Raw genomic sequence first — 573,777 nt, 5'->3', positions numbered from 1 at the left:
AGCTAAGTGTTCAAAAATAAATGAATTACTGAGGAATGGCAAATGATGCCTCCCTCCTTGCTGTGTAAGTTTAGCTTTATTTGCTTTTTAGTTGTTGTTGCTGAATCTGGTGATGATATAATGAGATAGTGTGTTTTACACATGTGAGAAAGTTGTGTACAGGAGAGATCTGCACTGGTATTATTTAATTTGAGGAGCTGAACCTGGATTATTTGGTCATGACTCTGCTTTAAAGGAATTTGAAACCAGGTGATCAGAGTTATTATGCTGACCTGTTTGGTACCTTTTTTATATATTGAAATGCAAAATGCGGCATATCACATCACATAACCTTTAATACTGTTGATATTTTGAGCACATTAGCATTTATTCATTCATTATCTATGCTGCTTATCCATCAAGGGTCATGGTGGGGCCAGAGCCTATCCCAGCTGACATTGGGTGAGAGGCGGGGTACACTCTGGACAGATGGGCCAGTCCAGCACACTGGCATTATACCACACTATTTACATTATGTGTATGTCATAGGGGCTCTTGTGTGTTGTTGCTGGTATGGGCCTTTGGATATTATCTTGTCCTGGGCATGAGCAAGACCCAAAATACAAACAATAAGATTTATCTCTCTTGATTCAGAGGGATCACATGACATGGAGTTTCCTCTGATGCCTGGTAACCACAGATTCAGTACAGTAACACTCATGTTGAGGCTTGTAAACTGATATCACTGTGAAAACAAAAGTGATACGAGGCCGGCGTTGTTTCAGAACTTTGTGCTCCAGAATCTTTATGTTTTCCAAATAATATTAATATAAGTATTTGAACCTGTTGGATTAATTTGTCACCAAATGTGGAGAACACCTCTTGAACACACTGGGACGGCTGCACTGTACCTTGGACTGATTCTGTCACATCTGGTTGGAGAAGGTGAGCTTTACAACAGACACCACCTCAGTATGTTGTAATTTAACATGTAGAGACATAAATGCGATTATTGTCAAAATTACACTCATAATTAGTCAGAAAGGAATGATTTCCAGACAGATGTGATCTTTCACAACAAACCATTAGCTCCATTTCATCATTTTAGAAAAACACCGAGCAACATCGTCCAGCACACAGGGGTTCTCCAGGAAATAGTTCTTCAAAAACATATCACTTTACAGGGTTTAATGCCTAATGCATCTTTGTATTCGAAAGAACTTGGATTGATTTTTTTTTTACTTAGCTTATTGCAGGTTTTAATATTGATTCTCTGCTCTCAAGGCAGCCACTATTTTCTGTACGTGTCAGCACAGCCTGAAAATCAACTTGCAGAAGCCTGAATCATGCTTAAGAGAATAAATTACAATCAAAGTGAAGATTCTGACACCTTTTGCTTTTCATCAGTCATAATAAAATCACGTGGTCACGCAGCTGTGAGCAGTGATGGTTTAAATAAATCTCTTTGATGTGGTTAATTCAGACACATTGAGAGACACATCTGCTCCTAAACACTGAAATACAGAGCTGTGATATTTGAAAATCTGATGTAGACGACCAAATAAAAAAAACTCAGACGTCATGAGAAGGATTTAGAAAGTTTCTTGTTTTGAAAAGTTGCTGTTTTGGCAGCCAGACTGTCCTTCATCACCAGGGAGAATTACGTGCAACTGCATTGCCATTTCAATGATAACCAAACATAAAATTATAAATAACTCAATAAACAAAGGTGGCAAAGTGTTCACCTGATGTTCCTCTCTGAAGCAAATCCTGAGTCTCTACAAGTTTGTGGTCACAGCAGGTCACCGAAATGAATGGAAAACAACAGCAACCAGTCTAAAAATCTTTGGTCAGCAGTACCACCAACTTTGATTTTACATCAGAGGATCAAATTACATATGTAATGTAATGAATCCACAGAGAGTTATCAGATGACTCTGTACAGAGTATTTGTGTTCATCAGCTCATTGTCTTGGTTTTGTGACAGGCAGCTGTTATCATTGAAAAGCTCTGACCACTGTCCACCACCTGCTCAGCAGCACACAGACACAGTTATGGACCAGCCAGTGAACACAGTGGAGCATTTAGCAGCTGAAGAAACACATATTTTTCTCAGGAGTGTAGAGCTGAGGAGACTGGACTTACATTGTCTATTCTACAACTTGAGGTGGATGAAGTTCGCCTTATCGACTTTTTAAGGTGGTAATAAATCAACCAGTAGGATTTAGAATAGGATTTATTTCATAGCAGACATTTGCATTTTTACACATCCAGCAGTTGTGGAGCAACATTATCATACATTTGGGGTCATGTCTGATGAATATAAATACAATATTGATTCCCCTTTTTAATTCAATTTTTGGTCTCCTGAGAGAAATATCTGGCTCTGTAGCTGCTAAATGCTAAAGGCTCTATAAACCAGGTGTGTCTGTCCTGTCCTGCTGTTTACTGCTGAGCAGGGAGTGTATGGCAGCTTTTTTAAAGAACTAAGACCAAAGCAAAACCGTAAATAGGCCAAAATTAGGAGCGAAAAGAGGCTAAAAAAGACCTGCAGAGCTCTGAGGTTGTCGTTGCGAATAACTCCTAACGCCACATAGTCTCTTGATTCATATTTAATACAAAAATATAGGTTTAGTGCTGCTCTAACTATCTGTCACCTATTCTCTCTCCAGGCAGCGTTGTGAAAGTGCTCTGTCAGCCTGGTGAGCGGGTCACTTTGCCGTGTTCGTACCACTATGAGGACGACACTCACATCTCCCAGCTGTCTGTGCAGTGGAGGAGCCCACACAACGAGCTGCTGTGTCACTACATCAAACACAAGGCTTTCCAGAACTGCACTGCAGGATACACCATCATCTACAGCCCCGGCAGCATCACACTGACCATCCAGCAGGTCAAGATGGAGGATTTTGGGGCTCATGTTTGTTCTGTTGGCAAGCGACATGAGTTTTCTGACTATAACATTGAGCTGGCCAGGATGCCAGGTGAGTCTGACAGGTGTGGGCAGGGACACTCACGTCGAGTAAAGAGCATGTGACGCTGTGAGCTAACAGGATGTATTTGTTTTTTTAGAGTCTGTTACTTCAGCACCAAAGAGCAGAGGGCAACAGTCAGGTACGTTGTTGGGGACTATTTTCAGTTGTGGATTAATCCATGTTTGGTGCTGTAGTGAGTAAATGGGGCAGAAGAATGGTATCCATGGGACTGAGTCCCAGTAAACTACAGTGTGTGTGTGTGTTCATGGTGATGAAGGAACATGTCACCCAGGGCAACAGTGACATGTTTTTAACAGTTTTTGGAACACAATGGAGCTCTATGATTCAGAGCAATAGGATACATCTTGTGATTCATGTTTAGTAGGAAATATTCATAGTTGGTCTTGGTCTCTTCATGAGATTTGTTGACCTTAAGAAAAATATAGAATGTTGTCAGACTTATCCTCTAACAATCAGTGATTTCCCAGCCATGTTGTTTCCAGGTTGTTCGTTCTTTCTTCTCTCTGGAATTTCTTAGTGAAAAAAATGCTTTAATGTACATAAACTGAATATAACACAAAGACAGACATTACCCTGTGCTTTTGTCTTTCAGGTCACACCTGGATGCTCAGTCTTCTCCCCACTTTGGCATTTTTTGTTTGCATGTAGGAGATGAACAGTAGAGAGAAATACAGTATTTATCAGTGAATGTTTGACGCAGCTACAGAAACAGAAACACTTCAGTTAAGCTTGAAAAAAAAAATGTAAATCCACACAGAAGCTACACCTGAAGCACAGAGCTCTAAATAAAACCTGCTATGGACTGGGATGTTGTGTTGGTTATATGACTCTGTTGCATGGTGTGTGTGTGTGTGTGTTTGCAGTGTGCTCATGATTTTTCCAGGGGGTGATACACTGTACAGATGCTGCCTCTCACATGCCTGCACATGAGAAGTACATTATTGTTTGTGCTGTGTTGCTGTTTAGAAAGATCAGGGGAATTCAGAGCAACTCTTCCTATTGGACAGTCTGTGTGTATGTAAGCATGTTTAGGGGTGTGTGTGTGTGTGTGTGTGTGTTGTGTAATTCCTGTACACAAGCCAACATCAAGAGCTGGGCCAGAGTGGCCTCAGTGAACTTTTATTCAACTCAAAGCCTGGAAAATTAATCATTTCTTAATTAAACGAGAGCACTGAAGCCTTTATATGTCTGCACAGTTTATATAAGTCCATTAAATTACATCTTTTCTTCCAGGTTTTTTATATAAAATACAAACTTTTCATCACAGTTTGAACTAGAACATATTTACACCAAAGTCTGTGTATCTGTTGACCATGTTTGTATATTACACTTCTTATTTAGTAATTTTCTGACTCATCTGGGTCCATGCACTAACTGCTCTCGCTGTGCTGACACCAGTGACAGTTCTAGGAATAGCTGAAGGAATGATTCCTAGAAAGACTGCAGGAGGCTTAAAGCAACATAACCAAGCTTCTTGTGGTCTGATATGCACAGCAGACGTCTAGTGACACGTGACACACACACACACACACACACACCCCCTTGGAGCACTTATCTGTCCAGTACATTGTACGATCATGTGTCACTTTGACCATGTAATTGCAAATAAAAACAGTATAACTAATAATTCAAATTACAGGGGTATTCAGATCCTCTCTGTCTCTAATTTTGTTTGAGTTTTACTTTAATTTTGGCACCTCAAAAGGAGATAAATTAACATTTTCTATACAAATGTATGTTATATAAGTTTCACAGCAAGGCCCTATAAATTTAGTATGAATAATATTCGTCAAATTAAATTATCTTCTTTTCAGTACATTTTATGTAGATTGTGTACTGTGTTCTGTCTTAAGATCTAGTATGCACCTAAAAACTGAACCTTAACCCCTAAATTCCACTTTAAGTTGCCAAAATTTCATATACACTTCATGTATTTTACTATTTTGACAACATTACACATATGTGCAGTATTTGCTTTTTTGTGGCTGCACTCCTCGGTCAAATGAGACTAAGATTTAAATATGTTTGCTTTGCATCTCTTGATATTATATCTTGATATCTTGCATATTTTCTAGATTATATGTGTTTATGATCTCTTTAAGAGCAGACTCTATGGGTTGTACTACAGACATTTTCCACTTGATGGCAATATTATCACAACCTACTGTAGCAAACAGCTGCTGTGAACCTGAGGCAGTGAGACTGAGGGTGATGCTGTCAGAGACCTTTTTCACAACAGCCATTTTACTTGTCACAGCAGGAAAAGCAAAGATTTTATTAACAACATCAACAATGGTCTCAGTAAGTCGTGACAGTGAGTCAGCATGAACAATACCAGGATCCTTAAACTGAAGCACCTAACGTCAACAAATCCAATGAATTCAACCACCATCATTTTGAACATTCATGCCTGTGCCTTTGCTGATGGTGACAGGTCAAAATGACTGCTGTGAAAAAGGTCTGTGAAATAAAGACCAAATGTAACAACAGTGATTATCGGGTACAACAGATATTAACAAATTACATAAGGACACTCGCGTCTGTGCATTAACTGTGGAGCTTGAGCCAGGAGGCAATTAGCCTAGCTTAGCATAAAGACTGAAAGCAGGGAAACTGAGTTAAACAACATGGTGACAAAGTCATTGCACAAACAGCAGCGTATATTTGTGGTGTTTGCATCGGTTCAACACTCTACTAGTGTTAGAAATGTGAGAATGTAAGCACTGACCAGGGCACAGTTAACACATACACACCCAATCAAAACAAATGGTGCACTGTGACAAAATTATGGCTGCTGTCACAGCAGAGCCATAAAGCCCAGTCATTCCAGTTTCATGGAGCTCTGGATCAAGTCTGTTTGTTCCATTTTATCTGCGTCTGCAAAACCCACATTGTTTGCATGGCCCAGAATGCATAGTAAATGGTCTTTTGTCAACAGCAGGATGTGAGGTTTCCTGAGGACAACCTGGAAGCCTGCCAGGGCTGTGAATGCGACCTCATGTTATATATGCAATGTGTCTGTGTGACCAGCCTATTTAAATCATGTACAGTCGCTCAGACCCAGTTGGCTGCATGTTTCAGGTCAAATAAGGAAAGTCAAACATTGTCTGCCACAGAGTCACATTTGATTAGCAAAAAAAGTTTCTGAAATTAAAGCATCTATTTTTTGCTAAGTCTGTAATTTGTAGATGTACCAACAGCTGAAGCCCAATGTGAAGTTTGTCAGGCTGCTGAAGTTAGTATGGATGGTGTGAAGTTTCAAATATGTCCCCTGTCAAAGGCACAGTCTGTTCAAAGTACACTTACCCAAGTACTGTAGCGAAGTGCTACACGTGTTTCATTAACTTCACCTGCTAAGTTTGGTGCCGTGGTTAGCACTGCTGCCTCATAGCAAGAACAAGAAGGTTCCAGATTCAAATTCCAGTTCATCCAGGGTTTTTCTGTGTGGAGTTTTCATGTTTACATATTATAGTACTCCTGCTTCTTTTCTCTCCAAATATGATTTCATTGGGATTGTTATCATGCTGAAAAATAAAATCATTCATCATTCTCATTCAACTCATTCATTTCCCTCCAACTCTTCTTCTCACATATTGTCAACTACTGGACCCAAATATTTATTTCAAGCTTGGATTTAGTCATGCCATAAGTCTCTTTTCCACTGATAGAAAACCAATCCACAAATTAGATAAACTGTGTAATTGGGAGGACACAAAAGGAAAAAAAAAATATCTCAACACACAACCGAAGATTAAACTCTAAAGTGAAAGTAGTCAGTGATAAATAAAAAAAAAAAACTGAGTGATACTAATGGGCAACATTGATTCATTCAGCTTCATTGGTTCAATTATTTTTTGAATTCTAGTCTTCGTTTCATTTTCTTCTCTCTGAATCATTCAGCCTTTGTCACAATATTTGTGATTATTTACGTCCTTCCCTGCACAGCAGCCAAAGAGCTTCAGTCTTGTACACAATACAGACACTTAAACAGAGAATCCATTAGAAGCTGGTTTTCTCTTCACATGTTCAAGGCTGAGTTCCAGGACATAATACTGTATTAAGAGGGGGCCACTGTGTTTGTTTTAAAACGCTGAACAGGATCATTATCAGCATATTTTACAAGATGTAGAGGATTCAGTGTCTCTTGTTGATCATGAGATCATGAGAGAAGCGGCTCTGTCATAACATGTTAAGACAGCAACTGATTTGTAGCTCAGAAGATAGAAATGAAATTTAGTATTGATCACAAAACAAACATACTATACATATATATAAAAACTGGTAGCTGCAAAAGCCCTAGTCCAATAAAGAAAATCCTGGCTGTAATTGTGTTATTATTATTGTCTTATTATTATTGTCTTATTTTCTATATCTGTTTGTGCAGTAACAGTATTTCAACCTGTTTTTATTTCTAATGAACTTGTCTAAAGAACTAAGTCTTGAAACAGGAACATCTACAACAGAATTATAAAAATAAAACCTGTTTTTAGTAAAGGACTGGGGTATTCCTCACTTATTTTGAGAAAATAAGGGGTTAGGACTCAGATATAGATTATAATGACCAGACTTTTCCAGACCTTAATTCTACGATGACTTTAGCTGCTCTCTCAAGTGTCAGACAGTCCAGCTTGGACGGTTTTGATTTCAGTAATCTTCCACAGTCACATGCAGAGCCATACTATAAACTGTAGCTGAGGACACCAAGGTCATGTCCTCAGTATTGTTTCTGGGAATTTGGGATTGGGGTTAACAACCAGAGAAGTTTACTCTCTGCAGTTAGACACAAATTATACTTGGTGGGCTTCATTAGTGATAAAAGGTTATAATTAGTACTTTTACTGTCAGAGTAGAATATTAGAAGTTGGGTGGTTGAGATAAGCAGTTGGTGGTGCTAATTTTTTAGTTGATACAGTGTTTTGAGGGCACTTTATTGCATTTTGTTTTTATCAATATACCAACAAGATTTTCTTTAAATGTTAATGTTTGTACTCTGGTTTTTGTACACACAAATTGAAATACTCATCAAAACAGTGTGGATGGAGATTCAGCAGTAGCTGGTTTAGTTTAACTGTGGCCTTGATTGTTTCCTAACCTTAACGGGAAAGTTTGACATTTTGGGAAATACACTTATTCGCTTTTGTGACAAGAGTTAGGTGAGAAGACTGATGCCGCGCTCTTTTCTGTACACTAAATGCTGACAAACGAAGCAGCTTGCCTTGCTCAGTACAAAGGTGACAAAATGCACCTATAGCACATAATATAAAATATCACAAATCTTATCCTCTAACAGCAATGAAACTATATCTTGACTGCACAAAAACAAATACACTTACAGTGGCATGTAAGTAATACATGTGCCTGAATTAATGAAGCATTGTTTGCTTCAAGGTCAAGTCACAGCCAAGCAACACGTGCAGCAGCAACAACAACAACACTGTGTTGTTATCAAACCTTCTGTCACATTATGTTTTCATTTTTCACTATCATATGTATATCGCTGACATGTCTGCAGGGAGTTACTTGAGAAAAAAATCAGGAAAACATAAGGCTCAATCAGCAAAGAGCTTTACTGTCCCTCTTGTTCATTTGTTACTATGGTGAAATGAGGCAGAGAGCAGCAGCAGGGAGGAAAGAGCGCTCAAGGACGCCTCATATTTAGTCTGAGCTGGCTGACGATCCAGCCAAACAAACTGGTGCAAAGGTTCTGGGGAGGAAAAATCAACACACTGGTAGAATAATGTAAATGCACCACTGTGAGTTGACACTGCTTTAAAAATATTTTGGATTAATTGTAGAGCTGAAACAATGGAGAGCTGAGGCCAGAACTTCCAGGTTCTATTCCAGAAGTAGGAAAATCCCACTGACATTTGTATCTACACTGATAACTAAAGATCCAGCCTTGGAACGGAGCCTTTCTCAACAGTATGTTGTGTGGCTTGCTTCATGTGCTTAGATAAGGACAGCAATTTGGAAAATACAATTTCCCATAAGCCCTTGATATTTGCAGGCCAAACATCAAGGCTCTGTAAATGAAGCTGAGTGTCTATGGTTAGTTTGGTACTGAACACGGTAGAAGTTCAATTAATGATTTTAGAAGAGAGAATTGGTGAGTTTTATGGATGTGGATGAAACTGCCTCTATTGCTGTCTCTAAATAATTGTGACTTTATTTGGGATGGGACGATATAGCTACGATTTTATCGCCCATTGCGATAAAAAAAGCCACTCACAATAAGTAGATCGTAGTGAATTCCACATCGTGAATGGCGATAATCATTAATATACTCACGAGTGACTTACAGAAAAGCAGCTTGCCCACATACAGTCCTGTATTGATTTATACTGAACTGCCACAAGGGGGAGCTGCATCTCTCCAGTCTTTCCAAAATGTTAAACCTGTCAACATGGCTGAAGGCTCGGTTTGCCCATTGTATCCCCCGCTAAACAAAGTTAAAGCGGGTGTGTGGAAATACTGTGGATTCCAAAACAAAGGACTCAAGGTAAAATTAACTAATGTTACTGTCAGTTACTTAACGTGGCAAGTGTTGGTTCTGTTATGCTACTGTTGACGTTAATCCAAATGCTTGTTACGTTGTAATGCTGTTTTGGTCACCGGTGATTAAGCTAACGTTAGCTAGGTAACGTTAGCATAACATAGCTAACATTAGCCAGGTAACGTTAGCTTAACAATTAGCTCCGGTGTGTGAGACCGGAGCACAGCTGCGATCTCTGGCAAACTGACTGCAGTTTACTACAGTTTTTCCCTCCATCGTTAACCGTAACATTAATTTGACCACAGCCCATAAACAAACAGTTCAAATTAATTATAATTGATTTACTTTGACAGAAAATCCATCTTCTCATTTGACATAGCCCATTGTATTTATTTTCCCTTACTTTTGAGGAAGGACCTTATGATTTATAATTACCTAGTGATTGTTTGATTGGTTTTCATTAAAAAGGATGTGTCCTATCTGTGATCAGGGTTGCCAACTTTGAGTACCTGGCTGGAGTGAGATTTGTGATTCTGTAAAAAAAGTTTGTTTCTTACCTAAATGTAAAGTGATTTCAGTGTGTTTTGGAGCCATTTTAAGAGTTTAAAGCAAATTTTCATGATTTTAGTGATAATATTGTTCATTGCAATTATTTTGGCTAGAATAATCCTGACATGAAATTTTCATATCGTCCCATGCCTGGTCCAGGTGTTGAGATGTTTGTCTTCAGTTCTCTGCTGCCAGCAGCAGCTATAGTGTCCCCCTGTAGTCTGGATAATCCAAATAACTTGCTATCAACAGGTTTTACAGGGACTATTTCTTTGGAGGAAAATAGTTCCTGTGAAAACTTCACCTCTATTGTTCTGTGGTGGAAGCAGAAGCACATTTTCGGTTTAGGTTTTGACAATGTGTTCTTTCTCTGAAGTAGCCAGATTGGCTGTAGTAGCTAGTACAAGTAAATATATTATGTAATAGCAGGATTTGCAGTTGTTATAGTGGCACAAGTAGTAATTTCATCAACAGCATTATGAATTGTTAGTCATGGATTTTCAGATGTTGATTTGACTGAATCATTGGTTTGTTTTTGTCACTTTACATCGCTTTGAAAAAGGTCTGTTGTGTTAAACTCTGCAGTTCTTTGTCAGAAACACACACTGCTTACACAAAAGCCCGTAAAAAACAGCAGCTGAGTGGTGAGGAAGCATTAATCACAGCATGATCCAGAATTTTCCTGGAACTGTTGTAAAGCTTTGATTTATGGCTACGCGTGAAGTCAAGAGTGTCCAGAATTGATGAATGTGGCGTCAGAAGCTGCACGCCGCCCAAACTGACACATATCCTAAATGATTTGAACTTTGCTTTCCAGTTGGCAAGAATTAGTTTTTAATGTTTGCGAGTTAAGAAGTGGAACAAATCTCTGGAAAGCTGGAGAAATGTAATCATAGTGGGTTGTACAGTCATAAATATGAAGAATTGACAGAAACAGAGTGTCCAAGCTACACTGATCAGCCACAACATTTAAGCCACTGGCAGATGTAGTGAATAACATTGATCATTTCATTACAATACAATGTTCTGCTGGGGAAACGTGGGTCAGGACATTCACGTTACATGTTCATGCTTCTTTGACGTGAGGGAGGCCTCTGCCACTGGGAAATGTCTTATTGGTTATTGTTGCCCTGGATGTCTATGCATTTGACAAAATGGGTATAATCATTATTGCTTGGCTGTGTTTTCTTGCTTTGTGTTGCTTGCATGTCTACATGTGCCAAATAGTGGATATTGTTGCAATATTATTGTAGTAATGTTTTGCTGCCTCTTTTTGCTCTGTGTGCTCTATTCATGGCATCATATTGTCTTGTTAAACATAAGCTCACAATAAATGAGATGAAATGACATTATGGGTATTTATGTGTTTGCTTTGGTGATCAGCATTGTGAGATTAGGATGGTAGGATGTTTGTTACTGAAATAACCTCTATAAATTTGCACATTTCTTTGACTGAAATGAAAAACCTGCATTAAGACATTTTATTTCGCCACTTGTTCATGTTGCAAACAAAACAGCATGACAAATCAACAGCTCAGAAAGTTGTTATAGTGAACATGTTGGCAAACAGTTGCCTGCTAGCAAATGCAAATGTAGCCTCAGCACCTGCTGAAGACGGCATCAGCAAGATGAATATGTCATCACTGCTGATCAGTTGGAGGAAAATACCCCTTCAAGACAGAAAGCAGCACACATGAACACAATGGCAGACTAAATAATAAAGTGCACCAAATGATACTTCAGTCTGATTATCAGACTAAAAGTCATTACCACTTCAGGTTTTTGGGAGCAGTTCTGATTGCAGTCTGCATAAAACCACTATATTCAGCCCTGAATCAGTTGCACTCGATAATTATAGAATCAGGCTGATTATTTTCCAGATTGGTTGCTGTTTAATGTGCAGTTTGAGTTGGGTTCACAATGCCTGATTAATCACCTGAATGATCAACTGGCTCGTGGCCGATCAGAGGGATTTCTGGCATGTGAGAAATTTTGGTCCAGTCTCTGCAGTTTGAGCAGACCCTGTGCACTCATTAGGCTGCAGCAGAAACCATTAAGGACACAAAGTCCTGAGGCTGACTGTAAACAGACTATATGTTTATGTTCACTGTGTCCTTGAGCCCTGACAGTCTGTCTCCTGCTCATTCAAATGCACCTGGAATACATTTTCCTTTTATGTGACCTAAAGATGAGACATAAATCAGACTCAAGGTTAGGGAAACGCCATTTAGCTGCTTCTCCTGAATATGTTCTGAAGTAAACTGGAAAACAGGCCTGGATCATTGACATGAATGCTTGTCATGTCATAGTTTTTAAAATACAATGCAGTTTCTCATAGATTTAATGTCTTTGCTGTTTTGGTACCCTGACGATGATAGGTGAACCGTTAGGATGTCACAATATGTGTGAGGTCAAATACCTGAGAAATAATGAAGTGCTTACAATGTAACACTGGAAATTTACATAAACAGTATCATTCAATATCATTCATGAAAAAATGTTACAATAGAGACAATAGAAAAATTATGTTACCCTTATTTATCTCAAATAATGTGAATATAAACAGTAAAAAATAATCTATAAGTTGAAAAATTCATTTGATTTAATTTACTTTTTACAGTCAAGAAACTCCAGAAAATCCAGTTGGTGGATTGGCACCTATTCAGTGTATTTTCCCCTAGCACTGTATTGTGATGATATTTGGTTCACTCATGTTCCCCTGAGGATGAACAGTAGTAAAGTATCTCTCCATAGAGCTGTCGATTCTTGGGCTTGTTTTATTGTCACTTGTTATTCATACAAAAATATACACATTTTTGTATTGCTGTATTAAATCAGTAACAAACTAGTTCCCCATCATTGATTCAGTCATACGCACAGTAAATTTGAAGAAGAAAATGGTAAATATTGTTGGAATATTTACAGCTTTAAATTTCATGGTTACAGAGTCCAACCTGCTGTAAAATAAGTCAGCACCTTTCAGCCAGCTCCCAAATTATGCAACCAGACATTATTAACATCATGTGGACATTCACTGCTCTTGGCATCATGAGGGAGGGAGAGAGGGAGGGAGAGGGAACAGGAGAGTGGGGGAAAGAGAGAAGGAGGGAAATACAGAGAGGGATAAGAGTTATATAACTGTGTTGAAATATATCTGGAGTCACATGTTCGGAGTAAAGGCCAGCAGTGAAACACACACACACACACACGTTAAAGACTGCAGTCTGTGTTTTTGAGCCATGTGAAGAAGACAGTGGACATCAGGGCAGAAAGCTCCATGTGTGACCAACATGACATAATGCTACCGCTGCACCACTATCACTACTACTGGAACTGGAACTAATTACTCCTTCTGCAGCCACTGCTACTGCTACTACGGGACTAGTGTTATTGTTTCTACTGCTAGCATTCCAACTAATATCACAAGAGTAGTACTTTTATTACTACCACAGGAGTAGTACTATTATTTAAGTATTACAGTATTTAAGTTTCTGTAAATTATTTACTACTTAGGAAATGCTAATGCTACTGGACTAGATCTACTATCAGACACAGTACAAGGGAGGCCTAGAGGGTCTTACTGTTCTTACTACTATTTCTACTAATACTACTACAGAACTATTACTACAACTATTTCTACAAGTGTTAGTACTAGAGTAGTACAGCTACTACTACCACATATCAGTCATATCATATCAGAAATAATAAATAGGTTAGGAAATCAACAGAGCAACATGTTCTCACTCCCAAATTGTCATATATGGATGCTTGGTCAGGACCCCTTGCCATCACTTTTTTAACACACTTTATCAATAATTTGTCCATATGTGATGACTTCAGTGTGTGATATGCCCCTGATGTAGTAGTAAATCCCTCTCAGCCATTGTTACCTCATCATGCACACTCAGGTAAAAGCTATGGCTTTGAGCAATGGCTTTGAGAGGCACACACACACGCACACACTAACATATAATAGGTTTGTGTGTTTGCACCTCAGGGTTAAGTTGCCACACATAGTGTGCATCATTAGACCTGACAAAGCATCAATCACCAGCTTTTCATCTCCCAGACGCTGCAGGAGGGCTGCAACTGAGATCCCTTTTAATTGCAGATGAATGGGATTATGTGGTTTGAGCATTTCACTCTCTCAAAACACACACACACACACTCAAAGACTGACTCATACTGAGATTAGGGTTGGGCCAATATGTCAGTTTGCTGATTTATCAGGTCTTTCATTAAATATCAGTTACCAGCTGATCTTGACCTTTCCCCCACTGCCTCGTCTGTTTGTATGGTCTGTAAAATGTGTCAAAAAGTTCTATTTGTAACAGTTTATTAATGAAATTGGCATCAGCTCAGTTTGTAATGATATAACACAGAAAAATACAGCAAATCCCCACGTTTGGGAAGCTGGAGCCTGGTTCCCATATCTGCTTCTGTTAATTCGGTGGTTTATTAATCTGCACAAACATTTTTTTCTCAAAAGTAAATTTTATTTGTGTGAAACTTTTCTGCTGCAAGATGTTCTGCTGTTGGTAGACAAGGTGTAATAAGGAGAATTTAATTCCACACTGAGAAGAGCAGTCAGATATTAGTTCCACAGTTGGTTTAGTTACCACAGAAGATAAAGGCAGCTTCACCATGTTTATTTTTAACTTTAGGCACAACTAGTAAACCTGAACCGGTTGACCTGAGACGTCTGAAGGGTTTGTACTGGGTCAGGAGATCTGAGGCCAGTGAAGTGAGATTATACTGAGATTTATTTGGTTCTAGTTACAACCAAGCTGAAGATCTCTGATTGCTTTGTTAGACCTGTAAAAAGTCCATTACAGAAGTCCAGCCTACTATAGTTAAAAGCATGCACCAGTTTCTCTAGATCTTGCTTTGATATAAAGTCTCTGATCCTTGTAATATTTCATATATCGTAATTGACTTAATGTGATTACTGAAATGTAGGTGTTAGTCTAATATAACACTAATGTTTTGTAGCTTGGCTTTTACTATTGTTAAGGTGAGCTCTGACTTGAAGTCTCTGTTACTTGGCCCTGAAAACAATATCTTTGGTTTTGTCCTTTGGAGAAAGTTGCGGGGCACACTGTTACTAACTTGTTTAGTGTTTGTCCCAGTGTGTCTATTGAGCTTTACTTATTTCAGACAGAAAACAGATGCTACTTCTCTTAACTAACTTCACAGATCTGTGTGAAGTTTGTTAGATTTTGAAGTGTGTGGGTAGAAGTGAAGGAGTTTTACTTTTATCTTAAGTCCCATCTTTTAGCACTTTGATAAATACAAGTCCAGGTCATAACCTGGGGAAAGTCCTGACAGTTTCAGTAAAAGCCTGCTGACATGAACTTGATCACTAGAGTTAATGGATCTCTGTGTTAATGTATCTGCTCTCTGGTGGCCTCCTGCCTCCCATTTCCTATCTACACTCATTTTACTCCCTGGCACACTGAGCCTATCAGTGTATTAGTCAACAGAGCCTGCTCCTTTTTGCCTGGTAATGACTTGCACCTCCACTAAGCTTAAGACCACTGAAGCCACAATTGTTCAAGTGTGTCATATCCTGTTCATGATAACATTATACTGGATAAGAGGGGAAGAAAGGAAATCTGGAACCCTTTGCACATATTTTCTAACAATGGAACTTTACATTCAGCTATTCACTGAAGTACAATAAACAATAGGTTCTTTTATTTATTTATTTTTAGTTTTTGCAGAAATGGCTAGACTATAGGTGCCCTGTGCACTTACAGCAAATATTCACTTGTGAGTGCATTTAACCTGTATGATCCACAAACAGACATCTTGGTTGTTCTTCTGGGAGGATTTTGACCAAAGTCAAAGGCTGTTGTCCACATGTTAGTCATAGTATTTGTGCTGGTGGTGGATATGTAGGTGCAGCTGAGTCACCTGATGAATCAGGGCAAATACGTGGCCATATGGATTTAATTTGCTGCTGGTGTTGAGGGTGATGATGCTGCGATACACTGAATAACCGTTCAAGTGGCACAGCTATATTTCCCACAAAAAAGTATGTGAATTGATCACGTGTGGAGCAGTATTTCATAAACACTGATCAGCCACAACATTACAACCACGTGCCTAATATTTTGTAGATCCCCCTTGTTCTGCCTAAACAGCTCTGACCCGTCGGTGCATAGACCCGGGACCTCTGGGGGTGTCCTGTGATGTCTGACACTGGAACATTGGCAGTAGATCCTTTGGGCCCTGTAGGTTGTAGGGTGGGACCTTCATGGATCTGGCTTGTTGTGGTGCATCCCACAGATACTGGATCAGTTTGAGATCAGGGAAGTTTGGAGGCCAGGTTAACACCTTGGGCTCTTTGTTGTGTTCCTCGAGACAGTGGTGTGCAGTTGTGGTGTGGGGGAACATTGTCCTACTGGGGAAGGCCCCTGCCATTGGGGAGTGCTGTTGCAATGGAGGGGGGTATGCTTGGTCTAAAACAATGTTTAGGTGGGTGGTGCATGTCACGAAACATCCAGATTGATTGCCAGGACCCAAGGTTTCCCAGCAGAACATTGTGTTGTAATGAGATGATCAAAGTTATTCACTGATGTGCTTTACTGCTATATGTAGATTCTTGTTGGTATTTGCCCAAGGATACTTTTTCTACTTTTTAGATATTTTATTTTCAATTATTTTTAATAATCAACAAAACAGTTAAGAAAAAGATCATTAAACTTGACAATTAATAAGTCTACTTCCTTATATATTCTCTTATATTATTATAAGAGCATGTGTGCTCAGTCAGATTCAGAATGCTTCGCTTTGTCTGACAATCAGTTAAAAGCACAAACATTTTGTGTTTATCCTCATAGGAAACTGAAATTAACAAAGTACTGTTTATATTTGAGAAGGTGGTGCCGGCTGTATTTTTGGCATGTTTGCTTTAAAAGATGACTTTAAATCGATTAATCAGTTGTGGGGCGTCAAGGTGATACAGTGGTCAGGACTGTCTCCTCACAGCAGGTCCGGGTTCGAGCCCCAGTGCTTTTCTGTGTGGAGTTTGCATGTTCTCCCTGTTCCTGTGTGGGTTCTCCAGCTTCTCCCACAGTCCAAAGACATGCAGGTTAGTTGGCTGACTCTAAATTGCTCGTTGGTGTGAATGGTTGTTTGTTTGTATAGCCTACTGTATGTCAGTGTACCCCACCTCTTGGCTCCAGCCCCTCTGGGACCCTTTAAGGATAAGCGGTATTGACCCAGTAGGTCTCTGGGTGTCTGGGGAAACTGTTACGTCCAGCAGGGGTCCCTCAGGAGGTTAGTCCGGCCCTGGTGGAACATAATTGTATAAAATGAAAATACTCAAGTTAAGTTGCCTACAAGCACCTCGAGTATATGTACTTAGTTACTTTCCATAGCTATCCACTTCTACTAACTTCTTCAACTGAAAGAAAAATCCATGCAGTTCTTAATTAGGCCCGTCACGTGCTGCAGTGCAATTCTCATCCAATAGGAGAGATTAATTGAAGGCGGTGACGCGATGCATTGTTTCGTCATGGCGTAATCACGTGTTTGTTCCCACTCTTTTATTTATTTTTCCACATCGCTGTGAGACCGTTCCCTGCCTGAGTGAGTGTGTGCGTGTTGGTCAGATAGGGGCGGTGAGGAGCGCGGACCGGCGGAGAGAGAAGACGTTTGTGCCCCGCCCCTCTCGGACACGTTGCCCAGGGAGAGGCTGCACGGGCCGGATGGGACTAATGCCCGCCCGCCTGCCCGCCCGCTCCCTGCGTCTGCTGGTTTCATGGTTTCGCTCCATCATCAGTCAGCTCGGTCCGTCAGCGCGTCCGCACACACATACACACACACGGCTGCTGCATGTCCCCGACTCACCGAGCCGGACGGGGGAAACACACGGTTCACTTCTGGTAAGTGACTCCTCTCCTGCTCCTTCTCACGCGCACACTGCCGCCTCTCCCGCGTGTATTCTTCTTAACTCACCTGGATAATGTTCTTCTTGTTAATATTATTAAAATGAGAGAGGACCGTGCGGCGGAGGTGAGAAGCTTCTGCGCAAAAAGAAGCCTAAAAAGCCACGGATTTTAGAGGTGATGTTTACGGCTCTGCACCGTGAGCAGACAGGTCAGGTTTATTTCTGTGGGAAAAAAATGCTGGTAAAATTGTAGCAGTGAAGTTCCCGCAGCATTTCATCTTTTAATGCATTTTTCAAACGTGCATTTCCTGGATATACATTTTGTCCATGTGGAGGTTTTCGCTTTCGTCGCGAAAATGTATGAATCTGCATTTTAGACCTCGTTACTTGTATGAGCTGTGAGTCTGCATGTGAACTGTCAGGCGAAGGGAAACAGGTCCATGTGTTTGGATGTTTTTTCTTACATAATGGTGGACGACCTGCCCATTTGGAACAGGCAGAGGAGGGTTATTTAATCCACTGGCCTGTATATTCAGTCATCTCAGTGCGCTGTGCTGTAATGTCTCTGAGTGCGGGACTCAGGCTCATGTTCTGGATAAAACTGGAAATTTAAAGAAATGACAGGAAGGTAGACCAAGGCTGAAAAGATCCACAAAGTTTCATGTTAATAGTATTTTTGTGACGTTGTATTTATTCATTTAACTGTTAAATTACATTTGATGGTCTAGATTAGAGCTGGCTAAGTGATCAAGTTGATTTTAAAAGCAAAAAATGCCAATAACTCACTGTATTTGCTGGTTTTTATGAGTCTTCTGTGACAGTAAACTGAATTTTTCACAGTTAATTGGACAAAATGAGACATGTGTACATTAACTTGGACTTGTGAAATTGTGATTTGCATTTTTATTGCTGTAGACCAAATGATAAATCTATTAAACAAGAAATTAATGTGGTAGATCATCTGCAAAGGAGTCGATAATGACCTGATGGTTCTAGTTTTTGATAATGATTGTTCAGGCAATAAATTACTGTTAGATGCCTGTCAGAGAGCCCCGTAGGTGAATTCTTTAAACCGAGTAAAAAGCCAGAAATCGTTGGGGGAGAGAGAGAGATCAAACCAGCAAATGTGGTATTTTCACTTGATAAATGACTGACATGCTTCACTGATTATCAAAGTAGTTGGAGACAAATATTAAGACTAATGTGTTAGAACAAATTCTTTGTCACATTTAAAGATATAGAGTCTGAAGAAGATCAGAATCAGCCTCTCCCCATGATCTGTGTGTAAATGTAGGATGTAAATTCTTATTAAAAGACATGACTGGCAGCTACAGCCCTGTCTTAGACCACATAGATGATAATCTTTGAAATAAAGAGAGTTGGGTTGAAATATCTGATTCTCTCTCAACAATGGAACCATAAATTTAGGCTAGTCTTTTTTTCCCCTAACATTTACATAATTCATCTGCCATTTCCCAAAGCTCATGCCTGAAATCCATTTTATTTAGATCCATGAGTTTAATTGTATGAAGTGTTTATTGTGGCCTTGATTTAATCGTTGTCTTGAGTGTGGCAGCAGCTTCTTCCCGTGTGTTGTTTTACCTCTCAAACTCAGCTGCCAGTGGGTCGGTCATTTACAAACTCATTCTGTACATCTAGTGGACATCCCAAAATTTCCAGAGAGACTAATTAATATGACAGGCTGAAATATGGGGGAAACGATTAAACCACTGCAATGATTTTTGGGTTTGAGTAGCTTTGTGTAAATATCATGTGTCTTCAGTGAAGAGCTGGAACAAGCTGATTTGTATACACCGATCAGCCACAACATTTAAACCACTGACAGGTGAATAGTCATTTCATTACAGTACAATGTTCTGCTGGGAAACCTAGCACCCCACAGATGCTGATTGGGATCTGGGGAGTTTGGAGGCCAGGTCAACACCTTGGGCTCTTTGTCATGTTCCTTGAGACATTTCTGAGCAGTTTTTGTGGTGTGGTGGGAGCACTGTCCTGCTGGGGGACGACCCTGCCATTGGGGAGTGTTGTTGCCATGGGGAGGGGTGTGCTTGGTCTACAACAATGTCTAGGTGGGCAGTACGTGTCAAAAGTAACATCCAGATTAATGTCAGGATCCAAGGATTCCCAGCAGAACATACTCTCAGGATGTGTTCAAAAAATACACTTCCACTGGAACTTGGAATAAAGTTCAGCACATTGCACAACATGGTTAAGTTTGACCGAATATTTGACTTTCTTTATCACAACATTTTGACTTGCTGTTGATAACACAGTGTGTTTGTCTGGCAGGTCCATGATGCTCTCTGCTGGCTGAGAGTCTAGCTCCATCATGTCGACCTCAGACTCGGATTACTCCATTGACTGGCTCGCCAGCGACGAGGACGACTACGACAGCCCAAAGAGATTAAGTCCTCAGCACGCAGAGGAGCAGCCAGTACCACCTCTGTCGTCGTCGTTATCATCATCATCAAGCACATCATTTAGGGAATCTCCTTCAAGCTGCTTCCACTCTGGAGCGTCCCAGAGGAGGAGGAGTGACTGCTGTGACTGTAAAGATGGAGGCGTCGAGTCTCCAGCCACCCTGCAGACCCCGGCAGTCAGTCCAGTTCAGGGATTTACCTCCATTTGTACGCAGCAGACAGTTTCTGTGGAGTCACGGCATCACTCAGCCAGGAAGAGAGCACACGGTGCCGGTTTGGATGAACTCTGTGGAAAGCCTCATCCAGACACTGAAAATGAACTGTTCTTGCACAAGGTGAGAGGTTTTTCTCTTGCATAGTTTTACTGTATTCATGGTGAACACATGGTGACACAGAGGGATGTCCGATCAGGGCTAATGTCTGTCACATACAGTAAACTACAGTGCAGTGAATACTGGATTAAAATTATTTGTCAGGGCTTTCTGGTGCTTTCTCTACCTGATATCATCAGTGTCGCTGAACATAGAAACTTTGGACTCTGCTGGATGATTTAACAACCCTGTGGGTATATATTATGGCCACTAGTTTGAATTATTTCAACTTAGATTCTGAGAAATGATGTTTGATCTGTCAGTTGGGCATGGTGTATGGATGTAAAGACTACAATACCCATGAGCCTCAGGAACCATTGCTACTGAGAAGAAGCCAGTCAGAGGCAGAGCACTCAGGAAATGACCCAGAATTTAGAAGTGAATTGAAGAGACAGTACTTATAGTTTACACTTACCATTAGCATTGGGTGATTGCATCTTTCTTGCTGAAATGCACCTTGGGAGTTGTAGTTAACCCTGCAAATCAGAGAAACCAGATATTCTGTAACAGCTTTGTATCAGTTTGTCAGTCAGTTGGACTGATGGTTGAACTGGAGAGTTTCATACTGATCCAGTTTGTAGAAGTGCTCCAAATGTGAGTCACATAACATCATCTGTAGCTTATTGGATTTATTTTCCTTTTCTTTTGAAGGGGAACCTCGTGATTTATAATTACCTAAAGATTGTTTGATTGTTTTCACTATGTCTTATCTGTGATAGTTTGTTTCTCATCAGTTAAGTATCCAGTAACTGCAGCTGTCAGGTAAACTTAAGTACAGTACTTGAATAAATATACTAAGTTACTCACAACTACTGCTGGCTGCAGGGATTTGCTCCCATTTGAGGTCCATCACTGATGCTGTGTAGTCAGGTCTCGCTCACAGTCCTGAAGTGTTGGACAGGACAAACTGGGAAACTCAGAGTTAAGACAGAACTTATTGTTAGAAAGAAAGACTTATAATAGAGGGGCCAGGGGAAGTTTTTGTTCAATACTTACAGCAGGAGCACATTTCACAGTGGTAGCTTTCTTCAGCACAGTACCTGAGTGTTGCACTGTAAGAAACCTTGGAAGTTAGAACATAAATCCAGATGGAGCACGTTTAACGCGGACTTTACACTCGAACATGAGATCTTAACTTACATTCAGCTGGTTCAACAGGATCCTGGTTTTGTGCACAGGGTTGTTATATTGAAACAGGAAAATAGATTTTACTAAAGTGTTGCCATAAAGTATGAAGCTCACTATTGTCTAAAATATCATTGTATGATGTAACATAAAGATTTCACCCAACTGAAGCTGAGGTCGACTGAAACATTAAAAACAGGCTGCACATCTATTTTTTCATTGCAGATAGTTTCTTCACCCACAGTTGTAAAAGGATGATTCATACCTTGAATGAAGGGACACAACTTAAACTTTTTATTTATCTTTATCACTCTTCACCTACACCACTGAAGGCCACAGGCTCCTGCCCACCTGGTGGCTGTCAAGCACAATGTGGGAAATCAATAAAAGAAATGTAAGAGATCAGTACCCATCGAGTGTTGAGGGAGAGTGGGTGCACCCTAAAAGAAAACTGCAACTCTAGGTGACAAAGTAGCGGCAGGGAGGCACTGATGTCAGCCTGGTGATATCAAACAGTGTAAGAGGATCCGATGGTGCCACTTTTCCGGGTAACCTGGTGCTATCAGGTCTCAGGTGACGAAGGCGGCTGTGTGACAGCTTGGTGAGCCACATGTGAAGTCACTGATTGCTATCAGTTTCTCTATTAGCTCCTATCAGATGTTGACGGCGGCCTTTTTCTGAAGAGCCTGCGGACATTTGCCTTCATTATTAACACAAGGTTAATGGCATCTAAGGGGAGCGATTGTTAATGAGTAAAAAGTCACAAAGCTGTGAATCAATAAGTTGTAACAGAGTGAGATATTTAAGAATTTCAGATAAGCTGTAACTTACGTAGAAATGGTCACTGTTGGCTCAAGACTTCATTAGAGGGTTTAGCTCTTTCTCTCTCTTACACACACACACACACACATACCTCATTAAATTAACTGAGGTCTGGATGATTACGTGACTTATGCAATCCCGTATTCAGTTTTAGGAAAGCAATAAGCAGCACTCTGCAGAAGATGGCTACACATAAGTGGCTATTAGAAAGCACTTTACGTGGTGCAGCACTGATACCGTGAATGCTAACTCAATTATCTGTTCCACACAGTGCACGGAGCTGCAGTGCTACATCCAGCCTCTGTCATCTATCCTGCGGGGCCTGAGATCAGGCAGGTACTCTGAACGTAAGTGTCTAATCCTGGCTTTCACTGTCCCCTCCTGCTCTGCTCCACAGCTCACAGGCGGGTTTGTTAAATGAACACATTCTGTGCAGATCACACTGCTGTAATAAACACATCATGTTGGGATAGCTGACTCAGAGTGGGGTGATTATAAAGGCGCCTTGCTGTTCTCCTGAATCAGACTGGGCTCAGACAGCATGGGTTAACACAGAATATTTTTAGCAGTGTGCTGAAGTCAGTTGGTCGGTCAGTCAGATTTTTGTCCAAAGAGAAATATTTCAATAAATATTGGATGAAATGCCGTGAAATTTGATCCATATATTTATTGGTCCAGAGAGAATCAATCCAGATAATTTGGCAATCCTCAGCAGTGGAGTGGCCTCCCAAAACCAGAAGTTAGGACCACTGATGTAGCGCCACCAACATTTCCTCCAACATTTCAGTCTGTTTGTTTGTTCAGCCTCAGCTCTACTTTGAGATAAATGTTTAAGGAACCGTTTGATAGGCTGGGAAGTCTGTCTGTTCACTGTCTTCCCAAGAGACAGTCCCATGTCTGAGGATTAAGTATTGAGCCAGAGTCAGGATGTGGTTAGCTTAGCATAAAGACTGGAAGCAGAGGGAAACAACTAGCCCGGCTCATTGAACAGCATGCAGCTTCTCATAACGCCACAAATTGTCACTTTAGTATCTCTAACAAATGAGATTTGTGTGAATTAATGAGCTTTAGAGGCTAGCTTTTTCCACTCTTTATGCTAAGCTAAGCTAACTACCTCCACTGGTGTGCCCCAGTGGTGTCTGCACATGTCCAACATTATAGAATATCTAATTACAACAGAGGATTCATTAGAAAACAGTTTGATGATGATGCTAATTGTATATTCCTTTTGTTCACTAGTGAATCAAAAGATCTTCTCTTCTTGATGAATACGTGAAATATTGAATATATTGAGACTGAATGTCCAGAGTAAAACAGCAGGGCACAGTGCACACTGAAAATCACAGTGTTGGAACAAATAAAAAGGATCAAAGCTATCATGAGTCATTGAACATCCTTTTAAACGAAGACTGCTTCAGAGCTGAAAGACTGGATCAAAGGCACGATGTTGTGCAAGTAATTTAGGTGAGATATGGACTTAAGCTGTTTGCACACAAATACTCCTGTGTCTCATGTAAGGGCAGCAAAGTAGCTCCACAACTTTTCACTCTTTTCTTTGGAGGGCATGAGATATTTTGTCAAATAAACAACGACACAAAATAAAACCGTGATCATTGTAAACATGTTTTCTAACATTAAATCAAGCTATGGTTGTATCATCTCATAAAAAAGAAGAAAGATTTAACAGAGTTACCAGCTGTGTTTGGATTCCATGTTTTTATGTTTGTGAGCTCTTAATTCAACCTCAACAAGATTTTTAGCTTTATTTTAAGCCAACATTTGCTACTTTTGATGCTGTACATGAGAGCCAGTTGAACATTTTGAAGGTTTAGACTGTTGGTCAGGTGAAAGAAGATGTTTGAATGATTTTAACAGGCATTTTTCACTATTTTAGATAAAACGATTAAGAAAATCATTGTCAGATTAATTGATAATGAAAATAATTGTTGCAGCTGTACTAATTAGCAGTAAACAAAGTAGAGCAGAGGCTGATGGGACTTCCATTAGCTCAGTGGTTAGATTCAGTGGTCTGCCTCCTTTCCTCATGCTCATTAAAGATTTCTCTCTCTTTTCTCCTGCAGGTCTCAGCAGTTTCCAAGAGAGCGTCGCAATGGACCGTATCCAGAGAATACTGGGGGTCCTTCAGAATCCACTAATGGGGTAAATACTTCAGAATATATTTCGACATCTGCTGGTCGTCTTTGTTTCCTCTGCTTTCTGTTTTATTTTTTGTCCAAAGCAGCCTGATCAGATAGAAATGATGATCGCAGCCACATGTCAGATAAACAGGAGTTAAAACCATTAGAGGCTGAGTGAATACAGTCAGGAATGTTTGTCAGATAAAATAGTTGTGGATGCACGTATGGTCACACTTTATAGTATGTATGAATGTATCTTAACATAGTAAATACATTTATACAGTAATTACTTTACAAGAACTTTTCCTAAATGAAACACTGTATAATACTGACACAACTGGGATTTCTAAACCTCACTTTGATGATTTTTAAACTGTTGTAGTTTTTCCTTTTTACTTAAAGCAAAACCAAACTTCTTCAGTGCATCATTTTTTGCTTTTTTTTTTTTTTTTACAATTAACTTAAAATTTTATCATAAAGCCTAACAGCACACCTCAGAGTTTCTCTAAACTCAGTTCACAATTATCAGCACTATAATAGAGTGAAGGGAGTGTAATCTTCAATAATGTCAATCTGATGAGAAACAATAGGAAACAAGAGGAAGAAACTGATCAAACATTTGATTCCAACTTTCAGAACTTGACAGTTGTTGATGCTCAGTTTTAATTAATAATTAAGTACTGGGCCTGTATACACAAAGCATTTTATCTAACCACTAAGAGTGCTCCTTTATTCGCACTAAAAGTTTCTAACTACACAAAGCTGTTAGACCAACCTTTACTGAGCCTAATTATGACAAATGAAATAATAATGGATCAGGAACATTTTCTGTATATTGGTGTGATAGAAACAGGACAATCAAATTTCACAATAAACACATTCATTTGATTCCCAGCGGAGATGAAATCTAACTGATTGTGTTGTTTCAGTGGGTTGGAGATGTTAGTGCATCACAGTTATTATAATTGAGGCAGTGTCTTTTAAGTAATTCAGCATCATTTAAGGTTTCTAAAACAGTGTGACATGAAAGCAGCTACTTTTATGATTCTTTGTGAGTTTGGAGTCCTCTCCACTACTTTTAACCTCACAGACTCAGGTGCTACTTTTAGTGCTAAGTGACTACTCATAGTCAAAAAAAAATAACTAGAAGTCCTAAAGTTGGGACTGGAGTTTCATGTGAATTGGCAAGTCAGGAGTTACTTTTAGTCTTAAGATGCTTTGTGAACATTGGCACAGATGTTTGATCATGCTAGTCCACAGTCACTGACATAAAATGACTCTATCTTTACGACTTGGAGAAAACAAAACCTTAATCTCTCATAAGATTTAACTGTAACAAGTGTGTTTTTTGTTTTCATTCCAACATTAATAATTTGAATTACAAACTTTCAGACATTAAACCAAATATATTTGGTGTTGTTGAGAAGACAGATTTCACTCAGACTAACTTATTCTTCCCTGCATCGTATATTCTTCCTGGACTTTCTTCGACCCTCCAGTAACGTCACAGACATGAAATACGGCTGATAAACTTCAAACAGGCTGAATACACAAATGTTAGGAGGCTGTTTCCAGCCGCTCTTGATCATCAGTAAAGCTTGTCTCAGTCTTTGATGCCTAATGGGTGGAGTCCTATATGAGGCGACGTGACGTTTGTTTGACAATCGCAGGAAAACATTTGAAGGTCATTTTACACACTTGTCTGTGATTTACAGCTCGTACGACTCTATCAGGACTGAACAGACTGAGCTCTCTGCAACCACCTGCTTCTCTGTGTAGATTAAAACAAATGAGGGGAATTATTTGTAAAGAATATCGAAGCTCTGAACTTTAGCAGTTCCTAAACTCTTTAATTCTCTGCTTGTCTCTTTACATTTTGAATAAAAGAGTCTGATGGAAACTGGATTTTTGAGGCTGAGAGGGATATTGATATTTAAGTATAATAATAATAATAGTTTTAATTTTATTTAAACACATAAGATGAACAAACATTTTGTGACCAAGACTTTGGTATATCTTAGCTGAATATTAGACTTAATTATTGCATATTACAGTTACAAGAAATATAAGACATCAGTTATTTAAATTTAAATGATTTAAAATCTAAATAAAAAAAGTTCAACGTCTTAAACTTATCTATGTAGCTCAAAGACAGGCGATGATGGATGATAGAATAAATATTGCTTTCACAGTTTTTTGACAGAGCAGCGTCCAGTAGAAAAGGTCCAGTAATGGTGTAACTCTATCACTCACTAGTCAGTCTGGCTCTGCACACCAGGCCAGTTGCTGCATGAATGTCAGTTTCTGTTGTTGGAAATGAGTTTTCAGATGCTGTTGAATGATCCAGCAGTAGGTCAACTGTTCCCTTTGTTGGCCGAGAGGCTGACCTGCTTTCTTTGACCAAAACAGAGCTCATACTGTAATGTAAAGTTTTCACAGTTTCTCTTAGTTTGACACATAAATTTGACATGTGGGCTGTGAAATGAAAGTCTATGTTTAACACAGTGCGTCGGAGCCCGACCACACATGGAGCACCGCCGTGTAGGTGGCATTAAATCTGTCCCAGTAATGTCTGATTTAACACACATAACGTCCTGCGGTGTGGGGAAAATATTTAAGTCATCCGCCACCGGAACAAATTGGATGTTTTTTTAGGCTCCAGTGTTTCACATTTGGTAGAATAAATGGCTGGGGTATGTCAACACAGGCAGCAAAACATGGCAGCAAATGCAGTGATGTTGGCAGAGAGGAGGCCGTAAAAATCAAAGTTAGTTGAGACACTAACAACAGTAAAGCCTACATAGTTAGTCAGGACTGAGACGTATCTGCTGCTGATTTCTGAGTTCATGAAAAGAGATGATTTAAATGAGTTGAACATGAAGGCCTCCAGGCTGTTTTTCTCTTTCTGTCAGTGATGAAATACATCTCAGTTCCCCACTTGTCTGTCCACAGTGATGTTCAGTGTGTAATAAAACCTCCCTCTGTTAAACATGTTTTTATTGTAGAGCTGAATCACCTCCTCTCTGCACTTGTGAGGCTGTAATGGATTCTCTTATTATTATTGTGAGGTGATTCACTGACGGTAAAAGAATCTAAACGTCTAAATACTGTTCTGAAGTAAGATGATCTTTAGAAAGAGTCTTTTACTTTTGTAAAGTTTTGAGTACTTCTACACTGTAGTATTGCTACTTTTACTTAAGATGAGACACTACAGGCAAGAGATTTGAGATTTTGGGCTATTTTGCTTCCACAACAGGTTTTCTTTCAGACTAGTGGAAAGAAAACATCCAAATTAAACATTTTATTTAGTTTATTTCACTAGTCAAGTCATTTTTATTTATACAGCGCCAATTCACAATTCACAATTCACTACATTTTGTCTATTTACATCTGTAAATTTCAAGGCTGGTACCTCAAAATGTGTTTTTTCCCAGAAATCTCCACTTCAGCAGCACTTCCATACTTTACCAAACTTTCCAGTTTTATTCCTCGCTATATTCTGAGAGGTTTTTTAGAGTTGTTTTTAGAGTTGTTTGTTCATCAGTCATATCCTGATTTATTTTAACATTTTATCGCCAAAAAATAGTGTAAATGCTTTTTAATAAAATGCTTGTTGACAGTATTTTCTGGTTTAAGGAGTGATAAAACGAGATCTCTAAAATCCCCTCTGTAGAAACCTCTGGCTCTGTCAACGAAATGAAACAAGAATTTTGAATCTTTATTCAGATTTTTGCATTTTAATTGTCACAAAAACTGTAATACATAGAAGAGCTGTCTGAAGTTTCATGGTTATATCGGTTAAAGTTTTACCGTCTTCACCTTAGTGTCTTGTCCTCAGTAAAGGATCTGAGTTCTTCTTCCTCCAACCGTTGGAATGTATGACGCGGTGTAGATGTTTATTTTTGTCACTGAGGTGTTTAGTGTGACGTCGAACAGCGTGGTGTGTGTGCGTGTGTGCGCGTGTGAGACTCTGTCCTGGCTGAAGTCGTTCTTTTTTTTTTAACTCCATCTCATGGCTGTGAGCAGAGGGGTGGAGCTGCTCCGGGGCTTATTGCTCTATTTATAGCCTGTGAATGGAACGAGGGCCTTCCCCCGCTGCCACGTGTGGGCTGCAGCCTGCCTGCATGTGCGCGCGCGCACGCGTGCGAAGGAGCGCCGCAGCACCAGCAGCTCGCCGCGGTCACATTTCTCATGTGGAACTGAACATGCTCCACTTGTATTTCCTCCATACACGTAATCATGTGACGCTCGTATGTGGATGTGCGCTCAGATAGCATCACACGCGAAGACAGAGGAATGCGCGCGCGCGCGCGCGCACACACACACAGATCAGCCTCACACTCACCCCATCGCAGCCTTTTCATTTATTCAGTCTTTGCACTATTTCGTGTTGTCCGCCAATCAGATAAAGGCAGAGCGCTGAATGTGTTGGCAGAGGCTTTATGAGGCTTATGTAATGGCCATTGGCGAGACATCCCTAAGCCATCTGAGCTGCAGGGCGGCTCGACTCTGACTCTGTAATCTGCAGCTGAAAAACTCCTCTGCTGTAAAACTGTCACAGTCTGAGGAAACAAATGACTTCACCTCATCCTGTCAGCAGCACTGTACTCACATACTGTACTTAAATACAGTAGTTTTGACGTACTGTTGTACTTTATAGTTCACTACATTTCAAATGTATCTATTGTTTTTTTTACAGGTGTAGTTTTTATCTAAAATATATAAAGCACACTGCTCCAAATCTGCTTCTTATATTTTATAATAACAACATGTGAACACTGTGACAGTGTGAGAAGTGTCTGGTCTGCAGATAATTTCACTTGTTTTAGGAAAAGGTTTTTAAGACTGGTGGTGCTGCCACTTTTACTTCACTAAAGAGTCTGAATACTTAGAATAATACTGTTTTTGTCTCTCTCTCTTGTAGTGGACGTTTCCTCAACATTATCCTGAAAATAGAAGAAATGCTTCAAACTTGGTTTCCTCATATCAAACCAGATCTGCCCCAGACAGACAGCAGCACTCCAGCTAAGAAGCAGAAGGTAAATACGTTTATATAAGGATTAATCTATCAAATCAGTCATTTACAGCAACAATCGAGATCATCTTTAATCAATCATTTGAGCAGCATCTACACAGAAATTCAGTCCAGCTTCTTAAATGTGAATATTTCTCTTAAATGAATCAATAATGAAAACAGTCATAAGATGCAGCTGTAAAAAATAACAGAGAGAAATATCCTGCACGCTCAGAAGTAAATGTGCTGTTTATGGAGATAGAGGGTCTGAATTCTTGGTATTGTGGCTGTGATGGTAGGAAGAGAACCGTGAATCAGATTATGTAACAGAATCCTGGAAGAGGACCCTGAAGATATTAATGTATTTTTACTGGAGATGATTTTCACAAGACTCAGACTCTGATGGATAAATCCACAACTGGAAACTATGAAGCTGAATTTAATGGAGCATGTAGTAGAAGGATTTTGCAGAACAGAAACATCTACAAACTGAGCGCATTGTTCTCGTCACAGAACTACTTCAGAGAAATGGCTTTCTTCTCCTTTTAAGAGCAACATGTTTTGCTGTTTTCAGTTTCACAGCTTTAGCTAAAAATCATTAAAAACCAATCTGTTGTTTCTTTCTTGCGAATAATTTGCATGTCAACAACAGAACGCAAACATTATGTGGTGAAAAGCGATGTAATTTTTTCCAGCGCTTTCACATCACAAATAATCAACCAGTCGCAGACTGCCAGAGGCTTCTCTGGGTCAATCCTCTGCCTCCTCAGATGAAGCGATAGCATCACCAGCAGGACCTAAAACTGTCAAACACTGACATCTTGAAACGTCCTGAAGCTGCCGTGGTGGAGCTTCAGCTCTCGTATATTCAGTGTTTCTCATTGCTTATTAGGCATAGTGAGTAAAGGCCTTAAGTATGTGGTGTGGATTTGGGACACGCTTGTAGTTTATGAGTGACGCCTAACAGCCACTACAACAGCACAACACAGACAGACAGAGAATCATGGGAGATGTGGTTTGTTTAATTTATGCAGCTGCAGTAGTTTGAGAACAAAGCAACTGTAGTGTTGAGAAAAGATGGTGACACTGAGACTGATATGATCTTCCTTCCTTCCTTCCTTCCTCCGGCAGCATCATAGCCGTGCCTCCCCTCCTCCACCCTGTCCAGCGTCTCTCTGCTCCTCAGACGTGGAGCCGGCGGCCTCTCATTTCTCCTCTCACCTCAAATGGCTTCACATCGACTCCTTGAAAACTCCCGAATCAACGTTCGGCCAGCCCACCGCCTCCGCCGCCTCCCCTGCACCCTCTCGCTGCAGCCAGGAAGTGACCCAAGACAACGCCGTCTCCTCCAGCACTGACTCGCACACCCTGCGCCGCCTCAGTGCTAACCCCCGCCCGAGACAGGAGCCGCTGCCCTTCAAGATCAGCTCACCGTGTCTGGAGAGACTCCTGCAGGCGAAGGACAGCATCATCACTCCCAGGACTGTGGGAAACGGAGGTTGGTTGTCGTAGCTTCCCCACAGAGGACAGTTAATGGGCTGTGGGGAAATCAGTGGCTGATCGGAGGACAGATCTGTGTGAGACAGGATGTCCTCATTCATTCCACAGAGCCTGAAAATACTAAAAGGCCTTAAAACAAAGCATGTTTCAAAATCTTTTTTTTTTTTTTTTTTTAAATCTACAGCTGAGATGAGAGTGACACCAAAATACCAGATGGCTTTTTGGTTTAAGTGAGTGCTGACTGTGGTCGCCTGTGAGAGGAAATGTGGAGCTCTAGGCTGAGTTTTAGTGCAAAACTTGTAGTTTGACTTGGACGGATGTCATCCGCAAATGTCCAAAAGGTCCAAAGGTTAAAACAATGTTGGCAGAGGGAGATTCATACTGAGATAGATTCCCTCAACACAAGATTGAACAAATAAGGCAGCAACTCTGAGCTCGTCTGAAAACACAGACATGATCATATTTATGGAGCAAAAATATGAATGAATGCACATTACATTTGACAAAATGGAGACTTCTTGGTTGTCATTCCTGAATACTTTGACTGTTACCTTGTTTGCTTCTCTTTAGATTCTCTGATGATTCCTCTACCTCATGCTGATACCATGTCACAGTCTGACCGAGTCAGAGACGACTTGTGAAGCGTTGTTGTTAAAAAAAAAAAACATCTCAAACTTTAAATTATTTTTTACAGGCCCAAAATATATCACAACATGTATCCAAAGTCTTTTTTATTATAATTTTCTTCAAATTATTAACTTAAACAACAGCATGTGATATAACAGCCACTGAAAGTTGACTACGATAGTACTGAATTTGTCGCCCAGCCTCTACTCAGTCTTTACATCCTGGAGAGGTTTTAAATGGTTTTATCAGCCCTGGTAGTTTGTTGAATGATGAGATCCCTAAAATACCCAGGAACTGGGTAAGTTGGCAGATTTTGTTTTTTGTCTTTTCCACCCTGCATGTTTCTGAGTTTCAGGCTGGTGAACGTTAAGGACTTCCAAATTTGGTCGTGAGCGATGACAGTGTCTGTAAAAGTTTCAGTTTCAACACTGATGTGAAACAGAACGATCACAGGGACCCCAGAGGAAATGCAGAAACCAGAATCGCCACAGTTTAAAGACAGGTTTGGCTTTTTTTTCAAGTTTATCTTAAAACTAGACTTCTAAAACCAAGACACAAAAGTCCACAGTCACGTGTTGCAAGCTCGTCTGCACAGGAAGAGTTAAAGCCGCGTTTTTCAGTCATCTTGTGCATCTGACCAAACAGATTTGCTCCTATGCCGAGAAATGTTTGTTACTGCTCTCAGTACTGAGTCAATAGCTCTGTGTTTAAATACTGTGGTAGACTACCGACACCTTTCTGAGTGTGACGTACAAATCGTGACATGGGGTGGTCATATGATTTCTGGTGTGCTGAAACAGCTTGCTGCGATAACTTCAAACATGCACAACTAAAGTGACGGTGTGAATGACTGACCACTGCCAGAACATGGGTGACCTACACTCACCACTGTACCTGAATGCACCTTGTGTAGATGCAGACTGAGGAATGAAGCAGCTGCCGGCATCGTGCTTTCACTGCTCAGCCTGTTGGAGACGCTGTTAGGTCTAATTAGAATTTTTTAAAAGTGACACCAACTAACAGTGAGCAGTAAATCAACGTACGTGACACAAGTAAAACTGCAAACCTGTCCTTTAACCAACAGCTTCTTGCCAACACGATCAGACAGCGTGAACGTACTGCTTTGACATGTACATAGTTTGTTTTTTTTTCCACTATTTACCCCCCCCTAAAATAATATGGCCTTTGTGCTATTTTGTACTTCTGAAATAAATGTGATATCTGCTTTCTGAAAGGAAATGTTTGTTTGTCTCACTTTAATTTAAACACCAAACCACAGCAGCGGAACAACAAATCAGTTATGCAGCATTTATTGTTGTTGTTGTTGTTTTTTCTGAATGCTTTGGGAAACTCGGCATAGGCAATGAAAACAATAAATATGGATATTATGCAAAACATTTTCCTAATGAAGCATTTTACACAATGTACAATGATCTTTTTTCTTCCTCCACCACTCGCCTGAATATTCTATACACATTTCCAAACAAACATTACCTCCATGCAGAAACCCAGAAAATGGGATGTGGAGTAGTGGGGGGAGGGGGAGAAAAGAAAAGAGAGAGAGAGAAAAAAAAAAACTAATACTAAATGCACTTCTTGTGTGGATTTTTGTGTCATTAAAAACTGCTAATAAACCACAAGGAGAAATGAAAATCTGTGCTGCTTAAAGTACATAAAATGTAAAAAGTGGCCCATTTTGCTCCGGAGTTTCTTACAACTGATGCAGTGATGACGATACATCTGTGTTTGTGTGTGTGTGAGGTGTTTGAATAAGACAGTCCGTGCCCGGTCATTCCTGGGACTCTATAATTTTATTCATGTGTGCATGTGTGGAACTAACTGCATCAGTAGTCCGTGTCCGAGCCCTCAGCGTTGTCCACGTTACGGGAGAGCATGTAGTTGTCCATGTCAATAGACCGGCAGTTGTTGATGGCGTAGCGCAGTCTCTCGGCCATGACAGCCTGGCTCGAGTACGGAGGCAGACGCAGCTGGAAAAAACAGGTCTGAGAGGTGGGGAGGCTGTCGTACGGCTGTGGACGACACACACAGAGAAAACAACACTTTCAACACTGAGTACGTCACATTAAAGCAACATTATGCAACTACTCTACCTTCAAATCTCAGCTTCAGAATCACTGTGATTGTTCACTGACTCGTAACAGGGAGAATGGAGCCTCACTGCTCCCTGAACACCTGTTCTTGCTCTGTGTAACTTTAGTGAGCAGGTACGATCTCCCTCTAACTGAGTGACAGTCAGGGGCTAAACTGCTGGAATCAAGAGTAATTCTGAACTGTAGGTCAGTTAAAAAGACTTAGGGAAGCAAGTTGAACAAGACTTTTCAGTGACACACATAACAAAAAAATAAGTATGAGAACCGTAATTCCCGGACTATTGAGCGCACCTGAATATAAGCCGCACACACTAAATTTAAAAAGAAAAATATAATATACAGGCCGCACTTGTCTATAAGCCGCAGGTGTCTAAATGTTTTTGCGGCATGAAGCTCGTTAGCCCATAAAAATCTATAAGTTAGCTGCATCATTGTTTAAGCCGCAAGGTTCAAAGCGTGTGAAAAATGTAGCGGCTTATAGTCCGGAAATTACGGTATAACATTTTGCAAAATGCTTCCACTCACTTTCTTTCCTAGAATTAGAAAAGAGGATTGATTATCACTTCCATGTTTATGTTAAGTACAGCACTAGAGTAAAAAGACTTAGCACCACAAGTTTTCAACTTGGCGAATTGTTTACTAAGACTACAAACATAAATGGTGCTGCTTTTCTTCCTTTGTATCTGCACAAAACCCCCAGCCTGGGCCTTCTATAGAGACAAACACCATTTGATAGTTTATCACCTAAAAAGAGCTGCGAATGTTTGGTAAATAAACTGGAATAACCTTCAAATGTTTGAACAGAATTCCTAAATTGTGATGAAGCTTCATCTCCAACATGATTCTGCACAAAGACCATGATTCACTCACCCTGTCCACCTTCATGATCTGAAACCTCTGAGAGATGTCGGCCGTGTTGGCGGGCAGCCTCGAGCGTCCGGAGACGAAGCGCATGAAGAGGACTCGCTCCTCGTTGGAGAACTCCTCCAGGGTCTGCCAGAACCACTGCACCAGGGAGTGCTGCTCATCCACCTCTCTGTACCGCACCACCTTCTTCAGCACGTCGCAGCAGATCTCGGGCATGCCGCACACCATCTGCTCCAGCTGCTTGGCCGTCAGCAGGGACAGCAGGGGCACCGGCACGATCCACGACATGCCTTCGCGAACCGCCGCCACCTGAGAGGGGGACAGACAGGTGAGGTTTTATGTTTGTAGTGACAGTTGAAGCCAGATGCATTTCTTTGTCACTTTCAAGTCGTGTCCATGATTTTCTTTCAAATGAAATATGCAGAAGCTCAGAGCCTGAAGGAAACTAGAATCACAACCTTGAGGCTGTAGGTCTCTGCCAAACAGCCCAGTTTCAATTAATTAGTGTGTGAACTCTTTGAGTTATGGACAACGTTTAGATTTTTGTGGTCAAAGTGACGTTTGACCACCAAAATCTAATCAGTCCATCCATAAAAATCTATTAAAAAATTGACAATTGTCCAAACACTTAAGATGCAGATCTTTCAAAAAGTAACCATAAAACACTCAGACCTGTAGTTATACTCTAACACTCCAGGGTCTGTGCAGGATTCACATCAAATTAAAGTCTTACCTGTCGATCAATTTCATGCAGCCTGTACTCAATAGCTCTTTCCACATACTCCTTCCTGTTGGAGAAAGTGAGAGGGATGCTGTTTCCTCCCGGGATGATGGGCACCATTTTACCATCTGCACTCTGCCGACAAAGGAATCAAGGGGAATCATCTGAAAAACAACCACAAAGATCATCAGATATTCCGATGTCCAGCGAATGTAACTGTGCATTGTGGGATAATTTATAATAATTGTCTCAATTTTCATTTATATAAAAGGTGATGCAAGCAATCTGTTGTGTATATACATTTATTCAGTGACCTGGCGAGCAACGACAGATTATAAAATCATGGTTAGACATTTGACAGCTCGTCTGGCAGAATTCAAATCAATGCCAATGCAGAAGCAGAAAAGGCGAACAAGGAGGTTCTTTCTCTCTCCCACACTCCCTCCTTTCATGCCAAAGCAGCAGATGCAGCCTCTTCCTCTCCTCCCTCAGCCTGGCTGATGGAGCCAGTCGTGGCAGTGTTGTGGCTCCAAAGCCCCCCACCCCTCTGTCTCCCCTACAAGGCTGGGAGCGGGGCCAAGTCTCCGTCGGGCAGGATATGCTGCATCAACAGCGGCCCTGGCATTCCTGCAGGCCGGGGCTTTACAGTGCAGGGGTTGTGTGAGGTTGTTTGGACAGAAGAGGGGCTCCGGGATATTGTAGCTTTCTGCTGGTCCAGCCAGCCTATCTGTGGCTTTTGGGTGGGGTTCAGAGTAGGGGGGTGGGGGGCGTGTGGTCTGTGTCAGAGTGGCTGTATCAGTGATGGCCGGAATCACAAACATGCTGAGAGTTTTATCAGCCCTAGGAGGGGAACAGAGTGTACCAGAGAGGCAGAGGGGCCTCCGATGAGCTCTGAGTGCTTGTGTTTAAAAAGCTTACCCACAGCCCCTCCAGCAGGGCTTAGATCAAGCCTTCACAATGCTTCAAACTGGTTACAGCCACATTACTGTCACAGTCAGCCAGTTTGGTTCATTAATGTTCAACTGTGTCGCTGTAAACAGGTTTAACCTCCCATAAATCACAGTGCTCACTGTTGGTGTGGTGGCTGTGGTGTGTGACATCATTAGATGTTTGTTTTGGCTAGTGACAACTAAGTCTGGCTATGGGAATAAAAACAGGCTCATGGCTGTTTTAAGTTTGAAGCAGTGTGCTTGTGATTCTGATGAATCAAATGTTCACATGACTGAGGTAAATGTAACATAAACCTGCTGCCCTGTCCTGTCAAAACACTTATCAGTCGTCGCACTTACTAAGATACTGACTTTGAGGATTCTTTGTTGTGTTGTTGGAGCCTGTGTGTAAGCCTAAATGCAGTGTAATGCAGCTTTTGTGTGACTGGTGTTTTGCTGCTAAGCCTTCTGCAGGTGGAATTACGCATGTTAAAAAAAGGTTTCCAATCTGATGAAGCCAAAGAAAAATTTACATTCACCGTTGTAAATCCCGTCACAGTGCGCAGCTGTGATGGTTTCAGAGTTTTCTGTAAATTTCTTTAACAACACACTTGTTTATAGGCACTCCACAGATACTTTAAACCAACATATCTGCCTTGTTATTCTGTAACTAAATCTTCTCAGGGCAGGATGACAGTAAAGTATAGCTGAGGTTTATTAGGGCTGTAACAATTCACCAAATCCACCAAAATGTTTCAGCACTGCGGACTTGAACTAGCTCCTAAAGCTTGGTTTATACTTCTGTGTAGGATTGATGCAGAGCCTACGCCGTGTTGTGAGCATTCATACTTGCGTGCTGCTCTCTCTGTGTTGTTCTGTAATGACACCACCTAAACACTGGGTGGCTGTGGGGTTTCTGTGCTACAGTTACTTTTACTGAAATTACTGCAATGCAGAAAAGAGAGAAGACGGAAGAGGAGACGGTGTCTTCGACCACTGAACTGATTGAGGCAGAGGGACGGTGACTTCTCTGTGTTTGTCTGTCCTCTGAGAGACATGTACGAGCAGACCAACGCGTGGCATGTAGTTACATTTCTAGGGAGCTGCACATCAGGCTACGGCATACGATACAGCGTAGAGTATGAGGCTCTGCTGAACCTACAGCATTGATTCAACACAGAAGCATAAATTGGCCATAACTTTTAGCACAGTTGTGATCACATTACAAAGTTGGAAAACAATAAAATGTATACAAAATATGCCGCTTGCCCTCACATTGAACAGAATAATTATTTTGTGATTTATCTGTGTTGTACTGTTAATTGTGAAATAAAAAATAAGGTTACATGAGGAACGTGATGAGACTTCAACTGGCTGCACCTGCAGGTCCCAGTTTCAGGAGTGTGACACCACTAATCATGGTATATACTGATATCACAGTATGAATTTACAAATAGTGTGATGTGGATTATTTCTACATCACACAAAAAAGAAAAAGAAAATTCTCAAAAATAAATTTCAAATTTACCCAGTTTGAATAAATTATGTACATCACCACCAAAATCTAAAATGTGTTTCCTACCTCATGGAAATTATCCTCAGTGATGCCGCTGTCTTCAATGTGAAGAATGCTTTTGAGCGTCTGCACATAGAGGAGGTCCACTTCCTCCAGATCCTCCAGCAGCAGGGGAATGCAGCACAGCTGTTTCCACACCAGAGGAGCCAGGTGCAGATCCAGGGGCTTCTTGGTGCGGATGGCAACGCCCATCAGGATTCCCAGAAACTTAAACTGGAGCATGTGCTCATCCAGGCAGGCGGACGGGTTGAGGAGGAACCTAGGTGGACGAAAGGCCACAGAAATGAACATTTTGTAGAGTTGAATGATGTAGTGTAAAAACATGCTTAAAGCAGCATTTTCATTTTCAGGATATAAATGAAAGCTGTGAAAGATGAAAATGCAAGAATGTTGTAAATGTTGTAGGTGCTTCAAACCAGGATTTACGAAAATTAAATGCGTTTGAAATTAAATCAAACAAAAAAAGTCAAATAAATAAGAAAAAAAGAAGCGCATCTGAGTTTCTTTCAACAGTATTGGAGTTGCCACACTCAGTACTGATCAATATCATCTTTAAAAAGGAATTTCATATTGATTCAGTATTGTTTTTATGGATGATATCTGTCAGATTGTGATTCCTGTTATCCTGTTTTTCTGTGGAAATACTGTACTGCATCTCCACATAATGAAAGAATAAAAGTATCATGGTTTTATTTCAATATCACATTATTTTAACATCTGAAATGTTTACCACTTGCACTTCATTGGTGGAAAAATATTAAACTAATGTTTATTTCAACAGTGAAAACAAATGTCTCTGCTTCCGCCTCTATTAGAGAAACAACCTAAACTCTGGTCTTCATGTTTTTTAATACTTGTCCTCACCTGTCTCTGTTGTAGCCAACTTCTGCTGTGGCGTTGGGGGAAGGGATGAGCAGGTCTACCACCCCTGTCTCCAACTCCTATGAGCACATAAACAAATATTACTGTATCATAAGACGTCCAGTAAACATCTGGTTCATTCTGACAAACGGATCTGTCCGTACCTGACACATCTCTGTGATGGTGTCATCAAAGACGCCACCTGCGTCATCGGCCCCCTCCCCCACCAGTTTGACCTTCCAAGCCCTCGAAGGCAGTCGAAGGTCCGAGGCGTTCAGCTTCACGACCTGACGAGCGATCTGCACAAAGATCGGTTTACACTTTCGTCCCCTGCGGAAGAAAAAGATCATTCTTAAATTTTAACACAGTGAGATGACATGTCAGAAACTCCTGGACCTGGACAGATGAAGACCTGTTTGCTGCTGTACTGTGAAAGTGAGAGAGAGGATACAAACATAAATAGAAAGACAAAGTCACGTGGAGCACTGACCGAGTGGAGATTCGTTTGACGGTGATCTGGGGGCCATAATTCTTTCCCTGCACCATGGTCTTGCCTATGGAGCGCACCATGGGCAGAGTGTACACTCTGGGAGCCAATAGGGGCCTCAACTGACCCTGGACAATCCCCCAGGTACCAGCGTTGTAGTGGGAGGTACAGCTCTGCAAAGTAAAAGTTATATTTACCATCATTACACAACAACAGTACAACACACTGTCCCTGTAAGTGCCAATTAGGCCAATTAGGAGTGAGAGATGTATCCTCCCTCGATAATCAGACCTGTGGTGTAGCTTTTACTGCCTCCCATATTTTGAAATATAACCACTCATTTAATCTTAAAAAGGTAGTTTTTGTCCCTGAAAATTCCAGCTTTGCAACAGCTCATCTTCATCTACATTTTTGGTGGTACTGGTTTTATCTGCAATTTGTGTCCTGGATTTTTGCCTACCTGGTTGTTGGGACTGAGGTTGAGCAGCCTCCACGAGGAGTACATAAGGTCAGAGAAGTGGTAGAGGAGGCGTAGGCGAGCCCTCACTGCCTCGATGCTCACCTCCTTCAACCCGCTGTACTGAGGAGGCACTGCCACAGGCAGACCCAGCTGGAGAGGAACTGATGAGCCTGAGGAGGAAATAAAGCAAGACATAAAGACCACGAGAGAGGGGGTGAGGGGGGGTTGAGAGAGGAAGACAGAGAGGAGAGACATCACAAGAGGCAAGAAAGAAGAAAGAAGGAGTGAGAGACAGAACTGATAAAACTCACATGATTTTACACCTAACAAAGATTTTTAAATATAGTGTAAATAAAAGCAGAATATTTTGGATAGGTGTAGTATATAAACAAAATCATGTATAAAAACTGTAGGATATACAGAATAAAAAAATTATTATGAAATTTAATGAACAATTATTTCTCTCATAGGATCTCAAAATCCCCCAAAGGCCCATTGGAAACTTACTGAGGAACTACAAGGAACTCTGATAATAATACTTCCAAAAGATCCCTAGAAACTCCTTTAGAACCTCCTTAATGGCCACTTCAACCTCCTAACAGTCCCCTAAACATCATAAAAGACCTTTTGAACCTCATCACTAACCCCTACAACCTCTTAAAAGACCTCCCTAACCTCCTGAAGTGCCTCTAGAACCTTCATCGGGAAACCTTTAACTTTCTCAACAACCCCTAGAACAACTTAAAGGACCTAAAACCTTCCCAACAAATCATTCCTAAATGAACCACTGGAATCTCATAAAGGACCCTTGTCTGTATCTCATTTACTATAATCAAAAGCAGCAAATCTTCACACTAAAGAAGCAGAAATGTCCAGAATACTTGAAAAATAACTGAAACCATCAACCTGTCTCAGTTCTCAGTTGGAGTTCTATAATGACCATCAAGAACCACATCCATGTATTGTTATATTTTATGGAAGGTATTTTCACACATTCTCTGTGTTATTACTACATTTGGTGCAGACTCTATCTGTGGAGAGCCTCAGGCAGCTTTCCAAACACAACACATGAAATTCCTCAGTGTAGTTGTTCACCCGACAAACGACAAAGCCTCATCTGACGACAATGTGCTGTGCCCTGCTTTGGTATCTACTACACGCTGCAGGAAATTTGACCTCCAGGATAGAGTGTCCGCCCATTAGACAGCAGCGGTACTACAGGAGACATTAGGCAGCATGTTGGGCCAGGTGAGTCTTTTGTGTGTGTGTGACTCACCTGGTGCTCGAGGCGGCACAGAGGGAGCTGTCCATGCTGCGCTGTGGCAGCGTCCAGCAGAGATCTGGTGGATGTTCTTGCCCTGCAGCGACGTCACCAGTGTGGGCTCTCTTACATGGTTGGTGTGACCCAGACCCAGCTAAGATACAGGTCACACAAAGTAACCAAGAATTAACCATTTATATATTTATTATTTATGTTTATATACGTATTTATATCCTTTGTCCCCATGCTGTGTTACCCGATGGTCATGGTCATGTGACAATATGTGTAAATTATTGTACAGAACAATTTCCACTGGGGACAATTAACTAATAACATTTTCATTGTGTCCTGAATCAGCCAAACACAATCTTATTCTCTTTCATCAGATATTAAGTAATCAGTTAACTTTTTATCTTTTATAGCTTTAGTAAGGACTGGAACAATTATCTTAGTTATTGATGACTAAATATGTCAGAATATAGTGAAAATCTTAGTCTGTCTCAGCTTCCAAAAGATTCCTTGTTTTGTCCAAACTATGAAGAATTAAGATATTTAAGAAGAGAAGATATATTTTTTGCCTACATATTTACAATTAATTGATAATGAAAAATGTAAATATGTAATTACATTTTTGAGAATAATTAATTCACTGAGTGTTTCAGTGTGTAATGTAAGATTTTAAATGTAAGATGTAAGATTTTAAAACTAGAATATCATGGTTTGCTTTCAGATTGTGATTCAGTTCCTTTTGTTCCTATGAATACATCATTCCTCAACTCAACTAATAAAAGCTCCTACATTTCAGAGGAAGGATACAAATAGTGTTTCCTCACTCTGATGTTATTATTATTATTGACACTTGGCTTTTGCTGCCCCCTGTTCTGCAGCATTACTGAACAAAGAGCGTCAGCCTCTCAGCAGGGATTCACTGAGTGTGTCAGCAGGTTACCTGTCCCTCCGAGTTGCTGCCCCAGGTGTAAACGTCTCCTGTGGAGGAGAGCACCAGGCTGTGCTCGGCTCCAACTGCAATATCCTGGATGTGGATCCCTGACAGAGCTGGCACCTGCTGAGGCCGGTTGTGGTTCCTGGCTCGGCCCTCTGGCAAGCCAATTAGCCGGTCTGTAACAGAGAAAGAAAAAAAATGTTTGAATGACAACCTCCAGTTTCATAGAATTTGTTCATATGAAAATGAAAAACTTAAATGTCACAGAATACATTATTTATCATTATCAGGGCTACAACTGACAATTACTCTCATTATTGATCATTTTGTCTATGACACATCATAAAACGATGTTATCAAATATCTTGTTTCTGTTCAAAACTTCAAAAAAAAACAAAAAAACAATCCATTTACTGTATAAATAAAATAAACAGAGCGTACCTTGGCCAAAGGTGAAAACTTTGCCATCTTTGGTTAAAGCCACAGAGAACTGTGTTCCACACGCCACTTTTTTGATGCCGATCCCACAGAGCACATCCACTTTCTAGAGAATTATTTCAGAATAAACCTACGTTACATTCACTGAAAAACCAGATCCTGTAGAATAAGTTTCATGGATGAACATCATTGACTTGAGGTTTTACTGTGCAGGTGAAGCAGCAGGTATCACAGTGTGTACCTGAGGGGAGGACTTGGCTGTAGAATTTCCAAGTCCCAGTTTTCCGTAGTCTCCATCACCAAAAGCCCAAACCATCATTCCATCAGCAGAGACGACCAAAGTGTGGTTCAGACCACAAGCCACCTGAGGATGGAGCAGATGTCAGCATACATCAGCTCTATGTGGTTATTAAACATCTCTGTTTTCTAAACCTTTAAAATATTCAAGTTGTTAAAAACATGAACAAGAAAGATGAGTGTGTCTTTGTACAGTCCTGTCTTTTTTCTATATATTCACGTATCTTCAGTGTCTATTTTCACAGCCAACACAGGTCTGGCCAAGAAGTACTTAATTATATTAATTAATTTCAATTGTTAAATTAATGTATTATTCTTTTTTAATGTATTTTTCTGGCCCACCTGTCCGACTTGGTAACCCTCCAGAGCGGTGACTTTCTCTGGCAGCTTCTTGTTTGAGGTGTTTCCCAGCCCCAGTCTGCCATAATCACCATTACCAAAGGTGAAAAGCTTCCCATCAGCTGTTACCACTGCTGAATGTTTGAATCCACAGGACATCTGGTAAAGAAAAAGTAAACATACAGTATGATAACACCTAAGCAAACATGTATCAAAATCTATTTTACATCTAGGTCCCTTTGAACGGTGATCTTCACTTTTATCAGAATGACGGAATAAAATCATTTCTGAAATACTCTGTATTAGAGACAGACTGACCTGCACCACCTCCTCTCCTTGTAGAGCTTCAATCTGTCTGGGTCGGCGCTGGCGGTCACTGTTCCCGTGGCCCAGCTTACCGTAGTCCCCGTCTCCCCAGCTGAACACCTCGCCGCTCTCCGTCAGAGCCATAGAGTGACCGTCACTGCCGCACGAAGTCACCAGCTGAGTCACCACAAAACCTGTGGAGCAGAGGGACAATAAGACACGACCGTCAGGATAGTTAGAGTTTCTCAAGAGCTCACCAAATTAAATAGAAGACTCATTTAGTACCACATAGAATACAATTTTATTTGTTTAGTTGTCACACTGGTCAAAGAAGAGACAGAAAACCAGATGTAGCACATCAGCTTATCCCATTTTTATCAGTACTCTCCAGCTGTATATAAGAACAACTACAATTCTTGGGAATATAAATAATAAATCCACGTGACCTAGACCAAGACTATTTTCTGACATATTGAAGAAATAAATTATGGGGATCTACCCAATTAAAAAATAACAAATTAATTCAAGTTTTTTCATCCATTTCAGTGATACACATCATCTAATACTATGTACTGTAAGACCAAATGTGTCACCTTGAAGAGCTGAGATCACAGTAAGCACGTGCAGGTCGTCGGAGTTGCCTTGTCCCAGTCGGCCGTAACTGCCCTCTCCACAGGCCAACACTGTCCCGTTAGGCTGGATCACAAAGGTGCAGTTCTGACCACACACCACCTGCAGGAGGAGGAGAGATGGTGGCAAATAAATAAGTGAGCAAATAAAGAGGAATACAACTGGATTTTAGTTGGTAAACAGCCCGCTGTAGTGTCGGTGTAACTAGAGAAAATTCTATCTCAATAATTCAAAATTGGGGTATTTACAAGTGGCAAATTAAAAAACAAGGTCAAAATCAGAGTAGCAGAGTCATAGATATCCTTACATTGACTCTAGCTTGGTTCAAGCTGCAAAAACACAGAATCCTTTATTTTGCATGATGCAACTCAACAACATCTTTTGTCTTAGCATCTTTTTATTTAACCAGAAACATCGACAACAACAGCAACATCGAGGCAGTGGTATTCCAGAAACTCCCATGTTCTGCTTGGTAAAAGGATCCCACTCTTTAATAAAAAGGTTTGTCTCTGTGGGAATCCTGTTCATCATGCTGTTTCTTTTGTGAATCCAATGAACAAAAAGACGACAGTCTGCATACCTGTTGTGCCTGAGAGAAAGATGGAGCAGTGGTCGGCACCAGGATGTTTCTGCCAGCCTCTGCTAACTGGCCATGTCGCCCTGCACCCCACAGATACACATCGCACTTCCCTCCAAGGTGCCAGTCCTGTAAACACCCAACACATGAACACACACGGCAAATAAATGAGTAACAGTAGCAGCTATCACTTCCACAGATAAGCTATTTATTACAGGTAACCTAGATATCAATCTAATTACCTCTGGTCTTGATGTGGCCCAGGACATGATCTGTTCATCCAAACCAGACGCCCATTTACTGTTGTCCTGGAAAAACAGGGTGCAGAGGTGTTATTACGTACTACATGCAGTAGGTGTTTACAACATTGTAAATTACAGTTCCAACAGTTGCAGGTGCAGCTGCACAAACACCAGCAGCCTCCCTCACCATGAGCAGAGCCATTTCATCTTTGGGCACAGGCTCCAGATCAGGAACAGAGAAGGACTCAGGGAAGGTGGCACCTCGAGCAAGGGCCTCCGCCGCCTTGACAGTTGTAGAGAAGCAGTCCAACCACGCCCACTCGCTGGTGCTCCAGATGGCGGTGCCAGACTCTGGTGGGCAGTGTCGGAGGTGAGGCGGCACAGGGGGGCGACACAGGAGCTGGTCCAGGTGGAGACCCACTGCCAGGGAGGCAAGGCACTGCATGTAGGGACTGTGGACGAGTTGTTCCCCACACACAACGTGGGGCTAGAGGTTGAGAAGAAAAGACAACTATCAACATGGAATTTGAAAGAAAAATCACTCTTAGACGTTCTAACACTGATGAATACTAATGATCTGTGGTGAATTCTTGGAGTTGTATTTGATTATGTGAAGTAATGAACCAGTTTGTTAAACCATCTTTTAGGGCTGAACGCACTACATTCTCTTGTCTTCTTTGCAGTAACTTTACATCAGCCATACTGCTGCCTGTGGGGATTTTTCAAATACTGACACACTGAGGGGGAATGACAGGAGACTGACAGGCACACAGAGAGCCAGTAGAGACAGACACAGCTGATTAAACTTTGTCCTGGTAGAAAATACAAAATATAAATACAAACCTAATTTAAAGTTGGCTAGTTCATTCTACCATTTTCTCTCATTTTCTCTTCTTTCACTCTCTCCTTCTCAGCTCAACTGCGTATTTTGCGACTTTACAATAGCGCAGCAGTGGCAATAACAGAGAATATCTTTTAGACAAATGGTGCTCCTTCCCTCCAATAGAGTTCAGAGACTTGGAGAGTCAATGTCAGGGAGAACTGAAGCTGTTCTGGCGGCTCGTGGTGGTCCTACACCTTACTGAGACACTTTATGTTGGTTTTTCCTTTACTTTGTTACCCGTCTGCACATTACTGTGGAAAGCATATTAAAACGTTCTCGTACCTTCTCGTAGGCGTACTGCTCCTGCAGCATGACAGGCAATCTCTCCAAGAAGGCTCTCATGCAGGGTGCCATGTTGAGGCCGACTACACCCTGTTTCTTCAGAGCCGTGCGGCAAGTGGCCAGCACATGGTTGGATGCCATGAATTCTTTGGAGCAGTTGACAACCAGCACATCCTGGAAACAAAGCCATACGAACACACACACATAAATGAATCAGACCAGAGAATAAATAAAATTATTTAAGTGAATCATGGAAAAATATGAATCAGGGGAGAAGTTTTACCTTTGACCTGTTGGAACAGACAGCGACACCCACATCTGGGATCCAGACAATGTTCTGGATCGCCCCTGAACCAGCTACGACCGTCTGGAGCACTGACCCATCCTGTTGAACGTGGACACATAATGACTCCAGTGCAAAGGTATTCAGTGTCACTGTAAACTGTGGTGTGATGTATAATTGCTGGTAGGATGAGTATGTGATGAATCATTTGTTCTTTTCACCTCTTCATATTTCACATCATGTGTTTCACACAGTACATCTGTGCATCTATGTAACTTGCACCTGCGGTATTTACATGTATCCTGTGTGGGTGTTTTCAGCTCCTTCTGTTTGTGTGTATTTCGTACCCGCAGGGACCAGATGTTCATGAGGCCTCCCACTCCTCCAGATGCCAGGGCCAGACCATCAGGGCTGAAGGCCAGTGTTCTGACTGGGGTGATGTGGCCCTTCAGCTGGAACACACACGTTGCTCCATCTTCTGACCACCGGACAGACTGCAAAACAACCACGGTGACAGTGTGTCAGTGGAAGAAAGCACCATCTTTATCAAAATACATTTTGTGATTCAATAAAAAAAATGTACTTCTGGCATGCCTCCTATGATGCCACACAGATATAGAAAGAATAAGCAGATAAATTTGTGCAGCAGACAGGTGGACGGACAACCTGATAACAAAATGCCTCTAGCCATGGGTATTATCAGCGCGGAGGCATAACAAGCTAAATATATCTTACTTTGTCAGTTCAGTTTCATTCACTATTATTTATGAAATGAATAAAAAGTACCATGAATTTAGGCTTTGCTTCATTCTCCCACCACCCCTCTGAGTCAGATGAACAAGATTCTGGGAAGTTGGAGATGTCCTGGGGAACAGTCCAGACAGAGACCAGGCCATTCTGACAGCATCTGAAAAACACAGCGACACATGAAAGTCGACCAAACCACAAGAAAAATCCTCTATGGTTATTCAATTACAAACAAGAGAGAATGTTTCATAAAAATGTCAAAAAGACACACACATCCCAATATCAAGTAGGATGGGTGCTAGATCAAAAAATATCTAGCAATAACTGGAAAATACATCCACACACCAAACAGCTCCTGTTAAAGGATTATATTTGTACAGACTTACAGACTGAGGAGGAGCCTTGTGTTCTTAACGTAACAATAGCTAAAAGCCTTTAGCAGGAGCTATTTGGTGTGTGGAAAAGATGATAAAACAGTTATTACCATGAACACATGCCAATTACCCTCAACTGTACCAAAAATATGGATGAACTCCACATGACTTAAATTTGAGAAAACATGTGGTGAGGAGTGCCCCATAAAGCATCAGATTAAAAAAAGAAATGGCCTCAAATTACAGAACAACTTACATGGCTAACATGCTGAGGGGCTTAGGTCCACGACCAGGCATGCTGCACCAGGCCACACCGTTGACCATGGAAGGGTGTCTAAGACTCTGCAGGCAGCACCAGCCAGAACCAGAGCCTGAGTCAGAGTGAGAGTCATGGCTCGCCCACAGCTTCACCGTCTCCTCTTTGGCACAGGTGAGCAAGATCTGACCAGTAGGACTCCACTTCATACTGGTGATCGACTCCTGGGAAAACAACAACAGATTACAGGATGAAAGGAAAGGAATTTTGGCTATAAATCTACGTATAATCCATCTTCTTTATAAAGGACAGTAAACACTGAGAGATACAGATCACAAGTGATTCTTTTTGTAGCTCTAGTTTACCTTGTGTGCATCGATAACCACGATGGCTCCCTTCTCTAAGGGCTCTTTGGATCCAATCAGCAGCTTGCCATCTGCATAGCCTACAGCAAAAGGCTTGTCTTCACTGTACCAGGCAATGTGCATCACTGCCACTGAGAGAGGATAAAACTTCAGTTAAGTACTCATGTGGAATAACTATCTAAGACTTGTAAACCACTGTCAACCTGGCAGGAGTTCTGCCATTCACAAAAACACACATCAACACAGAGAATAATCCCTCGAAAGAAACATACCATCTTTCCTGTAGCAGTGCTCCAACTCGGTGCGGTGCATAGTGGCAGTGTCCAGCACCTCAATGAGGCCCAGGGATCCGTCCATCCGTCCCACCAGCAGCATGTCCTTGGGTTCCCCGCACCATAAGGACTCCGCTTCCTCTTCAGGCCAGGCCAGGGCTGACACCCAGTGAGGCTGTACGTCCAAAAGGCCCTTACCACCTTAGAGGAGCAGAAAGGAGCTCTCAGTTTATTACACTGTATGTTCTGAATATATGTTTTCACTGTATCCATTGTGAGCAGTTTATGAGAGGCAAAATCTTGGATTTTGGCTTGAACTAATTACACAACAATGCCCACAGAAAAAGTGCATACAGTGGATACATTTACTTGTGTAATAAAGACACTGTCACATTTCAGTGGCACAAAAAAAAACATGCTCATGAAAGCTAATACGAACATGATTATAGACTTTCATCCTTGAGGCGAGAGAAAGTGGCCAAGGACAGATGGCACATGCTGCAGGGTGTGTGGTGGGAGGCAGGAAACGATGATTGGACCTCATCCAGTCCACAGGAATATTTATTTTTAATGAGAGCTATAAAATCTTAATGCCCTCTCATTCATATTCTGTGGACCTCACACACCAGTAATACAAGCTGAGCCATATAATATATTCTAAAACATTTTTTCAAAACAACTCAAATGCTGCTCATCATTTACACACTGTATGAGAAGTTCATGACCTGAGGTAGAAGGAGCCAATTTTAGAAAACCCAGCACTACAGGGAAGAGATCCAGACAATGTCAGTCTGGTGCAAGGACAATTATGTAATAGTGAAAATGAAAAAACAAAGGAAATGGTCAATGACTTCTGGAAAGAGAGGACTGAGCATCAACAGTGAAGAGGTGGAGAAATTTCTGGGGGTCCACATCTCAGAGGATCTCACCTGGAGCCTGAATATCTCACAACTCATAACAAAGGCCCAACAAAGACTCTTTCTCCTGAGGACGCAGCACACTGCCCAAAAGGCTGCTGATGAACTTTTACTGCTGCATCACTGAGACCACCTTAACATACGGCTGTACAGTGTGGTATTCCAGCTGCACTGCTACAGAGTAATTAAAACAGTACAGTGGATCATCGGATCACATCTTCCCAAGTTAGAGGACATCCACTTGACCTGCCTCCAGAGACATATCAGGAGCATCCTAAGAGACTCCACCCATTCTGGACATTCAGCGTTGTTCACCCTTCCCTCAGGCAGACTGAGGACTGTTCGAGCACGCACAAAAAGACTGAAAAACAGTTTCTTCCCTCGGGCAGTGGACAGTCTCTTGAAGCTTCAGGCCAATAAGGGGAGCTGAATACTGACTGAAATGATTGCTATTGTGACAGCTTTTTATAATATGTTTTTTAGTGTGTTTCAAGACAACTATTTTCAATTAATGTTAAAGTTTCATTGTATTATTTCCCAGTGCAATGATAATCTATCTATCTATCTATCTATCTATCTATCTATCTATCTTGTGGACCTCTTTGGGTGGAAGGCCCTTAAGACAGAGGTAGTGGATGACTGCACGAAGGCCGATGTTATCCATTTTGTCAGACAGTGCTGACTTGCAATTTTCAATTACCCGGAACAGAAATACCACAAAAATGATTAAATTCAAACCAGTTTAATTTCCTTCCTTCTACCTTAGGCCACAAACTTATCTATCATCCTTTGTATAATAAAATAAAAACAGAATGAAAACTCCTGAGAAGCTTGAAAAACAAAGTAATTACCATTAACTTGCCAGATGTTGACCATTTTCTCCATGGCAGAGGCCAGATACTTTCCAGTGACACTCCAGGCCAGAGGAGACAAGCAAGGATCACTGGGAGATCCCAAACCTGACATACCCTCCTCTGAAGAACCATCACTGATGAGAAAAAACACAGAGTAAACACAGATGAGACAAAGATGGATGCTCCTTTTAACGCTGTTTTTATCTCAACCAAAACTATCAGGCTCTGTAGCCGCTAGACTCTCCACTTTCTTCTTCACTAACTGTGTCCATCTGCTGTTTGGTGCTGGGCAGGTAGTGGACTGTACAGCAGGTTTATCAGAGCTGATCATTTACTGACGGTCCCTTAACCGTTACCTCATGAGCAACTTCTTTCACATACATTTGAACCATTGTTTTTACAAAAATATTGATTCTTGGTATCTTTTACAGTCATAAGGCATGTATCAGACAGAAAAATGAGATGCACTATAGCCGCAGAAAAATATCATCAAAATAATGCCTCCACTGCAAGCTTGTCATTAACTGATAAAGTTGTTGACACTGGTTTTTCAGTAAAAGAGGTTTCTGTGATGTTTCAGAAAGCCTTACTCTTTATTGAAGATGCAGGTCTGCTGGAGGGTGTACTGGCTCTTGGTTACATTCCAAACCCTGACTGTCCCATCATTGCCACTGGTGGCCAACAGGCCTTTCTTACTGCACCAACCACATGTGATGACCTGAGTTGAACAGAGACAGACTTCATTTAATATCAAATAAAAGGGCAGGCACCACACAAACTGTCACTATTATTGGTTAGATTTTTTAGGTTTCATGAAAATTTAGGGTTCTAAAGAAGACAAACAAAAACTGCTAACCCTGCTCTGGTGAGCCTCTAGCTTGATGAAGGAGCACTTTCGCAGGTCCCCCGCCATGTCGGCAAAGGTCTGCGGGCGACTCTGGTTGTTGTCGCGGTCATGGGCGGCCAGTGTGCGCACCAGCTGCTGTGCAGCCCACTGACGGTGCTGTGAGGAAAGCCTTGAGGACAGGCAGCACGCTGCCAGCGCGTTGGCTAGTTCCAGAGGGCCTACAGCGGAGGGATTATGGGAAGGATGGGCATACAAATGCGCAATTAGACCTGCTCGACATGGAACACAAGGTGACAAGGTAGCCCAGTGAGTGAAAGAAGAAATACAAATGAAAAAGACAAACATGAAAACACATGAAGCACAGAATAACCAAAAGGTGACCCAAGTGAAAAGAGGGAAGCAGTGCAAGGCTGACACAAGCATGAGCCACGTCTGCATGTGATGCTTAATGCTCAACAGACATTAATGATGAATTCTGCCATTACTACATGAATTACACGCTAATTATTATGAGATGATTAACATCTGAGCCAGGAAATGATACATTATAAAACACTGTTTGACATTAAATCTGTTGATATAAGACAGAACCACTTTCCCTTTAATTCAATCATGCAGTTTGCTGCTGTGATGGTAAATTACAAGCACAAAGTTTGAAAATAAATCACTGACACATTATTGAATGATTTAAGTTTGTAATGTTAGCTATTTTTTAAAGTTATATTTATATATACACAAGGGTGACAAAAAATAACAGCTCTCACAAGCAGTATCCAGTATCTACTTAATTATCACAAAAAATACCAAGGTGAAATATTATGATTCTGAGATATAATGAATCAATGAGAAAAGGAAATACTCAGACACAGTGACTAACAGATTGGACAACACGGAACACCAGTTCATTTGTATGTCCTGCGCCTCAGTGTCTACAAACCTCTTTTCTCCATATCAGTCTTGTCATAAGCAGGTCTGAGTCTGGCCCCTTTATCTGCCAACAGGGCTACCAGAGCCTGTGTGACCACAAAGTTGGGAGAGGTGATGAGCTTGTTCTCCTCAGCCACACCACGCAGAAAGCTGGGCAGGAACTTCCTCTGGATGGGGTCGTCCACGGTGGTCAGGTTCATGCCTGTAGCTGCCGAAATCAGATTCTGGATAAGGAAGAAAATGAGACACAGGTTTAACATTTGAGAGCAAATTATTAGCAGGTAACTGGGAGCAGATCAGAAAACAGAGAGGCTGCTTACTGATACATGATTAAAATGTAACTATAAAACAGGGAAAATAATAAAGTAAATACAGTAAAAATGAAATTGTAGTATTTACAAAATTTACAGCACTTAAAGGACAGTTAAAAATGTGGGAAATTATTTGCTTTCTTTCCAAGACTGAGATGGAAAGACTGAAGCCAGCAGATGTAGTTACAGCAAGTAACTTCCACCTATAACCACAAATATTTATTTCTGCATTCCTTTTTGCATGTGGATTAAACAAACAAGAGACAACATGTCAACAGGTTTTGGTAGGAGTATTTTTGGACTTCAGACTGAGCCAGGCTAGCAGTTTCCCCCTGCTTCCAGTCTTTATGCTAAGCTAAGCTAACTGCGTTGTGATTCCTGCGTGACATTGCTCATCTCATTCCTCACAATCAAAGTGAACAGGCGTATTTCCTGTATTAGGTTTAGTTTGAACACTTTGTTAACTTTGTTACTGGCCTCTATGTTGCTCCTTTGATCATACCGTATATAAAAGTATTGCAGTGTTGAAGTGAATTTATTTAATGTGATCTACATTAATGTTTTCACCAAACTGGAAAAGAAGCAGGAACATCTACACAATATGTAATAATAATATGCAGCTTGATAACTGATCACTGCTGACAGATAAGGCAGCTCACCTGTGATTAAATGTCAATAAACTGAACCAAAGCCTCAAATCAATAAATCAAATTAGAGGTCATCTAAGAATTGAGCTCAATAAAACTGTAATATGGAATAAGATAAATGCAGGTCCTGGGCTGATGAGTCAGTGTACCTGAGTGCAGAGTTGCACCAGCAGCTTGGCAGCGTTGGGACTGTTGGAGGCCAGGCAGCCCACTGCTGTGCTGAGGTAAGCCAGACAGGAGATGGGTTTGCTCGCCTTGGCGGCCCCGCGGGGCCTTTCAGCATGACCGGAGCCTGCTGTAGGACTAGTGGAAAGACCAGCTCGGCCCGCTGCTGCCAGGCACATCAGTCTGACCAGAGTCCTGATGTCCGTCAAACCGAGAGACTCCAGACCTGCTGCGAGGCTGCAGCTTGAGCCACTGTGTGGGAAGGAAGGAAGGAGTGAGGAGGGAGGGAAATCATGTATAACATACCAGACAGAACGCTGCTGTCAAGTTAAATCTTATATAAATATGCACACATAAGATTTTGTGATTTTATTTGTTTGTGGTTTCAACATTATTGTGTCAGTTTTAGTTAACTGTATGAAGAGTTGTCTTCTTTCATCTTTCAAAACCATGAATAGTTTGAACTTGTTTGATTCCACCACCAGGGGGTGGGGGTGCCAAAGACATGCATTTTCAGATCCTACAAATAGCTCAATATCTAACGTGTTGTTAGGACCAATGCTTCCCCTCATGGAATCTGTTACTGATAAAATAAATGGTCTTCTTTTATCCTACATGACATTAAGTCTGTTGATTTATGTAAAGCTTTAACCCACAAAAATCTGATTTCTAGAATTGTTTCAGCTGTTTGTATCACACACACACACAGAGGGAGTGTGTGAGAAAGGCTACCTGACAGACAGCAGGGACAGGGCTCTCATCACCATGGTCCTGGCCAGCAGCACCTGGGCTGCAGCCGTCACCCTCCTCAGTGCCATCACTCGGTCATGTGGGTTCTGCAGAGCTGCTGCCTGCTCCCCGAGGGTCACCCTGCCTGACGAACTCTTATCCACTGAGGTCTGACAGCCTAAACACAAACACACACACTCAGTCTATTGCTATTACATGTGCTAAAGGAACCAATGGATTGACTTCAGCAACACACAAACTCCATGATACTGAGGCATTAAAAATCTTGATGAACCTCCTCCTCCTCACCTATCTGCAGAAGAGTCTCCTCCATACTGTTGGTAGCCGTCACCATGGCTACGGACGCTCCAAGTGGGTCGCTGTCAGGGAACTGGACAGCCTCAGGGACGATCCTGCGCTCACTCAAACCCAACGGGCCAGCCAAAAGCTCAAACTCTTCTTCCCCTGTCAGCTTCTCATCTTCGTCGACATCTAGCATGTCCCAGTCCTCTGCAGCACACACAGTTTGAAAAAACAGGAGGTGTATTTACTTGTTTTCACTTCCTGGGTTCCCCAACATGAACATTGGATGTGTCACTGCCAGAAACATTAACATCACATTGAATTTCAAATCATCATCAAGTGTTACCTTCATAGACACTGTCCTGTTTTCCCAGGAGGTCAGGGGCCTGTCCCTTATATCTGAAAACAATCCACAGAAAATAACACGAGAATTTATCAATTTTACTTCCTTTAATTAGATAGTACTAAAGCTAATACAAAATAGCACAGAAATAATACAGAATGCCTGATAACACCAACATGACACACAGAGTTCAGCGGTACGTATCAAAGTAATCGCCAGATGAATGTCTGGACCCAAGGTTTCCCAGCAAAACATTGTATTGTAACAAGATGATCAATGTTATTCACTTCGCCTCACCTGTGATTTTAATGTTGTGGTTGATCAGTGTATCAGCCGATATAGCACTTTTCACTGACTCTCTTTGCAAGTATCTTAGCTGTAAGAGCCAAGCCATTAACAAACTACACTCACCAAACAAACTTCTATCTTTCTCACATGTGCGTACCTCTCCACAACTGGGACTTTGGCCTTGCTTTTGATGGCCAAATACTTCTCTCTGCAGCTGCCGCACAGTAGGTAGTAAGGATTTCCACTGCCACACTCCCCTCCGAACCAGCCGTCTACGTAGGAGCCGTTACTGCGGTAGCCCTGCCGGTTGGCGCTGCGGCCGCAGCCCGGGTGGCTCTTCTTCATGTGCTGATTGAAGTTGGCCACATTGGCCTCACACAGCTCGCACACTACCACTTCGTCTCGATCATCTGTCTCACACACATGCTGCGAGGTGTGGTATAATTACAGAGAAAACACACACAGACACACACATTCATGAAGACAAAACATATTTACACAACACATACACACACAAGACAAAGTTGTTAGGCTTCAAAACAGCAGTGAAGCATTCATGCAATATGTTAGAAATGTGAATCAATGATAGCTTTGCATTAATGAATTCCAAGCAACAGCCAAATATCAATATTGAAAGTGATCATCTTATCCAAAATGTTGTGTGTTTAGTCTTTCACTTCATGCCAGTTGTGAGTAAATGGGCTTTCAGGAAAGATGAGGCTGAACAAGTGAGAGCGTCTCATGAACCTGATTAATAAAGCTGTGTTTCAGTGTGCACATGAGTTTACTGTGATGAAGAAGTAATGCATGGCAGATAAAGAGCAGAATGATGATGGCAGCCCTCTGACCATAGCATAAAGTCACACACACCCATGTTGGCCAGTCCAGTACCTCCGGGATCCACATTCCCAGAATGTCGGTGTCACTGGCAAGGTCCTGTCCGAACATGGCCTCCATGGTCTCTTCATCCAGGTCCATCTCCAGCTCTTCATCCAGGTTGAAGTCATAAAGGGCAGCTGGGTCTTGTTGCTGTTGGAGGGATGAGACCTCCCGACGTGACTGACTGTGGTGGGCCTGCACTGAGCGGTACAGTCCAGCTTAGAGGGAAAGGAAAGTTTAATGTGTGAGGTGATAAAACTGCACTTTTTTTGGCCCAAGCGTAAACGAAGGTGAGAGATGTCTGTGGAATATTCTCACCAGCGCGGGCTAATAGTGTTCGTGCAGCCAGGTCAAAGCGGTGTTTCCTACCGACAGCAGAGCGTCCTCTGAGAGCAACGCCGCTGGAGGCTGATGCGCTGTCCTGCTCCAGACCCTCAGGACTATCAAGTAAACAAACACATTTGTATTTATATGCAAATTATACTAACATTAAGTATAAGTACCTGAAAGGTGGAGGAAGAATCATTCACTAACAAACCTTTTCACACCACTGTCTTTTGTTCATCTTATTACACTTACACAAGTTAGTTGGCCCAGGCTGACTTAACTATCTTAAAATTTACATCTATCCTGAGACCAGGTTCTTTAGATTCTGGTTTCCTCTGGTCTCTTTCCAGGATTTGGATTAGATTTTTATGATTGCAAGATAATGCATACTAGCTTCCAAATGCCAACCGTACCTGCAGAGCCACTAACAGAGGATCTTGCTTTACTCAACATATGTAGGAACACTGTAAGGTGCAATCAAAAAGCTTCACGACTACTCCTGTTGCAAATGACCAGAGCATGCCGTGGTAATGCATACGTAGCAGAGGAAAGCATTAAGTTTCATGAATAGTATTCAGACCAACATCTGGGCCTGTGTTGCATGCATTTTTGTGACAACTTTCACTTGCAATTTCACCCTGGAGCAGAAGCAATACCATGTCAAAGTCTGTGAGGATCTCCGTCAGCAGGCTACAGATTACCCAACCTTCATGTCAAGTATCACCACCAGTGATGAGAGCTGGGTCTAAGGCCTTGAACCAGACATGAAAACAGTAGTCTGCGAGACCCACGCCATGCTGGTCTTTTTCTTTGACATTCGCAGGGTTGCACACTGTGAATTTGTCCCCCAGAGTTAGACTGTTGAGGCCAAGTTCTACTGCACCATTGTCTGGTGTACCACTGCGCAAGGGGAATACTTTAAAGGTGATGGTGACCAAATCTTAATCAGATACAGTTTTTGTTATAGACACAGTCTCTGAGCTTTTTGATTGCATCCCATATTAGTCTAAATTTACTGTTATTAACCTAAGGTTAACCTAAGGTTAATAACAGTAAATTTGCTACTCAGGTTTTCAAATCATGATTTTGGAATTACGGGTAAACTACGTGAGACTTCTGACCTCTCACTGAAGCCCTCCTCCATCTCTGAGGCATCTGCACTGGCAATGTCTCCAGGAGAGCACAGATACGAGCTCCGATCTAGAGATTTGCCTCCAGCAGAAGCTGTTGCACCCGGACAGGAGGAGTCTGACCCATCTCCAGTGACACCGCTGCCTCTGGTGTTAGGCTCGTCATGGTCGTCCTCTGTACCTGGATGTTCAATCATCCACATGGCCAGCACTGTGATGTTCTGAGCGTCTGCCTCTCCTCGCGCACCTGGGAACAGTAGGAATGCAAACTGAACTCTTCCCTATAGCACAAACCACTCAAGTGCTGTAGGTACTGCTCTGACTTTATTCTAGCTTTGAGCTGTCTATTTAACGTATGTTGGTCTGTTTAAATACACATATACATTAAATGAAATTCAACTGCAACAATCTATGCAAGGGAGGACTGACCAGTGGCCTCCAGAGCTTTGGTGATCTGGCGCAGGGAGAATCCCATTTCCAGCAGGGGCACGGCAATGGCAGGAGGAGGTGGAGATGTCGACAGACGGCTGCTGGGGTCTGACAGAGCTACAAGAAACATCAACCACCATGAATTAATATATAGGTTTAAATTCAGTTCAATTTTTGCAATGTTTACAAGCTTTAAACTATATAGTTTCTCTTCGTATTCTGAATATTATAGAAGCTTTTCAACAGCACAGCAGTATATAGATATTTACATGTGAGGTAGTCTGGCATACTTACAGGTACCTGTTCTGTTTTGCGGTCTGGTGGGCTGGGAGTCAGGGGAGGTGAGACTCTGCCTGCGGCCAACTTCATCTGAGGGTGAGGTTGGCAGAGACGACACCGGAGGAGTCTGGGCTCGACGGGTTGGAACCAGAGTGGTGGTTGGGTAGCTGGAGAACATTTGCCTGTCGTAAAATAGAGAAGAATTAAAATAATGATCTCAATTTAATCATACATGAAGAACAAGGCACATCAGTAACACGGGCTGACAGACAATATATGCAGCCATCTGTTCTGACCTGAGGAGGCTGAGAGGCATGACCCCCGGAGACTCCGAGGCAGGGACAGTCTCTGTGTCTGTGACAGGTGTGGTTGCGGTGGTGGTGTCCTCCAGCGAGGAGCTCATGAAGGAAGTGGTGCTGGAGGCAGAGGGGCTGGTGGTGACCGGGGTTTGTGCCAACTGCTCACCCTCTGTACCTTCTCCCTCACCCTCTGGTTCACTTCTCACCCCTGAGGCACATAAAAAGACAGATGAAGCTCAAAACATATCTACAATATATTCATAAAGTGAGGATCCAAGTAGTACTGAAAATCAGTGTAGTTCTGACTTTCTCTACATATTCTCACCAGGCTTGACCTTTCCCCCACTGGGCTCCTCCAACAGCCCATTCACAACTAGCTTATAGATCATGGCCTGCGCCCTCTCCAGGTCTGCAAGGCCCAAGGCCCGCTTGATAGGGGACCGCATCACTGCCCGCTTCACCATGTGGCGCATGAGAAACTGCAGAGCTGCCCGCATCTCCACCTCCTCCTGGCACACTGGTGAGGTGGCAGCTGCGCTTCCGCTGGTGCTGGCATTTAGATCAGCATTATGCCCGCTGGGCGCTGCTTCTGGTAACACCTTGATGTCAGAAGAGAAAATAGGTTAGCATGAATCTGACCGTATTTGACCTGGATCTGTTTAAGAAAGAGATTTCACTCACAGCTGCTGTGTTTGCTCCGTATTCAACTGGTTTAATTATTCCATTAATATGGAAATATGGTATGAAAGTGAAAAACAATCACACTTAAAGCAAATACACTTAATTGCTCTCTTCCAAAGAGTTAGATGAGAAGTCCAAAAGCACTTTCATGTATTTTTTGTTTTGTTTTGTTTTGTTTTGTTGTACTTTATTTGAAGAAAGCAAGGAAATGCAGGGAAAGAGAGCAGGAGATAGTGAGGAGTCAAACCGGGGACTCGTTGCTCAGGGTATTTGTGCCCTAACCATTCAGGGGTCGCCCAAAAAACTAATTTTTATGTATATTTGCTGCAGCCAGCGGCCAAAAACAGCTAACCTGGCTCCAACTAAAGCCACCAGCACCTCCAAAGCTCACAAATTAAGAGGATAAATCTTGTTTGACGGAGCTGGGGCTGCTATTTCCTCAGGTTTCAGGTCTGTATGCTATGCTAAGCTCACTGGCTGCTGGCAGAGAGTGGTGTCAATCTTCTCATCTAACTTTTGGCAAGAAAGCAAACTGGCACAATTTTCAAAATTATGCCCTAATATAACATAATAATAATGTAATAAAATTGTCAAGTTATTGTATCTTACAAGTTACAGTACCTTTGGAATCAGCAGCAGCTCGGCATATTTGCTGCAGCTCAGCAGGGCGCTGAGGGTCTTCATGGCTCCCAGGTAGAGGTAGGACAGCTGCACAGCATGGATCTCCGACTGGGTGGCAATAGAGGGAGAGGAAGGCTCATGACTGCGGGAGCCATGCTCATGGCCTTTCTTCCTGTTCCCCTCAGCAGGAGTGTGAGGAGCTGCAGTGAAAAGGGTCTCATTTCCACCTACCCCACCACCGGCCACAGAGGAGATCTCACTCTCTGACTTTGAGTTGGGTGCTACGTGTGCTTTCACCTCATCCAGGCTGTGGGACACACGCAGGTCAGAGGTCGTGGTATTTGGAGTTGCTCCAGATGAAGCTCCAGCACCATCTCTTTGTTCATTGCGGTTGTGCCCGTCGCTGTCTGCTTTGTCTTCATTAGTGGTCGGCTCGTGCCCGGTCGATGCTGCGTTGCGATGCTTTTTGTCGTGGCGTCGTGCGCTGAGCTTAGCAGCGGTTTCCTCATGGATGCTGGTAAGGTAGGTGAGGTCCAACAGCAGTGAGGCAGTGAGGCCACGGAAACGTGCCACGTCAAAGGGCAGCGGCTCGCAGGGTTCCAGGTTGTATAGTGGAGTGTCACTAGGCGACCAGAAAGTTGGGAAGCTTTAATAGAAGGGAGTGGAGAGTGAAAAGAGACAAGGGAAGGAAACACAAAGTGAGGGAAAGGGCAGGAGAGAAAGAGCACAGCATGCAAGACAAATAAAAAGGAGGAATGTGTGGGAATGGCACAAAACTACGCTCAATGAATTATTGGACCGTGCAACAGAGTGATGATGCAAAAGGGCAAGACAGTAACATAAACAGTAAATCAGAGCAAGGGAAAATAGAGGGTGAAGAGGTGATTAAAAAAGCAAGAGGCAAATGCAGAGGGCTTCAAAAGAACATGAGTACAGGCAGTAAGGAAACATCCAGAAATCACATTCAGCTCCATCTGTGTTTCTAAACACATTTTATCAGAGATGTGGTCATACTGCTGATGACCACAGCACATTTCAGAGAAGTATCCAGAACGTCATGGCAGCACTGCTATTGGACCAACAATCATGTGACCTTTCCCTGAAGGAATTCAGAGGACTTTCCCCCCATTAAAGTAGTTAATTCAGTTACAAGAAGGTTTCAGAAGCCTAAACTTCAACAGATTTTTACCCAACAGCAGTGACAGCCAAAATCTTAATGTGGCTGGTGTTGTAAAAATAGAAATAAAGTAGCTGACAGGTATACCTACAAAATATACCAGTAAATAACAAATATAGCAACATATACACAAAGAAAAATGTCCAAAGAAAAGTGACAAAAAGGTGCCACAGCAAAACTTTTTCACCCAGTACCTGATGGTGATCTCAGCTTCATCCCACTGCACCTTAGCTGAGGTACTGCCTTCTTTCACCACTCCCAGCAGGGTAGCGTGTCGCCCAGTTTGCTTGTGCACACACCGCCCACCGACACGGAGGCCTGCATCCGCACCCCCGATCACCGCCAGGACCGGCCACACCTCTGTGCAAAGCGTCCTCAGGTGGTGCTCCGACAGCTCCCCCAGCCCGTGCTGGCGTCCGTGGCGTCCCCTCTCCTCCTCCGTCCTCGTGGGCGTTTCTTGGCTTTCTCTCTGAGCATCATGCTCTTCGCGGCTCTGCACCGAGCGACTCTTTTTCAGTCTCTGACCCACACCACTACCAGACGTGCTGGCGGACTCTCTGAAGCAAGGCTTGATCTTGTGAAGCCGTTCAATCATTGTTTTGTTGATACGATGGGACCAGTGGTCTGTGCGATGCAAGATGCGGATTAGCTGTGTGGTGGCCTCGGCCAGAACAGTGGCCATGGGGCTGCACACTGGGTCACCGGGCAAGAGGTCTCGAGGTGTTCCCCTCATCTGCATGTCACAGATCTTCACCTGCAGCCATTCAGAGATAAGCTAAATTTACATTCATATTATGTACATGATATCTTGTTTACAGTAAATAAACAAAGAGACAACAATAAACCCAATAAAAAGGAAGTAAACATTACAACCTCTTACAGAATTTATCTGTAAAGGGAAAATCCAGGTTTACTCACAGATGCCTAAACCAATTAACAGACACACATTTCACTTAATTTTGCTCTTGTATCTTCTGGCTTTTTTGAGAATAAAATTTGTTGACAATGCTCATTCATCATCAAGTCTGAAGGTAAGAAATCTCAATCCAAGTAACTGATGAGTCTCTCTTATGTACTAATGTATATTCTGGTAATTCTCAGCTCATGCAAGAGGATGTATGCTTCTCAAACATCTGGACACCTTCTCACCTTCTCTCCTGGGTTACTGCTGTAGAACATCACACATGGATAAAGTTCTGTGGCGTCCACATCCTCAAATGCCAACTTTGGCTCCTGTGGAACCACAAGTCAGTAGTTAGAGATGGACACAGAGGATTGAGTGTGTATGAATAACAAAGGCAATGTAACTATAGAAGTTATATTAAAGTTACATATATGTTTTTGATATTTTAAATATATATATTCAAATAGAGTGTACTGTACATATATATATGAACATTATAAACTGCTGTGTATCACATGAATGTCACTCCAGTCTTATCATGTGAAGACTAAAGTAGTTATGTTTGCTACAGTATCTGATACTAAGCAAATTGGACTCATGTTTCCCCTCTGCCTCTCACCTCTCCATTCTTGCCAAAGGAGATGGTTCTGGCTTCCATGTCCAGGACACAGGTGATGAAGTCTCCCTGAGTGAAGCTGCTAAGTGTCAGTGTTTGTTCTCCGTTGTGATAGAGGTTTCCGCTGTATGCCCGGTACAGCCACATGTCCGACGTGGTGCGGTGGTTGAAGTCATGCACGGGCCATCGTGAGACCCCGACACATGTACCCTCGTTGCCTCGGTTCTCCTTGACAATGTAAAACTACGTGGAAAATAAAATGGGAAATTAATTTTAAAAAAGAATGCTGTGGAGGGTAAACGCCATAAAACTGTGGGTTATAACTGCAATGATAACACTTTCTAAACGGAAAATATTTTCATTTTTGTTCCAATTATAAAGATTTAACAATACAGTATTTTACCTTCCACTGGTAACATCCAGAGGAGATACCAGTGGAGGCCAGGCCATAGCCTTTTCCCCCACTGCCATGCGTCAGTCCTTGACCATTTTCCACCACACAACACTGAGCCTTCTCCGGGTCAAAGGACACTTCCTGAATAGGAAGGTTCTCATCCTCTTCCTCTGCTTCTCCCTGTGGATTAAAGAAACCGTCAGTCATTTAAACAAACGATGATATTCTAGACACAGCAGAGGTTAGGGGAGGGGAGTGCCGTTGGATGCACACCTGTAGTTTGAGTTCTTGGACTTTTTCTTTGATCTGGATTGAGTGCTTCGCTTGAGCAATGGGAGCTTCCCACATGCAGTCAGACAGCAGGGAGAAGAGACGCTCCACCACCTTGGAGAAAATAAATTATATTAACTCACCGGAGGACAGTCTGTTATATTAAGGGATCAGGCCATTGATACTCTACATTTTTGTTATAGTCAACAAAACCCATGAAAAACAACTCAGTCATTTAATACTTTTCTACCTCCCTACCTTGCAGCCCCAAGCGCACTGGTTCCTACGGAACATGTAAATCTTTAAGAAAAGGTCACAGTTTTTTAGTTTGATTTTTGGCTGAACTGCAACAGCGTGGCAGCCCTGTAAACAGAAATGTCCATGAAAGAGACTGACTGAGTGATAGAGTTACACCATTAGTCGGCTGGCTGTTGGACGTTTCCCACTGGCTGTCGCTCTGTCAAAATGATTTCATTTTTGTTTGCAGGCCTCACTCTGGTGTCAGGTGTTTGCAGAGTTCTGCCTGCCTGCCGAGAACTGCATGCCCGTCGTGTGTGTACGCACAGTTACAGTGGAAACTACCAGCGTTATAGCGAATTAACACTGGCTGACAGCACTGTCAGGAGCCCAGCAGTAGTGACACTCTGCACACTCATACACAGTCTAGCCATATACTAGATTTTTACCTAGTCATGTTGAAAAAGGTACAGGCACTGTAGTTCTAACAAAATGCTACTGAAACAGAAGAAAAGGTTTTGATGCATCAATGCCTATGTACAGCAACAGGACAGTGTATGTTCATCATAATGAACATGTGAGGCTCATTGATGGAGCTCTATGGCACAGAGGAATAAGATAAATCAGGCTTTGGATACACAGTTAATACTTGTTTGCTTTTGGTCTTCTCATGGGATTAGTTGACAATAACAAAAACATACAAATATATATCCTTTAAGGACTTGTATAGAGCAAACTAAGTGGGATACCTGTGTCATTTGGTCATCCTCCATACTGGCCTCACAGGCAGGCAGGACAGCCTCTAGGACATGAAGAGCCAGCAGCCGAGTTCTCAAGTTTCCCACCAAAGGGACCCCTAAAATTAACACAAGTTAATGTCTCAGATATGTTTTCCTTAAATAAAGAACTACACATTTATCAGATGCTGGTTGTACCTGAGCAGCATTTCTGTGCAGCAATGTTGAGCAGCACCTCAGTCCATTTTGGGGAGGCCATCTTGGACTGGATGGCTTTGGATGATACCACTCTCCTTAGGAAGACAAGGAAGTCTCCAAGGTGTAGCTCTGCAGTGTGCTGCTTCCGTATCAAAGCTGAAAAACAATATACACCCATACAGTTAATAATAATAATAATAATAATACATTTTATTTATAAGCGCCTTTCTGAACACTCAAGGACACTGTACAATATACAATAATCAATAAATAATCAATAAGACAAATGGATTAAAAGGGTGACAAAAGCCAATTCCTTTATCACCTCTGAAGTCTTTCCTCTCAGAGTCTGCACTGTCCTCGTGTTTGTTGTCTTCTTGGTCTTTTCCAGATGACAGGAGACTGACTCCTGCCTGAGACAACAGGTTTTTCAGCTGACTGCAGAGCAGGTCCAGCAGCGACTGGACCACCTTTGGGCTCAACTTGTCTGCATATGTCCTGCAAACCCAGGGAAAGACACAGCTGTTGATGTAATTTTTCTCTGTACTGGTTCAGATCTACAAAGCACTGTCGTCCTGGTGACTCCATTACTTTTTGGTCTCTTACCCGGTGCTGATGGCCAGTATCTGTAGCAGGCGTGTGGAGGCTACTTTGAGGGCAGTGCTGAGCTGGGATACTCCAGGTTTCTGCAGTAGTTGGAGGGGTTGCCCCAGCATTGTTTCTGTGCCACAGAGCTGAGACAGCACATTAAGCAGCCCACTGGAGATGGCCAGGGAGACGTCCACCGGCTGGTAGCGAACGCTCAGGGCAAACACAGTCACCAGCAGGAGGCGCTGCTGGGCTTCTAAGATGGAGAAAGAAACATGGAAGAGACAAGCATCAGGTAGGCTGCTGTAGGCTGAGAATCAGGATTTGAGTGGTGTGTTTTCAGGACAATAAAGCAAGCTCAATTTATCTGTTCTGAAAGTTACATCTCTTCTCATACAAGAGACACAAAATGTGAATCAGCTAATGTTGTGACTTTTGCAACACATGTATACAATCTATATTTTGAACATTATGAATAATCTTGGCCTCATACATTGTTAAAGCTCCAAAACTGAGAATATATAGTAGTAGTTTGTTTTACCTATGTGGTGCTTGTTTGCCTGTAGCGCTCTCTCTAGTGTGACAGAAAGCTGCTGGTAGATCTTATGGACAGCTGTCTGGATTTCCATTTGGAGGCTCCTCTTTGCTGCCTTTACACCATCCTGCAAAAAATACTAATATGTTAGTATTCTCAAGCACTATAAACTATCTGCAAATGTATTAAATACCAAAACCCACAAATGGAAGTATCCACTCATCAGGAGCCTCATATTGTACCTGGTAATGATGCAGCTGCACACTCTCCCTCTTCAGCCCCCCGGTGCCACGGTGCCGAGGCCAAAACAACCAGCCAGGAACTGCAGCCTGACAGAGGTGAGCAGGGAGGACGACTGGAAGGCACTGCTGGATCGATCTGCACTCCCAGGCTGGCTGCCTTTCTCCTCCATGCCAGAGATCAACACCACAATCTGATGGAGTGCCTCCAACCTCAGCTGAAGATAACACACAGCAGCAATTAAGAGGGTCACACTTCTAACTCTTTGATTATCTTTTCTCTTGATTTCTTGCTGCAAGATTTTCAATATAATATAATATAATATAATTGATTATGTTATTCTTTTGAGTCATGTTGCTCTGAGATGATTTTATGGGATGAAAAGTCATAGAATACGATCAAATAATATTAAAACATGAAAATCAAATGAAAACAACGAAACAAAGATGGTGCAAAATTATCAAATCACTGGTGTCTGTGATTACTCATTCTAAGTCCAGAGTACCAGGGCAGATAAAACTCCAGACAGTCCCTCACCTCAGCTCTGCTCTGCTGCTGCTCCATAGCCAGGATAGTCGCCTGTGGGCTGGTGGACATACTTTCTTCTGGCTCCTTGAAGGCTGGGGCCAGGCCTACATCCCCGCTGATGAAACTGACCATGTTGTCAATGAGAGCGTGGATGCCCAGCGAGCGGCTCAGATCCAGGTCTGACTCTTCGTAGGAATGTGCCGAGCTGTAGCTCCGCTGACGGCTCAGTTTGGCCCTGAACCAGGACTCGGCCAGGGAGTCTGGTGAGCTGTGAAGTAAGCCTGGGGGTGGAGAGGGAGAGGAGCCTTTCAGATGCATAAATGCATAAGATAACTCTTTTGATGGATGGACCATGTGGCTTTTAAGCACTTAAGAACTATGCGGTGCAATGCATTATTACTCAATAAAGGTTCATCAAATGCTGATCCTTCATGCGGGCACAAGCCTTCACCAGCCATTATGAATTCATCTATAATGGGCGCACTGAGTTTCCAATACCCACTGAGGAAAAATGCTGCAGTTGCGAAGTGGAATGGTAATAAGGGCTAGGCTTTCCATATAACAACTGAAAACACTGAGGAGCGTCAGTACAGATGACTTCTTTACATGTGCAACTGGTAATTTCCATGAAATCCCTCCAGCGTGACGAATCACATTCTTCACAAGGAATGAGCCATCGTTTGTGCAAAGTAACAAACATTCCAAGCAGAAGAATGAGCTGTTATTTGTACAATAGGCGAGTCTGTATGTCCTTCATTTCTTTTTGCTGTTTATGTAATAGCACACCACACAGAAAGTCGAATATGAAGTGTCTGAGCTCAACACAAGGCCCTCATCATGAGAGATGAATGGAGGGGCATCACAGTCATGGAGGTATGAGCTAACAAGAGGAAGAAACATGCCATCGTTTACTTGCTTGGAGCTCCTCTTGTGTTTGGGGCTCAACTGCCCCAAAAGAAGCAAATAAACTATCCACACAGGAATCAAAAGACAGAGAGACAAGAGTAACATATGAAAGATGACAAAGACAAACCTGCATCATCCTGACTCGCAACATAAGATGGATTCATTGGACGTGATCTTTACCTCTTTTTTTGTGAGAGAACGCTAGGTCCAGGTCAACATTTCTCCTTCCACTCTGAAAGAAAAAGAAGCCTGATTAGGCACTCAAACCATAACCGTCATCTCTTATGTAAAACAAAGAGAATATCAGTGTCGTGAGTCTAAGTACAGTATGTGCATGTGCTTTACCAGATTGTAACCCTCTTCATCTGACTCAGGCTGGGAGAGATCAGACTCGCTCCTGGACTTCATCAGTCTGTAACTTGGGCTGCTTTGCACTGAGCGGCTCTCTGCACTCAGACTCTCACTCCTACAAACACAAACATATCACAGACACTGATTAATCATCTTTATCAATGACAATACAACAGCTTGAAAAGGTAACTCAACTTAAACAAGAAAACATTAAAGTGATTCAATCCCCAAATATGTCCTGCATAAACCCAGAGCACACTAAACCAGGGGTACTTGTACCACAGTGGGTATGTCTACAATGATTGTGGAGCAGCTCAAATAAGTTTAAGAAATACAAACTACAAGACGACTTTATGTTTTTTTAAAATGCTCATAATGAGTCAGTTATAACACCTAAACACTATGTTTTTAAGAAAACTAGTTACATGTAGAGAAGTCCAAACAGTTTGCTAAAAATAACAGATGAACAATTAAATAACTAGCAGCTAAAAATAATGGATAAATTACTAAAATATATAGCTAAAAGGTAATAAACAGTTATTTTACTTAAAGTAATATGTAGCTGTGTACAACTGAAATAATTAGCAAATAATTAGTAGTAAATGGATAAAGGTTTAAAATTGTAGGTTGGGAGGTACTGACCTAAAGATGCTTACAAAGTACAATATCAAGCTCTAAATACAGTATGTCTGATACTATAAAAGGGTAAAGGTAATAATTGTTTCATGATGTCAGTTGCTTCTGACAGATTCTATTGAGGTCCCTCAAGGCAGAGAACAGTAACCAGGTGCTATCAGGTTAACGGTGCTCCAGATGAAATGTGGAGCATGAATATAGGTCAACGTTCAGATGAAACTTGTTGAAACAAGTGAGAATTGGGTTAAGGATTTCTAGGTGACCTACAGAACTGTGGCAAAATTCTGATTTTAAAAGAGTGAATCTCTTGGCTGGCTATGGGTGGATATGGATCAGTAATTTGTATAACTTTTATAGTGAAGCCTCAGCTACGCCACAGGAATGTGGACTGAACATGCACATTTCTTGACAGTGGGTAGAAAAACCTCCTTACAGATTTCAGTGAGTATTGTCCAATTTTGGCCAAGATACCAGATACCTATCAAACTTTCCTACTGGCATACACCTTGTTGGCCAATTAATCTTTTTTCCATTAAGATAAACTCTTTAAGTTGGTCTTAAAAAAAGGCTGAAAGACAGTTTTTGATTGCTGTAATGATTCCTCCTGTCCAAAACTGGCTGCAAAGAGATTTCTCCTTAATGTGATTATAGATACAAAACCAAATCCATAGTCCTTATTCTAAATGAATATGGGCAGCAAGAGCCAATATGAGGCCTCAGCAGTCTGAGTTAGCCAAATGAAATGCAAATCTTCTTTTCAATTCTTCCATTGCAGCTCAGCATGAAAACACATTTTTTTGCTCAAAAAACAAACAAACTAACAAACAAACATTAGCCTTGGCTGAACTTCAGAATGAATTAATACACAGACTTGATGACTTAGTCCCCAGTCTCTCATTCTGATTTGCTTTAGGAGCAGGTCCATTAATGGCCAATGTGGACAAGATGACCCACAATCGGTTTCAGTGTTCATACAGTGCAGGCATGTGAGTGTTATTTTAAGATGTGAAAAGGGGAACCTATTCTTTAATACTTTACTAATACTCAGGAAAAAGTCAAACCATCTCACCCAACAGCAGACAGATATTTTTGCAGCAGAAAATCACCACTAACAAGGGCATCAATTGTGCTATGACCCCCTCCCCTCTGACTGTATCTAGGTGGCCTTTGTTCTGACCTGGTCATGAAGCTCAGGCACTCCTGTGTTCCTGTAGCTGACTGGATCTGACCCTCCTCCTGGTTCTGTTTAGGTCAGCTCACCCAACACAGGGCTCACCCCCAGCACCAGCAGAGCACAGCGGTGGATAACTGAGTTACAGGCTGCTGTGTACAGGTCCTGGCCCTCTGTGAGACCAGTACTGCCCCTCCTCCCCTCCTGAGACAGAATGGCGTCTTCCTCTCCACCACCTCCACCTCCTCCTCCTCCACTCCTGGAAACAGAGCTGGAGCCCAGGCCTGTGCTGCTGCTGGCCCGTTCTCTGTCCCGACTGCGAGCTACCTCCCGTGCTGAGAGGAAACATTGAAAGATTTCTGTGTTGTGCGATATGCACAGACACGCGCACACACAAAACACACAAGATGCCGGGTTAGAGGACAAGCAGCAGCCACATAATTCACGCAAGGTTTACTAGAGTGCAAAGTTTGAAACCAAAGCTCATGCAAATGCAACACAACAAAAAGTCTCTGACACGGTCTCATTTATCTACGCATATCCGAGGCGAACTGAAAATTTTATTTTACAACTGGACATTTCCCCAATGTGTCGGTGTGAGGCCTTCTCACTACTTCAAGTCAGAAGCCAAATTTAGCAACATTACACATGCTAATCGTGACATGCTATGAAATAACAACATATTAGGGACATGTTTCATTTCCATGAAACTGACTAAATGCTTCACACTTCTTTGGTGACAGTGGCTCTCGACAGCTACATAAATTTCACTACAAACAGTAAAAGAAATGTAAATGTAAATAATAATAATAATAATAATAATAAATCACTTACCTGGCTGTACGGCTTTGTCATTTTGAAAATATGTATATCATATATAAATAAATATAGTAATATTAATATGAACTGAATAAACTTGCCTTTCAGCAGAACTAAACCAATATGAAACAACCTCCGACCAGATACAGTGCCAACCAAGCATCATTTACCATTTCCACTAGTTTAATAGTTATAGTCATAAAGCAGAGATGTGAATGAATGGGAGCAGGCAGAATAACAAAAAATGAACTGAAAAATACATGTATTAAATTATACATCTAATGCTCCTGATGATTTGCACACTGAAAGCATAAAAACAAACAACTATGGACAGATGTACGTACTTCCAGCTGTCATTACTTCATGTTCCCTGTCCTCCTCTTCATCATCTTGCTCCTGATGGCCCTCTTCTCTCTCACGGTCGGCCCTCTCTTCCAGCTCTGCCTCCTCATCAATGGTACGTGTGAATGAGTGCTCCTGAGGGTCCATGTCAAGAGAGTCCTGATTGTCTGAAATCTGACAAAGTGAAACCAAAATGGCATCTGTAAGTGAATGTGAAAATCTTTCTTGTTTTGCAGAGAAAGCATCTAATTAGAGCTGGTAAATACATAATAAATGTGAATGAAAATGTGCATGTGTGTATGTAACTTCTGTTTACTCACTCTCCTCTCACGTGATGATGATCGGGTCTGGATGAAATCCATATTCTTGCAGGCCAGCAGACGGTTTCGTACCTTGTAAACACTGCGATAGACCTCTGCAAGGGACTTCGATGGTTGGTACCTGATGTGGAAGTAAAAATATACTTAATGTGACATTTAATTTAGGCCAGTTCTATCAATTAGCATGGAACATTTAACTCAACATATCACATATATCATGTTACAGTACCTGCCCTCTCCACAGGCTTGGCCAATCAGCCCTGTGTGCTTTAATAAGGCTGCCAACACAAACCTGGACACAGTGTCTAACAGGGACTCATTACTGAGAGAAGCATTGTCCCAGTCTGCAACAGAAGATACAGCACAGTCAGTACACTGTCAGGCTAATTACTCCAGCACAGAGACAATGAAATACACTGTATGCCCTGTCCAGTGGCAGACCTTTGCTGATGGCATAGTCCTGCATGTTGATCCACAGGCTGTTGGCAGGTTCTTTAGAGGAACCCAGGGCCAAATCCACCAAGACACTTAAGTCAGGACGCAGTGTGCAGTCAAAGGGCTTCTGCTCTTCATTACCAGACAGAGCTGCCTCCAACAAAGAGCTGATGCAGGTGTCTGAGGGAACAAACATGCATCATCTCAACAAGTCACAGAGGAAACAACAAATGAATGATGGAATAAAAGGGCATAAGGAAAAACACATCCATCTCCATAAGTCAACTGAACATGAGCCTTGTGAGTCAGTCCTGGCACAATATATCCTGCTGGAATTTAGGTCCTCCCTACCGAGCTGTGGGATGTCCATCTCCAGGCCGTTGCTGAAGAGAGGTGTTTTGAGCCAATAAGCAGTATCCTGTTCCTCCAGTGAGGTAGGAGCTCCCTGCAGCATCCCACCGAGGCATCGGCCGACCAGCAAGGCAACCGTCCTCTCCAGGTCCACAAGCCACACCCAGGACAGGGCTGGCTGAGGCAGTGACATTCCTGAGGCTGGCTCAGCAAAGTCAGACGTACCTGGAAGGTTAGAAAAGGGGACAGCATAAATATAACAATATCCAAAAGAGATACCTTTTGAGGGATGATGAAAATGAAATTTAGTGGACTCGTTTAACAGCCTCTAAGCAGCTGGTAGAACTCACACTGTCTGCATCGCTCTGACCTCCATTTTCATTAAGTATCTAATTCCACAGTTAGTTTTATGGTTTGGTCATTTCAAGTCCAGATTTGATTATTAAGTTTACAGCCTGTTGCTCTGTTGCTCCTGCAGTGCTCTGCATGTGAATTCACAAGGAAATTACAGATGCGATCATCTACCACTTAGCCAAAGATATGGCCTGCTCCATATCCAGCACCATTATATTTTCTGTTCTGCTTCCTCATTCATTGGATAAACGAGTGCAAAAAAATCTTGAAAAAAATCAGGAGAGAGAATTGTGATCTCAATTCTAAGCAAAAGTTTATTCCAGAATCGTGCAGCCCTACTGCCTACACACCCACACAAGTTCACCGTGATGCATTAGCCTGAAAACAATGTGAGAGCAGGCGCCACAGCACGATAACCACCACCCGAAATAACAACTTTTCCTGACGAAAGATGCAAAAAAGCCTGACAATCCCAACCCCAGATATCCACGTTCGGAGACTACATTGGGTGCGTTGGTGAACAATTAAATAGGCATCCACAGTCAGGACAGCTGCAGAGCCAAGTGATCTTCACAGGGAAGAAAGCAAGAACACCACTAAGGGGCTAACAGCTACCGACTACAGGCCTTGGAGCCTTGGTCAGAGAGGGATGCAGCCGCGCCCCACTGCAGAAGGAGTGCATGCTGTGGTGAAGCCAGTGCTTGCAGGACTGGGAAGTCCTATATTCAGAGAGTCTTTCTGACCTCTGATCATGTCCATGGGGGAAATGTTTCCCGACTTCAAAAGCAAAAACAACAAACAGCTACAGTGTGTATTGTGTTTTTTTAAGTTTTTAACTGTGATTTTGATGCATGTAAAAGTTAACTTTATGTAGCTCCTTGTTTCAAGCTCACCATGAAGAGGCCACTGCAGCTCCTGGTCCTCCAGAGGGGAGGCAGCAGGCAGCAGTCTGTTGAGCCGGTCCAGAGGAGGAAGCAGGTCTAACAGGTGGCTCAGAAGAGGCCTTGCTACCGACACTGGGAGCAGCAGCAAAGAGTTGATTATCTGGCAAAGCATGCTGCCTGCTGCTGAGACGTAGATCACATCTGGGGATGATGGAGACAAGATTAGCATGTTAAGTTTCAAAGTAAATTCTAACATATTAATGACTATGACTAAGATAGAACAATTAAGTTATCCCAGAATTCTAAGACATTTCAAGTTAATCAAGTGTTTTAAGATAATAAAGCAGAAGTAACTAAGTATGCTAAGTATGTTTTGCCTTGAGGAAAAGTGATCAATTGCTCATCTTCACCTTGTAGTTTTTCTTGTATGCTGCCATTCCAGGAACTCTCTTTTATCAACGTGGCCGAGCGGGAGAAGATATCTGTGGCGTGCGGCAGCAGAAGCTGCAGATGCTTGTGGAGTAAAGCAACACTGCTGGAGCTCTGCAGAAAAACATACAAGCACCTACAAGTTATCTTGTTTCATACACAAAACCATGTGAGTTCTGAAATTAGATGTGACCAAAACATTATGTTGTAACAAGAAGGCACTGATCACATGATCCCACTGGCACATGACCAAGAAGTTTAAATAAATGCATGAAGACTTCTTGATTATGTAACTGCCACTTTCTTCATCATAAAGGTCAGTATGGAAAGGAGAGTAAATGTGATCAGGCAGCACATGTACAAACACAGGCAGAGCTTCCATACCTCAGTGACAGAGTTAATGTGACAGTATGCTAACAGTTGCTTCTGCAGGGAGCAGAGGAGTTGGTGAAGGTGAGCTGGCTGGCTGCTGTCAGAGGAAGACGTGCCCTGCTGCAATTTATCACTGTTCTTCTCCAGCTCCCCAAATGCCTGATCCTGTGCAACACAAACACACCAACCAGTTATGAACAAGTACAGGTTCACAGATATCGCAGATTTAAGAGGTGTCTTCAGGGTTTATTTATTTATCTAGATGTGCATATGAAACAGGTCTAACTGTTGAAAGCCAAAGGGAATTGAGTCCAGAAAAGGTGTGTTTTCATAGCAGACAATTTTCAGCAATTTACCTGACCTTAGGTTTTTAATCTTTCAATGGCTCATTTTCATTAAATGCTGCAGGAGTGTGGGGTTTTGAGGATTCCCCTGATAATAATGCTATCCAGAGTCAAGCCCTGAAATGTTTTCTTGGGATGCATACATTTACTGATAAGCAAGCTACTGAGGGCAATATGGGGTGGGAGCCATGTCTTATAAAGCAGAGGTGAACCGATGAGGCTGTGTTCAGTTGCCAAAGGAAAGACTTGAGCAAAAAGATTTTTAACTGCGGTTGTGCACATAGTTATCCTTGGTCATGAGAGGTCATGACAGTATTTTTCATTGTTAATCTTAATTTTATCATTAGGAATAATTTCCAGTGTAACATAAATTCTGTTAAACAAAAATTTTATAAAGAAGACTTGAAACATGAAATTTACAAAAAGCCAAAGGTTAGAAACTATATTCAAATTAAAAATGACTAAACTTACAGATTAGATTAGAATTTGAATTAGATTGGAATTAGAAACTTTACTTTGTTCCACACTCAGCTTTTATAAACTGGATTCTTGGTATCGTTCAGCTTAAACCACCAAAATTTTATTTCATTTAAGCAATGGATTATGGATAGATGGATTCTTAATCTAGATGTGATTTTGCTTTTTGCCGTTTTCCCCGAAAAAGGCAATGAATTTACAAGAAATGACTCAAATGTGGAAAGCCCTGCAGTGTAATCAGCAGTCATTGCTAAGGCCTGCATAATCACAGACTTGAAAACAGCGTGTGTGTGTGTGTGTGTGTGCTTGTGTTACAATCAATAAATGCCAATGGCTTTAGAGAGTGAGGCACAGAAGCAAGCCACTGCTGTGCCAGGAAAAAGGCAGCAGGTGATCATAACAAAGGATAATACGTGACTCATGCTCTGCCTCCAGCACTCGAATATTGAGAGAGGCAAGAGAGATGGTTGAGTGTAACAATGGTGCCCTATATGTCGACTTTGCTGATGACTTCACTCCGGACTAATGTCTACTTTTGTATACTGTAATGATGCCACAAGTAATGTTTTATTAGTGAATAGCTAAACTCAATAACAGCAATCTGCATGCTCTCCGAGAAGAACTACCATCTAGCACCTACTTACAGTATAAAAGCCCAGGTTCCTGAGCAGCGTCTTCATGAGGATCTCAGCCAGGTGGGTGTCAGGATGGCCCGCTGTAGTGCTGTAAGTGCCGTCCGGGGAAGCTGTAAAGCCCGGGCCAGAAGACAGTACCTCAGGGCCATCAGCAGGAGAGCTGTAACCCAAGAGCGAGGCCACATGGGTGTGGTCTTGGAGACTGGTCAGGATAATGTCGAGCTGCATCCTCTGGGGCACAGAGGCACACACGCATTTCAGAGAACATGAAAACATCAACAGAACCAAACAACATAACTTGATGGAAAACATGTTTGTTCCCGTGAGTTCATACTGAGGACAGGACGACACCAGGTCAGTCACCAGATGCTTATTTCATTTAGAGTTCGGTTATCAGAAAAACAAGGCCAATGTACAGGAAGAAAGTCACATGTTGCTAGTATAACTAAGACTTGTATAGCTGCCACATGTCACTGTCCCAGTGTCAGTGCTGGTAACGTGACTGCATCACGTGTCGCACAAAACTATCACTACAATCAAATGTCTTTGTCTGTAATGACTAATGATGTTGATGCAATGACAAAATCCAGACCGCTTTATATCCATATTTCAAAAAGCAGGAGGCCAGCTCCATCTATGTGATAAGTTGCAGAAGGTACCTGTCCTTTAGAGAGACTCTCCCATCTGTCAGGGCCCTGAGGCAGCAGGGAGTGAAGAAGCTCCATCCTCTCTCTCAGTGGAGGCAGCAGCATGGTCGCCCCCACAGACAGAGTCTCAATCACCGCCTAACGGGACAAACACACACCCACATTTTGTCACTGTTTTATGTGATGTACAAATATTAAGTTGAACTTGCTCTGCATCTTCGCCAGTTCTTCGCCAGGCATCCTGCAGTATATTCACCGTGATGAACACGAGAGAGAAGCCTTTTGAGAAGATTTTTCTTTTTATTTAGAGCTAAATGAGTAGTTAATAAATAGATTAGTTGATTGATTTACTTATCTACTTTTAATCATTTTACAAGAGCAAAAAAATTTAATTTTCTGTTTCCAATTTCTCAAATGTAAGGTAAGATTTTATATTACTGTCTCTTGGTTGAACAAAACACATTTGAGGTTGTCACTACTGTCTGGGACTTTTTATTCTAAACAAGTAACCAATTAATTTAGAAAATAATCAGTTGATAAATCATGAAAATAAGTTTGTTAGTTGCAGCAAAATAAATTTTAAGGGAGCCTTTTAAAGTGAATCTCAGGTTAAACAAGGTTTAAGAGAGAAACTAACTTTTAACACAGTATCACTGTTTCTCCGACACTTTTTACTGTGCTTTGGTTTGTACATTATTCTTCCCCTAAAAATTTCCCCGCATGACCAAATGTGCATCTACAGTTCTTTCACCTCCTGAATCTCATCAGGCACAGAAGAGTCCATCAGTCTGAAGAGCAGGTTCCTCAGGGGTCTGGCCTGTCGACCTAAGATACTGGTGGCCACGCCCCCAGCAAGAGCCAGAGCCAGATGATTGGACAAAAGCCGAAGGCACAGCTTCAGGAAGTTATGATGCTCCCTGCAAATACATTAAACAAATTATTTGGAATTTGCTGGAACAATTTTCTATTTAGGTTTATACCTGTACATGTGTATAACTAGACAAACTAAAACTGAAGAGGGTGCATTTGTGTGGGAAACTGTAAAGCAAACAAGGGCAAGAGATTTGCAAGTGCCAGAAATAGACCAGGGGAAAAAAAACAACTATTGTGAATCTGACTTCTCTAATTTCCTTCTGCCTTTGTCAGACTGTGTGTACTTACCTGGATGAGGGGAAGGGAAGAGGAGGAATTTCACTGTTGATGCCATCACAGTAACGCTCAAGGAAGGAGCGCAAGTGGGAAAAGGTGCTTTCTTCGAGGTCGACACAGTATGGTCTGTGCCAAGCCACCACTTGCCTGGAAAGCCACAGTGAGTAAATGTTAAGAACTGCCCTTGTGCTTCAAAGGTGCTTGAGTAGTAAAGACAAGTTATGAAGACATAAACACTGCTTCCACCAAATTTCTGGGTGCACACAATGTTGTTGCATTTCTTAAGAAAGCACTTGATATTCTACACTGAAAAAACAACTACACCCAAATTTACTGAGCTTTCTCAAAGTGAATGTACCTCCACAGCAGCACTGAGATGGAGATGATACAACACTTTGTCAACTAAACTGAGCGTTTGGATTTAAAAGAGGAACTCCAGCTCTTTCGAGTTGTACTTTCATGATGGGGTAACTCACAAAAGAGAAATTAGAGGAAGAACAGTCGAGGGTTATACCTGATTCTTATTTTTCATACAGCCATAAAATTAGCGTCTTGGTCATGACTCAGTTATGTATTCCTACCAAACTGTGGAGTATCTCTCCGGCCGGACGTTATAGAACTGTGCCTTAGTGGCGTAGTGAGAACTCCTCGTGAAAGGTAAACTGAACTTGTAACATGTAAAATCAGTGGAGTGCCCTAAAACCACTTCAGCTCTTAGAACTGTTCTCTCTAGCTCGTGTGTAACTGTGCTTAACTTTTTGTTGTTGAGAGGTTGTTAATGGTCTGCCTGGGCTACAACTGAGCTCTTTGTCCTGTTCCTCGAGACATTTCTGAGCAGTTTCTGTGGCATGGTGGGAGCACTGTCCCACTGGGGGAGGCCCCCGCCACTGGAGAGTGCTGTTGCCATGGTGGGGGTGCTTGGTCTACAACAATGTTTAGGTGGGTACATGTCAAAGTAACATCCAGATGATCAGTGTAATTCACTACGTCTGTCAGTGGTTTTAATGTTGTGGCTGATAGCTGTAAATCTAAAATGTGATTTTAGTCTTTTGTACAAATACAATGCTGTGTGCGTGTGTTGCAAGTCGGCACGCTGCTGCACATTTGAAATGCAGTTACTGACCTTTGACTTGTATTACACAACCACTTTTAAGCACAGAAGTCCACATGGATGTGATGACATCAGCACTCAGCCTCACCCTCCCTCCCACCCATGTTAATATTTCCTGCAAAATCCGGGTTATTGTCAATTTTACCTGCCCTAAAGTCTGTGTTATTTACTCTGCTGGTGACTGACCTGTCTCTGGGCAGGGCAGTCCAGGCCAGGCTGTGAGACGTGCCGGCTGAGATCTGCTGAATAGCAACTCCATCCAGGCCGACGACCTTCTTGGGCTTGGTGATCGGCCCTGTAGAGTTCCCCTGGCCACACTGGCCCATGGAATTGTTGCCCCATGCATACACTTCATTGTCTGGATGGTGTTTGTGTAAAAGACAAGTAATATGACTTTGGATATGGCTGTGATGATTATTCATACTGTGCATGAAAACAATAAACAGTAACAGATGTACTGTATTTATTAAGTGCATTGAGGAGGTCCTGAAGCTTCAGAGGTTAACTTTTAGCTTAAACAAATTTGGTCTATGTATTTGCTATTACATCACGCTACTTGCGACAGTCCTGTCACATGTTTAACAAACACAAAATCTTGCTGTGTTGGCAAAATAGAACTCAAACTGACTCACAGAGGCAGTTGACTTAAACATGTCCTGTAACACTGACTGCTGATCCCTGACAGAATGCAAATGTGTTTCTCTCAGAAGCTGTTTATAGTCTAACTATCTACAGAGAAACATTTCAAAGCAAAGAGAGACAGGGAGTACGAGAGCAAGAAAATGAAAAAGATGGCGACAAATACCATGTGACAGGGCCAAGCAGTGACTGTCTCCTATGGAGATATCCACCACACGTGTGGTAGCCAGCTCCTCGATTAGTTTGGGTCTGAGTGCTGTGGCCTCAGAGGAACCGCACCCCAGGCAGGCGCCACAGCCCCAAGCATACACCTAAAAACAAGTGGTATGAATCAACATTAGGGGTCGAGCTCCTCTGTTCACACTACAAAGCATTTTATTTTGATTCTTACTCCACACAAAAACTATTTTGATGAGAAAACAACCAAACCGACCAAATCTTTGAGACAAAGCCATGAAAGAAGAGCTATGTTACGTAACAAGTCAATGGTTGATGTCCAACCAGCTGTTGGTTGGAATGCATTTAAAGAGCTGCATGAAATTCCTTCTTTAAAAACAAACGGTCAGGAAAAGGAAAAACAATGCTCTTATTCTGTCTTGGTTGACAAAGCAGGAATGACGTCCTACCTGTCCAGTAGATGTTAAGGCAAGAGACGACTGGCTTCCTGCGCACACTTTTCTGATGAACATCCCTTGCAGGGTCTCCACTACTTTCGGCTTGTAGACTCGATTAGTATCACCATGACCTAGTTTTCCTGCAGGACAACACATGGCTGCCTTTAGACTGATTGATTAAGAATATATCGGAATATAATCACATTTTAGTGACATCCAACTGTTTGGAAAGATACTGTAAATTCAGAGCATATACAAAAGATGCACAAACTGTAGAAATGTCATTCTTTAGAAATGTCTCATACTCAAGTTGTACACTTCAAACAAAAATAATTCAATTTATAATATCAATTGTTATATGAAACATATCATGGTGATATCATGGAGTCTACACACCATTGTCTCCTCCTCCAAAGGACCACACAGTCCGCCCATCCTTTGACAGTGCAATAGTATGAGAGCTACCACATGACACCTCTCCCACGTTGCTGATGTCCTTTACTAGGGTAGGAATGTTTCGGCTGTTGCTGTCACCATGACCTGTGTTCCCAGGGAATAAGAAAAGTCAGCTTGTTTACACATGGAAATTATAGAAGATAAATGTCTGGATCGCAGTCAGCATCTGATGCTAATGGTGTGTGTGTGTCAAAACACCCAAACATGATACTGTCCTAATTCCCAGCACAGATGAGCATCACCTCTTCAAAGAAGCAGTAACATTATCACACCAGAATCTAATCAGATCATCCTTGAGTACAAATGCAGGATTGTACGTAATTTGAAGAAATTCCCTCAAGGATTTACTGAGCTATCACGTTCACAAGAATGGGACAGATAGAAAGACAATCCCCCAAGCACTGAGGCATAACCGTCAAAACTGACCAGATTTCTTTTTATGGAAAGACAGGGAGCAAAACAGAAAATATCCCACCTTCACCTCGACCTGTCATAATTTGTATAGAACTAGAATTACTGGCTTGCAGAAATATAATGTCTCCAGCCACAGCACAAGCATACAAGGAACTATATCAAGTACAGGTGTAGTATATTAAGACATTTTTCTTAGGAGAAATTAGTTCAGAAACTCACCTAATCTTCCAAAATCTCCTTCACCCCATGTGTACAGCTCCCCATCCTCGCTGACTGCAGCACTATGTCTGTAGCCAGCAGACACACATACCACCACCTAACACCAAACAAAAGCCACAAACATTATCATACTTTGTCTTGAATATTTTAAAAATAAGAGGCTCAGGAGGAAACAGCAAAAAGAGACTCTGAAGAAAGAAAAAGAAAAATGTGCAGAATAGCAAGCTGGAATATGTACCATGTGAAAAATACCATGTGTTGTACTCATACACTGAATGAAACCGTACCTTCCCCTGCAGTGGCCCTTGGATAAGTTTAGGGTATTTCTGTGTTGAGCTGTTCCCGTGACCCAGTTTGCCATAATCACCATCACCCCAGCTGAACACCTCACCCTCCGTAGTGAAGGCCAGCGTGTGGCCATCCGAGCCCTTGGACGACGACACCTTCTTGATGGCACGGTGGGGTTCAAAGGTCAGCTTCTTGAGTGTTGACTGGTTGTTAGAGTCCCCGAGGCCCAAGCGGCCATAGCTCCCCTTCCCGCAGGCCCGAACAGAGCCATCAGAAGATATCACAAAAGTGCAGTACTGGCCTGCCTCAATCTGCAGAGAGATTGAGGGAGAGGCTGTTTGTAGTGACAGACTGCAGACTGACTCAGCATTCTTACACACTGTCATCCTACTGCTACTGAGTGAGTGAGTGAGTGAGTGAGTGAGTGAGTGAGTGAGTCAAAAGCCCATGTACATGAATCAAAGAAATGAAATAACAGGGGGAGGGCAAACAAAGATAAAACTAAATTAAAGCTGCGAGCAGCGTTGAACGGGCCCTCGCACCCGGCGCCCGTCGGGGGAGCGGCGACCGCGGGACTCCGGCAACCGCGGGGTCAACGCAGGTCGCAGGGCACACGCTGGCGTAACAGTTCACACTTCCGAGATGTAAAAATTTAAAATAAAAGCTTTTACGCTAATTATTTTCTGTGATAATATTTTTCAGAGCTCATCATCTGTGACAGCTCTTGGCTCTCCTGACTGTAACCTCTCTGTGGCAGCTTCTCACAGACTCAATCAACTCCTCTTCCCCTCCCCCCTCAAACACAAACACAAACACACACACACACACACACACACACACACAAACACAGAGAGAGATACCCCCTCCCAAAAGGAGATAAAACTCAGTTTTAACTTGAGTTTAAAAGCTTTGAGCTTTGAGCAAAAGCATTTTTTTTAAGTTCTGTTATTGGGTGCATATATAAATCATTTATGCTTAAACAAGGCTTATAATGAAGTTATTTGAACAGTGAATATCTCAGCTGCCTAAAGTCAGGGCGAAGCCACTAACCAGCTGTAGGGATGGGTATCATTCGGATTTTATCTTTATCCATACAGACCCCTATCAGTCCAGCTCAGACTGTTACTGGTTTAAGAGAGTGAAGTTTATAGCAATTTGCAAAATTTGGAGATTAGTGACAAACTAACCAGTTAGACTACATACAGACAAGCTTTCATTTTAGCTGTTAGTAACAGTTTGCCATGAGCTTAACCAGCGTGCTGTGCTTCCTGTTAAACATGTCATGAGACTGTGGACAACGCTGAAAATATTACTTTACTAACTACTGGCTGAACAGGCGCTTTGACAAAGAAAAGGTAAAGGCCAGCAGCTTTTACTTTTCAATGCACTTGTCGTCAACTTGAGTGGCTTATATTCAGCTGGTTCACCTCGACGCCGGTGGATGTAGACATGCACTTTTCCTGTTGCCGTACACTGAGTAACACGAAAAAATCAGCTGACCCCTTGTGAAATTTCCTAACTGATCAAAACCAAACTGTAAAGACAGCATCAATCCACGCTCAGCTTTGGTCAAGGGGAGACATATGGTAAGATTACATGAATTCAAAATAACCTAGAATTCCTTCAAATTAATTTGAAGCCAGTTTAATTTTTTGAGCCAGCTTTGACATCTGCAGATATGAGTTTCTGAAGAGGGGCCTGCTGAGGTTAGATGTGCTGAATAATATCCATTTTCATATCAGAAAAAACACTGCATTAAACATTGTCTTAGCTCACTGAGCTGAGGTCAACAGGTAATATAACCAACCTGTGAGGTGGCTCACCCCCGTAAGATAAACACATAAATGATCCCTGATAGAACCGATAATTAAAGGCACATCAGTGACAGGGAATGCTATTAAAACTAAACTATAAACTGGTGACATTAACTGCAAAAGAAGATTTTTATTGATACATTTCAGGTAGAATTTAGTTTTCAATAAGGGAAACAGTGTAAGAAACCTGAATTTGTTGCAACAAATTTAAAATAAAAGCTTTTATGCTAATTATTTTCTGTGATAATATTTTTCAGAGCTCATCATCTGTGACAGCTCTTGGCTCTCTTGACTGTAACCTCCCTGTGGCAGCTTCTCACAGACTCAATCAACTCCTCTTCCCCTCCCCCCTCAGACACACACACACACACACACACACACACACACACACACACACAGAGACCCCCTTCCAAAAACCCATCAAAGAGTAATACAATGGCTCCATCTATAGGATAAAGTCGAGAGTCGCAACAGGAAGTTACCCCAAAATCTGAGGTTTCAAACAGGAAGTTGGGTTTCCGAACTTTGACGGGCCAGAACCGGCACACGCTTCGACCAAAACTCACAATTTTCGGAGGACTTCTTCCAAAAATTGTCAAGGAGGGGCTGACAACATTTGAAGTGAATCTGGTCACCCGTCTAGAAACTGGACATCACACTATAAAATATGTCATTTCCTGCTATAAATAGGTGGTGCTACAACAATTGTATGAATATTGACATATGGATGTGTGCAGATAGGTACCATTAACAATCCTGTAAAGTTTGATGCAGTTTGGACAAAGTATGGCCGAAATATAGCAAATATAAAGCAACTTCCTGTTTTGTGGCGAGTGATCGAACTTTGAGGGGCCATAACTTCCACGCCCTTCAATGAAAAGTCAGAAACTTTTGCAATTTAACTTCGTCTATGTCTTAAGAACAAATTATCAAATTTTGAAGTCAATCGGATAATGCGTCTAGGACTAGTTCGCGTTCAAGCGACCCCTGGAAATGGCCAAAAGCACACAATTTTTTCACCTTCCGGTCAAAATAAAAATACTTTCTGTTGGGTTTAGAATATGGCTCCAAGAGACTTTTTGGTGCGTCATGGGATGTTACATATGTGTGCAGATTTTCAGATTTTTAGGCGCAACGGGCTTGAGGGGCTGTTCCGTTAAAAATGTAGGTGGCGCTACCGAGGCCATTTTGCCACACCCATGCTCAAGACCCCTAAATTCTTAAATTTTTCGCCGTGCCTGACGCGTCTGCAAATTTTCAGGAGTTTTGACGCATGTTAAGGCCTTCAAAAAGGCAATCAAAGAGGCGGAAAAAGAAGAAAAAAAATAATAATAATAATAATAATAATAAACCGAACGAAAACAAGAGGGTCCTTGCAACTCGTTGCATGGCCCCGTTGGGCCCACGCAACTCGTTGCTCGGGCCCTAAAAATAAAAAAAGAGAAGACACTGTAGGAGGGAAATAAGGATCAGGATGTTGCCTGCTCCTCCGTCTTGAGCACAAGTCTCTGTCTCTGCCTATCTGTAACAAATACAGCACATCAAACTGCTTTGATCCACAGATGTTGTTTCCCAGTGGGAGAATCAGTGAAATTTGAATTTGAATGCATCATGCCACCATGTCTATGTAACACTCTTCTTTTATGCTGATCAGTATAATTCATTCCTTGTGTGAAAAATATATTTTTCCCCTTAAAAGTCAACAACCTATTTACCAAAACCTGGAAAAATACTTAACGTCTTTTGATATATTCAGGATTAAAGGAGATATTTGTAAGTTTTGCCATCGCTACATAGCCAATGTTAGCATCAACAGTTTTATTTACAGCATCAAACTTCACTCCTTTTGTTGCCAAGAGCTGTCGCCAGCAGTGACCTTTTGCTTCTACTCATATCATTTCTTTTCTTCTATTGAAGTTAGCATGCTAACCAGCTAGCTCCGCCCCATGCCATCTCGTAATACCACTTTGAGATGGTGAGTTGCTGTAGTGTCTAGTCTGCCCTCAGTCCAACATGAGAGGATAAAGAAGTAGTGCTGCCCAGAGAACATATCTCAACCTCTTGTCTTGTAGACACAACAATGGCTGAAGTTCTCAGTAAGTAAACAGCTGTTAATGCTAACGTTAGCTGTGTAGCAGTACCAACAAAAATTTTATCTTGTTTTTCAGCATGTGCATCAGATGTGTGGACTGTTTCCTCTTACTGTTTGTGCATCTGCAAAGCTGGCGGCCAACTTGGGCTGTAAGATCTTCTCCTGCGTACCCTCCACTAGCTGATGGCTGCTGTTACTGCCCCACACGTACACCTCACAGGTCTCGGACACTACGGGTGCCTCACCAGTCTGTATGCTGTCTGGACTGACACAGGTGCGAGAGTAGTCTGATGCCATTCGACATACCTGGGGGGGGGACATGATTACAGGAATGTGGTGTTATTTTCAAAATAAACCCTCTAAGTGACAGATAACAGAAGGAACTGGTAGGAGAGTTTTGCGCGAGGATCTAAAATGGTCAGTTTAATTAAACATATGTAAAACACTGCCTCAATATCTTACTTCTTCAAAAAGACAGAGTGATGCCTCATACAGCGAGCACAGGCCGTCAGAGGTCCGTGTGGGTTCTCGCCATTGGCTGCGATCTGCTGAGGAGCCCTGAGACAATCACAAACACAAATCAATGTTCAGACCATGCACACCTTCTAACGAATTAAAGTGTAAGGCTACACTCGACACTATGGAGCCATTATGACTGGCCCTAACAAAGTAACATTAAATTATACACTCACTATTAAATCTGAATGGATCCAAAAGCAGCCCACATCACAATACCTTTTAGAGAACCAAAACTCTCACATACTTATATAACATCTATGAATGTGACTGAAGATTTCTTATGTCATCTAGTGTTTATTTCCAGCCTGTATTTTGCTGGTGAGTATTCACTCCAATGCAAAGTCCAGGTTATGCTTTACTGATCATCTCCAAGTAAAAACATTCCTTTGCATGACATTCCTACAGTTCTATCAAAGCTCTACTTAAAGATGAGAAACCATTGTTTGAATGAATGATGTCTAATTTAATTTTCAACTGAAGGACCGTTGCATTTTGAAGCCTATTTTACAGTTCAGAGAGAAGCTGTCTAAACGACTGCGTCTTTGACGTAAGCAGAAGACACAAAAATTGCTGCAATCTAGTTTGAATTATTAAACCAATAAAAATCTTCCCATCTATGTCCTTAATGTTTACTTACCAAAGAGCGTCTCATCTGCATGAGGATGTTCATGAAACAATCATAGCCGATGAGGCCCTCTTGGTTCTGTAGCACCTTATTCTGCTCCATAGTACTGACCACAGCTGATGCAGCCAAAGCCATCTCAATCCACTCCAGCAAGTAGCGCAGGGAACCCCTCTGGGAGGCTAGCCCTAGCAGCAGCTCAGAGGCAAGGCGTCGCCCCAGTATATCCGCCCCCGAGTTTGGCATGGTCACTCCCTTCAGAAAAGTGGTGACTTGGGCCAGGCAGTCCAGGCCCATTGGTGGGATCTTGCTCTCGTTGGCCAGAGAGAGGGGTGGCAGGGAGCTAACTACATCAATGGCTGTGTGAATGACATCATTACACAAGTTTATATTGCCCCCAGGACCTCCACCAGGACTGGGCGGAGGAGGCATCATCCAGCTCTGGCGCAGCAGAGCAAAAAGAAGGCTGAGGCCTGTGCGAACACCCATCTCAATGAGAGCATCAGTGCTGGAGCGTGGTCGCTCACTGACAGAGTGCAGATCAGCTGATCCCGAGTTGTTCTCTGGAGAGTGCTGCTGCTGCTTGACCTTTCCCTTGTCATGGTACTTGTTGGAAAGTGCGTAGAAGATGCGCTGGAGCACCAGCACACGTTTGCGCAGTGCAGCAGCAAATGGTGAGTCAGAGCAGACCATCTTGGCCAAGGCCAACTGGCTGCTGAGCAGAGCATCCAGGTAGTGCTCCTGCTCATCGCTGGAGAGGGACTCCCGCTCAAAGTCTGGAAGCTGGGGGCCCTTCAGACACAGCACCTGCTGGGGCAGCAGCACAGCCTCTTTGTTGGCCAGCAGTTTTGAGTAGAGCACTGAGACTCCCTCCCGTGTGGCTATTGACTCGCTGTCCTCGGTGATCCATGAGCTGTTTAGGTGCTCTAGCCATTTGAGTTTCACCGGGGGGATCATTAAAGCCATGGCATGTCACTCTGGAGCCATCAGTCCTGAAAACATTGAGTGGACATCAGATAAATGTTAATATCAAGGTTGTGAATAGAAATTTCCTCATCAAACACATGAGCTGGATAAAATGTATTTTAAAATCCAGTCTTTCCTAAAAGGGCCACCAGTTTTCAAAATTCTTCTGACAGCCCGCCTCAACCAATTCAAGCCCACGTTTTAAATGGATTATCATATGACATAAGATGAAGAAACATTTTCCTTAAGATGGACATATGTGCAATGAAAGCAGATCAAGTAATCAACATAAATACAAACAATTCTATATTTTAAAATAAGACAGTCCAGACTACCTATACCAACTCTTCCTCTGCAGAGTTTGACCTATAGAACAGGACTGTCTGCTGACTGAAAATGTGTGGTTTTATTAAGTTAATTTCTTTAAGCGAAGGGCATGATTACAATGCTGTTGTGGGAGGTTAAAATATGGTCATAAGCTCATAATCCTTGACTACAGGAATAAACTGCTACAAGGAATAAAAGTGCAGTAAATTTCCCTTCATTATGTTGAGGGACAATTCAGTCTATTTAAAACATTTGAGAAAGAGAAAATACAACAAATATGTGAGACATTTCACTTTATTACAACTGTTGTTTGTGAAGCACAGCCATATTTTTGAGGACAAACTGCAGTCCACCATATTGTAAACACTATGACCCGTGCACAGCAGATCACAGAATTCCAAACTTTACTTTCAAGAATCAATAAATGGAAACAAAAAGCATGCTTCTTAACAAAAGCAAAATCTGACACTGCTATAAGTGTGTGTGTGTGTGTGTGTGTGTGTGTGTTTGTAAATAAGAGTATGAGCAGACTGAGGTGTTGCAACCAAATATTTTATCTGAAACATGTCTGTGGGAGAAACATTTGAAGATGACGTTTTGAGGATTCACCAGCAATAATCATTCACCAGCATTATCTTTTATTCACCATTAATCTAGAAGAGGTTTCAGAGCCAGAGGACAGTGCAGCTGATGAGCAAGGTTGCGGCCTTTCTTGCTGTTTGCGATTACATTGTACTGGCAGGTGTTTTTTTCTGTCCCCATCATATATATATATATGTAAACTAGAGTGGAACTTTCACAACAAAACAAGCCAATACACCATGGACAAAATACTTGAGAGATTACCAAAGACTCCGATAAACACATCTTTAAGATATCTCAACAACAATGAACTGTTTGACTTGTGGCCATTAACTGAAACAAACCACAGAGTAATCTACATGTGGACTAACAAGATGATGGATCTGTCAACAAACAGATTATGGGAGGCACTGGCAGCCTTGGTGCTATCAGCCTGACAATAAAATGTTAGGGTAAACAACACCCTGACATTTAATATCAGGCTCAGGACATTGCACAATTTTAGCAAATCTTATGCCAGGTGTGGACACAAAAACAGCAATATTCCTCGCTCTAACATACAAAATCTTACAACACTGTCCAACATCCTCATAGAAGAATGAAACGGTCATATTACATTGTGCAACTTAATCAGCATTGTAGATTTGTTTTGAAGGAGAGCATATTTGTAAAAACGGTAGGAGATTCTGACAGATGAAGAAGCAGAGGAGTAAAATAAGGATACCTGATCTGCCCAAAATGGTCCTGTCATGGGAACATATACAAAACCTATATGTGAACTGCAAAACCCTGAAAACTTAATATGCAAATGCTGCAGACTTCAACCAGAAATACACCTTTTTACCCATGCATTTACATCAAAGTCGAGTTTTGTAATCCATAATGTTTGGAGCTGTGGTTCAATGGCTGCAAGTCAACACACTCATTAATGTCCATGAAGGACTTCTGAATATTCAGCCAGAATGTAAACGCAAACACGTTTAGCATTGACATTTTGAGCTTACTCCCCTCCTTGGTGCCTGTTTTGCTACGGTTTATGGTGAAGGTGAGTGTCTGTCTTCAGACACTCCTGGTCTGATAAAGCTGCAGGCAGCATTTCAGCGTGATTAGAGGCGGGTAGCACCTAGCACGGCCCATGCTAAAAAACCGGTGTAATTTAGGTTCTAGCTGAGGTTGTTCGCACACAGCCGACCACCAGCAGATAAAATTAGACAGCCAGTACTGTGACACAGCTGGCTAGGAGAGCAGAGTGGGCTGCTGACATTCTTGTTGTTTCAGATTAGACACGTTAATCACCAGCGGCTAACAGTTTCACAAATCACTGACAGCCTTCAGGAAACTAGGAAACAACGACACAAGACGTGACATTATATACGACTGACGCTAAGGGGTAGCCTGACTATCTCCTGTGGCAAACCGAAACGTTAAATGTTGAATTGTCGTCCGTTTGTTTTTAAAATAAACCGAAATGATGCCTGACAACTGACGCCTCTGTTTACATTAGCTAACGGTAGCTAACTTTCCTCACGTCACTCAGCTAGCAAAGCATAAAATACCTCAACTCAGACCCAACACCCTGATGTGCAGGTATGACAGGGGGGTAATAAACAAGCTACGTGCTCATACCGGTTTGCACACCAGTCCAAAAATCCCAACTCCATATAAAGTGAGCTATTTTGGCCAGTATTAGCCTGGCTTATCTGGTGTATCATAGCAGGTTAGCTTGCTAGCTCCACTTTCCTGTAGCTAGCTGGAATAAAAAACTCGCTCACCGATAAAAGGCCTCCTCCTCTGTGCGTTGTGCTTACACAAGAATCCAACTGCGCTTCATTGCATAAACACGAACAGTTCGGTCAATATCCGTGCGCTTTGATAACGTTACTGTGAAAGGAGACAGACCCGTGCATGGACTTCCATGCCTCCGCCCGCCTCTCCGGTTCCTTCCACTGCAATGAGTCTGGGTAGCAGTCTGTTCAGCCCCAGCCCCTCACCGAGCCCCAGCCCCGGGCTGTGACGTCGGGACCTGTCTCCCTCCCTGTCTGCCTGATCACTGCCCTGTCTGTCTGCATGCTCTCTCTAAACCTCTAGGTGCGCTGAACGCTGATACCACACAGTCACTGACCCTGCAAATACAAAAGGCCCCAAAACAAACTGCCCAGTGGGCAGTTTTTAGGCACTTAAAACTAATGCACTCTAATACAACAGTCCTGCAATAAACCCTCCTTCATGAGAGGTATACTGTTTATTTTTTCTTGATTCACTTCTATGGTCATTTTGGAAAGCTAGAGATTGTGGTTCTGTTAAATTGTCATATATATCATATACATGCATGTCACGCAGCTGCATTGGGGCCTTCTTTGTTAATTCATTTTATTTCGCCATTATTGCATCAAAAGAGGTTGAGCATCAAATGGGGTGATTACACTAGTGATACAGTATTTACAGTACTCTGTGAGCCAAGTAGTCTGCTACACAGTGTCCTTGATGTTATTCATTCACCAAATATAGTAACATAACAGTTTTACATAAACAAGTGCATAGTTTAATGATTCATACCTCTGTGTTACATCTATGTTACATTTCTCAAGTTTAAATAAGAATTTAAAGGAACATCTGAGGTTCAAAATGTGTAAATGCTCAGTTCTGGCTTTTGTTGTACTGTGATGGGCTGCTTTGACCATCTTGCATTGAGGCTTGTAGCTGACTTGCTGCTGGCTAAATAACACAAACAGCTCTCTGTATATGACAACAAAGTTCAACAGTATACTGCATCCTCCTAAATGATCATACAGGTGGATCAACACCTCTCAGTAATAATTTCAATAAAAACTGAACATTATAACCTTCATGAAGAAGGATTTATTGCAGGACTATATCTGTTAAAAGAAGGTATACCTAATAAACTGGAAACTGTGTGTACTGGTCACTGCCATCTCACTGTTCAGTGTCATTTATAATATGCAGTATTTCTTGATATTTTCACTACATCATTAATAATTGTTAATCATTAATAATTAAATAAATTATTATCATAACACACTATAATGTAGTTCTACACAACTATAAGGACATTTGTAAGTGTTTTGTCAACATAACTCCTCCCATGAAGACATGGGAGACAAGTTTTATTATATTGTCATTCATTATTTGTTTAGGCGCACAGCCTCCACTTATGTGTGTCCACAGGAGGAGCTAAGAGCTGCTGACAAATATATTCATAAATTGCCCACAACTGCATTGTAATCTATTATTAATCATTTATTAAAAATGCTAAATAGGGGAGTTACAGAGCTGTGCTGCATGTTAACAGAAATTCAGTCAATGGTGATATGATGTCATGTCAAGTGGTGTAGAAAGTGGGTTTTATCTTGTCAGTGCAGACGCAGAGGAGCCCGGCCTGAGCTGAACACCTTATCACAGACACTATTTACTGTTTTATTTGTTGTTGGGTGTGAGGGTATGATGGGGCTGAGGACAAGGTTCTCATAACAGCTTCATACTGTGAATTGTCCTGTCACCACATCACACCAGATCTAAAGGAGTGTGAGACCAATAATTCTCTCAGCTGAGGTCTAAATTCTTGACACTGTGTCACTTGACCAAAGCATCAACTTCAGCACTGTCTGCTCCTTCACCACCATTTGCAGTCCGTTGCTCTGTAGAGGTCATCTGCAAGTTGACCGTATTTTTACTGATCTTGAAACTGATACATCAGGAATTAGAAAAACAAGCAGTCTTGGAAAGCTCCAGAGTAAGAGGTTCCTCTTGACTTTAACCTATCAAACACTAATATTTCACTTTCAATATGAGTCTCTGAGTGACAGTGACTTAAATTTCTTAAAGTCACTCTCTTCTTTTGAGACTTCAAAAACACCTGCAGCTTAGCTGTTTTCTGCACCTGCTATTAAGCACTGGTGCCCCTAAAGTTGCATAACTGTAATTCTAATTACTGAATAATTATAATGACAGCAGGTGTAATTGTTGACAACTGGGTGCAGAAAAATACCAGGAAAAACCTTCACAGAAACACAGCCTCTCATACACTGAGCAACCACAACATGATATAAAGCCCAAAGTTTTGGCCTGGGGTCCCTGTAGATCCCAATCTGATCAAGCCTGCGTGATATTGTGTAGATCTCACTCATGCCGCAAAAACAGCTCTGACCTGTCGGGGCATGGACACAGGACCTCTAGAGGTGTCCTATCAGATGGGGATCTGGGGCGTTCGGAGGCCAGGTCAACACCATGGGCTCTTTGTCATGTTCCTCAAGACATTTCTGAGCAGTTATTGTGGTGTGGTGGGAGCACTGTCCTGCTGGTGGAGGCCCCTGTTGCCATGGGAGGGGTGTGTGTGTGTGTGCTGGTGACTGCGTGGTCTACAACAATGTCTAAATGGATGGTACGTGTCAAAGTAACATTCAGATGAATGTCAGGACCCAGGGTTTCCCAGCAGAACGTTGTATTGTAACAAGATCAATGTTATTTACTTCATCTGTCAGTGGTTTTATGCTACCAGGAAATCAAGTCAAATCAAGTCTGATCAAACCACACAAGCACAGTCCAGATGAGACAGAGTAGCTCAGTTTTTAGCTGGGTTTTCTGTTAAATTTGTTCTGTATTAAGTCACGAGTATTTACTTTTATAGAGCAATGCAGTGGTTAGGGTGTTTTAAGACACACTGTAAAAACAAAACAAACAAAAAAAATTTAAAAGTGCATCACACATTACATTTATCCATAGTTGACCTAACATTGTACTTTTGTCTGCTGTTTCAGAGATCTTCTTCTGGTTTGGATATTTGCTCAGATGCCATTATATTTTAAATTCTAACACTTATTATTCACAAAGACCAGATTATTTTGTCAGCATTAAAACCATTCAACTGCACCATGTCATTCATAGAGAGCTATTTCCTCAGAGTGGTGTGAGAAGGTTAACAGCCAGTACACGTACAGTTTAGTAAAATGCCTTTCAGTGTGCCACTTTGAAGCAGCCCTTAAGCTGTAACTGGGCTTGATGTTTTATCTCCTGTGGGTTAAGTATGTTGGACTCTGTCACTCATGCTGTCTTTTTTTTTTTGTTAACTGGCTCACATTTGGAGAATACATCAGCTTTTATGGGCTCATCACATGTACTGTGAGCTGATTCATTCTCCTAAAAGCAAAAACTGCAGGTGGTGGTTAAATATAGTGAGTCTGAAATGACATTTAAACACCTCAAAACTGGATCCAAGCACAAACATATTTTGTTATACTGTCAGAAAAGCGCTTCTCTGACCCAGTCTACTACTTATAATTACAATCCCGCAAATACACATCTGCTCTCAGAATAGTAGTGAGTTTCTACATATGGTGTGGGAGCCAGCTCTGCGGGTGTTGATTTCAGGAGGTGCTGCTTTCCCCTCCTGATCTGAGGCTTTGGTCATGTCCCAGCTGGTCATAGTCTCCGATCTGTTCCAGCAGTTCCCTGCTGTCACGACTAACGCCCCGTAGCTGACACACTTGTTAGCTCCATGATTCAGCAGCTGGCCCAGGGTATCTGCAAGGTTGCTTGTTTTTGCAAGGCCTTTAAATGGTATTACAAATCAATTTTGAGAGCATTTTCACCACCAAAACACTGTGAAAATAAAAACAGTCAAGTAGCTGATTCTGCATGACTGGCAAAAAAAAGTACTGATTCAAGGAACCAAAACAGACCACTGTAAGACTCCTTAAATTCTGCATCTTAAATTTAAGGACTTCATATTGGCTATACACATCAGACACACACAGAACAACCACTGACATGTTGATCATCTTGTTACAATACAATGTTCTGCTGGGAAACCCTGACATTCATCTGGATGTTATTTAACACATGCAACCCACCTATGCCCCCCTTTCTACCATCAAATCAGCTCTGACCCGTCAGTGTATGGACACAGGACCTCTGGGCGTCCTGTGGTGTCTGGCTGTGACATTAGTAGAGGATCATTTGGGCAGGTTATTTTTAACATGGAAATATACAATTTGATATACAAAAAGTAAGACAATACTTACTTCTTATTATATGTGTAAGTTTTTTTATCTGACACAGACCTTCCTATTGCAACTTTACTTAATGGTTTTTAAATAGGTTAAAATATAACACAGCCTTTATCTTTGTTGTCCAGTCTCAGTAAAGTCCAGGTTGATCCCAGACAGCAGCTCCCCTCCACAGGAGCGGTTCAGCAGCTCCTTCAAGGCCTCATTTACATCATTATTGAAGACGGTGGAGAAGTTGGAGTACCCTCCTCCACCCCCATCCATGGGAAATGAGCCCATCACCTCCTGCACCCATTTCAGCTCATTGCTAAGCTCCAGGCGCAGTGCATCGAAGTGGTTCTGTCTCTCCTGGTAACGGCTGCTGATGGCGCCGAGGCTGGAGCTGAAAGCCTGCATGTCGTCCTGCAGGCTCCTCTTCAAGGCCTCGACCTTACGGAACTCGTAGCGGATCTGTGAGAGCTCATGGCGGACGCCCTCACTCTCCTCCTTGTACCAGGCCTCCTTTTCATTGTATATAGACACCATGGCATCAATATCTTCTTGCAGAGAGTCATGGGCAGCTGCCAGACTAATGAATGAGCTCTCCATCTGGTCAATGTCTTCCACCACCTGTGCAAAGCGCTCAAAGTTTACATAGGTGTTGTTGGGTGGCATGCTGGAGTGGGACTTGATAGTGTACTCCCTTAGGCGCTTGGTCTTCAACTGGCGCCGCTCCCGTTTCTTTGGCTCCTGGGCTTTGTTTTCCTCCTTGTGTTCATTGGACTAAAAGGTGTAAAGAAAGGACTGTTAGTGACTGTCAACCACAGAGGAAAGAGCTGACACTGATGGAGAGAGCTCATGCACTTCTGCATCAGGTAGGCTTCGGTTTAAGGAGCACTGCAAACCACCAATAGCTTTTCCATATTATGTGTTACATACAGGCTTGTACACAATAAGGCAGGAAGGAAAATACCAATAGCTGCTTGATACAGTGCAAACAGTCTGCCTTACTGACTGTCTGGGTTTAAGTTAAAATGGTATACAAATAAAAGTGAAGAGAAATGTGCAGGGAGAGATCAAAAGCCTTGTCTTTCAGGTCAGTGTTTTTCTCCAACTGTTCTTCATGCCTGTGGAGCCATTCCTAGCATTAGCTAAGTTAGCTAGCCACCTTTTTTTATCTGTTGACAAAGAATTGCATTAACACTGACGAGTGTTGATGAATTGAGAAACAGAGTTTTTGCATAACTTAACTGGGTTAGGGGTGTTTTTTGTCTGTTTGTTTTTCAAACAATAATTGAAAAAAGAACATATAGCTTTACAAAAAATAATTTAAGTTCATTATTAATCAACCAGAATTACTGTCCTGTGGTTTTATGCCTCTACCACCAGTAAAGTTGCAGGAAATACAGTAACAACCTCCCCTTCTGTTACTGAGCTATAGTGTTGAACCTTCGACCTCTTGGACATAAAATGTTATTACTTCCTCATTTTACACTATCAGACATCTAGACATCTATTTCTAATTCAAGTTCAAACACCACTGCCAGCAGACAAACTCAAGTGTGCTCAGTACTGTGTGATTGTAATGCTAATTAAACACTATTAATCTAAAATTAAGTTCTCATTTTACCTTGATCCACGGGTGATTAAGAGCATCTTGAATTGTTAATCTTTTCCTATAGGAGAAAAACAGTGTGGTTATGTGATTCTGGAGAGCATTAAAAAAATGAAAGCAGAGAGTTTAACTTTCTTATACTGACACACGTTTGCCCTGAGGAAAATGTCATTCACTACATTACACATGAGTTCCTACTTCTTATCTTTCTCCAGCAACTGGCTGATGAATTTCTTGGCCAGCTCACTGGTGTGACAGAAGAACTCTTCATCAAACTCATAATTTATGGCTGAAATGTTCCCCAGTGTGTCCTGTTTGGTCTCCCCAAGGAAAGGTGAGGCACCACTCAGCCTGGAACAAAATGTTAAAAAAGGAGCAGTTTATCATCCTGTTTGGAGGGGGACTGCAGTATTAATGTAGAGTTTACTGTCAGTGACATTGTTCTGTTTGCATTGCACTTGCAGGATGTAGGTGATGACCCCAATACTCCACATGTCTGCTTCTAATCCGAGTGGCTCATAATTGACGATCTCCGGTGCTTCAAATAAAAACAGTCAAAAAGCATCTTTGTTAAACCAGGTAAAAAAAAATAAAAAATAAGCAAACCATACTTCTTATGTGCCTACTTCTAAACATTGTCTATCACAGTTCTTGGATGTTCTTTTTACACAGTGAGGACACTGGATCTGTGATATCTGATGAGCTTTGGGATGAGATGAGGGAGGTGATCAAAGACTGTCCCATTAATGCCAGATTTCAGCTCAGGTGGTTTAAGATCATGGACTGGACTCACTTCTCAAAGACCATCGGGTGTGTGTGTGTGTGTGTGTGTGTGTGTGTGTGTGTGTGTGTTGGGGTGGGGGTTTATTTCATTTACTGGTACAAATTAAAGAAAAAACCTAAAAACTTAGAGGAGAAACCTGTTGTTACATGATGTTTCCTTCACAGTCACCAGATCTCAACCCATCTGAACAATTATGGGAGATTTTGGACCAAACTGACCAAACAATGCTCTCCACCATCATCAAAACACCAAATGAGGGAATATCCTTTGGAACACTGGTGTTTTCTTTTTCTTTATGCCCAACTGTACATACTTGTAAACATTTCATTAACATTTCAAATAGCTTTTAAAGTAGCTCATCTTACCCACAAACTCAGGTGTCCCAAAGATGTTTTTGAACTCAACCCCAGCTTCAATCTTGTGAGCCAGACCAAAGTCAATGAGTTTGATTCTCGGCAACGGCACATTCTTGTCCAGTAGCATTATGTTTTCAGGCTGCAGATAAGAGACGAAAATTTACTGAGAAAATACAAATGACATTAACTATTATACTGTTTCCCTCGTGACACTCATTTTACATAGCAAAAAGAAAACATACACACAAAGAAAGCACTCATGAAACTGTCTGTGTTCAACTTACGCAAACAACTACAGCAGTGGCAAATATACGCGCAGAACACAACTATTCATTTTAAATTTACTGTGTGTGCAACACACTTTATATTTTTCTAGATTAAAGACAGCTTATTGCTTCACCTAGTGGACCAAATCTCACTTGTGTAATTTTTTTTGTGTATTAGATTATTTTCTGTAAGATTTAGCTCCCAGCTCCTCCTGCTGCATCTGTCTGAGCGAGAGAGGAGGAACACAACTGTCAAAAGTGACACAGTGAGCGGATCTTATTTAAAATAATAACCTGACAAACTTACTGAATAAGAGCAAACCGTTGACTGTATTAATGACTGTAATATATTATTTTCTTTACAGATTAATCTGCAGATTATTTTGTGACTCATGTATGAATAATTTTATGTATAAATATCAGAGAATAGTGAAAAAAAATGCCCATTACCAAAGGTGACATATTAAAATTACTGGTTATATATTTGACCAACAGTCTAAAGACATTCAGCTCAGTATGGCATGAAACAGAGAAATGCAGCAAAGTAGCCAAAAATCCAAATATCCCCACAGTTTTGCTTTTCTAGAGTTAATGCTTCTAATGGTAAGTATTGTGTTTTGTTGTTTTCCGTTCAGGCATAACTTCATTGGAACAAAGGAATGAAACATGAACAGAACACATGCTGCACCATGTTCTTCCTGTTTCAGTAAAGCATAAAAAACAAAACTGTCACATGCTTGACAGCTGCTTGTTACTTACTAATATGAAGATATGGATCAAGTCTTGAAACCATTATTTGCAGGTTTTGTTTGCTGTTGTTTTCCTTTTGGTTACATTTAAACAGTTGATAGAAATAGAAAATGTGATGTCAGTTTGTTCTATTTCCTTTATAGTTTAAATCAAAGTAAAAAATGTTCTGTTAATACAACTTCTCTAGTATTTCTAGGGAAAGCTTTACAAACAACGCTGAGTCATTCTAAGTAATAAACTCCAGACATGAAACAACCTTTTGTCGCTTTGTTAAATTGACTGAGCTCATGACATCGCCATGCATTTCACCGTGACCTCTGATTTACAGAATATGTCTCAGAAACGTGAAAATGTTCAGACAGGCCGTGGCGTATTGAGTCAGGACAAACCTTCAGATCAAAGTGGGCAATTTTTCTAGCATGGAGGTAGTTGACCCCCTCGAGGATTTGCTTGATGAACTGAGTGGCTTCTTCCTCGCTCAGAGACTCCTTCTGCGCCAGGAAATCAAACAGCTCACCTCCAGAGACCCTGCAACACGGAACAAGACATTTGTCATCCACGCGCCCACTGCAGCTACATCAGCGGTTACACTGTCACACAGGATAATGTGCTGTGATGTGGAAATCGTGATTTTACATAGTGGGAAAACATGGATATAAATAATACTAAAATCATGAATGCATGAAAAGTGTTTTTGCAGAACATTATGATGTCACAGTGAAGTTGATCTTTGACCTTTTGGATATAAAAAGTCATCACTTTATCATTTTATCCAATTAGACGTTGATTCACATAAACATTTTGCAATTATTAACATCTGAATTCTAGAGTTACAGCCAAAAATGACAGTGACCTTTGAACTTTGACCCTTGATCACCAAAATCTAACCCATTCATCCTTGTTTCCATGTAAACATTTGTGTCAAAAATAAAATTCCTCACAGGCAATCCTGAGATATCGCATTCACTGAGAATGGGATGGACAGAAGGACAGACAACCCAAAAACATAATGCCTCTGCGAGAGCAGTGGCCGGGGGCAACAACAACACAGTAAAATAAATACAGATAGCAGTAAATGCATATAATTTAGCCCACATGTGGTGGGCATGGAACTAAAGCTGATCTCTGGTCACTCACAGCTCCAGGATGAGCACCACGTCGGTGCGGTTCTCAAAGACATCGTGCAGCGTGACAATGTTGGGGTGCTGGATCTGCTGCAGGATGTTCACCTCCCGCTCTATTTCCTCCCGCCGCACTCCTCGAGAGCTGGCCATGCTCTGCCGCTTCTTGATGAACTTGGCAGCAAATTCCAGACCCGAGCTTTTCTCTCTGCATTGCTTTACGATGGCAAACTGCCCACTGAAACACAGAGAGGGGAAGGAAAATCCTCGACTTAAGTCTTAACAGGGTGACTCAGAGTAATGAGTCACCCTGTTAATTTATCAGCTGTTTGATAAACTGGCTTAGTGCAGCTATACTCTATATATTGTATCAGCTTGTATCTCAGCCAATTAGTAACAAGAAAAGAAAACTACATGTTTTAGGTCAATTAGAATTGACCTAAAACATGTATTTGAATACATAGTTTGTCCAACCTTTATTTTTCTACTGTAAAAGATACTGCTCAGTTCATAACTCGGTCAAAACTCTTTAAAAAGAAAGTTAGTAGTGTACTAATTTTATCAGACTTTTAAGCTCTCAAATATAGATATGGGTATTGGCAACAAAATGCTAGTATTAATATCTGTTTCTTTTATCCAGTCTGTACTATTTGTATTTGTGTGCTGTTTGTTTGAAGGGTCATAGGTGCCTTCAATAAACTACTATTAATATATTAGCAGCACTTTTTTTACACATTTGAGAAGCTTAAAAAAAGCTTGATTTCTTTAACTTAAATAAACAGATTAATTAATTAATTTTCTTTTGACATATTAATCAACTAATAGCTACAGCTCTAATTGTTATACATTGCCAGCCAAGCCTCAACAACAGGATGTGTTTGAGATCAAGTGGTGAATTTTTATGCTAAGTGTAAAATAAAAGTGTGCTTTTCTTCCTTTGAGTAGATCCTCTCCTGAGCCCAGAGACAAACTGAGTTTAGACATGTTCAAACTCAACAATAAAAGGTATCCAGTACACAGACTGGCCTGATGGGGGCGCTTCACACAGTTTTCAAACAAAAAGAGTCAGCTGTGACACTACTGATCCATTTTGATTTCAATGGAAACTGAGAGTCTCGACTGACTCAGGCAAATGAGATGAAAACACAATCACCCCGTAGAGTTATTTATTATTTGTTTAGTTGTACTGTTTTCTGCATATTGTTCACCTCACAGTAATACATACATGCTGTGTGTGTGTGTGTGTGTGTGTGTGTGTGTGTGTGTGTGCGGGGGGGGGGGGGGGGGTTGTTATTAAAGTTTCCCCACCACCTCTGTCTATTTATAGTGTTGCACAAATTCTGCAGCACTATGATAAGCTTGGCATTTACAGACACTCACACTTAAACAACTGAAGCAAACACTTCACTGGGTTTGATGTGTTTAAAACTCATTTGTTACATGACTGTATATGTACAGCTGCATCTAGTTTTCCTCCTGATTTACTTGAATAGTTTGTAAGCTAACACTCTACTTCCTCATCTGCAGCCTGCCTGAGAGCAGATTTAGTCTCTGCTAAAGATAGACGGTTCCTTTAAAAAGCAGCTTGACAGACGTAACAGTTGTCTCCACCTGACAACACACAGCAACAAAACTGAGTCTAAAATACAACCAGTTAATTTTTCTTTTTTTTCCCCCTGTTAATCAATGCAATAAATGCTTTAGAGAGACATTATGTTTTGCATGCGTTCCAGTAATCATGACCCACAGGAGAAAGTCGCTGTTTAAAGCCATCGAGGAGAATAAGACAGACATTTCACAAGTGCAGGGAGAGTTTACAGCATGCAGTTAATGACTGAGGGTAATTTCCATATTGTCATAGCACAGCAATAAGTGCCTGGTGCAGTGACCTACATGCTAGTTAGAGCTACTGAGCTCTGAAACCTCTCTTTTCAAACCTAAGTGGATACTTTTAAATTTAAAAAAAAAATTAAAGCTGTTTTTACAAATAAGTATTTCCTGTCGCCCTCTTCTCTCCTACCTCTTTCGGTGTCCTTATGTTCTTATGTGTGATTTGGCTGCTGCAGCAGTACAATAATGTACTAATCTATTTAATGTATCTATGTGTAGTGTCTGTATCAGATTGAAGGTACTCATGTAGTGTCCTCATTCACTCATTTGGATTCATTTACAGTAAACATTAAACCATCATTATCCATTAAATCAAATATTAAACTGATGCAAATACTGTGAGCTTTAATACACTTATTTCACCACTGAGGAGTAAACGTGTGCATCCACGCATGTCTGTACCTTCCCAACTCTTCACCGATTTCATAGAAATCCTCCACTCTCTGTTGTTTGAATAAATCCATGGCTGCAGTCCTCACTGATGTGATGATTAGGATAACACGTCAGTTTTCATCTCTCTTAACCTGTAACAGATTTAATCAGTGTAAAAAACTTCTCTCAGCTTTTTAAAAGAATAGACAGTACGACGTTATTATAAATGTCACCGAGCATAAATAAAACCACGTAATATTAGTTAATTAGTCTTACCCTCTTTGAAATAGTTGTTATAACTTTTTTCCCGTGACACCTCGTCCTCCTCCTGTCCTGCTGTGCTTCTGTGTTGTGTACAGGCCACGACAGATCGGTAGTGCCAACACGCTGCTCTGTAGCACGGGTAGAACGCGATTCAGAACTCCATTCAGAAAACGGCTAATTTATGGTGGCATTGCTGATAGCCAAGTGAAATTTTTTTGACAATTTAAGCTAATGCTATAATTTTTCATGAACGCCTACTGTTGAATGACAACAATGTGCTGTGCAGAGCAAAAAAAGGTCCACAATTATTTCTCATTTGTTCAGCCGCACATGATATAAAGTGTAAAATCTTGCTCTAAAAGATGGTTTTTAGGTGTATTTATTTAATGCGGAATTGACAACTGAAACACGACTAGATCATTCAGGTTGAAAAACGTGCTTCATATAGTAAGTTTACGTTGCAGTATTTTAATGACTTTGGTCTGCGTTCTCAGTTGAAAGTTCAAGACACTCGTTGCTGTGCGCGCGCATGTCTATTGCTCGACCATCTGTTCAGCTCGCGCCTGGTTGAATTATGACACCTGTTGTCTGTCGCGGTCAAGCGGACTGCCAATTCTGCGAACAAATGATTTGTTGATTTGACATCATTTACTATTTAAATAATAATACTGATACATGTAAACATTTATTATTTTTAATTTATTTCAATAAATCACATTTCCCTCCATCACATTTTTGTCTTTTTTGTTTGTTTTATGCTCCCACCACAATACCATACATGTAGCTGGTTTACCTTGTTGGGATTGTTTGTTCCCATGTGGGTGGATGGTGTGGTCACATTTTTGTCCCTACATTCACATAATCAAGTACATGAGGAGCTGTTACTGTGTATGAAACGGAGACAAAAGCAAATTAAATGAATGTGACCAAGATATTAAAGTTCAATCTGGGACAAGGAACACAGATAGTAAAATGAAGCTAGCAGCCCAACGAGTGGTAGAAGAGTCAGTGGTAGATAAACTGAAACAATACCACTATTCAGATGAGAGAGACGCCCAACAGAAATAGTCAAATGAGGCACCTTGTCTTCCTTTTGAGAGTTGAACACTATCCGTGCAGAGAGTATGTACCACAGTGCTGCCACTATTCTGACATTTTGTCCTAACAAAAGCGTGGAGCGATGGAGAATAAGTTGGGTGTAGACCTGCAGATGGAGACACCAGAAGGAGGCCTGAAGGAGCTGGTTCTGAGGTGGTTCACTGAGACGCAGGCAGCGCTCATGCTCAACAATGGAAACTTCCCAGACTGGTTTCAAGGCTTCGCTGCAAGAAAGTAAGCAACACAGAAAAGAGAGGAGTCCTACAACAGGATTTGTGGTGCAGTTTAGGATTCTCTGATGCTTTGGCACATGACAGTTTCATTGGTTTTGGCCTTGCAGGTTTTAGCAGTTTTTTACTGCACTACTGTACAATTATCTGACAACTTTAGTTTCCTGTTACTTTGTAATACATAATTGTCTTATTATACTATGTATTTGTGTAGATTATACTACCATGCACGAGAACATGACCAGCTGCAACAGTAAAATGTTGAATATAACACTCACAGGGGACATTTTAAGTGTAACATATAACATATGACATAACAGTTAATCAAAATAGAAAAAAATACAAATTATTAAAAGAATTGACATCAGAATGTAAACAATCCTGGCTACAGCCTTGACTGCTAACATTTCAAATTACAGCTTATAAACTATAAAATTGAATGACTTGATTCCTATTATAAAAGCTATATTTGCACGTTAAAAAAAATCAATGTATTTGACAGAATCAATGACTCTGGATGTAACAGGGATGGATATAGTGACGGCAGATGTTTGTTTTCTCCGCATGATGTGTGTGAGACTGAATAAAGGAGGTTTCATGACACAGCAGTGTTATTTTTAAATCTAATTTGCCTGTAAGTCTGTTTAATTGGTTCTGTTTCTCGCTCTGCCTCAGGGATGCAGAAGATCTATTAAGAGATAAAGCTCTAGGCAGTTTTCTCATTCGCCTCAGTGATAAAGCCATTGGCTACATCTTGTCCTACAAGTAAGTCAAACCAAATCTGTGGTTAAACTGTTTCTTTGCTGCCTTTTCTGATTCATCACACTCCTTTTTGTCCAAAGGGGCCACGACAGGTGCCGCCATTTTGTCATCACCCAGGATCAAGATGGGCAGTTTGCCATATCAGGAGACTGTCAGACTTATCACAGTCTCACAGAGCTGATAGAGCACTACAAGGTCAGCCCCATCCAGCCCTTTGGAGAGTGCCTGACCTCCAGCTGTTACGAGGTGAGGAGGGACTTGTGAAACACAGACAAGTAAAAGATCTCATTTGGGTGGTTTTGCATCTTTTTTGTACTCGTCATATCATTTGTAATCATTTGTGTGTCCATATGGTTCTTTGTTAGACCTCCAAATCATGTGGCTTACAACAAATGTATTTTTATTCATGGATGTAATGACTGTAGTCATGCTAGCTGCAGGACAGTGGCTCAGTCCACCATGTTGATCTGTGCAGTCTAAAGTATATCAACAACTATTCACTGGACATTCATGGTTTCCAGATGATGAACCCTACTGAGTCTGCTGATTCGCTGATTTGTCCTCTAGCATCGCTAGAAAGTCAAAGTTATTACACAGTAAAATATCTCCACATCTACAAGACAGTGTGGCACAACATTTTGTAACTATATTCATGGTGCCCAGAGGATGCATCCTGATGACTTTGGTTGATCCTCTGACTTTTCATCAAGTCAAAATCTGAATGCATCCAACATTTTGGTATATGACCAAATACCTGCTAAACTAATGACCCATCACCCTTTTTTTAGTATCAGTATTAATTAGTAAACATTAGCATGCAGACACACAGACCAAAGATGCTGAATATGGTCAAAAACATATGTGCTAAACATCAGCATGTTAACATTGTCACTGTGTGCATGTAGCACGCTGACATTTGCATTTACTGCTTGCGTGCCTGAGTGCATCCTCACTGGGTAGCTAACATGACAGTAGTTGATACAAAGACTAAAGATTATACTTTAAAGGGATTTTTTTAATCACTCGTCATTCTTTTGCATGTACAAGTTTGGCTGGCTGGTACATGGCAACCACCACTAGTTTATTTTTACTGGCGCCTGCGTTTACATGCCTCATTTACATGTCTCACTTGTTTTCCTTGTTGAAGCCAGATGGTTTTGTAAAGTGCCATAAAGAGACAATAATAATACGGCTTGCTATTTTCAGGAAGACACAGGTGAACTATACGATGTGGTGAACTACAACCCCAAACATAAGCCTGGAGTGAGTGTCCAAGCTCTACGGAGCCTGTGGGACCAGAAAAATGATCATCACAATGACCCTCGCAATAATCAAAGGACTCAGCAGCAAAATGGCCCCGGGACAGTGCAGCCACCTGCAGTGCCACCTAAATCCAAAAGCAGAAAGTTGACGGGAACAGTGTCTGTAGACGCAATGTCCCTCTCACAGGTATGACAGAAACTAGAACAGGCTGATTATGATTTTCAGCATGACATGTGGACTTTGTTGGAAAAGTGGGCTGCACATGAAGACACTTCTTTACCTGTTCATCAAAATATTCAATATATTTTCCTACCAAACTGCTCTAAAACAGTTATACAACAAAGTTTAGGTGGATGGTATGTGTCAAAGTAACATCCAGATGAACATCAGAACTCAAAAGTTTCCCTGCAGAACATTGTGTTGTAATGAGATTACCAGTGTTATTCACTTCACCTGTCAGTGGTTTTAATGTTGTGGCTGATCAGTGTTATACTATAATTAGATCACAGCACTGGCTATGCTTATAAATGTAGATTTTACAAAATGTCCCTCCACATACATGAAAAGCTTCCTTTGTGCATCAGCATCACACAGATTAATCAGTAACAGTAAAGACATTAACAGGAACAAAGTAATTCTGTCCCTTATACAGAGAAAACCACAAACATAATGAAATGAATAGATTAATGTGAGGTATAAATATTAATACTTGTTTCAATGTTCAGTGGTTGGTTTGCATCATGAATAGTTTAATTTGCATTAACAACATTAAACAGTGAATCCCGTCAGTTCATCTTTTACTAAAACAAGTCACCCTGGTTTAATTAGAGTCTGAATGAACTCCTGTTTTAAGATTTAAGTGAAAAACATAAATAACATCGACACCTGTGATTAACTAATCTACTACTTAACTAACTCTTAAACTAAAACAGCAGAGCAGTCACATATAAACCAGCAGCACAAACCAGCTGAATGATTTAGCTGCAGGTGTAATCAAAAAGTTAATAAAAATATAATTTGAGTGTCTCTTGTTCTTAAACAACTTGTGTCACTTTCAGTCACGGAGAAAGGGATCTTTTACAACAAGAGCTCACCTACATAAACCACAATATATGTGAATACACTAAAACCGTCAGATCACATATAGGGTCTGTCTGCAGTTCATTCTGCTGTTAGATCAATGTACTGATTTGCCAACATCTTGGCTTTAATTAAGCATTGAATATTGGATTGTTACGTCATCTACTGCCGTGACCCTGCCTTCAAAACCCCTGATTTCATCAGTGTGGGATTAAGTTGACTCCCATGATAGTTCCACAGGCTTATCTAACCTATCTACAATGAGCTTCTTGAGAAAACACTGAAGGTTTTGACATGGAAAAACAAATATTTTTGAAGTTAACGAATGCCTGTGTCAGTGCCTCTAATTCTACTAAATCCTCACACAATCAGAGACAACAGAAAATGTCAGTGTTACATTACTGAATATACACTAATTATATATTTGATATATAAACCTGTACAGTAGAATGAAGCCTTTAGTGTCTCCCGAGCAGCCACTTATGGACCTTGTAGAGAGATAGTTTTGTCATCCATATTCTCATTGATTTGTTATCACGTTTTCCAGGGTGTACCTCCAGTTCCAAAAAGAGGCATTCCTCTGGGCTTCTCCCTGAGTGGATCTTTGCCTGACACAACATCACATCCAAGTGAAACCCAGAGTGACTCAAACAGATCAGAGAGACTGAGAGGAAATGCGGCCTCAGTGCTAATGACAGACAGAGACTCATTTAAAACCACTGACACAAGCTATCCTGGGGATCTTTGTCCACCAGGTACCACATACTCTGAGCTAACACAGGTGGAGAACAGAAGCAAATCTCTACCACAACTTGACCACAACAACGTGGTGGAGGACGAGTATTCTAACCAGCTCAGTAGTCCCTCAGCATCTTACGCACCTGCTCCACTGAAAAGGGTCACCTGCCACACCTACTCCCTCCATGAACCTGGGGCTCAGAGGCCAAACGCCTCTAGGTCAGAACAGCAGAGCGATGATATGGAATTACTGAGGTCCAACCCTTTGTACCATACCTCTGAGGGGCCAGGGGGGAGTTCAACTCAGCAGGGAGATGGGATGTATGCTGAGGTCCCCCAGAGGTCAACACCTGCTGGTCAACCTGATGACACCTACGAGCAGATCCCTGGAGATGCTGCCATTGCTGCTGCTGTCCAAGGCAACACTTATGAGTCACTGGATGATATGAAGACTAAGAAGTCCAAGTCCACCTGGGGTAAAAATGTAAGTCAGAAACAATTAACCAGAGTTGTTGATGTTGAGAGCAGAAAAATGTAATGTAATGGCTTTTCTTATTTTCTGTTTGCAGAACATGAAATGGAAAAAATTCCTTCCTGATTACAAGAAGAAATAAAAGCAACAGAAAGGACTCTGCATGTGGATAATTTTGTGGTCAAATGCAGAATCGAGTGTTTGATATTTTAGTTAACTGAGACAAAAATGAAAGTATGAGTATTACGTATGTATCAAATGTCTATGATAGTATTTTATTAAGTATGAAAGTATAGAATTCAGATGTCCTAAGTCTGTAAATATCCCACTCTATATATATTTAGCAGTAGTTAGTATATTCCAATCATTTTCCTCTCACAGCAAGCAAGATTAACATTACATATTTCTATTATTATTACTATTATTATTATTATTATTATTAGTAGTAGTAGTAGTAGCAGTAGTGTTGGTGGTGGTTTTAGTTTTTGTAGCAGTGGTGGCATTAAAGGTGATACAGGATTGTGTATTTGTGTATTTTGTCATTAAAATCTTTCAAATATCTTGAAATTCAGACAAATTAACTAAATTACTAATTAACTAAAAAACAAAAGTAAATCATCAGATACTTGTGTCACTGTTCATCATAAGTTCATATTTAGACATTTTGATTTGGTTTTGAAGTGAATAACATGGAACATCTTGTTACAACACAATGTTCTGCTGGGAAACTTTGGACTCAGTCATCTGGATGTTACGTCTGTTCAGGTCCAAACTCAGTTCAGACTTGCACTTCACAGTTAATCTGACCTGTTGGATCTAGTCACTAAGTATTTACATTTTCTGCCTTCTTTGCATTCCCAGCTTCAGATTTCTTCATATTTCCTCTGTCCTAAACCTTTCTCCTGCCGAGTCTTCCTCATGACTCACATTCTGCCTGAAGCCTCTTTCCTCTTGATGATGTGCTTTTTGTCTGAAATGCCTTCCAGCTCTTTTTGAACTGACTCCTTCATGATGAGATCTTTCTTTATTTGAAGCACCATCCTCATTATCTACGAAGTCTGTCACCTCTCTCTTAAGGGGGCTGCTCTCCGTGGAGGATTTCTCTCTTCTTCTGAAAGGTCTTCCTCATTTTCTTCAGTCCTGTCTTGTCTTTCTTAAAGCACTCTCATCCTGTTATGGTTGCCTCCTCTTCACCACGAGAATGTTACTTTTCTCAACTGATCCCTGATTAGATGCTCTAACGTGCCAGAACCTTCTGAATTGCTGGGTTTAAAAATATTTATATTAAATAAATAATACAAGGGATTGTGTGAGTCTCTTTGTGGTCATTTCGTATCAGTTAATGGTCATTTTGTGTCTCTTCATAGTTATTTGAATGATTTTTCTTGTAAACAGTTAACAGTCACTTCAAACAATGTCTCTGACACCTTGGGTTCTGTGGGCCTATTCAGTAATCCTTCCATACCAATATGTAAAGAGAATTTCGACTGACACTTCAACCACCCTTAAGAATAAGCAGTATAGATAATAGATGGACGGACTTATTTTAACATTAAAGGGTGCTGTGCAGTTCCTGCTTTTGGCCAGTAGATGTCAGAGACGTCTCTGTGTGCCACTTTGACGCTGCCAGGGAAGAAGAAGAAGAAATTACGGAAGTACGGCTCCCAAATAGATTCCCGTTGGAAGAGTAAAATACAACAGAGCGCCTTCCTTCCATTAAAACTAATCAGATCGGACTATCAATTTCTCAATAAGACGATGGGCACTAGAGACGACGAGTATGACTATTTGTTCAAAGGTAAAAGCCAAGCCTTTTCTCATCTTTGGAGATCTGATGGTGTGTTAGCTGAGAGGCTAACCAGGCCAGCTGACTGGCTGCCAGGCTAACCGTCAACCTTTGTGCTCTGATCACTTTTCACCGAGATGTCTGGGACATGTCAGCAACTTAAATTAACTTACACGACGCAGGACGGCCCTTTACTAGCTATGCGTGTAGAAACCTCCGTGGATTCATCACATTACGTTCATTATCGTTAACCGACAGGACGTCTTGAGCGTTAGCTGTTAGTTGTTAGCCGCTATCGGTGGGCGCGGACCAGCTTCACGTCGGACACACCTAACGTTAACCGTTATCACATTATCTTCACGGGTTCCAACCAGACGAACCAACAGAGTTATTCACAACAATAAAACACGCCAGTAAAACGTTTAATCTGGAGTTTACAGCGGTTCATGCCGCAAACTAGCTAGGCTAAGTGTTAGCTGGTTTTATAAATAAAAAGTACACTAGCATATTAATAACAATAACAATAAGGTCAGCGAAAATGTCTCGAATAAAGTGAACAGTCAGTTTTAATATTAATACGTTCAGATCAATGGGGTTGCGGAATAACTGAGTTATCACGACGGTATTGAGGTGATTAACTAGCAAGTAGAATATCTGCCTATATGTTATATCATAAATTCTCTATAGCTGCATTTGTTTTATTCGTTGTAATGTTATGTTTATATGTCACGTTGTTTATTGTATGTGTGATGATACCTAGCAGTGGTTGTGTATTGACTGGATGTCCTTTGCAAACAACACAATAACACACTAAATATCTAAAAATGAATTTGTGCAAATAAACAGGTCAATCTGTGTCCAAAGCCTTGCAGGATTAGTCGATCAATCGATAAGTCGATGGACAGAAAAAATTGTACTAAAGAGACTGTAGACAATACTCACTTGATTTGTTGTGGTCAGACTGCTGACTCCACAGAACAAGGACTGTTCATTTTTGTTCTCCATCATTTATGTTTGAAAAAACTACAGAGAATGAAAATTTCAAACAAGTATGAAGGAGCACTTAGTACAAGAAATAGAAACATCACATATACTGTATTTAGAAGTTCCAGTAATTAAGGCTACAGCTAATGATTACTTTCATTATTGATTAATCTGCCAATTATTTTTTGATTTTTTAATCTCTTAGTCTATGGAAGAGGTTTTGTTTTGTTAGGCAGAAGTCTCCTATTTTCACAATCAATCGTTAAGTCTATAAAATAAAAAATAGTGAAAAATAACAATTGCAGTTTCATAAAGTTCAAAATGACATCCTCTCATCACTTCTGTTCTCTGATCAATAATCGAAAGATGTTCAATTTAATATCAGATAAGATAAAGAAAAGCAGTGAGCCCTCACAGCTGAGAATTTGGAACTGAAAACAGATTGATTATCTATACGGTTACAGATTATTAATTAAATGTTGCACCTTATTAACAAAAAATACACATGGCAATATGTAAACACATGTAAATATACTGTACAGTTAATGAGCAGCATAGCGATCAGAACATGCAAATATGGCATAATAAATATATACAGTACACAAGTTATAATAAGCTTTTGGTGTAAAATGTATTTGTGTTTGTGTTTCAGTGGTCCTTATCGGTGACTCAGGTGTGGGAAAGAGTAACCTGCTGTCCCGTTTCACCCGCAACGAGTTCAACCTGGAGAGTAAGAGCACCATTGGAGTTGAGTTTGCCACGCGCAGCATCCAGGTGGACGGCAAGACGGTGAAGGCCCAGATCTGGGACACAGCCGGACAGGAGCGCTACCGTGCCATCACATCAGCGTAAGTATAGAGGAGCAGGTCGGTAGGGCTCAGGACGTGCTGTAGAAACACGTCGGACAGGTTGGTTTTAGTGCATATAAACTTTACCATTCAGGAGTTATATGAGAGCTGTGGCTAGCAAACCAAAACAATGAGATAAAAGCTTTGCTGAGTGTAATGAAGGGCTGCAACTAGCAGTTCTTTTTATTATCAATTACTCTATTTGTTTTGTCTGACTAACACTGCAGAGCCCTAAGATGTTCAGTTTATTATCACATAAGAGAGTTTCCCAAACTTTGTTACCTCTTAAAATAAAGCACATCGATTTTGATCCTTCTTTGCAGCTGTCTAAAGTTCTATAAGCTACAGATTTAGACCTCTGAACTTCTCGTATTATCTCATTTAAACATATTTTTGAGCCCCAAAGAGCTGAAACTCCACATTTATCCTGTGACTCACAGGTGGGGTCCTGGACAAAAATGAGCAGCAAATCTTCACCAGTGAGAAATGATTCATTGATTATCAAACAGTTGGCAGTTATTTCTCTGTTGATCAGGGCTGTTGGCATCATTATGAAGCCACTCTTTGACTTGAGCCACTTCAAAAATATGATTCAATGCAGGTTGTGCATCAGGAAGTCTTTGCCTGTTCCTGTCCATAATCACTATCAGCAATCGCCTTTTAGTGACAGGAAGAAGAGAGAATGTCAGTGTGTTGGAACCGATGTTTTTTTTTTTGTCACAGTCCAGCGCAGATGTGTAAATGATCTCTACAGTGTACAGATAATGACTGTCCACTCAGCTCGCTGTGGCCCCAGCAGGCCTGTTTTCCTATGCAAAACATAAAGTTAGTGGTGGCGTCAACACACACACACACAGAGAGAGAGAGAGAGAGAGAGAGAGAGAGAGAGAGAGAGAGATGCAGAACTATTATACTACTATGTCAGCCGGAGCTGGCACATAAATTCAGCTGGACTGCTACAACACACTGACCGCTTCTACCACATCACCTGTAATACGCCTTTTACTCAGCTCTGATGATAACAGTGCAACGATGAGCCGAGTCCTCTCTGTGCATGTGGCTCTGCTGCAGGTACTACCGCGGGGCGGTGGGGGCTCTCCTGGTCTACGACATCGCCAAACATCTAACTTACGAAAACGTGGAGCGCTGGCTGAAGGAACTGAGAGATCACGCCGACAGCAACATCGTCATCATGCTTGTGGGCAACAAGAGCGACCTGCGTCACCTTCGGGCTGTCCCCACCGACGAGGCCCGGGCTTTTGCCGGTAAAACTATTCTCTTCTACTGTAACAGAAAACACAAAATATGCCACAAGAACAGAATTAAACAGAAATGTGATTAGAAAAGAACAAATAACAGTTCAGTAACCAAAACCTACTCAACATGAGACAAACGTTTAGTGATTCTCTGGGTGATGATTTCTAATTCTTTTTGTAATGATTCTGATAAATGTATCCAACTAAGTTTTTCAGTTGAAACTATGTATAACAGTCTCACAGTCTCTCAGTCAGATATCTGTTTAAACTGGTCAGACTGGTCTGCTATTTGTGGAATGCTGCGTATTTGATCGATGGTTAACATGCCCTGTTGCTCCACTTTGGCCTGCAGAGAAGAACGGTTTATCTTTTCTGGAGACATCGGCTCTGGACTCCACCAACGTAGAGACGGCCTTCCAGACCATCCTTACAGGTCTGTACTGTGCATGTCCTTAGAGCGAGAAACAACCACTGGCCACACAGACCTTGACCTACTGAGATAATCCTGTTTTATGTTTTGTTTTTTTGTGCTCCTGCTGATGTCTGTACGGATAATTAAGTTAGTAAACTTGATGCCTTCAGTTGGTTAACATTACAAAGATAGTGATAAAGAATCATGTGACATCTAAAAAGTAAAAATGGCTGACTTTGTTTCCACTGAAAACAGGAATATTTAAAAGCAGTTTTGAAAAGGCTCAGCTTGTACATGTTAAATCAGAAATAATTATAATTTTTTTTGTGCTGGGAGAAAAATCTAAGTGTGTACGTCCTTTGGCAAGACATAGAGCCCTAATTAGCTCCTGATGGTCGGAGCAGCACCATCTTGTATTGCATTCTCTAAACAGGCTGTAACTCTGAATGGCTCTGTCTGTGTCATTTTCACCCGTTTGTCTCTCTCCCGACAGAGATCTACCGTATCGTCTCTCAGAAGCAGATGTCGGAGCGTCAGGAGAGCGACATGTCCCCCAGTAACAACGTGGTCAACATCCAGGTGCAGCCCACTGAGAACAAACCAAAGATGCAGTGCTGTCAGAACATCTAGCCCGGCCGCGGATCTGCTGCTACACCCAACCCCTCTCCCCCTTTTTTCTCCCCCTCTCTCTCCCCACAGTCCACGGCTCCCCTCCCCTCCCTCCCTCCCTGCCTCCCCCTCTGCCCAGCTCACAACTCCTCAGCCCCCTCCCCCTCAGAAAACAGACTGCCTCGGTGTAGTGCGTGGCGTAGGAGGGACGAGCCACAGCTTCGAGGCTGTGACCCGAACTCTGCACCAACCTGTACCTGCCACCCACCCCACACCCAACCCCCTCCCCACCCTTCCCCCTTCTTCCTCCTGCTCTAAATATATCCCAATATAAGAAGAAGTCACCGCGTGGGGTGGCCCCCCAAGCAGAGCCCCTCTGTCTTTAGGTTTCTGCAGGGCAGCAGGCATTTCATATCACTTTAGATTTCATTACTGTAGATGCGCTGACATGTCACAAAAATGTCTTAATATATGAATGTGATTTGTTTTCTTCTCTTCATACTTTGTGCTCCCTTTTGATTTCTCCACTTTTTTATGATCTTTCTCTGTCTTGTATCATATATCTACTACTAGGTATATATGAATTTAAAGCACATCAAAGTTGCTCTGAAGTGTATTCCTATATACAAGCTTCTCCTGTCATTTTAGGCTCCCCCACCCTCTCCTCTTTAGTGCAATGTACTGTTTTGGAAACAACGTGGATGTATCGAGCACAGTGTAGACGCGCGTGCTCCGGTAGTGTCATGCCATTTGATCTGATTGCTGTGAATATGACGCTAGTGAAATGTAGAATCTTTTCCGCATTTGCCGAGCTTCAGTTTGCGCCGAGTAGAAAAAAAAAAGGATAGTGTGTGTGGGTGTGAGCTAGCACGTGGCGCCGCTGCCTTGTAAACGTAGCCGTGTTTACAGCGGGTGGCGGGTTTCGGACCAGCTTTGCATGTCTTTAAAAGATGGCGCTCTGCTGTGCTGCATGTTTTTAAATCTGGTGAAAGACTCGATCAGGACTCTGTGGAACACTATCATTGCTTTGAGGGAGAGAAAGTTTAGGCTGTCACCATGAAAGCTGAACACAACTCGTGTACATGTTGTCCTACTTTAAGTCTGGCATCATACGGAGATTGTTGCGCTTAATGCCGAGAGGGACTGAGGACACGTTAGTCAGCTCCAACATTAGGAAAAAAGTATGCATTCTTTTTTGACATGTTTGACTACAACTATGCAGAAACTAGCACATGGCTGTTTGGATTTTTTTCTTAGTGCACTTGTATAGCAAATGAAGGAATTAAAAAAACAGCAGAAGTATTCTCGTATGACATTCCTATGATACTCAGTAATAATATAATCAAAAATCTCCTGTAGTCTCTGCAAATGATGCTTTATGCATGTAACCACAGAAGTGTAGTTAGGACGCACTGAGAAAGTAGGAAATGGCAAATGTCACTCACTAGGTTGGATTTCATGAGCGTGAAATTGTCAGAATCTTGCACTGAACCTTAATAGTTAATCTAGTAAAACATGCTTTCTTGTCTAGGATTAGATTTTTACTGCACATGGAGAATCTGGACCTCTTTTGTCAGATTGGATGCACCGTTTTTAAGATGGTGCCACTGGTCAAAAACCAAAATATTAATGTTTTAGCAGCACGGGATATTGGCCGAGTCTCAAAAGCCTTTTCCTTGAATGCTCAGTGCTCAAACTGACAGGAAGGGTTTGCTGAAGGAAAAACTTGAGAGATTCAGCCACATTCCTGCAAACTTCTGGTCACAGTGCCTCCTTAACCACGCATACCTGTCCGAAAAACGCCTCTCATTCACCTGCCAGTAACTCACCGTCATATCCGCCTCTTTCTTATCCAATAACCTGGCTTTGTCTGTCCCTCAAGGAAACAGACAGCTGTGTTGTCCCTGTCACATAAAGCCTATGTACACCGAGCTGCCTCTGACTTCAACACAATGCATGGCTTTCTGTACGACTGCAACTCCAGTGTCGTATCGCCTTATGTAGCTAACATTGTCATTACTGTCCATGAAATATGCTGAGGGTTCTAGGCTTGGCTAGTTAGGAATGACATGCTAAACAAGCTAACTGTTGTGTCCAGTCCAATATGTTAACGGACACCTGCCTCGCTAACAACCTACTAGCTAAAACTCCCAAGAGTGTGTTCTGTTGAATTTCCAGGTTATAGCTGTGTCAGTGTGTGATGGTGTTAGCAGACATATACAATGCCTGAACTTGGTGTGTGTGTATGTGCGTGTAGAGGCAGAGGGTAGATCGGTAGCTCTGGAGTGTGTGTGAGCCTGGCTGGCAGTGCCAATGGCGTTTCTTTGAACAGACGGCGCCGCCAGCCGAGCCTCTCCAGACTCACTAGCTGGCATCTGTGGACAAAGTGATTCCTTTCTTCTGAAAATATGATTTCTGATCCTGTCTCATGTACCTCCATTGTTCTGTTTTTTTTTTTAAGAAGTGTGTTTTGATTTATCTTTTTTTTTTTTTTTTTTTTTTTTTTTACTATATTGAACTCTATAACTGACTGTAATTCCAGTGTAAACATGTAAGGGTGAAATGATGTCATTTCAATGAATTTGGAGGGTTAAATGTGAGGGGGGGTCAAAATGAATGGTTTTATGTTTTGTACAGATTGATAAATTGTACAATTGTGTCTATATCTTAAGTTATCAGTTCATCTTAATAAAGCGCACCAGTCATAAACCTTTATATGGGCTTGTATTTTACTGTGATATTGTTACATCTAATTCATATTTTATGGGTCCTGTTGTTTGCTAAGAAGTTTCCACAAAGGAACCCATAACTATAAATATGCATATAGAGACTGTTCAATTATTGGACATTTTAATTAGTTATTTAATTCAAATTAACTGCTTATGTTACTATGAGAGACTATTACTTGACTTTGACTTTGATTTATTTCATCTGTCAGTGGGTTTAATGTGGTTGATTGGTGTATATCTCCGCTTCATCAGACAACCACAGTTGTTTGAAAGCTCTTATTTTTAGTAAGTTATTATCATTAATTATAATAAGCAACATCTGCTGTGTAACAAGGGGGTGGAATGGTGGAGCAGTGGTTAGCACTGTTGCCTCACTGCAAGAAGGTTCGGGGTTTGAGCCCGGGGCTTCTCTGTGTGGAGTTTGCATATTCTCCCTATGCCTGTGTGGGTTCTCTCCGGGTACTCCGGCTTCCTCCCATCGTCCAAATACATGCAGGTTAATTGGTGACTCTAAATTGCCCGCAGGTGTGAGTGTGAATGGTTGTTTGTCTATATGTGTTGGCCCTGCGATGGACTGGTGATCTGTACAGGATGTAGCCCCCCTCCGACCCTTAACGGATAAGCGGTATAGATAATGGATGGATGGATGCTGTGTAACAAGACAGCACACCACTCCTCTGGGCTATGACAACTTTATTAGTTTAGGGCTAAAAACAAACAAACAACCCCCCCCAACAAGCAGCACGTGATACATCTACTGCAGCTGAAACTACTGTTTGGATCAGAGATGAAGAAAAAACATACAAGCAAGATAAATATAGAGCAAATGGAACAAAAGTATGGAATCAAATAGGTGGGAAAACAAGTTGTTTGCATCTGATTGTCAACATGTCCTGTTATTGCTACTTGTCAAGATATCAGAATTTTTAACCAAACTGACCTGTGTGTGTCACTGCAAAATTAAGCAGGATTTTGTACATCATGACTCTATTTCATATTTAATGTAAGAAATAGTTGCCATAACAAGATTAGGAACACATTTCATTGTCTGGGAACAAAACTCTAATCGAGGAATTCAAATCTTTCACAGTCATCGGCCTTTTTACAGGAAGTGCTTCCACATCAGTGCCTTTTCCAAAAAAACTTGTTTCAAATCGGAGCTGTTTCCATGTTGAGACAGTCAGATGACAATAATCAATTTGCACAAAAGGACATTATAAGGGTATTCCTGGCTAACTATTATATCTTGAATAATCTTTGGCATGCATGTGTATTAAGCTTGACACAATAAAAGAAAATCACAATAATTACTAGTGCACAGCAAGTGTACATCCAATATACCACTCTGTCTACAGTACATAAAAAAAGATAAACTTTTCCGAGAGAAAATATGGATCCCTGGTGGGATCTTTAAATACGTAAACAGGAAATAAGAAACGATGTGTAAAAATACCAGAAATATTCAGGTTGTGTAAATCTGACTGCAGTTACTGCGCATTTCTTTATGTCCTTTTTCTCAGTCCTTTTTTGGGAGAATATTGGAGGAGTAAAAGCCTTTTCCTTCAAAGTTGTCTGTACAAGTTTGTCTGCAGTGTGAGCTATGATTCCTGTATGATACTCCTTCACTGTAAATGCTGGGCAGATCCACTCAGTCCAGGTGTGACACCAGCCTCTGTCTAGTCCTTGGCACACACACATTTACTGTCCAGTACAACTCCAGTTGTACGAAATAGATAAATTTACATGAATAACTCTTTGTTTTTCTTTTGCTTAACGTCCTTGACTTTCCACTGATTTTATCAAAAATGACGAGGAGATCAGCATACCGGAAAAAGGGCACACTTATGTGCATATGTACGTGTATATTCCCTCTGTTGACGCATTCGCTGACGAGGGAGAATTTACAATACAACACAAATATGTAGTATTGACTGGCACAAGAACAGCTCAAACAGTCTGGATATAATACAGTGATAAAATATCAAATAGCAGTGCAATGGTCTGGGCACTGCAAGGAGAGTCCCACCTCCTTCCACACACACCATACACACACACACATACACACACACACACCCCATACACACAAAGAGAAAAAAGAAATAATTATTAGTCCCAACAAAACATGTCCTTTCTCCTCTGAATGTCCATTTGCACTTACCAATTAAAAAACAACAGATCTTTTCCTGTTATGTCCCAGTTCACAGTTTCCTGGTTCTGGATGAACTGGGAGCACTGGTCCAGCGTCCAGTCTGGGTGTTGGGGGTGGGGTCTAGAGGAGGGAGCTGGTGGGGCTGCCAGGCAGCGGGGGGCTGTGGCTGTGCATTGTGAGGCTGTGGCTGTGAGAGGGGCTGGGGCGAACAGGCAGCAGGTCGTAGTGGCTCGGGATGTGGCTGTTCCTGGGCAGGTCGTACGGGTCCTGAGGGTAACTGGGAACCACCACGCCGCCAGCTCCCTGGACGATGCTGATGGTTGGCTCTGCGAGAGGGACAGAGACAGAAACAGAGAGAGGAGGAAGTCAAGTAGTAATTTGTAATTTAATTTGTCTTTTTATCTGGTTCTAACTTATCAGATGTGAGAATTTGTTGCTTTTTATTTTTTTATTAATTAATGTTAAAATGTGTATTTTGGGGTTTTAGACACTTGACTGTGGTCAGACAAAACAAACAACCTGAAGAAGCAGAGATGATTTTTAACTATTTTCTGCTGAGAGTAAATTTGTGACTAATTAAAAAATATACTGAAATACTGGAGATGAATCAAATCTGAAAATAATCAGTTGTGGAGGTAAATTCAATTTCATCTTAACATGTCCGTTAGTCCGTTTTCATCCCCAGAAAAAACATCTGACAGTGGAGGTGAGAAACCACAACATACGAACAGTAACCATTTAAAGGAATAGTCATTTTGTGAAATATGTACCTTGCTGACTTAGATGAGAAGTTGATTAATAAATCCTGGTTGTACAGCCTCATACAGTGATGAGAGTTGTCTCAATCTTCTCCTGTAACTCATATTGAGCATGTCTCTCAAAATCTGTAACTGCTCCTTTAAAACTCAAACCTCCTCTCCTCAAAACATACCCATGTCATAGACGTTCTTGGCGGGTGCTGTGGTGGTGGTCGTGGTGGTGATGATGGCGGCGGAGCAGCAGTGCGCCATGTGTTCGTGGCGAGCTGGCGATTTCATCTCCACGTAGCTGCTCTCCGAGTGTTTACACAGACCAGGAGGGTCGTTGATGGTGGCGTATGGGTTTTCACTGTTGAGGGAGCAAGTGCTGGACAAAGAGCCTTTCATGTAGTCTACAAAAAAGAATGAACACAGAGAAGATGTGGATCGTTTAACACCGTGTGCTGAGATATCACCCTCTGTGACTCATAGGAGTATAAACTGTTGATAAGAAATTACAGCGTTCTTGTCAGTGGTTGAACTCAGCTTCAGGTATTTAAAAAGGATGCTAACGGTCACTGAAGGTTTGCTGGTGATGCAGAATTTCCACAGCTACTGTAAAATGCTCTGCAGCGCACCGCTGCTGTTACTGATAAAACCTCAGAATTCCAATGTACACAATTTAGTATTGATTAAAAGATGATATACTACCCAGTTAGACAATTCAGACCTTGAATGTATGGCAAGAAACTCTGAAAATGCTTTTAAAACTACAGATACTACAGCTAAAACAAAGCTTTTCCACTTCCTGGTGAAAGATCTTTCAATGTTTCCTGCAAAGAATGAATGAAACAAGCTCCCTTGTTATTACAGTAGTTACCATGGTGACCAGCTGTTTTTCTGATTGTTGCGACTTTGAATCATATCTCTATACATTATGTCTTTAGAGGATGAGGCTGTATTTTTCAACAAATTCCCTTAGAAGACAGAAACCAACAATGGGCTCTATCTAACACTTGGCAGAAAGTGGTGGAAAGCGCAACATTGTCATTTTCCCGTCCAGAGCCCACATTGTTTGAATAGCAAATGCACTTGCATCCATCTGAGCACCCACGGGTGTGCTGGTCTTCAAATGAGCTGTGGTCAGTTGCATTGATATCTTAAGGCAGTGGAAAGCAGCTTTTCAACAAAAACCTGGTCTGAGGTCAGTGGTGCATTGTTTTACTGTTATTTTAATATCAAGATAGTAATATGTGCCTACATAAAGAAGTGTGAGCTGGCACTCTGATTGGTTGACACCCAAAACACACCCTGCAACCTTGTTTTCTGTCATTAAACTAGCAAAGGTAGATTTGGACTACGCCCTGAACGTACCTGTTCCAGTTACAGCCCAATGAGTTAGTCTGTCTCAGTACTTTCTGACTGCCCTACCCAGTCTATCCATCCATTCATTATAGTTTCATTTTCAAAAAGGCTCAGTGATTTCAGAAGTGGACACTTTTGGGGACTATTTCCAGCGGCGGATTGATCCACATCTGGTGCTCTAGTGAGTATTGTATCAGCAGAGGAGTAAGATATGTTCAACAACAGCTACTCTGACATTACATGTTAGGATCAGTTCATTGTTGGGTCTTTTCATGAGATTTGCTGAAAATAAGAAAAATACAGAATATCACCAGACTTTAAGAAACATGTTAGAGTGAGCATCTCGTCACAGGACAGCAAAGGTTACGCTGCAACATCAATATTCAAAAACAGGTCAGGTTAAAAACACACAGGCAATCTATGAAACTGCAGTTGAAGGAAATACAAATCAAGTGACTGGAAAACAGACTCGGCATTCAGTCATTGTGCAGGAGAGTTTTTCCCAGGACAGAGTTTTAGGAGAGGTGATGGGTCAAAAACAGGAAGATGACCTCAGCAGAGGGAAAACACACAGAGGAGAGGAGTCATCCTGCAGAGACACAAACACACATGTGAGCATGGGCTTGTTCAAATTAACAAGATCAAATCAATTTGAAATCAGATTTTTTCAAGACAAGGTAACTGAGCAGGTACAGACTTGGACGCGTGAGGACTGAGGTTTTTCATGCTACATGACAATATCTCATCCACATGTGCTGTTTCCTTCTTAGAAAACAATCTCTTCAAGGCCACAGGAGGATGAGATCGGTTTCATTTTTATCATTTTGTATTGATGACTGTCTGTATCAGCACAACAGTAACATTTGTTAACTCCTTTATCCCTCTGTCCTCCTTTAAGGCGGTTAAAATCATCTTATTATGATTATATCTTATTATATTCTCTGTGCATCATTATATTCAAATTTCCCCCAAATTCAGTCTGAGATATTTGGTATCTTTGGAAACTTTCAGCAAGAATTTTAGAGTGACCTTCCTGTCTGAAAAGCCTCAGTATGTATTGCTCAGTTTTCCTCTTTGAATGCTCTTGTTACAGGTTGGCTCTTGTGCAGGTTTCTGATACTGAGTGTGAAGCACTAGAAATTATTTTAGTTTATAATAGTTGAAGATATGATGAAAAAATGAAGAAAAAATATTAAAGAATATCAAAATAATACACCTCAAATAGATTTATTAATATTCTTAGGGATCAATCTTTCACACATTATACATCTGTTGAGCTAATAATCCACAGGCTACAGCCCCTGCACACTGAGCTCTATAGGCTCTCAGACCTACAGTGCTGTCACAGTTAATCAGATTCTGTCTGTCACAGAGCTCCTGTTGCAGTGTGGACTGTCAGAGCTCAACTTGTTTCATGATACACATCTCATGGGACTTGCAGCAGGGAAATGCAACCTGAAGCCGAGGTTCAAAATGCAAGCGAGAGAGGAGCAGTCGTTGGCTGAGGGAACTGTTTTGAGGATTGACTGGGGAGTCAGAGGTGATGAAGTCACACAGGTTCAGTCCAACCTCACACTGTACCTCTGTAGCGTGGCTCCAGGTGGTAGCTGTAACGCCGATCGATGCAGTAAACACCTGCACACAGAAAAGAATGAAAAGGTCCATCACTGTAAATTAGCAGTGACATTAATGGAGAATTATACAGTATTTTTGAGAAACTGTCACAAGTAGCTGATTTTAGGTCCAGATATCTTCATGCTTTCCCTGTTGAATTACTATTCATGCTCCACATTTCCTCAATTTTAAAGGCTTTGAAGGATTTATGGGGTCTTATGTGAACATAAACATTTCCCCAAAGTAAGAGCATGTGGTTATTTCACAAAAGACAATTCCTGTGTTTTTGGCTGTGTTGGAAAAAGGTGATATCACACACCTCTGTGCACTAACCAGGATTTAGCTGAATTTTAATAAAAATGTGATGGACAGTTGAGATATTGTAACACCTGGCTACAAACCAAAGCTATGATTTGTTCAGTGACTCAAAAAGTGACCTTGTGTTTTGTGTTTCTCTGCTAATTTTTCCTTCCATTTGTCTGTCTGTATTTGCATCCAAAAAAATAACAGAAAATGTGCACTGGTTTTTGTGAATCAACTGTGAGAAATAACAAACTTTTTAAACTGGCAAATGTCTTTAATATCTGCTGTGAACAACCATTATGTCCATGTCAACTGAAAATGATATCAGGAGCAGTCAGTTGCTATTGACAAAACAGAGATTAGCTAAGTGAAACAAAATGGTAGATCAGATCTTCGATCTGATTATTGGACTTCAAATATCAGAAATCAATCAAAACTGATCAAACCACATCAGCACTGCTCCAATGAAGCAGCTCAGCTGAATTTTTGAGCATTAAACTTTTAACATCTTTTTAACAGTTTTAAACCGTCTTGCTTATTTAGAGAATTCATTTTCAGTGGTTTTAAATATATTTCAAAGCTTTTTATTTACAGACGTGGATTAATTTCACTGCTACTCTAAGTCTTCTTTAAATACATAAGAACTTTTCATAACCTCCCTGGAGAAACACTCATTAAATACAGTAAAATAACAATATAATGATCTAATCCAGTTTATTGCGGCGGTTTAGCCTGTTAAGACATATTCCAGATCTATGGGAGATGTTTTTTCTGGATCTTAATTCATAGCAGCAGTAAAGGAAATGTGAAATGTGATATTTTTGACTGCTCAGTGGAGACTGATGTGGCAGGAATCAGGGTTTGGATTTTAAAACTGCAGAATACAGTGTGTCCTGTTGGTCCTTCTCTTTGATCTGAGCTACATCTGTAAGCAGGATGCACAGCAAAAAGAAACAAAGCAGGAGCTGGAGAAACTCAGACTGACCCAGCTCACTGAGGTTACAGTAGGCCCCCCACTCTGGAGCACTGTTCCTATGTCGCTTCTTTGTCTTCATCTGGAAGATACACAGAGACTGTTCACACATCAGAAAACACACACTGAAAACATTTTTAAAGAAATGATGATGACATGGTGGCAGGATATAAAGCTGTCATTCAAACCAATGTAATGCGAAAGGAAGTCTTATTGATTTAAAGGTGAATTTGTAGAGAGTTTGAAGTTTGAACCAAAACTAGCTTCATGGCTGGACTCCACTAGTGCTAAATGAGAAAATCTTTAAGGAGCATCTCAGATATTAAACTACCCACCTTGGTGGAGCCCCTCTTGTCTGGCTTGGCGTAGTGTGCGGCGTAGGTGCAGGGCCCCAGAGTGCGGTAGCTTGGGTTGGAGAAGCAGTGGCCTACAGAGCTGTTACTGGGAGAGGAATCTGCAGAGGAAAGCAGGCCTGTGCACTGCAGCCCTGCTGTCACCACACAACATCAGCACATGTTCTCATGTCCTACACTCTCTACATATTACCATGACATACATACTGTATATGCGCGCACACACACACTGAAACAGGGTGTTTAATCGATGAAGGTGACACCGTCGTCTACAGCTGCAAATTAAAATAAGGGAATTCCAGCTGGAACCAAGAGGTGGGACTTCAGTTACATTCATGCCGCCTTGATTTGATAGCAAACAGTATGGAACAGTTAATGAAAGATATAATTGATCATCAGTAGCAGCCATGGTTCAGGTTGTCCAAACTGGTCTGGATGTGTAAATGAAGAAAAGCACCAAGGAGGAAAAGGGAAACGCCCACAGGTGTGGACATCTTACCTGAGAGGGAGTAGTCGGTGGAGTTGATGTGCAGGGCGGGTGTGTAGGTGACGTTCGGCACGTGATGGCCCTTCTCTCTCTGCCGATAACGGAACCAGACCACCAGTCCGAGCATGGCCATGATGAGCAGGAGGAGGAAGATGATGCCCAGGACGGCACCGGCCGACTGTCGTTCTGACGCCAGCGCCGGGCTGATTTTGGTGTAGGGGTTCAGCTCCTCCATCATCAGAGCCGCTGACAGAAACAGGGACAGCAAACGGAATGTATTTACACCTGCAGCTATCGCCTACATCAATCATTAGTTTAGTTTCATTAGTTTCAAAATAAAAGTATGAGAAGTGAACACAAGATATACATATGAAGTTTATATGAACTCATAAAGCAAAGAGTTCCTTATTTAGACATCCAGCAGTTACAGAACAATGGTATTTGTGGTTTTGTCCTGATGAATTTAAGTCCAGTGTTCACTCTCTCTACTGAGGTAAATATCTGGCTCTTGAGTTGCTAAATGCTCCACTATGTTGACCAGCTTGTCTCTAAGACCCCATTTATAAAAAAAACTCATATTAGTACAAAGTATAAATGAATAATAAATGTGTTGTGATCAGAGTGTGATTAGATCTGTCTGACCACTTCTGAGTGTAGTCTGACTCTCATTCTGTTCAGATCCTAGGTGCAATCTCTACAATGTGCCAGCATCCGTACCTACACAATGTCATCATTCCTACTCTGACCTTTTTAATACCACTGGACACTCCTTACATCAGAAGTTAGATAAACTGATGAAAATATAAAGGAGGATAGCTCTAACAGTTACAGTGACTGGTAGAAATGGAGGATTCATGTCCCTGGAGCCATCAGAACACCAGAAGCTTATTGGTGTTTTGCGGTGGCAGCGCTGTACAAGCTAAACTGGACAGTTCCTACAGAAACAGGTAAATTTACAAAGACATTTTTTAAACCAACAGCGGATTTGCTGCCACCTCAAATTATTTAGGCATAGGTTTTACTCTGGAGGACAGAGATCTAATCTCAGTAAAGACAAGAACAAATGAAAATACCAGGTGTAAACACAAAGGCAAGATTGGATTGTTTGGATCTGGATAATGTCTACAAACAGACTGCATTTTAATACCAGGTGTTAACAGGGTCTTACTGTGTCTGCTGTTTGCTGGTGAGCAGGTAGTGAACTGTGGGTTTTTACAAACGTTTCTCTTACACTAATTTGCTAAAATAAAGACTGAAAGAAAAAGTTTAATAGACAATAGAAGTTCACACTAACTGCAGAATAAAGAACAAATACTTCAGTCCATCAAACCATCAAAGAAGTCTTTGTGCTTTCATTTTACAGAAAAACTTTTACTATCTTATGCAGATTTTTGTGTCTGAATCTTCTTTTTAATCTCTAAAAAATGTATGTATGTATGTGTTTCCCTGTCATCTTATTTTTTATGATTCATCTGAACCCACATCTAAAGAAACCAAATGAGAGAAGCAGCTTCAGACGCTCTCATCCAGCTACTTCTCCCTCCGTATCAGAGCCATTAGCTCTCACCCTGGTCACAGCGGATGCCTTTGAAGCCGATGCTGCAGTAGCAGGTTCCCGTCACGTAGTCACAGGTAGCGTTATTCATGCACTCACACAGCTGTTGGCAGCCATAGCCAAACGTCCCTGCAGGACACTCTAGACACAGGAGCAGAAGGTTAATACATCTTAAAATCTAAATCTTAAAATACAGAGTTAGTGTGTTAAAAAGTCATGACAATGATAAATAATTAGACTTCTGATGTATAATTTCTATTTCTTATGTCTTATGTACAGTATATGTATTATACAAAATCAATACCATGCAGTTTTGTTTTGAAAAAAACTAATTTTGCACTGCTTCCTCCAAAGAAAAGAGACTTTACCCACAACACAAACTCCAGTTCTCAAGTGCAGGTCTAAACATACTCACTGAGTTCACAGCTCTGTCCAATGAAGCCGGTTCTGCACGAACACTGTCCGGTGATGTGGTCGCAGTCTGCCCCGTTCTGACAGCGACACACTTCAGCACACTGAGAGCCGTAGAAACCTGTCGGACAACCTGGAGAGGAACACACAGGAACATCTGTACAGTGTCTACATCTTGTTTTCAGTGTCTAAAAGAGGACGAGTTGCACTTTTCATTTCTCCAGACTCAGTATCTGAGAGATGATCCACTGGTCTGGAAATGAGTTTGGAAGCAGCTTTTCTGGGATTGGCTAATCTGTTCCGTCACATTGGGAACAACATGGATCATCTCTGGAGATTGAACCAAACCTAGTTTGCAACTCAGCCAGATTTAAACCACTGCTGAGAGTAACCCACACAGTCTCTGGAGTAAGAATTTGTCTCTTCTTTTTCTTGTTTCAGCAACATTTCTAAGAAGTGACTCCAGCAAGTCAAGAAGCATTATGTTCACACATGTTGTAAACAAACCAACATGTACTTCACTCAATATGTAGAAAAGAAAATATGCTTTAAAATCAAAAATTAAAACGGTTTTTAGGATGAGTATCTGGGTCAGTTTTGACAATTTATACTGAGCAAATATTTACAGTACCAGTCAGAAGTTTAGTTTGGACATACCTACTCATTTAATGTTTTTTCTTTATTTTTATTATTTTCTACATTGCAGATTAATATTGAAGACATCAAAACTATGAAGGAACACATGGAATTATGTAGTAAACAAAAAAGTGCTGAACAAACCAGAAAATGTTTTATATTTTAGATTTTTCAAAGTAGCCACCTTTTGCTTTGATGACAGCTCTGCACAGTTCTGACATTCTCTCAATTGACCATGAAGGTCTGATTCTCAGTCTCCTCTGAACAGATGATGTTGAGATGTGTCTGCTATTTGAACTCTTTTGTGGTTTCTGAGGCTGGTAACTCTAATGAACTTCTCCTCTGCAGCAGAGGTAACGCTTGGTCTTCCTTTCCTGGGGCGGTCCTCATGAGAGCCAGCTTCATCAAAGCATTTGATGATTTTCGTGGCTGCACTTGAGGATACATTCAAAGTTCTTGAAATCTTCCAGATTGACTGACCTTCATGGACTGTTTCTCTTCACATAGTTGAGTGGTTCTTGCCATAATATGGATTAGAACGGTAGCTGAATAGGGCTATTCACTGTATAGAACTGTGTACCAGCCCTACACCTGCACAACAAATAGCTGATAGCTGTGGTCAGGGGATTGACAGATTTATACCAAACCTCTAGAAGTCATTGAAGTAAGTACACATCATTTGGGCAGATGGTGTGTAGCCCTAGCTACTAACAGCACCTCTTATCTCTGTCTCTCTCCTCACTCTGTCGGTGTTGGTGTATAAAGAGCTACAGGTCTGTGTGTCTGTTTGACCGAAGGTGAGGCTGAGCTTAGGCTGCATTAAGTCAACACCCAGTAGCACAGCACCTTCCTGCAGGGATGTGTGGAGGAGTGTGCATGTTAACTTGTACTTAAGATAGTAACTGCTGTGAAACAATCAGAAAATAATGTTTCATTTCTTTGATTCACTGCTTTGTTCTCACTTTAAGACTTTAAGGCTACATCCACACTAACATATTTTAGTTTTAAAACACATCACCGTTGCTACATTTACACCTGGTGTCCACATTACTAGTTTTTGGTTCATCGATGTATCCTCCCCTGATACTGACCTGCTTCTATCATGTGACCCATTCAGGGAAAAAAACAAACTCACACCACAAACAACACCAAATTACAAGTGTTGCTAACCTCTGTGTCTTTGCTCGCAGTTGTTGTGTAGCTAGATTCTGCATTCTGCACGCTACAACTGTTTATATGCGCAGGAAGAAAGCTATTACTCGAGCAATCTTCAGCAATTCTTTGGATGATTAGGGCTGGTGTGAAAGCGGTCAGCTGAACTCTGGTGTTGACCCGGACCACCTGACAACGAGAGCCTCTCAGTCCACCTCAACATGGACAAAGCAAAACACCACAAATTCACCAACAACAATACTTTTGCACAGCACATATAGTACAAGCTTTTAGCTTAAGATTCAATCCCTCGGCTAATTGTGTTAAGAAAATCTACAGATCTGTATAAGCAGTGTGTAACCTATACTTATACAAGATTGCTTGGTTACCATGGTAACATGTAAGTGATTGTCTCTGATAAATCAGAAATGAAAAGAGGTCTGTTTCCTGTGTCCTACCACATCTATTTCAGCAGTTCAATGATAAAAAATGAAACAAGTGAAATGAAGCGATCTCACAGAAACTATCTCTGTAATATCAGAGTACAAAATGCCTCTTTTTCTTTTTGTCACCATTTATTACATCCAAGGTTCTGCTGCAGTCTCGTCTAATAACCCTCATAATGCTCTGTTATTTTCTTGGTGAGCTCTGTGCGACACCAAAGAGCGTAAGTAAACAGATCAGATTCAGTAATGAGGATGTGACGAGACAGAGTCCACATGGTGTTGACGATGCAGGATAACAGTAACCAGAACTCCTTCTCAGTTTGGTTGTAAAAAGTCAGTGTGAACGTGGACCAAAACTAAAAGGAAATACTGGTTCATTTGTTTCCTTAGTTTGGAACAAAGTGAAACTGATTTCAGGTGTGAAGACAAATTTAAAGCTTTAAGGTTTTATGTGTCCTGGTCTTTAATAGATAGCCTTTAAAATATGACTTACATACATATATAATAACAATCTTTTGCCTCCTGAAATGAGGATTCATAAAGGGGAAACACAAGGAAGTTGCGGTAGTCAAATTGTACCAGATCACAAATGAAGGATGCACAGTCGGAAAGGAAAGGAGGAATGACACTTTTCAGGGATGTAGTTTCAGTATGTGCCACCAGATGGAAGCGTAAGTATAAAGTATTGAAAACAGGACCTTGGTAGCTCCACTGCAAAAAGTGAGACCGTATCAGTGATGTGTTGTTACAGCAGCCAGAGAGTGTATCATTGTTTCCCTTATTGGATCTGTGTGTGTGTGTCTGTGTCTGTGTGTCTGTGTTACACCTACGCTGAGTACAGTAGAGTCCCGTCCATCCGGGGCTGCAGTTACACTCTCCGTCTGTGGCGCTGCACTGGGCTCCATTGTGACAGTTACATGTATGGATGCAGTCTGGGCCCCATGAGCCCTGAGGACACGCTGCCAATAACACACAGACACACAAACAAACAAACAGTTAGAGATAGATGAACAGAGAAAGATGAACAAACACACAATCTCCTCTCAAACACACCAACAAACATCAGCAGCCTGAGGACCGGACGTGACAGAGATCTGGACAGTCTGTGCCTTCATTAGCCTCACAAGTGACTGAGTGATTGCGGTTGCTCTGTTCAATGTAACATGGATAATTAATGTCACAGCCAATTGAGTAATTGCCTTAAGATTTTTTTCTCCTCCCCCATTGTCTCTGACTGGTTTGTGATTAGCTCAAGCACAGCGGAGTGAATAACAAAACGCAGAGGAAATGAATTTCACTTGGTTCGTCTTCGGAAAGTGAAGAATTGAGGTCGATAAGCGCCGAGGTGAGAGAGACAGAACAGAGAGAGTGAAAGAGGAACAGAGATTGTTTGTCGCATCTTACGTTTGGAGCAGTCCTCGCCGATCCATCCGGGGTAGCACTGACAGGAGCCGTCGATGGGATTACACGTGCCGTTGTTAGTGCACAAACATGACTCTGCGCAGGCCTTACCGTACTTTCCACTGGGACACACTGAGATGAAAAAGTCAGTGAGTTACTTAGCATGACTTCATTATAACAGTACAAAAATATCAACAGCTTTAAGTAATTAAATGAAAATATTTTGAGATCATTTACCCACATTTTTATTAGTATTTTTGGCTCTTTCTTATGCCCTTATTACAGATGAGAGTGGAGAAATGGAACGAAATGAGGGGAAAGAGAAGATGATTGACATGCAACAAACTAAGACTAGAAACGCTGTGTTTTGTGATTAGCACTTTACACCCAAATCATATGGGCACCATGTTTGCTCAAATGTTTCATGAATCTCATTAATTCAAGGACAGAAAATAATTTGTTCTTATTCCTGTGACATCCCAAATATATCTGGACCATCCCATATGAGATAAAAAGACACTGCTGTACTATACCAAACAGAAAAAGTACATATCATTCACACACAAATGAATTAAAGAAGAAGCATCATCATCAGCAAATCAGCTTATCAAACATAATGAAATGCTGATGGAAAGTGAAGCATCAGAAGTCAGCAGTGGATGAAAAAGTTAAATCAGTGTATCACCATCTCTTTCATGTTGCAAAATGTCATTATGGAGGATATTTAATATCAAAAACCAAATAAACAAGAGTTCATGAGTCAAAGTCAGGATTGTAAATGAAAATTCACCTGTTGCTGGAATCTTTGTTGTATTTTGCTCTCTGTGTACATTGTCCGTCTCTTAGAGTGTGTATATTACCTGTATATTGTGTCCAGGCTTTAAATAACACGTACAGCATCAGTCAAATATTTGGACACACCTTCTCAGTGTGACTCTGAAGAATCTAAAATGTAAAACATTCTGGTTTGTATAACACTTTTGTATTTACTACATAATTCCACACATGTTCTGTCATAGTTTTGATGTTTTCAATATCAATATACTATATAGAAAATAAAAAAACCATTGAATGAGAAGCTGTGTCCAAACCTTTGCATGTACTATAAATTGTGTATTATGTACCGTCTATATTGTCTATGTTGTATGTAGCATATGTGAGGTGTAGGGCCTCAGCCCTCAGATCTGTGTTCTGTGCTACTCTAACAACCATTTACAAATACATTTGGAATAAAATACTGGAAGTAGAGCAGATAAAAAGACAACTGCACAAATGTGAAAAATATGATTCAGGGAGAATTAAAGTCTGTTTCCAGACAACAGGAAGCATTACTCATCTGAATAAGGCATAAGGATTATTTATCTATCAGTGTAACATTCTCGTGTTATCTTAAGTTTGTACTTATCTTTAATTTTAGGGAAATTATTTATGATTTATTGCATTTTCTTTTGCTTTGAAACATACTTACTCTTATCAAACAGTCTGAAATAATCAGCTCTGCTGACTGTCTCTAATTTGACAAGCTCACGTCCAGAAAACAAGACAAGAAAGAAGTTTTATATCCAGAGCAGCTAAATGGAGCTGGAAGAAGCAGCTTTCTACAAATTTAGTTTGTTTTCCAGTTAATCAGTTTAGGGAGATGCACATCTTGTTGCTTAAGGATGTAATATTTCTTCTTTTTTTGCATTCAGATTTCACCGAATGTAGTTAACACTGATAAAATATTGAGACACAGATACTGTAGCGTCTGTCGAGCCTTATTATATATTAATGTGCTCCAGGGTTTTTTGATTATTGCCAATTAACATGAGATGACATACTGCTTCTTATACTGGTGTGTAATATTTCAATGCAGTGTTCAGTTTTATCTGAAATTTGTGAGTTTATTACGTTAAAAAAAGTTCTTAAGTACTTAATATATTGAATCTCCACGTTGTTATTCCCCAATCAGGGAAAAAAACTGAACCATCACATTATATTTTAAAGAGGAAAAGTTAGAAATATAATTAGCTGGCATTTAACTTGACCTTACCTCATGATACCAAACTTTAAAATGCTTAATGAGTATTTCCATTGTATAACTGCATAACAGGAGATACAGTGTGGGTTTGTAGTCATCTTCATAAAACATTATAGCCATATTACATTTTTATGAATCTGTGCTATTTCCTCCTAATGTTAATGTTTAGGCAGAAGTTAGATAAGATAAATACATTATATATACATGAGCTGTGTGGATATTCATTATTTTTACATTACTCTCCTACACTGATTTGCATTTTACTACATTTTCCACCTGTTACATTAAATTTATTGCCTTTATTAATAAGTTCTGCCTCTCTCTGCTTATAATAGCCATTAGCCTGCATGTTGTTTCCCCTTAAAGAATAAAACCCAAAAGGGGGTTCTTTACTGTGAATATAACTGCAAAAAAAAAGGGTTATGAATGCTTTAATGAAGTCCCTCCACTTATGTAAGAGTTACCAATGTATGACTAGTGTCTGTAAAGTTGGGATCAAAGCAAGAGATTGCACGTTCAGGACATATGAGTGAAACGAGGAGAATTTAGCAAAAATAATTAGCAGGACAGGGACTGTTCTGTTGCTCCCTGATGATTTTCTCTTGACTTAACACACAACTCTTTTCCCAGACTAAATGTGACTGTGCGGTGAGGTCACTCAGTCCTTTGGTCGAGAGTGAAATATATCAACAATGACTGGATGGACTGTCCTGAAATCTGTTTCAGGCACTCGTGTTCCTCAGAGGATGAATCATTATAACGTTGGCACAGTAAGCATGGTAACAGCACTCCCCAATGGCAGTGGGTTCTCCCTGTTTTGGTGGCACCTACAAAATATTAGGAGGGTCCCACAAATGCTGGATCACATTGGGATCTGAGGAGTTTGGAGGCCAGGTCAAAACTTTGGGCTGTTTGTTCCTGTTCCTCGAGACATTTCTGAGCAGTTTTTGTGGTGTGGTGGGAGCACTGTCCTGCTGGGGGAGGCCCCTGCCATTGGGGAGTGTTGTAACAAGGTAATCAATGTTATTCACTTCACTCGTCAGTGATTTTAATGTTGTGGCTGATCAGTTTACATCCATGGTTGAGCCAATTTTTTCTTAATAAGCCTACATTTTCAGGCCACAGTGAAACTATGTAGCTGAATTTTATTTTCAGGAACAATCTGAACTGTAATGAAAATACTGTCTATAATTAATATGATTAAATATTTATGAAGAAGAGGAATATGTGGAATAAGCCAAAGCTTGGACATTACATTCAACTTAAAGAAGCCCTCTGCTGTGTAGTCAGTTAAGGGCCGGCAGATATAAAATCATTCCTGTGAGAGCAGCGTTTATGTGCTTTTTGTGGTTTTGGTTTTGTTGAATTTCATATCGTATTTCACTGCTACATGTACAGCAGCCTAAGGAGTTCAAAATTCAAATAAATAATCCTGATTTATTTTGGTTGTTTGAAGGTAAAATGTTTTTACTTTTTTAACCCCTCTTGAGATGTGAATAAAAGTCACCGTGGATGATGTCCTTCACAACTTCTACATCTTGGACAATTTCCAATTGGAGAAGAAAAATTGTTTTCTCCATTTAAGTGGTGAAAACCAATTTTGTCTCCATTAACAATTAACTGTTAACTCTTGCACAGTGAGTTGTTTTCTTCTGCAACAGAGCCCCTAAGAGGTTGTCAGTCAACAGTATCATTAGCCTGTACAAAAGGGTATACAACATGGAGGGAACAGAGCTTGAGCAGGACTGGCTCTTAAGGTGGTTAAAAGCCCCTGTGCTGGACATCTGATTTATCAAGGCTCACCCAGTTATCTATGGGCCTGCTCAAAGATGCAGCGGCTAGCAGAATGGCTAATGTAGGACAGGGCATAACTAAGACCATCTTCATGTTTAATGATGATGAATATTTCACAGCACACTCCTCCACTGTCTTCATTTAAAATTCGACTTGGCAATGGACCTTGGGCCAGCTGCCTTCATAAGAGAATTAACACCTGTTTAACCTGCAGAAGAGCTAACCCAAACTGAAATACTGATGTACAGGAGGAAGCGACAAAAAAGATTATTCAGATAGAGTGAAGAGGTGGGAGAAGCTGTAAAAAGGAGCACACAGTGAGCTCAAGGTTTACATTTTTTTCATTACTGTCATTTCTAATGAAATGTAGAAATTCAAGAGCTTTGCTTTGTGTACAGGGCTTCACTTCTAACCTGACATTTATGGGGACGTCAGGGTTTAACAGTAATAGGTTGTGTCAATGAAAATGTCAAGGTCGCATAATACTATACTGTAAAGACTGTGGCTTTGATCTGCTCTAGATGAAAAAGGCCTTGAGATGACTTCTGTTATTATTTGTTGCTATATAAATAAAATAAAATTTGGTTAAATTGTACACCAGCTGTGTTTGTTCCAGCTCTTACATAACCTGGGTGGTAGTTTGATAACAGAGCTCCTGAGTGGCTGGGATTAAGTGTAAATGTGTGGAGATGATTACAAAATAACAAAAAGGATGTGAATAATATAGTTCTGCGCAAACTTTGTGGGAGTTCTGGAGTTTGAGTGACTGATCAAGTAAAAAACAAAATTACATTGATTTCTGTGTGGGGCACAGTAAATTACATGAATACAGAATAAGTACAGACAGGATAGGTGATATATAGGCTCTGATCTCATCACAAGTAAACAGAGACTGAGGAGATTAATGATAATAACTTGCACCTCAGAGAACTGAAGGCTCTTATATATACTTTGTGATAACAGCAATCTTGCTCATTCTTTGCATGTCACACTGTGTGAGACAGGTCTAAAAATATCTCGGTCACAATCTGTATCAGACTGTACTGCATCAGTTTTGAGGCACGTCAGATTGTGAGATGTACGCCTGGTGAATCATTGCACTTCGATGTATAGAACACAACAATTGAGAGTGGAGACACATTATCAACTCACTTTATCTATTATCGGCATCAAGGCCAGTTTATTATTATCAGAACTAGTTTGTGTGAGTAGAGCCTGATCTGAAAAACTGCATTCAAAGGTGGAGTGGAGAGCCAGCCATCTCAGGGTGAGAGGGAGATGTGATACTATTGAAATATGGGGATAATGGTGGTCATTTTCAGACGGTCTCTCTGGAAGACATTCTTTGACTGTAACTCTGGCACATTTTTTTTAAATCAGTCATTTCATGTCATATTCGGATTGGTTGGTTTGTAAATACTGGATTGAAGGCATTAAACCGGCTTTGTGTGATTCGGCGTAAACGAGCAAAGGTGGCATGTTCATGGGTCTTCTTCATGCTGATATAATGCAGTCTCTGTGTAAAATGAGATACTGTGAGACTTTGGTCATATGTCTGAAAACTAAACGTATCACAGTGGATGCAGACTTAGTCTTGGAAAGCACACATTACAAACTGAGGGATGGGACCCTGAAAGACTTGGGTGTTTACTGGGCAGGAAGGATCTAATGAAGGAAGTCATTGGTTGTATTGTAGACAGTGTGGAAACCAGGGTTTTAGGAGCATTGAACCAAATAAGAGACTAAAAGTCAGTCTATCTTTGTTAGTGCTGCTTCATTTTGACCATTTTTTATTTTTTTATTTGCCTGATGTAGATGGTATTTGTACCATTTCACACCTTCATTTGTGCATACTTTGTTACTTTGAGTTTGCATTTATTGAAGAATGCAAAAGTTGCTATTTCTCATTGTGATGTGACAATACATGAAAACCAACAAAAACTATTTTGTCCTTGAAGCAGACCCATACACAAGGGGTGAAGAAACTTGACCTTATTTTAACAAAGGACTGTAGAAAGCTGCCACTGACCTTGATTGCAGAGGGAGCCGAAGAAGCCAGAGAGACATTCACAGTGGCCGGTGACATGGTGGCACGCACCGTCACTGTGGATACACTGAGGACACGACTGGCTGCAACGATGGCCGTAGAAACCAGGCGAACAGGCTGCAGAGAACACGAACACACACACACACACACACACACACACACACACACACACACACACACACACGCTTGTTAGAAGGTTGCGGGTGAGCAGTGTTTGTGTGTGTGTGTGTGTGTGTGTGTGTGTGTGTGTGAGACAGAGAGAGAAGTCCATTTCAGAGTCCAAGGGAAACTTCTGATTAGTTTGGTGATTAGTTCTTTGATCATTTTAATAATGGATTTCATGGTCCACTTATTCCCAATTTAAGCTACGTTTTTAAACAGACATATATGAAAGCTTAATATAGGCTGTTTCCACCATATTTACATATTTGTGTGTGTGTGTGTGTGTGTGTGAATGTGTCTTCCTGTCTGTGATCTCCTCCCTCAGGTCAACCCTGTATTAGGTTTGCTTTGTCCTCCTTCCAGCACAGATCCTTCCTGAGACCTTTAATTTGCCTTAATTGATGTTACTCTAAGTGGTGATACAAGCCTGTGCAGGCCGGATTTTCCAAATTAAGATAATTGCCTAAACTGTGAGCCTAAAGCCCTTAAATTTATCATTCAAATGAAGGGAGAAGCAAAGGAAGGAGTGTATCAACAACGGTGTAACACTCCTTGTATTCACACCGTGTCATACATCAGCAAGTAGCCTCAGGCTTTATTTCAAGCAGGTTGTACAAGAGATCATTTACATTTCTTTCCTTCAATTAGATTTTAAAATAAATCCTTCTTACTACTCAATGGACAAAAGACACTACTCACTGGGCTCTTCAGTGGTGCTTATGTCTGATTTTCAGGCATGAAAAAATCACAGTGGCTCTTCTGAAAGTGTCAATTTCTCCGAAGCTTTACACCTCAATTATTTCCTGAATAAAGTGGAAATGAGAAATAAGCCATGCAACTGCTGGATGCTTTCACTTTATAATACCTTGGGTGTTTGTTTACAGTTTTTAAGGGGCAGTCAAATCAGACTGTGAGTAAATGAACACTCTCCATAGATTGGTGATCGGTCCAGTATCTGGTGGTGTAGCCTTGCAAGACTAACAGAGGTGACCAGCCAGAGGTAGGCTTTTAAGTCAATTAGTTTTAAGTCAGTTATATTGATCATGAGACATTTACCCAATCACACCTCCTATAGTTCACTGTACCCTATTCATTTGTCCATTCATTGAACCTTTATTTATTATGCCTGGTGCAGGCAGGACAACAAAAACAAAATTTCACATAAACCAGACATTCAGACAAACACACAAACATATAAAGTCAAGATAAGAGATAATTGTAAAAGCACTGAGCCAGTAATAGATATAATAAAAACCAACAAAACTGAATCAAGCCAAATCAACCTTAAAGGGGCTCTTTGTGAGTTTCCTCCACTGAGATTTCAGCCATTGTTGTTTACAATACAAAAGGTTAGAATACACCCTAGCACTACTTTTTCAGGGCAGTATGGATGCTACAGTGAGTCACTATCAGAAAGTGGTGAGTCAGGCCAGGGCTAGCTGGTTAGCATGCTAACTTCAATGGTAGAAAAGAAGTGACAGAACTAGTAAACAGCCGTTAATGCTAACACGGGCTAGTAAGAACAAAAACGCACATCCATCTCCTTTAAACTTGACAAATAAGAGTTGAGAATAAAACAGTAAAGGGATACAAGCTGGGGTTAGAACCAGCAATACATATATTAAAACAAAAAATGGGAAACAATCTAACCTCAGGATTTTAACTCAGATAACTCAGATCCTCCTGCAGTGTATTCTAATCTGTAGTCAGTGTGTTCTGAATCCTGAAGCCATAGACTGTTCTGAACCTCAGAGCCCTGATGATGTGAGTTCATTTAATATAAAAAAAACTGATGGAAACTGATGGGTACCATTAAAGGTTTTCAGTTTTATACTACATTTAAATAACTACGCAAGATAATATATCTATCCTGAAGGTTTACTCATTTCACCTTGTTCCCAAAGCTTGAGTGTAGAATTTTGTTTTCTTTCAACAGCATGTGTGTTCCCAAGGTCAAGAATGGACACTCAAGACATTTATAGTGTTTTAGCCAGCTGCTACCATTTTGAGACATGAGGATGTTTTTCAGAGGCGTTCTTTTTTTGTCTTTTGTTGGCTATAACTTTTGGGTGTACAGGTGTTGGTAAGGTGCCAAAAAAAACAAACAAACAAACAAACAAACAAAAAAAAAACACACACTAGTTAAGGTTGGAAAAAATAAACACTGCAAGCCAGTAAACATGTATGTGAATAATACAGGTTTCACAAAGGAGCTTTGCAAATGTTTTATGATGAAGGAAATGAATTAAACACACATTTTAAACCTCGAGGACACACATGCTGTGATTTGGTGAGAGACAGTGAACGTCAATCATGAGCTTTAGCACACAAAGATCTGCACATTTTATTCAATTACATACAAGCTTTCGCTCATAATCCAGAGTCTAGATTCCCTGTTGGTTTGTGACCAAAATCATGAAAGAAGTTAAACTGTACATGTATATTCTAGTGTGTGGAGGCTTATATTTCTAAAAAAAATCTCTAACAGACTATAGAAATCCCTTTTTTTAAAGGATAACTCCAGTAGTTTTTTAACCATGTTGTCAGGTTTAAATTACTTAAATGAGCAAGAACAGTGCGCCAGGCAGCTGCTGTAATGTAATCCAATGGGAATTTGTCCACATCATCTAACGTGCTTGTTTTTACCACTGACAGGCTCAGATTGTTATTACAAGTGTCTGACAGCATTATGGACATGGATTCCTACAGAGACAGACCTTTTTATTAAAGAGTACAATTGCTTTTAACAACAAACATCGCTATATATCACTACCAGCCTCCATTGACAAAAACAGTAATTTTACCAAGCAGAGTATGGGGAGCTGCTGGAATACCACTGCCTCAATCTGTTAGTTTCTTTTTGTTACTATGTGGTATTTTTATTTATGTAAAGGACCTGAATACCTCCTCCACCACTAAAAGTCACACAATAACACAAACAAACTAACCGACTGAGCCAGCAGTAAATTATCAACTCTTGTGTTCTGCACTTTAGAATTACTGTTTTTGTCAGTGGAGTCTGGTAGTGATATATAATGATGTTTCTGGATGAACAAAAATGATTGCACCATTCTAGCCCAATACTGCTTTGATTGCAAAGATCTTTGTCCTTATCAATCATAATTTTAGTGTTAGAATTTTTCTCAACATGCATACAAGCATGCAATCCTTGCTTCCTTCAACTGATCTGAAAGCAGGAAAATCATCATTTTGAAGATGGATACATCAATAACATTTAGAGGATTAAAATGTTACCACTATTCTCATAAATGATCCACAAATAAGTTTTAATATTTCTGAGAGCAACACTTAATCCCTTTTTTTCATTTGTTTTACTGGAAATGTTTGGATTTAAGTTCCTCCTCCAGCACTGCACTGCAGCTGGAATAGCAGAAGCACAGTGTGTGTGTGTGTGTGTGTATGTTTTTATAAAATATTCCTTTACTTCGCCTGCAGTTGGTGCCGCGGTAGCCTGGAGTGCACACACAGGTGCCGTCCTCTGGGGAGCAGGATCCTCCATTCTCACAGGTGCAGCTGTAGGAGCAGTTGGGTCCCCAGCGTCCCTCCTCACACACACTGTCGCAATGGACACCTGCACAAAACACACAAAACACACACACACACACACACACAAACACACATTTTAGACTATGATGAAGCGAGAGGCTTTGTTCTTAGCTACCCTGTCTTTTAAGTGAAGTCAAACCGACTTTTCACACTGCTCGCAAAGTTTCAAATGTGTTCTTAGATTTGAAAAAGGAAGAAGAGATGAAAAAAAAAGAAAAAAGAAAGGGGTGGATGAGAGGACATTAGCAAAAGGCATTTTAAACACCTACCCAGAGCTGGAGTTAGTGGGAGAGGGCAGAGTGTGGAGGAAACATATATATATATATATATATATATATATATAATATATATATATATAGAGAGAGAGAGAGAGAGAGAGAAGAGGAATGTGACAGATAAGACAGACAGAGATAACAAGCAGCTTCTTCATTCTGCAACTCCTCTGTGCTCGTCTCCCTGTTAAAAGATGAGTCTGGTAACATCCTGTATTTTTCCTCTTGTCAACAAATCTCACAAAAAACCTAAACCAATAATAAATGTCTCCAACTAACAAGTACTGTGTTTGTATCAAGGTCTGATCAGTCATAACATTAAAACCACTGTCAGGTGGAGTGAATAACACTGTTTCTCATTACAACACAATGTTCTGCTGGGAAACCCTGGGTCATTCATTCATCTGGATGTTACTTTGACATGTACCACCCACTTAAACATTGTTACAGAACAAACGCGCACACACACACACACACACACACACACACACACACACACACACACACACACACACACACACACACACACTCTCATGCCAACAGCACTACCTGATGGCACGGGCTGATCAGTGTATCTTATTCCTTTGAGCCACTGAACTCTGAAACTTAGAAACTATTAAAGACACATCAATGAGCTGCACTATGACATGTTCCTTCATCACCATGAACACACACTGCAGTTTATTCAGACTCAAACACACACACTGTCCTGTTGCCACAAATACCCACTACAGCACCTAATGTGGATTAATCCGCTGCTGAAAATAGTCTCCAATAAATGCACTGCTTCCCCCTGTTTGATTGATAAAAGCTACTGTATCCAACTGTTTTAGGAAATTACTGAGATTTAAAAAAAAAAATAAACTATACATTTGAGAGCTGTTTTAAAGATTTATGTCTTCACAGGAAACTAATGGGCTCTGGGCTAAGTGCCACAGACAGAGTGGGGAAGTCAGAAAGTGTTGAGAGCCAGACTAATACATTGAATTGGTTCTTTTTAATGGGACTCTTTGACAATAAGAAAAATATAGAAAAAGTCAAGCCTCATTCTTTAAAAACACAGATCTAAATGTCTTTAAGCAAGAAATGAAGACATTGGCAGGATGGAAAAAGAGGGTCGTAACTAATGCTCGTTTATTATTGTCTATTGATGAATTTTCAGACTAATTGAGTAATTGTTAATTTAAATGTAAGGAAGCAACAACAACAACATCATCAATATTTAATGAAAATAATGGATGAGGGTGTCAAATCAGATTCAATTCTGTTCAGTTTCTAATGTGATTCTGTTCTCATTTGTTCTGATTCTGATGTTTGTTGATGATGAAAATACGAAAAGAAAAGATGTGTCTCGGGTGGTGATGTTATTTTGGTTATCAGTTATTACTCATTAAACAGTAAATAGATTCTTATTCACTTCATTATTCAGTAAATGAACCATCTACACATTTTTGAATAATAAATTGGGTTGGTCTTTTCAAAAATGTTATTTCAGACAATCCTAAGTGGAATAAATCTGAGCATTTCCCCAAAGTATTTTCACGGATTACATGCGCTAGACAGAACCTTAATTTTTGAGGTTGAAACAATTATCAGTAAAACAGGAACATAAACAAATATTTTCACAAGGATACTTTAAATTCAATAGTGGATATTTTACAGTAGAGAAATAAACTTGTCAGTGCTCTCTGGAGGCCAAACTTACACAGACTACTCTATCTGGAACACATTCTCACTCTGAACTCTTCACCCTTGGTCAGGACCCCTTTAGTGTCATTTTCCAACATGCAGGGTACAACTGAGCATTATTTAACTTTTGTATGGTTTGTTTAGATTCTCACAGCTCTGGGTTAAGGTTGGGGAAAGAGTTTAGATGCCTGTACCACAGACGGGACCCTGGATGCAAACCTGGTCTCTTGCGTGACAGTTTTTTTTTTGTTTTTTTTTTTTACTCCCCTGCTATCCATCCCAGCTGGCTCAAGTTGACTCAGCAGCCATTAATACATGCAGCGCTTCATCCATTCAAAAAATACGCTGCTTGACTCATACGTCAACTTTCGACGCAGCAGGGAACACTGGGAGTCTATCAGACTACTCCTCATGTTGAAAGGTGATGCCAAGGGTTCCTGACCAAATGTCCATAGTATATGTATCTCTACACCTGTATGAATAACTGTTAGTTTGTATGAACAGACATTTTAGGGCAAAAACCGGAATTCTCCAAATCTGCCTATGACTTTTTGCCTTTTAATCATTTGCTGAAGTGTCTCGTTCTTTCATCAGTCTTGCATGTGTGTGTGTGTGTGTCCTGAGAGACAGGAGTCTGTCTACACAAAAGCTGGCTTGCAGAATGGATCAGAGCCCTCAGTGCTCACAGAGGACAGTCTGGAGACTGCAGTGCCCGAGAGACTCACATTATATTAATTCTTAGTTACACTCAGCCACACACACACACACACACACACACACACACACACACACACACACACACACACACACACACAGCAACAAGCTCACCACCTAATCTAAATATAGAAACAGACAGACAGCGGGACATACAGACAGAGTAAGAATAGTGTATATGCAAATACAGTATATCTCCCTGCTTCCATCGCTGCAGTCTGGCATATCTGCAGCTCATTAGAAACTTCCTTTGACACAAAATATGAGAGAATATGAGAGTGGGGCGCAGGCGGCCATTATAACTCAATTAATAAACTACCTCTGAGCCATAAAACGGGTGAAAATCAGAAGCCCCATTCGTTAGGCTGTGAAGTTAAAACAAAGGGAGAGAAAGTAGAGGTGGAGGATGAGAAAGTGGGGACAGGATGTGGAGCGGAAGAATTGCACCTCACTACGCACATAACATTACACACACTAACATTTTGGGAAAGCACGGTGTGAAGCTAACACCCAGCAAAGAAAATTCAAAAATCATATTTGACACAAATAATACAATGCTTCTGACCTAGTTCTGCTTACATGATACTCACAAAGGTGCAGTCTAAAACAAACAAAGGAAGTGCAGCGAGTATATTCATCCACTGTTTTCACTTCTGTACCCCTGTTCTTAGACACGTGCTGTGCCCTAATTCAATACTCCAAACTTGTTCCCTCTGGGTTTTGAGTATGCAGTGTGCCATTGTGTACATATGTATGTAGTGTACATTGTTGTAGACCAAGTACACCCCCTCCATGGCAACAGCACTCCCCAATGGCAGGAGCCTCCTCCAGCAGGACAATGCTCTCACAACAGAGAGCCCAAGGTACTGGCCTCCAAACTCCCTGCATCCCAATCTGATCAGGGATGATCCAGAACAAGCCAGATCCATGGAAGTCCCACCCTGCAACCCACAGGTCCCAAAGGATTCACTGCTAATGTCCCAGTGCCAGACACCATAGGACACCCCCAGAAATTGATGCTTGATCGGCTGGGAACCGACTTTTTGGTAGAAATGTTCCGAATGGTTCAAATGTAGGTGCACAAACTGAAATGGGGCCCGTTCCATGTTGATGGAAAGAGGAGACTACGAGAGACTTGATAGCCAGTCTTTTCAGAAAAAACTCATTAGTCTTGCTTGAAAAAAACATGGCTGCCTCATTCATTTCAGTGAGACAACTGTGGTCATAGCGGCAGAGGTGCAAATTCATTTTAGCTGTTTTTCTGTATAGGTACACACACTTTGTGCAAACTGTTTAATGTAGTCTTATTGGGATTTTTCATCAACTGGGAACATAACAGCTCACAGGAGAAAGTCTTTAACAGAAAATGAGCTTCTGCACTAAAGAGGTTTAAGCTGATACATGCAGTGTTTTTATTTCTTAATGAAAACACTCCTATCATCTCAAAGGTCTAATTGTTATTCATGGTCATCACCTCAACTGTAATTACATAGACCTCCCAGTTTCAGACAAACACAAACAGTTCATGTTTCTTTATGTTTCTCTTCAGACCAAACTCATTTACTTCTAACCTTTGGTCTAAACTTTGATCTAAATATCCATCGATATATTGAATTTTTCCCAATGTCAATTCATTACCACCTCTGGCAGTGAATTAAAACCCCCATCAGCTCTCATATTGATCACTGCTCATCACAGCTGATAGTGACAATTAGCAGGTAAAATAAGCAGAGTTACAACTTGAACATGACAATTAATAGAGAAGCAAAGGTCCAAAGAGGAATAATGTCAAGGATGTTCAGGATGTTGATTAAAAAATAGTCTCTCCTAACAAACATTTGAGTTTGAGAGAGAGCAAGTCCAGGTTTGAAAAGTACTTTATCCATGGGGAACATTTGTGAAGCTGAATTATTGAACAGAGCTGGGCTGTCAAACTCATCCAAGCTTGAATCTCCATCAGTTTTAGAATTATAGGTTTGAGTTTGTCGTGTGTCCTATTGATTTGTTGGCTCCATTCATGTCATGGTGTCGCCTTTGCCGCCTCCATCTTCCCTCTGTTCAGCCTCACACACTTTCCCATTCTCCTTCACAGAATATCTGTTCAGGTATTTCCATATCTGCTTCACCTGCCCTCTCAGCCCCTTAATTCAGTGGCTGGATGTGGCTTGTGACTCAAAAAAAATAATCAATATAAACTGAGGATACACTTCTGTGTAGGATTGATGCAGAGCCCACACCATAAGCTACGCAAGTGGCCTAAGCTGTTGTGAGCATTAATAGTTGTGCTGGTATATCTGTGTCACTCTAAAATTACACTCAAAACACCAGGTGGTGGTGGGGTTTCTGTGCCACTGTGTCGAGTTTCATCATGTACTTCACTTTGGAGTTTAAGCTAATAAATGTTGAACAGTTTTTTTTACTGAGATTACTGGTGTGCGTGACTACTGACGGGAGGGTGAGTTTTCTGTGTTTCTCTGGCCAATGAGTGACAAGTACGAGCCGGCCAGGTGGACCAATCACAGTTGTTGCGGTCTGCCTACGCTGTAGGATTATGCAGAAAGTTTGACGTTAATATAACTTCTGCAGTACTTCTGTTTTGGGTAATTGAAAATTGCAAGTCTACTACCTCTTCCCCAAAATGAAGAAGGAGCTCAGTGGACGCCATTTTGACATTGATGGGTAGACTGCTGGGTAATTAAAAGTTCAATTACCCGAAACAGAAATACCACAAAAGTGATTAACTCCAAACTTTCTGCATAATCACTTAAAGAGTTGAACTGAACGTGCATGTAACGAGAGCTGTTTAACTCATCTCCATCTACCCAGTGACACAGTATCGACTATCAACAGATAGAAGCTTCAGCCATGCTTGTGCACTGCTGATGTCTCACATTTGTGTTAATGTGGTTTAGACTGTCAGACTGAATGACTGTATAAACCATGGAACTGGTAAAGCAGCTCCACTTCCAGCCAAAGTCTGTGTTCTTGGAATTTACCCAGGAGACCATGTTCTTACTTTGCAGCAATAATTGGTTATCGACTTTGCAGGAGAAGGAGGAGGAGGACACTGCTCTGGACAAATGTGGACCTTGTATAGGAATGTGGACAAAGGAGCATGCAGGCTACAAGTTTGTCTGGAAAGACTGACTTGACTATTGTTAAAGTAAAAGACAAGTAAATATTTATTGGATAGGATTTTTGGATTTTTGACATCTGAATTTCATAAAATGTCTCTATATACGTGATTGGGCATAACTCACCTGTCCAACCTGCGAGACAGCGACAGAAGCCGGTCACTGGATCACAGCCATCAGAGTTGACACAGTCACATCTCTCTCTGCAGTCCAGCCCATATGATCCCTCCTAGCAACAGCAAAAGCACAACAGATAAAAATATATAAATGCATTTTTAACAGAAGTGAGTGGATGCCTGAGGGAGTGACTGAGCAGCAGGGAATAAAGACCAATAATGACCACCACGACCACTCACAGGACATGGTATGTCGCAGTATTCATCCCTCCAGCCTGGGGAGCAGGTGCAGGTTCCATTGATGGGGTCGCATGCCGCCCCGTTGGCACACTGACACGTCTGATTGCAGCTCAGTCCCCAGGTACCACTGGAGCACGGGATGGAGCAGTCCACACCCTGCCAGCCTGGAGACACACAGAGACAGAGACTGTTAGTCCACAGAGAGTTCACTTTATTTGAGTCTGGAATGAAATGTGTAATATCAGTTAGTCATCAGTTTTTATAGAATATGATAATATTCATAATTTTCAACATCACTCACACACTCTGAAAGTGAGGGCTCCTGAAATATTGGCGATAATAATTCATTGTGTAGAGACAATGCAATCTAGTTTAAATTTGATCTGGGGAGTCAGTCTGATAATACTCTGGATGTTTACAACAGATAGTTTGCTATATATCACTACCAGAGTCCATTGACAAAAACAGTAATTTTACCTTACAGAACATGCAGGAACTGCTGGAATATCACTGCCTTGATCTGTTACAGTCTTTGTGTTGTTGTGAAGTACTTTTACTTCTGATCTGAATACCTCTTCCACCACTGAAAGTCACACAATAACACACACAAACTAACAGATCGATGCAGCAGGTAAAATTACTGTTTTTGTCAATGGAGTCCAGTAGTAATATAAAGTAATGTTTCTGGTTAAATAAAAGGATCTTGCTCTTTAATAAAAAGCTCAATCTCTGTAGGGATCCTATCCATAATGTCCTCAGACACATATCTTGTCAGTGACAAAAACAAGCCCTTTAGTGGACAGTTGGATGTGGACAGTTGCCCAATGGATTACACTGCAGCAGCTGCTTGTGGTGGCTGGGTATCATTTACACCCAAGAACATGGGAAAATAAGGCCCAGGTCAAGAAAATCAGAGTTATCCTTATTGGGCACCGACCATGAGCTGCAGTGTCCTTGGTTTGCATCAGGCCAGGGACATTTGTTAAATGTCAGTTCCCATATCTCTTTGCTTTCAAATAAATGCTTAAAATGATGATGGAGGTGTTTCTCTGCGATGGCCCATGTTTCAAAACTTGTCCTATACTGAACATTATTTATCTAATTTCAGTGATTACTGTCTTTTATCATGAAGAAGAGGATGTGCTGAAAACTTGATCCTTAGAAATTTAAACAAAAATGTTCTGACTTTCCTTCCGTCCTTCGTTGTAATTTCAGCAGATGCAGTAATTTCTCTAAAGGTTGTCAAATATCCTGTTTGATCTACAGACCCCTTACATCTCTTTCATTAAGTCAGGAATAAATGTAGGTGGCGTTAAGTCCTAACAGTGCATTGAACTGTACAGATGATCAGAGGTTTGCCCACAAACATCTAGCATAAAGAACATGTTGTAGTAACATGACTAACACATACTTGATGACCCATTTTAATTGGTCTGAACTTTTCGCCTCTGAGTTTCCTCTCTTGGTGGCTTTAAATGAAGAAAAAGAAATAAGAGTTTAGAGGGTGAAGACAGGCACCCACTTGGTCTAGCCAAAGCTCTCAGGCCCCTGATTTTGCACTCGGCCTCAGATGTCTCTCCACTTTAATTACCCATGTTCCCCACGAGGTTCAGTGGCGCATAAATATTTAAAGATGCTGATATTGAAAGACATTAAGAGAGTGAAGTGGAGAACAAAATAGTAAAAAGGAAAAAGTTCTGGAGATCATTAAAGGCAGGTGGTTTTACATTTTCTGAGGGTCAGGAGATGAAAGAAGTGGTTTGGTGTCTGGCTGGGAAGAAAACAATAATGCATAATGCAATCAATAACAAAATCATAATAATAAGAAGAAGCAGCTGCAATTAGGGTATACTATGCATTTTATCTCTGCCAATTAAGCTACAACCTATCAGTTCACTGACCAATTGTTTGAGCTTTAAGGAGAGTAAGAATGATGGTAAATGCACAAGAGGACAAAATAAGAGAAGTGAAGAGGAAGCTATGGAGCTAGGAAAAATCAGGCTTCTGAAAGAAAAAAGAAAACACTATATAACACATCATAAGCATTTGGTCACTGTTAGGTACAGTACAATGGAGTTTTAGGGTCTAATGTTTTTCAGCTACAAGCTGGAACAAACCCTGTGAAGAGGCAGACGCACAACTGCAGAAGACAGACCATAAAACAAGAGTTTTAAGTGAGGTTGTGTTTTGAATTACAGCTGTTGTACGGGGTCCAATTAGGATCAAAAAGATTCTGAGTGAAATGATGTTCATAATTAACTCTGTAGCTGTACATTTTTTGAATCAAACCACTGGCTGTCTTTGGGAATGGGAAATCCCTAGATCTGATCAGACCTCCCAGAATCCACTGATTAGTCAGTCATAAATGAATGAACTGTGACGTTGTAAAGGAGGATCGCAGACGTGAACAGGACCTTCTCTGCAGATGCAGGAGCCGTCGATGTGTGAGCAGGAGATCTCGTTGCGGCAGGAGCATGAGGAGGTACAATTGGTCCCATACAGACCCGCAGGACAGCTGATGGAGCAGTCATCACCCTGGACACAACAGACACACAGAGAGCAACTCAAACTATCAGGTGTAATACTTTTTTTTCTTTTACTTGTTACTTTTTAAAATGAAATAAATCATGAATTGATTTGATGTTTAACTACATGCTGTCCATTGCTCTGACTTAAGAGTCAGGCTAAATGTTTTCTTTTGTTTTTCCTTTAAAAATGTGAACATGTTTACTTTCATGTCATACTGACATACCGTCACACTGTCTCCTGCCTGAAATGGTAAAGAAGTATTAAAAATTATATTCCAGCAGCAACTTGTGCACGCATAATCCTGCATGGACTAAGTGAGGTTGACTTATTGACTTATTAAGCCAAAAAAAAAAAAAAAACATCTCCAACATCTTGAACTCTTTATCGGGTTACTCTGACCACTTCTGAGCAGCGTTTGTGAAGACTGTGTACGTCATCTGAAAATCAACAAGAACATGTAGTAAAGAAAACTACATCTGGAGTTGGTGTCTCCATAGTTACCAGAGAGCGCTGACAAGTTGATTTTTCATCTTAAAAATGTGAAGAGACCCATAGCAAGTTTATTTATGCTATGTGTTTCATCAGACAATAAATGATCTGATTTTTTTTCACAAATATCAACATCAGTATTGACCTTAAAAGTCTAGTATTGGTTAGGTTACATTGGACATGTTACAATACAAATCCAAATACAAAACAGAGGGGGGGACTCAGAATTGATGAACATAGTGGTACTGTGGTAAAAACACTGGGACTGTATCTGCAAACAATCCCACGAAACATTTGGTCATATTTTATACATGTAAAAGCTACAGTTGTACAACTCCACACCAGGTGCTCCTGATCTGTGGTGAGTGGACAGTGCTGCTCACTGTAGCCTCAACAAAGCTGCCTCCATCTGTTTGTTTTTGTGTGTGTTTCTTTTAAGGATGGAGGTCTGGTAGTACAGTTTTTGTTTGTTGGTTAAGTTTAGGGGCTCTATGGCTCGTTGTATGGCTGGCCTGGACCCCCTCCATTCTTTTGCTCTTTTTAGCCAGGCCTCCAGGCTCCCATAGTTTTCATTAAATTTTTAATATTGTTTATAAATAAAATAATTTTTTCGTCTCTGGTCCTCTTTACATGCTGCTGGTCACAAGGTTGAGCCACATGTTATGTTGTGGCCGTTAACACCCATCACTCTGCTACATAAATATATTTAAATGTAAGGGTGACAGATGTGCATGTGTTTTGTTTAGTTGTAATGAGCTGAACTCTCTCAGCCTTTGTTATAACACTCCAAAGAATCGTTTCACGAGGACGGACTGTCTGTGCTTCTTTTATTCTTTATAAGACGGCTGTCTCAGTTGCATCACTGCTACTAGACGAACACCTGACTGTTTACACAGCGCAGTGTTTGGAGTTTTAGGAATAACTTGACTGACAGCGAGTTTTCATCATCATTTCCCCCTCCTGCAGCTCAACACCAGGGAATCAGGTCCATCTTTAAATTCATTATAAGTCTGTGACTGCATTAAATTTAATGGCAGAGATGCAACAAACAAGCACATGTATTATGGAGGAGAGAGAAGATCATGACTGGTGCCGTCCCTGCAGAGAAACACGATGTCTGTGCTCATCCAATCAATAGAGGACATGGTCAGACAGACAGCTTGGCATTAGCAGAATGTCTAACCTTACTCTGCGCTGTTAGCGTGCTGTGAAAGCAAGCTCCACACAACCTAAACCTCCAGCATGCTGTTGCATTGATCAGGACCTTCAACATATAAACTGTGCTAATTAAAGCTGCCTGCATCCAACCTGCTGCCTTTAAATTGCTATTAATCTAATATTCACAAAGCCAGCCAAATGTGCAGAGACAGGAGAAGAGCGAGGCCTTATTAAAAAGTTGGTAAATTAAGGACTTTTTTAAAAAGAAAAACTTTGTTAATAAATAACATGTGTAGGACCAATAAGGAAAACCAAAATTTCCCAGGGGAAGTAGGAGCTCTAACACACTGACCTGAGGAATAACAAATACATTTGGCGCTATATCTTGTTTTTATTTTTCTTATCACAAAGCGAGCAAATAAATGCACCAGTTTAATTGTCTAAAAACTCTTCAAACAGGATTAGATCAAATGTAATTTCAATCAAAACATGAAATGTGACTTCAGGCTTATAACCAGCCTCACATCCTCTGTACAGTAAAGCCAAAAAACAAAACAAAAACAAAAACAAAAAACCACTGCAATTCAGCTTCCAGGTGTGAATGAATGTGGAGCAGGGGGTTCCTCAAAAAGAGAGGATTGCTCTCAGCAAAACTGCACAACTATTACGACTACAAAAAAGCAAGGATGTTATTCTTGCCAGATATCGACCTCCAAAGGACAGGACTGGGCTAAGATCACAGATCACATGACACGGCTTAGCACAAAAATACTTTCTCTCAAACACAATCGTTACAAAAACAGTGATAGAAATTCTCTGAACATCACACACTCTCTGATATTATGACTTTCATAACCCATCACAGATCGGCAGTAAATGTCTGCTTTCATTTTTATCATAACCTCAGTCTTTCTCTAACCTTGGGCATGTGCAGACGGGGTTATATTTTACACAAGATTTTCACCTGAGAGTTAAAGTTTGGTGGTTTTAGTTCCTCTTGTGATCGAAAACAGCAGTTCTGTTTGTTTTATACACCTCTGACTGACTCTAGGGAAAAAGCCAGCACTTCTCTCTCCTGTGTTTAGTTTGAATCATTGCTTTTTATCACATATTTTTTCAATTTAATTCACTTTTTAGATAAGATAGGACTTTATTAATCCCAGTGAGAAATTCTTGTGCCAGAGATTGCTCCAGAATACAATATAACAGAATAAAAATGATCATCAGAGAGTATTAAACATAAGTGAAAATAAAAGATAAAGTATATAGGGAGCAAATGCAAGAGCCAGTCTAGTGTCTCGCATAAGAACAATAGATAAACTAAAATGGAAATAGAAATGTAGTATTGACAATGACATTGGAAGTAACAGTGACAGTGATATGAACTTAATATATAAAGTAATACTGCACATGATAATGGTAAAATAGTTTGGTAATTTAATTAATCTAATCTAATCACTTAATCTAACATTAAACAATGAATTAATGTAGAAACAAACTGAGCAGTCACAAACACACCTTCAGACAATGTCCTGAGGAGTCTTATACTTTCTGTATCTGTAGTGTTAGAGCTTGTGGAGAAGAGTTTATTTTTGTGATTTAGAGACTGTAAATAAAACTTGTTTCCAAGAAAACCTTCTGTAAATCTTTCCTGTTCGGTGAAACCACGTCCTCATGGTTTGACAGATCAGTGGTGTTGCTCTGAAGATTTCAGATCTTGGCTCAGAGTTGCACATGTTTACAGATATCGATCGAACTGTCCAAATTGGTGACAATACCACATATAAATTCTGTTTAAAGCTGGTTTCTTGTCCACACAGTGACACACAGAGTACCGAACTGTGAGTTACCAGCACAGCATAAATTCCTTCTAAATCAATAACACCCTGTTGAGAGCAACATCTATCTGAATTTGGCTGCTGTAAACCAAATGGACATTCATCTACAGTGCTCATCCTGCTTTCATCTGCTGAAAATCCCTGATGTTCCTCGGTCCAATTATCAAAGTCCCTGTCATCTCTCGGCTCCTAGGTGTCTCATCTCAGTCACTGGCAGATCACTCAACACACCAGGAGGGCCGGGCCACCGTGCCTCGCCAGTCAAAAACCACACATGCTCACACACACAGGGATAAACGTAACTTTAATATTAACACTAAAATCTATTACTAAGATTCTACTTTGACTTTCAAGTCTGTCGTCTTGTTTCAAATCTATCGTTTAGCTTTAATCCGTACTTTAATCCTAACTCCAAATCCGCCTTTTAACCTTAACAACTAGCACTCTATAGCACTTATATCTAGCATCTTGGTATTATTATACTCTCCCTTCCTATCATATACTCCATCTTTGGCCCAATCCCAATGTCCCCCCTACGGTGTAAGCCCTGAACCCTCACAGAATTATGTGTTTGGGATTTTTCATTTTAAGTTTTTTGCTTGCTTCTCGACTGGCACTTCATATAGTATATGCTCGCTTTCCTCTAATTTCATGTGTTTTTATGAATCACCAGTGAGCAATGTGTTAATGTTAACTTATTTTTTTTTGTGACGTTAGGGGCAGTTGCTCTTGCCATGCTTTTTTTAACTTTTTTTTTTTTTTTTTTTTTTTACAGCGCTTCCAGGCTTCCCCTCTGGAGACCCCATGTTTAATGCCACAAAGTTAAGGCAGTGCGCCTAATATGCTTGGGTAAGAGGCAGCAGTTTGAGGGGCCAAATCAGGTGAATAGGGCTGGTGTTGGCCGAGTTAGACTCTGAATGACTGCACAAAAGCCGATGTGGTCCATTTTCTCAGACAATACTGACTTTCAATTTTCAATCACCCAAAACAGAAATACCACAAATGTTATTAACTTCAAACATTCTGCATAATCACTAAAAGAGTTGAAGTGCATGTGCATGTAAGGTGAGGTGTTCAATGCATCTCCTTCTACCTTAGGACACAAACCTGTCAGTCACCCCTCATATTAGTATATATGGGAATGGGACACAGTGTGATAAGGGACGTGTGACACACAAGCTCCAGATAGTGAACACTGCTGTGATAAACATCAGCAGGACTGCACAGAGAATATAACACCAGGTTTACTCGGAACTGACATGCACCACTTTATCCTTGTCTTGAAGTCAAACTTGGAACAAATTTAAATGAAATCTGTCGGGTAGTATTTTAAATATGCTGCTTATTAACAGACAAAACGTAAACGTGACTTTGCTGGGTGTTACAAACACGTAGGACTTGATGACTTGATGTTCATGGTCTCGATCCAAACCCCAGAGTGTCTATCAAAGAACAGCACAACATTAATCTGTGAAACACCCTGACGCAGAGGCCTCGGTGTCCTTCTTAACACACACACTTTCACCCACCACAATCTATTACTGCTTACATACACAACAATGTCCTGACAGTGACATGCTCTCTCTCTGCTTCAAGCTGACCTATATCAGGGGTTTGCACCTGCAGTAGCCTCTCTCCATTAAAAGCCGTGTAACTCTGCGACTAAAGCTGCAGAGTCAACAACACCTGATAAATTAACTTCAGCATGTTAGAGAACATGTTCTGCACCTGCTACAGCTGCTGCAGAACCTCCACACATTATCATCACATGTTGGCTGGAAAGAACCTCCACTGAATCAGGTACCACTTCTTCATTATGCAGAACAAAGATACTAAAGCTTCTGGGTGAACGATCCCAGTTGTATTGAGATGTAACTGATTTCACTGTTCATTAGGGCTGTAATACACATTTACTAGTGTACAACATATTTGTCTTTGTTTGAATATTGTTGTTATGTTGCTCCTGTATTTGAGTGTTTTCAACAATGAAGTTTATTGGGGAAAAAAAAAAAAACCTAGTAACTGGTGGCTATGTTGGTGAACGTGTGCCATGCTCTAAATGAACTTTATTTGCAGCACTCAGAGCAATAAAAAAAATTCTAAATAAAAAACAGCTTCAAAATGTTTCCTGTGATATTTTCACTTCTATAAGTATATTTATGGAAAAGCCTAAGAGGTTTTCATGATTGGAATGTTTACTTTAACAGAGAGGTTAAAGTGTTGAAAAGCAACTGCAACAACTGCAGCTCGCCAAGATATTAACTTTAAGTAGTGAAGTGATGAGAAATTAGGAAGCTAATGTGTTTCTACACTTACTATATATCCTGGTGCACACATACAAGCTCCAGTGGTGCCGTCGCAGTCGGCTCCGTTAGCGCAGGCACACAGCTCTCTGCAGCCCTCGCCATAGTACCCTGCCGGACAGGTCTCGTTGCAGTAAAGCCCCGCCCATCCCGCCACACAGGTGCACTCTCCCGACAAAGGGTGACAGCTGAGAGATCAGAAGTCAGTCAATCAGTTTTGTGCATATTCTAATTTGCATGTAGAACAAAAAAAAAAAAAAAAAAAAGCAAACGCTGTGCTGAAAGGACATGCTACAGGCACTTTCAGTACTAATTAAAATGTAACAGTCTAGTGATGTACATTTCTCAAATGGAAGGTTTTGTGATTGAAGTGGTGCCAAAACCTAATAGAGACAGAGTTGTTCACAAAATGGCTGACATTGAAGTGAAAAGACATTAATTATTTCAGCGTTTACACTTGAACAGATGATTCACACACAACCTTCTTCTATTCATACCATGCTGTATAGTACAAAAGCACAGACATGTTTTTGACCAGTAGTTCAGTACCTGAGTGTGTTCGCAGCTTTGCAGGGGCAGTATTTATCGCAGATGAGTCCGTACAGGCCGGTGGGACAGAAGCGGTCCTGGCAGCTGGGGCCCTTAAAGCCCTCGTTGCACAGGCAAGCTCCGTTGATGTGGTAGCACTTGGCCCCGTTCTGGCAGTCACACTTGTGGGCACACTGTGGCCCATAAGTGCCGACTGGGCATTCATCCTGGCATCTGTGTTGGTATAGAAACAGTAATGGAGGAGCTGTGAGAGGATGTACAAAGCATGTTGTTTGTTTTTCTGGTCAGCAGCTGAATGAGCAAGGTTATCTCTTCACAGCTTTATATGACACTGGCTTTCATTCACCCATTCAAACGACAGTCCAAACAATTTTTGAGTAAAGTTGCATGTTTGTAAAGGTCACATTACACAAAAGGGACAACAGCGGGTGAGAAGAGATCATGAGATCTGAGTCAGACAAACTATACTGTATCTGGTCAAATCAGGCAGAGTAGGGTCAGTCGGTTGAGAGGGCTTCTCACAAATCGCTAACATCCTCTGTGATTATGCTGCATCTGCCTCCTTTTAATTCTTTCATCAGAGCAAAATGGACCTGTGAAATACTCCTATAATCTTATGTCCACATGGTGAAGCGTCCTTGAGTAAGTGTCTTACCTTGTATGGTGGCTTGCTGCCATTGGTGTGTGAGTGCATGTGTGAATGGCTGATTTAGAGGAGACTTGTAAAGGCCACTAAAAAACCACTATTGAAATACAGTTAAAAATATATTGATAGAATGAGGCACAAAGGGTGAAAACCTTATATTTCTACATATAGATAAACAAATCAACTAGTGTATTTAAATGTTAATATCAGGTTTTTGGAGTAGGAGTTTGTGGTCTGTCAGTAAAAAGAAAAAATATGATGATAAACAATGTAATGATGACGTCAGTAATACAGAAGGTAAATTCTAATGACTCCTCAGTTTTCCACTAGCGACGGTCAGATCATTAAAGCAAATATTCTGCAAAATCTGGACACCAAAATGTCAGAGACAAATTCAAACTTTGTTCAAAAATGGAGAAGACAAATGGTGGAATATATGTCATGGAAAAAAACAACAACAGTGAGCCTGACTTGCATTGTGTTGGATCTTAGGTAGGTGTAAATACAATCTGTACAATGTGCCGGCATCTGTACCTACGCAACATCATCACTCCCGCTCTGACAGTGAATAGCACTGAATGCTCCTCGCATTAGAAGTTAGCTAAACTGATGAAGGATCTAAGTGACTGGTAGAAAGAGATTCATGTCCCTGGAGCCAAAAGGAAACCAGAGGGTTATCTGTGTTTTTGGGTGACAGTGCCTATACAAGCTAAACTGGACTGTTCCTACAGAAACAGGTAAATTTACAAAGACATTTTTGACAGCTACAGCTGATTTGCTGCCATCAAATTAAACAAGCGCAGGTTTTGCTCCTGAGAATAGAGATCTGATTTCAAAGAGGATAACAGGAATGCCTTAAAAAGCCAGGTGTAAATGCAAAGGCAAGACTGGATCATGTATTATCTGTATACAGATCACATTTTAATACCAGGTGTAAAGGGGGTGTCAATGATCAATGATGCTTCTACGACTATATAACAATAAAAAAAAAAAAAACTCAAAAAACCACACTGAGAGAGAGCACTCCATTTTCCTCACATATGACATGTTCCACTGTCACGTACACTCACACCATTATAAAGGTCAACAGGCTGCACATTATGCAGAGACCCTGAGTGGTGCTCAAGGTTAAAGCTTACAAAGTGGTCATATGGATTATAATGAGCACAACTGAACAGACGGTGCTGAATTGAATAGAAGTTGAGTTAAAGCCTAAGTTAGAGCCGATGTCTCTGCATCATTCTTAACACGTCCGCAAGATGAAACCATTAAGAAATAGACAAATCACTCAATTAAAATGGCTCAGTGAGGACTTCTGTTTAGTGTCACGTTTAAATCATGTCGACTTCCTCAGGACTCTTATCTCAGCTAATTCCATTAGAACGTGGACGGGGTGGAAGAGAACTCAATCTAGGAATTATTCCATGTAGGCTAATTCACCTGTCTGGGGCCTAAATGAATGGAGGTAATTTGGCTCAATTGAGAATAACGACAGAGAGGGAGAGACAGAAAGATGGACGGAGCAGAGGGAAGAGAGAGTACAATCTAGACAGGAAAAAGAGAGGGAGAGGAAGCTGAGCAAAGAGTGGTGGGGCTGGAGAAAAGTCTTTTTCAGCTAATAGAAGGTTTCTGAGATGATGGAGGTAATAAAGTAGAAAACAATATCAAATGGCTCTTGGTCAAAAATCTAACACTTTTGGTGTGAGGGGACGGACAATAAAAAGGGAAAAGTGTATAATGGCAGTTCATGAGCATTAGTATGAGGCAGAGAGTGGGAGGGAGGAACATTAACACTTAACACTTAACATAAAGTCTTTGTATTCTGTACACACACAGTTCACATGTCACTTTTTCTTATTTTGAGATCACACGCAGTGAGGTGAGTTTCAAGCTGAGCCAAATTAGTCTCTGATGTACTTAACAGTACTCTATGCAGTTTCAAAACCTCTCTTTCTAATGCCTGTTCAAAAATTAGAAAAAGGGCTTTTGTGTATTTTGCATGTGCTACATGGAATACGTTGCATCTTAATGAATTAATCTCTTCAAATGCTTTTAATAATGAAAGAATCAGAGGCTTTGAGATGTCACTGGCTTTTGTTTTTAACTCACCTGGTTATGTAGCTCAAATCTTGAAATGTGGCATCCCTGTGCTTGATTTTTATTTCTTTTTAATTTTGTCTCTCGTTTTTTCTGGCTTCAACTTTGTATCTTTATTTGTGCTTTTGCCTGTTTTGGCCAGAGATTCTTAACTTCCTGGTTAAATAAAGGCTGCCATGTCTTCATGTCAAATGGGATTAGAAATTAGTTAGGATTATTACATTTTTATCAGTATTACTTTTGGGGCATTTTTTTAGATAGATGTGATAGATAGTGACACTGGATACTGGTGTCAGGTGAGTCCTACATGCTGAGGGCTGTATGTCTGACTTTTTTGTTTACTACATAAGTCCACGTGTGTTCCTTCATAGTTTTGATGTCTTCATAATTAATCATAATAAATAAAGTGTCTGACAACGTTATGGACAGGACTCAGAGATTCAGAGATTGGCCCTTAAGAACAGGATAGTCATTACATTTTACCTACGAGAAGTAAGGTTTGATTAATAAACACTTATTTAATCTCAGTGTTTCCTTAAGTGTTAACAAATGATTTTTTTTACTGTGTTTTGAAAAATTAAGTTGAGTGAGTAGAACTATACTCTGTAAGATGAAATGTATTATGTAAAAAGATAAAATGATTAGATCTGTAGTTCCTCATTGTTTCTATTAGCTTCTGCACCGTATTTACAGTTTATTACATATTCTACTGTATGCTGATGTTTATTTCCCCCCCTACTGAATTTTGTTCTAATATCTGCAGCCACAACAAGATAAATTTCCCTGAGGAGTCCAATAGAGTTTAATAAAATCTTATATGATCAACTGTGAGATCCCACTTTCATACTGTACCTCTCTCCAATGTAGCCAGCTGTGCACTGACACTGGCCGCTGATGTGGTCGCACAGGCCTCCATTACGGCACGTGCACTCCTGGGAGCAATTAATGCCGAATGACCCGAATGGACATGGCTGTGCGCACACTGGGCCCTGAGGAGGAGGATTACATCAAACATGTGAACAAAGTATTTAAGAATGTACTGTGTGTAAGACAGAGCCCATGTTAGTCAGTCTAGTTTATCAAACTGAGTTATTTGTCACAGTAGATGACAGCAGTGACGTCAATTGTACCTGCTGAAAAACTTTTCAGGCTGATGACGTTAATCTTAACATAACCTTCAATTTCAAGCAAAAAAATAAAAAATAAAAAAAATCATGATTTATCAGGTATTTTTTAAGGTTTTGTGAGTTAATTTACAATAAGAGAGCCCCATTATCAGCCAGTCATTGTGCATTTGCTTCTACAGTGAGACCTGCAATCATATTTTTACCTTTGCTTGTATGTCTGTTTGATAGTTTTGTTGTTGTTAATTGTGAGTCTGAGCAGGTGCAGGTGATGACTAAACAGCTCTGAACCCTTTAAAAGTTTCATAAGTGCTGGTTTCAAAATATAATTGGGTGTCCCCTGATGAAATTAAATGCCATTAAGGAGGCTTTTCCAGCTTGGCAAACTTTTTTTTTAACATTGAAAAACTATAATATCAAATATTCATCCTTAGTTCTCAGTTCTCCGTGTTCTCAGCTTTGGGATTAAAAACAAGAACAGATTAGTTGGTTTTGTTGTGAGTGTGGTGCGGGTCGTACCACCCAGCCAGGGGGGCACGAGCACTCTCCAGTGACATGATGGCACGTCCCTCCGTTCTGACAGGGGCAGCGCTGTTCACACAGGGAGCCATGTTTACCAGGAGGACAAGGCTCCTCACAGCTGGATGGGAAAGACAGAAGAAGCAGAAAAAGCAGCTATTTATGTTGAGGTGTGATGTAATAATGTAAAAGCCCATCAGCACATTTATGTGGAATCTAGAGGGAGCTCAGACGTCAGAGGGGAAGACATTAAGAAAGCTAAAACAGCCACTCACAAGGCCCCAGTGTATCCAGGTGCGCAGAGGCACTCGCCAGTCTGATGATGACAGGTGGCACCATTGAGGCACTGGCACTCCAGCAGGCAGTCTTTGCCGTAGAAGTTGGGGTCACAGGGCTCCTCACAGCGCCAGCCCTGGTAGCCGTCGGTGCAGACGCAGGCTCCAGTTATCGGGTTACATTTGGCACCATTCCGGCACTGACAGCGGTTTGTGCAGTGGGGACCCCAGAAGTCACTCTCACAGCCTGGACAGAGAGGAAAAGATATGAGTGTATGTGTGTGTAAGCGAGTCAACGTGTGATTTAAAACTGTGTAATCTTCAATATCTGCATGAGTCATGAGGTCTGAGGGCTGTGGAGGATTCATGGATGCCTGAAAATTAAGTAATCTGTGTGCGAGAGTGTAATGTTCAACAGAGAAGAGAGGAGAGAAGTGAGGTGAGGTGAGGTGAGGTGAGGTGAGATAAGAGGAGGAGAAGAGAGTGCGAAGAGTACAGGACCCATATTTATCTGACATCTAAGAATGAAACTTCATAAAGCTCTGAAAGCCAACTGAGGAGTAACAAAGTTCTTTGCTGAAAATGAGAAATAAGACACACTTATCAAGTAACTAAGTCCTACTTACAGTGTGTAAGAGCAGCTCTCAAGTGATCACATAGCAGAGACACGGATTTAAATCTTTAAAAGAAATCCTTACATTGTATTCTTTTAATCAAATAGGTTTATAACATATAAAGAAGAGTGTTATATATGGATTAAATAATAGAAAAGAGGCTGAAATGGAAAAAAAAATCTAAACTGTAGCAGGAAAGAAATACTGTGACTGCTCATCAAAGAGAAAAACCTATAAAGAGAATTTATCACCACATTAACAAGTGCAGACAATGAAGATGCTTAAAACAGAGACTGCAAACACAATTAGTGCCAGCTTTACACTTTAAATTGCAGCCCTGATAAATGTGTAACAGTCAAACAAATGCTCAAATTAAATGCAAACAATAAGATAAAACCAGCCTAGTCTGACTTGTACAATTGCTCCAGAACATGGTTCAAATGATGTGTGTGTGTGTTCACCTCTGTTACCTGTTATAAGACATGCAATCCAAAACAAAAGTACTGGTCTCAGTCTTCATGAATACTGACAGACATAATTTTATAGCACTTTAACCTGCACTGAGGCACCTTGAACACTTCCCTGAGGTGGTGATTCTGCATATCATCAGCTCTAAATGTCAGTGACAGGCTGAGCTGCAGTTAAAGCAGTTCATCCTGACACCAGCAAACTCCACACAGCACGTTGATGTTTACCCACCCAGCTGGTCTGTGATCTCTTCATACTGAGAGAAATACCTAAATGCAGGCGAGCCAACTCAACTTTACTTATAAAGTGATTTAAAACTATAAACCCATATAGACTGAAGATACACATTAAAGTACAGGAAGAGTTTCAGTCAATCTGATGCTTTTGAGAAGAGTCTTGGTGCAGCTGTGGAAAATTCCTGTCGCTGATTCTGTGTTGCTGTTGTAAAAATTTTTTATTAAAACACTAATTACTTCATGGGAAAATTTAGGATTTCAATAAAATAAAGCCCTCGTGTCCGGTTTCCAGGTAGTACTGCTACAACTCTAATACACTCTACTTAACTTTCAACTTGACTTGGAGGCAGAATACTTCATATTTTGCCCTTAGATTTGAATTTGCCAGTAAATGTCAATGTCTGGCGCTGTAGTCAAGAGGAAAGAATCTGCTGAATGTAAAGTGAGGATAAATGTAGAACAACCCAAACTGTAATTTCAACTGATTAGTCAGGTTTATTTGCAAAACGCTGTTGCTTATATAGTTTCATTCTGGCTAAAAATGAGCTCCCCAGAGTTGTGTCATGATGAGCTCTCATCCTACAGATGTTCCCCTGAAATGATGCTGGTTACAACAGTCCGTAGACTACATTTCATTTCATCCCTACGGACAATGACAATTAGCCTTACTCTCCAACCTAAGTCTGAAAAAGGCACAACATTGTCCTTGTTATGTGAACAATAAATGAACAAGTTATTTAAACAATTATGATGTTTCATGGCGATACGAGGAAATGAGGATTCATGCAGCCAGGCTGTTCCACGCAGCTACAACTGTGTTTACTTTCAGTCAGACCCAGAATCACATGTTTGAAATGATTAATGTAAACATCCTAGTGTCCTCACATCTCTACAACAGAGGTGGCAAATGCAAAGTCATCACCACTAATTCTCCCACAATAGCCACATTTATGGGAAATACACCAGGTTGAAATGTGCTGGACATCATTTAAAATCGGGATAAATCCGACTGTAACTGAGACTCAGACATACATTAACACTCAGATACTGCTTCTCATTCATCCTGACGACACATGATAAAAGCCCAGAGCACAACACCACAAACATCAGGCTGCAGTGGTGACATGCAGCGTGATGGATTCAGGAACTGGTGCAGCTTCCTCCACACAGTCGTCCCATCAGACTGAAACAGCAGAAAGTCCAGTATTTAGCATTTTAATTCTCTGGGCCACTGCATCCAGTGTTCTGCTGAATAAAGTGCAACTAACATGGGACAATGAATTATGGGTTGCTATTTGTCCTGTATTCTAATGGCCTCTTACGTACAAAAAGGAAATCTGTGTTTTACCAGGCGCACCAGTTATTTTTAGTTTATTGTGACGGGTGGGGAGGTGGTTCTTTAACTTGTCTGCTTCCCTTTAAATACACACTGATAAAAGAGGAGCAGATTTTCAGGATATGTATTCAGAAAATAAATCACAGGTCTGTAAGTGGATGAATTGCTGGTATAAATCAGAACCAGAAGAAATTAGATGAGAACAGGTGGAAAAGATGGAACATTTTATTGTATATTACATCATCACAGATAGCATAAATCAAAGCACTATTATCTTTTTGATATATGCTCACAGGGTGAACTGCACTCCCCAGAAAGGAACTTAGGTACCCAGAGACTGAGTGCCAAGAGCTCTGAATGAATGGCCTTAAGTTAAAAGGGAAAAACCCTGGAAAATGGCGGCAAGATGAGCTGCAGGAAGATGGACAAAAGTTGTCCAGACTTGGGGAACTTTTCTCCCCAAACGTGGGAGGTAGTCTCACAGATATTATAGTGTTAAATGTTTCATCAGTACTGTGGTGGACAGAGCAATGAGCAGACAAAGCATAAATCAGACTCGCGCTCCCTCCCTCTCAATCTTTCTCTAATTTAGTCTCTTCCTTTCTCTCCTGTCCTCTCTCTCTCTCTCTGTTTCTTTGCTCCTCCTGTCTCTCGCTCAAAGAGGGGAGTTCTCTTTATTTCTCTTAACTAGTGAGCCAGCATAGTCAAATCCTTTATCCTCTCACAGCCTCAATTATTCAGCAGCAAAGAGTCCAAATCAAGTGACTAATGACTTTGATCAAGAGTAGCTCCCTGGCACTAAGCAGAACTTTCTGCACTAAATTAAGAGCTGTATAATATACTTTGGCGAGGGCTAACTCTTTAAGGAATATTTCTAGGTTTGTCTATGGTGTAGTAACTCTTTGTTAATAAAATCTGAGCTTGCACAAGACGTTTGCCTCTTTTCTCTCATGTCTAAACATACCTAGATAACACTCCCAACCTGTGGCAGTCTTTTGAAGCCATGCAGTTTTAGACCTTTTCTCATGCAGAGGTTTTGTTTTTCAAAGCATGTTGGTTTTCAGATACTGGTTCAGAAGAAGACTCATACCACTCTCACATCTGTTAGTTAATATGTGCCTCAAACTGTCACTTTTACATTTCTGTTTGTGTATGAATTAAACAAACAAGTTATTAATTAGTTACATTTACAGGTGTTGGTGGATAATTTGCTTTTCTAATTTGGACAGGGCCAGGCTAGCTGTTTCCCCCTGCATCTATTTTATATTGTGAGCTAAGGCTAACTGGCTGCTGGTGGTAGTTTCATATTGAATGAGAGTTAGAAAAGAAGGGCTATTTGGTGCAAGCTGATGAGAAGAAATCGGGATATTTGGGCTTAATATCATACAGTATAATAATACGAGCCAGAATAAGATCTCTGACTTAGCTGGCCAGGATAAGTTAAACTACAAGCAAACCAAAGAGCCTGAGAGAAATACCTGTCACTCAGTGAATGTTTGGTAGTGGAGACTGCAAGGCAATGTCATTACTGGTTGTGTGTATATGTACTGTATACAAGAGCAGTAAATATATTAGCATGTGTGATGTATATCATGGGATGGCATAAAATAACAGGCCACTTTCAAGGACATTTCACATGTCATGTCTATGTAGTTTAATGCCATTTATCACTGTTTAGTGCTGAATATGTTGCAGTGATCTGAAACAACAGGTTTACATTTAAATCAAAAGAAAAGGGGGCTTCATCTTAGAGCTGCCATTTTGCACCAAAAGAGGCAGAAAACAGATGTAAATGAAATAGGGACACCAAAGTCATTTCTTCCTGGTAGAGTCTAACATCATGTTTTTCTTAATGTAAGCGGGAGGCTGCAGCTTTTCTACAGTAAAGAAAAAATGAAATGCATCTGGAGGCTTTTGTAAATTTTCAATGTAAACCCTTTACAAAGCTGGTTAAATGTGTTTTGTTTTGAAACCTTGAGCCTGCTCAGCAGATTCAATAGGCAGTTTATCACAGTAACATTTCCCTTTGAAAACTACAGTGAAAAGACATTTAATGCCTCTGTTACTAGATGATTTGTACTGCAGGTATGAAAACCTCAGGCTTGGCTGATTTTCAAATGGCTATTTACTCATTTTAGTGATGAAGAATAGTTTTTGTTTTTACTGTTTTTATAGCAAGAACTCAATAAATTACAACCTATCATAAACAGAGGTACGAGCAGACAGAGAAGCAATTAGAAGCTTCCAAATGTCCAAAAGTCCATTACTGCCTTTACCCTTCACAATTACACGGTGAACACACTGAAATATTGATGTTTAAAACTTACTTTTTAATGCTGCAGCTAATTGGAGGATTCATATACAACCCACCCACACAGAAAGACAAGAATTTCTGTCATTATGAGATTCATTTATTACAGACATATTCTATGGCATAGAAAACCTGACTTTCAATTAGCTCTTACTGACCAGTGTTTAACATTAGATGCTATTCAGGAAACCTGTACAGAAACAACACAGAGGGTGACACATGATAACTCACAAGTCAGAAGATGATTCTTTTTTTCTTTTTCTTTTTTTTTTTCCCTCACAGAATGACTACAGAGAGGGAAGCAATCAAGTTGTATAATTGACTCCTAGCAGGAGAAACTCCAGACAAAACACAGACTTTAAAGCTCAGAGAAAGCTAAAGGACTCCAAATGAGTCAAAACACAAAACACTAATTTCTTCATGACTCATATATACTTTAGTCTTTCTGCATTATTTATTCGTTTTTTGTATTTCTCTCTGGTAAAAAAAAAAAGTGCTATAATGGAGATTTTCTGTCTGTAACTGCCAGACGTCAGAAACATAGTGACTGGAAACAGGAAAGAAACAATTTCTCTCTCTGAAGTTCAAATATACACAAATACCTCAATTTATGTTCTAGAGGGAGATATGGTCTACAACAGAAGATCATTTGTCTACCCAACACTCCTGGGCAGAAGACAGACACAGACTGGTATCCATCTTTACATACGATACAAAGAGTACCTGCATATGCATGTAATTAACATCCTCTCATCCTACAGTTTTGTGCTTACTCTCCTCTCTCCTCCTGTCATTTCCTGCAGGTATTTCCTCCTCCAGAGCTGTAAAGTCTGGATCTGTGACTGCAAACCACCAACTACTACAATAATTATCACTAGTTTTCTTCTTCCTCTTCTTCCTTTCTCTTTCTCCCTGTCTCTGTCTCCCTCTCTCTCTGTCCCTCAACACAACTGATCGATGGCAGATGGCCACCCACCCTGAGTCTGGTTCTGGTTCAGTGACCTTTGACCTTTGACTACAAAAATCTACTCACTTCATCTGTGAGTCCAAGTGAACATTTGGGCCAAATTTGAAAAGATTCCCTCAAGGCATTACTGACATATCGAGTTCACGAGAATGGGACAGATCTGAAAACATGATGCCTTATATCATATCTAGATACAATGTGGATATGAGACACAGTTTAATGCCAGATGTGAATGAAGTCTAAACTAAACTACTACTTTTCCCAATTTTTGAATGTTGCTATTTTATTTGCGTCAAACAATTTTTGTATCTCTCTCAAACTCTCTGTTCAAGCTTCAAAGCAGGCAGCAAAGCTCTGTGTGAACTGAAACTAAAATCAAGTAAATAATCATCTTATATGGATAACTAATACAGCTTAGTAGTGCTTAGTAGTGATAAATCAACTTGGTTTATGACAAACTTTAGAATGGTAAACGGTAAATAGACTGTACTTATATAACGCTTTTCTAGTCTTTTCGACCTCAAAGTGCTTCACACTACAGATCACATTCACACAAACATTCATACAGCACTTGTTCTATACAAACAGTGCTTTCTAGCACAGACACACACATTGCACACCGATGACACACATCGGAGGCAATTTGGGGTTCAGTATCTTGCCCAACGATACTTCGGCATGTGGACTGGAGGAGCCGGGGATCAAAGCACCGACCTCCTGATTGGTGGCCGACTGCTCTACCTCCTGAGCCACAGCCGCAGAATGTAATCTAGTAACTCCCTGCAGTTAAAGTGAGTTGAGCCAAACATTTGGACATGTTGTGAGAGTGACTTTGACATTTTGGCATATTTTTTGCAAAAATACATTTAAATGTCAAATTACCTTATGGCCTGCAGATATGATGGGAGGCAGGGGAAGGAAGGAGAAAGTCAGCCCAGCCTAATTAAGTTTGATTGTTATGTGTAATGTTTTATAAACACTTTAACAGTAGCACGTGTCCTTACAAAAACAAACCTATAGAGGCTACTGTGTGTCAGGAAAGTTTTAGTCGGACTTACATAATTTTGAATGCAAGGCAAGTAATTATTCCTTTTATAATGCTTCCCTGTAATATCTGTCTGAAGTCTTTGTTGCTGATCAGAAACCAACTTAAATTCTTGTTTAACTTTTTCCATTAGAATCAAGATGGTGAAATTGGGGTTCCCTAATGAAACTCACCATAAAGCTCCATATTCAGCTGATGATTCTCTAAAAGTTCATCACCACCAGAGACACCTGCACATTGTCACATTGTTATCATACCATCATTTCATATATTGTTATATATAAAAATATTGATGATAGCTGCTTCAAAGAAATCCCATTATTGCTACTTGCTGCTGCTGCTGTTGTATATTTCTATTAGGTGCAACTGCTTTATTTACTTCAACTTATTCAAGTGGAACTGCTGCTGTAATACTGCCACAAGTCAAACTGGCAGGTCTCTTTACACCAGCATAATAAGGTTATAATACACTGAGTGCTAAGCAAATTATAAGAGCCATATCTTGTTTTAAAAAAAAAGAGGAAAAAAGTACTTTTTCAGCAATATTAGTATTTGAAGTACATGATATGATTAGGCAAGAATATGAAAATTTCATACAGGTCCTATTTTATCGTTGTGTTGAAAAGTATTATATTGTATAACCCTGTGAAGTGCTTTAGGTAATGTCTGCACACACTGTGCATGGCTGATTGATGTTGTCATTAAATCGTCTATTGCACCTACTTAAAATGCTGTTCTCTCTTGTCTCTCCAGCCATTCGCAGAAAAGGAAAGAAAAAACCTTAAGGGTTTCACTGTACTGCTTTTTCATGACACAAGCAAAAGTTATGCAAATGCAATAATCATTCATTAGTCATTATCAGGTGGAAGTCAGCTGGTTGAGTTGTTTTGCTTTCACAAAAGTGCTCTGCGGCCTGTACAAAAATATTTCAATATGCATTACAGGCTGTGTTCATTTGATTGTGCAGAGATTTGTTTTTCCTCAAGTTTTATTTATTCAAGAAAATTCTACTGAGTGTGGTCTTTAGTAGAACCACACATACGTAGACCTACTTCACATTCACAGCTCCAAACATCCTGTACATGCATCCTACTACAGTCACAGGAGGAAGTCACTAAATGAGGATGATTTCCTAAACTATGACTAACAGGCAAACTTTTCTTAGCACTGATAAATAAATTAATCTACTGTTTCTAACCAGTGTGAGAAAATGTGATATTTTAGAAAACTATACGTCAAACTCCCTAAGTTCATGCAGAGGTATTTGTTGTGTCAAAACCAAAAGTAGAGGCAGCTATTTGTGAATTGTAGAATAAACAACACCAGAATTTCTACAGTCACTGGAAAATAATATGGACTGGAAAGAAACCAGAGGAGCTTCGTAATAACAGTCCCTTGGGAGACAAGCATCATATTTAGTTTGAATATAAGAATGGAAATGTAATGAAATATAGAGCAAGCCTTATTGCAATCAGATCAGCAAAAGTTTGTTGTAAACTAGTTTCCTTTTTGAAGAATGTCCTTCCTTTGTTTAGGTAACATTTGTTGTACTTTAACCATTGCTTTTTGTTAAAAAATAGAAATCCTCTCCAGCATTAAATTAACACTGAAAATATCTCTGCTCTAACCTGTCACTGACATCTGCCTGATGAGTGTTTTTCATTAATCAAACCTGCTTGTGTCCACCAGTCAATACTATTACAAGGTGGACCACAAGGTTAGGAGTGATTAACTGTATGAAATTAAAAAAAACAGCTCTGCATTCAGAAGTGTCCATTCACAAGGGCAGAAAAAACATCCACAATTGAATTAGCTACTTTTGTTTTGGCTCTTGATATAGTGCTTTATTTTTCAGCTGACTGAATCAGAGAGCGGTGGACAAGTGAAAACACACAGAGGAGAACATTGATTGTTGACGACCAAAGGCCCACTAGAGGGCATTTCACACAAAAAGTTTGAGTAATTATTTATTTATTTGCTTATTTGTTTATTTGGAGGAATCAAAGTAAATCTAAACCACAAAGACACGGTGTTCTACCCCCATAAAGAGAGCACAGATATCACTTTGATTTTAAATTAATGACCCAGACGAAGACAGACACTGAATAAAGACGAAAACTACTCATCTTACAAACTAAGATTTAGGTGACAAGGTCTGTGACAAGATGTTTTAATCACATCAGCTCTAATATGATGAGAAAATGAACTGCTTCCCCCATAAAAAGATAAATGCTGGCAGTGAGAGGGTGATCGACGAGCAGCCCGATCGGACGGGAACGAGGGGGGAATATCCTGCCAATAAGTGAGGCAGAGCGATAACTGCTGAATGGTCGAAAACACTGCAGCTCTGCAACTGCCACTGGACCATCTGTTGATCTATGGAGCAGCAGCCGCACTCATTTGTCTCACTGATCTCGTTCTGGGTTTCTGAGGGCCGGCATCTGAACTTCAGTGTGATTTTATTTGAGTTTATTAGTGAACACCTGGACAAAAATATGAGCGCACGCAAGGGGCAGGGGGAGTATGGACACAAAAGTCTAGTTTAAAGGCAAATATACACTGATCAGCCACATTAAAACCACCTAATTTTCAAACTTATGAAAATGGCAACCAAAGAATGATGAGTAATTTATATGTCATGTAAAACAGTGGACAAGACTGCAAAACTTTTTTCCAAAGGATCAGTGTAACATTACCAGGGATTAATTAGAAGAAATACAAGCATAAGTATGGTATTATTAATGTTTAATCACCTAAAACAAACCAAGAAATGTTTTTGTTTGGTTAAAATGAGCCATCTACATAGGGATCTACATGGACCTCTTTCCAGGAAGTCCACCATGTTGCATTGCCAGTTGCAGCCAAGCACCAACTGAACCAGTGGCTCTATATATGCAATTTTATGTTAATGCCGCAGCTTGTATACAGAAGACAAAGAGTAACAACTAAATACAATATCTAAATATGGATATTTAAACAAACCTCTTCACCATTTTGTCACCTGACAGGCACTGTAGACTCTCCAACACACTTGGAAAGGGAAGGGTAAGGAGACAGGTATTCATTTGGTTGAAATTCTTACCACCAGATGCCTTTAACACCTTTACGTGAGCAAAGCAGCCGGTGGATATTTTGACAAACAACAGTCGAGGTCACGTGTTGCAATCTTCATTTGGGCTGTGTTTGATTTGAGACAACAGGATCCTGTTGAAATTCACACACAACACCAGTGAGTATATTATGTACACAGTGTGCTACATCTAAATGTACTGAACTGAACTGATTTGAGATAGCAGTAATGTCAACAACTGCCACTGACGGAGGATGAACCTCAAAACCTGGCAACCCAAAAGTTATTCCTACTAATGATTAATCGTTAATAAAACCATTAGGCATCTAATGTTTAAGTTATTCATCAGTTAAAAGAAAAACAACACAAATCTACATCCAGACACATCCACCATAACACACTCACAGGATGTGATACACAACATGAAGTTATACACTACACTGTGGCCAGGTTTCTGTAGTTTCAGCCCCATTTTCACTGAATTGAGAGCCACTAAATGGTTTGTTGCAGGGATGAATAAATGATCAGAAAGTTGTTCTGTATCTGTCGTCCAGCTCAAGATTTCACCCTGTTGAGATGCTGTGGATCAATGCTACTGACAGCCAATGAACGCCCTCTCAGCTGCACTGCTGGGCAACAGCCAGGGAACTATCAAGTCAGTACGCACACGCAGACACACACACATACACACACACACATACACACACACCAGACACACACACCACACACACACACACACACACACACACACACACAGCATTGGCCCATTATGATCTATTATTAAATACTGCTCTCTTACAAATTGCTATCATTGCCTCCATAAACGCAAATACAATAACCACCTATGCAGCAGAATACAGAAAGCAAACGTCAGACCTTAACAACCAAGGTAAGAAATTTTAAAACACTATATTGGTCAACTCATTATTGTCTCTGCAGAGTTAAGAAATGGATTTTTTTATATGAAAAAAAATATTACTTTACACACAGCAAATCACACCCAGACTGTTCTTTTACTGAGAAGTCCCACAGGCTCATTGAGAAAGGTCAACAACGGGGACACGCTGTGCCTCTGGGAAGTATACAGTCATGAAACAGAAGTACAGTACATTTATATTTCAAACAGCACCACCCTGCTATTGCACAGAAAATGCACCACTTTATTCATGACCACACTGCTTGCATGAGTAAAACTATTTTCATCAGCACACTGTCAGACAGCCACTGTGCACTCCCTTGACAAATGAGTAAACAATACTTTATAAAAGAAGCAGCAGGGTGTGGGTGTTTTTCTGTAGTAAGCCACTTTCACCTCCAAAACAAACAGATGAAAGTCGCCGATAACAGGAACTCAGACTGTACGAGTATGTTGCTAACTATGTGTGAACCGCAGCTGAGTTTTCATACACCCTGTCAGTAGACAACTATGTCAAGCTGAGCTGAGTTATTAAGAGATGACTGACCCATATACAAACATGTACGCCTGTGTTTAATTCAGAGCCATTGATTTCCTTTTTTCAATTAATAATTGTAATTAGTGGCAGCATATTTCAGGCTGTATGGGACATGGGTCGATGAGGGGGGGTGGGGCTGTGATGGAGGACAGACCAGATGGATGACACAGTTTACTGCTCACAGGCCTGGAATAAAGTGACAGTTTACTGTGACACTGACTGACTCAATGACTGTGTGATGCGTTTGAATTAGTTTGTGCATCTAGGTGATTGAGTTTTCTTTTAATGAGGCCATTGTCATGTCCAGATAATAAGCCAGGAAAGTCAACACTGCGTTAATCAATGCTAGGAACAGTCATCTTTAGACCGTGGGCAAAACATATCAGGCCAAGAGTTTTCACTGATTTCTTTGCTCTGCACTTTTTGCATAGTTTTTTTTTTTAAGACTAAATAATTGCTGTCATTAGTGGCCGTCAACAATTTTGCTGTGGAATGATGCATGAGATGTGGCAACGTTTTGCTTAATTTTTTTGTGGTGTGTGTGTGTGTGTGTGTGTGTGTGTGTTCAGGCATAGTCCAGTTTGCTTTCTTGTGTGGTAATTGCATTTTAATGATCTCCTTTTATGCAAACTTGGAGCATAAATTTGAGTTCAGGTCTAATGGCTTTTGGCAGGTGGCTGTCCTCCCACCGACCCACTGACAAATATAGAGAGGTGAGGGGTGCACATCAGACAGCTGATGGTTCCATTTGGCTGAGGTCAGAGGACAGATCTTTATCCTAGCACATCACTCCATGAGAGACATTGAAGAGTAGTCCCGTTTTTTACTTTGAACCTGCATCAACTGCATTCAGTTTTAGTAGCAGCACAACAAGCTGTAAACACAAAACTGACATATTATTTCACCTTTAAGGCCAGATAAGGTGAAAGGTGAAGACACAGAGCATCATTAATCTGAAGATATTTTTTAAAGCAACATGATGAATGAAAGTACAGTATGCCTTCTCTTTTAGTTCTGTTTTTGGGCTCCACCAGCTCCTGAGGTAAATATGTGTCTCTTTAGCAGCTAAATGATCCGCTATGTTCACCAGCTGCTCTCTAACTGTGTCTGTGTCTCAATTCATGCACTTTCATCCTCACACTTGATATTCTTTGAGAGCATGACATTCACACTGACAAGTATGGAAACATGCAGTGCACGTTAAGTATCAAGGTGGTGCTCTACATTTTTTTCCCCCAGTCTACATTTGCTTTGTCCTCTTGCTGTGTGTCCCGTGTAAGACAGTTCCTCAATAAAGGACCAGTGAACTCTAAATATTTAGGGGATCTTTTAAGAATCAACAGACCAACCTTCCCACTCACTTGGAGGTCATGCTGGCTCCTTCCTCTGCACCACAAGCCACTTTGAGAAAGGTCAAGATGGCTTGAAGTGCAAAATGACTGAGGGAGAAGTGGGTGAGGAAATAAAGAGACTGGGGAGGCTGCGATTGTGCTCCTCTTCTCTGAGCAAATGTAAAGTGGAAAAAGACGACCAATGAATAATTCCTGGCCATTTTCAAAGTCAAAGTGAAGGCAGTCGTGTGGGGAGAAAAAGGATCTATTGTGCCGGCCACTTCAGCTGAAAGGCAGCAGTGGACGATAAACAAGTTAGTTTGGAAATTAATCAGAGTGCATAGAGAGGGGGAGAGAGAGAATTGTTGAGACTGTGGAGGAGGGGAGGGAGGGCAGGCAGGAAAGCAGAGCAGAGTGGGTAAGTCGTTATATTCCTTAATGGGTTGTCTGTCATGAGGTTTGGCCGGCGTGGGCTCACGTGGCATTAGACGGAAAATGGGTAATCAAAAGGTTTCCGAGGTGAGGTGCCAGTCCATTTCCCCTCTCACTCTCAGCCACACAAGATTGATGGCATACAGAAGTAGAAAGAGAGGGACTCTGGGGATTTGATGGGAAAACAGCAGACTGAAATTTGTTTGCTGATGGAGTCTATTTTCTCCACATCTGTTAACAGAGCAGCTAAAGCACAAAACTATACATTTTTGAAAAAACCCACAGATTAGTTGCTTCAGTATCAAACTCCCCTGTAACTAATCCAGAATACAGTGTATTTATATCAGGAGCTACAGCTCATGTCTAGTTTCTAAGTTTCTTTCAAACATGTTAATCTTTTACAGTCTAAAATTAAACAGGTATTTCTGGCTAATTTTGCCATTTTCTCCATCACCTCAATGACAACGCTACTGTTGTGATCAAACAAGGAACATTACAATATCAGTCAGTGATTTTTGTTTTCACAAACTCCAATGCCAAGACTGTGCAAAGCTGTAAAGTATCAAAGCAAAAGGTGCCAACTTTCAGGAATATAAAATACAAAACATATTCTGGTTTGTTAAACACTTTTTTGTTTACTACATAATTCCTTATGTGTTCCTTCATAGTTTTGATGGCATCAATATTAATCTACGATGTAGAAAATAGCAAAAATAAAGAAAAACCATTAAATTAGAAGGTGTGTCCAAATTTTTGACAGGTACTGCATGTTTCATGTGTTTTCTGGCACCATACAGGACTAGAGAAAGAAGACAACAATATTTGCATGACTACTCCTTTAATAATTAAGTGCATGATTTCTTGCCCACTTCCTTATTAACCTGCCAAGTGTAACTAATTTGCCTTGAGTGGATTACAATGGAAAGTCCTATATAAAGAAACTCTTGCACAAGTGGCTTGTATTGAACACAAGCTTTTGTTTTCCTTTAAAGCCACTTGTGCATTTTTCAGGTTTAACAGGTCTAATGAATCCATTTATCCCATCATTGTCACTGACACACAGGTGCTGTGCTGTCTCCAGCAGCAGAGCCTGTTTAGAGCAGTTTATTTTAGTTCCCTTGCTTTGTTTCTCAGCTGTGACAAGCCTTGCTTGCAAACAAATCAAGTTGTTGGGACAAAGCAAAGATCATTAAGTCGGTCTTTTCACAGTAAAATACATTTTGTCAATAAAATGGTGGTGAATGGACCATGAGAAAGAAACTTTAACTGTTAATTATGAGGAATTTCAGGAAATCAATGTGTATAACTATGGATTCCTTCACTTATTTTAATTGTGTCAATGCTTTTGGAGAAAAATCTTCCTCAGGACACTCAAAGCATAAATAAACCAAACTAGTCACTCCTCTGTATATTGTGGCCAAGCTGTCTCAATCACATAGATTCACCTGAATGTGTCTGTGTGTGAGAAGGGACTGCAGTAGAAACACAAATGTTCAATCTTAAAGTTATAATCTTTAAGATTTTCATTAACAAACCCAGTTTTTGATGCTGTTTGTCTGTCACACTGTAGGGTTGTGCGACATGACCAAAATCTATCTATATATCATGATACAGTACATTTTCTTTCCACACATATATTATTTCCACATGGAAAGAACATATAGGGATGTGTTGTCTGCTCGTTCACATATCTGTTGTTGCAGTGCAGTACGCTACTTTGTGGATTCTCTCCTCTACTTTGGCCTGACACTGGTAATATAAACGTGGCAACCCAACTTGTGTGAAGTGTTTTTGGCTTGGCAGTCTGTACCTGGAGTGGAGTTTTTTCAGCAATGCACAAAACCCCTGTTTCTTAGCTGTGTAAATTAGGACCATGTCTTTGCAGATATAAGCTGCAATGGTTGCTGTTGTCTCTCGCGAGTCTTTGTTATATGGCGTACCACAGGCAAAAGCCTGTTCTAACGTTTGACTCTGGAGTTTATTTGTAGACTCTCTCTGTACTTTTTGACATGGAGAAGCTGGTCAGGGCATTCTGAATCATGGTGCAGCTGTTTCTCCTAAAAAATTACATTTATATAAAAGGCAAGTGCGACAGCAAAGCTTCACAGTCCTGCCTGTGGTTTAGGCAGCAAAAGCTTTTTGGTTAAGGTTTGGGAAAGATAAGTTTTTCCTCGCCACTGTTGCCTAGTGCTGCTCATGGTGGGAATTGTTGGGTCTCGCTCTGTAATTATAATAATCTAAAGAGTACGGTCCTGCTCTATATGAAAAATGTCCTGAGATAACCTGTTGTGATTCTGCGCTATATAAATAAAATTTAATTGAACTGAACTAAATACAGACTGGTGACAAATTAAGTTGATGCAAGATGCAAATGGTCAGGTCATTATCAAAAAACACTACATACATGATGTGCAGTTTGTAAAAAACAGAAATATGTCACACTACATTGTGCAAATGGAGAATTAGCATTATATCTGCTGCAGTGAAGGACTCCAAAGTCGGTCAGACCAGGTGGTTAAAACATCACATTGAGGTAAAATGCTCTACTGTTACAAGTCTCACTGACATTTATGTAGTGAGACTTTAAGTACTTTCATAAAATGATACTGGAGTCTTAACTGTGGCATCACTGTAACAGCAATGAAATATGCAGCGTGCTTCTGAGACGATCTCATAAGAGCTGTTGTGTTCAAACATTGGACATGTGTTTGACATATGGAACCAATCTCCTCTAAAATTCTGCTGGAATGTGTTGGTTTGATATCCTAATACATTTCTCACAGGCAGCAAGTGTACCTAACTTTTGCTAGATGTCTGTCTGAATATTATTATTTAACTCACACACACACACACACACACACACACACACACACACACACACACACACACACACACACAAAAACCTCTGACATTTGAGCGTTTGCTTTTCAGCAGACAGACTGTAGCTTTGATTGTGTTGCTTGCTGTAATTTAACAAACTGCAGGAAATGCTGAAGGATCATTTTTCTTACACTCACAACAAGCAAGAAAAACCCATGCTTCATAGCTTCAAGCTGAATCACAGCTCCCCATTGTAGGAGAGAGACATCGCAGCACCAAACACTCGAGTGCAGAGAGCCAATCACCCCTCAGGGGTTGTGGTGAAAATTTGATTAAAAAGTTTGTTGGTAAATTAATTTTGACCAAACACAAGGGGCATGCTGATGCGGCTGTAGCCGTTAATTGGACTTGGCAGTGGGGTAAGTCCACTCGTCAGCGTTGTGTGTGTGTGTGTGTGTGTGTGTGTGTGTGTGTGTGTGTGTGTGTGTGTGTGTGTGTGTGTGAAGCTGAGTTCGTGTCAAGCAGGACAATCAGGGTCCCTTTAGACTGTGTATTATCATTGAGGACCAAAATGAAGTACCAGGATAAACATCCAGAGGAGGTGCAGCCTTGGCAAACACACACACTCTCTAATGCCTTTCTGAGTGGAACAAGGACAGCAGTGTGTGATAGCACTGCACAATATATGCAAACACATAACATAACAAGCTTATACATATAACAACAGGTACTTTTATCCCACACAGACACACACTCCTCTCCTGTGCATTCTCTTTGATCTTTATCACTGAGACTCTCCATATGTTCACCCTCTCACTCTTTTTGTAATTATACACTTTTACAATCCTCTCTATCCTCAGCCTCTCCACAGAAACTCACCACATCATCCTGCAAAGCTGCACTTAATGACTCGCTGAACTCAGTCTTTTGGGTAATGAAAGATACACTTTGTCATATCCTCTCCTGAATGGGGTTCAGAGCAGGACAAAGCCTGGTGGACAGACTGGCTAATGGCTACTAACCCCGCAGTATCAGCTCCCTCCAACATGGGCAACAGGTATTAGCTGCCTAATGAACTTGATGCTAATGAAGAGCAGTGGGAGTTCAGAGTCATCTATTGCCAGGCAGAGCTCAGGTGAGTCAGACTCTCGTACATGATGCTGTAGTGACTCACAGTTCAGATGAGCAGGGATCAAAACAAAGACCGAATGAAGCAGAGAAATCTATAATTACAAATGATGTAGTAAATTAATTCGATTTCTCTTTTGTTTTAGAACATAAAAAACATGTTCCTTAAAATACAACCAACACTCCAGTCAGCCTCTTACCATCACTGCAAAAGTGAAATAATAATTACAGCATGTTAAGCTAATTAGTGTAGCATGTTCTACACAAAAGACAATAATACTTCATAGTCCTTTGCAGCTAATCTCTTTTCAAGCATGGCTGAATTTTTCATGTCCTCCAAGACCGAGGGGTGAAAAGGTTTTGTATGAGAACTCATTAACCTCCCAGTCTGGAGCTGGGTTGAGGATTGGTGAATGAATATAGGTAATACATAATAATGTTGATAAATATAACTTTACATTGCACAACGGTGATGGAATAATTAAAGAGATGTTCTAAAAGATTGTGAATCTGAATAGAGCACAAGACGGCTGCTGATGTGTCTCATCCCTCATATTCTGGTTTGTGTAGATGCAACCTTTTATACCTGTTTTCCAAGGCTACATAACATGTCAACTTGACACACAATTAATATTTAGAATCCAGTTTTATTTATATAGATAGTTAGACAGATAATGTTTTAAAATACATATCTATCGTTTCTCCATGTTTGAATTGTATTGCAAGTAACTACACAATGCCTAGTGTAGGCAATCCATTGCATAAGTCCCTTGAGCTGATAACAGTAATATACAAAACAAAGCAAAAATTCCTGTATATTCACAGGTCTCTGGTAGGGGTCTCAAATCAGGTAAAGTTGGGTGGGTACCAGCTGAGGTCGACTGGTAATATCCGCTATCGCCCTCGACTCACTCACTGACATGACACTAGACAAATACAACAACAAATAAATCAAAATTGCTGTAAATACAGCAGAAATAAAAGCCAAAATGCTAATATCCCATCTATAACTCAGAGGCTTTGACTGGAGGACTGGGTCTTGAATGTAATGTAAAACAAAGAGCGGAAGAATTAAAGTATCTTTTAATGTGACTGCCTGCCCCCTCGGGAAATGACTCCCTCATCAAAAAATGCACTGTGTAATCAATTTTGTTTTAAACATTTGTTTTACATAATTTTTTGGCATTTGGCTTTATATGACAGTGGAGATGTTGGGAGAGAGATAGTGGAGTTGGAACATGGAAGATGGGGAACATCGTCTCCACATGGTTTGTTCCTTAGGCCACAGGTACAACTCAAAAATATTTTTATTAGCTACGTATTTCTGAACATTATCAATACAATATTAATTCATTAACTTAAGCTTCTTCTAGGTGACACGTTAATGTTAATCAATGTCTCCTAGAAATGATATGCTTCTGTACAGCAAATAAATTTTGCAGGGAACAGAATTGCTGGCTGGATTATGTTCAGAAGTAACTCTTTTTTATTTTTGAATGAATCTTGTCGTATTTTCAGTATAATGACAATAAAGAGCATTCAATTCAATTCATGAATGAATGAGTTCACACTTTCATTTTGTGATTAACAAGGAGGAGATTGAGGTAGATGGGGGACAAAGCAAGAGAGAGACTGGGGAACACATCCAGAGTAATGTAATAACTGATTATTATTCTGTAAACTTATGTCTGACATGAGTGACAAAAGTGCAGAAAGTGCAATAAGAAATCAAATAACAACAGAGCTGAATATGAGGTAAACAATACTTGCTTAAAAATATACAGAAAAGAGCATAATTTATTAAACATCAGATTGCTTCTGCCTGCTGTCTGCTTTTCTACCTCTGTTTCAAAGTAGATAGCTCAAAAGGACACAAGGAAAAATATATTTTGGACCCGAAACTTCGCAAACTGTGGGTAAGGATAAAGAGCTGGGAAGAAATATATTCAAAACAAGTCTGAAATTGGTGCATTAGCACAGGCCAAATGCTCAGTTTGCTATGAAAAATGACACACTCCATTGGCTTGGATTGTAATGGTCTGTATAGGATCAGCGGCGTGACAGTCAGCTGTGTTTTTCACACGTGACCTTGTAGAAGTTGTGAGGTGACACAAGCATTTGTTTGGTCATGAAAGCAGCGACTATAAAGAGACCAGGAATCTGCTCCCATCTCATAATTAATTCCACTAATGTTTGCTCACAGCAGTGTTCAGTCCAAAGTTTCATGCAGCTTTTCAGTTTAAGTAAATGTATCAAAACATCCTGCAGACTTTAACACACCAGGGGGGGTCTACTTCTGTAGTCCTTGAACTTGGCAACCTTCCAGATAAAGGCACTAAATAACAGGTGAGTGAGCCCCGGTGTCTAATTGTAATAGAAGTAATCCTCATGAAAGGCCACACTGCACACTCTTCCCAGGGGTTTTAGTCTCTTATTGAGTCTATAGCAGCCTATCAGCTCATACCAGGAGCTTAGTTCCTCCTTTCCTACGGTGAATTGCCTTCAGGCGCCCTCGACTTTATTCCCTCTTGTCTCCCAAAGGAGGGATGACCTTCCCATCCCATTCAGGACTGCATAGTCACTGCCTATGTACCAGCGGGGATTGAAAACTCATCTCTTCAAGAAACATGTCACGTCCGTCTCTGCCCTACCTTACTCTCACTCCCACCAAATCACACCTCAGTTTCCTCGTCTTACTCCCGACGTCTTACAAAGAACTTAACCTCTTACACCTGCTGCTGTACTTCCTCTTATGAGTTATTTACTTGGTAATATCTCACAAACGAAGTGTTTTCCTCAAGCAATCTATATAGCAAAAGACAAGAAGTAGCCAGGGAGCACGTTCTCCTGTGCAAATGTTTCTGATTGATGTTGATGATTAAGCTTTCCATTGGGGTCTTCAAAAGAAATAAAGAAAATAACTGAAAAACAAAGAACTCGCATCTTCATTTGGACAAACATCTAAACACATGTAAAACTGAACAAAATACACTCAATAATTATACAAGAAAACACAAAGTAAGATCATAATAATATGTCAAATAAACAGCGTCGATCAATACAGGTTATAAATAAACTTGAATTTGACAACTAATCTTAATTCAGGGTCAATTTACCAGCTTTTTCTGAGCTTTCGACCAAATATCTCAGCTTTCGTTGCTGAATGTATTTGCCTAGTTATCAGGTAGTTTTCACATATATAATTATGTCATGATGACAACTGAATCATGTCAAGTGAAGTGGACATCGAGCTACGGTTATTATTTAATCATAATTTCAGTTTAAATGTTAGATAAAGGGGTGGTAAGTTACTGGTATAACTCGAGGCTATTTGTAAGACTGGTGGATATCGAAAGGCAGGGACATCGACTGCATATAAACATGGACAACATTTTTTGTGGGTGGAGCTTAGCTGGAGGCAAAAAGACACATTAGCTAACACTAACACTGTTGGCTTGTTTTTCAGCAACTGCTGAAGAAAATGCAAGTTTACCAACCCGCACACGCTAACGCAATGGATCAACAATCTGACAGTATTACAGGCCAGACATAGTCATGTACAAGACTGTACAAGAATAAAAAATGCTCTGACTGAATAGGAGAGTAACTATTTTAGGATGAATACAGTGTTCCTGCCCCCAACGTGACCTCCCATCCCTGAGTGAAACTTTCTTCTTCTTTTTTTTTTTTTTTTTTTTTTTTTTTTTTTTAATTGAGAACACTAAATATTTCATTTCTTATTTACCTAATTTGTGTGCACTCATTTCATTTCAGCTAACCTTTTCCCTCGTTTTGCTTCCAACTAACACTGTGATGTAACTGTGACCTCGACATTATAGACCTAAAAGGGTCTATAATGTTGGCTTGAGCCGCAGAGATCCTGCTCTGTTATTGGGTGAGAGAAGGATTTAAAGGCAGCTTGAGGTCAAGGTTAGAGGCTAGTTTCAGAGGGCCCAGTAGATTCCTGATGAGACAGCCTGACACCCACTGCATGGTCTAGTAAGAGGTCAAAACATCTTTTAGCATGAATACTAGGCTTCCACAGGCTGCTCAGTGTTGATGTCTGTCTTACCTCCATAACCTGTTTGTGTAACTCAGCTACAAGATGATTTACACTTACTGAGTACATAGATTTTAAATGATCTATAGCACCACTTTCAAAAAGGCTCTGTAATTCTGTAGAGCAGCCGCTTACTGTAGATTTAATCAAACGTTACTCAAACAGGAGGAAATAGTGCATTTGTTGGGGACTATTTTCAGTGGTGGATTAACCAATTAACCAAAATTAATTTGGGAAGCAGGATGTTGTGTTAAAATAATTACAGTGTGTGTGTTCATGGTGATGAAGAAACATGTCACCCAGTGTAACAGTGTGGCTCACTGATGTCCTTTTGACAGATTTTGCAAACAATGGAGCACTATAGCTCAGAGGATTTGTACAATACTAATATTAATAAGAGACATTCATTGTTGGTTTTGGTCTTTTCGTGGGATTTGTTGACACTGAGAAAATCACTAGCTTCTCCTTTAATATCAGCGAATAAATCCTGTTGGGGCTTGTTACATAAGTTAATCATCTTGTGAATGATCATCTCAGTTTAATCAACCTAGCCAGTCGCTGCACTGTTCAATCTACTAGTGTCACTGCAGTCATTGTCATCTCACAGCTTTGTCGCTAGGTAATAATTTTACACCTCAGCTGCATGTTAAAGGAGCCAAGTTACAGTTCAGCACACACAGAGTTCAGAAACATGAGAATTTGAAGTTGTAGAATTAAACTTTTGTTTAATTGTTGCTTTCTTCTTCATTAGCACTAAAAAACAAGAGAAACAGAGTTTGATGTGTGACTGCAAGGCTCCTGATGTCAATCGATATGGATTTAGAGGAATGTCCTGCCTTATAATCAAGAGTTGGCCTGGCAGCCAGTGCCTGTCAAAAAGCATTGATGAATATTTTAGTAGTGTATGTGTTTAATCTATTGTCTGAACGCTGTGAATTTGACCCTTGGAGTCCTACATGCAAAGAATACAACGGCTATAATCTGTGTTTGTGATGTTGGTAGTGCAGCAGTTGAACTTATTTACTCTACACTCAGCATGAAAAAATGACAACACTGTCCACTATGGAAACATATCATGATGAATAAAATTGGCGAGTAAAAAGTCCTTGTATGGACCTGCTGAGTGTCAGGGAAAAAACATGCGAGCAAACAGAAATCACAAGCAGAAGCAGCTGAGGCAGAGTTGCACTGCGATGGATCTGTATGGATTTTGTACAGTCGAAAAGAAGAGTGGCACCAGGAGATAAGCAGAGAGGCACACAAGAGACAAACAGAGGAGCAAGAAGAGAGAACAACAGCTGAGGGAAAGCACAGGCTGCATTATGTTGTTGCACACCTTGACAAGCTTTCCTTAACATGGATGCCAGCAAGAAAAATCGCATGAAACTTGGCTCTTATGGGGAGAAAGCAGCAAAGAGAGGCAAATACATCACTGTAGAAAACTCTATGAGAGTGTGTCTGCCCACCTCCTGCTCTGCTTGTTTGTGAGCTTACTTGCCTCTATGTGTGTGTGTGTGTATTTATGTGTGTCTCCTTCATCTGCATGGGTCCAGCTCTGATAAATGGCTTGTCTGGGCACAGTAGTGAGCGAGCAAGCGAGCGCCCACGCTGGCCACTGACAGTCACGGTGTCATCTCAGCAATCCACACTGGACCAACTCGACCTTGACATATTATAATATTTATAGCAGCTAAGTAAAAACTGAGTAAAACACAGAAGGTAAAATGAGAGGCTCACTGGGTGCCACACACACCAGGATTAACACATTCTCTCAGGTTTAGGTTTTCTACCACGTTTGCTATTTTAAATGAGCTATTTATAGGTTTTCTCTGTCTAGCTGTTTAGCATGCTAACTTTAATAGAAGGAAAGACGTGACTGAACTAGAAGCAAAACATTGGCGTTGCTTTCCTCCTCTGGAGACAGCTCTCAGCGAGTAAAGGAATGAAGTTTGATGCAAAACTGGCAACTTTTCCTCTAGATTGGTAAGTAAACAGTTGCTAATGGTAACATTGGCTATGTAGCAATAGCAAACACAAACAGCTCCTTTAAAGATGATGCCCAGTTCCTCTCTCTGTGCTTTACTGTCCATTATATGAGAGACCAACAATAAAAGTATTTTTCTGCCATCTCAAAGGCTGCTGGTAGCGCACAGTGAGAAGCATGTTAATGTGTTGTTAGGGCATTGTCCGTTTCCACAGCAACAAATGGAGACCTGTGCCCAATTCATCACTTATGGCCGAGCTAAATATGGGCAGAGGATCGGGGTTTTATAAAGAAGCTTGAGCACCGCCACATAAAGCCACAGCAGAGCTCTGTTGTAAGTCGACACATTTTCAGGTGTGGTTTATTTAGGTACAGCCTGAGTTGAAAAGGCACTGCCTTCAGTTCACAGGAATCAAACAAGATAAAAGGCACAAATACGTCACATGAAAAAATTCTGCTCCCATCATACTGTTGTGAACATACATGTACTGTATTTATACACCTACAACAATCAGCCACAACATTAAAACCACCTGGCTAATAAATACTAACATTATTAACACAACTTCATCACCTTCACCACCTGAAATTCATAAAAGTCTGAAGACACAGAAGTAATCACTGCTGATCATAATGATTCACTGCTTAAATTGCTTGGGTAGCAACTTGCCTCTCTGCTTAATTCTTGAATTTTAATCATATTGCTTCTTTGCAATGTTCTTTCAATTTATCTGATCCTTCTTCCTCTTGATAATCTTTCTCATCATAACCACCATCATTACATGATAATTTTCATCATCAGTTGTCCTTATCTACCACTTCTCCTTCTTCCTGTTCCTACGCCTCGTCTCTCGTCTTTGTCGTCACTTCCTTGTCTTTCTCTCATTGCTTCACCCCACTTCTGCCAAAGCCATTTATACTGCCTGGCAGAGCAACAAAGTTCTTCAACTGGACTGGAATTTGGAGAGGGAAGGCGGGCAGATGAGTCTCATACACTGTTTCACCAGCTAATCTGGTTAGCTGTGGTAGAAGACAATGTGAAGGCCAGTCCTGTAGCCTTCTTCTTTGCTTTTATTCAGCGTCCTCACTCAGAGAGCGTCCTCACTTTAAGTTTGCCTCACTTGTTACTAACAGCTACTGTTGTATATACACAGAAGTCAGTACAGTGGGTTTCATGAGGTGAGAAAAAACACTGATCATCTTCTTACAATACAATGTTCTGCTGGGAAACCTTGGGTCCTAACTTCCATCTGGATGTTACTTTGACACATAAAACTCATCTAAACATTGTTGCACACCGAGCACCACTCATGGCAATAGCACTCCCCAATGGCAGGGGCCTCCACCAGCAGGACAGTGCTCCCACCACACCACAAAAACTGCTCAGAAATGTCTTGAGGAACACAACAAAGGGCCCAAGGTGTTGACCTGGCCTCCAGACTGCCCAGATCCTAATTTGATCCAGTATCTGTGGGATGATCCGGAACAAGCAAACCCAAGGAGACCCCCACCCCACCACCCACTGGTCCCAGCTCAGTGCTGTTTTGGCAGCACAAGAAGGACCCACACAATGTAAGGCAGGTGGTTTTAATGTTGTGGTGTATGTGTAGTTTGTTTGACTGCTTGGCCTTGAGGAATTTTAAGAATTTATCTTGTTTTGCAGTCAGGTTTGAATAACCTGTCACTAATAAATACAGCTTGACTTTTTCTGCACCTACTTCTCTCTGTGAACAATTGCTGAATCAGTTTGTAACATTCAAACCAGAAGAGGCCCCACTTTACTCATTAGACTTAAGAGGAGAAGGTATCATCCACCAATCAGAAGCCACTTATGTGACCATGCTGCCCGTAAGACATCAAGCTTTTAAATTCACTCAATACATGCCACTGCAACTTAACTACGGTTATTTGCAAAACATCATGAAAAACACTGCTCTCACCCTGAGCTGTAGTATATCAGAAAACAAAACGACGTGGGACTTTAAATCTGCTACAGACCACAGGATTCATTTCCTCCAACCAATCAGGTAAGAGCGTGCATGGAATAAAACACAGTCCGTGTAAGAATCGGCTCAATATCCCCACGGGAGGGATGATTCAGTCTCACTGTGTGGCATTTTTATAGCAAATTACATTTTTCCACAGGTAATGAGCACATGACAAATTCCATTGTAGGGATGTGAGGACTGAGTCTTCACACTGTGATGTATTAATCTAACATGGGACACTGGAAAAAAAAGATGTTTTTTTACATTTATTTTCTGGACGTCAGATTCACCTGTCAAACAGCTGCAGGGCGAGGAGGTGTGAGGCTGATGCAAACAGAGTTTTTGCTTTATTGCAAAAATAAATAAGAGGCAAATAAAAGGGGGATGATGAATAGAAGGAGGGAAGAACAAAGACAGGCAGACAACTGCAGCATAGGAAGTTAAAGGCAGTCAAACTTGCAGAGTCAATACTTCAGCCTTCTCTTCCCCTTAGTCTAAGTGGCGGTAGATTTACCTAACCCCTTTCTTAGTTTGGCCTCAGTCCCATGGCCCCTGGGCAGCAATAAAAACAGGTAAACAGTGAGGAGACTGGAGCACACCAATAACAAAGGGGGGCTAAAGGGGCTGTGTGACTCATTAAGTGTCAATAGCCCCTCAGATCGACCCCCCCACCCCACCCACCTCCTGACTGCACACACATACACCTACGGTTTGTACTAAACTGGACTCCAACAGCACCAGCAAGGGAAAGGTGAAGAGCTGAGGAGTGGAACCAAGCGGTGAAAATGAGATTGATATTGAGATGCAATAGCCTCATTTCAGGTTTAAAGGGGCAATCAGTACTGTTTTTGTTTATCTATGCCACAAAACTGACCTAAATATCTTGGGGGATGGGGCTTTGATCAAGCTGCTGATCAGTAACCATAACAGCCTCAAACAAAAAGTCATGTGCTCCCCTCTCTCAGGCAGATGTAGAGGTGTGTTTATATCCATCTGCTTGAGACTGCCCTCCCCTAAAAAATAACCCTATAGGTCGTCTGAGCAAGTGACCCTAGATATTATGATGGGAGGAAAAGGAGGAAGTCAGGTGATGTGGTATACAGAGCGACAAAGTCTGCATTAGGAGGAGTTTGAACTGGCTGGACTGGTCAGCAAAACATAGGACTTGTTTCCCATTTCAAACTAATCTCATGAATCTGACTGAGAGAATACCAGAAGTCTACAAAGCTGCCATCAAAGTAAAAAGTGGCTACTTTGAAGAATCTAAATCTATATAATCTATATAAAATATATTCTGGTTTGTTTAACACTTTTTTGTCTACTACAGAATTCTGTATGTGTTCCCTCATAGTTCTGATGTCTTCAATATTAATCTACAATGTAGAAAGTAATGAAAACAAAGAAAAAACACTGAATGAGAAGGTGTGTCCAAACTTTTGACTGGTACTGTATGTGCACGCATGTTGTGTCTGTATCAATATTATAACATATTTCATGTAACATATTTGCTACTGTTTTATTGCTCTGTAGAACACTATAAATTGCTTTTGAATGAGCTTGTGCTCTACAAACTAGAAATAAACGAACAAGCACATTATAATGTCCCACTCGCTCAGTAAATGTTGTCATTATGTATCTGCATGGATTAGCAGATTGGCCTCCACTTTGAAAATGTGTTTTCTTTATCACCACTCAAGGTTAACATCAGATGACCTTTGAAATGCCATTCTCTGATCATTATACTGTGCCCCCGTCACCAACCACTGAATGTTGCTCCAGCTCCAGGTTTGAGTGTAATTGTTGACAAACTGAGGTGCTCTTACACACCAGTTACTTTTGACTAACTACAGGTGTGAAAATTGCGATGATGATGCAACAAGATTAGCTGAAATCTACAATGACAAAGCATCAGCAAACACACTTTACGATCTTGGATGCCAAAAACACTGAAACATCTTGGTCTGATCTGTTGTGAACATAATCAGCCTTAATGTGTGTCCCTGCCTTAAGCCTGAAGTCGTCAGGGTATAACGATCAAAAAAGTGATCTTACTAATTAGAAATCAGCATGTCCAATATTATCGGCTGATATTTGCCAGCATCAGCTTTTATGTCTGCTGATAAGTAACAAGGAATGACAGTGCAGAACTGCCAAACATGCGTTTGAGGAAGTTTAGAGCTTTAATAGCATTTATACAGCTTTTCTCTAGTCATATTGACCCCTCAAGGCACTTTACACCACAGGTCTCATTGACCCATTCACATTCTAGCGGGATGGAAACACGTTTTGGAGGGGGGAACAGACTTTGACACAACACCAGATTTTTAATGAATGCAGCCGAAGCTCAGCCCCACCCTCAGAAACACAGACCTACAGCTCTTATATATATATATATATATATATATATCCCTACATTTTTAGAGGCTGCAGCTCAGAAACATCCCAATCACAAGGAAGGAAATACAGGCAGAGTTTAGTTTTAGCTTATAGTGGGTCATAAGTGATGATTGAGAGGGATTATTTTTGTATGTGTATATACACTGTTTTACAGGGAAATCCTGTTATACTTTAAAAAAATAAGTTGCCATCACAAAAAATTTAATTGTAGAGAATGTTTCAAAAACCATGTTATGGCATAGCTAACACAGTAAAAACGTTGTGGCCGTTTCTCACTTTAGTGTATACTAATGAAGTGGAAGTGAAAAGGCTTTTTTTTTCTTGACTTAGAATACGCAGATTGTATAAGATGAACAGTGAGTGGGACACAGAGCTGTTTGATTTGCTCTCATAAACCATAGTAATATCATAGTAACAAACAGTAGTATAGTTTGTTGTATAATTTGATCAACTTTTTCTGGGGTTTCCCTTTCACTACGTGCTGGAGATTGTGGCGACCTCCATGACTGAGGGTGTACTCAGTGTGTACTCACCACTGGAGCAGTCCAGTCCTCCCCAGCCAGGCTCACACTGGCAGGTGTCAGGAGAGACACAGCGTCCATGGGCACATTCCTCGGTACACAACGCTGAAGGAAAAACAAGAGGACATCAAGATTAATATCAAATCATCATTAAGTACATTTGGTCCACAAGCTGCAGTCTGCCCACTGCTGCTGTACAGTATGAAAGCTTTTGAGTATTGAGGTGTTTTCTCATAAAGAGCTGCTCAGACTGCACTGTATGATGCAATGACATAATAATTGGAAGTGAAAAAGTCAGGTTTATATTATTAAAAGTCATTCTGATGTGATGTGCCACTGGGTTTAAAGTTTTATGTGTTGCTCTTTGAAGTCAGTGGGAGTGACGTTTTCAGATTCACTTTCAGACATTAAATGAGATATACAGAGAGAAATTTGTGTCAGTGTGTGTGCACGCCTTTAATATGTTTTTATTGCCCCTCTCTGTCTAAGTTTTCAAGCCTCTTTTCTGACAATTTCCCCTTCTTCTCTCTTTACTTTTTCTCCTTCTTCCCTCACACCTTCTCGTGGCCACCTCTGGCTTCCGAGCTAATCGCCGCACGATAATGACAGTGGGACACGGCAGCCCTGTGAAAAGGCTGCATCATTTATTATGCTGTGATAGAGTCATTTGTTTCAAACCTTCAGATAGTGTTTGACAACTCTCAACTGTAAGGTCGTGTCATAATGAAATATTGCACCACTTGGAAAAGCTTAAGGTGAAAATGAAGATGTCGGGGCTGCCTTATCTGTTTGCTGTACGAAGCAGATAATACGCCTTACATACTATCAGGAGGCTGCTTGTAACGTCTAGCTGCATCTGAATTAAGTTAAGGTTGGTGAATGCATAAATATTAACTGCAAGTCACAATTTGTACTCCTGATAGATGAATCTGTGCCTAATTTATGCATTTGTCAAAAGACAAACAATTGAAACAAATGAAACAGCACTGACTCTCTGAGGAGGCCAGGGCTAAAAATGACAAAGGAGTACTTCCTACTTGCAGCAGGTTAAAGCCTTTTCACTCCGAGTCCATTATATTTGTTTGCCTTTTTAAAAGTCAGTCATCTGAAAGACCTTTTGTACTGATTCAAATCCATTTTATTTTCCTTCATTTCTAGTAAAAAAAATCTGTTCTCTGAAAATGTTAGGATCTTTTATTCATGTTTAGTTCTATACAAAATACAGATTAAACATTCTTCTGTTTTTTGGTTTAGATTTCTACCCATATAAACATGTAGAAGAAACGTTGGTACCTTTTTCAGCACTGGGTAGTGTCTGCAGGCACTGCTTTTCACCTAACCACCCCTGCCAGTAAGTTAGGTCAGACTGCATGTAGCCTGAGAGGTGATACCCTGGGCAAAACCCGGTCCATAAAACACTCGTTGGAAGCAGGGGGAAGCAGCCAGACAACTCTGTCTAAACATTAAAAAATCTGCCAAGGGGCCCCCAGTGGTTTCAGGCTTAAGGCACCAACCACAAGCTACATTCATCCATTTCTCCTTCCCCTCATTTCCTGGCATCTCTCTACTGTTGGCTATCATAACAATGCCAAAAATATAACTATAAAAAATATTTAGGCACTTTAGAAGCTTAACCGTTACGTCACATAATCAGAGAAGCATCTGATCGGTCCAAGATTCATTCTGCAGCAGGACAATGAGTCCAAACACTCAGTCCAAATCATAAAGAATGATGTTAAGAGACAAGAAGAACAAGAAGTCCCGCAGCAGATGGTCTGACCCCACAGAGCCCATCATAGAGTCAGTCTGGGATTACATAAAGAGAAAGGGGACACCGCCAACTCTCTTCCACCAGATGAGCTCTGGTTCTTGAATTGGTTCAATTCAGAATTCTTAAGATCTTGGTTCCATCCAGCAGTGTGATGGTGTAATGGCAAGTTGGCAGATCGCATTGATTACTTGAAGATTTTATTCTTTTATTAAAGATTTGTTTCAAGCAATATTAATGATAAGAAGACGTTAAACTCGTCTTCTCCATCTTCTCTTTCCAACCTGTAGATTATGACACACCCACGGATGTCATCACAGTTTAGGTCAAGGAAAAACTGCATTTTTTTAATCCAGCTGGGAAATGACTTTTTAGGTTTCCAAACCAATTCAATTTTGTCAAAATGAGCACAAGGCAGAACAGAAACTGTTCAATGTTGGTGGAAAAGAGGGTATGTGACCGCCGAAATCCACAAAAGAACTGTGGCAGGTTCTCCAACATATTTGGAATGATGAGAAACTGTGTGCAGGTGTAGCGAGGAGAGCTGATGCTGATTTAAAGGCAAATAATTACTAGGTTTTTGCTCTTTACTGCACTTTGTGTGAAGTTATCCACTAAATAAAAACTACGTATAGCATTATTTTTGAAAGAATCCTTACTTTATCTTTAGTGTCTAAAGCTTTTGTACAGCACAGTGCTGTACATCTTAAACTTTTATCTAATTTAGGGAGGTATTCCTGAGAGACGGACTCTTTTTTCCCCAAGCTGTATCACCTTTGTTTAACCAGCACACAAAAATGCCTGTTAAAATAATTATTTCTTCATTTCCAGGTTGTTACTTGCTGTAACTATTTTCTCTGCAGGACACAGCAACTTTGAGTAATAAATTATTTGTGATTGTGAGGTTGCTGCAATGTCACAACAATCAGTGAGTGTAAATGGGGTCAGAGTGGCAACGTGTCCGGGGTGTCCGATGCATGCTGGAAAGGCATGCATTGTTCTTATTTCTATTAGCAAGAAAGGACACTGACACCTCTTCCTACATTATAATTAGGACACATTTAGACCCACAGCTCAAAAGTAGTAATTCAAAAAATAAGAACTATAAAAATTGTCCCACTAAAAACCCCATGTTGCTTAATGGACTGAAAAAATCTTTATCATCATCTGTGCCACTTGTTAAAAATGAGAGGATGAACTTTATCTAACATCCCCTCTAACTCATTTTGTGGGGATCACTTGTTTATCTTGGGTATGAATACTGCATCACACATCAGGTAAGGACTGTGCCGGGAGAAGACGAGCTGACAGCTTGGAGACTTTAGCTCCTCTATCACAGAGATACGATGTGCTGCTGCTCCATCTCTCTGTTTGTGCAACTGATTCCTCTCCAACAGAAACAGGAGGTTTGATATGCATAAATATGTGCAAAGGAACAAACGAACAACACATAAATGAAAAATAACACCTCTTTAGTTGAGCATGTTGGGACCTGCATGCACACATGCAGTGCAAGCATGTGTGCAGCAGATACTAGTTGGCTAGTACTAGCTGTGTTTTAAGGCTATGAGGTGTTATTTAAAATCAGCACAGTGCACAGAAAGTGAAGTGCTGAGTTTTGAAAGTTGCAAAGAAGTATAACAGCAGAGAGGGAAAAGTGTGTACAGTAGACACAGGAGTTAGGTTGGCCTCAGTAAAACTAGGTTTTATGGGTTTTATGGTACTTTAGCCACAGAGGGGTCATGCTCTCTAAATTTATGGCGGCAGTGTGTTAACATTTTACAGCTTTTCTCGTGCATTAGGACAGGAATCTTTGCAGCCACATGTACTTGGCACCGCACACTGAGTAAAGATTTATTCTAGTGGAGGGGAGACTGAGGTAGAGCTTCTGCCTGTGATACAGAAAGCTTCACATTTTCTCAGAAAAAGACAAAAAAAAGAGGAGAATTGGTGTTTTTCCATCACTGCCAAATGTGTTCAAGTGTGACAAAGGTGATGAGTTATCACTTTACATTTGTTTTCAGACAGGCAGTAACATGTTAACTGAAAGCCATATAGAATGAGTACCATAAGATATGGCCAAGGACTGTCAATTTAAAAACAGTTCAGTATTAGAAATATCAGCGATTAACAAATTTTGTTCAGCGAGTTCTTAAACAACAAAGAGGGTTGATCGTTAGTGTCAGTGTCTTCTGAATTTATTCATTTGACGGTCTCTTTTCAGATCTGTCACCTCTATGGTTAAGGTTTGCTCAGGTTGTAGTAATGAACTGTAGTAGGGAACTGTCATTATGAAGATTAGGAAAACTGGAGTGTTTTGGTGCATCCAGTGGTTAATATGAATACTATATACAAGTTATACAACTCTCCATATACAAAAAAGTTCAGAAACTGTTCCTGTTGCGAATAACCAACAACAAGCAATCAACATCTGGACATGTGTTACATATGTTTCCAGGGAACGGTCCAGGTGTAGCAAGAGCACTGGGAGTGGTGTATCACTGCACAAGGTGACTATACTTTGAAGTGGATAGTGACCAAATTTAAATCAGGTATGGCTTTTGATTGTTATAGGAGTCTCTGAACCTTTGGATCACACCTCGTACTGGACCTTAGGAATCCCAGTTCAGTACCCTCCCATGTATCTAACGGTTTTATATCTCCTGAAGCAGTGGTTCCTAATGTTTTTACAGTATGACTCCTTAAAATGAAGCAATGTCAATGTAATAACACATCAAAGAGGGTTGAAGGTCAAAACTACTCAATATTTAATAAGAAAAAACTTTTTTTTTTAAAAATAATGTACCTCTGTGTATCTATCTATTTATTAATCTTCTGAAACCTTGAAGGGACTTCGAACCATCCAAGTGGACTGTCATTTGTCATTGTGTATTTGCAATATAAACAAAAAAGCAAAGAAATGAGGAGGGATGGGGCCAGTCCTGCTTTCTAAACATCATAAAGATGTGAAAACTGTCAGAGTAAATAGTTTCTGTCAGTGCACTTCATGGGTAATGTGGGAAAGGTGGAGCAGCTGGGCTTTCCCTTTTTGTTTGTACTCCTGTAAAAAAAAATAAAGGTATTTTACCTCAGGTTTTGCTGCATTTATCAATAACTGGTGTAAGACCTTTAACACAGGTGATATAATCGGTGAAAGTATTCTCAATTAGTTTTTCCAACATTTCTACAATAGCAGCCACAAGCTTATTGTTTTGCTTCTTTACGCTGGGGATTCGAGGTACGTTTGCAATGAGGAAATTTTCTTTTACAAACCATAGCAACCACTTATGGAGATTTCTGCGTTCATTAGTTATGGACTGTTGTGCATGAACTTCTTCATCAACTTCTGGTTGGGATCTTTTGTGCTGTCCAGCACATTTTCAGGGAGAGGGAGAGAGGGTGAGAGAGATGAAATGCTTTGAGAATCCAGGCCCAGATTTTAATAAGAGAGCCAAAGACACATGCTCTTGTAATCCTGAAGGAGAGTTGATAAATCATTAAACTGGTGCCTAATCCTTTCATCCTGTGGATTGGAGCAGGAACAGCTACAAGGAGGATTACATCAGCGACGAGTACAACAAGATTAATAGATATCAAATTAAATAATCACTACCTAATTCCAGCTATTGTCTCGGCGTGCTGAAGCAGTCTTCAGTGCCCTTGAATCTCTTGATCTGCTGCTGCAGGAAGAATGAGAGCGGAGGTATGAGCAGCGCCAGAGAGCTGCAGTGGGGCCAACTTTAAGTGCACACCTGACATCTTTCTCCGCTGTCTGAGCTTGTGTAAAACTGTCGACAGGGCCGATCACGATACCCCGGGGCGACAAGGACTGAAAATGAAACTGTTCTTGCTCTGAACAGAAAAAGAAGTTTTAATATTTCTAAACCTTGTGCCCTGGACATAACATTATGTTCCACACTTTAAAAAAAAAAAAAAAAAAAATTCTGAGTAATAAATCCCATATATAAAATATATATATGTATTGGGGATTTAATGCTCTCTGAATGGCTATGAAAAGAATCAAAATTTGTGCAGTAAAATTTACTTTTTGTCATAAACTAAGACTGGATAGTATGAATAATTATCATAATAGATGACAAATTATTATTTCTTTCACATTAAGAGGCTGATTTTTTTCTCCTGAGTTAAAGCTGAAGGAACCAAATGGTTAATCGTAGTCAGAACATGACAAATATTGAAAAACAAGTGCACAATGGTTATGTTTGATTTGAGACAACACCACCCTGTAGAAATCCACACACTACGTCAGTGAGTACACTGTGTACTCAATGTACTACATGTAAATGTACTGACTCAGATACCCGGTTTGAGACACAGTCCACATGATTTCCAACCACTTCTGGTGTAAATCTAAATACAGATATTTAGCATAGCATTACTGACTCATTAAAAACATCAAGGAACAGAGAAACACCATTTACTGGAATCACAGGATTACAGAAGGAATGATTTTGTTTTGGGATGTGATTAAACATCACATCAAAACTATAATTTCTAACAAATTTGCTGCGCAGGTGTAATGAGTGGCACAGGAAGGTGGGCAATAGGGGGGAAATGGGGTAAAGGTTGAGGCCGATTGATGGGTGACGAGGTCACAGACGGACAGAGAGGTAACGCATACGGCATTCAGGATGGAATGAGATGAGATGGAATGAAAATGACAAAGGAGACAACTGAGGGAGAAATCACACTGACATGAGATAAAATGGCCTCTGGCAGAGGTGAGGAATAACAAAAGGATTCTCTCAGCAGCAAGACAGGGAACATCAACTAAAGATGTGTTCAATTTAGAGTGGCTGCCGAAAGTTTTTAAGTCTAGATGCAAACACAGTAAACACGTTCCACATCCTGCACATAACTGCATGTTTATCTAACAGACACGGATAAACAGGGAATGAAAAACAGTGTCCTACAAATCAGCCAGGAAACAGAGAAAGAGGAAAGCCCTACAATCAAATTAGCAGCCCTCCCCCACCTCTCCCCTCCCCTCCCTTCCCTTCCCTTCCTCCCCTCTCTCTCTGTGCCTCCGCAGAGGGAAACCTTTCAATTAGCTCAAGCCGTTGCATATCACTCAACAAAAGACCTGTCCGAGGCCGTTAACGTTAGCGAACCAGTCTTCCCGTAGTTAGCTTCTGGCATTCAAACTACTCAGCCGATGGGAGTGGGAGGCTCTGTGTGTGTGTGTGTGTGTGTGTGTGTGGTGTGTGTGTGTGTGTGTGTGTGTGTGTGTGTGTGTGTGGGGCATCACACAATGAAGTGCGGGATATTTGTCTACATCGCCCAGGAGAATCTAATAAAGTTGTTTACAAGCAGATGCTGAATAAAGACACACAATATGCTCCTCTTTGCCCTCCCCAGCCCTCCAGGCAAACCTATTCACCTCCTCTCTACAATAAGAAAAGGCAACACTACCCTATAGAATTTACCATCTAGGGTGGATAATTGATTTCTTTTGCTAGATCAAGGAGGGTGAGAGCATGACATAAAGACAGAGCAGGGAGATGCAAAACTGTCAGTTAGAGAAAAGTCAGAGAAGAAGAGCATTAGCAGAAAAAAAATAGAAGAAAGGAAGAGAAAACTAAAGAGAAACAGTTGATGGTTTTGTGTTTCTGTCAGTAAACTGAGGGGAGGGCAAGGTTAAAATCAGTCTCAGTTTTCTGACAGGTTTAGATGATGAGTTTGGCTTTTTTTCAGTATTTTACTGGAATGTGTCTGCTCGTATGGTAACAATGGACAAAGAAGGCATATAGAGGAACTATTACTACAATAAAGAACACTTAAAACATATTCAGTCTGTTAAAAAAAAAAGTTTGATCACTTCTTGTCATATGAAATCCAGCTGATAGTCCTTTAATTTGTGCAGAAATGTTCAGACTATCTAGAGTACTAATCTCTAGAGTCTAAATTAAGGCCATCCAATCTTGTGAGTCCTTTCACCAGGAAACCCTAAGCATGAAAGTTTCTAGTGAGTCACTGACTCAGTGATTTTGGGAAGGAGAACAACTTGGCGAGCAATGTACGGTTCATCCCTTAAACATTTAAATGTTAATTATTGTTAAACATTTTATTCTGTTAATTTGTATGAATAAGAAAGATGAACATCTGAGCCACTGAAGAGCCGCTGTCTGCAGGCTGCATAGCAAACTTAAAGTTAAAACTGTGTGATCATGAAACAACTGCTGACGAGGAGCAGGGCCTAAGCATGACCAAGTCAGTAATTTAAGTTGGTCTGTTCATAACTCTGTCAGCTGTGTCAGATGAACAGATATATAAGAGATGCAGGAGCATGTCTCTAACAATTAAGAACAGAAAGCTGAAGGTTCAGTTTATAGTTAAATAAAGAATTCTATGTATTTGTCGCATCAGCTTTGAGTGAACATCTGTTGTCTCATCTGGTCGGTCTGATTGCCTATATTTTTGTTTTTCTTTTGACTGGGGAAAATCACTAAGAGATTCAAACTAAAATAACTGCACAGAGAAAATGTTTTATCTCACTGACCAAACTTTTCAGCCAAAGATCCATCCCACACAGCAGGAAATAAAGCTGAATTTCACATTCTCCTCCTCTGTTGATAAGGTGAGTGAGGAAAAATATAAGACATTTTCTTTTACAGAATTATATTTAGGTTTCTTGTACTTAACATCAAAGGCAACATAGGAAGAATAAGCCACAGCCTGATTTGCCATGTGACGCCCTCAGTGACACAAGATACAAGACACAAGACACTGTTGTACAAACAACTATCTTCAGAGTGGCGATATCGGATGTCTACCCCATATTTGTGCTTACCGCTCGTTTGAGGTCTTATTTGAGACCTTATTCTACTTTTTTTCCTCCCTCTGACGTTGATTTCAAAGCGCTCTGTGGTCAGAAATGGATCCACTTTGTAACAGAGCTAGATTGATCTAACTTTTGACAGCTCTAACGGCAGATATAGATAACCGCCCGGCACCAAAGTGAAAAGATAACGATTGAGATTGAATCACTGTTCCATAAGATACACTGCAATTTTAACAAGCCTGGATACTCTGTGTGTATCAAGTGGGAAAAAAGTTTGAAAATAACAATGCAGATGACAGGAAAATGATTTTGTGGCAGAGACATTGTGCAGAGCATGCTTTCCCTTGTGGTGGGAATATTTCATATCTATCTCTGTTCTGGAGAAACTTATGTTTGATAACAGCGATGTTGGATTTGTTTTTATTGCCACTGGATCAAACCCAATGTGCAATTGTAAGAATAGTATAAGAGCACATATACTTCACTTACATAAGAAAGAGTATTATAAGCATTTTTCTGATGAAAAAAGTGTCATTTTTGTTCAGTCAGAAAGTGAACAAAGTAATTTATTTGGTCTTTATCTCATTGTTATATCAAACTGATATCTAGGACCTTGGTTGTTTAATTATATAATAGCTTACTTAGACAATCTATCAGATCAAAATAAAGTATTTAAAAAGGAAACTGTTTTTTTGCTGGGAGTAGGTGGTGGTGACAGTTGCTTGCCAAGAGCTTCAGCCATCGTCTACGCTACAAGACAATAGAATACGCTCTCTGAGCAGCGCTACTTCTTCAGGGCTGACTGAACTCTGTAGAGATTCACTATCAGAAAGTGACAAGACAGGCCAGAGCTAGCCGGTTAGAAAGGAAGTGATAGAGCTAGAAGCAAAACACTGGCGATGCTTTCCACTGCTTGGCGGATAAAGGAATGAAATGTGATGCTGAACTTGCAAAGTTTCTTCTAGACTGGTCAGTAAACAGCTGTTAATGCACATTTTGGCTACATAGCAATAGCAAAAACTAACAAATGGCTCCTTTAACTACAGCAGACTACGACCACGTAAAACAAAGTTGTTAAGATGCATGTTATCTGGTGTTAACTGAAGGTATATTATTACTTCTTTAAACAGCCGTCTATAAGATGATGGATGGGTGAAGAATCAAAACAATATTGCTTCAAAACACAATGATTTTTCAGACTTGTCTCTAATGACTCCCTCCTCTCTGTTGTTTCAGCCTGTCTGGCCTCTAAAACACAACATGAAACAATCTGAAAGAGGAAAATAATCCTGGTTGAACTATTTACCACTCACAGACTTATTAAACCTGAGATAATGTGTAAACACCACTTTACTTTAAGGGAAAAGCCAAAAACATTTGGAAACCGCTGCTTTAAATCAGTCACTGGGAATAATCAGCTCTGACTGGCCAGCAGGTGTCAACTATGGACATCAGTGACACAGGTGTTTGTTTGCTGTTTTAAGTTAATTCACAAATATTTAACCGTAGGCAGCGACAGAAAAGGACTCTAAAGCTTCAGTGAGCAACTGTTGGACTTAAGAGTTTGTGATCATGTACACTCACAGAGAATTTTGTCCAAATTTTCAGCTGTGACTTCCCTACGGGTGCCCCTCAAACCCTCAGGCAAAACTAGGTTTGCTGCAACCATTTCTCTCATCTCCTCTCTGTTCCTCCTCTTTGCTGATTTGGTCCAGATTCTTGCAAATATCACAGTAAAAACGCTCAGTAGATCTCTTATTATTGTGAGTTATTTTAGCACCCATCAACTCGATGGGATTCAGCTCTGTCCTATTTCCTTGTGTCTACGCACAGAAACAGCAAAAAAGCATCAGTTTAATAATCATTTCAGTCATTTACAGGTTTAAATTGATGCACATCGACATATATAGGGTGTGAGGGCCCGTTCAACACTGTTTGCAGCTTTAATATATAATTATTTCTATTCTATGATGCACAATCATGGCAAAAATCATTAAGATTATTTGATCATTCATTAATTGTAGGGACAAAATATTTTTAATAAACACTGCACTTTTGATTCAGGTCCTTATACATAGATCATTTCCTGCAAACAAAATGTAAATAAAATCTGACCACTTTTTTTTTTTTTTACCCAAAATTAAACCAACAGAGCTGCTTTCCCTCAGTGTATACTGGATACAGAACTCTGGCCAAGTGAAATGCGACTGCAATGATTATTTCAGTCCATTTTTAGGAGCTGGATGAAAATGGTGACATACTATAAAAAGTCACTGTTATTGATGAATTGATGCTGGACGAGGACAGGGATTTAGTGGGGTAACATTAGTGATGTTATTCTTCATGCATTCATCCTGCTGCAGTTTGTGATTTTTCAGGTGGTTGAACAGGGTAGATGTGTTACTCTCGTACTCTGAACTGAGCTGTGGTTGGCTGTTAGTTTAGGGGGCGTAGAGTTTTCTATGAGCGGAGCATTTAATACATCACTATCGCAGATGATGGTGTTTGTTTAAGTGTTTGATTAATTGTGCAGCCCTATCTGAGGTTTCATGTAATTGATTCTATGAAGGCAAAGAAACATTACAGTTGAAGAGCCTTCACCTCGTCAGGTATTATATCTTACAAGTAGCACAACTTAACTCTATTACGTTATTATCGGTATAAATGTCCGTTTAGGGATGGCATGGTGGTGCAGTAGCACTGTTCCCTCACAGCAAGAACGTTTAGGGTTCAAACCCTTGTTCACCCAGGGCTTTTCTCTGTGGAGTTTGTGGAGAGTCTCTGGGTACTCTGGCTTTCTCCCACAGTCCAAGGACATGCAGGTTAATTGACTCTAAATTGCCCATAGGTGTGGATGTGAATGGTTGTTTGGCGACCTGTCCAGGGTGTACCCTGATTTTAGCCCAGTGTCAGCTGGGATTGGCTCCAGCCCCCCCATAACCCTTATGAAAAAAGCAGTATAGGTAGTGGATGGATTATCTATCCAAATTGAAAAGGTCTCAATGCAACTTACGAACACACAGGTCTCCACTTTCATAGAAACCTGGGCAGCATTGAGAGCGCCGCCTGTACATGGTCCTTACACCTCTCCTGTAGGCTGTCTTATAGCTGATCCTGTACATGAGAGAGAGAGAGAGAGAGAGAGAGAGAGAGAGAGAGAGAGAGAGAGAGAGAGAGAGAGAGAGAGAGAGAGAGTGAGGGAAAGAAAGGGGATTCATTCTTACATGTCAGGGGAATGGCTGCTGTGATCTTGTCTTCAATATTGCAGCTGTTGGGTATTAGGGATGCTGACATAGTGCAGATCACATTCCTCCACCTGAAAACTTCTACGTCATAATAGAGATAAAGTAAGAGTTTCAATTTCACCTGTTCAACATAAGATAGGTTTTACCATTTGTTAAATTACATTACAAAAAAAAAATCAATTCACATGCTGCTCATAACATGGCCCTATAAGAGCATACAACTCTAACAATGTGTTCACATCACTCCATTTCTGAAAGATGAGCAACACTTAAACATTTAAGGGGGTTTTCTCCCACTCATTCAAGGACGCTGATGTTTTCTGACATTTCAGTTTAAGATCAATGACTCAGCTCTTGGCTGAAGGAGCTAAACTGGTGGCTATAAAGCTTAATGTGGTCATTAAAGCCGATACGGCAACAGTCGCTCATCAGAATGACCACATCAGGCAGTGCTGAACTGCCAGTGTTCGGTGGTAGACACTGGTGGCTGATTGCCTCTGATCCTAAGCAACAGAATGTGCAGGGTTTCATACGCTGTACATGAGATCTGACCTGACTGAGATAACCAGGAAGGAGATGGTAAAACATGATTACATCAATTGTTTTACATGAAAGTATAGTCCACATTTGTGTTAATGTAGTTATCTACAATAGAATTATCCACAATAATTATGTGTATAGAAGATTTCAATCGCTAAAACAAATCAGACAGAAGAAACTAAGTTAAAACCAAGGATAAAAGCATCAGAGTCAGGAATTAAAAGCAGCTTTATATAAACTGGTGCTCAGTCTCTTCAGACAGGGTATTTCAAAGTCTGGGGGCTCTAACAGCAAATGGACAATATCAAACATCACATTTGTTTTTTAGCTGAGACTTGTTTTTCTTGAGGATCTCAGGCAGAGTGTTTGGGCATAAGAGGAAAGCAGTTCTGGGACATTCTGAAAGACATAGGTCGTTAATGTAGAGCGGTGTGGACATGGGTGTAATATGGTTACATAGCTGCACCATTTTGTCAAGTTGCAGGGAATTAAGGGATTTCTGGGAGAGATGTGTGCACAGGGAGCTGCAGAAGTCAAGACACGATGAATGGGTGACCAACCTTCTCCACATCAGTGGGTGACACAAATGATTTGGTTCTGGTGATATTCTTTAGCAGATAAAAACATGATTGAACAGCCTTTTTTATGCACGACCCTGTGCTCATACCTGTGTCTGGTGCATTTGAACCAGTTAAGGATGTCGGTGCAGCGGGTGTAGTAGACCTGGTCAAATGGATGGGCGTAAGACTCTTGCACAGTCACTGCATAACTACAGGGACAGAAAAAAACCACCACTTAAATCAGAATACGTACATGAACAATTCAATTTCTAATTCTGGTCAAATTCACAAACCAGCCTTCAGCACTATAACATAAATTCAAAGATTTTCCCAGTTACTCTGAAGGCAAAATTATAAAGTGAAGTAGGAAAGTATTTCTAAAAGATAAAACATCAAAAAGTAAATTTTAAAGTCAATAACGTTTACTTCTAAAAACAAAATCAACAGGATGTGAAGTATTGATCTCTGGATGTAGAGCTAGGACACAGTGTGTCCTTGTAGAACTATTTTTTTTTTAAATATGAAAAATGTTTAGAGGGGATCGATTCTCTCAGAGAACTGTGTGAGCTTTATTTTATTTTCCTATGAACACAAAAATCCTGAGTTAACCTAATTTTTGATTTCTACACTTCTCTGTTGTTTCAGCTTTGATTTTATTTCCCTTTGACAATAACAACCTGACACTGAGAGTTTGCTCTCTGTGTGTTTAAATAAAGGTTACTGAACTGAGCCTAACCTTTAGTGAGAAGTGAAACTGCGACAGTCATCAGAGGTAAGATCCATTTCCACAATTCCCACTGATTACACTGAGAGATTATTGATCACAGCACCTGCACTCTGGATAGCTCTCATCAGAAATGACACTGTGCTTTTACACAGCATAGCACTGAGTGGCGAGACCACTCAAGCAGTCACATTACCATTGCTCTGAATTTACAGCTTCAGTTATGTCCCCAGGAGTAAACCTTTTCCCTTTTGCTTTTGATTATTGGCAAACCCTCAGTCGTGATTTGTGGTGGGCCAGTCCATTAGTTCACCACAGAGTTTTCAGCTGTGTTATTTCACTTTGAAATATTGGAGAGGAGACTGAACTGGGGGAAACTGACCTCTCCCAGTGGCTGCACACATTGGGGTCATCCGGGTTGAGGGGCGACGCCAGAGAGATCAAGCCGAACAGGTTGAGCCACAGCAGGGCTTGGGGGGAGACCCCAACAGCCCCCATTGTCCTCCTCTCTATGTCCTTGGGGGAAACAGAGAGAGACATTTAAAGAAAGACTTACAGAGAATCGTAAAGAGGACAGAATATAACACAAGCTCAAGGAAAAGAAAAACATGGAGGGAAGACTTTCAGTATGACTGTCAATAAACAAATAACTGCTCTTCAAACCAGTCCACTTTTATAAATAACTGCATTTGACCCCATTGTTGTAGAAAGTACATTCAGTCAAGTACTGTACCTCAAGTACAGTGGTGAGGTACTTGTGCTTCACTAGTATTAGTAGTATTTGCAGTTTTTCCACTTTTTAGATCTACTCCACTGCAATGGTACAAACATGATAAGTGTACAGAATACAATGCAATGTTAACAAGTAAACCAGTGGCTCCCAAGATTTTGGGTTTGTAAGCTCTAACAGAGCAAAGTCTACTTCTCATCATGTTTGAGGCATCTATGAGAGTTTTCCCCTCTAAACTTTTCAAGCGACCACTCACATTTATCTTGTGACCTTTTGGAGGGACCCGAGCCCTCAGGTGGGAGCCTCTGCACTAAACTAACTCTATTTAAACCACCTCCACCTCAAGCAGCCACAACAGGAAAAGGCTGCGGAACCACTGATGCACCAGTATTAACAGTCTAATAATATCATATATAAGTGGTAATTTATCAGTCAAAAGTGCCAATCCTCTGCAGAATGAGTAAAGTTAATAATTTAAGTAAATTTTACTCCACATAAGGCACCTTGAAGTAAAAAGTATGTAAAGAAAGTTAAGGATCTGAGCTCTTCTTCCCCCACTGCTAACACGCTGCAGCCTAGCCTTTCCTCTGTGCTGGCGTACAGCTTCTAGCAGTCATGCCAGGGAAACATGCTTAAATCAAGTGCAGGGCAGGCTGCATATGAAGCAGGAGATATGATGTTGAATCACTGTCAACTGATAATCAAACAGCAGCCGGTGGTGGAGATTCTGTGGTAAACTTTAATTAAATTTGTACAGCAACATCTGCACCGAGTATGGGCTTGAAGTCCCAAGGTTAGAATGGAGGACACCTCCTAAAGTGTTTGAGAATGACCGAGCTAAGATCCTGTGGGCCCTCCAGATCCAGACTGATAAACTGGTGATGGTTAACCAACTGGACATTGTGTTGGTCAACAAACAACAGAAGAAAGCTGATGATAGAAGTAGCAACCCCAAGCGACAGCAACATCAGGAAGAAGGAACACAAGAAGCTCGAAAAATACCACAAGCTGAAAGAGGAGCTAGAAAAGATGTGGAGAGTAAAGGCAACGTTGGTGCCAGTGGTATTTGGCTTCAGCAGAAGATTCCAGGTGCAACATCTCTGTCCAGAGACACAGTCCTAGGAACAGCTAAGATACAGCAGAGCCCTTAAACTCCCAAGACCCACGCTTGAATGCTCTGCATTACCTCCTAAATGGGCACTAAAACCTTAATCCGTTGACCTTCTAAACAACCCCTACACAGCCTAAAGGACCTCTAGATCCTTTCTATTGACCACTGAAACATCCTAAACAATACTGAGAACCTCACCAGTAATAACTGGAATCTCATAAGGGACCCTTAGAAACCTCTGTAGATTCTGTAAGTAATGTACTGACATGGTAAATGAAAGGAAAGTAAAACCCAAGATACAAGCCAGGTTTCTCTTTTCATTTTTCACCTGTCTACACATACGCAATGCTGTGGCAGGAGCAAGATTCAAAATGAACAAATTATCTATAATTACATCTCATTTCAATACACAACCACAATCCAATTAATTCTGATATCCCATTAATCTGATGAACACGAGGCTGAATCATGTTGGTCTCACAATAAAGTTGTTCCTTATTCTATAAATAAATATTTCTGGAGTTTTACTAAAGTTTACTAAAGACACAAGCATAAAAGATAATGTCCACCTGTTTCCTTGCATTTTCTTTCTTCATAAAAACAGTTAGCATGGAAAGAAACACAATTTACAAACATGTTCAATATATGGTTGGTTAGGGAGTGAGTGTAAACTGGTGCTGAAGGGAAAGAATGTAATTACTGTAATTGAAGAGAGGGGCACAGAGCAAACCACTAATAAAAATTCATCAGTGAAACTAATGAAATAAAACTGATACAAGCAGCAGTTTTAAAAACAACATCAGCAGGCTATGTCTCTGTCAGTGGGAAATGTCATAATACAAAAAGCAACAGAGAAAGCAATGCAACTAGGGCATAAATATGGAGATTTCTTTAAATGTGAACAATATAACAAACTTCTGCTTCGGGTGGTGCACTGTTATTTTCTGTGGAGGGCAGGGGAGGGTGGCTGAATGCACGTCAGGAGGAAACGGTGCTGGCAAGTTGAAATCTCTCTTACACTTTATGCAAAAATAAAATAGCATGGCTCACATGTACTGCTGAGAATGCCAATCAGGAAAAAACAGCTCTGCAAGCGACAACTCAATGTGGGGTTGCGTGCCTGACACAACCAATCTTGTTTTCACAAAAAAATAACTCGCTGCTTTACATAAACATTAGCCGCAACAATAAAAGGCAGCAGCAGGGGAACATCAGTCTAAACTGAAGTTGTCAATTTTTTTCTCAAATGGGCAAAACTGCTGAATCTCTGCAGCAAAAATAGTTAAGGTAGCATCAATTTTTAGCTTCATAGATGCTGTTATTGTTACATGTATCACTACTTTCAGGGCTATGAGGCAAGGGGAGAATTTAAGGCAATGCACATTTCTGACAAAATTATTACCATAGACCTTTTTTTCCCCCCGTCAGTCTCAATTCGAAACAGCCTGATAAGACGAATGTCTCCACTGAGGCGCCTACATCTTCAAAATGTTTGCACAATGAATGTTTCCTGGGAGTGTTGTTGACGGCAGCTGTGGGCCTGACGGTGACATAAGACTCGACAGCGGACCTATTCCTCATGCCATCGGGCCATTTCAGCGGCACACACACTGACAGCCCCGGGAAATCATGGTGATGATGAATAAACCCCTGAGTGACAGAGGTGGTGCGAGCCAAATTCTCCAACCCACACCGCCCCATAAAGGAATGACATTATGATGTTCATTTGTGGACAACTGGTGGCGCGTTCTCATTAAGTGTAATATGAGTGGAGCCATGAGGAGACACTGAGGAGTCAGACAAGCTGGATGTTTTTTGTTTTTCTTACAGGTGTCTGCTGTGTGGAGACAGGCTGCAGACAGGTGAGGCAGAGAATCAGCCTCCGCAAGATGAATCAACAGCGATGATGAGTTAAGTTTGACATAAACAACTGCAAAAGCATGGTAATGGTAATAATTATATAGTAAAGAGAGATGGACAGATGTATGTATGGTGGGTCAAGTTTTGTCAAGCTTAAAAGTGAATTGTCAGTGTAATATTGTTCATTTATGGTGACATTTTTATCAATTCATTTATTTCATTTCTCCCATGTAATGTCCAGAGTTCAAGTAGAAAAAATGCAAATATTTACATTCCCCCCTTCCTCAGAGTCATCCTGAAATAATGAGGTAGAACATTTCCATTTCTTATCACAGAATTGGCCTGTTTCTGACAAGACCTTTTTGGTAAAAACTACATGTGTCAACATGGCTGCAGAGCCACCATTTCTGTCTTACGTTAAATCTAATGATAATTATTATACAATAGATTCAGCTAATTGGAAAGCAGATATAAACAGTGTCACTTTTTACTGGACCACTACACCACAACAAAACTCAAACAAATTGAGGCTACTTAAATTACTACAATAATGGTACCACCTTGGACTAATGTGTGAGAAGTTCCAAGTTATGATAACAGGTGGTTTTTCCCACATAACGAAAATGTATACCCCAAGACACAAAATGCAGCTTACCTGGAGCAAAAACTAGCTCACCCGATGAATCGTAATCTGTCGTGAAACTGAACTGTGTCACAAGAAAAAGCTGCCAGTGAGTGATGAAGGTGGGACTGGACCTCAGGACACCTGTATTAAAGACAGAGAGGAAGAGCAACAAACAGCCATAAGTTTGAGTTCAAAATGACACCAGAGTGTCTGCAATAATTCTCAGCAAGCTGCATAAAGAAAGATGGAAAAAAGAAACATACATCCTTGTTTTGTTTTTTTAAACTGCTACTGAGTAAAATGGTGCTATATTTCATCCCACACATACTTAAGTTTTCTCCAAAAGTTGCACTTTAACGTCTTAATCATCACCTTCTAGTTAGATGCACCTGAGGACACCAAAACTGCAGCGAACTCACTTCCTCAAATTAATTCAATTTCAGCACATACAGGTAGAAGCTCCCATCTGATATTCCTTAGGATTAAACCAAGAGATAATTCAGAGCCATCAAACATTCAGTCAGCAGTGGTTTTTACCTGAGCTCTGCCATATTTTATCACTGTAGTTCATGAAAAGTAAAAAAAAAGACAAGCAGAACAGCATCAGAACCAAAGAACTACAGAGCTTTGAACTCTATGAAGTGTGTGTACACTGTGTGGATGTGCAGCTGAATGTACATTTCTGTTTGTGTGCATGTGTAGGTTTTGTGTTCAGCGGGTGCTGTTTCTCATAAGCAGCAACTCACAGCGACAGCAAATCAATAAAAACACTGTTATTGTTAGTCAAACAATATTTTCCCCGGCCCTGATGAATGTCTCAACATCATGGTTTTGTAGTGCAGAGCTGTCAGACAGTGAGCTTACGCAGAGCTGCCAAGATGTGGCACAGACACCGGTATTATGAGTTTATAGGGGAAAAGGATATGATGCATTATACAGCACTGGTGAAAAAAGACAGACTCTGCAGCTAAAATAACTCTATTAAAATGAACAGTCAGAAAACAATCAGCTCAGTGGTTGCAGACTGTACATAACTCACTGCATTTTGTGTCTCACAAACGATTTGTAGTTTATTGTCTTTCCCATAAATCAAAGCATCACAACCCTTTGTCCTCTTACGTTTGTCTTTGCAGTGTAATCCTGAAATTTCTACTACTCAGATTTTCTCAGAAAATCTTTTTTTTGTAAGGAAAAATGGAAAGAAAAAGATCTACACACTACCAACCAGAATCAAGCCTGCTCTTTACGTGACCACTGATGGTAATGGACAATCACTATGCAGAATATGTTTCCAACCAAATTTCAAAAACACTGGCAAAAGAAAATGCAAATCATTGTGCTTTTCCATTAAGTGATAACTCTGGTATTTTTGAACCTAGGCCTTATTTTCCCATGTTTCTGAGTGTAAATGATTGATGGGGACAAAAATCTATGGACAGTGTCTGACAACATTATGGATAGGATTCCTACAGAGAAAATTATTTTTTCCCCAACCAGAAACACTGCTGTATATTGCCACCAGACTCCATTTGCAAAAACAATACTTTTACCTTGCAGAACACAGGAGCTGCTGGAATACAGCTGCTTCGATGTGTTTGTTTGTTTGTGTAATTGTGTGACTTTCAGTGGTGGAAGAAGTATTGAGATCCTTTACATCAGTAGAAAATACCCCACAACAACACAAACAGATCGAGGCTGCTGTATTCTGCTTGATGAAATTACTGTTTCTGTCGATGGAGACTGGTAGTGATATATAATGCTGTGAGACAGACGATAACGGTTTGTTTGAATATTATTTTAACTCATGCAGGATGAGAGGACAGATGTCATTTTTTTCCATCAGCAGGGGACATTTTATAAATCTATGGTTTGTGTTGCACTATGAGACTAGAGATGTAACTGCTGTGTCATTCACAAACAATAACCAGTGGCCTAGTTAACTTATGGTTGAATTAATGCACATTAAAACTAGCTAAAGAGGAGAGATCTCCCTACCAAGACAGACATGCTTAAGACATCACATGTACAGAAAACTAATCTAAATATGGAAAATCAGAATAGCACCACTGTGTTGTCTGTTAGATATAATACTAGGTCTTAGTAGAGGATTTAAGGCCACATTCACTAGGATTTACAAGTGGGATTTAAGTCTTGTATCTGTATTGTTATCTGCAGAAGATTTCTGAAAAATTATGGAAAACATCTGATGAAAACTTTGAGAGGAAAAACTTTAGCTTTCATCATGACAGATTTTTATTTTGTTTTACAACCTCTCAGTGTTTGTGTGGTGTATTTTCACAAACTGTTTTTCTATCAAGGTCTTCTATCAGTGTGGTTATGCAGATGACCAGATATAGAAACAGCCTAATAACGATGATCAACTTGATATCCTACTGTGAAAAACTGACATTTCTTTTTTTTCACCTTTTTATTTGGATAGGACAGTGGAGATGAGACAGGAAACAGGGAGAGAGAGCAGGGGAATGACACGCAGTAAAGGTCCAACCGAACCGGGAGACGATCCGGGGACCAGCTGCTTAGGGCACATGAGCCCATGTGGTACACACCCCAACCATTTGGCTACAGGGGCGCCCCCTGAAAAACTGCCATTTCTGAAATTGTTTTACACCACTTCTTAGTTGTCTGCCTCCCAATTTCAGTGTGCGCCACTGAAATTTACATTCAAGCAGCTGAATTGGCCCCAAGTGAACCCAAAAGATGTCACTGAATTATTGCAAAAACTGCCTTTGAAAGGAAAGACACCTTTGAGATCAACATGAAATGTTTTTTCAACGGCACTGAAAACTTGAATAAAAATGTGTCCAACTTTTTATTGATTCTTTGTTAGTATAAAAGTCTGCTCTGACCTTTTATTATTTTGTACAGATCAGTGGCAACATGCCCCAATGTAAATGCTGAGGAAATCAGGGAACCAGGTGCAGATGTCAAGCACAGGATTAACAAAAACAAACACATCTTTCCCTGTAAGAAGCTACTGCATGACAATCGAAATATCCATCCTGCTTCCTGTAATGAAGGCTTGGCAAAGGTCATCATCCCCCACAGTTTAATTAATGATGTTGATTCCCAGGTTTTCCTACAAATGAGCCAACAAGAAGAAGTTGATTCACATCCACAACCAACAGCTCTCTCCACAGGCTCTCTGGGCTTTTAAGCTGCCGAAGACCAGTAAAGCCATCTGCAACCATGCAGACCTTTAATATGTGACTCAAAGCTTCATTGACCACTACGCTCCCCTGAGGCCAATACTCAGCTCTAACGTGATGGAGAGTTACAGCTTGCTGACAGTAGAAAGAAACTAGTCAATCTCCTCAATGGTCTCCAAGGGCTCTTTGGTAATGTAAACTCAAAAATGGTGGGAAAGCAGCATACACTACTTACTACATATACAACCAAATACTTGTTAAACGCTCCTTAATTGTAAATAGGGAGGGGTGTAATTGGGCCAGTCAACATGCTATAGCAACATAACAGAATTAATTAAAGAGTCTAAAGAGATATTACACTACCTGTTGGGGGTCATCCTCATATCTTCAAACACATTTAATAAATTATGAACACAGTCACAATGACCTTTAGTAGAGGGAGATAACTCACTTGTAGATAATAGTCATTTTAGTAATAGAGCAATTTCACTAACACTGTTAGGTTCTCACTTCAGCTGTACATGCACTGTCTCACCACCACTCAAGTACAGGGCTTTAGATAAAAAAAATCCTAACAGCAGGTATGAGCCTCTGTGCATAAGCAGCCATTATTATAAAAGGTAGAGTTAGTGGACGATAACCTCGGTGACCCATCTGAGGCTGCCTCTCTCTCTCTCTCTCTCTGTGCTTGTGTCTTTAAGAGCTATACGCTCAATTGGCAATTCACCAATCTGTGAAATCACCCTAATCCGCCCATTCACCCTTTATCTCGCCTTGATCAATGGTCACCTATAGGCGAAGGGGAGCTGAGGGTGGAGGGATGGTATTGATTGTCATGGAGCCCAGTCAATAAATTGATAACTTTAGTCCCTTCTATCTTTAAGGCATGCTGCTTTTGTTGATTAAGCGGTTCCTTCATTTCACTGCAGATGCTTTTCAAATATTAGCTCTTATTTAACTTGCAAAACAGGCTCAACAACAGCCCAGAAATCTCTCTATAGGTCACAAAAACTACAAAGTGAGAACTTTAAGAATAATAATGCTCCTGATGAATCTATAATGAGCTAAGTGACTTAAAGGATAAGTTAGGTCATCTTGTAATTTTTTTTTAATGTCAACAAATCCCATGAAAAGACCATCACAGGGCCTTCAGACTCCACAAATACCACTGAATGACAGAACATGAAATAGTTTTTGTACCAGGTAACGTCAATGAGCGTCAACAAATGACTGCAACATATGATCACAAGGTGAGTTCATCTTCAGTTGTAATATAATGAAATGGTTCTTATAACCAGAAAACTGCATGCTCAGTAGAATGTAGCACAGCATGAATAGACACCATTGTTCAAAGGCTCCTGTGGATGTTTGATCTCAGAGAAATCAACTTGAGTTTTCTGAGTATTTGAGCATCAGTACCTAGAATCACCATGTCACAGTTGTCTGCTTCCCCCAACCAGTCAAGATGGTCACTTCATTATCTTAACCTATTAGAGATTTGTGTGAATTGTGTCATGATTAACGTATTAATTCTTGAGTTATGGCCAGGAGATACTGCGTTCCTGAGACATACACTGATGTATGTTCAAGTGTTCATAGTTTTTAGCCTCATTTTTGTACAGTGGGAGGAAGTGGAGACAGGCTGTCCATGTTTATATTCAATCACTGCCTGTGTTTTTGGACAATGGCTCTGTGGCACAGAGGAATAAGACACATCAGGCTCTGGATACAATACTTTGCAGGATCAATTCTTTGCTGTTCCTTTTTAGGGGTTTGTTAAAAATAGGAAAAAGACCAAATATTGGTGGCATCATCCTTTAAAGGAAACTAGCACTTAAGCCATAAGAGGTCATAATTCTGTATGACAAGTATAGAGGTCTTCATAAAGTAAACATGGCAAGTAGGATATTGTTGTTATTGTGTTATTTGTTGATTTTTTTGGCATCTTGCACAGTGAGTGCATCAATAAAAGAGTCTAGTTTCTACCTTGACACTGGAGCTGCCACATGATGAAATGACACTGTCCCACATCACAGTGATCATGAATCACAGCATTGCATCATTGTACAGTACCATCTACAATAACCAGGTCAGCCACCAGTGGAAACACAATTGTCTTGACATTTCTAATTTGGAAAACCTTCACTCCTTAAAAGCAACTTTTTGCAAGTTTGCAACTTTTGTGGGGAATCAGAAAACTGCTGTCTCTAACTTCGGACCTTCTTAAGGCTTTAACACAAGAGACAGAGATTTAGTGTGGAAGAAAAAAAATCTATATTTCAAGATGCAACATTAAAGTCTTTCTAGAGGCAGAATGCAGTCCACCCTACCTCCCATAACCCCCTCATACTCTGTAATGTCTTTGGCTCCTGGGGCCATTTGACTTGAACTTAATGTATAATTAGCCCCAGGAAAACCCAAGCTTTTCCTGTTTTTTTGCAGCTCCCTCTTGGTATCAAGGACAATGAAGTAATAGCTTTTTTAGGAGGAGCACAGTGTGCATGAGGGAGCTGAGAAAGCATTTCTGCCTTGCAGGACAGACAGGGCCTGATGAGGACAGTGGGCGAGTGAAAAGCATCCATCATCCACGTAAACATGTTACACTACAAAACAGCACAATCTCTTAAATTACAGCAAAATCTAATCTCAAAGTAGACCCCTATTGCTTTGTTAGTGAGATAAGTTGTCCCCTGAGATTCAAGAAATTCTGCAAGTGCAGCTATTTAAATGTACACTGTAGGCTGAGAGAAAATGTCCTAAACAGGAGGCAGCAGCTGAAAGGGTTTAGAAACTCTGACTTGCCTGAGCAGCGACATTGTCATTTCTCACACTCTTCTTCACATAAACTGTTGTCAACAATACAAACTAATAGCTATCCAAAACCCAGATTTCACCATGTGAATCACCAATCATGTCATGCTCTGTCTGAAAAATAGGAGCACTTCAGGGTAAACAGGCCAAGCTCAGGTTTTGTGCTACTCCACTCTGTGATTCTTAATAAGGAGGGGATGGAGTGCCTGATGGTGTCGTGTAATGTTCATAAACCTACATGCCCTCAACTGCATTCACAATTCAACAGTTCTCAGAAGGTCCCATTCAACAAAAATTGCTGCCTGACAAAAATGAATTCACCTCACTGCGCTCCTCAAACAAGCGTTACACTAAATGTAACTATCTTTTCTCACACTGTCCTTCTGGTTTTTTGTGATGACTGAAGTGGGAGAAGGATGAACACCATCATTGTTTAATCCAATAACATTTAAAGACATGGCAAGTGGATGAACATGTAGATGTTTTGACTCAAAAATCTGACACAGGCTCAAACCAGCTCAATAAAACTAAAAATGTTTTGTTTTTGTGTAAGAGGTGGGTAAGTGGAAACCAAGGCTTTCCTCAAGTGAGAAAAAAATGAGTCATTAAAGTCACAGTATTTCTTCACAGATTAGTAAATTAAACTACTGCAATCTCCAGTAATAATGTTACCATGTAGATGGATGCAGATGTAGATGGACCAATATGCCATAGATACATACTTACAGCCTATTCAGTAGTAAAGAAAGAGAGAGGGAAAAAAAAAAAAAAAAACTGACAAGATTTAAGAGCTGATCTGTCTGGCTCCACACAGCTGTACTTTAAATGTCAGCCTGGAAATATGTTTACAACAAGAATTACAGCTGTGCGCACAGAAACGTGTATTTTACTGTCACAGTGACCTTTGACCTTTAACCACTTAATTCTAATTAGTTCATCCTTGCGTCCAAGTCCAGTCCATTTGTGCCAAATTTGAAGGAATTCCCTCAAGGCATTACAGAGATATCATGGTCACAAGACAACATAATGCCATGATGTACAGGGTTAGTCCAGAGCCTGGACTAACCCTGTGCATCACTGCAGTAAGGTGAGAGGTTAAATCACTGGACATCACAAAAAACAGGATTATCAGGGGATGTTAATGGTGTGAAAGGATAGCTTCTCAATGTTTTGTTTTCGTCAAAGGTTTTTTTTGGTCCCACACCCACATTGTCTGTGGAGAAACTCTGCCTCACTTCAAGTTTTACACATTTTATTCTCATACAAAACCTTAACACTTCACCACTTATGGATTTTGACTAGCAGATATAAATTTAAAATATATATGTTCTTCTGCCTTGGCAGATTTAATTTCTGAAATTAAGACCAGTTAACCCACCATAGGCTTCTGTCAGTAATGTTATGGGGAACAAAGGCCCAACAATGTTTACACAAACCCTGACAAGCGCTGCATGTCAGTGATGGTTTCCGTGGGAAGCCTAACACTGGTGTCATGGTGACGGCTGTTTCGTCCTCCTCTCCAGTTCAAGCTTTACCTCCTGCCTGTGTGTCTGTAACTGTTCTGAACATCCTTTAACTTGATTACCAGCCTTATACCACTGAACTACCTAATGTAATCCAATTCAACAACTCTGCCATGAATTCTACTTTTATGAAGCTTATAAACTCTGTTTTTGCTGATACTGTGAGGAATGTGATAATGCTACTTTTTGTTTATTACTGAGGTTGTAGTGGGAGGTGGTGGTGACGACAATAATAAACAAAAAGTAGAAAACTCCAGCTTGTGTCCATCACAGTTAATTCTTCAGTAAACACTTTGGATTTTTACAGGTAATTTTTTAAAGTTCTTAAACTTAAGTCAACGCTATATCAAATTAACAAATTGGACTTTGACGTCCTGTGCTCACACAATGTCTGGTAATTAAAACCACTACCTTTGGAACCACATACTGCTCAATAACCTACAATTAAAGTGACACACCTTTGTTTCCTTTGCATCACTTATTTTAGACTGGTGTTTGGGGTCATGAGGTTCACTACACAATAAGGAATTAACGATGCAAAGTGCTGCCGGTGAGAGGGAGAACTCTTTGCATGTTGCTCTATGCAGAAGATTTAAAGGCATGTGAAAAGCTTTAATTCTCTCAGGTTGAAGCAATTAGTTGAATTGTTAAAGAATTACAGAAAAGAGCATCTTACAGTCATCTATCCAAAGTTTTATTAAGTAGTATATAAATCGTAGAACACATCTTTATTATTTTAACATTATTCTTATCTACTGAGTTTCTGTACAGGACACACATAAGCATACTTAACCTAAAATCTGAATTCCTGCCAACAGAAAGCTCTGCTAATTCCAGCTTATATCACAAATCTATCCACTATGATTAGAAAAATAATCCCTTTAAAAATTGACCTGCTTTTGCAGATGACATATTGAGCGTGCTCAGTATGATACATTACTAAAAATCTCCAATCTTTCCAAGTATCTTGCAGTGTTAATTAATATACAAACTGGTACACATCCTGCAAATGAAAGAAGGATCAATGTACAATACTGCATAATGAGTACAAGCTGTATAATGACTGCTAGTTACTTTCCCTTTGAACGTATGCCTGAATGAGGTTGCGGTCTGCAGAGCATAAATAGTTGATGTGGCCTGAGTCTCACACATACACACTAAGGGGTTTCTGAAACATGGGTGCCCCAGTTTCTGCTTTTCTATTATGGAGCCTCTCTCAGGACCAAAAGACACTGACGTGGACTGAATGAGGCATCAGTGGCCTGATCCACAATGAGGAATCTGGACAGTAACTGACAACGGTGACTGACATGGTTGGCGGGGGCTTATGTACGCTGCCTTTGTCGATCACGAAATGCTGTCACAACACGCAAAACTTAATCAAAGTGATGAAATCTCAGGACGCAAGGCAGCCAACTATTCACACCACGGCAGGTTCTGCTACTATATTTAAATCCAAAACACACACCCCAGACTTGAAAGGCATTTACGTTTTAAAGTACAGTCCCAGAGAAGGAGGTGAAGGCGATGAGCTTTTTTATCAAGGTCTGCGAGAACAAACAACTGATGCAAACTCTCGACATCCCAGCAGGAACTTTTTTCTCCAGAGAGCGCTGCGATGACAGCTGCGTAATTCATGAGTGAAGCCTGTCAGGAGACCAAGCGGCTGTGAGGTATTTCTGAAGCCCAGGCACAGCTCACACAACTCACACACTGTAATTTGTCAGGCAGACTGGTCCTCTCCACCCACCTTTACATTGATTAGAAGCCTAAGTATGGTGCTGATTAAGCACAAGGCTTTAAAGGTTCAATCAAGAATGTATCTGCCTATATAGATTTTATGTAGACTTGTATAGTATGTGGTGGAACTATTTGACTTTGACTGAAAATACTACTTTTGAAACTTTCTGTATGTATAATGACCTAGAGTAAAGGTCAGATTTAGCACAAATGCAACATAATTATTGAGGCCCTGGATGCACAATTAATCAAATTAACATCACTAACTTGCCAGTATGCATCTCTTACATGACACCACTTGTAGCAGTATTTGCATTGACAGGAATATATGTTGCATCAACCCAAGTTCTCCTCAGGCTGAGTCAACATACAGTATAACTTTATAGCTTTATATCATGTTAACAAGCAGGGAACAGGTAGAGGAGGAAGAAATAAATGAATGTATGTGAGAGTAAAATCTGGCTTAGAATCAAAGAAACTCAGTCATGGTGAAGAGGAACAAATACGTAAGGATAAAAATGACATCCTATCTCAGTCATATGTAAATGTGACCCCACAGCTTTGTATAACCACCTGAAACATCACCTTTTAAATAAAGCCATCAACATCAGTAAAACCACACAGGAAGTCCCTATGACCCAGCTGCAGTTCATAACAGGAGCCTGATACAGTTCATCTTAACACTACTTAACAACCTCCCTTGGCCTTCCTCAAACAATTATCCTGCTATTACGTATTTAGTTGCTATGTGGTCTGTTCTTACACAACAACATTAAATGTTGAGCAACACCAGCAGAAATGCAACTGGAGGAAGGTCAGTTGGAATATGGAGGAAGCCTCTCTTTTGTTCATCCAGACTGAAATATAATATAATATATAATAACTACTGCCCCCCCCCAAAAAAAAAAATGTACAGACACTCATGATCACCCACGACAATGTGTGATGACAAAAAGTAAAAATTAATGCCTGCAAAAACTAATGACATTTCCATGATCCTTGGCTGTGCTTTCTGTTAAGCAGGCTAAATTAAGATGGTGAACATGATAAAAAAAAAATTATACCAGCTGAACATGAGCAAGTTAGCACTGTCATATCTAGGTGATGTGTTCACCTTTTCATATACATATAGTTGAGCCCTGAACAGTTTCAGTAATGAACCCATTGCAAAAATGTCTCACGGTGGCCATGACAACCATTTCACTTTCTGCCACAACCTAATCATGCATTTTACATCATATCTCCTGAACCAAAGTGATGCCTACCCCTACTGTGACTGAATTAACCACTGACTTTTCATCTGAGCAGTTTATAATGTTGTATATGGTATCATTGTATCACTGTGTTATCATGTTGGGTAAAATGGCTGCCATGGTCACCCACAAGGGGTTCCCCCTATGGCTCCATTTCTGAAAATGTAATGTTTATAGTGTCTGCATGAATAAAGGGAATGCAATTGATGTAGTATATTTTGTCTATTAAAAACTTGTTTTCTGTGAATTGTGTGAGAAAAATCAAAATCAAAATCATGAGTCTCATTTTATCAAGAATTGTGCAGCCCTAATGAAGACTTAAAATCTGACCTTAAAAAAATACCAGATTTTTTCTGTGTGCATGAACACAGTAGATAACTGCACTCTGGCAAATGTCAGATGAAATAAATCATTTGCAAGCTCAAAAATTTGACTAAACTTCAGCACTGCATTGTCCAGCACTGTCAGTGTCTGCCTCAAACATCTTGTGATACATTTGACCGTGGAAAAACTAATCTTTTTTGCAATGGCCTGGTGCAATTACACACTGGTTTTTACAATGAGTAACAACAAGGATACTTCCCTTTCAGGTTTCAAAATGCCAAGCCCTTTTCAGAAGAAAGTGTTAAGGCCTTGGGCTGCCGTGTCTGAGCAGCAGCAGGGCTGAGCGATATTGGGAAAAAAAAAATCTAACTGTGATTTTTCTGACAGATATTGCAATTGTGATTTACCTTGCGATATAATTTTGAAAGTCAAACTTCAGTTCAGGATTCACTATATACATGTAAAACATGTGATGGAGCATCACTATTTAAGATATCATTGAAACATTAACTGCTCTGTGCACAAATCCAAAGATGAGAATGAAAATATACAAATCCAATATTGTATTTATTCTAACAATAACTGATAGAACAATTCTCGCAAAACAAACAATAGCACTACGTAACCTGCCGTAACTTTACATTGGTCATACTACCTGTGGTACCTGTGGTGATTTTTCAATTGCTGATACACTGAGGGGTGATGACAGGAGACTGACAGGCACAGCTGATCTACAAGATTTGTCCCAGTGGGCCGCTGCTACAAAAGCGGAAACACTGCAGACTGGTTGGCATCTTTGATCACAGCTCAGTTCTCTCTCTTGCTGGCCTGTTGACACTGTCAAATCAGTTTTAACTTGTCATAACACCGGTAGTTTCAGCTTTAGCTGTATCCGGACGGGTCTGGACGGGCATGCAGGTAGAACGTGACATCGGAGCGGAGAGAATCAGACTGCATCTCATCGCTCTGTCCTCTGTTTTCATCAAGCATCTAACTCCATAGTTAGTTTTGTTGTCTGGTCATTTCAAGACAAGATCTGGTTGTAAAGTTTACAGCCTGTCGCTCTGTTACTCCTGCAGTGCTCTCTGTGTGAACTGTGAGGCAGGTCCACTGACACTAAAAGTAATCGCAGTCTTTACCATTTGCAAATCGCATTAGTTCAAATCGCGACTGCCCAGTCCATATTCAGTGCTTAGATAGATCGAAATCTGGAAAATAATGAGCTACAATCCGTTTTCTGACAGTTTTCCAGACCATAATAAAGCAATCACAGAAATAACCTGGGATTAGTTGGCATCTATGGTACATTTTCTTCCCCAGCTGTACATTTACAGTATGGATGAAGATTCTTCTGTTACTGGTGCAAGTTTTCTTGTTTTACAGATGTAAACTTAGCGAGTATACACTGATCAGCCGAAATATTAAAACCACTGACAGGTGTGAATAGTAAATAACATTGGTCATCGCATTACAATACAATGTTCTGCTGGGAAACCTTGGGTCCTGACATTCATCTGGATGTTACTTTGACATGTACCACCCACCTTAAGACTCTTGCAGACCAAGCCCCCCCGGGCAACAGAACTCCTTAAGGGCAGGGTCCTCCCCCAGCAGGACAGTGCCCCCACCACACCACAAAAACTGCTCAGAAATGGCTCAAGGAACATGACAAAGAGCCCAAGTTGCTGACCTGGCCTCCAAACTCCTCAGTTCCCAATTTGATACAGCATCTGTGGGATGATCCCGAACAAGCCAGATGCATGGAAGCCCCACCCCACAAACCACAAGACCCAAAGGATCCACTGCCAATGTCCAGACAGCACAGGACACCTGCAGAGGTCGGTTTTTATCCTCTACAGATACAGGTTTCACTGTGCTGTCATTTTAATTTACATCAATTATTTCTCCTATTATGGTTTTGTCCCGAACCCACACACACACACACACACACACACACACACACACACACACACACACACACAGCAGGGTGTACATAAGAAGCACAGTGGTCAGAGTGCAGATTTAAAGTGCTGAGGAGAAAGCAATGACACTATCAAGAAAAATGTTTCCTCACATACCTCTGGGATTATGTTTTCATCCCCACACAATGCAAAGTTTTCAAGGGCATTTTTGGCCTAATTTGTGCTTCATCATTAATGGAGAGCAAAATCTTTAAAATAAATAAGTCATTTTAAAATTCATCACAACACAGTGGGCATTTTACTAACTTTGTAGATGTGAAAAAGATTTCAATTTGAATTTTGATGAACTTTGTTTTTATTTCAAAACTGGTTGAAATGTTTCAGTTTCTAATAAACAATCTGAACAGAGTTAAGTTTCCACTAGAATCTTCACAACAAATGTTTTATAAAAGGATGTCTTCAGATGGTGTAAAGCAGAGCAGTATTTACAGATTTTTTGGCAAGCAGAACAAGCTGTAAACACATATTAACGTCTTAAGTTGATACAACTGTGTTAGCAAACAGCTGCTACATCTAGCAAAGAAACACCAGCTTTGAATTAGAGTTGCAATTAGACTTGGCCTCTACCTACACCTGCAAAAAATATCTGGTTTTTCAGCTGATAAATGCTCCTCTATGTTCATCAGTGGTGCTGAGCAGGTAGTGTACAGGAAGCTTGTTTTTAGTTTTGTGGAAAACTGGAAAGCTTCCTGCTGCAACTAGAGAAGAGGTGAATGGGAACAGGGAGAGGTGGGCCATTAAACCAAAACAATGAGCTGAAAGAGGCTAAGGCTACATCCACACTAATAAATTTCAGTCTTAAAATGCAATGCATACATTTTCAGGAATGTTAGTATGGATGGAGATTTTCTAATTCAGAGCTAAAACACTCATCTGGATGGACTGATGTAGCCTAAAACTGCAGGGTTGGGTGACAATTTTCAGCAACCCCTTTCACATTACATGTAATCATTTAATTAATTTTAAATCTAAAAAATATTGATTAGTGCAGCTTTAAGTCATGGAAGCACTGTGCCTACATGAAAACATGTAACTTTCAAACTACTGAAGTTAGAACTCCTGGCAGCTCTGTCTACCCTAAGGTTCAGTTTCATCCTCTGAAGGCGGTCTGCTCCCCTGTGCCTATTGACAGACAGTAAGAGGAGTTAAGCCAAGAGGCTGCGGGTTAGTGGTAGTACTCCCCTGGGTGAGCTGGCCCACGTAAGAAGACATATCAGCACTATTTGTAAAAAGTCACACACAGCCCCGCAGAGGACGGTCCACTTGTCATTGAGATAAACTGGCTAATAATTGATCGTCACAGAAATGAAGGGAGGGCACTGGGGTCTAAGAAAAAAAAAAAACAACCTTAAGTTACTTTGTGTGCGCGCGCGTGTGTATGTCCTATGATGAGAAGGCAAGTGTTAGGTCTAGCTCTGCTCAGATTGTGGGATTTTTTAAATAGGCAATGCACATGCTGCATAATAATAACCATATCTCAAAATTTACTCTCAGGGAGGCTGTGGGCTTTTCAATTCTATCTCAATTTCAAACTTGCTGAATGCATCTGCTGCCAAAGCACATGGTATACAGATGGTCAGGAGGACCTAAAAAACAATGAGACACTGGATTTTTGATAATATTGATTAAAAAACATCCATTTGTCCATTGTTTTAACAAGAACTTTGACCTCTGTTCCTTTGAAGTGAGAATTATGAGATACATAATGAGCCTTTTTATCCTTTTTAACTTCACAGCCTGAGGCTTTGCCAAACTATAGAATCAACCAACAAGATCTGAAAAAGAATTCAAAAGGTACACGTATTAAGGTCAAAACCATTGAATTTCCAGCACAATATCTGAACAGAGAATGAACAATGAATCTTTTATTCTCTCCAGGCTGCAAAGGACATCAACTAAAAGTGAGATGTACCAAACCAAATTCTTTCACACATTTGCAGTCTGACTTATGAATGTCATTTCCAAACAATGAAAAGTGAATCTATAAAAGCTACAGGACACTGAAACAGCTTTAACATCTTTATTTCCTGGTTTTGGAGTTATGAATTGGATCATTAGAGTTGAGAACATGGTAAACTGCCAGCCTCTGTGTTGTGTTTGACAATGATCCTTGGTGATCATACTGACATCTGTATGTTTTACTGCATTTTTCACCATGAAAATTCGAAGCAACTTTTTCTGAATATGAAAGATTCATCTTGCAGTGTTTATCTTTGAATTTTCAGACAGTGTGGAAGAAGGGGGATTTTTATATTCAGCCTTTTCAAATTCAAATCAAACCAGACTTGTAAATAAGACTTAGTGCAGGACAGGACGACTTGATTGTTGGACTTACAACAGCCTAATAACAGGTAAGGTTTTAGTAAGGCCGTCATCTTGACAAATATAGGATGGACTGTGATCAGTCACCAGAGACTGACATTATTGATCATCTTTGACTTTTTTAATTGGTAAACTATCTTGACATCTAGTAGATAAACTGGCACAAAATTAGGCCCAGGCATTCATGGTTCCCAGTTGATGAACCCTAATGACATGTCAAAATACAGATTTGTCCAATACTTTGGTTTAAGACAAAATACCTGTAAAAACTAATGATATTCCAATGAGCCTCAGCTGTACTTTAGTGCTAATTAGCAAATTTTAGCATGCTAATGCACAAAGATGATGAACATGGAAAATATTATACCCACTGTTGGGGCTAGGTGATGTGGCCTAAAATTTATATCACGGTATAAAAGTACAGACAGTAACAGTATATAGCATGGTATTTTAGCTTCTGCAAGGCCTAAAGCGGTCAGCACACTATAGTAAAAATCCATAATGTAGGACAAATTCATACCTGTGTACTTCCTATACCATTAATACAACCCATCCCAACCTGCTACATGTTAGCACTGTCATTATAGCATGTTAGCATGCTAAGAAGATAAGTGCAGCCTCATAGACTCTTGTTTCAAATGAACTATGTATAGGCAGTGACATAGTATTTGTTACACATATTGTTAAAGTTGTAGCTTTTGGGCAAAGACTTAAAGCTTGGTCCGCTACACTAAAATGTCCTTGACATTACCTACCTCAAATAAAACAGAGACACAAAATGAAATGCAGACTGTAGCATAAAGCAAACCTCACTTCTCAGATAGATGAATACACCTGTCTGTGCTAAACAAACTTTTCCTCACAGTAGTTCATGTTGCCAGCGCAACAAAAAGAGTTATATGACACCTTGAGGTCATGGGAAAAGTCACTACAGAGTTTTTCAGTTATGTCTGTGATTCAGATCATGTTTTCTTTTCTTGTACATTAGACACATCGTCTGTAGATCCTGGATGACACAGAAGTTGCCATGATCAATCAAACTCAACATTTACAGATGTGTTAAAATTTACTCCTCAAAAGCCAAATAAGCAAATTGCACAAATTACTTCTTAACATCAGGGAAAAAAGATAATCCTTAACTAAATCCGAGCAAACCCTTTAATGCTAACAGGGCTTTATCACCCGTCTCCTTCTTAAATGCATGCACATCTACATATCCAAATCCACCAGCATTTAAAACCTCTGAGAATTGTCAGTCATAATTAGTATGTTGTTGCAGCCCTGCTGCTAACATTAAAGCAAAAGAAAGCAAATTTATCTCCAAAGTTCTTTTAGATATTCGCTTTAGAATTCACATCAGAGCACATGAAGGTGTTTCCAATGCGCAGCAGCACACAGCAATCAGCACTTTCCTTCATTAGCAGACTGAAGGTCATCTGTAGTATCTTAGCTCTTACGGAAATGCTTCAGCAGATTCCCATCTGAAATAAGGCTCAGAAACGGCAGTCTTGAGGTTAAGGGAAGAAATCAATGATAGTAACAATTCTGTTGAGAAATCATTCATAAAAACTAAATGAATGTTTAAATTAGTAACAAAGGAGCTGCTTATGTTTTCTGGCTGCAACGCATGTAGAAGTCTTCATTTGTAGGACACGAACTATTCTGATTGATCCCACCCAAGGCTGGATTATTAGATGGGTCGAGCAGGAAACTGCCCCAGGGCCTAGACACTCAGGGCCCCCCCGAGAGTCCCGGGTTGTCTATGACAATTGGATCAATTGCAAATTAGTTTGGGAATATGCACCAATGAAACACAACTAAAAACCGAAACGATGGGCAGTTCTACGGTGGCTCCTGCGTTTTTATACAATGTTGAGACCCTGTCTTCTTTGGCATAAACAATTACAGTTTGTTAGGCCTTAGAAACTTAAATTACCAGCATTCAAAGTAAAAACCGAAATTGTGCCAGTTCTGATATCTACCTAAACCTGGGATTCATCGCAAAGAGAGAGAGTTCTCCTCCAGCCGTTAGTTTGTGTTATTGTGTGGTACTACTCTCTGTAGGAATCCTATCATTAATCTGAGTCAGTCATAACAACAATCTGAGGCTGTCAGAAGCAAAACAAGCACTTTAGTGAACACACATTGATGTGTGTTCACTAAAGTGCTTGTTTTGGGAAATTGTTCATTGGATTACATTGCAGCAGCAGCTCAGGTATACCATTTTTGTTCTGTACTGCACCGATTTTGAAGATTTTTGCCCTTGTCAATCACTTACACCCAAAGACATGGGAAAATAAGGACTAGGTTAAAAAACACTGGAGTTATCTTTTAGGGTTAAAAAGACACGTTTTTTTTTCTAAAAGGTTATATTGCCAGATCATGTTCAATGAAGATTTTTATACCCACTGCCAAGTTGTTAAATGTCACACTTTCTACATTATCTGTGAAAGGTAACTTGGTTGGGGTTAGAAAAATATCAGGACGTTTACACTCTGACTACATTAAGAGCACTACTTCACAGTTACAATTTACCCAGCGTTCTTAAAACCTACAGAAGCATAACACAATACCAATGTATCTCATTCTGTCTGTTTAGCAGCTATCACAGTGTGGTCAGTAACTAACCCCACAGAGCCTCTCTACAAACTGTTGACTGACAGAAAAGGAGGAGGATCGCTTTACAATGAGAAAGCATTGCTGTGCTCTGCTGGACTTAGTATAATCCACTATAATGCTTCCAGCTCTGACGGTGTTCTATGAGGGAAGCTGTCAAAGCTGGTTAGCGTGAAGTCGACAACTTCATCTGAAGACCAAATTCAGAAAGAAGAAAAAAAAAAAAACCTAGCTGAACACTGGGATGGAGAGGCTATTCAGCCAGCAAGCGCCTTTCTAATCTGACTCTCTACATGAATGGGATACAGTCAAAATAAATGCAACAGCAGAATTAAATTCCTCCCTTAGTCTATACCAGTGGCTGTGCAGTGTCATATGGTGGTCTCTGCTATAATTTGGTTCCACTTGTCTCCCAGAGCAGGCAAGGTCATTACTTATTACGAGGAACATAATGATTCGGATTGTTCGTCTCCAGGCTCTCGTGTTTAATGAAAACAGAGGGAAATGCCACAAAAGAAATCTCACACAAAATCCCAGCAGCCATCATTTTGGTCCTTTTTTGGTTACTGTAGTGTTCAGATATGCAATTTGATTTATAGTCCAGGGACCCTGACACGTCCTACAGTTAGAGGGCTAGCTGAACCAACTAAGATAAAAGTTTTTACTTTTTACCGGTTTGAAACTGCAGCAGGACCCAAATTTTGAATTTTAATGTCTGTGTCTTTAATGAAAAAGAGGAAGATATTACACATGGCTGTGTCAATGTAGAACCTTGCTCAGCCGCTGACAGAGTTATAACTGCAACATGCTACTGTACAATCTGTACCTTATTACAATCAACATCATGCCAACAGTTTCTGCTTCGGACACAGACAGAGTAAAACCAATTATTGTTACAGTTTGGTTGATCGATTAGTCCACAGGTGTCAAACTCAAGGCGAGAGCTATCAAAGAATAAAATAAAATCCTATGCCGCTTCACAGAAGGACAGTGAATGCACCTCGGTTTTGTTACCTTTGCAATGAAAGCATCTAGTTACAGGATGTCAGTGTCTCACTATCAGCCATTTCCTACGCGTTAGCGCGTTGTATAGCCAGTGTGCCTTCTTTGGAACGAGGGAGTGGCAGCACCCAAGGTATATAATCTACATCAGCACTTTGACACCAAACACGGAGCTAAGTATGCTCAGCAGAATATATTTGCAAAAGGCACAGCAAAAAAATGATGCAGCAGTGAAAGCCAGCTTTATTGTGGCTGAAGAAATCACCTGAGCTTCAAAGTGTTTTTTAGAAGATGCATTTTGAAAGCAGTGTATGCTGGAGGTATGTGAGCAGTTGTGCTTGGGTGGTGTCCAAAACAGCTTGGGTGCAGCGCCTAAGCCTCACAATGGAAGGAAAAACCCTGTTTTATAGACAGAACGATTATTTGATTAATTGAGAATAAAGAAAATAATCATTGATTTCAGGCTTAATGGGACACAAAGTAAATTTGGCCCATCCATTATCCACTTCACTGTCTCCCTATTTGCTCACGTCTGAAAACACCATTAAAGATTTTGATAAGCTGTAGCAACATTATGCCGATTCTGAATTTATTCCTGAGAGACAAGCATAATCTGTGTAGCCACAAAAATATGCTCTCTGGAAAATGTAAATAAAAGTAGTTTTTCCTTTGAACACTCAACTGGAGCTGAAACAATCAGTCAATTAATCATTAAGTTGGTATGCTGATCATTAACTGACAACTATTTTGATAACTGATTAATAGCCTGAGTCATTCTCCAAGCTAAAATGCTAAATATTTCGTTGTTTCATCTTAATTGCGATTGTGTTTAGGATTTTAAATTTAAATGCTTCATTTTAGACTTTGGGAAAGATTCCAAAGCCTAAGATTTTGTCAACAAATCAATTGATTAACTAATTTAGAGAGAAGATTGGTAACGATAAAAAAATGAATAATGAATATAATCATTTATAGGCCTACAATCAACCAATGATGTTGTGTAGTTGTCCAAAGAAGTGCAGAAGGCGTCCATGTTGGTGTCTGACTGAAGTGAAAACTGTCCAGGGCTGCAGTTGATGATTACGAATTCACCTGACAATTAGTTTCTTGATTATTTTCTCAATTAATCTTGAGATACCTTGTTTTGTCCAAAAAATAAAGATATTCACTGTAATCACAGAAGACCAAGGAAAAGAGCAAACATAGATTAATCTTCTGTCAGTAGACTTATCAATTAATTGACTGATTGTTTCAGGTCTGCTCCTTTTTATTCAACCGTCAGTGTCCGTGACCGAGGCAAGAACTGTGTGTGGATATCTAGATAATGTAGTTCTCAGCCCAAACAACAAAAAATGATCCTAAATGAGGACTCAAGAAAGCTTCAACTTACTGACCCACCCCCCATCCCAAAACACACATTTGTCCCACCCGAGTGTAAGTCAACCCACCAGGTCACAACAACCCCAGACAATCTCTTCATGCAGCGCTCCGACATCAGTGCTGTAACTACCGCTCTGTCTCTCTGTGCAGCGGCCACATGCTGAAGCCCCTGTCTGTTTTAAGTATAATGTGTTACTCATCCATTTGCCCTGAGGAAAGCATTCGTGATGTTTTGTAATGGTCAGCTCCATCACCCTCCCTCCTGTCCACTCCAGAGTACCCACCAGGCAGAACCACTTAAAGTCTTTCATGTTGCTTTTCTTCCTCTTCGTTCTTTTTTCTCCTCCACTCTGCCTTTGTTGGAGGATGAATAAGATTCTGAGAGCCAATGGGTTGCTGGCCTTAATGGTCTCTTCCCTTTTACCTCCACCTTATGAGCTATTTGAATTTCATGACTGATGTTTTGCCATTGCCTCATCCTGAGAATGAGGGAACAGGGCTCAAACTTCTTGACAAAGTCTCTCCATAATTCATAAACCCCAAGCACACACGCACACATCTTCTCAGCTGGTTATGCTCCACCATAAATAACACACTTGATTTTCATCTCCATTTCTGATGTGATAAACAAAACACGCAGTCCAGCAGTTGAGAGAGAAAAGCAGAATCCAAGAAACAGCTTTTAGAATGAGAAACACCCCAAAGATTAAACCACATTATGACGTTCACCTCTTTGCTATTAGTTTTTTCCCTCCCCTCTTATGTGAGATAAAGTTTAGATTAGGTTCAGCTGAAACTTGATATGCTAAAACAGCCTGCCAGCACTGGAACGCCAATATAACACGTCCTTGAGAAAACAACAGCCACCGTTCTCCCCATTTATCAACACTGATTACATGTATTGATCTGGAGCGAACATGGAGGATTCCCAGTTGAAAGAGTTCAGCAGACTGGAAACAGACTGCTGCCACTGAGGATCATGGTCTGTCCAGATTGAGATGGACAGACCAATTCAGGCATTCACACAGCATAATCAATTCACCATCAGCTGTTAGATGAGGTCAGTGTTTGCAGTATTATGTCAGATCATTGCTGGATTATCTTGTAAATAAGCAAAAATATTTTGGTCTGTTACACCTGGAATTATTCTGACAAACAAAAAATTCCAATATACAATGTAGATTTTACCTTCGAGATATGATAAAATACAACAAGAAACCACTCTCTTATTGTGATGGATGGCATCAATCTAAAGCACATTACTGCTTAGTTTTGAATCTTCATGAGGCATCTGCCTACAAAATAGAACATTTTTTTGTGTTCAGAATTGTTTATCTTTTGCAAATATTGCCTGACGTGCTCCAGACAGGCCTCCCCCTCCACCTCAAAATGAGCATGAATATGAATAGCATTTTGGAATGAAATACGAATGGAAATGGAAAGTCCAGTTTAATGTGTTGGTGGACTGATAAACAGTACTTCCAACCCTCTGCACATACATCATTGAATTTCAGGGACAAAAACGCTTCCCATGTGCCCGACAAAAGCCCAGAGGGACAGTGTGCTGCTTGCTCCAATATTCCTCCTGTATTCTGTACCAAATCAGGTGTTTAATGGCTTTGTGGTTGCGAGGAGCAGTGGACTGTTTGGTTTGTATTCATGGGGTGGTAGCTTGCCTGGAGGAACTATTTTCTGCTGGCGACACACTTCAATACTCTGCCCTCAACAGCCTGTTATTCTTTAAACAGTGATTGGAATTATGTTTACCATTAAAAAGCTAACTCACAAGTGCTGGAGTGTGGAGGGAACAATTATTAAGATGTGGCCCACAGAGCAGTCCAAGTGTTGTTTTCATATGGTCTTGGGAATAAATTCTCAATTAATAACTCCTGTTACTGCAGCCACAGGTAATTAACTAAAATACTGAAGGGTGTCCAAACCATAATTACATTATATTTGATATTTTCTCAAAAAAAGTTCCTGACCATTTTACATTTTTCTCTTAATTTTCTCCAACAGCCTCTTGTCACATCATAAGGGAATCACTTCTATTTCATTCTTTTATGGCTCATAACAGCACTGACATTAAAGGAGAACTCTGGTATTTTTGAACCTGGGTCTTATTTTCCCATGTTTCTGGCTGTAAATGATTGACAGGGACAAAAATCTTTGGAATCAGTGCAGTATTAACCAAGAACAGTGAACCATGAACAGCTGTTGCAATGTAATCCAGTGCTCAATTGTCCACGTCAAAGTGGGTCCTCCAAAGTGCTTGTTTTAGGAAGAGAAGTCCAGTAATTTTTAATCTAGGCCTTGTTTTCCCATGTTTTTGGGTGTAAATGATTGAGAGGGATAAAAATCTTTTAGTCGAGCAATCTGACGAGATGTAACCTAACTGGACAATTGTCCATGTCAAAGTACATCCAGTCAAGAGCTTGTTTTTGCCTCTGACAAGCTCAAACAGTTATTTTAAATGTCTGACAACATTATGAATATGATTCCTACAGAGACTGACCTTTTTATTAAAGAGTAAGGGACCTTTTTGTTTAACCATAAACATTGCTCTATATCACTACCAGACTCCATTGACAAAAACAGGAATTTTACCCAGCAGAACCCAGGAGCTGCTGGAATACCACTGCCTCAATCAGTTAGTTTGTTTGTGTTATTGTGTTGTACTTTTACTTATGTAAAAGATCTGAATACTTCTTCCACCACTGAAAGTCACACAAAAGCACAAACAAACTAAAAGATCAAGGTAGCGGTATTCCAGCATCTCCTGTACGCAGTGGTTGCATGTTTGTTTGTTTGTTTTTTTTAAATACGCACTTCTGCCTTTTGAGCATTGCTTATCAAAATCTTAAGTATTTCCACTGAAACAAAACTACATCAACATGGAACATTTACATATCAAATTACTCTCTTCCTCCAGTCAAGCATTGCTGCAACTCTCTTCAAGTACAAGAGGCCATGTGTTCAAGTGATCCTAAGACTCTGAGGTCTATTCCTTAGAGAGGCTGCAGCCATCTGCCATCACTCATTTATTTTGTTTCCTTAAATAATGCAGTTTTTATGTTTTGTGTTTCTCACAACCTTTTGTCTCATCTTTCCACAGCCTGTCCTGCACAGTGCACACACTCCTGGCAACTTAAGAGCCTGAAATGATTCTTCAACTGAACTACTGACCCAACACTACCATCACATCAGCCACCCACACAGCATCATCTTAAAAAGTAAAACACATTTAATTAAACTAAGAGCTCAGGAGTCGTCAAAAGCTGCATTACTATTATTGCAAGGGCACATTTGTGACAAATGTCTCTGTGACATATTGCACACCACATTCTCTGACCACAGCAGCTCAGTAAATGGAGCTACTTGAGGAAAGAACAAAACAGAAATTGAATAGCACTTCTCTCAAGCACTTGCCAGCTCTCTCCCTCTCTGCATTGGTTTACTTTATTCTGCTTACTGGTGCTGAGTTTCACATGTTCAGGTCACTGAAAGCAAATATTCTTCATATCCTGTTTGTTTGAACTACTGAATATAATCTTCAAAGGGACATGGCTTCCATCCTCTGCACACTTCTTAAATGTATGGGAAATCAGCAACACAAAGTCTTGTAGACCAGCTGTAGTGCTTCCATGTGCCTTGCTGAATATTGCCATCTAGTGCTGATAACGTGTTACTCCCTCTGTAAGATCTGCCTGCTGTGATGCCTCAGGGGAATCAATAGAAATACTACAGCACCAATGATCATCCTGACCCACCTAATTAACGTCAAAACCTTTTGATCACAGTGGAGTCCAGACTTCTGGCCGCAAAACTGACTCAATACGTGCCGTCAGATTTCAACCATCAGCAGCTCACTGAGCACAGTAGTTTTTAGTTTAGGAAGCAGTTCAATTTTTCTGTCCTACCAGCTGCTTGATTACAGTTAATTGCATTCACCCATCGGCCAAGGTCGACTACATCCCTATTAGATGGCTGGAATTACAAAAAAACAAAACACACACACACACAGAGAGAGAGAGAGAGAGAGAGAGAGAGAGAGAGCGAGAGAGAGAGAGCAAGCTCTGGGACCTGCGAACTGCACAATAAAGTGAGGAGACTGGGAACAAGCCAACTTACAGCAAATAAGAACAAACCCCCACAGTGACTGCATGTCAAGTAAGCAAACAGATTCCTAAATATTAGTTATGAGACAAACTTTTTAGGCAAACCAGTCTCATACTATATACTATAAGATCATGAAATGTTACGGGTGTAATTCCTTCTTAATAAATGCCATTGATTCTTATTTCTCTTGAGTTGAACTAATTTCAAATTTTGCCCATTTGGCTCAAATTTGAAGCAGCTGGATTTTCTTTTTCAAAGTAAATACACACTACAAAGATTATTTGTGATGTTATTAGAATCGCATAATCAACTTTAGCAGGATAAGCCACAGCAGTGCATCAAATATCACAGTTGAGAATAAAGAAGATTCATGTGTGTAAATACAGATTTCAAAAATAGCCTGTGGTGTGAAACCACACACTTTCTTTGTGTCAGGTCGTTATCATTTTTGTGTAAAATGTGTAAAATAACTAATTAAAACATGAGAGGGTCACCAGTAACAGCTTTAAAGCAGCTTACCTGCAGGAGGTATGCGTCCTAAATAAAGTTAATTCGCGTGAACTGTATGCCAATAAATGTTCTAGTAGAGGAGCGGCCTGAGAGATGACATTATTCTAAAATGTATATATACATTTCTGAAAGCTGTCGATCCAGAAACATGAGTAAAGTCCTCTCAGCATTCGTGCCGGTATAGTTGCCAACTTGAGCTCAGTGCGTTCTCTCTGCTGCTGCTCTGCTGCAGCTGCTCTGCACAGCGCAGCACAGCCAAAGAGCATCAGAGGCAGCGGGAGGAGTCACCCCGCAGCACCGCCGCTTTCGGGTTGTGGGAAAAGCTACAACTCCCGAGGCTGCCCATATCTTAGCATAACATTTTGACCCCCATTTCATGTTAACAAAAATGAAAACATAAAATTCATACTTGACATTTGAATATTAAGTTGTTTGAGTATGAGGGAGGGGAAACGTTTATCTTTAGTTCATGCTAGCAATAATAGTACTTACCTGTCCGACGGAGCAAAATGGCCGCCTTGCTCTTTCCGGCCACCTGTGGGGAAAAGTTACAACGGAGGCTGAAAATTTGGAGCTTCGCTTCACATTAAAAAAACATTAACAATAAAACTGCAAGTATAAAACGTACATTAATTTCGAATATATCATATATTGTTTTACTAATGTGGGGCAGAAAAGTAACCACAGATTTACTCAAACAAAAATAGTTCTTACACGTCCAATGGAATGAAATGACCGTCCGTCTCTTTTCCCCACTTGTTTAAGTTAATTAACCCATAATATTCACTGGTCTACCTTGAGGCCATCGATTTGTCCACCAAGACCTGAATACAGTCAGTCTGGCTTGATAAATGCTTACCCTTCTTTATTAATAGTTATGTAGTTTTGGGGTGGCATACGGTCAGCTTGTGTTGGCAGTTCGCGGTTTTAAACGAGTTCTAGTTGTTGTAGTTGATATGACTAGAGAACCCCTTTTAAATGCAGTCCACTTACCATGTAAAAGTTGGAAACTGTTTTGGACCGAAAATACATTGATCCTGAAGCAATTTTTCTTTTGGCAATTCTGATGCAGGGAACGCACAGGGAGTAGTAAAAGCCACGCTAGTCGATGGACAGGTGAATAATTAGGGGCCATCTTGAATCCGTCATTTTAACGGAAATCACCTGCATTATATCTTCTTCTTTTTAAAAACTTAACCACTCAACATATGTGGCTTTATCTCAGCTGTCCTAATTATGACAAAAGTTCACACAAATGTCTAATGTACAGGATAAAAAAGATGAAGTGATAATATATCCCAAAGGTCAAAGGTCAATGTCACAGCAACAACACAATGTTCTGCAAAACTTTTCTGGCCATAACTCAGGATGCCTTAACTCAGGAACAGAAGGCATGATTATGACCATACCTTACATTTGGTCAGATACTGAAGTGGTGACTACATAGTGTGTGATGATTATACAGATCTTCTGTGGTGCCAGGTGGAAGTGTAAATCAGAATCAGAATCAGAATTTATTTCTTTATTAATCCCTTGCGAGAAATTGGACCATTTCACAAGTACAGGTAAATAAAGAGGAATAACATAATAAATACAGATAAATAAATATAAATGAAATAACATAACAATAAGATAAAGAAAAAATAAAATAATGATATAACCCAGTCTTCAAAATTTAAAGAAATAAAGTATCTCTCTCTCTATAAGTATAAACAAAATTGTGCTGATAAAATTATATACAGAATAGACATGATTTGAGTTTATTGCACATGTGTGATTAAAAAAAAACTGTCATGGATCAATCATTTAACAGATTGAATCTTAGAGGGAGGAGTTGAACAGGTTGATGAGTGCACGTTTTTAGAATTTGTAGCTTCTTTGCACCAACATCCGTAGATTAAAATTTAAATTTAAAAAATACTTTCAATAAATAAATATTTCCTCCAATCGTGGACATAATAATAATTACATAACCTCTAAAAACTGCGGCAAACCCCTTGGCAAAGCATCGAAAACCACTGCACATTTTTCCGTTAAATCAAATTTATAAAGAAATTCACTATACTGTTTGTTAAGTGACCTCCTGCGTTCACAACCTCTGTAACTTGTTCATAATTTATTTATGTCCGACAGCACTTGAACGCAGCAAGCGATGAACACGCTTGTGCGTGATGACGCCAGAGTGTTCGCCCTTCCGTGAAGTTCTTCGCCGTGAATGTTTACTATGGTATTTTTTCCCGCGTTATGATAAAACATCTGGCTAAGAGGAGCAGCCGTGTGCAAGCGGTTCATCCCTGAGTCTTGAAGATGATTAAGACCGAGAGGATTTTACATCTGAAGAGCTGCCGGGGCCGGAAAGTCCGAGTGGTCCGGGAACATTATCTGAGAGAGCGGGTCCCCTGCTACAGCTCTGTGTGTCAGGCGGACTGTGTGAACGGTACAGTCTGCTCCAAACAAACATGCACACAAGACAAACTTTTGTTCAGGTTTACAATGAATACCCAACCACAAACACACACACACAGTAGCTAATATCACGGCTAACAGCGTTACATCAGGCCACCGAGCAGGTGCTGAACAAACAACAACTTACTCCATCTATTCCTGCAACCACTGAATGTTTTATTATTTTGCAGACATGCTGCTTAATCATCTTATTGAGGACCAGTTTAAATCTGCATTGTTCAATGGGATGAGGGATCTCAGTTAAACATAGTTTTATATTATTTTCTAATGTATTTTATTTCACTCAGGTTTGTTGTGGATTGTTTTTGAGTGCAGGTGTCATTTTTCCATTAGTGACTGAGATTTTATCAGAGCTACAGCTTATTTAATATTCAGAAACCACAGGTTTTATTTATGTATGACTGAAGTGCTGCGGTTATTGTTATCAGGCTGTCAGACTGCCAAGAATGTGAAAAGCAAGTTGACTATTATTAGACATTACAAGATCATATTTACTGCAATTTACACTGTAAATTAATTAGCTGTAATTAGGAGATTCAGAGTGAAATGTTGACTAACATCATGGGCGTCAGATTAGAATCCTCAGTAATAAAACCATGAAACAAAAATCGTCTGAACAAAACCACACATGGGCTGTTGATTCTGAAAGAAAACAAATACAAGATTAAACATAACATTAAAAATCATATGTCTCACAAGTCCATTTTAAAGTGATAAATGATACTAAAAAGTAAGAGAAACTGCTCCTACCACAACTGCTGCCTCATGTGAAGGTGAAAGAAAATAAATGAGAAGGGGTGGTTTAAATAACAAGTGATCAGGTGAACTTAATCATGGGTGACAAGGATGAAAACAAGAGCCAATCAGTGACGAGGAAACGAGATGGAAGAAAATGAGGATCTTTTACCACAACCTACATTTTCCAGTTGTTATTAAACTGTACATGGTGTAATGTCTCCGTGTTTCTGAAACATAGAACAAATAGATAATAAAGATGTTTAGTAAAAAGTCCTACATTTAACATAGATTCTTGACTTGTCCAGCAGCTGAACTCACTCGTGACATTTCTGCTACAGTGGAAATTAAACTGTGCTTGGAGAGTTCATCCCAACACTGCTGCAGAAGTTCCCACAAATGTGTTGTACTCATAGTTTGCTTTATTTCCAACTTCTGTCCAGTTCATCCCAAACCAGCTCAGCAACCCAATGATGAACTGTAGGTCAGGATTTGCTGCAGTCTTTCCTCATATCAGCCTGTAATATTTATGTAAAGACCAGTTACACTCTTAGTCTTAGCAGGGTATATTCTCACTGCCACTTCCTCGTCCATGTCATAGTCCAGAACACTGCTGATTAACTGTGGTTTACAATATATCAGCTCTTAGTATGTTTACATAAACCATTTGCATACAGGTACTATAGTAGTTGTAGTTGTATCAGTAGAGAGAGAGAGAGAGGGAAAAATCTCTCACGTCTCTGCTCATTTCAAACCCAGATGGTAAGGTGTTGCCAGGAGATCTGACCCACTACGTGGTACCCGATGTCGGAGTGGTGGTCGACTACCTGGAGATCCTGGAGGACAGAGAGCTGCAGGGCGTCGTGTTCACCCAGACCGCCTGCCAGGCTGTGCAGCACAGCAAAGGACGCAGGTACACTCACACCAAACAAGCTGAACACTCACACAATGTATTGATTAATCTTGGTTTGTTTAAGTGTGGGAAGTTCTCAGGAAGTCCTTTTTATTGTTGCCCTTGGTCAGTCATGCAGGATTATTTTTCTACCAGTAAAATTTCAGGACAGCTCCCGTGGTCAAGGCAGTCTGAATTAAACCTCTAACGACAACCTACCTGCACAAGAGCGGGCAGAGGTCAACCTCATTATATCAAAGCTCTGCTGACGAAGCTAAATGAGATCTAGCCCGTGACTTGAAATACGGCTCCCACACAAACACACAGGAGTGCTTTTGACAAACCTGATGAACACCGTAAATAAGGAGTCCCACATGACCTCTGGTTCAGATTTTTGCTTACGCTACCTTTTTAAAATGTTGCATCATTAATATGATGAGGCTTCACTTTTAATAATGTTAGCTAGATGTAGCTGGTGGAGCATATGCTGATGCCATACTGTGTCAGTAATTGCAGTTTTCCATTCACCTCAACAACACAGGAACGGGCACTGTGTGTGTGTGTATGTGTGTGTGTGTGAGATGACCTTTGAGTTTTTTTGCAGCTTTGCTTTTCTATCAACGCTGTATTTTAACCATAACTACACCAGTCTCATAACATATGAAAAAAACAAAACATCTACCCTGGTGCTGCTCTCTACCCTGAGAGAAAGACTGATGATATAACTTGCAGTTCACTTTTCAAATAAGAAACAAACAAACAACAAATTAAATTATTAGTTTGACATTTTGGGAAATACTCTTTCTCACTAAATGAGAGAATCGACACCATTACTAGCCAGTTAGCTTAGCTTAGCAGAAAGGCTGGAAATTGGGGTGGGGTGGGGGTTAGCTTAGCTCTGTCCAGTGCTGATAAAATCCACCTACCAACATGCAAGCTCTATCTATTTATCCTGTATTATGTTATCTATTGTGTTCAATCTGTACACAAGCTGATGTGTTAGTTTATGAATTTTATTTTCCCTTTGTTTTTGTGCAGGCAATACAACCGTCTGCGAAACCTGCTGAAAGACCCTCGCCATGACTGTGTGCTGTTTGCCAATGAATTTCAAGAGTATTCCTACTGTCCGCGAGAGAAGGGGGAGAGCCAAGAGAAGTGGCAGACCAGGTCGGAACCTATTACTACTGCTACCGCCCTCCATGTAAAATGCCAAGTAAAGATATGAAGGAGAAACCATAAGGACTTAGGAAAAGAGAACCGCAACTGCACTTCACAAGGCTTTTTTTTAAACCAACTTTATTTATAGCAAATACTCCATGCTGTAGGCTACATGTAAGGTTTCCTGTCTAACACAGAATCGCACCTTCTAAAGAGCGGATGTTCTCAATTAATACACAAGGAACGTTTAACCGACAGTTACTCATGGGAAGTAACAGAAATGTTGAAATAACATACTAACGTGACGGGCTGCTGGAGCCAATCCCAGCTAATATTGGGCAAGAGGCAGAGCACACTCTGAACAGATCACCAGTCTATCACCGGGCCAACACATATAGAGACAAACGACCATTCACACTCACATTCGCACTTATGGGGAATTTAGAGTCAACAATTAACCTGCATGTCTTTGGACTGTGGGAGGAAGCCAGAGTAGGCACAGGAAGAACATGCAAACTCCACACAGAAAAGCCCTGGGTGAACCAGGATTCAAACCCAGAACCTTGTTGCTGTGAGGGGACAGCACTAACCACTGCACCATTGTGCCACCCTAGTATTTTGTTTTGATGATGATGATAACTAGGAATTCAGTATGTTTGTTCTTCATAATGACTCCTAGCTGGATCTAAGAGAAATCTATATTTATGGATTTGGAGCTCAGCCAATAATGAAGGATTTCCATAAGTTATGGATCGTGTCATAAAACAGGTGCTCTGCTGTTTCCACATCTTAGTGACTCTGCCATAGTGAAACTACAACGGTACATTGCTTTAAATGCTGCCGCTGCGTGGAACTGTGGGATGGCATTATCTCCTTTCGTTTCATAAAGGATGGTCCAGTGTATCTTAAGCTAAAGGAGATAAGAAAGGAAACACCAGAGCTCCTTTCCTTAGTATTTAGAGAAGTGAACCAGCTCTTATCATGGCTACCACTTACAGTCATGTGAAAAAAGGGGACCCTGAATTCTATGGTTTTACATATCAGGGCATAATAAAAAAATCATCTGGTCCCTAGCAGGTCTTAGAATTATCTCATATGAACAACAACACATGGCATATTACACCATGTCATTATTTATTTAACAAAAACTGGGCCAAAATGCAGATGAGGGTAAGTAGCAGCCTGTTGCTGTTAATCAAATGTCCTTGATTATCTGATCATCAGCACAAGTGACCACCTCTGTAAAAGCAGAAGTTTTGGCAGTTTGCTGGTCTGGAGCATTCAGGTGTGTGTTAACACAATGCCAAGGAGGAAAGACGTCAGCAGTGATCTTAGAGAAGCAATTGTTGCTGCCCATCAATCTGGGAAGGGTTATTTCCAAACAATTTGAAGTCCATCATTCTACAGTGAAAAAGATTATTAAAGACAGTTGCCAATCTTTCCAGGAGCGGAAATTCACCCCAAGGTCAGAGCGTGCAAAGAGCTACATCTCAGACTCTACAGGCCCCAGTTAGCATGTGCGATGTTAAAGTTCATGACAGTACAATTATAAAAACACTGAACAGGTATGGCTTGTTTGGAAGGGTTGCCAGGAGAAAGCCTGAACAGAACATGGCAGCACAGCTTAGGTTTACGAAGATGCATCTGAACAAACCTCAAGACTTCTGAAACAATGTGCTTTAGACAGACACAACCAAAGTGGAGATGTCTGGCCATGACACACAGCACATCGCTCCGCTTTATACCAAAGTATTCTAGAGCCAAATGTGAGGACATCTGTCTGAGTGCTAAAGCTTGGCTAAAACTGGGTCATGCAACTGGACAATGATCCCAAGAACACCAGCAAATCCACAACAGAATGGCTGAAAAAGAAAAGAATCAAGGTGTTGCAGAGGCCCAGTCAAAGTCCAGACCTCAACCTGACTGAAATGCTGTAGGAGGGACATTTTGCTCAGTTTGGAACCTTCCTGAGCAGGAAAAGACTTTTAACAGTTTCCATTTCTGTTCCTCTGGGTCCTCCAGCAGATTTTAGATTAAAGTTTCAAAGATGCAGTTTAGTAATGTATAAACCCTGAATTTATTTAAACTTTTAGTTCAACTAAAGCAGGCTGGCAGTACAGAACCATATGGCACTCAGAGCCCCCCTCCTGGCGCAGCTGTTTGTCAAACATTAACAATGGCTTGTTTCTATAGGTGCTCAAAGACTGAAAGGGCAGTTTCAGCATTTCCAAAGATGTTTTTCATCCACTTTATTTAATTTTTATAAATCAAGTATAATAACAGAGGAGGTGGGTGGACAGACATGCAGTGTAGACTTGATTATAGGCTTCAAATACTTGTTTTCTAGTTAAAGTGTGTCAAGATGTCTTGAACAGTAGAGCCTGCTCCCCCTGAAGGATGGAGCACATAATGGATTATTTTTAGATCACTTTTATAGATTTTCAGCTGCAAAAGTCTGACCACCAACAAAAATCCACAAAGTTCAAATCAAAATGATATAAACCAGAGAAACCTCAGACTTGTGAAGGTATTTCAAACATTTGGCATTTTTATCCAGTCTATCCACAAGTAAATTTATAGATCAAATAATCAACCAGTCATTCCAGCACTATTGAGGAGAATGAAAAGGTTCAATCACCAGCTACTAACTCCCTCTTTGAGCAAACTTTACCTCTGATACAGAAAGAAGAGATTATTAGTCACACTTAAAACACTGCTTACCTCTGTGTTTTAGTTATGATAAAGATTTAGTCATAATGTTATGGCTGTTGATGATGAGGTCCACCAGCATTTTACAGTGTGTCGTCCTCAAACTTTTTGGTTTAGAAGACAGAAGGCTAGAGGTACAATCTGCTGTCATGAAAGTTTATTACATACAGTAAACAGAGCTGTAAATTATTTATGTTGGTATTCTTTATCATGTTGAAACATCATTCTGAGTTAGTGTTCATTTACATGCCACAGTAACTAAATACAGAAAATCCAGGTTTAGGGCTTTAACAAGCAAGCTGTCTAACTGCACCTTGTGCCTGACGTTATGAATTAACTGTGTGTGTGTGTGTGTTTAGATGCGTGTACTCTGCAGCAGTGTGGTACTATAACCACCTGGCAGGCATGATGGATGTAGTGATGATCACAGAGGACCAGGAAGCCGTGGCTCAGTACAGCAGCCTCAACTCTGGAGTGTACGTCATCTCTGTCCAGGTACATAACCACTCTGATCACATGACTTTAAAGGTTAGTTTCTTTAGCTACAGTTCAGTCTCTTCTGCTGTGAGGTTAAAGTGCCAACATTCAGCTTTAATTTGAGGTTATTTACATTCATTTACAAAGTTGTAGCTTTGTAATTGTGCTGCTGCATTGTTGTGAACACCCTCAAACACCCTTAGAGCCAAGATTCTCCTCTTTAACTTCAGCTGTTGCTTTACATCCTCTGTGTTGAGCCAAAAGAAGAGAAAAAGTGTTGCTGTTCTAATGCCTACGGACTGCTGCATGTATTGACCGGGAGCAATACTTTAAAAAAAAAAAATCTATTTACTAAATTTTAATGCTTTTTGTAATATGTTTGAAAACAGTGTGAGGAAACAGACTCCTCAAGCTGAATTAAGAAGCTGTTAGATGGCAAAAATATGAAAAGAGAAACCAGAATTACACTTTAAAAAGTAATAAAATTAGTTATTGTCATACCAGCCACAACAATAAAATCACCTGCCTAATATTGTGTAGGTCACCCTTGTGCTGCCAAAACAGCTCTGACCTGATGGGGCATGGACACAGGGCCTTTGGGGGTGTCCTGATCCTTTGGGTCGTGTGGGTTGCGGGGGGTGGGTGGCCTCCACAGATCTGGCTTGTTCCAGATCAGATTGGGATTTGGGGAGTTGTCGTGTTCCTCAAGATTTTTCTGAGCAGTTTTTGTTATGTGGTACATGTGTGATCAGTGTTAAACACTTAATCTGTCAGTGGTTTTAATGTTGTGGCTGATCAGTGTAGTTTATTGTTTTACCAGTTTTATTATTTTTGATATTACATACATCATGTCAGCGTAATAGCTCAGAGTGCTGAAGTTATTTTGTGCTGCCTATCTTCCTTGCACTGCCACACTGTGTATCTGCTCCATCTGTATTGCTCCATTGAGCTTCTTGACAACTAATGTGCTATTGGTGCAGTGAAAGAAAAACAATGTCGGGAAAAAGCAAAGCTTTATGGCTGGTTTATAATTTTGATGAAGTGGTTAGAGTTTGACTCAGTGGAGCGTTAAGAGTTGTTTTAAAGCGTGAAGCTGTGATGAATCATAAATAGAGTGAACCTGAGAAAAGGCCAGTAATTAATTTGTCTTGTCTACATGTGCCTCTTATCAGCTGTCAAATTATTACAGAAAATAGTGCATAATTTTGGAAAATACAAGATGAGTGGAAAAGCAGAGGGTGAGATTCTTCACTTCATGCATCTCTGCATTTGCCAGGATTATTTGCAGAACTTCTGGCCACAGCTGCAGGCAGCCCACGACCTGTACGGCTCCATTTCTCAGGCGCTGCAAGAGAAGGAGAGTGAGGGCAATGAGAGAGAGTTCAGCGAACATCTCCCGGCTGAAGTCCTGGAGGCTGGAATCAAGTCTGGACGGTACATTCAGGTGCGCTACAAATCCACCTGTCACCTGGTTTATGTCTTGGGAGTCGCTCCTTAAAAAGCTGCTAATATGAAAGTCAGCTCGCTGAGACTTGAAATTTGCTTGATTTATGTAATTCAACAAGTAGTACAAGTATTTCCAGTGAGGAAAGTTCCACATGCTCCCAAAATGTTTCCAGTTAAGTAAGTCAGTCCCAGTGCTACAGGCATGAGAGTGAATATAATTGAAATCAAAATGAATCATATCTTTGCTTTGTTTTTCTCAGGGTACTCTGAACGTCAACAAGCACCGTGCACAGACTGAAGCTTTTATCACGATGGAGGATTTATCCAACAAGAACACAGGTGCTAAAAGCTACAGCAGCCATCACAACCTTCAGCCTCAGGCAGATCAACTGTCATTCAGGACAAACAAATCAGTGACTGGGTTTGTTTCTCTCTCCCTTCATCCATCTCAGATATGAGCTGTGGCGTGTTGGTGTACGGCGATAAGAATCGTAACAGGGCCATGCAAGGCGACATGGTTGTGGTGGAGTTGCTGCCAAAGAGTGAGTGGAGGGGGAAGGTCACAGCCCTGACGGAGGGTCAGGGAGACGAGAAGAGCGGAGAGGACGAGAGCAAACCACTGCCGACAGGTGGGTTTAGCCATCGTTAATTCCACCGATGTTTTCTGCTCTTGGATTCAGTTGAAAGCCTTGAAAAGGTAGTAAGTGGACCTTTAAGATGATATATGTTTTAATGCTGATTTTGCTAATGCTAATTTCAATATTGAAGACACGGCGTAAACTGGGATTAACCGTTCCTGCACTGATCTCTGATTATGAAAACGTTACAGGCCGTGTTGTGGGGATCCTGCAGAGGCACTGGAGGGACTACGTGGTAACTTTTCCCCCACGGGAGGGGTCTCAGTCCCAGAGCAGGAATTCCCAGCGCATCCTGGCTGTGCCCTGGGACCGTCGTATCCCCAAAATCCGCATCAGTACTCAGCAGGCTGATGCTCTGCAGGTGTGGTTTACCGTCCACCAGCTGCTGATTTATGTACTCAACCAGAAACTCTTGACTTACTTAAAAAGAAGCTACTGAGCTTAATATCTTGATATTTCATAATTCTGGTGTAGACTGCCGAGGTCGAGGTGGTCAGATGGCCTTCATTATTATATCTACCTAAAAATCTAATAATGTGAGCTTGATCTGATCAATATCTCATTATGCTCCAACATAAACAAACAGGGTTTGAAATCATCTAAAGCGAGGTCATGTGATTTCCTTGTGTCTTCTTCTCACACAGGACCACAGAGTGGTTGTGCGCATTGATTCATGGGAAAGCACGTCGCTCTATCCCAACGGCCACAGTGTGCGGGTTCTGGGTCGTGCTGGAGAGCTCGAGACAGAGGTCCAGACCATCCTCATAGAGAACTGCATCCACGTGCCTCCTTTCTCAGATGCTCAGGTCAGAGAAGATGTTTGTCCCTCCAAGACTGAACCACACATACATGTTGGAGTTCAGTTGTTACAGCTAACAGGTTTATACATTAGTCTTTTTTGGCCTCCCTCCTCATGCTGCCAAAGCAGCTCTGGCCCCTTGGTGCATGGACACAGGACCTGGTCAGGTCTGGCACTGGGAACATTGGCAGTAGATCCTTTGGGTCCTGTGGGTTGTTGGGTGGGGCTTCCACAGATCTGACTTGTTCCAGATCATCCCACAGATGCTGGATCAGATTGGGATCTGGGAAGTTTGAAGGCCATGTCAACACCATGGGCTCTCTGTCGTGCTTCTCACGCAGGCCCGCGCCAATGGGGAGCGTTTGTTTGGTAAACAATAAATTGACATCCAGATGAATGTCATGGCCCAAGGTTTCCCAGCAGAACATTGTATTGTAACAAGATGATCAGTGTTATTCACTTCATGTGTAAGTGGTTTTAATGTTGTGGCTTATCAGTGTATGTTCAGTATTATTGATCTGGATCTTTAGCTGCTGCGGCTCCTCAACAGTTTCTGAGGGCCAAGGCGTCTACTGGTGCTTCCCATTCTTGGTAAAGGACATTTGCCAAAGGAGGACACAGTAGCTGTTAAATAGTGCTAGATTCTGAGCATGTGTGGGACACAAAGCATTGAAAACTATTCACTGTAATGTAATGTAAGGGAATGGCCTTGTTGAAACTACATGTGTCTTTTTTCCTTTTCAGTGCAGACAGCGTATGTTTCACAGCTTCATTTTATTCCTTAAGAAGTTTCAAGGACTTAAATTTTATTTTTCATTAAATCACCTTCTCTTTCCACTCATTTCATTCATACTGCTTGTTTTCTTTGTATGTTTACTGGTGAAAGAAGTAATTGAATTGTCTCTTCTCAGCCCAGAGTGCAGGAAAAAGAAGTTATTCATACATATCCCATCACTTGTAACCTTGTGTGTGTGTGTGTGTTTTTTTTTTTTACCTGTGACTGTGTCTGTCCATCCTCAGCTGAGAGAGATGCCCGTCAGCTCTCCTGAGAAACCGTGGAAGGTTGATCCAGCAGCAGTTGGCCGAGCGGCGGGACCTCAGGGAGAGTCACCTGGTGTTCAGCATTGACCCAAAGGGCTGCGAGGACGTGGACGACACGCTGTCCGTGCGCAGCCTCGCGGGCGGGAAGCTGCTGGAGCTGGGTGTCCACATTGCTGATGTCACCCACTTTGTCACAGAGGGCTCACTCACCGACCTGGAAGCACGGACCAGGTGAGAAACAAGCTGGTCTATATAGAAGGGGGTGGAAAAGAATATGAAAAGCATCCTACAGCATCACGTCAAACTTTTAGAGGTACAAAGAGGCTAGAAAGTTTCTACCTGAAATTCTGTTGCAGTCACAGACGCTTAAAATTTCTGTAATGTGGAAACAGCACTGAGGGCCAGATTTACAAAGGTTTTTCCATCAGACACATGTAGTAGATTTAACAGAAGTGTGGTTGCACCACCAGCCTCCGATGCAATCCAGGAGCCACTTCTCCGTAAATCTGACCCTCACTCAGCTGTCTCTGATAGTCTCAGCTCTCTGTGGTCATGTGTCTCTATCATTCTGGGCATAGGATACATATTCATCCTTGTATATAATTTAGACAGAAATTGTCCAACTACAGTTTTATCCTCTGACAAACACTAAACACAGAGAAACATATTTTTCTCAGTCCTAGCTTGATTAAATTGACACTGTGTGTTTAAGAATTCAGTCCTAATAATTCAGATAAAGCATGTTTTATCTCTGCTCTACATCTCTGATCTTTTTACTCATGTCTCAAAACCAAATGTTATTAAAGGTTTTGTGGTTTTACTGTTTTAGCTCCAATGCTGTGGAACAAAGCTTCCAGTAGTGGCTCAACTGATTGAGTTTTTCAATGGCCAGTGCTGATATTTAGAAAGCAGGGTGGTCAGTGGCTGATATCATGTCATTTTGTTTTTTTTCTAACTGATAGAAAGTAAACTTTAGGAAAAAAAACTAAATGAACCGAATGAAGTTTTAGTGAACTTAATGGCATTTATCAACAGACCACAGCATCTCCTTATTTCTGAGAGAGAAAACAAATTGGTAAACGTACATACATAAGATAAGATAATCCTTTATTAGTCCCACAATGGGGAAATTTACAAAAGGGTAGTTCCCATACCGGGAGTTGAACCCGGGCCGCCTGGGTGAAAACCAGGAATCCTAACCGCTAGACCATATGGGACATACAAAACATGTTAATAAATAAACATGTTAGTGCACACAGAAGCATCTAACGCTGATATATTATTTACTTGAACACAGAAAAACTGACATGTTGAGTAATGGACAGACAAGTAATCAAAAAAATAACTCTGTAAAAGATAAATATAAAGGTTTAGCGCACCTCAGACATTTTTGCTTTATTAGCCTTGTGAAGGCAGGCTTCAACCAATGCTGATTATCTCATAATGGCAGACCATACGGACTGATTAACTGATATCTGCTCCTAAGGGCTACAACCTACTACCTGGCAGACCGCAGGTACGACATGTTGCCTGCTGTTCTCAGTGCAGACCTCTGCTCTCTGCTGGGAGGAGTCGACAGGTCAGTGAACTCCACACGTCTCCACATTACATCATGTTTTAGACAGTTGTTGGTTCATTATCACTCTTTTGAAAACACATCATTTGTTCAATCTCCAATCTCAGGTATGCAATGAGCGTGCTGTGGGAGCTTGATGCACACACCCTCGCTGTCAATAAGGTGTGGTTCGGTCGTACGATCATCCGCTCCGCCTACCAGCTCCACTATGAGCTGGCCCAGGCAATCCTCAACGGAGAGCCCACCGAGGTCCCAGAGCTGGCCCAGCTCGGTTCTGAGGAGAAGGACACTAAACTGGCTCAGCTCACCCAGGCTCTGGAAATGCTCACACATGTGGCCAGACACCTCCGAGCTCAAAGGGACAGGGGAGGAGCACTGGAGCTGGAGGGAGTGGAGGCAAGTTGTCATTCTTTTTTGTTTTTTTAAACTAAAGAACTGTCCTGATTTGTCAGAACAGCTTATACTGCAGGAACGGTATGATGGAAAATATTAGCGGTTGGGAATCTTTTTCAAACCACGGTTCACCTTGAAACCAGTAATCGGCCCATTCCTAGTCACAATAGGGTAGCGAATATCTCTACCTTCTGTCAGGTAGAGAATATCAATATCATATTGTAGGAATGGTGTCAATGGTACTGAAACCTTGACTTTGAACCTGTTGTTCACCTGTAAGATTCTCTCTAATAAACTGTCTTCCTTTATATCAATATAGATATAGGTGTAGCCATGAAAATATCTGGTCATGAAATAATGTCACAGCCATATTGCTTCTTGGTTGAGTCAAAACTAAATGTTTTAAATTGTATTTTTGGCAACATGGCAGTGTAACAATGAAGGTCTTTGGCATAAAGGAGCAAGTTACATCCAGCTTTGGATACACAGACAGCTCTTGTTAATAGAATCAATTCTTTGTTGGTTTTGGTCTTTTATAATGTATTATTATATTCAGTTTGATCTAGACCAATTGCTCAGACCATTAAAAATTCCTCTAGTTCACACCTGACACGTCCACAGGAGATTGGAGTTTCTTGAGAAGATGTTCTCTGTATTTTCAGTCTTCACATTTCACATTTAAAGTAAAACCTTTCCACCGTCTCCTCTCAGGTGCGTGCTCAACTGGATGAGGAGAGGAACATCACAGCCCTGGTCCCCCGTCAGCCCCTGGAGGTCCACGAGACCGTCGCCGAGTGCATGATTTATGCCAACCACTGGGTGGCGCGCAAGATCCAGGAGACCTTCCCTCATCAGGCGCTGCTAAGGCGTCACCCACCGCCGCGGCAGGAGTTCTTCAACCTGCTGGTGGAAAGCGCAAAGGCCAGGGGATTCACCATCGACACTAGGTGACTGGGTCAGGGTTTTCAGAGTCTTTTGTGTGGCTGGGGTGGAAATTGTGTGTTACAGGGTTTGAGTGGTTAGTTGTGTTTCTCCAGGTCCAACAAGGCTTTAGCAGACTCTCTGGACCAGGCTGTGGACCCAGAGGACCCACTTGTGAACCGGCTGTTGAGGATGATGACCACCCAAGCAATGTCAGAGGCCCTGTACTTCTCCACTGGGACTCAGTCCATAGACCAGTACTACCATTACGGTACACTAGACCAGATGTTCTCAAACTTTTCGGAGCCAGGCGAGAAACTTTTCCAAGGACCCCGTCATAATCCTCACAATGCCATTTTAATGCCATTTGTACTGTAATGCTGCAAGAATTATTTTATTTTATATTATTTTCTTAATTGTTTTAAACTTTTCAACCTAAGTACTTCTGACCTGTTTCATAGAAATGAACTTAAACAAATCAATACTTTTAAACACATTTTTGAAAAATGATGATTCACAGAGTAAGTGGTAGGAAAGAGGAGTAATATTTGCATGGCCTCGGCAGTGAGTCTGGAATACTCATGTGAGAAGGATGGACAAAAGTTTGCATGATTAACCTTCTGGAATGGGGCCTTCGGTGTCCTATCACAGGATAATTCCACCAGCTGCTCTTCTGCTTTACCTGTCAGGCCATTTGCTGTTGCAGCTACTGCAAAGGGGTCGCACACCCAGTCCCAGGCATCACTGCTCACATTGGAGAAGTATCAGCTGAGGTGCGAGGTGGCGACCTCCTTCACTGTAGCCACAGGCACATTTTGGTCTTCCGTCGCTGTTCTCAGTAAAACTAAACTCAAGATAACCATCGACACAGTTTCTCATGTTAGCTGGTTTGCAACAGTGAGTAATGCAGGCGAGTGATTCACATGATATGACAGATTTTTTTATCGGTCCAAATAATGTACGTGGGAGTTATTGGCTCAGTATGTTTGTTTTATTGGCGCCGTGGTCCCCATATATAGTTATACTTTTTTTTTTTTTACTGATCTGCCATAACTTTAGTAATTTATTGCTAATTATTTTTCGCAGACCTCCAAGCTATGGCTTGCAGACCCCAGGGGGTCCAGGGACCCCAGTGTGAGAATCGTGGCACTAGACAACACTCACCTGCAGCTATTGCTGTATTTATAAGGTGAAGCTGCACCTGCATGTGTCTTTGTAGTTTCAGTTGTGCTTACGTCTGTTTTCTGACTCTTAGGTCTGGCTCTGGACCGCTACACACACTTCACCTCACCCATCCGTCGCTATGCCGACATTGTGGTCCACCGCCTTCTCACCGTGGCCATTGCCATGGAAGGGGAAGTGGGCCCTGTTAAAGCACTTGCCAGTAACAAAGAACTGGAGGAAATGGCTCAGCACATCAACAAGAAGAACAGGGTCAGTGCTCGTCTGTGATCCTGTGGTTTCACAACGTACTTGATAAAATAGACTCAATCTCTTTTTTTTTCTGTTTTTTTTACCCTCTGACCTCTATATGACATTTCCAGGCAGCAAAGCGAGCCCAGAAGTTGTCCACAGAGTTGTTCCAGTGTCTCTACTTCAAAGAAAGAGACCCTCAGACAGACCAGCGCTGTGTGGCCGACGCAGTCATCTACTCCATTCGAGATGATGGCATGTTGGTGTTTGTCCCTGAGTAAGAAACTAACTTGGCTTCACTTCAAGTTTGTCAAAGCAATTTTCAGTCCATTAGTTATTTTTAAAAGAAAGGGATGGAAATATTCTATATTTTCCTTACTGTCGTCGAATCCCATGAACAGACCAAAACTAAAAGTACCACAACATACATAAATCTTCAAAAACATGTCACAGAGAGGAAGAAATAGGGCAAAAGTCAAAATGTCTGCTGTCGTACAATAAATATAAATCCAGCAGTGCTGACTTTACCTGTGTTCTCCCCCAGGTACGGTGTGAAGGGGCCAGTGTATCTGAAGAACCGGGAAGGCCAGGTGGTGGCTGCAGGACATGACGGAAGCTGCGAGTGGCAGAGCGGCTCAGTGCGACGATACCCAGACCACATCACCACCGCCTCCAGCTGCGGTAGCTCCACTTTCAGGCTGTTTGACCACATCACTGTGAGTCACAGATCAGATTTATTTCTCAAAAACTGGGCAATGTGGACAATATACTGTACTGCCTAATTGTCTCTTAAAGCTTTCCATGTTTTGCAACTAAATTAGCCAACTGGCTCTGTGGTAAAAGACCGCATCAGATTATTTCTCCCAGTCTGTTCCAGTCTCACAGCGTGTGGATTATCTTTATCTTGCAGTCATGTTTGAGTTGTAAGAACAAATGTCCAGATACTAACCACAGCAGCTAAAACACCAACATACACTGATCAGCCACAAAATTAAAACCACTGACAGGTGAAGTGAGTAACACTGATTAGCTCTGTCTGTGCAGGTTCTCAGTCATCCAGGTCATGGCTTCAGTTCTGACATGAAGGAGCTTACAAGAAACACTGATTATCTTGTTACAGTGGCTCCTGTCAGGAGATGGAATATATCAGGTGAACAATCAGTTCTTGAAGTTGGTTGGAAGCAGGAAAAATGGACAAGTAAGGATTTGAGCAACTCTGATGACAGCCACATTGAGATAGCTAGACAGCTGGGTCAGAGCATCTTCAAAGCAGCAGGTGTTGTGGGTTGTTCCTGATATGCTGTGGTCAGTACCGACCAAAAAGTGTTCACTGATGCACATGGGGAGTGACGGCTGGTTCGTGTGGTCTGAAGTTTGAGGATTAGGCAGCTGGTTTTAATGTTGTGGTTGGTCAGTGTATAACCCAGAGGGAAAAGAGACAGGCACAAGAAATGATAGATAGATGCTTGGACTGTAACACCTGCATGATACTTTACACTTCTTACTGACATTTGCTTCGTCTTCTCTCCCCAGGTTCGTATTTCTGTCCACTCCACACACTGCCATGCAGACCGTATAAACCTGGAGGTCATCAGCAACAGGCCGTACCACAGCACTGAGCCCCAGCAGCCGCGCTCCCAGGGCCGCTGCCAGCTGGTCCAGGAGGTGGTGCGTCTGGCCGAGGAGGCGCACCAGCAGGCCCAGGAGAAGGCTGCCCGGCGCCCCAAGCTCTCCAGAGAGGAGCGAGAGTTCTGCCAGAGCAAAACCCCGAACCTGTACTCGCTCCTGGAGGAGATCAGAGAGGAGGCTCTGAGGGACCTGAACATGGTTCCTCAGGTCTGTGCAACGACAGCATAGATCAGTTGTGAATCACGTTAATGGACACAGAAAAAGCTGATGAGTTTTTGAATATTACTGATGACTGCTGTGTGAACACTTCATGGACAAATATTGACTAAATATGGAGGCTTTCTCCTCTACAAATGAACATTTATCCAGTAGATTTTTGAATCATCTTTCTATCTATTTATTGTCTAAATACAAACATGTTTGATGATGCGAGGTGTAAACATGATGATATTTTCATTACATAAAATCAGGAAAAATCAGTGAGACATTTAGTTTGTCTGAGGATGAGGAGCAGAGATATTGGTAAGTAATAAAAATGAAAACGAGTGTAGTTAGAGCCACAGTAATTATAGAATTGTTTATCTTATGAAAAGGTCAAAACACTGAACACATTTTTAAAATAAAATTGGTGACCCTGTGTTTAATATGAAGAATTAATAAAGCATCTGATTTGTATTTCATGGCTTCTAACAACAAAGATCTTTACTGTTTATCAGTGTGTGGTGTTCTTTATCGCCTGTGAGTGATGCTCAATTTTTTAGGCTGATGCCAGTATCAATATTTGTGGTTAAAAACATCTAACAGCAACATATCAGCTGATATTTTTTAAAAACATAAATATTTTTGAAAAGAATTAATTAAATCTGATTATTAAAAAGTTGAGCTTTTTTATGACCAGGGTGTAGGATTTAGTGCCATCTAGTGGTGAGGTCGCAGATACAACCAACCCAATAACCCCCATCCCTCCGCTCCAAGTCTGCAGGAGAACCCACAGTGGCATTCAGATAACGTAGGGCTCTTTTCAGATTATAGACTAATGAAAACATAATTATGAATATCATTTTCCATTGCTGCCAATATATTCTGCTAAATATTACAGACTGCTCCTTTAATTATGATTAATTAATTAGTTTCAGCCTATTTTCTGTTTTTTTGTAAAGTCTATTTTAATTTAAAGTTGGTTGTGAGCTGCATGAGTCTGACCTGTGTGATGGATGTGCTGCTGTTTTGTAAATAAATCTTTATGAACCTATAAACATGTTGACATGTTATTGATCATCTTACAGTTAAAAACAATGGGATTATGGAGACCTCTGCCAAACCGGCTGTAATCAATTACTATATGAATTCTTGAGTTTTGCGAGGCCACAGCGACCTTTGACCAACAAATTCTAATCAGTTCATCCCTGAGTCCAAGTGAATATTTGTGCCAGATTTGAAGAAATTCCCTCAAGGCTTTACTGAGAAATCGCGCAGGAGAATGAGACAAACGGACAAACCAAAAACATGATGTCTGCAGCTGCAACTGTCGCCAGTGTGGAAGAGATAAAAACTGGTAGAAACATCCACCATTCCCCAGTTTATTAACGATGAAAGCAACATCAGGTCACACTTGCAAATGATTTGTCAGTTTAAGCTCCACAAAAGACAAACAAGGAAGTTTTAACCTGTTCCTGCAGAGACTGGTCACGTGGCACTGATTACATTACTATTTGAACTACAGTAAGGCAGTGACCTGACATGACCCTCCTGGTTTCTTTCTAACACCTGGTATATCTGAGAACTCTCTGAAATTTGGAACTTATGGAATAAGGGGGAATTTGAAACAATGGTGAAACCTGAAAAAGGAAAAGTTGCATTCTTAGACTCTTAGTTGATCAACACAAAATCAATCGATGACTATTAGCAAATCATCTGAGTCATTTTTCAGGTAAAAATGCAGAATGTTTCAGTGCTCCAGCTCCTCAAATGTGAAGATCTGCTACCTTTTTGCCATCAATGATAGTAAACTGAAAATCTTTGGATAAACAAGACATAAAATCACTTCAACTTGGGTTTTAGGAAACTGAGGAACACCTCCACTGTTTAAAGTGTTATTTAAAGTGTTAAAGACGAAGCAATTAATTTAACAATTTCTAGATAATGACGATAATTGTTAGTTGAAGCCCCACAACAGAAAATGTGGAATCAATGTTTAATTATGTACTTTTTAAAGAATGCTGTGAACATCCCATAAAAAAACAATGGAACAGGAATTCAAAGTTTGAACATACCAGAACAGTTCTCACACTCACTCTCTCTCACTCACACACACACACACACACACACACACACACACACACACACACACACACACAGTGAAGGTTACTGCCGAAGCTTCAGCCATACAGGTGAACCATAACCACAAAGAGGGTATGCTGAATGTGAGCATTAATCTCCATCCTCACACCTGTCACAGAGCTGATGTTTGGGGTCGAGGCTCATCTCTCTCTCTCCTCCTCACACTGACTGGAATTCGGCCGAAGGCTCAGAGTCTTTGGTTGAAAGATCGCTGGCTTGTTTTGTGCTGCGGTCTAAATCCTCCACCTCCTCCTCCTCTCCCTGATCGATTGGATTTGTTGAGGATGTCTACAGAGGACGAGACAGATGTGGGTTCTTCTGTTGGTGTTAGTGTGTCAACACTCTGAGAGGCTGGAGGATCTAAAGAGGATCAGAAAATGCACAGTGAGGTTTAGTTTAGATCCTGCACAAATCATTCTCATAATTGTTTTGTCTATAAAAGTTCAAAAAATTGTGAAAAAATCCCTGTTAGAATTTCTCACAACCTCAAGCAGCATCTTCATACAACTTGTTTTGTCCGACCAACAGTAAAAAAAAAAAACTAAAGATATTCAGTTTACTTTCATGTGCAACAACTAAAGGTATGAAATCTTCATATTGGTGAAGACAGAGCCATGAAATATTTGGCATCAACCAGTTATCACAGCTCTACACCTGATTCAAAGCAACACCATATAACTCTGCTGAGCAGCAACCACATGAGAAAGGATTCATTCTCTTGGGCTAAGTTCAAGCATTTAAGTGGTTTTCATGTATTTGTGATGGACTGGCGATCTGTCCAGAGTGCACCCCACCTCTTGCTCAATGTCAGCTGGGATAGGCTCCAGCTCCAGCTCCAGCCCTCCTCTAATTGTCTCTCACCTGTTTGCTGGTGTTGCTGGCGGGCAAGCCTCCTCTCCAGGGCTTGCTGTCTGTTCAGCTCCATGCGTCTGCGCTGCTCCTCGGTCAGAGAGGGGGAAGCAGGAGAGGGAGCAGGTGGGGCAGCCGGAACTGGAGTAGAGTGGACTGGTCCTTGTATGTCATCAGGGAAGCGCGCTCCACTAAATGGATCAGGATCTCTGAATATTTGCAGTTTCGGTGCGGCCTCTTCCTCACCTACACCAAAACAAATTTTCATACGGCTGTGAATTTATAGTGTAAAGCACTTTCATACCATTACTGTGTTTCTGTGGCCTCAAACCATATACAGTATCAAAAGGCAAAACAAATGATATCTGAAATGATTATTATCTGAATTATTCTGACTAAATGACTGATCGCAAACAGCTGCTGCAATGCCTGATGTCTGACAACATTATGGACAGGATTCCTAGAGAGACAGACCTTTTTATGAGAATAGTAAAGTCCTCCCTATGTATCACTACCAGACTCCACTGACAAAAACGATCATTTTTACAGAGCAGAACATGGGAGGTGCTAGAATACCTCTGCCTCAATCTGTTAGTTTGTTTTATTGTGTGACTTTCAGTGGTGGACGAAGTATTCAGATCCTCTACTGAGGTGAAAGTACCACACAGTAACATAAACAAACTAACAGATAAATCCAACAGTACTCCTGCAAAATTATTGTTTTTGTCAATGGAGTCTGGTAGTGATGTATAGAGTTGTTCTGGTTTAACAAAAAGGATCTTACTCTTTAATAAAAAGGTCTGTCTCTGTGAGTGTTGGTTTTACTTTCTGCCTGCATGGTGACATGGTGTCTTTCAAATCATTTCTGACGACAAATCACTTGTTTTCCTGTCTATTTTGAAATCTCTTACCATCTTTGCCTATAAAATCTTCATGTGTCAGCGGCATGTCCAGTCGTATCCGTTTGAGACAAGTCTGCCAACAAAAAAGGCAACAATTACTGATTATGCAGTGTAGAAATCTTTTACACTTCCTGTAAATATTCAGTGTCAGAGTCATCGTCCCACCTGCACTTCCTTCTTGTTGCCGAGCTTCTCCACTTTGTCAATGAAGTCTTCAAACTGCAGTTTAGGATACAACCTGTGGGCCCAGTTCTCCATCTTCTGCATCAGCAGCCGCAGGTCTGCAGCCTGAATGGACAAACATCATGGAGTTTGGGTTAAATATATATATATGAGAAGATTAAGTACAGCCGATATGAGCCGCTCCTCAGACATCTGCTGCATTTAACTGTGTTCACTGATCTGTTGCCACTTCTTACCTCGTGTCCTTTGCCTTTAAAATTGACATTTTCAAACATAGTTCGTAGAGCTGGAAGTCCTCGTTCTGAGGTCAGCCTGAAGGAAAAAAGTGTCAAATATTAATGTGCAATTCTAAGCAACAACTGATCCTAAATCAAACCTGCATTAATAGATCAACAGATTGTACACCACCATATTCTTAATGAACATGTTAACAAACTGCTTCCTATTTACACAGAGCAACATTAGCTTTGATTTTGAGACTGATGAATTTAAGTCCAATTTTCACCCTCATTCTAACTCTTTTCTGGGTAAAGTAAAAAGAGTAAAAACAACTCCCATGATCCCATGCTACTTCAAGATGTCACCAAACTTTAGTTATTGTTTTGATTGAGAGACCCCAGAAAATTACATAAAATTTTAAGTGGAGCTGCAGTTAAATGATATAAACTGTAATAAACAATAAATCAGGTACTGCCCAGGCTCTTCACAAAAGTAAAAGTAGAAGCTTTAATCGTTGACTGTAGCGTCCTCATCAGCTGACAACTCATACTGTGCATTTTAATAAACTGAATGTAAAAGCATGGATGTACTTATGAGAGTCCAGCTTGGGTTGTGGCCTCTTCACTCCTTTCCTTTTAGCAGCAGGGACCTCAGCCAGCTTGGACACGTCGCCTTCTTCCTCTTCTGCACCGACCATACCACCTGACAATAACAGGACAGGTGGTCAGCATCATTTTGTTGACAGTTGCACTATAAAAAAAACTTGAGGAGGGCAGATTAGCAGCAATTCTTCACAATATTTCATTATAATATAAACTATTAAAAATATGCTCTTGTCTGATTTTGACAGCAGCCTAAATGCATTATTCCTCTTCTCACTGTTTGCAAAAGGGTCTCCGTCCTCTTGTCCTCCGTGGCCTGGGGAGTGAGGCGGTGGGAGGGGAGGGAAAGCTTCATCCTCCATGCCATCATAGTCAGGAATGTCATTTTCCACCAGGCCGCGCATGGTGACTAATTCCTAGAGGAAAAAGTAACTATGTAACTACTGCATTTGGACAATTACGCATTTCTTTTGGTTAGTTTTTTTGTTGTTGTTCAGGCTCTGAACATTAGCACATTCAAATCTCAGCTTTAAGTTGATAAGGTTTACATCAATACATAAAGAACTGTGTGTGAGATATCACCCTTTTAACAAATAGTGCCCAAAGTTTATGGGTTCAGATTTCTACTATCGTGAAACAGAATTATCGGCCACCGATATCAAGCATCACTCCTCAATAGCTCGTTCTTGATATCGGCCATGAAAAAAACAGCTATCGGTCGACCACAGTTTCAGTGGCGGTAAACTCAACCAACATGCTACCAAAGCACAAAGTGTAAGAACTGTCATTCCTCCTGTTTCACCGGCACAGAGAGAGGCCGGGATAAGATGGACAGCCCGAGTGAAAAGGACATTCACGTCTTTATCTGAACTTAGAGCGGAACCGACCTTTATTGCTAAGAAAAGTTTGTAGCTGCGAGAGTAAACACCGCGCTGTTCGTGCTAGGATATCTATGAGCTGCGGTTAGCTAACATGTAAGCTAACTGCTGTCAGAGAAGCGGTAAAATATGACTACAAGTATGACCACAAGTCTTTAGTATTAAACAGCCTTTAAGACATCACATAGTGAAATTAAGTGGCTACTATACACATACCAGTAACGGGTGACTGTGCGGGAAGCGAAGCAAACGCCAGTGCCGAGCTAACGATAGGAACTTCCGGTACGGATCGGGGCTTTTTTTCAAAATAAAGTCCAACAGAAATTAACCACAAACCAACACAAGTTAAAAAGAGTCATAATAACTGTAAACAAAACTAAAAGTAAATGTATTCATTTAGAACCAAATCTCCCGTTAATTCAAATGTAAGGAACTGAAGAGGTGTATTTATTAATATTAATATTATTACAGGTAGGAAAGTATACAGTATTTTAATATATTCATAAATATTACTGATACAAATAAAACCATTACAAAATCAGAAAACATACATTTAGTCAGATCAGCCATTTATTTTTGTTGGGCTGCTCTTATATTTACATTTGTGTATAGATTTTTCGTTTGATTAAAAAAAAAAAAAAAAAAAAAAAAAAACAGCCATTTAAACCATTTAAAACAACCCACAAAATGTAAAAGAGCTCACAAGTTAAACCACACAGAGATAAAACACATCCTTCATTTGGATGGTTGCAGTGCTTCCAACAGGGTTTCTGGGCCTTTATGCCAGGATCAAGACCAAGGTTATCTGTGGGAATCTAGAGTTTGCCTTTAGCAATTTCACATAAATCATGCATGGTTGCTTTTTAAGGTTGACTCTGTACGTCAAATCCTTTAGAAATTTTTGTTTCCACCAGAATTATGTCCGTTCTGTAGGGAGAGAACAGTTACAGAAAATATGGTCAAATGAAAATACATAAAATATAATTAAAAATATAGGCAAATTATGCAGATGTGTTAAGATTTGTCACTGTGTCAGCATTTGAAGGATAAAACACTGTTATGGAAAACCTGTTTCTGTGAATTTATGTTTGATTCACGTCAATAAATTCATTTTAAACAGCTTAGAAAATGCATAAGAACAAACATAACTCACACAATAATGACTCATCATCACCATCCTACTCTTAAAAATGTATTTAATTGAAGTTTATCACTTTATCTCCATCATTCTTTATTTCTTTATTTTACAACTTGATGACAGGAAACCAACTCCTCTCTGCAGTTAGCCTGAGTAACCTATAAAACTTAGCTACATCAAAAACCACACAAGACCAGTTTGATTAAAAAATAATAATAATAATAATCCAGTACCAAGCTTGATTTAATTCTCCCAGAGTCACAACATTTTCTGTCTGTTTTGACTTTATGATAACAACCTGCAAAAGAGTCAGAACAGTTAAATCAACAAAAATGCTCTCGACAGGATGAAGTTTTACAGCAGCGGAGTCACTCTCAGGTTCATATCTTCAGCTTCAAGGCAACTGACGTCTGGTTTGGTAAAAACAGGTGATGTGTTTTGTTTTGTTTTGTTTTGTTTTTTCTCAGAGGCGTCCACGCAGCAGGAACATGAGGAAGACTGCGCTGAGGAGGATGCAGAGTGTGCACACGGTGGGAACCACGATCTCTGTGACCATCTCCATGTGGCCTATCAACGGATCTGCAGCACATGGATGAAAATGTAAGTGAATGTGTGTTATTGCTTCAAATTTACTGTACAGAGAGGGCTCCCCTGGACAACGAGGCTAGACCATCAACTGGGCAAAGCAGGCAACTGCTCAGAAACCTTTAAAAGCCCCAGTGTACTCTTTATTATTTGGGTCAACAACTAAATGCATTGGTAATTTGTACCACTGAAGTAGAATATGAGCTGTATCAGTGTGACCCCAGTGTTAAAGAGCTTTAAGTTCATGTTGAGCTCATCTTTGCTTCCATTTTTTCTGTGTCGAATAAACAAAGACTGTCCTCCTGTCTGTGTAGCAGCTTATTTCAACCCATACATACACAGACAAACACATTCACACCTACGGCCAATTTAGAGTCGACAAAGTAGATGTTGTAGTATAAAACGAAATGGATGGAAAAGGATGGATGGCTCAACAAAACACAGGACTTTCACACAGGTGACTGCTGTTTGGTTCCTGTTTAAACCAGTTAATCACTGTTGTTTTTTTCATCCTTGATCGTTCCACAACCAATTCTAACCCAAACCACCGAGCTGAGACCGTTCCACAACCATAATGTGTTTATTGTTCGTACCACGACAATGAAGCTCTGGTAACACCTGCCACTGGTATGTACCTATGGGTCCTACCTGAGGGTAGGAATGAGTGACTTAAATGTTTAGGTTGGAGGACAAAACCTGTGCCAGAGCAATTTGAGGTGGCAGCAAATCAGCTGTAGGTGTCAAAAAAGTTTTCGTAAATTTACCTGTTTCTGTAGGAACTGTCCAGTTTAGTTTGGGACAGCGCTGTCACCTCCAAACACTAATAAGCATCTGGTTTCTTGGAGGCTCCAGGGATGTGAATCTTACATTTCTACCAGTCACTGTAACTGTTAGAGCCTTCTCTCTTTACAGCTACATCAGTTTAGCTAATGTGTTATTCAGAGGTCAGAGCGGGTACGATGTGTGTTGTGTAGTTACGGATGCTGGCACGTTGTACGGATTGTGTTTACACTGCTTAAGATCTGAACACAGTGCGAACCAGACTACATCCAGAAGTGGTCATACAGATCTGATCACACTCTGATCACATGTTCACACCTAGTATTTTAATACTAAACAGGGTCTCACAGTGCAGTAGGTGAGTGAAGGTGAAAAGATTTAAACTCTTGTACCTAAACTTCATCATGCACTGGCCAAGCCTTTTGCATTCCTGCATGTTCCTGATCTCCCTGGGATTTTCTTCTAGCTGGGGGGGCAAAACAAAGAAAAACCCTGTTAGAGAGCAAACAACAAGCTTGAGACAGAATTTTTCTTTGTTTGGCCCCCACCTAGCTTCTCACAGCCTACACCTTAATAGTTTATTGTACTAACCTGCAGCCAGGAGCTGGTTACTAGAAGAGCAAGTCTCCACAGCTTTCCTCTTCCAGCTCTCCACCTGTGAAAGATTCAGCAAAATCTAACAGTTAAGCAATGTATTCTCCTCCGGAGGGATTTTTAACGTGGAGCGTGTTGTCAGGAGTTTACCTCTCTCTGATTGGGAAAGCCATTGGAGCTGATGATGCGTTTGTAGTACTGGACAGAGGCCTTCGGGTAGCGTGGTTTGTTCTTGTTCCTGAAGTCCACATAGTAGAGCCCGAACCTCTCAGAGTATCCTTCGTCCCACTCAAAGTTGTCGAGAAGAGACCAGGCTGTGTAGCCCTTCACATTCACCCCGTCCTTAATCGCTGCGAGGAGCGAAAACAAGACAGCACGTTAAGCTTTAAGTTAGGAACGTGGCAGCAGTGACTCAGATATAAACCAGACAGTAAAATCTGGGTTATCTTTGTGTTTAGCCAAGTTGTTGTTTCACCTTTGAGCAATTCGTTGATGTAGTCTTTGAAGTACTGCATTCTCCAGTCATCACAGAGGTCAGTGCAGAGCATTTTCTCTGACACGCCGTTTTCTGTCACGTAGATCATGGGGTTTGCATACTGAGTCTAATGGAGAGATGTCACATTACATTCAAGTTAGATGGAACGCACATGGTTGTTGTGTCTGACAACATTATGGATAGGATTCCTACAGAGATGGACCTTTTTATTTAAGAGTTTGTTCAGAAATTTTACATTCAGATTTGTGTTTTGTACCTTGACAAAGTTCAACAATCGTCGGAAGCCCCAGGGGACAGAGTAGAGCCATTCAGAGCCAGGATCAGGCCACTGAGGGTCAACCAGCTCAGCAAGGTCACGATCTGTGAAGTAGCTGTCTCCAAGGCCTGATGGGTAATTCTTCTGGGTGATGTAGCGGGTCGTGAAATGGCCGAGGCCCAGAAAGTCACAGGTTCCCTTGATGTAACTCTTCTCCTGAGGCGAGAAGACGGGCAGCCGTGAAGCTCCCAGGCCCTGCTGGCCACTCTTCCTGCCTGCAGGTGGAAAGTGGAGTGAAACTTCACTATCAACAGACCAGCTGCATACATTGATCATTTTAGTTTAACCAGAAACATCGCTATATATCACTACCAGACTCCACTGATAAAAACAGGAATTTTATAGAGCAGAACACAGGAGCTGCTGGAATACTATTTTAATATTTGTTTTAGTTATTGTGTGACTTTCAGTGGCGGAGGAAGTACTCAAATCCTTTACATAAGTAAAAGTACCACACAATAACACAAACAAGCTAACAGATTGAGGCAGCAGTACTCACAATATGGTGATAGAAAAGCTTCAGGCTAAACAAAAAGTCTCTGCAGGAATCAGCCACAGGTACCACACAATAACATAACATAAAATCCTTTATCCTTTAAGAACTTTTTATGTAACAGTGACATACCGATGTAATCTTTCATAACCTGGGGGTAGTCTCCGTTGAAGAGGGGAGTGGCAAACCAGCCCATGTAGAACTGGATGTATCTCTCTGCTGCTTCGATGTCCCTCTGGTTGGTGATGTCCACTGGTTCACCCCAGTCGGCCGTTAGCGAGATCCCAACCAGGCCTGGACATACACAACAACTTTATCGTCCAGCGTGGTGGACATTTATCTTTGACCTCAACAGCACACACCAAAAAAACATTTCCTTTTTACCTTTTTGTTTGCTTCGCCACTGCATGTCATACGTGTGCCAAACCTTAGCATGTGCCTGTTACAAAGACAGAGAGGAAGTAGCACTTTGATGTGTGTTTAGTTTAGAGAGTGGGAGCATGTATGTACCCTGTCAACCCTAGTGCAAGGTTTTTCAACCTCACACAACTCGCAGGGAGGTGGTCTGGGTCAAGGGTGCCTACAAAGCGCACGACTGCGTACATCGTAGACCAGGTTTGGCATGGGGTTACAATATAAGCAACAACAGTCAGGGTCAGGTCAAAGTCAAGTGTCTCATGTTAACAAGGCTGTGGTAACTAACACTGATTGAGTGATGTGGGTGAGTACCATAAAATACATTAATCATGCTCTAGTTGCCACAAATGGATGTTAGACGGCGAGAGCTGACATTGTAAATAAAACAAATAAGATATGTTGTCAGTTAATGTTTTGCAGACACATTCACTTTTCCACTTGGCAGAAAAGTTTATCTGGGGGGGCATTTGGCATTTCCCAGGGAAAAAATAATTTAATATTAATGCTAAAAAATGCTCATCATAAGCCCTATCAAAATTGTTTGTTTTGTCCAGTCAGAGATCCAAAAATAAAACAGAGAAAAGCAGCAAATTTTCACAATTAAAAGGATGGAGGCAGCATTTTTGTTTGCTTGATGACTTAAATTAATTTGTCAAAGCGATACTAAGCAAATCAAAGAATGAAAAAACATGGTGCTAAAACACTTCCCATCACACTGAAATCTCTCCACTGGGTAAAATCTTTGTCCAGGAGATGACAGCCACTTCTTTTATGCTAGAGTTAAAACAATCTACAGCTCCACAACAGAAACTAAGTCGCTTAATGCTAGATTTTGATGCAAGCTCATCTACTAATCATGTGACCAACACCAGCAGTAAAACTGTGAACTCTGTTACCGGTGTTGTCCGTAGTCTGATGACAGAATAAGACCAACCTGGACACAAACCATCGTCTCTTCAGTCTTACTTTGATGATGTGGTGAGCAGCTTTGTACGCTCCTGTTCCCTTCAGCTTCAGCCCAGGAGCATGTTCCCCTGTTTCATATCCCTCCACAGCGACTGACTGAAAACACAAGGCAACAGCGCTCACTGATACACAAACCAAACATCACATCTTTTCACAAGACTGTGAACGCAACATTTCTCTTCGAACTGACGTACCCACGGGTTGTTGAAGGTGATCCAGTACTTCACCCTGTTTCCAAATCTCTCAAAGCATAAGTTGGCGAAGTCGTTGAAGTGGTTCACCATGCTGACGTTCTGCCAGCCGCCGTATTTCTCCTGTAAGACCTGAACAGTCGGAGTGTGAAACTGTTTTAGTGTCGGCACTGTTGCTTCCAGTCAGCAAACAGAAATATAAAACAAATGTTTGGTGAAGTTCACCTGCGGTAAATCCCAGTGGTACAGAGTAACAATGGGTGTGATCTTATTCTCCAGCAGCATGTTAATCAGGTCATCGTAATATTTGATTCCTTTCTCATTGATGTGTTCATCTAAAATAGAATTAAATCAATATTCATCTAATGAGATAAAACATAATTATAAAAGGAGCAGCAAATCATGTTTATCTGTCTCCAAAAAAAGATGAAAAATGCTCATCACATATTCCCAGAATTGTGCAGACAGTTTGAAAATCCCAACATGTTAAATATGCGGTGTGACAGAATTGAGAAAAGCAGAATATCCTCACATCATTTATAGCTTGATGAATTACAATTAATTGATTGATTGAATTGATCGAATTTTCTGGCAGTTGACTAATTCATTCACACACTGATTAGAAAAACCAGCAAATAAAACATTAAAAAAACCCATTAACAAACAAACTATGTCATTTCACCTCACTAAAATTGCCTACTGTTAAAAATAAATAAATTAGGGGTTTGCTTACTTTTCAGTCCACTTGGTAAGATCCTCGGCCAGGAGATGGAGAAACGATAATGATTCAGCTTCATGTCCTTCATCAATGTAATGTCGTCCTTTAAAACAAACAGCAGAAAAAAGTGACAATAAATTTTTTTGAATTTACTGTCACTACACAGTGGAATAAAACAATTTTCCCGAGCCTAAATTTGAATTGAAAATGGTAAATATTAGTGCTTAAGAGATCTAGGAATAATGACAAACAGTAACAGAGTGCTATAAGGATATGGCTGCAGGAATACCAAACTTAAGCTCAAAACTTAATTGAATTTAAACTTTACACTCAGCTACACTTTTTCTGCATATCACCTTGAATTTGAAGTACCCCTCACACGACGAGTCTCCGGTGTCATTTAAGAATATTTTCCCCTTCTTGTGTGCGAATGCGTCCCAGATGCTCATTCCTTTGCCGTCTGTGTTCCAGGCTCCTTCGGTCTGATAGGCAGAACTTCCAGCTCCCCAGGAGAAACCTGCAGAGGAGCACACAGAGTACACAATCAAAACCAGTGGCTGATAAAATATTCTCAGCACAAGGTCGCTTTAGTGGCTGATCCAGAGCTTTCCATCATATCATTGTGTCCTTCGTTGTCATCTATTACAAGAGTGAACTTAACTTTTAAGACAACTGTACTCTGGATACGAGCATCCATGTTTTTTGGACTATTTTGTGCATAATCGTGTGTCGTACCAGTTGGGAAGGTGCCGTAGAAGAAAGATGTCTTCTCATTCTTTGTCCAGGCAAAGTCCTCACTGGCTGAAATGCACAGCACCAGCGCAAGCACATAGTATGTCCTCAGGATGCACTGCTGCAGCATCATGATCGTTGGTTTGGAGCTCACTGTCTTCAGTTACACCTGCAGAGAAGTTAATGAGACGGAATTGAACACACATCTTGCATCATTAACAGCAACATGTAGGAATCCGAACACTGTCAAAACAGCTGCAAGGCTACGTCTCATGTCAGTGTACCCTCAGCTGGATAAGTTGCAGACAAATCCCAGACATGTTAAAGTAAAGCAAAGACTCAGAAACTCACGCTTCGGTGTCAGGGGTGCACAGGTTTTCAGTAAAACCATCCTAACTCAAACCCCAAACTCAGAATCACTTGTTAAATATCGACTGAAAAAGCACCCAGTCATTGTCAGACCTCGTGGATATAGAAGAATAATCTAGTTTCATTTCAGCCAGCTGTACGACACACTGACGCAAAACGCTATGAGAGACAGAAAGTAAGCCAGCTTGTCCAGCACAGTCAGGATGAGAGACATTTCAATCTTCAGTGGTGTAAAATATAACCTCAATTAAAAAAAAGAAAGAAAATAAGAGCGGGATAAAACTTGTAAAAGTAGCCTCTGAGTCCTGTGCTGGTTCTCTCCCTACATCTACACCCCTTTGCTCAGTCTGTCTCAGCCCCAGCCGCCTCACTCAGAACCACATATAGATGGTCTGACCTGCTGCATTTGTCTTTGGCTGGAAACTGCTCCAAAGTGCAAGAAAAGTCCCCAAGCTTCTGGATGAGGTTGACGCTCGCTGCTGTCTGCCGACTGGTTCGCTGCCAAAGTTACAAAAACAAAACAGAGTGAAGCATCCAGGACATTTGCTGCTATTCAGAAACACACCCCACCTACCCCCACCTCCCTCCCTCCCTCCACACACACACACACACACAGACACGGGCACACACAGTGAATACCACTCCATTTGAAGTCAGTGAAGTGTGAGCGTGATTTTGCTGGGGCAAACAGATCTTTTGGAGAAAGGAGGCGTTTTGACACTGTAAGCAAAGTTAATGGTAATGAGCCTGGTCCATGTGCAGCTTGGTCCCATAACACTGTTGCATGGCTTTATACTGTGTTAAGCTGTAAAACAGAACTGACTTTTGTCACTGAGGGTACAGATCTGTGTAGAGTCTATACTGTAAAAGATAAAGTAGGAATCAAAAGATCTAGAAATAAGAGCATCAATCTGTAGAATTTACTCTCACTCTGTCCAGTTCAGTCTTCACATACACAGTATAACATAATACACAACAATAGCCCAGAAAATATACACTGATCAGCCACAACATTAAAGCCACCTGCCTAATACTGTGTAGGTCCCCCTCAGGCCACTAAATCAGCTCTGACCTGGTGAGACATGGACTCCACAGACCTCTCAACATGTCCTGTGGTATCAGGCACCGAGACATTAACATCAGATCCTTTAAATCCTGTACGTTTGCGAGGTGGGACCTCCGTGGATTGGACACGTGTTTCCAGCACATCCCACAGATGCTTGATTGAACTGAGATCTGGGGAATTTGAAGGCAACACCTTGAACTCTTTATCATGTTCCTCAAACCAGTTTCAGCATTATCCTGCTGAGAAAGGCCACTGCTGCCATGACGGAGTGTACATGATCTGCAACAGTGTTCAGGTAGGTGGAACGTGTCAAAGTAACATCCATATGAAGGTTTCCCAGCAGATCATGGCCCAGAGCCTCACACTGCTTTTTATTACTCACTTCACCTGTCAGTGGTTTTAATGCTGTGGCTGGTCAGTGTAGGTGAGACATGTAAATAACATCACAATGGCTTAAATCAAGACTTAAATCTGAATCCATCAGGTGCACAGATGTGCAGCAGTAGAACTGCCACAACATTAAAAATCAAACCTGTACGCTCAGGTTCACAGAGGTAACACACTGTTGTATGTTTCCACAGGAGAAGCCCCTACTGTCAGTGCTGCCACCCCCAGCTTCGGGGTCACGACCTCTTCTGTGAATACAGTGTGCTGGAGCTGGCCCTGCACAAAGCATGAATACAACCATTAACATAAGGTGCATTGTTTACACAGCACTGTTGTAAAAAATGCTGAATTGTTCAAAGCCAAAACTGTTGGCACTGCATTAACATGCTAGTGTGCAGTTTGTGTATGTGTGTGTGTGTGTGTGTGTGTGTGTGTATACACAGACTGAACTCTCTGCTTGTTGTGTTTCTCTGTCTGCATGCACACATCTATTCTCATTGCTCTATGTGTGTGTGTGTGTGTGTGGGTGGGTGTGTGTGTGGGTGGGTGTTTATATGTTTTTTGTGCTCTGCATGCAGTGTTTGCAATCAATGTGTATGTGCCGCTGACAGAGAAGACAACATGAGCGTGGTTGTGTGTGTGTTTAGCATATCAATGAGGCCCAGGGCCCCGGCGACTGGTGCAGAACCACTCTGAGCTTTCTAGTACCTTTCGGCTCACCTCGACTCGCCGTATTTAAGGGGCTTTCTTGTGGCCTCGCAGAGCTGACATGAACATCTTTACTAAGGTCCCAGGATTAGCCCAACAAACCAGGTATGTGTAGAGTGCCGTGCACCAGCCGGGGCTCACAGAGTCGGACCCCCTCTGCCGCCCGGAGGTGTTGAGGTGGGTGGGTGGGCCTGTGGCTTTACGTCCCACCTCCCTCCTGCTGGTTCTCATGCTCTGCTCTCTGTGACGCCTCCAACACCAGTTCCCCAAAATCACCTGGAGAGTGATGACGGTCGTAGGAGACAGGCACACTCACAGTTTAGGTGCAAGATGATGGTTTTCAATTTGAAAGACTAAAACACGACAGTTCTACTAAAACAGTATCAGTCCTAAACAGGGACAGTTGGAGACATGAGTAATCAAACTCTCAGAGGCAGAGATCTTTAATTTCAGCCACACAAAGCTTAAAATATCAACACAGTTTGTTTCTGGTATTTCTGGTGATTGCTCTGTTGTCTGTTTTAATCATTGAGTGATGATTCTCGGGAATGATTACTCATTAAAAATGCTTCTATATCTACAGCAAGCTGGGGTCTGTGCTCCAACGTGCCTTCTACGGGTCCAGTGGGAGGGTGAGTCAAATAATTATGTAGAGTTATGTTGATGAAGCAGTTTAAGATGAGTAGAATTACAAAACTGAAACTTTTTATGGTATACTGATTGTGGCTAAAGCGGTGACAAGTAGTTGATTAATTGATTCAAAGTAAATTAAAAGTAGCACTGTTCTGATAATCGATTGTTCATTTTGTTCAGTTCAAAAACGCCAAACATTTGCTGGTTACAGCTCATCATACGTGAGGATTTGCTGCGTGTATTTAACATATATGATGGAGATACTTCAAGGTATCCCACTGCACTGAAGCTTTAGTGTTGTCCATCACTTGTAACTAAGTGAAAAGTTTCTCTGTAAGTGGCAGCTTGGAAAAAAGAAAGCTTCACACATGGGACCCCCTCAGGGAAATCTGGGCGCTCTGTCAGTCACCTATACCACAGGAAGGACCTACTTAAACCTCCCCAAAGTGTCAAACCTGTACTGGTTGTGAGAATAAATGTAAAATATTCTGAATACCTGAGTTTTTGACGTTTACCTGGCTGAGCAGTAAAATCACAGCAGGCTCTAAACATTCATCGTTCGTCCTGTGGTGTTTCCGCCCTCAGGTGACCCTTTTCGAGCAGAGGAACTTTGCCGGCAGACGGCTGGACCTGAGTTCTGACTGCTCTAGGCTCAGTGAGAAGAACTTCCCAGAGAGATGTAACTCTGTGCAGGTGGAAAGCGGAGCGTAAGTCCACAGCACCACCTACAGTAGACGACAGGTCACTACAACACATGCTGGTGTCCAAAAGAGAGAGAGAGAATGATTATTCAGTGAACTTACATACAAATACCCTTTGATTTTTATCATGCTTTTTGAACATTTATTGAAGAGAGCTCCAGATATGTAAAAGTAGATGTAGTTAATTATTACCAGACACCTAAAACCCCATGGTTCAAGTGGGAATTAAAATGTCTGCGTATCTTACATTCTATATCCAACAAAAAGCTTTTCTTAATCATGTTTTGAGCAGACTTACATATAAACAAATTCACATGAAGTTTGGTGGATGAAGGAGACAATCAGACAAAGAAACCGTCCAAGATATGAATCTAAAAAAACCTTCATGCACTGGTCAATTTTGAGATTTTGTGCTATTTTGCTTCCACAACATGTAATCTTTCAGATTAGTGGAAAGAAAACGTCCAAATTAAACATGTAGGAGTTTATTTCACTACAGTTTATTGATTTGCTCCTCTAGATTTCAGTTGTCTTAAAAGGCCAGTTTTTTCATGTACACTGAATCAGAAATCTCCACTTCAGTAGCTCGTACATACTTTACCAAACGTTCCAGTTTTATTCCTCTTTATATTCTGAAAGGTTCATATTTCATTCACAGTCTGAAAACATGACTGATTTATGGAGGAATAAAAAAGATTTATCTGAAGTCCATTCTGTAAAAACCTTTGTCTCTGATATTTCAACACAACTGAACATGAATTTTGAACCTGGCTTTATCCAATACTTAGATTTCTGCTCTGAAAATATGCAAACTTTAATTAGATTGTGCCTCATTTGTGTATTCAAACATCAAAATTAAGAAAACCTGTAACACAAATATAAGAGTCTTAATGTCAGTAATAAGCAGTGAAAGTTTCATGATTTTTTTTAGATTATTTATTTGTAGTGTTTTACCTTTATCTGGTGATTTGCAGGTCAAGATTCAAAGTTTCAACATTGCTTTTATTGTCTCCTGAAAAAGTAAATAGTCTTGAGTTGATAACGGTGGAATTACTGCACAGAAAACAAACATTTCACAAAATTGCTCTTGATTAAAACCTTTCAACAACATCTCAGTGATGATATTTCAACATGTAGTTTGGACCTGTTTGACAGTAAACATGACTGTGATGTCTGAAAGCCCAGCTTTAATCCACATTTGACCTTCAGCCTGTATAATCAAATACCGTGTTTTGACTCATATTTCAGACAGTGATAATGGTCTCATTTAAAACTCACAATTTGCGTCAGTCAACAAAACTTAATGGAAATAAATTTCTGATTAATTCTACTCAAAGACAAATCGACAAAACTTCGACAATCAAATCAGTCCTTACTGGAAATCCCAATTTCTGAGTAAATATCAGTGATTACATATTTTTCCTGCTGCTGTGTGTGCACCTGACTCTGCCTTTTCCATCTCGTCTCTGATACAGATGGGTCGGTTACGAGCACGAGAACTTCCGGGGCCGTCAGTACCTGTGGGACATGTCCGACCGCGGCGAGTACAACTGCTACGACAAGTGGTGCGCTCAGGTGGACCACGTGTCCTCTGTCCGCTCGGTCAAACAGGTGAACGCTGAGAAAAACCACCACACACACACACACACATGCTCGAAACGCAAACATAGAGTCCTCACGGGTGCAGGAAAACTCGCTGGCACTGGTGTGAATCACTGCAGATACTAGTGCACAGTAAGGGTTCATCATATTAAAAAAAAAAAAACACTCACTCACCACCAGTTTGTCTGTGTTTTTTTCTGTTCCTGTCAGGACAACAACCCTGGCAGAGCTCAGCTGTTCGAGCGAGCCGGTTTCTCCGGTAAGAAGATGGAGATCCAGGACGACATTCCCAACCTGATGAGCCGCTACAACCTCAACAGAGTCGCCTCCATCCGCGTCCTCGGAGGAGCGTAAGTGCAACGTTTCACCTGGTTTCTCTCTCTAACAGAGTCAGTGGTCTGAAGAGCTGGAAACACAAAGCAGGACTTTCTGAGTCTAAACTAAAAGTCTCAGGATTCAAGTTAGTACAAGATCTCTACAGGTAAATTTAATGTTTTTAAAATCTTTTTGACACAATTTTCGACCAAATTTAAGACTGATTCAAGCATTGCAAGTTAATATAAAGGTATATGTGGTCCTGTGCAGAGGCAGGTTTAATGTAGGAATATGATTATTTGAGTGGGTCACATTGAAATGTATTTAAAAAGACAGTGGCAGATTAAAGAAATGTGACACACAGAGGAACTTGACACCTTTTGACAAAAAGTAATTAAAAAATAAAATAAATTAGGTAACACGTTTGTGGAAATGAAACCCCAAAAATTCAAATAGACGATCTAATGACCTTTAAAGCTTAATATCTCTAATCCTCACAGTGAATATGTCTGAGAGGTGCAGATTACAGAACACGCTGTGTTGTCTTGTGTAGGTGGGTGGTGTATCAGGAGCCGAACTACAGAGGGCCTCACTACGTCCTGGAGAAGCGCGATTACAACAACTTCTCTGACTGGGGCAGTCAGAGCAGCACCGTGGGCTCCATGCGCAGAGTCCGCTTCAACTAAACTTCACCATCAACTCTGATCCACCCACTGCTGTCGACATGGGTTCCCCCATCGCCACTCACTTGAAACCTGTCAGCTTTATACACACACACACACACACACACACACACCACAAAACTTATTTTAGTAATAAACTGTTAAAAGACAAAGCTGGGGGGGTTTGAGTTATTTGTTTATTTTTATTTCAGTCCAATTAAAATCGAGTGATTGCACCTGCAGTAAAAGTTAGCTCAAGACAAAAAATAACCATGACACTGCAGTCAGTCCTGTCACAAATCATTTAATGATTTGTCACATGCTTTTATCCAAAGCAAACACACAAGTGAGACAATACTAAAGCTTTCCTACAGCAGCTTTAAGGAACTAAATCTTGTTCAGTTCTGGGTTATCTCCCAGAAAGATCCAAGATCTGAATTCTACAACATGCAAGTGCAAGTATACACAACATGGAAACTTTAAAATGCATGATCGAGCACCGAGGAACAGACCAGACTGAACCTGTGTGGTCAAAATAAAAATAAGGTACTTGCTTCACTCATGAGGTGGATTCTAAAACTCAACAGGTTTATAAACAGTCAAGATTTATTCAAAAAAAAAATAAAATAAATAAAATTTTATAAAGTCCACTCCAAGAGAAAAGAAAAACAAAAACCCTCAACTCAACAACCCTTCAGAAAATTATTGCTTCATGGGAGCTGGTCGCAAACAGCTTACCACAAAAGATTTTCTGATTTAAAAAAAAAAAAAAAAAAAAAAAAAAAAAAAAACCCCTAGCAGCCAAATTTCTGAACAAACCACAAAGCTTGGATGAAAAATTATAAAAACATTTTATTAAAATCTATAAAAAGTTTCTCCACAGGTTGTGATCAGATCAAGATAAAGTGCAAGTGAAATGTCCACTGACGAAATGTAAAAGTTCATCCAGCCTCAAGGATTGTTGAGCAGAGCAGCCGCCATGTTCTTGATGATCGATGACTTCAGCTGAGGAATGAGGCTGATCTTCATCAGTTTGCTGCTCGAGTACTTGTTCTTTACAGCCTGCAGAAAGACAGATTATAGTCACTAGACTTTCTAAACACAAAATCAAGTTGTGCTTTTTGTCAGCCAAACTCACCTGGAACTTTGTTTTGCCTTCATTTACGGTCACAACATTTTTGGCGATGTGCTGCATGATTGGCTTCAGGTGAGCCTCGTCATAAGTAGAGTAGTGCTGCTGTGTTGGAGACTGGAACAAACAGTTTGGTTACAGCAGCAAAGAGACAAATTAGGAACATTAAACCAGCCGTTTGTGTTCCAGACTCACCCACGGCAGCCCATCGAGCAGCAGCTGAGAGAGACACAGGGAGGCAGCAGCGATCTCAGAGGGCCGGTAGTGCACCATGTCGTAGTCGAGGAGGGTCAGCTCCATCAGATACTTGGCCAGTGTGTGTCTCTCTACATCAGACTGAGACAAACATCCAGCACACACAGAATGTTTTACAAAGTCTTACCAGTGGTCATTTTAGAACAACACCTGTCTAATACACCTGTGAGTCTGAGCACTGCTGGCAGATTAGGGAAAACCTGAATCCGCTGACAAGTGTGGCCTACAAATGTTTACTGCAGAGCTCCCGACTTATTTTAAGAATGAGCATGTACATGAGGTTAAGAGTTAACAGAGAGAAAGCTTCCAGGGATCATATGAACAGAAAACAACTTTTCACCATTAACAAATAGTTATTTTATAATTAAACACTTGAAACTCACATTAGCCACTTTTGAAGCTCGCCTGAGGAAGTGTAGTGGAAGAGGACGTCCCAGCTGAAACTTGAGGCTCCTCAGAACCAGCTGCTCCATTTCCAGAATCTGAGACTTTGTAAATGCATTGTCTGTGATGTAGGCAAAGTCTCCGACCTCTGGAGCGTACATCTCCTCATATTTACAGGCCACCAGCATGGCGGTCACACCAACAAGCTGCAGCTTCCTGCGAGAGACCGGCTGGACCTGCAGCACAGCAGGAAAGATTTTTTACACAGCCCACAGAACCCAAACAGAGAAAAAGACGATTCAGACGGTTCTTACCTGCAGAAAACGATCCAGGATGGCAACTGTGAGGTACAGAGTCTCCTGCAGCAGCTGGAACCTGGAGTGAACCTGGACCAGCCAGTCAATCAGAAGAGCTCGCATGCGTTCAGTGATTTCATAACCCTGCATGTAGTTGGCTCGTACAGCCTGCTGCACCTGTGGAGACAGTGTTTTAATACAAAACACGAAAAACAAAAGATAAGAGCATCAAGTTTGGCTGAGCAGAGGAATAAATCACCTCCAGGACGTGCAGATAATTATAGATATCTTTGACATATTCAGAGCAGAGCTGCGGCAGGTCAGCGTCCTGCTCGTCCACGTCCTGCACGGTGAGCAGTGCCTCAGAGAAAGCCTGGCACAGTTCCTCCTCCTCCTTCATGGACACATCAGCTGACGCCTCCGAAACTGAAGGGACAGGAGCTGCAGGGGCCTGGGCCTGGACGACTGGAGGCACCACCTGGACTGAAGTGGGTTTGGCTTTTTGGGCGCAAGATGATTTGACTGATGCTTTGGCTGGTCCCGTCCTCTGAGGAAACAAGTCAAGTTTGAACAGTCAGGAATGTCCTGCTTGATGACAGAGGCGGTTCTATTAGTACAATGAAACCCCCAAGCCTGTACCAACACTAATTTTGTCAAGAGTGTAGGAGTGATATACAGTACCATTTCTGGTCAAGCAAAAAGTCTCTGTAGAATCTATCCATAAAATGTTGTCAGAAACATAATTTGAGTCTGGGCAAAAACAAGCAGTTTAGTGGACATGTTCTGATGTGGACAATTACCCATTGGATCACACTGCAGCAGCTGTTGGCAGTGGCCAGGTACACTGTTCTTGCCATGCCTTATCATTTACACCCAAAAGTGTGGGAAAATAGAGGCCAGGTTCAAAAATACCTGAGTTATCCTTTAAAGTTTTATCAATATATAGACAGTTGTAGGTCTGTGTTGAATTTAAAAAGGTTTCAATTCTTTTAATGTTTTAAAGTAGTGTCTTAGTTTAACGCATAAAGTAAAGCACTCTAAACCGTGTGTGTATGAGCTGTGCTTTACAAATCAACATGCCTTTCATTAGTGAGCATGAGATTGTAACTGTCACACGTGGCCACTGTTTAGATCAAAGGTTACAGAGTTTGGCTTTCACAGAGTAAAACTGAGGGGGTTTAAGACAGCATGTGAACCAGTTAGTTGGTGAGTCAGACCCCGTTGTTCCTCCATGTTGTTACCTTAGTGTTGACCGCTGCTCCGGGAAAGTTGGTGATCTCTCCCAGAGCAGCTCTCCTCAGACCCGCTGCTGCTGCCGCGGTTTTACCCATCTTCACTGGGTTCTCTGCGGCTGGCAGCTGCTGTAAGAGAAGGAAATAAAACCAGTAACATTATCAGAAGCTCAAGAAAAAGACAGTTAAAGTTTCTTTGGCGGGTTTAAAAGCAAAAAAGCGAACAAGAAGCCGTGCAGGTAGCAGCCGAGAGCTAACAGCTAACAGCTTCACAAGTAGAGAAATAAACTCCGTTTACTCACCACAGCACGGACTTCCACAGACGACATGTTTAACGTCGGCAGCGCAGAGGTCAAACTGTCACTTAAACAAACGACACGGTGATTTATTTTAAGCACCGACCAGTACAATTTACCGACAAGATCCGTGAACACCAGTTCATGCAGGTAAACAACGGAGAAACGAGCAGCTTTCAAATAGCGCTCCGTCAAATCTGATTGGATGCCGCTTTGGAAGGACGCTCCTGATTGGCTGACGACCTCAGGTCAGAGCTACAGGTTTAGTGATATTTAAAATTAGACAAAAAATAGATGTATCTTCAATTATTTATATTGTTACGATGACAATATGATTAACACATTTACAGAGTATATTTGTCTGATGTTATCGGAAAAAATATGTTTTTTGTTTGTTTATGGTTCCCAAGCTTTTTCCTTAATTAATTTCTTTAATTCTCCTGCTTTTAACAATTGGTTCTTGAAAAAAACAAATGTCTTCTTAACTGCAAAGTTATTTATTCATTAATTAATTTACTTCTTAAAACTAATCGTAAATATTGTTAAATAATTTTTATTTACCATTATACTTCAACTAACTTTTATTTTCATTCAGTTAATCTTCAGAATATTTTTTTAATTAATTAATGTCTAATATATATATATATATATATAATATATATATATATATAATATATATATATATATATCAAGTCAGTCTTATTTTAGCTCTGATTTGAGTTAAATATCTTGTTAACTGCTAAATATTTTCTACATTGGTGCATTAATCATTTGATTAATAATAGTTTTTTTTTTTTTTTTTTTTTTTTTAAATGCTGATTAGCAGCTAGGAAGATCAATATATGTTCACATGTAAGAAATGTCATACACAACTTACCTCAGACAACTTTGTGTTTCTGTCACGGGCTTGCCTGAGAAATCATCAGTAAAACTTGATAGGAAGCCTAATTAACTGATTCTACTGATAAAGGCTTTTTAACTCGTTCTCTGCTCTCCTTCTCTGACAAACACATTTTAAATGACTCTGTGAAATTCTATATTTTTCTTATTGTCATCAAATCTCACGAGAAGACCCCAAACCAACAATGAATGTATCCCACAACTAGAGCACCAAACATGGATTAGTCTGTCAGTGATAACAGTCCCCAACAAATTTCACTACTTCCTCCGGTCTCCTCTTTATGTCTTCAGCAGGAACCAGTGTGCTTGGAGCTGCAGACCACAAACATGGTAGGAAACAACTTAGCACAGTTGGTTTTGGTCTTTTTGTGGGATTTGTTGACAATAAAATATAGAATATAATTAGTCCTATCAGTGAGATGCAGCTGCTTCAATGCAGTGCTGCCATTGAAATTTTGCCATGTCCCAAATCCAGACTACATTAATTCTAAGTAGGAAGAGTGTTGAAATTAAGCATACTCAAACTGGACATTAAGTACTACATACAGTCGACTTTACGAGTGCATGAAGGAAATGGAGAAGCTGATCACAGCAGTAAAAAAAAAAACATTTTGATTTCTATTTGTGAAGTCAGCAGTTAAATTTAAAAATCTCCAAAAAGGTATTGTATCACTTCCTGTTTGAATAAAATCATTATATGTTGGTTCTTTGCATTCTATTGGCTAAAACAGTGTATTATTTTTACTAGTAGACAGTATATCCTGTATGTCAGCAGAATGTAGTATGGATTTTGGGACACAGCTCTGGATTTCAGACATAAAAACGGTCACATTAACATCCAGCAAACCTCAAAACAGGCTCAGGAAACAAGAGTCACAAAGAAACTTTATATAGTTTTCAAGTATTCAAAACTGTTAAATAAGTACAAGATGTGTTCACATGATTTACATATTGGACAATATATGCACTGCCCATTTTTAATTCTCTTTACATGTTTCCCACTACCCACGCAACACGCTAAAATGTCCGCAAACTATTCACATTTGTTTTGCCTTTTTTCTTTTTTTTCCTGTTTTTTTGTAACTTTTTGAATCAATTGGAAATCTTGACAGCTTGTCTACTAGACAAAGACCACACAGACGGTACACCTGGAACAGTTTACAGTGTAGGATGGAGACGTCCGACGGAGGAGGGGGGAAGGACAGACTGAGCCAGGTTCAGAACGGTGATTAGCTGCTGGTGATATGAACATATTAACACAAGAAAAAAGTGGGTTAACATTCATTCTCTGTTGATCCCTTGATCTGTTGGGCAGTTCTTTACTTTCCACACAACAAACATAAAATAATATACAGAAGGACTGACGGTGGACTTGTGTTGAATTGTGTCAGTATTTCAAGAGGGGAAGCAGATGGCTTAGCATTTTTACTCCTCAATGATTAGTCATGTTACAAATTTGGTCTAAATGTGTCAAAAAGCTCTTTGTTAAGGCACCTAATGCTGATGGATAGACAGTTATAATTTTTACAATTTTGCAAACTAAAAAACTGAAAGTATACGTGCTCCTGTAAAGAAAATAAAAAAATACAACTTAAATAAAGTACAGATAAACCTGATAAAGTGTGTTATTACTGATGGATGCATTTCTACAGATTGTGGGCCTGTTCGAAGTTAATGCTGCCACCATCTACCAACACAGAGTTAACACAGGACAGAAATTCAAACAAATAGTAATGGAAATCAAAAGTAGCACCACAGAGAAAAGAATACATGATTCTATGCTAGTAAAAACATTTCAGACAATGTGATTTTTCCTCCTCAGAACTCTAGTGTTGATGGACATCTGTTAACTTTAGTGCTGCAACTACCAATTATTTTTTATTGTCAATCAATTTGTTTGGTCGACTCAGTGTCAGAAAGCTGCTCTTCCAACAGTCCTAAACCAAAACATACAGATTTTATTACCAGAGAAAAAAGCAGAATTCATTCACATTTGAGAAGCTGAGACCAGAGAAATCTGACTTATTTTCCTAAAAAAATGACAATTAATTATCAAAGTAGCAGATTATTTTCCATCAATCAAAGAAGTGACTAATCGACCAATCATTGCAGCTCTAGTTAACATGCTTCCAAAAAAAATCTGATTAAAAAAGAAGTGAGACTTGAGAGAAAATTAATGTCATAATTTAGCTAAGGGACATGAGCCAGTCGTTCTGTACATTACTTTTAGAGACTTAAAAAGGATATAGGTAGCCTTTATATGTGTAGATTTGGTTTATGTTCTCAATCGTCTAAAAGGGTTGAACTACTATGTGTGCCATGTTCCAATTATACAGTAGCCCCCTTCCTAAATAATAAACAATGGTCCATTTAATTTCCAACATCTGTGACTGTTGATTGAGTATAAAACCTTGTGTGCTTTAATTTCTTGGAAATCTGCAGCTTAATTAATATATCAATTTACAGCACTATGAATGAACTGATACTGGAAAATAATTGTGCAACATCATTACAAGTGATACACAGTGTAGGTCCACATGCATATTGTTAGTGCTCACACTTCAGAACGACTGTGGTTGTTTTCTTCTTTAATGTGAGACTATAAATTCTGCTTTAACAGCCTCTTTCTGCGATGCTCATGTGAATAATGGAAAGTATAACATGATTAAATTATACAGAGACACATGATTAACTTAGACAGTAAATAATGCTGATAATTAATGAATGACTAAACTTTTAAGTGGTTATTTACCAGGAATGCTACTGGGATAAGAAGAACATGGCACCTGGATCCAAATGAACTGACTGACTGATCAATATAATGCCTCTGGACTAACCCCACCATACTGCACATCCAGCATGGTTCATCACACCAAAAAATTACAAACTATGAGACAAAAAAATCAAAAGTTCAATAAAAACCTGCCTATGAGACAGAGGGGATAGTCACCATACTGTACACTTTCTACAATATCCATGTCCATTATGAATATAACAAGTGCATTCACTTGAAGGAAAAGTTGAACTTAAAACAACATCTCGTTTTTCACTTAGGACCAGGCCAAATTATTTGGAAACAATATGGACAACGATTCCTGCAGGTTACATTTAGCATAGTATGCGGTTAAAATGCCACAAGTACAGTGGCTGAGAGGGTTCAAAACAGGAAAACAGATGCTTATAGACAAAACACAATCAAATTAAGAAAACAATCTTCATCGAATAAGCTGCAAATACACAAAACACAACCAAACACAGATGCTCAAAACTGCCAGTATGTGCTACCAGCAATTTTGCAAAAATATTATGTGTTTCCAGGGGACACAAAAAAAAAAAAGATGAACCCAGCTAAGACACGCTTGTTCTTCAATGATAATAATATCAGTAATATCTGAATCATGTGGCCAAAATGTTAAAATAAATCAGTTTAGCCCATTTTCCAATACCTCTGTAACTTCAAATGGATTGAACAACGAATCCATCCCAGCCAGGTTTGTCACTTTCTTGTCCCCTGGAAACACTTCTGTTGTTATCTGTGCTACTTGCGGTGTGTTTCTGTATTTGTTTTTGTTGTGTGTACTTTTGTAGCTCATGTTTTGTTAAATTGAGGAAGATGTTTTCCAAACTTGCTTTGTGCAGTGTGTTGATTTCTCTCAGCTACCATACAGACGATATGGACTGAATCAGTGAACTTTTGCTATATCAATGTTAATTAGTTTTAATAAGAACTAAAATTACACTTCTTGATGAACACAACTTAAGTGAATAACAGAGATTTGTTTTAGGTTAACAGCACCCTCTAGTAATGTTCATTCAGATTCTTAATTTTTCAGCAATTTTTTTGTTTTTAAATTACTGTACTTCTTTTACATCAACACAACAGTTGATTAGCGAGTCATCTTTATTTACAGGGGAAGGTGGAAGTGATGAGCTCCACAGCTTATGCGTTGAGCCTCAGAGACTGATCCTCTCTCCTCCTGGAGGAGATATCGATGTCTATGGAGTCTTTACCCACAATGAGTCGGAGCCGCTTTGCTGGAGGAAGTGGAATGAAATCATCTTCAAACTCATTGTCGAAGTAGTCGTCATCGTCCTCCCCTTCCTCATCATTGTCCTCATCGGATGAAGGGTCCGCCAGGACCTTTTGGGTCCGATGACTGCCATTCCTGGCCTCCAGACTCTGACCCATGTCCCCATTATAGGACATCTGTTCTGCCTTTGTCTGAGATATTCTCCGTGCATCGTCCTCCCTCTTCAGCTGGATCTTCAGCTTGGTGGAGTTACTATGGACCACAGGGGCAAAACCATTATTCAGTTTGGCTATGTATGAGCTGCCTTTGTCCTTATCGTGGTCCTTGCTGAACTTAATGCTGATTTTGCTGGAGGAGGCCGAGTTGACGGTCGAGGCAGAAAGGTTGGAGGAACCAATGGGATCGTTGGGGTCATTGGTCTTGCTACTGCTGCTGTCCCTCCGCCGGCGGAGCGTCAGTTTGGGGATGCCTGTGTTGTTTTCTAGAATGAGCTGGGCATCATATCGTGTAATCTGACGTTTCTTCTTCCCCTTGTCCTGTGACCGGCAGCCACTCTTACCCTTGTCCCTGCGGAGGGATTTGCTGCCATTGGCAACCCCATTGTAGTCCCTGTGTCGGTCGGCGAAGCTCAACAGCACATTGCCACAGTCTGAGAAGTTAGCGGTGTGGCCAGCAGCCACCGGCATGAACGGCTCGCCATACGAGTCCTCACATTTAATCGTCCGCTCGGTCCTGAGCCGTGTCAGCCGTTTCCGCCTGGTGCAGGAACCTCTTCTGGAGTAGCTTGGGTCTATTGCCGGCTGCTCCAGTTCCACTCCATGGCGGAGATACTCCTCCATGTCAGCTGGCTCTGTTTTAATGACCACTCCACCAGGGACTGGGCTCAAGCCATCCATAGCACTAGGCTCCAGCTTAACGCCAGCTGCCGTTTCCTGGGCTTTTACAAGGGTCCTTGTGGACCTGCGAGTTCTGTACGTTGAACACTGGCTACCCTCACTGCTTTGCACAACTGGTAGATTGCCATTTTCCTTGGCAGCGTGACGAGTGAGGCAGCCCCGCTGGCCTAATGTCTGCTGCACCAGCTCCTGTCCATCCTTCTCCTTTTTTACGGTGACACTTTTACACAGCGACACCTTTGAGTCCCTGAGACCCAGCTGGCAAGTCTCTCCTTTGGCCAGCGCCTTGGGCTCTGCAGCCCTCCTGCGACACCGCAACTGGACTTTACTTAGTGAAGGCTTGGATTGGGATTTTAGTCTCTTTGGTACCCTGTTATTGTTTACACGACCTTGTTTTGAACATGAGGTAGTAAGGGCTCTTGACAAAGTCTGTCTGGTTTGAGTCCTGTTTTTATACTTCAGGCCAGATGATGAGGATGTTCTTTTTCTGGCAGCTGGAGAGAAAAAGTGAAATGTTGAATATTTCTAACAGTGTCAGAAACTACACATATGTTGGCTCATATCACAATATATAATACTGAGAATGAGAAGTTGTACAAACAAGAGATACTTATGCACAACATATAGTTACATTATTCCTTTCACAGAATCAAATATATTACCCAGCCCTAGTACACCTAATTGATCAGTAAAGTTGTGGAATGCTGACTTTACCATATTGCTCTGTTACATGGGATTTCTTCTTCCCATGATAACACAGATTCAGTTTTAGTGGACTCTTACATTGATGTGTTTTTGGCATTTCCTGAGAGTCTACATCGGTGTGGGAGCCTACAGAGTGACTGTCCGAACTTCTGTTTCCTTCCCCGAGCTTCTTCAGCCTGTTCAGGCGCTTGTCCGTCTCCCGCAACCCGTACTTGCTGTTGATCACCGGCACTTCCACTGGCAGTCCAGCTTTGGATTTGAAAGCACCAGTACCCCGACTAATCAAAAATAACAAAAAACTTGTATCATCACCAAATATATAAATATGTTGACAAAGCACTGATTGGACTTTTGAGACCACAAAAACAGGATTTAAATTCTCCAAGAAACACATGACTTAAACCTACCGTTCACATGTATAACATTCACAAAATTCGTTGTTTTCCCCAAAAAATCCATCTCCGTAGTAACACGAGATTTCCTCTCCTGGTTCAATGTCCCTCAAAACCTTAACACAGGCTGTGTCCCGTCCAGTCGATACAAACTACACAAACAAACAAAAAATTAAAATGTATTTGTTAATGTACTGAGCTTCCATGCTGAAGAGCAACTGATCCAATTAATTCTTGGTTCCTTGAGAGACCTTAAAGCAGGAGCCTACCTTGCAGTTTGGTCGACAATCTTCAAAACAAGAGTGGACAAGAGAAAGACCAATCAGTATAGTGATTCTCCAGATTCAATATGTATTTGCAGTACTAATGAAATGCAACTTCTAGAGATTTTGAAGACTAATGTACCGTGATTGATGAAGGCAGCTGGCCCCAACCACAGCTGTGCACAGTTCTTGCGGGTTGAATACATGACACTGAAATCATTCTCCCCATGCCGAAGCAACAAGTTCTCCTCACTCTCTGAAAGCTCAGCAATGCATCCCACCAGGTACTCTATCTTGTCATTTCTTTTCCTGTAAAACAAGACAATGTAGGAAGGTTAATTACAGACTGTAGCAGAAGCCTGCATTACTTTAAATCAAAATACTTTTACATATACAGATCTGTATTTGTGTGAGCTACAAACTGAGTTAGTATCTGTAAGGCTGAAACAATTAGTCCATTAATTGATTAGTCAATCAATCCAAAAATGAATGGACGACTATTCTGATAATAAATTAATTGTTTCACTAATTTTCAACCAAAGTTTTCAAATATTTTCTGGTTCCAGCTTCTCCAACATGAGGGGTTGCTGTTTTTATCACTGTACAAAGAATATCTCTGGGTTTTGGACTGTTGGTTGGACACAACAAATAATATGAAGACGTCACCCTGGGTTCTAATGTTATGATCAACTGGCAGTATGTCCTCACCATTCCTTTGTTGCCACAATTTTAGCTCCATTTTGCTCTGATGAATAGCGATTACAAGGAAGAATCTCAAACCCGCTGTCCGTAGCGAACATCCGCAGATACACAAATACCTGTGCAGAACATATAGTTATTATCTGATTGTTTGGCCGTCTGCAGTGCTAGGAGAAAACAGTGTGGATATGGGATAATTTTTTTTACATGTTGCTTGAAGAGCTTTTCTTGAGACTTTGTCTTGTGAAGAAAAAGATTTCTGGACCAGTCCCCCGATGTCAAAGCTCTGAAAGCTTTCTCCAAGTTGTCATGTTTCTTGAAGCGCTCGATGATTTCTTTCAGCTCCTCTTGTCTTCCCTTAACTGGTCGAAATCTGTGGGGGCACAGTAACAGAAAAAACAAAACAAACACTGATGTAAAAATCTGAAATAAAATGCAATGTGATTTAAAGAATAGACAACTGTGAACATCAATGCTTTCATATGACTGTGAAGGGGCTGCACCACCATCAGTTTCACTGTGATGAATCTGCTGACCTGGTGTTCATTTTGTGAGTTTGAAAACCCAGATATGGATCCAGGATGAGGCTTGTGGTCAGATCATCATTCTCACACAACTCCTTGGCAGTCATTCCTGAGGAGGGCACATAGCGCCTCTCTGCCTCCAGATTGGCTGCATTAAACCCTGTAAACACCAAGCACATACTCATGTTAGGATATGTAACTGCTGATGAATCTGGATTTTGTCCACATTTCTCCAAACTCACTGCGGCTACATCTTCGGTTTCTGGGGTGGGTTTTGTTGTGGCGTAGGGATGCCCGCTGTGAATGCTGAGAGCGAGTCTGGCTCTGGCTCACAGGTTGCTCGCTGGTCAACTTGTTTCCATGTCGTCTGCCATTTAATACCATGTTCTTGGATTCGCCCAGCCACTTCATGCCCACAAGCCCCCTGGTCCAGTTGCATTTAGTCTCTGAGTTGAAGAAACACTCTTGAGTGGGGAAGACTTGGGCCTAAAGTTTGAAACCTGGAGGTAGAGAAGACACAACAAACATTACCGGATGCACAGCCAAGACGTTTAATTAGTTTACACAGACTCAAGAAAACAGTATGGAAATGAGAGGGTGGATGTGTTGCCAGCTCAGACTGCCAAGGGAAATGAAACTTTTCTTCTTGAGTTAGGAACATCCTTAATTCTTTGCCCTGTTCACATTTTATACTAAAAAGCAAATTGGTTCTTATCATAAGTAAATCTACATATGCAACTGTACCAAAATGGCTTGAGAACACACTGTGATACACTTAAGTAAAAGATGGTCAGGAATTCACTCATTCATAGATGTACTGAAGTGAAGTCGAATATGTCTCCAGACACTTTACATAACTCTCCAAAACATAACGTTTACAGATTTCATTCAACTCTGTCAAACGAGGTAGTCAAGGTGTTTAAGTCTACATGAAGTCAGGTATCACTCAGTCCCAGCAATGGCAAAATACGGGCAGCATCAGGAAATTTACCCAGTGGTGATTGATGTTATTTACACTATGGTAGGTTAAAGGTACACGGGCTGGCAGAGCGGAGGAAACAAATTTACAATGAGCCTGCAGCACCGCTTAGTGGTAACCCCAAATAATGCACTGGCTTACCGTCAAGTGCAACAGTAACGTCTCTGGTGTTATCACCTATATGTATAAAGTATCGCTTTGTAAATGTATACAGAATATCATATAAACACGTCACACCACGCTGACATTTTTAATTGCACAAACACATTATATTCCGTTAATACATCTGTCATACGAATAATGTAATCTCCAAAGCGTAAATGCGTCGCAAGAAGCATCATCTCATTTGTACTCGATCCATTAAATGCTTCGCATTTTTAGCTCGGAAGCTAACGTTAGCTACGATAAAACACAGCACGCCACAGGGATCGGGATCAGGCTGTGGAAACCCGGAAGGCCACACCGACAGATGAGGCCGAGATTGTACGAGTTATCAATACAGCTTGCATTGTTTGCTAACAACTGCCGTTTCTCCACCCATTCACTTCGTTAGCATGTGGCTAACAACCAAAGGCGACACCAGGGAGATGTTCGGCCGTGGTGGTTAGCTTGCAGCAAACGCCGGCAATATGCCATCATGGCAATTTCCAACTAGCAAGTTGCTGTTAGCGACCAACCTCAGAAAAACATCATAAGATCACCTGCACTATAACACAAAGACCAAAGCACAATGTTACAAGGAAGGTGACATGGTGATAGTGGTATTTAACGACAGCATTACACCACAATACACCAACTCCACATCCCAAGCGATCTCGCCATTTGCCATTTTGAATGCAAACCGCTAACCCTCAAATAGAACCGTGATAACTGACGTTTATTGGAACTCGTCTCCTGGCTTAAAGAGTTAAACCTTCAGTGAATTATCTCATAGTTTAACGTACTTCTCAGTTTGTGCTAGCTAGCATCAAACTAAACTTCAGCAGGCTGCTAACTTGGCTTTGGCTAGCACAGGCAATAAAACACCACAACAGTCGGTAAATACACAATGCAGGTAGCATTTCTTCCGTTAACGATATAGCGTTGACTCGTGCCCATTAAATATTCGACGACGGTACTGGATAGTTCGCTGCACAGATGACCAAGAGAGTAACGTTAACTACCGTTATGCTACCTACCTGGAGACCACCAGACAACTGCTGCTAACAACGCGTTAGCTCGGATTGTTTGATGTGGAAGCCATTAGCTAGCTTAGCAAGCTAAATCTCTCGTTTGTAAGCGAATTAAAAGTTAATTTGCGTGACTGTACCTTTGTATATACGATCTATTGTTGCTACCAGAGCAGGCTAATGATCGGCGTCTCGGTGCGGGTGATGTTATTGATCATGATAGCTGGCATTTAAAACAGCAGTAAGCTCAGAGCGTTTTCACGCGTTGGTAGCGTTAAATGTCCAGAGTCGACAACAGAAACAGAACAAACATACAGACAATACTCACTAGGTGATTTTGTAAAACAGTCACGAAACAAAACACCACTCCTTTAAACTAACCCAAATTTGGCACGACACCCTACACGAAAATATCACAGGAAACACATTTTTTTTTAGAAATTAACATTAAAATTCAAGATGGCGGCCTTGCACAGGAGACAGGGAGAGAAGGGCGCAGCACAGCCAACCTAAAGAAAATAGATCCAACAAATACGCAAGCGTTCTCGTCCCTGTGGACCGAAATGAAAATCAGCTCTCCGTAATACAGGCTTAAACTTGAAAAGCGGACACAGCAGGCCACTTTTTGTGCTTTACTCGAGAAAACGTCGGCAAGCGTTATCTTAGTTTGTGCCAGTAATTGTCGGATGTACACAAAAGTAGTGCTGCATAAACAAACCTCTTTACGCTTCCTAAAGAATCCAGCGGTAGTGGGCAGACAAGACGCAAACGGTGGGTTCTCCTCTGCGTTTCATGGGGAACCTCACTAGAACATGCTACAACAAGCCAACTTATAGCCACATGTGCACAAGAAATGTTACGACTTTTTCCCTGTAGTCTACAATTATTTTGATATCCCTCCTCCTAATTCATCACTTGTTAATATGGGTAGTACATATCTGTAAATAGGCCATTCCTCAGTTGCTGTTTTTTCCAGACCATGTTCCACTGCATAGCTATAACTGTTCCACAGTTACTAAACTGAATTAATTAAATATGCACCTAATATACATTTAACAAGATTTACTACTGCAAGTTTCAGTACATCACTGTCTCTGTTAAACATTTGTTGCTGTTAGACTTTGTGTTGTGTGGCCTACAGTGCAACCTTTTTAAGAGTCAAAATTAAGACTCAAATTAAATAACATTATTAACAGAAAACTGCATTATAGGCCACCAATTAACTTGGAATCAACATTAATTTAATATAACCCATGACTATTTGAACTCAGTACATTTTATTTGTCCCTCAAGCATGGATGGATTACTCAGCAGGCCAAAAGGGTCAAGAGGCCCAAGAAAGAGTCAAAACAAAACAAAAAACAAACAAAAAAATAACAATGACTTATTCTACTTTATCTTATTTCTTTCTTTTTTTTAAATTTAATTTCACTCTTAAATTCTATTTAAATGTGGCCTTTTGTACCATGCCTCTTATCTTAATGCCATTTTTGTCTTAGATGAGGCACTTTAAATTGTATTGTTAAAAAGTGCCATGTGAATTAAACTTGCCTTGTCTTAAGGCAGACAGTTCATCAGCTTTTTAAAGAGTAGTAGTAATTATTGATGTTTAAACATGATGGAGCTAAGAAAGGGAGCCTAAAGAGATGCTGGTTCAGTAAAGCGTTAGTAACAATTCATTCACACAATCAGGTAAGCTGGTGTCAGTGTTGGAGACTACATGCCTTGGTTTAATGCCTGTCATAGTCCACAGACTCATTCATCATCTGTCCTTGGTTTCTGTTGATAGGCTGATTTGTAGGCCTGTCTGAATTCCCCCCGGAAAGCATGACTTTTCTCTTTACAGAGAAATCTTTGATATCTCTGATATACAAATATTCATTGTTTTTTTTAAGCTAAGTACAGATGAAGTTGAAGTAACCACAAGTCTATCTAAAACAGAGTGTACAATCTGATTTCCAAGTGGCCAAGATGCACTGCACTTCAACTTAAGGCTGCACTAATCAGAATTTTTATAGGTACAAGGGAAAAATTACTACGTGTAATGTATAAGGTGCTGCTCATACATGCCCACAGAAAATCTGATGAGACAGCTAATGAGCAGACACCTGTTTTCAGCGTAGGTACACCCACTATATGCTACCTGCTCAGCACCAAAAAACAGACAAAGTTAGAGGTTTTGGGTCCAGAAATTTTACCTGTTTGCGTGTATTTTGGTAAGGTGAGAGGTATATGTCATGGTGACCAAAACTCAATGTCAACTCCTCCTCATCTTGTAATAGTCACTGAAAATCATGTTGTTAAAAAAAGAAGAAACTATTGCACCATTGATCTGGTCTGACATTTTTAGGAATGTATTTTTATATCGGCAGCAACCTGTCGACATGATAGGTGAACACAATGAAAGAGTGTTGTTGCAGTAATTGTTCCAACAACACAGATACGGTAGCTAAGCTGTGGGAACTTTGTCATCCTGGAGCACTGCCCAGAAACAGCTACAAAACGCTTGAACTTGGTGGGCGTAGAAATTCGCCTTTCAGCACATAGCCTACTGTACAGAGTGGTTTACAATGTGTGGGCTGCATCGCCCCGCTGCATGTGTGAAGAAACCAGCTACCATGGAAACCACCTAAATACCTTTTTCCCCAACAAACCCTGACCTTCTCCACTCTGATGAAGGTGTAAACTGACTGGAAGTCTGCCCATTCAGGGTATTTAATATTCATCTGTACACTGCACATAATGTGTGACTAGGCAAGTGCCTCCATCATCACTTCAGTGCAGCCTCTTGATTTTAGTGTTTGCCAGTTTGTCTGTACATTGTGTATATATTTAATTAATCTCTGCCCAAAATATTCTACAAACACACTGAGGTGAACCCAACTTTTCATCACATTAATAATAACACATTTTTAAAAGGATAAAATGAGGACATTATTTTCTTATCTACTTATCTTTGTATACTTTCTGACTTCCCTGCCCTCTCTGTGGCACTCAACTCTGAGTCCATTGATTCCTACAGAAGACATAAATCTTATTTGAAACCGCCTACAAATACATATTTTAATTTATAAAAATACTCATTCATTTCCTAAAACAACTGGCCATTGTAGCTTTTAGGAAACGTTACTCAAATAGTGCATTTGTAGGGGACTATTTTAAAGAGCAGATTAATTTACATTTGGTTCTGTAATAATTATTTGGGGCAGGAGAATGTTGTGTGTATGACTGAGTCTGTTTTTTTATTTTGTTTGATTATGTTGCATATTCTGAAATTCAGTTTGTATACCATATGCATACTTAAAAATAGCCTACATTCATTTTTGTTAAAAAAGAAGATGCATTATTTTATTTATTAATATTTTTTCTATTGGTGTAGTTTTTTAAAAGATTTTTAAAAATGTTAACATTGTCACCACAACAAAGGAAACATAACAGCTAAAAGACCAAGATCCATCTTCCTTATTTCTTAAGGCATAAGTGCGATGTACACTGATCAACCACAACATTAAAACCACTGACAGGCGAAGTGAATAGCATTAATCATCTCTTAACGGTGCAATGTTCTGCTGGGAAACCTTGGGTCCTGGCATTACTTTGACACACACCACCCACCTTAACATTGTTGAAGACCAAGCACACGCGTTGGAGGTTGTTGTTGGAGGCCCCACTGTGCAACTCACAAAATCCACTGCCAGTATCCTGTTGCCAGTCACCGCAGGACACTCTCAGAGGTCCCGTGTCCATGCCCTGACGGGTCAGAGCTGTTTTAGCAGCACAAAGGGAACCTACACAATATTATGCAATGATTATGTTTTACTGTCTTGGCAGATCAGTGTACATTAAAAGGTTTAAATAAACAAAGATCATACGTTCAAATATATTTAACAGAATATCCTTCTACCCAGAAATACTATGGTAAAGTATAGAGAGGTGAAATAAACTAAATAAGTAAATGAATACCAATATCGACATGCATATATATGAGATATAATTTTTAAATATATAAAATAAATATTAGAACCTTAAAAGGTAATTTATATCCAATTTCTTTAAATAGTTCCTAAAGCTATAGGATAAGATAAGAAAATAAAACAATTGGCTAACATCCTTTTTAAAATGCAAATGCAATGCAAATAACTTTTTGTTTCATATCCCAAACCAAATTTTCATGAAGCTAGGAGGCATAAAACAGAGCTCATGGTTGTGGCCCCCAAGGCCCTTCTCCAGAGGGTTGGAGATCTACTTACTGATATTGATGGATGATCCATCTCCTCATCCTTGGAAGTCCACCACATGGTCTTTCTGGACTCCACACTCATATCAAGTCTGTCACCAAAGCAGCATTTTTCCACCACAAAAACATCTCCCAACTTTGGCCATCACTCACTGACTCTGTAGCAGAGACCTTCATCCATGCCTCCGTCACCACCTGTCTGGATTATTGCAGTGGGGTCCTGTTCTGGATTTCCAGCAAAGCCCTGAACTCTGGCTCCAGTATGTCCAGAACCCAGCTGCCAGGCTTCTTACACACACCAGCACTGGCAGCATATCACCCCTATACCCTCATCAGTCCTCACTGGCTCCTGGTTAAATCACGCATCACCTACAAGAACATTCTCCTCACCTATAAATCTCTCAGTGCCCTGGCCCCTCAGTACCTGTCCATCCTCCTTCACCCATACACACAGTCTCAGATGCTGTGATTTGGCCTACAACCTCTAGCATCTCTGTTTATTTATCATGTCCTGTGTCTTATTTTTTTTGTAAAGCATCCTTGGCTTTCTTTAAAGATGCTATATAAATTAATAAGTTATGATTATCATTATCATTATTATTGTCAACTTACTTCTATGATGTGATTATGACCCTAAAATACTTGCTAATAAATTATCTCAATTTCATCACCAGGTATTGTTATATTGGAAATTGATCTTCAGCCCTCATAACATACCTTTGTGTAACTGTAGGTGTTTAGGAATAAATGTCTAGTCTATGGAAAGTGGGTACAGAAAGGAATATGGTCAGTAATGCACCCATTATTTCACGCACCTAACCAAAAACCCATTCAAAAAATCCATTGATTTTGGGACGAGGGAATTGGGAGTGCAAAAATGCTAACTTACTTCCGGGTTTTTTTAGTACTCTAATACGTAACAGTCGAAACGTCACGTACGTCGGAGGTCGAAGTTGAGGGGGACGTAGTACGGCTCGTGGTTGGAAGGTTCGCGGGAAACGTCCCAAAACAAATCGGTTCTGACGGGCACGCGACCGACTTAAGGCACCGTCTGAACTTTAACCGATCAGCGTTAACGTCTTGTTTAACCGCGGTAACACAACGACCACTGAGCGCCGTTAAGGAATAAATCTCACTCTAAAACCGAACCAGCTGCTTTAGGTAGCTCCGGGCTAACACAGCACTGCCAGCGGGCGCTAATCGGTTAGCTTAGCACTAACCAGCTCCCGACGGATTTATAGGAGAAGTAACGGCTAACGCAAGGCTCGATAGACGGTGAATCCACGGTGTGAAATGGCAGAGAGGCCAGAGGACCTGAACCTTCCCAACGCGGTGATCACCCGCATCATTAAGGAGGCGGTGAGTGTGGTGATCGGACACTGAGCCGAGGCTAATGAAACCCTCTTTTATTCTGATTGTAGCTTTAAAGTTGGATATAAATTACAATAAATAAGTGTGTGAGACATTCTGCGTTATCTTCTTTCTCGAACACACAAATCAATGGATGGAATGAAATGTAATTGATAAAGATTAAGATTTTTAACCCATGAAAATGTATTTCATTTTCATTTCAAATGTATTTTATTTATAAGCACATTGACTTGACTACTATACTTGAGAACAGTGGCGGAATGTAACTAAGTACATGAATATTTTCTTTTCATTCAACTTAATATTATTTCATCACATTTCATTGGGAAATACTTTACTTTTTGCTCTACAGTATTTAAGTGACAGCTTCAGTTATTTTGTAAATTAGCATTTTAACATTTAAAGCAGTAAACAGTGCAACGACTGGAGCATCTAATCCTTTGCACAACTGAATTTAATACATCCTCTTAAAGGAAAGTTTTTCCTTGCCACTGTCTCCTGGTGCTGCTTATGGTGGGAATTAGGTCTGTGTCTGTAAATATAATAATATAAGGAGTACGGTCTAGACCTGCTCTATATAAAAGTGCCTTGAGATAACTTGTGTTGTGATTTTCGGCTATATAAATACAATAAAACTGAATTGAAGATTTTGTTTGACGTCAAAGTAATTGGTGCCTGCTGCCCCTCAAACCTGTACACAATTTTCTCGTTTATTATTTTTCTTATATCTTACACCCTTTGTTCTTGAGAGCCTCTGCAAAGGTATCTTACTCTTCTCACCAAAGTCTCTGGGAAACACAATGAAATGTAGCATTGTAATTAAAAAGTACAAACATAACTGTAGTGATGTGACAATAGTAGTTTGTGGTGCTGCTGAGCTGTATTGCATTACACAGAGAAGTGTTCCTGTCACTTAGCCCATCATCACTGATGTAAAATCAAAATAATGGAAACAGCTATGTAAAACAATACTATTGAACAGCATCACAGACAGCAAGTTGAATCAGTACCTCTGTAAGATAAGATAAGATAATCCTTTATTAGTCCCACAATGGGGAAATTTAACGTTTTAACTGAAGCGGACCGTTACAACCTTCACGAGGGAGGTTTTACTGTAGGGCTGTTGAATCAGACCACCTTAGAGTCTGTAATAAGCTGCCAAGTGAATGTTCTCTTTGTGCATGAAGATGTTATTGTCCCTGAGCGAATTAAAAACTCCTCTCAGCCTGCCTGTGTCTCCTGATAAAATGTGTATATAATGTAGCTTTGAGATAACTCCCCCGCACCGTTTGTTTTCAACAGCTCCCAGATGGGGTGAATGTGTCGAAAGAAGCAAGGAGGGCAATTTCCCAAGCTGCCAGTGTGTTTGTGTTGTATGCAACCTCCTGGTAAGAATAAGTATCCACACACACACACACACAGACAGTTGAGTATTGATTCACAAAATTCTGTTTAAGTGGTGTCATGATTTTACACATTTCAAACTGCAAAAAAAGTGTCTTAGTCAACTTATCTTTCAGGTCTCTTAAAATATCAAGTTTAAGACCTGAATATTGTTTTTTTTTTACCTTGTTACAGTGCAAATAATTTTGCCATGAAAGCCAAGAGAAAAACTCTGAATGCAGGAGATGTTTTGGCTGCAATGGAGGAAATGGAGTTTGAACGTTTCCTGGAGCCTCTCAAAGAAGCTTTGGAAGGTCGGTATATCGGTGAATCGTTACAGGGCTTAAGGATATTTAAAAACCATAATTTAAATTCACTTAAATCCCCCAAGACATGGTGTAGATTGAATCGTCCCAGCAAGCAGCCATTGTAAAAATACTTCAGTCATTAAGATGTGTGTAAAACAAAGCCATTATTGAGGATGATTATACCAAAAATGTACATTAGACCACAGTACAATACTACCATTAACTAAGTAATGTAAAATATAATGAACTTAAAAATCCATAATTTCTACTGCTGCATATTTCCAGTCAATGGTGGGCGTTTGTTTTTCCTCAGTGTATAAGAAGGGCCAGAAAGGAAAGAAGGAGGTGTCTGAGCAGAAGCGCAAAGATAAGGAGAAGAAGAACGACTCTGAGAATGATAAGAGCAGGGAGGAGGAAGAGGAGGAGGAGGACCGCATGGAAGAGGAGCCTGAAGCAGAGAACGAAGCTGAGGAAGAGGAGGTGGAGAACTGAGGATGCTTTCATCACCAAGCCCTGCTGACATGAACGATGAGATGCACTCCCGTCAGCTCCTCTGAGGTTATCACAATATGAACACGGCGTGTTTACGTGACGCTTGTTTGTCATCGAACTGTCGTGAATCAATTAAATCCAGGTGACAGTGCAGCTATGGTGTGATGAGCTCAAAGGAGGTGAGGTTACAGTTTGTGGAGTTCAGTTTTTTTTTTTATATGGTGGGGCAGCTTCTGTCTTCCAACCAAACACAATACAACAAACATCAGCACAAAGCACAATTAAACCACACACCAGACCATGTCACACATTTCACACACTTGTCTTCACCATTTTGTATTAGTCGTTTTTTTTTTTTTTTATAAACCTGAGTCACATTTTGATACTAACGCTGTTCAGCTCCTTCTCTAACAGGATTTCTCAACATTAAGTGATGTGAACTGTGGTGGAAAATAGTTGAAAGTGATTCTGTCCCCACTCAACCAGCAGTCCACTTTGGCAGATCAGTTTACTGCTGGAGGGGGTGAGAACATAGGCAGTAATTTGACCAGTGTCCAGTTTTGAAGAGGTGTTACAACACCTGTGTTACCAATGACAACTATAAACCAGAGTTCTGAAATTATAAATGTCTAAACACATGAAGCTGTACAAGAACATTTTAAATCAGGATTTCATCACCTCGTCATCGATTAAGTAAACAAAAAAAATGTCCTGATATTCGACAACCTTCTGTATAAAATCACACCCACATTTTTGAATTTATAACCATGTTTGGAGGTTTTCAATTGTGTTTTCCACACATGCAGTTTGAGAAGCTTATTTTGAGAAACCCTGTGCTGGAAGAATAGTTGTATTTGTCAGGTGAAATCAGTTTCATATCTAAAAAAAAAAAAAAAAAACCCACTTCATGTTTATAAAAGACAAGTGACTGCAGTGAACGGTTGTTGGACTACATTGTTTCACACCCAGTACAATTAGCTGCACCAGTGTATGTAGGCCTTTTTGTTCTTTATCTGCTGAGTTTTTTAAGCATTTATACTTTTGTAGAATTGTATATGACTGGCTGAGATTTTCAATAAATATTTTGTATAAAATTGTAACTGCAAAACTAAAATTGAACCCATTTGTATTGATTAACTGCTGCTTTAAACATTTGTCTTACCAAACCATCCGAGTCAGAGGATTTGGGTGTTTGCCTGTTCTACAGTCAGAACCTGGAGGTATTTTCTGTTTGATTTTTCTTCTGGTTAACAATTATCACCAAAAAAAAACAAAAAACAAAACTTCCATCACAGAGGCACATTATATACTCATGACACCAAACCCAACTTTAAATACAGTTCTACACTCACAGTACAACTAGATGGTTCTAGTTTTAGCTGAGTGCAGCTAATAAACCTGCAGCTGAGTGTCCCATTATTTGAGTGTATTAGGCATTTAAACTGAGTGTAACCCAAAGGGGAAAAAAAAAAAAAAAAAAAAAAAGATTAACACAAGATTCACTCTGTGTTTGAACATTTTATTTGTGTCCATTTATTCAGTCGGACACTCAATTTTGCCGCTGTTGATGTCATCGATGACATCATGGGGAGGACGACCATCAATGGTGCATCCAACAGACTGAGCGGTGCCCAGGATCTCCTTGATGGTTCCTGAAGGGAAACAAAAAGTTTATCAAGACTTGCCACTGTTACTTAAAGTCTGTAATTTCACATTCAGCTGTGATTAGGGCTCATTTGTTATGGTGAAAAACCAGATTCAGGAGTAAGACTTGAATCTGTAAATTAATTTGGTTGATAATGTTCCAGACTTTTCGGCACAGAGTTGCCCATTAGTTTGGGCAGCCCTGTTTCCTAAAGCCGGGTCAATCTGAGCCTCCACTGGATTACACTCAGTCACTCGGACAGACAGGCATAGTGGCGGGAGGCTAAGCGGTGCACGCAAATGGTTACATAGATGGTCAAAGAATGACTACACTCTGGGAACATCTGGCTTAGTGTAACAGCTAAGGAACAGTTAATAAATGTTGCAAGCATTAGAAATAAATTTAACTCCTGTTTTCTTACCAGAGAGTTCCCTGGCGATAGAACGAGGCCTCATGATGCGAGCAACGTTCACGATCTCATCAAAGGTCACACTTCCACTGTGTTTAACTGGAGAACAAAAAGGGGAGGAATGTAGTCAATCCATTTCCTTACTCAATTTAAAATAAAAATTGATGAGCAAGTGAAAATCACTTACTGTTCTTGACCTTCTTCCTGTCACGAGGAGGCTCCTTCAGAGCCTTGATGATCAGAGCAGATGCAGAGGGAACCACCTCAATCTAAACAATAACAAATCACCACAAGTTATTTATATATAATCTAACATGTGCATCAATTCACAGCAGGCTGTAGGAGGCAGTGAGGCCCCTGAAATGTGACTCAGGGGTTTGTATCCCTGCACAGTAATATTTGGCCCCTGTATAAGGACACAGTGGTGAACTACATACAGCTGCCTGTCTGTTCTGGATGGTCAGCTTCACAGTGATCCTCAGGCCCTTCCAGTCACCGGTGGCCTTGGCAATGTCATCACCAACTTTCTTGGGAGACTGGAGAGGAAACACAAAAGGAGATCAGCTTAGCACAGCAGATACAGGAAACAAATCTCTGCGACTTACAGTACAGAGATGTTAAAATTTGCAGTTTATATTTATTAATACTGTAGATATAATAACTAACTCAGTTTGTGTTCCAGACTTTTCGGCACAGAGTTGCCCATTAGTTTGGGCAGCCCTGTTTCCTAAAGCCGGGTCAATCTGAGCCTCCACTGGATTACACTCAGTCACTCGGACAGACGGGCATAGTGGCGGGAGGCTGGTTCAACTCATGCTAACACAGATGAATCCATCTTAACACTCACCAGACCCAGAGGTCCAATTTTGGGGGCCAGAGCTGAGGTGGCTCCAACTTCTCCTCCTGTGCACCTCATGTACACTGCAAGGAAAGAATAATGAAGGTTTCAGCTTCTTCACACTTATCTGTCAACAAACACCCACTGACATCTGATTAAAACAAGCTCCATATACAGCCTAGCTACACAGTTCTGCAGAGATCTGACTAACATCTAGTCTTGTCCTGTAGAGATCTGACTTTTTCAGAACAATTAATTGCAAACAGACATATGCAGTTGGACGATTAGGAAAGTGTACACCATCATTAATGTAACCAAACATGAACATTGTGTGAGTTTTATAACTTTTTGAAATGGGCAGATTTTACAAATTCAGTCCTATTAAGCTCAGGATGCACCCTCCAACTAAAAGTCACTGGTTATGTGGACTATGCCCAATGTAATCCTGAATATGCTCCGGTTTTATGAGAGATTCCTTAACCATCACAGACAGGACTCGTCAGAATCAATTTGAAGATTCAAGAAACCGTTTACAAACCCAATTTCACTATCACAACATCATGTCTTTAAGCTTAAAGATAAGAGCCAATATAGGCCAAAACTTTCAGTCCACAACTTCACAATATATTATGTGGCAGATGAGACGAGACAAATCATGAAATAAGCATCCAACTGTACAAATACCTTACTAGGTGTACACAAAAATAGCCCATTTTGTTAGTTTTTAATTGAAATTGATGTCAGAGACTTAAGGGATTTTAGTTATGATCACTTGGACTTGAACTTTGCTTAATGATGAGATCACATGACACTGTATTACAGTTTGCAATCCCCATGAGCTGGACAGAGAAACAAATCTATACAAGTTTTATTTTTAAAAACAAAACTGGGGGTTTTGACAGATTTGTTAAAAGGTCTCTCAAACAGTCTAAAATTTGTCATCAGTCATTCTTATTTCTAGCTAATGTGATATATAACACAGGAGCATGATCAACCTTATAACTAAACCGTGATATGATGACACTGCTTCACAGTATTCACTTGCATCCCAGAGAACAACATCTGTCATTTATCCATATTTACTTGTTAAGTACCCTAAATCGTTGCTGATAAAGTCTGTTGATTAATCACTGTACCAAATGTTATGGATGACCACGGGACTCATGGAAATGATTATAAACAAAAATTAACACATAAAATTTGGTGAAATTAAACTGATTATTCATGCAAGAGCAGTAAATATATAAATTACATAAAGATGCCTAAACAAATGAATGTATCAAAATATCAAGTTTTGCGATAGAATCGGTTTAATTCTCAAAATTGCTTTAATGTTTATCTTTAGCACAATTACGAAATCTATCCTGAGCTAGAAGAACAACATTAAGTCACAGCTGCGACTTAATTCTCGTGCTTATCTTCATTTATAAATTATGCTAACGTTAGCACCGCATTACTATTAGCAGCTAGCTAGTTTGTCCCACGTGGAACCCAGCGGAGCAATCCTTAATCTACCGAACACCTTATTAAACCGTCACATCTAATCAAATGTCTCCTGCTAGATGTATTAAGGCCTAGACACTAAACATGACAACTTGTAGATTTTTTCGTCACATTTCGTGTCCTATCTTTACCGTTTTCTCTGCGCCGGTCACAGGCCGACGGACACCGTGAGACTCCATCTTGGCTGTGAACAAGCTTCAGCTTTTATTAACCACTCGACAGTGAAAACATACCAATCTTAATCTCGTTGGGGTCGAATTTGGGAGGCATGTTGCTGCTGTGGAGGTTGAGCTCAGTTCAGCTTGATTGGTGAGGGTGTCGGATGAACCCGGGTTCGGGACGACCGATTACTGTTGCACCTTCACCGCTAAGGGGAGAAAGAAAGGCCGTAGCTTCTGTGAAGAACGTATTTATACCCCACAAGTATCGCGAGATGTTGTGATTCAGTTCTCGTTGTGACGTAATATCGAATATCTTGGTGGGTGCACCCCGCTCTGGTGTCCCCCGTGGAAGGAAGGAAGGAAGGAAGGAAGGAAGGAAGGAAGGAAGGAAGGGGGACAAAAATTAATACATTAATTTAAAAGGTTTAAATATATAATATAAAAAATATAATTTGTACATAAAAAGTAAAATCCTTGTTGATGGATGTATTTATAATAAATTTATGCTAAAAAAAGAAAAGAATGATAAAATAAACAATATTTATGAAAGATCCCTGTAGGTGGGTCTATTTTATATTCAGTTTTTGCCAATATAAACTAAACAAATGAATTTATTTAAGTAATCCCAATGAAAGATTTGTTTTGTGAGTCTTTTGTCATGTATGTTACACATACAGTAGGTCTGATTTGTACCCAGATCCCTGCAGGGTAATCCAAAACTGAACAGAAACAAGATTTGGCCTGTACCTGTGTGTATGTATTGATACAAGTAATATAATGCAGACCATTTTGTTTAATGGTTGTTGAAATGCCGAGAGTTGTTTCGGTGGTAGAAAGTTATTTTCTGAACTGGTTCATGAACTCAGAGGAGGCCAAAGTGCTGCATGTGGGTGCTGAGTGGATGAACATCCTCTGTAGCAGGATAATGGGCCTGAAGTTGGTCTACTGCTGCTGGAACATAAAAGTATTGTGTCAGTATTGTAGTGTGTGCTGCTGTGGGTCTTTGCCATGTTTAGAGGCAGTTTCATCACAGCTACTGTGTGGTTCTCTGTTGCATGTAGAAGCAGTGTTTTCCTGTTTGATTCCTGGAGGACTTTTTGACTCAGAGCTGCTCTACAGGAATAGCAACAGAACACAAGAGGGAGTAAGTGGGTGAGAAGCAGAGATCATCACTGGTGTGCTTGTTAATATGCATCATGAAAATCTGTGAGCAGAGTCAGAAATTCACAACTCATATTATGAAAAGACAGCTTTATCTGTATTTTCAGACAGTCCTCAACATTTGTAGGAAATATATCTGAATAATAATATATACTAAATAGTAATGATAATAATCTTTTTATGAGATGTTATATCATGGTTTTAGGCTCTCATGCTAGACAAAAAGATTTTTTGTGTTTATATATATGATATGTTACGTTTCTTCAGTTTTCTGTCCTGCTGAAAAGCTGAACATTACGTTTTTGTTTTTGTTTTTGTTTTTGTTTTTTGTTCCAGAAAGCTTTTATCTCTTAACTTGTTGTTGTCACCTCATTTGGCTGCCTTTTTTCATTTTGTTTTCCTGTAAAGAGTAATATGAATATACTACACATATTTGGGCAAGCACAGACTCTGGCAGCCATTTTGTTCTTTTATTGTCATGTCTGTGGGTGTATTGTTTATGGTTGTCTCTTGTTTGTGTTTGTGCATTTACATGTTTTAAAAATTCAAGGTGGTTATGAATAACTTGCTCTTTGCTGATTTTTAAAATGTATTTTTCTATTACCCAGTTTGTAACATGTGGACTGCTTCAGTACAGTAATGTCACTTTACACCAACATGAGACACAAAGGAGTCCAGTTTCATCCCTACAGAGGAAAGGGAAGCTTGTGAAGCACTTATATTACCATTCTCTCTGTTTTCTATGTGTGTGCGTGTGTGACAGTTGTCCAACTGGGGACATATATAAAAGATGTGTGTATATATAAGAGAAATGTAAGGACTACAACGTACAGTAGAAGCACTGATGAGATGTATAGCCTCAGTATAGAGTCACAGTTGGGTTTGCATGTTCTCCCTCTGGCCCCGGGTACTCAGGCTTCCTCCCACAGTTCAAAGACATGCAGGTTAGGTTAATTGGCGACTCTAAACTGCCTGTAGGCGTGAATGGCTGTTTGTCTCAATTTGCGTATTTGCTATTTTGAGTGCAGAGGTGACACTGACAAGTGTGGTTGCATGCAGTGCTCTACAAGTACCAGGCTGATGCATTCAAAATCAACAGAAAGTTGAGTGTGCTGCAATGGACTCCTCACCTTCAATGGTCACCATCCTGACTATGCAGCAGCGGAGGAGGGACTGAAAGTCTGTTTAAAGATATTTAATGCTTGTTGTAGCACAGGTATGGAAACATTTGTATATGTGTCAGTGAGTGTGCAAATGACAGTTATTATTTTGTGTGCTGTGCATTATCATTTTTGCAATTATCAGATCGTTAAGTAAGTTGAGTAAGGGGATTTTGGAAAATCGACAAAATAATGCCAAATCACAACGTCACAAAGTGAGTAGAAGAGAACCATAGCTGTACCAATCAGGGATCACAAGTGTTCTTACAACCACACAGTTTGATAGCCACACACAGTTGCATAGAATATCAGATGTTTTAAAAGAAAGACAAACATGATCATACACCAACACAGTGCTAAAATGATATATGTTAATTGACACACACAATTTGACTTAATCATGCTATTTTCCATTATTATACAAGCCAGAGAATGCAATCTTCTTTGCAGTTATTGTTTATTAGATTACGTTATGCTCACACGTTGTAAAATCTCACACATGCATGGAACAGATCGGGCAGTGTCCTAAAAGAGGTTCAGTTCTGCGCATGAGCTGACAGGGACCACCAATGCATTTTCAAACAAATGAAAATGGCAGCAGAGGAAAGAGAACACATAGTCATCGCTGATGGTGGTGTAATTTACATGTTGCATGAAGTGGGGCACACACAAGAGAGTAATGTTCATTTTTTGAAGTCGAGAAAGCAAAGCTGCCAGAGGATATTTTGGCAGGCGGGAAGGTACAAACTCGAGTGAGTGTTTGAAGGTTAAGAATTGGTTTTAGGGTTAGGGTTCAGGTTCAGTTGTGATGGTTCAGGTCAGGGAAAGGGGCTAGAGAATGCAGTATGTCAACGATGAGTCCCCACAATGATAGAACAAAGATTTGTGTGTGAGAGAGAGTACAGGCATAATACAGTGTGGTGGGTAAGTGTCAGCTGTTATTTCTGCATAAACAAACTGTGAGCCTGAAGCACAACCAGCGAGCCAATGTTAACATCACACACACACACACACACACACACACACACAGACAGACACACACAATTGGACAGCTCATTTGTTAAACTCAAGGGAATGATTTGATTTCGGCAGAGCTCCTCTCCTCCGTCTTTTCCTCCTGCTTGACCTTTTCCTTGTGTTTTCCAATCAGCAGCTCTTCTCCTCTTGTTCTTCAGTCTAATTTCTCTGCTTGACAGTTTCCTCCATCGATTTTTTTTTCACAACCAGCTATAGTCAGGGGAATGGAGGATGAGTATACAGATTGTCTTGTTTAAGTGGATTTTAAAGTGGGGAAGAAATTGTCTTTGGATTCCTGCTCTTCAACCGTTTCAATCCATCAACAAGCTTATCAGTGTTTCCAAACCTTGATCATGTAGTTTAGTCTCATTTGGCTTTGATTGGGTTTGTGAGATGGAAATCAATGAGGCAACTTTAACCTTCATTTCGTTCACAATCTGAAACACAAAGTAGACTAGAGCTGAGTCATAAACCAAAGTACTGGACCAAGTAAAACTATGACTTGATGGTGGCACTACAGGAAAGTCAGGGGATGACCAAAGTCAGTAGGATTTATCCTCTGGTGACTATGACTGCAGGCACCAATATTCATCACAATCCACAATCCAGTAGTTGTGTCTGGACCGAAGTGGCTAAATAATAAAATGACAAAGTGAATCAAGGGAATAAAAATCAAACTCTGAGGCTACGCAGCTTATAACTACCTCTGCTGTTGTAGTTCTTACATTTCCCTGAGATATGCACGTAGCACTGTGGAAAACGTTTAAGTGATAATGTTTTCAGAAAATAATGGCATAAATAGATTTATTTATCAGTTTATCCAAAGTGCAGCAAAGAGAAAAACACAATCTCAATCACAATTTGCACCTGCACACAGTTTTCCCAGGTACTGGGTTAGAGTTAGGGTTGTTCCAAGCAGGTTGGAGAAATCTCCACAGTTCTTCTGTGGATCTAGACTGTTTCAGCAGCATCTTTTACTCAGCCTGTTCAAGGCAGGAATGATGCAGCTACCAGCAGAGGTAGTCACAGAGCCAAACTGATGTTGGTGTCAAATGTCAAAGCTGCTGTGTTACACGTCACACTATTCCACGATGCTGGCATGCTGTATAACACACACCAGGGTGGCATTACATCAGCAATTGTGCAAGCAAAGGGGGTGTAATTAAGGGTCTTCTTAACACTGATATAGGGCAATCTGTGTGAAAAAGGGGCCAGTGTCTTCTGTCTCTTCATGTAATCCATGATGTTGAGATCAGGTCTCAGTGGGTGCCAGACCATCTGTCGCAGGACTCCTTGTTTTTTGGTGGTATTAGATGGTATTACTGTGCATACACCGACAGAAACTGTAACAAGGGACAGCCTTATTCAAAGTATTAGATGGCCATTAGAGCTTTACTACTACTGGACAACATTGTTATCGTTGGGGAAGAAATGCATGATGAGATAAAGGTGATCTTCTGGGACAGCAGCGATTTGAAATTTCCCAGAGCTGTCAGAGATACACGGAGCTGAGTCATGCTCGGAGAGACACCAGAACAAGTAGAACAACACATTGGTAAATCACCTGATTTTTGAGAGTTAGGTGAGAAAATTGACACCACTCTCATGTGCTTGAACCAGAAGATGGTTAGGTTAGCTTAGCTTAGCATAAAGACAGCAAGCAGGAGTAAACAGCTAGCCTGGCTCTATGCAAAGTTCAAAAATACACCTACCAACACCTGTAAAACTCTTTGAACAATTTGTATCTCATCTTTTTAAAATGTACACAAACATAGCAACTATATCTCCCACAAATTCACTTTACATATGACCAATCTGTAAAGAAATTATGCAAGTTTTTTTTTTACCTACCTACCAAAACAATTACAAGCCCTTTACATTATCTACTCATAGCAACTAAAGCATTATGGTTATGTGTGGGCACTGACTTACCTACCTAGGCCTATCACCCCTCCTGGGGCAGATGTCATCAACAAGGGTTCTCCAAGCATTTCAGCTCTGAGCTAACCTCTCCACCTGTCCCAAGTTGTGGCCCCTTCTCGTGGCATCTGCATCCATGTCTTTGAGCCAGGTGTTTCATGTTTGGCCTCTCTTTCTTTTCCCATGGGTGCTCCACTTGTCTTGTGATGTTTGAGGCCGTCTCCAGCATAGTAGGAGACTCTCTTCCTCTGCAGGCTGTTGTTTATTTCATTGCTGTAATTGCTGTAGTGCCTCATTGATTTAAAAATTACATTGCTTCTGAACATGTAAATGTATTTGCCATTACAGTTTAACTGTATAAAAACCTAGAAGACGCTCGTCGTATTTATGGAGATTTCTCAACAAAAAATAATTTAAATCACACTCACACTCTGCAATATGCATCTCTGACATTTCTGCTGCCACCCCACAACACAATGGAGATGAATAAAAGGAACTCCTAGTGTGATCTGTTGATTTTACCAGTGGTTGAATTTAATTTTTTTCCACAAGTCAATCTTCAATGTCATAAATACTATGAATTATGAAGAAGCATGTGCAGAAAACTCAGATACAGATAATCACAACACGTACAAATAAAACCAGTAGCATCTGCACTGATAAACAACTCAAAAGGCAACTGGGAAAATGTGTTTTTTTGTAATTTGGATGAACATTAAAACATCTAAAAAGCGATGCTGTAGGGTCGTTTACAATAGGATGCACTCTGTTTAAGACGATGTCTATCCAGGATCTGTCAAGCAGCTTGTAAGCTGAGTTGGGCAGCTAGTCAATAACCGTAAAAGGACACCTGACCTGTATAATCTGATTCCTTTCTGAGGGTTTCCTCCATCTACACTCCACGGCCTTCCTCTCTTTCTTCATTATTCATTATGAGAAACAGGAGACAGGGGGGAACAGCACAAACAAAGCCTGAATGCTTAATGAAGCTAAGCTCACATCAACATGCCATATAATTAATGAAATACAGTTGAACAGCATTTTAAAGCACGGACGGCCTTTTGAAAGTAGACTTTGGGAGACCAGATAACGCTGGGATTTGAAGCTGGAGTTAATTAACAAGTGTTTGAGAGAGGACTGTTTGTGCCGAATCAAGGGTGAGTTATCAGTTGCCCTGCTGCAAGGGTCCCCTGGTGATTTGGCACAAATTGAGAGAGCAGAGCAATTCCCCAGGAGTTTGGTTTAATTTCTTCTCTCAGAGAGATTCCACTGAACCATATTAACCCCCAGCACCATCAGGAAATTAAGTTGCAAAAGAGGCTTAAGGTTTCCAAACAAAACGAAATGAAAGGCCAACCATGGTCTTCATCAGCTTGCAGCTTGGATATTCTGTGAGGAGAGAACAATATTTCAAGAAATGTAAATAAGCCTCTATGTGCCCAGGAAAACATATTAGTAGGGGAGAAGCAACTTGAAACAGGGGGCAGTTTATTACTGTAGCATCTCTGGACAGCTACAGAGTGGAAATCAGGGAAGTGAATTTCACTTTTCAAAAAGAGAGCCACAGATATTTTTTATTTATCATTTAACGTCAAATAAAGTGCAGCTCACAGGAAAAACCTAAAGATCAATATTTGCTGTGACCACCCTTTACCTTTAAAACAGCACTCACAGTTTTTCAGGTACTTAGCAGAAAAGTTTTTCTGCAGTTCTTCTGTGGGTTTAGTCTGTCTCAATGTCTTCTGTCTCTTCATATAATCCAGACTGACTCCATGATACTGAGAGCATCTCAGACCATCTGTTGTAGGACTCCTTGTTCTTGTCTTGAGTGAGCAAGATTTAGCCGGGTTCAAATAACCTAGGAACACACCTGGGCCCTCAGGTATTCCAGGTTACACTAACGATGGGTGAACAGGTGAATCACACCAGCCACAAGCAAGGGTCCTCACAATTGATTGTGACAGACAACATCCTGACTACAAAATAATGATTTTTATAAGCCAGATCTTGGCAGTGGTGCAGTTTTTTTGTTTGCCAACTAAAAAAATTGAGGAGAAGAAGAGCTTTACCTGTTTTCATGTGGTTCAGGTGTTTTGTAGGGTGTGGGAGAAGTCTTTACTAAAACACTAAAATGGACTCAAAGGGTTTTAAGGTTAGAGCTTGGTGTAATACAGACATAGGCTGACTGTGATAGTCACTCATCTTTAAACTCTGTTTTGGTCTCCACAAAGAAAAATCTCTGTTTTTTCCCAAGCACTTTTAAAGACTTTCATCCATGTCCCAAATCCTACTTAATGGTGTCAAACTTGCATTTATCTATCCAACTTCTATTAGTATGTGAATACCAGTCCTCTTTCAGTATCACTGACAATGGTTATAGTCACGATTTGCTCTCCTCAGTTTATTTCCAAGCATGCTCCTACAGCCTGGTTGCGTCCCAACATGCTCTGTGGTTTGCTGTCCCTCTGCCTCCCTCCTGCTCTTGGATTATCCTGTAATCCCTGATATTCATTAGTCTGGGAGGTCAGAGGTCGTCTTATTACAATTCTGCAACACTGCTCTCATCTTGGTGTGTGGATGAACTGGATTGTTGGGGTTTGTGGGGTTAAAGCATAAACACAGGTCAATGTGAGGATGACAACTGTTATTATCTAACTCCTCTAAGCTCTTTGATCTGCAGCAGATGGCTTCCACCTCACAGTGTAATTTTAGAGTCATTTACAAACCTGAGAAGTGGAAAGGTGTGAATTCTGAAGCTGAAGCAATGCTTAAATTGCAGAAAATAGCAGGAAAAAAACAGCTAAATGCAGAAGTAAAACTTGGAAGCTGAAAGCTGAAAACAACAGATGAAGCATTCATTCAAATTGTAATTTTTTTTGCAGAAAATATATATATGAATATTTTAAAAGGTATAAATTGTAGGGAAAAATTGAATAAGATTAAATGTCCTTTAAAAATGTGAACATTGATAGTTGAATGGTTTCTGTAGCAGAAAGTATGCTGGAGTAGTTAGTGACCAAAAAAGGGGTGGAAGCAAAATGAAAAAACAGCTAAATGCAGAATCAAAAGTTGGAAGCTAAAATGTAAAACTAGAATTGGACTGGATCTCCTTAGATTTAAAATGGAGAGAATTAGGTCTCAGTCCTGTCTGTGTGTGTTCGCGTGAGAGAGAGAGAAAGAGAGAGAGAGAGAAAGAGAGAGAGGAGGTGAGGAAGAGATACCGTAAAAGTAAAATCTGTTTAAGGGTAATTCACCAGTCAAAATGACCCATGTGTTAATGTATAGGTTCTGAGTTGTGTGTGTGTGTGTGAAACTGTGCACAGAGAGCAGAGAAGGTGTTGATGACTTCATGTCCATCGTCTGTGCACAGGCAGCTGCAGAGAGCTGGTCCTGAGTAACTTTGAGCTATTAAGGTTACATTCAGAACCATCAGGAGTTAAAATCTTCTGACCTGAATCAGCCAAATCTAGAATCTTCTGATCCGTAGTCAGACACCTAATCCACTGAGCCCTTCATACATGGAGCAGTGGGAACAGCATGGTTCTCAAACCACTAAAGGCAAACAGCTATGGTTTTGTTCTTTAACAGACAAATACGGAGATCAACAATCAACTGATCTGTTTATTCAGGAAAAAAGGGGCCACATGCAGGAAAAACTACACAAGCTGTCAAGTACAAAATGAAGCAGAGGAGAACAACTTATTACTGCTGCTGTGACCCGGATTCGAACCAGGGTTGCTGCGGCCACAACGCAGAGTACTAACCACTATACGATCACAGCCGCTTGGCTTCCTGAGTGCCTCATTGTTGTGATAACATATTTTAGTTTTAGAATAACATACAGCTTGCAGCATGTCCTTAGTGATGTGTGAGATTCAGATGGCTGTTAGCAAATTTCGAAAGGATCATCATCATGATTTGTCTCTTTGCAGCTGTAAATGTTTTAATTAAATGTATGTAGAGGGAGAACTTCGCCATGAGGAGGATGTGAGTGATTTGCTAAATGCTAAGCCGAGCTAGCCAGGAGTCGAACCTAGAATCTTCTGATCCGTAGTCAGACGCGTTATCCATTGCGCCACTAGCCCTTCACATCTACAGCTCTGGGAACAGCTTGGTTCTCACAGCTCTACATACTTTCTGCTACAGAAAGCCTTCGGCTGTCAAAGCATTTAATTTATAAGCACATTTATTCTTGTCCTACTCTTTCCTACTATTTTTTTAATACTCTGCTTTTTTCTGCAAAAATTGTACTATTCAAATGCCTGCCTCAGCTATTGTTTTCAGCTTTAGTTTCCAAGTTTTGCCTCTGCATTTAGCTGGTTCTTTTTAGCTATCTTCTGTCATTTTAAACATTGCTTCAGCTATTCCTTCAGGTTTCAGCATTCACACTGCATTTCCTGCAGAAAATGTTTTTGTTTTAATTTTTGTACAATGAAGCAGAGGCTGGAGAACATTAAGCAGCAACAGAAAACAGAACAACTTATTACTGCTGCTGTGACCCGGATTCGAACCGGGGTTGCTGCGGCCACAACGCAGAGTACTAACCACTATACGATCACAGCCGCTTGGCTTCCTGAGTGCCTCATTGTTGTGATAACATATTTTAGTTTTAGAATAACATACAGCTTGCAGCATGTCCTTAGTGATGTGTGAGATTCCGATGGCTGTTAGCAAATTTCGAAAGGATCATCATCATGATTTGTCTCTTTGCAGCTGTAAATGTTTTAATTAAATGTATGTAGAGGGAGAACTTTGCCATGAGGAGGATGTGAGTGATTTGCTAAATGCTAAGCCGAGCTAGCCAGGAGTCGAACCTAGAATCTTCTGATCCGTAGTCAGACGCGTTATCCATTGCGCCACTAGCCCTTCACATCTACAGCTCTGGGAACAGCTTGGTTCTCACAGCTCTACATACTTTCTGCTACAGAAAGCCTTCGGCTGTCAAAGCATTTAATTTATAAGCACATTTATTCTTGTCCTACTCTTTCCTACTATTTTTTTAATACTCTGCTTTTTTCTGCAAAAATTGTACTATTCAAATGCCTGCCTCAGCTATTGTTTTCAGCTTTAGTTTCCAAGTTTTGCCTCTGCATTTAGCTGGTTCTTTTTAGCTATCTTCTGTCATTTTAAACATTGCTTCAGCTATTCCTTCAGGTTTCAGCATTCACACTGCATTTCCTGCAGAAAATGTTTTTGTTTTAATTTTTGTACAATGAAGCAGAGGCTGGAGAACATTAAGCAGCAACAGAAAACAGAACAACTTATTACTGCTGCTGTGACCCGGATTCGAACCGGGGTTGCTGCGGCCACAACGCAGAGTACTAACCACTATACGATCACAGCCGCTTGGCTTCCTGAGTGCCTCATTGTTGTGATAACATATTTTAGTTTTAGAATAACATACAGCTTGCAGCATGTCCTTAGTGATGTGTGAGATTCAGATGGCTGTTAGCAAATTTTGAAAGGATCATGATCATGATTTTTCTCTTTGCAGCTGTAAATGTTTTAATTAAATGTATGTAGAGGGAGAACTTTGCCATGAGGAGGATGTGAGTGATTTGCTAAATGCTAAGCCGAGCTAGCCAGGAGTCGAACCTAGAATCTTCTGATCCGTAGTCAGACGCGTTATCCATTGCGCCACTAGCCCTTCACATCTACAGCTCTGGGAACAGCTTGGTTCTCACAGCTCTACATACTTTCTGCTACAGAAAGCCTTCGGCTGTCAAAGCATTTAATTTATAAGCACATTTATTCTTGTCCTACTCTTTCCTACTATTTTTTTAATACTCTGCTTTTTTTCTGCAAAAATTGTACTATTCAAATGCCTGCCTCAGCTATTGTTTTCAGCTTTAGTTTCCAAGTTTTGCCTCTGCATTTAGCTGGTTCTTTTTAGCTATCTTCTGTCATTTTAAACATTGCTTCAGCTATTCCTTCAGGTTTCAGCATTCACACTGCATTTCCTGCAGAAAATGTTTTTGTTTTAATTTTTGTACAATGAAGCAGAGGCTGGAGAACATTAAGCAGCAACAGAAAACAGAACAACTTATTACTGCTGCTGTGACCCGGATTCGAACCGGGGTTGCTGCGGCCACAACGCAGAGTACTAACCACTATACGATCACAGCCGCTTGGCTTCCTGAGTGCCTCATTGTTGTGATAACATATTTTAGTTTTAGAATAACATACAGCTTGCAGCATGTCCTTAGTGATGTGTGAGATTCAGATGGCTGTTAGCAAATTTCGAAAGGATCATCATCATGATTTGTCTCTTTGCAGCTGTAAATGTTTTAATTAAATGTATGTAGAGGGAGAACTTTGCCATGAGGAGGATGTGAGTGATTTGCTAAATGCTAAGCCGAGCTAGCCAGGAGTCGAACCTAGAATCTTCTGATCCGTAGTCAGACGCGTTATCCATTGCGCCACTAGCCCTTCACATCTACAGCTCTGGGAACAGCTTGGTTCTCACAGCTCTACATACTTTCTGCTACAGAAAGCCTTCGGCTGTCAAAGCATTTAATTTATAAGCACATTTATTCTTGTCCTACTCTTTCCTACTATTTTTTTAATACTCTGCTTTTTTCTGCAAAAATTGTACTATTCAAATGCCTGCCTCAGCTATTGTTTTCAGCTTTAGTTTCCAAGTTTTGCCTCTGCATTTAGCTGGTTCTTTTTAGCTATCTTCTGTCATTTTAAACATTGCTTCAGCTATTCCTTCAGGTTTCAGCATTCACACTGCATTTCCTGCAGAAAATGTTTTTGTTTTAATTTTTGTACAATGAAGCAGAGGCTGGAGAACATTAAGCAGCAACAGAAAACAGAACAACTTATTACTGCTGCTGTGACCCGGATTCGAACCGGGGTTGCTGCGGCCACAACGCAGAGTACTAACCACTATACGATCACAGCCGCTTGGCTTCCTGAGTGCCTCATTGTTGTGATAACATATTTTAGTTTTAGAATAACATACAGCTTGCAGCATGTCCTTAGTGATGTGTGAGATTCCGATGGCTGTTAGCAAATTTCGAAAGGATCATCATCATGATTTGTCTCTTTGCAGCTGTAAATGTTTTAATTAAATGTATGTAGAGGGAGAACTTTGCCATGAGGAGGATGTGAGGGATTTGCTAAATGCTAAGCCGAGCTAGCCAGGAGTCGAACCTAGAATCTTCTGATCCGTAGTCAGACGCGTTATCCATTGCGCCACTAGCCCTTCACATCTACAGCTCTGGGAACAGCTTATTTCTCACAGATATACATACAAACAGTTGTGGTTTTGTACTTTGTGGACAGGTGTGGAGCATGTCAGAGCTTCAAGCTGGAAAATATCCATCCAGTTTCAAACTTTGTCACCACACCAGTCAAATGATCTGTCAGGTCAAAATAAGGAGCATACATGAGCTGTCCAGTTTCAGTGTTTGTATAATGAAGCAGAGGCTGGAGAACAGATGGTTTATGTAGCACTGCTGTGTATGTCCTTGAGGGAAAAAAAATATATAGAACAGCTTCATGACTGCTGTGACTGTGAAGTTCCGGCACCTTTTAGCACATGTTGAAAGACTATTCATCCATTATTTATCTGCTTTCAGCTGTAAATGCATTTTAACACGTATGGAGACAAACTTTACAGTGAAAATGTAATTGCTAAGCAAAAACGTAACCCAAGCTATCCAGGAGTTAGAATCTTCTGACCTGAATCAACCAAACCTTGAATCTCCTGATCTGTAGACACATTATCTATTGGGCCACTAGCCCTTCTTACATGGAGCAGTGGGAACAGCATAGTTCTCAGACCACTAAATGCAAACCATTGTGGTTTTGTCTGTTGTAAAGGACAAAAGTGTGTGGAGACCAACAATCAACTGATCTGTTGATTCATGAAAAAGGGGCCACAAAATCTACACAAACTGTCAAGTTTAAAATGAAGCAGAGGTTGGAGAACACCTTAGCAGGACTGCCGTGACCCGGATTCGAACCGGGGTTGCTGCGGCCACAACGCAGAGTACTAACCACTATACGATCACGGCTTCTGGCATCTCAGAGTGCCTCATTGTTGTGATAACATATTTCTAGCCCTGGAAATCAAGCAAACATACAATTATCTGTCCACTTTCAATTATAAACATCCATATATAATATATAGAGGTGGAATTTTGCAGCGAGCATGGGATTTATTTAGAATCTTCTCCTTTGTCCATTGCTTCACTAGCCCTTCATATATGGAGCTGTGGGAACAGCTTGGTTCTCAAAGCACTGAATGCAAACAGTTGTGGTTTTTCCACTTTGTAGACATGCTTGGAGAATGCAGGTCAACTGATCTGTTGAGTTCAGAATAAGGGGGCTTCATGCAACAAAATACTTGTCATCAGTCTGTGCAGGTTCTCAGTCATCCAGTTCATGGTAGTCCTAAGTGCTAGAGTTGAAGGCAACTGGACTGCTTATCAGTTTCTTGAAGATATTTCACCTCTCATCCAAAAGGTTTCCTCAGTTCTGAAAACTGGTTGGGGAGTCCCAGGTATTTAACCTCTTGGAGGTGCTCCTGAGAGTCGCTAACCCACCCTGACATCACGTGAGTCGTTACGGTCACATGTCTCAAGGTGTGAATGGGGGTTAAATCGCCTGGGTAAGGATCTCAGGACTGCATTATAGGTGACTGATAGTTGGTGTTGTAAGCCACCACCTCTGTTTAAAGATGGATGTTCCAGGTGGACATAAATGGCCCCTCTCTCAAACAATCTGTCCTCACTATCTAATATGTGGACCTTGTTGTCCTCCAGGACAAGGACAGGAAAATGTATCCTATATGTTTTTCATTACACCACTAGCCATTCATGTCTGAAGCTAATGGAGCAGCAGCTTGGTTGTTACAGCACTGCTGGCAACCAGTCGAGGCCCCTATTTTGTAGACAAATTTGACAATCAACTCATCTGAGGCTTTGTGCAGGAATATATATACACAAGATGTCCAGTTTAAAATGAAGGCTGGAGAACATTAATCAGCAACAAAAATCAGAGCACCTTGTCACTTCTGCTGCAACTTGCATTTGAACTGGGGTTCCTACAGCCACACTGCAAATTACTGACCATTATATGATCACAGCTACTTGCTTACATGAGTCAGATAAATGTAAGCAGGACAAAGAGATTTTCTCTCTTTCCATTAAAACATCAAATTCTTCCAGTAAACTTACAAAAAATTGCTGTACACTTTAAATTGCCTAAATTTGAGTAGAAAAGTTTTCATGCAAAAACACTGACAGGCTCTTTTACAAAGCTCAATCGGTTACCACGGCAACTTCAAACTGGTCAATAAATAAATAAACCACACAAGAACACACGAGCAAAGCTGTGTGTAATCCATGTTTTAAAATATAGAGGAAATAAATCCTCAGATGAAGGCTTGTTTCACAGACGTATCAAACATTTATTTTACAGAGGTCACATTCTGACCGTCACATTCACAGATGATGTTCTGGTTATTAGATCTGGGCCCAAACAACCACCTGCTTCTTGTAAAGCAGTGATGCAAATCATGAATGACATAACAGTGTGTGTGTGTGTGTGTGTGTGTGTGTGTGTGTGTGTCGGACAGATAGATAGAGCCTCTGTGTTTTATCTATTTTATTAATCCTCTCTGTGTCTGGATGTCTGCCTGCACAAACTTTGTCAATCAGGCTTTAGCTGCATTTAAACAAAAGCTTTTCAGTGGAGTCCAGTTTATACTGAAGAGTCATGATCAAGTACAGATAAACCGCTCTACACTGTAAAAAAAAAAAACCTGGTTCAAGGCATCTTTTCTCTTTGCTTGAGATGAATATTTTTAGCATATTATATTAACTTCTCATACCTCAGAAAGTAACATATTTGCTAGTTACAACTAAAAGATTTTGAACATGTCAATTCATGTTCATGTAACATTTGCAACACGTCCAAAAAAAAAAAGAGCGAAATACATTGTTGGTTTTTGCCTTGCAAAATGATAAATATGATTTCATTCTGATCTGATGTTGCTATCAGACTGTGAATGCCTTTCAAAATTGTTACAAATGATCATTTCAAATATATAAGTGTTTCTTAAACTGCCACCACTGTGGTTCGGGTTCAGCAAAGATGGCAGTCGTAGTTAAAGCAGCAAAATGTAACTGTGATTAATTCTGTTGGGCTCTGAGTTCAAGTGGTAAAGTGGTTTCTGTTACAGAAAACAAAACCCATGATCTCCGTCTTCTGGAGCAGGAAGTGCTGTCGCTTTGAGTAGTAAACGAACTTGTACTTATGTAATGCTTTTCTAGTCGTATCGACCACTCACCACTCACTTTACACTACACATCACATTCACCCATTCATACACCAATATTACAAACATCAGGGGCAACGTGGGGTTCAGTATCTTGCCAAGGATCTACCAAGGATACTTCAGCACAGACTGGCTTGCTGGGCCTGATTTTAAAAAAAAAATCCCATTAATTCAAGGTCTAAATATGAACCCTAGTTAAGGTCAGAGGTCTAGAACAATAGTACAGTGGATTTACCAGGGCAGTTGTTGCTAAAAACAAAACATTTTATAAACAACTTTGCATGTAAAAAAAAATACATATTTAAGATTAAATTTATGAATTTAATTTCCATTTTAAGACCTGCACATCTCGAGGTTGACTGAAGCAGGCTTATATAAAATCTGTAAAGTAATTTGAATGTTTGACTTAAGAGATGATGGCACTATTTCATTTAGTAGTAGTTGCAATAGTAGTGGAACTGCCTCATTGTCATTCTTTTTTACAGTGTAGAAGAAGAGAGAGCTGGAGATGGAGGGGGTGCGGAGGGAGGGTGAAAAAAGGAGGTGGTGGAGGAGGAGGAGGAGGATGGTCCTGCTGTCAAACACAGATGAAAATACAGCAGCAGGTTTCAGGAAGGCACCGCCGTTAGATAATCGCATTTATTCTCTCCTCGGAAGCGGCGGGGACCAATGGGAACGGAGCGACGCGCTGAGGACGAAGAAATCATATTAATTTAATTTGCTCCAACTCATTAAAGCTGCCGGAGTCGGAGAGGCGACGTCCGCTGCGGAGCGGTGATGCTGCACAGACACACACCGAGACTGCAAACTTCAGAGTGGATCTATAAACTGTATTAACACAACCTCTGATATCTGAGCCTCTGTCTCTGCCTCTCCACACCAGCTGATATTCAGATTAATAACAACAGTTATGCGGACGATTTGGCTCCAGGCTTAATTAGTGAGAGCCATCTTCATCATAGCAACAGCTGAGAAAATGCACAGGACAAATAACAGAGACATTAACGAGCTGAGGCAGCCCACCTGCGCCCTTTAAGGTGAGTCAATACATTAATTACTGGCTCATTTTTTTCTAGAGCTTTTATTTCTTAAAAACACAACACAATAAACCCATATGCAGAACAGACTGGGCTATACTGTAACCTAGAGTAACTTTAATTATAGATATATTTTCATTTTTATTTTCCGTTCTGTAGCCAGGTGAAAGTCTGCTGAGATTAAAATCTGTTTTTCAAGAGAGAGGCGCAGATAAACCGGGTTACAGCGACAAATACAAACAATAATCAAACAATTAGCAGACTCTATAAAAGAGAATACAAGACTCTTAGTCTCCATCCAGCGAATAATAATAGACACAAAGAGAAAATACTACAGGGTCTAAATAATTACAACATAATTAGAAGGTTACACTGTTATTTTACCACATATTTCAGTGCAGTGAACATCATCAATTTGATGATTTAAAACCAAGGTGCAGCTCTAACACTGAGCATCAAAGACTGAACATAACAGCTATTTAATGCTGCACAATGTATCCATCATCTTAATAATATAATGACTTAAAAGTTGTTTTCAGGGACAGAAAGTTATGTCCAAAATGCACTGTATGTGAAATATATTTTGATTATTTGAGTTATTTTACTTAAAATGTGTAAATGTGTAAAAATGGTCTCGCAATTACAAATCCTGCATTCATTATTATATTTATTTACAAAAGTATTAAGAGGCAAAATGTACTTAAAACATCACAAATAAAAGTAGCTATAGGCAACAGAATGACCCCTGTCAAAGGATTATCTTGTACTATTTTCATAGAGCTGAAATTATTAGTCAGTTAATCTGTTGACAGGAAATTAATTAGCAACTATTTTGATAATTGATTAATAATTTGAGTAATATTTTAAGATAAAATTAAAAATTTGCTGGTTAAAGCTTCAAACACATGAGGATTTGATGCTTTTCTTTGTCATACCTGATCGTTTTGGGGTTTGGACCATTTGTCAATTAAAATGAGCAATTTGAATACATCATGACACAGGCACCTTTCACTGTTAAGTGATTTTATAGATAAACCAGTAAATCAAGAAAGCAGATTAATGAACTTGATTGTTAGTCACAGCCCTAACTATGCTGCATTACATAGTGTGGCCGGTTTAGGTGGAGCTGATTTGAACTACTTTACATGCTGCTCTCTCTGCAAATATGCATCATGTGTTTTGTTTGTAAAGTCATTATCTGCAAGGTAGTAAATAACTGTGGCTGGTCAGATAAATGTAGTGGAGTGACATACCCTCTCAAAATAAAGTGTATTAAGCAACATTACATGGAAATACTCAACTAAAGTATTATCTAAATTGTACTTAAATACAGCTGAGTAAATGTACTTACCCGACAGTCAGTGTCTCAGCAAGAAGCCTTCACGGATCCACCTGCTGGAGAAACATGAGAGAACAATAATTTGTCAAAGTGACATTTTAAAATTTGAATTAAAATAAAAAACTAAACAGTTAATCAATGATGAGTGTAGAGTTTTGTAAAGGGGAAAAATGAAATCAGGAGGATTAAGTGAACCAGACATCACAGCTGAAAAGCATAAACACCATATGGTGGCACTGCAGTGAAATGAAACACAGCCGTGTTCTGTATTTACAGAAATTAAAGTTATGGCTTTTATGAGAAATGGTCAGTGTGGTGCTCGCCTGGTATTTCATTCCTAGAGTAACAGGACCATAAATCTGTGCATGAGTCAGTTTAGCTGAAAAATAAAAACAAACAAAAAGATGTTTCTCTGTGTTTTCCCGCTGTGTGGATAGTTTTGTTTTTATTTGTCCTTCTGTGAAATTTCTGCCTCCAATACAAAAGGTAAATTAGATTTATTTGCTGGAGCTCACAATGTTGATAAATTACATTTGAAAAATTCAACAGCCTCCATCCCTTTCTAAACAAATGAAAAGAGTCTGGGCTTTCGTTCCTGGCCTCCATGCAAAAGACCTGTAGACTCTGGTAGGGTGTTTAGACTTTGGATTGATGAACACTGCACTGATAGGCTGGGGTTTGATGTCAGTTTATCTCTGTGCTATATGTGACTTTTTTCATTACGATTGATTACGTTGTATTGAGTTGCTGCTGATTTCTAAATATAAAAATCTGGGCAAGACAGCAACCAAAACGATCGAGGAACAGGATTAACTTACCTGTTAAATTCACAGTGGTTTTACATGTTAGTATGATTATCAAATTGAAACCTTTTTTTCTGTCAGGTTAAAAAGAAACCATCAGCACTCGACTGCTCTAAAGTTGTAGAAGAAAGAGGTTTTTCAGGTCAGTGGCGTCTCACCAGAGCCGATGAGAGTTTTTAAGGTCACGCAGCTTCTTGTGTGAGAGCTGTCAGAGTCACAGGAATCCAGGCATGAATTGGTGTGAAGAGTCAGGCTTGTCAGGTCTAAGGGTGAAGTGTCAAGATGTTTTTTTTTTTGTGTGTGCGTGTGAAAAAAACTACGTACATCAATGGAAGCAGCGCAACATAATTAAATCCAGTGGATCTAATTTGGTTGTATGTATTAGTTGTGTGATTTGTCAGCTGATCAATTAGTCATTCACTAGAAAAGTACAGATATAATGTGTAAATGGTGAATAATAATATAGCTGGATACTTTGCTGTGGTACAGAGAGAAAAAATCCCCTGAAGCCCAGAAGCCATTTTCCCCATAGAGCTACATTATAACTCAAATTACAAACAAGAAAAGTATTACTCTTTGTATGAATATTTAAATGATACATTTTTAATAGTAAAACTTTCCCAAAGCATAGAAAAGCTATTTTTAAAACAGTGACATTATCTCAGAACAGTGTGCTCAGGGAACAGGCATTAACATGTGCCTCATGACACAGAAACAAACCATCAAGAAAGAAAGCTATTTTGGTGATCCTAACCCTGAGAGAAACTTTGACTGGAATTAATGGAGTCTAGTACCTAATTCTTAAAATAAAAGAATACAGAAAACTGGTCTTTTTTGATACTATGACTCAGGGGGTGCCACAGTCTGACATTTTCAAATTCGGCACAAAGTGGCTTTAAAAGGTTGGATGTTATAACTGCAGCATCAGAATCAGGATATTAATGATAATATTTTCTGCTTTAAATATTCAGTTGCTTCAGAAAGTTTTCAGACCCCTACATGTTTTGAACACCTCATTGTTGTCTTGTAGATTAAATGGATGTATTTTTATTTATCAATCTAATCTCAATGACCCATAATGACAAAGTGAAAATGTGTCTGTGGAATTTGTTGTAAATTTTCTCATTTAGAAAAGTTTTCACATCCTTTGCTGTGGATCCAAACTGTGGTCAGGTGCATCCTGTTTGCTTTAATTCTCCTTAAGATGTGTTCAGAACTTGAATGGAGTCCCACAGTTCACGGTACATGTCAGGACAAAACCAAGGTCATGAAGTCTGTGGGTCATTGTAGATCTCCACAATAAAATTTTGGTGAGGCAAAGAGCAGGGCAAGGGAATAAAAGTCCTCTTCAGAGATGGAGGAACCTGGTGGAGAGACAACCATCTCAGCAGCCTCCATCAAAAGATCATTTTGATAGTTTTCAACCAATAACAAGGACCTCTGTTTTGTTCAGATTTAGCTGATGGTAGAGATGCAGTCAAGGGAATGAACAGGATCAACAGCTATATAGAGTAAGGTGTCATCTGCAGTGAAAGTCAATGAATCATTGACAATCAGTGCTATGGTTGAGCACTAGGCTGTTTGACAACAAATGTTTGCACTTAGAAAAAATATAATCTCACAAGGTCTTGATATTCAGAAGACTGTTTTGTTTTTGTCACACAGCTGATCGGCTTCTCCAAAGATCCTCCCCATAACCTCCTGTCAGCTGGACGTACAAATACTTCTTCCACCCTGCCGCACATCCTGCAGCCAGCATGCCCATCATCAGTAATGCCAACCATGATTTCAGCACCTACTCCATCAGCAGCGATGACAGCAGCCTCGACCGCTTCTTCACTGAGATCCCAGAGACTGAGACCATCAAGGGTGTTTACTTCCAACGAGCCCAGCTGCTTCGTGACCCCAAGGCCTCGTATGTGGTCGACCACACCCTGCAGGTTCTTATCAATGTGGGGGGAAACCGCTACACCTTCCCCTGGAGCACCTTGGAGCAGTTCCCCCAGAGTCGACTGGGGCGCCTTCGCTTCTGCACCACCCCTGAGGAGATCGCACGACTCTGCGACGACTATGATGAGACTTGCCAGGAGTACTTCTTTGACCGAAACCCGACTGCCTTCAGGGTCATCCTCAACTTCCTGGCTGCAGGCAAACTGCGTCTGCTTCGAGAACTGTGTGCTGTGTCGCTGCATGACGAGCTCGACTACTGGGGTGTGGACCCAGGTCACATGGAGCGCTGTTGCCGCCGCCGCATGATCACCCGCGTAGAAGAGGTGGCAGAGAGAGAGCGTAAGGAAGAAGAGTGGAGGAAGAAGAGGGTGATGCTGAAGAAAAGCACCACGGAGGCTGAGAAGGGCTATCGCAGACTGATCTGGATGCTGAGAGAAGTGGTGGAAAACCCTCACTCAGGCCTGGCTGGGAAGACGTTTGCCTGCCTCTCTGTCATCATGGTGCTGGTCACCGTCATCAGCCTGTGCATCAGCACCATGCCAGATGTCAGAGATGAAGAGACGAGAGTGAGTATGAAGCTGATAAAACACTCTCCTGTTAAGAGATGCAAAGATGTTCACATTTAGAGCCTGGTCTAAATGTGCTCCAGCGTTCAGAATCAGAGTTAAGAGTTTTTCATATCAATCCTAAGGTTTCATGTCAAAGCAAAAAGGATCATTGAGTGAAGCTAATGTTTAAGTAAATGTGTTTAAAATTATTATTAAACCATAATGCTGCACTTATCAATACTTTCACATTAACAATGACTCAAATCACAGAGTGATAGTAAAGGGTTTTTCTGATGAAACATTATCATCAGTGGTGTAAAGTCACTAAAAACAAGTACAACTTTTAGGCACTTTACTTAAACGTTTCCAATTTATGGTGCTTTATATTTTACAGAGGGAGATGTTGTACTTTATACTGTGCTACATTTATTATGATTATGATTATTATTTTATTGACATCAGTTATTTTAATTTTACAGATTTAGGTGTTTTCAGATGGCTGATCAAACCTGCTCAGGTTTGAATTTTGCAAAGCTCTACTGGGATTCACCAATAATAAAAAGTTTTAACTTGTCCAACAGCAGAACTGACCGGGGAAACATCACTATTTTTGATCTTGTTTTAGAAGATAATTACCCGTCTTGGACAGAAAATATTATGTTGTGCGTATTAGATAAAAATCTTTAAGGAGCTTTAGACTCCATAATTTCACAGTCTGAAATGGCCCATTTTGCAAAAGGAGTACTTTTTACTTTAAGTACGTTTTGCTAGTAACACCCACGTACTTTTGATAAAGTAGAATTTTTAATGCAAAACTTACCACTTCACCCAACTCTGCAACCCCCTCATCTCTACAGAGTGTATTAGTATCTTTCAGCTCATTGTTAACATCGTCCAGCCCAATTTTACTGCCTTTATTCACTCTAACCACTCTCAACAGTGATACTGCCAGACGAAAGAGGCTGTTGTCAGATAAAAAGCACTGATAAACACACTGCGTGCTGCCTGCTCAGAACTAAATCACAGACACAGTTAGCTAATAGCTGGTGAGGAAAGTGGAGATTTTAAAAGGCTTTGGCGTATCCTAGTGTAATATCAGACACTAGACACTGCAGCAGCAACAAAACAACAACAATGAACCTGATGCAACAGAAAAATAGTTTTCATCAGGTACAGGTCTAGGTACAACCTAGACAGATCGGCAGTCAATTCGAGGGCTGACATATAGAGACAAAAAAACATTCACACTCACATTCACACCTACAGGCAATTAACAGTCACTAATTAACCTAACCTCTTTGGATTGTGGGAGGAAGCCGGACACAGAACAGAAATACCACAGAACTTATTAACTTCAACCTTTCTGCAACATCACTCAAAGAGTTGAACTGCACATGCATTTATGAAGAGCCTCTCAAGTCATCCCCATCACCTCAGGACACAAACTTAAAAGTCAAAATAAATAAATAAAAATAATTGTTTGTGCAGTCTTTTCAGGACTGGAAACATTTTAAAAGTCAAGACATCAAAAACATAGTCATCACAGTACAAAGACAAAATTAAGTAAGATTGTTAAATAAAGTTGAAGCTAAGGTCAGGGATATTTGTGAAGTCGGTGTGTGGGGTGAGGAGTTGTGAAGTGCTTTTGCCAGTGTGACTGTTTAATCATAGATTTCTGCTGGTAGACCGGCTGTAGAATCAAGTGTATAATTTGTATGCAAAGAACAAGGTGGTGATGTTTCTGAGGAGGAGATGGTTAGATTCCTCCCTGACAAGAGAAAAAAAACAATCAAAGCATGTTCAGTTCTTAAGCTGAAACACACAAAATTATTTCTCAGGCGTTTCAGAATTGATGTGAGCCAGACTGAAAAAAACATCTGAAGTTGTGTCTCCTCTCCTCTCTGCCAAGATTCCTTTTAATTTCTGGAAACTAGCTTGTTTTCAGTTTTGTGTCTGGCAGACAACTAAAGTTGAATGTTGGCCCACCTGGTTTAACTGGTGGGCCAACATTTTGACAGGGAAATAAAGCTGGATAAAAGCTGAACATGTCTGCAGGTTTGTCAAGTAATGAAAACAAATGTAAGAAGACAGTAAAATTGGTTGGAAATTAAGAAACAGTGGCTACCTCACTTTACACAATAGTAGAGAAAAAGCAACTTTTCATTTTTCTCAACTGTTGAAATTATTAAGAAAAAACTATGAATATATTTGAAAGCAGAAAGTTCAGGTTAAGTTCATCCTCATTTCTAGAGTATCACCTCCTTCACAAATAATTCTCTTATTTCCAGGAGTTGTATTTCCTCTGGTAACACAGTGTACAGAACTCTGAGTTAAAGGTATTGATTTTAACACCTAATAAAACCTGCCCTCTAGCCTTTTCTTGTCCGTAAACAAAAAGAGGCTCATTATGTGCATTTAGAAAGCCCTGCTCTAATTTCAGCTTTTTCCTTTGGTCACTCCAGCGTTTGTGACGATTGCTCATTAGAAGGTCTTGTTTTGTTTCTCCGTCGTCAGCCAGCTTTCACATTCACACTGAAATGCAAATTGATTTTCTCCACTTTAGTGATCGATTCTCCACATTAGACACTTTTTCTTCATTCGGTGCCAAAGAAAAGTTGTATTGGTTTGTGTATTTAGACTAAAATCAATTTTAAATGCTGTGTAGTTGTATAAAAAACTTTTCTCCGTCGCTCACTTGCTCACTGAAATGATGAAAGTATGAAAAACTGGGCAGATGTACAGTAAATACAATATGATGCTGAGAGTAATTTGTTTTCAGATACAAAGACAACGATGTCTATTTGAATTTCTACAGTGTCATATCATTTCAACCAAAAAATACAATATAGCGCATTTGACAGCTCTTCCTGCTCCAGAAGCTGGGGATCATGGGTAATATAAACTGTTTGGTCATGTTTCAGTTCAATGAGTGGTACTACGCAGTCGACGCTCCAGTTGAGAGATTGATAGACTTTGTTTTCTGTAAGATGAAGCCCTGCAGAGGGCGCTGTCGCTCAGCAGTTGCATTATGATGCTTTAATAAAGCCATGGATTACAGTTTATAAAGCCTTGTCTAGCTTGAAACCGTAGTTCTCAGATGTTAGAAACTGTCCTCCAGAGCCACAGAGGACATTTTATAAACAGATATTGGGGTTAAGCACTAGCTAACTGATCGCCACGTGTAAAATTGGTGGACTGACCCTTTAAAGCTGTGTCATCTCTGTGTGTTTATGTGTCTGCAGGGCGAATGCTCCAAGAGGTGTCACAGCATGTTTGTGGTGGAGTCCATCTGCGTGGCCTGGTTCACGTTGGAGTTTGTGCTGCGGTTCGTCAACGCTCAGAGCAAGCTGGCCTTCGCTCGTGGCCCCCTCAACATCATCGACGCCATCGCCATCCTGCCGTACTACGTGTCTCTGGTCGTCGATGTCAGAGACGAGTCGCAGGAGGAGGTTATCATGGGTGCCGGCAGAGGCTACCTCGACAAACTGAGTCTGATCCTGCGTCTGCTGCGGGCTCTGCGGATCCTGTATGTGATGCGACTGGCTCGCCACTCTCTGGGCCTGCAGACGTTAGGACTGACCATGCAGCGCAGCATGAGGGAGTTCGGCCTGTTGCTGCTGTTCGTCTGTGTGGCTGTGGCCCTCTTCTCGCCTCTGGTCCATCTAGCGGAGAGCGAACTGGCACCATTTGCTGCCACGCACCCCCACCACAGCTTCAGCAGCATCCCAGCCTCTTACTGGTGGGCCATCATCTCTATGACCACGGTGGGCTACGGCGACATGGTGCCGCGCAGCATCCCCGGACAGATCGTGGCGCTGACCAGCATTCTGAGCGGCATCCTCATCATGGCATTTCCTGCTACCTCCATCTTCCACACCTTCTCTCGCTCCTATCAAGAGCTCAAACATGAGTATGAGCGGCTGTGGAACGAGGAGAGAGGCGAGGAGAGAGCCAGCGAGTCAGAGCAGAACTGGGCCAAGGTCGGTTTACCACCAGATGAGCTCACGCCTGTGCCCAAAGACAATAATGATGTGCTGCTGTCAAGCAAGAGCCATCAGTCCACACTTCCATCTACAGCTTTCTAATGGAACGGGAAGTGTGCTGACACATCTTCTCAGAAACATGTTAAAAATGGCGACATTCAACTGTGTACGCTGTCCTGTTCAAGCACTTCTAGACTGTTATATGGACAGTGTATTACACTTAAAGTACATGTCTCTTCCTTTTCTGGATTCACGCTTCAATACGTTAAGCTTTCAACTACCTACTTATCAGGTTATATTAAGCCTTTTCCATATCTGCATATACACCGTATGCAACGCTATTAACTAAACCCTTTAACTAAAACTGAACTCTCCTCACTTTGGACAATAAGAGTGTTTCCCAGTGTTGGCAGGGCGGAGACATTGCTGCTGAATGGAAAACGTTGTGCTGTGCAGCTTTCAGACATTGATAAACACAACATTAGCTGTTAGTCGCTTTAAGACACCTGTCCCTTTACGACGTCTCTGCGAGCTGATTTTTCAGAGGAAAGCAACGACTGCCTGGGCAAGCCTGTCTCCTAGAAACTTTATACAACTAATTTGCAACAGCAAATAAGTTTTGCAGGAAATGTAATTGCAACCAGATTATTAGGAGACAGGTTTGGCCTGGAAGGAAGGAAAGTAATTTAAAAACTCAGACTGTGTCTGAAATCATTGCCTTCTTCACTCAGTCATTCCTCCCTGTGTAACAGACTCTTGATAGTGAGCAGTAAATTGAGATTTTGGACGTTTACTACTCATTTTACATCATCACTCACTGCTGTAAAGTCATGTGACTGTAATTTTGTATCTGTGGGAATGTGTACATGCTATGGACACTTCACTTCCATTTTTGAGGGCTCTACATATATGTAGTGGATAAAATGGCTCAGGGTAAATTGCAAGAGCATTGTGTAATGAATAGGGAGTGATATCGGACACAGTGTTACAGTACGCTGAACATCAGCAGTGTTTCAGACTCCTGTTCTTCAATGTCTAGATTAGACGTCTCGTATCTCCTCATGTCTCTGTTTAACCTACAGGCATTTTCAAAATAAAACTTAATTCTTTTACTCTTTTGCTTTTTTTCTAACTACCATAGAGGATGAACGCAGTGTTCTCTCTCCATAAACATTATACAACTTGGAAACCAAGTTTTTGAGGTACAATTATGAGGTACTTGTACTTTTCATTTTATGCCAATTTGTTCCACTCCACAACATCTCGGAGGAAAATTTGACTCCAGTACATTATGCAACAGCTGTAGTCACTAGTTTCTTTTCATATTACATATTTTACATTCATTTAAGTAACTGTTTTAATCCCAAAGAAGTTATCCAATGTTTCAGCAAAAAGCACTGGAGGATTTATCATGTGACCCATTGGAGGGGCCTGATCCTCGGGTGTGAAACCACTGGACTATTTATAGTACTGTGTATAAAGTAGTTCAAGCCAGCTCCACCTGGTGCAGCAAATTGCTGCCCACGTATTAATGCATTAATTATATTAACAATAAAATAATATCATATATAATATCAAATATATCAGTCACGCAGGACATTTTACTGCAGATTGAATACTCTGACTTTTCACTGTTTGTCTTTCTATAAATTTGAAACCAACTAAACTGTCTTCCTCACACTGACATCTGTTGTTATGTTTCAAGACACAGATGGAGTGTTTTGAAAAGCCTCTTTCTATCTCCTCATAACTTGTTCAGACGGTGTTGCTGGTGCGATTACTTTGACTCACATTACAAACAATGGAAACATTGAAAAGTCTAACAATCACTTGTTTTTCCCTCTCATCCAACCTGCACTGCCTGCTGTCTGCACGGAGGAGACCGTAACACAAACTGCCTGAAACATCACTGACTGTCGCTCTGTGCAGTAACACTAACAAATCAAGACAGCGGTATTCCAGCAGCTCCGGTCTTCAGCACAGTAAAATTACTGTCGTTGTCAATGGAGTCTGGTGGTGATGTTTCTGGTTAAACAAAAGGGATCTTACGCTTTAATAAAACAGTCTTATCTCTGTAGGAATCCTATTCATAATGTTGTCAGACACAATCTGAGCCTGTCAGTGGCAAAAACAAGCACTTCAGTGGATGTACTTTGATGTGGACAGTTAACTGTTGGATTACATTGCAGTAGTTGTTTATGGTTGCCAGGTACACTGTTCTTGGTCAATACTGCACCGATTCCAAAGATTTTTATCCCGTCAATCACAAACACCTAAAAACACAGGGAATGGGTTTTTAAAAAAACCCAATGCTGGTATTTCTATCTCAAGTTTTGGAACTCAACACAGACATTCACTTACATAAATATTTATATAATCACTACTCTGATTAATTACTTTGATTAAACAATAATTACTTTATGAATAAATAACTATATACTACACATTCAACCATCCTCCAGGTGGAGCACAGCTGAAGGTCACTGTCTCACTCAGTGCTCACTCTGTCACAGATTAGGGACCCAAGAGCAGACACACAGGGACAAGCACGTAGCAGTTCTGGGATTTATTAGAACCAAGGGTAAAAAAAAACTTACTGAAATAGAGCTGCAGGTGAAAGTAAAAGTCCACTGATGAAAGCCACAGCAGAAGGTCCAAAAACACAAAAGGCAAAAGTTCCAAAACCAGAAAGGTGACTCAAAACCAGACAACGCAGGACAACACTGGAGCCGACAGGGGATCGCTGAAGTGCACGGGAACTCACATTAATTTCACAAGACACAACCCACTGCCAACCAAAGAGGGGAGAGACAGGACTTAAATACACTGAGGATAATTAACCAATAGAATACAGGTGTGGATGACAAAAAGGAGGGAAAATGAGACAAAGACAGGAAGTAAGACACAAGACACACACCAGGGGGATTACCTTCAAAGTAACACAAGAAGTAGCAAAACACAAGGATACAGAATACCATAATAAGCCAAGTGAAAACACTGAAGGCACACTAGGAGGATAATTACAACAAAAGTCACAGAAAACCCAGAGTCTCTCACAAAGGGAGATCATGACAGACTCACAACCTCCAGAGTAAACAGAGCAGAACACCAAGTACAAAATTAAAGCTTTTATTCAGACAGACAAATTAGGACACAACTGTTTCACATACATACATACATACATGAGTATTTACATATTGCTTCATATAATACATCAATGAACAACTGTTATTTTCTAATCTTACAATATTAGTCGCTTATAAAAAGCATTTCAAGAAATATTTTAACTGAAATCATCCAAATCAACTTCTCTGTGTAATCATCATTAATCATCAGTTAAATGGCAACAACCAATGACAGACATGTTCATTCTATTAGTAAAAGAACTTAAATTACATTTAATTTGTATTTGTACACAAAGGAACAGCATTCTTATGATGTCTTTACTCTTTACACTTGAATTTTAAAGGAGCACGTGGTGTGGTGGAGTTAGCAGTTGAACTCTTAAATTCTGACAGCAGCTTCTTCGCCCAGCTCCAATTAGCATCAATACAAAACTTATCACACACAGTTGTGACTCTGTAAGAAATACACAGCACATATTGTACGGTGTTAGAAGCACAACAACACAAACACAGAGTTACTAATGCAAAGCACTCATTTGCAGTGTCCACCTGATGAATCTAAGTCCAGTATTTTGCTCTCTTTTAGATTCATTTTTGGTCTATACCCCCTCCCGAGAGAAATATCTGACTGTTTTGCTGCTAAATGCTCCACTATATTCAACAGCTGGTCTCTAACTCTACCTGTCTGTTGTTTGTCACTGAGCAGGTAGTGGACAGTGACTTTTTAGAGCTTTTTCTCAGAAAACAAGCAAAAACGACACTATGAGAGTGAGCCAGAACAGTAAATGTATGGTCTGCACTGATAAAGAATGACCTGACACTCAAGCTAAGAGGAGCTGCAGATGCAGCTGATAATTCTCTATTGGTTCATCCCTTGCAGAGATATCTTTCGCACCTTATGCAATATACTGCAAATGAAATTCAAAAAATAAAAACAGTACCACTTCTGTCCATCACTTTCTCTGTATACTTACACGATTGCTTTGTTTTGACAGTGATCTGGGGTCATCTCCACGTGTTTCACCCGTGGCCTGGGAATTCGTGTTTTACTATATTCTGGACAGCATCCTCCCTGTAGTGACTGTAGTCCCATCACAACTGCGAACACATAAAAACAGATTTAATACTGATCTCCTGCATGCAGTTACAGTCTAAGGTTTAGGCTCACATCTCTCAGAGAAATCAAGCAGAGTTACTGACCAGCAGTGCTGTGACGCAGGAAGCAGATCAGAGTCAGAAGTATGAGAATCACCAGCGTCTTCATGGTTCCCCGACAGAGACAGATGTTCTTCTGTTCTGGATGAAAGCTTTGAATCTTCAGGGCTGATCTGGTCTGATCTGTGTTGGAGATCTGCTCTGTGTTGCCCTTATAAACAGCTCCATACTACCTCATTCATAGTGCAGAGTCTTCTAAGAAACTAGCTGGTGCTTCCCCTTCTGTTTCCCCTGTTTCTCTTTTCTTCGACTTCTGCACTACATAGAAAATGTGAGGTCAGTGATATTATGCAAAACACTTTACACAGAAACACTGCTCGGGGTTTTCAATTATATTTTCTAGAAACCTTTAAGCAGAGGATTTCTAGCTGCAGGTTCTTTCACTTCTGTCATTCACTGAAATATGTACAGAGCTGTATATGGTCTTGATATACTTTTGACAGAAGCATTTTAATAACTCACACAAAGAGATTATAAAAGCTTCAGTTTGTATTGGCAGAACTCATCTCTTCACCACAGTCAACTGTAGAAAACTTGTTCTGTTTATACATCCACTAATACACATATTTTACACTGAGCTCTCAACTAACTTTCCATTAAAACATCCAAATCCAAACAAAGAATCCACTTTGTTTACCAGAAGACAGGAACGATGACTGGTCAATGTAACAGATTCTTTGGTATTATAATATTATTGCACAATGCTAAAGAAGCTCAAAGTTTTAGGCTGGAATACTGTTTAATCTGGAGTTTTATTTTGTTATGTCATAAGTATTATGCAAGTGTAAACTCTCATATTTAAATATAAATACAAAAACTTAACCCATGCCTAGCTGACTTGTCAGGTGTGTCCTGGGCCTAAAACCTCTAAAGTCTAATAAGTGCATTCATGTTTAAATACATATATGATTCATGTGTCCTGGAACAGATTTATTCGTTTTAAAAATGTTTGTCCTATTAAAGCAGTGACCACATACCAATCCACTGTGCCACAGGTGCTACAGTAAATCTGAAAACTCAGTGCACTCATGGCTGCTATCTGGAGACTCTATTAAAAGATACAAGGACCAGCATTATTAATGAGTATAATACATCCACATAAAGCTGGTTAAATTTGTAAAAGCATCTTTTTCTCAATGTTTCCAGAGCTTTTCCAAAATGGCCTCTGGAGTGTGTAAATCTGAAAACCTTGGCTTGGTGTTTCAGTGTGTGCAGGTTAAATGGACATAAGCCTCCCAGAGAGGAGGTTCAGGGGCAACAAGACAGTAAAGCCAAAGCTGGAGTGCAGCAGTTTTTTTTTATATATAAATGAACGTCTGTTACATTCAAAGTCTCTGCAAACAAGTTCACACAATACTGAATGAGCCCATGAGTGCCAGGTAAATCTCTCTGTAATTCTGGGACATCAGAGTTTTAAATCTGATGTCTGTGGCGACATTCCCGCACTGGTGCACTGACAGTGATTAATTTTACGCTAATGATTGATTTGTCAGAGCTGGAGAGTGGAGCAACCATAGCGACAGGGACAGAGTAGGCTAAAGCAACTGAGAGTGTGATGGAAAAACCTAGGAAATGTCCAAAGAAATGCACCAGCTAAAAAAGAAACTCAGCATTCAGAGGAAGGATTACAGGTTTAACCCATGTTAACAATTCAACCATTGGTAGAATTGTTAACATGGGATCATGGCCTCATCCGTAGCTAACTGTCTTCCTGCTTGTTAGCATGCTGATGTTAACATTTTGTTTGAATGCAGACTCGTCACATCTGCATGTGTCACCTAGCATCTAGCACTAACCCACCTAATATTACAGGCCCAAACACTACCTTAGTATACTAATATAATACACTACCAGTATGACTGAAATGCTTTCAGTGAGTATCCCCTGTTGCAACCATTGTAAAGGCAGTAGTAATACTACCAATTTTAGAAGTATTTGTGGTGAGGTTGAGTTCACTGTTTGAACATAAATGAAAGTTCAGAGTGGGTTTTTAGATGTACTTTTCACTTCCTCATGTTTCTATGAATGAGTCTGCTTGTGATTTTCTAAGACCTTGAAATACTGAGAGACACTCTGCAGAAGTTGTGGTTTAGATATAATGAACTTCCCTTAGTGAAATTTTTTTGGCTTCCAAATATATATATTGATTTCTGAAAAATAATAAAAAGTCTATAATTACTATTACTTTTTTTTCTTGTTGTTGATTTTACATAGAACACTGAGAATTCAGTCTATTAGGTTAACTGATTTGACTCACTGAGGCTGATGGTTTATTCACTTAGCAGATTCTTTTGTCTGAGTTGTGCACAAATAATTTACACTAAGCCACAGCAGAAAAAGGAAAAGCCCTTCAGAAAGAGCCTCAGCACTCCACAAGGTTGCAGCTGCATGAAGTAACACATGAAAGCCAAACAAAAAATGTGTATGAGTATATTTTGTTCATGCTGGAGATAAAGGTCAGATCCTCCTTAAATCTTTCCGTTACACTGTAAAACATCATAAAGGAATTTAATTAACACCTTTTCTCATTATCTTAATGTAAAATATATAAGTTCTGCTAATTTGTAGTTAATTTGACCTAATCTGTTTTTTTTTTATTATTTTCAATCCAGAACTTGAATGTGAGCTACTCTAACTTAAGGTGACTTAAAATGACAAAGTTAATAAATGTGAGTCCATTTAACTCATTAAATAAAGGTTTTAAAGAAACAAAAGCAGCCTATGAACAGACATCCCAGCAGTTCAAACTCTCCAGAGACTTTTTGTTTTGTTCTTGAAAATATTCATGATGTAAACTTGCATTGTGTCTTTAAATTAGGTTGTGTTTGTTTCTTTTCACAATGATAAAGACAATACTCACCACAATGGAGGTTAGTTTTGAATTTACTGTATACAATGGCTTCATTAAGTAATCAGACCCCTTCATTTTTACATATTTTTTAATAGATTGTTTTAATGGAAAAAATTCAATTTTTACCCATTTTGACTCAGAACTTCATCTGTGGCAAACTGAATTGATTGGACATAGTGTAGAAAGGTAACCATTACTAAAGCTTTGGGCACAGTGGCCCTAATAATTGTGAAATGGAAGAATACTGGAACCAGCAGGACTCTTCTAGCTAAACTGACTAATTGTGCAGGGCCTTGGTCAGGGAGGTAGAACCCAATGGTCACTCTAACAGAGCTTCAAAAGTCCACTGCAGAGTAAAAGGACGACCATTCAGCAGCCTCCATCAATCAGGCCTTTATGATAGAGAGATTAGACAGAGGCCACTTTGAGGAAAAGGCATATGATAGCCCACTTGGAGTTTGTCAAACAACAGTCTCAGAATTTCACTGAATTGGGGGAAGAATGATTGTAGCCAAATACACAGAGGTCCTTGGAGAAAAAGTGCAGATTACACAAGTTCACCATTCAACACAATGACCTGAAGCCAAGACGAAGCTGGAGTGGCTTCAGGACAAATCTCTGACTGTGCATGAGTGGGCCAACCAAAGGCCAGACTTGAACCTCACAGAACGTCTGGGGAGAGACCTTAAGATGGCCCATCCATCCAACCTGGCAGAGCTTGAGAGATCTGTGAGGAGGACTGGGATGAACTGCTCAGATCCAGTTGTGCAAGGACTCACAGCTGTAATTGGTGCCAGTGCAGCTTTTACAAAACACTGAATTAAGGGTTTGAATACTTTTATAAATGAGATTTTGGTTTTGATTTTTAATACATTTGCAAAAAACTAAACATGTTATCATTTGGTCATTGTGGGTTACTGAGTGTAGACTAATGGGGGAAAAAAAAAAGACATTTTAGACATAAAAAATTAAATCTACAACACAATAAAGTGTGGCAAAAGTGAGTGGGTCTGAATATCTTTGAAGCCACTGTATGTAACATTTTCCTTTTGAAATATAAACTGTACATTCAATTGTTACAAATGTCACTTGTATAAATATTAAACAGCCTTCTGCCTGTGTGAGCACAGCTGAAGGTCACTGTCTCGCTCAGTACTCAAAAAGGAGTTTGGCTCTTGACTCACAGCCTCCAAAGTAAACAGTGCAGAACACCAAGTACAAAAATAAAGCTTTTATTCAGACAGGGACAGTAGCTAATTTAGGAGTATTAAACATACTGTACATGTCAAACACCCTCCTGTAATCACTGACAATATTTAACTAGAGCACAACTGTCTCACATACTTATATGCATGAAGATTTAAATATTACCTCATATGAACAGAATCATGAACAGTAGTGTAACTTTCCTAATCTTATGACATTAAAGATATTTTCAAGCTGATGTTAACCTGAAATCATCCAAACAAGAAACACAATGTCAGTTAAAGGCAACAGTTTTAACCTACAAATCAACTTTTCTGTTACATGTAACTTGTATTTAAATGCACAGCAGTATTCTTTCATTGGTTTTACTTTTTACACTTGAAGACTTTGAGAGCAGCAGCTGATGTGGTAAAGTTAGCAGCTGAATTCTTGAAGTCTGACAACAGCTTCTTTGCCCAGTCCAATTTATGATCAATACAAATCCTTTTACACACAGTTGTGACTCTGAAAAAAAACACACAACACATATTGCACAGTGTTAAAAGCAGATTAATTAAGCAGACACATATATGACTAATAAATAAATGAATGAATACTCTGTATCTGCTGCATGTGTAAATAAATAATAATTAAATATGTAATGCTGCATCATATTTTATTAACTAGCCATAGATTTTGTTTCTAAAATCTGAATCTGAAAGGTAACTTTAGCTGTCTGATAAAGGTAGTGCAGTAAAAACTATTATATATTTCTATGCTTCCCCTCTGAAATGTAGTGGAGTTATATTGTATTATGCAGTACAAAATTTAAATAATCAAATAAAGCAAATCAAGACTTTTTTTTTTTAAACAGTACTTGAGTAAGTGTTCTACTCCTGAAACCAGTCCCAGCCAACCAACCACATGTTTCAGACATGCAGGGTCTGTTGTTCAGTGACTGAACATCTCCCCCTTGTGGAGAGTCTGCAAACTACTCCACATGACTTATTAAGATGGTAAATTATTGGTGATTTACATCTAAACCTTAAAGCAGAAAATAATAAACCACAGGTGGTTTACTAAACTTCAAAGTTGAGGATTTGTACTTTACCTCAGTATTTCCATTTTCTGCCACTGTATAATTCTATTCCAATTCACAGGCAAATATTGTGCTTTTTACTCCATTTTATTTATTTGACAACTATAGTAACTCGTTAGTTTTTAGATTAAGGTTTTAGACAGAGATTTTTGTCCCTGTCACTCATTTACACCATAAAACATGCAGAAATATGAGTTATCATCTAAGAAATCTTGCTTTTTCTGTATACTTACATGATTGCTTCTGCACAGGGATGTGGTGTCAGAAAACAAGCAAAAACTACACTATGAGAGTGAGCCAGAACAGTAAATGTATGGTCTGCACTGATAAAGAATGACCTGACACTCAAGCTAAGAGGAGCTGCAGATGCAGCTGATAATTCTCTATTGGTTCATCCCTTGCAGAGATATCTTTCGCACTTTTTGCAATATACTGCAAATGAAATTCAAAAAATAAAAACAGTACCACTTCTGTCCATCACTTTCTCTGTATACTTACACGATTGCTTTGTTTTGACAGTGATCTGGGGTCATCTCCACGTGTTTCACCCGTGGCCTGGGAATTCGTGTTTTACTATATTCTGGACAGCATCCTTCCTGTAGTGACTGTAGTCCCATCACAACTGTGAACACATAAAAACAGATTTAATACTGATCTCCTGCATGCAGTTACAGTCTAAGGTTTAGGCTCACATCTCTCAGAGAAATCAAGCAGAGTTACTGACCAGCAGTGCTGTGACGCAGGAAGCAGATCAGAGTCAGAAGTATGAGAATCACCAGCGTCTTCATGGTTCCCCGACAGAGACAGATGTTCTTCTGTTCTGGATGAAAGCTTTGAATCTTCAGGGCTGATCTGGTCTGATCTGTGTTGGAGACCTGCTCTGCATCCCTCTTATATGCAACTCAGGCCTCCATAGTGTCTCATACATACATGAGTAAATTACTAAGAAGTAGGTGGGTGTTCCCTTTCTCTTCTGCTTCCTCCTCATATCTCTGGCACATAGGAGCTATTCTCTGCACAGAACTAAAACAGTTCTACAAACAGACCTTCACTGAATTAAATGGGGGATTTTCACCACTGCTTTTAGTACCAGTATATTATTGACATTATAAGGAAGAGACTTAAAGCTGCGACCAGACACTTTAAAAAACAACTTTGCATCCCACCTCAAATATTTAATGGCATGAATAAAATCAGCAACATAAGCACTGAAATGTGATATATTCTCTAGTGGCATCTTTGCCAAACAGCTCATTCAAAGGCGATTACAAAGCCTTCAGTTGGTGTTGGTAGAACTTATACATCCACTAAGTTTGTTTACCAGGAGAGATGAATGATGACTGACATCTTAGGTTTCATACATTACTGAGCTGGTACTACATGCAGACTTCACAACCATATCTCATGACATAACTCCGCATTGGCAGCGTGGCTGCAGGTATTATATGTTCAGGTTAATGAGTTTCAGGGAACTGATAATTTGATGGTCACAGTCAAAGGTTAAGGTCACGTGATTTTTGAAATTTTTTGACCTTGGGGACGTGATATCTTAGGAAGACCTCAAGGGAATGTCTTCAAATTTGGCACAAACATTCACTGGGAGACAAAGATGAACAAATTTGATTTTGGGAGGAAAAGATTGAAGGTCAAGGTCACTGTGACTGGACAAAATATGTTCACCTGCTAGTTGATCGGACTGGTCGGTGGAGGCATAGTGCCACGAGGCAGTAATTCTAGTAGGTACTGTAACTGTGTATTTGAGGAATGGTGTCAAACTTCACGCTGAGACTTTAAAATCCTGCACGTTTGTTTTACTCTGCAGACGAGCAGAACATGGTTCACCTCAGAGCTGACTTTTTGTGTTTGTGCACCTCCCATTAACGCACCTGATTTCATCACCTTTTCTCCTTTACTCAAGAACAGTACCTAAAGGATAACTCCAGTATTTCTGAGCCTGGGCTTTATTTTTCCATGTTTTGGGGTTTAAATGATAGCAATTAGTTGGTATAGTAGTACTAGTACTATTGCTATATTAATAACTTATACTATAGTATATTATACTATTGCTTCAGAGAAGATGAGAAGATCCACTGTATGATACTCAAAAGGGAGAGACAAGACTTAAATACACATCAGGGATAATTACTAATATGACACAGGTGGGACAGAAAAAAAAACAGAGGGAAGACAGGAAGTAAAAACAACAAAAGCACACCAGGATGAGTAACTACAAAATAAAACAGGAAACACACAGACACCAGGAACACAGGAGACAATAGAGAAATAATAATTACCAAAGTAAAACCAAGAACCAAAAGTCACATCGGGGATGGATCGTCACAGGTTAGTACTACTGCCACCTGGACTATTACTGCTGCTTCTACTACAACAACTACTGCTATTACTTCTATGCCAAGTATTTTCTAGTATTATTGCTATGCCAAAGCATCTAGTTAAGTGTCTACTATCATTAAAGCATGTAGCAGTGATAGTAGAGGGAGCTGATTTATAAACATCTTGTCTCATTAAAAACAAAAAAGTAGTGGTAATGTTTGTAGCAATAGCTGTGATAGTAATACAAGTAAAAGCATTAGTAGGAGTAGTGTTTGTAGCTGTTGTAGAAGCAGTAGTTGCTGTAATGTTACCAGTATTAGCAGTTCCTAGTAAAACACTAGTAAAATGACACACTCCTTTTCACTTCTTCTTTCTGTGAAGCACCTGTAACTGTTATCACACTTAAACTGAAAAGACTTTCATAATGAATGTTTGAATTCATTATTCTACTGATATCGTTTAATAGGTAAATGAAGAGAAGTGAAACACAACCCACTGGTCATTTGCTTTCTGCTGCCTCGAGACAGAAAATCTGAGTGAAATCGTTTTGTAGCTGCTCCTTTCAGAGATAAATAGTAACATGCTCACAATGACAACACTACCATGCTGATATTCAGCAGGTATAATGTTTACAAACCTATTTTAATGTGTTAGCATGCAAACAGCTGTTAATTAGCACAAAGTCAGACTGGAAAATAATGATCAGAAACCTGTCACTCTAAAAGTATTAAGTAAGTTAGTTCCCATAGGTTTTTGCCCTCACAACAAGACGACATAACAGGACAAAAAACAAACAAACAAAGTCTGGATTTAAGTCTTGATATTTTCAGCGTTTCCTGGCTGGATATTGGAGATGAATGCTGGTTTTTGACTAAACCCCAAGTCTTTTTAACTGACCTACAGTTCAGTATTACTCTGGAACCTGCTTGGCCTGATGTGAAAATCTTTAGAATAAAGGATTATAGACTGGACTACATTACTCAGATTTATCAAGTAGAAGCTGATGATTCACAATGTCAGAGGCTTGAGAAATCAGCATGTTGCATCAGCAGTATGACGTCTGTTGGGAGAAGCTGGCGAACAACAGCTCTTGGATGAAACATGGAGTGTGGTAAAAAGCAACTTCTTCCTCTGAATTTTAAATCAGCCTGTTTACTACCAAGTATGAAGCATGTTCACAGAAAGGCTGCTGAGGAGAGGGGAGGAAGTGAAAGTAAGAAAAGAAAATGACTGAGTCCGACAGTTTCTGTTGTGTTACTGATGTCATTTTTTCCACAATTATTTGATATAAATTAACTGTTTTGTATAGTTTTCTCTGACAGACTCACATACATTCTGTATAGATAGATAGATGGTGGTAATATGGCCTGGGTTGTAAGATTGGGGGCAGGGGCAGATATCTTAGACTGCTTTGTGGTGTGAGGCAAGACTTAATTTCACTCTTATACCCCCTTCCCACCAAATTGGCCTCTGGTTCTTGAACCGGTTTGGTTCAGGATTCTGTGAACCTTGGTGCTATCTGACGTTGCATAGCAGCAGATTACATTACCCGCAAGCATTTTTTCTGTTTTTACAGATGTTTGTGGACAGACCACTGCACGCTACACCTGTGTTGCCTTTTCCATCCTCTTTCCAAAATAGAGAATCTTTTACACAAGTAAAAGCACCATGCAGTAACACAAACTGACTGATATGGTATGTATGCTGTTATATTGCTACCAGACTCCATTGACAAAAACAGCAATTTTACTGAGAAGAACACATGAGCTGCTGGAATACCACAGCCTTGATGTGTTAGTTTGTTTGTGCTGTTGTGTGGTACTTTGACTTATGTAAAGGATCTGAGTTCTGAGAGATTGAAGCAGTGGTATTCCAGCAGTTTGTGTGTTCTGCTCGCTAAAAAGTACTGTTTTTGTCAATGGAGTCTGGCAGTGATATATAACCATGTTTCTAATCAAAGGATTGTCCTCTTTGATGAGAAAAGTCTATCTCTGTAGGAATCCTATCCATAATGGTGTTGTTTTTGACAACTGATTAATTGTTCAAATAATTTTTCAGGTCTATTTATAATGCTTGTAGCTACATTATAGTTTGTTGAAAACCATTTCATGTTTATATTCTACATTTTAATAAAATGCTAAATACATGGTCTTATGTGAATACAGTGCTGACATTTTGAAAACAAAACACAAAAAAACAATCATGTTTAATTTTTATCTTTTTATTGGTTAGGTCATCCAGCTACCTTACCTTCAAATAATTAAATTAAAATTCTTTTAAATATTGTCTTCAAAGAGGAAAAGCATAACTAAAAGCAAAACTCATTCACACATATCCTTTAAAATGTGAAAAAAACAAAAACAAATCAAGGTTCCTCCTAAAACACTCAAATCACAACATCAAACAAATGAATGTAACACGCTATACACAACTGAATCTATGGAGCTATGAAGAACTGGTGCAACATGGGCCAGAACAAACACACAGATTGTGTATGTTTTTTTTTTTCATCCAGTCAGGAGAAAGCAGTCAGTCCATCCTTCTGTTGCGTTCATGTCACTGAATCTCTCTGGGGCTTCCCTTGGGTGTCTCCAGGGGTAAAGTTGGGTGGGTGGGGTGGTGGTGGGGGGGGTTTGGTTGCTCTGTTGATGATGATTAGATGTGGCTGGGTGTCAGTGTGGCCGCGCGGCATCGCAGGTAAGGCCGGTCACGGTCATGGCTTCTTGACTTAAAAACCAAAGGTGTTCTCCCCGCTGTAAGCCACATATAAAAAGCCGTCCTCGTCCTTCTCCTTCTCGTACAGCTGCCCCATCGTGATGCTGAAACAGGAAGACAAACCATGAGGGTCTTCAGCTCGAGACAGACCAGGGACACCGGCTGCTGCATAAAGTACCACAGATTACTGTACTCTGCTGTGTTTTGTCCACCTCAGACAGCGAGCGAGGGAGTAGAAAGTACATCTACTCAAGTACAATTTTACGGTGCCTGCACTTGAGTATTTCCATTTTCTGCTACTTGACACTTCTACTGCAATGCATTTACAGCTGGTCAGGTCTTGTCCTGTGAGTATCTGATGATAACCTGCACTTTTTCAAACCTATTCTAGAGAAAACAGATGTCTATAAGACAGTATCCTTTCTCTTCAGAAATCCTTCCTAAAAATCTTAACAAAAAGCTTATGACAAATCCAACGGAGTCAAGTGTCTGGTTTGACTATTGTTCATCCCTGGCTGCTGTAAGGACTTTCACAACCCCTGAATCATCCTTTATTTTTAATCCTAGCCGTAGATTATTGATGTTGTACAACAATATGGGTAAGTGTTTTTTTCTGCCTGCTTAACATTTTCTTAAATGCCAGTTAAACAGAACACTTTTTTTTAAATCTTATGACGAGTCCTTATGAAGGACTGACAAAATGTCTACACTCAACCAAAAAAACAACAACAGAGATAAAAGGGGAAATTAAAAAGAACAGTGTCACTTCATCTAGATTGTGATGATGTCTGCAATTAAACAGTTCCTCCTGATAAAAGTCATAAATATGAGTTTAATCTCAATTACCTTAAATGACCATGAAGGCATCTGTACTGTTGTTACAGACCAGTCCAACTGTTTAACCTGGACTAATGTTAGAGCTGAAATGATGAGTGGTGGACAACTCTAAGAAGGTTGTTTAACCTTATAATCAGATGACTGTTTCAGTCATTTTTCAAGCGAAAATGTATGATCCCTCTCTGCTTTGCTCACAGGCAAATGAGTGTTGACAAGACAGACTGACAATTAAATATCAGTTTACTGTTGCTGTGGACGTGACGAGGCATTTTTATGAGTTTCTGGCGACAGGCCTTGCTGAAGCCGAGTGTGCTGAGAAGACCTTCAGAAAGAGGTTGTACACTTGACGTTTTTAAGCTCGTCTACTGATCAGACAGGTGGACGTGCTATCAGGTGAGATCGCAGATTTGTCGTTGTAGCGTGAGGCAACTGCTTTGTATTTTTTTAGTTACTTTGCCATCAAGTGTAGAACCCAAAACACTTCCACACAGTGTTTCTCAGCTGTTTTGGTGCCATGATTGTTTTCTCAGAACAGTTTTGCTTGCTAGTGTCTTCCATTTTTGTAGCAAACAAAGTAACAATACTAGATTAGTTTACTGATAAATCAATAGGACCATAGGTGAAGGTGACTGTTAAGTGTTACATCGCCATCTGCTGGATCAAAAGGCAAACTACTTCAGACACTCTGCACTTTACATTGTCATTACAGTTCAAATGATTAACTTTTTACCCATGTTCAAATGAATGTTTGAATTCTGAATAAAAAGTTAAAGCCTGAATTTTTTTAAATATTTAAATTGTATAACTACTTAGCTTAACCTCAGGTATTCCTTATGTACCTGACAGAGCTGGTTTCAGGGACTTTGCACCTTATCCATTTAAAGAGCAGCAAACTGCCCTAAAATTTGAGCCCTTCAAACCCAAAGGAGACTTTAACCAAGGTTAAAATAAATCAATAAAACTGGAAACCTCTGAGGTAAAACATAAAACTGAACCCCTCCAATGTCCCAGCACCTGACCTGGACTGAGGCACTGTTTTGTCCACAAACAGGAAGATGGCCTTCTCTGAGGGCAGCTGGATGCGTTTCCTGATGATCCACATGAACTGAGCCACTGTGATGTCAGAGGGGACCAGGTACTTCCTCTTGTCAATGTCCACGATCTGTGATCCAGACACTTTCTCCACAATCACCTGACAAACAGCACAAATGTGATTAGATCTGGCAACATAATGACATGAAACTCCTCTTTTACAAACACCTCAGTTCCACTCACCGGAACCCTGTCAGGGTACTTGTTGCGGATTTTGGCTGACTCTATGCATCGATGTTCTGCAGGACAAAAACACAACACTTGTGTTAATCAGGTGGATGTTTAACATGAGAGCAGAAGCATGTGGGTCTTCATTCAACACCTCCAGTTCTGCACGGACAGTAGAGGAAACCAGTGATGGACAAAGATCAATATTTGACAAGTGAGGTGTGAGATCCACAGGCAGCTGCTGTAGATTAAGATGTCCTGCAACCGGCTGAACTACAACACCTGTCAATCACTTCAAAAGTTTAAAGTGCAGCATTTATTAGGAATCATCAGGAATATCAGGAATAAAACATCACCACAATAACTGGTCTGTACTGGGAGCAGCCACACTTCCTTCCTGCTGAAACCACTATATGATTATTTTAAAGCAATTTTCTGGTTATAAAAGTAAGTGAAGTGTTTTTTTTTTCTCCAAATAATTATATCAGCAAGTATGTTCATTTTTAATTTGCATTTTCAAAATCTTTCTTATGACTGCCCATTAAGCATTCATTAACAGTAAATATATATAAAAGGTTTGTAGAACACTATAATGTAGATGTAAGCAGTTCTAAATGTTTATGTAACAACAATGTAACCAGCATTATCAGGCTATTAAGTTATTTTTATTAACTTAATTTTACAAGCTAAATGAAAAATCAGCTTGTTATTTGATTTAAAGTATTTTTTGTATCAGCCTCTGATAATACTGAAATGATTGATTAATTACAACAATTTAAATATACAATTAATTGTTTATGAAGTAATTCATCAAGTAAAAGTGCCAATTCCAGTGTCAACCGGTTCCAGTGTCTAAAATGCAAAGATTTACTGTTTTCTTCTATTTTATATCTTTTATATATACCTGAGCGCTGCGAGTTATAGTAATAAGCGTTTTTCACATTTTATTTTCATTTTAACTAAACAACTAATAAATTAAAAACTTAATCAACAGATTACTGGATGATGAAAATAATCATCACTTGCAGCCCTGACCTCAATATATTATCAGTATTTTATCTGTCAGCACAGTTGACACAGTTTTTATATACTAACTGCAAACAGTAAACAATAACAATTAACACTGGGGCGCTGTAACTGTTTGCATAAACAATATCCTCCTTCTCACAGGAAGCAGTGGGGTTTATGGGTAATGTAGTCTCAACACTGACACTAACAATAACACTGTGGTGGAGAGAGGAAAACCATGTCTATGTATCATCATTTCACACTTAACTTTGAAAATGCTACACCTGTAAATAACATATTATTTCTCAAAAGCAACATGTGCACTGAGCATTAAAGAAAACAGCAGTTACTCAAAAATAATTTGACAAGTTACAAAAACTCACAGATGCAAAGATTTCTCAGCTTGCTGGATGTCATAACTTACTTTCTAACTAGCTTTTATCATTGATAAATGTTCTCTTTTTGGTTGTTGATAAGACAAAATAATGTGTCAGTTTAACCTCTGATAACTTCTGACGTCTGGCAAGGAGTCCAATACACAGATATTCAGGTTACTATGATATGACAGAGCACAAACTACACTGTAAATCCAATCACCATATTAGGCCCTGAAGCTTCCTCTCTATGGATAAATGAACATTTGCATTAAAGGAAAAATCCCAGTTTGAAAAGATCTAGGGACCTTTTATGGACTTCTTTTTATAGTACAAGTCTTTATCTATTTTAAAGTATAACACTGTTGTCTACATAGGTTTGGACAAACTGTATATTATACTGTCTCTAGTTTTCTTAAATTAATAATATGTGCATCAATAGGCATATAAAATGGGTCTAAATTTTCTTTCTCTTTCTTTTCTGATGTTGAGTTTGACATATATTCAAAACTGATTTTTTCGCAGTTGGAACAAGTAAACACCTCTATCTTTGCTGATAAAATTACTGACACTAACAGACAACTGACAAACCGATTAATGACTAGTCATTTCAGCTTGAATGAGACGCTGCTAAGTCAGCCTGCAGGCCTGCGACTGTTCCTCCAAAACAACTTTCTACTTCGTCCCGCTGAAGCCTCTGAGGCCTCTGATTGAAGTCAGGTGGAGAAACAGGAAAATATGTTGTTTAGCTGCAAGAAACGGACACACTCAGCTTTCATTATCCTTCTGAGTTAGTCAGTGCAGAATGGAGGCTTAGCAGCTTAATGTGTCAATATCCACCATCAGCCTGAAAACAGGTCGCTGCTCGGTGGTTTCAAGAACAAAGACACGATTGTTTATTCACCTACACAAACCCAACACATTATTTTTAGAATGGAGGCAAGTTAATTTGCTTCTAAATGAGCTGACACGGATATTTACAGGTATTTTTTAAATGTATATTAGCTGTCGATACAGCTAGCTACAAACCAAAGTCTCCTTTCTAAACAAAAGCCTGAAGGACAGGCCCGACGCCTTTTAAACCGGCTTGTTGCAAACAATAAACCCCAAATTATTTTCCTACAGGCCTAAATAATGGGTTTCTCCTCATAAAAATAATCTGCGTGGACATTTTTTAATCGCTGTTTGATCAAAATAACACCTCCCTCCTCCCTTACCCAAGGAGTGATCCTCTTTGAACATCCATTTCATGTTTGCCGTTTCCGGGCTCTTTTCGCTTGATGCAGCGGATTATAAACACGATTTAACGTTAATTTATGTTGAACTTTCTTTCTGTCTTTGTTCCTTTAGGTGTCTTTTAAACGTTAAGTCTAAAATAAATAAATAAACGATGCAACGGTAGTGAACTCCGCAGCAGATCAACAAACAACAACCTCCTTTTCACGATCAGCCAGGAGTGACGTCACTTCAGGATCGTACCATTCCGCCGCACAGAGAAGGGGGGATCGAGGAGTGGGGTACGTGCGACTCTCATTTTTTTTACTATTTATTTATTAAAATTCAGAGCCTTCTTAGTAGATTACATCTAAAATCGAGGTGTTATTGTTTCATTGTCAGTTTTTACGCTGGATCGGAATTCATGTCAATTTCTTGACACGTTTCACCCATGGTCAGTCATGTTTGGGCCGACCTACTGTTCCCTCCTCTGTGGAGAACATAAACATAACCATAACTGTGTAGTACCACATAGTTCTTCAGTCTAGGGCGGTATGCTCATGGACAGATGAGGCCCAGGGGCCCGAAGGGTCGGCAGGGCCCTGTGCCGGAGTCTCTGTATGAGGTGATGTTCTGTATGTTTGGAAGTTGTACAGTTTATTTAGAGGACACAACATGACCACAAATAGGCACAAAATGACCACAGAGACACACAAAACCGCCCCAAACAGATGAAAAACCACCACAGAGACACAAAACAACCATAAAGAGACACAGATGTACCAGAGCCATGTACCATACCAAACCACATAACTGCAATGAGGCCAAAAATGGCTACCACTGGGCCTCAGTTTGACAGTGTATGCAAATTAAAACACATATATCACTTAAATAAAAATAAATTGAAGTGATTGTTATTTAGATTATTTTATTCTACTTAAACAAACATAAAGCATTTATAAAATCACATACTTCGGTATTAAAATGATTTTGTAACATACACAGATGGTTTAAAGACACTTTCATGGGTAAAGAGAAGGTCCTAGTTCTTGGAGTTTGGTTTATTTTTCATCTGTGGGCTGAGCTTTGGTCTGGTTGTCAGGGGGCAGCAGCTTTCCTAGGTGGTGTCCTGTGGTGATGCCGTAGGGATGTGACTCTTGCTCCTCTCTCACTTTGGGCCAGAGCAAGAAGCCCCCCTGAAAGCTGAGGTCAAACAGCTCACAGGGGGCAAAAGTCAAAGGCTTTTCTGCCAGCAGTCCTTTTAGTCTGGCTCGCCACCCGTCTAGCATAGCGGTTCTCACCATGTGAGGACAGTGAGCTGGACTCCAGAATATTTGAGGAGCAAGAACCTGAAATCCACAGAAGTGCAGAGTGCCATTCTGAAAGAAACAAGAGAGGTAAGCAACTGTCCACCAGCACAATATTTCAGGGTCCTTTAGATTATTCACATGGTGTTTTGGATTTAGTTAGTTTAGTTTAGTGAGATAGTTTACATTGTAGATGCAGACAGGAAACGAGGAGAGATGTATGACATGCAACAGAGACCAGCAGGGACCAAGAATAGTCATAGAAGTGCTTTTCTTAATGAACATTAAGGATAGGTCCTGTATTTTTGAATCCGGGGCTTATTTTCCTGTGTTTTTGTGTTAATGTGCGTTATTGTGGTTTTTTTTTTTTTTTTTTTTTACTTCTATAAAAACAGTTCTTCCACCACTGAAAATCACGCAGTAACACAAACAAACTAACAGACCGAGGCAGTGGTATTCCAGCAGCTCCTGTGTTCTGCTTGGTAAAATTTCTGTTTTTGTCATTGTACTCTGGTGCTGATATATAGCAATGATTCTGGTTAAACAATCGTCTTTAATAAAACAGTCTATCTCTGTAGGAATCCTATCCATAATGTTGTCAGAGACCTATAATAACAATCTGACTCTGTCAGTGTGGAGACAACCACTTGGATGTACTTTGACATTGACAATTGCACTGACATTGACATTGAACATTGACTTTGACATTGTTTACACTGCAGCAGCTGTTTGGGGTTGCGGGGTACACCATTCCTGCTCAATACTGCATCAATTCCAAATATTTACACCCAGAAACATAACAGGCCTCTGCAGCTCTCTGACATTTAACAGCATTTTCAAGTCAAAAGATGTTTGATAAAGAGTTCTTGTTCTTAAGTTTGTGAGTAGGGGTGAAAGTGAAGGATTTTTACTTCATCTTTCAATCAAGTACAAAATCTTTATTTTCAAAGTTTGATAAATACCTGTAGAGGCCACAGAGTGATGTTGATGTCTCCGTTGATACCATCAGGCCGGAACATAGTCTGTGTTGCTCCAGTCGTGAAGGACAACATTGCTTTCTTATCCTTCATGTAACAGAAACAATAAATACAGTAATTATTCAGAATGATGAGATGAATCACTGAAACATACTACTTGAATTGATTGTATTAAATCCATTATTGCTAATATTAATGTTTGGGAGTATACATTTGCAAAGCTCTAAATATTAGAGAATACAGGAAAGTGGATGAAGCTACAGTGGTTTTAGATGTTCTGACACTTTTTTATTCTAAATTTCCAGAGCTCCTGCGGAATAAAGCATAAGTTTTTGTCATAGTAAATCACAATGAATCATAAATCTATCATTCCTTCCTTTAAAACACAGAATCACTGCATGTTTTTCATCTTGAATATGGTCAAATTAAAATAAAATAATACAGTCTAATAAATAGATGTTATTTATTTTGTGAATTGTTTTAGAAACAGACCCCCCACTACAGATCATTATATGGAAATAATTATAATAAAATCAATGCCAATAATAATAACAACAGCCACATTAACAAATACAATAAGAAATAAGAGGTTGGAGAGGAATAACAGAAACAACAACAAACCTAATCACCATCAAATTGAAGAGACACTCTCGAAGACAAACTGTTATCTTCTCTAATTTAATGTAAAACAGAATTAAACCAGGAGGGGGCGACTGTGTACATTTAAATATGCTGAGACATTTAACTACGTTGGTTAAATACAGGTTGTCTACCTGATACAGACCTTGAAAATACCGTTATTGTACATCTTTTCCAGGGAGAAAGCAAAGCCTTGTGTCAGCACTCTGTCCATCCAGCCCTTCATGATAGCTGGCACGCTGAACCAATACAAAGGAAACTGCAGAAAAAATATTTTCAGCTTTATTCATTCTCAAAAACCTGAAGTTGAGTCCTTTCACTGCAGATATTTACAGCCTTCTCAGCCTTCAATTCTTGTTTTCTCTGTTGCAAAGATGACTGATCACACCTTAAACACTATTGCATTGACTATTCATGAATAAAAAATACAGCTGTAGAGTATATACTTCCCCTAGATTGTCTGCAGAGTAACCAGAGTAAAAACAGCAGTCTGGATCAATTATGTCAAAAAAGATAAAATAAATAAATAAATGATGATGGTAAAAAATGATTACACGTCAAGGATGAATGTTCACATTATGTCAACACATAAACTGGACTGGCCGGTGAAATGAAATGATCTCTGACCTGGAAGATGATGAGCTCGGCCTCCTCTATTTTGCGCTGCTCTGCTGTGATGTCCTCACTGAGGCGGCCATCCATCCATGCGTACATGGTCTCCTCTCCATACTGGAAAAGCTCTGAGTTCTTCAGATCACCTGGACATGATAAACTCTGTCAGAATTCAAAAAATACATCCAGTGATAATCTACTGTATAGCTTGTACATCTTGACGTCTTTTGGTCTTTTCATGAGACTTGTATGCAGTAAGAAAAGTATAGAATAACACCAGCTTTATCCTCTAACTGAGTGAAATATAATGATATGACCCCAATATCCAGATGTAAGGCTGACCTTTTGATGGTTGTTAGTCTGAGGTACCCACTTACATTCATGTAATTTGCCAAAGAAGCCACAGAACTCAGTGAGAGCAAATTTAAATCAGGATGTTTCCCTCAAACTGATTCTGACCCCACAAATGTGACCCAAATCCTAACTTAAAGTTTGATCAGAACTTGAATTAGGTATTTCTTATTGAACAGGCTGGGAGATGGGGGTTTATCACCGATGATGTCGTCCTGTATGGCGCTGGCTCTGAAGTCCATGGCGTACAGATCGGACACAATGACTCTGTATCCCTGCTCCGTCAGCTCCTGAACCGCCACGTCCCGAACCGCCCCATTGAACGAGCCGGGGCTCTGGTGGGCGTACACGATCAGAACTGTCTTCTGGGCTGACACACACACACACACACACACACACAGGGCATAGGACAGCACATTGATTTCCAGGGGTCTCAGGCCACCCTGTCTCTTGATTAATTTATATTATGGAGTCCTGCTTTTTGTTCCCAAGAGGAAGTCAAGTGCCCACAATAATTTTCATGAAAACCCATAGAATGAGAAGGTGTGTCCAAACTTTTAACTGGTACTGTATATTATAAAGGGTGTAGAAGTTAAGGTTAACAGCTTTATCAAAGGTTAAACAAGACTAAGAATCCATACCCATTCCAGCAGCTCTGTGAGTCTCTACTTAGACTCATCACTTGACAGGGAATGTTACTAGTGTTTCAGTATTTGGTTTTGGACACATAACAATTTTGATCTGATGATGGTGCTGGAGGAAAAGTAAAGGGTTACCAAATATATGAATGTTTATAAACACTAACAATAGAGATTTACCACCAACTGCTCAGTTGTTGTCAAAAAAGCTGTACTACAAAGTACCATATTGTGTTTTTATTCAGTAAAATCTGTCCTGACTTTGGTTTGCTTTGTACTTTGACTCAAACATTAATCTAAACATTTTAAAGCACAATAATGTAATTTGTTTATAAGCAGATATTAGGTAATTTCATTAATCTACAGTATTTGTCACCAATTATTACTTCTCCTGTTAAGATATATTCTATATTAATACAACAATTTTTTATATTTTTGACTGCAAAACTGTGTTTTACTTGTTTACACAGGCATTATTTTGCAGCTTATAAATGCTAAATTTATTCCTTACAGTTTAGTGTTCTAAACAGTAAGGAATAGTTGATTTTATATAATTAAGTATGAGATTTGTGAGTGGTGTATGATAGTAAAAATTAAGTTAATTGGTCCAAAAATGTCACAAATTATTAAATACTGTGAACTAATGATGAAACAAAGGTTTTTAGCTCCTGATGTTAGATCATTGAAATATTGTGCATTGATCTAACCCTGAAGGTTTAGCACAGATTTAAAAACAAAACAAAACACAAGAGTTTTTTTTTTTTTTACTGAGATCTACGTAATCTATATTTTTGTTATTCGTTTACCAGCAATGTGAACTTATGTAGCTTAAAAAGCTAAGTAATATCTGTCCAGACTTTGTCCAGACAGAGCTGAGTGAGATTTACCGACAGATTTGTGGGAAAGGAAAGCAGTAAATCAGTGGACACTCACCCATGTTGTGTGTCTGCCAGGTCCGTCTGTACCCTGGACCTTGTTCCTAGTGGCTCTTATAGACCCTGGGGCTTTCTTTGCGTGAGAAACATGTTTATCATATTATATCAGATCGAGCAAATGTGTCTGGAGCTCACGACAACACACCTGAGGAAGAAAAAAAAGTGTGCTGTCAAACTGTAGGACCGGTTTAGTTCAGGGTTTTGAGAGGGAGTGGTGTGTGTGTGTGTGTCTATCAGTCTGACTATGAATAAGATTGGTTTCACTTGGCCTGGAAAAGAATGTTTGGGTCACTTTCAAGGGATTATCCGACAGGGTCATGTGGCTTAATAAACGCTTTAATCCGACTTAATTTTGCCTTGTTAGAAGAGAAGTTGATGAAGGCATCAGTTTATTAAAGCCTGAGCTGCTCGGCTCAAGTCCTCGTGTTTTATGTCACCTGTCACCAGTTTCTCTCCAAACTTTGTGATGAACTGCATGTTTGAGCTGGTAGAGTGGGTGAGAAAACTTTTCACAGTGTAAAGGAAATGTAATAAATAATCATCATGATATTTTGAGGAAAAGACAGCACAGCACAGCCTTTCTTAAAGTCAAACCTAGATTTAAAACTCATCCTTTTTTTTGTATTATGAAGTGTTTGCTTGTTTAATATATGTTACGTTTGCACTGCGCTGAGATTTTATGCTACTGGATGTTTTGTATTGTTGATTTCTTTGCTGAATTTTTACAGTGACACTTGTAACTGTTCAATTCAGTTCAAGCAGAGAAACATATTTGTGCTGGAGCGAATGAAGCATGTTTTCTGTTTCTGAGGAGAAAATCTCAGCTGTGATCACGTTGCTGAAAATATGAGTAGCACGTAAGTTACATTTGTAGTAACTAGCAGTTCTGATTTATTGCTCCTTCGTGCAACCAGTCACCCTGAAGCAGAGTTATCATGTAGTGGATCAGTCACACCCTCAGCATGTTGCATGTCAGGGTCGTACGTAATCTTGCAGGAATGTTACCTGGACGGTCCTGTCACTTGCTGATCACCTGCTGCTCTGTAGTGGAGAGACCTCCTCAGCTTCAATGCCTGAAAGGAAATTTTTTAGATGCTTTGTTCTCAGGTCAAGAGTTATTATGTACCTGTGTACATCAGCAGAATTTATTTATTTTTTTTAGTGGAATTATATTTTCATTTGGATTTACCTGCAGAGTACAAATGTTGTAAAAGTTGTTATGTAAAAGCCTTTAACCCACAGCTTTATGACTCAAAAATGAACAAGACTGGAAGACATGGAAATGCTTTGTCCACACTGTCCACAACAGCTGGATGATTTCATACAATGTCACTTTTGAACAGGAATAATTAAGAACCCTACAAAACTTTGTTCACACTGTAAATTTAAAACATGTTAATCTTACTTAAAGCATGCAAGCATTGCCTTAAATATATAAGTGGAATAAGAATTGTATTGTGTACTAAAAATGCATATTCAGTGTATAATTCATATAAGTCAGGACAGCTATTAGACTTTACAGTGCATCAGCCTCAGTTGTGATTTGTAATTAGGGCTAATTAGCAAATGTTAGTATGCTAACATGCTAAACTAAGATGGTTAGCATGATAAAAATGTCTGCTCAACATCAGCCTGTTAGCATCAGTGTTGTTAATTTGTCATGGAGCTTTGACCTGTTTCCTGTTGTCACTTGCACAAAGATTAAAAACAGGTATACTCAGGATTTTGACTAATTATGTGCAGAAAAAAGCTGTTTTCCAGGGTGTCACAGGCTGAGTATGTGGGTCCCTCCCGCCAGTTTCTAGTTCATGCACCTTGGCTGTGACAGTTTTGTTTTTCACTTTGCTCTGGAGGCCCAGCTGGTAATCCAGACAGGCAGCGACCTGAGAGACATGCTGGATGGATTAAACCAAATTTATCCCCAAGTACACAGTAGAAAGTCTGATCCTGTTGTTTTACTGGATCTCATTATTTCCCTCTGACATCATTAGCTTTCATTCAAAGTGAAAACTGTGCCAGCGTCACAGTCAGTGTGTTTCTCAGAATCTCCTACAGCCTCATGAAAAGAATCTTTCATCAAAAAGAGTCAAAAGACAGACTCATAATGTTTGAACTCTCACAAAACCGCAGCAAAGACCATCTAACGTAACTCATTTTTACTATTTTCTGGTGAACTATCAATTAAAAAGACTCATGTTACGTGTATCAAACTATCATTGCATGACTGAATTCAAGTCAAAGCTGTGCAGCTTTCCAGTTACTGCTTTTAAAAATGAAAATCCTTATAAATGAAATCAGAAACCTGATGAAAACAGTTGACAGCTGGGGATAGATTTGACATATTGCACATACCAGGTCAGTTCCTGGCGTTTCTGTTGATTTTAGCACTTTGACATCGGCAGCTGAAACAGTGACTTCCTTCATGTCACTGTATATTTACCCAGACCCATCAACAACCCTGACATTGTATTTTTCAGACACGGACAAATGAGGTCTAAATTTATCACACAGCACCATCTGCTGGCAAGAAAGTAAAATGAGGGACTCAATAAAACTAAAGTTGTAGGACTGCACAGATGCATTTTGTAGTCACTGGTGTCACAACCTGGCTTAAGGCTGGGAAAAGGAGGGAAGACCACACATAACTTATAACTAAAACACAAGCTTATTTAACATAATTATAAAGGAAACTAACTTTAGGACTAACAAAATACAACCAAAACCATTCAGGGTGGAAGCCAGAGGGGAGAGAGAGACACACTGGCTGCTACCAGTTTATATAGTGCAGCCAGACCAGTTGAGCTGAATATGCCTGACAACCAAACAGGGTCATCACACTGGGTACCTCTCCTTCAAAGGGAATGAAGAAATAAAGTATTGTGGAGCAGTGGGAAGAAATATTTGTCCCAGCCCTATTTTGTAGACACTCACTACCCACTCAGGTGTCACCCCCCCAGGGTTCACTGAAATATACCTGTGGTCGTCTCCTGTCCTTTATGAGAACTTCTACAGTCTTCATTCTCCTTCTTCAGTTTGTCAGTGCAGTCTTAACTCCTGCTGTGGATTCAGACATTATTGGGTAAGAAAACTATTAACTCATCTTTGCATTTGGTGATATTGGCTATAACAAGAGTATAGGGTGCACAAGAAAGTTTCTCTTTATAATAAGTGACCAGATCTTTTATTTTTAAACAATGCTTTTAATTACGTGCATTTATCCATGCTGCCCCACATACCACTTTGGTCCTGTGAAAATGACAGAAAAATGCTTTCACATCTGGTTTTATTCTCAGTATCATTAGTGGTGCAGACGTCTGATATTGGCACAAAGTTAATAATAGACTGTATTTGAAAAAATTTTTTTTTATTGATTTCGTATGGGTGCAAAAATGGGTTTATACTACCTTCAATATCACTCTGGTTTAGGATTTAATTTTTTCAAAATCTAGAGACAGACTATTAATAGGCTGCAGTAAAAACTTTTAATGTTTCAGTCACTGAGAACATGTTTGTCTTCCATTCTACAAAATTTGGTGAAGCAAGGAACAATGCTGTTCAGTATAATAATGCCCAAACATGGCTTTATGGATAAGGCGTTTTTGAGAGTGATACAATTAAAAAAATATTAAAATATAAAAACCTTGGAAATGAAAATAAATATTTTAGAGGCCTTAGTTTTGGGACCCAAACATTATATAGACAAATTCTGAGACAGTGCTGCAACAGCATTCCTGGACTCTGGTCTGATACGACACAGAATGCTCCTTATTATCATTATTATTCACAGTAAATGTGAATGTCCTTTGGGGGAGTGTTAGTTTATAACAAGTTTTTAGTTTGTTTCTGTCATGATCATTGATTTTTACATTTAACGTTTTCTTCACTGCTCAAATCACAGAATGACAAAACTAAGTAGAAGACATCTACAAAGACGAGGCAAAAGAAATGTAAAAACAATCTTATGTTTCTATGAGATTCCAGTTGATGTGATGCTGGCATTAGCAAACAGTGGCAAGACAGGCATCATACTGCCTCACCTGCTTGGTGAGCTAATCTGTAAGCAGGTTGTTGGACTTGTTCCTGTGTCTGTTTTTGTATAGATTCTTTAAGGTTGAATAGGTAACACCTGACACCTGGAAACACACCCCAGCCACACAACCTATGACACACTGTCACTATAATTACATTGTAAACAAAATTGACTTCTTACCTATTTACAGAACATACATGGTACAGCGGGGGAATCAGCCTCAGTTGTAATTTATGATTAGCTCTAATTTGCAAATATGAGCATGCAAACATGCTAAACTAAGGTGGTGAGCATGGTAAATATATATACCCAACATCAGCCTGTTAGCGTTCAAGCTGTGCCTAAGTACAGTCTCATAGAGCTGATAGCATGGCTGCAGACAGCTTTGACCAGTTTCCTGACCTACTCAAAGATTAAAAACAGGTATGCTCAGGACTTTGAGTAATAATAACAATCTGAACCTGTCAGTGATCATAACAAGCTCCTGCTGTACATTGCAGCAGTTGTTGCAGTACAACATTCTTGCTCAATACTGCACTGATTCCACAGAAACATGGGAAAATAAGGTCCAGGTTAGAAAATACTAGAGTTACCCTTTAAGCACAAGTACCTTAAACCTTTGCTTAAATGCAGCACTTGAGTAACCATACTCAGTTATTTTCCACCACTGGCCATGAGTTCACACCACTGTTTCTACTTTGGTGGTATGTAATTTAAAAGGAGACAGTCTATACACAGAAAAATGCGGATTGACTGACTCCAGCAGAGCTTCTTGAAAAACAAGTTTCTTCACAGTCAAATGACGTTTCAGTGCTTTTAGCTACACAAGCTCAAGCCCTTTCTCTTCAGTTGTTACAGAGTGACAGAGGGACGTCTTCAAGCCATCGTATCTCAAAGCTTCTGCAGATTAAACCCAAACTATCTGCTAGGCACTGGGGGTAAGAGACGAAATTTGCTGTTTTGGGGCTCACTATAGTTTCACACAAATAGTTGCATTGGAAATGTGTTTAATGAAAATAAATGCTGGTGTGTTGAATACTTATTTCCACCACTGTATCATGTATGTTCTGTAAATAGTTAAGAAATCAAATGGGTTTACAATGTAATTCTAGTGACAGTGTGTCATAGGTTGTGTGGCTGTGGTGTGTCTCCAGGTGTCAGGTGTTACCTATTCAACCTTAAAGCAGACACAGGAACAAGTCCAACAACCTGCTCACAGATTAGCTCACCAACTAGGTGAGGTAGTATGATGCCTGAGAGGCACATTCAAGGTCTAAAAAACTCTGATATTGCTGCTGTTTGCTGATGTGAGCACCAGCAAGCAATTTGACAAACAAAATCAATAGATTATATTTTGTGACTATTTCACAAACTGCAGTGAGACTGTGGTATTCAAGTATAAACTTGATTTGTATCAAACTTAAGAAAATACCAGAAGAAAATATTTAGGCATCCTGTATGTGCCTGTGCTAACCCAAACTTCTTGGCACTATGCTGGGCCCATTCCCCTGCTTCCTGTGTTTGTGTGAACCTAAGCTAATCAAACTGTAGTTTCAGCAACAAGCAGTTTTAAGAGTGATATCAATCTTCTCTTCTAACTCTCGCCGAGAAAGTTCCCAAGATGTCAAACTACCCTTGTTAATAATGTCAAGTGTTACTATGATAACTGACCTCTTTTTCTGTTTCCCAGCCAGAGTGAAGACACCCAGATGGAAGTAATGTTCAGAAAGAAATACATGTTATTGTTCTCAGTTCTGCTCATATCACTGATCTTACTTGATTTTGATTTGTGGCGCTTTGCATTTCCACCGGTTCCTTATGTGTCTCCTGGACCATACTTAGTGGAATACCCTTATGAGTACAAATTCATTATAAATGAGCCACAGAAATGTGAGGAGGAGAAGCCTTACCTGGTTCTGATTGTTCCTGTGGCACCCGCCAACAGGGCTCACCGTGACGTCATCCGCAACACCTGGGGAGGTGAAAGCCTGGTCCTGGGCAAAGTTGTAAAGCTGTTCTTTCTGCTGGGGCTTCAGACTGGAGAGGGATCGGAGCAGCTCCAAGAGCAGCTGCTGCAGGAGAGCACAGAACATCAAGATCTGATCCAGAGCGATTTCCTAGACTGCTACAAGAACCTGACCATCAAGACCATGATGATGCTGGAGTGGTTGGACACCTACTGCTCTGGCGCCTCTTATGCCATGAAGATTGATTCAGACATGTTTCTAAATGTGCCCAATCTCATTAATATGTTGTCACATGCTCCAAAGGAAAACTACATGAGCGGACTTGTAGTGAGACAAGCTGTAGTTCTCAGAGATCGGACATCTAAGTGGTGCCTACCTGTGGAGCTTTACCCTCACCCACGCTACCCACGTTACGCTTTGGGTCTAGGCTACGTTTTATCTTTAGACCTCCCTAAAAAGCTTGTGGGGGCATCCAGACACGTTAAAGCTGTTTACATAGAGGACGTGTATTTGGGGCTGTGTATGGAGTACTTGGGCATCTCTCCCACTGACCCCCCGGACAAGAGCTACTTTAATGTCTTCCCCGTGCAGTACAGTCACTGTTCTTTCTCCAGGATAATAGCCACCACAACTCATAATTACTCTGATCTTTTATGGATCTGGAAAGACTTACACAGACCTGAGCAACAGATCTGTCCTGAAGTGCAGTTTCAGAACTAAACCCTTGGTGCTGTTCAAATGAACTCTCTGTTAATCAGTCTCTGACACTGCACTGAGATTGCATGCAAGATGGTCTTGGTCTGTTTTCAAGCTGACTCTGGTGTCAAAGCAAAATAAACCAACCAGAGGATTAGTAGTTATCTGTTTTTTTACCTTACATTCAAAAGCTAAACTACTATTAGAGCTTAAATTTCTGTTTCAGATAACGATTTTGCTGCTGAGAAACTTCTGTTACTCCGGCACTGCTTTTTGTTTACAACTGCAAAGTTGTAGCATTTTGATGTGGCGGTGAGCAGACTGTAACCTTTTGTAAATGTTATATTTCCACCCTGTTTCCCATTATTATTTCCCATTATTTTGCCAAAGCAGACAACTGCCCGCATAAAGTCAAAAGCCCTGTGTTCTGTGTTGTCTCTATAACATGTCTATCTACACAGGCTTGCACTGCTGAAGTCCATCAGTGTGGCATTGGTCTTGTAGAGGGCCTCTGTGTCAAAATCTAATTTTATGACTTAAAATACTTTGAACTTATTTGTTTTTATTTTTATTATTATTTTTTTTTTATATCAAATTGCTTTATTTTTTCTGTGCCAAATAATTAACAACCAGAAAACCAACACAGTAGGGCTGCAGCCAGTCATTACTTTCATCATCATCAATACACCTGACAGTTATTTTCTTTAAAAATCCGCTGATTGTTCTGAATCAGAAGCAGGTCTTATTAGCTGACACACACAAGGAAGCTGTTTCCGCTTGTTGGTGTTTCTCCTGAAGGATTTCATTGAATGCCTTATTATTCCCTGAATTCCTTCATTTTATCAGACCTCATCAGTCATTGTGTGGTACTTGCAATGAACATCTGAGTAATAACTTCTTTTTAATGACCTTTCTGACTTGTGAATCATCCCTCATGATCCCTCATCCATCATCCACTTTCCTCTGAGACATGGTTTGAGAGTTCAGAGTCACGCATACCTACATAAACAAGAGAAGAAGAAAAGGCCAGTATAACAACTATGAGTAGACTGTAAGTAACCATGATGGACATAGTCAGTGCAGGTTCTGTGCAGATGACTTCACCACATACTTATTTTTAAGGTTATGATTATTGGTTGACTTCTGTTGTCTTCTTGATCTGAAACTGGTCTCCACATCAACCTAATCAAAACCTGAGGAGACGTAAAGGAGGTAAGGAAAATTCATTGATTTTTGTGGGCTCAGCAGACTGATTGGTCCTGAGGGCACATGTAGTCATGGAGAGCAAGCAGTGTTGTGACTAGATGGAGAAACACAATACTCAGTAATGACTCAGTGCTCTGCTGACTGTCATGAGAAATCCCTGCTTCCTTCAGGAAGGAAACAGGGATCTCTCATGGCATGCACATTCCCATTATTCTGCTTTTAAACTATGGTTGACCTGAGTACACTTTTCATTCAGTTTAAACCTTTGCAAATTACATATATCAGATGACACCAATGAGATGGTAATAAGATAAGATAATAATAGTTGCAGGAGGTTTCCTCCACTAAGTCACAATGGCAGGACATTTTCCTGTGGTATTTGATGGACTAGAAATGATCTCAGGCTTTCAGGAATTTCATCACTCGGCCAAGTTATTTCCTAATTCCCACCCGGTTTGATAAACTCACACCCATTCAGCCCTTGCAACTGCTCCAGTAACCTAGTGTGACTCACGTCAGTGTTCAGGGGTCTCTGCGTATCTTAGTAACCATGATGCCTGTTTTCAGCCTCACCCACAGCTGGTCAGTTTAACTTCAGGAAACATTAGGATACGTCACGTTTGACTTCATGCAACATTTATGACGCTTTACTTAAGGTATTCTCTTTGTCCTATCAGCTGGCTCTGATCCACACATTGAAAGGGCAAACTGTGTGAGTCAGAGATTTCCCTCCATTTCCAGAAGTGAATTAAAAGAAAGGATATGTTTGTATTAAATCACCTGACATGAACTGAGAGTGAAAGTTTTTTTTCTGTGGAAAAAATCTGATACAATGACCTTTAGTGAAGCATTTGTGTTAAATATCAGATATGATTGTATTTTTTTTGCAGTTGGCACATAACATGCAGGGTTGTTGGTAAAACGAGGCAAGTTGTTGAGAAATCATTTTGCATGGTTGCATTATGTGTGAGACCACAACTGCTTTTGCTCTATTGATCTACTATTTGAGTAGTGGTGTGTTTCAATATAATTTTTGATCTTTTTGAATTCCTAGACTCTTTTACATAGTTTGTTCAGTGGGGAGTGGAAAAGTGAGGTCATTGAGTGACATCCAGATGTCCTGCTATAGATCATGAAGACAACTAACATATATATATACTGATGTTTAGAGCTGCTGACAAATCACCAGACAAACATGAACCAGACGCTGATAGGAAACGACACTAATTAACCATCAAACCTAAACTGTGGAGACTCTGCTGTGATGAAAGGCTGTAGGTATTTCACCACATATCTATCACTGCTCTGTGACATTTGTTAACTCGCTCAGTGTGCTCCTCACTGGGGTTCTTTGCTGCAGCTGCCCCAAGTAAAACGAAAATAATTTTAGTCAGGACCGAGGCGCTTGCGCATGCGGTTAGCAAACATCACTGAAGTTTTTCCGTTTCCATGGAAATACATGGGGTCTGACTAATTACTGGAACACAATCAGTCACGTCAGTGGAGTCCTATGTGTAATGGAATCGAGTTTACCACTACAGCAAATAACCAGACACTTAGTAACGACCCAGCAACAGAAATGATTTTCTAGTCCCAGATGAGTGAACTCTGAGCTGACCTTAATGCTTTATCGAGGTCTCAGAATTTACCGAACTAAACCAATAGCTTACTGCACAAATAAATGCTTACTTTTATCAACCACGTTATAACAAAGATGCTGCATTTTTTACTCACACAGATGTAGCTTCTGCAACCGCAAACTTTTACATGAATTCTATGTTATAGTGCCGTGTCACCAACACAAATGGTGGAGAAAGCCGACGCACTTGCGCCGAGGTCAAATGACCTTAAACCCTGGAGTGTGATATTGCGATTATACAACTATGACCAACAAAGTGGAATGTATATGGCGGAGTAATATTTTTAGTGATTAGTAAGGCGTGCTGTCATGGTGATTTGAGCACATTCTAAAATGTCCTGTTGACCAATCAGATTGCTTGGTCGGAACTACTTGTACAATCATGGCTTAACGTTTCTTTTCTTTTTTTTCTCAAACGGTTACTTTTTGTTACATTTTAAGAAAGCTCTGACGTATTTACATAAAAATTTTGTGTTAACAACTGAGCTGTTCTTCAGTTGTCAGGAGGAGTTATTGTTTTGAAGTTGTCTATACTCCGAAAGAGCAACTATAAAAGCTCTGTGAGAATCCACGTCTTTCCCAATTTCGTAACTGAAAAGCCGTTAACTCGAGGGTTACGTCACTCCCAGTTCGGAGGTCCGACCTTCAATAAATGGGAGGCAGCATTCATTGGTGCGTGCCATTTTCATTGGAGGTTGGAATTTGGAAGTCCATACCTGAGAGCAGTGAGAGCGAACCAGAGCAGTAAAGTTGTGGTCCAGATGTTAAACAATGAGATAAAACCCTTATTTGTAGGAACTTTCTGTGCTGAGGGACTGCAGCTGTCAGTTTTCCCACTGAGTTTTTTCATCTATAAACTCACACATGAAAGCAATGGGAAACAGTGAACTCTGGCTTTACTTCCATTTCCTGCTGCAACTGTTCAGTAACTCCCCATGTGTGAGTCATAAGGGTTCTCCTTTTGTGATAACAACATACAGCTGTGGAAAATCTTTTTTGTGTTTCAAAAGGTGTGGCTGCATCTTGACATTTTCAATATGTCAGTTCTCAACATTGTCGGTATCAAAGTCAACAAATAAACTAAACAAAACTGAACAAAAAATAAATAAACCATCACATCATCAAATTAATATTTAGTAGTCCTGCCATTAGCATGCAGTAGGTCTCTAATCCTGGCTGGCATGTTCCCCACGAGCCTTTCACACTATTGAGGTGTAATCTTGTTCCATTCTTCTTGAATTACTGCTTTTAATTCTTCTAAATTCTCTGGTTTATGCTTGCTATGAAGAAGACCTTTTGATAATCCACCACAGATTTTCAATGGGGCTCATGTCCAGGAATTGAGCTGGCCACTCTAAGACCTGGATACAGTGCTCCTGCAGCCAAGTTCTACTGGCCCTGGATGTGTGGCGAGGGGCATTATCTTGTTGAAACATCCAGTTTTGACCTTGACGGAACAGTGCACATGCAGAATGGAGCATGTGGGTTTCGAGAATGGCACAATACTTGGCAGAGTTCAATGTGCCATCACAGACAGTGAGATGACCAACACCAGTAGCAGTCATGCATCCCCAAACCATGATACTGTCTCCACCATGCTTGACAGTACGTACTGTACATGCTGGAGATAATGCTTTGCCTGGCCTTCTGTGTACCCTCACATTATCAGGAGGAGGATAAAGCTGGAAACTGGACTCATCTGACCACAGAATCTTCTTCCAATTCCTGGCTGTCCAGTTCTTGTGTGCTTGGGCCCAATGACGTTGGGCTAACCTCAGGGGCTTCTTGACAGCCTTGTAGGACCTTAAGCCATGATCTAAAAGTCGGCCACATGCAGCGCGGGTGGAACACTGGTCACCAGTTTGGTTTGACCACTGCAGCTGAAGCTCCTGTGATGTCATTTGGCGTTTTTCCCTGCACATGCGGATCAGGATGGGGTCATTTCTTGCTGAAGAAACCCTTGGACACCCAGATCTTGGTTTGTCTTCCACGCTATTGGTTCGTCTGTATTTCTGCAGAATGTATCCAACTGCTGAAGGACTGCATCTGCACTTGCTGGCAATCTGGCGGCAGCTGTACCCTCCCTGGCTGAGAATCTGCATCTTCCGGAGCTTTTCCTGCGTTAGGTTCCTGTTTTAGCCATTTTAGTCTCACGACAAAAGCACAACCTTCATTAGTGGATCACTGGTACCAAAATGACCCAATATTCAAAATTTCTTATGTATTTTTATGGAACCAATCACTTTTACGTTTTTAATGGCTTTTTTAGGATTTGTTTAGTATTTTGGCTGTGACTGTACTAAAAGAAATTGCACTTGAAGTGATTCTTAATGCAATATTTCACAAATGCATGGGGTGTCCAAAAACTTTTTTCCACCACTGTACATACAAACATGGACCACTGAAGCCCAGCCCCTGTGGTCTTGGTAATCAGGACATCTATTTTCAAATAGTGTGAATTGCAAAAATATCCATGTGTTTTAATTTGCCTCTTCCAATGAGTGGCTCTATATAGGGCTGGGTTGCCTTGAGGGACTAGGGTTAGCTTCCCTGTCATCAGCAGCAGAACCAGTGCCTCTGCCCCTGTGTGTGCTTAAAAAAAAATGCTGATATTTTGGCTTGACTTTCAGATGTGGGGTCAACGTCTGTCAACCTATGACAGAAACTTAATAACACAGCCTTAAGTAACAAGAAAAGGCGATAGATTCTCACACCAAGCTGAAATGAAACAAGTGCACATTAATCAGGTAAATAACATAAATAAAACATTTTGTTTTCTTGACAGAGTAGCCTAGTCATGCGGTTGTTGCCATGGACTCGCAGATATGCTTGGAGAGAGAGAGTTCAGGGGGCAGGTATTGTTGGCTGCAATTTGCATTGTCACCACTAGATGTCACTAAATCTTACACACTGCTGCTTTAACATGACTAGTTGTCGGCGTGTCTGCCGCTTCTCTGCTCTGTGTTTGTGTGTGGGGAGGGGCTAAGAAACACACGTTAGCTGAGGTTAAATGAAACGAGTGCACATAAATTAGATAAATAACATATATTTTTTGTTTTTAATAATAATAAAAAAATCTTGAAGGGAGGGGGATCACCTTAATGTGCGTGCTGTACTGTAATGTGCTTGTACTCTTAAGTATACATGCTTGGTTTCTCATTCAGGTAGCTGTAAATATCTGGCCTGTAATTCTGTCAGATTGTTGATCCACTGAGGTAGCATGAAAGGGTCAGTCGTTCTAGTCTGGTCCCACTGGTTAATATTAACTTTTTCAAGTAACACTTGCAGTCGAGGAGAGTGAGTGACATTAGTGACTGTACATATTCGGATAAACTCACATTTTCTTCAAAACTCATTCCCTAGTGTTTGCTAATGTGTGTAGGGAGACTTTTTGCCTCCAGCTAAGCTCCACCCACAAAAAATGTTATAATGTTTACTAACAGTAAAAGATTCCATATGATTGTATTCTGTGTGCATATGGCATACACCATGTGAGGGCTGAATGAAGAGACCAGTCAAAGTGAAGTGTCATTCATTTTTCAGCTCCCTCCACCCTGAGCTGATTGTAAAAGCAAAACTAAATGGATAATTTTGGAATTTTTGAACCTGGCTCTTCTCATGATCTTGGGTGTAAATGATTGATGGAGTCAAAAATCTTATATTGAGCAAGATTGGTGGTGTACCTGACCACCACGAACTGCTGCTGCAGTGTAATCCAGTGGACAATTGTTATTATAAGTGTCTGAAAACATTATGGATGGGACACCTACAGAGATAAGAGTATGGTCTTTTTTTTAACCATGAAACATCGCTATATATCACTACCAGACTCCATTGACAATAGCAGCAATTTTACCTCACAGGAGTTGCTGGAATATTGCTGCCTCAATCTGTTAGTTTGTTTGTGTTACTGTTCACATAAGTAAAGGTCACACATATACCATTGTTGTCTGTTACCCTTTAATCACATCCTTCCATGTTTTCATATTGAAACATGGAAGTCTCCAGGATAAAGATAATGATACTGTAGGGTTATGACTGCCAGAAATCAAGTCCTGCGTTCAAGATTAGTACAGAAGTACTGGCAACAAACTGAATGAACAATACTCAAAGTATCAGAAGTAAAAGTACTCATTAGGCAAAATGGCTCCATGATATTATGGCTGAACTGACTTTAATGTCGTATTGTAGTTTAACAGTGTGGGGCTAATTTTAGTGGATACTTTATTGGGTACACCTTTACAATCTAATGCAATCCAATTCAACAGCCCTGCAATAACATTTATCTTTACTAAGTTTAGGTGTATTGCAGAGATCATAGATAAGTGTTGGACTGTATGCTGTTGTATGTTTTGTCTGTCTTGTGTACATATATGAGGGGGCAATATATAAGAAACACCTCAGAATATAATACAACAAGGCTTGTAGGCTGAAAATTGACTGTCTGATATATTTGTAAAGACAAATTTAATTTCTTTCAATCATAAGAAACTATATATAAAGTGACACACCACTCACTCACAGTTTGACTTTATAGTTACATTTTTTACTGCCTTTAACCAAAATTGAAATTCCATTCATCTCCTTTCTACTGAGGTGGTTTGACTCCAGGAATACGTGTAAAGATCTGTTTTGTTTTTTTTTTCATTATTTAGTTAGAGTGACCTTTTAAAAAGCAGGAAGAAAGTCACAGTGGGGTTGTGAATAAGAGCCAAGGAATGTCCCAGAGACAAGATTAGAGGTCTTAGAAGTATTCAAGGTCCAGCAGTTTTACACATTTTCCTCTGTTGCTCACAACATGCAGCTCAAATAACAATGTTATTTTCTAGAGAAGTTGATTTTTGCATTTTGCGCTGCTACACCGAGGCTGTATGAACCAAACACTGGCTGTAAGTCCAAAACCTAAGATAAGAAAGCACTTTACTGATATCCTTGCAGGGAAATTTGGGACATACCATCAGTATCTGATCAAAATGTCCACACTCAAAGGCAGAGAGAAAAACTGGTTCTCAGAGAAGGGGGAGAGAGAAGGGAGTGATATTGTTCACATGTGGAGACATTTTCAGGTAGTATCCCCTGGAAGACATTTATAGTGTTGCACATGAAAAGTGCCACAAATAGTTGTGTGAAGAATGAAAAAGGAGAGCGAAACTAGAAAATGGAAGTTACATTGACGATTGTACGATTTCATGCTGTCTTCAGTTAGAGATGATTTTTTTTTTTTACAGAAGTGTACAAAGGACAGACACGACAGCTTCATCACATAGTAAAAACGACAGTCCCCTTAAACGCCATATCAGCAAAACCAATGAGTATGTAATGGACGACCAGAGGAACAGGAGGCCCTCCTGTCCTGGTTGTGAACCAGGGAGAGGAGGTAAGGTGTCAAAGATTAGCGTCACCAACTCAGTATCTAACAGTCTCAAAAAGGAAGTGTTTTTGCAGAACATTATGATGCCACAGTGAGTTTGACTTTTTTACTTGTTGCATATAAAATGTCATCACTTCATCATTTTATCCTACGAGACATTTGTGTGAAGTTTTGCCAAAATTTGCATGTGAATTCTTGAGTTATGGCCAAAAAATGTATTTTATAAGGTCACAGTGACCTTGACCTTTGGCCCTTTGACCCCCAAAATCTAATCAGTTTATCCTTGAGTTCAAGTAGACCTTTGTGCAAGAGTACACTGAATAAATCAGGTATTACCGTCCTCATGGAACACATGTTTGATGGGCACTACAGAGGATAGATAATTAATCTTAGCAATTATACCAGATAAGCATAAAATATTTTGTTGGAAAGTGTAGAGCAGATGGAAACAAGGAAATAGGAATGAAGGAAAAGCATTAACAGAGGTTCTCCATAAACACCATTGTTAAACTTCCCCTTTTTGCTTTGTCTAAACAAGATTACAAGGTTGCTTCCCAAAAGCCAATGACCTGTTAAAAAGAAACAAAACATTATCAAAACCATCGTATATTTAACCATTAAATTTAATCAGAGTTAACAGAAGTTAGAAGGAAAGGAAAAAATAGGAGACACTAAACACAAAACATACGATGGAAGCAATTTCTGAATGAAAACTATAACAAGGAGGGACTAAACTTGAGCATGTCGGCAGCAGGAATCCCCCTCGTCTCATTTTATTTCCAGGACAAAGCTCAACTATTTCCGTCTCACCTGTTCACAAAAAAAAAAGAAAAGAAAAGAGTGGGTGGAGTTATAGTGAGGAGAAGAAAAGTAGCATAACTGATCCTGGGTTAACCTTATGCTGTATGTGTTATACAGATAGCTTCATGAACACATACCGTACACACACCCCTTTACTGTGATTGATTTTCAGCATTGATACAAACCTAGAACACAAACATATGTCAAGGACAAGTAAAACTGGCTGTGTCGACGTCTGGATGCTTTCTGTGTGACGTGGTGCAGACAAGTGGAGTGTTGGGGACATTCCCAGTAATCCTGCTCTCCATGGTGTAGACATCTGTTGAGGAGGCACCTTCTCACCAACATCTTCATCATTTTCAGCAGCAGCAGCAGCAGCAGTGGATGTGTTTTATTTAATCTGACCCCTACCACCAGGACTGAATGCCACCTGCCACTCAATGAGAAAACACACATGAAAACTCAAACAAACAAAACTAAAGCAAATTTCTGCACACACTGAATTAACCCAGTGCATTTCCTGGATAGAGACCTGATACCTTTGATCAAATGTAGTTATTATGTTTTATAAAATGTTTCCAATTACATTTCAGAGTATAATAAGGCCTTGGGGGAATTTCTTCAAACTTTACACAAACATCTGGACTCACACATATTTTGATCAAAGCTCACTGTGCCCACACAAAACACATTTTTGGCTACAGTTCAAGAATTCACACACTAATTAACTATGACTGCAGTGGCTGGTGTAGACATTAAAAAATGCTTCACAAATCACTCACTACTGCTTGTTAAGTTGAAGGTGACTGTTGTATGTATGTATGTGTTGATCAGCTCTGATCCTCTCAGGTCAGAGGACTGTCAGTGAATAAATCAAACTGAAACCATAAAAGTAAGAGGGACAAGTCAGTAGAAATGACACCTTTGTGTATAGTATAATGTATGTATATGTACATATGTAAACCCTGGGGTCTATCTGGGAATCCACACCCGAAAACAAATCTTTAACACAACATTACAGTTACATGAACCTTGAGCTCTAACTGTAGCTCACACACCAAACATTCCTCTAGCTGCCTCTTGTTACAAATGTCAGAATGGTGATGCAATTTCACAGCAGTCTTCTTCCTCTCAGTATAAATGCTGTATACCTATATTTAGACACACATAAATGAGCTCTTTCATGGAGCTGGCTCACACTCTCTCCCTCACAACATTAAAACTGGTAACTGGTTTTAATGTAGATTTAATGTTGTGGTTCATCAGTGTAATTCATATCTATGGATACATTTACATACTCAGAATTCGGACATTCAAATAAAATGGCGGAGGTAAATACAGTGCACTTGAAAGTAAGCAGGAAGTGAATTCAGTTCTCTCTCCTCACTGCAACTTTAATGAATTATTATATTTGCTTTGCTGTCGCTAGTGGCTGTTCTGTAGAGTTGACCTCTTTCTCCCAAATGCGCCTGCCGCACTTCTGTTTAGTTTGTTTTTATTCATACAGTAGATGTTCCTGGGGTTTACTTTCTATAACCTAAGAGATGTAAACGTTTGTGATATTTGCTTTGTGAGCACAGAAAAAAACTCTCATAAAAAACTTCAAATGTGGTCAACTCACAATGTTAAAGCTAGCATGTTGGCATCTAGCAGATATAATATTTACTGCGTTCACCATCCTAGTTTAGCATGCTAATATCTGCTTATTAGCACTGAGGATCTCAGATGCTGAATCATTCCAACAGAGAGAGTTTATACAACTACACATGCTCACAACTGCATTACAAGCTACCTGGAAAATCCCCGTCCAGTGCCTAGCATTTCCCTACCTGACTTCCTGATAATATGGCCTGAGGTGTAGGCAGGAAGCCAGCGCCTCAAAACAGCAGGAAGGCTGTAAATACCTTTTTTTTTATATTGCTTTTTATAGCTAATTTATTAGTATCTGTGGACAGTACGGCATTGGTGATCTCTTATTTCAGTCTAGACAAAAATAGCTCTACAAATACTGGATGAACTGGCATGAAATGAGATGAATTCTGATAATGATGAATTTACGGTACATGGTGCCCCAAAGAAAGACCCCGGTGATACACTGACATTTCCTCTACCATGACTAACCATGGTCAATGCTTGCACACATCCTGTGAAATCTACTAACATCTACAGGATGGATTTATGTGAAATTTCCAACATTTGTGGTCCCCAGAGGAGAAATGCTACATCATGAGGTTCACATTCATGAAGTGGGTTGTGCAACAGTAGGTCTGAGAGACAGATGGACAGAAATGCAATGGTGCTTAAAGAATACTATTCAATGATTAAGTGGCTGAGGGAGTGCAGCTCAATAGTTTGGGTTTGTGATTGATTTATGTTCTGTCTCCGTCCACATTCATCAGTTACATCCAGTCAACATTAGACTACACGGTACACAAACACATATCCAGTGGTGGTCATTAAAATATCAGATGTGTAGCTGGGGGCATTTTAAGTGTTTATTAATGTACAGTATTTGTCAGCAATTACACGTTACCCTATGAAGGTATATTTTATATGTATGTAATATAAACACAACACTGTTACATAATAATACTGTATTGTCAGTCATTATCTGTTTATCTGTTGAGGATTTATAGCTGTTCACAAATATATTAATAAACATAAACAACACTGCTTTACAACTACATCACAATCTATTTATTAAATGCTTTTTAATGAAACTGTATTCCAGACTTGGCCCATTTGCAAGTGTTAATAGTCAGGAGAACAACTCAGCAGTCAGAGGTGAAGTGACATCTGTTTGTCACAAGGGTTTCTGTGTTTCTAAATATAGACCAGGAGAACTTTATATCTGCCAGGTTCAGAAGAGGGAGGGCATAGCTGTGACATTGCATCATGTTGGCTGTTTAACATTGCTATGTTTGACACTCTGGCTGTTGGACAAAGTCCACGTAATCTTTGTGTGTGTGTGTTTGTGTGTGTGTGTGTGTGTGTGTGTGTGTGTGTGTGTGTGTGTGTGTGTGTTGTTTTTTTCACTGGATCCATGGTGACAGTTTACAAACTGTGAAAGTAATGACAAATATGTCATTATGTCAGCATGGGGTGGGGAGGTATGATAAGGGAAAGATGTTGAAATCAGAGCGGGGATTCACACATCTGTTGATACTCTCAGTATTATTAAATACAAAAAATAGACCACTCCCAAGAAATGACATCAGACTATCCTGAAAAAAAGTAAGAACAAGTCCTAAAATCAGACTGCATGCCCAGAAAATAGCAAATCAGTGTTAAAAAAAGATTATGATTGCTTTAAAAGGTGAAGGCTGAAACATCTGCTTATGGGTGAATCTGTTTCTGGCGAACACACACATGATTCAAACACATGATCACATGTTGAACACACAGCCAAAGAGGCTACAAAGAAAACAGCAACAACCCAGATGATGTAATTTTAACCGGGTCACCAGCGAAGTTGTGGTTTATGGGGTTGGGGTTGGGGTTTATATATATATATATATATATATATATATATATATATATATATATATATATATAAAGTCCTGTGTTCAAAACCTTACCTGACCCTAACCACATACAAAAGAATGAGTTTTAACATACATTTCAGAAAAAGGAGTTACAGTTCATTAGCGGGTGATACTTCCTGCTGCACTCATGTATGCATCACTTCAATGTTGCAGCTCGTAAAGTTGGAGCTAATATTCAACTTAGCTGTAGGGGGGTCCTCAACAATGTTTAGCTGGGTCGTACGTGTCAAAGTAACATCCAGATGAGTGAAGAACCCAAAGTTCATCATCCGTCGACCTGTCCAGGGTGTACCCCAGCTCTCGACCAGTGTCAGCAAAGATAGTGTTATAAACCACTTATGAAAGTGTTTGTGTACTGCTTATGGATGCTAAATGGTGTAGTTGAGATAAAGTGTTACCCTTTGTTACAAACTACAAGTAAAAGTTTTAGATGAACTGAAGTGGGGTACAAAGTGCAATATTTCCTTCTGAGACAGTGGATTAAAAGAATTAAGGAGTAGAAAATGTAATTATTACTTTTACTTAAGCACAGTTCTTGAGTAAATGTACCACATGACCACATGGGTATGTAATACACAGGTAAGTCCATAAGTTATCTTTTACTCTCCTGTTTCATTCCATTTTAGTTTTGTTTTTTATCTTCTGTTTCCTGCATTTAAAACCCCTGTGTTGTCATCTTTTTGTCTACTGCACAGCTCACTGCAACATTTTCTCCAGCTGTTTTTAATTCAGATCTCTTCAGTCTTCAGTTTCAGACAGGAAACAACATATTAACACTGACTTCGTACAGAGGCTGTGCACAGTATGTTGCAATTATGGACAAATACGTGAATAAACACTTTAAAATGTCCGTATATATGTGCTTACAACTGCTATACTATGACATTATTCATGCAGTGCATGAGTTAAACACATGTAATGTAACTTGCTGAATTTCTGAGTTACAAATTACCCAGATTTGATTCAGGTGTGTGTATTTTCCTTAACAGTGTGCATGCTTAATAATCTACTGACACCTGCTCGACTCTGCAACAATTTGATCTACCTTCCACATGTGACTCTGGTCAGATTTCCACCTCTGCTACCAGTCCAAGGAAACGTTCCACATGTGTGTGTTTAAAACTCCCTGTGTCCTCTCTGGACTTCTGTTTCTGTGCAAACTGTCTGAACCAAAAGAAAACCTAAGTACAAAGACACGAAAATAAGGTGTCCAGAGTGATAGATAGTCAATGCTTCCTCCTACAACTCGGAGGAAACTTGGCCACTGATCTCACAGACGTCTTTCCGTTGTCTTTGGCAGCCGCATTTCCATCACGTTCTTATCCACTGAATAGGCATTCTGTAAAATTATTAATATCAGTTGTATTTAAGGGGATGGTTGTACCACATTTTCATGATGTGTAAGCCACAGTTTAGCCAGCAAAACTACAATTTAATCTGCTATAAGTCATATTATTTTATCTTCAAGAGCATGATTACTAGGTAAAATACGACCTTGTTAAAAGGAAATTTACTTTCTTGTGTAAATTTGTTTCTTTCTTTTCTTTATAGAATCTGTTCACACTGTTTCCGACCTTAACAACCGCCCTGTGGAAGCAAAGTGGGAGTAAACACTGACGACGATTCTTATCCTATTTCTAATTGGTGTTAAGTGTTACAACATTTGGCCACGACTACGACCCCTCTCTTACAAACAATACTCCACATGTATTGTGAAAATGGTGTTCACTGTGACACCATTTTCGCGTCACAGTGAAACACCGCCCAGCTGCGGCGGGCGGGGTCACCATTTTCTCTTCCTCTCAGCTGAGACAGTGATTCAGTAAAAGGAAATCCTTAATTATTTTAAGGATTTTCCCATCCAAAGCAGCAGCTGGGCGTTAAGGTCTTCGTTTACAGGTACTATATATATATACCAATGGAGCAGACTGCTATTGTCAGAAGTATCCAAGATGACATTGGTCAGTCTGCAAATGGTATGAGGCAGTGTGGTTTTGATGAAGTTGTGAAAAGACAACCTACAGCCAGGTGTTTCTTAAATATGGTTTGGGTTTTTTTGTTTTATTTTATTTGTTTTCATAAATGTTTTTATAGATCTCCCTCGGTTCGCTGCTGATCTTCAACAACCAGACTTCATTAACAAGTGCAGCGGCTCGGAGCACCAGATGCATCAGCGAGGACCAGCTGAATAATCGCACTGACAAGTATCGGAAGACTTACTGGGACCAGCTGATTATATCGAAAGTCAAAGTGCCGCTGCAGGACACGAGCACGTGCGAGCAGACGGCCAAAGAAATGCGCCAAGAGGTGAAGATGCGCTCTTTGTCGCCATGGAAGTACAGGTTAGTGGCAGCGGGCAGCTGCGGAGTGCGCGAGGGGGGGAGGGGGGGCACTGTAACGTGAAATACCCCACTATAAGTAAAAGTACTGCATTTATTTAAAAAAAAAAATAAATAAAAATCTGGTTCCAGTTTCTCAGATGTGAAGATTTGCTGCTTTTCTCAGTTTTATGTCAATTTAACTGTAAATGGAATAATCTCAGTATTTTTCTACTATTTTACAGACCAGACTCTTAATCTTACTCTAGAAAGTAATTGGCAGACTAATTGATAATGACAGTAATCATCAATAATCAGACCTAACTGTATTAATACTGAAGCATTAGTATGTAATAATGTAATTTAACTTTATTTACAGTTTGATGGTTGACACTTTGACTCTGACACACTGGTGGTTTTGTAAGAAATCAAAAGCCAGAAAAAGGTTGGAAATCACTGGTTAAATCTTTAAAATGTGTTTTATTTTATAAACTGATCTTAGATTTTATATGTAAAATATGTAACTAGTTACCTGTTAGATAAATTTAGTGGAGTAAAAAGTACAATATTTGCCTTTGAATAGGAGCAGAGTAAAAGTATGAAGTAGCATAAAATAAGTAAAGTACAGGAACTTCAAAACTGTACATAGATAGAGTACATACCACCTCTGAAGTTCATAAATTGACATATTATATCTAATTTGTTTAATCCATACAGAAATCAGCGTAAAAACTGCAATTTAGTAATACACAGTAGTACATAACCCCATTAATACAAATTAAACAAACTATATATATAACAAGCTAATTGGTGACCTCAGGACATGCTAGTTGTTTCCTCCTCCTATCAAGCTTCCCGTTTTCCCCCAATGGTCAAACTATTCCTTTAAAACAGGACAATACTACGCATGAGAAAACATAAATATTTTAGAAATCTTTCAAAAACCTGTTTAAAAATTTTATTGTTATTTATTTGGCAAGTAACAAACCAAAACAACGAAATAGTCGTTTGTCACACATAATAACCAAAAACATAATATTTTGTATGACCTCCTTTGGCCTTGATAACAGCTTGCATTCTTGCTGGCATTGTTTTTATTTACTTTTCGAAGTCTCTTTCCAAATAGTTTCTAGCTGTTCCCCCAGACTTTCTTTAGATTAAACTTTTGTGCGATTAATCTTTGAATCTACTAAATCCCAAATTTGTTCAATAGGATTCAAATCCAGACTTTGATTTGGCCGGTCCATCACTTCCAGTGATCCAGATTCCTTTTTGTTGGTCAAACAGTCTCTGCACAGGTTTGAAGTATGCTTGGGGTCATTATCTTGTTGGTATATGAACCCACAACCAATCAGACTCAGTTCAGAAGGGATTCCATGATGCACTAAGATGTTGTAGACGTTTTTGTTCATGATACCATCGATTTTCACTAATTTGCCAATGCCATTTCCACAAATGGAAGCCGATACCATAATGGAATCTCCACTGTGTTTCACAATGCATTCATCTCTGCCTGAAGATCAGCAGTGGTCTTCCTTCTGTCTCTAGTACTTAAACTGTCTGACATCTAACTTAACTCCTGCCTCTTCCTTGGCGCAAGTCTCAGCAACTGACTCCAAAGCATACTTGATTACACTGTGAGAACACTTGATGTCTTTCCCTATTTGTCTCAGAGACCATCCAACATCATGAAACACTTGGATACAGACTCTTTCATTTTCAGTGAGCTCTCGATGTTTTGCTATTTTGAACAGGAATGAGGAATTTCAAACTGAATTCACCTTTTTATACCCAAATTGCCACACAGGGTAGCTGTGGTATAAACCTTACATTGGGTGGTGGTCTAATAAATTTGTTAAGCACTGTATAAATACAGATGTATATAAACAGCATCTTCTGTAGTTGTAGTTGGGCAAGTTATTTTAGGTAGTGTGAAGTTGAAGTTTAGGGGAATTTCTGCACAGAACTCCAGATTTTTTCCCTCTTGCTTTATACTGAAGTTTCCCCGAGGCCAGGTTGGCAACACCACATTCATGTCTTACTGTTTTAACCACAGACTGTAACAACAGGGAAAAAATACAACATATTATGTCGTATTTTTTCCCTGTGTCCGTGTTTGTTCACAGATCATATTATGATCTGTGAACAAACACGTCACATGTGTTCCAACAATTTCATCAAATCCAGCTTATAAACATTTGAGGATGACACACAGCATTGGGGTTAGAAAACACGTTTCTACAATGTCACAATAACTTGTATGTTATATTAATTAGATTAGATAATTATATTAATTATTACTTGTTAAATCACTATTGAGGATCTTTAAAAAAAATCTAAAAACATAACAATCAACATAATAATCAATGCATAAATTAAAAAGACAGATAAAAAGTTACACTGATGCTAAATATATAAAACCTGTAGAGCCAGAAAGGCATGACTGGAAATGACTGGAAAAATGGGTTGATCGTTTCAAACTCTTTTACAAAACATTTTTATAGAAACGGGAATAAAAGGTTGATCAGGTCACATATTTATCGATGAATGTTGCCACAGAAGTGTCTAAAGTCCCTCAGGGTAAAGAAGTTATTTCCTGAGTTTGAGCATTAAGACACATATATAAAGTGACTCAGTGGTTTGTTATTCTGCAAGAAGATACATAATTTTTTTTTTAAGTTCATTTTATTTGTGTGAAACATTTAAATGTCCAGAAATAATACACATCAACGTAATGTATTTATAATATATAAATGCAATGTATAAATAAATGATATGAAATTGTCAGAAATGTAAACAAAATTCAGCAGTGAGATGTTCTGCTGTTGGTAGATGATGTAAATCAGAGAAATCAGATGATCAGGAGAATTTAGTTCCACATTGACAAGAGCAGACAATGAAGATGTTGAGACAGCAACTGTAAACTCTTCTTCCTCTTCTTCTTCTTCTTCTTCTTCTTCTTCTTCTTCTTCTTCTTCCTCTTCTTCTTCTTCTTCTTCTTCTTCTTCTTCCTCTTCCGATACTTCTTTTTATTACTGTAAGACAGAATACAGAGGTGTGCTCAGCTCTGGGGTATTTAATGGGAGCTGTTTAGTATGTGAATCTATCTACTTTCAGTAACTGCCAGGTGATCGATTGTAATTAGTTCAGAATTGCTTTGTGAGTTGCTGATGGCTGTTGTGTGTGATTGTCTCCTTCAGCCTGGACCGAGATGACAACAGGTTTCCTCGAGATATCGCTGTTGCAAAGTGCCTTTGTGAGGGCTGTATCATCAACCAGAAGGAAGATATGAGCTACAACTCAAAAGAAGTGTTTGCTCAGGTGATGGTCATGAAGAAGGCTCAGTGCAAAGAAGACCCAAAGAAATATGTGGTCAACAAGGAATTTATCGAAATCCCTGTGGCCTGCACGTGTGTTGTGCCCAGTTACACTAAGAGCACATCTTAATCATACACTTTTTATTTTTCCTCTTTAATAACCAAGTTAACCATAGCAAACTAATCCATCTTGTAGCTTGGGGTTACACTAACTTGTTTGTATGTGATCTGTCACAGGTCACAGTAGAATTAGTCATCACAGTTTTCTGCAGAAGTGAAACACAACTTCAGAAGTTCCAGAAGTACAATTTTTTTTTGTCACACAGATGACACAGCTCTGGGGATGTTTAGGTGACGTCTGGTCCAAATGATTTAGTAGAATATGTCTGCTATTGTCTGTTTTTGGGATTGGTTATTCAGTCTGTAAAGTGTTGCAAATAATGCAGAAAACTGTAGAAAATTATTATGAACACCAGACCCCAAAGTCATGTTTTCAGAAATCCACTAAAAGTAAGCGTTTTTTTCAGTTATCATATTTTCTCATTCAAGCACCAGCTACATGATATAAGTAGCTGTTCTTTCCTAACTCAGTATTTAATTTAATTTAATTACATTTTGTTTTATTTTATTTTAAAGATCTTTATTTGTGGAGGGACAAGTATACTATACAGCATAGACTTATGTCTTGTACCACAGTATTTATAGCCTAGGCTACTTCCTAGACGAACGTAAGTAAAGCTGAGAGACCTGCTGGTTTAACTATCAGACATGGTCTGTAAAGACCAAAAGTCATGAGCAAATGCTTTCATACAACAGCAGCAAAGTAGTTTTTTAGTGGTAGTTTGCAATGACTGATCAATGTGAAGTAGGACAAAAGCACAGTATCATTATTTTGTCATTTTATGCCACAGTGGCTAGCAGCTAGAGATGAATAGTACTGATATGGATACCACACTAAATATGAAGCTGCTGCCAGCAGCTGGTTTGCTTAGCGTAGCATAGAGACTGGAAATGAGGAAACAGCCTGGCTCAAAACAGAATATTTCTACTAGCGGAAGTACTAAGACCTTTTACTTGACCATGAAACTAATACTGCATTGTATAAATACTCAGTTACAAGTCAGTCTGCATTCAAACTCAGGAGTGTTAACAGCAAAGTAAGTAAACAAAAAATTTGTTAGAACAAATTATCAAATTATAAGTTGTTAGTTTTAAACAAATTATACACAGCCATAGCACTAAAACCACCTGCCTAATATTGTGTACGTCTCCCACATGCTACTAAAACAGTTCTGACCCTTGAGGACCTCTGGGGGTGTCCCTGTTGTGTCTGGTCCTGTGGGGGAGGGCGAGTTTGGAGCTTGGGCTCTTTGTCGTGTTACTCAAGCCATTTCTGAACAGTTTTTGTGGTGTGGTGGGAACACTGTCCTGCTGGGGGCGGCCCCTGTGCTTTTGTCATGGGGGTGCATGTGCTTGGTCTGCAACAATGTAGAGATGGCCAGTACGTGTCAAAATAACCCAAGGTTTCCTAGTAGAGCATTGTATTGTAACAAGATGGTCAGTGTTATTCACTTCATGTGTCACTGGGTGTAATGTTGTGTCTTATCGGTGTATAAACATGAGGTACTGGGAGACAGCTGTTTCCAGTCGTCATGCTAAATTAAGCTAATCATCACCAGCTGTAGATATGCTTTAACAGACGTGAGAGTTGGGATCAGGCTTCTCATTTGACTCTGCAAGAAAGCAAATCAGTGTATTTTCCCAAAATGGTGAACTGTTCCTTTAATATAGGACAGTATTAGGCACATGTATATTATGTGCAAGGTACACACAGGTTACATTAATCTTTGGTTAAAACACTGTAAAGCATCAAACTCCTCAGTGATTAATGGAGTGTATGTGCTGTGTGTTTCATGTGAAGTAAGCCTCATTAGGCTAAATGTGAGGATTCCTACTGTGTTTTTTTTTCTTTTTTAGTTTTTTACTTTTTATTTATATAGTTTTTTTTTTTTAAATTTGTAATTAAAGCTGTTGTAGATTTGATCACTGTGAAAGGGCCAGTGAATGAAGTTGTGTTTGTTATAGAACTCATTTGGCAAACTGTGAATATCATCCTCTGGTGGATAAAGAGACCTCTGGATGTTAAAATGTGACCAGTTTAGATTTACCATTAGATTGTCTCACACTGTAGAAGATTTAATGGTGCACTGTTAAAGCTTTATGTTTTGATCTTGGGACATTAATTCAGGAGAGATAATGCCACTGACATGAACTAATTAAATATTGAGTGCCTGTCAGATTTGTAATGATGTGCCCCTTTCCCTGGCTAGAGGTAGTCCCTCATCACAGTTGAAGTTTGTTATTTTGCTTAAATTGTGAAAGCACAAACAAGCCTCATTGACTCCTGTGCTGCTGCTGCTCGTCTCGTCTGAAATATTTCTTCACCTCAGATTATCCTCTGTCCATTTTCTTTTTCATTTGCAACACTTTTTAAACTATTTACCAAAAATTAAAAGGTTTCTTTGAGAGGGTTTCTTTTGTCCTTTTTTACTGCATCTGTCACAATGAAGAAATTTAATTTAATTGTCTTTCATGTAAAATCTGAAAATTAACATGAGCTACATTATTTTGTTATATGCATACTTAATTAATAAGTAAATCTCCCAAATATTAATATTTATATGATCTTTGATTACTTATTCGAGGAACAATCATACTCAAAGTACATTTCCCTTAATTTGGCAGATGTAGACAAGAAGTATATAATTGCCATGGGGTCAGTGGGTTTGTGGTGGGCTTCAGACCTGAGTAATTTATGACTTTGAGAAGCAGTGTAGAAGCAGTGCAATTTTGTTTAAGTGTAACAGATGGCGCCATCGAATATTATTTGCACCTTTGCAAGTGAAATTCACTTAAAGACCTTCTTAGCTCCCCATCAATGTCATCTCTCAGTCACTGTCTTTAGTTCCTTTTGTGTATTATCCTGGTTTTAGTCATGTTCAGGATGTGATATAGAGTATAACCTGATTCTTTCTATTCTCTGTTTGATCCTAACATTATTAGGTTACCATTCATCTGTGTCTTTGATGGCTCCAGATTACAGGCAGTCTCTGTCATTTCTGTACTGAGGAACAGCTGTTACTGAAATGAAGCTTTTCACTAACGTCTGTGCTGACCACATTTTATGATCAAATATTTATTTTAAATATATCTTTTTCTGTGACTGTACAACTTTAAGGTCTATGTCAAAATTAGTAAAGCAGATTAGGTGTTTTTTTTTGTTTTTGTTTTTTTTTTTTTGTTATAGCTGAATAGTAATTTTGACAGCTGTCAGTCCAGGAGCAAACATCTGGATTAACAGCTGATAGGCTGCCTTTAGACTTAATTTTGTTGACAGTGGATAATTGTTTTTCATTATAGGTTTTCATTTGTCAAACCTGCTGAATCATATTATAATGTTTTGAATATTAAACCACAAATCAACGGCTCTTCAGATTAGAGCCCACATAAATGCTTCACAGAGTTCAAGTAGCAGACACATCTCAACATCATCTGTTCAGAGGAGACTGTGTGAACCAGGCCTTCATGGTCAAATTCCTGCAAAGAAGCCACTACTGAGGAAGAACAAGAAGAAGAGAATAACTTGGGCCAAGAAACAAGGAATGGACATTAGACCTGTGGAAATCTGTGCTTTGATCTGATGAGTCAGTTCTGAGATTTCTGGTTCCACCTACCATGTCTTTGTGACATGCAGAAGAGGTGAGTGGATGGTTTCTACATGTGTGGTTCCCACCATGAAGCATCGAGGAGGAGGTGTGATGGTGTGGGGTTGCTTTGCTGGTGACACTGTTGGGGATTTATTCAGGATTCAAGGCACACTTAACCAGCATGGCTACCACAGTGTTCTGCAGCGACATGCCATCCCATCTGGTTTTACTGACCCCCAACACACCTCCAGGCTATGTAAGGGCTATTTGACCAAGGAGAGTGATGGAGTGCTAGCCTCACCTGACCTAAACCCATTTCAGATGGTTTGGGATGAGTTGGACCGCAGAGTGAAGGCAAAGCAGCCAACAAGTGCTCAGCAAGACTTCAAGACTGTTGACTGAAAACCATTCCAGATGACTACTTCATGAATCTGACTGAGAGAGTACCAGAAGTGTGCAGAGCTGTCCTCAAAGCAAAAGGTGGCTACTCTGAAGAATCTAAAATATAAAACATATTCTGGTTTGTTTAACACTTGTTTTCTACATAATTCCATGTTTTCCATCTCATAATCTTTTGCCTGCATTAGTTCATGTATTCATCTTTTTCCAACAAATCAAACCAAATAACACTTGTAACTGTATTTTAACAGTCACAGTAATGATACACAGTTTTAAAATTAAAATGTTGCTTTTTAATATTCTATATATTATACATTTATTGTCTCATCTATAATAACAAATAAAACTGACCTACCACTGCATGTAAGTAAATAGGTCAATTTTCTCCACCACTCTTTTGTCAGACATTTATTATTCCTTCAGCTGCAGTGAACAGAAAGTCCACAAGGTGTCTCACAACAGGAGTAAAAAACAAAACAAAAACAACCTCTCAGTGTGTAACTGCACATTCACTTTATATTTAATTAAGTTAGCTATTTATATCTTGCAATATACAGTACAATGTGTAGATGTAGCAGTCTTAACCAAATATCTGTTGATATATGATGTAGAAACTCTGTGTGGCAAGTATGTAGTGGATGGTAGAGATCTGTGGACCAAAGGATAGTGTTTTTTATGTCCCGCATTTTCCATTTGAATTTCAGTTATTTTAATTTAACAGTCAAGCAGCAGAATTTTGCATCATTAGTGTTGCATATTATCTATTTCAATAATCCTTTAAATGGGACTGGGGGGCATTATTGTCCTGAAAGACAATATAATCTGTCAAGTTGTTGTAATTGTAGACTACATACCAAAACATGCTGTATTAATGATGGGAAATATGAATGAGTAGAACTTTACAGAATGTTTTTATTTCATCCAGGTTCAGTTTCCACTGAGGCTGAAATACTGTTAACATGAAGTTCATACTGAACATAACAGCATTACATTCATACATATACAGTCTGAAGCAGAACATCATTAACAGAGAGTAACAGCTCATTTTCAGACATGTGATATTTTCCATGTCCTTACATCTCATATTACAGATTAAGAATCCAGAGAACATGTGACAAGTGTCCCTGGCTTTGTTGGCAGCCGTGGTTTTACATTGTGTGGTTAGAGATCATAAACTGCTTGGAGCACTTTAGAGACACAGTGTAAATTACCATGGCAGCAGACCTCAGGTAAAACCTATCCACCTTTCGTAGTACAGATTAACTGGGAAGTTACACCTGACGTCACCAAGTTACTCCTGAAGTTACTCTGATAAGCCAGTAACCTTGCTTCGTAGTACAGGCCTCTGAGGCCTCACTACTCTCCCTCCTGTTTCTAAAACACTACAATGTAGGTGTGACCAGATATATGTATCTGTATCTATAACTGCTCCCATAGGTATCCATCCAAGTGTTTAAACAGATAACAAATGACAATATGAGAAAATATATATCAATTAAGCCTTATATCCGCTTACAGCTACATTATAGTGTTTAATAAACAATTTACTTATGTTTATGTAGTGCTGAAGACCTTATAAGTAACAAGCTTGATTTCACTCACTCTGCCTCTGTCTCACTAATTTAGAAATCAGCTTCATTTCTAAAGCCTCTGCCACAGCAGTGTTATAAACTGCTTTTGATGGACAAAACCATCAAACCTCCAAAGACAGTGTTGAGACTGAAGTATAACATTCATACAGCCAAAGAAGTGGTAGAAACAGAAGTTTAAAACATAATGATGAAAAAGTAGAATTACAAAAAAAGATGCAGTTACCATTTGTCACCATGTGGATAAAAATTCACCTCAATCAGACGTAGATCGAAGAGGTTTTTTACAACCTGTTTTTAAACGATGACGGAAGAACAACAGTGTTTTGTAGGTGGAAAAAAAAAAAATCCAAAAGGAAATAGATAACATTTATACATTTTTTTTAAAGTTAGCATGAGTTTGTGTGATTAAAGTTATTTCAAAGTTATTTCATGCATTGATTTATTGTGAAAACCACCAACATAGCTGGAGTACAGGAACATAGTAAAGAGTGTTTGAGACCAATCGGCCTCTGAAGAAACAACAGGACGTGCTCTCCTAGAGACATAAAGCAGCTTTTATCAAACATCATCAGACGTAAACATCTGCATGTTGCTGCATGTCCACACAAACCGTCTCCTGTGATGTTGATAAGCCACAGTCAGATAAATCGTTCAGTCTCACATTACAATTCAAATCTGAAATCCACTCTTTTTTAAATCTGTAACTGGATTCCTGCTAATTTGTTTCCAAACTCACAGCGACTTGATTATTCCTTCATGAAACTATTGCGGGGCCGTGGGAGTGGCTCACTGCAGTCAGTACACGTGACAGCAGTGAGCACAGGAAACAAAAGCTGTTTTAGTATTCACAGACAGCTGCCTGTTAAGGCAGATTGTGAGTCTATACCTTAATGTTTACACCCAACTAGAACCAACATAACAGCTACAACAGCAACCAACATAACAGTCATAAGGGTATAAGGAACAGATGAGTTATCAGGATAACAAAATATTTTTAACCATGTTCGTCGTGCAAGAGCGACAGTGCATGTCCTTGCTGAATGCTGTGATGTGTCTTAACACGTCCTCCTGCACAACAGGAGTGAGAACAGGATTTGTCTGTCACCCAATTAAAAGAAAGTGAAATAAAATAAAAGGAAATAGAAGAGTGGGCACAGTGTCATGTTCACTTATTGTAGTTGACATTAAGTATGTTCCCTGAGTTTGTAGCATATTTGTCCCTTTGTGTTTGAGAGCAGTGGCTACATACCTGATAAGAGGTCACTGTTTTAAAGCAAACTGGCTCATCCACCTCAGATAACTGTAGACACAGCAATGTCTCCATTAACTTAACAGTTTCGTTACCTTTTCTTACACCAACCAACAATTTAAACATCAAATTATACCAACACTTTTAATACAGCCAGCCCTTCTCTGTAAAACTACCACTTAACAAACACACGTAAAGCTCCATACATCTTGTAAATTTCCCTGTTGTGAGACTAATAAAGGATTATCTTATATTATTATTATTATTATCTTCATATTTGTACATACCCTCCAGTTGAGGACAGAGAGGATGGTGCAGTAATCTGAGAGCAGAGAATAGAGTTTCTCAACCTTTTGTTACTTGGTTTATCTGAATTTGTAGTTCCTCCTGAAATGTTAATAACCCCAGCAGAGCAGAAAGACTTAATGTTGAATTCCACTTTTTTTTCAGCACAGCAGACCCCAAGGTTCAGAAAATCATCACATTTTCATTCACTGTAAGGAAAGCTCAAAATACAAAAAAAACCCACAAAAAATCTATAGTCTTGTCACTGGGTAAATACCTGCACAGATTTGACCCTTCACAGCTCCTTTTTCTCAGGATTTAAAAAATGAGAGTAGTTCAGTGACTGTATCTTATGCCCTGATTCTTAGCAGAACTCTGTTGCTTGCTGGTTAAATAATAATTATGTGACGGTGTGACAGCGAACCCTCTATTGTGTGCTGTATTTAACACTTTTGAGAGGAGAGGTCAGCAGTACAGATCAGCAGTATGGACCTGTTTTTTTAAAGTCTTGCCAAATCTTCACACGATCCAAGTGTTCATCAGTTGTGGTGGCTACCAGCCTAGAGAAAGCGCAGCGACTGTACTGCACAGGGAAGACATTGAAATAACCCCAGCTTGGGGGGTCAGTGGGAGAGATGCCCAAGTACTCCATACACAGCCCCAAATACACGTCCTCTATGTAAACAGCTTTAACGTGTCTGGATGCCCCCACAAGCTTTTTAGGGAGGTCTAAAGATAAAATGTAGCCTAGACCCAAAGCGTAACGTGGGTACTGTGACTTAGGGTAAAGCTCCACAGGTAGGTACCATTTAGATGTTCGATCTCTGAGAACTGCAGCTCCTCTTGCCACAAGTCCACTCATGTAGTTTTCCTTTGGAGCATGTGACAACATATTAATGAGATTGGGCACATTTAGAAACATGTCTGAATCAATCTTCATGGCATAAGAGGCGCCAGAGCAGTAGGTGTCCAACCACTCCAGCATCATCATGGTCTTGATGGTCAGGTTCTTGTAGCAGTCTAGGAAATCGCTCTGGATCAGATCTCGATGTTCTGTGCTCTCCTGCAGCAGCTGGAGCTGCTCCGATCCCTCTCCAGTCTGAAGCCCCAGCAGAAAGAACAGCTTCACAACTTTGCCCAGGACCAGGCTTTCACCTCCCCAGGTGTTGCGGATGACGTCACGGTGAGCCCTGTTGGCGGGTGCCACAGGAACAATCAGAACCAGGTAAGGCTTCTCCTCCTCACATTTCTGTGGCTCATTTATAATGAATTTGTACTCATAAGGGTATTCCACTAAGTATGGTCCAGGAGACACATAAGGAACCGGTGTTAGAGATGCAGAGGTTTTTTGCATCATTGGCTGAGACGTCACTGAAGAATTTTCAGGTAGGTGTATTGTATTCATGTCTGTCACATTTGTTGAGGTGCTATTCTCAGTTTGCGAAAATACAGTTGGGCTGTTCTCTGGAGTGTTGCTGTTGAAGTCAGCTGTGCTCGTCCAGTCTGAATTTTGACTCTGACTCTTAAATGGAATCCACCATTTCTGCGTATCATATTGTATCCACCATTTAGGGGTCCACTCAGGTGCCAGTTCCTTTATGTCTGTGCTGTAAAAAAACAAAACAACTGCAACCACCAGGATGCTGAAAAAGCAGTGGCGCCGTGACCAGTTGCCCCATCTCCTGCCTTCTGCCAGTTTCCCCCCATCTACCACTCCCTGGCTGAGAGGAGAGATAAGACAGTGAGACAAGTTGTGATAAGGAACTATATTTATTATCAGTGTTTCTGCTTTCAAATTACTAAAAAATTGATAAAAACTACCAATACAAACTAAAATGCTGTTTACAGCAATATTCTGTAAAACTGGGTTATTTCACAAATTATTAATCATGCAGCGCTGTGTTTTATCTTTTTATCATTTCACATTTCACAACTGTGAGGCTTTCAACAGAGTCGACTTCCTTTTCTCTGCTTCCTCATTCTACAAAATCGCTTCACGAATGAAGAGTAAAATTTAGAATAGGAATAAATAGAATATATATATGAATGTATGTGTATATATATACACACACACACACACACACACACACACACACACACATACACACATACGTACCTTTGTCCTCCCTTTGCATAGCCGCTCTCTATCATGTTGACACTCTCCTGTTTATAGATATGAGTTCTCGTCTGTTTCCATATGTAGCAGAAAAAAAGTTTCACGCTGTTGCTCCACTGAAAAATTCATGACAGGACTTCAGGCATTCATTTGCAGTTAAGAGTGGGTCTTACCTGTCTGTTATGTCAAAAAGCAACTAAGAACATCAAAATATTTTCTCCCCAACTCATCCTGCTGTCTCTGTAACATGCTGTGGTGTTGCTCTATAGTTGTCATGCGAGTCTCCTGGGTTGATCGAGTAACCATAGCACTTGTCCTTTTTTTACCTACCTGGAAGCCACACCTTTGTTTGCTCCACCTCCTTTGGCTTGTAAGTGTTGTGTTGCCTGAAAGCCAATGAGAAGATGGAAAACCCTCTTGCGGCTTTGAGAGCAGTTCCTCTAAGCTGAGCTGTTGCTCTTTCTATTGTATGAACGACACCTGTTTGTGTGTGTGCTGAAAGACAGGATGGGTGTACTTTGCAGCAATGAGAAATGACTCATGACTTTTATGGTATTTAGCAGTTACAGCTCAGTTTTGTCTCAAGATGTATGACTTACTTATTAGTAAACCTTTGGTCAGTTTGCTGGACACTCCCACAACAGTAGATAAAATCCCTCATAACTGGTGGTGAGGAAATATTAAGATCCTTTACTTAAGTAAAAGCATTAAAGGATTATCTGCAAAATGTGCTTAAGTTATTAAAAGTGAAATTATGAAGAGTTCCTGTCAGTGTTGCATATATAATAGATTACACATTAACACATCTGTAATTATTGACTTTCTGAAACAACTCAGGGAAAACCACAAAACTTACCAGCTCTATAAAGTAATGAACTCGTTTCCTAAGTGGTGAGTCTGTTAGATGTGTAGATGATTTGGCAGAGGGACCTTGGAAAAGAGATTAAATGAGATAGAAATATGTGACATTAGCAAGGGGAAAGTTCACACAATCACTCACTGCTACCAGACTCCACGGAGTTGTTGAACAATGATTTACTTGCCTACACTCTTTATGGGAATGTAGTTTACCAGGGATTAGACATTTTAAGTAGTCGTTTTTGTTTTCTGTTATAATTGTGGGTATATTAACAGTCTGTTGAGTTATTTCAAGACGTTTGAAGAAAACAAAGGCTCCAGAACTGAAGAAACTGATTAGAGAAATCGTGGAAATATTATTTTATGAATACATGCTTAGTAGAAGCATAATTCTAGCAGCATTATAAATTATGTACTAGAGTCTGCCTCCCTAATAAAAAAGAATGTGCTATGTGTTCCTGTATCCTGGAAACAGTAATATATGTCTGCCATGTTTTAAAGGAGGGAAATGGTATTTCCCAGTCAGTTTGGAATGTGGCATGATTTAATGACAGAGACCTGGTTCAGACCCAACAGAGAGATAGAGAGAGAAAAAATGTTTTTTGTTTCTGTTCCGTATCAGTTCAATATTTTTAGTGTGAAAAAAAGAAAAGAGAAGATCTATCAGGTCTATAAACAAACTGAATGTCCTTAATGTGAACTCTGATAGCCTGTGACTGATGCCGGGGCAGAGATGTCTGAGATATCATGTTTGTGTTTGTAATGAATACAATTTGTGTTTTGAGATTTTCTCGTCCTGTCTGTCTTTCCCTACAGTGCGCAAATACATCTCACCTGACATCAGCTGCACTTTACCAACACCAGGTGGACTTTCTCTCAGCTCTGTTATTAAACTGTACAACTGGTATGTTAACAACTCAACGTGTTATCGTCTCGTGGGTGTAGCTGTTCTGATGTTCATGGATTTTAATGGTATGGTCAAGGTCCCTGTGTTCCAACATCTTAAGGCAACAAAATGTATCTTAGCTGATGATTACAGGATGGCACCTGATCAGCACAATAAGAACTTACTGTTGGGTCAGCAGGGAAGCTGATAAACATCTGGCTCAACATTTGTCTGGATCCTCTGCTTGAGTCTGGCCCGTGTACTTCCACAACTGGGCTGATTCCAGCTGTTGCCCTCCGCTGTTCGCTGACAGACAGAAGTTTTCACATGTGGAGATAGCATCTGTCAGATATGCTGACTGCGCATATACTGGTTGGGAAGAAAACATGTATGTGGCCCGATGGATTTGTTTAACTATATTTGACAAAAGACTTAAAACAGTTTAAAAGTTTGACTTTAGAATAAATTGCAACAGCTCTGATCTGATATCAGATCTGATAAGGCTTCAGATGCATAGTTCTATTTCCGGGAGCCATTTCCTGTCTTACTGTTTCCTGTCTTGCAAGGGCTGAAAACAGTTCTGTGTAAAAAACAAAGACAAAACAAGGAATTGTGTTGGTGGGGGTGCTTGACATGATGATCCAGAAAAGAGTAACAGATTTGTGAATTTGAATCTCAGGATCCTGAGATTGAGAGAGACACAAACACATTTACACTAATATGATTTAGTTTAAAAACACAATTGCTATTGTTACACCTGGCACCCACATTACTCCAGAGTTTCCAGGCTCGTAAAACAGAGACTTTTGGAAACGCTGCTGGCTCTGTTTTAGTTTGAAAACTCCAGGGTTGATTTTAGTTTAAAAAATGCGACTTTTAGAAACAATGACACAGACACGTTCACTTCCTGTTTGGGTCCTATCACATCCCCTGGATCACCCTTTTCTTGGAGAAAGCAAACAGCATCAGCCTGGTTAATACAAAATAGATAACGATTTACAAGCATTGCTGACCTTGGTGTCTTTGTTAGCAACTGTTGTGTAGCTAAATTCTGCATTTTGTGTCTATATTTAGCAGTTTTGTCATCATTTTGCTTCTGTATGTGGTTATTCTTTGTATTTTAACTGAGCTCTGTGGTTTTCAAACATTCATCCTGGATTAGGCACCAACTTTGAGCCTCTCTTCACCACTACAGGTCTGTTTAGTGGTATGAGAAAGACACCGGGCCGAGAGGCAAAGAGCCCCTCTGCTAGGACACGTGGTCACAGGCTGCCCTCAATCTGCCTGACACGCTGGACCAGAAATCAGCTCTTACAAAGGTGAGATACTGACAGCCAGCCTCCTGACTCCATTATCACCACCATCTGAGATGAGTTGGCTCATGTTTCAACCTAAAAGCTTGGTTTTTACTCACAGATGCACACACTCTCAGGCGGACACCGGGTGACGTGGACTCACAGGTGCACACACTCTCAGGCGGATGCCGGGTGACGTGGACGGTTGTTGCAGCTTGTTGGTTTATAACATAGATCTTCGTCTGACATGATTGATTAACCTGGTCGCACTGATGAATGACCTTTAGCTGGCAGACAAAGTGCTCACACAGGCAAGAGAATGTTTGATATTAAATAGTGAATGTTGTTTAAAAGGGAAATGCCACTTGCATTCTGCAGGACTTCTTTTGAGAACAGGGCTTATCTTGTGTTTTATGTAAATACTGCATATATCCAAACAGACTTTTACATGCCCCTGAAAGAGACCTGTTGAGCAAGAAAGGCAATGGAGAGCCTGGTCCCAACAAATGAGGTATGAATAACATGGCAATTTCCTCAAGTCATTTCACGTGTCATTTCATGCCACGTCACTTCTCTACTCACTAAACCCTAAACTGTAATGATGGTAAATGACACATAAAATGTCCCTGAAAGCAGTGTGCTATTTATACACCAGCACGTGATATCACATGGCAATGGAAACAACACAGTGGTGATCCACTATTAGTAGTCTCAACAGCAGTTATTAATTGATATTTGTCTTTTTTTTGGTCTCCCATGCTGTAAAGACAAAACTGCAAGGACATTAAACTATTTCAGTGACACATTTGCTTGATTAAATCCATTAGAGTTTATGGTTTGTAGCTACATGTACTGGCACTCAAACACAAAAATAAACAGTGTTCATGCATATTTCATTTGTGATTGTGTATTTGAGGTTTTTAAGTTTAAAATCAGGAAGTGGGGTGACACAGACACGTTTTTTTAATCTGTAATTCACTCCACTCCCTTTTTTTACTCCATGCATTCTGTAATTGCATAAGAGCTAAAAGAAGCCTCAGATCAGAATTCGCGAGAGAGGTTTTACATTTCAGAAGTGATATGCTGTTTTGTAATGTGTGGTTTGGTGTTTGGCTCATTTTTTCAGAGCAGTAAAAGTTTCCATCCCACAGCTGCAGCTGAACCAGCCTCATCCAACTGGTTTAAACTAGTGTAGATAAATGATTCCTATTTGTAAAAAAAATATGAGCAGTGAATAGGTTTAACAAGTGACTTGAACCAGATAATACAGATCTGTTATGTCTGACAGTGGTGGATGGAGGTGGGTGCTGTGTAAATGCTCCCTGAGCACAATAGCTAACAGGGGGTCTGTGATAACATCTCCTAGTTAAACCGGTTTCTGATCCTGAACAAAGTTTCCACCAGGAAATAGTTCAGCACTGGGAGTAAGGCCATGCAGATCATGACGCATGTAATCTAATAATCAGTCATGTTCATGGATAAGAAATCTAATCACATAGATTTGGAATTTGCTTCATGACACAGACACTGTGCTCTTTTCACCCTTGTAGTTACTTTGCTCTGAACTATCAATGGCTGTAATTGTTAACAGTCGGCCAAATGAACTGGTCTCACTCTTAATGAATACATTACCCTTTCCTGATAAGATTAAAAGGGGAGGTAGATGGATTAATGATAAGGATAAAATACAGAGGCTACCACATGTCTGGGCGTCAAAAGGACTACAGATATACTCATAAAAACTAACTGAGAATATCTTAATTTTTTTGCAGCCCAACTATTTTTAAAGAGGTAGCCCAGTGCAGCACTTCTAATTAACAAATCGGATCAAAACTTATATGGAAATATAATTTTCTATGAGGGAGTATTCATGGAACAAGATCATGCCAAAATAGAATTAATGTCTTTGATCAATATCATATACAGTAAGCAATAATTACATTCTAGTTTAAATAATAAATAGATGAATGAATTAAAAATAATGATATAAATGTAACCTGCTGATACCCTGCATCCTCACATGAGGCCATTACAGTTTGGGTTTGCTGCAACTTGTACTTCATTCAGCTAAACTTAGAGCTGTTGTCCTCGTCAGCTGATACCTTTTTTGTGCAATCTAGTGTTAACAAACGCTCGTGGCTGCACGTATGTGGAGGCTAAATAGGTCCTTATGAGCTTTGGCTTCACTTTGCATAAGTGTTGTCAGGTTGTTCAACATGTTTCTGGTGTCTCTTGTACTTCCGCCCTTCTGCAAACATCAGATTGTAACACCTCCCTTCTTGAATGAGTGCTGTAAAGGTGTTGTTTTGTTGACTGATTACCCCCCACCTATGTTGATCCAAATTAAATACCACATTGCTGTTTGACTCTGAAGAAGACATGTGGTAGAGAAGAATGGTGGCATCTGATATACAGCCACAGTTTCACGTGATAGTGGAGTTATTTCGTGCCTTTGTTGCACAGCCTGGAGTATGGTTATCAACAGGAAACCAAAATATTGTGGTGGGGGATGGGGGCAGAATAACATGCAACACTGGTCAACAGTGGAGGAAAAGGCAGGATTACTCAGAGTACTCAGAGAAAGATTTGAATATGCTCCATATGAACAAGCAGGAATACAGGAAGTGAATCTGGATCAGCAGCTGCTCTGAATTGCAACGTTAAATTCAGTAGTACTTCCTCTGACAGCATCAAGAGGTTTGTGTTGCCGTTAAGAGGCAAGAGACAGGAACTTATGTGGTAAATGTGTCATACAGAGACAGACACTCTACCAGTTAACTCTGTGTTTGACAACAACATTAAATCCAACAAAAACCTCACATTCAGACAAAACAAGAGGAAGATCAGAATAAATACAAACCTAACCAAGAACAAATCAGACAGATTAAGAACAAACACTGCATCACAAGTACAGCCCATATATGTGAAATGTATATATATTTTTTAAAGAGACACAGTGCATCAAATGTTTTCATTTGTTCTCTGCAGTTGTTATTTTCTCCTATTTTATACAACCTTTGGATACTGGAAAGTAATTGATGATTTATTTATTTATTTTTGCTTGATTTGGAAAGTCAATCAGATCTCAACATTTTAGAGCTTTTAATTTGATATAGAGTGTGTTTGTCCGCTCTTTATAAATGGCTTTCCAGTTATGAGACACAAAACATGTTGTGAAGAGACAGAAGACTAAATAAGAGGAAATGATAAATAAAGTGAAAATATACAATGTAAAAAACTGTATGAATATATTACAAGAGGGGTTTAGATGAAACAAGACAGGTCTAATTCCTCATTATATTCAAAGAGCAGAGCCTCCCTGTGGCTACAGCTGGAATCACACAAGGGATGCTGTGAATACATGGAAAAAAGCAGCTAAAGTATGATCAGAATCTCAGAGATCATCTACAGAGGCCGAGTGGTTGTCTTCTAAACAGTTCTAAACAGTTCTCTACCTCTTCTCTGTCACTCAGGTTCACAATTTATTTTTAAAGCTAGAACACAGGCATCATATAGCACAGACTGACCACAGTCACAATAATAATCATGAAAGCATCAAACTAGGACATCTCTGTTTTACACACAATATAGTGTTTTTTGGGGGATTTGTGAAGTCAGTATGGTCATATTTCTTTAATTGAATGAGAATCAATTTTTTTTTACCACAAAAACTGGACTCTGGTTTTGACTTAACTGATCTAATACTACTGATGTTTGAGATGCTCATTTGTGGCCTTATGTTGACAGGGTCTTAAGTTGGAAGCAAGTTATACCAAACTTTCCTCGCTGAATCAGAGGTACAACAGACACAAAATAATTAAATATATTAATAGATGCAAAATGAAAACAAAAAGACACAAATGACCAAAAAGAGATGCAAAGGGACCAACAAGAGACAAAAGTAACTCAAGACAGACACAAAATAACCTCAAAGAAATGCAACACAAAAAGACATGAAAAATGACCACAGAAATAGAAAATATCTAGAACATGGACGCAAAATGACTGCAAAGAGAGTATTCTTTGTATATATCAGTCTATGGGTTTTGTGTAGGAGGGGTGGGTAAGGTTGCCAGGTCTGTGTGAAAAAAACATAGACTGTGTAAATGGCAGTTATTAAACACAAACCAGCATAAAAACTGTTTTCCCTAAACAGTTATTTCACATAGGCCCAAACGGCCTTGTTTATTGATATTAATTTCATACAAAATAGCTCTAACTGACATCGGACAGAAACCCTGGAGGTGGGGGTTTTGTCCATGACGGGGTCCTTATGCTTTCACCAATTGGCTCCCACTATGGATGCATTCTTTAGGGTTATACGTAACGACGTAGGGAGCGTCATCCACGGCGGACCCGGCGTGCGTCTCGCGTCATATCTTCCAACTCAACCGCCGCTTCCTGGCCGGCCCAGGCAGCCGCCTCGGGCCCCGCTCCTCTCTGAACCGCTATCCGCAGACTGTCATCATTCCCCGGTAATAAAAGCACAGGTTCTCCGCTCTCTGTGTGCGGAGCCGCGGCCGACATGAGTGAATGAAGAGGCTGAAATCCACACATCCTCAGCTGAAGTCCCGGGACTCGCTGCCAGGTCAGTGTTTGTGTTTGACTGAGTTGTTGTTGGTTGGTTGTTGGAGTTAAAGGACCGAAACACTGAGGAGATGAATCACTGTCAGCTCACTTCTGTTGTTTGCCCTGGTTTCTTGATAAGTCACAATAAAACAGTTTTCAGCGCATGTTAGCTTCATGTGAGCTTAGCTTTGTTTCCCGTGGAGCCTCAGTTCAGACCAGGTCCAGACATAATGAACTGAGCAGTTCCCCTGTTTTCTGTGTCTCTACCACAAACACAGACCCACACCTCCAGTGACACCTCCCTGACCTGCTGCTTTTCATTTTCCCCATCTCTAATGCATGGTTGGGTCAACCTCCTGAGGAGGAAAACATTGTTTTGGGCCCTTTTTAACTCCCACCATAACAGTTTCAATACAATTGTGATAAACAATTCATAATTTAAAGCTAAAATATTTAACTTTTATTCATTAAAATGTCTAAAACAACTATATCTATGTTATATCTTTTAGATTTTAGTCATCAGATGTCTTAATTTTACATTATCAGAGAAATAAGATGAGCAAACATTAGTAGCAGCTCAGCTCCACCAAACATCATTGGAGAAACACAGATTTTAATGTTAAACTGCTTTATTCAGTCTCCTTACTGGTTCTAATCACCATCATCCATTTGTCTCGGAGAGGAGGAGACCTCTGTGGATAAATCGGCTCCTTTTAAAAATCTCCTGACCAGTTAACACAGAAGGAATTCCAACCAGGAGAAGCTGACTGCAATGATGGTGAAGACACCAAGTCCCATGATCCCATGCTACATCCTGACATCATTAAACAATGTCTGCTAGAGACCCCTAGCAGCAGAAAATCACATAATGTGCGTTAAAGTAATTTCTATGATATCTTTTGGCCTTTGACAGTTGGTCAGACAAACAAATCAGTTCGAAAATGTTTGGATTCAGGCAATAATTTCTTCATGCTCAGTATGGTACACACAGATACACAACACAGAGGTTGCGTTAACGTTTCTCCATTTAAACTACTGGCAAGTGTGAATTCTATATTGCCACAGCTGAGTTGAAATACAAATTAAAGGAGCATCACATGCTTAAAATACAATTATTTCTTACAATTTTAAAAAAGGTGCCAAAATTTTGTCCGGTCCATTTTTGGAGTTCTGTGTGAAATGATATTAGTATTGTTCCAATGCAAACAAAAGAAATAAAAAATGTGAATACTAAAGAATTTTTAATGGCAGCAATGTTCTGGGAGAAGTGGTGCATTATCTGAAAGATAAGGAAGATAAGAGGAGCAGGGGTGCCAATATTTTTGCCCATTACTGTATATAGGTCTCCCACACTCTCTGTCATGGTTTTGTGTCTTGTTTTTTAGTGAGCTCTTTATAACTAGAGATATAAACAGTTACTTTGTTTAAAACTCTATGTTCTGCACTGACTCATAAACCATCTTACCTACCTATCTACCTACACAGAAATGATACCACCATGTAAACTAAAATTGTTTAGGTCTTAAAACTACATTTGGACATAGAGTAGGGTCACAGGATGGAGGAAGGGGGGTTGATATATCAGAGTTGATATTCTGCTTAACTTTATGATTAATAAAATTATGTTGACCCCAATAATATGGAGTAAATGTGGGGCCCCTGAGGACACCAGGCAGTTGCCCACTTTGCCCAGTTGATGATCCAGCCTCCTTCTAATCTAATTAATCAGCAGAAGAGAGTGACATTCGCCTCCATTTTCCTCATCTTTGACACACACCAACGTGAATAAGCTGTTATTAATCTGCCTGTTCTGTCAACAGCGGTGGGGCCGGAGCGGGTGGGGCAGCCTGAGGCATAGCAGCCGTGGTGATGGTGTTGGACTCAGGTGAAGTCTTCATGGATCAGGTTGAGGGTGAAAGTGTAGGGAGCCGCAGGGACCTGTTGGAGCCAGATGTTCGAACAGATCCACCAAAAACCAGTAGCAGCTCTGCTGTGACAACCAGACTGTCAGCCAAGAGGAGCAATGTCACTAAGAAGGAGAGGGTGTCCCACAATGGACTCCCAGCCCAGGCCAACAACAGCCAGGTAGAGAGGAGGTCATCATCATTAAAAAGTGGAGCAACGCCCAGACCCCCCCTCCGCCGTCCCCTCAGTCTGGAGATGACACCCCAGCGCCTGCGAGGGTCTCAGGAGCAGATGGCGGACAGGCGGATCATGCAGCCTCCTTGGCGCAGTGGCTCTGCTGCCCCGTCGCCCCCGGCTCGCAGCCTGACCAGCCCCAGTCTTGGTGCAGGTGGCTGGATGCGCCGCAGTGAAAGCACCTGCTCGGTCAACTACTCCCTGGGTCTCCGGGCCGGCAGGGGGCAAATGCGACCTGCCACCTCCCTGCCACACATAGCTAAAGGAGTAGGGGGCACGACACTGCCTACACCCTCCAGGCCCTGTCTGCTCGTCGCTCTCAGACCTCTTAACTTGGAGCAGGAGAAGGAGGTTTTCTTCCAGTCCGACTACAAGTATGAGCCTCAGTTTGAGTACACCCAGCCTGAGCCGAAGAGTGTGCTGGAGAAATACAGAGAGGGCTCAGGCCTCTTCCTGGAGCAGGTATGGTTACATCAGGATCAAAGACCTGAGACTACCTCTGCCTTCACATGACCATGTCTCTCTTTACCTGCAGGCGGTTGGAATCATGGAGTGCGTCCTCAGGAAGTTTGGCTCCTATGAGAACTTTGAAGAGGTGACGGGTGGAAACGTGCTCCCTAAAAGTCAGGTGTGGGCTGCTGTACGCAAATATCTGCAGAAAGAAGGCTGCGTGGGAGAGGTGAGTGCAGGGAGCAAATCATTTAGTGGGAACTCCGACTTTTAACATTGCTTTGAGTTAAGCCAGGTTCAACTTTTTTGCCTAATGTGTCCTATGTGACAAAAAAACTCAAGATTTGAAATTTAACATTTGATGAGAATCAGATTATATATAAATAGTTGAGAAGCTAATGTTATTTTGAACTCCCTGTATTCAGGATGATATGCAGTATTTACTGCTGCAGAGAATGTGGAGCCACCGGACTAATCTGCATCTAACTGCAGCCAGTCACAGAAAGTAACTAAGTACATTTGCTAAAGTACAATTTAAAAGCATTTGCACTTTACTTGAATATTTCAGTTATGTGGTATCCACTTCACTACATTTGTTTGACAGCTGTAGGCACTCGTTTCTTTTTTGCTTCAAATTTTACCTTAAAAATATTCAAGTCTATGAGATGCAGCACATTTCTCACGATTAAATTAGTTATTCTGAACTGTTTTGGCCTGCGTCCTCTTATATGAAATCACGGTGTAATTTTGTCTCCTTTCAGTAGTTCATACAGTCCCACCAAAGAGACATTTCAGCTCTAAAACTCTCACATGGTTTCAGTTCAGTAACTGTTTGTGTTATCCAAAATTTCATAAAAAAACAAAGATTCAAAAAAAGGTCCCATAAATAAACACAGATCTGTTTATCAGACCTTTGTTTTTCTTTTTTTTCCTCTCCCATTAATCGTCTCATGACCCCTCAGATTTATCTTGTGACAGGATAAATAAAAGATAAAACCTCAGAGTTGGGAACCACTGCACTAAACTAGCCAGCTGCTTATCAACAACAGTATAATGAAGCATTGATGCATCAATATTAAAAATCTAATAATGTCAGATATAATAATATATCAATCACAGAGGACATTTTACTTTTGCCATTGATTCTTTAACCACACTGACTTCAGTGCTTTGAATACAGGACTCTCACTATTTTTACATTGTTGTACTGGCACTTTCACTTAAATAATAAATAAATAAATAAATAATTTAAGTACTGAGTATTTCCTTCACCATGTCACAGAGCCACACTAAACTTTAAAAATGCTGCTTTTTAGCCATTTGTACTTTAAAACTATTTTATTAACTCAGATCTCCTTTGCTGCACTTATATTAATTTGCTGCACTTATACACTTTAAAGCTCCCGCTCATTTTTCAGCTCTGTAGTTTTATTCTTCTACAGTGGCTTTGCATGAATCACAGTTTATCTTGTACTCAGTTCAGCTTCTATCTGAAACAGGCTGTTTTAGTTCCCGATCAGCCCACTCTGTTCAGATTGGTCAGCTTCCAGAAGCTTCCTCTGTTTCTCGCTCAATGTAAACAAACTATGGTAACCCAGTGCTTGTGAACATATGAAATATGGAAAATGTGACGAACTCAGATCAACTTGGCTGCTGCTTTTTGTTCACAGGTATTATTTCTACACGTGTTTACCTTGTTATTTGAAATGTTGGCTAACAGTGAATAAACTTGATCTACACAAACACGATTGAGTTTGGCAAATGTGAAGTGACACAGCAACACTCCCATTAGACACACAGTGTTAAAAGGTGGATTGTTTGCTCAGACGGCCTGTCCAGCACAGGACGGCTTCTTAATCAATATGAGTTGTCTCGTGCGGTGAGGAACTGGGCAAAAATCCAGTAAGGACATTAAGGAGAATGAATGAAATGTCACCGGTTGCACAGCCAGAAATGATGATCCCTCTGTGTGTGTTTGTGTCGTCAGGTCGTGGTGCGTCTGTCTGACGAGCTGCTGTCTCAGGCGGTGATGGTGGTGGAAAGCTGCCGTCCCACTCTGACTATTAACCTGGCAGGGGCTCGGCAGCACTGGCTGGAGGGGATGTTGAGACATGAGATAGGTACGCTGGAGCTCACACAGTCACCTCACACACTGGTCTGACACTGAAGGGTACCTACACCCTCAGATCCTGCTCTGAATACAGATACACAGTCATCGGAGGGCCTACGTGTTGTGTTTACTGCCGCTGCAGAGAAATAAATCTCCTTAATGTTCATCGTTCGCCCACTGGCATTTATCTGTCTTATCAACACTTTGAGTTCATTGGTTACAAAGTGTTGAAAAGTAAATGTAGAACTTGGTTGTGTCTCCTCCTCTATGATAGATTACTTCCTGTGTGATTGCTCAGTGTTGGTGCACAGTGGCAGCTTTACAGGGAAGACCCTGCTTCTCTGAGGGACAGATTTTTTAGATTTTTGTGAAAAAAAAATTGGAGGGTGGTGTCAGAGAAATAATAGCAACAGCATGGCAGTGGTAACTTTACACCCTTGTTGTTTGAATAGTTCATCCATTACATGATCTTTTCAAATGAATAATAGTAAAAAAAAAAACAAACAACAAAAAAAAAAAACCTTCAGGGTCATATGATACTACACAAGAGTTCCAAGCGCTGACAGGTGATACAGCTGTGCAGCCTGAAGACAATTCACCTGTCACCTCTGAGGATGGGATGTCTTGTTTCCCAGAATATATGTTTCCTCAGTTCCTACTTCTAAGTGTTTCTTCCTTGCTTCTTAAATGGGAGGTGGTGAGACACAAGAGAGTGACGTAAAGAGGCAGTTAGGGCATATGAGGGAATTGGATCGCCCCTGTCCACAGACTTTTGTGTACTTATGGTCTGGGGCTCTTTTAGTTTCAGCTCAGGGACACCTTACAACAACATTATGTAACTTTGTTGAGCATCAATGGACTCTGCAACAAAACAAAAAAATCAAACAAACAAAACAAAACCTGACATCTTATTGTGTGTTGGTCCAATTGTGCTGAGAGAATAAAATACTCACACAACATCTGCAGATAGGGTTTGATTGTAATGTAGCTGTGGCCCTGGATTGATTCAGATGTTTGTCCTCTCCTCAGGGACACATTATTTAAGAGGTGTCAACAACAATCTGCAGCCGTGGTCCACCTCGGAAGGCAGGAAGCAGTTTGGCCTCAAACCGGCCAATCCCACGGAGGAAGGCCTGGCCAGCCTGCACAGTGTGTTGCTACGGAAACAGCCCTACCTGTGGCGTGCAGCTCTGCTGTACTACACGGTATACCACGCCACCAGCATGAGCTTCAGCCAGCTCTTCAGTCACATCGCACGCTTCGTCCAGGACCCTGACGTCCGCTGGGAGTACTGTCTGAGAGCCAAGAGGGGACAGACGGACACCTCGCAGCCTGGTGAGCGCACACACACTCACACTCACACACACACACACACACTCACAAATTCAAATAGGAGGGAGGACACATGAAGGGAAAAAACCACCTCTGAATATATATGAATGCTACTTCCTCAGTTAAAGCGTGCTTAAAAATTGGAGTGATTGTTAACATTTATTGATTTATATTTATTCCATGTCATTGACATGATTTCACATTGTTAACATTGTTGATTGTTGGTGTAGTTTGTCCACTTTGGCTGGAGATAAAAGGCTGGTGGATTGGGCAGCAGCAATGAGAGGTATTTCTCCAGCACAGTGACAGGACACACAATTGAAATTAAAATGTGAGAACTGAATGTGGAAGTATGCAGAGAATTTAATTTTACATTCAGTGATGACACACAGAAGTAGTGAGAAGCGTGTTTAAAATTGCCCAATAATGTTAGTACTATTTGCTTTTTGCTGTAAACCATGGCCTCTTGCGGCTTACTGCTTTAACGAACAAACTGTAAAAGTGAGAGGGACAAAAACACACATAATGGAGAATAATCAGTTTTAATCACAGAGATGAATTTCCATCCAGATATGTTCTGCTTTCATTTTTCCTCTCCCTGTATGTTGCATGTTTCCGTCTCAGGTTGCTTCAGTAAAGATCAGGTCTATCTGGACGGGATCCTGCGAATTCTTCGGCACCGAAGGTCCATCGACTTCAAGATGTTGACTTCTTTAGGCAAGGTGAGTGTCAACTCAAATAGGAGCCATTATTAACCAACACAGAGCCTACATGCAAATATATGCAGCAATTAAAAAAAATCCTACAGAAGCTTCAAAAACCAGAGTTACAAGGTGCAAATAAAAATACAGAAGTATGAAATGTATCAGGAATTTTATGAAAGAGAGAAAATAAAAAGAACTACATAAAACCAATAAGATATTAAGTGTAAAATGGCAAGAATAATAAATCATGTAAATGCAGATTTAGAGATATTTACAAACAAAATGAAGACAGTTACAGATTTTTATTTTTTTTTTAAAGTGGGGGAAGCAGATGTAGAAGGTTTTCTTGGGCAGACTCTGCCCCCTGCAGGCCATTTGAGCGTCACATCACCTCCTGATCTGTTGATTTTAAAAAGAATCAAAAATTCTTTATTGTCATTATGCATACACATAACAAAATTTTGTTTGGTAGCTTTCGGCTTTAGAAAAAGACAAAGACACAATACTTTAAAATATACAGACAGAAAAAACAACTATAGACACACTATACATATGTACATTAAAATAAAAATAAGGTAAGGTAAGATAAGAATAGAATAAATTAAAATTGAATAAAATAAAATAAACAGAATAAAATAAAATTAAATGTGCAATGGATTTTAGCAGCAGAGGAATGTCCGAAAGTGCAGCACAGTGCACGTTCCAGTCTTTTAAGACACAGTGTGAATAAGTGTGAGTGTGTTTGCTGGGGTCCAGTGGTCTGTGTGTGTGTGTGTGTCTGTGTGTCTGTGTGTCTGTGTGTGTGTGTCTGTGTGTGTGTCTGTGTGTGTGTGTCTGTGTGTCTGCAGGCGGGGAGATGGATTTCACAGCTCTGGGGAAGAAGCTGTCTTTCAGTCTGGTGGTGCGTGTTTTTATGTTGCGGTACAAACAGTCCGTTGCCCGGGTGGGTGGGATCTGCAGCGATACATCTGGCCTTCTTCTGGACCCGTCCAGCGTATATTGAGGCCAGATCTGGAAGCGGACATCCCACGATTCCCTGTGCTGTGATTTCTGACAAGATGTTACACAAACTAGTTCTGTTTGAGTGTGACCCGTTCCTTACCCTATGCATATCCACTGATAAAATGTTCTCTTAACCTCTGCAGGTGTCTTACGAAGACGTGGAGAGGCTGCGGCATTTGGCGGTACTCCCCAGGACCAGAATCCCACACTTCATGCGTGACCAGGAGAGGTACCTGCAGCACCTGGATCACATTGTCGCCGTCAACGAGCTGGATGATTTGACACTGCAACATCTGCTGCCCTGACCGTCCCTAGCACCGTCTGAGGCCAAGAAGAAGAACTGGAGGATGCTGGTAAACACTGACTGTAACATGTGGTGCCCTGAATATCACTTAAAATGATCCAGTATTACCAATGCTTTATTTGAGCGATTTTTGTAAAACTTGAATGATACGAACAAAAGGGACGTACACACTAACACCTCTATCTACATTTTCACTTTTGTCCAATGCATGTCTACGTGGCTTTTCCACAGAGCCGAGTACAGTTCAAGTGCCCCTCCCTCCCCCCAGCCTTTACTCCCACTATGAAGTTACCTCAATACTGCAACTTTACGATGTAACCAACATTATATTTGTAGATTCATACATAACCACTGCACCCAACGCCTGTACAGGGCACTGCTAACATGTCATGTGCAGATTTAAACATAATCATAATCACATGCTTTATTTATGCAATTATTTAAGGTTTTTTTTTACTTTGAGAGAACAGACTGAATGTCTCTGGTATTAGCTTTATACTCTCTTTTTTTTTAGACATTTTTTTAAGCCGTAGATTGTTTGCATTTTAAAAAAGGACACCAAGGACACATTAATCCAAAACCCCTGGGGAAGAGGCAACTGAGGCCATGAATCTTTAAAATATCAAGTGCCAGTGGACTCAGTCAAATATTAAAATATGCCCCAGGGAGGTTTTAAAATATCAGTGTTATTATGAAGATAATCAGCTGCATTGTTTCTGTCTTAAACCGTGTCCTTGGTGGTCTTTGGATATCAGTATGCTACTGTGACGTGACCCATGCCCGAGCTCCCACCTCTGCGCAGCAACCAAACTTTTTATTTAAAACAAAAAAAAAAATCAACGCCAAAGGAGTAGTTTAATATTTTGGGAAACATGCTTATCTTTCTTTCAGAAAGTAAGAAGATTGGTACAGCAGAAGTGACTTTAGAAGAGGTGACTTTACTACAAAGTGTTGAAGAGTTCACTACATAGTCCTGTATGTATTGAAACCCCCCCAGATAGTGAGTAAGGAGTAGTGATTGAGTGGGTGATTTTGGGCACAGCCTCAGTTTCGCTACATGTTGGCAACACCAGCCAACATCACCCGTCAGCCTCAGCCTTTGTGTGTAGCCATTAAGTGCATTAACTTTGTCTTAAACTTGAAACATAAAAAGTCAACTAATGACAGTTTTTAACCAATTTATAAAACTAGTGTTTGTTTTATTAGCTAATTAGCTGCAGCTCATAAAATCTGCCAGTTACAGTTCAATCATTTCAGGCAGCAAATTGACTGTTGGCAGCTGGAGCTGAGAAGCTGCTTTTGTTTACCTCTGTCTGAAATCAAAGACCCATTGTTCCAAAAATCACAGAGATTTTTGATGCTAAATCTGCCACCGTTTTCACTGTAAAAGTGTGTGAGAGCCTGACAGCCTAAGCCAACAGTCAATTTTCCACAATTGGCTCTGCCATACTATTAGTTGCTGTAGCTTACTCCTTCACTACAGTTGTTCCCCTCTTCAGCTCTGGCAAACCAATCGTTGCTTCATAAAATGCTACGCTACCAGTGTGCCAGCACGAGAATAAAATGTCACCACAGACACCAGATTTAAGATTCCCATGGCACTTATAGACTTAATCAGCACTGTGTGTACCTCTTTGTAGCAAATGTCCATTTATAGGTAGAGATAGTTCTGCATGTAACTCTCTGTAAATGGCCAACTGGTCTTTGCATCTTGGACAGAGCAAGGCTAGCTCTTTGTCTGTCTCCAGTCTTAATGCTAACAGTTATTTAATGGATGAGGCTGCTGTCTTCTCATCTGACATCTCAGCAAGAAAGCAAATAGGTATGTTTCCCAAAATGTCAAGCTCCTCCTTTTACATGTAGATAAAGTGCCTCAGTGGCATCTTAAATACACTGTTGGGGCTTTTTGTGACGCAGCCAAACTCAGCCAGTTATCGTTCATCCTCATCCAGACATGAGTCACTGGCTGAGAAGGAAGCGTGGGGTGTTGTGGGCGTGCCTTTGATGGGTGTAGAGCTCATCTGCTGTAGTTAGCTGTGTGTTTGTAAGCTGCTTTTTACTGTGTTTGACACATAAATAATTCAGATGTCAGTCAGGGCATTCATTTCAGGCCACGCCGTCTGTGAGCAGAATTAGCACCGACAGACTGGGGAAAAAAAAAAAAAAAAAACAGGTCACAGCCAAGAGGATGCGGGCTGAACGGCATCAGTCTGTTCAGAAGTCCCAGTTTTTAACTTAAACACTTGACCAAAATGTGAACTCTACTTCTATGATGCATTTTAAATACTTGGATTTGAAGCTTAACATGTAATTGAAATTTACTCTGCTGTGTTTACAATTTTAGCCATTTGGTAAGCAGATAACATTTTAAAATTTGAGCAGGCTGTCGTCTGCTGACCTCACCAACGTCGGCCCAGTCGCCTAAACGAATGCACCTATTTGTAATGCACGAATGTTGCACAAGTGTTTTATGTTCTGGAATACACCTTGAATTTCCAGTTTATTTATTAAAAAGTACACACACTTAACAAGCTCTCTGGTTTGTTTCATGATGCACCAAAACCAACAAACAGAATTCAGGTAACTACACAACTTGCTTGAGAATCGAAACATTTTTGCGATTATTACAGCAACCAATAATTTTATCTATCTGGACTGTTGGTCTGTTTGTTCAATTGAGGACAGAAAAAGTAGAATTTCTCTTCTCCTGAGGTAAGAAAAGTCCAACACGTGTGGTTAAATAAAAACGGTTTATTCTCTTTCAATATAGCTTTTGTTCTATCCATAGCAGAAAAGAGCCTCCATGCCATTCAGTGCTAAAACCTGGAACTGAATCTCAGGTCACCACAGCGCTGCAACGATGAACAAATGTCTTTACAGCAACAACACTGGCTTGATACTGATCCAGCAACAGTCACTTTGCTCTTTTTAAAAACAGGTTGAGGGTTGATGTTGGGGGGAGGCGGCAGGAGGAGGATGAGGAGGAGGGAAGGTGGGGGTCAGATCTCATTTCAGATCTGATTTATTTGTGACTTGGACCTAGCAGCGCAGATTCCCCGGGCTTTGTTTTTGGAAAAGTTTTATCCGTGCGTGTTTGTTTATGCTGGAAAATTGACATCTTACTCCGTTATGGCTGTTGATGTGGAGGCAGAGGTTTCTGCCACGAAAAGGTCACAAGTTGAGGTAACAAAGATTCTTCCTGAATGGACAGAGGGGAAAGAAAACTAATCAAATTCAGTAATAATACAATACAAAAAACAGTAAAACTATTACCCATACTGATACTACTGCTGATACTGATTAATACCACTGATTACTACTATTACTACTACTACTACTTCGATTGATGCAGATGCTACTACTGATACTGATCCTAATACTACGATACTGATACTACTACAACATCAGGATTTACTTCACTAGTTATCTAGTGAAAGCAAAAATGCTTTCTAGTGTAACTAGTGAATAATTTGAACTTCACTAGCTAACTAGTTAAAGCCTCTTGACTTTACTAGTCAACTAGTGAGGTCAAAAATGTTCACTAGTTGAACTAATGAAAGTCAAGATATGCCTAAAAGTACAATGCAGTACTGCATGTGAAGTAAAACTGCTGTGTGCCTTACCTGCTCTCTGGTTATCATGTTGCATTGGAGCTGCTTATTGCCTTTGTGCCATCTGTATTGGCATTTGCCTGTTCCTTCACCACAGGATCTGAGGGACAAAGACATGTTCATTGTCACAGCAATAGCAGCAACAAAAAAACAAGGTCAATGAAGCAAATACAGAAACAGTATGTCCTGGTGACTCAAATTGTTTTATCTGCATGTTAGAAGAAAAACAACTTTAAACTGTATAAGTGTAGCTGTAGAGGAAGAGAAACTCAGACTCATTTTGTGTCTCTGTAGTCATCTGTTAACATTTCTTGTTGGAAAGTCAGTCACTTCCTACAGAGGCTCTGGTCTCTGTTGTTTTTCAAACCTGCATCTTTATTCTTAAAACCAGCTGATTTGTCATACTAAAATAATAAGTTACTTTTTCTTGCTGTTAGTGTGTTAACTTGCAGACGTGTTACCAGTTGCTGCGTTAGCCCAACACTCTGTTTTTAGGTGGTACTTACAGAAGTATGGGTGCTGCATGGCCTCAGCTGCCGTCAGCCTCTGCTGGTGGTCGTAGCGCAGCAGCTTGTCCAGCAGGTCCAGAGCCTCTGGACTCACCAGGTGCTGATTCTCTGACTGGATGAACTGCTCCCAACGCTTCCGTGTTTGCCTAGAGATAAACAATATATAATGTGACTAAACTCTCAGTGATGTTCACGAAGTCGCATCTCAAACTGAACTAAAGCACTGTTAAAGTTTCCATTTCCACTGGTCCATGTGACACGAAATCTGTGTCAGAAAACCAGCCTGATGAATAAAAAATAATGTCAATCCTGAAGCAGTCAGTAGAAACATCAGGCTCCTTTATACCTTAACATAACACACCACCTCACAACAGTAGGTGCTGTTCTGCCTGAATCACAAACATCTCAGCAGTTAACGTATGACAGAGATACTGCACCTGAGGTTCAGACATTTTGAATAAATTTGAAAACGTTTCTGTTGGTTGCTTTGAATATCATTTTTGGCAAAAACTGATAAGCACTCATCACTTTTCACTGCTCTGCTGATACTCACTGTCCCAGCAGGTCTTTGAAGCGAGTGTCCAGTTCTATGTGATACTTGTGCAAGTAGCCGAAGAGCTCGTCAGTGCCGAGAACCTTAGCAATACGGACCAGCTGAAAAACAAGATAGATGTGCATTTAACACATTAGTTACACATGACAATTGACATTAAAATTCACAGTGAAGAGGTTATGTATAGTAAATCATCCGTTACCTGATCGTAGTTGTCCTGGCCATGAAAAAATGGTTCCTTCAGAAAGATCATGCTGGCCAACATACAGCCTAGACTCCACATGTCCAAACTATAGTCATACATCTGGAGACACAAAGAATGATTTAGAAGAAGATGGGGTGTTTTTGTCATCCAAACAAACTCAGAGCAGAGTGAGTAACTGTAACAGCAGGTACCTGATAGTCCACTAGTAGCTCAGGGCCTTTGAAATAGCGGGAGGCCACCCTGACATTGTATTCCTGAGCGGGATGGTAAAATTCTGCCAAACCCCAATCTATGAGACGCAGCTGTGACACAAACAGAAAGTGCACATTAATTTGGGTTACACGGCGGGGGGAAATACTGTGTGCTTATTTGCTTTCTTGCCCAGAGCTGGATGAAAACACTGATACCATTCTGTCATATTCAGTGAAGCTATAGTCAGCAGATGGTTAGTGTAGCTTGGCATAAAGATTGTGAGAAAGAGGAAACAGCTGGCCTGACTCTTTGTATTATCTATTCCTTTAAATTAGATTAAATATCACCCATTTTCACTCACTTCACAAAGTGCTCATGTTAAACCTGTTCACTCACCTACAACAGATCAGGGCTTCAAACGGCAGAACATAGCGTAACAAAGATGATCACATGTCATTGCTTGGCGTCATGGAAGACATTTTAACTAACTGGATACTTAATGGTTGCTCAGAAAAGTCCCTGAGTGAACAACTTCTCAAATAAATAAAAATAACAGCAGTACCTTTCTCAGCTGGTGGTCGATCATGACGTTGTGGGGCTTCACATCCCTGTGCATGATCCCCATACTGTGACAGTAGTCCAGAGCCTTTAAGAGACAGGGACATGTTCACAGCTGTCAATAACCAGAATCTGTCCTGCACCAGTGTTTTCTGTGTATCATTGGTTTAGTTTTTCTTTTGTGGTTTCTGCACAAATCAGCTTGGCCTGATGTATACAGACTCAGGACACGACCATTAAATCTCGTTCAACGAGTAAAACATAAGAAACATGGAGCCTTCATTTAGTTCAGGGCTGCAACTTAACTGAAATAGTTAAAGTGTGTTAGAATTTTTGAGATATGCATGTTATTTCCTCAAATTCATTTTGTCCAACTACCAGTCCAAAACTGAATGATATTCAATCTACAAATACAGCTGCATCAATTAAGTCAATTTATTGATAAATCAATAGAAAAATGTTTTTATCTGCAACTATGATTATAACCAATGAATTGTTTCATTTTTCAAGCAAATATACCAAAATATGTCTGTCTTATAACGGCAGACTGAATATCTTTTGGATTGTGGACTGTTGGTCCAAACAACCAGTTCAAATATTAATTGATTATTTAGTTCATCAAGAAAATAATTGATATTTTTTTGAAGTAACTAGCATCTCTGTTTATACTAATACAAAACAAAGAAAAGCAGCAAATCCTCATTTGAGATGACTGAAACAGTGACTGTTTTGTCCTATAAATTGCTTAAATAATTAAACAGTTATTTATCATAACTAAATACACTCTGCTATTGTCTGTGAGGAGCATTTTAGTCATGGCAGCAACTACATTCAGATTTTAAATATATAAGGCCTTGTCACATGATTAGATGTAATGTATTTACCTTGAGCAGCTCATACATGTAGTAACGGATATCGTAGTCTGTCAGCTTCTGGTAAAGCTCCTGTCAAACAGATAAAAGACATATGAAATCATTAGTTACATGATGTCAACAGTTCAACCAGCCTCTGTATATGGACAACATTAACTGGAGGGTTATGCATGTTATTAATAATGGATATCAATGCCTTTGCATGGATGGTAAACCTGCTGGTAGTTCTGCATGTGTGATGTCGGCCATACATTAAGTACCTTAAAATCTGTGTTATTGATGCACTCAAAGACAAGTGCTGGTGTTCTGGACTGCAAAGAGAGGACAACACAAGGCTTAACTGAAGAGAACAGCATGTCGGTGGAGATCATTATCACTCATACATTCTCACACGCGCACACACACAGTTACAAGCATGACTGGATTATCACTGCTGGCATGATGACATGCAGCAAAATGACTGAGGGTTTCTGACTCACCACTGGGTCTTTGACCGTGTCGACCAGACGGATGATGTTGGTTCCCCCACGCAGGTTTTCAAGAATTTTGATTTCCCTTTTGATCTTCTTCTTCTTGACGGGCTGTGAACAACAACAAAGGTTTCAAAAATAAGAATCTAAATTTAGAGGAACTAAAAATAACAAAAAACTATACACAGTAATGTAGAGAGATACATTTATTTCACATTTATAGTGTATATAGTACATATGTAATTCCTAGTATTATCATTTATCAGTTACTGTGATCTGTACCCATGCATGGATTACAAGTCCACAGGGCCCACTGAGGCCCCTGACCCATTGGGCCACAGCCTCTGTATGTAGTGCTTATTATTATTATCTTGTCTGAAGGCCACAGAGCTCAATTAAAAGCTGAGACAGACAAAACTATCCAAAGAGACACAGACCACTCACAGAGTGTCACAAAATGACCAGAAAGGGACAGCTGACAGTGGTATTTACCCTCGACTGAACACCAGAGGTTTCTAACATGTGTGGAGTAGCAGGACATTACAGTCCCTCTCCACTCAGAAATAAAACTTTGCTTTTAGTTATTGGTGAATGTGCAGAGATTGACATTAGAAATAAAGTTCCTCTGTGCTCATCTTAAATCTCTGTTTAAGACGTGTGTGTAAGAGTGTGATTACAACGTGGAAACCTGACACCTCCAGTGCCCAAACACTGAGAGTGTACACTAAGAGTCATTGAGTGTCCAGCACTTAAACTTTTTACATTTTTGAGAAAAGCTCACATAGAAAAGCAGTGCAGACACATGGGTTAATACTGTATGGTGCTCACCTTGAGGATTTTCACCACCACCTTCTCATTGTTGGTCACATTTATGGCCTCAAATACTTCACTGTACTTCCCTCTACCCAATTTACGCACCAGCTGGTAGTTGTCTTGATTGCTGGGGAGAAAGAGTGGAAACATTTAGCGGTGACTATTGAGTAAATCAACTTTAAACACAATCATAACGAAACAACAATAATCTCTTTACTGAAATTACTGATCTGACTGTTGGTGAGAGAGCTATAGATAATTCACATGAGCCATTTATAATTTTATGAATTCCCTGTTTATAAATTGTTGTCAGCTGCTGACACAGGATGTAAACCACTTGTGGTTGTTAATATTTGCTTTGGCTCGATTTTCACAGCACAATTTCAATCTGCAAAACAAACTACTGCCTTTGTAAACATACAAAGTGCAAAACTCTAACTCACGTGTTCTATTCTGAGAATACAAACACTTCATATTAGCATAAGTTTCAGTATTTATTATTAAGCACACAGATGACTGAATCAGTGCAGCTTGAACAAACTTTTTTTGCTTTTATAAAACCCTGTAAGATAACTGTAAATTACTTCACCAGAACGAAAAGAAGATAAAAAGGAGTTTCATGTCTTCTGATTACTGTAGAAGCATTTAACTGATTATGCAAAAATCTAAGGCTTGATGTCTAGAATAAGAATAAACTTTGTGGTGGGGACAGAGCAGAAAGGCAACTCAGTATAGAATCATTATTTTCAGTGCTGACTTCAGCTTGTGAAAACTGAGCCGAAGCAACTGCAAAAATACTGCACCATGTAACATATTTAACTGTACCTCCAGTTTGGCACATGTGCATCATAGTCCCAGTACTCTCTGTTCTTCTGTGTGTTGACATCGGTGTACACCCGAGCCTTGCTGCTGGCCGGCGTGGATCCGGGCATCGCTAGCTTTGAGGCTCCGTGTCGAGGACCTTCACCTCCCGCAGAATACTTGTTGGCTGGATACTGGAAGGCAGCACACCGACTCTCCAGAATATGTGGCTCTAAGATGCCTGTGCTGTGTTTACCATTGGTTTCAGCTGCTTGTGGCCTCTGATGAAAGGCGTCAAGCCGGTCTGACGCAGCTGTTGTGCAAACTGACAGGGCTACGAGGACTGAATGTGTGAAGCCCCTGAGCAGGATGTTAGGCAGGATTGGATGAAGACCCGCCAGCTGCGGACAGATGGGAGATGAGAGATGAAGGTGAGGCAGAGGAGAGAATTCAAATAAAGGATGTAATAATAATGAGGCTGATGCTAGATTCTGAACAAGAAGTTACATAATATTTATTGCACAAAGGGCTGGAGCTACTGGTTAATTTATTATAAATTAATTTGAGGATTATTCTCTCATATGAACTGATACAGTGTAAAGATAAGATAAGATAAACCTTTATTATTCCCACAACGGGAAAATTTACATTGTTGCAGCAGCATCAGAAATTGTAAAGACGGGAAAAAAGGCATAAATTTGAGTAAAAGACCAGATATAAGCAAGATATTATTATTAATAAAATAAAATAATAATAATAATAATAATAATAATAATAATTATAACAATAATAAAAATGTATTTCAGCCCAGGATGATATATCACTTGTTCTACTGAACCATCAGTCCTAAACCCAAAGATATTTTGTTTACTTTCATATCTGACAAAGAAAATCCTCACATTTGTGAAGCTGGAACAAAAGATTTCAAAAAATCCCCTTTTCACATTTGTGAAAGCTTTCTTCTATTTGTGAACACAAAAAGGGACAATTTCACTGTTCTCTGTCCAAACCACATCAGAGGAGGTGTAGACCAAACGCCTGTTAACTACCACCTGTCAAATCTGGACTAGATTTACTTGGAGACTTTACAGACTGTTTAAATCCAAGTTTCGGATTTGCAATAGGTTTATTCGATTTATTTAAGACAAAACAGAATTTTTACTGCATTTTCTCTATGCTATGTGGACCACATTAGCACAGGCCAATGTCAAAAACCACTGTACTTGAACTTGTCTGATCTGGACTAGATAAATATCGAGACTATAAACACAGTCTAAAATCCCTTGTCAGACAGAACAAACAGCCAATTTGTGACAGATATGAGTCATTCTGCATTACTGTCAGAACCAGTTTCCCTAACCCCAACAACCATTCTATCACAATTCCCTTTTCACATATTAAAAACCTTTATTTGATTAATGAAAAGAGAATAAGGCAATTCAGAAGTGATAATGCGATTTCACTATTTTTACACAGTACAGATTGCAGTAGGTTTTGTCTACAGTATAAATTACTGTCCTCAGACTTGTCACACTTGGACTTGACTAAGGAGAACTTTAAAGACTGTTGAAACGCCAGTTGTAAACCCTTAATCCTATATGTGAAAACTGTCAAAAATAGTGATTTAACTGCGTTTTCTCTACCTGGATCACATTACACCAAGTCAACTTCAAAAAACTCTGTTCTTTAACTGGTCAAACCTGTAACCAGATTAACATGGAGACTTGGAGACAGATTTGTGAACCCTTAATTCTATTCACTGTCTGAGAATAATGCAGTAAAACGGCATTTTCTCCATCCAGACCACATCAGACCAAAGCTAGCTCAAAACCACTTTATGTTGACACATTAAACCTTGACTTAATGTGCATGCAGGCATGTGGAAGGTATCAAGTTACATTTTATTTCCCCTGACAGCCCCGGTTCCCCCCAAAGCCCACAAACCACGTAACCACAGACCCTGTGTGTGTGTGTGTGTGTGTGTGTGTGTGTGTGTGTGTATGCGTGTGTGTGTGTGTGGAGCCCACCACGACACGGGCTCTCCGGGCCTCACCAGCCAGATATCCACTATTCACCCTCAATATGAGTCAGGTCAACATTAATCTAGCTGGTTACCGCCAAATTATCTCAACATTCAACACAACCTGGGAGCGCCAGCATCTTCTACGATCATTTAATATAGTGCTAACTAGCTAGCTGCTTCTTACGGTGACCTAGCTTAACAACAACAGCATATAAAATTATAAAACTTGAATCTCGCATGCAGTAAAGCGGATAAATATACAGTAGGATGTTACGTACTTAGATAGGAGAAACAACTGTAGTCTGCATACTATTTCTCAGTCTCGACATGGGTGAATTGTGAAATCAATAACGCGGCTAAAGTTAGCCGGCTAACCTCGTCGTAGAGATATCGGAGCTCGGAGGAAGTCCGCCCGACATGGACGTTAGCTTGTTAGCACCAGCGGGACGTTTCTCTCCGCGAAGCGACGAGACACCACCGGCTCTGAAGTTGCCGGTAATGTGTGTAAAACCCGCAGGATCGGGGATTTAATAATGTGAGATAGGTGGTGGCGGTAGTTCGTTAGCAGAAGCAGGATGATCTTCCCTTTTGCGGTAAACATCCCCCGGAAGTGAACCGACAGGCTCGGTGACCTGAGGATCGTTAACAATAAATGGTAGGTGAACGCAACAAAACTACATTTTGTTATGTATTCATGATATTACTTAGCAACAGGTTGGTGGTGGTCCATTTTTGTAATAGAACTAAGCAGATTATTATTTTAAAAAACACATTTTGTGTCGTTAGACTAACACTAAACTTGAAAATCCTTGGAACCATGACATAAATGGGGCAGGGGGTCGTTTTTTTAATTCTCCTCAAAACTTTACATGAGCATCCTAAGAAGGCTTGTATAATTTCACAGACACATACACTCACTGAGCACTTTATTAGGAACACCTGTACACCTGTATCCAGTCAGCCAATCATGTGGCAGCAGTGTAATGCATAAAACAATGTAGATACAGGTCAGAGCTTGAGTTCATGTTCCCAGCAAACATCAGAAAGGGTAAAAAAAAGAAAAAAAAAAGATCTGACTTTGACTGTGGCACAATTGTTGGTGCCAGACGTACCTCTTCATACTTAAATTTACAGTGAATGTTGAGCTGAAACAACCAGTCGGTGAAATGAAAGAAAATTACTGTGTTACTATTTTAGCTAAACTTGCAGGTTCCAGATTTGGTGATTTTTTTCTGTTTCATATCTTTGTAAATTGAATAATTTGGGCTGTAGTTTGTTACACACAAATCAAACATATGAACAATCATCTGACATCATTTTCTGACATTTTATAGACATAATGATGAAAAGTTAATGAAAATAATTCTCTGATTTTAATCAACAGACAAAACACACATGGTAATGGAAACAGCTGTGATGAAAACAATGTAACACTTTAATTTCTTAAGGGTGGTTTATTTTAATTGTCTGTATACAATATGAACAGGAGTCTATATTGATGACCATATGTGTAAACCCAACGCTTCATTACACTCGTTCATTCTCCCAACGGAGATTTTTGAAGCAGACCAGGACTTAAACCATGGCACACAGTCCCCATAGATCCCCCCTCCCCTCCCCCACTATTATTCCCTTTGTCCATGACTTTTAAACTCCAAAAACCTTCTTTTAAATATACTGCAAAGATTGTACAGAATATAGAAATCCACACGGTAAACTAAAGTACACACATTTTTAAACTTTATCCCCGGTATAAACCAACACACACTGTTAAGTCGTAACTTTGAGGCTACTTGGATTAATCTGCTGAACGTCTGGTCTGGACCAAGAGGAGGCTAGAATCCTGTGAGGATATTACAAGGCCAATTCTTCAAAATAATAATAATAAAAAAAACATTACTTTTGTTAGATCTATCGCACAGTAACTAATGCAGCTAAGTTTGTGGCAAGTGAGCGATATAATTCTTTGAAGTCTTGTCAGGTTAAACCTTGTGACAATCCATCTGGAACAGAAACTAAACTGCTTGCAAAAATACAGCAAGCTCATTCATAGTGAATACAAAAGCATGTAACATAAGCACTATACAGTTTTCAATGTTTACATAAGCGTATACACACAATCTATAATATAACAGAGTAGACTATGCCATGAATCAGTAGTCATAAATATTACATTGTGCATGTTCTATTGCACATGTCAAGTGTTTGTATGACATGATAGGTATGGGTTAGTTACCTAGATGTCATTTGTTTTAATACAAAGATGCAACAACACAGAATTCATAGGACACAGGCTATACATTTTCACAAATCCACTTGTTTTTTCTTCTTCTTAGGATGTTTTTCCTAATTAAACCAAACCTATAATACAACAGTGATATTAAAGTGTGATAAATATTCATGCACAGACAAATGATACTATCTAAGATCTAGTATGTGAAAATATACTGCTGCACAAGCCAGCCGTTGAATACGGATGGGAGGGTTTTCAGTTTATACTCGACATGAAATTAACCAAAAAAAAAAAAAAGGAGTGATTGGTTTAAAAAAGGCACATGGATTTGAAAGGAGCTTAACATGAGCAAACATATGTGTCTGGCAACTGCCTGGAAGTTCTTGCCGTCTTTCTCAACAACAGAATCAAGCTACAAAACAGACGATCACATGCAATCACAGAATAAGGTCCCACACTCAGTACTAAACAAAACCAAGATCTTCCCACATTTTACATCACAAGCCTTTTTCATTCTGTTTTTTCCCCATGTGTTCCAAAATTAGAAGAGGGGTTCTATACCCTCTGCTGATTTAGGGTGTTTTGCCTTTTACTCAGTGAAGAAGGATGAGGATGAGTTGAGTCTTACAGATACTAAAAATCATTAAACATAATTAAAGGGTGCATAATATAAACTACAAATGGGAGAGCGGAGGCTGGCACACATTGCTTTGTGGGCAAATGTTACGTTTGTTGCCCTGGACTGAAGAGCAGTGCTGTTCATGGGATGCAGGGAGCTTCAGGGAAACTCTCACCCTCTGCAGTGTGCTGGACTGTGTGCTCCTGCAAAGCTGTGAGGTCAACGAAACGCTCCCCGCACCACACACACTTAAACTGTGTCTCCCGTGAGTGCACGCTCTGGTGCTTGGCCAGGTGCTCGCGCTGTTTGAAACTCTTGTCACAGCTGGCACACTTGAATGGTTTCTCCCCGGTGTGAACTCGACGATGGCGCTGCAGCTCAGATGAGTACCTGAAGCGCTTTTCACAGTCGGGACATTTCAGTGGCTTCTCTCGGGTTGGGTCACAGCGGTGCTGAACGAACTCGGAGGACGACACAAAGCGCTTGTCACACAGGGAGCATTTCAGCGGCTTCTCAGTGCAGTGAGAGTTCTGGTGGCGCTGCAGCGTTGAATTCTTTTTGTAACCTTTGCCACACACGTCGCACTTGTAGGGCTTCTCCACTTCACCACCACATTTGTGCCGCAGCAGTTCTCCTGATTGGCTAAAAGACTTCTGGCAGGATGCACATTTGAACAGACTTTCCATACCGTGAACCTGCTGGTGGTAAAGCAAGTGGGATGGCTGAAGGAATCCCTTGTCGCAGAGGTTGCACTTGAAAGGACGATCAGCTGGATTTTTGTGAGTGCGACGGTGGCGTACAAGAGCGTACTGCTGTTTGAAGCTCATCTGGCACTCCTCGCACTGGAAAGGTCGCTCCTCTGAGTGGGTGCGTTCATGCTGCCGGAGGTCAGATGGGCGCTTGAAGCTCTTTCCACATGAACCGCAGCGGAAAGGCCTCTCCCCCTCTGGCTGGCATTGATGGTGCAGGAGTTCAGACGACTCCTTAAAGTGCATTTCACACAAATTGCACTTGAAAAGGTGCTCGCCCGAATGAGCGTACATGTGCCGCACAAGGTGAGAGCGGTGCTTAAAGCTCTTCTCACACACAGCACATTTGTACGGCCGCTCAGAGCTGTGTGTACGCTGGTGGTGTGCCAGATGTGAAGACTGGCTGAAGCTTTTATCGCATGTGTCACATTTATATGGCTTTTCACCAGTGTGTACTCTCTCGTGGCGGGTCAGCTCTGATAAATGCCGGAAGGACTTATGGCACACTGAGCACTTATATGGCCTGTCTGGTGCTGAGGCCTCAAATGCAGGAGGAGACGAGGCACTAATTGCTGCGCCGCCACCAGACGTCTCACCGGTGGAGGGCTGCTGGGGGTTGGCAGCTGACGAGGTTGGAGTGGCGTTTCCTGACCCTGGCCGGTAGGTCTTCTCACAGATGGAGCACTTCATCGGATTGTTTCCATTGCCATGCGAGTTATGATGCTGAGCCAAGGAGGTGAGCAGCGAGAAGCCCATCTTACACACACCGCACACAAAAGGCTTCTGCTCTACCTGCACACACTGATGCTCCAGCAGGTCCGTCGCCTGGCTGAAGATCTTCATACACTGCGTACACTGGAAGGATCGGTCCTGGCTCACCATGCACTGGTGCTCATGAGGGTTGGCCAGGTGAGAGATGTCATGACCGCACGCTCCACACTTGTGCCCTCTCTCGCCCCCTACCTGCAAGGAGGGCTGCTGGGCTTGAACAGAGTGCTGCTGGCCATGCTGGGGCTGCTGCAGGGAGGTATCTGGCTGCAGGACGACTCCGTACACAGTGCAGCCCAGGGGGTTGTCGGTTGCCTGGGGGAGCGTGTGCACAACAGAGGGTGGAGCCACTGCATGTTGCTGCTGCTGCCACGCCTCCGTCATCCTTCCACTTCGCATGTAGGGATTCAGTGCACTGAAGATTGGGGGGGGGGGGTTTCAGCACCAAACTGAAAGGATGGATGTGGCTTTATAAATGGGAACTAGCACACTGCAAGGAGTGCGGTGCGGTAAGATAGGTGAGAAACCTGGAGGGAAAACAAAAAAACAGTAGTATTAACAACATTATTCAGTAAACATCAAACACAGAAAATACTATGTCAATGTAGGACATAAATATAAAAGTGCAACACTGATGTTTTCAGCATGATCCATTATAATTATAACTTTGGCGACAGTGACACCAATGTATAAGATTTCTGTTTAATGGCTTTATTTCAGTAAGGGAAAGTGTATCCAGTGTCATCATAATAAGTATGTAATGTGGTAGGAAAAAACTGAAATAAAGCTGCAATGATTAGTCAATCAAAAGGTAATAAATCATGAACTATTCTGGAAATAATTTAAGTCATTTCTCAAAATGAAAGGCAAAATGATTAATGAATTAGTTGCTCACCAAAAAATAATTGATTAATCCCTTCATTCATTTTTCAAGCAAATCAAGTGGAAAAAAAAGGCCAAACACTTAGTGATTCCAGCCTTTCACATTACAGAATTTGCACTGTTCTTTGTAACATCTGATTGTAATCTATAGATCACTGGACTGTTGGAGGAACAATACAAAACATCTGAGGATGTCTGTTTCTCCTCTATGAAGTGGTGAGGGGCAATATTTTTATGATTTGATTAATAATCTGCAGATTAACAAATAATGAAAATAATCATCAGTTATAGTCTTGACTTGAAGAACAAAATAAGACACCTGAGAACATCACTTTGGACTTCAACATGTTGTAATGTCTGTTTTTCATCATGTTTTGATGGATAATTGACCCAAATAGAAATGTATTAATCGTGCAGATAATAAGCAGATTAGTCAATAATAAAAATCCCCATTAGAAGCAGACCTGAACTGATACAAACCTCCCAGGTTAGCTTGAGAGGCCTAAAACTTATTCCCGGATTATTTAGGAAACAGATATAACAGTACAGTTTAGATACTGTTATCTGTCAGGCAGATAATAAAGTGACATGTTCACACCCGAAGCATTTTCTTAAACGGAATCCTACAAAAATAAGCCAAATAAAGCCAAGAAGTGGGCTCGGTCTATTTCCTGAAACGCAAATCGTCTACGCAATGGTCCATTTTTTAGCTAATTGTATGCTGTAAACATTACATGAGGCAAGTGGCTTTGTGAGACACAGTGTGGCATATCTATCCTTGTTTTTGGATATAAATGTTGTTTATCTACACGGTTTTACGTGGAACGGTTTCGATTCCATGATGTAGCTATCAGACGTTAGCTTGTCAGCTGCGGCAGCATAGCTAACGGCTAACGGCTACAGCTAACGTTACTACCTTAACCTGGACCCCCTTTGACATGATCTCCATTTATTTAACATCGGAATGAATATTAATCGCCGGTATTTCGGCGCAATATATTGCATATGCTAACAAAAATATAGCAAGGCGAAGGCAACTGAAGGGGCGCCGCCTGAGAGCCACCGTCGTTTCGGTTGAAAAAGCCGCTTTATGAAAGGCCACAGTAACGTTTACTGGTCTAACGTTTGATACGAGCCTTCACTGCAAACGGACCCCGAATCAAACTAGGCCTCCCCGGAGCTGCAGGGGAAAATCTACCTCCTGCACCCAAGCCCCGCACATCTGCAAAAAACACATCCTTTACCGAAACAGGAAAAAACAATTTACGATAACATACCCGTGCTGCTTATCGATGCTTCTCACTGCCGTCCTGAGCCTGGGGTCGACAACCTTCGGTATATTTGGGACTCGGAGGACCGGCGGTGGAGGGGATGCGGTTGAAGCCGGACGCCATCCTCCTGCAGACGGACGGACACCGGAAACCGCCACGCAGAGTGCTGCCGCCGTTGTGCTGCTGCTCCTACAGCCGCTCCATGCCGGAGGTTCACCGAGGAGAAAGAAACAAGCCGAAGTGAAGATAAACTGCTCCCGGAGTTTGTTTGAAAACGATTCAAACAAATACAAAGGAGAATACGAGCCTGATATTAGCAAAGGTAATCCCCCGCTATAACAGTAGGGGGGAGTGTTTCGCTGATTCAATCAATATAAACACTGAGCTGAGTCGTTTGACTTGCAACCCTCTTTTTTCACCGATATATCGACAATATCACTTCATTAACACGGATGTATTACCGAACACTGGGTACAGGCCCAGCGGTCCGAGAGGTCAGGGGGGCCCTGCGGCAGAGCCTCTGTATGAAATGACATATTTCTTATTTGAAGGCCACAGAGCTCAATTAAAAGACACAAAATAACCACCAACACGCACAAAACAATCACAGACACACACAAAATGACCATAGAATCAAAAAGACAATAAAGACACTTGAATTACTTGATAAAGACTTAAAATGACCATTAGTTAGTAGAAAAAGTATTACCATAACATCTCAAAAATAAATGTAGAATGCATTTTCACCTTTTATCACCTTTTAATATATCATACATCACTGCATCAGTGCAGTGCAAAAAAACAAAACAAAACAAAAAACACTGAAAATGATTTTCCTTTGTCTTAGCTGCAGAGGTCTTCACACACAGCCTGAAATAAGAGCTGACCTAATTTTAAAGCACAGAAGTCCGACTTAATGACTTCTGAGGTTTCAACTTAATTGAAAAACAAAAGGGGGCAGTTTCATTGCTGTTTGATGTAAATAGGTTTGTGGCCTGGGGGCAGGGTGGTAACTGCACCACCCTGCTGTTTCGGGTGAATGTGCAGTTATGAAATACATATAATATGATATGATGATGTAGTACATTTATACACTAACTGTTGTTTGAGAGCAGTCTGTGGTTGTGACTGTGTTACTTTGACTTACCTTGTTCAGTAGACCTGATTTGATTTTATTTCAACACAGAATACAGGAGGTTTACTGTCTAGCAGTATGCACAGCTCACTGTCATCTAGACAGAGAGCATGAGGATGGCTGGTTTTTCACACATCTTTAAGTCCTTTCTAACATATTTTGACAGCAGATGACACTTGGAAAAACATCTAAATTAGAGGTCATAGTTCAAATATTAAAGATGAATTTAACCATTAACACAAATGTATACTTTGTTTATTGTACTTACCCAAGTGCTGAAGAGATGGAAACGTACCAAGAAACACTTCAAATTAATTTGTTTTAAGCCTGACTTCAACCTTTTAAGCTTTCATCCGCAGCTTAGAAATTCTAAGTAAAGTCTTTCACTGTATATATGTTAATAAATTTTCTGTAATTACATTTATTTACTTTTTTAATAGGAGTGAGACCACTCTCGTGTTAAATTTGAAGCCATAGTGTAGCATAAAAATGTAAACAGGGTAAACAGCTTGCCTGGCTCTGTCTGAAGGTACTTTACAGAGGACGATAAAGGGAATAATTGTATTTTAAAAACAACAACAACAACAACAACAAAAACAGTTTCTTTAAGATCAACATTGTAACTTTTCCATTGTGATTATACTCTTAGACTCTTTTGCTCTCCCCAGTCTTATTTAAGTGCCAATAGTGTCACAGAGATTTATGCTTTATTTGCAGGAAGCAAAGCCTTCAAACAGTAGTAATAGCACTTGTGTAACCTAATAAAACCATGATATTCATCACTAGAAAACTCTACATATAGCTCTGAAGTTGCAAAATCATTTGACAAGTTGTTTTTCACTTATTTAGAATATCAAATTACTTCATCACAAAAAAGCAAAAGTCACATGAGGGATGACTGATAAGGTAGAAGGTGATGAGTTAAACAGCTCTCATTAACTGCACATGTAGTTCAACTCTTTGAGTGATTATGCAGAAAGTTTATAATAGTTAATAACTTCTGTGGTGTTACTGTTGCATGTAATTGAAAACTGAAGGTCAGCTCAGTCTGCTAAGATTGTCCCCAGCAGACATGAAGTCATCATCACTGTCAAAATGGCGCTATATATAAATAAAATTTGACTTGACCACTGAGCTCCTTCTCTATCTTGGGGAAGAAGTGGTAATACCACAAGTTATTGAAACGTATATATTGTATATAGCTGTACCTCTTATCTTGTTTTGATGTTGTTACTTTTGTACCTTTACTCACATAAGATTTTGAGTGCAGGATTTTTGCTTCCAACAGAGTATTTCTGCATTATAGTATTTCTACTTTTTACTTCAGTACTGAGTATTTCCCTCCTCCACTGGTCATGGTATATTTCGTGCTGTAGTGTGCAGTAGTAGATGTAGTAGCTGTAGTTTTCTTCACCGCCTTTATGTAGTGGAATCGTTGGCGACAGCCGTAATAACCACACCAAACTCATTAATTTCAAACATTTCATTATTTTCTCCACATTAACTTCGAAACAACCTCATAAACCAAAGAGTAAGAAAGAGCATGCTTGGGCATGCAATGATGTCACAACATGATGATGCCACTGGGTGCGAAGTATAAAACATACAGTAGCAGAGAGTTTCTTTTATATCATTCATAAACTCAGGACATTTTCAGGTATCCACTGAGAGTTAAAAGCTAGCGTTTATTTTACACTGCTCTCCATGTCTCACGTAGCCTTGTGTTGCTGGATAAAAGAGACAAGTGGGAGAAACTCACAAACTGACTTGTTTGAGCAGGCTAAACAAACATGCTGAAAAAAATCTCATCCGGCCCAAAAAGTGTCTGGAAATGACACCGTAGAAACCCCATTTTTCCCTTTTTGACTGGTCCAAAAGGGCGACTAGGAGAGAGAGAGAGAGAGACAAAACAGTGCATGCCATTTCAGGGTGAAGGGGAAGGTTTGTGTGTGGAGGGTGGGGGTGGGTGTGGGTGTGGGTGGAGGGTCACCTTTCTTAATGTCGAAGGTGATTTCTCTCCTCTTAGCCTGCCCACGTGGGGTGTTTTATCTTGGGTCGGGGGTTTAAATAAATTTGAGACGGAAAATGAATAAATACGAGGCACTCAGCATTCTCTCTGTCTTGCAAACTGCAAAAAGTAACAAACTTGAATAATAATGACACATACACATATATAGTAGAATTAGTGGTTATAACATAACAGTCTCAAGGCTGTACAAAGGGGCAAGGCTGAATCCTCCCAAGTATGTCAGCAGTTAAATGTGTATTATGTGTTTTTTTTTTTTGTTTTTTGTTTTTTTGGTTGGTTTTTTGCTTGCAAATGTGTGTGTGGGTTGACATAAAATTTCACTTCACTTACAATAAATTCAGGAAGTTCTTCGAGGATTAGACCCATAGGTCTTGGTGTGTGTTAGTTACTGATGTTTGATTCATGAAATCAAATGTGAATCTGATTGTTAGGCTCAGATTCTGTGATTTGGTTGGGTGGTTGGATTGGACGTTGAAGTCATTTCCAAATGCTCTGCCGACAGGTGCGGTGACAAGAAGTGATGATCGGGATGGAGTGCGTATAAATGAAGACAGAACAGTGATGTTAAAGGGATAGAAAATGCACTTTTTAAAACCTCACACAGCCTCATGCAATGGTTGTGTGTGTTTATGTAGTTCATAGTGGAGAAAAAGAAAAGAATAATGACGGAGCCCTTTTAAATGGATCTACTCTTGCAGCATAGTTCTGTATGTAGCGCATAGTGCGAAGAGGGGTTAGAGACTAGTGGACTGGACTGAGAGGGGAAAGGGTTAAAAGGCTAAAGGGGGGGGTTATTGTCTGTGGGGTTTAGGATGATGGGAGTGTGTGTGTCATGCTCTCAGTTACCATGTTTCTCATGATAACCAGGAAACAGGGGTTGCTATATTGTTGTCTAGAGTGATGGAAAAATGGGCAAAACTGCCTGTGCCATCTCCAGTCCGTTTAACAACATGTGATGGACACCCATGCATGTGTGTCCTCATACACCTCGCTAGTTTAAAGCTGCACTCTTTCCTCTCCTGCTTTACTCTTATCTAATCACCTTTTCCCCCCCTATGGTTGCAAGCTCAAAATAAGCATTTGAAAAAGGAATGGCGCTCTCAGAGAAACTGAAATGGGCTTCAACAGAAGTGAAAAGACCAGTAGCAACAATAGAAAGGCTCTGCTGTGTCCGTCACTCGGGCTGCGGGCTCCAGTCGAATAGGCAGAATGTCCGACTCAGTAAGTAATAATATAATATACTGTAGTTATCAATAAGTCTTAGTAGATCATACCTGTATAAGCTTAAATAAAGAAGTGAATGAAAAGAATGGCTACTCCAATATTGAGTAAAATGACCATAACCACCAGAATAGAGCTGGAGCCCTGGAGGAGACAAGAGAGGAGAAAAGAAGAAATTAGTCCAGTGGCTGTATAAAAAATACATATTACACCATATTAGAGCAGATGGCACAAAATAGTGATCATGTATTGGTTATAATAATACTTGCTGTAGTTTATTATCATCCTTTTTGATTCTAAGTAATCTTTATGCTAACAGAACATGATATTTTGGAAATATGCAACTAGTGCAGCATGTCAATGCTTTCTGCTGCAGGTTGAGATGCAAAAGCAGAGTGTTGAAAGAAAGGATGAATCACTTTCTTTCTTGTAGGTGTAATCTTTATTATAATCATTCAGTTTCGGCTCTGAGAGTTTGACCCATCTGCTGACTTTTCACATTAAAAGTTTTCCATGCTTTAATAATTTATAGGCTTTTAATGTGAAAAATCTGCACGTCTTGAAAAAAGAAAACACTAGATTGGAATGACTGGGATTAACAGGTGACTAGTATTTCTGGTAAAAAGACACAGTGAAAACAGCAGACTGAATGTGTTCATAAAAAGCTTCCTGTTTACCACGCAGATAGTGATTGGCAATTAAAGTAATTATAGGAAATGTGGATCCCTGCTACTATTAGCAAACAGACAGACAGGCTTAATGTGTCAAATATTAAGTGTTGTGACTCACTGAGTTTGATTTGAGGGTGAGATGCTCTCCTTCCTGCTCCAGAGTGATGGGCTGAGACTTAAGGGGCGGGGAGAGGGTGAGGTCCCTGTGCAGCGGCCACTCCTCCAGCTCTGCCCCCACATTCAGGTTGTCCAGCATCTGTACAGAGTCCATGGATCCCTCTCTGACTGGCCGAAGGCCCCGGGATCGCAGCCTGTTGTTTTTGGGGGGCGGGGACTCCTGGCCCAGCCCCCGAGATGTCTGCGAGTCTGGACACTGAAGCCTCATGTCCACCGTATAGTCATTCATCCTCTCCTCGTCCTGCTCTGTGAGGCGTGAATGGGCAGGGCTCCACCTAAGGGTGCTTTCAGCAGTCCAGCCCACAGTGAGGCCATCTAGCCTTTGGTCGATTACAGCATGCTCGTTAAGCTTGTGGTTGGAGGGGTTGTGCTGCTTTGGATGGTGGTTGGAGTAGACATGCTCTCGAGGGTTATAACTAGATGAGACGTGGTCCTTTGCATTGTGATTAGAGGAGATATAATCTTGGGGCTTGTGATTGGAAGAAGCATGCTCAGAAGTCTTGTGATTGGACATGTTATGTTCCAAGGCCTTGTGATTGGATAAAATGTGCACCTGCGGCTTGTAGTTGGAAGAGGCATGCTCGCAGGCCTTGTGATTGGTGGAAGAATGATCCCATGTTTTGTGATTGGAGGATGAGTACTCCCTTGACTTGTGATTGGAAGAGGCATGCTTAGAGGGCTTTTGGTTGGACAAGGAGTGCTCCCATGCTCTGTAGGAGGAAGCGTGCTCCCGCGACTTGTGATTGGACAAGGATTTCTCCCGCGGTTTGTGGTTGGACAGAGGGGCTTGCTCGTGGCCGTTGATTTGGCCCTCCTGTTCCTCCAGAAGGGAGGGTGTGGTAGAGCGGCTGCTGCCTCCTCGCTCCGGATACATGTCATCAGTCCAATTGTTAGCCCCGCCCCTCGGCAGATCCACCCCCCGCCCCTCCACCAGCACCTGGATCTCGGCCCCGCCCTGATCGTCCACAGCGCTCTGGCGCATGAAGCAAGCATTTCTGGGGCGATGGGCGTGCTTGGGCGGGCTGTGGGGGGGTGAGGTGGGTACGCTCAGCACGGGGCTGAGATCAGGTGTTATTACAGGCGGCGTGGTGTCCGGAGTGCACAGCTCCGGACTGTCTGTTCCTGTGGAGATGACCTCATGGTCTTTGTCCTTGGCGTCCTGGTGCTTGGGCCTCTGACATTCGAGCCCTATGAAAACAGTTGGAGAATAGCACCAATGAAGCGAGTTGGCTCTGATCCACAAACCAAGTAAATCAGACTTACAGTGTGTGTGTCAGTGTTATTAGCATGCAGAGTCACAAAAGGAGAGAAAAGCTGCACACAGACTGGATCTTGTGCCGGCAATCACTGTTGGCTTAGAGAGGATTATGGAAGTGAATACACTTGATTTAGTTTGAATTTTCAAAGGCTAATCCTCTGTAGTTTGGTGATTATTATGAGATCAAAATATGTATGGCAATGCTGAGCCTAGTACATGCTTTAATTCCAAATGTTTGATATATATTTTAGTAATCTGTACAAGGTCAGATAGGTAAACATGCATTAATGTAGATTTTAAATGAAGATAATGAGTGCAGTCACATCATATCCACACTGAGGTTTCTGTTTGATTTAAAGTTACAGTTATACTCCAGGTCTCTGGAGAAAAATGATTGGAGAATGAACAACAGTCGATCTTGAACAATCTGAACTGAATAAAAACTGATGTTCAATAAAGATGGAAAGTGTTACTACTGTATATACTAATATGTTTGACAGTTATATTTCTAATGTATGGAAACTCTATTCAAGTAAATGCTCACCAGGACGCTAGCAGACAAACAGTATTAGAGCTGTTGACAAACAATATAAAGCCATCACTTTATTTAGGAGAGAGTTATATCATTTAGTTTTTCATGGTCACATATGTTTCATAGACGTAGGGCTGTAATATAAGCTCACGTAATAACAACTATATGAGTGGATAACCTTAAAGCTGTTCTCTTTGTGTTCATTTTGCATCTCTTCGTACTTGTCTCAGGTCTCTTTCTAGTTGTTTTGCGTCTCTTTGTGGCTGTTTTGCTCCTATTTTTACTCATTTTCTGTCTTTACAGTCATTTAATTGACTTTTCAAGAAGAAATATTAAAATTTCATACAGAGGCTCATGAACTGAATGGGCACAGATCCAGGGACCTAAGGGTTCAAGGGGCCCCTGGGCCTGTGCCCAGTAGGCCCATCCAGTCATCAATCTATTAGACTGATTACATTATTAATATATTTTCATATTATCAGATTATCAATTTTCAATATTGACAGTTTCACTCTAAAAATGTCAACACTTGTAGGCTGTTGGTTATAAAATGAGAAGAGTCAGTGGTAAAAAAAAAAAATCTCCATTTAATTCAAATGAATCTGTGATGATATTTGAGTGAGACTGTTTACAATGAAACATCCATCACAATGAAACAGGTCTGGCCTGGAGTTGAAATTTGTCACTCTTCTGTGTCTGTTGTCTACTCACCATTCCCATAGATGTGGAAGGAGGGGGAGAGCTCTTTGGCAGCAATCCGGGCCAGTCGACACTCCTCCATGGCCTTCTGCGCCACTCCCTCAGCTGCCTCTGCCTTCCCACGAGCGTGGCTCATTCTGAACACGACAGGTAGGAACACTGCAGTCAAATGGGCTTTAAAGGTTATTATCGATTCCTGAGCGCTGTAACGCCGCTTGGTTTGGCCTTGTTTAAGTCCAGTTTACTCTCTATACTTTAATAAAATAATATCCAGTGAATATATTCAGATTACTGAAGCATAGATATTACAGAGGTTCTAATAGTCACCATTTTAAAATATCTTTATTCCCAAATTCAACTTATCTTCCTGTTCAGGACTGTCTGGATGTGGTTTGATCAGATTTGATTGATAGTGCTGGTGACTTAAGTAACAACACCACAACTGTTACTATGTTTTGAGTTAAATGTTGCTAAATCCTGATTGATGCGCAGAAGCTTGTGATGCCACCTTTTTCCGACTTAGCAGTGCCCACTCCAAACCAGTGAGACAATAATCTGTCATATGAAATAACCAAAACTGTTTATTAATGTTGGAAGGAAATGGTGGGTACACGAAGGCCCTCGATGGTCGTAGTAAAAAGCTGATTGAGATTGAGATATCTTACCTTGACATGGCAATCTCTGCTTTCTGCTTGGCGATGTCTGCGGCCTTCTCAGCAGCTTCAACAGCTCGGTCCACTTTCTCTCTGATTTTACTGGCCCTCAGTGGAATCAGGTTCTTGCGTTTTCCACTCACCAGCACATTCTGCTTGTACTTTCCCTCCTCCTTGGTGCCATCAGGGAAGGTGGTGCAGCCATATCCGTGCCTCTTGTTCCCTGCCCATTCACCTGCATAATGAAGGCCGTCTGAGCGCCGACTCACACCCCAGCCAGCCCTTTGGTCACTGCGCCACTCACCGGCATACATTTCTGTGACAGTGGCGTCCACAGGGGCGCCCTGCTCGCTCTCACTGGCGTTGGAGTGGATGTCAGATGCAGCAGAGCTGACGGTGCTCATCCCAGCCTCACTGCAGAAGGAGCTCTGCTTGCTGAGCTGACTGGCCAGAGAGCTTTTGGACTCTGAGCGTCGGAGCTTCAGGCCACTCAGGATGGACTGACGAAAACGGCCCTTTCTCTTCCTCTGGCGTTCAGCTTCACTTGGGGCCGTCAGAGCAAACCCACCTCGGCCCACTGGGCTCCCAGCCAGCCCGGCCACCACCCCGTCTGTGGGTGTGGTGGCGGTGCCATCCTCCAGCACAGCCGGAGGGCCGTGGCTGTGCTCAGAGCGGAGGGAGTTTATGGATGTTCGCAGAGGGAAGAGGATGACGGCCGCCATGCCGTACGGTACACTCTGCCGCACACCATAGCCGTGACGCATCCCACCCAGCCACTGGCCTTGGTAGGTTCCTGAAAGACAAACATACAAAATGAGTGTCAGAGGATAGAAATTTTCACTTGCTTTTAGCCATGACAGTTTAGTCCAGACTGAAATATCTCAAGAACTTTTAGAAGGGTTGCAAAGAAATTCTGTACAAACATTTCTGGTTCCCAGAGGATGAAGGGTATTCTTTTGCTGATGCTCCAACTTTTCTTCTCGTGGTTGTCATTTGCCTCAAAGATGCCATAAAAAATTTAACACAAGTTCATCATTAAGAGCTTCACAAGGATATAACTCAATGCAGGACACTTGTGTTGGACTACACAGCTGTGTGGAGTCTTAAATCTTTAAAAATGACCCTAGTCCTCATTTGTGTCCTTCTATTAGCCTAAAAATAGCAACAATTGTGTGCCAAGCAACAGATGTATTTATAATTCCTGTGTGCAAAGGTTTGTGTGGTAGCTACACAACGCCAGGAATAAAATCTCAGTGCCAAACTGAGGCATATTGGCGCAACGTTAAAGCTGTGAAAATAGATCAGAGAAACACTCCAAACAAACACAGAATAACACCAGATATTTGGCATTTCCTAGACTGCAGAAAAGTACATATGTACTTTGCAAAAACTGGCCAAGCGGTTGTATTTATCAAGCAAATCTTTATGCCTGAGCTGTTTAAGATTTGGCAGATTAGACTGAGGGCCACCACCCGGGGTGTGTGGAAGCAAACTAACATACTACTGCACAGGAAGAACAAACTCAGTGTGTGAGCCAACAGTTTCATCATGTGTAAAACACAAAAGCAGGCTTGTTACTAAAATCCTCCTCATGAAAGATTATGAGGAATAAAACCTCTTCACACAGACACAAATTTAAATCCATCAACCACAGAAGTTCTCGTTCCCTTCTCCATCTACACCAACGAAAAATAAACTGCAGTCGACACCTTGACCTTGAGGAGAGCTCCCTGGAGAAACTTTAAAACAAAGCAGGTTTGCTGTAGGGAGAGGTCAGCATCTTACCCTCAGCCCCGCCAACCCCATCCTATCCTCAAATCCCTGAGGTGATCAGAACAAGAGGTGAAGCAGATCCTGAGTTTCATGTTTTCTGGGCAGGAAACCTGACAGCCTCCTGTTCAGCTCGCGGCTTGTCAGTTTCATTTATAGGAGAGCTCGGCAGCAGACGTTCCTGCTGACAAAGCTGGAGAGTTTTATGTCATGAAAGGCATTTTAACAGCTGTCTACACTTCCTTCATGCAGTCTGGGCTCAGCCTCAGTACGTTCGTACACAACCAACTCACTCATCTAAAACCAGGGCTCTCAGTGAATCCATTAGTCTGAAAACAGGGAGAAATGTCCGTGAGAGTCCATGTTGTAATACATATTTGGAAAGTTACAAATACATTGATACTTGTAGTGACTACAACTTTTTTATAGTTCTGTTTAGACTTGGTTAAGTTAAACGAAAGATCCTGGTCTCATTTAATACAGAAAAAGTTCACAGTGACTTCATACACAACCTATTTATTTGCATTTAGTCGAAACCACCATCTTTCTCTGACCTTAACCAAAGTGCTTGTGTTGTCTACACCACAGACAGGACTCTGGATATGAACACTGGGTTTCTGAAAACAGCTGCCCGGAGCTGCTGTAAACAAAGCTATGAGAGCAGTGAGAGCGACCCAGAACAGTAAAGTGGTGGGCCATCAAACCAAAACAATGAACTAAAAGCAGCTAAAAGAGGAAGTGTTGGGGGATGATAATGACTGTTATCATTCATCATGTAAAACTTAGCTTGACACACAACAGCAGCCCAGTCAACAGACTGTTATCATGTGAGTGAGTTCATTTAACATCAGAGCTGGAACCACACTTGGCCTCTGGATAGCTCTCTCCAAATTACATTCAGGCAAAATTAACTCCTGCTGCACTAATAAATCAGTTTCACAGTCATAGATATTTCATGTTGCCTCACTCTGACAGGCTTTTCCTGCTGGTTTGCATCAATGCTTCACATGTGATTTAAAGCCAGTGACGTTACTGATGTTTACAATACTTCTGCTCTGTTGGAGGGTCAGGAGCACACAGGTTTGTAAAAATATGATACTTTCTTGGAATTGACATAACAATAGGTGTTCTCTCCATCCAGACACTCATGTATTGTTGACAGGCTCTGCAGTGTCATGGGTGCTTTGTTTGGTTCAGACTGTGATAAAGTTCACAGGAGTTGCAGATTTTGTTCAGAGTTATACGGTTTAAGATTAAGAAATAGATACCCTTCAGTTCAAATACTTAATCCTGAAGTGAAGCAGCTTTAGTGACAGTGAGACTTGCTGCTCAGTGAATCACAGCTGTGGAGGAGAAAACCATTTCATTACTGGGTCATTACAGGGACTTGTGCTGTTTGCTGCAGCAGTTAACTGACATTTACATTGATCTTTAATATATGAAGGAAAATCTCAACATATTTAATATTTTCACAGCTGTTTTTTTCCCCCTAAATATCTTTCTGTTAGTGTGCTCTTGTGCAACTGAGATAACCAATGCTGGAAGAAGAACTGTCAGTTATCTGTCAGGAACCTTTTCAAGTCACTAACACCTTAAACCAGAATTCACATGTTGTATCCCAGGTGTTTAGTTTAATTTCATATTGGTTTGCAGATAGTATATGATGAATCAGTGTACTTCATGATTCTGTACTAACAGGAAATGATAACAGACTTGAAATCAACCAAACTGTGACTAATTCAGTTTCACAAACAGGAAGCAAAAGTGTTTTCCTGAGATTTGTTGTCTGAGGCGTTCCCACCACCTTCACACCTTTATTTTATTTCCAACTGTGAGCAGCTTCTCCATTTCCTTTATGCATAGCATTCTGGGAGGCTGGTTTATTTCAACATCACTCTACAGATTTATTTTATTTTATTTACTTGATTTTGTCACGGTTTCCGTGTGCAAATACGGGTACTGACTTCACTGTGCTCTTCATTTATGTTAGAATATGCATCTAAACAATATTAACTGAGATGCTTTAAAGCAGTTTTAACTGACTTTTTTTGCCACTTGGGGTCAGCACATCAACCTGTAAACACAACACTAATATATTATCACCTTACTTTTATAGTGTGTCAGCAAACACAAGGTGGCACCTACATTATTACATGATGATGTAGCCAAAGCTGTGTCAAATCTAGTTTTTAAATCTATATTCCAGATCATGCATCTCTGTTGATTCTTCTGAGACTTTTGATACTTTAAGTATAATTTGATGATGATATTTTTGTTCTTTTACTTAAGTAAGATTCTGAAAAGAGAACTCTTACTTTCTGTCGAGTATTTGTACACTGTAGTGTTGGTACTTTTACTTCTGAGTACTTCTCCCACCACTTCACTGTGTGCTGCATTTTACTGTTTGAGGATCAGGAGCTGTCCGTGGTGCTGAAACCAAACCAGGACCATCTCGTGCTCGGCCGATCTGCACGAGGCTTTATGTGGTCAACAATATGTTTTTATTATTAGTCTATTATCATTTTTAAGAAGCACGTGTGTATGTGTGTGTGTATTTGACAAAAGCAACGTCCTGCACATTTATTGGGTTGTGGAAAATGTGTCAGCTCGTGCGTGCTATATTCATCTGTCGGCGGTCTTCCACGTGAGCGGAAGAGGGGAGCAGAACTGTCGCGTGACGCAGTCTTTTTTTTTTTTTTTTTAAATGTTTTCCTCTCCTCACCATCTTTGTTTTTAAGGATGTGGCGTTAAACTGCTCGCCTCCACCTCCCGGTAAACATCCTCCACCTCCAGTGCACCACCGACGCACGCCGTGCGTTAGCTTCACCTGAATCACTTATTGACCTCGCTCTCCAGCTCCATTATCCGGGTCCTGCGTGGTGCTCGGAGGCGGGCGGTGCTGGCGTCCGTTATCAAACGGCCTAGATTACAAACCCCCGAAGTCATAAAAAAAAAAAACACTGGAGACTGACAGAGGCAGAGAATCAACCAGAGAGCACAGGAGACGCGAGCTGGTCTCTAGTGACACGCTGACCTGCTGTCTCCCGTTACCATGGAGACCTCACAGCACAGAGGGTGAGATGCGGGGTGGGTTGGGGGTGTGTGTGTTTTTTTTATAAACCTGTGTGTCTCCAAACAGGAGTGATGAGAATTCAACATGGTTTAATTTCTAATATTAGACACACACATCCTCCTTTTAACACCCACAACCTGTTTCTGTTGTTTTCTGATCATCTAATAATAAAGGCTGGTCAGTGGGCCAGCCTGACGGTGATCTATCCCTATGGCAGCCCCTCCTACAACAGTCCTCCCACCCCTTCTACAGAGGAGCAAGCACCCCTAGACTGAAGGAGACACAAAATGTATACAAACAGAGTGTCTTCTTTAGTTGTATTGCTTTTGTTTTGTCCCCCTGTTGTCATCGCTTTCCTTAATATTCTGCTGGTTCTGCTGTTGGTTGAAAAACAGCAACTAAGCTTAAGTATTTTGTTCACACTGGAGATGAAGAGTGGCTGTCTGACTCCTGCCGCCTCCTGTAGGTCCACATTCATGCTCTGCACAGACATTATACTAAATACTACAGCTACACTATATAAATATGGCCCCCCAGGGGACCCTCTGACCCCTCAGGCCCCTGTGCCTGTGGGGTAATTCATTCCATGACTGTGGATGTGACCTACATGTTATTTATGTGGTCTACATTGGAGATGTGTTACAGTGGATGCTAACAGCAGGCTAAGTAAGCAAGTTGCTCTACTTTCAGCCTGAAAATCAGTTTGTGGAACAAGTAGAGATGCTTTTATCCCGAGAGGTTGAACGAGGCTAAATCCGATCTCTACGCTGGTGTTTGGTGTGAAAACAAAAGCACTGGAAGGATACCAGGACAGTAAACTGTTGTCAAGTGAGATCTCCTTTTGTGTGTTGCAGATAATCAGTTTCAGCGGTCTTACCTCCGTCAGAGTAGGTTTCAGTGCCATATCCATCCTGTAGACCATTGCTCCATGTCCCCTCGTACCGGGCCCCACTGGCCGTGCTCTCCAGCTGCCCATAGCGGCCTTTGAACCCTTGTGTCCACTCCCCTCTGTACTCCCATCGGCCCTTGCTCTCCACTCCAATGCCATGTCGCTTGCCCTGTGCCCAGGTGCCCTGGTAGCTGTTCCCGCTGGGCCACGTGTACACGCCCAGGACCTCAAAGCCGTGGCTCCAGGCCCCCGCATACTCGCCTTGACCCTGGGGCCCCGTGCAGACCCCTCGGCCATGGGCCTTACCCTGCTCCCACCCCCCGCAGTACGACCCCCCGTCATCAAAGTCAAACCTGCCTCCAGTGGACATGCATGAAACAGGTTTAGGCAAATCCTTAGAACGTCAAGAAAAAGAAAAAACAAGGGCCTGGTTCACTCAGAATGAGCAAAGAGGGAGGAGACCTCGTCTGAATCAGGTAGCATGGAGGTGCAGGGCCTCGACTCTCCCTCTTGTTACTTTAGGATGTAAAACACCGGGTCCTCGGTTTAAAAAGAGCACAACACGGACCCAAAGAGCATCACCTTACGATGGAGAAGCAATCTAAGCCTCAGCGATGGGTCTGGAGTGATGAACGCAGCTGCCGTGCACGCTGCTTCCCATGGGCATGCAGGCTCAGAGTGCTTCTCATCCTCCTCCTCCACTTCCTCCTCCACCTTCCTGCTCCACGCAGCCTCACAGCCGGGGAGCTCGCCGGCCCGTTGCCTCAGCCGTGCAGTGGGGCGCTCCAGACAAGCGAGGCCTAGGCTTTTCCACCAGTCCCAGAGGCCCACAGAGTGGCGGTGGCAGCAGCGACTAAGCTCAGCTCAATCAGACATTACAGCATCCCCACATCCCTGCTGCACCGGCACACAGGAGACGGATACAGGACGGGGATGCTGCTGCACTCGAATGCCATTAAAAAAAAGAAAAAAAAAATCAGAAGAGCAGAGAAGTTGAAGATATTTCTCTATAGCATGGCCTGGTAACAAGCAATCCAGGCTAACACTCGGAGACACACATCCATAACCACACAAACACACACACACACAGCCTCAGCCTTGCACACACACCTCGACAGACATAACAGAGTGTGAATATCTCTCTGGCTCTTCTTATTTCTTCCCTCTCTCCTCCTCTCTCCTGCTCTGCTGTGATCTAAAGATGAGCCTCTCTCCTGAAGATGAGGGTGCGAACAGAGAAAAAAAAAAAAAAAAACAGAAGAAAAAATAAATTATTCCTCTCCTCTTCCCTTTGTCCTCTTCATTTCAGCGCTCGCCTAAATCTGGATTGTTGTTGTATCCCAATTCCACCAAGTCATCTGCTCTCTCTTGTTTTTCGGCCTCTCTCTCGCTCTTTCTCTTTCTATCTCTCCCTCCCTCGCTCTCTCTCTCTCTTGCTCTAAAATCTGCTCATTACAGGACTGTTCCACCCCAGCCAATACCCCTCCCCCACATACACACACACACACACACACACACACACACAACACACACTCCTTCTCTGAGCTCTTAAAGAGATAGAGACGGAGGGATGCTGCGAATAGCTGCATGCATGGAGCTCGCTGCTCTCTCCCTTTGGGGATACAGCCTGCTTTTCCTAATTATCCAGCCTCATTTCACTCGCTCTCACTCCTCCTTCCCAGACTGAAATCTGGTCCGTCAGCAATCTGTTTTCCTGATAACTGGAAGTTTGTGAGCTCATTGATCCCCTGCCACTCTCTCCCTCGCTAATTGTTAGTCTTTTTCACCGTTGTCTCGTAGGCAAACCAATGGACTGTGGCTGTCAGTTGAGTGAGCTTTACTGAAGACCACAGGGACCCAGAGTGACCTTTTTCAACAGCAAATTGCCCACAAACCTTCAGTTAATGATGAAGAATCTACAGTATCTGCCAGCATAGCAACGAAATGTGGGCGCTTCATCACAGTCAGGAAACCAAACGCAGCCGTCTTCACATTCAGAGGTGGTTAATGGTTAATATTTTTCTAATCAATAACGGAAGCATGGTGGTATTGGAAATCTTTCTGTCATTGAACGCACCATCTGTTGGATATTATGGTGAACAGAAAGTAGACTAACACTGACCTGGGGAGATAAATCTGCACTGTTTATATAATTACAGTATGTGGTGTTTAATAACTGAACTTTGTAGACTGAAGGTAAACTGGTTTACACTCAAAAAATTGTCTTTATAGGTTTTCTCTGGCACTAAATGTGGTTTCTTGTTGGGAGCAGGCGGTGGTGATGGTTGCCTTTCAAGAGCTTCAGCCATCATTACGTTTACAGCACAAGAGTTGATAATATATCCTCTGAGCAGCCTTACTTCTTCACCACAGTAGCTTAGTAATAGTAGGTACATGCACATAATTTTTTATTCTGATTGAATATTTCAGGTCAGCTGTTTACATGGGATGTGGATAAATATGGTCTGGTGTTTCCAATCAATTCCGCACTTTGGTCCATCGCTGCATCCTTTTTCGTGGACTTGTTTGAGAAGGTCGCTATTTCTTATTTTCCTACCATCTAGGCATTCAAAAGAGTCTGTATTAAAAACAAACTCTCTGCCGAGGACCAGTTCAGCTTGGTGGCAAACAGTGGAAAAATGTACATCCTCACACTTTTCTATTTAAACAGAGGAGATGAGCAGAAAGAACGCAGCCATAACACAATCAGGTTAAATCGTTTACATGGTACACTTTCAGTAATTGGTTTATGAAATGGTTTAAAATACCTATCTGGAATTGATTGAAATTGTAATTGGTTTATTCTGATTGAGGTTACTGATACTAATATTGCGACGGCAAAAACTGACATATACTACCTTTAATTGACAACAATTTTGATGATCAGTCAATTGTTTAAATTATTTTACAACAGCTGCTCTTCAAATGTGAGGACTCAGTGCTTTTCTTTTTTCTTTTGATATCTCTGTAAACTGAAAATCTCTCAGTTGGACAGTAGGATGGTAGCACATCTTTCTCTGTTTTCTGACACTTCATGAAGAAAAAGCTTTGTTGATTAAACCTAAAAGTAACCACCAGACTAACCAACGATGAAAAAAAAAAAACATTAATTGTAAACCTACACCTGAGCACAGACTGACAGGTGTAGAGGAGAGCAAAGGTCGATGACAGCACAGCACAAAGTACAGTACACCATCTGTATTCAGAGGAGCGGTTCATTACTGAGACCTTCAGCAGCCTCCACACAGACATGGGAGACAACCATCTTTTATATGTGAACATGTCACACAAAGTGGTGATTGGTGAACACACTAAGATGGCAGCAGTTTACTGAGAAATGTGAATAAATGTGTGGAGAAGTGCAACCACACATTTACCACATAGCCTATCAATTTATTAGGTGCAATAATACTAGATAAGTAAATGTTGCTTATTTAGATAAAAGTGTGTAATAACATATTCCCCTACACAATATCATTAACTTTTATAAAAGCAGGTAGTAGCAAGAATTTGCAACCAAGACGTTCAGAGCACCACATTTTCTTTGGCAGGGTTGAAGGTGACCCGGATGTTCAGTAAAGCACAATAATGAACACAAAACACAGAAAGGTTCTCCGTAAGGTTCTTTTCTGTCATCAACAATGAGAACAAACAAAGAACCTGAACACTGCTTACTGTCAAAAAAAGACTCAAATGAATCAGAAAGAAATCTCTTCAAGACATTTAACGGACCCTGCTCTGCAGATCAATGTGAAATAAAACATGCTAAAGAGCAGAAGTCAGCAGATGTGGTTAAATTCTTCATATGAAGTGTTTTCATTATTGTCTGATGATGATATTGTCTCCACTTTCTGCACATTGTGATGAGCGGTTTTTCTGCCTCCAGCAAGTCTGTTGGGTTTTAAGCAACATGAGAATTACTCTTTACTAATTGGAACCATTAGAGTTATAGTGAAGCACAGGTTTTAGGCGCAGCCGTTCCCTGACTGCTACATGGTTTCCCTAACAACATGTGGTGAAAACAGAATTAGAGAAATAGACAGACACAGTAAGGATAATAAAAAGTCATTTAAATAGTGACATAGTTTAATATGATGGCAAATTGAGGCCACTGAAGGGAAAAAAAAATTAAAGCAGCCACGCCAGGGGACGGGGGTAATATTCAGAGAAAAACTCAGACTAGACCACAAAATGACCACAATGTGACACAAAATAAGTGAAAACAGATACACAGAGAGAGTAAAAACAGAAATAAAATGATGAGAAAGAGATACACAAAGAGCATAAAGGTACACAAAATCACCACAGAGTAAAAAGTGGAATAGAATGACAGAAAAAAAGACACAAAATTGATTCAAAAAACAGACACAAAATCACCACAAAGAGACACAAATCGACTTGTGTCTCTCTCCACCTGTGGATATGGCCTCTTACATGTCTGTGCCCAGAGGTCTGTTGACTCATAATCCCCCCTATTCACAGCAGTTTGTTGTTGTTGTTGTTAATGAGGATTTTGTAGATTGTTTTAGATTTTAAGAAAGAAAAAGACATGAGATATCACTTTGAGGATGGGAATATAGAAGCTGTAGCGTGATAATTTCACTGTGAAAACAACACTTAGCGTGTTTGAAAGTCACACAGGGCGGAAGTGAGTTAACACCTCTGTTTGACATCTTCATCTCTGTCAAGGCAGCAGAGCCTTTAAATCACATTGTGATTCTCCAGCTTCATTTCAAACCTTTACAACTGTCAAACCTCAGCACACGTGTGAGGGTGTCATCACAGACGTGTCAGGAGGCAGGAGAACGAATCAGAGTTCGATGTGACAACAGTGAAAACTGTGGAAGAGATTAATGAGTCTGTGCGCTGCTCGTCACGATCTTTGATCTGGCTCACTAGACAAGGTTACGTTAAACGACCCTGACACAAAACAGACACACTCCGTGTCATCTTACACCAGGACTCCTGTTTATCAAACCTGCAGAAGTGTCTGAAGTATGTAAGAGTAAAAAAGCTGTCGGCTGAGTCTGAGCAACTTAAAGCTCAACTGCTCACATGAATCAGAGAAAGAATAGCTAATCTGAGATATAGATTGACACTACATCTGCCAAATTGTACATTCTTTAAAAAAGAAAAAACCTTGCAGTTTATTCAGTGGTCTGTTATTCTGAAAGAACATATGGTATATTTCTAATGTACTGGCTTAAAAATAGGGATGAAATAATATGAATTTGGCTGAAATGGAGACAAAATTCTGGCAGAAGAGATACACCAGAGGAGTCATAGATCCATGTTCAGACAATGAGGATGTTTAGACAGTGACTCTAGATTTATTCTGGTGGTTTGTTGCAGTCTGACTAATGAAGACAATAGATGACCAAAAAAGAAAAAGTGCTGTAAAATCCTACTTAATGTTCTAATGTCAGTAACAGACTGAAACTGCTCTGTTCTCAATTATACTTATTCGGTCAATATATGATGATGATTTTTTTTTTAAATTATCAGACAGGAAACAGACTTAACAGCTCTCTGTCATTTAAAGACATTTTTAACTCCAAAGAAGTTAAATAGTTGTTATTCTTAACAATAATTTAGATATTTATTTAGTTTGTGAGAATTTTTACTTTTATCATTCACTTAAGTACAAATTAAACTTGTGCATTTTAAAAAGACACCATTAGTTTAACCACACAGCCATCCTACTTTCAGCTCTAAAACAATAAAACTTTTAAGCTAACTTGCCTCAAATTCTCTGGTCCCACCTTGTAAATACTGCTTTTCTCCATCTTTGTCATCTTTGATTGTAAACTGAATACTTGGGAATTCGGACATCAAGGACGTTACAGTGGGCACTGTTTTTAGACCTTTTATAGACCAAATAATTACTCGATTAGCCAAGAAAATAATCTGCAGGTTAATCAGTAATGAAAATAATTGTTTATTGCGGCCTTACCTCCATGTTGAAGATGAAATATCCTGTTGTTGTATTTATAATATTATCTAATGTAATCCAACTTATGAAACTGGGTGATCTTCAGTTGTAACATTAACCTTTAAAGGTACACCACAGAGCACTTAAGTGATTTATGAGCCTGTAGTTCTTATTATTAGAGAAACGTGAACACAGATTTGTCTTTCTGCCTCAGTAATGTGTTGTTTAAACTCCCAGAACAAAATTAAGATTTAATGTGGATCCATAGAAAACTGTCTTTGTGGTTCCTTTTTCCTGGATCCGTGTCACAAGCTGTTTCCCCTGTACCCTGTAAACTGACTGTATTAAGAGTCTTCTCCTGCTCTTCATTTATTATTGAGCGATTTCATATTTTATAAGCTTAACATTATGTTTTACATGTAAAATCCTATTATGCAAAGTAACCTCTGACTAAAGGATGGGATTAATGTAGAAGACTATGTAGAAACACACCCTTTGAGATGTGGTAGAGTCTCACAAAATGGAAAATGATGATCCAAATAAAACCCCACCAGATCAAAATATAAGCACAGCAAAGCAGCTACATCTAATTTATAAATGTTTTCTGATACTTCTCCTGCTCTTCATATTTTCATAAACATATCAGTACAAAAACAGACTTGAATACTATTTCAGTCAAAACTACAAACCGTATTTCATCTGAAACTCATCAAACATAAAGGCTAGTCTATGTGAATTTAAATTTTTGAGGTTAAAATCAAATATGTTAAAATAATGCCTAATTACCTCTGACAATACCCAACTAAAAGTGGACAGAACAGACTTTAAACTAGTAGCACAGTAAAAGAAATAAGATATAATATGTGTTTACAGATAATAATCAGCATTGATGACCTATATCTTTGTAGATTTTTATTAATGATTTAGACAATATTTTAAGTCCATATTGTGAAGATAATGTTTCAACCAACTGTGTACTTGTAAAATACCACAATGTAATGTAGAGGTTGACAGCAACAGAAGAATGAATGAACATCCAGTACAAAGCAAAACAGTACAAAACAGAAATCTCTGGGAGAAAATGAGGTTTCCCTCTGTAGTCTGAAGCACGTTTAAGTGAGGATGTCGTGGGCCTGCTGCTCCACCAGCATGGCCATGTTCTTCACATCTCCACACCAGAAGTCCAACCGCTCCTTCATTCCTTTGATCTGCAACAGTAAACAACAGGCGAGAGGTGAGCAGGTAGAAACCGGCCTCTGGTTTTAATCTGCACCACAACAAATACAAACAGACTGGGTACTAACCTGCTGCAGGTCCAGGACTCTGGGCTGCACCCAGGTCATCTGCACCTTCTGGTCCACCTCATCAATGTTGCCTTTGATGAGACCCACAGACAGAGCCTTCATCACCAGGAGCTCCACCTGCAGGAGGCACACAATTTGACAAATTAAATGTAAACATTACTTGAGGATGTGCAGGTTAAAACTGAGAAACCCTCTGATGATCAAAGTTGATAATGCCCACCACTGTCGAGAAGGTTTATTGACATTTATTGCTGGGCTGATTAAAAACACTTGTCATCCGACTGACCTCGTTAACAGGGATTTTGGCACTCTGAGCGATCTCAGTGAATGTCAGCTGTCTGTGGTTTGCAGGACGAGTGAAAGTCATCTGGAAGGGGAGAGAGACATTTTAAATCATTTATTATTCTTGTTTTTAAACCTTCAGAGTGACAGTCATGTCCCTCTCATACCAAGTGTAAACACTGGAAGTATCAGATACTTCCAGTTGATATTTCTGACATCTGTGTAATTACTCTCTCTCAGCTCTAATGAATGCTCCATGCTGTATCTCTACTGAACAGCAGTTTATGCTGCAGCAGAACAGAATTCAATAAAATCAGAGGGTGCAACGTAACTATACAGTGCCTTCCTCCATTTTAGACTCTGTTGCTATCCCAAAGGTCCAACAGCCGATACAGCCAATAGACGCAATTTATAAATACTAAAAACAGCTTCGCTATTCATACACAGGGTGGCAGTATGGACGACAAACACAGGACCTACCCTAACTCACTGAGGTGTTACCAGTTAAGGTGGTAAAAGGTGTAGTTGGACAGTTAAATAAACATTTGATTAAGTTGATGAACGCTGAGTGAAAATTTCATTACAGTTACTGTCACTACATAATTGTTGATAGGAGTCCTCACCTCCATGACACAGAGCAGCTGGATCTTCTGCATCAGTTTAGCTTCATGTGCTGCAAGGTCAGGCTAGAACCAAAATAGGAAAATAAACCAGATGACGTTCAGGTGTCAAATGAGAAGGTTTGTTTGTTTAGGCTGAAGTTTTTTATTTTACCCCAAAAATGACAAAAAACCCATGGATGCAGTTTGTACTTAACCAGAAATTGTACAGGATACCTTTAAACATGTGTACAGAAAAAAGTAAAATCAAAACCAAACTGTCCCTAGCATCTTTTTAGTCCTAATGCACCGATTAGAGGTGACTCAGGCAGATCAGTTCAGTTTGTAATGTCTGAGTATATGTATATTACCTGTTGGCCCCAGGCAGACTTGAATCCCTGGAATTTCTCCACATTGCCTCCATTGAAGGCATAAAGTGTATCAATGAGCCACTGTTTGTCTGTGTTCCTCAGAGACTCCAGCACAGGATGCATCAGCTGCAAAGACAAACAGCAGATGTGGTCATTACCACACCGAGCTTCAACTGAAAAGCTGACCAGCACTGAGATAACAACATGTGGAGAGAAATGTGTTCAGTGAGAAACCCACCAGCTCTCCAAAGTTGTAAACTCCTTCTCCTAAGAGTCCAGCCAGTCCGAGTGTGAACGCCCTCTCCTGCTTCTCCGTCTCTGTGGAGTCAACAACAATCAGTCACTCAGCCATTGATACGACTGTGTTTCATCAAGATATCAAGTTCAGTTTGTTTTCCATCGTGCCTTTGCTCACCTGGAAGATCTTTAATGTCCACACATCCAAGGTAGCGCAGGGCGTCCTTGTAGTAGGAGGCATGGTTCCCGATGATACGATAATATTTGCTGGACAGGTCGTAAAACCGGCCGTGGACTGACGTCACCCCAGGTAAGTTATTCAACATTTCCTCTACTTCTTCAATGAGTTTCTGGAAGACAACGAGGAAATAAGAGTAGTTTACACAATTTTCATACAGAACCGCAGTGTTACATCAGGGTGTCACTGCCATGTTACTGCGGGGGTAAAAAAGACATGTAAGAATTTATCATATATCCCTGAGTGTAATAGATATGTTTCATCGCTTTGATGAGAAAATGATAGCGCCAAACTTCAACAAGTTATTTCAATAAGAAAAGGAACTTCATCATGTACAAGATAAAATGCACTCCATCGTTTTGTTTAACAGCTGCTGGTTCTCATCGCCTTGCCTTAACGACACATCACACATGAAGATAACAAGCAGCTTGAAGCTCGAAATGTGCCATCATGTTATATCTGAACGAGGTCTAAAGTGAGTTTTGCGTCAGCAGCTTGTGAATAGGGAGAGAGCAGAGAGTTTAGGGGCTCTTACCTTTGTGGCAGGAAGATCGTTGATCTCCAGTTTGAGACTGCCGATGGATGTCTTGCAGAGAATTACGGCTTCTTCACTGCTTTTCACCTGAATCAGACACAGAGATGTGTTTGGTTAATCACATAACAGTTTAGAAAATTTATAATTCAGAACCTGTGATGTTAGTATCTGTTAACATACCTTTTCCTTGGTCTTCTCAAGAAAAGTAATGGCATCTTTAGGATCTGGAAAGCAAAAAACATTTTTTGTAGTTAAAAAAAAAAAAAAAAAAAAAAAAAAAAGAGTATACTGCAGAGAAATATTCCCTACTCCATCATGTTTTCATTACCTGGCATCTGTCTGGCAACATACAGTATAATCTCCACAAGGGACAAAGGATTGATTCTGTTCAAGGAGCAAAAACAATAAATTAGCATCAAAACTAACAGTAAGTAGTGAACTGGCATTTGTCTCATGGGTTCAGCAGTTTTACGTCACCTGTGTTCGAAGTCACTGAGGAAATTTTCATAGAGCTGAAAGAGAGTCAGAGAGAGTCAGTCTTCATCTAAGTGGAAACAAATTCCCTACAGTGACCATTCTCTACAGTATTATTAAAGCTTCACATTCATAGTGAGTGTTTGTATAAAGTTCCCTGATTCTGTAACTGTCTGTATTCGAAGATATTTCACTGAAGGATGGTAGAAAACAAGACACAATTATGTTTTAAACTGCCCATGAGAGTTAGGTAAAAATAAGCAATGATTTGCTTTACTTGTGTTTAAAATATATTACAGACAAGTTACTACATGCTATGAGACCTGGGCAACATCCATTAATGTCTGTGCATGCTTATTAATGATGATTTCATCTTCACTTGTCCACAGTGGTACAGAGGCACAGAATAGTGACTGTGACTGTGGTGCAGTTACCTGTATGAGGCCATCTCCTGTTTTGAAGCAAGGATCTTTAACAAAGTCTGTCAGCTTCAGAGTCAACTGATGCCACAATCTGTTGATAAAAAAAAACATGGTGTCAGTGACAGTCACCATTTCATCTGAATTACACTGCATCGCTACAGTTATGTGCCAAAACACTACATCATATAGACAAACGAACAATGTAAAGACACATGAAGTTTTCATCAGGAAATAAACAAACACACACTTGGTGATTCCAGACTCGAGTGAAACTGATTTACAAAAATAATTTGTCATATCTTGATAACACTTGCCGCAATGAGTGAGTTGGTGAGAAACTGAGATGTTTTAGATTCCTGTAGACAGATCAGGGCTTCAGTAGCATTCACTACAACTATTTTTTTTAAGCAGTGTATGGACTGTGCAATATCACTATATTGTCTGTGTTGAAAAAGCTACTGGTTGCTCATTTATCTATTGGACAGCTCTACAAAGTGTTGATGTTAAAGGGTCCAACCTGTGTACTCTGAATACTCGGGAGTCCCTAGGCTGTTTATTGTTACAATAAGCACAAACAAATCACTAGATAAATATTTGTATTTCACGGGGCAACTTTTCACACTTAACTCTTTCTAACGTTATGAATCCCAGTTAACTGCAAGCTTGGAAAACAGCGTCATATCAAACTTGTTATGGTGCAGTGAGTAAGATAAAATGTACAGATGCTAACAAACCGTTAGAAAAACTCCCGAAAGGCTGATAAAGTTTGTCTTCCCCTGGGCCAAATATCTGGGGATTGGTTCAGAGCTTCATCCCACGACATGATGTAAACATAAAATACTAGTAGTCAAGCTCCAGCTTTGAGATTACAGAAGAAACTTGCGTTAGCTACACCTGAACTACAGCAGCTAGCGTTAGCTCAGCTCCGTGCATGACTCAGCGAGCGTTCCCAATGAATGAGCAAGCTAATGTTAGCTAGCATGGAGCTAGCAGAGCATTTGAACATTAGCTTTTTGACTCGTAAGAGTTTTTGTTCTTTACCTCTTGTTATACAGATCCTCAAGATTGTGCCACTCCGCCGCCATCTCCGGCGTGGAGCTGTTGCTCTGCTGCTGTTTAAGGTACCCGGTAACATCTTTCATGGTGGCGAAGTTCAATTTTACTTGGAACTGGAAAGTGTTGTTGAATTTTTCAGCTAACGTCAAATGCGGGTCTACGCTGCTGTTAGCCGCGAAGAGTGATGGGAAATTGAGGCGCCGTTGTTACGTTCATGTGCTACCGGTAGAATGGGAAGAACAACAAAACTGCCCTTAGTCACCCAATTCAAAGTAAATGCCAGTGGTGGTAAATGTACAGCTATTCTGCTAATATCCTGTCGACATATCTGTAGTTTTTTTTCCATCAAGGGAGATCTATTGTCCATGTCAGAAAAAATCTCTCGCATTTAGGAAGGCTTTTCATACCTGAACGCAGCACACGTCTTCACGCGTTTTGTGTTATGGGAAATGTAGGAAGTGTTTCTGAAGCTAGCTAAGATTTGTTTTCAGTAAAGTTGACTCCTTGGCAGCTGTAGACTGTATTTCTATCGCCACATGGGTCGTTTGCAATCAACAAACGACGGCTAATTAAACAAACCAGGCGCTAAAGCTACGTAGCTAATGACCTGAGCTGTGTGGCTGAAGTTAGAGTCTATATCGTACAATACGGCACTACAGCGCAAGGAGGTCAAAGGACGACAACAACACACAATTCAGCTGAAAGGCAGTCATTAGTTGCTTTTTATTTGATTTAAATGGAGAGAATTTGTTAACAGCTCGTTTCCGTGTTTGGGAATGTTCTTGTTGTAAAAGAGTCGTGTAATGGAAGTCTGCGGGTAGTTATGTTTGCAATTATGGCTACTTTGGTTAGCTCCTCATTAATGTCACCTGTCAGACTTTGCGGTTTGTATCGCAGTCTGTGCTCAAGAACAAACAGGACGCTCTCTGCACATGGTTAGTAGACAGACAGAGCTGATGAAACAGAACAAGTATTTATTGTCGTTTAATGTGATACAGGCCTTGTTGTTTCATTTTTAGGCTTTGGTCAGAGGAGTTTGTGTCCAGGTGGAGGTGCAGGAGCTCTGTCCAGGTACTTTGCACCAGTTTCTTTTCGAGTTCAGAATCATGTTCTCTTCAGCATCACCAGACTTTACTTAAAAGGCAGAATTACCTGGAATTATCTCTTCCAGCTCCTCAAATGGAAAATTCTGCTGTTTTTCTGTAAATGAAATATCCCTAGGTTTTGGACTGTTAGTCGGACCAGACAAAACATCAGCTCAGACTCGAGAAAATTTAGTTAATAGTTTTCTCACATTTCATAGATTAATCAATTCATTGAGAAAATAATCATTAAACTGCTCAGTGTTGATGATTAGTTGCAGCCCTACCAGAGCTGGGCAAAGTTCCTGAGTTTATGACCTATCATACATCTAATGATGATGGAGACTTGTTTTCTAAACTAAAAGAATGTTTTCTGTGAAACTCTGAGTAAGTTTCATTTTGTCTTGCCATTGTTGGTCTGTCTCATGTGATAACCATCAGCAAGAATCCTCTATCAAGTAATTATTCCGATCTAAATAGACATTGTAACATCCTGTTTAGTAGAATTAAAAGATCATCTGTCACTTTACTTATTTGTTCCCATGTTTTTCACCCTAATGCCAAATAGAGCTGGAGTTTAAGAATGTTTTTATGACAGATGAATATATCACAATTACAGTTAGAAAACCATAAAACATTCACATGTGAGAAGTTGGAACCAGAGTATTTTTATTGTTGCAAATTAATTTTCTGTTAGTTGATAGTAGCTGACTGATCATTGCAGCTATAATTGCAATTTGAGTAAATGAGTGTCAGACTTGATAGAGCTTTATTCCAGTACTGAAACAGTGAGATACAGGATCTATATGTGATCCTGCTTCCAAGTTAGATGAGAAAAGTTTTTATCAAATTTGGAAACCACTTGAAAATCTAAGTGAAGTATTGAGAAAATGAGGGTACAGGTGATTAGAGTGAAGTTGTTTATTGCCTGTGTGGTCCATGATTGCTGCAAACGAGTTAATGGAAACAAACAAACTCTCACAAACTCCCTCATCCCTGTTTTGCTTCTCCACAGACAAACAAACTCTCCCTGGCGGGATAGAGCTCAAGGACTTTTCTCCCGTGGTGGTGGTGCAGCAGCCAGGCAGCAGACCCTGGAGGACATCGCCAAAAACATTAGAGAGAAGCAGCATAAAAGGGTGGTGGTGATGGCCGGAGCTGGGATTAGCACGCCTAGTGGCATCCCAGATTTCAGGTAAAAAGGTTAAATGTGATTTTCTGTCCAAGTATTGTATTATTTCTATAAATATACTAAGAACATCAGGTGTATTCTGGGGTCTGTGCCCTCACAGGTCTCCAGGCAGCGGCCTCTATGACAACCTGCAGCAGTACGACCTGCCCTACGCTGAGGCCATCTTTGAGATTGGCTTTTTCCATCGAAACCCTAATCCCTTCTTTGCCTTAGCTAAAGAGTTGTACCCAGGAAACTACCAGCCCAATCTGACCCACTACTTTGTGCGTCTGCTTCACGAGAAGGGTCAGCTTCTCAGGATGTACACACAGAACATAGACGGACTGGAAAGACGTGCGTTTTTATATTTTTGAAATTACTACACATCATTGAGATTATACAGTCATTTTAAGTTTGTGTGTCTGTATCAAGTGGCAGGGATTCCTCCTGAGTTCCTGGTTGAGGCCCACGGTACATTTGCTACCGCCACCTGCACTGTCTGTCTGAGGAAGTATGAGGGCGAGGACCTACGAGTGAGTTATAACCCAGACACTCAACTCTGCACATTTAGTCAACTCACAGATTTCTATTAATTTCCTAAATATTTATGGTGAATGATTTCACCCAATGTGAACCTTAAGTGCAGTTCTTCAGACCATATATTCATAATTTGTTTTTTTGCTTTGGAAATCTTTCCATTCCCGGTTCTAGTGAGAACGCTGCACTGTTATCTGAACAATAGAATAAATACTACTTTAACTTAATACTATATTAGTATTAACTGGCCAGTCAGTTGACAGAATATTATTTTTAATCAGATAATTAGATCTTAATATTTTTATGAAGTATAGATGAATAAACATCATGGTATTTTCTTCATTTTAACTTCATACCATTGTAAATTGAATGCATTTGGCAGTTTTAAGATGTTAAATTTGACTCAGCTAATTTTAGATGGGAATTTATTTTAAATATTTTATATAGTAAAAGATTCATTTCAAAATAATCAGTGAGCTGTTTACATCTTGTTTCCATCAGCCAGATGTGATGAGTGGGACAGTCCCGAAGTGTCCCACCTGTAAGGGCGTGGTGAAGCCTGACATTGTGTTTTTCGGGGAAGAGCTTCCGCGGCATTTCTTCAAGTACCTCACTGACTTCCCTCTGGCAGATCTCCTGATCATCATGGGCACTTCCCTGGAGGTGAGCACCACCAGCTTCAAACCACATCATGTCCCCGTAATCTGACACATTTCCAACTGTCACATGATGCTAGGGTGAGAGGTGACATGAGGGACAGTTCAGTTAGCATTTTTGCCTTTTATTAGTTTACAGTGAACAGTGATAGGTAAGTATGACATGCAACAAAGCTGAAACTGAACTGGACTTGTGCATTATGAGAACCAGTGTGGCAGATCTTTTATTCTGTGCGCAAGAAATCTCAGTCTGTCAGCGGGTTTACGGTACAGCAATTTTAAACCGCTGTTGCTCATTTTGCTGTTGCTCTGCAGGTGGAGCCCTTCGCCAGTCTGGCAGGAGCCGTGCGCAGCTCAGTTCCCCGTCTGCTCATCAACAGAGACCCAGTGGGGCCGTTTGCCTGGGGCCGCCGGCCTCAAGACATCGTGCAGCTGGGGGATGTGGTCAGCGGCGTGCAGGCCCTGGTCAACGCCCTTGGCTGGACTCAAGAGCTGGACGCTCTGATAGCTGCTGAGAAAGTGAGTGTATGTTTTTGTTTTTGTTTACAAGACATTAACTGAAAAAGTTGGAAAGAAAGGCTCTACACACTTTATTTAATCAAAAGGCCAAGATTAGAAGTAGAAAGCCATCAAGAAAATCAAATAACAATAAACATAATAATTAAATGGATCTTAGGTGCAGAGCTTTTGTGACTTCTTTTCTTTTTGAACCTCAGCATTTTGCCATGAGCACACAAATCCCCAATTTGTAAGCTGGATTGGTTATAAATTCCTGACAGATGCAGTGAGCAGTAGCCACACTGAAAACGTCACTCATGTTTCTGCATGTTCCTTTATCTGCAGATGACAACAAAGACAGAGGAGTGACACCATTTCACCACATCAAGCTGGAGGTTTGACTCATGCACTCAACACCAAAAACACCCAAACTACAGGACAAAATCCAGATGCACATTGTTGCTTTACTGAGGATCATGAAATAGCAGAAGTCCTGGGGTCGTTGGTTATGTTAGTGGAAACTCACAGGCTGGTAAAGAAGGAATTGCTATAATGGAAATGCAGTAGAACAGAAATATTTCTCAATCAATTATGACTAAGATGCAGGTAATGCATGCACAGTGATGATGTGGTGGAAAAAAGAAAATGTGACCTAGTAATGAAGACGTACAATAATGTTTTATTTATTTAATATCGTGAAATATTGTGTATTTCTGTGCAAGAAATGCAGCTACAGCCTTCATGGTGGCCTTTGTTTGTGTGAACAATCGGTCATTTAATTCCACTAAACCAAGGATTTCAATACAGTTACAATGGAAATAAAAGTCAAAATAAATATAATGAATATATATGTAAGACTGTAAGGAAAATACAGGAAATTAAGTTATTTTGACTTTCTAAGCTTTTCAGGTCAGACTCTAAAATACAAAAATATCAGAGGTAGATAGCAGGTGATCATTGTTTTCATCATCACTTTTAGCCAGTGAACATCACCATATAATCATCAAAACAAGCTCAGATTTCATGCTGAATGTCAGTGGTATTGTATTTAAACTTGCTGAGAAACAATGCACAGATATGAAATTGGCTCACAAATATATGCTGTAATGGAGGACGTCCAGTTGACTTCAAACTTTGCTGTGTATTGCTGAGGACCCCGGGAAGTAGTCTTGTGTTGGTTTTCGAGAAATCTTCAACCATCACTTCTCTACATGTTACTTGACTGGAAGAAAAAGTTGGAACTGTACTACGAGGGCAGTGCTGCACTGGGACAGTTTATGTGTGCACATGCCAGAGTTTTAAGTTGAACTGACTGCACTTTCTACGCTGTCACCCAGACACTGTTGGACTGGAACAGCTAACTCCAGCAGTAACGAGCTGCAAGATGGATTACACAGGCTAAGCAGTGAGCTCCTACTGACAGACACATTTTGAACGGGCGCTACACTAGTACTTTCAATAAAACAAAGGTTCAGTAAACACTTGGTCACTGTAATTTTTATTTAACAGGAGGAAATGGTGCATTTGTTGGGAACTATTTTCAGCAGAAGATTAATCCACATTTGGTGCAGTAGTGAGTATTTGTGGCACCAGGACAGTGTGTGTGTGTGTGTGCCTGCGTGCATGCATGTGTGCGTGTGCATGACTGAGTCAAAATAAATTACTTGAGAGCTGATGGTGAGGAAGGAACATGTCGCCCAGTGCAACAGTGTGGTTCTGTTTTTAATAGTTTCTGGACAATAATTGAGCTCTATGGCTCAGAGGGCTTGATGCACAGATGATACTTTTTAGTAGATAAATTCATATTTGGATTTTGGTCTTTTTGTGAGATTTGTTGACAATACAGAAAAAAATGTGTGTGTGTTTGTAACCAGCAGAGGGAGCCACAGCCTTTCAGTGGTTGTTTTATGATGATAGTTGCTGCTGAAACAGAGTTCAGGATGCTGTCGAAAGATTGCCTGATCATTGGTCACTGGTCAGTATTAGTCTGTTTCCCTTACATATTTTTAAATTTCTCCTTAAGCAGGAGCAGAGCACAGATGTCAGCTGTCAATAATTAAATGCAGCTGTTGTGACAGTAAAAGGAAAATAGTCAACATGTCAAAAATCTGATTAAAAATTATTTTAACTGAGAAGACTTCCAAAAAAACCCACCAGAAATTACAAAACATTACACCAAGAACGTCAGACTAAATTATCAAATAACTTTGGCTTGGTTAGCATAATCAGATCTTTCCCTCTCACCCCAAACTACAAACTCCAAAACAAATACTTCTCCATGTTTATAAAGCAAAGTCATACCTACCTTTATAAGGGATGAAGGAAGTTAATATCATTTTGCAACCTCAGACTTGTAGTTTTAGACATTGTGCAGCTTGTGATACTACTGTAACTTTCCTTTTACATAGCTGATTGTGATAGATGGGTGGATGCAGGTGCACCCTCATCTCAAGTGAACCCTCCTCCATAAGTCTTCCTTCATTTCCCAGGATTTCTTGTACCAAGTGAATGAGTGAGACCTGTTTTCATTTGCATTACATTTTCCCGTTGAGAAAAAAGTGAGCCGGCTCTCTGAGCTCATCAAGCTCGCACGTCACTGCAATTTTCACTTCTCTTTTCCCCCCAGTCCTGGAAGAAATGTGTTTTTGGGGTGATGCTGACATCTTTGTAACAAGAAAAGGTCTATTTTAATCTTATCACGTGTAGTATTTTATCATCTGCTTCAAGGGACTTGGGATTTTTCCTTTCATGCTAGTTTCTGTGTGCTTCTTAAAAAGATTTAAGTCTAAGTCAAATCTTTCTACTGCTTTGGGGAGTGTAATTTTTCTGCCCCACATTTTAGTGTCTGACATTAATAAGTAGACTGCAGAGCTTATTGTTTGTTTTTTCAGCTTCTGTTCTCGTCATGCTTTCTGTTGTATTTTTTAAATTTTTTCAACGTAAACTACAGCTGTGTTAATGGTAAAAGGCCTCCACAAACATTTTCTCATTAAGGAGAGTCCAGTGGACAGTAAAATTAATTGTTTCTGCCATGTTGAAATAAATTACAGTGTATGTTTTCCATGGCCACTGCCATTTGTAAATCTTATGTATTTAAGAATAAAAGGTCATGGACCTTGAGGTGAGCTTGTTTTGTCAGCTTGAACTCTCAGTCTCAACTTTTAAGACAACGTAGACAAGTCCTCAAAGTGCTCAGAAAAACAAGTGCTGATGAAGACTGTGAGATATGATCAAAAGCTCCAGAAATGCTTCCATGTGAATCTTGTGCTGTGTAGTTTCCCCAGATGAGCAGACCTTAACCATAGCCATGGCAGATTAGAAAACACAGTTGTTTCATCTGACACAGATAAAAAAATTAACCATTTTGGCAGGAGGACCTCTTGAAATTATTCCATCACATTATAAATTCAGTTTTTTGGTTTTGAGGCTTTTTGGTCCAAAACACCCAGCTGTGCCTGGTGATCATCTTGTTGGTTATTTCAGAGCCATGCTGCCTCACTGGTGGCAGAATGACAAAAGTAAAAAATGGCTTAGGTTCATGGTAATAGCAAAATGTTGTTTTTAGAATTAAGTTACTACATGTTAAGAGGGAAGTAATGAGACTGTGCAGACCCCAATGTCCAATTTGTACATCTCAGTTGGGAGCCTATTCAGAGTGTAATTCTCACACTTGGTGGTTGGAAATTTCACAGCTTCTTCAAATCCCATTTTAGTTCAAAAGTAATAATGTTTGTTACTTACAACTGTATCTCAAAGTCTTGTACTATCCAGTTTTCTCTTAAGGAAATCCTGGACTGTATGGCTTCATGAATGTGTGGATGGATTACTGAATATTGTTCAGTAAGTGTCTGTAGATCTGCTGTGGCAGGAACCTGAAGCTGTGGTCAGTTAGCTTCTGTTCATCTCTGTTGTGAACAAAACACTGAAGTTCTGCTGCAGTTTAGAAACACAAAAAGACCACAGACAGACACAAAAGGAAGGCTAAAAGACACAAATGACCACAAAACGACAAAAAAAAGAGATGCCAAGTGGTCATAAATGCATAAATAGAAGCATAACAACTGCAAAAAGATGTGCACGAAACAACCACACACTACATGGTTGTGTTGTTTTTGTCTCTTTTAGTCTTTCTCTTATGTAGGATGGGTGAGGGGCTTTTACATGGCTCGTGCCCAGGGACCCATTGTCCCATAATCTGTCCGTGCATAAATGGGATTTTAAAATTGGCACCAAACTGTGGCTCAGTCATTTATTCAATGAAATCATGAAATCACATCTGGAATCCAGTCTATTTTCCCAGGACGAGCTTTTCTAGCACATGATATCTCAAACTGAAAGATGAGATAGTCTGACCACATCGATCAGGTTTCAGCTGAAGGCCATAGGAACGTTTAGATGGATGACACACTTTATTATTAGAAAGTTTTCCACATAAAACGTGGATATGGCATACAGTAGGCACAGCCAGTAACCAAACATATATACTGTGGTGACAGGCAGTCATGGCTTAAAGGACAATAGCACTCAATTCTAAGCCATCCTGCAGTCAAGGATACTTTCAGAACAAAAAACTCACAACAGTTGACATGAGGATAATAACTCTAATGTCACAATCTTTGCTTTGCTTAAATTGAGTTTTCTATTACAGCAACATCATACATACATTTTTGAAAGCAAATAATATCTGATTTTCCAAATAAAGTTACAGTGTTCCTGCTTTTTGAGATGTTACTCTAATATTATTTATCTGTAAAGTTTTCCAAGTGGTAGCAGAAGAAGTTCAGGAATTAAATTGTTTAAATGACAATTAGAAGCTATAGTTTTTGTTTGTCTCTCTTACCTCCTTGAAGTAATTTTCAAGAAATGAGTTTAACATTGAGCAACATGACAAAAATTATAAGCTCAGTTTCTCACTATAACAAGGAACTTCTCATGTCATGACATATTTTTCTTGTTATTACTAAATACCAAGTTATCCTATTTTAATAAGAATCTTTTCTTTCTATATTAAAGAATAATTCTCTTTAGTGCATAATATCAACACATCTTTCTTGCTTCTTATTATGTTATGTTATAGCAAGATATTTTTCCCTGCTATAACTGCATCTTTTTCTCTCATTACTACAATTATTCAATTCTAATAAGAAGCCTTTCTTGTAATAGCAACATGATTTTATCACACTTTTTTTCCCTTAATTACACAAAATCTCTATATCTCATCAAAACAAGAAAGTGTTCTCATTATAACATGGTTAGGTGGAGATGTGTAGTACTCTGTATCAGAGGAGGATAATCAATACAGAAGCTGAACTGTCACGCAAAAGCCGTTAACCCCCCGTGCTTTTTTTTTGTTAAACTCTAAAAAACAAACTTTTTTATCCTCTCAGTGGTAGACTAAATCAATCCTCAGGAAAAAAAAGAGAAAGCATCAAATTGGCCGTCTCAGCCTCCTTGTTTGTGTTGACGTGTGAATTACAAAGACAACATACTGAAGTTTTGAATATGAAACAGGAAATATGTTCTAGACAATTTAAAAACTACTTTTCTGTAAGTTTCCTCAGTGTTTTTAGGGTTTAAGTGATACAGATTCTATCACCATAGGCAGAACATCCTGTGACTTTAAGGCATATTGCTCCTCAGTACTGTATGAATGCCACGGTGACCTGGTTTCAACTGCGCTGCACTTCATGTATTGTAAACCTTTTAACTGATTGACACACAGTTCATAGAGGAAGTCAGTGATTCATAACGGTGGGGTGGATCAATTGCTGATCTTTCAAGTTCTGCCTCTCAGGTCCTTTTGGCTGCAAATCCTGCTGATCTGAGAGGAAAAATCCAGCCTGTCCATTCAGAGTTCTTTATATCATGCGTCAGACTCGATCGTAAATATCGATAGATCAAACATTCTGAAATTTTCCGGTTCGTGCACTCTGCTTCCTGAAGCCTCTTTGCCTTCAACTCATTGATCAGTGGGTGATCTCTAATGTTTCGCAGGAGGACTGTCATGGCATGACATTTGACAACAACAACAGGACTGATGTGACCTTTGCCTCGCAGTAAAGGAATAGTAGAACATTTGGGGAAATACTTTTTCACTTTCTCGCCAAGAGTTGGATGAAGATATGGACCCCACTCTCAAATCTGTCTGTTTGATATAAAGCTACAGTTGCAGGCTGGTTAGCTGAACAGCTAATAGCTGGTTGTCTGGTGAGCTCAGGAAGTTATAGTGCAGAAGTGGTTCAACCTATAAAACTACCAGTTGTTGTTTTTACATCTTGATGTATGCATGAATTTAAAAATAAGATATACGGTGGTCATTCGCAACCTGTGAAGATGCTGGCAGGTGGAGCCCCCAAGTCAATTTTCATTTTTGTGATTCAGTAGACACTTTCTCGTGAGCATGGTAACTCAAGAACAATACATAGTAGACGAGAGGTGAGTTACACCCTGAACAGATCAGTCTATCGCAGGGTTGACATACAGAGACAAACAACCATTCACACTCACATTTACACCCACAAGCGATTTAGAGTCACTAATTAGCCTAACCTGCATGTCTTTGGTATGTAGTGTGTAAAGACAGATGTGATTGTATGAAACATCTGTGCTAATTAATGCGCTAAATAACTTAATGAGGAAGAAACTTAATTTCCTTGTGATCACGATAACTCACAGTAGAAACTTCATGCTCACACCACAGGCACCCCACATAGAGAAGATGATCTGATTAAATTTCAGTGTGACTGTGTGCAGCATATATGTATGTGGCGTTTCGTCATGGCAGGACCTTAGGCAATCTATGTTCCTCTGTAACCCATGATAATAGACTGGCTATAAACTTCTATAAACTGACTCAAAATGACTAAACTACAAAACTACCAACTGTGATGGAAACAGATCCCCTACTCCAGCATGATTGCCTCTTCGGCTGACAGCAACGTCAGCAGCCAGACAGGCGAGACTTGGGCTAGGATTTTCTAACTTAATTATGACCAGGATACAAAACCAGAAGCACATGACAAATTAAATTATTAATTTTTAAACATTAAACCTCTCTATTTCGACCTAAACTGTCAACTGATGAACACAGCGTCCAGCAGCATTCTGGAGCATCTGTTCTTCAGCAGCTACATCTATTGTTATATTTCAAGCTATTTTGCAGACTTCTGTAGAATTTCACAAGCATAAATATATGCACCCCTTCAGATGTGACAGTAACAGATGCTTTGTTGCTTCTAACTCTCTTTGTCATCACTCATGTTAAATGACAATATAACACAACTGCTGTCATCAACCTGTATTTTTGTTTACTTTGTCTGACAGTCATAAGGATTATATCTGCAGCTAAACAGATTGCTGGTCAGCATGCAGTCAAATTTCATTTTTGTTTTGTTGCCTGAGAACAGAAACAGAAAAAATATGTGAATTAATTATATGTTGGATTTAAAGCACAGAGGGCAATCACAGACTTTTCTCCTGCTCTCGTCCTCTTACTAACTATAAACACAAGTTTTCTTATGTATGTGTAACTTTTAAGGGAGATGGGTGTTAGAGGCACCGGACAGCTGTAATGGAACAACACAACATAGCCAGAAGTTGTGTACATTGGCTGAGATTCAGATACAGCTCTACTTCAGACAGAGCCAGGCTAGCTGTTTCCCTCTTTTTCCAGTCTTTATGCTAAGCTAAGCTAACCTAAGCTAACCAGCTGCTGGCTACAGCGCAGTGTCATTTTCACCATGCAGACATAAAAGTGGTATTAATCCTCTAATGTAACACGGCTAGAAAGCAAATAAGAGTATTTCCCAAAGCGTTGAACTATTCCTTTAAACATATACAGTTTGTAAAAACTAGAGATCAGTGGCTGATTTAAAGGATTTTTGATGTCATGAAGCGTTCAGCTGCTTTTCAGTCTGGTCTGCTGAAGCTCATTCAGTCTTTCTGCATCCTTGGGGACATTTATGCCCTGAGTTGATCCTTTCAGGAAGACTTCCCTCTCATCCTCAAAATCTCACATCCTTCACTGGAACGGGCAGACCATAACTCAATCTGAGGCTAATAGTATAAGAAAAGAAAGAGTTTGTGTCAGCTGACAGTGTTTAGCTGCTTTCTGCAGCTTTACGCCAAAACATTGTCATTTTGTTTGGGCAGCAATCCCTAAGGATCAAAAAAGTTAATCAGTAAATGACAAAATGGACCCAGAAATGAAATTATCACCAGTAGCTGCTTTTTAAAACACTGTTAAAGGACAGTGATCATTGATCGGCCTGTCAATCTGCACCTGGCAGCCCAGATTTAAGAGTTCATTGGTTAGTTAAGCGTTGTTTTCTGTAAATCTGTATGCTCTCACAGGTCTGAGCTTCATCACGTCCCAGTTCCTTTATTTAGTTCACTGGGTCATGGTCTGTGAAGGAAAATGTAGAGGTGTCAGCAGCAGCTGCGAAAACATTTCTTGAAGAATTTCTTGAACTCTGTGTTGAAGATGGTGTAGATGATGGGGTTGAGAGCACTGTTGACGTAGCCCAGCCAGGTGACAGTGCTCATCAGATGGGGAGGTATGTCGCACTTTAAACACAGAGCTCGTGTTGTGTGGACCACAAAGAACGGTGTCCAGCAGAACAGGAAGCAACCTGCATGAAAATATGAGGAGGGAAATCAGTCATTGTATTTCATCTGTGCGTCTCTTCAGATGCTAACCTTTGTCATTTCTCACCCGCAATATTGGTCCTATATTGAAGGCTTTAAATAATGAAATTCATGATGATAAAGTTTATTTATATAGCACTTAACAAAATCTACAATTACAAAGGGAAGGCAATAAAGTAGAGAAAAGAAGAGTGAAAAATATAGATTAAATAGTAAGAACACAAGACAAGACACAATAATATACATTACTACATATATTAAAAATACAAAAGAAGAAAACAGAAAAAGAAAAAAAAAACAAACATGTTAAGGTGTTGTGGTTGTGTGTTCAACCACCAAGTTCAGTCATGTTAATTATACATTTACTTATTTTTTATTAAAGTGGCATGTAGACAAGGATCAGATTTGTGCATTCAAAACTAAAAACTATGAGACTTAAACTTCTTTGCCTGTTATATCAAAAAGACAAACAAGTAATTTTCCACTTTCAGAGTTTGTTGTAATCCAAGCTTTCTGTGTTCAGCTGTGAGCCCTGCTTCATCTATCACACCCATCTGTAAACTGGCTGTATAATTACACTTCTAATTAACACTCCATAAATAAACTTCAAAAGCACCTGGTGTTTTTCTGTCAACGTGATGATCACTCCAGGTGCTGAAACATTTCTCTCAGAAGTTGTAAATAAAAAATTGTCATAAGTCAGTTCTCTCTTCTACAGTTTTAAGGCTGTCTTGACCATTGCTCAGCTCCTCTCTCACAGCTGTCGACAGATGTGTTGCTGTTTACTGTAAGAATCTGACTCCACAATATTTTCTTGTCTTTTGTACATTTAAAGCACTGTTATATAACTATTTTATCCTAAACTCACCTTTAAGGATGATATGTTTCAGTGTGACTTTGACAGTGTGACTTTAATGATTCATTACCAGACTAAGTTCATTAGAAACAAAGTAGAAATGTATGACCCTTGTGTCTCATAATTTTAACTCTAGACATTACAGCTTGGGGGTGTTCAATCAGTTTTTCCCCTTGCAAGAAAATCATTAATCTCAATGTCGGAGTTAAAGGATAATGCTGGTATTTTTGAACCAGGGCCTCATTTTCCCAGGTTTGTGTATATTTAATCGTTGCAGTGTACCTGGAACTGCTTAATAGCTGCTGCAGCTGTCCTTCTCAAAACATGTCCTCTGAAAGTGTGTGTTTTTGCTGCTGACAGGCTCAGTTACTTGTTATTAGAAGTGTCTGAAAACATTATGGAGAGTATTCCTACAGAGATAGACCTTTTTATTCTACCTGTTTAACCAGAAACATTGTTTTCATCACTGGTCAAAACCACCAGGCTCAGTTAGCAAAAATAATAGTTTTACCAAGCAGAAAACAGGAGTTACTAACAAATTGAGGCAGCAGTAGATTAGCAACTCAGTGTCGTGAGAAGTAAAATGTTTTTATCAGTGGAGTCTGGTAGTGATATATTGCACTTTCTGGTTAAACAAAAAGGATCTTACTCTTTAATAAAATGGTCCACCCCTGACACTTAAAATATCAATCTGAAACTGTCAGTGGTAACAACAAACACTTAAGTGAACGTACTTTGACATGGACAATTGCACTGTTGATCTACATTGCAGCGGTTGTTTCGTATTTCCGAATACACTGATTGCAAAGATTTTTGTCCATATCAATCATTTACAACCAAAAACACGGGAAAATAGGGCTCAGGTTCAAAACTCCCTGAGTTGTCCTTTAATAAAGAGGCTAACGACACAGAAGCAGAGAACAACCTCTGTTAACATTGTATATAAACTGACCACACAAGGACAGACATTGGAAGGTAATTTAGTTCTCTCTTGCTGGTTTATAGACCTCAGTGTGAAACTCTCCTTAATAAGTTTAGTTTCCCTGCTCAGCGGTGACTATGAAGAACTGTGTCACCGAATCAAACTGAAGCCATTTGTCTCGTGTGATGTCTCATGTTGGAGATAAAACAGACCCAAGTGATTTATTAGCTTTATGTTGAGAGGTTGATGGATGATGGGATTTATGTCTTCCTCTCCAGAAGATTGGAGGACTTTGCATAATATGCCACATGCCTCTACTGTCAGCAGGACACACGCACACTTCTTATTCATAGATGCATTCAGGCCATCTGTGATAATACTATGTTAAATGTAGGGATTCATGTCAGCACTCTGTTCTGTAAATGTAGTTCAAGTTTTTTTTAGTACAGTTTAATATTTCAGGCACAAAGGCATTACAGAAACTATGCAATAAGGCACATTATGGATACACTTTTACATAATCACCACTGGATTAATTGCTCTGAAATTTGGTGCCATTGTTAATTTCCCCTCAGGACAAATTATATAAAACTAGTCATCCTCTGACTTTTCATCGTTTGGTAAATTTTTAATTTTGCTGAAGGCTTTGATTCATCACCAAACACCTGCAACCTATTGAAATTCCTATCAGCCTCAGCTTCAACAGCTACTACAAATGTTGGCATGCCAACAGCCTAAACTAACATTGTGAACATGCTGCACATTATACCAAGCTGCAGACTCTTAGTTCTATTTTCTTGTGGATGACGTGTTTGGAGTGTTTACAAGCTGTTTGTGCTCAGGGGTTGAGGTTTTACACTGCATGTTGAATGTCTTTACTGGAGTCATTCATTAATTTGAATGGTTTTATACCACAACATACTTTCTGCAGTTTGCTCACAAATGTGAATGCAAAGCCCAGTGTTTATATAAATTCTGCTTTTACCACAATTACAAAATAAAACTGAGTTGTATCTGGTGGGCCACTGGCCAAAGCAGTAAACAAATCAGAGCAGATCTGAGTCTGTGTACAGGAGACGGTGCGACTGTAAGATCATGTGTTACATAATAATTGGATTGAAGGCTTTAAGCTATAATGGCGGTGCTTGTTGAGAGACAACCAGTCAGAAGTGACACTTTTAACCTCAGAGTGAAATGCATGAATGTCAGCGGCCTCACAGCTACCTCAGCTGCAACGCAAACAATAAACTGTAAACACAAGTGCAAAAGTTAATATAATTTTGATCAATATCTGGAAGCAAAGTCCATTTCATCCTCCATAATGTACAACAAGTTAACACTGAAAAAATTAGGAAAACAAATTAAGATTCACAGAGCAGAGATGCAAGAGAAGTTTGTTTATAATTCATTGTCTGATCTGATTTGATTAATAGGCACCACACACGGGCAACTTAGGTGCAATTATTTACAACTCCTGCAACTTTAACCAGGGCAGTAATTACCACATTGAAGTGTTCAGGACTGAAACACCTCACCCACGGGCAATTTTACTTCCATTTCCTGCTTCAGTGATTAAACAGATCACTCAAATACAGATGTGGCCACAGTAAAAGGTGCTTCAGCTCAGGGCTGTTTGCTCCTTGACAGCAGATGACATTTTTATATAAATAAAGGGATTCTTTAAATTGGTTGATTAATGCTCTCTGAGTAGCAACAGCACTCTGACAGAGGCGGGGTACACCCTGGACAGGATCGCCAGTCTATCTCAGGGCTGACAATTTACTTGCATGTCTTTGACTATAGTAGGAACCTGGTGTACCTGGAGAGATCACATGCAGGCACAAGGAGAACATGCAAACTCCACAAAGAAAGGCCCACTAACAGTGCAGCAACAGATCCATGAGTCTTAGTAAAAAAGTAAAAAAATAATAATTCTCAAAGTCTCCTTTTGTTGATTGTTCAGTTATCACTCAATATATTCCACAAATATCTCAGAAAGTTCCCCCAGAAAGTCCCTCTCTGATCTCTTACTGGAAAACATTGTAATATTTTTGTTGACTCATCTTGAACTCGGGAGCAATCTTAAATTTATACAAATCAAATTTGATTCGGGTTAACTAGGTAACGCCACCCATTATATCACACCACAAGCTGATAGCCAGCAGAGCAGTGTCATAGTAGGAGCGAAGTGTTCAGTTGGTAAAAACTTTCTTCACATTTCCAAAAGAGCATGATTATGTGTTGATTTACTAATTTCTCACCCATTCTCCTGATCTAACAATTCAAGTAAAAGAGGTATGGGTGAAGGTGAACAGTCGTGTTAAACTCCATGACTCACCATAGTTCCACATCACGACCCATTACAGCCCCGCATATTCGGTTTAACTTACAGTCTTTATCAGTATTGTGACTTATTTTATTTAAGGCTCTAAGGTTTATCAGTTCATAATCTGCATTTAACAACTTGGGATCAGTAGTAGAAATACAGCGTTGAACACGCAGAGCAGTACAGTTATGTCACATTGTCCTGTGACAGAGTTTGAAAGTGGCACTTTATGATTTTACACATGAAGTGTGCATTTACTTGTCATGAGTTCTCAGCCTGTCAAATCAGTTGTAAAATGTCTTTTGAGGCTTTGGAAGAGATTTGTTAAGTTTAGGATTCTATGCCAAAGTGATATCAATAGCATTATCTCAGTTTGAGTTTTTGACAGTATGCTTTACAAACTGGTATCATGGACTTGGAAAGATAGTGGCATTTACCAGTCAGCCGGTGTGCCATTTTATATAATACTGAGTGTTCAGAGACACAAAGTCAGCATATCTCAGGCTCTGCCTCTTTAAATTTGACCATTCTTCTTTAAATCTGTGTCATGCAAGTCCCAGAGTTTACGAAGATGAAATACTAAATTGCTGGAGTACTTGAGTCAATGGCAAACAGACTTCAGAACCATTTTGTGGATGAGCAGTCATTGTTACCAAATTCATCTTCTTCTCACTCTTTTTGACTTGTTTCCTCAACAAAACAAACATTACACTCAGAAATGAGCTTGTATGTGTCTTTGTGTGACTCTTTATGACTTCAAATTGTGAGCAACAATCATATGTAAAATGTGACATGTATATCAGCAGTGTTTGAAAAGTGCTTTTATGAAATGGGCCCCTGGACTCAAGTTTGTTCTACGTTTGCAGCACATCAGCTCAGGAGTCTGTTTGATGTCTGGATGAAAACATAGAGGACTTTAAAATTAGTTTAAAACTTGCATGTAGTGGCAAGTGTCACTGCTGTTAACTACTGATGTGTCGTTAATGGACCACAACATGCAAAAGCACTGTTATGGTCCTTTTATATTTAGACTGAGTCCTTTGAGCTCTGATAGGAGGAGAGGAAGAACATGAAGACTAACCTACTACGACAGGTAGCACCTTCATAGCTTTCCTCTCCCTGCTGTTGATCTTGGCTCTCTTCTTCCTCAGCTGCTGTTGACTGAACGTCACCGTGGGCACTGAGTTCTCTCTGTATTGCCGCGGGTAAGGAATCTCCTGAATGTAGTCGTCTGTATCGTCCAGCCGAGACTGGGCCAAGTCCCTCTCGATGATCCTGGGCAGAGGCATGGGCAGAGCCCCGGGGATGGTGCCTGTCAGCGGGGGGAGGGCGGTGGCAACGGCGGCGTGCTGCAGCTTTCTGCAGGCCTCGATGCTGCTGCGTAGTTTGGCTTTACGAGCCTCCTCCCAGCGCTGCAGCCCGCGGAAAACACCAAAGTAGAGCAGTACCATGATGGGGCAGGGGATGAAGAAGGAGCAGACAGAGGAATAAACTACATAGTTGTTGTCCTCCAGTTTGCACTCACTGGGGTCGCGGTTTGGCACGTTGTTGATGCCAAACATGACAGGTGAAGCCACAGCCAGGGCCAGCAACCAGGTGGCTGACAGCAGGATGAGCTGACGATGGTCCACATGCCTACGGTTGTAATTAAGGGGGATGGACACAGCAATAAACCTGCAAAACAAAAGAACATGTCTAACAATGACTAATCTCACAACTTTCCCTACTTCACATTGAATGATGATAATAACTTTTAACATATTTACCAGCTTTTTAATTTATTTCACTAAATCAGTATAAATGACACCTAATTTTGAAAAATTGTCTGTAAGCTCCATTGGATACTGAAGAAGTCTAAACAAGATGTCTCATTCTGAATGATGTTTTGGCTCCAATTCATCCACTCAAACTCCTCCTGTTTTGTTGAGTAGTTGAAGAAAGAAGGAAAAACATGAAAAGCAAAGTACATAAGGGCACCACCCTGCTCCTGCAGACAGGAAGTCAGAGCCAGACATTGTTTGTTTCTACTTTTTTAAAGGTTTTTCATGTTTGAAATATTTAAATTGTCCATTTCTTGTGCAGAGATTTTCTGTTGGCTCCTATTGTTTTCCATTAACAATGAGTTTTATTGCTCTTGCAGCATCAGATTTTGAGCTCATATGGAGAGGAGCGTCAACAGTTTATTTACATAAAATTTTATTGTTTACATGTTACATTCTGGTAAAATAATATCCAAAGAGCATGAGACCCTTAAGTGTTTTACTGCCTGCACCTAAGACACCTGTGCTCTTCAAAGCTCCACCTCTTGAGGATTAATGATCTCTTGTATTGTGTCCTACTGTACCACAAATCCTGTTTGAATTGCCTGTAGATGTTACCAGCAATGTCCTTGCATCTGTCCATTGCCATAGCTACCACCTCATCCAAATCAGTGTGTTGTTTTCTTCTGAATGGGCCCAGTTCATGGCAATGTCTCCTCAAAGTCCAGATTCTTATGATAATATGATTCTGGGCTAAAGTCACAAGTTTTTCCTTATTACTAAATCCAGTTGCAAGTATAATTTCATTAGTTCATCCACTGCAGGCATAATGCAAGGCAAGTGGCAGCGTCTGTGGTGTGATGAAAACGTTTTGGTGTGCTTAGTAGCTCCTTTTCAGTGGATTAGCCTAGTTTTGGGTAAACAAACACACATTCAGTGTAAATATTGTGAACAATTCACTGCATTTGTTGCAAGTGATATTTTAGATTTACAGTACAATAATTAACCAGCATCTACTATCTGTTTTGTTTTTGGATAAGATTCAAGTCTTTTTATCCTTTCCTCCTCTAGCTCCCTCAGTTAAAACAACCTGAAAGTCCCTGTCGCGAATAATATCTTCATATGAACCTCAACCAGACAAACACACACATACCTGTCCACACTGATGGCACAGAGGTTGAATATGGATGCAGTGCACAGCATCACATCCATGGTCATCAGGCCATCACACATCAGCATGTTCAAGGACCAAACTCCACCCTGAAACTGCACAAACATACAGAAAAAAACACACAAACACCACCTCGTTAGCTGCCCCAAATCTGACTGTAAATATCTCTACATAATCCTATTGTGTTTGCACCACTGCAGCTCCCAAATATTACTCCTTAAAAACTCTGCCCACTTTTTCCTCTTTTGACTTTTCCTCAGGAGAACATAGAGACATCAGACATCAGACTGACTCCTCTAATCCAGTGAGTGCATGCGGACAAACCACTAGTGTGACACTCGGTAGATTAACTGGCTGCAACCAGTGGCACAGGTAACAAGATCACAAATGCAGCTAATTAAGGAGGACTTGAGGAGAAGCCTCAGCAGGGTATCTCTGAGCCACAGAGACATTTACACTGAGACACCAAGCATGCAGGTGGTTTTTAATGCTGTAGTAAGAGCTAGATTATACCCTGGAAATACTGTGATGTATGAATCATAACCTCCTCTCCTAACAACCATGATCAATCTCCCACTGCCCCCCTGTCTTTAATTAATCCTAATTAAAGAGGAAAGAAAGACAAGTATTAGACCCCCCTCTACGTAAACTGCTCTATCTGCACTGTGACATATCAGCAGGTGTTAGGTCTGATACAGGTTACTGTCATGGATGGATTGTGAGACTACACCCTAACTCAAAGAGACACAAACTACTAAAAACAACGCAGTCATATTGTGATCATGTTGTGTCTCTTGATCGTCGGTTTGCATGTCTTTGTTGTCATTTTCTGTCTCTGTAGTTGTTATCTGTCTCTTTGTAGTTATTATGTTTTGTGGACATTTTGCATCTCCCTGTGGTCAGTTTTTGGCTCTACATTAGTTTTGGTATTGTGCATGTCTATATGATTGTTTTTGTGAATCTATCTTTATAGTCTCTAGTCACTTTCTGTTTTACTATAGGCCTTTTGTCTCTCTTAGTGCTTGTTTTGCATCTCATTGTGAGCCTTTTGTTTTTCTGTCAGTACCATTCTGCAGTTGTTGCTGCTGCTGGTTGAAAAACTGAAGCTGAACCTTAGTTTTAGTTTCTCTCTGGAAATGCATAGAGACCGTCTAACTCCTGCCTAAAGCCTCCTACCACATCAGATCCACACTCCTTTGCACTTATACTATATTAAACATCATACATAATATGCGTACTAACTATACGACTACACAGACTACAAATTATGAACCCTCCCGGCCTTTCTGACCCCTTAGGCCCCTTGGTTTGTACCCTGTGTTCCCGCTCAATAATCCATCCAAATCTACTTTAGCTCGGTTCTTACCTCTGCGTAAACGAAGAGCGGCAGAACCAGCACCGCCAGAAGCAAGTCTGCAAACGCTAAACTGACTATGAAGTAGTTTGTTGTCGTTTTTAAAGCCTTCTCCAAGTACACGCTAAGGCACACAAGCACGTTTCCCCCGGTGACGATCACAATCAACAAAATCCCGAATACCAGCGCTGGGAAATTATAATGTGTGACCGCAGCCGCCGGCAGCGTGTCGTTGTTGTAGTCAGTGGAGTTGTCCGACATGGTCGCCGGTGTTGCGCCCCGCGCCGCAGACTGACGGGCTCCGACGGAGAACGACTCTGTCCGGAGTATTTTTCATCTATGAGCCGTATCCAGCAGCTCTGAGATGAGCAGGTGTGTTACAGGTGAACTAGGCGCGAGTATTCCCCGTGAGGACGCTCGTGAGAGGCGTTCAGTGTCCAAACTGAGCCCCGTGCGCTCCGCTCTCCAAACGCAAAGCCGCGCAGCTCACAGTAACCAGGTCCCGGTTTATCCGCCTTATCCAGCCCTCCATACACTTCTCTTTCACATTAACTGAACTGACACTGCCTGACTGTTGCAGCATTATGTGGATCAGTTTCCCTGCCGTCTTCTCAGCGTGCTCCTCAAGGAATAAGTTTGCAGAGTGGACGAATCAGAAGGCAACGGCTTAAATCCATCCGCTCAAATCTGCTTACTGAGGCTCTGCAGTGTGTGAACAGTCCTAGCAGGATGTCAACTCAGCTGTCAGGAAAAGAAACTGTGGTAATCAATTATACCCCAGATAGTTTTTATTCTGTAGCCACCCTGTCAGAGCTTGGAGCTGTTGCAGGTTTAACACATTTTGGATGAAAATGGAATAAACGTGAGTCTTTGAGATCTCTGAGTTACCCAGCAAAGATTTATAATTTTTTATCTTGGAATTTTATCCTTCAGTATTTCTTTTTTAATTTATGTTTTTCACTCTGGTCTTTTATCATAGTCACACCACACATAATACACAACACGGTACAAATAAAGAAAGTACATTGATTATTACTATGTTTACTACCACCATTCTACCACTATGGTGGTACTATTAATTCTGCCAGGTTATTACTTATATCATTAGGCTGTTACTGTTGCTGCTACTATTTCTGTGACTACTGATACTGCTACTTTTACTAATAATACTACTGTTACCTCTACTATTACTACTACCATTTTTCTATCACTGCTTCTACTACTATCACTACCATTATATTACTATTACTGTGAATACACACTTGAATTCTTTTACTGCTGTTTCAAGTGCTATTTTACTACTATCAGTCTACTACTAGTACTAGTACTGCTTACTACCATTACTACTTTTAATATTGCTATTGCTACCTCTATTCTACTAATACCACAACTACTACTACTACTTTCATACTACTCATTACTGATTGACTGCTACTCATACTACTACCATTATAGTACTATTATTACACATCACTTCTTCAGTAGCTCTGTTACTAATACTACTGCTGCAACTACAGCTACTGCCACTACTACTACTATTTCTGTGATTACTGGTAATACTACTATGATTAGTCCTACTACTCTTCTACTACCACTGCTACTACTGATACTACTGCTAATTTTATTTATAGTGCTACACCTACAGTTTTACACCTGCTAATTCTACTCCTTCAACTACTTATGCTAGCACTGGTTCTGCTGCTTGTACTTCTGCTGAGCTTGGATCTAGTTTTCAATGACTTTCTCGAAACTTTGCAGACCCCCTGGTGTGTAACTGTTTCTCAGGGAGAAAAACGAGACCTTGCTTCACTTTGATTGAGGTTCACATCCACACAGCAGTACTTCATGTCATACGCTAATTAAATGAACCATAATTAAAAGTTTCCCACAACTTTTGACACCTTCTCATAAAGTTTGATGCTCCTGAACTGACTGGCTTTAATGTGAGGGTGAGGAATCTGAACTGAGGAGAAATTATGTCAAAATGTGAAGTAATCATCAGTGAGGATGAGCTTATTCCCAGTGAACGGAGCCAACGTGATCATTAACAAGACCTAGTCCGTCTGTCTCAAAGGGGCTTTCAATGAGACTGATGTGTGGATGCTGCAGTGGCCAATGGAGCCTCATTACAGAAAAACATCCTAACGACTTGTCTTAAGTTTCCTATGTTCCCATTACAGAAGCAATTCCTAAACTCATGGCTGTGTCCTGTCTTGACTCGGCTTTAAAGAATCCTGACTGTACACTCAGTTTTTCAACTGGCAATCAACCTGCCATGCTTGTATCTTTAATTTGAATGTACTGGTAGGCTGCTCAAGATGGACAAGCCAAAATATCAGTGGATCTGACCGAGCCTGATGCTTCGGACATAGCACATCAATCAAATTCAAAATGAATTATCTTGGCAGTTGATACCCATTACCTATGCCTTTTGAAATATGGTCTGGGAAATGTAAAGAGTCGTCATCATAATTCTGTGTTCATGTTCATTATTTTCACTGCCATGCTGACCTAACAAGTGTGCTGCTGCCATTTTCAGGACAGTTCTTTAATAGCTAATAGCTTTTTCCCCCTAAATACAGCCAGAAACTGGTTTCTTTAACACCTAAAATTCCAAATGTCACCCCGAACTGAGATAAGATAGGATTTCAGATTTAAGGCATTTCTGTAATGAGACCTCAGGTCATTAACTTTTGTTGTTTATCCTTTCAGCCTCATGGAGCCAAACCTCAAGGAGCAAACCTTTGCAAACTAATCTAAGCTCTTGAATTCAGTGTCAGTTGAGGGCAGAAAGGCTTTTAATCCCAGGTCTAGTTTTCAACAGCTGACAAGTTTTCCTGCAACTGTTACTTCTGAATCTTGATGTAAAGGCGTTTGAGCCCTGGCGGCTCCTGTGGCATGAATATCATTAGAATAAAGTCAGCAGCAATTAGCTTTCCACACATCATCACAAAGCCTCGGGACAAAAAGGAGAACTTGAAGCATAGCACACATGCTCCAAAAAACACAACGCAGATCTTTAACCCGCCTTAAATCCTTTGGGCAGAAAATACATGAGGAGGAGGAAGTTCACTGTGAAGTATCATTTCACTACTGGAAATAAAGGAAACAGTGTGAGTTAATCTTCTTTCCCTCTACTTGAACTCAATGATTAAATGAGAGCAGGATGATAAACTGAATGGTGTCGGTCGACCAGAAAATTGAAAGTGCAGCCTTTGATATAACAGCTGACATGATAAGGATGTGTGACAAACAGTATATACTGTACATAGACATGTACAGTGACCAGAGGTTTGTCCTAATTGATCTGTTGACACTCTCTGAAGCTGTGGTACCAGTTGCTAGGAACACTCCATGTTTTCCACATTAAACAGCAACACCCCTCCTCAACAAATCAATGGGAAGCCGTTTCAGCAGCTTCCAAGATCTTCCATCCCAGGGGACAGTTAGGTTACCTCCACTTACCTGGCTGCCATGGACATTAGGACCATGTCTGGCCTCAGTGTGGTAGCTGCCAGTGCAGATGGTGTCTGCTGCTGCCCACAAAACTTGGTGATGGTGCCAATAATAGCGCCCCTCTCCCAAGCCTTTGGACAGCAGCTGAGGATATGCTCCAAGGATGCACTTCTCTGGTGGAGTTGGCAAGCAGGTGAAGCCACCACGCTCTAGATGAACAAGTTGGAAGGGATCTGTAATTTACTGAGCAACATCACTGGTTAATGTTTTTTGTAAAAACAGAAGGTGGTGTGTGTGTTCTGGAGTAAGAAAAAAGAGAGCAGTCTCTCTGCTGTGAGTGCTCACACCAGGGAAAGTCATCAGTGTCCAAAATGTTGTACAGGCACAGGGCTACAGATATTATACTGTGGACTGAGTTATTTTCTTCATGCCACCAGAGTTGTTTGAAGTTTTGTTTTGTTTGCTGCTGTTTGCTGTGTTGTTTTTCCTGTTTGTTAGTGCTTCCACTAACGTAAATCTGTATGTGATAGGCCTTTAAGTATTAACAAAACACTTCTCCTTTCTCCTGCAAAGCCAATAATTAAGTAATTAAATGCTGCCCTTTTCTTACCTGAGCCAGGGATGACTTATTAAAATGTCTGCTCACAAGCCTTGCATCTTAAAGTGTCAAAACAGGATTAACATAAGAATATGAACCAGTGCAAGTCATGGAGGATGTAAAACAAAAATATCGTAACCCTTATAGAAATTTCAAAATCAACAAAACTCAAAAATTTGATAAAGCTAAACTTATATATATCTAGTTAATAAAAAGAATCTTAGATAATAGTCTGAGTTGATTTTTTACAATTTTTATTCAACACAGATTTGGTAGATAGTGACATTTTATAAATGCATGGCCACAGGTGTCTTGAAACTGTGACAGAAATGGATTTGAAAAGTTGTTACTCCCTGCTGTTTCTTTCATCCTGAGCCCCCTGTGTCCTCTTTAAGTGTGTTACTGCCACTTGACAGTTTTTAGAGGTCAGTCTGTCCCTGAATGAGTCTGTGATAGCTTTGTAACCCTACAGGTAGTGATAAAGAAAAAAAAACGAATAAATAGCAGCTTCTCTTGGTTTTACTGTGACATTTAAAAAAAAAAAAAAGGCGAGAGCTCCTTATTTTACCTGGGGTGGAAACTTTTTCAGGCTGGTATTAAAAGGCAAATAGAGCTGACTAATGGGATAAGGCTAATTTCTGAGGGACAGTGTGTATATGAGTGTGGCAGGGAAGGTGGGGGCTCCTGGAGTGTGCTTCCCAGCTTGAAAGAGGACTGATGCAGCCTGACCATCTAATGAGGATTAATGACCCACTGTGGCTGAAAAAAGAGAGGAGATAAAGATCAATAAAGGCAAAAGGACAAAAGAGAGGAATAAAGATAAAATACTACAAAATGCAAAGACAATAATACAAGGAAATACAAAGGCAGACGAATAGAAAAATAGCCCAAAGTAAAGACAGGCAGATGTTGAAGAGCAGATAAAAACAATTATGGCAAAGTAGAGGCAGATAAAGAGCTGATTAAAGTCAGTTGAAAACTGATCACAGCAACTAAATCAACACTCGTTGTCTTCTTCAATATTAAACACTAACCCTACCCTAGTGATGTTTAAAATTTTGCTGCTTATTTTTCTTCCTCAGGTGTCCCTTTGACACTGTCACATAGATACTTTGCCAAAGAGTGCAGACTGGGAGCTCACTGCTCCAGGGATCCATTTAAGTTCACTTTTATACTGTATGACTGTATTAACATGGTTTAAAAAAGGAAACCATCATTTATTTATGACTTCTATTTTATGACTCAGCCTGTATCTGAGAAGTCAGTTCTGTATGATAGTTGGTCTGTTGCTTAATATATTACTTTTCTGTTACTTTTACCTTTTTTTCTCAGTTTTTAACTGTTGAGCTGTTAATGCAGCTGCTGAATCTCTGGAGGTTCATTACTACAAGGTACCCCTTTCACATTGTCCCATTGTTTTTATGTTGTCATTCTTATTTTAAAAAGCATAACAGCCACTTAAAAGACCGCTGCAATTGTTCCCTTTGTCTGTTTCAAACCTGCTAGTTGCTCTCTGGGTCAAAGGTCAACACAGTCCTATTGTCAGAAGGTATGTGTTGTGAGTCAACAGTGGCTGCAGAATTATCAGGGCTCCACAGCAGCTACTCTGTTTGCCGTTCACACTTGTTTCTCAACATCATCACACCCAGGACACTTGCTTCCCATAATCCTCAGTGTGTGATGTCACAGGGTCACCCACAGGTCAGACCAAGTGACTTATCCTTACTGTCAACACTAATGATGCAGGTCAGTTGGTTTTTGCTTTATCAGAAATGAGCACCTTTTATCAGTGGTGCTTTTGTATAAAATTGTAAACTAACTTATGTAGAAAAAGTACAATATTTCCCTCTTGAATGTAGTGGAATAGAAGTAGAAGTAAAGCACGTGTACAACAAATTTGCACTTAAGCACAGTACTTGAGTAAATGTACTTAGTTACTTTTCATGACCAACTTCAAAAGTTTTAGGTTTAGTTACAGCTCGTCTATCAGGCCTGTCGGCATAGCTCACCAGACCACAGTGCTAAAAAGCATAATTTTTACAGGTTTTAAAAAACAGGAGATGTTGGCTCTAGATATTTTCTAAATCTCTGATACTGTGTCAGAACACCTTTCAAAATGTGTATAAAGTTGTGAAGGAGCTGTGAATCTGTACTTAAGTCTATGAATGTGAACTCAGACTAACTAACAAGCATGAATACTTGTTAACAAAAATGACGAAAATGTAAATGTGGTTTTGAGACTGACTGAGCAAATGCTCCTGGATAAAAAGTACTCAATGAAATCTACATCAGGTTCACTTCTTAACAAGTGTTTTGGTTTACATGTGACAGTTATTTGTTCACACTCCTGCTGTGAACAAGAAATGTGTAAATGTGTGTGTTATAATCTGTGTGTGTGAGAGACTCGCACAAGCAAGCAAAAAATATGTCAAACAAAGCTACAGCTTAAAGTGATGCACTCTGAAAGCATTTAGCCTTCATGTGTTCGAAAAACTGATTTTAAGCAGTGGTGAGAGGTAACTCTTGTACCTAAGTACAATACTTGGATACGAGTCTGAGGTACTTTTCATTTAATGCTGCTTTATATTTATCCTCTACTACTTTTTAAAGGGAAATATTCATTACATTTAAATTAAATTACAATACATTTGTTCCCTGCAAAAATCTCCTCATCAGGTCATTTTAGTCTACTCTATATTAGAGTCCTAATCTTTTATTTTCTTAAAACATGTGAAAAGATTCAGTCAGAATAATTGTAATAACTAATAATAACTACTGCAGCAACATGCTTCATACGTTTCTCAGGATGCAGTTATTTTATTTAGCCAGGTTCATCTGATTTGAAAACAAGTCTTCATGTCTTCAACATGGTTTTTTAGTACCAGCATAGAGCTGGAATTGTCTTAATAAGGTTATACTTTTGCACTGTTAGAGACTGAACTGACCTATAAAGTACAAAGTAGTTAATGCTGCTTACACAGTAATGCATCAGTAATAATGATCCAGTACTATAATCTGTATATAATGCTGTGAAATGGGCCACTCTACTGCACTTTGAATTCTGATTCTTTAAGTAAATTCCTCTGTACTTTTACTTAAATATAATTTTGAATTAATTCATTATTACTTTAATCGCGGACCTGAGTATTTCTTGGTTTTCAGGTGAAGAATGTTTTTCAGAATCCCAGAATAAAATATCTCCTCTTAGAGATTGATTTCACTTCTTTCACAACTTTCCCCCCTTTATTTAAGGCGTTTTTTAATTTAGATTTCCGGTTTAATCCAGAAAAGCAACATTTGCATCACTAATCCCAATAAGAATAACTGTAAACTAACATTGAACAATTGTCGTGTCTGCCCACGAGACTTAAAGCCACAGCTTTTTCTCTCTCTGCTTTAGGCGGAACAAGAATGCTATTAAGTAGGTCTCTAATGAGATTAGCTTCTCTGCTAAACCCCACCAACCCCAAGTTAGTTATATCACTAACACTGCACAAATTATTATAGTAGTTGTTTTGTGTCTCTTTGTGTTTGTTTAGTGTCTTTGTAGTTGTTTTGTATCTTCTCGTAGTCATTTTGTGTTTCAATGTAGTTATCTTTCTTTGTAGACATTCTGTGTTAGCCTCGACTCTCTTTCTGTGGAGCTCTTTACAGCACTTCACAGTCTATTATGATTGTTTTTAATTGTGCTTTTGTGCTGCATGTTTTTCATAGCAAAAGTTTTTCTAATCCTCCAAGTCCTAATCACAGGAATATTCAATATCCAGCCTAAACCTCTCTTGCATGTTAAACTTGGACGGGCTGACAGTTCCTGATCTGAGGAGCTCAGGCTCCTCCTGGTGGTCAGAGGAGAAAGTAACTCACAGAGCAAAGGCTCCAACACATGAATGAATGGACTGAAATATTCTGAGTAGCAGAACTTGCAGCTTCCTCTCTGTGAAATGTACAGCAGAGTTTTCGTGTCCCACAGTTTTCAGCCTGATCAGTTGTGTGTGTTCAGTGGCAGCGAGGAGCGTTTCTGCACGGAAACATAATGTATGAGCTTCATGTGACATCATGACACTGTGAGCTTGTTGTTCCCACACAGAGGAGCTGGGGGTGGGGGGTGGTGGGGTGGGATACTGGTGTGTGAGCATTGAGATTACTTAGTGCAATGTATGACAGCCTGGTGTGTGCACAGTGGTGCCTTGTCCACACGTGAAGCCATCATGTGTCCTAGTTTGTGCCAGTGTAACATTCTGTCATTATTACTGTGTGAAGCATCAGACGAAGAGGAAAACATTTCTGAACTTTCTCCTTCTTGATTTATCTGCTTAAATAGATTTTTTTAAAAAACATTGTTTACCTCCAATAAAAATGTGTGTCTCTCTGAATCCAAATGTAGTAACTAGTCTGCCGAAACTGAAATTAATCGTGCATCATTTTGCACCGTCATCAGGTGAATCAGTGGGGGGACTGATGGAGGCTGACATGTTGTGGTTCTTTATCAGCACTCAAACTAATGTCTTATATTTTGTCTGACATCCTAGGAATTTTAAATAATCAGGTCTGAGAACAGTTGTGTTCTTTTGCCCCCAGCTGTCTGTGCATGATTGTTGCCTGCTAAAAAAAATATCTGCCTGCAGCTTTGCTCATTAGACTTAAAAATATTTTTTTGTCTTTATTTTGTGTGCCCCCTGTTCCGTGTGATGTGATATATGATATCATCAGCATTTTGAGTCGTCATCCTGGTTCTCACTTAATGGTAGAATGAACTGCACTTGTGTAGCTCTTTTCTAGTCATGTTGACCACTCACAGCACTTGTTCTATGTATACATATATGGAGCACTCTCATGCTCACCGATGGTTTGCCATCAGTGGCAATTAGGATTTCAGTATCTTGCCCAAGGATACTTCGGCACACTGTATGTGTAAAAGAAGAATTAATATACTGTATGTGAGTGGTATAAAGTGAATTATGGCTTGCACAGCCCCTCATACATGTATGTATCATGTGTTTGTACATTCAGTCTCCATGTGCTTTGTGTCATTACTGGTGAATTTCACATTAACAAGCAGACTAATCCAACGACAGGTCTGTCTAACCTGAAGAGTATTTAGATATTTGAGAAATGTTTCCAGCTGCCAACATTCCGCCAGCTGGATTCCTCCCAGAATCCATCAGGGCCACCAATACAGAATGACCCGTCCGGCTAAAACAGATGCAAGTATTTTAGTGGGAGGCTGCGAGTCCTCTGCTGGCAGGCGCTTAATGCAATATGTGCCCGTAAGATGAAGTCACAAACATTGCAACTGTAGTCGACTCCCACTCGCTGGCCAGCACAGACAGGGCATTATGTGGACGAGTACCAGCTGGTACCACGGGCTCCTCATCCTCCTCGGGACTTCATTTGCTGGTGCCTCTGAAATCAGGACATGGAACTGAAATTGAAGAGCAAACCTGTGAACGGTCTCCTCGGATGCGTTGTTGCCGTCTGCTTTTGTACAGTTTGTCCGGCTCAAAGACGTGAGTAGAGCTCTGATTTCTGGGGAGGGCGTCATCTGTCACTGCTGAGGGAAAGGAAGGGAGCTGAGGATGTTGAGGCTGCAGAGTGTGTGAGAGAAGCAGTTGGTGTTTTCGGTTTGGTCCTGTAATGTTGCGGTCCCCAACCTTTTTGGCTTTGTGGCCCCTTAAAATGAAGCTGTGCCTGCTTTTGACCCCTCATGACAAGAACTAGAGTTTTTTTATTCTTATATTTTTCCAGTTGAGAGATGTTTAGAGGCCTGTTTAGAGGTGAGGGTATCCAGTATTTCAGTTGATAAAAGCAAAATGTAAACCAGAGGATAATAAAATATCAACACAACCTTGTGCGACAAGTCTTTTGCTCTCCCATCCCTTTCATCTTCTTTGTGGTTCCTCAGATTTTGTTGCACCTTTCCAAGTCCTGACCCTTAAGTTGGTCACTGCTGCTGTGAAAGAATGAGAAACTCACAAAAATTCTCACTTTATCGAAATGTTAACTTGTGTTTTAGTCCCCATGATCACAGTCGGTGTAGATTCTATTGTATACACTCTTTGTCAGGTACACCTGTAGAGTTTAAGACAATCCAATTCACTTCAATTGTTATGATATCTATACTGTTTTAGCATTGACTTTGCATGATAAATATGCCTTTCACTTTCTGGCAAGAGTTAGGTGAGCTCCATTGGGTTCAACCACAGGGTCAGTTTATTTCAGGCTTGTTCAATGAGGGGTCAAGTTAGTTTTGCAGGTGTGGTTGTGGTGCAGGCTTACATGTTGATGAGTATTTGTTTTGAAAAGCACAAATCAAATGGAGTCTGATCTTTTCAGTTATGGTTTGGGTCACGTCCACACGTGGTGCTGAATCAGACACAGGTCAGATTTTTTTGGCAGCGTGATCTCAGTCTCAACAGTGGCATCGGAAATTCATGGGACTTTTGCGTCACTCAACCCAACTCCTACTCGCTTTTTCAGGAAGGTGGGTCGGCTGAACTGAGAGTCTTGTGGAGAGGTACTGAAACATGTTGTTACAAGTGCCCCTGACATCCTGAAATCTGATGAAATTGTCAGTAAAGCCATTCACGTCATGATCCCATCACTCCTGACTCCACATCCACACATTCCTTCACAAAAAGCCACAATTAAAAAACTGGTTCTTTCTCTTCGCCATTGTTATCATCTGCAGATAAATTTGCTGGCTTCCACTTCATGTCAACAGCAAATGTTGACTGTGGTGACCTCAGTGTTTACTTCTGTATGGCAGTGTGCTGCATGTGTGATCTCTGTTTGTATTGTGGTGGTGGTTCAGTTCAGGGCTATGACGTCAATTTTTTACTAATTTTAAGGATCTTTGTGATTTTTTTGCATCCCCTTTAGCTGTTTTGTATCTTTGTGGTCATGCTGCAACTCTTTGTGTCTTGTTTGACATAGTGTTTTGTTGTTTGTGTCTATTTGTTGTCATTATATGTCTCTTTGCTGATAGGCAGATTTTATCACTGTTGGGCAGAGCCAGGCTAGCTGTTTTCCCCTGTTTCCAGCCTTTGTGCAAAGCTAAGCTAACAGGCTTCATATTAACCATGCAAACATGAGAGAGAAAGTGGATTTTTTTTCAAAATGTTAAACTATTCCTACATCATAACATTATTTGGCCCTAACTTGAGGGGGCAATCTAGTTTTTAACCTTTATTATTTTAGTCTATGTTGTTCTCAAATGGGGCATTTTCCTAAATAAAGTTACATTTAATAAAATGACCACACATGACAAAGAGAAAAGCATGAATCTGGTAGTTTTATTCCAGCATAGGAGAACTGGTTAGTCTTTTTTTGTTTGTTTGTTTTGTACTGACGCAGATCATCAGATTTTATCAAGATCTCACAAAACTTCCACTTAGCCTGATTTTTGTTGTTACTTATTCCCACAAAGTCTGATTTACTCTATGCCTCTCACCTGTTTCAGTTTGCACGGTGCCTCCTGGTCCTGTGACGGTCCCAGAAAACAACACAGCTGATGTGCAGGTGGTCCAAATCAGATCCAGTAGTGATGTGACGCTGACAGTCACAGTGAACCCTGAAGATCTGTTTTACCTAAAAGGAAACATCCTAATGGTAAAGAAAGGACTGGACTATGAGGTGATTTACACTCATCACATGTAACATAAATAATATCCAAAATAAAAAGATAAATGTTGTCATTCAATTTTCAGGATTTGAGACCAGGTGCTCTCAATATCTGGGACAAATCCTACTGGGGGAGGCGCGTGCATTACTTTGGAAGAATATGAGTCATGATGGAACAATCAGGGCTGAGGGGAATCAGAGTCTGGGCCAGTTGTGATGCATTTCCTAAAGATAGTCTAAAACTGAGTGGAAAGATAAAAGAAAGAAAGACAGTTAAAATGTACTTTTACAAAATATTTGAACTTACTTGGTATTTAACAGTTAATTACCAGAATATTTCCAACAAAGGCCACACAATCTGGTAATAACTATAAGGGAAATGGAGACACTGTTCTTACTTCATAATTTGTCAGCAGTGAAGGAGAGTCCTGACCACACCTATCCTTGGCCCCACCCATATGTGGAAGTTCAACTTCCTTCATGTTTGTGCTGCAGCTGTAGCTGGATAGACTTGTGTTTGCAGTTATCTTCTTCCCTGCCTTTGCTGGCACATGATGACATTTCTGTGGCATTTTACTGCCACCAATTGCTGATCACTGGAACAGCATAAAATCATCACAGTACAAAACAGATATAATTCTGGTTATAGTAAATGGGGCATCTGCGCAAGTGTGTTTGTTCAATCCTTGTGACCGTGCAGATGCAGACATTATAATTTCATCTTATTGCAGCTTCTGCATATGTCTGCAGGGAACACTCTATTAATCAAAAAACCAACAGGGTACCTGTAATTATTATCAGAAACCCTACAGCATGTAACTGCTAATGTGTTTTCTTTTTTTTAGTCATTACCCAGTGCAGCTCTGGTGGCATGGGTGCAGTGCAGCAGAGCTGGCTCCAGATCTGTGAGTAGAGTCACATAACACATGACAAAAATCACATTGTTTGTCAAGGAAAAAGCCAGGAACATAGATTGTTAGTGGATTAGTTTCAAAATCTGTTTCCAAACTGAGCTGACTCAGTCATTGCTTTTCCCTCCTGAGGTGAACGAGTCTGTTGAAGTTCTGGTTGAAAATGTGAACGATAACCCTCCAAACTTTGCACAAAACCACTACACACTCGAAGTGAACGAGGTGAGCAGTACCGGTGTTTCACATTTGTCTTTATTTAGAGTTGGTCTCATCACAAAGTTGACTCTGAGTTTTGTCTTTTGCAGCTGCACTCCAATCAACTTCAGCGTTGGGCTGATAGAAGCTACAGACGTTGATTCAGAGCCTCTGTACTATCGCCTGGAGTCTGCAACAGTAAGACCACAGCAGAGCAGATTGTTTACATTAGTACAAGTACTACCACAATAATACAAACAAACTAAACAATCAAGATAGTGGTATTCCAACAATGTAAAATAACTGTTTTTGTCAGTGGAGTCTGGTATTGATATATAGTGATGTTGCATTGTGGCATTATTCTTTACTCCTTTTTCTTTTCTCTCTCTGTCTGTTGACCCAGGATAAATATTTCCGCTTGGAGAATATCAACACTCCAAAGATACTTGTAAAAAGCATCCTAGACTATGACGTCATACAGAAAATCTCTCTGATTTTACACGTACAGGTACAGAAATCATGGAAATAATCAATAAACAACATCCAGGCCAGGCTCTGCTTCTCTTTGACCTCTGACCTGTGTCTCACGTTCCAGGACACGTTCAATGGTTCGGCATCCAATGAGCCGTTCTTCACTTCTGTGGCCACCATCACGGTTCACGTGAAGGACGTCGACAACCGACCTCCGTGGTTTCAGCCGTGTTTAAGGACAAACTTAGGGATTGCTAAACTGTGTGTGAGCACTGGCTACAGAGGCAAAGTCAACCTCACTGAGAAAGAGGTGAGATATGAGTGTGTTTTCAAGACTGACATTGCATTTTTATTTTGCCCAAATTTGTATGAGTCAGGTCAGTTTTATTGAAATAGCCCAAAGTCATAAAGCACAAATTTGCAGCCCTCAGTCTCCCACAGGCATTTATGCACAGATGTGTTCAGGTGACCCTTACGGACCTGAATATTCGTATCATGTGACCATGAACTAGGCAAATGAAAAAGTTCCTTCAGGATGTGAGTAACTGAGGACAGGTATGATTGCATTAATTGATATTTGTGGAGCTGAGAGGAACAGTAGGTTTCTCTGTGGGTTCCTCGCTACGAGCATCACTCTTTCATTGTCAATACAAAAATATTTATATTTTATTAATTATTATATTATTATTATAATCTATGTTAATAGTAGTAGTCATGGTGGTAGTAGCAATAGTATTTTATCAACTTATGAATGAACTTTGAAATTACTGCTGGTATTTCTATTTACCTTTACTCTGGTTGTTGAACATCTCAGGGCAACTTCCTGATGATGAGCTTTACAATTTGACCAGGAGCACCTGAATGCACCATTGGTTTTGTAGGGAAGCCTATTTCCACTAATGTGAAAAAAATTTTTTGAGAGTCAGTATTTTGAGTTCCTCATGACGACTAACTGATCCCTGTAAGTCATCGAACTGCATCAAATTTAAATGCAAATTGAAATGTCATTTGCCGGCTGTTAACTTAGAAGTTTCCACACTTAGTGATTGATGTGATTAAATATATATAATATATTCAGTTACTTGGCAGGTAGAAGTTATTCTTACACTGCTCACAGACAGTGGAGAAAGGTGCTGATGAAACAGTAGAACTGTGAAAAATGTCACTTCATGTATAACAACCCGAGATGTCACATGTTGAGAGCTCTTTAGATTACTTGCTATTACAGGACTGTCTGTGATTTAAAAAAAAAAGGTATAAATGAATAGAAATGAGGACTGATGAATACATACATGATGATTTTAATCCACAGGAGGGGCCATTGATGCTGGAGCCTGGCCCAGTGTTTGCCAAAGACGGAGACAAGAACAGGAGCGAGCAGATCAGCTACAGGATACTGCGAGGTCTGAACTGAACAGCACGTTTTATTTACTTCTAGTGGGCACATATTTGGTTACTGTGCAGCACATTTACCATTGGTTCCAGGTGTCTTTCATGGTGAAGACATGAATTCATAAGATTTTCATTTTAATCATTAATAGCAGCAGCAGTAATCTAAACCCTTTCAGCACCTTCTAAAACTATCACAAATCATCAACAATAATATATATATATTTTTTAAATCCTTTATTTTAATGGGTTTTGTTATCTTTACATATAGAGATTTAATAAGTTACAAACTAAAAAGGCTGAAAAAAAAATTTCTTCAGTCACCTTCTTGCAACAAGTTTTCAGCCTGGGTTCTTTCACATGAGAGATTTCTATATTTTATGTCTTTTCTCACTGGTTTGAAGTTTGAAGAGGGCTCTGCTGAAATAAGGTGATGTCATTCATTTTTCACCCTCAGGAAATGAAGGAAATATTTTCCAGATCGATGAGGAAACAGGAAACATCACCATGGCTAAAGCTGCTGATATTGTCGGCCCAATAACTCTCACTGTTCTGGTAAAAGAAATTATTATGGATTCAGTACATTGTTCTGCAGTGACTCTGAATAGAAAAAGACAAGCAAACAATGAAACTATTTCAGGTATTGTGTTTTTTATTTAAGATGATCAACTTTGGTCTAATGCACCTTCTCGATCTCTCCTGGCTTTCAGGCGTCTCAGGTGACCAACAGGGATCAGTTTGCGGTGACACAGGTGACCATCGAGGTGATGAAGAAGAGCAGGAACCCTCCTCGCTTTGAGAAGGAGCGATACGAAGGATTTATTTACAGCAACTCTGTCCCTGAGAGCATGATCCTCCGAGACCGAAGCACCAACAGGCCCTTCAGGGTCCGAGCCCGGGACGAGGACTTCGCCGGTGTGAGTGCTCTGTCTTGAAACATTATTTCTGCAAAGAAGTTCATGAAGATAACTTTAGTTAATTCAAAGCTGAACTGATGAGATAAAAATAATGCTCTTAAATCTGCATTCATATGACTGTAATGCAGCTGGGTCTACACATGCTGCTGAGATAAACCACTTTCTTTCGTGCATTTTTAATATGTGTTCATGTTTGCGTGTCAGGGTTTGAATCCAGATGTGAAATACGAGGTTCAGTACAGCAGCTACGTCAACGTGACCTCAGACGGTTTTATGATCCTGAAGAGAGTTGTGAAGACTGAGTCCTTTGCACTTCAGGTGACTGATTTACAAAAAAAAAAAAAAAAAAACGCTTGTTACTAGATACATAAAAGCATTTCTGCTCAATTTCACTGTCACTTCCTGCTGCTTTCTAAGTTGTAAAAAAAGTTTTTTCTGCCTGCAGCTCAGAGCCGTGGACACGACAACGGGAGAGTTTGGCACAGCTGCCCTTTCTGTTCAGGTCATTCCAGGTGAGTTATTCTGTGATACTGGCTGTTTAATTACAAAAAGGAAACATTTTCATGTCATAAACTAGGTACACTTAGTGGCAGCATTATGTATTGGTCCCCAGTGAAGTCTGGTGATAATCTATATTTTATTTATTTTCAACAAATTTCCACAAAGAAACCAAAACCATCACTGAATGTCTGTGAATCCAAAGCCAGATATATCTCATCCCTCTGTGCAGTAGAGCTCCATTGTTTCCGAAAACTAGCCACACTGTTGCATTGGCTAACATGTTATTACCATGAACACACACGCTGTTGTTTATTTTGACCCAGTCCCACTCACAATACTCGTTAGAGCGTCAAATGTGAATCACTCCACCGCTGAAATTAGTTCTCAATGAATGCCCTATTTCCTCCTGTTTGAATAACATTTGTTAAAAAATACAGACGGCAACGGTTTTGAGAAATTACTGCACCTTTTTTAAAAATTAAATCTTACAGTGTATTTGTGAACTGTTTTTAAAGATTTTAAAGTTTTTCAGTAGGATCCAGTGGGCATAGGATTTGACAATAACAAGTACACCAGACTTAAGGCCTTTACACACTGAGGGCAAGACAGATAAACAGCACGAAAGTGTGAAATACTCATCTGCATATGCAGCTTCAGGTTTTAGGATGTTAGTGGGACAGTTTGAGGGCCTGGTGTATGTGCAGAGGCCGAGGACCAACTACCCATATCCTTTGACCCGGAACGGCCTCTGGCGGTTTGTGATTGGTTTTTGTGTTTATTTGCTGCATTATTATTCTGAAAGGAGTCAGAATAAAAACAACAGTTTGAAAAAATATATTGACATATGAATTAATTTGCACAAAAAAATGCCCCCAGTGTGTAAAGACCTTAATCCTTAACATTCTCGCTGTGTCACGTTATTTTTTTACTGAATAATCCATAACTAAACCCAGACAAAATTATGACACATTTTCAAGTTTGCATACAGTAAAATAGAATTTTAATTAAATGAAGTTACATTTTAAACCTGGACCAGCCATTAATAGACAAAATTCATAGTCAACATTCTTACCATCATGCAGAACAAAAAGTACCAAAAGTCGTTGGGAAATAATTGTGTGACGTTAGCCATGCAGCTACAATAACCCTTAGGAGACAACATGTTGTGTCATGTGTTAATTTTGAGTCACCTCTCTGCAGCTGTGGCCATCCCATCTCCCTCAAATGTTGGCTACCGTCCAGGCGACATGGCTCTCCTGGGTCTGGTCATGGCAGCTCTGCTGGTCCTCTGCCTCATTGTGATCGGCTTCTTGATTTCTCGCTTATGGAAGGGAAATGCCAGTATGGACAAAATATGCGAGGTCAGTCAGTTTTCTTCTTTTAGGTTTAACCTCTGAAATGATTAGAGTTGTAAAATCCAAACATCAGACATTTAAACAGCACAAATGCGGTTTTAAATAGGAATGGCTTTGTTTTATTTTTTTGGCTTTTGGCAGTCAGACTAGCTGTACCCCACTACTCCCAGTCTTATGCTAAACTAAGCTAAGCTAAGCTAGTCACCTCCCATTCCAGGATCCAAAATTAACAGATATGACGTGGCATCAACCTCCTAATCAAACTCTGCAAGAAAGAGGTGTTACGTAGGTCAAGAGACTAGATAAAGGTTAAATAAGATTAATATAAGCAGTTTTTCAAATTAAATGTGAGAGAAGATGTACGTTATGCAACAGGCTGTTGGGTGCCCAAAATTTACATGAAATAAAAGTAACATTAACTCAGATAGCTTATTTATTCATTTATTTATTGCAGGGGTTGTATTTACTTCTTTTTACTTTACAAAAAAATTCGGAATATATGGGATTTGGCCAGAGGGGTGCCCAAACTTTTGCATACACCTGTAGCATGTAGACAATAGCTTGTAAAAGAAGTGGTTTTCCTCTGAGACTTTTCATATATATTTTGCTACAAGTTTAAAGCCTTTACTCTCACTATGATAAAGGATACAAAGACACCTCCATACTGTATTAGCTTAGACAGACTCAGCTGTTCGATGCCTTCATGTGCGGCACTCCTCCTGTGTGGTTGATGAATATTTATCAGCTGAAAACCACAGAAGGGCTCTGTGTTAAAGCAGAACAAATGAACCTAGCTCACTCTCGGGAACCACGGTGGCATCTGTAACATTGAACAATGCCTCAATATCCTCCATGCTTCATTAACTGCTGTATTAATCATGAGGGGCCTCTCTCCTGCCTGTAGTGCCTGGGCCCCTGTTTGAAGTCTGACCAGCCCCGGACCGGCCACAGGGACTCCCTGCAGTACACCAACGATGGCTTCCAGAACGAAGGTGACCACAGCCGTGGCGGTGCCAGGCGCTGGAACAACGCTCTCCCCAGACGGAGCACCTTCCCCCAGGCACGGGGCCGTGTCATTCCCCTGGAGAGACGGAGCCGCCACTGCTCCTCCTGTGGTGTCTACACCAACCACATCCCCAAGGGGAGCCCTTCAGTGAGACCGTCAAGGAGGGGCAGGGGAGACGGGGACGAGTACGGCATGAGATCAATCCTCACCAAGCAGAGGAGGAGGGAGGGCCAGAAGACGGTGTGGTTCAAAGAGAGTGAGGACTCTTCGGACATAGAGGTGGAGATTATCCCAGACACTGTGGGCCGGGTGGAGGAAGAGACTGAGGAGGAGCTGGAGGGGGAGGTGGAGATGGAGGGTGTTGTCAGAGACCCGGCCGCCCCACTGAGAGAGTCTGACGATGGGCAGGAGAACCAGAGCACAGGGGTCCGGTGAAGAGCAAGACTGTAGAAATACCTGTTCAGAAAAAGAGAAGGGAGGCCAGGAGCAGGAGGGCTGACAGCAGAGGTCAGAGGTCGAACTTAAGTCAGAGAGAACTGAGCAGAAGGCTGTTTGTTTTCTTGTCAGTTTTTGGAGACTACAGCCCACAGCAAACGTCTCAGCAGTCCAGGATGACACCTCCATCATCTCTGGATAACTGCCTCAAGAATAGATTCAAGGATCCAAAAGGTATTTTCTACTGTGAGTATATTAGAATACAATGTCTGAAGTTGTAACTTTACACAATGTTTAAAAAGTATCTTCTTGTCACTAGTGTTGGCCAAACATATAGTATGAAATTATAGAAAATCGGTCAGCAAGATTACTTGGTACCACTTTCTAATAATGCACACTATTAAGAGTTTATACAGAAAGTTGAAACTAACAATTATTTTCATTATCAATTAACTGAGTAATTGTTTGGTATGTAAAACATCAAGAAACAGTGAAGAGTGTGTCACCATTTCCTAGAGCCAAAGGTCACATCTTCAAATGTTTTGTTTTGTCCAATTGATAGTTCAAAACTCAAAGATATTTAATTTGTTTTATGTTAAGATAAAGAAATGCAGCAAATTCTCACATTTGAGTCAACTGGAAACATCTAGAGTTTTAGCTTTTTAGTTTAGTAATTACTCTTTTATTAACACTTTATAGATCTATTTTAAGTCACTGATCAAAACAAACTCTGGGTCAAGGTGAAAAATCAGAAGTTATATATGTTAAGTTAAAATTAATGTTATTTCTAATAAGGTCTGCATTTACAAATTGTCAAATTGCTCATTGGAGCAGTTTCTCTGATGAAAAGAGCCAAAAACACAACAAAACTTGTTCTTATTAAAGGCTTACAACTTGATATAGGGCATTAGAAAATATTTATTAATCATGAAGAAACCTGTTACAAAGGGTGCCTTATTAGAAAGTGGTTGGGTTATTGCAACATTGGATTCACAGGATTTTACATTCATGTGATGAGGTTCCTCTATTTGTCAGGTATTTAATTTACTTCATTAGCCCTGTGTTGTCTGTTTGGGAAATCAAAGGAAACAGTGTGACAGTATTGCAACGTAAAATTACATACACTGCAATAGATTTTATCTGTATCAGCTACTCCTATTTTATAACCTCCAGTCAGATCAATACAGCATCTCAAACCAAGGGGTAAAAACCCAGTGAGTGATTCATCTGCAGAGAAGCTGGTCACTGTTGTGCTGTCATGATTTCTGTCTCATCCATTCTGCACATATTCTGTACAAGCTTTACTAAACTGAACCAGTAGTGTCTGGAATTTAGGGTGAAAATTATATGCGAAGAGAAACTTTTGTCTACTGAATACTAAAACAGCTGAAAGGACTTTTTTTATGTGGACTGTATTTTATCGAGCATGTTCAGTAAAATAACTACTTTTATGGATAAATCTATGGTTAGTGTATAGTTGACTTTTTGTACATTAAAGTGATTGATGTAGAGTGTGTGAGGGAATAATAAAGTATGAAGGATTTGTGGAATCTAGGGATCGCCTTGCTGGTTGTAAATTCATTTTTCCGTCAACAGTCCGTCATGATTACAGCTAATTTAGGGCTTACCTCCTAACTGCAGTACCTTTGACTGAAGCTATATATAAAATTCACTAATATATTGTTATAATGCTTTTATTCTGTTAGTATTGTCATGACCTGAACAAAAGACCAGGAGAGACACTTTTTAAACTGAGACTTACAAGTTTACAAGTTACAAGTGAGACTTACAAGTGAGACCAGATGGCTTCAACCAGTGATTTATCAATTTAAAAAAAAAAAAAAAAAAAAAAAAAAAAAAAAAAACTGCCTTACCTGCTACTTGCCTCCATTTCAACACTGTCACCATACCTCCCCTAAGCAACCTGTTACCTGTGGGAAGCAAATTAAGAGGGAAGAAGAGGGATAAGAATGCAGACAAGCAGATAAGACTCATACACATAGATAAGTGATGAGAAGCTCTGGACTATGTGTCTGTATTAATACAACTGACTTACCTTGTCAGTCACGTAACATCTCAGCGATGTCCTCTGGCTCTGAAATCCTGGACTCATGGAGATCCAGCGAGGGCTCTGCACGGTGTACGCCACGTCACCGTACGTCCACTAAAGCGTTTGTTTTTCCCACGGGCAGGCTCAGATTCTTGTTATAACTGTCTGACAACATTACAGATAGGATTCCTACAGATAGACTTTTGTATGAGCCAGGAAATATAGTGGTATTCCAGCAACTTCCATCTGCTTTGTAAAATTATTGTCTTTGTCGATAGAATCTGATAGGGATGTATAGTGATGTTTCTGGATAAACAAAAAGGATCTTACTCTATAATGAAAACATTTATCTCTGTAGGAATCATATCCATAATGTTGTCAGACACCAAAAATAACTGGAGCCTGTCAGTGGCAAAAACAAGCACTTGCACTTCAATACTTCACCGATTCCAAATATTTTTAACATTATCATATCATTTACACCCATAATTGAGAAAAAAAAAAAAAATCATGCAGTAATCCTTTAAATCTAGCTTGTTGAAGATAAACCAGGTGAAACTCGCTACGGATTATCTTTTAAAAAGTGTTTATTGAGGCCAATCACATTAAGATACATGACAAACTCAGTAGTGGAGGACCAACTTCCTCCTAAAATGCAAATTAAAAGTATTCTGTTTAAAACAAATCCCTGATTTAAAAAACAAATAATTTGAACGTTTGAAAGGGCAGTACCAATACAATCAACCGATCCCTGATCATATACACCCACCACACAACCTATCAACTCTCCAATCTGTTTCACACACGCTGCTGTAAATCAGTGCATTTAGACTACACAAAATCTATTGCTAAATACTGTTTGATTGCAAAGCAACAGAAAACATGTGCAGCTCAGATTTTTGTCTCTCATAACTTGGATTTGTAGCTTTGCTCTTCAACATGTTGCTCTGGTGCAGGATGTGCTTACTTGGATTTAGCAAAGCCCACTCTGTTGTTGTCTCGGTCAAAGACAGTATAGTACTGACCGATGAATACATCTCCCAGAATCCACAGGGGCCCTGCGGGGGCGGGAATATCCAGACCCATGAAGCCACTCAGACAAATGGTCTTTCCAGCCTGACTCTCCTGGATGACAGGAAGCAGGAAAAGGCACAGTCAGAGACAAGGCAGCTGGAAGGTTTTAATGATATAAAATAATACGTAAAAATATGACAGGGTTCAGTGTAAGAAAGTCTGGAGGACTGAGAAAAACAAACAACGACATGAATCTCTGTGTAATCACTGCTCAGACAACAAACCAGCCTCCTCCTGCCTTTGCCAAACAAAACAAAGCTGCGCTTGTTAAGGTTTTTTATGACGCAACACACAGTCACAGTGTTGTATTGTTGCTGCAGGAGCTGATTCTGTATTGCCCCCTGCTGGACAATAAACAACACAGTCTCTCACCTTGAGGATGTACTGCTCTCCGGTCAGACTGTAGCTCTGTCCGCCTACGTTGAAGGTGATAACGGGCAGTGATGGGACCTTGTCACAGTTTACCATGTACTGAAACAGAACCAGCATTCATTTCAATGTACAGATCATTTACCAACCTCATGGCTTTAACTAAAAACAGACATAACTGGAGGATTAAAGCATAAAACTCAATTCATTTTGAGGCAGTTAAATTTGATTCCACAGTGGTACGTGGACACCTACATAGAAATATGAAAAACAGGTCAAGTAACACATGAAAGATAAAAACACAGTACATGGAGAGTGGAAAAATACAATACAATAAAAAGGAACCTAAAAAAGGAATTCAACTCATAACTATTTGAATGTAGCCATTATTATTTCAACAGACTCAGCGAGCTTGATTAAATCTTTGTAGGGCTGCAACTATGATTAAAATGATGATTATTTTCTCGATTAATTGGTCTATAAAAGGTTTAAAAATGTGCTCAAGGTCAAAACCAACATATTTACTAATCACATAAACAAAAAGCAGCAAATCCTCACGAATGAGAAGTAAGTTTAGGGACTGTTGCCATTTTCGCGTCAAACAAAAGACAAAATGATCGACTGATTATCAAAATTGTTGCCAGTTATATGTTTCTGTCAATAAATCCTTTCGTCTCTAGATCTTTGGTCCACTGGATGGTTCTTGTTTTCAGTGTGAGACTCACAGTTAAGTCTGCAAAGTCTGTGCCTGATTCCCAATTTATTTAATGTGACAATACATTCATTTACATTATGTATTATTATAACTTAAAATCACTTTTCTGAAAAGTCTGTTATATACTAGCATGTAGAAACTCAATCACATTAAGCCATGTCACAGATTTATTTAAGACGCAGCTTTGGCAAATTGTTTGTAATCAGAGGTACGGGCAACAATAATGCGAGGATGAATGGTGTCATGATCATTTGTTCTACTGATTGGTTGCTGAAAGTCAAGAAGGCGGAGCTTATCTAATCTGAGCCAGAAGACAAAGACAGAGGAGACAAATGACCCTGGGGTATTTGTTTTTAGTATCCGAGTCTGTTTGTCAATCTAAATGAAGTGAAACCAGTGCTGAGCTCAGCAGTGTAAAAGACCAGAGGACTGAGTCCTGCTCCTACCATCCAGTCGAGAGTTTTGATGTTACAAGACACAAGTGAAATGAAACTCTGTTCAGGTAAGGCACCTTTTCTTGTTTGTTTGTGATGGCCTGTTAGGAGCTGGTACAGCCATAAGGCTTAAAAGGTAATTAATTTTGAGAAATACCTGTGCAGCGACACAGGTGACAAGTGGCATCTATTTTTTACAACAAAGTGAGAAGATAACTTGAACAGGTGTATTTTATCTTTTCTCTCCTTTCTTTCAGCCCTTCATCTGTGCTTTCAGGTGAGGTCTGCTGTGTTTATCTCACCTCTCCCTGGATGAGTGGGATGGCTCCGATGGCTTTCTGCAGGGCCTTGACCTCGGCAGAGGGGCCGGTGATCAGAGACGTCCCAGTGTCAACGATGGCCTCGCAGCCACCCTTACACAGGCTCAGCTGAGTGCCCACAACTAACCTGTTACACACACACACACACACACACACATATATACACATGTTTCAGTATTCAATATTATCATAACAGCATCACTAAAGAAGGCATGTAGCAAGGCTATAAAAATAATTTTAACAATTTACTAATCTGTTGATGATATTTCAGTTATCATTTCATCTAAAAGGGCAAGAAAATAGTGAAAAATGCCCATCACAGTTTCCTGTTTCAGAAACTAAAAACATATTCATTTACAGTGATACAGAACAACAATATCATGACTTGTGAGTGTGATATTTGAGCACTCACTCGTCCATGTGGATCTGCCAGTAGGCCTGGCGTGTGATGTTGACGTAGTTGAAGTCACCGGTGTAGTACTTGGGGTCGGTTCCTCCCAGCAGCAGCTCACCGCCAGGCGCTGTGTCTGGGTTCCTGAGGAGAGAGAAGACATGAACTCAAACCTCACTGTCACCTTGAAAGACACACAGGGATATCACTGAAAATGAAACACAGCACTAACAGTTCTTGCAACACGTAATAGTCTAATGCTTCAAACAGTTCCATATTTTGGAGGAGAATACTGACTCCATCTCCTGTGAAAAATATCTGGCTCTTTAGCAGCTAAATGCTCCAACTCTCTCCACCAGATAATCACCAGCTGTGTCTGTCTGCAGTTTGGCACTGAGCAGGTCATGTACAGTGGATTCATCAGAGCTTGTTGAATGATACAGTAAAAGGCTGCTGGACATAAAACCAAAATAATGAGCTACAAGATCCTAAAAGGGTAAATTTGACCAGTAAGATTCATAGATTTATAAAAAGCTTAAGATAAAAAGTTGAGCATAAACAAAAACATTCAAAAGACTGAGTTTGCATAAGCACAAGACATGTTGTCATATGTTTTCTACTTTGACTGTGTGTAATCACCAGGCTTGTGAGAACGATCCACCTGTACATTATTCCTATCTACGATTATCAGTGACCCTCTACTGACACAGACACAGACACACACAGACACACACACACGCCACTGGTCTTGCTTTTGTTTCCACTGTGATCACCTGCTCTGATGAGTCACATTTGGCACTCATCAGATGGTCGTACTAAAAACAACATTTTGTCAATGGTTGTCATCACATTGCAACAGGGACAGCTACATCAAACACAGTAACAGAAACCATCAATTTACTACTGCATCTTCATCAACCCGTTAGTCCAGACCCCTAATTACAGAGGAGGCCATTCAACGTGAAACACAACACGCAGCCAAGCAGTGTGAAGAAATAAAAAAACAAAATAAAACTACATATAGAAATTTGATGCCATTTTGTGCCACTAACTTATTTTATTATCATCTGACCTTAAACTGCTCACTTCACTCTGCCACCAAACAGCATTTGAAAATGACACGGTTTGTCCCACTGCAGCTCTATTAATGACATATTTGAGAGGTCCTGGATCTAGCGGCAAAACCTCACAAAGTTAAAGTTCCAGTGTTGTACGTTCTTACTGCTTTATACAAACCAGAGAATTCTGGATATTGAAAAGACAACACTGCTCAGATGCCAGTACAAACGTCATCATCTTTATCTGATGTCTGGCAGGCAGGTGCGTTTGCGGGACAGACAATGAAAAAGCTGTGTTCAAATATCAATTTTGTTCCACTTAACACTAATTGACATGTTAACATCAGCATCACCAAAAAAAAAAAAAAAAAAAAAAAAAAAAGTCTTAGTCACAGGTGTGTAGGATTAAAAAGTGTTAAACAAAGAATCCTGCACACTCTCCATCTGTACTCACTTTATTGAGTTTCCTTGTTAGTTTCTAAAGGTCTGAGGACCCTGAGTGGGGATTTGACAGAACAGAACAAACAGCTGAACAAGATCAGCAACAATCCAATCCAGACCAGCCCCCCCCCCCCCCCCCCGTGAGATAGGTGCTTGTTAGTGGAAATAAGGCCTGTCTGCAGTCCCACCTGTTCAGGTAGAAGGAGAAGACGTTCTGCTCCACCTTCTTCTGGCTCATGATGTTGTCAAAGACCGGTACCACCCCGTCCACAGAGATGCGTGGGTAGGCCATGCCGAGGATCCCATCAAACTTGGCTGCGATAAAGGCCACACCAGGCTGCTTGATGGCTTCTCCAAAAAGCTGCTTTTCCACTGAAATGTCTCCAATCTAGAAATAGGAATAAAAAAACACACACACACACACACACACAAATTAAGAGAATTTCTTATAACTGCAGTTCACTGTGATGATGATAATGCATGAGATGAGCTTACCGTGCATGTGTCCTCACTGAGGTAGCCTGACAAACTGCCTGATCCATACTGGATGGCAAAGGCAGTGCCGTTCTTCACGTATGTGCTGGACTTGGCAGAATTATATTTGTGGATGGAGCACTGCAAAAATAGATTGTATCATACTGTAAGTCAGACTTTACAGAGACAAATTCAGTACAGGAATATAATTTTCCTACATGAGGACTTACAGCATGCAATGTCTAAGAGGGAGCAGTGAACGGAGGGCACCCACAGGTTGGAGGAACCAGTGTCAAACACCACACTGAAGGTCTGAGGAGGGGTACCCAGGGAAATGTCACCATAATACTGGGCCTGAAGAGGAAGAAAATATTTATATTTATGATTATCATTAACAACAATCATCAGGTTCTTGAAAGCTTGTTGAGACTTTGTTTCGGATTTCCAGGACTCAAAACTGATCTTTAAAAACCCACCAGTAAAAATAAATCCAACTGAGAGAACACCGGACTCTGCAGCTCAGGAGAATGCCAAGAATAATCTCTTGAGGCAGAAAATCATTTGTATCACAGCAGATAAAGTGAGCAGCTCTAATGATTAAAACAATGTCAACAAGGTTTGACCATATAAAGCCAGACAGTCACTCAGTCAGTCTCACTGCTGATGAGTGCCTTTCAGCCGTCGGTGTCAGCAAATGTTATTAGGACACAGGTCGAATAGTTACTGAGTCATGTCAATAAATCAGCTGTTTTAGTTTAACAATTACACTGAACGAGGCAAATGATTACTTCATAAATTTCTGAGCTGAAGAAAGCTTCCGTTTCATGTGACTGAAAGCCACACGGGTCAAAACTGTTGTTGCTAAATCCTGCAAGAATTTTTGTCAAGTCATTCAGGCCTCAGAGAAACTTCCCTTTTCTCAGCAAAATGTAGAAGTTGAATATCTTTGTGATTTATTCTGTGACTGACTGAACCAAATGGAAGAAAATGCAACATATTTTTTCACTTATCTCTCACAGTATCTACCCGTTTAGATCGATTTGGTTTCGTATATGCACATTTTGAATCATCAGTCTTGAGATTTCTACCACCTCACCAGTACAGCAGATTTGTGTTGCATAATTCATAAGCATTACACTTTAAATATTAGAAATATAAAAACTGTCTTTGTATTTGGCTGAAAAATTCAATCTCACAACCTGAATTTTGATATGTACAGAGCAGTGCAGTTTACAGTTGAAAAATAAACTCGTCTGTGCTCTCTGTTGAGAAAACTTAAGTGATCACTATTTCTAAACAAACTTTAACATGTTTGACAATTCTGCTCTGCAACTGTAACTTATCAGCAGATATGTGCACCAACACCTATGATAACAGGGTTTATGCAGAGTTCAGAGTTAAATAACTTAAGATTTTTAAAAGACACTTTAAAAACACACAGAATAACATTTAATACCTGTTGCGCCATCATATCAGTATGAAAACCGAGAGAGACGATACTACAATTAGAGAATATAGAGAACTGTTATTAATTATTGTCAGATCACATTTTTAGTACTTCCCTGCAATATAGAACGATAATTACCACTGAAATAATTAAATTAAGGCAACCTGAATAAATGAATAGATGGATTCATAAATTAGAAATAATTACTTTCAGAGTTGCCACAATTTGTTGATTAGCTGTTCAGGCCACTAACAACCCTTGATAATTGATTTATCCATTTCAGTCAAACAGTATCTGGTTTGATGTAAATACTTTGTTCTGATATGCAGGTAAAACAAAGGAAAAAATGCCAGTGAGAGAAAATATTTAAGATTTCTGTAAATGAAATGAATGACTTCTTAACACCATCTAAGGCCTTTCTTGAGAAAACTGAATTCAGTGCTTTTAAATACTTTTTAAGATCTGCAGATACCCTGGATTAGCCGATACTGATAGAAGTATCAGTAACAGATGTGCTTGATTTATCTGAAAACCTTCTTGTCTCCTCTCTTATTATCTTCAGTAATGACAGCAGTCAGCTTTTTAATATAAAAAAATAATTACCCAATATGTTAAAGTAAAACTAGGAGCAAACAAACAGCACTTCTGTCAGCTGACGAGGGTAAAGAGGTTTAAAGATCAGGAGCCAACACTGACTCAGCTGTCATATGGTAAAAGTTCCTCCTCTGTCATCGTGTCAGAGCTGATATTAACACCCCCCACCCCCAAAAAACCTTGTGTCTGCAGGAGATTTACTGCTCATGACAGGCAAGTCTAATTTTCCATTCAGCTGGGAGGATTTACAGAAAAGGGCCAAGGCGGTCAAAACACAAGAGGACCTTTGTTGTGGTTCTCCCTCAGCTTGGCTTTTAGCCTCTGCACTGTGCATTAGGGAAAGTGAAGACTTGAGGGTCCACAGGTCAGTGGTTTGGAGAGTTGATGCTTACGTCAAGGTAGTTCTTCAGGGTTTCTGGAGTGGGTCCATTACTGGAGGGGAAGCCAAAGTTGTACTTAAGGGAGTGTTTGTCGGCCAGAAGCTCCTCTAGTCTTGTCCCTGAGTCGGTCAACTCGCGCCTGATGGAACGGAACTTCTTTAAGGGAATTCTGGACGGGAAGAAACGTTTAAAAATGATTTAGGATTGTTAATTAACAGCCTGGTTCCAGACCTGTTAATTAGCACCAACATTTCTCATTTCTTCTGGTGATTTGAATAATGAAAGAAAAAAAAAAAACACTACTAATGAAATTCATTCTGATCATCAGGCTGCTTCATTTGTAAAATACCAACAGATTGCTGCAGCCTTACAGATAACAGCTGACCCACTTCCTGCATTCTTATCTTCACAGTGTTTTCCTGCACAGTATGTTGCAATGCACAGGAGTGCTACATTGATGCATTTCATCTGTAATGAGTTCATGATGAGTCGACTGATTGCTCAAGTATCAACATCGGTGTCTGTTTAAGTGCTTCCAGTTACTCTGTAATCATGTTGCTGATAATATCAACTTCAGTGTCTATAGCTGCTGTGGGAATTAAACATGTGACTGATGACTGTCTACACCACCATCCCGCCATATTGCTACCCTGTGGCTTCGAAAAAGCTGAAAGTACAATAAAGTCATACCAGTTACCACAGGCTGACTGGAAGCTTCCTCTTTATTTTTAGCACATGCCATAATCTGTTCATGATCACTAAAATAGGCGGCAGCTCACAGTCAGTCATTCTGCTGTCAGTTAATCTACATCAAGTTTTTGTTGATTAATTAGTCTATGAAATGTCAAAAATTAGAGGAAGCGCACATCACAAGTTCCCCTGAAACAAGCTCTTAAAAGTGCTTAATCACCTGCAACCAAAGAAAGTACTGATTAATTCATTTAGTTCACAAAATGTTTCACAAAATCAAACAGACAGGATACTGGCAATAACATAAGTCCATGAGAGAGTCCTGAGATGTTTGTTAATCTTATCCAAAGTTCACAGCTACAGACAAGCAGTCCATTTTAAGTTGGTCTGAATCATCAAAACAGAGAATGGTTAGGTGGCCTGAAAGACTCTATGGACACACCAACTCAGACTCATGTGCTCAGAGGCTTCAGCGTGTATTTGTCTGACAGGTAACAATTCGAATGTTTTAGATTTGGTTGGTTGTGTGAGAAGCTGGAGGAGGGGTGATGACATTTTGAGGTGTGAACAAGCCTCGCCCTTTATTTTCCAGAACTATCACCCAGTGAAGTCTGGAATCATTACACTGTGGCTGCAAACCAGAAACAAAGGCTGGAAACACTACCACCCTTTATACTGCACATAAATAACAAGTATCATTCTTCCTACTTGGTGTCAGTCAACCATTGATGATAAAACCTTTTATATTTTTAACACGAAGGACAATTTTCATACTCCTTGTTTTTCTCCATACCTCAGGGTGGGATGGACTTCCTTAAAGCTGAGAAGAAATAATCACCTCATCATATTTACAAATGTATAAATCTCTGCTGTTTTTTAAATCATACAACAACAAAAAACGATCCTGTAAACTGCTTAACCTCAGATATTCCACTAATCTTGGCAGAGCTGGTCTCAGGTACTGTTCGCCTTTTAAACTGAATGAACTGCAAACTGTCCACCCCTCTTTAAAACTTTATTCCCTGATGTTTTGCAGTTGTTTTATTGTGTCTTTGTTGTGTTATTTCTCTTTGCAGGTTGCGTGTTTATGAACGGTTTCTTGTTCCTCAGGTCTCTCTTGAAAAAGACTAAATAAAGATTAGAAATAAACAAAGGGTTCAAAGGTGTCGGATGACTACGGTATAAATCAGTTGATCACATGATCACATGCACAGAGCAGACAACACAGTAGCGTAAAAAAAAAACATCTAATGTTTCCTCTCTGAATGTGAACATGAAGCTAAGTGTTAGCTAACACCCTGCTGCTCTACATTAGGTGTAATGAATGTTTTGTGTCGCTGTTAGGTAACAGAGTTAACATGGTGAACGTTAGCATTAGTCAGACGTTAATCAGACGTCTTCACACAAACATTTTAACACAACATTGTGGGCTTTTTTTCTTACCGGACAAGAGCGTCGCTGCTCAGAGCTAAAGCCGCAAAAACGACCAGGAATAAACTCCTCATTATGGCAGTTGCTGAACTATAAAACCATGGACCCGACGATGACCGAGCACTTCGACTTATTGTGCACAGAACAACCGACTTTTATCAGCTGACTGTGGCGGAGTCAGCGTCACGTGAGGCTCAATCCGCTGGCGAGTGACGCAAGTTCCGGTGATTTTTCAGGCCCGTTACTTTTCCAACCCACAGGAGACTTTAGATTATGTTGGTATTTTTAATGTTTGAAATAAGATTTCATTTCTCTCTCTCTTTTTTTTTTGAATGTATCTCAACTCTTGCTCTTACAAACAAAACAAACCAGTGGTTCTTACTTTATGACAGAGACATCCTTGATGAAACCACCTGCAGTCAAATGCTCTTTTCAAAGTCTGCCCTTATTTATTTATTTAAACATTTATATTCATTGTTTGTTTGATTATTATCATTTTTTAACCTTCAACTTTATTTATTTTCCCCCCATTGTATTAATGTATTATTTTCTTCATCCCTTATTTTCTAATATTTACATTTTCTGCTGTTTATAGCTTGTACCTGATCAGCGCATTTATCTAAAAAACAAAACAAACAAACCAAAAATATTGCCTCTGAACATAATCCAGCTAGCAATTATGTTGCCACTACAATGTAAATAGAAAAACATTTTAGTAGTACATTGCTGCAGAAATACAGGCAATTTTATACAAAAATACAGTTGAATACTGTGACTGCTGAGGGTGGAAAAAGGGGTGATAGAGGATACAGCTCTGGGGGCTGCTTTGGGTTTTTAGAGTGAGGTATCTTCCCTGATGGTAGGGGGACAAACAGAGGATGTCTTAGGTGGGTTTTATCGGTGCCGATGGAGCCTGCCTTCCTCAGCAGGCGGTCAGCACACACCTCCCACGATCCTCTCAGCAGCTGAGGGGTTTTGCTGCTGTGTAATGACGAGGACTGAACAGCGAGTGGCTGCCTCGTCCCGCACATCAGAGATCAGCATCCAGGAGTCACTCTCAGTACACAACGTACACACAGTCGTGTTGCTGCAAGTAGTAGTAGTAGAGGGGAAAATCCCCTGAGGAGAACCTCCCTAAAGGATCAATAAAGTTCTTATCTATCTATCTATCTATATGTGTGAAATATATATATATGTATCTATATGTGTAACTTCAGTGAATTTCATTCAGCCCAGTTTCATCCTGGAAGACTTAAGGAAACAAACTGGGCCCAAGTATTATCTTTATATATTCATGAGGTATTTAAACCTCTTTGCCGCAAGCCTTAAAGGAAGAGTTGAACATTTTGGGAATTATCTGTACAACAGGTACGTCACTCGTTCAGCAGCATGAGGTTAACAAACACTGATTTCAACACTGACTCATTTTGTCTAATCATTGATTTGAGGATGTTTTGGTCAAATAACACGAGTCCCTCTGCTGGGCTCTCTGCAGCCTGATAAATGAAATTCTATTTAAAAAAAAAAAGAAAATTCAACGGTTTGACTAATTTAACAACATAATTAACAGAACTTTTACACCATACCAGAATGTACAGAGGATTTAAGCACTGGTTTTTCTCTGAGTACCACCAAGCCCATAAACCAGTGCAGGCTCCACAGCTCCAGCTGAAGAAATCTTATTGCTACAGCTTCCGATTACAAGACAATCGTGTTTTTCCAGCTCTGCGGCAAAAGTTTCCTGTTTCTGAACTGTTGCTTAACTGGACCCAAGTGCAGAGAACACACCGTACACATTTCTGACTCACTTTCTCAGGTCAACACAAAACTAAACAGAATCCCCTGCAGGCAAAATAAATAAATAAAAGTAACTAACTGATAAAGCCACAATTAAAATGTGCTGAAATATCTAAATAACTCTTTAAATGAGGCAGAGCTGAGTGGAGTGGAGAGAGTCCTCAAGACTCAACCACCAGGATCTACTCTCACTGAGCACTTTATTAGGAACACCTTACTAATACTGGGCAGGGCCTCCCTTTGCTCTTAAACAGCCTCAGTTCTTAATGACATGGATCATAATCCTGCTGGAAGTCACCACGAGGAGACGGAAAACTGTGGCCATAAAGGGATGAACATGGGGTCCTTCGTGTGCCAGGACAACATTCCCCACACCACTTCACCAAAAAATAAAATTCTTATCTATCTATCTATCTATCTATCTATCTATCTATCTATCTATCTATCTATCTATCTATCTATCTATCTATCTGTGTGATACATTGATTTTTGCCTTTACATTTAACTTCAGTGAATTTCATTCAGCCCAGTTTCATCCTGGAAGACTTAAGCAAACAAACTGGGCCCAAGTATTACCTTTATATATTCATGAGGTATTTAAACCTCTTTGCCGCAAGCCTTAAAGGAAGAGTTGAACATTTTGGGAATTATCTGTACATTAAGAATGGAGCTGAAGCAAGGAGGCAATTAGCTTATCATAAAGAGAGGAAGCAGCGATAAACAGCCTGGCTCCGTCCAAATAACATATCCATTTATTTGTGGGTTTTAATATCCCAATATCCTCAATACTGCAAATTTTAATACTTGAATCAACATTCAACTGTCATCGGGTGGCTAATTCAGGAGGATTCATTTCCCACTAAAGCTGTTTTCTTCTCGCATTTGTTGAGAAAATCAGATTGTATGGTCTGTTATGACTAAGTAGAGAACCATTAGAAGTGGGAACACAGTATACACAGAACTACAGTATATTCCTGCTGTTACCATCAGGGTTTACTCATACTACTCAGTGTGACTAAGGCGAATTAAAAGGGGAAATGTTATGACTCAGTGAGGATTTGCAGAATTGTATGTATCACATGGTGCAATGTTGGTGCTGATGAGGCTGTTTAAGAACCATCAAACAGGTCTTTTCATGCAGTGGCACATGTTTAATTTCCCTGCTGCTGCAGGAAATAAATGTGTACTTAGGAAATAAATGAGTCATGTTTAGGAGCGACAGATAACCTGAAATACATCAGTGTTTTGACTAATGTGCCACCATAAAGCACTCTAAAGCCTCAGAAATGTTTTCTTCCCATCAAACTTCACTTATTGTTTAATAATAACATTTACTGATTTGCACATTTTACCCTGTGATTTGTTGAAGTAAAGAATAGATGGTTGAAATGTTGTATAACCTAATTTTGCAGGATTAATAACAGTGATGAATTTAAGATTTTAATAGCATGTAAGCAATCACAACATAGCTCCAAGGTAACAAAGACATTCCCTGGTGCTTAATATTGTTATGGCTTGTACAGATGGTAATGCAGGTTTGTTGGTTGGTACAGACTGAAATATCTCAGTGACTATTGAATAGATTACCATGAAATTCTGCACAGACATTCTCAGTAACCACAGGATGAAGTCTAATGACTTTGGTGATTTGCTGACTTTTCATTGTGGTGAAGTAAGTGAAATGCCTCCGGATGAAATGAAATAAATTTGGTGATTCCCAGACTTTTCATCTTCAAAATTTAAAGTTGTCCAATTCAGAGCCAAAACAAAAACAACAACAACAACAAAAAAGGATTAAAAAACCCTAATTCACAAAACCCATCCTTGTCCTCACTTTATATGTTATACTGTTTGAATTGAGAACACTTTCTTGGATGGTTTGGACTTGTGAACCAAGTACAGGAAGTTGAGGCAGGTTCATCAATCATTAAACAACAGAAGAGGAAAAATAATTGAGAAATAAAAAAGAGAAGTAAGAAGAAGCACGTGAGGAAGTGAGGAAACGCCATGGTAATGTGGTATAGTGGTAACAAAATGAATCTGTTCATTCATTTTCCACAATCAAATGAAAAAAGCTACCAGCCGAACCGACAACACACCAACGTCTATAAACCAATTAATGTCAAGTTTAGGCAGACGCAGCAGACGCTGGTGACTCTGACAGGATAAAGGTATGTCAGGCAAAGTTCTTTAGTGCCTTTGCACTAAAACTAACCAGATCAAATTTATAAAATGTAACAAAAACATTAACTTTTAGCTGTGAAAACAATCAAATATCATTATTCAATATTCATGTTTTAGTGGTGTTTAATGAACTCCATTTCTCATAAGTCTTCTACCAAGATGGATTAAATGCCACGGCTCAGCAGAAGAGGTGAGTCCATGTGTGAGGGGTCGAGGTTAGTTCAGGCATGATTCTAATAACAGTACAGACTAAACATTGCAGAAGTTTTTAGAGATTACAATTAGAAAGTTGAAAAATGACTTTAGGAGAGTTTTATGGATGTTTTTATGGATGAAACCAAGTTATGACAACCTGCTCAGTGTCTATGCTGCCGCAGGGAACCATCACAAATCCAAAGCTACGATCATTTATTACTTGGTGAAAGAAACAGAAATATGGTTTCACATGTTTCTCTCATTTTATGACTTCTCATCTACAAGAGGTTGACAAAGTAATGTTAAAGTAACATCAAAACCTTATGGAAAAGCATGAACTTTAAATCAACTTCATCATCATTAGAAAGTTGCCACACATGCAACATGAGATGTAGAAAAAGGAAAATTACTCCAGCTGATGGGAAACTTGTGGAGAGTCATGAGAACATTTGGATCACAAGGTAAAACAACAAAGAGGAACACTGATCACAAGTTGAAACTTGAAACAGGTACGTCACTCGTTCAGCAGCATGAGGTTAACAAACACTGATTTCAACACTGACTCATTTTGCCTAATCATTGATTTGAGGATGTTTTGGTCAAATAACACGAGTCCCTCTGCTGGGCTCTCTGCAGCCTGATAAATGAAATTCTATAAAACAAGAAAATTCAAACTGTTTGACTAATTTAACAACATAATTAACAGAACTTTTACACCATACCAGAATGTACAGAGGATTTAAGCACAGGTTTTTCTCTGAGTACCACCAAGCCCATAAACCAGTGCAGGCTCCACAGCTCCAGCTGAAGAAATCTTATTGCTACAGCTTCCGATTACAAGACAATCGTGTTTTTCCAGCTCTGCGGCAAAAGTTTCCTGTTTCTGAACTGTTGCTTAACTGGACCCAAGTGCAGAGAACACACCGTACACATTTCTGACTCACTTTCTCAGGTCAACACAAAACTAAACAGAATCCCCTGCAGGCAAAATAAATAAATAAAAGTAACTAATTGATAAAGCCACAATTAAAATGTGCTGAAATATCTAAATAACTCTTTAAATGAGGCAGAGCTGAGTGGAGTGGAGAGAGTCCTCAAGACTCAACCACCAGGATCTACTCTCACTGAGCACTTTATTAGGAACACCTTACTAATACTGGGCAGGGTCTCCCTTTGCTCTTAAACAGCCTCAGTTCTTAATGACATGGATCATAATCCTGCTGGAAGTCACCACGAGGAGACGGAAAACTGTGGCCATAAAGGGATGAACATGGGGCCCTTCGTGTGCCAGGACAATATTCCCCACACCACTTCACCACCACCAGCCTGGACTGTTGACACAAGGCAGGTTGGGTCTATGGATTTGTGCTGCTAATAGTAGTAAATCCCTGCAGCCAAGTCTCAAGATAATTATCTGTAGTATATTGTGGTTTATGAGAATGAAAGCTGTATATTTCAATTGTACTGTGTGTGTGTAAAAGCCCAATTTGGGACAAGAGTTGAAAATTAGCAATAGCTATAAAACAAAACAAAAAAACAAACAAAAAAAAAACATTTGGTGGGCAGACTGCAACCAGAACAAAAGAGGCTGTCACAACAGCATCTTAATGCCTTTACAGTCACACACCAGATCTTGAGAGAAAGTATTGTCCAACATGTCGTACTGTTTTAAATGAAAATGCTGGTAAACATGTTTGTATTGTTCTAAGCTGTCTATACATTTCTTTTGTTGCTGCTTGTTTCTCTGCTCTTCACTTCCCTTTAACAAGACATACACACTGCAATAATTACATCAGTCTGTCTGTATTCTGAAAAACATACACTTTAGATAAAGAACTCCATTCATAAATTATTCATGATGAAGTAAAACTGGAAGGCAAATCTAAAAATCCTGCAGAGCATTGCAGCCTGACTGTTGAAAGAATGCACACAAAAACAATGGGCATTACAGTAAGCCCTCTGTGGTGGTGTGGTTGTGCCTGGGAGCAGGTGGTGAAGAGTCGTGTGCAGAATGAAGGGAAAAGAGAACAGATGATCCTGTGCGTGGAGCCATTGATCAGGCTTAAAGCACTTGTTCTGAAATGAGATTCTGGCCTTTCGTTATTGATCTTTTTATAGAAAACAGAAAATGAACCTGGAGATGTTTGTGTCAGTTCTGCCTGTTTAGATGGCTATAAAAAGACCACCTGCACCAGAAATAGTTCAAAATAAGACGCTTGTGTGCTGCTGCAGATGATGCTGTCACTCATGCATTCAGGCTTAAAATTGCCAATTGCTTTGTAGTTAAACTCTGCCATCTTGTCAGAGCTGGTGAATCATAAATCGAGCACTCTCTCACTTCTTTGTCTAACACATTTCCACATTTGATTGGGCCTTTTTAGATACTTAAACACTCAAACACTGAAACTTTTAATCAGCCCAACGTTCCCCCCCAAAAAATGTGCTGATGATAATGATGCTGTAATTTGCAGTTTCTCTGTGTCTTGCAGTGTTCCTCACTGACTCTCTTAGGAAATTAAACGACCTAAAAAAAACAAAAAACCAAAAGTCCTTGTTAGCTCTTTAGCGGAAAACACCATTAGGAAAACGAGTCATACATATAAACTGCCACCTAATACACTGAGTTCTATTAAAGGCAACAGAGGGGATAATTACCCTGCCAAACAGCCTCTAATTAAAAATCCATTATATAGGGTCAGATATTTTCATTCAGCACTGACTTTATTTAGTTCTTTTTCCTGTTGACTAGTACCTGTCTGCTCTAATGGGCAGGCCACATTCAGCTGTAGATGTCTACCAGTGTGAGGGAGAGGAGAAGAGGACTGTCACCCATTTTAGATTCTGATCCACATGTAGGTTTGGCCCTCTATATTAGGTGACTGACTGTGTTCACATTCATTTTAAATTCATTGGCTTGTGAGGGGGGTGGATGTGTCATTATGTGAAAGTACTCTTTCTCTCTCCCCATCTTCTGTTTTCTCTCATTTTTGCGTCTAACTCTTCACTCTCTCTTGGTTCGTCCCTCGGCTCTATAAAAACTTAAATAGAGCTCAGAGAAAGCCACAACAAACAACCTAAACTAAATATCGACAGAAAGCAGGAGGCCCCATTTTTAAAATCTCTAGCTAAAATAGTATGTTTTTTTTTAAAAAAGGGTTCAGGCTCAAAGAAAAGGTGCAATCTGTTCATTCAGATGTTAAAAGTTCTCTTTGACGCTATGTGGATAATTTCCTTTCATTAAACTTTCCAAACCCACCTCCATGCATGTAAGAGGGCTCTTTCACAAATCAACATCTTTGAGGGGACTTGCATGGGTGCTTCTAGTCAGAGCTCATTCACTGCTGAAAAGTTCATTTATTTATTTGTTACTAAATTAAACCAGCCTGCAGGTGCCTGCTGGGCTTCACTGTTTTTAATCAAGAAACGTGCATGTACAGATTTGAAAAAGTCATATTTTAGTTCACAGTTACATCCCCCCCCTAAAACTGATCTACATGCTTCCCTGATTTACTTTGATCAGCACTGAAAGTTCAGGGCAATTCATCCCATAGTTGTTGAGATATTAAGCAAACATCTTCAAAAAGATTGTAAGACCTGCGGCAAATGCATCTAAATCATGAAATACAACACTGTGGGGATCTGATGAAGTGTATGTTGTAAATTTTGCTATGGCTGATTAACATCCGATCCGCTTGCACTGTTTACACCTCGAGAGACTCTCAATGTGAGCTGCTAATCATAACAAAAAACTGAAGGAAACAGGAAAATCTGTAAATACATTATTGTGTCACGGCTGAAGAGGCAAATATTATTTACATTAATTGTACCAATGAGTGAAAGGAAGAATTTCACACCGCTCCATACACACCTTGAATTAATGACTGTCATTTGCGAGGTGGTCAAGGGGACAGCAATCACTGAGATATTAGACTAGATAATATTACAACCTACAGCAGGTGAGGTTACACTGTCAGAAGATGATCGTAGACAAAATAAAATCCAAAAAACCTCTCAGTAAATTCTGTTTTCATATTCAAACTCCAGATTAACTCAGAATTAGCCCTTGTTATTCTTTGCCGTTACTGGACTGTCTGTATATAATTTGAGATCAGGACCACTCACAAATTTTCTCCTACATACAAAAAAATTGATACGAAAATTGTATGTGTCACTTCTACTTACAAACCCCACGGATTCTTGCATGAGCAATCAAATATTAGATTTTAAAAAATGTCACTGAAATAACATGATTTCATGGAATTGTAAACAAATACCACGCTACTTTCAAGACTTCTCGTGTCATTTTACAGTTATATGGGGGGAGAGTTAGGGATGAGAGACCTTGGCATGAAATGAGCTGTGCAAAGACAAAAATGCATGATAGAAATATGTGAAATGACTTGGTGTGTTATTTATATGCAATTTCATGAGACCAGGTTGGCTGAAATCCTTCTGTACATTCAGAGTTTACTTTTTCTTGTTGTTTTTAGATGAATACATGTTCTCCCAGAGGCCAAAGACATGCAGATGAGAAATTGTAGCTCTAATATTGTGTATGGACTCTGCATGTGTCGTAGTGTCGTAGCTCTGAGATGGACATGTTTCTCATCCAATGCTTTGATTTGATCCAGCTCCCTGGTCCCTGAAAAATAGATGGGTTTCTATAGGTTTAATTAAAAATCCAATCAGTGGCTGGGATTATGGAATGTGACGGACAGGCAGGAGGACACACTGTGGCTGACGTATAGTCCTTCCCCCTGATTTCATCACAGAGAAAGAGATAAATCAACAAAGTCAGTTTCCTCTTTCATCCAGAATTCACAAGTCTCAGCCTATAGTCGACGGCATCATGGATAAGACTTTGTTCTCTGATTTTTACTTTGAGATAAAGATGCTTTTCCTCGCAAACATTAACTGAATATGACAACTTGGAACCACAGGCACAATGTGAATCTCATAAATTAAGTGGTGTTTTCCTGTGACTGCAAAGATATGACAGCTGAGTGTGAAAAATTAGAGCTAATTGGTCGCCATGCCAACACCTCAAGTCCTGGGCCTTGATAATTGACTTCATGAAGTTGGCAGATTGAGACACGTACACACACACACATGCACATACACAGAAGGTTACAGATTTACTTTGTAAGATTATTCTATAAATTTCAAACATTTTCAATATGTTTAATCTGCATAATACTGTATGTCAGAGTGAGACTTCCTGCTACACGGCTGGTTAACAGCCAGTGTATAAATAAAACTAATTCTAAAGGTTCAACATGTTTGTTTTATTTTTTTAAACTAATTTTCCACCTGCTTCTGAAGTGTCAGGTCTCATCTCCACAGGTGTTGAATAATGAGTGAAAACACTTGAACTCTAATACATTTGGAGAAGCAGACAGACAGGTGGACAGTCAGACAGACAGACAGGTGGACAAATGGACAGACTTGTCAAAATGCAAAGAGATAATGGACTGAAAAGTGATCAGTAGACAGAAATACACACACACATACAGACACACACACCACATATACATGCAGAAACACACAGCTGCAGACAGATAGGTAGGCATTCCAAAATCCACATCTTGTTTCCATGGAGACCAAGTGAACAGGAATCCTCGTTCAGATCAAATCTTTTTCCAGTCAAAACCAGTCAGCTCTTCTGAAATGTACAGGTGTGTGTGTGTGTAGTGCTTGTGCAATACACTTAGACCAAAACTGCCAGACCTCCAAAAAGTAAACTTATCAGAGCTACGGAGAAACTAATTTACCATGCTTGGTCTGTCTAAGACGCCAAACCACAACATAGACACGTACTGGCCAGACTGCCATGAAATATGGTTTAAATATTCATGGTCCCAAGGGAATGATGAAAGCTCGTGTTACCTTTACTCTTTAAAAAAAAAAAAAAAATGGCCAACTTGCTACTCAACCAATGTCAGATTGAAACACTGAACTATTCTCACTTTTGAAACACACTTGCAAACATGTTAACATTCACTATAAACATTACACTATATCCTAAATTGTTTATTGTTGTTACTATATTAACAATGGTTAAAATTACTATATTTGTTGTTTATTGTGACAAACCAGTTGAGAATTATCACCTGACTTTGTAGTTACTTTCTTTATTGTTTTTGCTGTACTATTGTAAATTCATTTTTCTTGCTTGTTTTACTTTGATTCCAAATCAAACTTATGATTGCAAATTTGATACTGGGCTTTATTAACTGTTCAAGCACACTAGACTTACAGCTACACTGTAAATCTGTTTACTACAGGGATTATGAAATAAATTACCCTTGGTGCAGCTGTGTACACACGGTGGATTCATCAATGTTTAGTCTTATGCAAAAATTGTCAGACTACTGTAATGTCCTTCTGGTGGGCTTCCCTTCATGCACAGTGAAACTCTTATAGATGGTCCAAAATGCAGCTGCATATCTGGTCTCTGATCAGCCTACAAGGGCACACGCTGCTCATTGACCTCCACCGGCAGCTCATGGCCACCAGATTCAAATTCAAGTCTCTAACACTATCTGCAGAGAGACTTCTAGGTCTGTATCCATCTACTAGACCTCAGTCACACAGGCTACTTCTCTGCCACTGCGTTCCTCCAAGGATCATCATCTGACACTGCCAACCCTGCACACAAGGTGTTCTCAGCCCAGATTGTTCTCGCTTGTGGTCCCCTGATGGTGGAACGAGCTCCCAATTACTATTTCTTATTTTCAAGAATCTCTCAAAGACCAGTCTCTTCTGAGAGCACCTATAACACCCTAACATGCCAAAATAACACTTACTATGCAGTTGGTGAATGTCTTTAATGCATTAAAGGCACTTTGCCTTATTGAACAGATTTAGGTTAGTACTTACTTCAAGGTGTCCTACTGCATTGAAGCTTTAGTGTTGTCCCTCACTTTTAAGTTGCTTTGGCTAAAAACATGTAACAAATGAGTAAATGTATGTATGTAATGTAAAAAGATTTGGTGGTTTGCAGGTGACGTGCTATGTGATGACAGACAGTACATACCAGATGCTATACAGGTGATGTACTTAACATTTAAAGAATAACGCTGCTTCTTTACCCCACCACGGACAAATGTTTGTTTTCATCCATTAAGTTGGTGAAAAAAAGGAAATGGGCATAAGGCAAAGATTTTTGGCAGTGAGTTACATGTTTCTGCACGCAACAAGCTGACAGTCATCTTTGTACTCCAAGAAAATAAACAGTATGTGTTCTCAGTATGACTGAGAACACTTTGGTGATGAATTTGTGCTGAATCCTGAACAACTATTGGAGTTGGAGTGCCTCCTCCGCATTTTTTCAAATGTTTCGCACACTGAGCTGACTGTTTGGTGTTGTTCTGTGGTCACAAATGTTCAAGAAACCAGGCTGAATCTTGCTCAGTCAGCCTCCCTTTCTTTTCCAGAACATATGGAAAAATTGAAACTGTGTTTGTGTGTGTTTGTGTGTGTGTGTGCTTGTGTTTATCTGATGCTCGCAACATTCCTGCTCCTGTTTAACCTGCACTGAAACAGACTTCCGGTGGAGAAACTCTGAGTACATGGAGTTAAATAAAGGTGCGAGGCACATCATCAGTGAATGCATTTCCTATGGAGTAAATAAAGCATGAACAGCTGAGGCTCATGTTGACAAGTTGCAGACAGGTATAAGTGTAATTTTTGTCCCAGAGCTAACAGGTAATGCAGAGCTAAGCTGCCTGTAAGCCTCTTTAGCTCACTGTGGCAGCCCCGGCTCTCAGCTGCATAATGTGTCTTACTAATGAGGTTGTGATTTCTCTGACGGCATCCATTACTACCCCGAAGAATAACCTTAAATTGGAAATTCCATTAACTCTTGGCCAGCTGCCTTGATCTGTTGTGAAATATGAAGCTGTATTATGATGCTAGTCTCATAAAAAAAATATTAAAATAAATGAGGGCTGCAGAAACTTGGACAGTGCTTTATTACCAGCATCCTTTCATAGTTTTGGTAGATGTGTTAGTATTATTAGGCTTTGCATTTTGGGAAAGGCTGAAGCACGACTTCATGATGCACTGAAAGATTTTACGGAACAGTTATTTGTTTGTGTTTCTGTGCATACAGAGAATAAATACAAATAAATCAAAGTCAAATTAAATCTCCACCCATCTATTTTCTTAAGCCACTTTTATTTTGTTAGTTGGAGGTGCTATATTCTTTTCCCAGCATTCATCAGACAAGAGGTTACAAGAGGGGTTATCTTATAATTTAAAATATGGAGCAAAACAAATATCACAGTGCTGTGACAGATGTCATGTTTTGAGAAGACGTGTACAGATCCATCTCTTTTGAAATGGTTTTTCTGGCTTCATTTTGGTTTGTTTCACCATTAATAGAGAGGCTGACAGTGACAGACTGTGCACCTGTGTTGTATGTGGTGCAGCCTCTGGTGTTAGTTAGAGTTGCTGCACCACTGCTGTTATTATCATCCAGATGATTTTCTTGCTAGACTGTACTTAATGCTGCATTTAAATTCACCTTAAGTATGTAAAATTGTACAAGATGCTTCTTTTTGGTGTCACAAAACACAAGCCAGCACAGAATCAGGGAGAATTTTTAATGAGCTTCAAATTACTGTTAATCTAGGTTAATCTAGTGACCCTTTAAGGGGTCAGGATCCCCTGATCTAAACTGTATTTAAAGTAGTTAACACCAGCTCCAACTCCAGCAGCTACAACAGTAAAATGCTGCTACGTTTGATACTTAAAATGCATCTGCACTTTTACTTGAATGCAGGATTTTTATTTCCACCAGGGACAGTACTTTTCCTTAAGTAAAGGATCTGAATACTGTATACTTCACTGTACCGTTATGGAGGTATGGTACGTGTAGTCTTTACAGAAGCTATAAGCTATAAACATGATTTTTGGTGCAGTAACCAAAGCAAACATCCATGTCTTCCAATTACTGGTCACGTGTTTAACTTGTTCTGAAATCAAGTTGTTGCAAAGGAACAGTTCACATTTACCACAAACATCTCCAAGTCACCAGATTCTGATTGGAACCACTGAAACTCTGTGAACAAAACAAACAATGTTTGCACATGTGTCCACAGAGTAAAGAGCAGGATAATGGGTGAATTACCTGCAAATTATGTGTGATGATTCAGTCTGGGTCAAATTCAGCCTTAAAGCTGAACAGCTCATTAGCACTGTCTCTCCACACATCTGCACCACATGCTCACGTAGCCAATCAATGTTCCAAGGGATTGGTTTTAAAAGAAGTAGACTTAATGGTCTAATTTCAATGCTACAAAGCGCTGCTTCATTAAATTAGAGTGGGAGTCAATGATAATTATTCTGGTCATTACTTTATGTGGATTAATATGTGTGTGAAGTCAGAGATAAAGGTGTTCTGGTGCCAAGGCCAGGGCAGCCAAGCAGCTGGTGATCTGCTCTGCCCTCAAAATGATTTTACTTTTAGATGTGCTGAGAATATGAACCTTCTGCTCACAGAGGAGCTTAAGAGCTGTTAAAGGTGGAAAGCAAAGCTACATCCTCAATCTGTGATAGTCAGTGAAATCCAGAGCTTATATTTCCCTTGTTTGATTATACAATTTATAGATTGGTTTACAACGGAATGCTTCAAAAGCTTGACAAAATAATCATTCAGATTTTTGAACCCCCTGAAAAATTCCTATTTAAATAATAATAATAAATGAATTGTTCTTATTGTCTTGCCTGATAAAATAAATACATTTGAGGCAAGGTCAGTTTCAGCTATCTAATCTGATCCATGTTTTTTGTTTTCGGTTAATGATTTCAGCCTCGACTTTATGAAGTAACTTCGTGTTACCAAGAGGGAATTTGTCCTGCAGCTGGTGAAACAGAAAACACATGAGATACATAAAACCTATAATAACACAGCGAAATACAAGATTACTACACAAGCGCACTTGAAAAAAAAGTGATAACATAACATAAATCCAGCCAGTCGTCATCCAACCCAATCATCAACAGTTAAAACAAAACCACCATCATAAATCGGCTGGCTCACACTGTTGGATGTGGCCTCTGTTACTTTGAATCTCCATCCAGTGAGGAGGTAATCAAACTCTCCATTTTGAGGATTAAGAGGGAAACTATAAAATTATTTTGAATTGCTCTCGTGCTGAAAATGTGAGTCAGGTCAGCCATTTTAAAGCTAGATGATCTTAACTAGCCACTTTAACTATGTGGTGCCTGTTCCTGCCTCCTGTCAAGAAAGTACTAAATAAATTCTAGTCTTGATTAAATCCTAGGGGAGGTATAATAATAATATGACAATAATAATAACTGATATGTATGTGTAGAGGAGCAGCAGGTAGGCACAGTTAAATATTAAGTAAATGAGAAAACACAGAAATTTGAATAATAATGGAATAAATTGATTAATTAAAAGAAACTGATAACTGGGTCTATTAAGAAAAAAAAAGAAAAGATTTTAGATTTGAAGAAAGTTAAAGTTAAAAAAATAAGAGTAAAAAGGGGGAAAAAAGCAGAGCATAAGTAGTTTGGTCATCCTCCTCTCTCATCACAGAAACAATTAAACAAAGACACTCATCAAACTGTGGCAGCTGCATGTACGTCTCAAAGACAAAAACAGATATTGTGAAGAAAAGAGATGTCATTCATGAGATCCAGTGCCTCTCTTACAACTAAACAAACAATGAAGAGAGCAGCTGAGCTCTCAGAACGAGAAAAAACATTAATGGAAAATAGCACAGATAAATGATTAAATATGAGCCAATGAAAGACAAATATAAGAGTGAAATGAATAAAGTTTGAATTTATTTTATCAGCTGAATGGAGGAAGAAAAATGTCAAACTAACTGGAGATTAAATTAAAAGTATATTTATTTATTTTTACATTCAATTTCACTTATTTAACTAACATCACTATTTTTTGATGTACTCAGTTAACATTTTGTCAGCTTCAGGGCTCCATACCATCCAGCTAATCTTCCCTCATCATAATTAAAATCCAGAGGAGACTCCTGAAACAGTAACAAGAAATACAAATGAGTCTTCCTCACATTGTAATGAGAAAATGCCTTCTGATAATGGGGCCTTTCAGAAGTAAATAGTATGGCATAAGAAGCCACCTGGGTAATTTTTTTGAGAGAAATGCACTTGACATATCTAAGAACACATCTCAAATTATTTTTAAAACACAGGTCTGGGTTGTTAGGGCAACACTGCCATTTCCTGATTTATCTGTCAGTGTGAAATGTTGATCTGTAGGATGCTTCTCCAATCAGTTTAAATTAGGCACTGATGATATTCATCAGGGTCATCTACCTCTGCTTCGACTTTTCATTTCCAGTGCACTTTAACTGATGCAACTTTACAGCTGTCAATCTTTGACAAGAATGTGCGTGAATAAATTACCTATGTTAACATGGGTAAAATCAGTCTCTCAGATTATTCTGGAAATAGAGCAAAGATGGGCAGAAACTTGCTGCTACATTGTGCATGAACATCCTATTGGGGCTGACATTGAGCATCTAAGTCATAATGTTTAAAGCACTCTAAGACAGTAAGTCAAAAATATAAAGATTACTGCACATTGCATTGGAGGCGCTGAAGCTTAAATGTACTGTATAAGAGGAAAAGCATTCATACACGCTTAAGGATTTAACAACTTTTTTCAAAAAAGCAACTACTGACAAATGTAGTCACTTTTTGATCAGTCTTTAACTCCTTTCCATTGAAGAGATTCAAGAGTGGAAGAGGGGCAAAAGGGAGCTTTGTTTGGAGTAGGTGAACCCCTGTGTTAGGATCCTCTCCTATTCCACTGTGATCTTAGTGATCAAGTTTACAAGCCTAACTAACTGGTAGTTAGCAGATAACCCCCCCCCCACCCGCAATCTGAGGCCCAGTCCAGGAACACACACGTTTGTGTTTAGGCTCTGGCCTGCAGTTTGTCCTTCAGAGCAACTGCACTCACACAACTCGCATAAGATTGATATTCACAACAATGACCTGACAGGAGGAAAAAGATTAATTTTGATGGGAAACTAGGGGACAACAGATAGGGAATAAAGTATTATATAAAATAAAAATAACGAGCAGTGAGGCAGCGGTCTGCAAGAGGTGCAGAACAATAAGAGCAAGAACATACAAGGACAAGCACATTGTATGTGGATAAAAGCAGAAAGTTTAAGGTTTTATATTGAAGTAAAATATTGCTCGTAAACATCAGTACATCATAACAAGGTCAATGTAGACATGAAATGGCTTCAGCTTCTCAGTGGAAGTTTAAGCTGATGCAGAGTTTCTGGACTTTAACCCTGAAGCCCTGAAGTTACACTTCAACAAAAAACTCTTTGTTCTCTTCTCTTTCTATTATTCAAAGACAGATGAAGCTGAATAATAAAGTGTTTCCACGAATGGGTTAGTAAAAACTGTTCTTATGTGAACCTGAATTTATGTCATTTTATTTATACAAGTTAGCTCTATGATAGCACTTCAGTACTGTTACAGGAGAGACTGTGGGGGACACTATTATCTCGGTCATGTCATTAACTGAAACTGCTGGCTGCCACTGCTGATCAAAAGTATGAGAATTATAACTAGGATGCAGTACATGACATGTGCACAGGTGTGTCCTCAACTCAAGTCACTTTGTAGACAATTTGAATAATAAAATAAAGTGCTGTGCACTAAAGGCACTAAAAGTAAAACGATACTTTCAAAAATAACGCCATGGATAGTTTTTATTTATCAGTAAACCTCATACAAAGTGCAGTAGAACGGAAAAACACGAACCAGATCGGTATTTGCTGTGACCATCCTTCACCTTTCCAACAGCACCAGTTCTCTGTGGTACACCTGCTCACAGTTTTTCAGGTATTAGCAGCTAGGAGAGACTGTCTGAAAATATATGCCCTCGACAATATCAATTCTCTCCTCTCTATAAGACGGCTGGCTTTTCACTTCACCCTCCGGTATAGCTGCCCAGAAAGACTATAAATACATATGATTGAGTACATTTTATAAGAACCACTTCTAAGAGACCATAAACTGACCCTTAAGGGTCCGAGGCCCCAGGGCAGCTGCCTGCTTTTGTCCAAATCAACCTACAGTTAGAGCACTCATAGGAACAACAGCAAGAATTAAAAAGTTGAATTCTCATCAGCCCCAAAATATAATACATTTGTAAAAAGAAAAAGCAAACCCATAATCATAAGGGTGTTTAATTTCAGGCAACCCCCACCGCCCTCCCATCAGTCAGCCAGGAGACAATCTGCCCACATCACCTCCTCAACAACAAGTATTAGCTGCAAGAGCAGGAGCTGTAGCCCTCTGTTTTCTGCCCTCAGAAATAATGACTCAGCACTGTCAGGATTTCATGTCTTTATATTAGTTGTAACGTTGGATGGAAATGGATTTCTGCTAAGCTTTATTGAATGGCGTGCAGTTGTGCCTTAATTAAAAATAATTTAAGTGGGACAGAATATATTGCTGAATGTTACACTGTCAGGTTTTACCCAATGTATATTAACAGATTTGAGAGAGAAAGACACAGATAGAAATGTTCTTCACTTGTATAATAATTCTCAGCATCTCATCATCATAAACCATGCATACTGTAAACGCAACATGTGAAAAGAAGTTTTGAGGATGTGTCTCCATGGTAACAGAGTCAAGTGCTGACAGTGATGCTCTGCTGCCTCTGTGCATTTAGCATCAAGTGTTTCAGCTTTTCCAAACTGTTTATGTATACGGGAGCTTGTTTTTTTTTTTTTTTTTTTTTTTAAAAAACAGTCTGTATCTCCTTCCTCCTCGCTGTCTGCTCTTTAATCCCATTGAGCTGCTTTTCCATCATCTTGTTTTTTTGTTTTGGGATTTCATCTGTCTCGCTCCCGGCCATCCTCCCCCATTTTTTTTCCTGAGCAGGGTAAGAATTAGTTAAAGAGCACCCCGACCCCCCCTCCACCTATGACAGATGAGGAGGTGGAGGTTTAGGATGGCCAGGAGCCAGTTTCTCCTGGATCCATCAGTGGTGGTGGGCTGCCGCATAGCTAGGAATTTATCATGAGAGAGGAGAAACATAGTATTTCTGACTCACAAAAATGAGCTCACAAAAATATAGAATTGTACCAAGTGTATGATAATGATTCTATTACAGCTTCCAAAATAACCATTACAAAGTACTTTACGTCTCATAAAAATACACCAATAAAATGCAAATAATAAAATAATCATAGATTAAAATGTCAAGTAAAGAGATCTTGCTCCTGTTGGTAATGAGGAAAGGCCTCTGTCTGAAAATGGTTTCATATCGATCCAGGAGAGTGTTTTCTTTGTGGATCCTGGTATAACTGAAGAACTGTTTTTCTTCCCTTCCTAATCATCAAAACAACTCTGTGCTGAATGAGTATTATTGGAAAGGTTCTATAATTGTTGTCTGGTTCAATAGTTAAAGGGCTGTTTATTTCCAATGCCAAAATGAAGAGCTGCGTCAGAAATCATTTTAAGATAATGCCAGTTTCTCAGACCAACTCACATAACTTTGTTCTGAGTGAAACAAAATCTACAAATTATGTTAACATAACACTAATCTAAAAAACAGCTCACTGACTTATTGTTTTTTTGCACATATCTGCAAAATGGTCAGTAACAATGCTTTTTTAAATCTCCTTTCTCGACAATATCTGCTTATTTCAGTTAAAAAATGATTAAGGTTTTAATTATTATGTGTAGCCCTTGGTTAAAGTAAGTTTTCTCTGCTGCAGAAAGTGGTTTCATGCTGGGAGCAGGTTGTGGTGATGGTCTCCTGCAGAGAGCTTCAGTCCTTGTTGGGTTTACTATACAAGAGGTCATTATATGCCCTCTATAATACAGCACTATTTCTTCAGGGTGGTCTGGAGGCTTAAGTGAGTCGCTACTGGAAAGTGACTGTGGCTAGTTGGCTAGCATGCTAACTTCAAAGTGGGATAAATAGAAGTAAAACAAGAGTTAATGTTGGTGTTGCTTTCAGCTGCTGGAGTGAAGGAATGAAGTTTGATGCAGTATTTTTTCTTCTAGACTGGTCAGCAAACAGTTGTTAGTATACACTTGTATAATGAGTTTTGTTATCTGTACATATTGTTCTGCTGATAAAACAGCAATGGCAGCAACAATAAAATCATGCTCTGTTTGTGAAGATTCTCAAAAAAAACTCTTGTCAAGTTTCACAGTAGGAGACAGGGTTGGAAATAATTGTTGAAGCATTTTAAAATCTGCAGCCATCACGAGTTATTGCAAATTTCAGTGTATGTAATTGTGTATATGATGACTTTGTCGCTGCTGTGCATCACTGTGGTGAGATTGTCTTGTCAGCAGCTGACATCGAGTTTATCTAAAGTCTGATATTTCCACACGACATGATTTCTGTTAATTGTTTAAACTATGTGACTTTGATTGGTTTGGCACAAGAGACTTTTTTTCATATTCTAATGGCAGAATTTAGTTGAGAACCCTTCAGGGTGCATTTTGTGTTGATTTCTCTTTATTAAACATCATACTGCCTTTACTGGTCTCTCTGACCTACTTTCTCTTTGACAGATCTACTTTCCATTTTGTTGCCTTTAGAGCAGCTGTCAGAAGTTTTTCTGCAAGGAACGGTCTAATCAGATGTGTGGGTCCTGATTGCAGGCTGTATTTTGTTTTACATTAATTTGGTATTAATGTAAGATCCAAGAGGAGACTGTGCTGTAGGTGGTCAAGTTGCAGATGCTTTACAAAACATAATGACAGTGGGTGTTTGCTGTCAGTCATTCCCCAGATTTGTACCAAATAGATGCAAGACGCAGGAGACTGAGGGTGCAGATTGTACCATCTCTATTTTAAAAAACTGACATCATTTGAGTGCAGTTTTTCCACTGATTTGTTGCTGATATGCGAGAAAATGGATTCTGAAAACTCTGATGCTTCAGTGCACAAACCGTGCGACAGATAAGAGACTGCAGAAATTGAAAGCCTGCTATCCACCACGCTTTGTCGTGGAAAAAGAGGCTTGAAATTTGAAAGGCACTTTGTGTACCTCTGCTGCTGTCTGCCTGTTGATGGGTCCATTCATCAGTCAGTTATCCGACTTGACAAGGTTCAGAGAAAACTTTATTACTTGTCATCAAAACAGTAGCTATTCTGTCTCAGTGAGCATGAACACTACTGTTCAGTGCAGTTTATTCAGAGGTGAAGCAGGGCTAGCAGCTCAGGTGCTGATTTGACAGACTTGCTGCCCTGTGATACACATGTAAGTAAACTGTTACTTTCCTCAGTGAGTCGGCTGGTGACGCATGTTGTTGCCTTTTTACTGGCAAAAGACATTGAAAATGAGGGACTTTAACTGATTAACTATACTGCCCCACAGCATGAGCTCCCTTGTTATGTACAATTTACTTATTTAATGAGATATTCTGTTTCCAGTTTTCTTAATTCTTAGTTATTTCTCTAATTCTGCATCTGCTACTACTGATTTTTTTAGCTGACAGGAATCTTAATCAGCATAATTACAATAAATATTGATAGATGTACATGGAAAAAAATATTGTGATAACCTCTTTTACCAGCTGCAGAAGATAAAATATTGCACTTACAGGTAAGACTCATTTAGCCACGTTTTCCAAAGTGTGATGAACACCAGCTGTCCCATTTTAATGTGGAGGTGAAGGGAGATTCTATCTGTCAACTCACATCTGCTCCAGTTTTTGTTTCCAGTGTAAAATGCCCCTGAAATATGGCTCCGTAACATTTGTTGCTTGCACCTTCAGTAGCAGTCAGCTTTGACTCACAGTAGAGAGTCAATGGAGTCAAAAACTGACCCAGTTTCACAATACCAAAACTGGCCAAGCACTCTGTGTCACACTTTAACCAAAATAAAGCTAAATACACAAATCTGCTTCTCACTATTGCAGTTAGCAGCAAGAAGTGTATATTGTTTGACTTAAAGCCATGCAGCTTAAGTCAAAGGAATTATCTCAAATCAGCCATCTTGCCATTGTCTGATATCTCTCTCTCTCTCTCTCTCTCTCTCTCTCACACACACACACACACACTCACACTCACACACACACACACACACACACACACACACACATACCTGTACATAGTGTTTGTAGACCAGGTTAAATTACGTTTGTTGTTTTTTTTGTTTGTTATTTGGTATTCAATTTGGCATTTATTCAAATAAATACTTTTGAACACTGAATATTTTGGTCTGTTTAATGTTGTACAAAAGTCGTTCAACTTTTACTAACTGTTCATATGGTGATTTTGGTTGTAGTTATTAACTTTTATTAATCATTAATCATTAATTATTAATCAAGGTTCCAAATTGATAATTAGTAGGTTGTATGAGACTGACTTAATGAATTGGCTGTCTGGTGCCCTGAGGTGGATTTAATGTAAATTAAATCCTATTACTTTATGTTATATGAATTGTTAATATTAATATTAAGATTAATATTTTAGTTTACAAATAGTCAATAACACCTACTTGTGCACAACATTGGAGCAGGTTAACATCTCTGTTCATGGGTCTACCACACACGGGTCATGGTGGACGGAGCATGTTGTTGTTGTTGGACACCTCAGAGGAAGCTGGTGCCTGAAGTGAGCCAAAGAGCAGCTTAATACTCCACAACACTACTGTGAAAATGTTCTGTGGACTAAAGAAACTGAGGTTAAACTGGGTAAACACGCAGCAGTATGTATGGTGTAAAAAAGTATAGAAACATGAAAACATCTCCCCAAGTACAATGGAGACAGCATTACAATTTGGGGCTGCTTCTGAGCCTGGACAGCTCGCTATCGTCATGGAGAAAATTATTTCCCTAGTTTATAACGGTATCTTACAGGATAACGTCAGAGTAGATGTTCACCAGCTGAAGCTTAGTAGATGGTGGGTGTAAATCTATCACAGAACAAGAATCCACCTTTTGACACAGAGATGCTGTGGAATGAGCTGAGAGAGCTGTTCACTGTAATATGTCTGAGCTGAAGCTGTTCTGTAGGAAGTGAATGAATGGATGATGATCAGGTCATTCCAAAAGGAATCACATACTTTTTCTTGCCACTGATAAAAAACATGAGCTGACACAGAGCTCACCTGTCCAACTATCAGGACAGACATTTTTATTACTGTCACACTGTCTAAACATCTCTTCTCTCAGCCATGACTGTTTCATTCTTTGAACCAGTTATTATTTTGGACTGTTTACAGATTGCAATCGTGTTGGTTTTATGGCCCATGAGAACAGATATGCGCAAATCACATTTATATTATATTCATAAGTGGTTTGAGATCCAATTCATACCAAATTTCTTGAGGGTGTCTCAGATCAAATAATCTCAAATCATATTTCAAACTGTCCTTTAGAGAGAGACACAGTGCATGCCATCCAGCAAACAGCTCTGTGCTTTTAATTCACACTAGAAAAAAACACTACCATTAAGGTCATATATACTGTACAGCATTAATGCTGCTACCGCTTCAACTAACGTAAACAATGCCTAAATGCACCTGGTTCCAACCTGATTAATGAAAACAGACAGATTGGATTTCAGAAACTAATTTTTCTGCATATCTGAGTCGGGGACATAAACAAACAACAGAGGTCCAGACAGACGAGAAAAGGTGGAAAATACCAGGTCAACGGATGGGGAGGGAGAGACAGAGGCATTATGAATGAGGTTAGATAATGTAATGTGGGAGATAGATATGGGAGGGGAAGACAAACAGCTTTCATGCATCTCATCATCATCTCATTGTATTGTCTGGGTTTCCCTTCTCCCAAAGGCTTTGTGTTTGATGCAGCTTCACCACAAAAAATCTACAAATACATTTGTTATTGACTTTTATAACCTTAATTTGATTTCAAAAATGTTTACTAATAATTACCAATGTAGTGGTATTATTTCAAAATAATTTAACATGGGAAACTGCACTGGGCATTTCTCCCACAGTGCATCACTTTCTCTTGTTTTGAGAACTTTGAAAAACTGAATTCTTCATCTGTGTTATAAACATAGAAGAGACGAGGCTCATTATGTGAAGACATTCTCAATTTAAAAAAAAAAACGAAACAGAAAACACAATTTTACACAAATTAATTAGTTCCATATAATGTTACAACGTTTAGGCAAATTATTCCAACAAAGAAAAAATAAATAGTCGTAATGGCTGCCCCCCTTATTTTTAAATGATAAAAATGTCATAATTGAACGCCTCATTATGAAATAACTATAATGAAACTTTGCCTAATCAATACTAACTAGTGCAAACCTTTAATTCATAGCTTTATCTTTAAATGGGAACACTACTACTACTTTCCTTGCATGCTGTGTGTCACAGTAGGAGGATCAGGTCTGAGTCAAGCTACTGTTCAAACACGGGTTTTATGCAGATTCAAGCCTTGAATTTTAAACCTACAGCCGACAAGTGTCAGTCACCTCACACTGTCACGAGAAGGTGAGCAGGACAGGATAACTCCCTCAGCGTATTCACACTGTATTCTGTGATGTCCACCTTCAGTTTCTGAAACTACACATACGTGTTCTGATTTGCATAACATCCATGTACTGTAAACTTCTCCAAAACCACAGAAGCTACAATTATCTGTTTCATTTATTTCTCCTGTTGTTAAAGTAACACATGTCAAGAATTCGTGGTGGAAGTATGTGCTCTCCTCTAGCTGCAAGTTTTATTTAATCTGAATGCGAATCCATCCAGAAAGGATCTTTTGCCATACATACATAGACTTTCTGTTTGTGCTCTTCTAAGTAAAGCTACTATATAAAGCTGCTAAGACTGGATGAAAGCTTGCTGCTGTCTCCTGTGGGGAAATCTGCCATTAACTCAGACTGAGGAAAGTCTTAGTCTACTGATTATTTGCCAAATCCTTGCCAATTGATTTTTTCTGTTGCCACTTAGACAACATCAACATGTTGTTCAGATGTATTCGTAACCACGAGGTAATGATAAGGTGAAACATTTGAAGTCTTCTGCTTCCTCCACAAACTGCATTTACTGCATGAACTGAGCTCTCAAAGTCTCAGCATCGCCTCAGCTTACAGAGAGCCTCTGCCAGGAAAACTGGGACGATGATCTCTTTGATAATCTGGGTTATGTGAATTTCAAAGTGGTTGGTGTCTTATTTGTCTCCTTGATTTAGGCAGGAACTGCCACCTGTCACCATCTAACAATATGAGAAAATGCTCTGTGACCTTGGGACAAAGTCACATTATTGACTGTATTGTGGTAAATTTGCATTGGAAAGACTGGAATATAAAAAGGCTCCTTCTATTCATTCTCTAAACAAATAATAAGCGATTATTGAGGGAGAGTGTCGCTCATTTCAATCAGTTTTATAACCTCTGCCTGTCTGTTCTCTTGAAAAATGAACAAATATGGAAGGAGAGGAGAAAAAGGAGGAGTAAGAAATAAGGAATGGAAGAAAGAAGAAAATGCAGACAACAAATAGCAAAGCAGAAGTAAAAGAGAGAAGCAAAGACAACAGAGAGCACAAGAAGCCCAAAGGATCAAAAGTGGAAGGGAAGTAAAAGAAAAAAATAAGATGGAGAATAAGAACAGATAAAACCAGGCAGAAATGCCAGCCAGTATCACACAGTTGATGTCATTTCTGTTTGGTATTAGATGTCCTCTCTCTTTGTGTGTGTGCACGTCTTCTTTCTTTTTATCTTTTTTCCCCCCTGCCAGTCAGACTCAAGACTCTCAAAACATCTGACACAAACACCAACACTCTGGTGAATTTCTAACCTTTGTCAACTCAACTCTGTCTAACAAGTCAGAAACCACTTGGGATCTGATTTCTCTGTCTCCTGTTTGTAATTCAACTCCTTTGTAATTCTTCCACAGGAAGAAATACGAAGTAGTTGAATTACAAAGAGTTTCATAAACAAGGCTCTCTGTCAAATTCACCAACACTCATGCACTTTCCAGAGGTTTGTAGTGCCATAGTTCAAATTCTAGTCCTAGCTAATGAAGCCAAAGAGGGTTTTCATATTAGGTAAGACTGCTTCATGTCCATGCCTGAGTACGACTGCCCACCTTCTCCACTCCTCAACCAGTCAGAAGAGCACACTACCCTGCACTACACTACAGATTTCTAAATAGCAGTGCACCTCATGCGAATCGTACCTGAGACCACCTTTTCAATGGTCAGAGCAGTTAAGATGGTGAACAGCACTGATAGCATATGCAAGTGAGTGAATCCACTCACCATAGCGACTCTGTTGTAATTAACTGATATTGACTGAATTTGAAATCGCTGCTATGACCTTGTAGGAAAGTTCTGAGAAGTTCTGTGACAAGAAAAGTTTCTTGGAGAGATTTAATAATCTGTTATGTAGCGATAACAAGACAAATATGTCTTAATAACAGGAAAAATCTAGTTTTGACATTAGAAGGATCTTCACTAAACATTTAATTGATTGACAGAGGCTTTTGTCAGTTGAATATTTTTGTGGCATTATTGCAGACTGCTTACAAAACTCATATCTGAGACTGAGAATTCTATTTTTTGCGGGAAAATGTGGCTTTTTCTCTGCTTACATCTACATATACGGCAAACCCGGTGTGATAAATAATCTGTTGTAAGTGCACTGAAATGAATGGTTTTGTGGATGGTCATCACAAAACCTAAGACATGCTTTAGCAGTCAGCAAAAACAGTCTGGTGCCTTCAATGTCTACTGAAGTCACATATGTTACCATAAAAAGTTATGCAATTAGGTTATGTAAACTGCATTTAGTAGACTGAGATTTAGATGACTGACTGAGACTGAAGGCTGAAGTATCATCAAAGTGGAAAAAAGGTACAGTACATCTCTATAACAACCACAGACCTGTCAGCAGCACAGTGAAGGGGGGTTTTACTGAGTAGAGAGCTGTTGTAACAGCACAGGCAAATAGTCTATATATTGTGGAATTTGCACAAATAAAATTTAGTCTCTCAGGCTTTAATGGAAACATGAGCTTTATTCTACTGTAATGCTGAATATTAGATTTTGCAGATGCTTTAAATAGACTCATAAGCACACACACATATACGCCATGATAGGATAGTCATCAAACCATAACAACCTGTCGCTTGCTGGAACAAGGTTTTCCAATATGTTATTGAAAAACAAAGAAAAAGACATGTTCAAAATAATGGCCTGTCACCAGTGGCTGGCACTCACAACTTGACATGGCCAGTTCCTAATTTTCCCTGAAAGTCAAGTGATAATCCAGACAAAGAGTATCTAAGAGTATTAAAAAGTATCTGCTTGAAATATTCACAGATGACTGAAAGTGAATCTAACTGTTGAGTCCTACAGAGCACCTGTAGGGGTGAGTACAACACTGACATATCATCACATTTTATGTCCACCTGATGAATCTAAGTCCAATATTCCCTCTGTTTTAGCTCTGATTTTGGTCTCTACCCTCTGCCTGAGGGAAATATCTGTCTCTTTCGCTGCTAAAAGCTCCACTATTTTCATCAGCCAGGGCTGCCAACACTGGGGGAGAACACCGGGTCAGTAGTCCCCAGGTCAACCCTTAAATAATCTGCTGGACTTGTCAAAAATATATATGTAATATGAGTGCTTCCTAATTCCTAATTTTCCTTGACATAGTGGTTGAAAACAATTTTACTTTCTCTCCCCATGATGCAAAAAGGTTTGGTCTGTCACACTAAAGTTAAGTAAAAAATCTGATGTGGCGTATGTTCAGACAATGCAGGTGTGTCCATTCATTTTGGTAATGATGGTATAATATGGTCCAACCAGGGGCCAAATAAAGGTTCTTTGGGAATCATGTTGTCCCAAGCACAAGCAAGAAACACGGCGGGCCTGCCCCCTGCTAGTATCCAACTGTGTCTGTTTGCTGCTGAGCAAGTAGTGCACAGTGGCTTTCTAGAGCTTTTACTCTGAAAACAGCTGCCTGCTGTGGCCGAAAATGATGCTATGAAAGCAGTGAGAGTGAACCAGTGGTCCGGACAGATAAACAATGAGCTGAGATTCACCGTGAATCTTGGGTGATAATTCTCATCAGGTTCATCACTACGAGCAATGCCTTTCACAGTTTCAACTGCCATATCTGTTTGGTAAATATAAAGTGAGACCTGGGACACAGTTAGCTTGACCCTCTGTAGAGGTAGAATCTACCTACCAGCTCACTGATTAACATGGTATGTCCTGCCTAAGAAAATAAAACAAAATATTTTATGAGAGTTTTATGTTCCAGGCAACTTCCTGTTATTGTGCCTGACCAATACGAGTTATGTTCGTAGTTGACAATTTTTACTCTGAATAAACAGTTAAACTAGTATTCATTTAGAGTTTATTGTTGACTGGAACAGGGCTTTGAATTTTAATGTACTTGCTTTCCAAAAGTGCCCCCCCGGCTAAATTTTCCAGCCAAATTTAGTTTCATGGATTTCTGGGCTTGCTATTATGGAGATAGGAAAGAGTTCAGATATCAGGAAGGGGCTCAGAGTAACTGTCATGCCTTTACGTTGAAGGGAACCAGCAGAGGTTATTTGAGCATCTCCTGGATGTATCCTTGTGAAGGTATTCTAGGTATGTTTAACTGGGAACCAAAAAAAGGAACCCCCCCCACCCCAAAAAAATACTGGACGGATTACTTACAGTATCTCATGTAGCTTGGGCACACGTCAGATCCACATGAAGAGCTGGTGAATGCAGCTGGGGAGGAGGACGAGGATGAGGATCTGGGCTACACTGCTTAGCCTGCAGCCATTGCGACCTGGACCCAGGTAATGCCTGGAATATGGCTGGATAGATGGATGAAACACTGTGTTATATGGTGAGCACAGGTGGTAAGAAAAGCATATTTCAAAACAAGTTTTAAAAATTCTTCAGTCATGAGCCGGAGCAGCAAAAGCTCAGTCACCACAAACCTTGAACTTTGAGCCATGGTGAATTGAGAGACCATGCCCTGATGACCTGAGAAGTGGACCAACAGTATATGCGGTCACCAACCTATTGACATATGGTGGAGCCAAATTACGCTAGTTCTTTCAAGTAATTAAAACCTAAATTTTCACAGAATGCTATCACCAGAATAATACGGGAACACACTGGAGTCGTAGTAAACATACAGCAGCTGAAAAGAAGAGGATGGCAACAGTGGACTTAGAAAGGACAAGAACAGAAAGAATGGGGACTTAAAACGATTCAAATTGGCAGAAAACAGGGGAAAAAAAGAAGGCACAACTTAATATTTCAGTATTTTCTTCATCCTTGCTTAATTAAGTGTTCTGCTCCATTAATGTTAGCTCAGTAAAATTAACAATTCAGTCTAAGAAGCAAGAGGTGGAGAGTAGTACATTTATTCACGTACTGTAGTAATTCTGAGATACATGTACTGTCTTGACTATTCTAATTTTCTACTTTTTACTTCTACTCTACTACATAAGAGTGAAATATTGCACATTTTACTCCATTACATATGTATATGACAACTGTATTTGTACTGGTCACCAGTTTTTGTTTTATTATTTTGTTATTAGGTTTTTTTTTATTATTTTCATTTATTGATATTTTTTAAATTTATATTTCATGCCTGTCTAATATATATATATATATATATATATATATATATATATATATATATATTTTTTTTTTTTTTTTTAACAATTCTTTACCATATCATCCTAAATTTGTTTTTGGCTTTCTGTAATTTCTGTCTGTTTTTGTTCTATTCTTGTCTTCTTCAGTCTTTGACCTGTCCTTACTAATATATTTATTCCTTTCATTATTGCACACAATTTCTTTTATATTTTCATTTTCTGTAAAGCACTTTGTAAACACAGTTTTAGAAAGGTGCTCTGTAAAGGTGAAATTTGAATGCAAGACGTTTTCTTATATTTGTTTATACACCATAGTATTGCTAATCATAGAGAAGTAAAATATCTGAATATGTCTTCCATCAATGCCTCTGTGTATTTTCTATTATAGCTGTTGCTATAGCTGCTGTGGTACAGCTGGGATTTAGTTGCATCTTTTTGGGAGGTTTTGAATGAATGCTCAGGTCTAAGGTGCAGAGCCTAACACTTTAAGTAAGAATGGACAGTGAGTTAATCCAAAACATACTGCAGTCAAAGGTTTTTCAGCAAAAATTTGTCTGAACATCTTAAGTCTTTTCTGCCTGAGCCAAGAACTAACAGAGACATGGAGGCTTTTCATTCCTCATGCCTCAAAGGTGATTCTCAACCTTGAGTGCAAGTTGCTGTGAGATGTGGAGCTCAGCAGGCTATAATGACTTCTGTGACTGCTGAGTTTAACTGTCAGAGAAAATCACACAAATGTCACTAGCAGCAGTTTATTAATCTGAAAAACGAAATGAAATTGAGGTTCCTGTCTAAAACAGATGTCTTGTGAAGGCAGGCTCAAACAACAGTTGAAAGTGACACCTTGAAAGGTGTCACTTTTAAAAATGTTCCTTCATAAATTTTCTTTGACCTGTTTTCTTAAACTATAAGTATTAGATGTTAAAATTAATATAAGGGTTGTACTCATAAAGATAGAGGAGAATTCTAGAGTTGCACTGATACAATTTAAGAAGACATATTGACCAAATTACGCCACACTTAACATCAAAAACTGCTTCTTCTTTGAGTCATAAGTCAGTCAAAAATTACATGTGCATGATGTAATGTTATCTCTGGTGTCAATCACAACTAAACTCCATAAATCCCCTTAGAAATCAGGAAAAAGGTCTTTAAAACTCCAGATCTTGCCTGGGAATCATTGTGTTTTTAAGTTTTTTTCCACTTCAAAGTATCAGTGATGGTTGTCTGTACATTAATGTGTACACTGCAAACAGGAGATGATAATAAACAATTCTGCATACTTTAATGGCACCAATTTGCCAAAAGGTAAACACATACAAACTAAACATAGCCCAGGTTATGGGCCGCATCTAGCATTAATTAACTGACTACATGGCAACCCCCAAAGCATTGTGGGTAGAGGTTCCAAAATGCTGACAATTATATTATTGTGTTCTCCACAAAAGAATCATCGATTGGAGTGACAAAATCCATTAATATTAACTTTTATCATCTTTTACTATTAAGATGTTTTGGCGTTAATGATGATCAAAAATCATCCTATCTCCACGGACATTGTATATCACAGTGTAAATAATAATTGTGGTAGTATACAGCTTTGGCATTTAAATATAATACAATCAGTGAAACTACAACTTTGGAACACCATTGTCGATTTAACTTCACCAAGAGGGAGTTAAATGGTTTTCCAAATATTTTTTTTTTTTTTACTTCATTTTGTTTTACGGTATCTTCAAGGGAGCTGTTTTATTTAGTATGTTGTATGTTATAAGTAGACAACTTCAGTCTTAGACACAAAAGTGTTAAAGTGTCAAAAGCTTCATCATCAGAGATGTAGTTGTTGAACAGTAGCAAATTAAACCTAGTTTGTATTTTAGTGTTCAGTACAGCAGCAGATACCCTTTAAGTTTAGCATATGTTCAGAAACCCCAAGAACATGTTCCAGTTTTCATAAAAGACGGATGAAAGAGCAGAGGCTAATGGTCTCTATATGGGGGGTTGATGAGAGCTGCTGGGATCCTGCCATATGGTCATAAAAACCAAACAATGAGCAGGAAGCTGCAACAAGCTGTTAAGTCTGGTTTTGATTTTTAGTGGGATTGACATTTCCAGCAGCCAGGGACATGCAGAAGAGGTAGTTTTGCCCTCTTTGACGTGAATGTGAATCTATGAAGTGCCTGGACCAAATAAATCTTGATACTTAATACCAGATTACTAGATTTAGTAGTTACATTAAGTAAATACATATTATGTTTCTAAGATATGAGGTTTACTCTAGGCATGGGCCGGTATGAGATTCTGACCATATGATAACCTTAACCAAAAATATCACTGTATTGCAGTATGGCAGTATGGCAGTATTGCGACTACAGCTCTAAAATGAGTTCATTTGAAATGCCTGGTGAGAAAAACAACTTCTTCTTTCCACTGAACACAATCTGTTTTATTCTTAAACCACACAGAAAGCATGGAGCATTAGTAAACATGTATGTTAAATTCAAATCTTTTTTAATAAGTCCCTTATGTGAGTATAAACCTGCGGCTCAACAAGCTCAGAACATAAGAACATAAATACTTGAATTGTTTTCTGTAAAAAAAAAAAAAAAGGTAACACTTCAAAATAAAATTCTATCTGCTCCTAAGGATTTTCTTCCGGTAGACATAATTCACGCTCCGACTGATTTTTGACTGGTGTTTATTTTTTCTTTTAGCCAAACTTTAGAAGTAAATATTCAAGTACAAACATATTATCGTTTCAAAGACTAGAATACACAAATATAACCGGTGCAAAATTGATATACACAAACACGTACCGTGTGCACCCTCAAACCAGAAACTAGGAGCTGCCACAATTTCCCAAAGTTTCTCTGACGCTCTTCGCTGTTGGCCAGCCGCCATGAATTAGCCTCCTGCAGCGCTTCCTGTTTCTTTTCCATTAACAGGTCACGTGAACGCAGCACATCCATTCCTGGTTATTCACACAATTACCAATAGGGGTCGCTATTGCCCAAGACACTACGTCACTTGCAAAAATAGTTTTCACACATGTATGATCCACAGATACATTACATTTTCCCTTTGGCAGCAGCAGCTACAGTCTTTTACACAAACAAACAAAATATTTGAATATAAAGAGTTGACAAATATATACAGAACTTCATCAGCAGCTACAAAAATTAAAACATAAACTCTTTCTTAAGTGAGTTTAAACCTGCAGTTCATCAATCTCTGCTCCTCTCCGCTCCTCGACGTAACATTAGTGGGAAAATTAGCTGATGTTAGCTGGCAAATTATCTGCCAAAGTGCCAAGCCTGTAGTATTTCTTTAACTGATGTTAGACATGCTAACTCCCGTAGCTATCGCATAATGTTCATTTCAAGAGCGTTACCTTGAATTTGGCACAGACTGGTGGGCGGTGCAACTGTAGATGCGAAATCTGGTTTGAAGTATTGCCTCCTGACCTGAAATATTCCCATACAGTTGATTTGTTTTTTTATTTCTTTACATATTTATTTATTTTGCACACACGAACCAGAGGGGTCGTGTTAATCTGCGCTGCACACGACCCGAGGGACTCCTACACACGTCATTTTAACGTGGGAGGAAAACAGTTTACCGTAGGAACGGTATATGCGGTAATATTAGTGGCTTGACCTTTTCAAACCGCGGTATACCTTGAAACCGGTAACCTCATTCAGCAGTGCTATCAGGGCTTCATGAGCATTACTGCATCTGCAGCTCAGTCATCTTTCTGTCACAGTAACAAAAAACCAAACAAAAACAAAATAACAACATTATCACAATAATTAGGTTGGAGTGCTGCACATGCTGAGATGTCTACAGGTTCATTTCACAGTATTTTCATCAGATTTCTGTTCAGTCTGCTCATGTTTCTCTCTCTGGTTGTGTGATTTCATCAGTGCTGATGGTAGTTGACCGGGGAAGCACCCTGCCAGGGAGCGAGGATGTGGAATTTTGAAAACGTGGCAAACGTTAACCTAACATCCTATCCCTGCGTGTGTCAAGCCTTATGTGAGGATGCTCCTGTTTGTTCATGTGTGTATTTTGTTTCCTTGTTTTAAATAGGAATAGGTTTAACTCACCTGTATCTGCAGGACTCTGTATCACTCAGACAATGTCATCCTGTGAGGCCAGTGATGATCTGCTGCTTGTAGCCTTTGCCAGCCCATTCTTATCTTGATGTAGGCAAGAAGGGTTTAATTAAGAAGAATAAGCAGTTTTACAAATACCAACATTTAGAGTTTTGATGAGTCAGTTAAGTAGGCTGCAGGATGCTCTGTGGGGTTGTTTGGGAATATCATTGCAAAAGCCACCATCCTACACAGTGAGAGTAACAGAGAAACGGACAAACTGTAGATGGATGGAAAGGAGAAAGACATGCAGCTTTGAGAACTGGACAGTTAAAGAACTATGAAGTTGGGGAAGTAAGTACCTCTTATAAAATAAGATAATATCACATTCTCAAGCAGATATACAGTATATTTCTCTCTGACATAGTGGACCGTGTGCACCTTATATTAACTAGAATGTATAAAACATAAGATGGAAAGTACAATACATTTATGTAAATCAGTTAATTAAGTAGGCTATATTATTGTAAAGTTAAAGATATTAATTATTAAATTAATACCTGCACAATATGGACATCATATATTATTTGCTGTAAATTCTCTGCAAGAGTATTCGTATTGGTCAGTGGTAGGGATACCACAGTCTAACTTCATTTTCTTAGTTCTTCAGCTGTCAAACTCTCAAAGCTGTCCATCCTCCTCCTTTTTATTTATCAGTGCAGATCTTCCAAAACCCTCCTACAACACACCATGGTCTACCAAACTGCAGTAAAAAAAAAAAAAGAAAAAAAAAAAAAAAGACAGCCATATAGGTGACTACAAAATTGCTGTTTTTATTCAAATAGTAATTCAGTATGACCTGGTTAAATAATGCTGAAAACTAAAGACTGAAAAAACAAGATTAATACAACCTTAAAATATTGTGCAATATATTGAGTGATATGCAATAATCACATCCTCTCCTCTTAGGAGAAACAGTCATTAAAAGAAGACAGATGCAGTTATTTAGCACACACTGTCCTGTAACTCCAGGCTGTACTTGTTACTTCACCACAGCTTTTGTAAAACAAAGTGTTTGGTTAATCTTTTTCTCATTCAGCATTTTCAGGGACACATTGTACTGTTGCCTCTGTTCAAATATTTGCCACTTGTCTGTGTCGGTCTATTGTCGTGGAATCAGAAAGGCTTTCCATCCACTTACAAAACAGCAATTAACATTCCCTGTGCCCCCTGCACTCCCCTGGTCAACACATTTATCTGGTGTTATTCAGTTCACAACTTCAGCCATTCTCCGTTCTGCCAGACATCCTATTTTATTTTTTTCCACCAGAGATGCACAGGGACAGAAAGTTGGTCTTTGTGAAGCAGACAGACTGCTGGGAGTTTATGTTTTCTTTGGTTTTGCTCTGTGGAGCACCACAGCTCTTTTCTTCCTCACTTTAGTCTCTTATTTGCATGCACACAGAGCCACAAATCTGTCCTTCTACATGCTCAGATGACAACTGCTTTATCTCCCGTTTGAGTACAATTGAGAAAACAAACATCCAATAACATGTTGTGGTGAATGGTTTTATACAATGGATAACTAACCAAATATCCGGATGTTATGAGCAGCTAATGTGTAGTTTGGCAGCACATGGAGTGTTCATGAATATATTTTAATTAAGCAATGTAACCTGGCAAGTTTTTTTTTTTTGGCACTTTTGAACACATTCACTGATCAGACTGATTTTCTGCTTTTTATCTGTATATCTTAACAGAACAGCAGTGTTTTTGCAGCATGTAAAACAGGAACTCAAATGAAAAATAGTATAAGCAACCTGTGTTAACAGCTTCAGATCAAAATATATATATAATAAAGATCACTGTGATGGAACTGTAATCAGTCTAAACATAGTTAACTGTCCAGCACTTACATAGAGTTATTACACAGGTTAAGGTGTTTAAAATGTTTCCTGCCAAGCTTCAGTATATTAATATCCTAACAGGCTGTCATGCCAACAATCTAAACACTGGTATGTTGTTATGCTAAGTATAACCCAACATGCTAAATGTTACATGCACATTTTAAAGCCATTTTAAAGGAGGGAATTCAGTTTAGTTCAGTCCACTGGTCCAGACAAATACGTATGTATCTCTGTTTGATCATCACAATAGCCTATTTGGTGCAAGCTGAATTTAGCACTTAGCAGTCGAGCTGAGTATGAGCATAAAGTAGTGGGCCTGAAGTTTAGACTTGAACATCACTTGGACCTGAGAAGTCTGATTTGGATTGTGAGGAGGACAAACCCTTTTGATTCAGGTAAAGATGTAGCCTTTCCTCTGGCCTTTAATTTTCTCTCACAAGTTTGAAGGCCCCGGAAGTAGCAATGTTCCCTTTGCTTTCCATCCATCCATCAGTTTTATTTTCTAGTGTGTAATGAGAACTGAAGCCTCAAAGGGCCGCTAAGGTGGTTCAGTCCAGTTTTTATAGACTCCAGTCAATGATTTCCTTTTATTGAAAGAACAAAGGAAGGATCAGTTCAGATTGATAATCCATCTTATCCACAGCGGGATGGACAGAGCTATATACAACCATCAACATGTAACTCTGCATCGAGACTTCTGCCTTAATTCCAATCTCATATGAACAGTAAATTTACTATGAACAGTAAATTAATATATTCTCGTTTGGCTTGTAGCTGCTCATTGACACCCACACAATCAGTGACAGCTTGGTATGAAATGTGTTGTGGATGTGTTGCTTCCAACACAACAGTATCAACCTCTGGACAGAGTCCAGGACCTCGTCTTTGTCTTTCCACCTGGCAGGAGAAGAACCATTGTGTTCTTCATTGTGGTCTGTTTGCCTCCAAACCAATGAACCAAGCAACTGCCAGATTTTAAAATCACCAGCGCTTCTCCAGTGCATTCAGACCAGGAGCTTGACGATGACAGTTTCAAGGTTAGGAGACATGGATGCTAACTAGACAGAAGTCTTGTAATGATAATCCAGACATCCAGATTAAAGTCAGTGTGTTTACCTATATTTCCAGATTTTACTACTTGGATCCTATTTTCTTAGGTTTGGCCTCTGTGAATGGGTACAGGTAATAGTCTAATAACTACAGTAATCAGTGACTAATCAGACATATCAAATGATTTTTTTCCCTGCAAATTACAAAAAAAGTAGAGATGGTGTTATATTTGAGGTCGCATGATATATTGTTTTTCAGCAAGTGTCTCATTCAGAGTGTTGCATTATAAGTTGGTTGTACCCTTCATGTTGCCACACTAGCGAGTGTCTCCAAGTCTTTTGAAGTTAGTCAGCCCTAAGTGTTAAAGAAGGCCAGTTCAGCCTACAGGAGTTTCAATTAATTTGAACTTTGATGTCAAATCTGTGGAGAGTCATGACACACATTCAATACTATTCTGGTACTGCGGGCAGGAAGAATTTCATTTCGTTGTGGTGACAAATTTACTGGATGTTGGTTTAAAACTTCATGTCTGTTAACAATATAGTCATATGAGCTCTGAATCTGGTTTTACCTGTTCATTAACAGGCCATTATCAGATCCATTCCTAACAGGCTGCAACACAGAATCCACTGTCAGTTGTTATTTATGAGGCTTCAGCGTGTGAGTTACAATCTTTTTAGCACAAAATGTCCTCTTCATGTTACTGTACCACTGAATGATTACAGGTGAGATACTTAATTACACAACTTTCAAATTGTTGCCGAACTCTGTGTTGCATAGCAACCAGAATGATGTAACATTGCTCTTGGCCTTGGACCCATCGCTCCTCGTGCCACCGCTGACACTCGTATCTGTGTCATGATTTTGATAAAGACAAAAGCATCATGCCTGATTATCATCTTTGTCTCCTCCCTAAATTTAGAGCGACGGATGCCCTTGCCTCACACAAAATCATCCTGCAGTGTGCATCAAGAGACTGATTAAACTAATAAAGGTTTATGCTTTGTGCCCAATTACTTCCAGGTCAGGTCAGGGTTCATCACTCGGTCCTATTGGGGTTTTTTTTTTTCTTCTTTTTTTTACTGTTTTTCTAGAGACAGTAGATACATAAGCTTTGAGTCATTCAGCCCACAGCAGCTCACACAATTATTTCATCCTGAGCTTCAGAGGATAATTATCCACCACTGTATGAGCCTGAGGTTGATTATATTTATTCAGAGGCTCTGATATAGTTAGGCTCTCTTTTTCCTTCCCTCTTTCTTTCTCTTTTGTCCTCTCTCTCTCTGTTTACAGCAGCTCAGCCCATCTGCTCGCTGCACATGAATTTTTAATGTTTTTGCCCCCGAGCTGTGTAGTGTCAACAGAACATTGCTGCTGCGTGAAAAACTGGCAACTTTCGTTTAGCTTCCTATTCTTTATTCCCTTACTTGAAGTTAAAGTTTAAACTTAAGGTGCTGCTGGTGTTTAATTACTCTGAGGCACAGACATCCATTTAAAACTCATTGTATGTTTTTCAAAGCGGTTTTCCTCAGTTCCTTATAAATCTTTTCAGTATTTGGATAGCACAGCCAGGCAGCTGACTTGCTACAGTGCTCAGACATCTCAGAGCTCCGCGGGGACATAGTTGACTGCCCTGTGGCCATTTTCCTCTAATTAAAAGTTCAGGCAAAACCCAAGTTCAAGTAATGTTCAACCGTTATTGCATCAAGGAAACACTGTTTGAAACACCTGCCCTCACAGAATCTGTGTGTCATAATCATCCTTTGGCTTGTTTACACCAGAATAGAAAGTAATTATTTAATAAATTAGTGAATGGTTGAATAATAAATCAATACTCCCGCTGTATGACAAGCCCTTTAATGTCAGTATGACAGCACAGTGGAAAACAGGATTAAAACTGTGTGCACACATTTGTGTTTGAGTGTGTGTCTGTGTGTGAGCAGGAGGCACTCACACAAACACATATACATTCACATCTTATGTTCGTTTATGAGTCTGGAATAAGATCTTCTTGAAGGCCCTCCTGAAGTCTCGGTTGAAAATAGTGTATATGATGGGGTTCAGGCAGCTGTTGCAGTATCCGATCCAGAAAAACAGGTTGAAGAGTGTGTCGGGGATCGTGCAGTTCTCTCTGCAAACAGCGTGGAGACTGTAAGTGAAGAAAAATGGGAACCAGCAGAGGACAAAAACCCCCATCACTACGGCCAGAACAAACGTGAAGCGCTTCTCCCTCATTTGAGCCACTTTGTTTTTGGACAGAGACATCTGCCTGCTGCGCAGAGGTACAGGAGAGGGGAGGAGGCAGTGTTGGGAGAAGTGGTCAGATGATGCCCATGATATGGAGGCGCAGGAAGGAGGCGGAGGAGGCTTCAACCTGCTTGTTGCTCCCTCATTGTCCTTCCCCTCCTCTGTTTTCACTCTCCCGCCAGCCCTCCTGGGGAAACGGAGAGACGAGGAAAACGATGAGGATGTTTTCATGTCAGCTTCGCAGATTCTCTCCTCTAAGTCAATATCATCCAGCTCCCCTCTCCTGTGGCTGCTGCTGTTGCTGTCTATGTTGGAGGAGCTGTGTCGGTTGGCAGGCCGTGGGCTATCCAGCTCATACTGGGAATTATTGCAGCCGGCTCCCTTTCTTTGGCAAGTCCTGGCAGTGCCCACAAAGCAGGTCTCTGACTGTGATGGCTGCCGCTCCATCACATTCTTCGCCACGAACACAGTGGAAGCTCGCTGCTTGGCAACACGGTAGATCTTACAGTAAACGAGGATCATGATGACTCCTGGGGCGAAGAAGGACACCAGGCAGGAGGAGAGGATGTACCACGTCTGATTGTTGAGAAGACACTCCTGCCTCTGTGTGTTGCTCTCATCCTCCACCTCCAAATTCTCCTCTTTCTGCGTCATGAGGAGCGGCGGGGACGAGATGACGATAGATATGAGCCACACGATGCTGATCATCGCTTTAATCCGCTTGGGTGTCCGTTTGCGGTTGTAGCTAACCGCTTTGGTGACGGACCAGTAGCGGTCGAGGCTGATGGCGCAGAGGTGGACGATGGAGGATGTGCAGAAGAGGACGTCCAGAGCCAGGTAGAAGGAGCACCAGGTGGAACCAAAGTACCAATAACCCATGACCTGAAGAGAGGAGAAACCAATTAAGATATGTTAATGACTCATTTAAGCAGCAGTAATGACCTGCAGAGGATAGTAGGAAGAAAAAAATGCTTATTTCATATTTTCTCCAGTCAGCCTCAGTCAGTCAGGGGGACCTTGAATGAGGCACCTAAAGGATTATTTCACCTCAAAATAAAAATTCAGTCAATATCTCATTACTACCATGTCGGCTGAAACTGCATTTGGTTTCTAGGAAACCCAACAGTGAGTTTACCCCATGTGGGTTCATACGAGCCCTCTTGAAAATTATTTAAGCTGACAACCTTTTCAAAGCTGCAAGAAACTGTAAAATATCCATCAAATATCCTCCACAGTGTGAGCTTTAAGTGTAAATACAGTCAAGAGGCAGAGATTTACCTCTTCATCACCTGTATTCTCCTCACTGGCAGCCGATGAAGAAGTAAATATTGGACTCTCTCAGCTGCAGTGCAGTTGCTTGCCTACAAAACACTTGGATTATGCAGCATTAGCTTTTCTGAGGAACTTAATTCTCATGGTTCTTCATGGTTTTGGAGTCGAATGAGAATCTGTTAAAGTTCAGGAAAAAAGGTTGAGATGGAGATTTAGGTGGCCCAACAATTTAAAATTATCTTTAATTTTTTTTAAAATTGACAATGAATCAATTAACTGAACTTATTAATTGCCAAAATGTTAATCAACAACAACAATATTAATTGTTACCACTTCGAAAATATTCACTGGTTTAAACTTCCTAAATTCTCCCCTTAATATCCTCTGAGGCTGACACTAATGTCCATATTTGACAGATAAAAAAGTTCAACAACTTATATTGCTTTTTAAATAAACACTTAACATAATCATACTTTTCATATATAGATCATGTGATCAACATACAAACTGAGTCCTGGTGGACAAACTGACACAGTTTCTAATGACCTCGAACAAATCTTATAGCTATTAGAATATTTCTTGTTACTAATGGGTTAACACATACACCCATACCAATATATATGTAATATGCTAACACTGGTTTATATATTCACCCAGATGTCTATAAATTTTATATTTTTGGATTCTAGACTTTTGTTCAGTCCAAACAAGCAATATGAATATGTCACCTTGGCTTGGGCTTAGGTAGCTTGTGCTGAGTGCTTGTGCTATATTTAACATTTTCTTGAGTAAATGAATAATCAGAGAAAGAAAACGGTCTACAGCCAAGATCTGAGTGGAAACTGTAAGTGAAGACCAAACACTGCCATGCATACATCCACACCACTAGCATAAATAAATAATAGTAACAATGAAAATAATTATTAGTAGCAGCCACTGGTTTGAATGAGAAATTATTGAGTGGATTCTTTTGTATTTTAGCCACAAGTGCTTTACATGGCTATATGGAGGTGAATGTAGGAGCAGTAGAGGAAAGTAGCTGCACTGGCTCTGAATGTCTCTGCACTGTGTTTCCCTATGCAGAAATTGAATATTTGTTTTCTCAGCTTCAGTTGCAGCTGCAGTTTGTCAGATCAATTGATTAACCACTCCCATTTAGATGGAATTATAGTATAATACCAACAGTCCATCAAGTAGAAAACAGGGGAAACAGACTTGATGGCAACCAGCTCAAGTATAAGCCGGATGATAAATAGAGCAGACAGAGGGATCAGGATGCTCCAGGTAGATTTCGCATATTAACATCTAATGAAAACAGCAAGCAAACTACTACACTGTTATTGCTGGATGCAGAGGAGAACATCACAGGAAACACCAGCTACACCACAACCTCTCCAACCTCAGGGAGCAAAACATGTCATTACACTGTCTAAATTTATTCAGTATCTGTTAAGAGACGATCAAGTAAAGATGTGTTGACATACTTCACAATACTAGCTCTTAGCCGCAACAGAGTGTCCCATCACTGTAAAATAAGACATCTGAATAATGTTGGGTTTGCACTCGCAGGAAAGGGACAAATGACACTACAAAGCAAAATACGAATATTTCTCCCAGTTAACACCAATCATGTTTTCCCTTTCAGTCGTTCAGAGAATTCAGAGGTTTTAAAGAGGACATTTTTTGACATTCAGCATTGATATAGTTGGGGAATACCCAACATGTCTGCAGGAGCATTAATGTTTCTTGTATAGTGACAACCAAAACCACCAAAGCAAATAATGATATTGAGCATGCAGCAAAAATTACACACCTGATAATATTAAAAAAATTAACATTTACAAAGCAAATAAAAACTACTAATAAACACGTTAAGCTGTTTTAGTCAATTAGCCTGAGGTTGCGTGTTATAATTTCTGGGTAATGTCCTTATAATGTTTGAAAATTTACTGATTAATTTTTACCAGCTGCTGCCACTAGGGGTTACTAAAGTGCAAACTCAAATGAAGCTTGTGGGTGAAGTTCTGACAGTGGTGATATTCATCGATCCACAACAAATATTGATTGAAAATATTGACATCGTCAACAGCAGAAGCCCATGCATCAGGTAAACCCCGTTTACACCTGGTTTTAACATGCAAACTTTTTGTGGATTATTATTTGGATATGGTGGATCTGATTGTGGGTTTTGAATCTATACTATCTTGTTATCTCGAATCTACCTGCACTGTGATCAGGTGTCAATATGCAAATTAGGCAGGTGGAGCTGGGTAATCTGTAGGTTTATCCTTGAGCAGGCAGGAGTGGAGTTCGGTGACTTTTCAACTCGTTGGATGCATTTTTCGTCAGTGTCAGTGAACAAGTTTGGTCGAGACTGAAATATTTCAACAATTGGATGGACTTAATTTTGTTCAAACCTACATGGTCACTGGAGGATGAAGCTTTCTGACTCTTCTTCTGGTGCATGATGTTGACATTTGTGGTTTTGAGTGAGATGTCGGTTTGGATGATCTTTTGTGAACTTTAGTGATTCCTTTCATAATTGGAGCGACTTTTCATAATGGGGTGAAATTTTAACTGTTAAATCAAAGTTTTGGTTTAACAGCTCGCTGAGATCATAATGATCACAATGTGAGCCTCTACCTCCAGATGTGGTCTGTGGTCTGTGGCCTGGGCAAACTAACTGCATTGTGTTGTGTCTGCATTTGCATCCATAACAACATGTGTTTTCCCTAAAAGAGATAATATAGCCAGGTACAGATTGCATGAGAAAACCAGCTGCAAACAGTCTTAGAGTAGAATCTAAACAAACAGGTTACTCACCTCATTAGCCAAGGAGAAGGGGATGACCAGCGTCGCCACCAGTATGTCTGCTGACGCCAGAGACACCAGGAAGAGATTTTGAGGTGCCCTCAGGGCTCGGCTGGTGAACACCGCCACCACGACCAGCACGTTACCCACCACAGTCCCCAGGATGATTACTGTGACCACCACCACAATGAGCACTGAGGCCACCTGCGAGTGAGGAGGTAGAGCAGGAGATCTCGACGAGGAGGAGGACGTCTCACTGACATTCTCCAAAGAAGAGTTTGGTGGTAAAGAGGCTGGCATCGTGGCCAGTACAGGAGTGAACACATCTGATAAGTCCATCCTGGTTAAATGACTGACGTCATGATCCCCATTTTGGTTTTTAACCTCCAGTGCATTCACCACAGACAGTGTTTTTATACCAGTTACTTAGAAAATAACAGAAAGTACAAATATGACAAATGGATTTAGGGGAAAAAAAGAGCTACTGAAAGAATCTGACAAAAAAAAATATAAATAAAACCTGTCTTTTTGGGTCCAGAGGAAAACCATCCAATAATATCCTCACCACTGACAAAATGCAAATTATACATGCACGTCTCAAATCCTGACAGCACTACAGCTATGGTCAATAGTTTATAATATTACACCCAGAAACGTGAACTGCTTCATCTCCGTGTTCATGCCGCAATGCATTCTGCCTCTGAAAGAAGGATTTACATGATTTAAAAAAAGTCATACCTGTCAAAATATCCATTCATGAGCACATGAGAGCCCAGAGGTTGACATAGTGTATTAAAGCTGCAGGACTGGCCTACTTATTTCCAATGAAATGCAAAAAAAAAAAAAAAAAAAAAAAAGAAAGAAAGAAAGAAAAGAAAATGAAAAAATAGAAAAGCATATGGCTACATGCTCTAGTTGGAGCAAGGACAGAAACCCTATTTGGAATGCATGGTACCCTCATACTGCTGCACTCCGAAAAAGATCAATGTGGTGGAAAAAAGGACTGAAAAGTAGATAAGAAATGACTGACGAGATTGAATGGGAAGAAGAGATTAAAAAAAAGGAGAACAGAGAAGAGGAGGAGGCGACGTAAAAAAAAAAAAAAGACTGGGAAAGAAAAACAAAGAGGCAAGAAAAAGAAAAACAGAGGTCCTCACTTTCATGCGAGTCGTTGCCGTGCTGAGTGACACTGCTGCTGCTGCTGCCGCTGCTGCTATTCACTGATTCTCTACTGCTGGAATAGAGAAGAGGAGGAGGAGGAGGAGGAGGAGGAGAGAGAGAGAGGGAGAGAGACTAATAGAGAAGAGAGATGAAAGGAAAGAGTAAGAGATGCATGGAGAGGAGAGGGAGAGAGGAAGAGATGTTTAAAGGAGAAGAAGTGGCATTTGGGAGCATATGGAAAAGTCCAGGAAATGAGAAAAGAGAAAGAGGGGAAAAGAGGTAGATGAAGAGTGAGAGTGTGTAGGAGGAGGAGAAAGGGAAAATCAGGGATGAGGTGAGGAGAGGACGACGGACCAAAAGGGGAAGGAAAGCAAAAGAATAAGATGGATAGGACAGGAGATGAGAGGAAAAGAAAGACAAGAAGAGAGGAGGAGAAGAGAGAGAATAAAAGACAGGTAATGACAGGAAGGAGGGAGATGATATAAGGGGAGGGATAAGAAAATGAGTAATACAGGTAATGAGGGCAGGAGAGGAGAAGAAAAGAAAAACAAAAAGAGAAGATGAGAAGAGAGAGAAGACAGGAAAGGAAAAAAGAAAGGAGAGGAGAGGGAGAGGAGAAATGAGAAAGAGAGAAGACGTACTGGGGTGAGTAGGGGGATTGAGAAGATAGAAAGGAAAAAAAGGCGAGTAGGGGAAAAGGAAAAGAAGACACAAGACGAAAGGATAAGAAAGGGAATGAGAAGATGAGAAGTGTGTGTCAGGAAAGGATGTCACTATGAGAGAGAGAGTGGGAGGAAAAGAAAGGGAGAGAGGGAAGATATATGAGGAGAGGAGAGAAGGAAATAGGAGAGACAGAAGAAAGAAGGCAGGACAGAAAAGGATATATAGGGAAGGAGAGGAACATGAAAAGAGGGGAGGATGAGAAAGAGGAGATAATCCAGGAGTGGGGAGGAAAGGAAAGCAAAGAAAAGGAGATGAAAAAAGACAGGACAGGAGAGGGTAAGAGAGGGAAGAGAGGACACATGTTTAGAGGGGAAGAGAAAAGAGAGGAAATGAGAGAGGATGAAAGGAAACAAGGACAGAGGAGAAGAGAGGTGAGGGGAGGAAGACGAGAGAAAATAGGAAGGGAAAAAGAAGACAGGAGAGGATAAGTGATTGGAAAGAAAATGTAGATTGGGGAGGACTGGAGAAGAAAGAGAGGAGGAAGAGAGGAGAAAACAGAAAAATAAGAGGGGAGGAAAAGAAAATAAAGAAGGAGGAGATAGTCTTTATAAAAGAGAATATATAATATAGAATATAGAATAGAGGGAGAAGAGAAAAAGAAGGGAAGAGAGAGGATGAAAGAGAGGAGATACGCAGGAAAAGGGAGACTGTTGAGGGCAGTGGAAGAAAGAGGAGAAAAGAGACGGACGAAGAGGAGAGGATAACAAAAAGAGAAAAGGACAAAGAAAAAGACAGAAGAGAGGGCAGAAGAAAGAAAAGAGGAGAAAGGACAGAGGAGAGAGAAAATAAGGAAAACGAAAGAAAGGAACACTGGAGAAGACAGGAAAAGAGGAAGAGAAGAGGAGATGAAAGGAGGAGAGGATAAAAAGAGAAAACAAGAGAGATGGTGGTGAGAGAAAAGAGGAGAGGAGAAAAAGAAGAGATGTAAGAGTAAAGGAATCAAACGAGGAGAGGAGAGGAGAGGAAAAAGAAGGCAAGAAAGGAGATTAAGAACGAGGAGATATGTCTACAGGGCTGATGAGAGACGATTGAAAGGAAACGAAAGAAAGCTGTTTCTTTCACAGAGTCGTTAGCTCTAGGTTCATGTCAACTTTTGAGTGGTCATCAATCAATTCCCATTTACTGTGAGATGAGTGGAGAGAGAGAGTGAGAAGCTCTTTATTTAATCGCTCACTGATGCTCTTAATTTAGCTGCCTGGCACTGAACAACGACATGTAGGCAGATCCACCACAATCCGCCTGCAGTGTGGTTACATCCCTCCTGAATCTGAATACAGCCCACAACAGTGCACGCTGTGACACTCGCATGCCTTTTATATCGGCTTCAGAGGTAGACACCCTCTTAAGTCAGACATCACAAAACCCCTCGTGACATGAATCCAGGCGAGGAGGTAATCCCATGATGCCACAGCCTGCGGGCATACTTAACAACAGATCAAGGACAGTGGATATACAGTTCACCTTCCCACTGTAGTGACACTCGCTTTCACTGACGAGTTGAGCACAAATGGACGAGCTCCCTCAGGGGAACGTTTACATCAGGCGCATTTGGAGCCATTTATTCAACCAAAAGAGCATTCAGGGCTTCAGGTCGGTGGGAACATCGCAGCTTGACGCCAGAAAAAAATTCTCACGTCACCACCAATTGTATTAGGGGTTTGTGAGGTGATAATGAAAGGCTCACTAACAGGATTAAGGACGCAGGCAAAGACCAAATGAAATCAGGTTCCTAGAGACCTCTGCAAATAAACAAATAAACAAACGAGCCTGGGAAAAATATCAGGCTTTGGACGCACAAACAATACTTGTTAATACAATCAGGTCATTGTTGAGAAGAATAATAGTATGGGATATTAGCAGCTGCTGTGCTTTTAAATTTTAAATCTTTCTTTCAATCTTATTTATTCAGGGAGGTTTCACTGAGAGGAAGCCTCACTTTTGCAGGAACACACTGATCACATTCGCACATTCACACACGTTCGCACCTGCAAGTCGCCAAGTACAACCTCAGTCTTATCCTGCCAGTTCCAGGATTGACCTGGGACCTCCCAGTCACAAGCTTGGCTTCTGTAACCAGGTGAACGTGTCGGCAAACAACTGGATTCTGAAACAGACAGCAGAACAAATAAGCCTTCATTTGGAGGTCTTATTTCTGACCAATCTTAATGAAATATTCAGTCCCCTGTTTCAGTTTCTGCCGACTCCTGAAGGAAATATCTGGCTTTTAGTTGCTAAATGTTTCACTCTCTTCAGCAGCTCGTCATTGACTTTGTCTGTCTGCTGTCTGGTGCTGAGCCGGACGTGAACAGTAGGTTTATCAGATCTTTTTGCTGATAGAAGACTGATTAAAACTTACCAAAAAAAATAAATAAATAAATAATAATAATAATAATACACAAAACAAAAACTATTCAGTGAGCTAAAAGAGGCTGAAAATCTCCACAGAGCTGGAGAAGTTCGTAGTCTTCAAAATGTTAAATGTGTAAAATATACTGATAAGTGAAGCTTTACTATTAAACAAATAATTACCTGTTAGCTTTCAGAGAACACACTCTTCTTATTTTTGGGATTTAGGATTTAGTTTAACCAGGGGACCTGCTTTTGCTAACATTAGCTTGTGTGTGGGCACTGCCAGAGGCTGTGGTCATACCAGGCAGCTCCCCAATGGTACCAACATATATGTGTTCACTAAAGGTTATAATACAAACCTGCACCTTTTAGGTTTCCTCCACCATATTAAAAATAAAATGAACAGCTTGTCGGGCTCAGTAAGAGATGCTGTGGAGGAGGTAGTTAGAGTGTGGGATTTATAATTTGTTATATGGACATTGAAGAAAACAAAGTAATGTTACAGGGAAATCTGCACATGTGGTGGAAGGAGAAACAGTATTAAGTACTGAGGAGTACCGGTGAAGTTGATTAAGAAGGAGAGCGCCTTGCTCAAGGGTATGTTTGAGACTTTGAGACTTTTGCTATAATTAAACAACATATTTATGGCTTCAGAAGAACTTTAAAATGTCATTTTGATTTACAGTCTATCAAGAAATATTTAGTCTGTCCCAATGTCTGTTCTCTATCTTATTAGATCATTATTTTTTCTTTTTTCTTGTCATCTTACCATCTTAGCCCAGACCAAAGTGAACTCCTGTCTCTGCTGTAATATCCATACACTATGAAAAGACAGAAAGAAAGAGAGAATAAATAGATACTCTCAGTTTTCTCTTAAGCAAAATGGCCACAAATTATCATTTTTAAAAGGTACATTACATTACATTACAGAAGGTACAACCATTTGGAGCCACAAAGTACACTAATTTATTAAAAAACTGCATGATGAAATAAATTTTTAAAAACAGCTCCGCACTGTCCTTTAAACTGGCATGGGTATAAATGAACTGCATAGGAATGGAACTGAACTGATTGACCATTTCACTATGTATGTGGACATCTGAACGTAATGAGAACTGTATATGTCATTCCAAAATAATGATTAGCTTTGTCAAGATAGTATTATGCAGGTGTATCCAGCTGAGGAAAGAAAGAAAGAAACATCCAGACCCACGGAAGGATCACTGAACAGACCAACAGGGAACAGACTCATTGGACCAAGAGTTCAGAGTCTCCCTTGGCCTGAGCTTCTGTTTGAAGTGACTTAATATTTCTTGTTGGAGAATCAGTCAAAAAAGATGCAAAATGAACGTCAAGAGACACAAAACAACTGCAGAAGACAGAAAACCACAACAAAGAGACCCAACAGGACTGCAGGGACACACAAAACCCCAGAGTGAAAGACACACAAAAACAATGTCATTCTGGTCGCTGTGTTTTGTGTCTCTTTCAGTTTGGGTGCTTGGGTGGATTGAAAAAACATGAAGGAAATTTACAGAGACCCAAAGAAACAGATATAAATTTTTGACTGAAGCAGAAGCTGAGTTAAAGCACAGGCAGGCTATTTAATTTGAATCATTGGCTCATGTTATAATGAATCAGAATAAATTTGGAATACGGAACTGAAATAGGAAATATGACTTTATCCTCTGAGAATTATAACTAGATTATAAATACCAGCAACAGCAACTGGGCAAAAATGAAATAGGATCTATTGTGTGTCTGTGCACCTCTGCTAGTACGTGTTCAGGTATAGGAGTCAAAACGATTCAATGAACTCCCGGTCTGTGACGATGCATTACAGTAGGAAGCCCGTAGCCACTGCATCACTAAATCACTCTGAAGTTTCACTGAGCTGCTGCAGCAGCGGTTTGGGAGAACAGCCTGAATCCTGTTTGACAGCTCTGCAGAAACTACTTAAAAATGGAGCTCAGAACCTGCCTGGAAAAAAAATCCACTCTCCATTTTCTCTCTCTTTTTTTTAATAGCCTGGAGAGTGAAGCAAGGGGTGACGTCTGTGGACCCTCTGGGTGAGTCATATCTTCAGCTTTGATGGATAGCAAAAGAGAAAGTGAGGTGGGGAGACAGACAGAGAGAGAGAGAGAGAGAGAGAGAGAGATGCAGACAAAATAGAGAAGAGATAAACACAAACACTAAATCTAGACTAGACTAAACAGGCAACCACAGTTAAACTTTCTGGGATGGCCATTCACAGGCAAATGCAATTTCCCTGGGGCTATCAACTTATGAAATGTGTGATATCTCACAAAAGAGGTTTTAAGTCCTTTTTTTAAAAACTCAATAGCCAAACTGGGGAAACTAGTCCTGCCAAGGGACCAAAACTAATTAAAACATTTCAGGAGCAATGTTGTTGAATATCAACTAAGACAGAAGCTCAGGAACTGAATATCAACCACAAAGAGGAGGAAACACAGGTCATCTTTGTGTTTGTCCATAAAGTTGTTTTACAGAAGAGGTTGCACCTTGTGGGTCAGCACCTCCCAACAAATTACACAGTCTTGTCAGTGAGTGGCAGGAGCTGAGAGCGGCTGGGAGTCCTGCGGGACACTGAAGGTGTAAACAACATTAGATTTATCGTTGAGTTAGGTCCACTGAGGCTGCTTCATTTGATGGGTGTGATCCCCCCTAAAATTGGAGGGATATAAATAACCCTAAACACTAAAAGCTACTATTCGTATGACATCCTGGTGGCCTAGAGTTTTAAGGCACAAACCGTGGACCACATCTTCTTGCTTGAATTTACTGAACGCTGTTCCCCAACTCTTCCTCCACTCATTTCATGTAATCTCTCTACTGTTTACTCATCACTATAGGCATGAAATAGCCATGAAATACATTGTCAATCAGATGTAGTTCAGTTCCCACAACAGAGAGGTGGAAGGGGAGAGGGTTTCACATGTTGTCAAAGCCTACTGATGCCGTTACTCCTCAGGTCTCAGTCTTTCCACCAGATGTTGAAACCTGCTGCAGACTCCCATTGAGATAAAAGGCCTGGCTCTGGAGGTCGGATATCTTTTTATTGAGTCTTAACCCAGTTATCAAATTCCAAATCCTTTCTTTTTGGAAAGTATGTTTGGTGCGGAATGAAAATATCAGTATATATTTTTCTTCATTCTGCGTCACTCCTGAACCACAGGGACGTCGACAGATCACAACACATCCTACAAATCACTTCTTTTCTAGTACAACTCTGCTCTGGCTAAACCAGCTTTCTAGGAGAGATCATGAATAAAAGATTCTATAATGGACTAGTTTAACAAACCTGGGTATTTTACCAACTTGGTAAAATAGAACTGGTTATTGGAAAAACCAACCCTACCTGGCTCACAGTTGGGGATTGAGGTCAGGGCTCAGTTAGGCTGCTCAGCTCCTTCTACATCAGACTGGAAAACCATTTCTTTATGGAGCTGGCTTTCTGCACCAGATGCACAGGGACTTTGTCATGTTGAAACAGGAGAGAAACAAACAGAATGTTGACACACAGCTGGAACCACAGTATTGCCTGATATATTACTGTATGTTGTAGCAGTAAGACTGCAACTATGGGGCCTTGCACGTGTTGTTTTTCTAACAGGACTGCACCATTTTCTACTTAATCTGCATGTATTTGTTTTACATGCAGTCCTCAAAGGAGGACAGAGAAAGATAACCACATACAAGCCTTTTATGGTACAGCAATCTGCTTGAGAAGGTTAAGAGCACTCTTGATACTTTTCCTTGAAACACTAGAAGCTTTCTTTTTAAGTCTATGCATTACATCTGTGTGCGTCAGACATCCAGCAGCTTTTGAGATCTGGTTGTATGGAGGGCCATTTACAGATGCTGGTGTCCATTATCCTGTGGCTCTATAGCAGCTGAAGTGTTTTTCTCCATTTTCAGTGATAGGACTAAATCTGTTTTTTGTTTTACATGCTTTCTACTCTTAGTATTAATTTAAAATGTAGTTTTAAAATATAAGTTTCAGAGGACAAAAGGACAGCAGACTGTGGGGGTGACTGGCTCCTAACTGCAGCTGATGTTTGTGACCATTAAAGGAAATGTTGTTAAATATTTTTCAATTCTGATTTATTTCCAAGTAATCATCAATAATGTTTCCTAGAAAGAGCCATATAATTTGGTAGTAATTACAGATAAAATAGAGAGTAATGATAAAACAACATAACAACAAACAAATTAATATAAAAGGTTTTAGAAGCTTTGTCTCTGCTTTTCCTATAATAACAGTTATTTCCAGGAAAAAAACTCGGTTTGGAAATAACAGATGTGTAATATGAAGCCTTGACTGCTGCTGTCTCTCAAATTTCAAATATTACACAATGTGATACAGAAGTATTGTCCATTGCTTCCAAATGATACGACTTGTTGATACTTGGCACTTCACTGCTTTATCCTGCTATCAAATACAAAACTGAAAAACTTCCTAATTTAATTTCTCTCCTTAGAGAGCAGACAGTATAGAGAGACATCAGGAAATAATGGGAGAGAGATGACTTATGACGTGCAACAAAGGTCAGACTTAAACCAGACATGCTACAATTACAGGGTCAGTGCCTTAAAACCCTAAGCCACCTGAGTGCCCTAAAATCTGTCTAACATTTCAATAAGTCATTTTTACAAAACAGAAACTGCTCCAGTCAGTTGGTCCCTTCTCATTACTGTGAAAGAAATTGAAAAACAGAATTAACATGAGCTGCGGTCTTTTTCACTCATGAAGGTTCCAAACTGAGTGAATCATCTAAGTATCAGCCAGGTAAGTGCTGGTCCACTTCTCTGACCCTCATCGGTGGTTGTTTGTCTCTATATGTCAGTCCTATGATAGACTGGTGACTCATCCATCCATCAGCTGGAATTGGTTCCAACCCCCCTGAGACCCTAAAGCACGAATGGTATAGATAATGGATGGATGTCAATAACATCTGCCATCACATAATTACAATGCCTTGTGTAAGTGCAGTCAGTTCATTGCCGGTTGACATCATGATGTTTTCCACTGAGGTCAAGAAAAAGTGGTTAAAAAAATACACAGGAAAAACACACAGGACATCTGTTTTTTATATTCAACCACAGCAAAGCATTCATGGCCAGTTCATTAATTTACACCTGTGCAATCTAATGCAATTCAATACAGCAGCTCGGCTGCAACATCTGCCTTTACAAAGTTTAGACTGGCAGAATAGTTGTTTTGGACTGCATTAGATTGCACAGACGTACCTAATAAAGTGAGTTCTTGCATATAATGCAATAATGTGAAGGAATTGACTTCCTCATGCAGTTTATATTTAGTCTATTGTCTGAAACTATAAACTCGACTATTGTTATTACCTTGTGCTTACATTTGGTGCATGTGCATCACCTCCAAAGCCCTGCGTTTCTAAAGAGCGCTGGTTGCAATTCAGCCTGACTGGTTGGGGCAGTATTATAACTTCAGGTCAGCAGCAGAGGTTTTGGTTCACCATAGCAAAAGCAGAATTTTTTTAAGAGAAACTTATAGAGCTTGTGTGCCTGATAGTTCATCTACAATGTCACCGCTGCTGTTTACTCTGCTGTGATCTCAGCAATATTGTCACCTCCTCAAGTGTCAACATGGTTTCTGTTTATGTTGTAAAGAGGCAGAAGTTCACAAGGAAGATATTGTGTTTTCAGGCATGGATGATCAAACCCTTATATCCGCTCTAGTGGATGTACTTTATCTTCCAGTATGTGAACAAAGATGCTGGTGTCACAGCTGCTGTCTACACATACATATTAGAAAAAGGAAAGTATATCAGTGACCTTAAAGTTTATTATTAAATTGAACTACCTGTGCATCAAAGAGGTAGAAAGACAGAAAGGAGCGTACAGACTGTGTTTGATCATCTTGCTCAGTCTTGTTTTACCTTTGTTTCAATTGTCAGGGGGAGAAAATTTCACCTTTTTAATACATTAAGTCTGGCAACCACCTCCAACCTGAGCAGAGACCTACATGGATTGAGTGTGGGAGCAGAAGTTTAGGGTTGGGGCCTTCATATGTAGATGAAGACACACACATACAGTAGTTTGTTTTTGGATGTGTTTTGCTGTTTTATTGTGTTTCCTTACACTCTGGGGAATAACTGGCTAAATGCAGGAGACTGGATGACAAGTTGAGATATTTCCAGTGCGACTTCAATGGACTCTAGTAGAGTAAGCATTCTGTTTTATCTTAAGCATCACCAGTAAATGTCAGCAGCTACTCAGAATCAAACAGTACCGATGTTCACCATTCAGCCACAAAGGAGATCCATCACTGAAGAGGCTCAGGGACCAGTTTCTGCAACAGACCAGACTGCAAAAAATATGTTGGCATCTGGGTAAAGGGTAGGACTTCTACTTGCTATTGCTATCACTCTGCCCTCCTAAAAATAAAACCAGCAGCTAATTCTGTCTAATGAGTTCACATCTGTTCTGTAGAGGCTGTTCAAAGGCAATCTGGGATATGCCAAAAATAATAAACTAAAGAAAATGCATATGAGGTAGGTTGAATGAAGGTGGGTTTATATGTTGGCCCTGTGATGGACTGGTGATCCATACAGGGTGTACCCCGCCTCTCGCCCAATGTCAGCTGGGAAAGCCTCCAGCACCCCTGCAACCTTTAACGGATAAACGGTATAGATAATGGATCAATGGATGGAGATGAACTGAACCTAATGAATTGATGATAATTACTGTGACAGTGTGATATGATCTGATCTCTTTATGTTTGGATGTAGGGCTCAGTGAAACAGTGAACCACCACAGATCAGGTTCAGGAAACTGAGATTTCAGGCTACATGGTGTTTATCTCCACAGTCTGAGCCACAGAGCAGAGTCCGCTTCCCTCCTCCTGTAAGATCAGCAGCTCTCCCACTGTCTGCTGTCCATGGACCACAATGCACTGCTCTGCACCTTCCGATATCACCACCTCCACCAGTTCCTGCCCCGTCCCCGCGGGCAGTGAGCCCCCCGAGGCGAGCAGCATAGGGTTGGTGCTTGGCGTGGACAGGTCCTCTGTGTGGACGTAGACGACGGTGTGTTGGATGTCATCCGAAGCCTCCCCATCTCCTCCTCCTGGTGTCTTGTCCTCTTGAACTCTCCTTTCTACCTCCTTTGCCTCCAGTTCCTCCCCTTTTCCTCGCCCCCTTCTCCGCTTCACATCACCTGCCTCCTTCTGTCCTACCTCTTGAGGGAGGGAGCTCTTCTTGGGTCTGCCTCTGATTGGCTTTGGGTGACTGGAGCTTAAAGCCGCTAACTCTTTCACAGCGTTTTTCTCGCTGCCGCTTGTCTCTAGTCCATGACCTGCCTCTGCCTCCTCCTGAGCTGCTCCCTCTGTCCTGTGCTGAGCTTGGTGCCTCAGCAGACTTTGTCTCACAGTATATGAAGCACCGCAGTGGCAGCTGTACGGCTTCTCCATCAGGTGAGATGACTTTATGTGTCTCCTCAGCTTGGTGGCCAACGTGTATCCTGAGGAAAAAACAAAAAGTCAAATCTTAAATGGAAAAACTAACCATCCATAGAATATTTATCTGTATTTCCTCCCCTTAATTAACAGATAGATAAGACTCAGACAATAAAAGAGCTATTTGCATTTTTCTTAAGCTCATATTTGCTGTGTGATTTTCATTTTATTTCAGTGCAAAGACTTAGGAACCAAAACAATTAATTCTTGTATTCGTATAACTGTATAACATTTCTGAAACCATGTCTCCTATGTAAATGTCTCTTTACTCTTCTGTTTCTAATTCTTTTTAGTTAGAGGTTGGCATTAATCTATATTTGATTATCATTCTCTAATAAAAAAAAAGACCATACCAACTAAGGGACTTCCCTACTGTGCCTTGATTCCACCGATTTCTACTAAAGATGTACTGTAAGTCTTCTGAAACAGCTCACAAATTAATGTGATTTTCAATGTGTAGTTTTAACTTGAGCAGTTGCAGCACAGCCCCCCCAGTGAGGAGCAAACTGAGTGGAGATCAAATATGTGTTGAAAGATGCTTCATCACAGCAGAATCTCCATGGTTTAGGTTTGATAATTAATTACTGTAGTTTATATTAGTGTCAGTGTCATGTTAGTCTGGTAATTGATCCATAAATCACAATTAAAATAACTAGAGGGACAATTAGAGGGAGTCAGATTCTTAAATGTCAAGTTTTATCTTTTGTTACAAAAACAGTTTAAAAACAGCACATTTTAGTTGATTCATTGTTGGTTTGGTGTTTTATTGAAACTTTTAATCAAACTTACTGAAAAAAAAGAAATGTAGAATATCACCAGACTTTCCTTCATTTCCTTCGTTCCTTTAAGTCAAATGGTTAAATCGTATGTCAAGCACTCAGAAACTGCTTCAATGCACGAACAGTGCCATATAAATAAACCTGCCCTGCATATTAAAGTAATAACCTAAGTTCATAATTCACTCCTGCAATCACATTAGTTAAATTAATAAAATGTAAAAAAAAAAACAAAAAACAAGCCAACAAAAATGCCACTCTGTCTAAGACACAGTTTGAGCTCATCAATAATGAAACCACTGAACTCAGCACACAAGTTTTTGCGGTCTAATGCTTCATAAAAAAGTAAATGTGGACAACCTTGTTATCAGCACTTTGTGCTTTCCAATCATGTATGCAGACAGAACATCTGCAGCCCTCTGAGTGAGATAAACAAGGTTGGTTTCAGGAGAATTAGCCCGCATGAGCTCCGTGCCCCTGACTGGCTTTTTCATTGACTCATTTTTCACTGTTTTGTTTCAGCTGCAGTTTGTTTTTTTTCTCTTCTAACTCTTTGATGCCATCAACAAAATCAGGCCAACTTTTAGCCATGGGAACATTTTGTAAACAGTAAAACATTACTTTATTGTCTTATTTTGTGCCTACAATTGCCCTGTGAGGAAATGCAAATAAAAGATAAAATGTGGCATGCACTTGTTGATTTACAATGTGTGACAGTCAGTGTCTATCACATTGTGCAGCACATTATCATGTTAAAGGCGAACTCCTCCAATTTTGAGCTGTGTGAATTCTGTTCTGAGTCTGAAGATGAAAGATGTTTATCAGACCTCTGTGGCCTGTTCCTCACCTCCGCTGCAGGTTCCAGGCTACATCAGCTACTAGCATGATACAACTTAATCTTTGACCAACCTGATGGCGGGTGAGCAGCATTGTGGGTAATGCAGCTAACAGGTTTTGACGAGGAATGTGTAGACTAAAACAGGCCATATCTCTGGTTCTGCTGCATCACAGTCTGACAATGTTAAAGAAATGCAATGTTCAATCAGTGGAGTACTTGTTTAAGAAGTGTTTACTGCTGGTTGGCAAGTTTTAACTTCTCTCTATTGGCATGTAAGACGAGTGCGAGCGGACTGACTGACAGTAGCTAGGTTTCCATCCAAATGTAGCTCAATTTCCAACAGATATGTCTTTCATCCATCCACTACTGTTGTGTATGTGAATCTTAGGAGTTGGTTTGTCTATGATGTGCTAAAACCTCTGTGATAAAGACTTTCAGAGGGAACTGGACTTTCCAAACTAAAATGAAATGGGAGCAAAATTCCTCATAGAATTAGTTAACTAAAGGAGTCATTAGTGGATCCAGTTTCCCCCCTTGATTTTTTTCCACAATTCTTATTAGACTTTCAAATTTTGGTATCATGTTTTAACCTTTTCCACAGATAGGGCAGCGATGCGGCCTCTCTCCAGTGTGCAGTCTCTCGTGGGACTTCAGGCTGTGTGGGTCCCTCAGTGATTTTCCACAGTAGCTACAGAGGAAACCTCCTCCGGTGTGGGAAAACATGTGCCGGTGAAGCTCTGGTTTTTGGGAGAAACTCAGGTTGCACTCAGTGCAGGGATACGGCTTCTCTCCATTGTGAATTCTCAAATGGCACTCGAGGTTTCCTGAGACAGACAGACAGGGAGACACAGACACACAGAGAATACACTTGTTGATGAAGGAAGCTGTGTTCACAGCAGGAGTGGGGGCAGAGTGAATATGCATTTGCCCGATAATGTGTGAAGATTAGACCCTCTCACAAGCTGGATGCTGTCACTTTGACAAATGAAAACATAAATTGTAGGAATTGATCACAGCTGGAGATGTCCTCTCAGTGTTACAAAACACAACCGTGTAATTGTCTCTTGCTGAAAATAATCAAGTCAAGTTAACTCATCAATGTGATGACAAAAAATTACACTTTCTGTGTTTCACAATTAAAAGGGAACTTTCTAATGTTGCTTCAGAGGAAGCACTGAGATTTTCTGCTTGAGTAAAAGTAACAAGTTAAAGTCCTGCATTCAGTTTTTTACCTCAATAAAAGTATCACAGTATTCGCAGCAAAAAGTATCATAAGTAAAAGTATTCATTAAGGAGCAGAGTGGCCACTGTTACTGTAATGTTACTGTATCATATCCATTATCATCCAGTTATTATTACTGCAACATTACTATGAAAGTTTCTGCTGGTTGAGGTGGAGCTAATTCTAACCACACTTTATATACATAATATTTTAATCTAAAAACTAATTAGTAACTACAGCTGTTGGTGAAGTAGACGTTGAAGTATAAAGTAGCTACGACTGAAATACTTAAACTGAAACAAATATATCAAAATTGTACTTATGTACATTTACTTATGTGTTTACTTTTGTAGATGAGATGGTCAGATCAACATCAATTTATCTTTGCGTGTTCATGTATGAAGAATTCACTCTGGGTCATTAGCTCAGACAGTGGGAGCAACAGGAAACAGCCTAGCGCTATCAAATATCTTTTCTTGCATTTTAACAAATAAAAAGCTTTTATTTAGATGTTGTAAGTGATATAGTGAGCTAAATAGCTCAAACTTGTTTGAAAACTGCAGGGTAGAGAGTAAGGGTTTTGAAGAGTGACTTGGATTGATAGAATTCAGACATTAAAATAAACTAAATATTGCAAAGTCTGTGTATTGTATTGGTCTTAAAGGGGCGGACAATACTGTACAGACACGTGTAAGTTTACAGCTTCAGGCAAACTCTCTTGTGTACGTGCACATGAGCACCAGTTCATACCACAGATGCATAGTGTGTCTTATTATACTTTTTTCTATCATCTGCTTGATAGAGCACATGTGCAGTTGGTGACCTTGTTGTGTAGTGGTCACGCAGACACAACAAATTGGAGGGTACACAGACATCTGCACAGAGCCTCATCTACTCCCTCTGATGATGAAATTTACTTTACATGGACCCTGGCGTATCTGCGGAAAGTATAGCGCAATACAATTCAAACTACATCCTCCAAAACAATCGGGAAGTTGAATAAACACTTCACTAAAACTTTTTCCTGACACAAATTGAACATTTTAACCTGAATGAGGAAGGATCTATTGACTGTTGTATTAGACTGAACTAGCTTTAGCTAGGTGTTTCTAATAAACTGACATCTGAGTGTACTATATGACTAAACTGGACACTGAATCAATTTTTTCAGCATTTTCATGGCACACAGGACGGACGAGTGGTTTCAGGAGCAGGTATAGTCTCAATCATCATCTACATCCCAAAGTGCCTGGGTTGCAAGTTTTTTTGTTTACTCATTATCAGTCAGTAAGTCTGTACAACTTTCTGGCCTTTAACAAGATCTTCTGGCAGAAAAATATCTGGCCACAGCAGCATTTTCAAACCAAGCACACCTGACAGTTTGTTGCAGATCGAGGATCAGACGTTACCTTTCTGTCTGAAGCACTTTCCACAGTGCTGACAGATGTGAGGTTTTTCCCCTGTGTGGAGCTTCATGTGGTTCCTCAGAGAGCCGAAGTTAGCCAGCAGCTTGGGGCAGAGTGTGCACTGCACCTTGGAGAGAAATCCAAAATCAAACACAGCATGTCTTTTTTGCCTTCTTTTTAAATACTTAAAGTTCAAACTACTGTTTGGGGAGAAAGAACAAGACCAGCATGCAAATTTAATGATGTTACGTGAAAGATTTTAAAATTAGGTTGAGCTGTGCAGAGACAGAAACTTTTAGTTTGGAAGTCTGAAATAGCTGAAGGGAAGGTGAAGCAAGCAGCAGCAGTTTAAAAACATTCCTCCTTGCTGACTGCAGATTTCAGGAGAAATAATGTACGAGAGAATCAATTTAGTAGCAGACCGTTCTTATTAAAAGAGCAATTATTTGAAAATGTCAACACAGATGAGTGAACAAGCTCTTAACTGTACAGAGTAAAATGTGTCCCTACCTTTGGAGGCTGTGTGTAGATCATTCTGCTGCAATGAAGGAGGCGGTGGATGCGTAGGGAGGGACGGCGTGCAAATGCCTTGCCACAGTGCTCGCAGGTATAAGGTTTTTCTCCGGTGTGCAGGACCATATGCTCCTTCAGGTCCCGCTTCAGTCCATAGGTCTTCTCACAGTGAGGACAAGAGAACGGACGCTCCCCTCGGTGACTCATCTACAAATAATCCCAATATTATTTGAAATAATATGTATTATTATTACTGCTATTGTTTTTATTTGTTAGGATGGGTAACTTGCTGATGATGATGACTCAGCTGTTGGCCATTAGGAAGCAGTAAGGAAAAACTCACCGCACCCACACACATTGTATAAAAAAGCCACTGGTGTCACATTTTGTATTTCTAAACCCTTTTGTCAAGTGGTTTTTTTTTCTGTGGATAGCTAAGACAATATCAACTCTTATGTTTGCAAGTTGTATGATAAGTATGATGGTTATATATAGCTCTATTAATCCTGACTGAATGTATTAATTTATGTTTACCTTTAAAAATTGGTGTTGTGTTTTTTATTTTTTATTCCCTACTGATCTTTATTGAAAATATGACAAAAATTCAATACGGTCTGGACTTTGAGGAAAAAAAAAAGAAACAAGGAAGAAATAAAGAAGAAATAAAGGAAGAAAAAATAAAACAGTAAGCCATAACACAACTCTCACCTGATGGGCTCTGAAGCTCTCTGCAGAGGTGTAGTTTTTCCCACACTCTCCGCAGGTGAAGGGTTTCTCCTCTGTGTGACTGAACTGATGCTTCTTTAAGTGACCGAGCTGGTAGAACCTCTTACCACAGCTGGAACATCTGTAACGCCTCTCTCTGAGATCTGGAGACCATGTCGGAGCTGCTGCAACAGCCTCAGTGTCAGGGAGTAATACCTTCACAGGAAAAGACTGTTCTGGGACGGGCTTGGCGCCGTCAGTGGAGCTCAGGCTCTGTCCTTCTGTCTGTGTAGGTGGGTCGGGCTGGGGAGGGGGTCGTTTGCCCCGACCGGTCAGACAGTGAACCCGTCGTGGTTTAGCAGCCAGACGGGAACTGCACCGGACAGGAGGGGTCGTGTAGAGGCCTCGGTCAGTCTGTCTGTCTGCAGAGTCACAGTGTGACGGGACTGTACCTGTTCCGTCTGTGTGTCCACCTGCTGCTGTGTTGGCTGTTCTGTCTGTTTGACTATCAGTGCCACTGTCCTGCTGTCCGTCACTGTCCTGACTCAGCTCAGACAGGATTTTCTCGACTCTCCTCCTCTCCCTCCTCTCCTTCCTGTGCCTGGTTGAGTGACTCCTCTTGATGCATCTGTGGGGGTTTCTGTATGCTTCCTCCTTCCCTTCTTCCTGTATTCTCTCCTTTTGTTTGTCATCTGCCTCTTCCTTTTCTTCAGTGATTGATATGTTGTTAATTACAGCCTCTGAGTCTTTTTTGTGTTCCACCTTGTTGTCTGTCCAATTTAAAAATGACAGTGAAGCAGTACAAAGCAGTTAGTTGGACAGAAAATTTATGTGCAATAAATTAATCAGTGAAGTTATTTATTATGTAAAAATCCCAAACATCCCTGGTTCCTGCTTCTCAAATGTGAGGATTTGTTGTTTCTTTGTCTTTTTAGATCACTGTAAACTGAATATTTTTGTATTAATCACTATTAAATAATTAAGTGATTAATTAAATAATGAAAATAATCATTAGTAGTAGTTGCACTCCTATTAAAAAATGCAGTATCTTTAAAGAATAATCATACAGCAATCTGAAAAAGTCAGAAAAATAATTATCACACATTTCATTCAATAAGTTACTGTTAAAATAATATGACACCTTCTTTACATTTTTACACACTGTTTCTCTCTGGTACTTTTCTTTAATATACTTTTTGGTGTCTGTATGATAAACAGGAAGCTACAGGCAGTTTGCTTAGCTTGGCACAAGTGGTAAACAGCCTGGCTCCTTCTTAAAATCACATATTAAGACATTATATCTTGATTGTTTAATCAATGAAAACCAAGTGTAAAAATGCCACACTGCACTATTTCAATTTTTGTTTTGAAATTATTCTTTAATTTCTATATAGACATAACGAAATGGTGTTCAATAAAAACCTAGGGAAAGAAAGGTATACTTCTTTTTTTATTCTTGGCCAGGCCTAGTGACTCCCTGTTGTCTCTGCTGGTTGGCTGCTTACCTCACAAGAACAACTTCAGGATGTTGTTTACCTTTGGACAGAGTCAGGCTGGTTGTTTTAGCCTGTTTCCAGTCTTCCTGCTAAGCTAAGATAATCAGCTGCTGGCTTTAGCATTATATCTGAGTGGTACTGATTGTCTCATGTCAACTCTCAGCATGTAAGTGAATAAGTGTTTTTCACAAAATGCCAAAGCATTTCATTATGTAAAAGTAAGGGATGCATTTGCAGCAAGTATCATGAGTAAAAACACTCATTATGCAGAGCAGCCTCTGCCCTTGTTAAATTATCATATATTACATTACTGAATAACCATGTACAGAGAATTTTAATGTTTTAGCTGTTATCATTTACACACTACTGGCTGATGATGTACTGTAAAATAATGCACTTTAAATGCAAAGTAAATGCAGTAGAATAAGACATAGCATCTTAATAATTTATTTAATATTTCCCTCTGAGCTATAATAAAATACAAAATAACATAAAATGGAACAAGTACCTAATATTGCTCTTAGTCGCAGTACTTAGGTAAATGTACTTAGTTACTTTCCCTGACTGATCTATAAACACATATTTATACAAACACACGTTTTGGATGTACACTTTGTACCAGTTCACATTCATATGTATGCACAGTAACAAGTATTAATCTGGTTGATGTATTTTTCCACTGAAATATTTCTGTTTCCGCATCCATCATTTTTTCCCATCGGTTTTAAAGCTCCTTTTATCTATCTGCCTATATCACAGTCGTCTGTTCTCCATCCAAATCTAATTAACATTTGCTACCACAACAATGTAACTTTCCTGCAGGGATCAATTGCTTCTTATCCTATTATCTTTCATTTAGTATTCATAATTGTTTTGGAGAGGCTTTCATGATTTATATGCTCAATCTGTTTAAATCAGCACTGTACACAAGAGCACAAGTTTAATAAGATATCCCCAGTATAGCCACAGTCTGTTGCTGCTGGGGATTTTCTGCATGAATGTCCTTTATGTCTTAATGTCCCATCAATCACAACACGTAAACGCTCCTCCAACCAGAAAGAATAAAGGATTAGCAAAGCTGGGGAGCATATTATTTCTATATAACACATGTGCTTTAATGATTTTCTTTTCTTGCTTGGTGTTTTCATTTAATTGATGTCAACAATGATTCATCCTCTAATTATTAATCTCCAGCTTTCATCCTCAGTTTGAGTGCGTTTCCGCTGACGAGAGGTTTTTACTCTCGACTGAAAATAACTGATGCCAGTGATTATTTTAAAATAATCTTGACGTGGAAATTCTACTTTTTTCACAGAGTAGTGAAGTCGTTGCTCATTCACCTACCAGGACGTCCGTGTTTACATACAGTACATTTGTTTACTGGTTATTAAATGAGGTCCTTTGAGGTCTTCTAGAGTTAAATGTCCCTCTAGCTCCTCCAGGTGGACAGTATGAATGAAAATAGAGTGGACAGCAACCAGTCTGTTTACATTACTCATGCCCATATTAACCCTGTTTGGCAATACTTTACTACAACACATATGAAGGGTTACCTGTTACCTGTGTCTTGTGCAGCGGAGTTGTCCTGTGTGTCAGGCTCGTCTGTCGTCTGACTTTTTCCCAAAGTTTCGTCATACAACAGCAGCTCTGTCCCTGCCTGGACATCCTCACACACACGAAGATGCACATCCACACACTCACCCACACACACCTCTCCACATGCACACTGCACTGCCACATTCTGCTGGGCTCTGCTTTGGGCCTGGCAGGCAAAGCTGGGGGAGAAAGAAAAGAATAAATCTGTTCAAACAGAAAGATATTATACTGAATCAAAATGAGCTGAACTTACTGGAATGAGTTTTTGTACTGCAGTGAATGGGGTCTGATATGGAGAGAAAACTGTTTGATCATCCCTGTGGGTGTTTATGCAACTATATGAAACACAGCCAGAGATTACAAAGATTTAAGATCTTCAAAAATTTGTAAAATGCATACAAAGCCAAATTATGAGTAATATGAAAATAAGGATAATTAACACTTTCTTTGGTGAATGCAACTACTGTGGCCCAACACAGGAGACTTAGTGGCAGAATATGATGGTGCATTTTTTTCCAGTTTCACTCTCTGTGAGAGAAAGATAGGCCAGTTTTCCTCAGGACACTACACAGTGCACAGCCTAGAGCATGAGAAACTGTTGGCTCTACATATGCAGCCAGCAGCAGCAGAAGAAGAACACACAAACCACAATGTTGACAAAACATAACAATATCTTTCATTTCTATCAGTCAGTCTGAGCAATGTCAAATAATTATAGATTCAAAACCAAGATGGATAAAGACTGTTTTCTGTAGCTGGTGCCACTGAATAGAATAAACTGCCTCTCTAAAGAGCTGTTGAGGCCTCCCACCTTCAAGGCAAAGATTAAACATTTTTCTCGGTGTAAATTATTAATAAGGACAAAAATCTTTGGAATAGGTTTAGTATTGAGCAACAGCAGTGTATAGCTGCTGCAATGTAATCCAATGAGCAATGATCCATGACAAAGTATGTCCACTTAATTTCTTGTTTTTGCCACTGCCAAGTTCAGATTGTTATTATAAGTTTCTTATAACATTATGGATAGGACTCCCACAAAGAGAGACCTTTTTATTAAAGATTAACATCCTTTTTGTTTAACCAGAAACACTTCAAGAACAAATCTATTCATTGAATATCTTTTAAGAACCAGAACCAGATAAAAATGCAAAAAAAGGCCCACTCAGTTTGGTGTGAAGCGAGTGTCAACTTACTTGATCCAGACGGCTTTTTGCAGAAGATCCTCCTTATTTGCTGCTATCTCTATCAGTGCCTACAAACCACAACACAAAAGTTGGCATTAAAACATTTATACAGTCTAAATAATGAGATGTTCACTATTCATCTAGTTTAAGTATTTTCTACACTGGCTAGTACCAGAGCACAGTATGCACTTTTATATTAAAGTTCATCAACAACAGGGATTTCTGTCCATGTCTGACTCAGTCCCACTTAGTAAAAATGGCTTGGTTGTGCTCTGAATGTGCATTGATTGCAGTGCCCTTGTAAATTATCAGAGGCACATCTTTTCATCTGTGAAGCTGCTCTGACTCTTTCCCCTTATGTTTTCTTCTGTAGAATGCTTGGTGGAAATTACAAGGACTGATTCATTATCCTCCCACAGGGTCTGCACTTAATTAAGCAGAAAAGCTTGTATTTATTCCACTAGTTCTGTCTGCAAGCGACACAAAATGGTTTCAAACAAAAGAGGTTGCTGCTGGTGAATGTAAAAATCATTATGGAGAATCTCAAGGTTGACAGCAGCCTTGCAGTGAGACGGATGGACTCAGGTCTGGGACTTTATTCTGGTGGGCTGACACCTGACTGTTGCTGTCTGAATGGTGAAGTGAATCATTATGGCAGTGCTTTTATCTTGTCAGGTCATCGTCCTGTTGAGGCATTTTGAATCTTATTGGGACGACCAACAGCATGAGACTAGGTACGTGTTTGTAACTGTTGGAATTTGAATTTCTATTTTTATAAAGACGGTCTTTTTGTTGCAGAGGGCTCATCGCTGTCTGTTTTTGTACGGCAGTACTGATTTTGGAGAACTCAGTGTTTGCTCAGGTGCAGCTGTGACTCAGGCTCAAACACAGGATAATTGTAGGTTCCTGTACAGCCTAAATTTGGCTACTTGTGTATCATTCTATCTTGGCTCCCTGAATGGGCAAAAGCGCGGGTACTTATGAGGAAGAAAACCAACATTTAAGTTGAGCATGTAGAGAAAAACTCCATGGCACTGAAACAAAATTATCTTACAAGTATGCACTTAATGGGGCAGCTGTATCGTGAGCCCCTTTTAAACAGAGACTGTGTTACATTGCCATTAAGAAGACCCTTGATTACACCACCTTTGTCTGTCTACACTGAACCAAACAAACCCATAATGTCATCCCTGTGTGAGATTTTAGACAGCATGACAGTGTTACAGAATCAGAGTGACATGTAACACAGCAGCCTCAGTGTCACTCAGCGTATCCCTTTCAGACATCAGTTCGGCTCTGTGACTACCTCCACTGCCATCTTAAAGGTGGTACAACAATGCCCCCCTGTCCTGTGTTCACACCTTTTATACAGAACAGCAGGGCAGAACAAAGGCGGAACATTCCTGCCTTGAACGGGCTGTTAACCATGAAATTTACAACCGCGAGGTTGACATTTGTGTTTTTCAGTGAAATGTCTTGACAGTTATTGGATGGATTGGAATGAAATCTGGTGCACATTCATGAAAATTAGGTGTAACCTAAAACCTAGTAAGTGATATTCTAATATATCACAAACACTTTATCTTAACCCTGTTCTTACACCTACAGTTAAAACAAAACAATTAAAGGCTAAATCATAAAATATAATAATACAATATATAATAAATACATAAACTAAATAAAGTATAAAACCATAAATAACATCTGAAGAATGAACAAAGAAACAGATACTAAATATAGACCCATAACTACATATACACTGTACAATGTTGGTAATACACTATATTTCCACCTGTGAAATTTCTACTGTGACATATAAAAATATCTGATGTCAGAAAGGCCGTATTGTGTATATTGTTCCAGTATGAACAAAAATGAGTACTGGACAGTCAACCTAATAATAATCACAGCCTACTCTGTCTTCACATTATGAATCTCTATTAATGTTCTTCATCTTATAAATTGCATTCAGTTTACCTTTTCTGCCTCAGTGCTGTTGCTCTGACCTGTTCTGGACTCAGAGTTCATCATGAGCTCACTCTCTCGGCTGTGAGTCATCAGGTCGGTGTGATAGGTCCAGGTCCACTCTGTGTCCCCCTCCCTCCCCAGCAGGGATCCAGCCTCCAGCGAGCGACCAACCCACCACAGCCCCAGCCTGCCCTCACAGAGCCGCGAAGGCCCCACGGCAAAGCCGCGGGGAAGCAACATGGAGAGAAATGAGGCGAGAGCAGATGGGACGGGAGGAGCGAGACTGGCCATCAATCTGTGAAGAAAAACAAAAAGCAGGTTACAGGAAGAAATAAACCAAACATGGTAATGTTACTTTTAGCTGATATGCTGAAGATACTTGCCACAAACTACCAGGAGGTCTGAGACTCACCTACGTTTACTGTACTGTACTTACTGTATAGTATTCTAGTAAATGTACTTTGTTACTGTGCACCGGTACCAATGTCTCATGTGGAGCCCTTAAGCTCCCCAGTGTATCAAAGGTGCATTACTTACTCTGGTAATGTACAAAATGTGGGGGGAAGAGCAGGAATGTACCTTTTCCACACCAGACGTTTTGACTCGTAACAGCACGAGAGGCACAGGTGTGACTGACAACATTAATCATGACTGACTTACTGTGACACTTTAATGAAATCATAAATGTTACTGACTGTACCTGTGCTCTTTCCGCAGCGTCTGCTGCGATAAAAGTCTATATGTGCAAATCGTGACCAGGTGCTTTCTATTGTTCTTTAATAAGCAATCAGTAATCAGCCCAGTACGTTTAATAATCTCCCTTCACCATGCACCGCAAAAAAGTAAAAGAGGTTTAAAAAAGTATTAAATTACACAAAACAGCTTTAAGTTTAATTAAGATCATTATACTAATTTAGACACGCATTATTAACTGTTCTGTACTTTCTCTGATTATATTAAAATATGTAAAGATATCTTCTTTAATAACCTGTCTGACTTAACTAACGCAGGGCAAACGCATTTCTGGCCAACAACCGTCAACACAGCTGTGCCTGAGTGTTAGCCTCTAGCGGATTGTTTAGATTTAGTTCAACCTAAAAATAACAGCATTTGTGGATCTATGTATATTATTTCTCTTACTGATGAATTACAAACTTAAGACCTACGTTTTTTAAAAACGATTTTTTGAGCTAACGGTAACAGCGAGTGTTTTCCAGCTTCTAACTTCTCCGATGTGTTAGCCTTGGTTAGCTAAGTAGCTTTAGTTAGCGAAACCCTGTGACCGAACAAACGATTTATCAACCAAGTTTCATAATTAAAGCAACTGTGTACATACTTGGGACTTTGTTGGTGTCTTGAATTGGTAATTTATTATCACATGAGGTTATTTGCTCTGCTATAAACTCTGGGAAAGCCTTCGTTATCCAGCAAGTAAAAACAGTAAAGGAAGTCCTTCTCGTTTATGTTCCGACCGGGAAAAGAGAGGTGGTGTACTTGGTTCCGCAAACAGTCACAGAAGTACCTGTCGATTGAACTGCTAAAGGTAAAAATTATCACTTTAGTGAAAGACAACATAAGAATAAAAATTACTTATCTTTTCATGTACAAAGGCTCTTGATCTCTAATAATAATGTACATTATCAGAAGCAGTATGATTTTATAGTATAAATTTATTGTTGGCATTTTTCTCTATGTTGGCTGCAAACAAGTAAGAATAAACTCTGGGATACATGTGTGTCCTGCATACATGTGACAAGTTATATTATGAAAAGAGCGTTTACTCTCTAAATAATCTAGTTTGAAATATAAATGGGACTTGGCCTGTTAGTTCCGAATAATAATAATCTGTGTCCACCTGCACAAATTCAGTAAGTGTTCCAGGTTGGATAGAAACGTAAATACTTTCTGAAGCCACTGTATGAAACACATTTTGCACTGCATTTGTTACTGCTTGGTTTGGGTATTTAAATGTTGATTTTCTTGTTGATATACTAGTCCCTCAGTTAGTCATATTGTGTGGCTGTCCAAACAAAGATTACTGATTAGGATCATTAAACATGAATCTGTTCCAGTGCAGCTGAGTAAAAAATGTTTGAAATCTTTATTGAAGAACAGGATTTTGACAGGCACAGATGGCTCAAAATTGCCATGTGTCCAGGTGATAGGCCTTTTTAAACAGATTCTAAGATCCAGGTTGGTGTGATAGATCCAGGTCCACTCTGTGTCCCCCTCCCTCCCCAGCAGGGATCCAGCCTCCAGCGAGCGACCAACCCACCACAGCCCCAGCCTGCCCTCACAGAGCCGCAAAGACATGTGATTACATGCCATAGTTTGTTGTTATTTTATCCAGTTATTTGACTGACCCTTTCCTGATATAGTTTATACTTTCAGTATCTGTGTTGAGGTTCAAACCTCAGTAAAACAGTAAAAACATCAACTCTGTCTGTCTCTGTCAGGAGTTCTACAATCAGACTAGTGTTTCTTTGCTGTAATCTGAAGTTTTCATAGTTTGCCTGCATCAAGAACTTGTTTTATTAGAACTTATTAAACTAACAGTATTCAGTATACACAGTATACAGTATACAGTATCAGTTTTATACTAATTAACAAGTGCAAAATATCCTGAGAGCAGAAAGAGGAGATTCATCTGGAGACCCAGGGCAGGGAGGTGAACCGGTGTGTGTGATGGATGGGATACAGAGGATCCTTAAAAGAACTCCATTCACTCACAAGGCAACACTGACGCCATGTGCAACCCACCCTCTTTGGCAAATAGAAAATTACCGTAATTTTATTATTCCTATGAGTCAGTTCTGTATCGAATGACCTCAGCTGCTGCCACAGAAACACTGAGCTCACTGAGACTCAGGCAAAAAGGTGAAAGGCGTGTTTGTTGTCTGTACCTGGAATAACGGGGTGGGGACCCTCCTGGAATGAGGAGGACTGACTGATCTTTGCAGTTTGTTAATTATGTAAGTTTCACAAGTGTGAAGTTAACATCTTTAGGTGGCTGTGCTGTATGAACATAGATGAGAGACATACAGTTGTGACAGAAACCTGAAGGTGAGAACCAAATTGTTTTTATTTGGCACTGATTGATATGTTTTCAGAACACAAGTGTTCAGACACGGCTACGTGTGGATTCATTCTGTAACAATTTGGTGCTATTAAACATTAAACAACACAAAATCAAAAGACAGTGTCGAACAAGGATGAGGCAAATATATCTTTATTTATCTGTTTATTATCTCTGTTATATTAGTTCCTCATTTTTGATCTGCCCCATGTTTTTTGCCCCATGTCTGAATCCATACACCACTGCTTTGTCTGCTGTGGTGATTTTGTAATCAACTTGATGTTTGTTTGTGCATTTTAAGGATAAGACTGGAGTCTTTCTTCATGTCAAGAAATCCCATGAAAAGATTTTAACCTGCAATTAGTTCACGTCCATTTTTCAGTACCTTTTTTCAGTAAATCTTTAAAAATAGGTCACAAATATATAGTTTCATTTTTAAGTGGGCTGAGTAGTTTTATAAATAACAGCTGGCCACTGTAGTTTTTTACTCAAACAAGAGGAAATAGTGCATTTGTTGAGGACTATTTTCAGGAGTGGATGAATATGCAATCCAAGGAAAATATCACTCAATGCAACAGTGTCACTCAGTGAGGTGTTTTTTGGGGAAAAGAAATTGAGCCTTATGGCCCAGAGAAATAAAATACCAGGCTTTGGATTGGGTTTAGTTTTTTCATGAGCTTGACACAAGGAATGTAAAATATTACCAGCTTTATCCTTTAAATTAGAGAATAAAAGGGTCTACAGCAGATACATGTACAGCTTGGAAACTGAAGTCTTAGTCTTTGGTTTATCATTCAGCAGGTGACTGTATGATTGAAGGAGGCGCAGCCTCCACATACAGCAACAATGACACAAAACAAGTGCACAAATGAAAGCAGGCAGTTCACACTGTAGTGTTTACAGTGAGGTTATTTCCTCTGACGTTACAAAAAATGAAGTAGATAACAGGTACATTACACTGACACATGCTCCTCACAAACACTATGCACTGCACAGCCTCATGGAAGATGACAGTGACCAAACACACAGAAAACAAAAGACTCAAACATGACAAACTGTGGGTTCACATGCAGTATCTCTTAATCCTCTACAGATTGGATGTATAGTATGGAGCTGGTAGAACCTAATTCACCCTACTGTGTGTTGCTGATGCTGCTGTGGTATAATTGAATCTCTCTTTTATATTTAACAGTTACTGGCTCAGTCCAGCAGAGAGACTCTGTGACACCGTGTGGAATCAATAAATAAAAAGATGTGTCTTCACGCTGACAGAAGTCTCTGCTGTAAACCACCATTATTACAACTTTACAGTTTGTTGGCTTTGCTTTCTCTTAGTTTACTTTATTATTGCTTTTTTCCCCCTGTTTCCGCTTATTTAAGAAGGTTTGACCAGGTATAATGTTCAATAAAACAAGAGAATAAGCGACCCACAGTCCCAGTCTTCCTGGAAAAACTATTTATCTTCTAACAGCTCTCTAATGTCCCTCCCCCACTTTCACCTCTGAGCAGCTTTAAAACAGACAATTTTACTGTGTTTCCTGTTGGATTGCCTTGTTCTTTGAAAGTTGTTTTTCATGCTGTATCACAGGAACAAGTGGCAGCAAGGTGCTTCTTTAAAGGAAGAAAAATGAGCCCTGATATCTGCAACTACACTGACTGAGTGTAGAAACCAGCAGGAAGGACAGGAACCGTAGGGGAACTCAGATGATTGATGTGAACTTTGAAAAAAAAAAAAAAACTGTATTTCCTTTTAATTTGCCAAAGGAGTATCTTCCCCTGCTGTGCTTTGTCTCCTACAGAAATTTCAATGAGCTATGCTATATGAGTAACAAACAAACACACAACATTTTTGTACCTTACAACATAAACCAGTTCTACAACAAATCCTATTGTGCCAACATCCACCAACATCCATCTCTGTGATACAGATCTACAGCAGACTACAATGAACCAGACAGATGCTGCCATCTATGAATGTAAAACTCATACAGAGCAAAATATCCCAGCATTGATTTCCCCAAACAAAATTATATTACAGTACACACAATTAAAATGAACTCAGAGCAATAAAATTAGTGTATCTAATTAAAATATATTATCAGGGGCAGGGGATAGAACAAACAGAAATCACATTACCATGATGTAGCATCCTTCATGTGGGCCTTTCAGCAAATTTTACCCTTCAAATCATCTTCACTAAAATGGAAAATGGATTTTCTTGTGCTGTAAATGTTCTTTCGAATATAATTAATTCATCTTTTTCCTTCTCAGTGAAGCTTGCCACTGGCTGCCCGACTCCTGCTGCTCCTCAGCTGTATTCTTTTTCTGGCTTTCACTGCAGTGAGGGAAAAACGCAGGAGGGATGAGTTATTGTTAGAAAATAACACACTTGTCCTTATCTATCAGTGAGCCTTCTCTACAAACTAGTCCCAAGATGGATAACAGGGAGTCTATGGAGAGTGCACTCACCGTCAGTACATTCCACCTGGGGTTTCTCCCACTGTCCGTCTGCTTTACAGCGAACCACCGGAGGGTAGCGCTGTCTAAACCCTGGGTTGCATTGATACCGGATAATGGAGTTGACAGGGTACTCCTCTCTCTTGTTACCAAACATGTGAGCATTCATGACCTCCGGTGGGGCACCACAAGACACTGAGGACAGAGCCAAAAGCCACAGGGGACCATATCAAACCAGTCTACTTATTGTAGGCTTGTAACATCTTTATAAGGCTATAATATGTCATGGCTGAGCATCTTGATTATATCAGTATTAAAACCTTTAGAAAAAGACTGTATCAGAACCAGATTTGTCACTTTAGAAAACATACTGTACCCGGTCCCTTCTTGCAGGTGAATGGCAGGTGGTAGTTGCAGGGCACGTCGTTCCACTGGCCGTTCTCATGCCAGATCATCACCACACAGTCTTCTCCTGAGTTGAAATAATTATCTGGCTGGTTTGGCCTCCAGTTCTCGAATTGCTGAAGAAAAGAAAGAAAAACAAAACATATTTTACCACAAGGTTTTCCTCAGAATAAAATTTACATCGTTACTTTTCCTGGTGTTAAGGCTCTAATAACAGCAAAATCATCAGTATTATCCAACACTTTTATACTTGTGTGAGTAATGAATAACTATTAGCAGGACTCCAGACTTTCAGACCTGCAAATGTGGCAGCAGCGTTAACAGTGTCAGAATGCTTCAAACAAAGTTATTGTAAGATCATTGAACAGCATCTGAAACTTTTTCCTTTGACACCTTTCCAACTTTGATTTGGTGGAGCTGCAGCTGATATATTTTTCAATTTGCCAAAACATACAATCTGACAACCATATCCAATTAATGCAGCAGGGGTGGGTGAGAAAGTGAGCAGGATGTGAACTGAACTTTTTTGAATAATTTTCACTCTTTGCACTGCTGCTCCTGTCACTTCTCCTGTGTACAAACTGCTCCAACGCTGTGCATGCTTTTTGAACAGTTATAATCTCTTTTGCCTTTTAGGATGGTCAGATGACTCTATGTATGAAGTATTTCACTTCACGCACATCCCATCCTCAAGGCCATGTTCAGACAGATGTTAGCACTATGTGAAAAAATACAGCCCTATCATTAATTTTGTTTAGGCATCAGGTGTGTTGCGGCAGAGGGCTCCAACTAAAAACACAAGGTTGTCCAGCAGCAAAGTTAAACTTCTCTGACTCTTTTGCTGCAACTTTCTTTGAAAAACCTGTCTGGTTGTACAATAAACAGCTGTGCAGTAATTTACTCCCTTGCAGTGCTGTTTTCCATCCAAACGCCTGGTTGCTCTCACACCTGTTTTGTGCCTTTAAATAAACCCACTTGTGTTGAAGTGGGTGGAGTGGGTTGAGGTTGTGTTTATGCAGATCAGGTGGTGCAGTGCTATTTTGGTTACTCATTTTGGTGTGACATTGCATTTGCATTTCACCTGCTCAGACAGCCTCTTATCATAAGTGTTCATCCATATTGAACTTTGTTGGTACAAAGTTAAATGCAAATCAATACACATTACTAATGTGATTATATCACAGTTTGTATTAGGTTGGAGTAGTAATTCATCCATGCCCTGATGAGAATCCGAATAAGAATCACTCTACAAACTAGTTGTATGCAACCTGCACCAAATGGCTACAAGCAAACATAACTTGATTTTAAGGGGTTACAGGCCAAACAGGTTGGGAACCACTGCTCCTAACTGCACCTAACCATACTACATCCTGCTTAAGACATGAGTAACACACCAATGTAATGTAAATGTAAACTCACTAGTGGAGTGCCGTCTGTCCAGCGGAAGTCATTTTCTACGGTCTTGTCGTTCAGCCCAATCCACTGATAGTCCTGTGCATTTGCTGTGGCAGAAAAAAAGTCTCGACTCTTATTAGGACTTTAAAAAAAATAATCTCTGTAGACACAAACATAAAGTGCTTTAATCACTCACAGTTGACAAAATCTTGCTCCTCTGGGGTGATGATGCTGACCAGGTGGGCGTTCAGGTCCCGGCACCGATTCTCTGCATCCTGCCACATCTCTCTGTCAGAGAAGTGCAGGTAGCAGTTCCCCTGAAACTTAGTCCAACCGTCCTCACACTGCTGCTCGTCTGCAGCCACAACACCAAGGAGGGAACATTGTGAATCAGTATAACATCCACACATACAAATGAGTTGGAAAACTAAAGCACATCGTCTGATGATGAGAAGTCTCTCTTTTTTCTTCTCATTCTCTCATTGGGGTATTAGTGTTTAGGAGCTGAGACGGTGCTTGATACTGTTCCCAACCCATGCAGTGCTTCAGTTTTACATATTCAGTACTTTTGTGAATCAAAGTGGAATGTATTTTCCCACTGCGCTGCCCTCAGTCAGTCTGGCATCCAATAAAAATCTGACGATGGACAGTGTTTCCATCTTGTCGTACAAAACAAATGTCCCAGTACAGGATGGAAAATTACATATAATGCTTCACTTCAGCTGGGAGAGAGGGCCATGCCCAGCAGTAATGTTATTATGAATTTCCAATTTCTTCCTCTGGTGTAACATTCAAAGGCCTCATTCATTCTCACACTTCATTTTGATAATTTTCTTTGAGGGGTCAGTTTACCCAAATTACAGAAAAACTTTTTCTGCTTACCCCAACTAGCATTTAGCCGTACAGATACTTTTAACTTCCACCACTGTCCACCTCTGAGACATCTGTCACTGCCCACATACCTTTCACATCAGAAACAACGTCCCCGTTACTCACTGAAACTCATGTTGTTTAATCCATTCTTACTTATTAAAAACTCCAAATTCATTTGATACTTATTGCTCTCAGTTTCACTCCATACACATCACTTTTCCAACATGGGAAGACTCCAAACTTGACAGTCTTGCCATGCCTCAGAGGTTGCTAAGCTTTGACTCAACAATCACTGCTCAAGAAAGGATAAACTCCTTTCTTACCCACAAAGGGTCATTTTTCAGTGTTTTGAGCAGTAAAACACTGAGTAATTACTTCATAAGTAATTGATACCCCCCATGGTAAGTAAAATATTTTTTGTGATTTGGGTGAGCTGCTCCTTTATTGACTTTTATGGTGTTTTGCCCCAGGTCTCATGGCAGACCAGGAACATCAGTTACACATTATGCATCTTCGACTGTTGGGCCATCAGGACTCCTCGTGACTTTGTACCTCTACAGAGCCACAGTGAGTGATGATGCTGTCTGCTGGTGATATTTAGCATCTCTCTCTCTTGTGTTGTTTTTGAGAGGCTGTTGTTAGTATTTATTAGCTGAAGCTGATCTCGTACCGATCTCACAGCGTTTCCCTCCGTAGCTGGGCAGGCATAAGCATTTGTAAGAGTCTGCACTCTCCACACAGGTGGCTCCATTGGCACAAGGGTTGGAGTGGCACACATCTACTTCTGCAAAAAAGGGGGCGGGTGACACTACTTTTCAGCGTGGCGTGGGGAGGGTGGGAGGTTGGCCAGCAAGGTGAGGAGGGGGCGGGTAGAACTGTAATAGCAGGACTATTACACCCCAGGAGTGAGGAGTTAGTGAATAATACTGAAGCTGCTGCAACCTTCAATCCAGATTACACTTACTGCACACTGACTCTAACTATATTGTCTTGTTTTTTGATAAATCTTATTATTTGAGGTCTTCCAGGTTAGAAAATGGTGATGATATATGAGATATGGGGAAATATAACCCTTGAAAAGGTTAATTGTAATTGTAATATCTGCAGTAAGTTTATGTTTGAATTTGATTAGTTGCAGCAGAAGATCAGTATTCAATTTCCAGCAGGATGAGAGCATCCATATGATGCCAGAAAGCACATATGTTGCACCAGGTTTAGCATGCACACAGCAGAGCAGAGGTGATGTTCTGGCACAGCAGACCAAAAACAACATATAAGCTGAAGACAGTTGTAATACGTGACACAGAGGCTGTGCAACCTCATAGCAGAGCCAATACATATTGGACAAACACCTTGAGATTCAAATCTGCCACACAAACACAGAGGGACCCATAGCCAGACAAAGACAAAAATAAAAAAATAAAAAGGAAATCAGAGGGACACAAAATAAGATGCAAAACACATCAGGACAGAACAGCAGGGGGAGAAAAAAGACCTTTGGTGAGGCTGATTCATGAACAGTGAATATAATCACAATCAGTTAATGTTCATCTGAAAATGTAACTTCAGGTCGAGGACGAACTGATTAATAAACACGATGCAAACCAACTATATGAAACATGCAACATGTTCAACAATAAAGACATACAAAGAAATGTTACTGATGAAGTCTGTTAAACCAAATTATCATCACACAATACTGAATTCAGACGTTTTCAGAGAAAGAGAGGAGGAGAAAAAAAATAAGCTTTTTGGGACTCACCATGGCAGAGAGGAACTCCATCCTCTACTGCGCATGAAGCAGCGCCACAGGGGTTGGGATCACAGGGGTTAAAGCCACCTAAAAAAACAGGTAAAATGATTCAAAAGTGATTTTATCTGAAAGTGGTGTAGGAGTTGTGGCTTTTCTGACTTTGTAAATGTAGATCTCATCAGTGTTAACAAATGGTACAGTACATGAATGCACCCTTTCTTAATATTTCATTTCAAAAGCCCATCAAAGTCATTGTATTATGAACATGTTGTGAGTATTTTTAAATACTTGGACACAGTTAAATTTTAAGATGCATCTGCTTTACAAGTGTAATCCTAGCAGCAGCAGCGGTTCACAATTTCACAGTGATTTTAGCTCTCAGCCAAAAATACACCCTCACCACACACTCACCACACAATATAAATGTTATATTAGAGAATACATTAGCTTACCTTCTACTGGCTCAGTTTTTCCTATATGGCCTGGTGGCTGCACAGAGGCTGGTGTAGCTGCAGTGGGAGGGGCAGCCAGTCCTGCAGGGGCGACTGCGGGAGCATGGGTCACATAGTCATCATCAGGAGTCTGCGACAAGTCAGCTGCACTGAGGGCCTCCTCTGGTCCTGTCGTGCTTTCTGTAAGTGTCCATTCACTAGACGGAGATGGCAGCACCACCTGAGGCAGATTTCCGGAGGAAGTCCCTGAAGAAAAGCCGCTGGGTGTGGATGAATAGTCATCTCCACTACCAGAGTACAAGTCACTACTGCTACCACTTCCTTCTCCACTGTACTCCACTGACCCCTGCCCAAGCTCCATAGACAGCATAGTGTCTCCAGATACCTCTGTCATGAAATCCCCAGTCAAAAATGTAATACTGCCTTCTTCTTCTTCTCCGCCGCTTGTAGAGGACTCAGATCCTGATATTCCAGATCCAGACATTCCTGATCCAGACCCAGAGGTGAAACTCTCGCTTCCAAATCCAGACATGTGTCCACCACTTCCCTGTCCAGAGCTGTACAGTAAAAACCCAGACGCCTCTTGCTCTCCAGAGGATGACACTGTAAGCTCGGTGAACCCTGAACCCACAAATGTCACGCCTGAGAAGAATCCTGGGCCACTTCCTGAAGCCGAGCCACTGAAATCACCACTGTGATCACCACTGAGATCGCCACTGAGATCGCCGCTGAGTAACCCAGATCCCGAAAAGTCTCCAGAGCCACTGAACATCAGCAGGCCTCCGCCAAGCTCATACTCCTTGTGGGTCATTGGAGTGGATGCATCAATCAGCTCATCCTCTATCAGTAAGACCTGAGCGTCTCCACTTCCTGAAAGCTCTCCTGACTCTCCACTGGCGCTTCCAGAGAAGAATCCTGACGGGACACCACTGAACCCAGAAAACTCCTGAGTGGTGATGAAACCAGATGTCATTCCGGAGAATTGTCCACTTTCCTCAGAGCCACTCTCTGCAGAGCTGATCCCAGATTCAACGCCAGATCCTGACAGGTCCCTGCTACCACTGAGCACTCCAGAGCCTGATTCAGATGATGAGAAGATAAGGATCCCTGTGCTCCCCTCTCCAGCTTCTTGTAGTCCTCCTGAAACGGAGCCCTCTCCAGAAGCAATGCTGTCAATTCCCGAAAAAACAACATTGATGCCAGATTCTTCTCCACTGAGACCTGATCCAGAAGCATGGGCACTGCCAAGACCTGATTCTCCACTCAGCAGCTCAGCACCTAGGTCTCCAGAACCAGACATCTCTCCAGAAGCAGATTGATCCCCAGAGACAACCTGGTCTCCGGAACCAGAGAGGTCTCCAGAAGCAGACTGATCTCCAGAGGTAATCTGGTCTCCAGAACCAGAGAGGTCTCCAGAGCCTGAAAGGTCCCCAGAGGTAACCTGGTCTCCAGAACCAGACAGGTCTCCAGAAGCAGACTGATCTCCAGAGGTAATTTGGTCTCCAGAACCAGAGAGGTCTCCAGAGCCTGAAAGGTCCCCAGAGGTAACCTGGTCTCCAGAACCAGAGAGGTCTCCAGAACCAGACAGGTCCCCAGAGTGACCCCCAGAGACACTATCGACTGCAGACCCTGAACCGGAACCGAATTCTGCTGAGCCTGAACCAGAGCCTGATGTGTCCACAGGGATGGGAGGAGCAATAGAGTGAACAGCTAAAAAGAGTATAAAAGAAAAAGTGTGAGGGACCTGGGGAATAAATGGGAAATTTGCACAGGTAAAAATTATTTGTTCAGTATTTGATTAGAGCTTACTAGGCCTAAACAAATCAGTAACTGATGTCAGGTTTAGGAGGGCCTCCTGGATATCTGTGATGTTCAGTCCAGTTTCATTTGCAATTAGTAGGAAGTCCACTGCGGGGAATTGAACAATAAAAGACAATGGTAAGTGAATTACATGAATGAATGTAGATGATGAAAATACAAAGGGACAGTTAAGTGTTTACCTCTGAAACAGTATGCATCAAATCTGGCGTTGGGTTCAGGGTAGTGTGTCTGGTTGGGGTGAGTGTACACAGTGTGCACTCCTGATTTCCCTGCTCCACACTCAGGGCGGGGGTTGTTGACAGGATAACGGACGCTTCGATCCACCAGCCAGCCAGCACGGCACTTGTCAAAACCCATTTTCCAGGCTGCATAGAGCTCTCCAGTGGAGGCCAACACAGCGCTCTGCTCTTGACACCTAGAGGAAGCCTCGTCATAGGTGAAACCCTCAGCAGATCCCACATGGAAAACCTCACCTGAAAAGCAAGGAGGAGGAAATGTCAGTGAAAAATAAAGAAAATCTGTTCATGGTGTTTCACCTCTTCATCTTGCGCCTGACAAGATGAAGTTGTTAATAAGTTGTTAAAAACGACGATTTTCGTACCTTTGAGTCCATCAACATAGCAGTACACATCATATTTCTCATCTGCTGGCCTCAAACCATAAGACCGAACTCCAGGTTGATCTCCCAGATCTCCAGCACACTTATCTCGAGGGAAAACAATGGGATACCTAGAAAAGAGCAAATGTGATGAGCTATGAAATTTGGGACAGGAATCTCTTTACCTGCTCTGAAAATATAGATTCAGATTTACCTTACAGTCTGGTCCAGTACCCATCCTGCATTACACTGGTGATATCCAGCCTCATATGCTGCCTGCAGCTGCTCTGGTGTGGCAATGGAGGCCCCAACACTCTGGCAGGCGAGCTGAGCCTCAACAAAGGTGAATGCATAGCGACCAGAGCCTGAGCGGTAATGGAAGACCACACCTGCACAGACAAACAAGAGGAATTCTTGTGTGACGGAACCATTTCTTTCTTATTAAGAACATTACTATGAGAGACACTCACTGGACTTTCTGTGTGATGTTACAGTTATCATTCCATGCATCAGCAGTTCTGTTACTGACCAGTTGGAGGCATCACAAAGACTTTGCTGCGATCACTGCCGACATTGGGCCGGGCGGTAACTGACTTTATCATGTCAGTGATGAGCTCAGTGACGTTGGGCGGCTGGGGCAGTGGCAGCTGGGTGGGGCTTTCTGTTTCCACTACGGTGGGTTGCTGCGTCTCTACCTCTCCAACGGCCTCACTTTCTGTTGTCGTCCTCCACAAGAACACATCTGGGCTCTGTGTCACCGTGGTAACACTGAGCACACCACTTCCCTCTTCTATGATACCTGAACCTTCTTCATCAGGGGACTCTGAAAGTGAAAGAAGGAGATTAGTATAAAAATGCTAAAACTTTGTTGTAGCTGTGTTGTTATGTTGTTGTTCTCGTGTTGTTTAATTATTTCTTTCACAGAAGCAAACTGCACTTGTTGTATTGACAACGGATATGAAAAATTTTACTTTAAATTATTAAAATGTATTATTCAAATAATACAGAAAAATCCCATTTGCTTTCTGGAACAAAACATTTTTAGTATTAACTTCAAGGCAACCTAATAGAAAGTCCAATCTTACTATTAATCTGAATATCTTACAAGCCTGGCCCATCCAGTCTTTTCTGCCAAATCTAACAATATAACCTGTAACAATTGGTGGTCAATCTCTAGGTGTAAGGAAATATTGGTGTATATGATAACGTGAAGAGCAGCACTTTTGGTATCTCCAATCTTTATGTAAATTATGGCTCACCTGTGTAGCAGAAACAATCATAGCGAGAGTCAGGGAGTGGGTATCCTGTCTGGTTTGTGTGGAGGTAAACAGTTCGCACCCCCAGCAGACCTCCTCCACACTGAGGCCGACGAATGTTGATGGGATAGCGGACGCTCCTGTCTCCCAGCCAGCCAGCATTGCAGACATCCATCCCACCCTGCCAGGCCAGGTAGAGCTGACCTGTGGTGGCTAGCTTAGCTCCTCGATTAGAACAGGCCGACACAGCCTCAGAGAAGCTGAACTTTTCTGCAGAAGCAGTGTAGAAAACTCTGCCTGTATCAGACAAGAGAGGCTTGTTAGAATTAACGTGTAAAGTAATGACAGATAGAGACACTGCAGAGTTCATCCCAGCGTACCTGTCATCTTCTCAGCAAAGCAGTAGACATCATAAGTTTCATTGAGGTCTCTCACTCCATATGTCCTGACCCCAGGCAGCTCCTCTTTGTCACCATAGCAGTTCACACGAGGATCATGGATTGGATACCTTAAATGAAAATGAGCTTCAGTATGAAACACTACATCTTCAATATAAAAACTGAAGTGCTGAAATTGGAAAAACTCTCCCTGGTTGCCTTTAGCACCTTTTCACAACGTCCCTGTGTGTTCATCTGTCCTCTGGCTTTGAATTTCATCAATGCCGCTCTTTTCTACAACCATGAATAGTACTTGAGGTACTTGAGCTTTACTTGAGCATGAGATTTTTCATGCAAAACATGATCTGCTTCTAAAATATAATGTCTTGTTCAGTGCAGAAAATCTCCTTTTGATATAGTCATTTCAGTCTGTAACTGAGTCCTTAAAGTCATGTTTTCTTTTTAAAATATTCCAGCCTATTTTCAATGTAGTTGCAATTATTTTTTAAACAGTTAAATTTTTCATTATTCTTGTGCACCAGCCTGCCTCTTTCTGTCTTATTTCATGCTACAGCCTCTCAATTTTAGCGTTTTTACAAGAAATTTGAAGTAAAAACAGGCCAAAGAAGCCTTTTTTGCATAATGAGGACTGACAATTTATGAACTTTTTTCAGACAATACCTTGGAATACAGTGGAATAGTTATATGTTGTGGTACTGCTACTTACTTATTCTAGGTATCTGTTGGACACCTTTATAAGGAATAAGGTGTTTTTAGCTTTCATTCACACATTCATTTTCATGTTTGGGAGTCAAGTAGATACTCTACCCGATATGTTAAATGGGCAGTAGAGTATTGATGTCCATCACATGACGAACTGACCTGACTGTCTGATCGGAGAGCCAGCCAGCATCACACTGGTGGAAACCATCATCATAGGCTGCTTGAAGCTGTTCAGGTGAAGCCATGACTGCACTGTTCTGGTCGCATGCTGCCTTTGCTTTATCAAAAGTTAGACTGTAGCGACCCATGATGGCCCTGTAGTGAAACACAATACCTGGAGAGAGAAAAACATATTTAACTTTAAAGGTGGAGATGTTTTAATGGTCAATACCAGGAAACAAAACAAACAAAAAAAGAAAAACAAAAATACCCAGAAGCCTCTGTAAAGGCTGACCAATCCCCCAAATCTATTTTGATAATGGAAAATGTTTAGAAATCGGAATTACAGAAACTTGTAATGATAGATTGAAGGAAAACCGAAGGAAAAATTGCTCGTACGACCTTCTTAAATGTGAATTTTTCCCAGTTTTTCTGGTTTCCAGTGATAGTAAACTTTTTGACTGTCATAAGAAATAAAACAGAGCTTTTTTCCTGGATATTCATATCTGCTGTATTCACGACAGTTAATCATTTGCATACCTTGAACCTGCAGATGGACAATGTCGTGGTTGTCCTCAATGCCATGCTGAACCTCACAGCGATAAACTCCTGTGTCACTGGATCGTAGATCAGATATCTTGATGCTAGCGTCTGTTGGGGTTTTGGGGTAGCCCACCAGCTGAACTCTATCCAGGTAATTCTCGGTGATACGCACCTGTCCTTCCAAGGCTACAAGGATAGTAGTGACTTTTTCTTTTGTGACATGGCTCCATTTGATTCGATGAGAGAGGGGGATGATGGTGGGAGCTCCTGGGTCTGGGACAGTGTGATCCTACATGGGAAACAACAGTCACCACCAAATTATTTCCTGGGTTTACAACAAGACAAACCAACAGCATATGGGTCCATCATAAAATTGCTAGGGCAAATGTTTGGGCTAACCCTTTGAATGCCCCATTGAAATAGAGTCTCCTTAATGAATGCATGTCCAATATTCATGCTCCTGTTTTGGTATCCACCAACTCTGGAAGGAAACATCTGGTTCTTTAACTGCAAAATGATCCAGTGTCTGTCTGTGTCTGGGGCTGGGCAGGTAGTGTACAATAGTTTTATGTACTGTAAAACCAAAATGATGAGCTACAAAGAGGTTATAAAGCTTCATGGAGAAATAGGGTAAGGTGATAATTATTAGTGGATTTGTAGCTGTAAGCAACCTCTTTCACATTTCACGCAGTTGGCTTGGTTCACAATGCAAAATACAACAATGTAAACTGATCAGTAAACCTAAAAATGTCCATAGTCTGAGCATAGGATGAATACAAATACTCTCTATACTCTATGGAATATACAGTAGAATATACAGTATACTGGTATTCAAACAAGCAAATTGATACTTGGTAAAATCTCAAAGTGACACACCTCAAAGTAACATGGTATGACTATTGTTCCTCCCAGTAGAGGGCGCTGGGGGTCCTCCAGGGGAATGCTCACACTCAGCACATCCTCTGGGTCTGTGAAACAGAGAAATGTACAAAATAGGAAGAACTCCATCTGACCAAAAACTAGTCACCAGATTTTAAATTAAAATGTTCTCAAACTCTGTTGACTGGTACATACTCCAGTGCTGAAGGGCTAATTCATATTCAAAGCTCTTACCCATAAAGGAGTGCTCCTCATAAATGTAGTCAAATGATGCTGAGATGACATTCAGACACACAGACAGCAGCACAGTCCACCTTATCATATTTTACCTGAAAATTAATGAACGAAAATGAGAGAAAAAAGTTAATAATATGATTATGACTCAAACTCTGTGTAACATCATCACACAGAGTATTAAGAATCAATGAATCCCCACATGGATGTTGTCTAAGATATTCCATTTTCCAATAGGCCTTACAATATATCTAAGTTCCTGACACCACCACATATTATACGGCTGATGATAAGATGTGACTTTTGGTTTTATATTAAGGTTTGCTTTCAAATAAGCGTAAAAATGGTGAAAAGGGCGAGAAACATGCAATCTCATTATATATTATATTTCAGAAGATTTCCAGGACTTTCCCTGTGGCCAATGATCTGCTGTAATTTTCAAATATCAAAACAAATCTGTTTACAGTTTTTGGGTGAAATCCTGCTCAACCATCGGACAAGTGAACCAGAAAATAACCTGCTTGATGCAGTTCACAAACTCTGCTACTACATGTAATAAAAAAAAACAGTTTAGATATTCCAACCAAAGGGGGTCTATTCAAACTGGTATCCCACATTCGTTTTGTCTTTAACGATTACTTCAGAAAGTTTTGCATCATTCACAACTATGAAACCCTTGATTTCAAGAACATCCAATTTAGAATTTCTAGTATGACTCCTAGAATCTCTTCATATCTATCGATTTCAAACAATATTGTAGGTCATGGTTTTATTTTGCTCCTGAAATATGTGCTGCTGTGATGGGGAGAACTCAGCCACACAATAAGTGCTTTAGCCTTTTGGCTCTGTCAGCATATCTTTTGTGATTGCATGTATATTTCCTCGTGCTTTATACTTATTGTGCAAATAAACAGCCTCAAGTCAATATCTGCCAGTCTCCCTCTATGGGGTCATTAGGGTAGGTAATGAGTCATTTTTGTTAAGTCAAAGTCAAGTGGGATGACCTCCTTTACAGTTCCAAATAGACATGATTCTAGTTTTCCTCCACAGAAGTTACACAGCAGCTTCAGTTCCCAGACAACTAACACACAACCACACGTCACTGTAACGTTCACATGCTAGGTGAGTAATTATTAATTTCTCTAAGAGCCACTTCTTTTTTTTTTTTTCACAGGAAAACAAAGGAGCCTCAGATCTTTCAGAAGTAAATGTTTGCCGTTATTAAATCGGAGTAACAGTTCCTTCCTGTTCCTCCCTCTCTTTACTGCAAAAGACTGAGACTCTTCCCGATTTAACTTGTATGTGGTATATGCTCATGTCTATGAGCACAGAGAATTCAAGTAAACAGCACAGGGGCTCTGGGACAAACTGTCATTGGGGGTATGTGATAGGGATGCACCACAAATTCAACAAGCTCCTGCAAAACTCAAAGCTGCAAATTCAATACATTTTCTTCGGCCTGAACAAATTGCTCACTTATTGCAGTGAAGGGTGAATACCCCACTGGTCACCAGAGTTCATGCTTTTTTCTTGAATAAAGGAGTTTCCATAATCTCTGATGCTGATGTAAACCAGTTAAAAGAAGCTTCTTTGGGTTCATCTGTCATGAAGCTAAATTGAATCAACTATCATGGTGAACAGTCCACACATCTATGTTACATATGTTGCTTTTTTACTTTATAGAACAAGACTCTTTTTTGCTAAATAACACATCATTTTCTCTTGCTAATCACACAGCATTTCAGAATGCGACTTTCCAGTTGAAGTGAGTCAGAGAAATGGTTAACTTTTTTTTAAAACGCTTTGAAAAGTGTTTGAAACATGGAGGGAGTGTCTGAGATGTGGTGTTTGACCTATAAGTGACAGTTCATTAGCAGCTGAGTTGTGTGTGAGCCGTGCTGGTGGCCGGCTCCACACTGCGCTCATTCAGCAACTGTGGTGAGGTCCACTCCCAGAGAGACCGGGGGCCCATAAGACCTGATCTGTTCCCCCTGAAGCCTGTATTATGGCAGCTCTGACGACACCGGGGCCTATGTAAACAGCAAAGGCGTATGTTCCAGCATCATGCCTTTCCATCACATCTCAACACTGCTCACATTCAGGCAAGAGACTTGGAAAAGTGTGAGACATGAGTGGGAGGAGTCACAGGCCAAAGGTGTGGCCATGACAGGGTTTTAATCCTAACCTGTACATCTACATGAGACACATTTCCTATATGACCAATCAGGTTTAAATGTGGGTTTCATTTAATATCTTAATTTAATTTACAACCCAGAGATGATGCTCAATATATTAAACATATCTCCCTAATGGAAATAAGCCATTTAAATATTCCTATAATCCTCAAATAGGGCATTTGTGACCCAGATTTAATAACATTCTACAGGACTTTCATTAACCTTAGCTGTTTTAAAATCTTCTTCAAAATGAAATTAATTTCAATATAAAAGTCTGTAATTCTCAACAGTAGATTATATTGCCTTTCTCATTCTTTGTGGTTCTTTTGTGTCCAGTTTCCAGCAAAACCCACAAATCCAATCTCTTAATTTCTTACATATATTCTTTTAGAAGTCTTTGTCTGCAGAAATTCAGAATTCATAACGAGGACCAAAAAAGACAAGTCTGAATATGAATCCAGGTAGATTCAGGGGGGTTATTTTATCCAGTTTTTCAGACAAATATAAATCCTTAAAACATGTACATAACTACAATAAGTAGGTGAGGATATATTACATTCATACAGTACCTACAGGTATGGTGAGGTGTAGTGTCACCTGAGGGTAGTCTTCTGGTTTTGTTCTAAACTGTGACATGACTTGATAAAATTCGACCAAACAAACAAAGAATATTTCCCACCTGTTGCAGAAACACCTTCACACCTGTCAAATTCCAACTCTTCCTCAGTAGTGTGTTTTTGTGGAGTGAAGCTCCAAGTTATGAGTTTAAAAGTCCCAGTGAGCAGCAGCAGCAGCAGCAGCAGCAGAAACAGGGAGCTCAGGATGCTCGGCCGTGTGCAGAGGAAAGAGTCTGGGACCAGGTTTGGCTGTCAAACCTCAGAGGGAAACACCAGTGTCAAGCTGCTCACAATGAAGTATGAGGAGTTCTGAATACTTCTTTCAAAATAAAAGCAGACTGCTTCTTGAAACACTTGTCTGGTTTGAAGGTGGTTGAGGTAGTCACATTATGGTGGATAAAATACATTTGCACAGGAGGAGTTGCTGAAGAAGTGCTCCACTCAGCTTCACTCAAAACCCCAGATTTTGTGATCATAAAGTTAAGAATTTAAAATGCATCTGGTTTGACTCACATAAGTCTGCAAAATGATTCATATGTAAAAGTTCACACCACACAAGAGAATTTATAAAGACTAATACCTAATAAAGGACCATTTTAAGACATGGTACAGCTGTTTTTATAGTGGTTATAGAAAGGAATATCCAGTGTGCATTGTGTCATTAAAGCGAGTTGTGTGTGGGATTATTTTCTTTTCTTTTCTTGTACTTATTTTTCAAGAGGGCAAATATTATGCTTTTACTTTGGAGGAAACATCATTGGCCTCATTCTGGACTCATTTAATGGGTCTGGAGGAGTGGAGGGTGAGTGTTGTCCAATCTACTTTGTAGAAAGTAATAGAGTTGATAATCCTCTGAGGTTCTGAGTCAGCCTTTAGTTCTTTCACATAATTTATTAATAATTTAAGTATCTTAGATTCATTCTCATAAAACCAGAGGACTTGATCTGGCCTCAGATGTCCTGGTGAACAGATCTAAAATACAATGTACTTTTTTAC

General features: G+C 40.2%; 32 protein-coding genes, 5 long non-coding RNA genes and 14 other non-coding genes across 63 annotated transcripts; 13 read left to right on the top strand and 38 right to left on the bottom strand.

Moving 5' to 3' along the window:
• The first annotated feature begins 9,331 nt into the window (after positions 1-9,331).
• LOC108894179 (circadian-associated transcriptional repressor) lies at positions 9,332-31,607 on the top strand. Of its 3 annotated transcripts, none has more exons than XM_018692705.2 (6): positions 9,332-9,474; positions 20,225-20,690; positions 22,945-23,020; positions 24,755-24,833; positions 29,736-29,850; positions 30,957-31,607. In XM_018692705.2, the coding sequence occupies exons 2-6, from the start codon at positions 20,265-20,267 to the stop codon at positions 31,335-31,337; spliced, it is 1,077 nt and encodes a 358-aa protein (XP_018548221.1). In that variant the 5' UTR covers positions 9,332-9,474; positions 20,225-20,264; the 3' UTR covers positions 31,338-31,607. The 3 variants fall into 3 exon arrangements, with proteins under 3 accessions (XP_018548221.1, XP_018548220.1, XP_018548222.1); XM_018692704.2 differs by lacking the exon at positions 9,332-9,474 and adding an exon at positions 17,443-17,909; XM_018692706.2 differs by lacking the exon at positions 9,332-9,474 and adding an exon at positions 17,921-18,089.
• A 1,639-nt stretch (positions 31,608-33,246) lies between these two features.
• Positions 33,247-89,163, bottom strand: LOC108894174 (probable E3 ubiquitin-protein ligase HERC1). The gene is given in 82 exon segments (XM_018692700.2): positions 33,247-33,982; positions 34,934-35,239; positions 35,664-35,788; positions 35,791-35,815; positions 38,163-38,415; positions 39,021-39,097; positions 39,182-39,347; positions 39,508-39,677; positions 39,965-40,134; positions 41,241-41,379; positions 42,175-42,344; positions 42,610-42,712; positions 42,848-42,970; positions 43,246-43,401; positions 43,561-43,742; positions 44,142-44,280; positions 44,759-44,884; positions 44,998-45,063; positions 45,185-45,484; positions 46,163-46,336; positions 46,446-46,547; positions 46,793-46,939; positions 47,232-47,352; positions 47,823-48,046; positions 48,188-48,318; positions 48,460-48,660; positions 50,228-50,364; positions 50,821-50,948; positions 51,087-51,295; positions 52,015-52,228; positions 53,112-53,379; positions 53,860-54,034; positions 54,166-54,366; positions 54,506-54,558; positions 54,948-55,216; positions 55,661-55,887; positions 55,988-56,109; positions 57,118-57,373; positions 57,556-57,672; positions 57,856-58,016; positions 58,131-58,341; positions 58,459-58,732; positions 59,436-60,081; positions 60,807-61,366; positions 61,762-61,845; positions 62,136-62,375; positions 62,536-62,706; positions 62,800-62,910; positions 63,783-63,889; positions 63,969-64,124; positions 64,294-64,466; positions 64,575-64,812; positions 65,098-65,218; positions 65,334-65,380; positions 65,383-65,548; positions 65,869-66,140; positions 66,946-66,997; positions 67,111-67,231; positions 68,930-69,003; positions 69,005-69,282; positions 70,087-70,258; positions 70,405-70,525; positions 70,634-70,748; positions 70,846-71,019; positions 71,191-71,415; positions 72,438-72,629; positions 72,839-72,971; positions 73,242-73,394; positions 74,695-74,916; positions 75,345-75,470; positions 76,084-76,249; positions 76,494-76,628; positions 77,779-77,950; positions 78,398-78,542; positions 78,858-78,985; positions 79,242-79,385; positions 79,935-80,031; positions 80,222-80,533; positions 84,240-84,434; positions 84,591-84,686; positions 85,285-86,261; positions 88,917-89,163. Coding segments are annotated over 81 exon segments (14,895 nt in total). The 5' UTR covers positions 86,236-86,261; positions 88,917-89,163; the 3' UTR covers positions 33,247-33,796.
• A 3,696-nt stretch (positions 89,164-92,859) lies between these two features.
• Positions 92,860-100,968, bottom strand: dapk2a (death-associated protein kinase 2a). Its single transcript, XM_018692701.2, has 9 exons — positions 100,577-100,968; positions 100,331-100,452; positions 98,055-98,276; positions 97,307-97,445; positions 95,911-96,040; positions 95,224-95,299; positions 94,960-95,112; positions 94,777-94,822; positions 92,860-93,929 (listed from the first exon to the last, which is right to left on the bottom strand). Exons 2-9 carry the CDS (start codon positions 100,390-100,392, stop codon positions 93,279-93,281), a joined length of 1,479 nt encoding a protein of 492 aa, XP_018548217.1. The 5' UTR covers positions 100,393-100,452; positions 100,577-100,968; the 3' UTR covers positions 92,860-93,278.
• Positions 100,969-101,255: 287 nt separating this feature from the next.
• Positions 101,256-107,491, top strand: LOC108894176 (SH2 domain-containing protein 7-like). Its single transcript, XM_018692702.2, has 6 exons — positions 101,256-101,896; positions 102,568-102,657; positions 102,735-102,900; positions 103,861-104,103; positions 105,545-106,219; positions 106,305-107,491. Exons 1-6 carry the CDS (start codon positions 101,745-101,747, stop codon positions 106,347-106,349), a joined length of 1,371 nt encoding a protein of 456 aa, XP_018548218.1. The 5' UTR covers positions 101,256-101,744; the 3' UTR covers positions 106,350-107,491.
• On the bottom strand, positions 101,751-109,615 carry LOC127143291 (uncharacterized). Its single transcript, XR_007814580.1, has 3 exons — positions 108,167-109,615; positions 106,012-106,206; positions 101,751-101,886 (listed from the first exon to the last, which is right to left on the bottom strand). It is a non-coding gene; the product is annotated as an uncharacterized LOC127143291 (long non-coding RNA).
• On the top strand, positions 107,837-114,817 carry LOC108894177 (RAB11a, member RAS oncogene family). The gene is made up of 5 exons (XM_018692703.2): positions 107,837-108,005; positions 109,630-109,825; positions 110,897-111,090; positions 111,434-111,514; positions 111,987-114,817. The coding sequence occupies exons 1-5, from the start codon at positions 107,966-107,968 to the stop codon at positions 112,121-112,123; spliced, it is 648 nt and encodes a 215-aa protein (XP_018548219.1). The 5' UTR covers positions 107,837-107,965; the 3' UTR covers positions 112,124-114,817.
• A 380-nt stretch (positions 114,818-115,197) lies between these two features.
• LOC108894325 (multiple epidermal growth factor-like domains protein 11) lies at positions 115,198-229,714 on the bottom strand. The gene is made up of 24 exons (XM_018692969.2): positions 229,565-229,714; positions 229,064-229,106; positions 203,853-203,963; positions 199,879-200,012; positions 198,880-198,981; positions 197,441-197,541; positions 185,870-185,962; positions 157,696-157,942; positions 157,421-157,541; positions 156,630-156,766; positions 153,035-153,247; positions 152,499-152,673; positions 146,583-146,703; positions 144,169-144,332; positions 143,939-144,041; positions 137,882-138,028; positions 134,257-134,391; positions 128,417-128,545; positions 127,843-127,971; positions 124,783-124,911; positions 124,380-124,508; positions 122,825-123,058; positions 117,912-118,130; positions 115,198-117,306 (listed from the first exon to the last, which is right to left on the bottom strand). The coding sequence occupies exons 4-24, from the start codon at positions 199,992-199,994 to the stop codon at positions 117,101-117,103; spliced, it is 3,150 nt and encodes a 1,049-aa protein (XP_018548485.1). The 5' UTR covers positions 199,995-200,012; positions 203,853-203,963; positions 229,064-229,106; positions 229,565-229,714; the 3' UTR covers positions 115,198-117,100.
• LOC108894326 (uncharacterized) lies at positions 118,669-120,552 on the top strand. The gene is made up of 3 exons (XR_001962806.2): positions 118,669-118,921; positions 119,191-119,263; positions 120,455-120,552. It is a non-coding gene; the product is annotated as an uncharacterized LOC108894326 (long non-coding RNA).
• LOC127139010 (uncharacterized) lies at positions 119,219-122,056 on the bottom strand. Its single transcript, XR_007814563.1, has 3 exons — positions 121,985-122,056; positions 120,664-120,717; positions 119,219-119,671 (listed from the first exon to the last, which is right to left on the bottom strand). It is a non-coding gene; the product is annotated as an uncharacterized LOC127139010 (long non-coding RNA).
• Positions 229,715-230,730: 1,016 nt separating the features above from the next.
• dis3l (DIS3 like exosome 3'-5' exoribonuclease) lies at positions 230,731-247,579 on the top strand. Its single transcript, XM_018692898.2, is given in 19 exon segments — positions 230,731-231,008; positions 232,532-232,685; positions 233,703-233,831; positions 236,891-237,026; positions 238,285-238,452; positions 238,715-238,793; positions 238,907-239,083; positions 239,284-239,453; positions 239,737-239,898; positions 240,912-240,962; positions 240,964-241,163; positions 242,419-242,511; positions 242,616-242,904; positions 243,613-243,848; positions 243,939-244,093; positions 245,078-245,256; positions 245,367-245,512; positions 245,780-245,951; positions 246,769-247,579. Coding segments are annotated over 19 exon segments (3,150 nt in total). The 5' UTR covers positions 230,731-230,878; the 3' UTR covers positions 247,093-247,579.
• On the bottom strand, positions 242,078-242,149 carry trnae-uuc (transfer RNA glutamic acid (anticodon UUC)). The gene has a single exon. It is a non-coding gene; the product is annotated as a tRNA-Glu (tRNA).
• Positions 247,580-248,430: 851 nt separating the features above from the next.
• On the bottom strand, positions 248,431-253,134 carry tipin (timeless interacting protein). Its single transcript, XM_018692899.1, has 8 exons — positions 253,054-253,134; positions 252,237-252,375; positions 251,948-252,059; positions 251,375-251,450; positions 251,121-251,243; positions 250,965-251,028; positions 250,066-250,299; positions 248,431-249,564 (listed from the first exon to the last, which is right to left on the bottom strand). The coding sequence occupies exons 2-8, from the start codon at positions 252,361-252,363 to the stop codon at positions 249,392-249,394; spliced, it is 909 nt and encodes a 302-aa protein (XP_018548415.1). The 5' UTR covers positions 252,364-252,375; positions 253,054-253,134; the 3' UTR covers positions 248,431-249,391.
• Positions 253,135-253,454: 320 nt separating this feature from the next.
• Positions 253,455-261,969, bottom strand: lctla (lactase-like a). Its single transcript, XM_051075735.1, has 13 exons — positions 260,267-261,969; positions 259,888-260,048; positions 259,547-259,634; positions 259,039-259,148; positions 258,817-258,945; positions 258,623-258,718; positions 257,624-257,678; positions 257,372-257,533; positions 256,687-256,961; positions 256,410-256,536; positions 256,085-256,284; positions 255,932-255,995; positions 253,455-254,554 (listed from the first exon to the last, which is right to left on the bottom strand). The coding sequence occupies exons 1-13, from the start codon at positions 260,394-260,396 to the stop codon at positions 254,439-254,441; spliced, it is 1,713 nt and encodes a 570-aa protein (XP_050931692.1). The 5' UTR covers positions 260,397-261,969; the 3' UTR covers positions 253,455-254,438.
• An 885-nt stretch (positions 261,970-262,854) lies between these two features.
• crybgx (crystallin beta gamma X) lies at positions 262,855-266,891 on the top strand. Its single transcript, XM_018692851.2, has 6 exons — positions 262,855-262,898; positions 263,377-263,425; positions 264,012-264,133; positions 265,603-265,738; positions 265,940-266,079; positions 266,598-266,891. Exons 1-6 carry the CDS (start codon positions 262,855-262,857, stop codon positions 266,728-266,730), a joined length of 624 nt encoding a protein of 207 aa, XP_018548367.1. The 3' UTR covers positions 266,731-266,891.
• Positions 266,892-267,538: 647 nt separating this feature from the next.
• LOC108894246 (G2/mitotic-specific cyclin-B2) lies at positions 267,539-270,476 on the bottom strand. 2 transcript variants are annotated; one of them, XM_018692849.2, is made up of 8 exons: positions 270,308-270,476; positions 270,015-270,134; positions 269,033-269,320; positions 268,792-268,950; positions 268,477-268,713; positions 268,034-268,174; positions 267,845-267,955; positions 267,539-267,768 (listed from the first exon to the last, which is right to left on the bottom strand). In XM_018692849.2, the coding sequence occupies exons 1-8, from the start codon at positions 270,332-270,334 to the stop codon at positions 267,658-267,660; spliced, it is 1,194 nt and encodes a 397-aa protein (XP_018548365.1). In that variant the 5' UTR covers positions 270,335-270,476; the 3' UTR covers positions 267,539-267,657. The 2 variants fall into 2 exon arrangements, with proteins under 2 accessions (XP_018548365.1, XP_018548366.1); XM_018692850.2 differs by having other exon boundaries at positions 270,015-270,131; positions 270,308-270,475.
• Positions 270,477-272,068: 1,592 nt separating this feature from the next.
• Positions 272,069-281,706, bottom strand: kmt5b (lysine methyltransferase 5B). 3 transcript variants are annotated; one of them, XM_018692846.2, is made up of 10 exons: positions 281,578-281,706; positions 278,954-279,211; positions 278,724-278,871; positions 278,395-278,560; positions 278,197-278,306; positions 277,631-277,797; positions 277,495-277,514; positions 277,241-277,377; positions 276,912-277,111; positions 272,069-276,622 (listed from the first exon to the last, which is right to left on the bottom strand). In XM_018692846.2, the coding sequence occupies exons 2-10, from the start codon at positions 279,120-279,122 to the stop codon at positions 275,142-275,144; spliced, it is 2,598 nt and encodes an 865-aa protein (XP_018548362.1). In that variant the 5' UTR covers positions 279,123-279,211; positions 281,578-281,706; the 3' UTR covers positions 272,069-275,141. The 3 variants fall into 3 exon arrangements, with proteins under 3 accessions (XP_018548362.1, XP_018548360.1, XP_018548361.1); XM_018692844.2 differs by lacking the exon at positions 281,578-281,706 and adding an exon at positions 281,188-281,491; XM_018692845.2 differs by lacking the exon at positions 281,578-281,706 and adding an exon at positions 281,000-281,162.
• A 4,323-nt stretch (positions 281,707-286,029) lies between these two features.
• pole3 (polymerase (DNA directed), epsilon 3 (p17 subunit)) lies at positions 286,030-289,764 on the top strand. Its single transcript, XM_018692910.2, has 4 exons — positions 286,030-286,455; positions 287,770-287,855; positions 288,046-288,164; positions 288,472-289,764. The coding sequence occupies exons 1-4, from the start codon at positions 286,390-286,392 to the stop codon at positions 288,648-288,650; spliced, it is 450 nt and encodes a 149-aa protein (XP_018548426.1). The 5' UTR covers positions 286,030-286,389; the 3' UTR covers positions 288,651-289,764.
• Positions 289,765-290,153: 389 nt separating this feature from the next.
• Positions 290,154-293,447, bottom strand: LOC108894289 (60S ribosomal protein L12). Of its 2 annotated transcripts, none has more exons than XM_018692908.2 (6): positions 293,279-293,447; positions 291,552-291,625; positions 291,142-291,240; positions 290,892-290,973; positions 290,717-290,803; positions 290,154-290,302 (listed from the first exon to the last, which is right to left on the bottom strand). In XM_018692908.2, exons 1-6 carry the CDS (start codon positions 293,313-293,315, stop codon positions 290,184-290,186), a joined length of 498 nt encoding a protein of 165 aa, XP_018548424.1. In that variant the 5' UTR covers positions 293,316-293,447; the 3' UTR covers positions 290,154-290,183. The 2 variants fall into 2 exon arrangements, with proteins under 2 accessions (XP_018548424.1, XP_018548425.1); XM_018692909.2 differs by having other exon boundaries at positions 293,177-293,315.
• On the bottom strand, positions 290,448-290,574 carry LOC127143644 (small nucleolar RNA SNORA65). The gene has a single exon (XR_007815211.1). It is a non-coding gene; the product is annotated as a small nucleolar RNA SNORA65 (small nucleolar RNA).
• LOC127143665 (small nucleolar RNA SNORA65) lies at positions 291,376-291,502 on the bottom strand. The gene has a single exon (XR_007815229.1). It is a non-coding gene; the product is annotated as a small nucleolar RNA SNORA65 (small nucleolar RNA).
• Positions 293,448-302,173: 8,726 nt separating the features above from the next.
• trnah-gug (transfer RNA histidin (anticodon GUG)) lies at positions 302,174-302,245 on the bottom strand. Its single transcript has one exon. It is a non-coding gene; the product is annotated as a tRNA-His (tRNA).
• A 231-nt stretch (positions 302,246-302,476) lies between these two features.
• On the bottom strand, positions 302,477-302,549 carry trnar-acg (transfer RNA arginine (anticodon ACG)). The gene has a single exon. It is a non-coding gene; the product is annotated as a tRNA-Arg (tRNA).
• Positions 302,550-302,954: 405 nt separating this feature from the next.
• Positions 302,955-303,026, bottom strand: trnah-gug (transfer RNA histidin (anticodon GUG)). The gene has a single exon. It is a non-coding gene; the product is annotated as a tRNA-His (tRNA).
• Positions 303,027-303,257: 231 nt separating this feature from the next.
• trnar-acg (transfer RNA arginine (anticodon ACG)) lies at positions 303,258-303,330 on the bottom strand. The gene has a single exon. It is a non-coding gene; the product is annotated as a tRNA-Arg (tRNA).
• Positions 303,331-303,735: 405 nt separating this feature from the next.
• trnah-gug (transfer RNA histidin (anticodon GUG)) lies at positions 303,736-303,807 on the bottom strand. The gene has a single exon. It is a non-coding gene; the product is annotated as a tRNA-His (tRNA).
• Positions 303,808-304,038: 231 nt separating this feature from the next.
• On the bottom strand, positions 304,039-304,111 carry trnar-acg (transfer RNA arginine (anticodon ACG)). The gene has a single exon. It is a non-coding gene; the product is annotated as a tRNA-Arg (tRNA).
• Positions 304,112-304,517: 406 nt separating this feature from the next.
• trnah-gug (transfer RNA histidin (anticodon GUG)) lies at positions 304,518-304,589 on the bottom strand. The gene has a single exon. It is a non-coding gene; the product is annotated as a tRNA-His (tRNA).
• A 231-nt stretch (positions 304,590-304,820) lies between these two features.
• On the bottom strand, positions 304,821-304,893 carry trnar-acg (transfer RNA arginine (anticodon ACG)). Its single transcript has one exon. It is a non-coding gene; the product is annotated as a tRNA-Arg (tRNA).
• Positions 304,894-305,298: 405 nt separating this feature from the next.
• On the bottom strand, positions 305,299-305,370 carry trnah-gug (transfer RNA histidin (anticodon GUG)). Its single transcript has one exon. It is a non-coding gene; the product is annotated as a tRNA-His (tRNA).
• A 231-nt stretch (positions 305,371-305,601) lies between these two features.
• On the bottom strand, positions 305,602-305,674 carry trnar-acg (transfer RNA arginine (anticodon ACG)). Its single transcript has one exon. It is a non-coding gene; the product is annotated as a tRNA-Arg (tRNA).
• A 742-nt stretch (positions 305,675-306,416) lies between these two features.
• Positions 306,417-306,488, bottom strand: trnah-gug (transfer RNA histidin (anticodon GUG)). Its single transcript has one exon. It is a non-coding gene; the product is annotated as a tRNA-His (tRNA).
• Positions 306,489-309,312: 2,824 nt separating this feature from the next.
• LOC108894136 (potassium voltage-gated channel subfamily G member 4) lies at positions 309,313-319,527 on the top strand. Its single transcript, XM_018692666.2, has 3 exons — positions 309,313-309,792; positions 313,600-314,450; positions 317,675-319,527. The coding sequence occupies exons 2-3, from the start codon at positions 313,692-313,694 to the stop codon at positions 318,515-318,517; spliced, it is 1,602 nt and encodes a 533-aa protein (XP_018548182.1). The 5' UTR covers positions 309,313-309,792; positions 313,600-313,691; the 3' UTR covers positions 318,518-319,527.
• Positions 319,528-332,429: 12,902 nt separating this feature from the next.
• Positions 332,430-337,882, bottom strand: LOC108894307 (gamma-aminobutyric acid receptor-associated protein-like 2). The gene is made up of 4 exons (XM_018692941.2): positions 337,636-337,882; positions 335,052-335,107; positions 334,796-334,968; positions 332,430-333,043 (listed from the first exon to the last, which is right to left on the bottom strand). The coding sequence occupies exons 1-4, from the start codon at positions 337,667-337,669 to the stop codon at positions 332,953-332,955; spliced, it is 354 nt and encodes a 117-aa protein (XP_018548457.1). The 5' UTR covers positions 337,670-337,882; the 3' UTR covers positions 332,430-332,952.
• Positions 337,883-338,544: 662 nt separating this feature from the next.
• nqo1 (NAD(P)H dehydrogenase, quinone 1) lies at positions 338,545-343,271 on the bottom strand. Its single transcript, XM_018692987.2, has 6 exons — positions 343,091-343,271; positions 341,722-341,889; positions 341,184-341,314; positions 340,702-340,815; positions 339,903-340,004; positions 338,545-339,012 (listed from the first exon to the last, which is right to left on the bottom strand). The coding sequence occupies exons 1-6, from the start codon at positions 343,092-343,094 to the stop codon at positions 338,695-338,697; spliced, it is 837 nt and encodes a 278-aa protein (XP_018548503.1). The 5' UTR covers positions 343,095-343,271; the 3' UTR covers positions 338,545-338,694.
• Positions 343,272-344,900: 1,629 nt separating this feature from the next.
• LOC108894337 (beta-1,3-galactosyltransferase 2) lies at positions 344,901-352,057 on the top strand. The gene is made up of 4 exons (XM_051078292.1): positions 344,901-345,017; positions 347,943-348,060; positions 348,813-348,837; positions 349,068-352,057. The coding sequence occupies exons 1-4, from the start codon at positions 344,901-344,903 to the stop codon at positions 349,807-349,809; spliced, it is 1,002 nt and encodes a 333-aa protein (XP_050934249.1). The 3' UTR covers positions 349,810-352,057.
• A 12,073-nt stretch (positions 352,058-364,130) lies between these two features.
• LOC108894339 (interleukin-17C) lies at positions 364,131-370,508 on the top strand. Its single transcript, XM_018692988.2, has 3 exons — positions 364,131-364,323; positions 364,442-364,689; positions 367,866-370,508. Exons 1-3 carry the CDS (start codon positions 364,300-364,302, stop codon positions 368,110-368,112), a joined length of 519 nt encoding a protein of 172 aa, XP_018548504.1. The 5' UTR covers positions 364,131-364,299; the 3' UTR covers positions 368,113-370,508.
• A 2,475-nt stretch (positions 370,509-372,983) lies between these two features.
• Positions 372,984-377,796, bottom strand: LOC108894304 (beta-1,3-galactosyltransferase 2). 2 transcript variants are annotated; one of them, XM_018692938.2, is made up of 3 exons: positions 377,504-377,796; positions 377,331-377,401; positions 372,984-376,935 (listed from the first exon to the last, which is right to left on the bottom strand). In XM_018692938.2, exons 2-3 carry the CDS (start codon positions 377,363-377,365, stop codon positions 375,693-375,695), a joined length of 1,278 nt encoding a protein of 425 aa, XP_018548454.1. In that variant the 5' UTR covers positions 377,366-377,401; positions 377,504-377,796; the 3' UTR covers positions 372,984-375,692. The 2 variants fall into 2 exon arrangements, with proteins under 2 accessions (XP_018548454.1, XP_050931656.1); XM_051075699.1 differs by having other exon boundaries at positions 377,331-377,795.
• A 6,918-nt stretch (positions 377,797-384,714) lies between these two features.
• On the top strand, positions 384,715-395,152 carry kiaa0895l. 2 transcript variants are annotated; one of them, XM_018692692.2, is made up of 7 exons: positions 384,715-384,957; positions 386,759-387,539; positions 387,613-387,756; positions 389,515-389,647; positions 390,667-390,972; positions 391,200-391,255; positions 391,594-391,691. In XM_018692692.2, the coding sequence occupies exons 2-6, from the start codon at positions 386,808-386,810 to the stop codon at positions 391,250-391,252; spliced, it is 1,368 nt and encodes a 455-aa protein (XP_018548208.1). In that variant the 5' UTR covers positions 384,715-384,957; positions 386,759-386,807; the 3' UTR covers positions 391,253-391,255; positions 391,594-391,691. The 2 variants fall into 2 exon arrangements, with proteins under 2 accessions (XP_018548208.1, XP_018548206.1); XM_018692690.2 differs by lacking the exon at positions 391,200-391,255 and adding an exon at positions 392,819-395,152 and having other exon boundaries at positions 384,717-384,957.
• Positions 395,153-395,715: 563 nt separating this feature from the next.
• csnk2a2a (casein kinase 2, alpha prime polypeptide a) lies at positions 395,716-404,211 on the bottom strand. 2 transcript variants are annotated; one of them, XM_018692699.2, is made up of 13 exons: positions 403,865-404,211; positions 401,588-401,964; positions 400,778-400,889; positions 399,959-400,060; positions 399,740-399,790; positions 399,492-399,551; positions 398,612-398,695; positions 398,049-398,159; positions 397,855-397,956; positions 397,653-397,753; positions 397,097-397,245; positions 396,603-396,690; positions 395,716-396,178 (listed from the first exon to the last, which is right to left on the bottom strand). In XM_018692699.2, the coding sequence occupies exons 2-12, from the start codon at positions 401,692-401,694 to the stop codon at positions 396,617-396,619; spliced, it is 1,053 nt and encodes a 350-aa protein (XP_018548215.1). In that variant the 5' UTR covers positions 401,695-401,964; positions 403,865-404,211; the 3' UTR covers positions 395,716-396,178; positions 396,603-396,616. The 2 variants fall into 2 exon arrangements, with proteins under 2 accessions (XP_018548215.1, XP_018548214.1); XM_018692698.2 differs by having other exon boundaries at positions 403,962-404,211.
• A 729-nt stretch (positions 404,212-404,940) lies between these two features.
• On the bottom strand, positions 404,941-408,339 carry LOC108894162 (zinc finger protein 319). Its single transcript, XM_018692689.2, has one exon. The coding sequence runs from the start codon at positions 408,337-408,339 to the stop codon at positions 406,579-406,581; it is 1,761 nt and encodes a 586-aa protein (XP_018548205.2). The 3' UTR covers positions 404,941-406,578.
• A 5,103-nt stretch (positions 408,340-413,442) lies between these two features.
• Positions 413,443-425,699, bottom strand: jph3a (junctophilin 3a). Its single transcript, XM_018692682.2, has 6 exons — positions 425,326-425,699; positions 424,204-425,154; positions 418,496-419,276; positions 417,843-417,967; positions 415,283-416,529; positions 413,443-414,637 (listed from the first exon to the last, which is right to left on the bottom strand). The coding sequence occupies exons 2-6, from the start codon at positions 424,583-424,585 to the stop codon at positions 414,557-414,559; spliced, it is 2,616 nt and encodes an 871-aa protein (XP_018548198.1). The 5' UTR covers positions 424,586-425,154; positions 425,326-425,699; the 3' UTR covers positions 413,443-414,556.
• Positions 425,700-431,044: 5,345 nt separating this feature from the next.
• On the bottom strand, positions 431,045-435,856 carry psmd13 (proteasome 26S subunit, non-ATPase 13). The gene is made up of 13 exons (XM_018692696.2): positions 435,651-435,856; positions 434,622-434,700; positions 434,191-434,225; positions 434,042-434,097; positions 433,894-433,937; positions 433,714-433,800; positions 433,119-433,290; positions 432,942-433,021; positions 432,704-432,829; positions 432,357-432,419; positions 431,738-431,818; positions 431,452-431,568; positions 431,045-431,355 (listed from the first exon to the last, which is right to left on the bottom strand). Exons 1-13 carry the CDS (start codon positions 435,749-435,751, stop codon positions 431,260-431,262), a joined length of 1,137 nt encoding a protein of 378 aa, XP_018548212.1. The 5' UTR covers positions 435,752-435,856; the 3' UTR covers positions 431,045-431,259.
• Positions 435,857-436,002: 146 nt separating this feature from the next.
• Positions 436,003-441,093, top strand: sirt3 (sirtuin 3). The gene is made up of 8 exons (XM_018692697.2): positions 436,003-436,600; positions 436,685-436,736; positions 437,763-437,942; positions 438,040-438,272; positions 438,351-438,451; positions 438,957-439,118; positions 439,427-439,630; positions 439,955-441,093. The coding sequence occupies exons 1-8, from the start codon at positions 436,489-436,491 to the stop codon at positions 439,976-439,978; spliced, it is 1,068 nt and encodes a 355-aa protein (XP_018548213.1). The 5' UTR covers positions 436,003-436,488; the 3' UTR covers positions 439,979-441,093.
• A 6,943-nt stretch (positions 441,094-448,036) lies between these two features.
• On the bottom strand, positions 448,037-457,302 carry drd4b (dopamine receptor D4b). Its single transcript, XM_018692695.2, has 4 exons — positions 456,657-457,302; positions 455,273-455,385; positions 453,441-454,033; positions 448,037-448,239 (listed from the first exon to the last, which is right to left on the bottom strand). Exons 1-4 carry the CDS (start codon positions 456,903-456,905, stop codon positions 448,037-448,039), a joined length of 1,158 nt encoding a protein of 385 aa, XP_018548211.1. The 5' UTR covers positions 456,906-457,302.
• Positions 457,303-466,047: 8,745 nt separating this feature from the next.
• cdhr5a (cadherin-related family member 5a) lies at positions 466,048-477,054 on the top strand. Its single transcript, XM_051075603.1, has 13 exons — positions 466,048-466,205; positions 468,158-468,330; positions 469,164-469,223; positions 469,362-469,622; positions 469,828-469,932; positions 470,020-470,205; positions 471,208-471,298; positions 471,742-471,839; positions 471,995-472,201; positions 472,406-472,519; positions 472,647-472,713; positions 473,903-474,063; positions 474,962-477,054. Exons 1-13 carry the CDS (start codon positions 466,115-466,117, stop codon positions 475,496-475,498), a joined length of 2,151 nt encoding a protein of 716 aa, XP_050931560.1. The 5' UTR covers positions 466,048-466,114; the 3' UTR covers positions 475,499-477,054.
• LOC127143267 (uncharacterized) lies at positions 471,507-472,100 on the bottom strand. The gene is made up of 2 exons (XR_007814553.1): positions 471,970-472,100; positions 471,507-471,836 (listed from the first exon to the last, which is right to left on the bottom strand). It is a non-coding gene; the product is annotated as an uncharacterized LOC127143267 (long non-coding RNA).
• A 1,063-nt stretch (positions 477,055-478,117) lies between the features above and the next one.
• ctsd (cathepsin D) lies at positions 478,118-487,547 on the bottom strand. Its single transcript, XM_051075659.1, is given in 9 exon segments — positions 478,118-478,673; positions 478,995-479,093; positions 480,443-480,587; positions 480,873-480,995; positions 482,539-482,738; positions 482,846-482,988; positions 483,055-483,178; positions 485,258-485,414; positions 487,379-487,547. Coding segments are annotated over 9 exon segments (1,215 nt in total). The 5' UTR covers positions 487,441-487,547; the 3' UTR covers positions 478,118-478,511.
• Positions 487,548-502,443: 14,896 nt separating this feature from the next.
• Positions 502,444-519,074, bottom strand: LOC108894171 (uncharacterized). The gene is made up of 3 exons (XR_001962775.2): positions 518,972-519,074; positions 515,212-515,357; positions 502,444-502,566 (listed from the first exon to the last, which is right to left on the bottom strand). It is a non-coding gene; the product is annotated as an uncharacterized LOC108894171 (long non-coding RNA).
• A 5,973-nt stretch (positions 519,075-525,047) lies between these two features.
• LOC108894164 (alpha-2Db adrenergic receptor) lies at positions 525,048-529,686 on the bottom strand. The gene is made up of 3 exons (XM_051075598.1): positions 529,549-529,686; positions 526,732-526,901; positions 525,048-526,335 (listed from the first exon to the last, which is right to left on the bottom strand). Exon 3 carries the CDS (start codon positions 526,330-526,332, stop codon positions 525,184-525,186), a length of 1,149 nt encoding a protein of 382 aa, XP_050931555.1. The 5' UTR covers positions 526,333-526,335; positions 526,732-526,901; positions 529,549-529,686; the 3' UTR covers positions 525,048-525,183.
• Positions 529,687-532,260: 2,574 nt separating this feature from the next.
• Positions 532,261-554,458, bottom strand: znf408 (zinc finger protein 408). 3 transcript variants are annotated; one of them, XM_018692683.2, is made up of 11 exons: positions 554,323-554,458; positions 552,996-553,281; positions 551,028-551,086; positions 549,799-550,013; positions 546,746-547,512; positions 546,035-546,244; positions 545,528-545,651; positions 543,487-543,720; positions 537,149-541,287; positions 534,539-534,590; positions 532,261-533,524 (listed from the first exon to the last, which is right to left on the bottom strand). In XM_018692683.2, exons 2-9 carry the CDS (start codon positions 553,275-553,277, stop codon positions 540,614-540,616), a joined length of 2,565 nt encoding a protein of 854 aa, XP_018548199.1. In that variant the 5' UTR covers positions 553,278-553,281; positions 554,323-554,458; the 3' UTR covers positions 532,261-533,524; positions 534,539-534,590; positions 537,149-540,613. The 3 variants fall into 3 exon arrangements, with proteins under 3 accessions (XP_018548199.1, XP_018548202.1, XP_018548200.1); XM_018692686.2 differs by lacking the exon at positions 554,323-554,458 and adding an exon at positions 553,687-554,306; XM_018692684.2 differs by lacking the exon at positions 554,323-554,458 and adding an exon at positions 553,524-553,654.
• A 1,592-nt stretch (positions 554,459-556,050) lies between these two features.
• Positions 556,051-573,008, bottom strand: LOC108894132 (aggrecan core protein). Of its 2 annotated transcripts, XM_018692664.2 has the most exons (20): positions 572,844-573,008; positions 569,988-570,082; positions 569,751-569,842; positions 568,872-569,163; positions 568,332-568,506; positions 567,453-567,580; positions 567,076-567,369; positions 566,346-566,639; positions 566,031-566,205; positions 565,820-565,947; positions 565,398-565,691; positions 565,207-565,305; positions 563,398-565,107; positions 562,955-563,032; positions 561,863-561,976; positions 560,516-560,674; positions 560,344-560,426; positions 558,896-559,040; positions 558,532-558,714; positions 556,051-558,397 (listed from the first exon to the last, which is right to left on the bottom strand). In XM_018692664.2, exons 2-20 carry the CDS (start codon positions 570,073-570,075, stop codon positions 558,330-558,332), a joined length of 4,599 nt encoding a protein of 1,532 aa, XP_018548180.1. In that variant the 5' UTR covers positions 570,076-570,082; positions 572,844-573,008; the 3' UTR covers positions 556,051-558,329. The 2 variants fall into 2 exon arrangements, with proteins under 2 accessions (XP_018548180.1, XP_050931549.1); XM_051075592.1 differs by lacking the exon at positions 561,863-561,976.
• Positions 573,009-573,777: the final 769 nt, after the last annotated feature.

The sequence above is a fragment of the Lates calcarifer genome, linkage group LG2 (genome assembly GCF_001640805.2).
Source record: "Lates calcarifer isolate ASB-BC8 linkage group LG2, TLL_Latcal_v3, whole genome shotgun sequence".
Lineage (NCBI taxonomy): Eukaryota > Metazoa > Chordata > Actinopteri > Centropomidae > Lates > Lates calcarifer.
The sequence above is the reverse complement of the archived record's forward strand: the minus strand, read 5'-3'. Positions and strand labels throughout refer to the sequence as shown.

Excerpts from the sequence above, each read along its gene's own strand:
- LOC108894179 (XM_018692705.2), top strand. The coding sequence starts at position 20,265 with ATGTCGACCTCAGACTCGGATTACTCCATTGACTGGCTCGCCAGCGAC. Across the intron at positions 20,691-22,944 it reads ATGAACTGTTCTTGCACAAG|TGCACGGAGCTGCAGTGCTA; the intron begins GTGAGAGGTTTT and ends TGTTCCACACAG. Across the intron at positions 24,834-29,735 it reads CTTCAGAATCCACTAATGGG|TGGACGTTTCCTCAACATTA; the intron begins GTAAATACTTCA and ends TCTCTCTTGTAG.
- dapk2a (XM_018692701.2), bottom strand. The coding sequence starts at position 100,392 with ATGGATTTATTCAAACAACAGAGAGTGGAGGATTTCTATGAAATCGGT. Across the intron at positions 96,041-97,306 it reads TTGCCCACTTTGATCTGAAG|CCTGAAAACATAATGCTACT; the intron begins GTTTGTCCTGAC and ends TCTTATCTGCAG. Across the intron at positions 95,300-95,910 it reads TGGGACACCTGAGTTTGTGG|CACCGGAGATCGTCAATTAT; the intron begins GTAAGATGAGCT and ends TTTTATTTGAAG.
- LOC108894176 (XM_018692702.2), top strand. The coding sequence starts at position 101,745 with ATGGAGAATAAGTTGGGTGTAGACCTGCAGATGGAGACACCAGAAGGA. Across the intron at positions 102,658-102,734 it reads GGCTACATCTTGTCCTACAA|GGGCCACGACAGGTGCCGCC; the intron begins GTAAGTCAAACC and ends TTTTGTCCAAAG. Across the intron at positions 102,901-103,860 it reads TGACCTCCAGCTGTTACGAG|GAAGACACAGGTGAACTATA; the intron begins GTGAGGAGGGAC and ends TGCTATTTTCAG.
- LOC108894177 (XM_018692703.2), top strand. The coding sequence starts at position 107,966 with ATGGGCACTAGAGACGACGAGTATGACTATTTGTTCAAAG. Across the intron at positions 111,091-111,433 it reads CGAGGCCCGGGCTTTTGCCG|AGAAGAACGGTTTATCTTTT; the intron begins GTAAAACTATTC and ends TTTGGCCTGCAG. Across the intron at positions 111,515-111,986 it reads CTTCCAGACCATCCTTACAG|AGATCTACCGTATCGTCTCT; the intron begins GTCTGTACTGTG and ends CTCTCCCGACAG.
- LOC108894325 (XM_018692969.2), bottom strand. The coding sequence starts at position 199,994 with ATGGGGGCTGTTGGGGTCTCCCCCCAAGCCCTGCTGTGGCTCAACCTG. Across the intron at positions 128,546-134,256 it reads CGGCTCCCTCTGCAATCAAG|TGTGTCCCAGTGGAAAGTAC; the intron begins GTCAGTGGCAGC and ends TTTTCATCTCAG. Across the intron at positions 124,509-124,782 it reads TGGACAGAGCTGTGAACTCA|AGTGTCCTGCAGGGACGTTT; the intron begins GTGAGTATGTTT and ends TCCTGTGTCTAG.
- tipin (XM_018692899.1), bottom strand. The coding sequence starts at position 252,363 with ATGCGCGGCCTGGTGGAAAATGACATTCCTGACTATGATGGCATGGAG. Across the intron at positions 251,451-251,947 it reads CCCAAGCTGGACTCTCATAA|GCTGACCTCAGAACGAGGAC; the intron begins GTACATCCATGC and ends TTTTTCCTTCAG. Across the intron at positions 251,244-251,374 it reads TTAAAGGCAAAGGACACGAG|GCTGCAGACCTGCGGCTGCT; the intron begins GTAAGAAGTGGC and ends TTGTCCATTCAG.
- lctla (XM_051075735.1), bottom strand. The coding sequence starts at position 260,396 with ATGATGCTGCAGCAGTGCATCCTGAGGACATACTATGTGCTTGCGCTG. Across the intron at positions 259,149-259,546 it reads CTTACCAAGTGGACTGAAAA|ATGAACACATCAATGAGAAA; the intron begins GTAAGCAAACCC and ends ATTCTATTTTAG. Across the intron at positions 254,555-255,931 it reads TAACCAGCTCCTGGCTGCAG|ATCCGTTGATAGGCCACATG; the intron begins GTTAGTACAATA and ends CATGTGCTGCAG.
- crybgx (XM_018692851.2), top strand. The coding sequence starts at position 262,855 with ATGAACATCTTTACTAAGGTCCCAGGATTAGCCCAACAAACCAG. Across the intron at positions 262,899-263,376 it reads GGATTAGCCCAACAAACCAG|CAAGCTGGGGTCTGTGCTCC; the intron begins GTATGTGTAGAG and ends CTATATCTACAG. Across the intron at positions 263,426-264,011 it reads TCTACGGGTCCAGTGGGAGG|GTGACCCTTTTCGAGCAGAG; the intron begins GTGAGTCAAATA and ends TTCCGCCCTCAG.
- LOC108894246 (XM_018692849.2), bottom strand. The coding sequence starts at position 270,334 with ATGTCGTCTGTGGAAGTCCGTGCTGTG. Across the intron at positions 268,714-268,791 it reads TCCTGGATCGTTTTCTGCAG|GTCCAGCCGGTCTCTCGCAG; the intron begins GTAAGAACCGTC and ends GCTGTGCTGCAG. Across the intron at positions 268,175-268,476 it reads GAGCTTCAAAAGTGGCTAAT|TCTGATGTAGAGAGACACAC; the intron begins GTGAGTTTCAAG and ends TGTTTGTCTCAG.
- kmt5b (XM_018692846.2), bottom strand. The coding sequence starts at position 279,122 with ATGAAGTGGCTGGGCGAATCCAAGAACATGGTATTAAATGGCAGACGA. Across the intron at positions 277,378-277,494 it reads ATTGTCGACCAAACTGCAAG|TTTGTATCGACTGGACGGGA; the intron begins GTAGGCTCCTGC and ends TTGTTTGTGTAG. Across the intron at positions 277,112-277,240 it reads GAATGTTATACATGTGAACG|TCGGGGTACTGGTGCTTTCA; the intron begins GTAGGTTTAAGT and ends ATTTTTGATTAG.
- pole3 (XM_018692910.2), top strand. The coding sequence starts at position 286,390 with ATGGCAGAGAGGCCAGAGGACCTGAACCTTCCCAACGCGGTGATCACC. Across the intron at positions 287,856-288,045 it reads GTGTTGTATGCAACCTCCTG|TGCAAATAATTTTGCCATGA; the intron begins GTAAGAATAAGT and ends ACCTTGTTACAG. Across the intron at positions 288,165-288,471 it reads TCTCAAAGAAGCTTTGGAAG|TGTATAAGAAGGGCCAGAAA; the intron begins GTCGGTATATCG and ends GTTTTTCCTCAG.
- LOC108894289 (XM_018692908.2), bottom strand. The coding sequence starts at position 293,315 with ATGCCTCCCAAATTCGACCCCAACGAGATTAAGATTG. Across the intron at positions 291,626-293,278 it reads CCCCAACGAGATTAAGATTG|TGTACATGAGGTGCACAGGA; the intron begins GTATGTTTTCAC and ends CTTTCCTTGCAG. Across the intron at positions 291,241-291,551 it reads AAATTGGACCTCTGGGTCTG|TCTCCCAAGAAAGTTGGTGA; the intron begins GTGAGTGTTAAG and ends TTTCCTCTCCAG.
- LOC108894136 (XM_018692666.2), top strand. The coding sequence starts at position 313,692 with ATGCCCATCATCAGTAATGCCAACCATGATTTCAGCACCTACTCCATC. Across the intron at positions 314,451-317,674 it reads TCAGAGATGAAGAGACGAGA|GGCGAATGCTCCAAGAGGTG; the intron begins GTGAGTATGAAG and ends ATGTGTCTGCAG.
- LOC108894307 (XM_018692941.2), bottom strand. The coding sequence starts at position 337,669 with ATGAAATGGATGTTCAAAGAGGATCACTCCTTGG. Across the intron at positions 335,108-337,635 it reads CAAAGAGGATCACTCCTTGG|AACATCGATGCATAGAGTCA; the intron begins GTAAGGGAGGAG and ends TTTGTCCTGCAG. Across the intron at positions 333,044-334,795 it reads AAAACAGTGCCTCAGTCCAG|CATCACGATGGGGCAGCTGT; the intron begins GTCAGGTGCTGG and ends TTCCTGTTTCAG.
- nqo1 (XM_018692987.2), bottom strand. Across the intron at positions 341,315-341,721 it reads CATACAGGACGACATCATCG|GTGATCTGAAGAACTCAGAG; the intron begins GTGATAAACCCC and ends TATCATGTCCAG. Across the intron at positions 340,005-340,701 it reads ACAATAACGGTATTTTCAAG|GATAAGAAAGCAATGTTGTC; the intron begins GTCTGTATCAGG and ends TGTTACATGAAG.
- LOC108894337 (XM_051078292.1), top strand. The coding sequence starts at position 344,901 with ATGCACCTTGGCTGTGACAGTTTTGTTTTTCACTTTGCTCTGGAGGCC. Across the intron at positions 345,018-347,942 it reads TAAACCAAATTTATCCCCAA|CTACACAAGCTCAAGCCCTT; the intron begins GTACACAGTAGA and ends CAGTGCTTTTAG. Across the intron at positions 348,838-349,067 it reads GTGAAGACACCCAGATGGAA|GGCTCACCGTGACGTCATCC; the intron begins GTAATGTTCAGA and ends ACCCGCCAACAG.
- LOC108894339 (XM_018692988.2), top strand. The coding sequence starts at position 364,300 with ATGACATTGGTCAGTCTGCAAATG. Across the intron at positions 364,324-364,441 it reads CATTGGTCAGTCTGCAAATG|ATCTCCCTCGGTTCGCTGCT; the intron begins GTATGAGGCAGT and ends ATGTTTTTATAG. Across the intron at positions 364,690-367,865 it reads TTGTCGCCATGGAAGTACAG|CCTGGACCGAGATGACAACA; the intron begins GTTAGTGGCAGC and ends TGTCTCCTTCAG.
- LOC108894304 (XM_018692938.2), bottom strand. The coding sequence starts at position 377,365 with ATGATAGAGAGCGGCTATGCAAAGGGAGGACAAAG. Across the intron at positions 376,936-377,330 it reads TATGCAAAGGGAGGACAAAG|CCAGGGAGTGGTAGATGGGG; the intron begins GTACGTATGTGT and ends CTCTCCTCTCAG.
- kiaa0895l (XM_018692690.2), top strand. The coding sequence starts at position 386,808 with ATGGTGTTGGACTCAGGTGAAGTCTTCATGGATCAGGTTGAGGGTGAA. Across the intron at positions 387,757-389,514 it reads AAGAAGGCTGCGTGGGAGAG|GTCGTGGTGCGTCTGTCTGA; the intron begins GTGAGTGCAGGG and ends TTGTGTCGTCAG. Across the intron at positions 390,973-391,593 it reads GACGGACACCTCGCAGCCTG|GTTGCTTCAGTAAAGATCAG; the intron begins GTGAGCGCACAC and ends TTTCCGTCTCAG.
- csnk2a2a (XM_018692699.2), bottom strand. The coding sequence starts at position 401,694 with ATGCCCGGATCCACGCCGGCCAGCAGCAAGGCTCGGGTGTACACCGAT. Across the intron at positions 397,957-398,048 it reads AGCTACTAGTGGACTATCAG|ATGTATGACTATAGTTTGGA; the intron begins GTACCTGCTGTT and ends TTGTGTCTCCAG. Across the intron at positions 396,691-397,096 it reads CATGCAGCACCCATACTTCT|ATCCTGTGGTGAAGGAACAG; the intron begins GTAAGTACCACC and ends TTTGTCCCTCAG.
- LOC108894162 (XM_018692689.2), bottom strand. The coding sequence starts at position 408,339 with ATGACGGAGGCGTGGCAGCAGCAGCAACATGCAGTGGCTCCACCCTCT.
- jph3a (XM_018692682.2), bottom strand. The coding sequence starts at position 424,585 with ATGTCCACTGGAGGCAGGTTTGACTTTGATGACGGGGGGTCGTACTGC. Across the intron at positions 417,968-418,495 it reads GCAGAGATTGCCATGTCAAG|AATGAGCCACGCTCGTGGGA; the intron begins GTAAGATATCTC and ends TGTCGTGTTCAG. Across the intron at positions 414,638-415,282 it reads TCACCCTCAAATCAAACTCA|GGCTCCAGCTCTATTCTGGT; the intron begins GTGAGTCACAAC and ends TGTCTCCTCCAG.
- psmd13 (XM_018692696.2), bottom strand. The coding sequence starts at position 435,751 with ATGAAAGATGTTACCGGGTACCTTAAACAGCAGCAGAGCAACAGCTCC. Across the intron at positions 434,701-435,650 it reads GAGGATCTGTATAACAAGAG|ATTGTGGCATCAGTTGACTC; the intron begins GTAAAGAACAAA and ends TTTTATCAACAG. Across the intron at positions 432,420-432,703 it reads AGTCTGCCTGGGGCCAACAG|CCTGACCTTGCAGCACATGA; the intron begins GTAATATACATA and ends TTTTGGTTCTAG.
- sirt3 (XM_018692697.2), top strand. The coding sequence starts at position 436,489 with ATGTTTGCAATTATGGCTACTTTGGTTAGCTCCTCATTAATGTCACCT. Across the intron at positions 437,943-438,039 it reads AGTGGCATCCCAGATTTCAG|GTCTCCAGGCAGCGGCCTCT; the intron begins GTAAAAAGGTTA and ends GTGCCCTCACAG. Across the intron at positions 439,119-439,426 it reads TCATGGGCACTTCCCTGGAG|GTGGAGCCCTTCGCCAGTCT; the intron begins GTGAGCACCACC and ends GTTGCTCTGCAG.
- drd4b (XM_018692695.2), bottom strand. The coding sequence starts at position 456,905 with ATGTCGGACAACTCCACTGACTACAACAACGACACGCTGCCGGCGGCT. Across the intron at positions 455,386-456,656 it reads CGCTCTTCGTTTACGCAGAG|TTTCAGGGTGGAGTTTGGTC; the intron begins GTAAGAACCGAG and ends ATGTTTGTGCAG. Across the intron at positions 448,240-453,440 it reads GGTGCTACCTGTCGTAGTAG|GTTGCTTCCTGTTCTGCTGG; the intron begins GTTAGTCTTCAT and ends ATTTTCATGCAG.
- cdhr5a (XM_051075603.1), top strand. The coding sequence starts at position 466,115 with ATGGAACTGAAATTGAAGAGCAAACCTGTGAACGGTCTCCTCGGATGC. Across the intron at positions 469,224-469,361 it reads GCAGAGCTGGCTCCAGATCT|GTGAACGAGTCTGTTGAAGT; the intron begins GTGAGTAGAGTC and ends TTCCCTCCTGAG. Across the intron at positions 470,206-471,207 it reads TCAACCTCACTGAGAAAGAG|GAGGGGCCATTGATGCTGGA; the intron begins GTGAGATATGAG and ends TTTAATCCACAG.
- LOC108894164 (XM_051075598.1), bottom strand. The coding sequence starts at position 526,332 with ATGGGTTATTGGTACTTTGGTTCCACCTGGTGCTCCTTCTACCTGGCT.
- znf408 (XM_018692683.2), bottom strand. The coding sequence starts at position 553,277 with ATGGCCAGTCTCGCTCCTCCCGTCCCATCTGCTCTCGCCTCATTTCTC. Across the intron at positions 545,652-546,034 it reads TCTACACACAGCCTCCAAAG|GTGCAGTGCACACTCTGCCC; the intron begins GTAGGGACACAT and ends TTTCTCTCCAAG. Across the intron at positions 543,721-545,527 it reads AAAGTGCTTCAGACAGAAAG|GAAACCTCGAGTGCCATTTG; the intron begins GTAACGTCTGAT and ends TGTCTGTCTCAG.
- LOC108894132 (XM_018692664.2), bottom strand. The coding sequence starts at position 570,075 with ATGATAAGGTGGACTGTGCTGCTGTCTGTGTGTCTGAATGTCATCTCA. Across the intron at positions 566,640-567,075 it reads TGATTGTTTCTGCTACACAG|AGTCCCCTGATGAAGAAGGT; the intron begins GTGAGCCATAAT and ends TTTCACTTTCAG. Across the intron at positions 559,041-560,343 it reads GGACAGACGGCACTCCACTA|CAATTCGAGAACTGGAGGCC; the intron begins GTGAGTTTACAT and ends TCTTTTCTTCAG.